Source organism: Clarias gariepinus, chromosome 22 (assembly GCF_024256425.1).
Source record: "Clarias gariepinus isolate MV-2021 ecotype Netherlands chromosome 22, CGAR_prim_01v2, whole genome shotgun sequence".
Taxonomy (NCBI): domain Eukaryota; kingdom Metazoa; phylum Chordata; class Actinopteri; order Siluriformes; family Clariidae; genus Clarias; species Clarias gariepinus.
The window spans coordinates 16,872,265-17,376,332 of record NC_071121.1 but is presented as its reverse complement, the minus strand read 5'-3'; the positions used below and the strand labels follow the sequence as shown (position 1 = coordinate 17,376,332).

The window sequence follows — 504,068 nt, the reverse complement described above, 5'->3', positions numbered from 1 at the left end:
ACTGGTTTATGGGCCAATAAGTAATATCTCTGTCTGTATCTGAATTTAGTAAAAGGAAGTTACTGGTCATCCAATCTTTTATATCCTGGACACACTCAGTTAGTCTAGACAACTTAGGTATTTCGTCTGGTTTAGTTGGGATATAAAATTGGATATCTGTTCCATTAACACATTTACATATTTGGCAGATGCTCTTATCCAGAGCGACTTACATTTTTTATCTCATTATACATCTAAGCAGTTGAGGGTTAAGGGCCTTGCTCAATGGCCTAACAGTGGCAACTTGGTGGTTGTGGGGTAACTGTGCAGTACAAAAAAAACACAATATAAGTAAATATATGAAAAAATATAGAACAATAAGAAAACAGTTGTAGAAAGTAGAAATATAAGTTTTATGGAATTTTGGTGTGGAATGAAGTTGGATATGAATGGAAATAAAAATGGAAATGTCCAGGGACTGTGCAATCCACATATTTAAAGTGACTTGTGCATCAGGGTAACAGAACGTCCACGGGGTGTGCAAATATGCCTGAAAGTTCAATTCAATTCAATTTAATTTTATTTGTATAGTGCTTTTAACAATTGACACTGTCCCAAAGCAGCATTACACAATCTAAAGAATTATTTAAGTTTGTATGAAATTTGAATGTGTATGAATCAAAATGGTCAGATATTGTCTGGTGAGCAAGCCGAGGGCGACAGTGGCAAGGAAAAACTCCTTGAGATGGTAGAAGGTAGAAACCTTGAGAGGAACCGGACTCAACAGGGAACCCATCCTCATTTGGGTGAAACAGAGAGCAGGAATTGATCTGCATTCATACTGTGTGTTCAGTTAACAGTTGATGTTAATTGATGTTAATATGGAGTCCAGTTAGTTATCGAAAACTCAGAGAGACTTGTATGAAGTTCCAGTCCTGAATTATCGAACGGTCAAGTCCCCAGAGAAACAGCTGCCAACACCAGTCGAGGCCAGAACCGTCTTCTAGGTAGAGAGAACCATCCGCAGACACAAGACGCATCCCAAAGAGACACACTGAGCATCCATGTGACGAGATCTCCAACCAGAAGCGGGTCAGACAGGTCCGGAGGACAGAGGAAGTCTGGATTACTGGCAGCTCAGGAACGACATGTGTAGCTTGACAGAGAGAGGGAAGGAAAAAGAGGGGGAGAGAGGGAAGGGAAAGAGCAGCAGAGAGAGCAGAAGAGGAAAGATAACAGTTGGGTCTGGTCACAGTCATATAATGTATAATATAAATGTATATTTACTGTAGAGTGCAAGCAGAGACTTCGGCAGGACTAACTATGACAGCATAACTAAAAGGGAGAGCCAGAAGGAAACACAGACATGAGGGCTTCCTGAGATGTAAAGCAACCAATCACCTCACCGTCAACAAACCTGAGTGATCAATGAGAGTGGGGAGGACAGCATTTAAACATACCAGTTCACCATAATACTCTAAGTCCATGAGTCCCCCAGATCTGCTCCTTTACCTAAGGCAAATCTATTTATAAAAAATGCTTAATTAAATAAATAGTTTTTTTGCCTGGACTTAAACACTGAGACTGTGTCTGAGTCCCAAACACTATTTGGAGGACTATTCCATAATTTTGGGGCTTTGTAAGAAAAAGCTCTGCCCCCAGCTGTAGTTTTCATAATACGCAGTACTGATAAGCAGCCTGCATCCTTTGATTAAAGTAGGCGTTGTGGATCATAAGACACTAGCAGTTCACTTAAATACTGCGGTGCGAGACCATTTAATGCTTTATATGTCAAAAGTAGTATTTTAAAATCAATGCGAAATGTCACAGGATGAAGAATGAAGAAGTTAAAAGATTAATAAAATAAAACCCTCAGACATGGACGAGCTCTTCTTAACGCTTTTATTCTCCTTCTTCACTCCTCTATTCCGTTCTTCCCCCTTACTTAATAAAAGTCCTCACACCAATATACAACAACACAAAATGGATACGGCTGAACTAACATTGAATATTCAAATATAACATCAGTACATATTTTTCCAACAATCTCTGTAGTTATACAACTCTGTTAAACTCAATTTAAACTCTTACATTACATTCGCCCTTCTAAAAAGAAGCGTCCTCGTTTCTGGAAAATACAAAACACAAACAATACATCCATTACAAAGAAACATGCACAAAAAAAATGAATGTTTCCGAGATATATAAAGTTCCCAAGCAACACACTTTGGTATTGAACCAAGCCAAACAAAATTTAGAATTTGGAACATTTGAAAAAAAGATACCAAAATACATACATTTCAACACTCGGAATATATCAGTTTCCCCATTTTAACATATTTTACATCACTCCACTTTGTTTTTTAATCCTACATTACATAATCCTATACTCAGATGTTAATAAGCCCTTATACATCTCTGTAACGTAATACAGGACGCATAGCACGTCCCGACCTTGTTGTCATGCCATTTGTAGGTCACTAGGAAGTTCTATTTGGGATTCACCTCTAGAACCCTCAGAATGTTTAAACTGAAAAGGAGGTAATGTAACATCTCTCTCCTGCATCAGTTGAGCTGGTCTTACTGGCTCTGGCACAAAAGCGTCAAGAAAAACATAAGGTCTGGAACCTGATAGTGCTGTAATTGGAGGACATTCACCTTGAGGGGATGTCAGAAGTGGACTAGTGTGGGAGAAAATTCTTCCACCTGTTGATGTTGCTGTCAGTTTAAAATATCAATCAGTTAACAAATAATTAACAAAGAAGAATTAAAGAAGAATTAAATAAGATTATGCCACGCAGAGCTGGATGAAGTAAGTCAGGCTTTTATTGCAGCAATAAGAACCCAGATGAGCCAGCCTAGCCATGCCTTGGATCAGAACCAAAGCAGTGCCAAGTCCAGACTGAATTCACAGTCAAAATCATGCTCCTTTTATACAGTTTCTAAGAGGGGGGGATCTCCAGTCTCCTCCCCTGTACCTTCACCTCGTTTGACCACAGCAAAATTATAATCCATTATAATTCAGTTTTTATCAATAAATTTTTCCATTAAAATTACATTTCTCTCATCTTGTACCATTATGTCATACACCTCGCTATCTGACTCCTCTCCATGCTCATAACTCTTTCCCTTTATATTTACACCTCGTTATGTGACTTCTTCCTGCGCTTATCTGACTCTTACTATGCTCGAAACTTCTCTCCATTATAATACATCTTCTTTAATAATTATTTTCTATTATCTTTACACTTTTCATATCTTTTTTATAAAAATATAGGGGTGCCGCTTGTTTTCAAGGCTTTTTCCTTGTTTTTTCTTTGGTATGTTCCTCATTTTTTAAGAGACCAGCCATGGGTAAGCATCTCCTTTACACTATTTTACTTATTTGCCTTATTTTACCCCATTCAATGTTTTTATACATTCTATTTTATAGCCAACTGCGACTTCTCCATTGATGACTTCATCCCTTTGGATGATTCGGACAGCCAGAGCAGTTCAGACCGTGTTCCTTCTGAGGAATTTTATTTCTATTGATGCTTTTACCCTGGCCCCTTATGTTTTGTATTTTATGTTGGGCTTTTATTCTTTGTATTTTATATTATTACCATGTAGATATGCCTTTTTATTCTTTGTCTACTCTTATTAAAATATTTTATTCACAAGACTAGCTCTGTGTCTCTGATTTTTCCTATTTCTTATCTGCCCGTCCAGTCTGCCCACATGGCCATCTTCACACACACACACTGTCTCGCAGGGAGATCCCCTGATTCTTTCAAGTTTAGTTTCAGTGTATAGTTTATTACATAGTTTCCAGTACACCTCGTTAGCCCCTCTTTTTATCTGGTTTCTAGTTTCTTGTGCTTATCTGGTGTCTGTCACCTGATTATTTCTTCTGTCCTTGGGTTTTAGTTGGTTTTTCCAGGATTTTATCCTCCCTGCTTTGCCCTTGGTTTTTTCTATCAGTTGGTTGTTCCTGGTTTATTCTACAGTTCTCAAGAGACAGACCATGTATGAGCATCTCTTTATTTGGTAGATGCACATACTAGTTTATTTTTGTGTCTACTTTTATTAAACTCAGTATTCCTAAAAGTAATCGTGTGTCTTTTGGATATTTGTCTATATTTTACTTAGACATGTATACGTATATCCAACACTTGTTTCAATCCTTCATTAGGCCAAGTCCGACACCTGGCACCTTATCTTGTCTTATCTGGGTCACTCTAACCCTTCTCTTACTGCTATGTTTTACGTCCTGTCTGCTTTTCTCACTTAACCTTTATATTATTTCACTAAGATTAATATTATGTTGATTAATATTATCATATTGTTACATTGCTGCATACACAAATATATTTAATTAAAATATGCTTACATATTTCCCCCTCTGCGACTTTTAAGTCGCATAAAGAAAAACTCTGCAACTTTTCTTATTAATCCATTTTTCTGTCCTTCTGACATCTCTCCTTCTTACATATTACTGTCCTTCTTACATATTACCCCCTTAATCAACGGACTACCCTGAAATTAGTAAGCATAAACGTATACAGTATAATCAGGTGTAAACATATGGTGAGTAAATAAGAAGTAATAATGAGTAAATGAGAAATAAATGTTGGTTACAAACTTGAGTAAATAGCGTGTACATATAGTGAGTAATTAACGGGTATATATGATGGGTATATATGATGAGTTCAGAGGTGGGCGAAAAACCCTCAAGTTTAGCCAATCCAGAGGGAAAATTCCACACCTTGCCAGCATCTTATGCTCGACAGTGTATTCATCACCTGAACTTATCCCTTTGTATATAAAGCAAATATCATACGTATACATTGAAAGACGGGTCGAACATAGAATTAGGGTCCCTGTAGAACAAAGATAGAGAGTCCAGGTTTTCATTTCCCTCGTCCATCATCAGTTTGCGGTCCTCCTTAGTGTAGTCAAGGATGTGTAAGTCTGTACAGGTCAGGAGGAATGATAGCGGTTCGAAAAACAGTTCGTCTCTTCCTTGACAAAGAAGATCTAACCAGTGCCCTGGCGTGGGCAATGCATCCAACAGTCGTTGTGTGGCGATCGGAGTATCTGTTCATAAACGTCTTCTCCCAACCGTACCTTAGTTATGGTCTTTGATGCTGTTAGATAGACATGTTCGAATTCAATCGTGCTAACGGTCCATACCTTTCGCCATGCTCTTTACTGTTTGCAGTAGTGCAGCAGCCAAACCTAAGGTATCTCCCTAGTTGGTATGATGTTGTCTCTAGAAGTCCTCAGTTCTCATCAAGGGAAACCATGTCCCGTGCCTTTGCTGTAACCCACTTGAGGTCCTGAGTCACTACGTCTGCCATGGTGATAAATTTCTTAGGCCGTGTTGGGTAGCCTGGATACCAGTCGACCAGATCATGGCGTAATGCGTCCTATCTTTCCTGGGGGTCCGTGCCGTAGTCTGCTTCCAGATCTCGGTGCAGATCATACAGGAGATTTTCTACTGTGGATACGGCCTTGCTTCCCCCTCTGGTACAGGTTCTATAGGGTCCATTCTTGTATGGTCCTTCTCTTCTAGCTTGATTCCACCTTCTTCTGGACACTCGAATAAATACCCAATCACCAGGCAGCACTGTTCTTTCGTCTGTCTCCTCTGCGTCGTTAGCCGGTCTCTGCCTGTTGTCATCAAGCACTGTCGCTCCCTTAACCTGTTGGAAAATAACTTTGTGTATTTCAGATTAGTGTTTTACATAATAAGTTCACTTTGTAGTTATTCGTGAGATGGACCTTTATAGGGTCCTCGAACAAAAGATGTCAGCATTGGTCTGCCAGTAAGCATTTCATACGGTGTTAAATGTGTGTTTTGGTTAGTTTGCTATCTCATGCACATTAGAGCTAGCGGTAAAGCTTGTGACCAGCTCATACCTGTATCTGCACATATTTTAGCCAATTTCATTTTTAGAATTCCGTTCGCTCTCTCTCTACCATCCCCTGAGATTGGGGCAATACACACATCCGAATCTATGCTTGATGTTTCTGTATTACCTTGTTTGCAAAGTGCTTTCCGTTGTCTGAGCTTAGGGTGTCTGGGATTCCAAATCTTGGTATTACTTCTCTACATAGGAATTTTACTACAGCAGTTGCATCCTCCTTAGCTGTTGCTACAGCTTCTACCCATCTGCTGAATCTATCAACAACCACTAAGATGTATTGTTTTTCTTGGAACCTAGGCTCACCCATGTCTACAAAGTCACACATTATGTGTCTAAATGGTCCGTCTGGTTCTGGAATATGTTCTATTGGTGATGTAAAGTGCTTTTTATTGTTTAATCTAGCACAGATGTCACAGAACTGTGATAGCGTTCGATGAACCATGGGGCCTAAATAGGGTGACCACCATTCTTTTGGATTCTTTTTATCACTTCCCAGCTCTTGCTACATGATCTTTACCATGAGCTTGTTTTATCAAGGTTATGAGAAAACTTGGTGGAGCAAAACAACGCCCATCTGTACTTTGTCATAAATTAGTGTCATTATTTTTATTCTGGCTTCCTGTTTATCTGTTTTACTGCTGGTTTCTTTGCTACTTCATCTGCTGCTTCATTTCCATCACTAACAAAAGTACTATCTTTTCTATGTGCTGTACACATTTGACTATGGCTAGACTTGAGCTCTGCTATTGCTTCTCCATGTACTACTGATGTTCCGTCCGCTCTTTCGTGCCCATATGGGGCCATACAAATAGCATAAGCTATTAAATTGCGTAAGCTAAATCAGTATATATTGTACATGCTTTTTCTTCTGCTATCTTACAGGTGCCTGACAAAGCGATCAACTCGGCTAACTGGGTACAAGGTAGTGGCACATGTTCTGCTTGTACTATTCTAAATGCTTTTCCATCTAGAGCTGGTGTTATTATCGCATAGCCTGCTTTATTGCTATCCCCATCTCTAAAACACAACCCATCTACAAAAAATATACAATCTGTATGTGACAGACGTTGATTCTCTAAATCTTGGTGTGTCTATATATATATAGTTAACTCAGGTGCAGAAAGTATTACATAATATTCTTTTCTTCTAGCATTTGTAATTACAAACTATGGCTGGTCAGGAGTGCATGTAATAGGTGGGTGGTATACGACTGGATGTCCCATGGTAATTGATGAGACTTGTCAATAAACAAATGCTGCTGCTCAGTAGCAGGGTGGCATTCCTTTTCCAATATTATCAAGCGCTGTACTATAATAAGCGATTGGTTGCTTGCTAGGACCTTGTTGTTGAGTCAGAACCCCCGTGGCAAAACAGCTACACTCTGAGACATACAGGTGGAATGGCTTATTATACTCTGGACTAGCGAGTGCTGGTGCTGTACAGAGTTCTCTCTTTAGCTGTTCAAAAGCCTCCAGTGCTTCAGGTGTCCATTCTAACACTGCACTATTTTTTTTTTCTGTTCAGCTGCTTTAACTATTGCTCTCAATGGTGTTGTTTTAATGCAAAGTTACAAATCCAGTCTCTACTAAATCCTAAAGAAAGCATCTCTTTTACAGTCCGTGGTTTAGGGGCTTTTAATATTGCTTCTATATGTTCAGGAGATATGTGTCTAGATGTTCCTTTCAATACTCTGCCTAGATATTCTACTTCCAACTTTTCTCTACTAGCTTTGTTCATTTTCACATGTAGTGGAATACAAACAAATGCTGAACATAAATCTATGACAGTGTGCCACTGAGTATCTTTTGGTATATTAGACAGTGGTGTGTGAGGATCAGGCATTACAGGCAATTCTGCTTCTACAATTTTATCTATGGCTCATAAGTCATGCAAAAGTCTCTATTATCTAATTTGGGCTTTCTGACAGGAAATATGGGAGTATTACAAGGACTTTTAGTGGGCATTAATACTCCAGCTTCTAATAACCCATCTATTGTAAGCTTAATACCTGTTATAGCTTGAGGTGTCAGTGGATATTGTCTTTGATGAGGCAAAGTTGCATTTGTCTTATTGTTATTAACACTTGTCCTCCAGCCTTAACTAATCCTACCTCTGTGGAATGTCTTATCCATAGTTTCTCTGGGATTGTTTTCAGCTATTCCTCCTCTATTGCTAATTCTTTTTTATCTATCTGTCCTGCCATCTTAAATGACATTTGTGTGTGCAATGACAACAGAATGTTACACATCCCCCTCTGAGGGTGTGTTGACAACAGCATGTTCCCATCTATCTCTGTGTGTGTTACCCTCATTCTAATCCTGAAAATGTTTTTTCAAAAAAATCTTTGATCTTGTAAAATATGTACAGAAGGATTAGAGGTTTGTTCCCACCTAGTCACTTCAGCTGCTTGCTTGATCATCAGTCATAGTTCTTTAGATTGTGTTTTCTTCTCCCACTAGCAGAGAAATGTGAGGCGCTGTGTTAGATGCTTGATGCCAGTGTTCCAGTTGTTCAGTCAAATGTACAGTAATGGCTGCTCCTGCGGCACCTAAGATTATGTCTCCTAGTGCCATATAGGTGATAGAGTCTTCCATAACATCGGTCCACAGCTGTGCATATTCTTCATCTTGACTTCCTGTGTCGTAATACATGATGCAGTGCAATGGCAGGGTCACTCTTCTGCAGTCTGGTCATCGTTGCGTGCGTTCTCCACCTCTTGGGTATATTTAAACGCTGATGTTCTTGAAGTGCTCACCCGGTCTTTCCTTTCTGTTCTTTTTATTGCATCTTTTTAGGTTCAATGATCATGAACCCTTTTACTTTCCTTTTCACTTGTTCCTTCTGAGCTCTTTCGATTATCTTATCCTCCTCGGTTTCTACCTCTTCTGTGTCAGACTTGTGACATGGCGATGAGCAGGATTCTCTGGGACATACGTCTGTGTCTTCCCTTTCTTCCAAGTCTTCTTCTCTTTTTCTTTCCTTCATGGCACATTCCACTTGTTCCATTATTCCTTTGTCAGATATGGCTTGCCGTTTATCTCCGAGCCCTTTTCTTTCCCTCAGGTATGGTGTACTTTGCTTGCTCATTCTCTCCAGCTCCTCATTCTCTGTTAGCATGTGTAACTCTGTTTCTTCTTCTTCACTCCATTCTTTTTCGTTGTCACTATCATGCCTGGGAGTTGTTGACTCTTGTCTTGTTTCTTCTGTTTGTCTGGGCATCCACTCAGAGTCACATGACATCAGTTTTTTTTTTTTTTTCCTTCTTCCAACACATGTCCTTCACATCCCCATGTTCCTTTATCTTGTTCATGCAGCTCCTGTAGTGGTCACATTCCCCCATTCCTCTGTTGTATGTGTTCCTCAGTGTATGGTGGTGGTCTCTGAGTTTGTCTTCTCTTTTCTTCCCTCATGAGCTTTTTCTTTCCTGTCTTCGCTCCCTCCTGACTCCTGTTCCTCTTTCTCTAACTTTTTTGTTTACTGCATAATGGCTTCCCCATCACACACCTCTGTCTTGATTTATGGTGTAAATTCCTGTGCCTCTTCCCTATAGCTCTCTTACTGTGTACTTTTTAGCTGCTACCGATTTATAATAGCTGTTTGTTTTTTTTCATATATATATATATATATATATATATATATATATACACATACATACACTCATACATACATATACACACATACATACACATACATACACATACATATTTAAGCATTAATATTCCACTGGTGTCAATATCAGAGGCATAACTATCTTGTCAAGGGTCTGAAAAATTATTCTCCCGTCTGGTCCCACATGTATTAACGCAAATTCACTATTGTTATTAATCACCCACATACGACTTAGCACTACCGGACCTGCCTCTGCTCTTATTAGTCTATATCTTTTTACTTTCCAACCTCCCGCGCTTTCCTCTAAACGCAATATATCAAAATCTGGGTATGCTTGCAGCAGTGAAATGAGCGTTAAACAAGGAAGTGGAGGGGGGTCCACTTATTCCTCCAAATTCTATCATACTATTTATTACTTTTAAACGAATCTCTCTAAGAACTAACCCAATGAAAAAAAATCTTTTCTCCATCCTAAAATATGATGTAAGTAATAAAGTGTGTGTTGCCGTCAAGATCTAACACAACAGGTCTTAATGAGAGCCTATGTATCCACTCTCCCTTGTCACACTCTTTTTCTAAAAGTAACTTCTTCTCAGGATTATTCAATAAACATCTATATCTTTCACTCTGATCTGACTCCAAAATTCTAAACTCCCGTTCGCGCCTAGTTAAAACTTCTTCTTCTCTTATCTGCTCATCCCAGTTAATTTCTCTAACTCCACTCATCATCTGATCTCCTCCATTTGTTATATTTAATATTTGTTTTATGTGTAACCTAGGTGCATTTATTACTTAATGCACTATGTTTATTGTTCTTAGTATTGTGTCGTTGACTACACAACACGTAAGGGTACCTTTTATATCTTACTTAAGCTTATCTTCAATAACTAATATTGCTGCACATATGTACACTAATCCAAAAATATTATTATTTTATAATACTACTATGCTGGTACATTCAACACCTGTACCACTTTCGTGTTACAGAGGAAGCTTATGTCACAGTGAGTTCTATGTCTAACCATATATGTACCATAACCACACGTTTTCTTTAATACTATAAATATTATATGTATCACTTATATGCTTTTATCTTATATGCTATTATTTAAACTTATTATTATGTATTTATCATATTTATTAAAATCAGGGACGTTTCTAGGATCTTCCGTTAAGGGGGGCTCAGCCCCCATAGATGTTTAACACATATTTGGCTTGTTCATAATCAGTACTCAAATGAGTCTTCCTGATCACACATGCACGCACACACGCTGTTTACTGTATAAACCTTTTTCTATGTACAGGTACAATCAGAAAAATGTAACCAGAAAACAGCATATAACTTTAAACTTACATTGATTAGCAAAATAAACAACACACCTATGAGGCTGGACAATGGAATAAACTGTGTGGTGGCCAATAATGTCAAACATTTATCTGTTAATCATTTTCAATGTTATCATTCTTTTTTTGTTGTTGTTTCTATTCATTAAAAAGTAACTTTTTCTAAATTAAAGTGACAAAAACCCTACTCTAAGACTAATAAATGTATTTTACGATTTAGGACATTATTTAATACAATACATTTATTACAAAAAATGATGTTTCTCTCTCTGTAAATCACACTGCTATGCAGGTAAACCGAGTGCACTGAATGCTGTCTGTCAGTATTTTTAATCATTTATGTTCATGACTCTATGGTAGTTAATGCCATATGCACTGTGCAATGTTTTATATAGACAGTCAGGTTTTCCAATTAAAACAGCGACGGCATGATTGTTGTATAAAGTAGACTATAGGTTCATAGAGTGTGTATTAAGGGCTTCATTTTCACTAGAGGAAACAGCTGGTGTGATGAGGGTGAACACAGCGAAGATTTAATTGATTAATCCCTCATGATATTTAGTAAACTGTATTTATGAAAAAGGACTAAACTGATGCAGATATAACAATTTATGGAAAAACACACACCTTGTCTTAATCCTCTGTGCACATAAATTTAATGCACGCACACTTTTAAAGGACACTCACAGATACACACACAGCACAAGCACAAGCGTTTTTCTACTTTTTACAACAGTTTTTAACAATTTGAGTACTCAAAACAACATCAACAGTAAAACCTTTTATCACACAACACAACCTGGGCCCAGAAAACTTCAATACCACCTGTAGGAATTTTCAAATAGCAATCTCCTTTCGTTCCCTAGCGATACCTCATATATATGGGTTCTAGCCCTAGGGAACGTGATTGCAGCACTGTTCCTAGCGATACCTCACACAAGTGGGTTCTAGCCCTAGGACTCGAGATTACAGCACAACCACCTACAGGACTTTTTCACAATAACCACCTGTTCAGCTCCGCGTCTTAGAAACACCTCGCTTTTTAATGAGTTCTATACCTAGCGGCTTATTACAGGACTTTTTCCACCTGCCACGTCTGCGGATTTGCTTCCGTCCTCTACTTAGTGATCTGCAGGACTTTAAACCATCTGGGTCCAGCCCCACCTGTTGGCGAATCCTCGTGTACGGGCTCTAGCCCCAACACGGTGGCGTTACCTCAGATATCTTATACCATATATCAAAACGGACCATCTGGGTCCAGCCCCACTTGTTGGCGATTCCTCATATACGGGCTCTAGCCCCAACACAGTGGCGTTACCTCAGATGTCACACAACACAAAAAATAATAAAGAGAATATAAACAACAAAAATCAGAAAACAAAAACTTTTGGAGATCTCCTAGTTCTTTGTTACTTCATCCAGTCTTTTTATATTAAAATAAATGTAGCGCTTATTTTATCAATATTAGCAACATGTAACAAAATGTGTTCAATATACCTTAGGAGTTACTCCCTCCAGCTGGAAACACGCACACTAACAGACCATGAACTTCTAATGCAGAAATTTGATCAAACAGGTTTTCTGCTTACCTTTTCTATGCCGGCACAAGTTAATGGTCTGTCAGCCCGCGGTGGTCCCAGGTCCCCAGAGGGGCCACCCCTCAACGGCAATCGCAGTCGGGGGTCACCAATAAATGTGGGAGAAAATTCTTCCACCTGTTGATGTTGCTGTCAGTTTAAAATACCAATCAGTTAACAAATAATTAACAAAGAGAATTAAAGAAGAATTAAATAAGATTATGCCACGCAGAGCTGGATGAAGTAAGTCAGGCTTTTATTGCAGCAATAAGAACCCAGATGAGCAAGCCTAGCCATGCCTTGGATCAGAACCAAAGCAGTGCCAAGTCCAGACTGAATTCACAGTCAAAATCATGCTCCTTTTATACAGTTTCTAAGAGGGGGGGATCTCCAGTCTCCTCCCCTGTACCTTCACCTCGTTTGACCACAGCAAAATTATAATCCATTATAATTCAGTTTTTATCAATAAATTTTTCCATTAAAATTACATTTCTCTCATCTTGTACCATTATGTCATACACCTCGCTATCTGACTCCTCTCCATGCTCATAACTCTTTCCCTTTATATTTACACCTCGTTATGTGACTTCTTCCTGCGCTTATCTGACTCTTACTATGCTCGAAACTTCTATCCATTATAATACATCTTCTTTAATAATTATTTTCTATTATCTTTACACTTTTCATATCTTTTTTATAAAAATATAGGGGTGCCGCTTGTTTTCAAGGCTTTTTCCTTGTTTTTTCTTTGGTATGTTCCTCATTTTTCAAGAGACCAGCCATGGGTAAGCATCTCCTTTACACTATTTTACTTATTTGCCTTATTTTACCCCATTCAATGTTTTTATACATTCTATTTTATAGCCAACTGCGACTTCTCCATTGATGACTTCATCCCTTTGGATGATTCGGACAGCCAGAGCAGTTCAGACCGTGTTCCTTCTGAGGAATTTTATTTCTATTGATGCTTTTACCCTGGCCCCTTATGTTTTGTATTTTACGTTGGGCTTTTATTCTTTGTATTTTATATTATTACCATGTAGATATGCCTTTTTATTCTTTGTCTACTCTTATTAAAATATTTTATTCACAAGACTAGCTCTGTGTCTCTGATTTTTCCTATTTCTTATCTGCCCGTCCAGTCTGCCCACATGGCCATCTTCACACACACACACTGTCTCGCAGGGAGATCCCCTGATTCTTTCAAGTTTAGTTTCAGTGTATAGTTTATTACATAGTTTCCAGTACACCTCGTTAGCCCCTCTTTTTATCTGGTTTCTAGTTTCTTGTGCTTATCTGGTGTCTGTCACCTGATTATTTCTTCTGTCCTTGGGTTTTAGTTGGTTTTTCCAGGATTTTATCCTCCCTGCTTTGCCCTTGGTTTTTTCTATCAGTTGGTTGTTCCTGGTTTATTCTACAGTTCTCAAGAGACAGACCATGTATGAGCATCTCTTTATTTGGTAGATGCACATACTAGTTTATTTTTGTGTCTACTTTTATTAAACTCAGTATTCCTAAAAGTAATCGTGTGTCTTTTGGATATTTGTCTATATTTTACTTAGACATGTATACGTATATCCAACACTTGTTTCAATCCTTCATTAGGCCAAGTCCGACACCTGGCACCTTATCTTGTCTTATCTGGGTCACTCTAACCCTTCTCTTACTGCTATGTTTTACGTCCTGTCTGCTTTTCTCACTTAACCTTTATATTATTTCACTAAGATTAATATTATGTTGATTAATATTATCATATTGTTACATTGCTGCATACACAAATATATTTAATTAAAATATGCTTACACTAGATTCAGGAGACCACGCAGAGCGATACGGTTTTAATCGATTATAGTGAATGACTTTTGGCTTTGACCTAGAATCAAGCAGATCTTTCACTTTATAAGTCACTCCTGGGTCACATTTTGGTGAGTCTAGTCTGCTCAAGACTACAACATCTTCCAAGCAGTTCGGGCTCCCGCCCTTGCGGGTGCTGCGCCGCCACTGCTGCCGTCATCCGCTCTTTAAGAACTCTCAACGAGACTTCGTGCCAGAACTCCAAACAACTCCAACGAAGGAAACCTCAGGAGAAGTTCCAGAGCGCAGCCATCGGTAACCAGGCAACCAACGCCTCACCGAAGGGCTTTCCTGACTGACGTCTTCTCTACAACAGCGCACCAACCAATCAGCAACGCCTCGATTCCCTTTGCTGGAGGCGAACCCACGGATGAGAACGAAACAAACAATGCTGCATACCTTGCTGAAGTTGGTGCTCGTTTCATAACTAAACCGTAAGATTGAACCCAAGACTCTGCTCTTGTGACTTTCGTTGATCTAGTAACCAGTACTAGAATAACTTCATTCATTTTCACTTGCGAAACTGTTTGTATGTATGTGTGTGTGTGAGTGCGTGCGTTCAAGTAGTGTAGTTTCATGTATCGTAGATTAGTCAAATAAATTCTCGTTTCTTTATAAAGAACTGTTGTCTTGGTCAGGTATTTTAAAGTCTAAACATTTGCCCAGATTGTGTTACCTTGCTCATAATTGCTAAATACTAGATTTTGTGTTATAGCCGTTGGCCATGTAATAACCAGAACTGGTAAGATACACTAAATTGTGCTAAACACTGGACGGGTAGTCGATAAAGTGTACATTATACTGTAAATTTTGATCAAATTAACCCTAATCGTTAAAGATTCAATACAACTCTGACCCAGAGCTAAGCATTACTTATTAATGATGAAGGATGCGTTGGCATTGTGTCCACATTAAAATGTCTATATTTATTGGTGGACAATGCAACCGTCATTCGTTGTCTTTATTATGTAAACCCTACGTATTAATGATGAAGAATGCCGGAAGCTATTCATGGTCATTATTACGTTAAAACGCTACAATACCCTGATTCACATTTTTTATTACATGCATGTCAAGTTGTAACATCAGTGTACCTAATCTCAGAATAACAGTCACAGTTCCCAAAGTGTCTAAATTCTGACCAGTAACAGATTTTGACAGAATGAAATCTCTCTTAAGCGGTCTTTTACACAAAGAAGGAATGGCCATACGAGTAGTTTCATTAATAAATGAAATGCTAGACCCAGTGTCTATCATGATGTGCATGTCAGTACCGTCAACAATGCCACTGATGAGTGCTGTACAAGTGTCCGTCAGGTCTGTAGTAGAACAGCATTCGTTATCTGAAAGACTGGTGTCTATGGTTGTCATCCCTATGGTGTCGACTGGGGCTGGTGGTGAAACAGCTGATGTGTGCCCCGCCTCATCAGCTAGTGGAATTTTCCCTGATGATGTCTGTGGTGATCTCTGTAAATGCCCCTTGGACCACTCTGAAGATCCATGCTGGGCTCCTGAGGTCTCTAATGACGGTCTTTCAAATGAGACACGCTTTTGATGAGGGCTCGGACTCTGTCATTGAAATTAAGGGCTACTTTACGATGTTGTGTCATTCCATCGTCCTCGCCTCAACAATTAGACAAGAGTTACAAGTGTTGAAAGGGGCAACTGTTTCCTTTATGGTCTTGCCGACTTCCCAGCCTGCTAAACGGTTTCACATTAAAGGTGCCTTCACTGCTCAAAAACTAAGCTTGGCAGAGCACTCACACTCAGTAAAAACTCTAAAAGCGAGATATCGGCACCTTAAAGGATAACCCCTGCATGACTTTGACCAAGTCAGTCCCGTGCTACTCATCGGATCTGACTACCCCCACCTGATCACCCCAGTGGAACCAGTTAAGCTAGGTCCACCAGGACCAGTCGCTATAAAGACCCGTCTTGGTTGGATGTTACAGGGTCCAGTGCAGCACCTGCAAGGGGACACGACTAAACAGCATTGCCTTTTCACTTCAGTCTCTTCACCAGAATCTGATCTCCACAAACAAGTCGAGAGATTATGGCAGATGGATGTACTTCCCTGGCGTAATGACAAGACTTGCATCAGGTCCAGACAGGATCAGGAGGCAGTGGAACTTTTGGAAAGTAGGACAATAAGGGTGGAGTTGGATGGTGTCAAGCGATATGCAACCCCCTCTTGCGTGTCAGGAACATGCCTGAACTCAAAGCACCTTAAGAGTTCGTGTTGTCGCAACTGAGATCCACTGAACTGATCCTCCATCTCAGGGAGTTTTTCCTTGCCACTGTCGCCCTCGGCTTGCTCACCAGGGACAAACTGACCATTTTGATTCATACAAATTCACATTTCATACAAACCTAAATAATTCTTTTGACTATGTAAAGCTGCTTTGCGGCAATGAAAATTGCTAAAAGCGCTATACAAATAAAATTGAATTGAATTGAATTGAATTGAACGGAGACTAGACAAAAATCCACAGCAGGCAGCAGCTTACGTCGCAGAGATTTCAAAATTGGAACAATCAGGCTATGTTAAGAGATTGCCACAGATTGCTATGACCAAGACGTCCTGCTCTTGGTAGATCCCGCACCATATGGTTCAGCACGATGGAAAAAATCACATTGTTTTCAACTGCTCGTTCCAGTATCGTGGACAAAACCTGAATGAGCTTCTACTTCCAGGACCAGTGTCGGGGCCATCCCTACTTGCTGTGTTACTCAGATTTAGGGAACATTTCGTGGCAGTCAGCAGCGACATTTAGGGTATGTTCCACCAAGTTAGGCTGCTCCCAGAAGACAAAACACTTTTACGCTTTCTCTGGAGAGAGCTAAATATAAAGGAACAACCCACCGTGTACGAATGGCAGGTCCTCCCTTTCGGCACCACCTGCAGCCCCTGCCGGTGCTATCTTTGCACTTCAGAAACACATCCTAGATCATAGCCAGCCTGGTGATGATGTCCGTAATTATGTGCTGAAATCCTTTTATGTAGACAACTGCCTACGGAGTTTCACAAATATTTTATATTTAATAAAAACCCTGTTTTACACCAGCAGCAACTTACAAATGATGTCTCAATTTGAAAAGATGTACGAAACATAAAACACCACAAATAAGTATTAATCATAGTAAAAAAAATTTAACACCAACAGAAACGTTTTGTACTTTAACTGTACGTTATGACTTTTAAATATAACCGTTAGATACGGTTGGTAAGGAAACTCTTGAAGTCAGATGCAGACAGGACACTTTTCAGTCACAAACTGATGTGAAAAAATATAGAGATAGATATTTAATTAAAATTCATGATACTTAAATTAGCAAATGAACAATATTTATACTTTGTTCCTATCTCATGAGAACAGACCGAAACCAGAATTGAACCGCAGATTAAGCACGCCCATATAATCGTCTGTATTTTAAGTGTGATTAAAAATTCAAGAAATAGCTTAAACCAAAAAAACGTGACTGAACATCGCTTAACAGCAGGTGACATTTATGTTCAGTACCTTGTTTCTATTTAGAAAGATGGGAATTAATTCCTGCTTACCTTTTCCACACGCCCGCCAAATGTTTGTCTTCTCAACAAACTGTGTTCTCGCGATGTTTGCTCTGATATTTCCGATTTTCATAGTGACAAGATCTCTATGGTTTATCTCAACATGATTGAATCTAATACATGTTAAGTTGTTGAATTTCATGCAAATACAACATGATTTATTCATGTTTATCTTGGAAACATTAAATTATTATGTACAAAACACATATTACATTTTATGTAACAGGTAGCCAACTTTCATTTTTTGAGTGTAGGCCTATAAGAAAGAAAATGGGAAAAGGAACATGAACCTGCATTTACATCTACAAAGTAATGTAGTGTTTCCTTTCAAGAGCTACACTCGATGCTGCGTGAAAACGCTATGGAAAACATCTTGTCATGTTGCCGGTTGTGAAGCATGTGTGTATCAAACACGCCAAATTTTTGGCTTTTATATCTTCGGTCGCGTGACGTCATCTGATAAGATGCACCTGCAGGTTATAAATAGGAGTGAACCGGAAACATTCCTCAGATTCTTGTCTTCACCTAGTTGTGTGCGTGTCTCTGTCTAACTAGCACAATAAGTGTTTAACTCACCGATAATGGCAGAGTTTTAAACGAGATGTCCCTCCGTGTGTATAATCCATATCAGAGGGCGATCTCTACACTTTACTGCTTCGATTAAGTGCTACGCGCGCTCCTCGCATTCCTTAAGAAGCTTCGAGCCGCCGCGCATCCCTGGGGCTTAAACTTGTGCATCCGGCAGAGCTGTGAGAGACGGATTTAAAAACTCCATTCTTTCGCGTTCTCATTGGATCGGTAAATTCCTCTGTCCGCTCTCTAGCGCGCTCTGCTTCTTCTTGTGAATGGGCAAGGATAAACATCCCCTCTTGCTTCCGCGGAAATGGTAATAGCCTTTAAGCACTTAAACAATAAATTCATTAAAATTATTTTTTTAAAACATAGACGGCAGGTTCTGTCGGGTGGCCGGGGGGGCGGAGCCTCAACAGCGCTCTCTCCCCTTTTCTTAGCAATCTCCTATGAGTTAACCCTATCATGGAGTAAGCTGTATTCTTCTTTGTCTTTCGGCTGTTCCCTTTCAGGGGTCGCCACAGCGAATCATCTGCCTCCATCTAACCCTATCCTCTGCATCCTCTTCTCTCACACCAACTAACTTTATGTCCTCTCTCACTGCATCCATAAATCTCCTCTTAGGTCTTCCTCTAGACCTCCTGCCTGGCAGTTCCAACCTCAGCATCCTTCTACCGATATATTCACAATCTCTCCTCTGAACATGCCCAAACCACCTCAATCTGGCCTCTCTGACTTTATCTCCAAAACATCTAACGTGGGTTGTCCCTCTGATAAACTCATTCTTAATCCTATCCATCCTTGTCACTCCCAAAGAGAACCTCAACATCTTCAGCTCTGCTACCTCCAACTCTGCCTCCTGTCTTTTCTTCAGTGCCACTGTCTCTAAGCCGTAGAGCATCGCTGGTCTCACCACTGTCCTGTACACCTTTCCTTTCATTCTCGCTGATACTCTTTTATCGCACCTGACACTTTTCTCCACCCATTCCAACCTGCCTGTACCCGCCTCTTCACCTCCTTTTCACACTCTCCGTTGCTCTGGACCGTTGACCCCAAGTACTTAAAACCTTTACCATCTTTACCTCTGCTCCCTGTAGCCTCACCGATCCTCCTGGGTCCCTCTCATTCACACACATGTATTCCGTCTTGCTGCGGCTAACCTTCATTCCTCTGCTTTCCAGAGCATACCTCCACCTCTCCAAATTTTCCTCCACCTGTTCCCTGCTCTTGCTACAGAGCACAATGTCATCTGCAAACATCACAGTCCATGGGGACTCCTGTCTTACCTCATCTGTCATCCTGTCCATCACCAGAGCAAACAAAAAGGGGCTTAGAGCCGATCCTTGATGCAGACCCACCTCCACCTTAAACTCTTCTGTCACACCTACAGCACATCTTACCACTGTCTTACAGCTCTCATACATGTCCTGCACCACTCTAACATACTTCTCTGCCACTCCAGACTTTCTCATACAATACCACAGCTCCTCTCTTGGCACCCTGTCATACGCTTTCTCTAAATCTAAAAAAAAAAAACAATGCAACTCCCTGTTACCTTCTCTGTACTTCTCCGCCAGCATCCTCAAAGCAAATACTGCATCTGATGTACTCTTTCTAGGCATAAAACCATATTGCTGCTCACAAATGCTCACCTCTGCCCTTAACCTAGCTTCCACTACTCTTTCCCACAGCTTCATTGTCTGGCTCATTAGCTTTATACCTCTATAATTGCCACAGCTTTGCACATCTCCCTTGTTCTTAAAAATTGGCACCAATACACTTCTCCTCCATTCCTCTGGAATCCTCTCACTCTCCAAGATCTTGTTAAACAAACTTGTCAAAAACTCTACTGCCACCTCTCCTAAGCACTTCCATACCTCCACAGGTATGTCATCAGGACCAACAGCCTTTCCACTCTTCATCCTCTTCAACGCCCTTCTCACCTCACTTCTACCAATATTTGCTACTTCCTGTTCCACAACAGTCACCTCTTCTACACTTTGTTCTCTTTCATTTTCCTCATTCATCAACTCCTTAAAATACTCCTTCCATCTTCCCATCACCCTTCTGGCATCTGTCAGTACATTTCCATCTCTATCTTTAATCACTCTAACCTGCTGCACATCCTTCCCATCTTAATCTCTGTGCCTTGCCAGCCTGTACAAATCCCCCTCTCCCTCCTTACTGTCTAGCCTAGCATACAAGTCCTCATATGCTCTTTGTTTGGCCTTTGCCACCTCTACCTTCACCTTACTCTGCATCTCCCTGTACTCCTGTCTACTCTCTTCAGTCCTCTCAGTGTCCCACTTCTTCTTAGCTAGCCTCTTTCCCTGTATACACTCCTGGACTTCCTCATTCCACCACCAAGTCTCCTTGTCCACTTTCCCCTTACCTGATGATACACCAAGTACCCTCCTACCTGTCTCCCTGATCACATTGGCTGTAGTTGTCCAGTCAACTGAAAGCACCTCCTGACCACCCATAGCCTGTCTCAACTCCTCCCTAAAGACTTTACAACATTCTTCCTTTCTCAGCTTCCACCACTTTGTCCTCTGCTCTGCCTTTGTCCTCTTCGCCTTCCTCACCACCAGGGTTATTTTACACACCGCCATTCTGTGTTGTCTGGCTACACTCTTCCCTACCAACACTTTGCAGTCACTGATCTCTTTCAGGTTACAACCTCGACACAAGATGTAGTCGACCTGAGTGCTTCTGCTTTCACTCTTATATGTCACCCTATGTTCCTGCCTCTTCTGGAAGAAAGTATTTACTACTGCCATTTCTATCCTCTTTGCAAAGTCCACCACCATCTGTCCTTCTACATTCCTGTCCTGAAGACCAAACCTGCCCATCACATTTTCCACACCTCTGTTCCCTTCCCCAACATGTCCATTGAAGTCTGCACCAATCACCACTCTTTCACCTCTGGGGATGCTCTGCATCACTTCATCTAACTTACTCCAGAATTTCTCCTTCTCTTTTAACTCACATCCTACCTGTGGGGCATAACCACCAACAACATTTAACATCACCCCTTCAATTTCCAGCTTCAGACTCATCACCCTATCTGATACTCTCTTCACCTCTAGAACATTCCTTACAAACTCCTCTTTTAGAATAACTCCTACTCCATTTCTTTTCCTATCCACACCATGGTAAAACAATTTGAACCCTGATCCTAAGCTTCTAGCCTTGCTACCTTTCCACCTGGTCTCCTGTACACACAGTATATCCACCTTTCTTCTCTGCATCATATCAACTAACTCTCTTCCCTTCCCTGTCATAGTCCCAACATTCAAAGTCGCTACTATCACTCCTAAACTCTTGCCTTTCCTCTTCTCTCTCTGCTTACGAACACGCCTTCCTCCTCTCCTTCTTCGACCAACAGTAGCCCAATTTCCAGCAGCACCCTGTAGGTCAACAGCACCAGTGGCGGTCATTGTTAACCCGGGCCACGACCGATCCGGTATGGGAATTATATTCTTGATTCGCATCATTGATTTGGCAAATGTTTTATGTCGGATGCCCTTCCTGACACAACCCTCTGCATTTATCCAGACTTGGGACTGGCACAAGAAGACACTGGATTGTGCCCCCCCGTGGTTGCATTATGGAGTAAGCTGTATTCATCCCGTGTTTTCCTGCCATCAACTTATTTATTTATTTAAATATAGTTGAGGTGGAAGCGTGGGGTTATATGAAGACACCCAGATAGAAGAGACGCTATCTCTCTCCTGGGACATCATCCTTCCTGAAAAGCTATTACTTCCTTTCAAGCTGTGTAGTCTTTTTATCTTCCCTGGAGGGAAAAGCTTTTCAGGCAGCAGGTCAGGTTGGTGCTCCATTGCACACCATGGCGGTTTTGCACCCCTACAGGCTGACCTGCTGAGAGACTTGAGTACTGCCGGGGCTCTTCAAGGTAGGGCGTATTGGAATTATGCCGGGCCACAGACTTGTCTCTTCGTGCAACAAAGCAGACGGCTCGTGTTATCAGCCGTTTTATGGCTGCGATGGTTTCCGCGGGAGGCACTTGTGGTTGAATCTCAGGGGCATCAAGGAGAAGGATCGTGCATTCCTCATAGATGCCCCCATCTAGCCTTCCGGCCTACTTGGCGATGTCATTAACTCAAGCCTTCGGGAAATTCCTTCTCCGCCGTGCTCAAGAGTCGGGACTGTCGGCCACCCGGTCTCGACCGGGTCTGACTGTTGCGAGGCGTGAAACACACGAGGAGAGTTTAAGATTGGGGTGCGTCACGCAATCCGCATCAAAAGAAGTCAGACTGGCATATTGTCTTCTTCACAAAGAAGCCCTGAGGTTCATGTGCCCAGAAACGTGGGGGGTCACGCAGAATTCCTTTCAAAGAATGAAGTGTTCTCCCTGGCACCCCCAGGAGATCGGTGTTCTAGCTCCGCCACCACTGGTGTTTCGGGCAACACCAGTCTCCAATAAAATGTTAGTTCTTTGTGTTTTTTTTGCGGGCTTTATCGCTATCTAAAAATAAATCAATAGAAATATTGCCACAACACAGGAGGTTCCTGAGGTTCACTTTTGGGGGCGAGCTTACCAGTATCGGGTCCTTGTATTTGATCTAGCTCTCTAAAAAAAAAAAAACACATACACAAAATACATGGATGTAGTTCCGGCTCTTACGACTCCAGAGCATCCATATTTGAATTACATGACTGGCTGGCCCAGTCTTTAGTAGCTAGCGCTTCGATATCAGCATGTCGTCCTAGCTAATCTTTGTTTCTTAGAATTGAGATCCAATAAATGCAGGCAAAAACACTTTTTAGAAAAACACTTTTTAATTACAATAGAGGCAACAAAAAAAGCAAATAATCATTTATAAAAAAAAAGAAGATTTAGAAAGGATTTTAATAAAAATTCCAAACATAAAAAATAAAAAAATATCAATGTTTAGTAATTAGTTCTGGGTGGCACAGTGGTGTAGTGTTTAGCACTGTCCCCGTGCACCTCCAGTGGGCCCTCTTGTTTTTCTAAGGATATAATATAATTATATCGTTGTATAAGATATTGTCATAATGGTAATCTTAACAAGCTCAATATGATTGACAACATATTGAGTGACATCATAGTTTGATTTTTTTTTTTTTTTTTAAGGATTTTTGGGAGTCTTAACAAGCTTACAAAATGCCCGAATGGCGATGGCACAGGTGCTTGGTCCTGCTCATTGTTGCTATATATATATATATATATATATATATATATATATATATATATATATATAGATAGATAGATAGATAGATAGATAGATAGGTGCAGGAGCAGTGCTTGATTTGTGAATATTAGAGTGGGTCAGGTAACTTATCTGGTCGGATCGGATGCAGAAATGAAAAATGCATGACCTGTGCATTTTTTTAATTATTATTTATTTTTATTTATTTATTTAATTTAGTTCAATTCAATTTTATTTGTATAGCGCTTTTAACGATTTGCATCATCACAAAGCAGCTTTACACAATCAAAAGAACTAAGTTTGTATGAAATGTGAATGTGTATGAATCAAAATGATATGATTGTCCCTGATTGTCCCTGATGAGCAAGCCCAGGACGACGGCGACAGTGGCAAGGAAAAACTCCCTGAGATGGTAATAGGAAGAAACCTTGAGAGGAACCAGACTCAACAGGGAACCCATCCTCATCTGGGTGAAAACAGATAGCAGGGATTGATGTGCATAATAATATGCGAGACTGGAAGTTCAATATAAGAGGAGATGTGTAAGATTAAAGTCCAGTTTGTTCCTGGAGGCTCAGGTAGACAGTGAAAAATTTTAGTCCTGAACTATTGAGCGACTGAAGTCACAGGTCCTCAGAGAACAGCTGTCTGCATCAGTCGAGGACAGGACCACCTTCATGGAAAAGTGGAACCAACCCCAGTCACCACACGCATTCCAGGCAGACCACACGGGGGCATCCATGTGATGAGATCTCCAACCAGAAGCAGGACTCCAGGATGAGTTAGAGAGGTCCAGCGGGCAGAGGGGGTCTGGATCACTGGCAGCTCTGGAGCGACATGTATAGCTCGACAGAGAGATAGGTAGAGGAAAAAGGAGAGAGGGAGAGAGAGAGAGAGAGGAGAGAGCAGAAAAGGAGAGAGCAAAGAGATGGAGAAATAACAGTTAGGTATGGTCACAGTCGAACAATGTAAAAAGTGAATGTATATTTAGTGCAGAGTGCAAGCAGAGACTCCGGCAGGACTAACTATGACAGCATAACTAAAAAGGGAGAGCCAGAAGGAAACACAAACATGAGGGCTTCCAGAGATGTAAGGCAACCAATCACCTCACCGTCAACAAACCTGAGTGATCAATGAGAGTGAGGAAGACAGCATCCAAACATACCAGTTCACCTAATACTCTACGTCCATGAGTCCCCCAGATCTGCTCCTTTACCTAAGGCTAATCTATTTATAAAAATGCTTGGCTAAATAAATAGGTTTTTAGCCTGGACTTAAACACTGAGACTGTGTCTGAGTCCCGAACACTATTTGGAAGACTATTCCATAACTTTGGGGCTTTGTAAGAAAAAGCTCTGCCCCCTGCTGTAGGTTTAATAATACGCGGTACTGACAAGCAGCCTGCATCCTTTGATCGAAGTAGGCGTGGCGGATTGTAAGACACTAGCAGTTCACTCAGATACTGCGGCGCGAGACCATTTAATGCTTTATACGTCAAGAGTAGTATTTTAAAATCGATGCGAAATTTCACAGGAAGCCAATGCAATGTAGATAAGATAGGGGTGATGTGCTCATATCTTCTGGTTCGAGTGAGGACTCTCGCTGCTGCATTCTGGAGTAATCGAAGCTTGTTTAAGCACCGAGTTGAACAACCAGACAGTAAGGCGTTACAATAATCCAACCTAGACGTGATAAAAGCATGAACTAGTTTTTCTGCATTGTTTAGTGACAATATATGTCTTATCTTGGCAATATTTCTGAGGTGAAAGAATGCTATCCTGGTAATATTATCTACATGTGCTTCAAATGAAAGGCTTGAATCTATAATCACACCTAGGTCTTTTACTGTTGCACTTGATGGAACAGAAAGGCCATTTAAAACAGTGTGATCAGAAAGCTTACTTCTAGCTGCTTGTGGTCCTATGACTAGAACTTCTGTCTTATCAGGATTAAGCAGAAGGAAAGTAATTAACATCCAATCTCTTATGTCCTGCACACATTGCTCAACTTTAGTAAGCTGGTTTTTCTCATCTGGTTTTGCTGAAACGTATACTTGTGTGTCATCAGCATAACAATGAAAACTAATACCATGTTTACGAATTATGTTGCCTAGAGGAAGCATGTAAAGGGAAAAAAGCAGTGGGCCTAAAACAGAACCCTGTGGAACACCAAACTCAACTTGAGAACATGAGGAATGGTCACCATCTAAATCTACAAACTGATAACGATCAGTAAAATAGGATCTGAGCCATAAGAGGGCCGTTCCCTTAATTCCTACTACATTTTCTAATCTGTAAAGGAGAATATTATGATCAATAGTGTCAAAAGCTGCACTGAGGTCGAGTAACACAAGTATAGTGACACAACCCTGATCAGAGGCCACTAGGAGGTCATTTACTACTTTAACGAGTGCTGTCTCTGTGCTGTGATGAGGCCTAAATCCTGACTGATACAATTCATGTATGCTATTCCTATGTAGATATGAACATAGCTGTTGTGATACTACCTTTTCCAAAATTTTAGAGATAAACGGGAGGTTTGATATCGGCCTGTAATTGGAAAGCTGACAGGGGTCAAGGTCAGATTTTTTGATTAGTGGTTTAATAACTGCTAATTTAAGGGATTTAGGAACATACCCACTGCTGAGTGAACAGTTAATTACTTTTAACAGGGGTTCTGTTATTGCTGGAACTATCTGCTTGAGAAAATGTGTCGGTATAGGATCTAATTCACAGGTTGACGATTTTGAAGAGGAGATGAGTAAAATTAGTTCACTCGCTTCAAGGGGAGTAAAGTATTCTAGGTTCTGATGTGATGTGATTAATTTATCATCTGTATCACTTAAATTGTCTGGTTTTAAAGCCTGAATTTTTTGCCTAATATTTATGATTTTGTTATTGAAAAAGTTCATGAAATCCTCACTACTGTATGTTGTTGTTGTGGAGATTTCTGCAGTGGTCTTGTTTTTAGTTAATTTAGCTATGGTATTAAATAAAAATCTAGGATTATTTTTGTTATTTTCTATAAGAGTGGAGAGATACATTGACCTAGCAGCACTGAGAGCTCTTCTATAGTTCAGGATGCTCTCCTTCCATGCTATTTGGAAAACTAACAATTTAGTTTGACGCCATTTGCGTTTTAATTTCCGAGCGGTTTGTTTTAGAGTGCGTGTGTGATCGTTATACCAAGGAGCAAGTTTCTTATCTCTAATCATTTTTCTTTTAACTGGAGCTACATTATCTAAGCTATGACGAAGTGTTGACTCTAGATATTCGGTCGCTTGATCGAGTTCTGTGGAATCAGATGGCGATCCAATCAAAGTTGATAACTCTGGAAGATTATCGATAAAGCTCTGTGTGGTATTTGATGTGAATGTACGTTTAAGGCGGTAGCGCGGTGCTGTGCATACATTATTACTATGAGACACTTTAATCGAGACAAGACAGTGATCTGATATAACTTCAGACTGTGGAATTGTAATTATGTTTCTTATACTCAATCCGAAGGATAATATTAAGTCCAAAGTGTGACCTGCTTTATGAGTGGGTCCTACTACACACTGATTTACTCCTACTGAGTCCAGTATGGACATAAATGCTGTTCTCAGAGGGTCTTCTGGATTCTCAAAATGAATATTAAAATCTCCAGCAATTAATGCTTTGTCTACGGAAACGACAAGGTTTGAAAGGAAATCTGCAAATTCACAGAGAAATTCAGAGTACAGCCCTGGAGGTCTGTAAATGATGATTAGCGGAATCGTCTGAGCTGACTTTATGTTACTAAAGAGAATTTCAAATGCATTAAATTTAAATCTGTGTTTTTGTACGATAGCCAGATTAGCGTTGTAAATAACTGCGACGCCACCTCCTCTACCAGTTAACCGAGGCTGGTGTATGTAGCTGTATCCAGGAGGACTAGCTTCATTTAGAGCTACATACTCGTCCTGTTTAATCCAGGTTTCAGTTAAACATATTATATCAAACTCCTGGTCTGTGATAGTTTCGTTAATAATAACTGCTTTAGATGCGAGAGATCTAATATTTAAAAGTCCTAGCTTTAGATCAGGGGTGCCGGCTGCGCATTCAGTATGATCTGAGTTTGTAATATCTATGTTAATTAAATTATTAAAACAGACTTTCTGAGTCTTTCTAAATTTGTTTTTAGCTCAGGGAACAGACACAGTCTTAATACAGTGAACCCTGGGTGACGACTCTATGCAGCTAGCAGACGGTTGGTTTAGCCTGTCTGTCTGCTCCCTGGCCTGGGCTCTGGATTGTCACCGATTAACTAGGCCTCTTCTGAGACTATGAGCTATACTACAGGAAATGAGAGCAGCACCTTCCTGAGTGGGATGGACACCGTCCCGCCCTCAGCAGGCCAGCTTTGCCCTCAAAGGTCTTCCAATTATCTTTGAAGCCCACGTTGTTTTCGGAGCACCACCTAGACATCCAGCGGTTCAGTGATCATAACCTGCTGTAAGTTATGTCACCACGTCTCATTGGGATAGGACCAGAGCATACTACTCCATCGACATCGCCTTCGCTAATTTAAACACCTCTATAAAGTTATTCTTACTAACCTCTGACTGACGAAGGCGTATATCGTTAGCTCCAGCATGTACCACTATCTTGGAGAACCTGTGCTGTCCTAGAGCCCTAAGATTACCTGCTATGTCCGGTGCTCTGGCTCCCGGGATACACCTAACCACTGCCGCTGGCGCCCCTAAAGGTCTAGCTAATTTCACCTGCCTCATTATAGAGTCTCCTATAACCAGAGCTCTTTCAGGTTTCTCAGCGGGTGCATCACTGAGGAGAGCAAACCTGTTGGACACGTGAAGCGCAGAAGAGGTGTGCTCCGGTGGGCTAGCCTTAGCGTTAGCTTTGGCTGAACGAGTATGCCGCCGAGTCGTCACCCACTCGCCCCGCTGTGAGGGCTCTAATGCCGGAGTCGGGGGCTGGTTATTTACTTTTTTTATGGTGTGTAAGGTGACATTGAGTGTCATGAAAGGCACCTACAAATAAAATCTATTATTATAATTATTATTATAACTACGTTGATGTAATTATTATGATATAAGTCTTTACACTGAATTAACAGGCCTATTTTACCCAAATCACACATTAGTTTTAATTTATTTTCAGTTTATTCACCATGCTGGTTATATCAATTATTAAACAATTAGAAAAAAAAAGGCTTGGCTCTTTACTGTGATTGCTGGCGTGTCCATGTAAGTGACATAGTTGGTTTGTATGGTGCAAACATGGAAGCGAGTATTTAGTCTTCATATTTTTGCCATTCTCTCCGCTGCTTATGAAACTCCCCAGTCCTCCTCACTACCCCTAACATTTCTTCACTTTAAGTTTTTTAAGCATTAAAATGGTTGCTGAATAACTTTTATTTTTACCAGGATCTGCTCTTTAATTTGAATAAGAATTTTTGGGTTAATGGCCACAATTCTAAGAATTTTCTTGAATTTCACCACTAGGCTAAACTCTTGAATTTTCATGAGTACAGCCCAGCCAGACTCTGGACTATAGATAGAGCATCAATAGAGCATCTCTGGAGAGACTTTAAAATGATTGCCCATTCATCCCCTGTGCTCATTTATCCCATGGGAGCTCGGTCAGAGGCCTTGTGGAGCTACAGTACACCCAATGGGCTAGCACCTCCCTAAACCAAAGTGGTTTTAGTATCAATTGTTTTATTGTTATGGCTAATATATACCAAAAGTGTATGACCAAAAGTATTGAGACAAAAGTCAAATTACATTTTCAAATGTTTTAAAGCAATAACAATCAAGATAAGATTTTTTATTTTATTTTATGCAATTAAATAGCTATATATCAATCAATATTTAGTACTAAGTAGTATGTAATGTAGTAGTATGTAGTTGTATGAAGTTTGTATGCTTTTAAATCTGTTTATATTATATAAAACATTTTTTAAAGAGAGCCAAGCAGTCTAAGGAGAGCTTTTCTCAAATAAAAAAAAAATGCATTTGCAATCAGTTCTTTTCCCTGTTCAAAGAGACACTACAGAAGACCAACTACCGAGTACTTTGACATTGCATTAAGAGTCACATTCAAGTTGAAGATCCCAAATCTGCTTGGCCTTCTGGAAATTATACCATTCCGCAAAAAAAAACACCGCTGAGATATCTTCACTCAGATGGCACTAAACACTATTAAAAACATAAATAAATGCCCACAGATTACAGAAGGCAGACTCATAGAAACAACATAACACAAAACAAATCCTGACTGATATGATAGATGGCAGCACAGAAAATGTTTATGGTTCAGGACACAACCAATGGAAACTATTTGACTGGCGGTTCCACCTGTTTCTGTCTTTCTCCCCCCCTTAGTCACCTGCCACACTGAAGTACTACTGAACCACTCAGCTGACTCAAGCTGCTGAAAAAAGAATATGTTCATGTACCAAAAATACCCACCCATTTGAAACAGTGATATTTTTAGACCTGGATAAGGCACTGAGAGATCCTCGCACCCAGCTGAAGTTCAGGCTGACATTTACTTCATAGGAGCTTATAATTCTGCTTTTGGTTGAGCTTGTGCTTTCCTAACTGAAGCTACTCCAGTGTGAACATGTCCAAATTCTGTGACCAGGACTTTTACATGGAAGAGATTGATGAAGACAAAATTCTAGCAGGTCTTTCAGCTGAAGAACTCCAGCAGCTCGAGAATGAAATGGATGATATTGCCCCTGATAAGACAGTACCAGTGGGAATGAGACAGAACAATGCATCTGCTGAACAAGAGACTCAAGGTTTTCTCTTTTTGCTGTGCCTTAGACTGTTCCACATAATTTTCTGCCTATTTTTCCACCAGTTGTACAACAGGCTGTAGTATTTGCTCGCTATACAACAAATAAATTAATGCTATTTGATGATTAACATCTTGTATTTTATGGTTAATAATATTTAAATTGCTTGTTAAATGTTTTAAATGTTTGTTTATTTTTTTTAAATGTACACCACATTTTTATTTACCTTGGCATAGATCAAGTTACAGTAACTGTATTTCTTCCTATTATTTCTATTGTTCTTTTTTTTTAATTATTATTATTTCTTTTTTTACTAATTACAGGGGACGAAGAAGGAAAATCTGAGGATCAGGAAGACATTGATGATGATGTGATTCTGGCAGGTCTCTCTGCTGAAGAGCTGAAACAGCTCCAGAACGAGATGGAAGTAATTGTTCCTGATGAGAGAGTGCCTGTAGGAATGCGACAGAAAGATCAGACTGATAAACCCCCAACAGGCTCATTTGACCATAGATCACTAGTGGACTACTTGTACTGGGAAAAACAATCTAAACGTTTGCTGGAAGAAGAAAGAATCCCCACAACCCTGCTCCCCAGCCAGGTAAGACAGCACCTTTCTCAAAAATTATAGGTTTGGACATTATGTAATGCTGTAAATACTTTTTATTATTTTAATTTTGTTATACTATTTTTTGTATATTTTATTTATTTTTATTTCTATTATAGAAATAATAATATGGTTCTGCAATAGCAAAAAAAATTTTGTTTGTTTCAAATGTTAGGAGAAGGAATATTTGCACACTCCAGGTAAAATTCATATATGTTTTTGTTGGCAAGACAACCAATACAAACAAATAGATTGTCTAAACTGTCATAGTATAATTTAAGGTGTGTTGATTGATTCACAACTCATGCATTGAGTAACCATGCAAGTAAACAGCATCTTAGCAGCACAGTAACTCAAGAGGGGACTCAAACACACACAAACACACACACACACACACACACACACACAAACACACACACACAAACATTATGGGCAATTTGGAAATGGCAGTTAGTACTCAGAGGAAACCCACCAAACTTGGGGAGAACATACTGTTCAAACTAAACAGACCCATTGCGAGAATTAAACCACTATGCTACTGTGTGTCTTGACTTACTGCCTTAAGAAATTTCCCCACTGTGACACAAATAAAGGTATATTATATCTTATCTTATCTTTCCAAATAAAAAAAAAATGCTAAGTTTATTAAATCCTAGCATGCAAAAGCATAATTAAGTGTACTTGCTCCAGACTAATGATTAGTGTACTTGAAGTTTGCTATTTTGAAAACAACTAATTTTCTACTAAGTGCATTTGAGTTGTATTAAAAGTTTACAAAAGCACAATTTAAGTGTATTAAGTATACTTTTGTGTGCTAAAGTGGAACAACATTAAATCTACTTCGTAAACTTAAAGTATATGGCTTTTTATGTACTAATGTATCCTCAGATTCCACCAAAACAACAACCTAGCGCCTCAGCCAACTGACCCAACTCTCCCTTTCATTGCTGTTAATAACCATGACGAGGCAGATTTTATTCAGGAGTTTAACAGATTTAATTTGCACAAGGTTACAAAAAACAAACAAACAAAAAAAAACAGCTAGTTTCTATAGTTTTTATAGTCTTCAGCAAAACTACAGGTTGTCTCACAAACACAAAATATATGCAGTTGTCTGAACAAAGCCAGGCATTAGTATTGGAATATACTGTATTAGTTTAAACCAGGTGTGTTGGTTCCAGCTGTTACACAGAGACACTACTGAACATTATTCTAGAAATAAAGTACATAAGATTTAGCAATAACATATTAGAAAATACATTCTATAGGTTAAACTATGCAGTTAATTTTAAATTACCTAACAAAAAACATGAAATTTACCTTATGCCGATGAAAATAAAATAATAACGACAGCTTCCAGCCATGAATTCAAACTAAAAGCGAAAAACAGCTGAGCCCGCCTCCAGTTTCTGATTGGCTGGTATTGCCCCTACTCTAGTCTTTGGGTGGCTGAAATAGTGATAAAAAACTTACGCTGCTGCAGGTCAAGCAAGAGTAGTTTTATAATATTGAGCGCACGAAAGAGACAGGTGAAGAACATAAATGAGCTTGAACGCACAAAAGTGAGTTTCAACGCACAAAAACCAGTTTGAGAGTCTGCATGTGAGACAGATTCGGTTCGCAAAAACAAGTTTGAGCACACGCGAGAGAGAAATATTGCACTAAATATGAGCATGAATAATTATGCAGTGGCCACTATGCATCATGCGTTTCCCTTCTTACCCTAATGCACCCATCACTCTGGAATCACTATCCTTGAACACCTATGTGTTGAATGGTTCTTCAACCTGTTCTAGTAATTTCAAATCTCCTTTAGTTTTTTTCTTAGCTTGAAGCAACCCAATAATTTAATCTTTTTTAAATGGTGACTTTATAGTAAGGAATTATATATTTTTTATTTTAATATATTTAATATGGTTACTTTGATCAATATAATTAATACATTATACCATGCATGACCAAACACATAATACTTTTAAATATTTTTTTTACCATCAGAAAAAAAGTGAGGAAGAGCTGAAGAATTCAGTAAAAGAAGATACAAATATTGAAGTAGAATATGTGAATGAGGAGATGGTAGAAGATGCTGAGATAGAGGAACCTGAAGGAGTAATTGGCGAAGGGATTGAAGAGGTACATGACAAAGTGGAGGATGTAAAAGAGGTTGAAAATGATCAAAAGAGGTGGCCAATAAAAACAGAACCTCAAGAAAGTTGCATTATTGAGTATTCCAACTTTCAGCCAGCTCCAAATTTCTCTGATTCACAGCAAGAGAGGGAATCCCACAGAGATGAATTAAATGAGGATGAATCATTAATAACTGAAAGGAAGCAACCTAATCAGATTCAGCTTAAACCTCTTTCCTCAGCATTTGAGAACTGGGTTCCTAACAAAGAAGAGAGAGTCATAGCGAAGTTGAAAATCCCAAAACTTGCACTTGGTGATGGTTTGATTAAAAAAACTGCAAGGCCATCTGGGAATGATACAAATCTGGAAAGCACTCTGGACAAAATCCGCAATCATAATTCCTCTGTCACTGAGATTAACCTAAACAATATTGAAAATATTCCTAAAGAAATGCTCTTAGACTACATTGAGGCACTGAAGAAGAACAAACATGTAAGAACCTTCAGCATTGCAAACACAGGTGCAGATGAAAATGTGGCATTTTCATTGGCCAACATGCTGCGAGAGAACAGGAGTATCACAACATTAAACATTGAATCCAACTTCATTACAGGAAAAGGTATAATTGCCATTATGCGCTGTCTACAGTTTAATGAGACTTTGACAGAACTTCGGTTCCATAATCAAAGGCATATGTTGGGCCATCATGCAGAGATGGAAGTGGCACGTCTCCTAAAAGCCAACAACACACTGCTTAAGATTGGCTACCATTTTGAACTTCCTGGGCCCCGAATGGTTGTTACCAACTTGCTCACTAGGAACCTTGACCAGCAGCGACGAAAAAGAAAGGAAGAGCAAAGGCTTCAGCAAATAAAAGAGCAAAGTCAGATCATGCACGTATATGAGAGCAACCTAAACTTGCCACCTGGTTTGCTGGAAATGTTAGGAGGATATATTCCTGGAATGGAACTTCTGTGCACTCCTCATAGTCCTCAGCATCTTTCACAAAGCTCTCCAGAACCCGCTGTTGTATCAACACCATGTCATCAGCAACATAAGAAGCAGCACCCTACTCGACAATATCCACCCAGTTCAGACTCAGAATCCAGCAATATGTTAAAAGATGTGAAGCTTAAGAAAATTTCTAAACGCTGTGACCCGCTTCTGGATTTAAATAAAAAAGAAGAGAAAAGAGTTGGGAGGGCTAATATTCAGTTACGAAGCACTCCCAAGCAGACAAACAGAGCAAGCGAAGGTTCTCTGGATGACAGGGCCAACCTGAAAGATGTGATAAAGGCACTGAAACCAGTTCCTCGAAGACGGCAGCCACCAAAAGTAGACCTAACACCACGTGACCTACTCCTCAATGAAATTAGACAGAGCAATGTGGCCTACCTAAAAGCGGTAAGTGCAGTTTTCAAATTAGGTATCACCTATACATTTCAGGGAACACAAATACAAAATTTTTAAGTGCCTAAAGTGAGGGCTATCTTGAATAGTTGAGAAGATAAACAAAAAACTAGTTGGTTATACTGAAAAAAATACTTAACAGCAATTATTGAGGTCCAAATTACATAAAACAATAGACAGTTTATAGGTAAACCTTTTTAAGTCTGTCAGGATTGCTAAATTTGAATATGAAATGTCTGAAGGTGTACGAAATTTTCCTAAAAGCCATTTAGCTGAAGGCAGTCATGTGATTATGAAGATTAGATTTTTAGAACTAGTTTGCAAAAGTTGCATGGACCTACCATGGTCATAGCACAAGCTTGAAGAGGTCTTTGTGAGAACTTGATTAACATAGCAACAATGCAGTGACATCCCAATGACAACTCAGCCAGAACACCATTCAATCTTGCTTTATGTCATGCTTTTAGTATGTTAATGAAGTCTCAAAGAGGTATCAGTCATGTCATTATCTGGTCAATGTCCTTAACATGTCCTTATTAAGTTCTTCCTGTATCTTGCTCGGCTGATGTACTCACCAGACTTTTTTTTTCTAACAAAAAAACACATTGAAGTTACATGTCAATGGAGGCAATACTACATCCTTATTGGTTCTAATTTGTACAGTACACGTTCTTATTGCGTTCACCCAATTTTGGGGGAACATAGTGGGAATGTGGCTCAATGTGACAGCCCCCTAACATTCAGTTATGAAGCACTCACAAGCAGACAAACACAGCATGTGAAGGCTCCCTGAATGAAAGAAGCCAACCTGAAATATTTGCTAATGGCACTGGAACCAGTTTCTCAAATAAGACGGCGTAAAAAGTAGAACTAATGCCACTTAACTTACTTCTCAATAAAATTAGACAGAGCTTTTTGCCTTATCTCTGAACCTAAGTTATAAGTTCAGTTAAGAAGTCTCAAATCAGGACTTAAATTAGAAGAACTCCATATTCATTTCAAAAAGCCTAAATAAAAATGACCACACCAAAATAATGGTGATAGGAGGTGCATTTGCGTTAGGGGTAAACTTCTAAGTGTCTTAAATAGTAAATAGCTTAAATAGTGAAATGATATACAAAACAACTAATTGTTTATAGGGAAACAAATACTTACAGTAGCAGCAATTATTGGAGTCTAAGCACCCCACCATCTTGCCAAATTACACAAAATAATTAAGAGCTTTTAGATGAACATATATTAAGTCTGGAGATTTCTCAGAAGTTTTAAAAGAAATGTCTGAAATTCTGTAAAATGTTGATTAAAAAGCCATTTAGCTGACGACAGGAATGTGATGGACAGGATTTCTAGTTTCCAGTTGCAAATGTAGGTTTTGCTTACTATGTAAATGATCAAGAACAGTCATGGTTTTTGGGTAGAAAAATCCTTAGTTTCATGTATCTTTAAGACCATATGGCATTATCTTCAGCAGCAATCCAGCCCACATAGCTCCTAGTAATGCTCCATAGCTCCATAGCTCCCTCACTTTCAGTTATTCACGTGTAGGAGGCAAGAGATGTACAACGGGCCTGCTTGGGGTAACTGTCATGTCATTTGTGCAATTGATCTGGCTACAGACAGTAACTGTTTGTTGCAGATTAATTCCCAAAACTGTTCAAGTGATTGCAGTCACAGGCCATCACAGAAAAACTGGTGGTGTAAATGCAGTTAAAAGCTTCCTTTTTGTGAATATTGTTTAGAAGCATCCTCAGTTATCACATGCATCCCCAAGCAGACTACATGGTGCCATTCTCAGCAACAGTGAGTGAGTCTCCATGAAGCAAGAACACAACAGAAGTAGAGCATCAGGATGGATTCAGAGATCAGAAAGGATCAGGACCATGAGCCAGACGAGGCAGCAAGAGAGAAAGGGAGTGAGCAAGAGAGAGAGTTGATGTTGACAGTCCTTTAATTTAACCATTGTATATAAAAAAATAGCAATTTGAAACCAGATAATAATAATAAAAGCATCACACTATGATGTAACTCAATGGGATGTCACTCAATATGATGTCGCATATTGAGCTTGTTAAAATTACTATTATGACAGGGTATCTTATACAACTATATAATTACCTATATAACTAAGGAAGTTATAAGTGCTAGTTAAAGCCTCATCCTCAACGTCTTGAGATCCTATGGGACTGGTTTGATGGCGATCATATAAATTCCCTAGGAGAAATACGTCAAACAACCCAAAATAACTGACTTTCTGTTGAGTAAAGCCCATGACATGCAAGTGAAATTTGTTCAGCTTAATGAAATCTAGAAGAGAACGGAGTTTCACATGCATCCATGCAAGTGTGTATGTGCTATACAGAATAATCTCCTATGAAGGGCCCAGACTCTCTGACATTCTAATGAAAGCAGCTTCCAACCTGTGTGCTGAGTTTTATGACATTTTGAGCACCAAATAAAGACATCCAAAAGGCCTTGATGTTTGAAAAAATATATAAATTTATAAATTAATAAATAATAATAATAATAATAATAATAATCCTTAGAAGAACAAGAGGCCCCTTTATGATGTAATAGGGCTAATGTCATGGTGCTTGAGCTCTAAAACGTAAACAATCAACAAACCGAGTCTTACAAAAACTATTGATAATATAAAACTTAAATAATTTAATAATTTATAAATAAGTCTATATATAAATAACCTACATATAAGGGAAATTTGCTTATACTACACTAATATAACCCTGTGGCTTCTGGTGTATTTTCTCTAGTTAGAACACTAGCAGTGTCATTCTGTGTGTTTCCACTGATCAGACAGGCTGGTTATCGGACAACTGTCACTGGTTATAAATAGCTACGACACCAACACAGTGGGAATGTTACTGTGTTGCCAATGACGTTGGGGCTCTGCTTGGGTTCAGAAAAACATCTATGGATAGCTCACCAGATCCCATCAACTGTTCTTGGAACTAACGCATATGTTCCTTGTTAATTACTCTTGGGCGGACATAACCATGACAATGCATGTAAAGTTTTGTGTAAAATGTCAGAGTCAAGTATGATAGTCTGAGGTGGTGTGTTTTAAGTAATGTAATATATTGTTCTAAATAGCTATGACCAATTCTTATAAAGCCTTCTTCAGATAAAACAGCCTCCCCTACCAGAACCAACATTCAATATATCGTAATGATTATAATGATGATTATTATGACCTTAAGTCATCTGACTCTATAAAGTAGGGGTTACTAAGGCGGAGGGTGATCCGGGTCTGGACCCAGACGCCGTCCTGTCCGGACCCAGGCCCTAATCATGTGGCTTTCTATTCGGATTCTTTCTGTCTCAAGCACATTGATAGTGCTCTTTACTTTAAAAGCCTTCAACTTTCATAAAACCACACAGCCTAAAGCATTTTTGTATTAAAATGTTACTGGGATGTGGTCTTTTTTGTGACAGACGTGATAGGTCGACGTTAGGTGGTCTGTAAAGCCAATAGGCAATATAGCTGTTTTACTTCTATTCTACTTCTGGTTATATCAGAGATCTAGTACTACTGCAGTGATCCTTGTGTCATAAACACTCATGATCCTTGATGTCATAATTCCTTCCTGCCATCATTAAATGATGTGAAAATTATGCACATTATAAATAGAAAATACATTATCATTGCTTACATCTGAGATGTCTAACTTAACTATAAATTGAGCATCTGCATCCAATATTTTTAGCTCCAGTGCCATTGTTAGCTATTCTTTATGGTCTTAAAGGCACGTTGAGCTTATTTTGTTTTTTTGCAAGAACCGAGACAGGGAGCTGCCAAAGACCAGTCCGTTACTGCCTCAATGAAGCCCCAGACTGAAATAAAAAATTTGACCAATTGATTTGTGGGTTATGTTGTTGTAGCCATAGAAGCCCTAAGACCAATTGCTTGTTTATCAAGTTGTAATTTATTTATAAATTTTGCTCATCTTGCAATATACTCGCAGACCAGAAGTTTTACCTATATATATATATATATATAGGTACGTACTTCTCAACCTTTTTTTCCTAAAAATAATTAGAAAACTTTATTATAAAATAAATTTGTTTTATAAAAAAAAAAAAATATATATATATATATATATATATATATATATATATATATATATATTTTTTGTTTTTTTTTGTTTTTATAAAACAAATTTATTTTAGTAATTTAATTCAAAAAGTAAAACTCATATTACACAGATTCATTATACATAGACTGATATATTTCAAGTGTTCATTTCAGAACAGGGGTTCTGATATTGCTGGTACTAATAGTTTCGGAAAATATGTCAGTATAGGATCAAGTACGCAAGTTGATTTTGCAGAAGAGATCAGTAAAATGGGTTCACTCTCTTGAAGGGGAGTAAAATATTCTGGGTGCTGATCTGATATTGTTAACTGATCATCTGCATCAATGCTTATTAAATCTTTATCTTTCAAAGCATGATTTTTATTTTATTTATTTTTTTACAATTTTGTTACTGAAAAGGTTCACTAATGCATTTTATCGATGTGGAGATTTCTGTAGTGGACATATTCCTGGTTAATTCAGCTATAGTATTAAATAAAACTCTAGGATTATTTTTCTTATTTTCTATAAGATTGGAGAGATACGTTGATCTTGCAACACTAAGAGAGTTTTTTATAGTTTAAGATGCTTTCCTTCTATGCTATTTAAAATACAGTACTAACAATTTAGTTTTACACAATTTACGTTAAAATTTTCAAGCTGTCTGTTTTAAAGTGCATGTGTTTAATTCATTTATGTGTTTAATCCAGGTTTCTGTTAAAGGCAGCCTACATACAGTGGGATAAAAAAGTATTTAGTCAGCCACCAATTATGCAGGTTCTCCCACTTATAAATATGAGAGAGGCCTGTAATTGTCATTATACTGTAGGTATCCCCCAACTATGAGAGACAAAATAAGAAAAAAAAATCCAGAAAACTACATTGTAGGACTTTTAATAAATTAATTGGTAAATTAATTAGACACCTTCAAACAAGCAAGATTTCTGGCTCTCACAGACCTGTAACAACTTCTTTAAGAGCCTCCTCTGTCCTCCACTCCTTACCTGTATTAATGGCATCTGTTTGAACTTGTTATCACTATAAAATCACCTATCCACAACCTCAAACAGTCACACTCCAAACCCCACTATGGCCAAGACCAAAGAGCTGTCAAAGGACACCAGAAACCAGAATTGTAGACCTGCACCAGACTGGGAAGACTGAATCTGCAATAGGTAAGCAGCTTGGTGTGAAGAAATCAACTGTGGGCGCAATTATTAGAAAATGGAAGTCATACAAGACCACTGATAATTTCCCTCGATCTGGGGCTTCACGCAATATCTCACCCGTCTGAAGTTTTCTAGAGAACATGTGGATGATCCAGAAGTGAATTGGGAGAAGGTCATATGATCAGATGAAACCAAAATAAAACTTTTTGCTAAAAACTCAACTTGTCCTCCTGTGTTTGGAGGAAAAAGAATGCTGAGTTGCATCCAAAGAACACCATACATACTGTAAAGCATGGGGGTGTAACATCATGCTTTGGGGCTGTTTTTCTGCAAAGGGACCAGGGCGACTGATCCGTGTAAAGGAAAGAATGAATGGGGCCATGTATCCTGACATTTTAAGTGAAAACCTGATGAAACGTGGCTGGGTCTTTCAGGATGACAATGATACCAAACACACCACCCAAGCAACTAAGGAGTGGCTTCATAAGAAGTATTTCAAGGTCCTGGAGTGGCCTAGCTAGGCTCCAGATCTTAACCCCATAGAAAATCTTTGGAGGGAGTTAAAAGTCCGCGTTGCCCAGCGACAGCCCTTAAACATCACTGCTTTAGAGGAGATCTGCATGGAGGAATGGGCCAAATACCAGCGACAGTGTGTGAAAATCTTGTGAAGTCTTACAGAAAACGTTTGTCCTCTGTCATTGCCAACAAAGGGTATATTACAAAATACAGTATTGAGATGAAATTTTGTTATTGACCAAATACTTATTTTCCATCATAATTTGATAGAAATTACAGGCCTATCTCATCTTTTTAAGCGGGAGAACTTGCACAATTGGTGGCTAAATACTTTTTGTGTCCCACTGTAGACAGATTTCTATTTTTGAAAGTATTCTTATTACTACTAAGGCTTATTACTACTTATGGGTTTTTGTGAAATCCAGTAATTCTGCACATTGCAAGATAAAGAGTTAAAGAAATATTTGTTGTTATATTTGTGTACAGTGAAATTTTACGCATAAACACAACAATATGTTAATGAAAAAATCTCAAGTTATTTATTTTGTTTGTTTTTTTTTGGGGATAAATTGAGAAATATTGCGGACTGAACATTTTTTGCCGGTTTTCTTTTAACCATAGTGTGATTAAAAGCATAAAAGCAAACATCTATTTTGGTTCTGTAAGTTACAATTTTGTGTGATTTCGCAAAAAGTCCATCTCCCACCCTTTTGTAAAAAACAAATCACCCTGTGTTTGTGGTAACTGAAGTATGCAATTTAGCATCAGTAATATGGTCATTGAATCAATTTATTACTGAGTGAGTGACTGAAAATTAGATTACTAATTGAAATGAGGAAAATTAGGGAAAAAATGTTTAGGCCATTGTAAAATATTTAGCCAAATATAACATTTATCACTTTTTGCTGTCAAAATATTCAAATGAACATAGGAGAGGCCAGTAAATAAATACCAATAAGTAGGTAGAGATTAACATTAATGTTGTAAATGTTCCCATTTTGGAATACTGAGTATGCTAAAGTGTTTTGTTTAAAATGTATTTGATTTATGCACAACACTAAACACATATCTAATTTATAATCCACAGGTCCCCCTTCCCAAAGCTTTGGAATCAACAGAAACCAGTCTTTTATGATGACAGCATGCTTTAAGAATGACTGCTCACATGTACCTGTAGCTGATATGGCCTTAATCAGATCCTGCTGTACAAGCCAGACACTGCCATCATTTTACATTTAATGCTGTTTTGAGCACAATGTGGCTTATCTGTCAACCCATTATTAGCATCATGTTACCTGCATGAAATCCACAGATATATGCACACATAACAGCCTGTTTATATTTTTATACATTTCCCTTATATACATTTATTTAGTAATTTCTTTGCTCACTGTTTTCATATTCATACTTTTCGGCAATGACTGAATTTAATTACAATTAATTTAATTTCTTTAATTCTTTAGGATAATTTGGATAGGAACTTGGATATGATTTTAAATATACATTATTTATAAGGTGTAACATCTTCTTCTGCTTACTGAAATGTTTATCCATCTGATTTATATCCAGACACCAAAGAATTCTTTTTTTAAATAAGCTTCAATATATTTTAGAAACTGGAATATTGCTTCCAATATTTTAAAACTTTGCACTATGGCATATTTATATGTATAGTAATATGAAGAAAGATAATATTTTATTATACAAAAATGTATCCACTTTGCTATTTTATCTTGCCAGAACCGATGTCTCCTTTGGGCAAAGGGAAATTGTGATTCATTTTGCATTTGTTAAACAAATTGAATCAAAGTATCTGCAAGCATACAGCATGTGGATGTTATTATGCCACAACATGGAACATATACATGTTTATTTGAGCCATTTTGCAAGATGTAAATTAGAATTATGTTTGGCCTGCCTGATATGTTTATGGATGCTCTCCTACTATTACAATGCTGATCCAGATTTCAGCATTCCTTTTTCAATTCAATATCATTGCTATATTGACATCATTCACATATATGTGCTTAGACTCTTACACTTTAAGAGACTCACTAAAAAGGTTTGGTTATTAACGGTATATCTGGTTGTCAGTTGGGGGCACAGTGACTTTGTGCCTATTCCCTGTCCCTTATCTTTAACTTATATTTATACATCTAATTCTGTAGTTCGGATTTATACAGTACCACACACCCTTATTACATGACAGCACATATTAATTGACAGTCTTTTGCAAAAAAGTTTAAGATTTAAAATATTTAGTATGATGGATATTTTGACATGCTAATAAAAATATGATTGCTATGTGCATGTGCCTGTGCCCCATCATTTAACACACGTTATGTTTAATACACATTGTATCATGTATTGTACATTATGGTATATTTACATTAACACTGGACAATGACACAAAACAGCATTATAGACATAAAAAATAAATAAAATGTATACATTCATAGCTTTATCAATTTATCAATCACTTTTTTATATACAAAATTACAAAATAGCTTATGGCATTTTCAGTCCTAAAATAATGACAGCAATTGCAAATGCCATAGTATAGTGTTTATCAAAAATGCTGTCCAAAGCCATCTTCATGGTTTCCAAGTAGAACATAGTCTCATGTCTTTAGGCAGAAGAAAATGGGGCCATCAGAAGCACTTCTTGAGAGCAGAAGGGCTCAGGATCACTGGTATCTCAGGAATGCCATCTGTAGCTTGAGCGAGAGAGTTAGGCGTGCTCACTGACATAAATGTGAAGTCAGATAGGGTCCATAATTCACAAAGAAATGTCAAACGATTCTCAAATGTATTTAGTAATCTACATATAATGTGATTAACAAATGCATTTTATTACCCCAAAAAATGTAACGCACCTGAAAAATGTATTTTGTGACCAAAATATTCCCAACTGTATTTTATGATTTTTATGAACAACAAACAAGGTCAGAAGCATCTTATCTGGGCTAAAATAAAAAAGAACTGGTCTGTTGCTCAGTGGTCTAAAGTCCTCTTATCTGATGAGAGCAACATTTACATCTCATTTGAAAACAAAGTACCCAGAGTCTGGAGGAAGAATGGAGAGACACACACTGCAAGATGCTTGACGTCCAGTGTAAAGTTTCCACAGTTTGTGCTGATTTGAGGAGCCATGTCATCTGCTGGTGTTGGTCCACTGTGCTTCATTAAGTCCAGGGTTAACGCAGCTGTCTACCAGAAGATTTTGGAGCACTTCATGCTTCCTTCGTCAAATGAGCTTTATGGGGATGCTGACTTCATTTTCCAGCAGGATTTGGCACCTGCCCACACTGCCAAAAGCACCAAAACCTGGTTCAATGACCGTAGGATCGCTGTGCTTGATTGGCCAGCAAATTCGTCTGACCTGAACCCCATAGAGAATCTATAGGGCATAGCCAAGAGAAATATGAGAGGCATGAGACCGAACAATGCAGAAGAGCTGAAGGCTGCTATTGAAGCATCCGTGCCACAGGCTGATCGTTTCCATGCCACAAATCGACAACTTGCGCAATTGGTGGCAGTAATTGCTGCAAAAGGGGCCCAAACCAAGTAATGAGTACATATGAATACTTATACTTTTCAGAGGTCAGATATGTTCAATGTACAATCCTTGTTCTATTGATTGCATGTAATATTCAAATTTTCTGAGATTGTGGATTTGGGGTATTCATGAGCTGTATGCCATAAACATCTCCATTATGACAAATCACGGCTTGAACTATCTTGCTTTGCATGAGTTGAGTCTACGGCATATATTAGTTTCACCTTTTAAGTTGCATTACTAAAATAAATTACTTTTGCACGATATTCTGATTTTTCGAGGTTCATCTGTACATTTGTTTAAAAGGTGACAAACCTTATTGGATAAAGTTATTTGAATCTCATTGCAGCTTGTAATACGCACCAATGTAATAATGTAATAAACTGCATGCGTAATACAAATCTGCAGCTTTATCCCACAAACGTGGAAAAAGATTTGTATTACATCTGTGGTTTATTACATTTCTGAGCTGTTAATACATTGTTGGGTATCACACAACACTCGGAAATCTGTACTACAGTCTTTTCTGGTTATGTTTCAAATTCGTATAACCAATAACAATTAATCAATCTGATTTACAATTGATTAACTAATTGATGTACATATACTGTACTGTAGTAGCTCTATTGTTTGAAACATTTTATCAACATTCACACTGCTGAATAGTTTGACACCAAAATTATAAAGATTGGCCAATAAAGAAAAAACAAATAAAAAACTATGACTAGTTAGCAACAGTAGATTGTGTACATCCTAGCATAAAACATTATGGACCTGTGCAATTACTTAAACACAAAAGGCTACAATTTATTGAAGAGAATACTGTATATACACAGGCTGGAACTTATGTAGAGTTTGTCAATATTTTTTTTTTATTAAGCTGGATGCAATTTTGAATAAACATACATCATTTGTGCCATAATTTGTTGTTAGCGTGGATAAATGTGTCCGAATTCAAAATGTGTTTTGTGTACACAAACATACTGTGTCTGTTGCTGTAAAATCTTGGCCTGTGCATTGCTTTCAATCCATGTAAGACATGAGTTATGTAAAGGTTCTCCCATACTAGAACTAATTGACATCTGGTGGTCATATGAGCAGGTGTTTTTTGCATTATACTAGATAAAAATCTAAGCCGTCAGATATAAATTAAAACACAAGATTTTTTTTGCATTAGATCTCTGAGGAAACCCGAAATATAAGTTATATTAATTAATGACACTTCATACAACTTAAAACATACAAAGTATCAAATTATGTACAATGTCAAATTTTATTAACAATTTACTGTGTAGAAATATTCCCATAGTCAAGAATACATTTATCAAGATGTCTCTTTGTACATTGATAAAACAGCCTAATTAACCAAATGTTGAGCTGGAGTTAACCAATTTAGACTGAGTTTATCATGTTTAGGAGGGACAGATTTTTGTTTAGGTTGTTTAGGAATCAGAGGAGGAATCTTTGACGTCTGTGCTCTCGGTAGCCTCGCTGACTTCACTCATCTCTTTGCTCTCTCCACCGCTATCTCCATCACCCTCCTTCTCTCCATCCTGCATTGAAAGTTTCTGCACCAGTTCCGTGACTGCAACTGTCTGCGACTGAGGTATCTCAGATCCCCACAGACGCACACCAGGTTTCTGCAGCTGCACAACAAGATGCACTACATGTTAACAATAACTGCACTATACGGATTATGTTTAGACCCCCACCATGTGAGGTTACAGAAGATTTATAAACAATTATTTGAAAACAACAAAGTAGATTGACAGCTTGTTAAATACACAAGATGTGTAGAACTGTTGACTTTTGTACACAAATGTAACAAAATTTATATTACTAGATGCTTGCTAAATACTACAATCAAAAATTCTAAACTCAAAGTTTTTTTCTATTATGGAATGACAAGAGCCTATTTTAAATTTTAAAGATTTTTCAAACAGAACCAAAAAATACTTGAGGTAGGCCCTGATTCTAAAGGAAGCTAAGCTCTGAGCAAAGTGGCAAAGTGACAGTATCGCCACAGTGAACAAGAATAATGTGCAATGTAAAAAATAAATAAAAAGTCTTTCTATTACATTCATAACAACTCTGGGATTAAAGTGCAATAGAAGCCTTTCAGCAAGCATAATTCAGTGGGGCCCAAAGCGCACCACATGGGTATGGGCTCTTACACAGGCAGTTAATCGGGCCAGGCTTAGTTGTCTATGAAATATATAAATGGGCTACAAATGGGTAACCTCAAACATCCACACATATTGGAGCCTTGGTGGGTTTGTTTTCGTTATACTCTAAACATACTTAGTAAACGATTATATTTTTACTTCTATTATCCGCTAAAACGTGTCTAGCTAACATGGCGGCAAAGAGATCAGTTCAGTTTAGCATGGCCAAAAACTTTAGCCAACATGAGTGTAAAATAGACATTGAATCTATTTTAATGTTTTTTAAATAAGCTTCTTGGGTTTAAATTACATCCTCTCATCAGAAGTTATAACTGGCTGAACTTTTTGTATGTAGCTGTTGTGATACATTTCCCTTCCCAATGTTATGTATTTACATTCGAATACTCCCAGCAACCCGTGCTCACCCAGTGTTCGAAAATAACGCTTACTGCCTTGGCTGGCGCAAATTAACTCTGTGCCTGATTAGGGGCAAGTGTAAAAAACTAATGACAATAAACTATTTTTCCACTGTTGATTAATACATGGCTGTGTTTCTAACTGTGCGGAAGCCCTGAGCTCACAATGTTGCTAGGCTACAAAGCAAAATGATAAAGAACATTTCTACAAAATAGATCTGAAAAGTTTTCTTAGGTCCGATATAAATAGTGTTTCTCATGTCGGGAGGCACCCAAAGAAAGCAGACACGTAATATAAAATACAATTCAATTACCATGAAATATGTTCCACGCACATCTACCTTCACATCTACACTACATGTTTACATTCTGGACCATTGCACAAAGACACTTTGTTCTATGCATATTTGCATACCATCTTTCTTCCAAAACTCAAGATTTTTCAATTTCTTAAATGTTCTTGTACAGTATATTTCTATTTGTACAGTATATTTCTATTTTTATGTACAGCATATTTCTATTTTTAGTTCTATTTTTCCTAGTTCAATTACATTTTTCTATTTCATTTTTCTATGGTATTTCTTTTATTCATATTTATTTCTTATTATAAGCTTTAATTCTGTTTTTAAGGTCACTGGCAGTCGTATAAGCATTTTACTACATTCCGTACTGTGTATGACTGTGTATGTGACAAATAAAATTTGAATTTAATTTGATTTGTTTTAGAGTTTAAAATTTTAATGAGGATAGTTGACAAATGTTGTAGAGCGTGATAGCTAGATATAAGGTTAGCACCAGGATAAAGGGATTTAATCTAAGTTTTCTTAATATTTCTTAACTGTCATAATTGTTATAAAATATCTAATTCCATTCTGAGTCTAGCTCTGTGTCACAACAAGACAATGCCAAAAATAACCTTGCACATTTTTGCAGTGTTATCTGTATTTGAAGCAATCAACAGGTTCGAATCAATTAAAGATATTTTCATCAAACATACTGGAGTTCAATGAAGGATGGCATGAATCATGTTTGGTTCTTTCATCTGCTACCTTCTCTGACTGCATTATCATAAATATGTATTTTTGTGTAGAATATCAAATAAGTGATCAGTGTATTAAAAAATTACATCTAAACTGCTGGCATACATAATGAGACAAGCAAATTACTTATTATATACTTTTGTAACATTTTTGAGGGAGCTTTAAAACACGTGGAAAAAAAGCATTAACCATAAAGACTGAACTTTTTTTTTCAATAAACAGGAACATATTATGAATCCTTTATTCAGTGTAATATTATCCTAGTTAAAAGTAGGTACCTTAAAATAATGTATATCAATACAACACCCAGTGTTGTACAGGTTAAATTATGCCCACATATACACACACCCACATACAGCCTACGTACAGCCATAGAGGATGCTCTATATACCCATGCTGCCATTCCAAACTAACCCACATTATGCTCATGTGAGAACCACCCTTTTTTCAAGTCTGCAAGGGCAAACTAAGGGAGGGAAAAAAGTGTCCGAGGGTTAGCGGGCTGCCCACATGCCCTAGTTTCAAGTCCATTTTGGACCCATGTGGGCCATATATGGACACGCTGGCTGGGAAACTGCACCGAATAAAACTCATATTGTGCAAGCACCAATGCATTTTATAGAATTCAACTCAAACATACCTCATCTGCCATCTGTGTCAGGTTTCTCTTCATTGCATATGCATCTTCACCATCTGCATAGTATTTTGGCTCTACTTCGCTTATTCTACAGTAAAGTATATAATTAATATCTTCTTCACATAACCCAAAAAAATAATAAAAAAGGCAAGGTACTTACTGAAATTTGAGTGTGTTGGAATACAAATGAAGAGCTGCCCGATTGCTAATAAAGCAGAATATATATACTTATTAATTTTTATATACATACATAGATACATAGACATACATACACACACATGCATATATATTACACCCAAACACTCTGATCAGCAATATACCATGTTCTTACACACTGTAAAATTGTTCAAGAATGGTTTGAGGAATACAGGAAAGGTCTGCGGTGTTAACTTGGCCTCCAGATTCTCCAGATGTGCTAAAAGAAACAAGCGCTACCTCACAGAAGTATCTGCTAGTAATGGCTTGGGACCAGATATTTGCTATTATAAAAACTACAGCAGAGAGAAGTCAAAATATGGAGCAACTTGTTCGGGACTCAGTGCTTAAGTCTAAACTGAAAACCTATTTATTTAGCTAAGTGTTTTGTAAATAAATTGGCACTGGGTAAAGATGCAGATCTGGGGGACTCATGGACGTAGAGTATTATGGTGAAATGCTATGTTTGGATGCTGTGTTCCCCCACTCTCACTGATATTACTCAGGTTTGTTGTTGGTGGAGTGTCTTTGCTTTACTACCCCCGGTGAGCCCTAATGTCTGTTTTTCAGTCCGTTTCCTTATCTTTTAGTTATGCCATCATAGTTGCCAAAGTCCCTGCTTGCACTCTGCACAAAATATACGTTCACCTTATACATTATGTTACTGTTAGTATGCTTAACTTTTTCTCTCTCTCACTTTCATATACTGTCAAGCTACATATGGCACACCTGAGTTGCCAGCAATCCCGACCCCTTCTGCCCTTCAGACTGGCCTGACATACGAGTAATTTAAACATATTTCTTTACTTTTTCTAAAAAGCTAACTCAATATTAGTAGGGTGTCTAATCGGTTTGTGTGTTATGTGTTTGTATGGACATGTGCACATGTACCAATCAGCCATAACGTTAACACCATCTCCTGATGACCTGACCAATGATCAACTATACACCAGCAAACATGACAAGATCATCGCCACCCAAGGCTCACCCATGCCCATGGGGATCAAAGGCCAGCCTGTCCGGTCTGATCCCACAGAAAAGCTTATGCAGCACAAATCACCAAAGAGAATAATGCTGACCATTACAGAAAGGCACCAGAAGATCTATTGTACCACAACCCACCGCACACGGGGCCCAGCAGGCAAAGAGCCCAAGGTCAACCACCCAACCTCCAAACTCGACAGATCCCAATTTGATCAAGGACCTACTGGATGTGGCAGAAAAACAAGTCCAATCCACTGAGTATCCCACCCAACACATAAGGATCGGCTGCCAGACACCACAGCACAGCCCAGGGGCAAAGAGCCACCATAGGTTTGTGGGTGCTAGCATTAATACCACCTAGGTTTTGGGTTCCCCTAGGTGGTGTTAATGCTGATGGTTTTATTGATGTACACGCATTATGTACTTTTGTACTTATATATATATATATACATATATAAACAATGAGCTGTGGAAGCCATACCTCTTTCTAACATGAAGAGATACATATTTGGCATTAAAGTTCTCAATCATGGCTCGACTGGCCTGGTCCATTAACTTCTGAGCCAGACCAAGTCTTCTATGGGAGCGCTTAACTGCCTATACGAGAATGAGAACACATGAAGACATTAATATACATTAATAAAAGAGATTTAAGTTCAAACAACAGAGTGCTAAGACAAGTGATGTTGGGACAACTACTTTTACTTACTAATGATGTAATATGTCCATGGGGCACATCATCTGGATCCTCCTCCCTGCAAAATAAGACTATCACTATTAGTGGCTTTCAATATTAACATGTTAACCCATGTGGTTGATCGAGAAATTTTACTGTGTTTTTACGCTAATTTATGCATTTGACCAAGTTTGACCCTAATGGCATCACATAATCGCAGCATGGTTATTCGGCTGTTTGTGATATTTTATGCAATGGCACGTTTAACACAGATAAGATGACTGAGGAAACATTACCAGGTGTACTGAATGGCAAATTTCATTATAAAAAGCTTCTAGATGGAAGTTTGGATAAAACCAAAGTCGTGTGCTTAAGCTAACTTTAAGGGGAATTACTTTTACAAGAATACATTTAATGTAAAACACTAAAAAATTTAATAAAGTGAGGCAGTTGGCAGAAGCTACTCTTATTGCACTTACTGGAGACCACTGGATATCAGTAAGTAATCACAACTACCTCGGTGTAACAGCACATTTAATTTATGAAAAATGCCAATGTGCTCATTCACTCTAGGCATGTTAAAAACAGAAGTCAGACATGTAGAAAAGGAGATGACATACATGGTCACCACTACAGAAGCAGACAGGGCTCATAATATGATTGCTGCTGTAAGGAGTTTACCATTCAAGAGATTATAATTTAACATTCATTTGACATTTTAGATATTATAAAACCACGTAAACCGTTTCCTCTAACCAGTTTGCCAAATGCATTTCTTTATTTTAATGTTACATGTTTATTATACAGGAAAATCTGAGTACTTTAAATGTGTGATTAATAACAGTCTATGACTGTAATTAACTAGATAATTTTAATTGACTGACAGCAATAATGTGTGTATATAGTAACTTCATGTCAAATGTCAATAATAATAGTTTTAAAAATACATTTGAACTTACATTTTGGCCAGTACATATCCCACTATTTTTCCATTTTCATCTTCAGCTATATAGGAAAGCTAAAATACAAAATTTGGGTGAACCACAAGCACAACCATATATGAACATGATGCATTTATACTGTTGGGTTTACTGCAGACCTGAGGCCAAGACAGTCCATGGTAGAAGTAGTATTTCATCTGGTAGTTTTCCGGAAGACATAGCAGGTTGCAGTGCTGCATATTCATCAAATCCTCCGGCTGTAAACAAAACATAGCACAAAAATGAGACCTATATGGAGACACGCGTGGATACTCACTGATAGACTTCATAATCCCCTGTGTGCATGCTTTCCCCCACAGCTAATGCTAAGTTAGCTTTAGCAAATTATACAATCACAAGGGTTTTTTTTTTTTTTTGTAAACACACGGTATTTAAAGATATATCAGCACATAACGTTCAATCGAATGAAAACAATATGAATCGATCTGAGCTGCTCGTTTGTAAGCTGATTTAATGAACACTGGTAACAACAACCGGTTTAACTCGCTATAACGTGACCGCCTAGCGCTACGCTAAAACACAAAGCTTTAACTTACCCGTGCATTGCGAATATTCATTTTGAAAATGTGGTGACGTTTACTATATCTATACAATTTCAAATATATTGGCTACAGACAAATATGTACAAGTCAGTCACTTTAATATGTCAAAAGGTCTTCATAGCAGGTAACAGTTGTTATTGCAAACTAGGCCAAATTACGATTTCGTTTACCGCTAGGTGCCGCGGTAGGAAGTCGGTGCATAAGTTGCCTGCGAAGGTGTTTTGCGCATGCGTTCTGCCAGTATCAGTAGCGCATTCGTAATAACTGGGAAAACTAGTTCCCACAGCGTTCCTGTAAACGTATCTTTCTAAAGTCGTAGATAAAATGCATCATGATAAACAATCTTTCGTCGCTGTTTGGAGAAATTGGAATTAAACAGTTGTTTGCTTGGTGCTTATGTTCGAGTTTGTGGTGTAATTTAAGTGGTAATTTGTAAGTTGTAAATAACGTCATTTCCCACTTTGGGACGTTCGACTGAGAAAGTGGGAAAACATGGTTACCTCCACGAAAGTGTGTGTCAGAGCACATAAAGACTGATTAAACGTGATTTTATACACACTTATACATCTACATGCCTGAATGATAATTGGTAGTAATGAGTCTCATTTAAATGTCATGGCTTGTCAGCTAATACGTTTCACCAACCTGTACATTTCGTGTAGCTTCATTTACGAGCTAATAGTACTGACATCTAGTGGACACATTTTGTAAGTAAAAACCCTGAACATCGCAAGCAGTAGAATAAGTACAGACTGCCAAGCCAAAAAATATTACCGACTGATTTAACTCAGCAAATAGGCAAGAACTTTGCATTGGATAATTACTGCAGTGATTAATACGGTTAGAGAAAAAAAATATATTGTCATTATACAGAGTACAAAATGATTAGGTGACAAGTGGCAACGGGATCCAGCTGACAAGAAGTCATTTAACCCTAACTGAAGCAGCGAGTCCTTCAACATCCATGTCAGAAGATCTCTCTCTCTCTCTCTCTCTCTCTCTCTATATATATATATATATATGTGTGTGTGTTTGTGTGTGTGTGTAAAATTTATATATGTTTAGCCAATTTTTCCGTAAGAAATAATGGAAACTTGTTCCACGACCCAAAAATATTCATATAAAAATAAATAATAATAATAAATAATAATAAAAACAAATTAACCTGCACTTTACCTTTAAAAAGAATCCAGACAAAACAGTGTTTCCATTAGTGTGTGTATGTACGCGTGTGTGAAACACTGCTCCATCGGGAAACTTCTTTAACAATGACACCAGGACTTTCAGGCTGTTATTGGTAAAGGCATCCTCTGTGGGGTAAAGGGACAGAGTGCTGTCCACAGCTATGTCTTTAAAAAAATTAAATGACAATAAATAAACCTTTGCATGGGTTTTGAGTTAATAATAAGCTGATTAGAATGTGACACAATGAGTCTCCAGAAATGCTGAATTTGGGGTTTCCATTAGCTGTAAGCCGTAATCATTAAAATTAAAATAAATAAACACTTAAAATATGCCAGTCTGTATGTATTGAATCTATACGAGTTTCACCTTTTAAATTGAATTACTGAAATAAAAAAAATCACAAGATTTTGCTCCATAGCTCATACACACTGTGCCCAATACACATTTAGATCTAAATGAGCTGAACAACTTTCACAATGCATCTCATGGGCTCTACCTAACAGTAAGTCAGTTATATTGGGTCATACTCCTCCTAAGGAATTTATATGATCGCCAACAAACTGGCCCAATGTGATCTCAAGACATTGAGGAGGCAAAATTGCAGATTTATTGTTACCTCAAACGGGTCAGCCATGACAATCGCTTAACTTTATATTACACATATATACTGTTATTATATACTGCCAGCCTAAAGACCAACAACAACAGCACATATATACTGCCACTATGTGTGACATTATTTCGAGTGACATCACATTGAGTGACATGCTTGCTTTTTTTCCCAGCATCCGGCGCATTTTTTCAGAGGTCTTTACATAAAATACCCCCTTCTCCAAAATTGTGTCATAATAGTATTTGTAGGTCTTCTTTAAATGTATATGCCCACTGTCTTTCTAGTGTGGGCACGTGCTTGTGCCCGCTCATTGTTGCTGGCAACTTTATTTAACAATTTGTTGTCTCTTATCTGGAATTTGCTTATTTGAAAATAAAATTATATATAGATTATATGTTGTAGCTTGTTTATGTTGGTCAACAATTTTATTATTAATTTACTAAATATACGATATATGTTATGGCAAAGAAAACAAATAACATCAGCCAAATAGGCTTTATTTCCAGTTCATAAAAATTAAACATTCATTAAGAACTATAATCACATCCACTGACTAATGGGAAAATATTTTCAATTTTTTTCATATTTTCAAAAGCACTCTGGCCTGAAACTTTTACACTATTTTAAATAATCATTTCAAACAATATAAAGTAAAAACTTTCTTTACTATTGTTCATTTCAGTGGTGCATATGAATGTATTTTGCCAAATAACACCATGAGTACAGTATTCTGGATGACCTTCCATGGAAAAGATTTACAGAGTATTAAATGGAAAAAAATGAAAAAGCCATCAGAATAATAAGACGGAGACCAACGCTATTGCATATGATGAGAGAAAATATACTAATGGAAAAGGGAAGGGGGGGAATTCAACAGTGTAGAGTGGGACTGTCATGTTTGAATGATGTTTACATTTCAGGCAAAGATGGTTTCTTCCCTCCTTTTCTTAGTTAGAATGGTGCCAGGCTTATGCTGGGCGTCAGGGTGGTTGGCGAGCTCAGGTGGACATGTAGATACAGGACTCTCCAGTATGGCCTGCTTCAGGTCGTAGAACACCGATGAATCCTCTTTGGTCAAGAAGGTCATGGCTACTCCACTCTTTCCAGCACGACCCGTTCGACCAATACGATGGATATAATCTAACAACACAAACCAATCAAAAGTTACTTACAAGGACATTTTACACTATAAGGCCAAAAGCAGGTCCCCACCCGACCATTACACTCTCATGTGCCAACACCAAAATCACAGACATGGGCATGGATGTCAATTGAGAAAAGATAAGGATGATACAGAGTAGAGGAGAAGCAGAAAACCCACCTTCAATGTTCTTGGCCATGTCATAGTTGATAACCATGGAAACATCCTGGATGTCTATACCTCTTCCTGCCACATCTGTGGCCACTAAGATGTCCTTGGCTCCAGCCTTCAAATTTGACAGAGCAAACTCTCTCTGCTCTTGTCCTTTACCACCATGAAGTGTACAAGCATTGTACTAAAAAAAACAAAAACAAAGAGGTAAAGGTAAGGTAGGAGTTTAATTGTATTGTCTTTCTTCAATGTAGTCACAGCTGCCACTGCAAATAAGTTATACTGTAGTGTGTGAAAACACGGTGGAATTGAAATGTGCATTGAAACTGGTGCTGCAATGAATATGAGTTGGTTATACTGTATAATGAAGACAAGGAAGGTAATTGCTAATGGGAGAAGAAGAGTTAGTGTGCATGTGTGGGCTCTAACTACAAATTGACAATTATTAGCTGCTGGAAAAAGCTGTAATAAACTTTATTTGTGGATTATTCTCAGTCAGAACCTTGGATTGTAAGCATAATGTGAGCATAACTTAAAATACATTAAAGCACTCGTATATATCAAAGCAAATTTTCCCAAAAGAAAGAAAAGAAACTCCTATGATTCATTCCACAACACAAAAATATGCATGTAAAAATAAGTAATACTAAATATAAAGTAAAAATAACACACATTTAACCTTCACTTTAACAAGGAACCTCTCTAATGACACTCTCTCGCGCATACACACAATAACGGATTCATAGCTCTCTGACAGAGCCAGAGACTTTGAAAACTAGATCTTTAACAAGGAACCTCTCTAATGACACTTGTGAGAGAGAAGAATTGTTGGCTCAGTTTATTAAGTTAAAATTTATTACAAATTTTTGCTCGTCTTGCAATCCAAGGTTCCACTGTAACAACTTTTTGAAAAGCAGCTTCTAGCTCCTTCTACTTGCCTGTTAATATTTGAACTATTGCATGCTAGACATTAAGAGTCCCATAGAACATTGTGGTGCATCATCATGTTTAAACAGGTCCTTGCAAAAGTATTCATACCCCTTGAACTTTTCAACATTTTGTCATGTTACAATCATAAATACAAATACACAGGAACTTGTATTTTGGAGATACGTGTATTTAAAGTGCCCCTATTATGCGTTTTCAAATATGATCTTTCATGCAGTGTGTCATGTAGCTGTATGTGAACATAAACTATCTGCAAAGTTGTGACACCGACAGTGCACGATAAATAAAGTTTATGTCAATTAAAAAGTCGGCTTACATTCGCCTAAACGAGTCGTTAGCAATTCGAATCTTTTTCTGTTACGGATCGACGTCACTAAGTAACATTTGCATAATGTCCGCCCATGTTCTACATCGCAAACAACTTGCCCGCCCACAAACAGTACAATTTCCATGTGGATTAACGTTACATCATGTCAAGAAGAGACTGTATCCTGCGCTGTGAAAGTCGATGTGCCACTTTAACCGCCTCATCTTCAGACTCCAGCTCGAATTGATAGAAAAGATGGCCTCGATTTTACCCTATGAATTGACAGGTCTCTAGAGCTGTCATTCAGTTATGGTAATGGGCGTTTCGTTTTCCGACACACGCTGTAGCGGTAGACCAATCATAAATCACCACGCCATCTGACCAATCACAGCAGTGAGGGCTCACGGAAAGGATAGGTTTAGACAGACTGATTCTTTAAACTGCTTTACACAAGTCATATACGAATCATTTAGAAATGGGATGAAATTAATTCTATTTTTGGAGAAAACTAAAGTTTTTTGACCTTGCATGCATGTAAACCTGTTTTAAGAGACTCAAAGCAATATTAGTAGCGTTTAAAATGGCATAATAGGGGCACTTTAAAGATTAAAATATTGTGAAAAAAAATTCCTTGGTAATTTAATAAATAAAACTCTCTCTTTCTATTTATGATTATGGCTTACAGCTCATGACCAGGTCAAAAATCCTTTATCTCAAAATATCCAAATATTTATTAAGGTCGATCTTCTGAAAATTATGTTAATTTATGCACTATACTATACAATACTTGGTCAGGGCACCTTTAGCATTAATTAGTGTATCTATAGTTATTTATCCTCGTCTTGACAGTACCCATACTCTATGCAGCTCAAGTCAGGCAACCCTATGGAGTTCAACCAAGCACATTAATTTCATGGTAGACAAACCAGTTAGTGGTTGTTTTGGCACTGTGGACAAAACATTGAAAAGAAAATCATCACCCACAAAGACGAAGAAGGGACAGGTATCATATTGTCTAAGGAAAGAAATGTCTCCAATCTCCAAACAAAAATCTGATGGCTTAATACCACAGAACAGAAGCATCAGGATAAGTGAAATTATACCGTGTGTTATATATGAGATACATGCAACATGTATATAAATACAGTACACAGACAAAATTACAAAAGGACAATGCTGAATGGGCACTATTATTGCTAATGGCGATAGTGGAGATGTGCATTCGCATTACCCCCATTTTCTCCAGAGACTTGGCCAATACGTCGCACCCTTTCTTCTGGTTAACAAAAATAATGATGGGAGGCTCAAAGCCGCATGAGAGGACTTCCAAAAGCTTTTTCCTGTTTCAAGAACAAAGTAAAAATAAAAATAAAAAAGAACACAAGTAATAAGTTTTTGAAGTTTTGGAAATTATTGAGAGTATGAATACTTGCAGGTACTCACTACTGAATGTTCTTACCTCTTCTCTGCTTCTGACATCAGAATAACCTTCTGTTCCACTCTTTCATGTGGTTTACCTGCCGAACCAATATATACCACAGCAGGGCGCCTCAGGTAACTCCTGGCCAATCGCTCTACAGCAGGAGGCATAGTGGCTGTAAACATGACTGTCTAAAAAAGTAAAATAAAAGAGACACGGTAAATAAGCAAAATTCTATGGGAAAAACATAGAATTAACAACAATGCTTATTTGTAAAACAAAGTATTTAGAGCACACAAATGTAAGGGATTCTACTTTGTTTCTGTACTTCTGACCTGTCTGTATTTGTGTTTCCCAGATTCAAAGTTTAACGTCATCTTCTCTGGATCCTCAGCTTCATCAGTGTCTGGTTTTTGATTGGTCACAGGTATATATTCCAGAATCTTCTGGACATCAGGTTCAAAACCCATGTCAATCATCCTGTCAGCTTCATCCAGTACCACGTATGTACATCTGCTGAGTACCAGGTAACGATTCTCCAAAACGTCAATCAAACGACCAGGTGTGGCTATCACTATCTGATGATGAAAACAATAAATATTAATAACTATAAAATATTTATATTTACATTATGGCATTTGGCAGTTGTCCTTATCCAAAAAATTTTATCTCCTTGTACATTTAAGCTTCCCCTGACCCCATTCATTGGTTGATAAGTAATCTTTTTGCTATTTTTTTTCTTTACTATCCCAGTTTTATGCACTTGATGTGGTTCAAATAGAGTATCTATAAATTAGTCATAGTGATACTCCAACAAATAAAACCTCAAACAAAAACTAATACCCTTAAAACTGCTTTAATTCATATTATGTCAATAAGCCCTGCCAATGTATAAATAATAAACAAACATATTTTAAATGGAAAGTTATTCTTTAAACTGTTGATATGTTGAAGGAGTCTCCATTTCGGTCTAAACTCATTTTTTTTTATGCTTACTTTACATTTCTATGTGTCTGCGTGTAAAATTATGTGGAGCTCAGCATTTATATTCATACCTACATAGGAAGGACATTAATGAACATACTAGTCAGAATTTAGGCATCGCCTAACACAGACAATGTTTGATAAAGTCGTAAATGACCTACTACTGGCCTTTTATCAGGGTCGTGTCTCCTTGCTTGTATGGCTTGACCATAGTGTAACGTTTGACAAAACTGATCATACTAGTCTTCTTAATAGATTATAACTGTTGTAGAAGTTAAGGGAACGGTCCTCTCCCCCTCATGACTCAGGTTCTATTTGACTGATCGTTATCAGTTTGGAGATGTAAATAGTAACTAATTATGGTGTAAGTAAAGTGATGTTTGATGCTTCACAAGGTTGAATTTTAGCCTTACTGCTATTTTCTTGCTATATGCATCCTGCACAATAGCATGCAAATACAGTTTAAGAAAATCAGTTGATTGTTACATTATACTTTATATGGTTTAGTTGTTGTGCCAGTCTTAATATTTCAGAAACTAGTGATCTCCTACGATTTTCCTCACAAAGACTTTAGAGTTTACAGACAATTGTAATTAACAAATTGAATGATTACGTTTACAAACTTTCTGTGCAAAAAATTAAACATGCTTAATTTTTTTCCGCGGCCCTCACAGACTCTCTGGGAACATCAGGCAGCCACTCGCGGTTTATGGAGATGATCTTACTTTCACTTTTGAACATTGAGTTTTATTGTTGATTTTTTTTTACCCAAAACATCAAGCCAAAGACCTTGATGAAATCCAAGATCACTAAGCAAACATAATTCTACTTCACGTATTCCTTGTTTGAACGCAACAACTGACTTGAGAAGGTACTCATGCTGGGAACAGTTTGTGGAATTTGAAGTAAAGGATCCCCAAAAACATGTTGGCTAGCTACTGTCAAATTGGATACCAACATGAACATGGGCAAACTAAAATACAAAAGTGAAAGGGAAATAATGCAAAGTATGACAGAAAAGTGAAGCAGAAATAGTTTTTAAGCAAATTCTTGCAAATTCTTTAAAAAGTACAACCTACAAATTACATTATTATTATTATTATTATTATTAATTGTACTATATAATGTCTGACAAATTGTAAAGACCTATAATATTAATATTTTATGGAAAGTTAACTAACCTTTATGGCTGTTTTATATGCATAATGCACATTTACTGACTCAAATAAAATAGCTGGTCATTAATGCACTTTTGTTTCACTGATCTGTGATATCTTTTTTCTTTCCTTTTTAATAATCACTAAATTAATAAAAGCAGATTTGATATTTGATTTGATGTATAAAAACATACTTAATTTATAAAATGTTAAAATCATTTATTTTCATGGAAATAATTTAAAAATGAATTCATAGATTTTTTTAAATATTAAAATGTTTTCATATCAAAAAATAGAAACACAAAACAGGCTACTGTGCTGTGGTGATAGTAAAACTATATATGTATCTATATATACAATGTGTATACAAATACCTTGCCTTTTGGCAGCAGTGAAATATAAGGAATGAAAAATGTGATACTTGCTGACCTCACATCCCATCCTAAGTCTGAAACCCTGGTCCTCCCTGGAGATTCCACCAATCACAGCCACTGTCCGAATGCCCAGTGGTTTGCCAAACTTAATGGTCTCTTCTTCAATCTGCTGGGCCAACTCACGTGTGGGGGCTAAAATCACTGCATATGGTCCCTGATCAGAATCCTCAAGTCTGGACACAAGCACAAACACATGCACATTCATTTACAGGTAGCACCACAGTACGAGATCGTTCTGGTTTTATATTTATCATTAAAAGACGTAATTTCACTTCAAGTATTAGGTAGTTTTAACATTGTAATTATGGCTATAATGTGGTCCTGTGTGTGTGTGTATGTGTGTATATATATATATATATATATATATATATATATATATAAAAATAGAAATAATGGAAACTCAGAAGATTCATTCTACAACCCAAAAATATTCATATGAAAAATAATTAATACAAAATGTAATTAACCTGCACTTTACCTTTGAAAAGAATCCTGATAGTTTAAGAAGTGTTTCTGTTAGTGTGAAGTTTCCCGACAGAGCAGTGTTTCCACACACACGCGCACACAAACACACAAACACACACAAGTGCACACAAACACTGCTCTGTCGTGTAACGTCTTGAACAACTTAACGTCTTTAACTCTCTACTGACGCTAACAATCACTGCTCTCTGACAGAGAGAGACTCTGGAAACTCAATCTTTTTTAAGGAACCTCATTAATGACACTTGCTTTTCCTTTACGCACGTACACACATGGTCACAATGTTATAATAAACAGTTTATGCGCACACAAATAGACACCAACACTGAACATGGGAGACGATTACCCACAATCCCACAGCGGACAAAAGAATCATTGGCTCAGTTGTGATCATGCAATGGTTGGCAGACAAAGTGCATGCATACTACTCGTATGTTTTCCTGTCCAGAGTAACGATGCATAGAGTCAACAGCCCTATTAGTGCTACTACAACTACTTTGCCAAGCCTGATTATGCACACTGCATCTGAAACAGTGCCTTTTTTTAGCCAGCCACACATATGCAACAGATATTCAGAGCCCGACCTCTTACCTGTCAATCTTCGGGAGCGTGGTGATCCAGACCAGTAAGGGAATAAGGAAGGCTGCAGTTTTACCGCTACCGGTCTCGGCCACACCAATGATGTCACGGTTTTGTAGGCCAATAGGAATGGCTTGCCTCTGGATAGGTGTTGGGTCCTAATGTAAAAACAAAATGATGGGGAAAAAAACCTTGATAAATTAAAACAATAGATACAAATTAAGGGCTTCATTATCTATAACATTATCTTCATTATTATAAACTTTAAGAGACATCACCATCAACTAGTCTAATGTGCACAGATGGGTAAATAATTTTAGAGAAGGGGAAACAAGCATTAAAAACAAACCATGCCGTGGGAAACCATCAACTGCAACAAAGATGATGTTTAAAGAGCATTCAAGAGTAGAGTTCAAAGATTCAAAGGGTGCATTTTCAACATTCTATGTTGGTTTAAAATGTTGTGTGCACTTTTACATTACTTTCAGTACAGCCCTCTTATGTACAGTACAATTTATATTAGTAATTACAAACAAACTTAATGTGACCCATAAAACCCAGGGTTAGTCTTAGGAGTTTTTTTTTTTTTTTTGACAGTATGATATAAAAGCTAGTCCTAGATTGTGATATCTAATCAGTCTCATTAAAAAATGCTTTTTAGGTATGGTATCTTACAAAATAATTAGGCCTTTGCTATGCCGCACTCATTATCCTAATTTTTCTATTTCACTAATCACCCATTTTTTTTAATAGAAAGAAGTAGTGCCTCTGGCTCAGAGAATGTACAAAAAGCCCCAAATTCATGATGGAATCGGTATTGAAACAAATATTTTGGTATTATGGTCACAAATCTCAATAAAATTTAAAGCGTAATTATGAATTTTAAATGATACATACAGTTAAACCTTGGACTGCAAGCATAATCTGTTCCGGATGTAGGCTTGCATATCAAAGCAAATTTCTTAATAAGAAATGATGAAAATTCAGACGATTCGTACCACAACCCAAAAATATTAATATAAAATAATTAATACAAAATGTAAAGTAAAAATAAAACAAATTAACCCGCACGTTACCTTTAAAAAGAATCACGACAGAGCAGTGTGAGGCTAAGTTAGACGAGAGGAAGAGGGAGAGCGCTACAGTGTAGGACGACTTTCACACACACACACACACACACACACACACTGTTATATACTTAACAGTACACGCGTGCACGGATTTTGATAATACGAGTGACGCACGCACACTGAGTATGAACGAATAGAAAGAAGAACCGTTGGCTCAGTTGTGATCATGTGACAATCGGCAGACAAAGCACAGCGTACCACTCCTATACACAATCTACAATATGCCTAAATATATAAAAGTTCACCTTGTAGCCGCACTTGTCGATGACCTCCAAAATATGGGACGGCAACTCATATTCCTTCCAATTGCGGATGGGGTTAGGGATCTTTCCTCCTTTAGTAGTGATGCTATAGTCCTCCCGGAAGATTCTCCAGTCCCTGTCTGTCATCTCATCCAGCTTCTTCTGAGACCAGTGTCTGTCATCCCAACGCTGCTTGGCCTCCTTCTTGCGCATCTTCTTAAGACGCAGTCTAGAAAAACACAAAATAGGCAAAACTTGAAAAAGCTTTCAGTACAGTTTTGGTTTCATGTGGAGGTGACATTAAACATATATAATATTTGCTTAAAAATGAGTAAGACACAGAGAGAAACTCACTCTTCTTGCTCTTTTTCCTCCATTGTGCGTCTTTTTTCCATCAGATCTCCATAGAAACGAGACTGATCTCTTTTCTGCTGTTTGAGGTCAATACCTGCAATAAATCCTCTGCCGTATAGTTGCACCTGATGCTTCTCTTTATATCTGAACACACACAGACAGAGTAATAATCATGATATTAAAACAAATAAGCGCTTACATAGTTTATGGCTACAACAGCAAAAGGCTCACCAATACTGGACAGCTGGAAAAACCTAGATTTGTATGACAAATCTCTAACCCTGCTATCTTTGTGCCGCAGCAGAAATAGAGTTTGGTGCCAACAATATTCTAGGTTGGTGGAGGTGGTATAGTAATGTATGGAATCTATTTTTGGTACACTCTGGGTTTGTTAATACCAATCAACACTTAAATGCCATAACCTGTTTAAACATTCGTGTTGACTATGTGCAGCCACAATTTACCCATCCTCTAATGGCTATTCCAGCATGACAACGTACCATGCCAACACAAAAATCACCTTAAGTTTGTTTTATCAACAACAATGACTTCAGTGTTTTTTCATGGCCTTTCAAGTTACTGAATCCAAATCCAGATTTTGGGATATTGTAGAACGTGATGCGCAGCATAAACGTGCATCTGAAAAATCTGCAGGAATTCCATGATACAATCATAGCCATTGTGACTAGAATATAGAGGGATATTGCCAACATTTTGTGGAATCCAGACCATAAAAGAATTACATTTTTTTTTTTAAATAAAGTGCTTAATAAAGGAATAAGTGTGCAGTATTCCATGACTTGATTTGACAAATGAAATTGGAAATCTATTTTTTAATAAATCAAATTAGAAGACAAACTTATTTTTTTCAGAATCAACAGGATTTTCATGAATGTCGTAAATGCAAATGAACGATAACATCCAGCTTATTATTATGAAGCCCACTGTCTGGGACATAACTACTTAGATAAATACCTTTAGTGCAATTAATTGAGTACCTAAACCTTACTCAGTGTAATTAGTTTTTTCTCAGTTTGTATGCACTACATTTATAAAATACTTTTTAAATAATTCTACAGGGCATTGTGGGTAAACAAACAGGTTAAATGATTACAATACTTTCCATACTCACATTGGATTATAATCGATTGACGTGTCCTCAGAAGCATCCCACTCAAACACAAACTTCCTATCATTAAGGTGCCTTGTGCGACGACGTTTCTTCATTCCACCTAGATATCGTTCCTGTGAAATACAACAAGACCAAAAATATTACAATAATAATAATAATAGATATAAAAAAAGAAACGTCTATATAAAATAATCATATTAAACATTTGTATAATAATAATCATTTTTTTTATTATGTTTCACAACTAGAGACAATTATTGGAGGAGTTGATAGCAGTTTTGCTGTAAAAAACTGACGGTCACACATGCTCGGCAGAGAAAGACAGTTTCATACAGGAAGAAATCCAGAAACAGCATCAGTTAATGACTGACTGAAAAACAAAAAGCTTTTACAGTGCTTATTCGACAGGAAGCTTGCAGAACCACAGTCATCACTGATTTTACTGCTACCAGAATGTAGAAATGATGTGGGAAACATTATGGGAATCAATCCTACAACCCAACTGACCCCTTTGTGGATAAAAGGGGAAGATCTCTTCTCCAATCAATTTTACATTTAACTAATAAAATCAAATGATTCTAGCTGAAATTACACATATTAGAAATAAATTTTATGGTGTGGATCTCCCATCATTTACATTGTCAGTATCTAAGGACTATTACCCTGTAATAATGCAATTACCCAACATTGTGCTTCCTAGGGAAAAAGAAATATGGAAGTAATGACATACAATAATAAAAATATTATCGTGCATGTGTGTCTGTGGAACAATCGGCCATCTCTAATTTGTATTGCAACACAACTACAGTTTATGCAACAGCTGCTATTTTGCTAACATAACTTATTACACTATTATACTTTTTGAGTAACAGCTATAGCTTGCAACCTTTATTTATTTATTACATAAAAAGAACATTACTTTGATGGCCTGAAGTTCTTTGCCTTTGTCCTTCTCCTCCCTTATCTTTTGTCGACTCTCATCATCTTCGTTTCCATTGCTCTCTCTCTCCATCCGCTCCCTGCGTTCACGCCGCTCCCGCTCCTGAGGATCCTCTGTATGATGCCAAAAATATCATATCACAAGAGAAAACACAGATACACCACTGGGAATTTGAACGGCAACAGACAAAATCAAATAAAAAAAATCCATTATGAAAGTTTTTCAGAGCATAAATAGCAGACACATCTCAACATCATCTGTTCAAAAGAGATAATTGCATATTTAGGATACCTTTAGGACCTTTAGGAATAAAAACATTATTTCCTTTTATGAAGAAATAAATAAAAATCAGGAAAGACCACAGAATTAGAGGTTGCATCGAAACTTTTTAACTGGTAGTGTTAAAAATGAATTCCAGTGATGTAAATGTGCAAAGGAGCAATATGTGAACTTTTTAGATCAAATTCCAAGTATTTAACCAAATGAATCACTTGCCCTCTCTCCCCCCTTTTGTTTTTGTTTCCCCAACCAATCATCTAATCAACCAACTGAATCAAATGATTTGGCATTCGTCTCCAGGCCTCACCTAACATTTTCCTTCCAATATCCTGAAAAACCCTCCTCTTTCTCCTCTCATCATCAATCTGTCGGCGCCTTTCTTCTGTCTGCTGCTCCCTGCGTTTCAGAGCCTCTGCTTCTCGTTCAGCCTTAGACAGGAACTTTGGCTACACAAAACAGGACAGTAATTATCTGCATATTTAGGAAAAATAAATCAAACAAATACACTGAACACATGTATGCGTTACCCTTGCCCTGTGTGCCATGTGGTCATGAATCAATCAAAATTTTTATACAAGATATATCTTAACCATTGCTTAGTTTGGTATATTTTGCATGATAAAAAAAAATACACACCCTGATCAATAATATTTTATGTAACTTCTCCAAATTTTATAACAGTGACTTCTTTTTCTCACCTTGGACTCTGCCTCCTCCTCTGCTTTTTTTTTAGCCAGTAGCTCTTCCAGAGACAATGGCTGAACCTGAAACAATATGACAAAGAAAGGAGATGCAATAAAAAAAAATAGATGCACAAGTCAACAACAAATGAACCGTTCTGTAATGGGGTACCTTCTCTTTTTTCTTTTCTTCCTGATCCTCCTCTTCCATCTTCACATCTTTTTCTCTCTTGATTTTTGTATCTTTTGATTTAGGCGAAGTGCTCCTAAACAGAGAAGACAAATTTAGGCTAATAATTAAAAATAGATTATTTTCTCCAGCTTTTAGGTTAACAAAATGTGTTAGTCAAATGTAAAAACTGGCATAAACATAAAATTAGAATCAGCTCATACTGTACCTGGATTTCTTATTCTTGTCTTTGGCCCCTCTGTCTCTGTCACGATCCTTACGACTTCTCTCCCTGTCCTTCTCTCTGTCTCTTTCTTTGTCTTTTTGTCTGCGATCTCTGGTGAAAAAAACAGAAAGCTGGATTAATGTTCCCACAACCAATATGGCTAGGTCATACATGTTTATAAAAGTAAAGAGCAGCTTCAGCTTTTTCCACCTGTCACACACCCTTTGCATCATGGAGGTGAGCAACCATAGAGACACAATACTCTAATTTAACTGCAAGTAGAAGCAATAGAAAGGAGTCTATTCAGGTATTTTCTCAGTCCAAATACAAACTGACAAAACTTCTTATGTTTGCCATATGTCAATATGATAAGTAAGAGGTATTGTTTACATGTCATTAGCTTGAAAAACACACAAAATAATAACACAAACTAATGACAATAAAATTCTTTTGCAACTAATTTGGTCATCAGTATTGGTCAACTATATCAATTATAGGTTGCACCCATAGTTCAGATGCTGTCACTACTACTATTCCCAGTAGTGACAGCATCTATAAAATGAGGTCAACTCAACTGTTCCTGAACTGACGAAACTAATGGTGTTCCATCAAAGAACAAGCCCTTACCTTTCCTGTAAAATATAATCAAAACACAACACTGAATTTCTGACAAAAGTAAAATGGGAGATGATGCACACTAAACTTTTTGATGCATTTTTTATAAAATTTACTGGGATTGCTCTTGAATGTAGCTACTTCTTAAAACCAAATTGAACTCCGGACCCCAGGATCATTGTTACACTACAAACAACTAAATAATAAATGGGTGAAATTTTTTTTGCAATATCATTAGACTGAATACCTCTCTGCAGATTTAGATCGGCTTCGTGATCGTTTCCGTTCACGTGAGCGATGCCGCTTGCGTTCTTTGCCCGGAGAACTCTTTCGATCACGGTCTCGGGAACGTGAACGACTACGTTTTCTCTCTTTACCCCCAGATATGTCCAGATCTCTTTTTTCAGAGTCGCCCGCCATTTCTGAAAAAAAAATAATAATAAATGCATACAGCAAGAAAAATGTATTGTTAACCTAACTTGACAATTGCACAATGTTAGGTGTAGCAATTACCAGCATGCACAAAAAACAATACAAGCAATACACAACTTCTTGATTGCACATGGTGTTTTACACAGAACCTACAGAATGTAGATAAGTCACATGATCATGCCAAAAGGTTAGTACCCCCTCTTGTTCATTTTAATGTTTTTGTGTAAAAACTATAATAAATCATCTGAACGTAACAGGTCTCAGTATTGGTTCATTACAACCTCAGATTAACAACATATTTTTTTCACCATGCCATTATTTATTTTTTAAAAAGTTAAAGGTTACTGGTGGATCAACAAGCGATTAAATAACAAGACTTTGTTAGTATTGTCCACGTTTTTGTTTTTTTGGCTTTATTTCTGTTCGATAAATGATTACCCAATGAAGAAAAGGTTTAAACTAGGTTGTTTTTGCCTAACACTAAGACCCGCTATGATCAAATGATCCAATTCCAGAGTAAATCTTCAAGAGTTTGTAAACTGGACATAATGTTATTAATGTGTGGATAAAGTGTTAACGAGTAAACATTGGGGATTATATCCAAGTATAAACATTTCGTGCTAGTTGCAGTAAACAAGCGGATAGAAATAACGCAGACAATCTGAGGAGCCTCTACATGAAGTCAGAGTTAAACGCAGTTCAGTATCTTTCCGTGCTGAGCATGTTTATGCTAACACTAATAGCAAGCTACACTGAATGGACGGGGATTTTCAGCCTTATCACTAACATATAAAATATATCCTATGTAAAAGTAATGCATAGCTACTCTACAATCTGGCTTGATTTCATCAAAAAAAAAACACACAATTAATACCTAAATTCGAAAACAAAGCCCCAAGATACGCAAGTTGCCTCTTCCTCCGCGTCTTCTTCTACCTTTTCCTTCTTTAGTTATCCAACTTTAAAATGCGCCACCTACTGGACCGGAGTATGAAGAAGACGACTGCCATGACAAAGTGTTGATTCTTAGACGAAAGAAAATGCATGTAGACAGCATTAAAATGACTACATGAATAATCATTAAATTAGTAGTAAAATCATGTGTTCTAGCCATTTAATAAAAAAATCATTTCTATATGTAAAAAAAATTAATAAAAAAAATTATATATATACAGTAACCTGTAAGGGAAGTAAACCATTAAGCTATAAGCAAATTGTGTACATTTTTTTCCGAAAGAAAGTTATCGAAAGAATGATTAAATGAGAGGTAGTTATATAACTTGGACATTGTGAACTAACTAAGGGCAAAAAGGTGAAAAGTGTTAGATGTCTTAATTTTGAGAATCTGATTTTAAATAATTGAAATGTATATAGCTTTAATAAGACCAAGACGAGACTACAGAAGAATTGTATATGATTTAGCAGCAAAATCTATTCTGGCAGATGGAAGATGGAGATGGAAAAAAATGTGCTCTATCTCTCTCTCCAGTATGTGCCTTCAAGTGAAGGTTAGAAAACTCCCATTAGATCTATGCTGCAAACAATTATTAGTAAATTAGTGTTGGGAAAGAGAGGGGACCCAGAAAGAGAGCTTTGCATGGGCCAGGAACAGACTGCAGGTTGGTGATGTACTGTATATGGTGGTGGGTGGTGTACAATTGAGCCTGACTGTATTGCCTTAGTTGTCAATTGTTAATGACACATACAAAAGTAGACCTAAAGTTGCTTAAGAAAAAACAACAGAGTAAACTGTAATGATATTAAGCTCAATAATAAGTAGGTGCACATCTTTTCCTGGGCAAAACCATGAAAACAGCTTCTCTCTTCTCTAGCTTCTTTAGTATGTTTAAGCCATTCAATGTGATATGTCTTGTTTTTTAATTTGACCAAAAACAAATGATCCAGGAGTCACAGGAGCAAAGTGGTTCAACATGGGTCCCAAACCAATCCTCATCATTTAAAAACTGTGCCATTTGTGCCATTCCATGGTTCTTGGGAGAAAAAGCTTAATATTTGATATAAGCTTTGAGGTGGGTTGTGCAAAATTGAGGGAGAGTTGGTCCTGAATTGGAAAAATAGAAATTTTATTTTAAAACAAACAAACAAACAAAAAATCTTAGAGAATTAATAGCACACCATTTTCAGTGGTGTGGAGGAATTACCCGTGTTAGTTGCCAACATTTCTGTGTTAAAAAAGTGCAATAATAATAGTAGGGCTCTGAGGGTGCCCCCACTAATAAAGATTTAGTGTTTGAGTATTACATCCATTTAAAGCAGAAATACAGAAAATTTGGACATATTTTTAGGAAAGGGTCAAAAGACTTTCTGCTTTGAAATGAGCTGAGGAGAATACTTTACATAACACTTATATGCAGTGATTTAATGGCAGCACAAGTTTTCATGCAGCAATCATCAGGGGTTGTTATATGAGACAAGAAGAAGAAGAAGAAGAAGAAGAAGAAATATTACAAATGAGGCCTAAGAAACGTGTCCAGTATGTATTAATAAACATATTTAAATAACAATTTTAATAATGATCTTGGACTAGAATGATGCAGACAGCTGTTCTCTGTTGACGTATGAGTCACTTAACAGTTCAGGACTAAAATTCCTATGAACACTTTTGTACCCAAGCCTACAATAATGAAAGTGGACCTATTAACCCAAACACGTTTCCTGACATATTGAACTTATTGAACAGTCTGGTTCGCTTCAAGGTTTCTTCCTGAAATTTTTCCTCTCAGGGAGTTTATCCTTTATGCATATTTTCTCACATATTTCATATTAATTTGCCTAATTTTCTTTGGATCCCAAATTGAATTGAATAGTTTTTCCCCTAAAACATCTGTAAACTTTGTGATGTTAACAGTTGGCGGACTTGAATCTTTTTGACATTAAAAGTTGCACCACTGGCATTTTCCCACTAGGTTTAAATGTATTTTGTCTGTGACTATAAGCAAATTTAATAAAGTCATTTGCTTATATTTAAATATTAAGTTTTGGAACCCCTGTAATAGTGTTTTACCAGAATTGGGTGTGATTTTCACACAGCGTTTCTGGAAAGCTTAAACATAAAGCTAAAACATGGGGTGGGGTTTCGGGAATATCTGGATTTCTCCCTTACGGGAATCAAGCTGTACGTCCATACGCTAGGAGAGTGGACTAGCGACGGAAACAGGACACACAGTGATTTGGAACGACTGCACTTTCCACAACTGGCCGTTAAACAGACGGATCTGCTGGTTTTGCTTCTGATGGTGCGCTGGGGAAACGAGGACAGTCCGACTGCTGAGCGCTGGCTCCACTCTACGGCATGCGAGTTTGTTTCCAGGACGGACATGAGCGATGTTCCGAGCGTCCGCGCTTCGACGGATTCGGTGGACGGCCAGATGTTGAGCCAGCTGCAGCTGCCAGGTGAGCAAGTCACACTCGGGCAAGCCGCTTATCCGGAGATGGAGCCCGAGCGCACGCGCCTCGCGTCCTTCAGCAGCTGGCCCGCGAGCTCTTTCGTCCAACCGGATACACTGGCGCGCGCCGGCTTCTTTTACACAGGTGCGGGTTTTTGCTCATTTTTCACACTTGTGTCAGCAATACTAAACATGAAACTCCCAGCAGATACATTTTGTTTTGGGATATGAACATTCTGTATTTTTACCTAAAAAGTAAGACGTGCAGGTGGAGCTGATTCTAAGGGCTCTGAATAGGAAGACCACCAGAGAGAGAGAGGAATCTAAATCATAAATTATTATTAAACGTGTCACCCTGTTATGGGGCTCAGATCCACTTCTTTGGCTTTCAGACACACTTTTTGACTTCCTGACTTAATCATTGCATTTCAGCCTTGAAGAGCCCATAGTCTTTTGTCAGACATTTGTATATGACATAGATTTGCCAAACAATTGTGGAAATAACTTAATGCCTCACAAGCACTATCCAGGTTCATCACATCTGGACTATTTCTTTAGCCCAGGGTCACTTATCAATATTCTCACCTCTCTACAGGTTTCCCTCATTTTTATAAGTTAATGTTTGTATAGTTTTCTTTTCAGTACATAAATTCCCTTTTGTGCACCTCTCGAGGCAGAAGAGACTGGAATGAACAAGAGTTTATTTGTGCTGCTGCTGCACCTTTGTGTGTGTGTGTGTGTGTGTGTGTGTGTTACACGTGCTGCCAGGTGTACAGCTAAAATCCCTCAAATCCAGTAAAATCCCCAGTGTTGATTTAACAGTTCAGCGTCCAGCAGGACCAACACTATATAAATACTATGGTATTAATTTAACCCACTGCTTGTTGATTCAACATGGGATTTTTGCTGTGCATTCAGGCTTTACACTTTCATTGCAGACACAAACACCATGTAAGTATTTTAATGAATTTATTTAGAATAAATAGAATATCATTGAAAAGCTAATTTATTTCAGTAATTCAATAAAAAAAATTAAGCTCATATAATATATACAATGGAGATCAAAATTAGAGAAGAATTTATAAACACTTAATTTTTTTTCATTGGTCAACTTGGAATTTTTGCTGTGGCTATACCATGCTAACAGAACAGTGTTTTGAAAAATACAAAACTGCAAAAAGGCACTACAAAAAAAAAACTTGATTTTGTAGAAAAACACAATGATCAAAATTAGAAAATAGCAAAAACTGTAGCACAGAGAAAGATTACAACTAACATTTATGAAGGTTGGAACGGTCAACAATTAGTAGGGAGTAGGGACTCAAAGGGCCCTTGCTTTGAGTGACTTTCCCCAGTTTGACGACAAATATAATGTTTCCCATCGGACCCAAATAAATTTAACTTGCTTTCATCGCTAAAATTAACTTTAGACCAGTTCTCATCTGTGAACACAACATGCTACTCGGCAAAGGTTAGTTTAGCTTTATGATTCTTTCTGCTAATGAGAGGTTTGGTAACAGCAATTGTTAATATATATAGTTGGTTTTTAGTCCAAATTCTCTTAAACTTCGAGGCATTGTATGATGCGACAGATCCTTACTGGCTGGCAATCCCAGCTGCAGCGTTGCAATGATTGTCCAATAAAATTGTCCTGATTATCCTCTCCTGTCTTTCATTCGTCATTCGTGAACGACTAGCCATCTTGTGGGACTTGAATGACATTGTAAAGATGTAATATTCTAGAAATCACAGATTTGGAACAACCAACTTCTCTTGCTGTGACTGAAAGGGTCATCCCTTTGGTCTTCATCTGAGCAACCTGATGCCAGAAAGCTCCAGTCACTTTAGAACAGCTCACCATCTTGCAAAGTTAGTAAAAACTGGAAAGTTAGGTGGCAGTTAAATAGCCACCTAAGATATAACCTTGTACTGTACCTCCAGGGCCCCTTTTATTTTTTCCCACTGGTCTGTGTGCATGAAGTTTGTATGCTTCCCCCGTGCTTGGCGGGTTACCTCCAGGTACTCCGGGTTTCTCTCGCAGTCCAAAGACATGCAGGTTAGGCGTTCCTTAATTGCTTGTATAAATGCGCTTGTTAATGTTGACCAGAGGTATTTTCAATGTCATACAAATGGGAATGAATACTTATGGCCATCAGTGGTCACTATTGGCCTCCATGGTCCCTAGTTGGATTGTTATCTGACGATCAGCAGGACGTCTGTGAAGGGAATGTTGGTGGGTGGTGTCGAAAAACTTGGGAGGTTTGTAGTCAAGGTGTCTATCTGCATTATGGATAAGTTGCAAAGGTCAAATAGTGTCCAATTTGTCAATTGTCCTTTTAGTCTTTCTAAAGAAATCTTTCTGATAATGTGAAGTTAATGAAGAAATTGGCACGAGTGTGCAAGATTAGCAGTGTTGCGTGCAGTGAAGGAAGTTGAGATCGGAAACTTGTCCAAGTAAATCACAAGGTCTTTTTATTGTGACACGCAGCATCTTATGAATATATCTATTTTTAACATTTAGTTTTCATTTATATTTTTATATAGTTATATTATATTTTATGTTGTGTTAAATATTTACATGTAACATTTCAAAATATATTTATAATTTATTTAATAACATTTAAAATTTAAACTGAAAATCAAGGACATGCAGCCCTTCACCTCACACCATCTTACTTCTACATCTTACCCACTGGCTTCTTGTAGCTGCCAGCGTTAAATTCAAAACACTGATTCTTGCCTACACAGGAAAAAAAGGCCTATTTTTGTTCCAGTAAGGATGCTTTGTGACAATACCTGTTGTTAAAGCACTATTCAAATAAAACAGAATTTTGTATGAGTTTTGTAACATAACAAGTAGCTATAACTTCATTCATCTTTTATACCTACTGTATATAAATTATATGATTGTGATATAACAATGTTCTGTAGTCCCTGTAAACTGTTAATTGGAGTGATCACGTATTGGGATTAACTCATTATTATAACCATAAATATTCAGCTCCATGCTCCTACTGAAAATTAATCAACACATTCTAATTTAATAATTCTTTTTAAACTTTTTAAAGGTAACATTTTTGCTTGTGATTTGGGTGTGATTTTATAGTCACACATTATGTGTGCTGGTTAAAATTCCAGCACCCCAGAGCAAATATATACATCAGCATCACAACAGTACAAATGCAAATACTAATGGCTTATCATTGGCATTTTATTTAGGTCAAAGTGATAATGTGAAGTGTTTCTTCTGCGATGGTAATTTGAGGAACTGGGATCCTGGGGATGATCCATGGCAGGAACATGCCAAGTGGTTTCCAAGGTAACAAATTTTTTTACATGATACATACACAAATAAAGGATACGTACACATAGCATAAAGCACTGTATTACATTGATTGTTGACTGGTTATGGCTCTAGGAACTGGACTGAATACTAAACTCACTTATCACTCACTCATCTATACCTGTATACAGGGTCACGGGGGGGGGCTGTAGTCTATCCCAGGAGAGTTAGGGCACAAGGCGGACAGGGTGACAACCCATCTCAGGGCACGCGCACTTACACACACTTGAACACTTATTCACACACTATGGCCATTTTGGGAAGGCAATTAGCCTAACCTGCAGGTATTGATGGAGGAAACCAGGGTACCTGGAGGAAACCCAGCAAGCACGGGGAGAACATACAAACTCCATGCACACAGAGACAGGAATCGAACATGGCCAGGAGTCAAACCTCGGACCCTGTAGGTGCAAGGGGACAGTGCTAACTAATACACCACCTGAATACTAAACTAATTACTGAAATACATATTCAACCCAATCTTAACCTTTTCACATATTGGGTACTTTAGAACCAAAATGTAAAGTAAAATGTACTTTGTTCTAATTGAATACAGTGATTCTTTCTCTTTAAGGTGGTATTTTCTTAAAAAGTTGTATATTTATTAGTATGAAAATAACTTTTTCATACTAAAATCAGCTGTTTTATTTAGATTCATGATTTATTTAAATTCATAATCCCAATGAAATCCTTTTGGTTACAGGTGTGAATATTTATGCAAGGTGCTGTACTTTCTTTCTGTATTTCATTCTTTCTTTCTTGTACATAAGATGTGAGTACCTGATCCAGTCAAGAGGACGAGAGTATATCAACAATGTACAGCAGTCATTCTTCAACACTCCCGAGCTGGCTGTGTGTATCTTTCATTCTGTAACACTGGCTTAAAACTTGTAAGTTTAAGATGATCTTGGAGACTAATGATTAATGACTTTGTTTATAGAGTGAATCCCAGAATTCAACTGCAAGAAATGTTACCACTAGACATGGTAAGTCTTTTAATGCAAATATAAACACAATAAGGTCAGTAAAAATAAACTAAAGCTTCCCTAAGGCATCCTTAAAGCTGCACTGTAAACCCTAATGCTTTAAGCATATTGAGTACTGTTAATTTAAATAATTACAGATAGTTCAAATTAATAGACCTTGATGATCATTTAGAATGTTTTGGTATTTATGAGTTTGTAGAAATTATACTGTACTTTTTAAGTTTGCTGAACAAATTTGACATTTTTAAGTATCTGTAAGTACTTAAGTAACAGTAATAGTCACCTTAAAGTTCCACTAACTTCAAATCTTTCAGACTAGCGATTTTGTTTCTGATGTCATCAGGGCGATAGGGCACTGGTGGCTCAGTGGTAGGTGTTTCGCCTGCCATGCTAAAGGGCCGAAAGACCAACAACAATTTTTGCTGTTAAATAGTATGAGTTAGGCTACTCAATATTGCAAGTAAAGAATGATTAATATGAATGAGTAAAACAAACTCAAAAACTTATAGTTACAATAACTCATAATTAATCAATAACTGATTACCTTAAATTGTTTTAGTTTTGCCAACTCATTCGTGTTTACAGTGTGTGTAGTGGTAGAATAATCCCATATCATCATAAATTGTCTTAAATTTAAAATAGAATTTTAACTCAGAAAGACACCAGAATATCCAACATAGCCCACCATGCACTGGCCCAACAGACAAAGAGCCCAACTACCCAAATCCCAATCTGATTGGGCCCCGGTGGGATAAATAGGACAAACAATCTGTAGAGGCCCCACCACACAAAACTCAGCATCCCAAGGATCTACTGCCAATATCCTGGTGCCATACACCACAGCACATGATCGAAGGTTTTGTGGAGTCACGCTCCTAGGGGCCAGACCTGCCCAGACAGCACAAGGGAAACCTAAACAATATTACGCATAATATTTTATGTTGTAATGTTATGGCTGATGTAGCATTGTCACATTGTTTTTACAGTATATAACCTCCTATAAATATCTGTACTGTACTTTTCTGAACATAGGACTTACAAAGCATAATGCAATGTAACACTGTGTTCTCTTCATGCAATGGTAAGTTGTGCTAAGCGGGCAGAGTGCATCAGCAGCATGCATGTTCTCACCGGTCGTGCAGGCGGTGCTAGAGATGGGTTTTGATCAAGCATCAGTTGAGGGTCTGGTCCGGTCTCATTTTCTCCTCACCGGCAACCAATACATTTCTGTCTCCGATCTGGTGGCGGATGTCCTGCAAGCTGAAGAAGAGCGGGGGCAGAGCAATGATAATAACACAGGTACAGGCAGCATTTTCTGCTTTTCAAAAGACAGTCATATAATAAATAGAGAGCATATTATCTAATAATGGATCAAGAACTAGGTAAAGCTATTGTACCTGTGCATGACAAATGATTTTAACAAGGTGAAACGATAGACACATTACATCATGTGCTGGATCTTTGTATAATGTAAGATCTGTTTCTTCTAGAACCTGTTGTAAGGCAGAGCAGCAGTGCCAGTGAAATGAAACTGCAGACCTCACATAGGGAGAAAGGTCTATATTAATGCTTTTTTACTTTTTCTGTGCTTGTGTCCATGATTATTTTCATGGAACAGTGTATCTTCCACACAAATATTGTGTTTGTGTGTATTTTCCAGTTTTGGTGACCCTGAGTGCTGAAGAACAGTTGAAGCAGCTTCAGGAGGAACGAACCTGCAAAGTTTGTATGGATAAACCGGTGTCCATGCTGTTTATTCCCTGTGGTCACCTGGTTGTGTGTTCTGAGTGTGCGGCCAGCCTGAGACACTGCCCTATCTGTAGAGCAGTGATACGTGGCAGCGTGCGTGCTTACATGTCGTAAAGACTACCATACACACCTGCACAACTGAGAGACGGTGTTTAAAAAAGCTCCTTTAATTCTAGTTATCCTTGAATTATTGAAAGTAACCATTTAGTCCACAGACGCCCAACTTTGGTCCTGGAATACACCCTGCCCTGGACATTTTAGCGTTTTACTGCTCCCAAAATTCACTCACTCACTCATCGTCTACACCGCTTTATCCTGTATTTATGGTCGCTGGGAGCCTGAACCCTATCCCAGAAGACACACACTGCATGATGCACACTCACACACTCATTCACACACTATGGGCAATTTGGGAACGCTATTTAGCCTAATCTGCTTGTCTTTGGATTGTGGGAGAAAACCGGAGTACCCGGAGGAAACCCACCAGGCACTGGGAGAATCGAATCCAGACCCTGGAGGTGCAAGGTGACAGTGCTAACCACTACACCACCGTGCCGCCCTGCTCCCAAAACACTTAATTAAAATAGTGAGATGGTGAGATAACAACTCCTTTGAAAGTGGGTGCTGTAACAAGGTAAACTATTATAGTATTATAGTGTGTGCACAAAAGAGGCATCTTAGGTTTAGGGCTGGAGACCTATGATGTAAACAACAAAATGCTGACATTATGAAATTAAATGAATCAAAACTGAAATCAAACTGAAGCTGTTTTTTTTTTCTTTTTTTAATTAATGTAATGTCTACCTTACTGATCTCAATGGAACAGCACATTTATTAACTCGTGCTGCTTTATGAATGTTAGTAATATCTTAATGCATAATAGGTGTGGCTAACACAAAATGTGTGGTTTTTCACTTCTCACTCATTTAATAGTACAGTGAAACCTTAGATTGCAAGTAATGCACTTTGCAAGTGTTCCGCAAGGCGAGCAAAGATTTTTAGGACATTTTGACTTGAAAAACGTGCAGGTCTTGGTTTACGAGTACAGAGTATCATGTATCACACATGCGCTTCTTGTTTTGACACTGAGCCTCACGTGATTACAACTGAACCAACGGTTTTTCCTTCTCTTGTGCTGCGGAATTGTGGTATAATCAACATCCGTGCCTGCATTTTCACCCTCAGCCTGTCGTTATTGGTATGTGTGTTAAGTTTGCTTTATTTTTACTTTATATTTTGTATGAATTATTTTTATGTATTTATTTTGGGCTGTTGAACAAATAATTTGAGTTTCCATTATTTCTCATGGGAAAATAAAATTTGGTTTACGAATGTTTTTGGAATACAAGGCAACTTCCGAATTATGCTCGTAATCCAAGGTTTCACTGTATTGGAATGGCAATGCAAATTCTAGTTTTTCTAAACATTTTTTAGAGAGTTGGAGATAAAAATGAATCTGAGATGTTAGATCAAAATTTTTGCTTTCCGCTCCCAAAATGTACATTCAGATATGTAAAATAATCTAGAACAATGGTTCTCAATTCTGGTCCTGGGGGAACACCTGTCCTGCATTTTTCCCTGCTCTTACAGTACATCCACTTCAAATCAGAAAAGGCTGTTAATTAGCTGGGAGCTGAGAAAACACTTAAATGACCAGGACCATAGTTGAGAACCACTGATTTACATGTACCCTTTTGTTTAAACCCACACGATCTTTATATAAGCATATAAGTATGAATTTGAATTATGGTATAGTATTTACCAAACTAGTTAGGCCTCAGACCTTTGATGATTACCTCATTACTTTAAATGGGTGGACCTACAGTAAATGTTTCAAAAAAAAATTGTACAGTCTGTCAGAGGTGTTTCACTCATAGCTTTTACACTTGCATTTCTATCACTTTCTCAGCATATAACATACAGTATATAACAGCATTTATAACAGCACTTTTTTCTCTATCCGTACTTCAGCACTTGTTTCTGTACTCACCTGCCTGTTTCTGCCTATTCACTGTAGAGGAATGCAGGTAGCAAATGCAGACCCTAATCCCTTGTCATCTTCAGCATCTCCTGGAACTGGGGGTTCATTAGTTATCCTGGGTTTCCTTTTATCACATTTTACCCTGGATGATGACATTGAGACTTTTCTCCTCATGTTTGAGTGTAAAGCTCAACAAGTAAAGAAGAATGTAGAAGGCTGTAGAAGTATTGGGGTATAGCCATCACACCACTGCCTACCAGGGAGACACAGTAGAACATTGCCCTACATAACCTGCAGCTGGTTATAGCCAGAGTAGCTAATACCCCACCATGTAATGCAAAGAATGGTGCTGGACAACATTTTAAGGTACTGTACCTACTTGCTGAGGAGAGCAAGGCAGTTGTTAGCATGTGGTCCTCCAATGCCGTAAAGCAAATGACAGAGGTGGATAGATGCCATATTTGTGCCCTGGATGTGGAGCTGGTGTTGACAGCTGTGGTATCACCTCTGTGGACAATGTTTTGCATTCCACACCTCTCCCCCATAGACATCACAGTGCAAGACTGTATAGATACAGTATAGTGGAAGACTGTAAGATAGCAGAGATAAATTGGAGGAGGAGATGAAGGTAAATACAGGATCATGGAGCTTGCTTCAAAAACTGGGCCCCTTTTCCATGCCATAAAAACATGGAAAGGGGAGGAAATTGACTGCTCTAGCACCAACTGATTGATGATTTCCTCAGCATCGCAATCTTTGGTCAGCTGCCACCTTTGCTAGGCATCCCATAACTATCATGCAAAGACAAGTGTGATGGGATTGTTGTTCAGGTGTCAGGCCAACCTATTGCATCGCCTTCTATAGGTTGGGGTATTCCAGCATACTGTTCATGGAGAGGCAAGCTGTTGGGTGGCAAGCTGGGCCTCAGCTAACATCAGTGGAAACAGGTTTGTTGACTACTGCATCTCGGGCCAGTTCCTCCAGTAACCTCAGACTAAACACAGCACTAAAGGATCTGCTGGTCCTCCTCCTGCACCTTTAGCAAGAGCCAGAACTGTTCCTGCTGCTCTAGGCACAGTTCTTAAGGAGTTCTTAATAGTGGTTTAGGTGAAAGAAAGCAAGCGTGGACACTTCCAATACTTTGGGAAATGGAGATGGGTAGCAGGCAGAATTGACGTGACTTAGTAGAAGTAGAATATGTTTTGCACTTGCCTGAAATTATAAACCCAACATGAAATGGTGCCAAATACCCTGGAGGAGATGGCTTCAAAAAACTGGAGGCTTGATTCTGTAGGCACAAAGTTTGGATAATACTTATCCAAACTTATATATAGGTATACTTAATGTATCCCTCCCTCTATAATCTACCTTATCCAAGACAGCTTGGGTGAAATAGAGACACTGAACCACTTAAATCATTTCTGGACAGGCCACTGCTTACATGCCTGGAGTGACCTGTCTTAGATACAGTAGATACACAAGTGAGAGACAGGTTTATTCAACAAGGCATAGAAATTGTAATTAACTGGAAATCACACTCCTGACTGGCATTACAAATGATGTAGCTTGTAAATATCCCAAACTAAATAAAGAAATTTTAAAACACAAAGCAACTGAGATATTTGCATTTTTTATGAGGCAGTTTACTGAATGCAAAGTGGTGGGAAAAGGATATTCAAACGCATAGGTGCGCAGCTAAATGGGGTGCCCAGGGGAACAGTAGCCCAGAAATAGTAATGTACAGGAAAACAGGTGCAACCCAAAAAGTGGTATTTTTGTGAGGTGACCTGTGTGTTAAGAGCATTCATGTTGAATGGCTTGAAAATCTTTACAATAGTAAGGCAGTTTATCAGCAAAAATGACCTCAGTACCTCTCCCCAGTGCTCATTAAAGTTCACACACATTTTCACATAAGGATCCATTGATTTTGCACAAAAAAAAAAAAAACACCGTTGGACCATTTTTTATCCTGTCCACAATTTAATCAAATACAGGACCAGTCAAAGGTTTGCACACAAGTTTCATTTTATTTTCTACATTTTAAAACAATACTGGATTGTTTGGATTGGATTTTTTTAAAAAGCTATGAAATAACACATATAGCATTAGGTAATTAAGTAACAACAATGTGATGTGATTTTAAGAAATTAAGGCCAGCTGTTCTGGAATAGTTATTGCAAGAACAGTATTGTTAAGTGCATTTGCAAAACCCATCAAGCAAGATGAAGAAACTGCGTTTCATGAAGATCATCCCAGGGAAGCAAGACCAAGATCTGCTGCAGATTTACCAGCCTCAGAAATCACCAATTAACAGACAGCACCTCAGATTAGAGCCGTTATGATGGCTTTACAAAGCATAAATAGATGATCCATTAAGGATCAAAGAAGATTATTGCACATTTTGGATGCCTTCATTGATGTTTCACAATGCAAAAAGAAATGAAAAATCAGAAAAGTCTAAAATTTTTTTGACTGGTAGTTTACACACATAAAACAGCAAGATGAAAGCCTCATCTCAACAGTCCAAAAACCAAACCTTTAGTACTAATAGCTCACAAAATATCTTCCAAAAAAGAGCCAGTCACTTTCCTATTAAACAGAGATCGGGTTACATACTCAACAGCATGTAAGTCAGACATGAGGCCGTTGCTAAGACAACCCGGCCGAACCACGCCCCCTCCACTACTACACATACACTCACAGATACAGGAGATGAATGGCGCCATCTCAGGAACGTTTTTCATCATCTTGGCTGGGAAAAAAATTATACATCCATGTACCCCACTTCACAATTTTTCCAGGAATTGTCTCAAAATGTGATTCTTAATATATTTCTACTTAAATGAACACAAATGGCATTAACAACAGAATGATTTAGTCTGCAGTACCTTTTATGTTTATAGGTCTTATGTACAGTATAGGCTTTTCTCTCATGTGGGTGTTCCTCTAATTTAATACTGACATTCAGAATCTGGGAATCCTTCTCTGTAAGAAAATCATTTAAACTAAATCCTAAATGCCAGAACAGCATTCCCCTAAGAAGTGCTGAATCACCAAAACTGGGAACTACTAATGAAATGGCAGGTAATGTTAGCAAGGTACTTTTGATCTGTACTCACATAATTCTTCTAACAGTTTTATAGGGAGGGATTAGTAATGTTCATAGTTGCTGTGCTTTAACTTATCCACTTTAACCACATCACCCATCTTAAAATAAATATTCCATATATTTACTGAGAGAAAAATAACAAATTTGAATGGTGATATCCAGGCTCTTGGCAGCTACTAATGATTTTATGAAATGTAGCAACTTAACAGCTGCCATCCGTATAGAGTGCAAGCTTGTCGTGTCTGTTGGTAAGCAAGACTCCAACAAATTACTGTATGTTTTCTTGAAGGAAATAGTCATGTTTTTGGTGAGTCATAAAAATTTTGGATGCATTTTGGGAGTGTGGTGAGATCTGTCTCTCAGGAAGCATTTATTATTTACTGTACATATTACTTTATGATATTGTTTTCATGTAAAACTTCACAGCGTTTGTAATTCAATCTGCATGAGATTTTTATTAGATTTAAGCTAATAGGTACACGGAATGTTATGTTTTTTTTAAGACAAATTTCCCTTTTTAGTGTCTATTGTTGTTGCCTTTTGGTAAGTGAAAAGATGTGCATTTAAATTCAGCATGAAGAAATGATAACAAAGCCAAGCCAAGAAGTATCAAAGACTGATTTAAGTTTCTTGGCTGAAATATATTTGCAAATATATATCTTTCATTTAAACACTTCTGTTTTTTATAATTTCAAGCATTCTTATTCCTAGACATTTTAAGCTTCAAAGGGTAACCCTAACTCCATGACTGTTATCCAGCGCATTCTATTTCTGTTGGTTTGTCTGATATTATATACCAGGTTGGTTGGTATTACCATCAATTTTAGGTCTTATTCCAGTCACATTAGTGTGCTATATAAAATTTAAATTTGCCTTTTATATAATCAAGTGGGCTTTCTCCTTCAAATTTACTTCAGGCAGAGATGTGGAACTGGGTTAGTCATTTGAGTAATTTCTGAAACTTCATTGAATCTTATGCAGGTACACTTCTTCTCTAGAATATCTTTGACGTTTCTTAAAAGTAACACTATAGGTATATTTCCGATTAATAATGATATTGTACAATCATATCTGATTTTTTCCCTCCTCAAATGATCATGTTTTTTACATCTGGCTGGAAAGTCAGAGGAACACAAATGAAGTGAAGACAAAGGGTGACATTTTAATAACTTGTTTAAGGTACCCATCTGTGGTGCCATCACGGACTGGACTATAGAAGATACCCTATGTAAAATATTACTTAAGGAAAAGTACAAATCCTCCATTTACATTTCTACTTGATGTAAAGTACAAAAGTATTTACCTTCAAATTTACTTAAGTATTAAAGTAGTGAGCTTGTATTAGTTCTGCATAGCTATTAAGTAATAGTGACTGCGAATGTGCTGTTTTCTGAATGAAGGGAAAGCAGATGGTGATATTACCACTTTAAATACAAGGGCCAACTTTTGATTGTGCAGAATAACAGAACGCAGTTAAAAGAGCAAAAACTACCTTTGTTTCCCTATAAAATCCCCAGCTACACAAATGCACTTATTCCAGAATTCCACTAGTGCTTGGAAACCATCAAGGTAAGATCAGAGTGTCTGCTTTATGTCTAGAAGGAGTCTAGAACTCCTTTAATGATAGAGAGAGGTCAGAACTGTACAGGGATGTGGCAGTAACTCCCAGCCAAGTGTTGATAATGTGTTTGTGAACGAATGCATTTACAGTCCCTGTAGACAGATGCCACTCTGGTGCAAGTTGGTGACAATGATCGGGTGTTCCACTTCTATCAGAATATCACTTTACTGTGCTTTAAGGCTTCTGTAAATGTCAGTCGGTTTTACTTCTTCATTTAAGAGAAATTTCATTGTGATTCCCGGTTGAAACGAATGCCTCTACTGCTACACATCTCTGTGGTTGTGTATGCAATGTCATGCAGGAATGTAGTGAAAATACAGTATTTGCTGTAAGATGTAGTGGAGGAAAATAAAAAGTATCCACTAAGAAAAGTGTTAAAATTAAGTATACAGTACTGTAGATACGTAAGAACTATGTACAATAATGATGTAATCATGAATACGTTTTTAAATATGTTAGAACTATATTTACATAGGCCTATACAGAAAAGTCAAATATTAACACGCAGTGTTCAACCATAACATTTCAATGCAAATATTATGATTGTGACAGTTCCACTTGGGCAGCTCTGGCTCCTCATGACTCCACAAGACCTCTGGGATTGTGCTGTGGTGTCTGGCATCAGAAGTGGATCCTTTGGGTGCTGTGTGTTGTGGGGACAAGTCTCTGTCAATCGGACTAGATGTCCCATGTGTGTTTGATCGGATTGGGATTTCAGCAATTTGCGCATTATTGACTTTTATGTGGGATCAGACCAGAAGGGCTGGTCTTTGATCCCTGTGGGCATGGGTGAGCCTTGGGTGCCATGATACTGTCACTAGTTTACTGGTATATAATTGATAATCGATGTTAATGTGTTAATGTTTTGTTATAATAATATGGCTGATCAGTGTATATTAAAACTCATGTATGTGTTCATGCATTGTTCTTATATTAACAAAAATTAAAACATCATATACACAGATCAGCCATAACATTGTTACCAACCGAATAATATTGAGTATTTCCCCTCTTTTGCCATGCCATCAAACCAGCAATCCACTGTGTGTTGTGACACCTTTCTATTGGAACCCTCATTAGCCTCTTCAGCAATTAGAGCTACAGTAGCTCTTATATTGAATCCGATTACACAGGTCAGTCTACAGTATATCGGTGAGCCTTGTCCGCCCATGATCATGTCGCTGGTCCACTGTTGGTAGGTCCTGACCACTGCAGACCAGGAACATCGCACAAGTGCTGCAGTTTTGGAGATGCTCTGACCCAGTCGTCTAGCAGGTACAGTACATCCTAGTGCTTCTAGGAGCACGGATGGGGCTAGGCTCACTAATTTGTGCTGCACCTAAATTATTTAAGACTAACAGCACTCATCAGGCAGATTCAGTTTGACAGACTGCTGTATGCTATACTGTGTAGTTTGGAACAGAATTATGAACAGGTATTAAGTGAAAGTCTGCAGCCAAATGAGGACCGCAAAACACAAGCATTCAGTATTCAGACTACTGAACACAAAAGAACATAATAATGTTTTTAGACAAAATAATGTCTTTAACAACGATCAAAACTTATTCCAAGGACAACCTTATTGGGAGAGTCACACAACCGCTATGTGTAGATTGTCTTTGTAAAAATAATAATAAAAAAAGTACAAATTTTACACCTCACCTCTCACCTATGATGTGCTTTAATTTAATGATTTTATGTAAGTAGCAGCAAGAAATGGGAGTATTTCAGATGTGATCTCAAATTAGGTTCTGTGATGGTCAAACACGTTTAAGAAAAAGGAGTTCTTTGTGTGTTTCTAAGAGCTCAGCGTTAAACAAGCTAAACTACAGTAGATAATAAACTGTGCCGAGTGTCTTTCCTTCTTTCCTCCTGTCTATCTATTTGTTCGTTTATTTGTTATAGGACCTCTTTTTTCGGGTAGGATTCCCAACACGTCTGACCTTGACATTTGATGGATGGATGTTTCGACAGTGAGGAGTGTGTACAGCTCCTTCGAGCGGGAAGTAGAACGAATCTGTTCATGGGTGTGGGTTGCAGATACTGCGGCAAGTTTCAGCCACTGGGCGGCGCTGCTCGAATTTCTTCTCATTCGGTTCCACTTTGAGCGAATGCACCGATGCTCTCTGCTCACTTTGGAGATTCTCTAGAATGAGGAGGACCGCGAGTGAACACACTCCGTCACAGCATGCAGTAGGCGCCCTCTGTACAGGAGGCGCGTGCAGTGTGTGATGACAGGAAGACTCCTGAAACAGACTGTGCTTTTAGCACGGCTGTGCAGAGGCAGGAAGGTTGCTGTAGTAGTGGCAGTCCCGGGAGAAGAAGTGCTGCTGGCGGCGTCTCTCAAGCACACGGTGAGATTACACTTTATTATGTAACACCGGCACGCCAATAACGGTATGGCAGCTTATGAACTATCATATTTGTTTCATCGTGTTCATGTCAACATTTCCTAATCACGCAGTGCCATGCGTGGCCGCCTCACAGTTCTCTAGGTTCTGTCTTTCTGTCTTTTTCATTTTAATATGTTGTCTCTGTGGTCTTCCTACGTCCCAAAAACATATGTAGGTGGGTGGACAGGCTATTGCTCCCGATCCAGTGGCCCTGACAAGGAAAAAATAGTTAATGATAATGAATGAATGATGATCATGAGCATTTCTTTAACTGCTTCATTTTGTTTTTAAATTTGTTGATTTCTCAAAAAAAAAATCATGAAAAAGTTATTTTTCCTCCAGAATTTAAAGAGAAAAAAAAAAACAGAATAGAGAAATTCTGAAAAAAAAAGATGTTCATTTGTTCACTCAGTGCTTGGTTGGGGTTCCTGGAGCACAAATTATTACATCATTGCAGCATGGCATGGCGATGTGCCGTCCCTGGGCCTTGTGAAGCGTTAGGTTGACGAAGGTTGCACCAGGTTGCTTTTATATCAGCCTTCAACTCGTCTGAATTGTTGGGTCGCATCTTTCTCATCTTCTTCTGTGGAGTTTCCTAGTTCAATGTGTAGTTTTCACATTTGGTGGTGATTTAGGGTGCCATATCATCTCCTGGGGTTGTCCACCGGTCTTTATCAAATCCAAAGTCATGTAAAAGGAGATTTTAGAACACTGCATGCTTCTGCCTTTTCCAGCAGGCCTTAGCAGTGCCAAAACTACCACTAACTAGTTTACTGATCTTGATATTACTGTGCTTGATTGGTCAGTCAGCTTTGAATCACACTCTTCCACTCTGAGACCATGGGTTATGGTTAGGGCTAGTTATTACCAAATGGAATGCAAATTTTACTTCTGTCTGAAAAGAGGACAAATAGTCCGGTTCTTTTTCTCTGTAAAATGCTACTGACATTGTCTGTGGTTCAGGAGTGGCTTGCTACTAGAAATGCAACAGTTGTAGCCCATTTCCTGAAGATGCATATGGGTGGTGGCTCTTGATGCACTTAATATAACCACGCAAGAGAAGGAGAAGGAATAAAAATCCCAGGATAAGCAATTACTGGATAGTTATAAATGAAATTATATAAAAAATTTATACACACTTCAACATGCAATATACTGTATATGCCTATCCTCTGATGGTCACATGATAGCATCAACACTACTGACATCTTTAGAATAAACATATTACTACATGTTAGTGCCATAATTCAATTTAAATTTGTGAAGGATTGCATTGATTCAACAACTGTTGAAGTGTGTATTTGGCCTCCCTGTATTTCTTGTTTATTAATGAAAAAAATAATTTAATCCTGGTACTAACAAAGATGTGGAAACCACATTTGCATGAAACCCATTAATTATAAAAGCCTAAGGGCAGATTTGTTGCAGTTAATGAACTTTTATATAAGCCACATATTTACTAAATTATAACACATGATTACCAACAAATCATATATATATATATATATATATATATATATATATATATATCCTCCTCAGTAGCCTTATGATGTTGTTCTGAGGCAATGCGTTCCACTCTTCCACAAGTGCTACACGCAGTTCTGCTAGGTCACATGGTGGTGGGGTACGATCATCCAGTCTCTGCTTTAACTGGTCCCAGACGTGCTCTATGGGGTTCAGGTCAGGGGACATTGATGGCCATACCATATGAGGCAGTCCAACTTTCTGAAGTCGAGCTGTGACAATTTTGTCACAATGTGGTGGAAAAATATCATCCATGAACAGAAAGTTGGGGGTGTGCTGGCGGAATTGGGGGATGATGATGGGTTCTATGATGTCTCTGAGGTAAGAACGTGCTGTAACTAAGCCATGTACAATAACCAAATCTGTTTTGCGCTGACTGGTGATGCCTGCCCAGACTGTTGCACCTCCTCCACCAAACAAACCCTGGGGACTATGTTGACCTCAGCGTATCGCTCACTTCGCCTTCTCCAGCAACGCTGACGACAATCATTTCTGTGAACAGGACGGTAGACCACTGCTCCATTGTCCAGGTCACATGGTCTTGTGCCCACTGCAAATGTTCGCGGCGGTGTCTTGGTGTCAGTGGAGTCATCTGCAGTGGTCGTCTGGCATTCAAGCCAAAGCGGTGGAGTCGGTTGCGAATGGTTTGTCTGGAAACCCTAGTACCCCTTGTATCTCGTAAACGGGCCTGCGGCTGTGTGGCAGTCGTATAACGATGTCTAAGTGCATAGGTCCTTAGGTACTGGTTATCGTTGCGGTCTGTCACCCGTTGGGGTCTGTCATGTGCTGGGTCTGTCATGAACTATTTCAGTAGTTCTGTGTCTTGATGCAAGTCTGCTAATGACACTTTGAGACACACCAAGATCATGAGCACATCTGACTGCCTGCCACGACCCGAAGGTATGCCATGGCCAGGTGGCGCTGCTCGTCCGTTAAGTGACGTTGTGTGTTCATGGCTGTTTGAATGATGAACTTGGAATGACTTACTGACAATACCAGCTTTTTATACCTACAGAATGTTGAAATTGATGCCACATTGAAAAAGGTTGTCTTTTGGGATTGGCCCCAATGAGACCATTACATGGAAAACACAAAATGAGGTGTGTCTATCACCCCAATACAATTGCCTCCCTATTCCAAAAATGTCTGAAGTGAAACAAACACCGTATATATATTTTTTATTTTATTTTTATTTTTTATTTTTTTATTTTGTGAAAATATTTTAGTATGTCCCAAACTAAATGTATATTTTCTTTTTAAACATCCTATTCCAGATTTATTCCCAGTTTGCTGTTACTGTATATAACCTTCACTCTTCTAGAATGCTTACCACTAGGTTTTGGAGCATGTATGTGGGGACTTGTCCATTCAGTCTCAAAAGTGATATCAGGCACTTCAACCTATGTTAAAATGTGATCTTAGACATTTTTCATTTATGTTAAAATGTGTTGAGGTTAGTTCAGGCCACTTGAGTTTTTTCGACACCAAACCATGCCAAACCACATCTTTGTGTTTTTCACTTTGTGCACAGGGGCATTGTCATGCTGGAACATATTTTAAGTCAGGTCCCTTAGTTCTAGTGTAGGTAAACTGTAAAGTTATAGCTACATTCACCAGTCAGCCAAATCTAACTGCTTTAAACATTGTATTATATTTTAAAACTGCTAACCACGACAGACTGGGTGCAATTTACATATCACATCCTTTTTTTCTGTAACTACAATGTGAAAATACACTGCCCATCCAAAAAAAGGCTACTACCTGAAACTAAAAAAATAGTTAAGGGTCTTCCTTTGGATAATTACTGCAGTTATTATGGGTCAGCTGACAAGTTATTTAACCCTAACTGATGTAGTAAGTAGCTCCTCATTTCTTAAACAACCATGTCAGAAGACATATCCCGTGGTCATAGCACAGCTCAACACTCAGCTTATCAGTGAGCTTAATCGAAAAAAAAAACTTTAGTTTTTTTTCTAAGGAGCATAAAGAAGGGACTGTGGAGCATTGGAAAAAGCCATGCGGTCTGATGAGTTCAGATTGACCCTGTTCCATAGTGAAGGGTGCATTAGGGTAAGAAGAGAGGCAGATGAAGTGCCTATTGTACAAGCCTGCGGGGCAGTGTTAAAATCTGGGGTTGCTTCGGTTGGTCAGTGGATTTCATCTGCCCTAATTGTGCTGGCGTATTCCAAGATTATGATTTTAAATTGGCGAAATTGTGAACGAGTTCACAGAGAGCCTGATTAATAATTATAACACATGGGTTGCCCACCACAGAACTCAGATTAACCCCATTGAGAATCTTTGTGTCTGACTCTCCTATCATCAGTACTAAATCTTCGAGAGAAATTAAAGCAACACTGGATGGAAATAAATGTAATGACATTGCATATGCATATCGAAACAGTACCATAGCCATAATCAAAGCAAAAAGCACTCCAGTGAAATATTCAAGTGTGCAACTTTTTTGGGCCGGTCAGTGTATATGAGACTGAGTCCAAAAGGCGTTCATCCATCCAGATTCAATGCATAAATCAAACTCCCTAAATAATTAACACTGCAATGGAACCACATGCAGGCCTGAGAGTATTGATGCTAATGTAATCAAGTAATATGATGTTAATATGGAACAAAAAACATCAAGTACTACAAGTCCCCTGGTGAAAAAAAGGAGAAAGAAAATGAATAATATGAAAACTGAAAGTAATTATTGAGTTTCACATTGAAAAGCAGTTGTAAAAACAGTGCCCGCTGTTTTTCTAGAGCGTGCTGGTAAATGTAAGTGAATGACCTGCAACAATGCTCGTCATCTGAATGAATGTCAGTGTGATTGAATGTCAGCTGTAATTGTATGATGAAAACAGGAAAGGGAAAGAAGAGCTCTCTCATCCTTCTCTTTTAGCCCTCCCTCCCAGCCTTTTATGCCTTCCTTCTCTTTCATCCCTCTTTTAGCATAGCAGAAGATGGAAAGTGATATTTGTTCTGCTGTCACGTTTGGTTTGGGCAGACAGGAGGCTTGTCTTGCGCTGCCTTCCCCTGGCCCTTTCCATCTACTTTCTGTCTTTCTCTCTCTATGGATTACATGGTCACGGTCAGGAAGTAAGAGTTGAGTGCATTAAAATCAATAGCATGGAGGAGTATGTCAGGGTATATTGTATACACATTAGACTAACAGCTTCATTCATAACACACTGTCTCTTAGACCAAAAGGACAATGGAATTTCCTTGATACATTTTTTTAATGATCAGTTTAACTGCATTAACTGGCTTTTGCAATGATTATCCGCTTTTTTGTGACTACTCTCTCATTATAGGATAATTTGGTGTGGGTTGTGATCGTAGAGCAGGTATCACTAAATGGTGGGCCGCGGTCTGGATAATGCTTTTCTGGTAAATAAGAATAATTATTATACCAGTAAATTTTTTCAAGGTGGGCGTGACTATATGTTGCACTCAACAGACGCAATCAACACAATAGTTTACTGTGTATAGACAGAGTATGCGGAAGACTAAAAAGCGTGTCACAGCATGGCTTTTTTTTAAAGTAGACTGTAAGAACTAAACCCTAAAAAAGATAAATGGTCAGATCAATGTATGTTTATTCTTCCTGCAGGAAGTTTAAAACCAGTTTGTCTCGTATGTTCCAAAAACATGGCAGTAATGTGAAGCTATAAGATAAAACATGGGTCAGTTGAGCAAATATATCCATTAAAAAAATCTGCCATCTCTCATGCAGTGAGTGTAAGAAACACGCAATCACACAATTTCACCCGCTCTTAACACACGAGGCCCGAGGTAAGGGTGTGTAAAATCCAAAGAGAGTCCTTTCACACTAAAGTTTGATTAAAGATTGTTGTTTGTAGAACGTAGGTATAACGTATATATAGTTACTGAAAATTGACAATAAATATTATTGAAATGCTATGGACATTTTAAATAGCTTATTTCTTACAGACTGCATATATACTGAATCGTAACACAAACATGAAATTTGAACCTCGCCTTGAAGAAAATTGTGTTAAAATAAAATAAAAAAAAATTTATTCAGGACCTCTGTCCTCGAGAATAAAGTCTAGCTTTAACTAGTGCTGGTTGAGTTTCTTTGACTTATCAAAATTATATATATATAAAAATAAAAATATGCATATTTGCATTTATTATTATCATCAGATTATAATTTGTTTTTTGTTTTACTTATCAAGTAATTTTTCTTTGCCAACACAAATCCTTGCTCGACTGACAGAACTAACTGTGACTGGCAGAGCTGGCGAATGACAAAAGTTGTTATACTGTTATTTGAGTATAAATAGTTTTTAATTCTTACTGGTACTATAGTGGATATAAAAAGTCTACACAACCCTGTAAAAATAGCAGGTTTTTGTGATGTAAAAAAATTAGACCAAGATGAATAATTTTAGAACTTTTTCCACCGTTAATGCGTACCACTGAAATCTCTTGAGGTGGGGAGTAAAATTAAAAACTAAAATAAACAAAATAGAAAAAAAATATTGTTTTAAATAGTTTTTATCTTCCTGTGCTTCGATACCATTCATCCCAGAGTCCTTTGTAATAAGTGAATTAAGTCCCTAACTAAAGTCTATTACTGTATATACACAACTTCTCAGAATAGAAAACTTTGTTTCATACCCAGTGGTGCTAGCAACTTTTTACCACCTATTGCAGCAGGTTGGAAATCAGTGAGCATGACTCAGCTTGCATGGTAAAATTCAAGCAGAACTTTGCAACAGACGCAAAGCACAACAAGAAAAAGTCATGAGATGGTTGTGGATTTTAACAGGAATGGATATCATTCTTTAGGACCGCTACGTGTCTGGAGCTGAGAGGGCAGAGACACGGAGTTCAGTCAGTGCTCTACTCATGTTAGGGGCATCTTGACCATCAGAGCAACCAGCAATGTCTGACATTGACACTTGAGAAGAATGTATCTCCCATGGTTGTTTCAGACGCTTTTATTACTTTACTTACAGAGCTTGCAATTGGCAAAGGACTGTAACAGTGGTGGTTTACGCATGAATGCCACACAGTTGGCTAGCCATATTAGGTCCATGTGAGAGCATATTGAGCAGAAGAAGAGAGTTTTCCTGTCATAGCCTTTAATGGCTCTCAAAGGACGCTATCTGTTCTTTTCTTTTGGATTCGTCATTTACTTCCTGTTTAGCTTGTTTCTATCTTTTTCTTGTTTGGTTATATTTTAGTGCACTATATGCCAATCAGCCATAATGTTATAATGCAAAACATCACGCCCAATACTTTGTAGGTTCCCTTTGGCTCCCCAGTGATATGCTAAGGTGTTTTAGGAGCTGTGGATTCGGGGTGGGGCTTCCATGGATCAGTCTTGGTTGTCCGGTTTATTTTAATGGATGCTTGGACAGATTAAGATCGATAGAATTTGGAGGCTGAATCAACAACCTTATGCTTTCTCTTTGCCTTCTAAGTCACATAAGGTGCCATGTATTAATCTGGAGTTTAGGTTAAAAAAAATCCAGATTACTGTTGTCCATAACATAGGTTTCTACAGTCCAGACTTTTCCATGCCAGGTATAGGCTAGCAATGCCTTTTCTTCAGCCATGAAAGACTTTACATCTGCTAACAGAAAGGACCTTCTGCCACAGGTTATTCTGCATGAGGATATTCATGCGGCCCATGTTGAGCTTCTTGCAGTCCTGTGTTTTAATAGGGACGACCAGCAGTTTTGGCTCCACAATGTTACTTTTACTGGGCAACATTGCCCAGCTGCTTCACCGTCTGACTGTTGCAATAAGGCAGCTAACTCAGACTGGATTACAGTTGTTCATTTTATGTCTTACAAGTTCAATTTCAGTCATCTCTGGCTTCCATTTCAGACAAAAAGCTCGATATTTATATGCAAAGTCTCTTTTGCACTGGTCATAGACCAGAGAGTGCACTTTGACTCGCAATTGCTCTTCCACCTCCGTTAGAAATTAGATGGGCAAAATGGTCAAAATACACCCAGTTATGTATCTTTGTCATCTTCACCATCCGCCAGCTCTTAGCAGACTCCCTCAGGATGGCTGACAATGTGGATATCAGCTCAGCACTGGACAAAGGCCTCAGGGATAGGACGTTTTCACACTACTCAATGAAGTTTAACACATCATGTATCTCATGGGACTCACTAACAGTAGGGAAATCGAGGCGAACAAGAGGCTTGTCTGCAAAGGCTGGAGTGCCAGATGCTTTAGTCACCAGTGGTGTCATAATACTACTGACATTAAGGGCTGAATGCAAAAAGGAAGTCGTACTAGGAGGAGTGCTGGAGCGATTTAATTTACAAAGCTCCTTTTTCAATCTCTCATTGATGATAGAAATTGCAGGAGCAAACATTCAACCACGGCTTGTTCTAACTGCTTTAAAGAAGCTTCACACTGATGTTCTAAGGTTTCCAACTTTTGACGTAATGCATCAGTTTTTTCTCTGTTCACTTCTCTTTCCAAGGAATTTCTAAAATCCCCTTTTAATGTGCCAACCTGGTTGTGAAGGCTTGCAACAGACACTCGTGTTTCTAAGTTATCTCCCCTCAGCTGTCATAACTGTGGTGTCTTTATCATCAGAATTATCATTATCATTGTGTTCTTTAATATGCAAATCACTCAGGAGGTATGAAATTTCATTAACAAGTTACCTAATGGTTACAATGGGTCCAAAAGACTACTTGGGGATGTATCCTGGCCTTCTTCAAATTCAAGTACTTCGCAGATCTCCCCATGGCACTTGCAGAAAGAGATTGCTAACGTCGTTCGAAGCAACTACACCTTTTAATCATAAGAAATGAAATGCCCCAAAATAAAAACCAAAGCAGACAGCCCATTTCCCCCAAAACATTGTGCTAGGTAAGGATCCTTCCCCCAAACAAATATACCCAATAGCTCCTTTTCCCCAATAAATATTCCATTATACAAACAAAAACATCACATCACATTAAATAGATAATCGTTTGATTTGTGCGTTTTGATTATGAAATTTATTATAAAACACTATCTATACTATTAATGATAAAAATTTAATGATGGCAATTTTAATAGTTTAAATGCTATGTTTCATGTTTTTTTTTTATAACGACCAAGACCTATGGTAATGAACTTATGTACAGGGTGCGAATCCATCGCAGGGCACACCACATACTCACTACAGGCAATTTGGGACTCTAATTAGTCTAATCTGCAGTTCTTTGAACTGTGAGAGGAAACCCATCAAGCAGAGGGAGAACATGTAAACTCCATGCACACAGAATGGACCCTGGCCGGGAACTGAACCTGGACCCTGGCGGTGCAAAGCGACAGTGCTAACCAGTACACCACTGCCTACGCCTCCAGAAAGATTACCTCTAAAAGAAATCTTACTCTTCACATGTGTTTAAATGGGGGGAGGGTTAGTAAGTTAGATTTCTGAAAGGTGAAATTAATAGAAATATCAAATAAATATGTTGTGTTCTAGGCCATATGTATTTATTGTACAGTATGTAGTAAAGACGTTGCCACATTGCCCGTTGTGTGTGAATGGGTGTGTGAGTGTGTGTATGTGTATGTGTGCCCTGCGATGGATCGGCATCCTGTCCAGGGTGTACCCCACCTCCTGCCCTAAGTCTCCTGGGATAGGCTCCAGGTCCCCGCGACCCTGAATACAATAAAGCGGTAAAGAAGAGGAGTGAGTGAAAGTGAGTATGTAGTAGACCACTTTTGTGGCAGGTAATGCAAACTCCACCTATGACCTTCTTTCAGTGCTCCCTGGTCCAGTTCTGAAGCACATGTCCTCAATATAGACACTTTTTGTGGTTGAAAGAAATAAACATGGAAACTCTGATTGGTTTGTGGCTACCCCACTTCATATGCAGCAACTGCGACAAGGTGTGTGTTTTGACAACATTATTATAGTCAGGATTAACTGAGCTACAATTTGTGCTTCAGTAACACTTATGACCCTGCCATAGGATTAACGTTTTATTGCAATTGTCTAGCCATTAAAATTAGCCTCAAAGGCACTCGCATTCTTACATTCACAATGCTTCTCCATGGGAATTGAGATCAAGATTCGGTCACAGGATCTTTTTTATTTTAGAGCCTTTAAAGTAAATAACTTAAAAGCTGTTGAACATAAGCAGAATATTAACATTAAATAATAATAATAATAATTAAAAAAAACTAATAAACAGCACCTTAAGTGCTCAATTTATGATTTTATAATTTATGATTTTTATCAGCATAGGGTAAATGTCACAGAGTTCAAGATAAGAGAAAACTTTATTAATTCCAGTGAAAATTCTTGTGCCAGAGATTGCTCCAAGAGCAAAAAGAGTAAAAAAAAAAAAAAAGATATGCCCATTGAAGGTAAGTAATAAATGAAGTAAAATAAAAATAAAATATAGTTGCAAAACGATGAGCGGGCCCAAGCACCATGCGCCATCGCATCCCCCCCCCCTAACAAGGGGACATACTAACTTTATGACATAATCTTAGAAAAGTGGAAACTTTATGTTTAGATCTCCAAAAAGCTCCAAAAAAGCGTCACACCATGATGCGTGTGTGTGACGAGTAAATGTGTTTATGCACGTTTGTGTGTTGTGTGAGTCCGTGTGTTAACACTTGTGATGTATGTGTTAGTCTGTTTTTTGGCTTGTGTGTGTGTGTGTGTGTGTGTGTGTGTGTGTGTGTGATGTATGAGGGTGTTTGTGCTAACCACAATAAAACATCTGCAGCATGGTTCTGCAGACATAATATATGTACAGAAAATACACACACACACACACACATATATATATATATCAAACCAGGATAATTATATATATTATTAAATTAAATAAATTATATAACAAACCAGTGTTTTTAGACCAGTCTAGCTTATTGTCTATCTGTACACCTAGATACATATAGCTTTCCACAATCTCCAGTCCCTATGATGTTGATTGGATCCACCACCAGTTCTTTTGTTTTTGATACATTGTGTTGCAGGTGGTTTTGTCCGCACCACTCAGCGAAGTTGTCCACCATGCTCTCGTACTCTTCCTTCTGAAATTCCCGATACAGCTCACAATGGCAGAGTCATTGGAAATCTTCTGAAGTCAGACGCGTCAAGTGTGAACAGAAAGCGAGACTGGACAGTCCCTTGATGGACTCTTGTGTTGCTCACCATGGTTTCTGTCAACCTGTGAGATAGTTGGTTATGCAGGTCACCAGGGTAGGTCCAGTGTTCAGTAGCTTATTTCCAAATAGAGCCCAGTCTTAGGGTGTTAAAAGCACTCAATATATATACTGTATGTGTGTGTGTGTGTGTGTGTGTGTGTGTGTGTGTGTGTGTGTGTGTGTGAGAGAGAGACATTTACATTCTGGTGACAAAAATAATACCGATATAAACAAACTCATTCGATCATAACCGCAATATCAGAAAAAAATGTAATGCTTTGACACATGTGCATTAAGGGACACATGGATAAGAGCCAGAAACCGGTCCTCAGAATGTACCCAGCTCCAGCTTCTGGAGTCTCTTGGCTTATTCCTGTCTCTTTTTGTCTCTCCTCTTGCCTCTGATTTGCTGGAATATGAAAGCCTTGTAATATTGTGGGCGCAAAGTATGAAAATTCAATTTGTAAGCGTATGAGTGAGAGTTTAAGCAAGAAAAAATATGATCCTATTATGTTCCGGTTTTGGACATTAAAATAACGGCATCCTATTTCAGCTCCTCCATCTAGCTCCATGCTAGTCCTTTTAATGCTGCCTCCTCGATAGACGTCACGTAAGTTACTAGTTAAAAATAAGCGTGACTGACACAGCAATCTGGGATCGTTGTCAAGGAAATAAGTGAACATGCGAAAGCAGCGTGATCTGAGCGCCATCATTTGGAAATTAGATTGTGTGTGTGCATGAACTGAGTTTTTTTTTTTTTTTTTAGATTAATCGTGCAACCTTACTTCCGAGACATCGACTTTAAGACCTGACTGTTCACTTGGCAAATATATCCCAGCGCTTGAAATGTGTCGCTGTAACGAGACTGTATATGTACAGTAAATGAACACTATAATTTGGGAAACAGGCGACTTTATGGTTTTTAAACTTTTAATATTTCTCTTCAGGCTTTTTACAACATTTTCTCTCTTTCAGACACACAAAAGCAAGTTACCTTGCAGAGATTACACAAATGTGATTACAAATGTGAGAAGTATCATGTGTTGCTGTTTCAACCCACATCCTCTTCGTCATATATATAGGGGTGTCTGTGTGCGCGCGCGCGCGCACACGTGTGTGTGTGTGTGTGTGAGAGAGAGAGACAGAGAGAGCGAGAGAGAGAGACGATGTGTAAGAGATGACTGTGGAAAAAGTACATGATGCAGTTCTGTCAAGGAAAAAAGGTTTGTGGTAGGAAATCAGTTGTGTTCCTACACACACACACACACACACACACACACACACACACACACACATGCTGTGGTGCTCCTTATATTTGTATCTCATCTAGATGTGCAGTAGGCATATGCTATTTTCGCTATTACCCATAAGTAGATGCTTAGAATTTCAAGTCTTATAATAATGTTAGTTATTTTACGTCATTGTTATATTCTTATTGTTAAACTCCAGTCACATTATAACACAGCGCACATAAACTGTTGACCAGATTCTCTTGAGATGTTTTTCAAAACTAGGTCAGACATGAACATGCTGTGCTTTTTCTACCTAATTTTTCTGTGCTAATGCTATCATCCTCTACCTGAACCTTTGCATGTCATGGACACTTTTGCCTGTTTAGCTGCTGATGTTCCTCAAAGACTTATGCATTAATTTATACATGCTTAGATCAAGTAAGAATTCCTCATATTTGTCATTATGTTGATCACTCATTAATATGATAATATATTAGTTATTGTCATTTAAAAAAGTTTTTCATTTTCCAAACAGTGCTATGTATTAAACTACTACATACTGTATATAATCGGACAATCCAGTAAATATCCTATTTTACATTTAACAGCAGCAGCTGTTCAGTAATGTCCTTGTTTATTAATCCTTATAAAACAGAAAGACACGATGCTACTATTGTATAAATTCAGACCATATAAGACTTAAAGCCAAACAGTTCAAATCAGAATGATATTTAAGGAAAAGTTGAAAATGAAGTTAAACCTGCGTCAATGAACATGAAAATAAATTAAAAAAAGAAGTGAGATGAAACCAAAATGTTAATTAGAAGTGACGTTATGTGCAGTTATGTACCAGATTACATCACACCATCTAGTACTTTTTAGGGTGAGTATAGTGCTTTTTCCCTCGAGGTGGGCGTGGCTATACACGCCACTCAACAGAGCCAATCGATGCAGTAGTTTACCGTGTATAGACAGAATATACAGAAGACACAGAAACGACTATGATGCCCCTACAAGTCACAACGTTTCTGTGAATTTTAACGTGCTAGATCTTTATCCACCTTTTTCCTATAAATGCTTTTCCATCAACTACGGTTAGGTATCCTATATATACAGTGGAACCTTGGATTACGAGCATAATTCATTCCGGAAGTGGGCTCGTATTCCAGAACACTTGTTAACCAAATGTAATTGTCCCATAAGAAATAATAGAAACTTAAATTATTCGTTCTACAGACCAAAAAAATAAATACATAAAAATAATTAATACAAAATATTAAGTGAAAATAAAACAAATTAACCTGCACTTTACCTTTCAAAAAAGTAAAAAATAAATCCCGGCAGATAAGCGTTTCCCTTTGTGCACGCAGGCGCTGTGTATGTGTGTGCGTGTGTATGTGTGTGCGTGTGTGTGTGAGGCTAGAGTAAGTGGAGACTCTCAGCCTCATCTCACTTTCAGCCCCTCCTGTCTCCCCCTCCTCATCTTACACAGTAAAACTTTCTTCTCTCGTTTAAACACACTAACACACACATTAACGGAAAGACTGTTGTTCTCTTCTAAATTATTAAAGCTTCTCCGCTTTTTTAATGTTGCTCGTGACATTTAAATCAATGTCTCTCTCCCGCCACACTGTTTTATCTAAAAGAAAGCAATAAACAGCGCTAATGACACTCGTGTGAGCGCAAACTAACAATCAGTGCTGTAAAGTAAAACAAACAAACGACCCAGCACCTTACCTCTGAAAAGATTTGTGAAGAGTTTCTTCGGAGAGCAGAGTGTGTGTCTCTTGCCTTCATTTCTGTGCGCGCGTGTTTTTGTGAATGGGTGGTTTCACACACACACACACACACACACACACACACCGTGATGAGGAAGAAAATAGATTTTTAACCTCTGTATTGAGATTTTCTTTTGCCTTACTCGCGCGCACACACGTGTGTTATAAGAAACAGTACACGCGCTGTACACACGCGCCTCCGAACACAAAATAAAATATGTTTCACACACACACGTAGTCACAGTGTTATAGTAAACAGTACACGTGTGCACAGATGTTGATTATACCAGTAAGACACTAACACTAAGATTCAGCAGGGGAGACAATTCCGCACCGCAGCGCAAGAAAGGGAAAATGTTGGCTCAGTTGTGATCACATGACGCTCGGCGTCAAAACAAGAAGCGCATGCGTGAAACATAATACTCGGTGCTCGTAAACCAAGACAATGCTCGTTTTTCAAGTTAAATTTATTAAAAATCTTTGCTCGTCTTGCGGAACACTCGTAAACCGCGTTACTCGTAATCCGAGGTTCCACTGTATATATATATATATATATATATATATATATATAAACATTAGCAAGGAGATCTGTTGCTTTCTCCCTGATGCATGTAAGTATTTAATTATCTTAAAAGCACCCAAACAGATGAGTCTGAGTCTTCAATCTATCAGGCCATGACTGCCCAGAGGAGCCATCCAGTTTGACTGAAAATAGATGTGGGGGTTGGTTGATTTCTGATGCAGTAAATGTAACATTAGCCCTCTGTCTCAGTCATAGGTTTTTGAGCCTGATATACAGGTATGCTTCTGCATCCAGTCTGTGCTGAGCCTATGCTGATAGACTTTTCAATTGGCCTACGGTGGTGTGACATTTATACGTCTGCGCTGGTGTGTCTGTGTTGCTTGGGGTTTCTTGGCCTTTTTGAGCTTTACTTTCTGCCCTTGTCTAAACATCCGAAAAGGTTTATGAGGTGTATAGGGTGTTTGCAGTTGATGTCACAGGTTGGCCATGATCTGTTTTGTGGTCTGTGAGGATTTCCTTCAATTCAAACTTAAAGCTAGCCTTGTGTTTAAAAAATCATGAATGCAGAAGCATGAAAAGTGCTGCATGCACTGATGTTCCTAGCAGAGGGACAAAAAATATATATATTTTTATTTCTTTGTGCAGAACATCTTCTGAGTTTAATCTAGACAGCATATCCAGGCATAAAACTGTGCTCTCATGCCCTTCTGTCAAGTTCAAAATCTGTGTAGTCATAAGAGCATGGTTGACTTTGCAGCAAACATTTTTAATTTTATTTTTGCAAGTTCTTTCCAAAGTCATAACAAGTAATTTAGCCATAAAAAAGTTGTTCATGAATATACAGGGTGACTGAAGTCAGACTGTTTAAAAAAAAAAGTTTACTATAGATATATAGTTTACTATAGTACTATAGATTTTTAACTCAAAATTAATTCATTTTTACATAAAATAGGTCAAAACATGCCATTTGAGTTACTTATTCAGTTATGAAAAATAATTTCATTTAGATGACGACCATCATCTTAAATGCAGCTTTCAATCCTTTGCTTGAAATTATCCATCAATCGGGCCAACATCTGTAGATCAATTGTGCGTACATCTTGTTGAATGGAATCCTTCAGTTTATTCAAACTATGGGGTTCGTAAGTGACGAACCCCATAATTTGACGCCACACCGACAGAGGCCGCTCCTACTATAGTTGATTGACACTGGTGTTTTAGCAAAGACCCGCCCCGAGTGAGAAGAAAGCTGTCAGCCATTGTTTCGACGCTGGAGCAAAATGTCGCCTAAGCGAGTGTGGTGTACAGTTGTTGAGTGTAATAGCGAACACAGCAGTCGTTATTAACTACCGACATCTGAGTCGCTGAGAACTCAGTGGCTGAACTTTGTTTTTGAAGCTAACGTCCCCGCCGATCTACCTACAGTAAATGCGTTCATGTTTGCGATAATCATTTTTCACCAGACTGTTTTATAAACGCGGGTCAATATAAAGCAGGTTTTACTAGGAAGCTGCTACTTAAAAATCGGATCTGTACTAACGTTTCATGTTCCTGCTTCATCTTCACCAGGCTCGGTGAGTGTGATTTCTTTTTCTATGAATCTTTGCAGATCGCCTTTTCTAATAATCACGATGAATGCAGAGTGTAAGTTAACTTACACTCTCATAGAACATGGTTATGGCGTCTTCTCTGTGTACATCCGTCTCTATATAATCCCTAATCGCACTTTTATAATAAACAATGCATTGAGGTGATTGTCTAGTTGCAAACGGTGAACGTAGTCAGAAAACTATATTATGCTTACCTTTGTAACGTTAGATGGTTTATAACGATGTCTGTCAAAGATTAAGAAGTAATGTAAACACATCAGTAAACACATCGCGTTTGTATCTCTCTTAGTACGCTACTTACCCTGTGTTAGCTTCTCCGCTTTTTTTTTGTCATTACTCGCGGCAGCGTAACAGCCCGTTAATTCATGCTTATGCAGTGATGAAAAAGACAAACAAGTCGATGCATGTACATTCTTTTAATTTCTGCGTTGTAAGGCAATATTACAAACTTCCGGGTGGGTTCCGTACTTAAATCAAACCAAAAACTACTTAAGAAAACAGGCTCAGGCTCTATATTTCAGCTTATCTCACATTTTTGCGTTTTCGCACTTTGGACTGCATTACCCACAAAGCATTGCCCGCACTGGACTACACTCCCGTGGCTATACCCCACGTGTGTTGTGAAGACACGCCCCACAGAACTGGGGGGCGGGCTCAGCAGAGGTCATTAGCATTTAAAGGAGCATGTACTGAAATAGGTTACTTTTTACCAGGTAAACATAGTGTTTTTTTACACAACCATTGAGAATTTTTAATTGAAGTATATTACAAACTTTTCAGTAGGTCCCTAAAGAATCATATTAACTTATGAAAAAAGGGACTGGGTGACCCCTTTAAGCCACTAAAAAATCTGGCACACAAATTCTTCAGGTTCAGTCTTCAGGTTGGTAAACAGCACCTGTGGCTCACTGTAGCGTTTTGATAGATGAAAATCCAAAGTTTCTAAATTTAATTTCTTTTTCCGAGTGGAATTTAGATGGCTTGCGATTTCACTGTGAAGAAAGATGCTACAGTTATCACAAGAATCCTGTTGATGTGGTGTAAGGAGAACATCCTGTCACACCATATCAGCAACATGTTGCATTTAACACACGAATATTTCACATCTAACATGACCTTAAGGCAGATATGCTTACACAATCATAAGACTGATGCTCTGGTATTTGTGGTAGTTCGGGGAAAATGCACAACGTCTGCACTCTGCAGCTATACTATTTCCTCTATGCAAAGGCAGAGCTCCAGCGCTCGTCAATGTTATTTGAAATGTGTATGAGTTAGCTCCGACAAGAATGAGTGTGTTTGTGCAAGCCATATTTTTATACCTGTAATTTATCTCCCTTTGTTTTGCATTTGTGTTTTATATGCATGTGTCTGTCATGCGTTTTTGCTTTTCGCTGCTGTATTGCACTGTACGTCCGAATATGTTTATTGTACATAAGTAATTTAAGATAAGATATAAAAAATAACTTTATTAATCTCAAAAGAAATTCTTGTGCCAGAGGCTGCTTCAAGAGCAAAGAGAATATATATATACAGTATATATATAAAGTGAAATAATAAATAAAGTCAAACTAACAAACTAGACATAAGACAAAAATGCAACAACCAACAAAGTAGAATGCAGCAACTGCTAGCAATAGCGTAGCAGGAACAGGATTCTGATGTAGAATTTACATGGCAACAACAACGAGTAATAAAGCGCATAATATTGCTGAATGGTGTTACATATAATGTTGCAAAGATATATTGCACAATATATTGTTAAATTGTATTACGCATGATATAAATTTTTCATTGTTTTATTTGTATAGCACTGCAAAGCAGACTTTTAAAGAACTATTGAAGAACCCAGGCATACAAATTGCAGTGTTAATTTAGAGCATTATTGGGGCAGTGGTGGCTCAGTCGGTTAAGGCTGTGGGTTACTGGGTTACTGATCGGAAGGTCGGGGGTTCGAACCCCAGCATCGCCAAGTTGCCACTGTTGAGCCCTTGAGCAAGGCCCTTAACCCTATGTGCTCCAGGGGCGCTGTAAAACTGGCTGACCCTGCGCTCTGACCCCAGTTTCCTAATTGGGATATGCGAAAATTGAGCAATTTCCCTCTGGGATTAATAAAGTTCTAATTATTATTATTAATTATTATTATTATTATTATTATTATTTTAGCTCTCATTTCCCTAAGTGTAGTTGATGGGAAGGCGTTTGTAGAAAGAAGTAAAAGATTAAAGGTAGAAATAAGAAATAAATAAAAAATTTTCTTTAATATAAAGAAATCAAATCTTGTAAGGTTGAGTATCTTATACATTGTTTAAGCTAAGTTATGCTCATATCGCTGTCAGCCAAATACACTCCCTGTTCGGTTTAGCGGTGACTGAATCACACATGAGAAAAAATAAAAAAGGAGATAAAGATTATGTTCTCTTTTAAAACGACTCCAGCACGGTAAAATTCACAGGAACATGGTGACTTATAGGGGCATCACAGTCGTTTCTGTGTCTTCTGTATATTCTGCCTATAAACGGTAAACTACTGCATCGATTGGCTCTGTTGAGTTGAAATGTTTATTGCACTGGTAATAAAATAAAGTTGTAAAATAACGTTAGATGTACACAAACTTGTTATAAAATCATAATTATGAGTAACAAGGACTACATTTTCAAGAGAAGTTTATATACAGTATCTCACATATCGCAGAGTGAATATTTCCCTGTATCCCAGCTTGAAAAGCAGACTGAGCCGTTAATGGGGCAGAACGACCCTCCCTGCTGTTCCCTTTCTTTTGTTTTTAGCACTCTTTCCATGCACTCTATAATACCCAAACGATTTAGTTAGGTAAATGTAAATTGTAATTAATTTTATAATTATAATATAAAAAGAATAATAATCAAAATCAATAAGCATAATTCAAAATTTACTAATTTTTATTTATGCTTATTATCCTAGATTTTTTTATTTATTTAATTAATTTCATTTAATTTCATTAATTCATTTAATCATTTCATTTTATTTTTCATGGCGTATGTGTTAGCACTGTCACTTTGCACCTCCAGGGTCCGGGTTTAATTCCCACCTTTGGTCTGTATGCATGGATGTTTACCCCCGTGCTTGGTGGGTTTCCTCCGGGTGCTCCGGTTTTCTCCCACAGTCCAAAGACATGAAGATTAGGCTAATTAGCCTTCCAATTAGCTATAGTGTGTAAATGAGTGTGTGAGTGTATGTGTAGGTGCGTGCTTCGTGATGGATTGGCACCCCATCAAGGGTGTACCCCGTCTCATGTCCTTAGTTATCTGGGATAGGCTCCAGGCCCGGGAAACTCTGAATACAGGATAAAGCGGTATAGATGATGAGTGATGACATCACGGCAATAAAATGTTGTTATTTACATTATTCATCAGTGTGAACCTTTGAAGAACCTTGAATAATGTCAACTTGCAACTAACAGCATTTTTAATAATAGTAGAAAACATTTTGGCAATATGATGAAGCATTTTAAGATAAAGTATCGGCATTGGTACCAACACCAGAGAATAAATATAATTGTTCATATTCTGTTGATATTCATATTTTACATAGGCACATCACAAACACCAAACAAGTAAAGTTAAAATGTAACATTTTTACGGACTTCATCTGTGTCTTTGTTTTATGTTTTTATAATGTTTTAAAGTGTGAATGTGTGTGGTTAGAACTCGACTTGTGTATGCATGCTTTTTCCTGTGTTCGTCACTGCTGCTATGGTGAGAGTGATGTATGTGCTGTGTTGATTTGATGAGGTTTCTCTCTTAGGATTATGCTCGAAGCATGTTCCCCTGCGAGCAGCTTCCACTAAGCACCAGTTTCAGTCACCCTAATATAGCAACCACCATGAAGGGCCTAGCTGGATTATCTTTCTCGGTTCTGTCGCTCTACTCCTTTATTACAGCAACTGTTCCTACTGTAACTGTCTTTTAGCTGTAGATTTTGATGTTTTTAGCTGAAGCCCATACTGTAAAAATGTCCATGCAATTTAAAGAATTACATTTACTATAGCACTGGTAAATATCTACAGTACTGATTATATTGCTGATTAAATGTTTATAGACATCAAAACACCAGAAATAGTAACAAAGCAAATTAATCCAGTGTTTTACTGTACCAGTTAACCAGTATTAACCAAAACCCAATGTTGCTGTAGCAAACATTGTTTACCTTTAAAAGTAAAGGTGAAATACAGTACCATAATGTGTTGAAGAGGCTTTTAGTTAAAATTTTACAGACCTGTAAATCAGTTGACAATTCATAAATAAATAGCATACAATAAAGATAACTAGGCTGTTCACAGTAAAATACTAGCTACAATCCAAGCTGCAAATGGCCGGTGTGAGAGGGGAGGTTTATTGCAGGCTTTAACTGATACGATTACAGAAAGGTACACATTATTGAAAAGCATATTGAGATTTGCAAGCAAATTGGCTTCCATATTCCAATCAATACAAGTGGGGTGCATCTTGAATTTTCTTTAAACAATTTAAGTAGAAGTTCCTACTTAGTTTTTTTTATATACATAAGAATTGGTTGTATGGGTCCATGTAAAAATTGAGGTACCTTCAGGCCACGGCTATGAGAAGGTTATGCATAGTCTCTGGGATAGATGTAAACGGGCCCGAATTACCAAAATACACAGTCCAAAAGTCTAATTGTGCTGAAATTTAGTGTCCTGAATTATTAACCTAATCTGTTAATGGATTTAAAATTCTTTTGACATAAAGTTGACAAAGTTTTAAAGTATATTATTCTATTCTATGAAATCATTATTGTTCTTTCTTTTTGTTCTCTATTGCTGTGATCCAGAATGACCAATTGAGAGAAGATTACTTACCTGTTGTGGGAATCGACCTTGTGAGCACTTGAGGCCATTCATTCTCTGTATATCCAGTTCTTACCTTCATTATATTTATGGTGAGTAATGTCTTGTTTTGATAAAAATGCAAATGAACTACAGATTTTGGCTTCACCAGGCACTTAATTTTGTCTTCTATGTTATAACCTGGTGGCACGGTGATGTAGTGGTTAGCACTTTGGCTTCGTACATCCAGAGTCACGAATTCGATTCCCGCCTCAGGTCTGTGTGCATGGAGTTTGCATGTTTTTTCCCTGCTTGGTGGGCTTCCTCACACAGTCCAGGATAGGTTAACTGGTGTTCCTAAATTTCACATAGGGTGTGTGTGCATGCCTTGTGTTGGATTATCACTTTGTCCAGGAACTACCCTGCCTTTTGCCAAAGTCTGCTGGGGTGGGCTCCAGCAAACTCCACAGACACAGACCTGAGGCGGGAATCGAAAATGAAGGATCAACTGCAATCACCTGTTTTGAATTTATCTAAGAACCTCTCATTGCACCCATTCACTCAAACCATCAAAAAAAAAAAACATACCAGGCAAAAAAAGTGCAGTTTTAAAAAATATTGTTTGTATGACAATAATTTCTTCAGTGACATTAACTTTATACCATTTTTATGTATGTGCTTTAAGGACTGTTGTCATTTTTGTTTTCACAGGTTCACAAGACGGTTTGGAGTGTGTAGATGTTGTCTCTTTAAGACTTAGCCCTCCATGGATATTTTGGCCCTTCCTTATGGTAAAATGCTGGTACTAGGGGCCATCTCTGCTGCCTCAGCCTTCATAGTTACCATCTTCATTGTGCTGGTGTGTGTGGGGTGTCACAAGTAAGTGAATACCAGTGACAAAAGAATGTGACTAATTAATCTATGTTTAATGTAACACTGAATTATTCTGGTTATAGTAAAGTACCACACATGAAAGAAGCAGGTGTGTAAAGCAAAAACGCTTACTGCATACAGACATAATACACAAAAGTGGTGTCACTTCAGTTGTTTGTGATTATTTCATGGTGTTCCATGATGCATCTAAAGTTTTGGAGAATCTTTCATACCCCTCTCCTGATTGATAGACCCTGTGTGTCCAATATAATTATTTACTAATTAATTAATAAGTAGGTTTGTAAATGCAGATTCATCAGTCTGTAAATAAATGCAATCACGAGATAGAAACCAGATTCCAAAAAAGTTGGGACGCTGTACAAATTGTGAATAAAAATAGGATGCAATGATGTGGAAGTTTCAAATTTCAAATATTTTATTCAGAATATAACATAGATGACATATCAAATGTTTAAACTGAGAAAATGTGTAATTTTAAGGGACAAATAAGTTGATTTTAAAATTCATGGCATCAACACATCTCAAAATAGTTGGTACAAGGCCATGTTTACCACTGTGTGGAATCCCCTCTTCTTTTTATAACCGCTGCAAATGTCTGGGTACTGAGAAGACACGTTGCTCAAGTTTAGGAATAGAAATGTTGTCCCATTCTTGTCTAATACAGGCTTCTAGTTGTTCAACTGTCTTAGGTCTTCTTTGTCGCGTCTTCCTCTTTATGATTCGCCAAATGTTTTTTATGGGTAAAAGATCTGGACTGCAGGCTGGCCATTTCAGTACCTGGATCCCTCTCCTACGCAGCCATGATGTTGTAATTGATGCAGTATGTGGTCTGGCATTGTCATGTTGGAAAATGCAAGGTCTTCCCTGAAAGAGACGACGTCTGGATGGAAGCAGATGTTGTTCTAGAACTTGAATATACCTTTCAGCATTGATGGTGCCTTTCCAGATGCGTGAGCTTCCCATGCCAGATGAACTCATGCAACCCCATATTGTCAGAGATGCAGGCTTCTGAACTGAGCGCTGATAACAACTTGGGTTGTCCTCGTCCTCTTTAGTCCGGATGACATGGCATCCCAATTTCCCAAATTTTTATTTGTCTGACCACAGAAGAGTTTTTCACTTTGCCACAGTCCATTTTAAATGAGCCTTGGCCCAGAGAAAACACCTGCGCTTTCAACGGTGAATGGCACGGTGGATTGTGTTCACCGACAATGTTTTCTGGAAGTATTCCTGAGTGATGCAGTGCCGTCTAATGGCCCGAAGATCATGGGCGTCCAATATGGTCTTCCGGTCATCCTTAGCACAAAGATTGTTCCAGATTCTCTGAATCTTTTTTTTTCCAGTCTGTTTTCCTATTTTTCTATATTCGTTTTTTTTTTTCTAAAAAATTTTATTGAACAGTTGTTGTACATAAACATATCAAAAACAATGAATTCATGTATTTTTATTACTTATATAGATCAAATGAAAAGAAAAATTAAAAACTCCCCACCCACCCCGAACATAAACTAAAACCTGGACACACACACACACCTGCATCCTTCAGCTCAAACGAATCTGTGTGAATTAGATTGGTGCTGAATTGGTCCTGAATTAGATTGCATGACCTAGTTTAGATAATCATTCAGGCAGTACCTGTAATTTTGTAAAACAAGCAAAAAATGGTTGCCATTTGTAAAAAAAAAAAAAAATTTGTAGAACCTCTCAGTGTATATCTTATCTTCTCTAGCTTAAGAAAAAATAAGAGAGAGAGAGACAATTAACGGACTTCCAATGTAAAAATATTGAACGTCTGGCCAACAAAGATGAGAAGGCGATAACATCTTTATGTGCAGAACTCAATAGAAGTGAATCATCTGTAATCCCAAATATAGCAGTTAATGGACATGCCTTTAACTGTACCGAAAGTATAGTGGACATGAGATTGAAAACCCCTGTTTAAAAGTTGTGCAGGTTTGGGCACAAAAAGAACATATGACTTAAATTACAGGGAGAGGTGTGGCACCTGTGACATCCATCCTCAACATCAGGAAATATTTCAGCTAGTCTTGATTTGAATAATGGACTCAAAACCTTAAACTGAATAACAGTAAGACGGGCGCAGGAACAGCTGGAGCGTATCCTGTCCATGGCTTTCTCCCAACATACTTCACTCAACTGCAATCCCAGTTCGTTTTCCCAAGCACATCTGGTTTTAGTGATTTTACAATCACTAGATTGTCATTTTGCTAGTTGGACAGACTAGCAAAACTTTTAAATACTCCATCTTTGTACAAATTATAAAAATCTGTGATGCCTTTGTCATGCCATGATGAAAATGCTGAATCTAGAAGTGACAGGGGGAAACAAATAATTTTTATGCAGTGGACCCATTGACTGATACCAAATCTTAAGTGTATCAAGCACCACTGGGTTATCAGTACTGTATATTAAGCAGGTTTGATTGTAAAGGTAGTGCAAAGTAGAGCTAATATACAGGATGGTTTACAAGACAGTAATTTGCACCATGAGGATTCAGATGAGTTTATTCAAAAATTTTATTTTCGAACATGTGCAGCCCAGTAGTAAAATACTCTCGCTTTCTTAATATCTCTCAGTTGAAGAAGAAGGCTGGAGGATGGTTAATTAATAATGTGCTGTTCCTTTGTCGATCAGAACCAGCCAAGATGAACTGGCCTACTTCTAGTCTGTGATTAGTCTGGTTTTGTAGCTCATTGTCTCTCTGTGCAAGCTTGTTTGAGGTCTTAAAGGAAGCAGAGAAGATTATAGTAAGTGAAAACAACAGAGAGGCATTAATATGACGCCATAAGATTTGACTTGTTGGTTAGCAGTGCTACCTTACGGGGGCTGGACAAATATCTGTACTACAGTTCCAGTTGCCTGTGTTTAATAGTGTATTGTGAGGAGCCAATCTGCATGTTTGCTTGTTTGTGAGGGGACTTGAATGAAAATTTTGGGATTCATATGTGTTATAAGCTGCCCGCATCACAGTCCTCCCCCACAGTCCTACCACATAAAAAAACAAAAAACTATTGGCCCATGTTTAATCTTTTCTTCCTGATTATACTAGAAGCAATAAAATAATTGAAAATAATGATTTTTTTTTTCTGTAAACTATGCATTTCATTTCTAACAGCTTTTTAGTTTAGCGATCACTATTAAACATTTTTTTGGTTTGTTGATGTTTAGTTTTGTTACAAGAGCCTTTAAATTCAGCACTTTATTATAATTGAAAGCCCGGTTTAAATGGAATGCGTTTTTTAATTTGTTTGTTTTTTTATTTTGTTTATTTACTTAAGTAACTATCCAGTAAATTACTTATTTTAAAAAAATGAGAATTATGTAAAAGGAATCGTGATTGCAGATTCAGATTTGTTTTTAACAAATACATTTTTGTGCAATAACATGATAGTTATAGTACTTTTACCTGTTGAACCTCCTTTTAAGACTTTGTGGATATGTCTTTGGAGGGACATGGAAGGACTTTGGAGACATAGTCAGACTCTAAAGGCTAATTGACATAACACAGTGATGTGTTCCAGCACAGAGGGTTTGTGTGCCATACACTGCTTCTAGGCAACACGGCCACGCCCTCAGTTTCTTGGCTGCATCTGAGTGTCTCTGATCTACAGTACTTCATGGGATGGCCCCTAGAACAGCTTTCAACATCATGCCCCAAAAATGATGCCAAGAAAACAATATTATTGGCAAAAAAAAAAAAAAAAAGAATACCTCTAACACTCATACCTGTTTGACTTTGGCAGCATCTTGATACCCTTTGACCAAACCTACCTTTCAACTCAGCATTTGTCATACATTGATTTTTTTGTGGCAGCCAGCTTTGCCTGACATACTAATTTCCTTTTTTCTATTTATAATGGGTGAAAATTCATTTCACTTTAAAGCACATTGATTTGCTCAACCCTCCTTGCCCTGTATGCATGCCCTGTATGCATGCGGTGAGCTCTTCCTCTGTGCAGCATGTCCATAGCTGATAAGGAAAACTTTACCAAGATATCCATTATATTAGGCATACCTTAAAGGTTGACTAGCATGTACTTCTTGTCTTCTTTGTGTTTATTGGCAGCTCTCGAACCAGCTAAGTGCATACTACCACCTACTGTTACGCAAGTGTACTTGGGTATGGAAAATTATTCCTTATGTGTAAGTGGGCCAGCAGGGGAAGGGGGTGGGGGGAAGCAGTAGTACTCAGGCATGGTACAAAGAAATCATTCCTAGTGTGAAAGCACCCTTAAACTCACTGCTGTGCATGTGCACCTTCTGCTAGAATTCAATACTGTGTCCCAAACTGACCAAAGCACATCAGGTCACAAGCCTAAATAATAGTGACACACTATTCAGTAAAGTGGGTTATTGAGCAGATTAAACAGGAGTCTAAATATTTATGACTACTAACAACTGTTCAGTATAAGTTTGGATTTATTTTCTACATTTCTACAAAAGCAAGACCAAAACCTGCCTCTGTTGCTTACAGCGCGCATAAGTAGCAGACACATCTCAATCTCAACTGTTCACAAGAGATTTTATTACTTTTATACCTTTGGAGCACAGATTAACAACTGCTATGTGTTTAGGCCTTTTAATGTTCACATGCAAACTGTCAGAGGTGTGCAAGAATCAGATACAACAGATTTTGAAGTGAAAAAGTGAAAGAAGTTAAAAGCAATAAGGGGGTTGAAAAGAGAAGCTTTAAGGAGAGACATGGGTACATGGAAAAGTTACATTTAAGTAGGGCACGTTTCTCCATTCTCTTAATTTTTTCAAGTTTTAAGGGCCAGGTTTCTTCATAAACTATTTTATCTAGCATTAACTATGATTTTCTTTTTGCTCTTGCAGAAAAAGTAAAAGTAAACACAGTCATGCCAGTATTGGGAGTCAAAAGAAGGACATGGTAAGTTGTTGATTTATGCTGATAACATGCACACGTTGAAGCATAACACACAAACAGTACAGTCATGTGTTAAATGTGTGTGTGTGTCTTATTGTGTGTGTGTGTGTGTGTGTGTGTGTGTGTGTGTGTGTGTGTGTGTGTGTGTGTGTGTGTGTGTGTGTGTGTGTTTTAGCGTGTTGCTTCAGCATGCCAGTCCAAGCTGAGGTCCATAAGTAAATCAGACACACGCCTGCATGAGTTGCACCGATTGCCCTGCAGTGCAAACGGTGAGTGCAAAGTGTGTGTGTGTTCATATGTGTATGAGTTTGTAAGTAACAGCTTAAAAACAAAAGACTTACCTTTAATTTAGTGATGATAGCCATTTTTCTGCGTAGAAAGTATCATAATCATACATATCTAATAAATCGATTCTAATCATTTGAGTTTCCTGCTTGTGTTTGGGTCTTTTTGCCTTCAAATGGCGAAAAGCATGCTCAGTTGGTTGGAGGTCAGCTAGTAATTAGTCATAGTCAGTAGTCATTCTTGTTGTAAATGATTTCACCTCTAATGTCAATCAAATGCTCTATGAGCTTTTTTAAAGGAGATTACTTCTCCTTTAAAAAAAATTTACATGCTATTCTAAATTCTTAATTTGGAATACATGTTCAGTTTAATTGAGATCATTTAGAAAATTTTGTTAAATACCTTGTCAATGATGGTAAGAAATCATGCTTGAATATCAGCCTCGGGATGCACAGTGATACCAGCAGGTACCTCATCTGCATTGTTGATGTCAAATAATGTGCTCATCTTTTGGGCATCCACAGACACACTCATACACACACTTATGTCCCCATGCTGAGCTTTCACTAAGCTGCCTTTGTGGAGGTTCTGGGTTCTTCTTTACAGAGTGTGTACACACAAAAATGGGTCTGAAATGCAAATATGCACCCTCCCATGCAAAAAAATGAACCCTGAAATTGAACAGATGATATGTATAGAAGTGATAAATGTGCTAATCACTCGTACACCGAACACTTCATCATGTAATTTCACACATTGACCAATCTTTAAACAGGCTACAGAATGATATAAATAAGCTGTAGAATGATGAATTCTCAGTGGCATTTGTGGTATTTAAAAACCACACATGCAGTATGGTTTAGGGTTGCCATGTGCCACCTGGGCAGCTGTAGCCCCTTTTGGGGGGTTGGGAGGGTTTGTTAAAGTTTCGTGGTGTTATGTTATGGCTAATCAGTGTATATGTACATAGTTGGTGAACATATCATTGATGCAACATAGACACACTATACACAGAAATATATAAAATGCAAATACTGCAGACTGATTTGCATGTGTTAAAACATATCTCTATTACATTTACTGCTTTATCAGTGAGTAACAAATCTGTGTTGTTGATAGGTGCCCCTAGGGAACGACCAGTCAGTATGGACCTACTGTTGTTGCAAAGTCACCGCTCAACCACTGCCCTCTACACTTCAGCATCTAGCGATCAACTAACCTGTAACCTCACTGGCCCTGAGAGTGAGCAGCATGACCATTTTGACCCAGAGGATGAAGGACTGTATGAAAGGGTTGGTGTGTGCAGAGCTCCTCCTCTATCACCGCCATTGAATTTAGATCCAAACCAAGTAATTACTGAGAACAAACAAGCAGCAGGAGGAGGAGTGGAGAGTAAGAGGCTGAATGAGGCAGGGCAAGGAGGAGTAATGGCTGAATATGCCTCTGTGAGGAAGGTGAGAAAGCTGGAGAGAGGAAAGAGGCAGGAAGAATCAGAGGAGGAAAATACATCAGAGTCATCCAGCAGCACTGTTCCCAGAAAAGCCATGGAGCCTTTCCACATACCCAGCTTCCCCAAGGTAAACACGGAAACAAAGGACCATGAGTCAATTAGCTGTAAAATAATAGGATTATGTTTATAACAGCCCAGGGAAAACCCAGGACACAGTATTATTTCTTACATTTGCTTTGGGAGCAGTAGGGTCCCCAGGAGGACCTAGAATCTGTCTGAGATAGAAAAGTCTGGGCTGATCTCCCAGTCGATGTGGGAATGTTTGAGGTTCTCATAGGAGGTCACGTAATGTAACTAAGATAGAGAAAGCTGGGCTGACCATCCTTTTGCCCGTGCAATGCCCACTGAGAAGGAGAGAATGACGAACAGATGAATGAATGAATGAATGAATGCTGCAAATATGGTGGATTGTGTCAGATGAGAAGGATGACAGTTTGCATGATCTAGCAGCATGGAGATTCCCAGTGACTGGGTTGCTCCAAGACAAAGAGACAGTTTATTGTAGATGATGTGTTTAATCCTTAAATAGCATAGATAAAAATCACCTAGGTTTTGGTTTACCCTTGTGCCACCTGGAAAGCTCTGGCCCCTCGGTATAGGGCTCCTCAGCGTCTCTGGGGGTGTGTTTCTTTGTTATCTGCCACGAGGATGTCGGAACTAGATTTTTTTAATGCTGTCTGTTGCAGGATGGGGCGTCTATGGGTGAAATGTTTTTGTCTAGCGCATCTCATACAGTAAGTGCTCAATCAGATGGGGACTAGGGAACTTGGGGGCCAGATCAGTGGTCTTGGGGTCCTTGCCTGTTGGGCTCCAAATGTGGACAGCAGTGGTGCACTGAGTACCATTCATTTATGGCTAGCATTGACTTTTTTTCGCCTATTTGGGCTGCTTACCTGTGTGATCAGACCAGACGGATTGGCTTTGGTCCCGCATGAATGATGAAGAGATTGGGCCATGATACTGTCACCAGTTTTAAATGTTATTCAATTCAACTGGTGGTGGTGTTAATGACATGGCTGATCGGTATACATTTAAACATCTATGAAATGTAAGGATTTATAAATTTGTAGCTTTATCAATTTGTCATTTATTAACTTGTCAAGACATGGCCATGTAGACATAGAGCTAAGGTTAGATAGCTATTTTTGAGGGACCGTGAAACCAACGGAGCTCACATTTGGTCTTTTGCATCTGTGTCCGAATTTATAATTAATTATATAAATTCCTAAAAACATGGCCACCACTCTGTAAATTAGCACCACTTTGTGGATTTAGCCAGGTATTTGATAAGGTTAATGTTAAACTACAGTATAGTTATAAAAATGGAATGGTAGGTTCAAGTATGGGCCCACTATTATCTGATGCAGTTTCACCGAAATTAGCCACTAGGGGGCAATGCTCATGTTTTTGTTAACATAAAAAAAATTATTAATAACCACAGGGAAATTTCTTGTTAGTGCCAATTCCTTGGCACAACCCATATTTTAGCAAATTTAATCAATTAGCCCTGCCCACTCCAATTTACAGTAATATTTATTTATATACAAAACATACTTTAGTTAACTAATTCTGGGAGTTTTTGTATTTCTTGACTGTGGCAGCTTTATCACTCTGCAAAATTGGATTAAAACAGTGCTATTGGCTTTTCAGGACATACTAACCTTCGCTTTGGAATGTGGCCCTTCCTTATTGTGCTTTGCCTCAAATGTGAATGTTCAATTCCTCTGAAAGAAGGATATGTAGAGGTTTTCAAATGAAAAGTTCCGTTGCAAACAACCTTGTGTGGTTTTTACAACATGTGGCTGTCTAACTGTTTGACCAATCAATTAAAGGTCAATTAAATTTTAAGCTATAGCCTGTATATGTGTACTATAATAGCCATGTTTTCTGATTGCAAAATTGATTTCAGTCACAACATGTGGCCAGTAACACATTCCCTCAACTTCATTAGAGCTGGCCAATGGGGGAAAAAAGTATGTTTATTAGACTGTTTACTGCTTAAATTTTTTTAATGGGAAATCTACGGTTAGCTTGCAGCTGATGTTGGTGTTAACATTTGGACTTGGCTACATAAACTCTACTTTGACCAGTTTTGCATGCAGCTAGTACTTAGGATCCATATACCATTGCTTGGTATACAAAAAGACATAAATGCTTATTTGAATCTTAAAATCAAATTCAAATTTTTTTTTGTCTCACACACAGCCCTACACAGTGAAATGCTTAGGGGTGGGTTACTGTTGAACTGTCGAAAGGGAATCTGCATAGGATATGCTTTTTGTTATAAATTAATTATGTTAAACATCGACATTGTAGACAGCAGATGACCCCAGCAGTGTATAGGTATGTATATTCTTGTGTGTGAGTGGTGTGTGTGTGTGTTTGAGAGAGAGAGAGAGAGAAAGAGAGAGAGAGATTGGTTGCACTTTTGCATGTTTTCCCGCTGCTACAAAGTGCATTTTATATTTGAGCCTGTGAATGGCAATGTGCAGATCTGTGTGCATGTGCAAATGCAGCACACAATGAAGTACTTACTGTAAGTAAGAGGGCTTTTGGCAGGCTGCATAGGCTTCAGTGTGTGTTAGTATTAGTAGAGAGGAAATGCTGAGATAGTAACTGCTTCAGTCAGAGAAATACATTGCTGGACACACAGCAACCATTCATGCTTGTAACCTTTCATCACTGGCTCTGCATCCAAGTTCTAAACCCTGCACTAAACACTGGACGGTGATTAAATATTAACTGCTAACGGATTACATTTCTTCATAACAGATATATAAAAAAAAGTGCTTTTTTTGTTTTGTGACTTACGATGTGTTATATAGCTTTTCTTTTATAGACTTCTTTTTCATATGACTGTCAGATATTCTTTTTTACAAGCTCAGTCCATGGCAAAGTGCTGCCTGTTCATTGTTTAATTTTTGTCTGTTTATCTGCCTGTTTACTATTTTTTTTTATTTACAGTGATACCTAGGCATACAAAGATTAAAAATTTAGCAAGAAATTTGCCTTGGCGTACGAGCAAATGAACCGAGCCGAACCAAACCCTGGCTAAGTTCACACACAGTCAATTGGAAAGCCAACTTAATTTACAAATATTTTTGTGGTTTTTTTTTTTTTTTTTTTTTTTTTTATTTGTGCAAGATTTAGTCAAGACATAACACCATGGGTCTATAGAATGTTTGCAAGTACGGTAGCAAGAAGATAAGGAAACCACTTTCAGTTGTGTTTTTCAAGCAGGAGGTGCCAGGACGAAACATACATTAAGGTTAAGTAAGGTTTAATGTGGATTTATTTTTATATTTTCCTCAATTTACATGTCGTTTTTTGGTTTAATTGGTTTTATATGCAAGAAATATGATTATGTTTGTAAATTGGTAATATTGATAATATTGTTGGGTGGCTGGAACAGATTATCTGCATTTACATTAATTCTTATGAAAAAATGAGTTTTGCAATAAGAAATTTCACCTTAAGAACTCGCCTCCGGAACAGATTAGTTTTGTATGCCTAGGTACCACTGTATATTTATGTTTTTGGGAGTAATGCAGTAGGAAATTTATTTAAGTCATGAGAGCATTGTGTTTCCTCTTTATTGATATGAGCTTTATAGTTAATGGATGTATAGTTAATAGATGTTTTACTTTTAAAAAATTAAATATGTGTAAATAAACATGCATATTTTGATTAAAACAGTTTGAAATTCATAAACTTTAATTAATTTGCTGAATTATAACTATCCAGCACTAAAGCAAATTTAAAGATGTATAGTAGATAATGGTATAGACTTATATAGTTTAGGTATAAACAAATTTTTTTATTTAATTGAAAGTATAGACATTAGATAGATTAAAACTGTTTATCTGGCCACTAGGGGGCAGTGTCCAAGGGAAATGGAGAGGAGTACATATGGAAGCCTCCGGAAGAGAGCGATCAAAGCAATGGCCACAGCAATGCCTGCTCCACAGAGGTAAATTACACACAGTGCTTTTCTGACATCTGCAGTAGGGTGGTGGGAAGCTACGGTCTCCAGATTCGGACTATTTGTACTGCTGGCATTTATGACCACTCATGCTCTCTCTCTCTCTGTCACTCATACACACACACACACACACACACACACACACATTGTCTATTATCACTTTCTTGCACTGTCTTCTGTCAAGGGTTGTTTACAGGAAATAAATAAAATAAGATACAAACTCACTCATTTTTAGCTCCCTTCCTCTTTTATCATACAAAAACAACAACAACAATAAAAAATAACAATAGCCACAAGCCACAGTCAGCATTCTAAAAAGTGGCCAGTTCTTGCCTTGTTACACAGCCCATCCTGCTGAAAAAAAACACAGCATAGACCAGCATAGCTGGTGACCAGCTTGACCAGCAATTATTCCAGCATATGTTGGTGCTGGTATGCTGGTGACCAGCAACCAAACACAACATATGCTGGTATAATTGCTGGTCAAGCTGGTCACCAGCTATTCTGGTCTATGCTGTTTTTTTTTTTTTTAGTTTTTTTTTCCACTGATTACTTTTTAAAAATATGCATTTATTGCCAGTGCATTTATATAAAAGGTTTGTGTTGTGTTTTTCGAACAACCCAGCAGATATTTATTAAATGTAAAATAAAGTATTTACATGTTTTTGGTGAATGGATTATTTTTGACTCTTTTATGTAAATGCATTAACATAAGATAACACTAAACAGTCCATGTATTTACATCACACACTATTTTCAGTACTAGCTATTAAAATACAAGATAATAAGCTAAAATGATAACTAATTTTAACTACCAAAACCTTGCTGGTGGCCACCAGCTAAACCAGCCCCAGATCAGCACTAACCAGGATTAACCAGCATAGACTAGCATATTAATCATGCTGGTCTATGCTGGATTTTTTTAAATAAAAATAATAAAAACCAATAAAAACCCCAGTCTTGTGAGGATTCCTCATAAAACTTAATGAGTCTGAAACACAGTACCACTCAAAAGTTTGGGCCGAAAATAACAACTGGCTGTTGTTGTTGTTGTTAATTTGCCTAATTTTTCATGTTATTTCATAGTTTTGAAAAAATCCAGTGTTCTAGAATGTAAAAAAGAAATCACTGAACAAAATAACATTGCAACATGTTTTGAAAGTAAAATCTGATGCTGATTTGTATCCAGTTACAGATTACCAGAACAATTAAATAAACCAGATTTTAGTTTAGTATGACATTTGGTTCCTGGGGAAACTGCTACTTGAGTTGCTGTTGAACTTCACCTGTATGGACATACTGTACTTCAAACTTTGCCTACCTTCATCGCCTTAGCCTGAAAATCCCTTGTAAGTTTCATGTTGGCCCATATAACCAGTCCTCAGTTTAAGCTGCCTAAGTGTTTGCAAATTTCAACATGATTTTAATAATTATTGAGGATTAAACTTACCTTTGTAATTTGACAGCAAGTTTGAGGCTGTTTCCTCGGAACCAATAGATGGCCTGAAGCTATTGAAGCTGTTAAATGAGTGTAAATAACAATTACCTCTACAAAAAAAAAAAAAAAAAAACACCAGACAACACTTTACTGTTGCAGTTTACTACAGTTTAATAAAAAAAATCTATGGATGTGCTAGTGTTCACATTTTACATTCAATTAAAAAATTAGCTTTTGACAAATTATAAAAACAGCCTAACTGAGATTAAACGATTATTGTGCGCCATTCTGTTTCTTGGTGATTTACTTGTTGTGTTACAAATCTCTGTGCATCTCTAAACGCTAGATATGATGGACGGTAGTACATACGTACGTCAAAAAGTACAGATCTCTCCCAATGGTCAGTGCATGTGAGCCATAGATTAATTTATTGTAGTAATTATAGTGCCAGAATTTTGCTGCTAATCCCTGATATTTTCACATGCTCAAACTCTCTCTCATATGCACAGTTTCATATATGGTTTCATCTTTTCGCAGGGAAAAAAAAGTTCAGAATAATAATAACATTAGCACAATTAGTTTTCATGAATCAGCAATCATGAGGGAAAAACCTTATGTGCAGTGACAGCAAAAAACTTGAAACAGTGATACAGTAGATAAAACAGTATTACTCTGTCTATGGCTTGCTCTGTCTATGATGTCTCTATGAAGATGTTTTATTACAAGTATTTAAAATTGTGTGTATGTTTCTTTTAGTTTCCATCTATTATAAACCCTGTAATAGAAATAAGGAAATGTATTTTTATATTGTAATATCTAAACTCACTTTATGGGTGGATCCACAAAGCACCAATTAATGTACTGCACATATGGAAAGACTGTTTTGAAAGCCAGTTAGCTTCTACAATTTTACTGTGTCGACTTAATGCTATAAGGCTGAGATTAAGTGGACTAAAAAGAGCAGTAAAATCTGTATGGAATTTGACATTTGTAAACCCCACAATTATTTATTTTAATCTGGGCATTGTAAAGAGCACTGTTACAGACGCCAGATAAATGGAGAGAATTTTCTTTTTTTTGCATCAATTTAATGGTACAGTAAGTTGATTTTATCATTAGCTATCGTTCATGTTAGAAAGTTGGTATTTACTTTAGAAATTGCAGTTGGCGATTATGGCCAACTCTCTTTAAATGTCACTAAGTCGAATAACATTTATCACAAAAAAGAGAAATACTGTAGTTCTAATTCTAATATTAAATTAAATTTAGGGGTAGAGCTATGGAATAAATATTATCACACTGCAAAGCAAGCCATCGCACTTACAGATTAGACTAAGACCATATTTGTTGAGCCAATCTTTTTATAAATTTTTCTCACAAAATGAAATTTGTACTTTAGGGCTTCCTTTAATGATAAACCTCTTGTTTGATAGTAATTTCATACATAAATATGTTTTTATATTTATAACAAAAGCACAAAGCCTTATAAAAATCAAAGCTAAAATATGTGCAAGAAAATAAGAACACTGAGATTAAATATTTTTTCCAGCTGACCAGCTGTCAACACTTTTGTAACTTTATACTAAGGCCATCATGCTGCCAAAACATTACAACAGTAATCATAATTCAAATAATAAAGCCAAATTAATTTCATGGTAATTCAGTTTCATTTCCTTTTACGTGTCTGTTTTTTCCAGAGCTCCTTGCAGCTTTAACAAAGCATTGATTCCTTCTCATTAATCTACCCCAAAAAAACATTTTAAAACAACTTTGTTGGAAATTCACATGCATCTTAATAAACTCATTGACCATCAGAAGATTGTGGCTGAGGCAATCGCAAAACTAGACTTTTGCTGCTTACCCTCAATGTGGATGCATAACATAAAGAGCCGAATTTGAATAACATGGCACCAGGTAGCAGTAAGCCCTTCCATAATCTGATCATTTGTTCTATAATAATAGTTTAATGCTAATTTTTTTTAAACACCTGCTTAAATCTGATTGATTTGATGTTTTCATTAATTGGGTTACCATAAAAAAATCCATTTACAGATTAGAACATAAAAATGTCATGCAAAATTAAACCTTGATTGGGCTTATGTTTTTATAGAAACAGTAATTGACCTTAGCTCTACTGTCTACTCTAATTTTGTAACTTTGACTTCATAATTTTGACCTGTAAATAGTGTATTTTAGGTTTCATGCAAATTCCAGCACGCCAGTATGAATTATTGCTATACTTTTTACAAATGTCTACATATTTTTCATAATTATTGGCATTAACACTCTCCTAAAGTTGGAATCACATTTGTAAAGATAGGCCAAAAATCCTAGGATTGATTATTCATATAGGTCAAATTACATCACAATTTGTATTGATTAGCAAATGGTAGCCATATTGTTGACAAGTTATGAGATGTTTTTCATAATTATTAATTTCTATTTTTGATAATTATAATTAATGTTTAATAATTCATTGTAAAACTGCTAATAAATTTTAGGTTATCTGCATAACAGCTTGTGATGACAGTTGGAGTTAAATGTGCACCTGTCCTTACCAGCTGCTTGTAATCTCATACAGATTTTTTCAGTTGGATGATGGAAGGTTTCCTGATGGAAGCTGTGTCATGTCTCACACTTAGTATCTCTTACTTAGTAGAAACTTTACTATCCTCTGACTTTCTAATTGCCTGCTGTGGCTTATGTCACTCCTGGCTGACCCAACTCATCATGTGATCATCCCCTTAACTGAGTTTTAACTGTTACACCTAGGCTACAGTACCACTGAAGAGGAATATTGCTCTTTGTGGCTAATTACAGAATTGCTAATTCCACTATGCATCAGCATATGAAAATGTAATTTATGCTTGTGTGGACAATATCTGAACAGAATGGGCTGAGATTCTGATGTCATGGGCATAGATGGGAAAATAAAACATAAAAACTTAGTTTCTTCCCAGGTGAAGGGATAACCTATTGTTACATTTCTCAGCTTGAATGTTTAATGCTTAGACAGAAGGAACACTGGCAAAAGTTGTCAGTTGTCCCACTGAGGCTGGGAGTTGGTTTTCCATCCTGTTTTTTTTTTTTTTTTACTTATATCTGCTTAATCAACATTGTCCTGCTGCCACTGGATTGGCTGGTTTGGCAATTGCACTAATGTGCAGGTGTTCCTCATATAGTGGACGACGAATGTAGACTAAAATTCTGCTCAGTCTGTCTCAGAGCCTTCCCTATATTGAACAAAACTGAGAAACTAGCTTTTCCAAGAAAATATTTTTTTTCTCTGGACAAAGTTAGGTCCCGTGGTAGAACATGGTTCCACTCCACATACCCTTTTTTAGTTCAGAGGAATGTCAGTGGTCTTTAACGGATTATTTAAAGCAGTTCCCTTTGGGGTGTCCTTTTTCTGGTGATAGGCATACCAAGTCAATGTCCTAGCCTCTGCCTTCACTCTAAAGCAGAGGGTTCAGGCAAACAGTACTGTAACCTCTAGTGATCCGCTTGTTCCCAGACTGACTACCCTTCCCCACCCACATTGTGGCATTCAGTGCCTCAGTGAGTGGGGAAGACTAGTAGTGTAGTAGACTCATCAATGGTAACTGCTGGGAAAACTGAATGTGACTTATAATGTTATCCTGCATATGCTATCCTGAGTGACTATGTGGCTAAACCCTGTGTTCCTGCTTAAAGTTATGTATCTCAGATCCAAGAACTCCATTTGGCAGCAAGGGTCAATCTGCAGAATCTTCCTTGTTAAGGACACACTTGGTCCTTACCTTGGTCCTTGGTGTTATTTGAGTTGTAGAGCAGATATTATAGGCGGCACAGTGGTGTAGTGGTTAGCACTGTCACCTTGGACCCCCAGGGTCCGGGTTCGATTCCCGGCCAGGCTCGATTCCTGTCTCTAAGTGCACGGTTCAATTCCCGGCCAGGCTCGATTCCTGTCTCTATGTGCATGGTTTGCATGTGCTCCCCGTGCTTGGTGGGTTTCCTCTGGGTACTTTGATTTTCTCCCACAGTCCAAAACTGTGTGAATGAGTGTGTGTATGTGTGTGTGCCCTGTGATGGATTGGCACCCTGTCCAGGGTGTAACCTGCCTTGTGCCCTAAGTCTCCTGGGATAGGCCCCAGGCCCCCGCGACCCTAAATACAGGATTAAGATGAGTAAGTGAGTAAGTGAGTGAGCAGATATTATGTCATAGAAACAGCTATTTATTTGGAACAGTTGCTGTTGTGAGCAGATTTTTGGGCCACTTGTAAGGGGTCATAGACTATGAATAGGATAAAAATCACGGTCCCACTGTGACAGACAACACAACAAGGAATGTTTCATTGTCATGGACTCCACTGTAAGCCATGCTGCCAATGGAGTTCCGTACTACTGAGCATGGACATGCAGTCGTGTAGTCAGGGTGAAATGGTTCCTTGTCTTCTACTGTTTTAGGGTATCTATGTGTCAAAACAACACCTCTGCTATTGATGAGAGTTATAAGAAATCATCCACAGTCTGTCAGTCAAATACTACTAAAGCCAGACAAAAGGTTCCAAAGGGAAACATGACCATTGATGTTGGAATTTCTTAAACTCATGAGGTTACTTTGCCTTTGTAGTAGAGTTATTGACATGAACATGCACAAGATGGTAACCAGATGGTAAAATTGTTGGAATTTCTTTTGTCAGAGATAACTTTGCAGTTACCTGGAGTTTGTAGAAGATTACATATGTACTGTAAAAGCACATGTAAATGTCAATCATATATTACATACGGTAAGCATATTCAATTCAATTCAATTCAGTTTTATTTATATAGCGCTTTTAACAATGGTCATTGTCTCAAAGCAGCTTCACAAAAATAAAAGAATTTTTTAGAAAAGAAAATATTTGGAAGTGTGCAGATAATAATGAGATGAATGAATGAAATGTCTCTGAAGAGCAAGCCAAGGGTGATGGTGGCAAGGAAAAACTCCCTGAGATGGCAATAGGAAGAAACCTTGAGAGGAACCAGACTCAATCAGGGAACCCATCCTCATCTGGGTGATAACAGATAGAAATAACATCATGTGTGTTATGCAGGTGAAAGGTTAATATAACAGAAGTTATTTAAATTAACATGAAGTCCAGTTCAGCACAGGGAGTCAGTAGGTGCAGAGGGCAGATGGGGTCTGGGTCACTGGAAGCACAGGAGCAGCATGCGTAGCTCCAACCATCATAAAGCAGAATCCAGCTGGAGCTGGTCCTTCTCTGGATGCCTCAGGATTCTCGCAGGGTTGGCCTTTGTCTACTGAAGCTGGCACAATCTCCAGATGTGAAAAAATAAAGAACAGATGGAAAGAATAAGCTTAGTTGCCATTCAGGATAGATGTACTGAAGTATGATATTGCTATCGTTAAAAGGATGGAGTACCACCAGGATTAACATTTCTGTCATTTCAGTTCATTTCAGAGAGGGATAGTGGAGAGGAAGGGAAGAAGGGAGTGAGAGAGCGAGAAAGAGAAAGATAAAAAATGAAAAATTAACAGAGCTCTTTGGGCGTTTCCAAAAGCTGCATTTTTGTAAGTTTTGAAACTTCTGTTTTATGACTCCCTTCATCCCTGCACAGCACAGTACACATACTGTATACTTACAGGGTCAGCGCAATGCTGCAGCAGCTTTGCTGTGGAAACATCTCACGCACCCAGGAGAGTGATGCTTCCCCTGAGGTGGTGTAGAAATTCAAGCCAGACATAAACATTTTCGCCAGTGCTGCGTCAAATCACTGTCAAGTATGCTTCCTTATAGTAGGGCTAAATGGCAGTCTGACATAATGAACAACCCTCTTAAGGCTATCTCAACAGCTGCAAGTTTGTAATGTTTGGAACTTGTGTGTGTTGACTCCTTTTTACTCCCACACAGCAGAGTAAACATCTTTCAACACAAAGCAAAGTGGCTTAGTTTATTAACACTATTAGACAGATGCAGAAGCACTCGCTAAACTCTGAGTCTATGGGTTATGTGTTGGCTTCATCGTCTTTTTCCACTTTTTACAGAATGCCACAGCTATAGCAGTTTGTCTGACATAATTGTGTTTCCAAGTATCCTTTTCTCTCACCACCCTCTAAATGCCATAAAGGTCAACTGTGAACAGTGTGAATGTGAACTGAGCTGAATTCCTCATTATACTTTCTCATTCCACATTGCACATGTTCTCTCTGGTCAGCTCTTGAAGTAAAAGTTTAACAGGATTATCTGGCAGTTAGGTAACACTGAAGCCAGTCCGAGATGATAAGAGCGTTTACATTGGCACAGGCTCTCAGTGTCAAAGTGGGTCATAATTGTGCTGTAAGCAAGGATATTTATTTAGCATACATTCCCCTGCAAGCTCGAGTTACACACAGAGTACTTGTTAGGACATGTTTAGACAGGTCTAGATGTAATTGAGGGAATATTTCAACCAAAAGGATTATATGCATTTGCTGAATGAAAGTGAACAAATTAAAACTTTATAGCATAAGTAGCAGGCAATGTGAATGTTGGTAATCTGGATAACTAGACTAGATTAGTCAAAGGACCTACACTCACTTTGGGATAATTATTTTGTAACAATGAGATTTCCTCTCCAGGTGTCTCTACAGAAATCATTTTATAAATGTGTTTTCTGGACACAAGTGCTTTGCTTCTCAGCATGTTTTGTGTCATGCAATCTACTTTGATTTTTTATTTTTTTTTCTTAATCTATGGTTTCTCTCTCGGCAGATCTTTGAGACATACTCCACTGTCTGCAAACCCCTGAAGAAACAAAACCTGAAGTCAACACAACAGATGAGTGGGCAAATAGGTTCTGGAGAAAAGGACCCTGAGGAACCTGTATCAGTGCCATCAAGGGAGCACTATTATGCAGCAGTGGGAGAGAAAACTTGGTCTAAGTCGCTTGATTCAGACCCGGCCTATGCAACCATCAACCCCATGCAAAAACGAGAGATGCTGTGCAGCAGCACGTTGAAGCCAAAGAAGTCGCCTTGCGGGCCTTCGAAGGGACCAGAGAGGGCCATGACCTGTGAGAACTTTTATGAGACCATTGGTGATGTGAAGCAGAGTACCAACACCACCACCATCTTCACTTTTAAAGATGGCATGGAGATGTACGTCACAGGGTTATAGAGATCTTGGGTACATGTAAATTCAGAAATCCAAAAATAGAACATGAGACTGCAACAAAAGCGCATACACACATGGTGTATAAAGCAGTGATGATTCAGGTGCATCTGTCTATAATTTACCTGTGACAGGCACACACACATGCACGCACACGCACACATGCACGGAAATGCACACGTGATCCACAAGGATTACTCCCAATGGTTTAAAACTCATGAACTGCAGATTTATTGCAAAGTTTAACCATTACAGTGCAAAATATTTTGTGTGCTTTCTAAATCTCTCCATCTCGCACTTGCTCTGTGCTTTTCAGGGCCGCACTGACAAAATCCCACCTAGATAGGGCTGAAGCTCTGCCCACTCTGATTAATTTTTTTATTCTGATTAAATCTGATTCAAATATTTTTCCTCATATTGAACTTTAACAATTGAGTATTGAATATTTAATTTTTAGATTTTATTTAAATATTAGAGGAACTAATTTTTTGAGATCATGGAAAAATGTTTCGCATTTAAGTGTTCTTTACAGTAAGTTCTATAAGTAAGATAAGGGAAGCAAAAATATGTTTTCCTTTCTCGCAGTTCTAAACATACCCATGGCTCAAATCCCTGATGTGATCCAAATTGAGAGTTTTGCGATTCGCTGCAATACAATATATACTTAAGAGAATATATTTATGTTGTGAACAAAGACAAATGAACAAAGACTAAAGCGATATTCATAGTCAGATAGAAACTGATAAAGTCAACCTTTATAGCTCTGAAAGGCAAAGAACCAAATCTATCTTCTCGGCTGTGTTACAGCACCAGGCTAACACACTTCCTTGACAAGATCTCACTAGATCTGTCTTCACCATTATATTCTTTTAATCTCACTATTTTGCACAAGTGAAGAAGGTTATTTTGTTAATTAAAGTTATGTATGGATATTTTAGATGTTATAGATAGCTGTGCATGTTTCTGTTGGTGTTTTTACCTCTCGGCAGACTTTGAAGCCATAAAAGAAATAATTCTAGTATACTGTAGCAGTTTCTGTTTCTTTTTTCAAATGACATGGAATACATCCCCTATCCATTGTTTGGCAGGCACAGTTTACTTTATGGTTTTAAGTCTATAATGGCTGTGCATCTAAGAAGTCCCTCAGAGATGCCAGATCTGGACAATGCCCTTTGGTTTCTTTGGCCGCTGGCTGGCCAAAAAAAAGCGCTTAACACATGATTAGGTAAAAATATCACCAGCCCCAGTCACTGGTATATCTTGCTAGGATGAACTATTCCACTACTCATCCAAGTAGCTTCTTCAGCCTGAAGGAAGTTGGTAGAATTATGCAACTCGCCTCTTCTCCTTGTTAAGTGGAAAAAAAAAGTAGAGGAGGGAAAGAGTTGTTAAGAAGAATCATAAATAAGAGACAGATTAGGGTGAGTGGTTAAGATGCAATGACCAGAGTAGAGCGTCTTTAAATGAGGGTTTACTGGTGGACCTTTAAAGAAGTCTTTATCTTCCTAGGGATTGATGAAAGCAAAGTCACCACACTTCTAGAGGGCAATCACACCTCAACTTCCAGGCAACCCCATCAATTAAAAAACAAACAAACCATCAAACAAAAAAAAACACCTATGCTGTGTGACGCATTATAGTCTGGGATTTGAACACTATGTGTCTTATGCAAAAACATAACTATTAATCTATTTACAGTAGAGACTTTGAGAAAATTCTGTGTGGTTTTAATTAAATAATTAGCTCAGGGATTGAGGTCAGATTAGTTGTAGAGCATATTGTCCTTTTTTTTTTTCCTCCAACCTGGGGAATATAAGTATAAATTTAAATATGACAGGTTATGTCAAATACAGTATCTTCAACAAATTCTACAGATATACTATATCAAGATCAAATCTGATTTTTATTTATTTTTTTAAAAATGAAATGTATGTGATTAGTGATTTTCAGCATTTAAGATTAATATTGGTTAAGAGTACTAGCACCACTGCCATGCATGTGTTTCTGTGTTCTTTGAATGGTTGATCTTGCATGTGTGTGCATTTTATAAAACGTAATACATTTTCTACTTGGTACTGTACTTCTTCTAATGGAGAATAAAAATGTTCTATAAAAATAATGTTGTCCCAAAATTTGTGTTTAATTCATGCAATAATGAACAGGTCAGGAAGAGGCATATAATATTGCATTGTTTCCAGAGGTTTCCCTCTTGTTCCTCCTACTCCAAAAGCCTGATTAAGTACAGATCTTATATCGTGCAGTACATCCTTATGCATTTGTTCAGGATCGGCTTAGTGCAGTGTTTGTCTGTGTTTAGTATGTAATTTTTTATCTTAGTAATATACCTTTGTCAAATGTTTTTTACCAAAAAAACAATAAATTGTAATTTAATTTTTTTTAATAAAGTTGCATATTAAAGCAATGTGTTAACATTATTACAGTTTAACCCCCCGAATAATCTAAGACATTTTTAAAGTGAACAGCATGTGGAGAAAACATCCCACCAGCCAGTTTTGTGTGTGTGTGTAAAGTTAAATTAAAAATAGAAACTCAAATTGCTATAAATTGTAGGTTGACCTGTAGCATTCTATACACATGCATGTACTTTATTTACAAGAAGCCCGTATAATATAATAGATCTAGACTTACTTCAAACAGGCGACATGGTGGTGTAGTGTCGCCTTGCTCCTCCAGGGTGTACCCCACCTCATGCCCAAAGTCTTCTGGGATAGGCTCCAGGACCCCCGCGACTCTACTATAGTGGATAAAGCGGTATAGATGATGAGTGAGTAATTTCAAACAAGGCAACATGATGACGTTATGGTTAGCACTGAGGCCTTGTTTCTTCAGGTTCCAGGGTTCGATTCCTGCTTTGCTTTTATACAATTACATGAGCTCCTCCGGGTACTCTGGTTTCCTCCCATAGTCTAAAGACATGCAGATTAGGTTAATTGGTGTTTCCAAATTGCATGTAGTGTGTGTGTGTGTGTGTGCCCTGTGATGGGTTGGTACCCAGCCCATTGTGTACCCTAGCTGGTGCCCTAATCTCCTGGGATAGGCTCCAGGCCCCTCGTGACCCTGTATACAGGATAAAGCAGTATGGATAATGAGTGAATGAATAATTCCAAATATTGCCAGTTAATTTGCTTAACTATGGCATTGCGTATCTGATGCGCAAAAGTTCACCAGAATTAAACTATTCTGAAGTTAATACTAATAATGTGAATAAAATCTAAGTCTGTGCATGCAGCAGACAGTTTCTATCAGTGCATGTTTTCTCAGCAGTCTGCACCGGCCGGCAAAATCAGAGACACACCCCCGTCTCTAGCTGAAAAGCAGCAGGCTGACATTTCCAAATCATCCAATCAGCGACTGTTGTTCAGTGGCCGCGTGCCAAAATAGAATATTTATCTGCGCCGAAAGCCAATTGGAATCAATGGGAGGCGGGGCTATGCGTAATCTCGCCCGGCTGCACGCGCAGGGGAAAAGGTGGGCGTGGCGTGGGTTCGGGCAGGGAGAAAAGCAAAACAATCGTTTCAGCTATTCCCTTTATCGGCTGCATTTCTGCATTGTTTTAGACTGTTAGTGCAAATTTAGTGTCTTCGTCGAAATTACTGGGCCTTGCAGTCAGGACAATCATTTTAAATGTATCTTTTCTTGTTAGCTTGTACAGTCTGTCGACATATTTTCCTTCTTTAGACACACTTGGCCTGTTTGAAAATGACTTCGAAGCGCCTCCTCGATAAGAACCCAGCCAGTGTGAGGGGCACCGGCGCCGGTACCGTCCTGTACGGGGGAAACTACTGCACTAAACACAACGAGCAATTTTCACTGAAGACAGGCGTCATAACGAAAAAGAAATCAACCGTCAACGGGTTTGATACCCAAACAGTGGACACGCGCTGCTTGCGCGAGCCTAGTAAAGAACTCTGTCCTAACGGAAAGCAGTTGGCTTCAGGTCGGGAGAAGCACTACACCAAAAAGAAGGTGAGTGAAATACCGTATCATGACACATGCCCCACTGTTAGTGTAGTGTATACCCTGCATTATGTGGTGCAAGTTAACTTTACATAAAATCGCACATAAATATGTACTTTTGCTGGCAAAACTACACACTCGTATTAAAAAGTGCAAAAAAGTTAGTGTTTGTCTATGAAGAACACCATGTCGACAGGTATTTGCCTTCATACGTCGCAAATGCAAGTGATGTGCGTTTGTTTTAAGATGGCGACTTATACTTGTTCAAAGTTTAAGGAGAGGAAAAGAGGGCCGGACAGCCTCTCCCCTCCCCCATGCTGAGCTTCGAGCCGGTAGCTGCTGTTTGCACACGTAGCAATCAGGGGCAAAAGTGCTTCATAACAAATTTGGATGGCGTAAAGTAGCGGGCAGAGCATTTTCTGTCCGTATAAACGTATTTATACTAAATTAACGGGCGTTAATACAAGTTTGTTCACTTGTACATTCGTACAGTAGCTTCTGTAGGCGACACGCCCCCTCAGACTTGGCATGTAGCTCCTGTTATACCCGCCCTGACCACCAGGGGCGATACGAATCGCTGAGATGCCGCCTGGTAACTATGCTCACCATGCCCTAGTACTAAAAAACATGCATTAAATACATTAAAATTAATAACAAATTACATAAAATACACAATGTTTTAGGGTGCAGTATTTCTAGTAAACTATTGTCATAAAGCCGTGTAGGAGGGTATGTTTTGCCTTGTGTCTTGTTTTGCTGAAATGGGCTCCAGATCCACTGCACTCCTGCTCAGGATAAAGAAGTTACTGAAAATGAATTGGTCAATTTATTCTATCACACGTGTCCTTTTCATATGTTTGATTCATAAACACGGCCTATTTAACCACTTGAACTCCAAATGGAGCTGTGTGGTAAGTAGCAGAGCCTCTACCGTTTCCCCCAAAGCTATTCATGGGTATGTTATATCTTCTGCTGTTTGTGAGTGCATTTTTAGTTCATGTTCTAGTGTGCTTTTTGGAGAACACTATATGAATCTTATGTGAATACTTGGCACTTGTTAGCTTTGCTTTCCTGGTCAGTAGTGTTAGTATTATAATGTTTACTTATAATCAACACTTGCCTCTCATTCTTTCTTGCTTTCATCTTTGAGTATTTACACCAGCCCCAGATTTTTATAAATTTTTTTCAAGGGTGATCTTGGCTAAAAAAATGAGCTTAATTATAGGAGTCTGCATTGGGCTTTGTCAGGCTGTGTGCACTGCTGTCAGGTTTTAAAATAGCTGTGACACAAGCAGGATTGAAATGTGACATGCAGCCTGCAGCAGTAAATATGCTCTTTTGCTCAGTATTGGTTGTGAATCCACTATGCCATAGTGCAAGGCAGGTTTGGGAAAGATGACTTTGCTATACAGGCTCTAGCTTGACTCCAGCTTGTCACATGCTTACATTAGGCTGACAAATTACAAGCCAGACAGTCAGGGTTAGCTGCATCCCTACTGTTAATTAGAGCTTTGTATTACAGTACAGGTAGACCATACATTTTACTTTTTGCCATTGCAATGATCAGTTTGATTCTGTTTTATAGAATCAAGAGTTCACTGACACGTTTATATCAAGCAGCTACCTTTTGTTCAGGTTTTAAACTTTTGAAAACTATCAGAGGTATTTAATAAGGATTGAGATGCTATATAACTTCTTAACTTTTTGGTTAAATGTCATGTTTCATATAAAGGGATAAGCCTTATTTAATTTTTATTTTTTCCAGTCTTGTTCCACACTCCAGAGAGTGAAGATATTGCATAATGTACCATATATTCAAAAGGAGAAGTAGTGATACTTTTGCAAAACACAAATATTTGCAGAAGATTGGGGCAGTTTGCTTTTTGTTCTGTAAAAGCTGTGGTTTATTTTTGAGAAAAATTTAAATTTGAAGATTTTTCAAATTTAAATGGTGTAAATTTGAAAATCTTCAAATTTACACCATTTAACATGAATACATTTAGCTAAATATTTTTTAAAAATTTGAATCGATTCAGAATCAAAACCACATTAGTTCAGTTAGTTAAACTGAGCAGGAAATAAAATCACACAACTTTACTGTTCATATCTGTGTTGCTGTTGGTCTTAGAAAATAAAGCTCTACCCCAAGATTTTTTTTGCTTTCTAAGCAGTAAATGCAGACACATGCTTTTCAGCATATGGGAGGTGATTGACACATTGTTTAAAGAAGTAGGGCACCTAGCCCAGTGGCTCTCTGCCAGCTTGGTTTTACATGGTGCCAAGGTTGTCTGCAAAAAGAGAGTGCAATTTTTAAATTACATAAGTATAAGACAATACTTATAGACAATAGTTCATATGGGTGATATAGATTTTGCATTACAGGAACTGTACATCACTCGTTTCATCTGTGAAGTGGATCCTTAAGGAGGTCCGTTAGAGCAGGAGGTGTAATACGCTGACTATTAACAATGCCTTAACGGGCAAGCATTGCCCATACAAGAAAAGCATTGTCCTAAGGTATAATACCTTAGGACAATGTAATGCGAGTTAGATACAATAAAATTTTTAATGGCAATATTTAATGGCATATAATAAAAAAAGAATGACTATCAAGATAAAGATTTTTTGCAATGAAATTGTTATGCAAGAGTCATTATTTAATATGTCATTTTTGCATCATTTATTCTTGCTGGATCCATGCCTGATGATTGCTTCCTGAAAATTATGTATAGATATTTTCCACAGAAGTTCATAAGTCAGTTGAGAATTCATAAGGGAATTGGAAAATTGTGACGTTTTAGTCATCTTTGGGCAGAGGTAGACCCCCGGCTTCACAAAGTAAAGTTTTACCACATACTTGTCCCATCCATTAACTAAACCAGTTGATTCTAATTAGCACAATTCTTCAGCCAGATAGACTAGAACTAAGTAGTCACATCACCTGATTTATGCACAGAGAGAACTATAATACATAACGGCATATGTTCTCTTTATACTTTTGGCCACCTCTCGTAAGTGATAGTCACTTATGTACTATTTGCACAGGATAAGTATTATCTGGGGAGCTTGTGTGATTTAGAAATTACACCCTCACATCTGAGTTTTGTGTGGCGCTTTCACACGGGGTAAGAGAGGCCTGAGATTTTACTTGAATTTACTGTGCTTGTGCATAGGCAGACTGTTTGTGAGGCAGAGAGAGAATTTATGATTGTCCGGTTAGATGGATTAAAAAAAAGAAACAAATATAGTTATCATGCCTTGTGTCATTTACATTTCTCCTCCATACCTCCTTACTTAATTGTGCACTATTCTGGATCGGCTATTGTTTGGAAATGTCGTTATAGGTCTAGCTGTACGATATAAACAGCAGAGTGTTAACCGCATCCTGCTGTACATGTCATCCATCACTTTCTAATCATTTTTTTTACAAATTAGCCGATTCGCCACTGGATTAAGATCACAGACCTCCGCAATTATTACAAACCACATAAGGTCCCCAGGTAATACTAATCCTGAGTGAATAGGACATTAGTCGTTAATACAGACTGGCTATATTATATATATTGCACAAATGAACACAGACAATTTGTTTTATTCATCTGTCATTTGTTGTTGAGGACAGAAGGAGCAGTCTTGGAGATGAGGCAATTTTTATTTAATATCTACTATTTTTTACTTTTTACTGTTTTGATCATAGTTTATTTTATCAAAAGTGCTTGTGATATTTTACATATGGTTTTGACTTACATCTGAAAACTTAGTCCACTTGGTTGGAAATACTGTGATAAAATTTTTCGTCTGTATTAACCACTCCACTGGATATACAGCCTAGCCATGCTACATTTTTACAGAAGAACCACACTTTTCATACTTTTTTAAGATTTCAGATGGCTAAGCCTTCCCCTACTTTTGTGCTGAATGGGTCAGATCATGATGTGCAACAGGCAGGAGGAGACTCGTATGTCTATATTTTCATGACAAAATTTTTGAATTTTAACTTTGTAGTGCCTGAGGTGGTTTTGGAATACATATACTGTAGGTGTATCCTGTCTCCTTGTACAGCAATGTTCTAATGTATCATGTATCATGCCATATTTTGCATGCTGGCTAATATGTGTCACCACTAAAAGCCTTTTCAAAACGCAGATTGCATTAAGGCACTTAGTTTCAAGGTGTGCTCAGAAAAGTGCAAGTGTAATGCAAGGTTTATTGCGTCTACTAGCCAGCATGTCAGCCTAACTTAAAACAGTTATTATTGTCATCACCAGCTCCTACTGAGGATACTAGGATTGCATCTGGCAACAAAAGGAAATGAGAATAGTCCTGGGTCACCATCTTATTTCTTTTTATTATTTTTTATTTTTAATTAATTAATTAATTCAATTTTTTTTAAGAGGGTAATTAGAAGCAAAAGCTGTTGCTTTAATTCCATCTTTCATTTATGATTATAGTTTTTAAAGATGGGGTGTCATAACCTTTAACAAGGCTATACCTCTATAAACTATACCTCTGCACACACTGCATGCATTTTACTTAAATTTGAGAGGTGTGATACTTTATAATCAAAAAAAGAATAATCTTTTGCAAAACTATGTTAGAAGGCATATTTTATTCTGTAGACTTCTCAAGTTGGCAATGTAGTTATTTTTTAAAGGGTTTAGGCAGGTAATAGTGAAAAGACATCATGTTTATATTCTTGAACTGATTTATTTTTGTTAAATTCAAAACAATTTAACTTTAACTATTCCTTAAACCTAATGCCTTTGAAATTTAACTGCCTCGAGTTCCTGTAATTGTCATGCATGTTAGAGATCTCCCCAAATTGGCTTTATGATACTAAGATCAGGAGATCCAGAACCTTCACCTTTTTTTTTGCTGTAGCCATTGGACGGTTCAGCTTTTGTGCTATAGAATGCAAATTGTCGGGCAGTATTTCCTGATAATATGCCACATTTATCTTGCCATTAATTTTGATTAACTTCCCTGTGTCACTGGAGTTCACACAGCCCCAAAACATAAGAGATTCACCACCCGCCTTACAGCGGGGCTGACGTACTTTTTACCGTAGGCCTTGTGACTCTCCTTAAATAAAGTTAATTTTTTTGTAGGCCTTGAAACAACAGCAACACTTTTTTTTACAGAGCAGCTTGTATTTCTCTTGAAGTTTCTGGTGGATTTTTCTTTGCACCCTGAACAGTTTTTCTGGCAGTAGTGGATGAAATCTTTCTTGGTCTACCTGACTCTGCTTTAGTATCAACAGGACCTCTAATGGTACTCTTTAATATCAGAGTTTAAACAATACTGACTCGCATTTAAGTGTTGAGATGTATTTTTATATCCTTTTCCTGCTTTAGAAAGTTCAACTACCTCATTATGCAGTTCTTTTGTCTTCTACACGGTGCAGTGTCTAGCCAAGTCAGCGCATCACCTCATGAGCTGAGATATTCACTGACTTATTTATGCACGGACACTAATTATAATTACAGTGAATCCCAGTTGTGCAAATGTCCCTATAATAGCCATTTAAACCTGTGTGTGTCAACTTGTGTTTTTATAATGTGGCCAATATTTACGGATATGTACATTTTTGATCAGGGTTGTTTGTCATGCAGCTATGTGATAATTAATGTCTTTACATGACCACTATTCTTAAATAAGAAAATAATATTTTGAATTATCGGTCATTTTTTAAATAATGCTAATGTTTATCAAATACTTTGAGTATGTTTTTTGAGCAAAACTGTACAGTATGTTCATTGTTTGCAAATCTGCTCATATTGTACATGTTGAAGCAGCTAAACTCATTCAATTCATTCATTTCTTCAATCAATAGCTTTTTTATTGTATAACTTTAAGTTAATTAAGCTATATAAATAATTTAAATTAAGCTGTAGTAACATTGTTAACTTGCCTAACAAATCTCCAACATCTGGTTTAATTTTGAGGAGCAAGCAAGATATCTTTGGCTGTTTCGACTGAGTGGTGGCTCAGTCGGTTAAGGCTGTGGGTTACTGGGTTACTGATCGGAAGGTCGGGGGTTCGAGCCCCAGCATCGCCAAGTTGCCACTGTTGAGCCCTTGAGCAAAGGCCCTTAACCCTATATGTGCCAGGGGCGCTGTAAGCTGGCTGACCCTGCTCTGACCCCAGTTTCCTAATTGGGATATGCGAAGAAGACATTTCACTGTACTGTAAAGTACATGTGACAAATAATTGAATATAAAAAAATATCTTGTAGCCATCCTTAGGGAAGAGATTGGACATGCACTCGAAGTGAGGGGTGAACAGCACTTAAAAAAAGTGTTTCATTAGAAGCATGTGATAGGGTTGGCCCTCCCGATACAATATCACAATACCTAGAAATAATTACTCTTACCACACAAGACAATGTGTTGTGTGAATATTTTAGAGCACACAACCAGCAGAATTATAGAGAAATGGCAACACTGTAAATGCAAACACATTAAATACAGTAAATTAAAAAATTAACCCTGGTGTCAGTGTGGAGATACATGAATTGCCACACAAAAGAAACACAGTATATAACAAAATTGTTTCCTTTCCAATCTCTGTGCTATAGCCTATCTTTGTCCTTTTGCAAAAACCTAATGTTTACAATCAAACATGCAATAAATTTTTTTTTTATTGAAGAAAAGGTGAGTGAGTGAGTGAAAAGGTAGTGTGAATGAAAGTTAGTTGGAATCAATAAACTAAAAAAAAAAAAAAAAAAAAAGTACATAGTTTTTCTTCTTTATCTCTCGGCTGCTCCCGTTAAATCGGTTTTGGCCAGGAAAAATGCAATCGGTGCATACACAAGGGTTGGTTATTTTATTAAAAATGAACAAAAATATTTGGAGCATAGACCATAGCAGCCTGATACTCTAAATAAATACCTTTCGTTTTGTCAAGAGAAAGTATTAAACTTTCAAAATACAAATCTTTAGTAGTGTGTGCTGTGACCCTGGCACATTCACAGTACGTATAAATAAATAAATAAATAAATAAATACATGTTGAGAGAATTAATTAATGTAAAAACTGCAGTGTATTAATGAAAATACTAATTTTAAACTGAGAATATGGTCATAATATTTGTGTAAAATCGCACAAGATGCGGTCAAACACATTTTGGGCACTCTTTAAGAAGCTAGTGTAGATCCTGCAGAAAAGTTTGGCTTGAAACATGGTCAGAAGCTTTTGTTAAAGCATAGAAAAAGGTTCAGCAGAACTCTGAGAAGATGTCTGAGTCCTGTAGAGAGGAATATAAGGATAAGCTATCTGAGAGAACGGAGTGCACAGATACTGCTTGTTCAGGTCCACTCCTTAGTTTCATTAGTGTTACTAATTATTTTTTAATTGGAAGTAGCTAAAGCCTGATGAAAAAGTAACAAAATTTTGAAGTAGTGTTACACAAAAAAAGGACCAGTGCTTTTATCTGTTCTTAAAGCTCCCTTTTCAAATGATGAAAGAACCGTGTGCAGTCCAGCAAAAACATTGTCCTAAACCTCTTGTATAAAATGTGCATGTAGTAAAGTGGAAGATTAAAGACATTTTATTTTACCATTCTTATTAATCTTTTTATATCTTATTATTTACAGTATTTTTTTTATTATTATTTCATTATTTATTTGTTCTCATATTGGATGAATTAACTATCATTTAACTTAATATACATGAAAAAAGAGACAAAAGTGAGACATAAGTTTGAATGTGTGTGAATGAGTGTAAAGTGAGTGGTAAATAATAAAACAATTTGCAGAATAGTACAGCAGTATGTCATGTGTTATTTACAGTTATGTACGCATGCGTTTTGTCTGCCGAGCCATCGCTTAGCCAACGATTCTTCTCGCATGCTCTCTTTCTCTCTTTCTCTTTCTCTCTCTTTCGTGGGTCTCAGTGCGCGTCACTTATATAGTCAACATTGTATGGTCAACATCCATAACATTGTGATCATGTGTGTGTGTGCACAAGCATTTTTTAAAACATTTTGTGTCCAAGATTAGTGACTGTTCTTTAGTAACTGTGCTGTAATTACGGCCCCCAATTACGGACTGTTCTTTAGTAACTGTGCTGCAATAACTGTGCGGCTGTTATTCCCTAGACCTTAATCCTATTGAGAACTTGGTCAGTCTTTAAGAGGTGGAAGAGGGTGGTGGGGGGGGAGGAATCTGCGGGGCAGAAAAACTAAAATCTATGAATTTTGGGAAGCTCCAAGCATTTATTATGCAAGAATAGGGAGCCATCATACAGAATGTGGCCCAGAAGTAGATTGACAACGTGTCAGGACGAATTGCAGAAAAGAGAGAAAAAAAAAAAGAAGGGTCAATGCTGCAAATATTGACTCTGCACAAGACACTGTAAATTTGATCTAACTGTCAAATTTGAAAACTTTTGAAATGCTTGTAACTATACTTTAGTATACAACACTGGCTTTAGACCTTTTTACCGTGAGCCCCCGTTACTTTAGAATAGAGTCAATCTGAGCTCATCAGCCCACATGAAGTCCAGTCTTTATGCCCCTTTTCTCTGATTAGTCTCACTAACAAGTGGTTCTCTTGTGGCCACCCAGCAACATAGTCCCAATCCTGTGAGTTCTCATCACCGTGTGTGCGAATGGAAATGGTCCATTCACTACTAAACATAGCTTTAGGTTTTTACTGTTGATTTTTTATTTTTTTTCACGCAACTTTAAATTCCAGGTCCTTCCATGTTTTGATAATGTATTTATTTTTTCTTTGCTGGATGCAACACCAAAAATTTTACCCTTCTGAAGTGGCAACCTTTTTGACCAGGCAGTGTTAACTAACAGGTAAGTTTACAGTGTAGTGGAAGTGCTGGGGTGTCAGGTGTGGCTTTGTGGCAAATAGTTTACATGGGCAACCCCAGGGTGGTTGGGACCAACGCTGCAAAAATTACACAGTGCTGGGTTTCCTCATATCATCTGTACTGTAAAAAGGCTGGCAGATGAAGATTATTAAAATTAACTTTTCAAAAACAAACAAACAAAAAAATCTTTATTATTTACTCACCGCTCTACTGCATCAGTGACTGAAAGCCATTTGAGTACAGTGAACTCACTAGCTATGTGACATGGCACATTACGCTTTGGTCATAAATGGGTGAACATGGTCAGCAACAGTACTGTGGTAGGCTGTTTCATTTAAATTATGCTCTTTGAAAACTAAGAGGTCCAAAGTGTACCAAAAAATACCTCCTTCACATTAAAAATACCACCAGCGTGATTTGTTTATACAGGCATGATGGATCCATGCTTTTATGTTGCTTTCACCAAATTCTCACCCTACCATCCAAGTGTCGCAGCAGAAATCATGACTCATCAAACCAGGCAATGTTTTTCTAATCTTCCTATATCTAACTTTGATGAGCCCACGAGAATTATAGTTTCAGATTTCAGTTCATAGCTGATAATTGGCACCTGGTGTGGTCTTCTGCTGCCATGGCTCATTTGCTTCAAGGTTCAATGTGTTGTGCATTACACATTACTCCTCTGCATATCTTAGTTGTAACAAGATATCATTTAAGTTACTGTTGTGTTTTTATCAGCTCAAATCAGTTTGGCCATCCTCCTCTGACCTCTGCCATTTTTTTCCAAAGAACTGCAGCTCACCAATTAATTTCTCTTTTTCAGAGCATTCTCCTCCAAACCCTAGAGAGGTTCTGCATGAAAATCACACTAGATCAGCAGTTTAAGTAACATGCAGACTAGCACGTCTGACACCACAAACATGTCACGTTCAAAGTTACTGAAATCACCTTTCTTCTCCATTCTGATGCTCAGTTTAAACTTCAACAGATTATCTTTTGTATAACTACATGCCTAAATGCATTGAGTTGCTGTCATAAGATTGACTGATTAAACAGAACAGGTGTATCTTATGAAAAGGCCTGTGTGTGTGTGTGTGTGTACCGTGCAGCAAAAAGAAGAAAGGCAGGGGGAAAAAAGGGTATTTCTTGGTTTGGGACATAACATCCAAACAATTAACAATTGGTATTTTAGTGGTTGTTTTTTACTTTCTAATTACAAACCCTGTAAAAGCTTTTTGTGATGAAATAGCATGAAAATTTAGTGTGATTTGTTTCAATGTCGAAAAATCTAACTGAATCAACAGTTTACCTATGACACATTGCTGTAGTATGGAGAAAAAAAGGAAGGTCTGATCCAAAGCATGCTATTGTTTGTCGAACATGGTGAAAGCACTGTTATGATATGGGCATGAATGGCTGCCAGTGAAACTGGGTCATGAGTGTTAATGAATTATGTTGCTGCTGATAAAAGTAGCAGGATGAAGTGCACAGAGCCATACTTTCTGTTCAGTTTTAGTAAAATGCAGGAAATCTGTTGTGCTTTACAGTTCAGATGGATAATGACCCAAAACGAACTAGGAAAGCATCCAAAGAGATTATTAAGCACATGAAATGGAATGCTTTTAATTGACCAAATCAATCATTTGATCTCAACCCAACTGAGCATTATTTTTACTTACTGAAGGCAAAAACGCCTACAAACAAACAGCAACTGAAGGAACCTGCATTAAAATCCTGGAAAAACATCTCATGTGAGGAAAAACAGCAGTGGATGATGTCCATGAGTTCCAGACTTTAGTCAGTCATTGTCTGCAATGGATTCGCATCTGAGTATGAAAAACATCATTTTATTACAGATTGCATTTGTGTGTCTAATTGCTTTTGAACCTAAAAAAGGTGAGGGACTGTGTAATAAACGACTGTAATTTGTTGATGATAATTGCATTTACATTTAGACATTTGTCAGACGCTCTTATCCCGAGTGACTTACCAAAAGGCTTTGTAGTTTCCATCATTGGATCAGCTTACTAACTATCAGTCAAACACTGTCGAAGTTTTTATTATTATTTTTTTATCTTTTTTTTTTATATATTTTTTATTATTGCAAACATTGGGCACTATGCATAATGAGTGCATCACTTCATGTGCTTCCAATCTTCTCTAACTGTGCGGTCACTCTGGAAGATGGTAAATCTGGACTCACTGGATCATATGACTGTTTTTAAACCATCTTTAATTTTAAACCCAATAGTAAGAGGTTTTTTTTGTTTGTTTGTTTTTTTAATGGACACACAGCTGTTTAGTTCTCTTCACATTGTGCCTGTGGAAAAGCTGTTACTTTGACGTAAGCATTTCCTTTACTTTGGGGGCACAAGACAGATGGTTTTAATGCTATGGCTGATTTGGTGTGTATATGTTTATCTCCACATTATTCTCACCATCCACTTTATTATGAACACTATGCATATTTGTGCAGTTAACAAAACAGCAGCAGTGCAATTCATAAAATCATGCATATTCACATTAAACATCAGAATGGGGGAACTGTGACCTCTTTGACTTCATGGCATGATTGCATATTGCTATCATAGGGCTTGTTTCAATATTACAGACATTGCTGATCTCTTAGGATGTTCACAAGAGACTGTACAATGTCACAGCGAAGGCTAGAAATTGGCTGATCTGGGGTCACATTATTATTTTTTCCTTAACTGCTCCAATTTTTAGTAATTATAACCATAGGAAGAATATTTAAGCTTTTGACCAGGTGTCGTGTCTCGTATATTTCGTACACCAAAAGAACCATTCATTAACATGTAAGTCATAGAGAGACCCGGGGACAGGCAGACGATAGGAAACACTTTGCCTTTTCCGCTTAGACAAAAGGGATCCAGCAGACTCGAGCTTATTTGTATGTATACTCTTGTAGACATGTGCTATAGGAAGTATTGCCATGTAAGGAATCAGAAAGCATAGTCAGGGAATTGTTTCATGGTCATAGAGGCACTGTGTGTGAATATTACACACTGTGTGAATATTACACTTCACATAATATTAAAAAAACTTAAACTAACTATCTTGCAATGCTGTAAAATTGCTTTATGACTTTTAATGTTTAATATGAGTAGTATACCTTTGTAGCTGATGCTTTATCTTATTTTTTCAGACTGCCTATGCAAGTGAAGAGGATGAGAGGGAGCTAGTCCCAGGGGATCTTGCTCATCGCTTGGTCCTAAATGGACACAGACTAGAGGACCACATGCAAGTGGAGTCCATAATTTCGTTAAGGAACATGTTGCCACTGCATGTTTCAGATGTTTCAGCAGAGGAAAATCATTCATCCTCTCAAATCCCAGTTCCTCGCAACAGGTAAGGCTTTAATTAATTAATTAATTTATTTATTAATTAATTTATTTATTTACAAATAAACATGTATGCATTCCCAACAACTGTTCTTATCTGAAACAATACTAAAATTTAAGTAAACATTTAATGTCTCCCCTCAGACCTTGGGGGTTGTCATGTCCCCATTTAAAGTCATGTGTAAACAGCACATTTTCGTGAGCTCTAATTCTTATGGAGAAAACTTTGGGAAAAGTTACAAAATTAATTTAATGTAATTTGGGCTCTTAATTATTTAAATTAAATTAAATATATATATACACACACACTCACCTAAAGGATTATAAGAAACACCATACTAATACGGTATTTGACCCCCTTTTGCTTCTGAACTGCCGTAATTCTACGTGGCATTAATTCAACAAGGTGCTGAAAGCATTCTTTAGAAATGTTGGCCCATATTGATAGGATAGCATCTTGCAGTTGATGGAGATTTGTGGGATGCACACCCAGGTCACGAAGCTCCCGTTTCACCACATCCCAAAGATGCTCTATTGGGTTGAGATCTGGTGACTGTGGGGGCCATTTCAGTACAGTGAACTCATTGTCATGTTCAAGAAACCAATTTGAAAGGAATCGAGCTTTGTGACATGGTGGATTATCCTGCTAGAAGTGAAGCAACTGCAATGTGATTGGTTGATTATATAATTGCATTAATAAAAAATTGAACAGAAGTTCCTAATAATTCTTTAGGTGTGTGTGTGTGTGTGTATATCTACTTCATCTACTGTAAGTTCCCTAGATACAAGCATTTGAGTTACAAACTTTCAAAGATACAAACATGTATTTGCACATGTTTATTCGCGGAAGTTAGATCACATGTCTGGCATTATCTGTCTGCCTAGACCATTCTGATTGTATTATTACATTGTCATTTTATAATTTTATACCCCACCTGCCACCCACTGTCACCTGTTATAAAACACACTATATACTATGTATATAAAGTGCATCTGAAATGTTTAGTTTTTTTTTTTATTTAATTCAGAAAGTGAAAAAAAAGAATGCATCCATTCGAGATTCAATGCAAATCAAGTGAACAACTAAACATTAAATGTTATTTCCTTGAATGTACTTTATGAATTTTTTTTCTACTTTAGCTTTCCATAAAAAGTGGCAAAAATTAACAAACGGCGCAATCCAGTGACCATGTGTGACACGGTAACAGTTGAGGAATTAAAAATATATATATATACAGAAAATATGCACACACATTTGCCTCTTCCTGAGACATAAATTATATTAACTCCATTTCTTTTTTAAAAGACTAAAATGCATTTATCATATTTTAAAATGAAATCTTTGAATGAAGGTACCAATTTTAACTTTTGCTTAATAATTATGCTTATCACAGAAGTTTAGTATTATGCAGTGTAGGCCTGATTAGAAAAGGTGTCGTTTATCGTTTTTTGCTGTTGGAGTGTGTTGAGTATGACTTAGTCAACCGGAAATGCATTTGTATTTGTACACTTGTACATATTTGTATAAAACTACACAGGGTGACTTATACAACTTACAGTGTAATGTTAATGGAACTCATCGTTTAGTCTATATGTGCATGAATGAACTGTTTACAACTTGTATTTCCTCGTAGGTAGTGTTACCATATTAGCAAATAGCATTTGCTTTGGGGAGCCTTCCAATAAGTTCTTGTCTGAAACACAACAGATAAGAACACAACCACTAGCCCCAGGCACTAATACCGTCCAATACTCTTGGGATATTAAGGAGCTTGACATCCTGGAGTCTAGCAACATAGAACCCACAGCACTGTCATATCAGCAGGTTGGGAATGCTGGAAATGCCCCTTAAATGTGTCATCTCCTGTTATACTGAACTTCCAGCCTCCTAACACACAGTACAGTCGTGGCCAAAAGTTTTGAGAATAACATAAATATTGGAAATTGGAAAAGTTGCTGCTTACGTTTTTATAATAGCAATTTGCATATAATCCAGAATGTTATGAAGAGTGATTAGATGAATTGCATAGTCCTTCTTTGCCAAGAAAATCAACTTAATCCCAAAAAAACCTTTCCAATGCATTTCATTGCTGTCATTAAAGGACTTGCTGAGATCATTTCAGTAATCGTCTTGTTAACTCCGGTGAGAATGTTGACGAGCCATGAGGCAAAAGTGATAACTAAGTAGGTCAGGGACCAAAACATTGAAATTTTGAGTACATGGCCTGGAAACTCCCCAGATCTTAATCCCATTGAGAACTTGTGGTCAATCCTCAAGAGGCGGGTGGACCCACTAATTATGACAAACTCCAAGAAGTGATTATGAAAGAATGGGTTGCTATCAGTCAGGATTTGGCCCAGAAGTTGATTGAGAGCATGCCCAGTCGAATTGCAGAGGTCCTGAAAAAGAAGGGCCAACACTGCAAATACTGACTCTTTGCATAAATGTTATGCAATTGTTGATAAAAGTGAAAAAAGAAGAAACTTTGATTAAAAAAAAAAAAAAGTCTTTGAAACGTATGAAGTGCTTGTAATTATATTTCAGTACAAAACAACTGAAACAAGGATCTAAATACAGTTTAGCAGCAAACTTTGTGAAAACTAATATTTGTGTTATTCTCAAAACTTTTGGCCACGACTGTATGTCTGCAGATCAATTCCGGCTATCTGTTGCGTCTGGTTTCTCTCAAGGTTTCTTCTTACTGCCATCTCAAGAAGTTTTCCTTGCCACTGTCGCCGTCATCCTTGGCTTGCTCATCAGGGACAATCTTATCATTTTGATCCATTCACATTTACAAATTTTATACAAACTTAAATAATGTTTTTGATTATGTAAAGCTGCTTTGCGACAATTTCAATTAAGCGCTATACAAATAAAATTGAATTATATTGAATTTCCCTGAACCTCACTTATTTGCATAAGCCTGGAAAATTGTGACAAATATCAGGTAAAAAAAACTTCAACACAAGGATTCTGTAATTTTTCTTTAGTTTAATTGTTTTTCAAAGGTTGGTATGTTGATGTTTAATCAATAGGCTGCTTCTCAGTCACTGGTGGGAAAATCATAATGTGTCTGATTAGTATTTTTTTTATGAATGACATTCGTTACATTTTTTTTTTAATCAAAGTTTCTTCTTTTTTCAATTGTGGATAAGATAATTACAGAGGGGAAAAAATTCTTAGATCTTTCAGTATTGATAAAATGCTGCGTAGCCTGTGGCATTCTTACAAAACTATGCTTGCCTCATCTTGTTGCCAGCTGAAATATTTCCATATGTGGGTCAATATTTCCCGCTTCAGAGCTGTACTGATGCCAGAATTAATTGTAGAAACTGATCCAGTACACATGCAGCAACTGACAAAAAGTACACTGATTTTATTATTATAAATTAAGAGACAAATCTGTGTGTATGGTGACCATGCCATCTGTGACGACTTTGGCTTAAACTGGACCTGTTGACACACAACCCCATATGAATGCTGTCTTTGACAAATGTTCATGATTTCATCTGTCCATAGGGGTTGTTGACCAATTATAGGATGTAGAGACACTCAAGGATGATTTAAAAGAAGCCACACTTTTGATCTCGTATATACATTTTTACACCTACTGTGTGTTTCGTCATATTTAAGCCTCTCAAAATACCACACACTCATGAACCCTGTCTCAGGGTAAGTCTACACTGCATGCTTACTTGCTCACTAACCTTGGTTAATTTTACTCCTTAGGTATTGGAATTTGCTACATTTGTGATGTTAAAGCAGTTCAGTTGGTACCATAAAGGTATCGACGTTGGGTACCAAGCCCCACACATGGGTACCCAGCCCTACACAGTAGACAGGGGTCAGCATAGGCACTCTAATCGGTCTGTGGATTTTCAGCCTTGTGATTTCAGAAATCCAAGCAGAAACACTGTCTTTTTTGGTAAACTCATCTTTTTGTGTTCTTTGCAAGTTAGTAAGAACTTTATCTTTGGTGAAGTCAGCACATAGTCCTAGCCCCACACAGATTACCGTAGCACTCCCACCCTCTGCTATACAGGCTGGTAAGATGGGCCTGATCAACCTAATGGTGGCACTTTACATGGTGGCAGGGTTCCACATTTTGGTCCATATCTTGTCAGCTGTGAATCCACTAAATAATTTGTCCTTACTGATTCCCCTGGTTCTCACATACACAAAACAAAAGCTTTATAGCTTTACTATTTTGGATTTTTCTTGTTTTGGCTAATTTGCATAATATGCAAAACCTAATTTTCCAAACTAGTAGTAGGATTTTACAAACATGCCTTATTTTCTCAAACAGCTATAACTCAGGAGTGGTTATGAAAGGCTTGTACAGGACAAGATTTTAAGCTTAAGGGGCTTGGTCATACAAAGACAGAAGAGCTGTTTCCTAGGAAATTAAAGTCTAATTGAGTTAATATTCTGTATAACTCATTCATCTGCTGGTTTGTGATGAAATATAATAGCTTGGAAAACAGCCTCCCCAACGCGCTCTATTTCAGCTGACATTTGACAGGGTTACAACTGAGCCATCATCATGAAACTTAAATAGAAGATATAGAGAGAAGGACCCGGATTACGGTCTGATTCTTCATTTTTAATGTTTTTACTCTGAATTGTTCAGGTGGGCTAATTTTATTTTTATACCCACAGAAACAAATATTTCCATGGCATCAATGAATGGTCAGCCTGCCACAAAGCATTACTAGTGTTTTTTTTACACGGCCACTCAGTGCAGGGCCTGAGCACCCAGAGCACCACAGCCCACCACACACAGGGCCCCGCAGACAATTAATCCAAAGCCCCCCATCCAGACTTCCCAGATTCAGCTTTATGCCTTTCTACCCTTTTCAGCTAAGAAATACAGGAACAACCAGATAAAAAATATTTGTGTATATAGTTCATACACCATGCCAGACTGTTATGCATATTGTGAATTACAACATCTTCAAGTTACAGCTTGCCTAATGCATGACACATGAGAACTCTAGTTATTTAGGCCATAAATCCAAAACTAATATGCATATTTCTGCCAAAATGAAATTTCTTCAAGGTCAAGGTGCAGAAAGGGTGCTAAGGCCTAGTGTACAACTGACACTTGTATGTTTAAAATAAATGCTATATTATTTCTTTGTTTATTGTTACTGCCCCATTCAGATTTTAATCTTAATTAAATATAATTATTCTTAACTTCTTTACAGTGGAAACTTTAGTTAGAAATGATCATAACCTCATAAAAATAATTTGACATAATTTTCAAATTCATTCTAAAATGACAAGCAATATATGCAATATTATCTCATGGCAATGTGCCTTAAAATATTAGTTTTGCTTACCAAATAAAATTTGTTCTTAATGTAATAACACATACAACTTGCTTGTTTCAGTAATTTTCAATCATTCTGTATTTCGATTGAATTGCATATTCCATAATCTAGATGATCACAAGCAAGATTATGAAGACCATAGGATACCTTATATCCTATGTTATACTAATAGCCTGCCGTTTTTTTTAATTTTTTAAAACAGATTAAGAAGGGTGGGTAAGCGGTTAATGGCTACCCGTGAACAACAAACATAGCTTCTTTTGGACTTTTTTTTTTCTTTGCTGTCGTTAATTTTAACCCATTTAATAAGTAATAAATGGTACTTGTGAGGAGCTATATTTAATGGCTGGACTGTTTTGAGCTATGCTCCTTTTAGATACGAGTGTTAATTCTCAGTGACACCCCCAATTTTATCATGTTTAGAGATAATGATACTGACATAAACGTAAATTTATTTATTTTTTTTCAAGATCTAAAAATCATTTCCACGGTAACAAAAGCAGTGCCAGGGGAATCGTTTCAGACGTCACATGCGCTTTGGCAATAAAGCTTGATGGGGCGTGGTTTGGCAGTAATGGGTCCTGGCTCGGCGGTAACGGGGCATGGTTCAGGAGTAGATAATTTATATAGACATTGAACTGGCGCCTTTCTGACCAGCACTGAGGCAAAAGGAATTAGAGGGGTATTTCAGCTGTAGTATTAACAAACACGCATTGGGGACCTCTGTGACCTCCACTTACTTGTTTAAAAAAATCAGTAAAATATAGGAGCTTTAAGATGTCATTGCTTAGATCCCTCCTGCAGAATCTTTTTCTGCTGGCATGTATTTGCTTTGTACTGTGCTAATTTAGCCGTGAGCACCTTTCCTCTTTGGCAAAAGACCATTTGGAACGGGTTTGAGTGGTTTTTCTACTTTTACCTTCCAGTGTTTACCATTTCTGCAGACACTGCACTTTTATATGAATAATTTGTTTAAATTGCCTTCTGTGGTATATTTTACCCCCACACACGCACGCACACACAAAGAAACCCACATTTTAAGTGTTCAACAAAAGTTAAAAGTAAATTTGTCTTCCACAACACTGAAATGCTAACTTGGTCTGCCAGTGTTTTGCAAGATGAGCAAAGTTTTTAACACATTTTAACTTGTTAAACGAGCGAGCTCTTGAAATACGAGTAGTACGCATGCGCTTTGTCTCCCGCGCCCCAGTGGTTCTCCTCTCCCTCACACTGTAGGATTGTGGCTAATCGTCTCCCATGCTCAGTCTTAGTGACCATGTCAAGGATTAAGGCTGTAGCAATGTGGGAGATGACTCTATTTAACAATGCAATGTCACATATTTGCGAAACCCCTAAAGGACTTGAAAGAAAGCAAGTCTTATTAGGGTCACACAAAAAGATGAATCCAGTAACCAGACAGATGGCATTGATTCCGTTTTTTTTTTTTTTTTGTGCATGCGCACGTGTGAAAGTCTATAATACTTTTTGAAGAACCTACTGCATATTTTTTTCTAAGGAACAAGAACAAAATGTTACATCTAAGCAGGTAAAGTTATATTAACAAATGCATAATCAAAATGTTATGCTTTTGCAATGTTATAAAAAAAATGAATTCAATGTTTATTCTCAAATTTTTACTGCAGTTGCAGGGAGCTACACTAAACAAAATCTGTTGCAAAAAAGAACACTATTTAATTTTATTTTATTTGTATAGTCTTTTAAACAGTGGTCCTTGTCCCAAAGGGGCTTTACAAAATTGAAAATAAAATTATGAAAATGTGTATGAAATGTGTAAGAAAATATGTAAAATCAAAATGATCAGATTGTCCCTGATTAGGGAGCCGAGGTTGAGCATGTACTGTATATAAATCATTGGGTTTTTAAAAAGCACAAAGCTAATGAAAAACCTACACTGTAAATAATAATAATAAGCCACCTCAATGTAAAAGTTTAGTAACAAGTGGCACAGCTTTTAAGTTTAATCAACTTTTAGAGCAAGTTGCTGCACATTGCACAAGGTCAATTAACTACCTTGATAACACCAGATGCTCATCAGTACCTTCCTGATTCTTTTATATTACAGTATTATAACCATTTTTAAAAACTAGCAAAGATTTTATTTTGAAAACCGTGTCACACATAAAAAGGGGTTTATGGCAACAAGATTTTGTTTCAACATTCGAGCTGAGGAAAGCATGTCTTTCCGAGTCCAGTAGAAATGGTTTGGATGGCTTCATAGGTGTCCATCCAGTCCTTTTGTTCAGAGCACAGACCTGGCCAAACATCACTCCTAAATCACTTTTCATACAAATAAGTTTACAGATATAACACTCGTAAATGAGCATTAGTGACTCTAAAGCCAAATTAACATGGACATTTTTTATATCCCTTAACCATGTGATTGCATCTCAGTGAAGGTAAATTGCTTTTTTGTTGTTGTTTATTCTTTTAGTGTCTCCTAAAGTTTTCAGGTACACAATGTTGCCTTCATGTCACTAAAGGTTTCTGAAAAATCATGATGCTAATATAGGTTAGCACAATTGCTAAGTTGACTTGATGCCCCTAGAACTTTAAAATGGCATGATGACTTTGCTATTTATAGGACATTCAAGGCAATTACTGCAGTGCCCCATGGGACATGAAATTCATACCCTGCATTTGTTGTTCAAAAAAAATGAACCTAGATGAAGACCAGGGTGCTGGTAATTTTTGAAGCTGATAAATTTGGGGAAATCGGGCCAATTGCAACATTGTGTGTAGCCAATGCAACAAAGTACTGCAAAAGAAACTACCGGCTAACTCTCCACCAGATGTGGAACAAGTTGGAAAAAAAAAAAGACAACAGCATTGTAAAAGCTTTTAAAAAACCATAAAGAATTTTACAGGTTCATGGTATAACAATCCACCATTCTAAAAATAAAAATAATAAATAAGTGTGATTTTCCATGCTCCCGAATTTTATCCCAAACTAGTATAGACTGGGGATTGTAGAAAAATGTAGGAAGTTTGTACACAAGTTCCTCGGAGGTCAATATGGCTTGCCACAAAAGTACAGATGCGTACAGCTTATTTGCTACTATTTAACTGCAAACCTTCTTAAACTGTCACGACTGCATCTCCTTATTAGTCATCAATCACCACAGTTCTGCTAAGCACTACTATTACAAACATGATGGCCAAGCCAAAAAGGCTTGAACAATTAAAGGGGATCTGAGAGGGAGAAGTTTTTTGCAAGTCTTACCATTTAATAGTAAATTGTTTCTTACTCAAAAACACTATAAAAGTTGGTAGATAGTTTGTGACAGAAAATATTTAGATTGCAACGATGACCATTGTTAAAAGCGCTATATAAATAGAATTTAATTGGATTGAATTGAATTGACACCTTGGCATGAGTTTGGCACAAATAATAGTGTAGTCGACGATGCATTGTAAATTCAGGCATATAGGCAAGGCCCCTTATAGAGAAAAATATAGAGAAAAATACCACAAGATGCAAACCAAAGATCCACTTTAGAGTAAGAATCGGAAGACCAGGTGAATTCATATTGCGGTCATGTCACGGCTTGGACTTGCTTGGCTGTCTTTGGCACTGGCTCACAAATCTTCATTGAAACAAACATCTGAGAAAAGCCATGGAATGCCACACTTTGGTCATGCCAGTGCGTCAGCAACGTGATGCGGTTTTTGCAAGTAATGTATATGCAACTAAATATTAAATGTCATATATTAATTCACCTTTAAGACTGTTTCTATACCTTTGCTAACTGCTGAAATTACTAGAATATACTAATTATTAGGATTTTTTGTAAAGGTATAGCATAAAGATTTTGCCTCATAATGAGATGTGCTCACTAGTGATGCGCAGGTCGTCTGATAACCCGCAGACCCCGCGGGTAACCCGTGGGTCAGGTTGGGGCGGGTTAAGAAATTGTCACTTTATTTGCGGGGCGGGTTGGGGCGGGTCATTAAAAACAAAATAAATAAATAAATCCATGTATGTTGCGTGTAATTCCCTATAGCCTATATTAAATATTTGTGAATATCTATTTTCATATTTTATTAAGTTCTTTGATAAGGTTACGTCACGTGACAAGTCACGAAAGCGCCAAGCAGCTACCGCTGCAAGTCACAACAAAAACAAAGAAATAAAAGTGAAGAATTTACATCATTAAAAGAAAAAAAGGTCAGGCTTCTAAATCTAATGTTTTAGCATTTTTTTTTTTGCACAGCGAACGTAAAAACGCTAAATGAACATTTTTGTGTGATAAATGAAAAAAAAAGTCAGTGGTTATTTAGCGTAGGTATTTTTCCAACCCGCGCATCACTAGTGCTCATCCCATTTTTCTCTCTGGATGTGCCATTCAGACGTACTACTGTAGTGTGCTGTGGGCAGAACGTTATACTCTGAGGATTTCTTTTTCTTTTCAAATCACACCCACTTACCAAAATCCCAGTACAAAATCCCAATTCAGCGGGTGTGTTTTGAAGAGAAAAGAAAGTCCTCAGAGCATAACATTCTGCCCCATGATTCTCTTAAAATCGCACTGGCTAACTCTTAACTGAACTGGGATTTTAGTTAGTTTTTGTTCAAAATTGTAATGCACTTCCACATCAGTAGATCTTTCAATTGATTGTTAGCTTTCTCCCTGTTTACTTTTCTGCTAAGAGTAACATTTTCTGCTTACTGTAGTAAACAGTAGACTGTTTATGTTGAAGTATTTCCTCTGTTGTTGCTTGGTGGGAGTTGAGGTGTCTCTTAAGGCCTGTATGCACAGTGTCATGTGCAAAGTTATTGCATTGCCCAAGAGAGAGAGGGAGGGGAACTTTAAGAAATAACTGACCACATTTAGCTGGAAATAAAATCCTGGCGAAGGAGTTCTGCATAAATGCTGTTTCGGAGACACAATGTCTTGAAGTAGAAGGCCACTAATATATTGTTTACTTGGATAAAGCGTGTTTTTGCCACTTTCTATAGTATATTAGTCAACAACAACTTCAGCAACACAGCAACCTTTTATGACTGGATAACTTTTTTCCCTGCATAAAATACTACTACAGTTACTTCACTACTACAGAATTTGGATGTTCCTACTAAGATCGAACATTGATATTGTGTAGAAATACTTGTTAGTGGATGTAACTCTTACCATTTTAAGTTTGTGTTTTATGTGAATCAGCACAACAAGAGTATTACAATTTGAGAGTAGGTATGGGTTAATGATCATTTTTCCAGCTCTGGTTTATATTTTTGTAGTGTGTGTGTTATATTTTTGTGTAGTGCGCGTGTGCGTTCCTGCATGCATGCGTGGGTGCATTTGTGCAAGCATGTTCTTGCATGAGCAGCATCGTTCCTTTACTCGCCTGTGTACTTTTGTACTTTAGTTACACCTAGAGGCTAAACAGCAATATTTGCTAAATGAAACACCAGAGATGCAACACCTCCGTCTGAGGTTATGAAATATATAGATAAATCTAAACATGTATCTGTACAATAAATGAAATATCTTTGTGTAATTCTAGCATAAACATGGCACTAAACAGAGGTTAGGATGTTTTTAAACCTACCATTTTAATATGTGCTCCTGTATTTATCACCTGTACCGAACAAGATTGAACAGCAATCCACCAAACACTGGGGTCTCTGTAGTACTTCTAACAGCACAGCAACAGTATGATGTTAAAGCAATTGCTAAATTCAGTTTTTGTTAGCTTTTAATTGCTTTTGAAAGCTTTGTAAAATAAAGCTGTTAATACTAAATCTGCACCTACTGACTTCTTATAGCATCTGTACAGAGAATGATGTATTGTATATAGCATGACATTACTTTTTGGTAAATGCTGAAACAAAGACTAGTACTGTAGTGTGTGAAAAAGTGATTACAGTGATATTTTTTCCTATTTAATATAATTCCATGATTTATTTATAAGATAAGTTATAAATAAGATAAACATATGTGTATGTAAGCATAAATAAAAATATGGATAAAAAAACAACCCGTATAAGGGGAAAATAAATATTTGGCAGTACAAGGTGTGCTGAAAGTCTTCATACAAAGAGGAAATTATCTTAAAACAATACTTGGACCTGTCTGACTCGTCCTGGTGTCCCGCTTCTGGTTGGAGATCTGGTCGCATCGATGCCCTGTGTGGTCTGCTTGGGATGCGTGTGGTGACGGTTCGACTTTTCCATGAAGACTGGCCTGGCCTCGGCTGATGCCGACAGCTGTTCTCTGAGGACTTGTGACTGTAGAAAACTAATCCTGAACTGTCAAGTGACTGCAGTCTACCTGAGCCTCCAATAACGAACTGGACTTTATAATAACTTAAACACTTACAGGCTCCTATCACACAGTATGATTGCAGATCAATCCCTGTTATCCATTATCACCCTGTTGAGTCTGGTTCCTGTCAAGGTTTCTTATATCTCGATACCTAGCCACCGATTCGATTAAAATTGCCATTCTGCAAGTATCAGATTTTTTTAAAATAAATATCCTGATTCGATATTACATTTTCCCTGGTTTTGTTACAATTTTAAATGTTTTGGAATTAAATGTCAGGGGTTGAGTGGCTGCGAGGCGTGTTCAGCTTCTAATGCATTCACGTAGGTCTCTTAACGCATGTGTTTCTTGACTAATTTGCGCTTCTGGTATTTTGAGACTGGTGTAATAGTGTGTAATGAGTGAGTTTTCTAATTCGCTTTTAGAGTTTGGAAAAAAGGGCAAATCAGAGGCTTGTAACACGTGGTATTTTTGATAATGTAATGCCTTAAATGCGTTTCTGTTGCACCACTCAAAAGCTTTTAAGCTTGGTGCAGAATTGTTTATAATTGATGCTGTTCAGCCAGTCACCAATCATGGCCAATCAAACTGAAAACCAGCCAAGTTTGGTTGGTCACTAGCCTGTCTAACGTGAATCATCACATAAAATAATTGTTGAATAGATCCCCCCTACCACCCCCACCCCGTCTCTAATATCCTGTGGTTGCTACAAAGATGCAACTATAAAACTCTGTTTTAGAAGGGTTAAATTATTGGCTTGCATCAAAAAAAAAGAAAACAACTGAGATGATTGCTGAAACTACCAAAACTGGGTTAAGAACTGTAAAACACATTATTAAATAGGAGAGCATATATATTTAATAGTTTAATAAAAGCATTCACACACACACACACAACATGAAGCGAACTCAAGTGATCAAGTGACTCAGTGAGGCTTTAATTTGCTAGGGAGCTTAAAGTATTGACTCTGCAGCATTGGAAAAGGGTCATGTGGTTTGATGAGTCCAGATTAACCCTGTTCCAGAGTGATTGGTGCATCATGTTAAAAAGAGAGGTGGATGAAGAGATGCCTGAGAGTGTGACTTAATGACTTATGACTTTTCTTGGCTGGGCAGTATATATGTACATGAACGCTATAGAGCAAAGCCACAGAGCAAAGCCACAGCTCTTCTGAGGACTTTAACTGTTGCGTCTGCTTCTTTTTTGTGAGTGTGTCTGTGAGTAGAGGGAGCTCTCCACAGCTGTCCCTCCGCTGCACATTAAACTCAAAGACACAGAGAATGCAACAAGCTTTAAGTACAAAGCCAAGGTGAAATTTAGCTAGGAATAAATATTTTTTATTATTTGATATTATAGCCATTTTATTATTTTGACCAGAAGGCATGGCAAACAGATGGGCTGATGGGAGCTCCTTGGCTGTATGAAAATTTTGGGTAAGACAACGCATAATTTTAGAGCTTTATTATTAGCTTAATTTTCTAAAATTTTCAGCAAGGGGATTTTAAGAAAGCTGGATGGAGTACAAGCAATAAAATGCACTGCAATCATCTCTCCCTAAAAATTTTTTAAAAAGGTACCAATATATAATATGTTTGTCTAAGAGCATATAAACTAATCAAAACTGATTTGGGACCAGTATACTGTACTCCGACAAAGTGAAATTAAATTCTTGAATTATTACAGTTTGCCATGTTGGATAAAGAAAGGTACCATACCGACAGTGAAGTAGGGAACTGTGAGGATCATGATTTTGGACTGCTTTTGGGCAATTAGTAATGGGGCATTACAGGACAAACAAAACATGAATGGAGCATTGTACCAGGATACATTAGAGGACAGTTTAACCAGCTAAAAGACTGAATCTTAAAAACGATCAATGTTTCAACATGAAACTGCCCTGAAAATACCCCCAGAAATGCTGCCAAAATGGTGTAGCACATATTTAATGCCAAATTCTTCTCTCGTGAATCACGGATTTTGAAATTAAGAGTCCATCTGAGAGACTTGTGTAACCGTGGAGAATTAAGAATAGTTTGTTAGGAGGAATGGGCTAAAGTTTAACCAAAATGCTGTGCAAATTTTATTGTTCCTTAGACTTTTTAGAATTTCATTAAAAAAATAATAAAAAGGACAAAAAAGGATTTTCTATAAAATTTGGTTAATGCTTTTGTCTATTAATGTTTGATATTAGAATCCGAGTGTGTCTTTCTGGATGTTCTGCAATAGGATACACTCCTGGTAAAAAATACTTGTATATTGTATAAAATGTGTGATATTGAAAGGGCACAACCTTTTTCTGTGGCAAATTCTAAAGCAAATGTGGGGTATTAATTGGGCGAAATCCCAATCCCACAATTCAATAAATCAAAAAATAACTCCTTAAATTTGGTTACGAAATCTAATTGTTGTAGTGCCTTTAATTGGAATAACCACAGCTCCATCATTTTCTCATGTTTGCTCACTGGCCAGTCTTTTGGTGCCTTGTGCTGCATTTTAAATCAATACTTTAATATTACATACTGTAGGCTATTAAGTTGCTCAATATGAATCGCTTTAGGAATGACAGCATCCATCTTGTAAATGAATTAAATTAAGTATATAAAGTATATTTTATAGTATATCAATAATAATGGTTTGAAATTTTCATAGTAGCAGCAACAGGTAGCTGTAGTGCTCATGTTACCAGGATAATGGACAGAGAAAGCAATGTCTGTGGTGGTGACGTTGCAGGGTGTTCCCTTCAAGGGAAGCTCCCGTGAACAACATTGCATGCTCAGGAAGCACTGGGTGCACTAGAAAGTACAGAATAGGTATCGATGTCAATGGCGGAGACTGGCCAATCAAAGCGGCTGAGACACTAGCCACCGTCCCTGCCTCCAAACTCTAAAGCTGTATTTTAAGAGTTTGGAGGCAGGAAGGGTGGCTAGTGTCTCAGCCGCTTTGATGTGTGCCACTTTTAATGAGAGTGGGTGCTTGCTGTGTTTTAAGACTAGTGAATGTGTGTGCATTGAGCAAATGCCCACAGGTCTTTTGATAACTGCTCTATTACTACTGTATAAAGCTCTGGTTTTCAGTGTTTGAGATGTTAGAGTCATTGAATTTTAAAGGGGTAAAATGTAAAAATATATTCAGCTGTACCTGGTTCTCTGTCAAAATCAGAATAAGACAATATACATTTAGTAATTTTTGTGTTTATTTCTGAGGAAGTTGAAGAAATAATCTAAAATGTGTAGCAAAAAACCCAATGTAAAACTAACTCTACCACACTTTAAACATCATGTGCACAGGGGTACTGCTTTGTTTAGACTTATCTTTTTTACCCACATTGTAACAAAAATATCTCTTATTTCAATTAGATCACCGCATTACTGCAGCCATCTCTTCCACTCTAGTTCCTGAGATGAAAATGTACTCTGCTCTCTCTACTGTTGCTCATGACCTGCTTAATGCAGCTTGTAATACAAACCCGGTCAGTTCTTTTTTTTTTTTCGCTACATCATGCACACGTTAAAGAGACAGATCCCTATTAGATAGGCTATGCAGTCATCCACTTGGTAAAAGCATTGATTACTTTCAAAGCAGTAGTATAGTTTTCAAAGCACAATGCCTTTTCAGTACTGTTGTACTGTGCAACATTATACTATGTGTGAAATGTCAACCAATCAACACTTCCTGACTTAGTGAACCTTACTGAAGGTTTACATCCCTCTTCACTTTACCATTGAAAATTCATTCAGATTAGGTCAGATCGGGCCAGACTGAAGGTGGATACTTGAAGCACTATTATTCTAAGTGGGCTATTATTCTGATTGTTATTGGACTACCAGGGTCCCGGTAAATGCACCTAGTTTTAAGAAGCTGAACATGATATCCCAGATTTCCGCTCATCTCTCTGTTATGGTAGCATTGGTATTGACCCATGCTCCTTAGTTGAAAATAAATTTTAGTGAAAATGCTGACATGCAAGCATAGCCTGTTTACGTGAATTTTCAGTGATTAAATGTACACTGAACATGTTTTGACATTCAGACCAGTTGCTAATGTAATATAGATTTTATTATATTGGTTAATAATAGTAATAATTCTCTTTTCTTTGAATAATTTTAAATTTGCAGTTGCATCATGAACCCAACAACAACAACCTGTTATCATGATTATATTGTTACAATATGCTTTTTAGTTATTTTTTTTTTTTACCACCAAAATCTGCCATTTTTAGCGGTCTATTTATCGGTTAATAAACTTTTTACATTTACTTTATAATGGTTAAATTATATAGTGTAGTAATATTCTCGTTTTCAATCTTTCCAAGTTTTCCCACACCACCCCACATCTCCTCTCCCTGCACTGGCTTTTACTGTAGCTGCCTGCATCAAATTCAAAACACTAATACTTGCCTACAAAGCACCCACTTATCTCTCAGCTCTAATCACATCCCGATTCTCTGATCCTCCAGCACAGCTCTACTTGTCCCACCACCTCTCACCATCTCTCTGGTCTGGCACATTAGTGGTGGAATAAACTTCCTCTAGATGTCCGTACAGCTCAGTCTCTGACAATCTTTAAACAACAACTAAAGATCTATCTGTTACTTCAGTATTTGGAAGAAGAAAAAAAAAAACCTTTCTGACTGTGTTTGACTTATGGTACTAAGTTAGTTACCTAGTAACTCAGTGAAGAGAACTATCCAATGACGAAAACTTCAAAGCACTTTTGTAAGTAGCTTGTCCACAAATAGTTTACAGTTTTTGTACATAATATTAAATTCTGAGATCTTTTCATTTTTAAAAAAACTTTTTTTTATTTTGAGATTTGGATGAGTGAGGAAAATTCCAGTATCCTTATGCATATGCTATTTAATTGTCCATGTTTTATTATAAATACAAATTGTGAATTATAGTAAAAATTTTTGGAATTGGCCAAAAATCAGAATTAGCAAGACCGACTTTAAAAAAATATATAAAATAAAAATACAAAATCAGCAAATAAAATTGCAGTCAATGCATCTCTGGTTACAGTGTTGACAGCTTTGACAGCTCTGTAGCAAAGCCATGTCTTTGGTTATCTATTTCAACACCCCATCAGTGGGGATTTTTTTATTTTTTTTTTTGCAGTGTTTTTGACATATGTTGCTTATGTTATCTATGCTAGCTTACTGTACTGATATAAAGGGCAAACCAGTGTGAGTGAACAAAGTGATTGCATAAATCAATTTTCTCAAGATATCAATACCCATTTTGACCCACCTGCGACTCATAGGAGTAAATGGCACCATGTTGTCCACATATGCAGTTAATGCCTTTAGAGCACCAAGTCCATCCATGCAGCAGAGACGGACTTAACTGTACCTTCGTAAATTTCATAATACACTTTTTGTGTATCATAATAAGCACCATGTAGTGTTGGTATGCTTTGTGCTTATAAAAGTAGACTTCACTTTTTAAACTCTGTATGTTTTTGAGTCCTAACATATAAAATCCATGCAGAATATTTTTTGTGACAATAGTCGATGAACTCTACTGTAGTGTTTACTAAAATGACCCATATTGTCCCCCTTTCCCTTTTTTCTGTTTTAAGCAGACAAACCCTTACACTAAATTCAGATGCACAAAGGAAGTAGTATATTTGTGTATGCATGTTTCACAACTTAGAGGAGTATGCTTTTGTGTTTACACGAGTGAGCAATGAAAGCTTGCAGACATGCAGATGCACATGTGCTTGTGAGAATTAACTCTTATATGTGATTTGGTGTGCTGCAACTTTTTTAAACTCCTATGTAAATTTTTGCCATCCGCTAAGCTTTGTTTTTCTTTTAAGCAGCGTACCAAACACGACTTGTTTAGAAAATTGCAATAGTCAGCAGAAGCTGAGATATAATTGTGCATAGTACTTCATGACCTTCCCAAAGCAAAAATGATAAATAGTTCCAAATGCAAAATTTAGCACAAGCTCTAAATAATGTTGGTTTATTGTGTGTTTTTTGTTGCTTTTCTTCCAGCTAAATGTTTCTTCCAGAACTCCCTAAAATGCAATTGATAACATGTCTGAATACATGGAAGTTGTTTTATTTTTTTTTTTTTTTATTGATTCTTTCTTTAAGCAAACATGTTCAATTTGCTGTAACAGCATAGAGTTCATCACAAAAAGTTCTGCTTTATGCTGTGTATGTAAAGAGGAGGGAAACTGTGTTGTTGTTTTGGCCTGTGTGATTTTAACAGGCTCAGAATGACTTGCATAAGGGGTGTGTGTGTGTGTGTGTGTGTGTGTGTGTGTGTGTGTGTGTGTGTAGTACTATTAAAGGCCAGTCATTAATCAGTCTAAATACTGCACAATGGATACTGTTCTGCTGTCATAAACACTGAGGATATCCAGCCCACTCCTGTGTTTGTGTGTGTGAGAGAGAGAGAGAGTGTGTGTGTGTTTGCACAAATTTGTATCTGGCCTGAACAAGCTGGATTACATAACATGAGTGGTGGTTGGGGGAGGGGTGTCAGGGGAATGGAAGGGGAGGAAGGGCCTGCTATTATTAGGGGAAAAGCATGGAACTGCTGAGAAAAGACAGTGAGAGAGATGGAAATACAGATAGAAAGATAAACAACTGGACAAAGTATACAAGCGTTCTGTAAAGAAAAAAGCGGGCGTATAACTCACATGAGGCTGCTGACACATGGAGCTGTTTTGCTCGTGCAGGTTTTTTTTTTTTTTTAATAAATGGAACGGAGCAGCTTGTGTTTAGGCCAAGGGGCATGTTAAGTAAACATGATTTTACATAAAAACACAATCATCAAAGCCGTTATTGGAGTATGAACAAAAGCTCTGTATGTTTAATTTGAAAAGGTGTTTCCAGATCTGCATTATAATTGAGCAACAATACACAAGAGGGAGTGATGATGTGCTGGATAACAGCATGCCTATTATGTGATGCGGCCTCTCGTCCAGTCAGATTACCACATTGGAACTGACTTTTGTGAATTATAGTTAAAATTCTTGGAATATACTGTATACAATTCTAAATAACATACTGTTCATTTATTGATTAAATGAAATGTTCTACTTGACATGAGTTCACAAACATCAAATGTACAATATAACTTTCCTGCGAGCCTTGACCACTTTACATTAATTTTTTTGTTCTAGATTAATACTTTGCAAGTACTCTAACATAGTAGTAACAAAATTAGTAACACATGGATGTGTAATGCAGTTGACCAGTATCATGTCAGGGTTGCATGACATGGCCCAACACGAAGCAGTGGAGCCGAGTTTATTTACCAATCTAGACTTGGATGCCACACGTGCTGTTCAGTTGGTTTGAAGGCTAAATGAGAGGTGTTTAATATTTAAACACTAATAACCCCACTGGGCCAGAACCAAAGTCAACAAAGAGTTTGCTTTTAAATAAGAATGCTAGTTTGTAGATTGATAAAAATTTCGGTGTATATCGCTAAATTGTTTTAGTGGATTATATCAGGATAGTAAAAAGACTAAAGTAGAATGTACCATGTGTAAAAATAAATAAATAAATAAATAACTCCCAATAACATTTCAGAACATTACCAGACAAGTCTCTGTTCGGCATTTCTAATCTTAATTTGTAAAGAAATCTCTTAAAGTAGGGATGTTCTGATAGATATATCATAATCTGATGACTGTGCTATCAGATTCTTTATCTGCTTGTACTACATACTTATAAAATTGGTACAATACTGTTGCACCAATACTTCAAGGTAGATCTGGCTTTCACTACACAAATTTCTCTCCTCCATCATGATTCTTTTGTGACAATTCACATACCACCACATACGTTCTCTTCATTTAAATGTAAAATATTTTGTGTTTATTTTGGGACTTCAACTTTGCGATGGTGTTATTGTGTAAGACATTGTCGTGGTACTGAAAGAGCCCACAAATAAAATGGGGATGATTTTCCTGTCCAATAAAATGTATTTCCTCTTAATTTTTTTATTTAATTTAATTTAATTTTTTTATTTTTTTGCCCCCTAGGGGCTAGGGGGCTCCCACATTAAGCCTACTACTACCATTCAGGCGGGAGGGCGAAGACTATCACGTGTTTCCTCCGAACCGCGTGACGTCAGCCGACCGCATCTTTTCGAACTGCTCGCTCACCCACTGTTAGGGGCGGAGTAACACTCGGAGGAAACCGCTAGCCGTTCCTTCCACATGCGCGAGCTCACAGACGCCCCTGATTGGCTGTAGAGCCGTGATTAATGTGGGAGCGCAAGTACCTCTCATCCCTCCCCCCTGAGAGAGCGCAGCCAATCAGCTCTCTCTGTGCCTCCGGCTGTGAGAGGAAAACAGCATCACCCGGGGTTCGAACCAGCGATCTCCGGATGATAGGGCGAGCACTTTACCACTGCGCCACTCGGAGGCCCTATTTCCTCTTAATTTTAATTATCAGGAAATAAGTTTTTCAGGTAAGGTGCATGTAATAGACTATTATTTTTTCTTACCATAAAAACAAAACCAACGATTATGTAAATTAAATGTATGAAAAAGCACATTAGAATAATTGCTAAGGATTTTATTTAACAGAGATTTGCTCTCCATGCTGAGCAATTTCAGACTTCACACACTAGTAATTAACAGCTGGTGCATTTGATATTTTTTAGATGTAGGAGATTGTAAAAAGTTCTGTTCATGTTGTGCTCCGGGACAACATCAGGTATTGCTATTAGTACCCTAATAAAAGTACTCATACTCGGTCTAAAAAAAGTGGTATTTAGACATCCATTAATGAAACAAACCAAAAAAAAAAAGTCTTTATTGTCATTATACAGTGGACAACAAAATTAGAAAAAAGAGGAGATTGTAAATTTTTCTTTTGACCTGTTTTGTAAGTCAAGTGACCTCAAACAGGATCATGACCCCTGGTCTGGAAACTTTTGTTTTATGCAATTTTACTTTTGCTGGCTGGGGCTAAACTAAGGCCAGGATCTAAATTTCAAAATGCATCTGATGTAAAATAGAGATGCAATTAAATCTTTTTATGGCTAATTTAACTAATTGAATATATGGATAATTCAGTTTGATGGAAACGTATAAATGATAAATAGTATTAAATAAACAAATTCTAAGCATTTTAAATTTGCACACAGCATATTCGTGTTTTTAGAAAGGATCACTTCAGCGTTTAAGTTTACATTAACACTACCTAATGGACTGGAGTGTAGAGCAGAGGTGGCAGTAAGAAAAAGATTATTGCTTCGACATGGCATTTTAAAAATTACCAAGTTACAAATTATTTTAATGCTTAGTTAGATACGGTTAGTTGTTTTAGTAATAGTTTTGTTTGAGAGTAAAATTAGTTTGAGAAAAATCTGACACATGTAATTAGTGATTCACAGCTCTAGCGTAAAACTTGTGCCAAATCAAATATGTGAATTTTTTTTTTTACTGGGGTGACCTGTATTCGGAGCAGCCAAAAAAGAAACAAGTTTTAACTTTTAGAATGGCAAATAAAGAGGCTGGTTCAGGACCTCAGTTACCAGCTGCTGCAAAATTCACCCAAGAGTTTTTTACCAGACAACAGAAAGACTGGTATTTGCCTGTGTGTTTGTGCTAAGTGTGAGAATTCTGTACAAAGTACTGATGTTATCTGCTTATTCTGCACTTTTCAATGTCAGTGTTCATTTTTCCAGAGGCCAAAGGTCATAATAAATGTCTGTGGAATGGGGAAAGTATGTGGACACATAGATGAGAAAGTTCTCCATGTATTCCCAGTTATCTGGTAGATGCAAGGGAAAAAAGATATAATCACTTATCAATAATGTTTACTATGGAGTCTAAAACTATGATCGACACCAGCCTGCCTAAATTGTGCAGATAAAGCCCATCCCACTCCACAACATTTTTAATTGTATGCCAGGGATTGTCCACACACTGAGCATTTATTTATATTGCCTTGATTGGTTTATTTATCACAACATGCAAACTTCGGTACTAAACTTAATATTAACTACGTTATTATAAACTAGAATTGCTAAATCAATTACTGTAGAGGTGAATAATGTGGCAACTTGTTTTAAAGGTTATAATAGCACCCCTTCACTGCCAGTTTTGTCATTGCTTATACGTTCCATCTGTGTAGTTTCCTTTGTGATTTTTGACTTGGCATTGGTGCAGTCTTTATTTTTATTTCTCCACAAATCTTAATTTGTTTCCTGTAGAAAGGTAAACACTGATGATCTGATACCTATTAAATATCATCTCCTTATTTTAGTTATTTTGCAGAATGAGAATCGCTTGAGGTTTGGTTTTCTACTGGCCACACTTCTGTAGGTTGTGTTGAAGTTAACCATGATTGATGTTTTTTTCTGATCTGATTGTTTCTGTCCCAAGCAGTGAGTCTGGCTGCAAGCTAAATTAGTCATCCTGTTTCTAGACTGTGTTAACAAGGGGATGGTAAAACCAGCAATGGTGTGTTACAATGTGCACAACTGAGTGCAGTTTTACTTTACTGTTTTTGTTGGTTAAGTCAACCGTGTATCACATACAGTATATAAATGTACGGTGTTGGTGAACAGTACATTGAATTAACTACTATCTGTCATGGGGTATTAGAATTTGGCAGAGGCCCATCCCTATTTCATTAGCTGTCTCGATGAAGAACAGTTTTCTTTTCCTTAGATTTTCTTTTCTTTACAGTAATGCGATGTCAGCTGTAGTGTTTCTTGTGCTCACACATACACACGCTGGCTCTGCAGCACTATCAGCCACAGCCTGTTCTGTTTACTCAAGCTGCTATCAGCTCATGTGTGCTGCCAGGGTCAGGCTACACACACACACACACACACACACACACAGTGAGTGAGTGAGCACATGCTCGCACACATGCTGTTTGGGTGGGGCCCAATGCTGTGTTTAAGATGAAGTTGTATGTAATTCCAGTGGTAGCACAGTGTTTGAGTTCAGTTGTGTGAATGGGATAAATGTAAATTGAATGTATTTGTAATGTAATGAATGTAATTCTTCATCTTAAATCTTCCCCTCAAATTTCAAATTGGCAACTTCAGGAAGTCTTTTCAACTACCATTTACATTCTTGCCTACAGAGTCTTGTCAAATCAATATGGCCAGTCACACTGTAAACAGTGTAAAGTGTTTACTATCTACTTTTAGATTACTTTATATTAGAATTGGTTTTATTAATTGGATCACTTAATATACAGACAAAATACTTGGTTACATCTCGTTTATAACTAATAATCACTAACATTGATCATATAAGTTGTATTTTAAGAAGATAATCAACGTTATAGTTATTACTATAATTGGCAGGTTAGCTTGTGGCTAAACTAATTGCTACTGTCCACTGTGTACCTTGTTGCTAGTCTGCATACTGTTGTTGCGGTCATTGCTACGCTTCTGTGTGGCAATTCATGTGTGGCGATTCAACTTTTGTTTTTTGTTTTTTAATTAAAATTTTTTGGTTATAATGGACATAAACTGGTCGATCAGCCAGTAACCAGAATTGGCTAATTATCAGTTTTGGTGACTTGTGATTGGTTGATTAGCCTCAGAAACAACTGATTCTTACCGAGCGCAGAAGCTTTCGAGTGGTGCAACAGAAATGCATTCATGTCATTACATTATCAAAAATCAAGCACATTAAAAGTCTCCGATCTGCCTTTTTCTCCACACTCTGTAAGAGGATTAATCTCAATCCCACTCATTACACACGTTTACATAAGCCTCAAAACACCTCAAAATGCATAATAATAAAAAAACTTGTGTGTTCAAAGACCTTGCATCCCCACGTGCTCATTGTTAAATTTCTTTTACTTTGGTGGCATTTGAGGTAGTAAAACGTCATCATTTCTTAATAATCTTATAGGACTACTGGACTATTTTCATATTTTTATCCCGTGTGGTAGGTGCGAATTATTGTTTCGAAATAATACTTATGGGGGATGATGGAGAATACCTGACAGCAAAATCTAGCTTTTTGTTTAATGTAATATTATATGTTGAACTCTAGGCTGATAATGGAAGGTGACCAGTGATTCTGATCCTAATCAATTCAATTCAATTTTATTTGTACAGCGCTTTTAACAATTGTCATTGTCGCAAAGCAGCTTTACAAAATCAAAAGAATTATTTAAGTTTGTATGGAATGTGTATGAATCAAAATGGTCAGATAGTCCCTGATGAGCAAGCCGAGGGAGACATTGGCAAGGAAAAACTCCCTGAGATGGCAATAGGAAGAAACCTTTAGAGGAACCGGACACAACGGAGAACCCATCCTCATTTAGGTGAAACAGAGAGCAGGAATTAATCTGCATTTATACTGTGTTAGGTGGCAGTCAGTTCAGTATGTTAATTGATGTTAATATGGGGTCCAGGTCGTTATTGGAGGCTCAGGAGGACTTGTAGAAAATCAGAATCCTTTTCTGTCCAAAATATTGCATCAGTGTTCAAAATGTTTATTACCAGAGACTACTGTAACTGTAAAAACATGGTGGAAGTTTTTTATAAACCTTACATACTTCGGCAATACTCTCACTGGAATCCTATATAATTACTGACTTGATAAGCAGAGTCGATATGCTGAAAGTTTTCAAATGTCTTAGCAACCACAAACCGTTTAGTCCCTTTTCCAGGGCATAGGAGCGGAGCATGTTACGTGTCACAGCTGGCTAAAGTGTTATATTTAGAGATCTTCAGCCTCACTTTTTTGTGTTTTTCCTTCCCGCTTCAAATCATCCCCAATCCATTATTATCCATACTAAAAAGAAGCACCCCTTAAAAAAAAATCCCTTATTTCTGTCAGCACTGGGGACCTCATGTGCAGCATGTTGCCACTTTCTATAGACTCTGTTTGATTGTTATCTTAACAGATTATCAGATGGTATAATTTTGATTTATACACATTCACATTTCATACAAACTTAATTCTTTTGATTGTGTAAAGCTACTTTGTGACTATGTAAATTGTTAAAAGCGCTATACAAATAAAATTGAATTGAATTGAATGATGCCATAGGTATAAAACTCATTTAGTTTGCTCTCTCCGCCCCAGAGTACTGTATATACACAGATCAGGGATCATCTAAACCACCTGCATAATATTGTGTAGACTCTTCTTATTTCAGAGAAACAGCTGTGACTTATTGAGGCATGGACTTCACAAAACCTCTAAAGTTGTGAATGAGATTATCAAGTCCTTTAATTGCTGTAAATATCTTCCATAGCCAACATCATTTTTGTAGTTTGTGCTATACTAGCACTAATGTGGGATTAGACCAGACAGGCTTGCTTTTAGAGTGTCGTCTGATCCGGCTTACTAGAAACAACTCACAAGACCTGCTGTTTTTTTTTTCTAGCCATCACAATATGTCTCTTGACAGAATCACTCAGATTCTTATGTTTGCTTACAACTCATTCAGTATGTGAACTAAAAGTTCTCTTACTGCATAATATATCCTACCACTTGACATCTGCCATCATAAGATGATCAATGTTGTTTACCTCCTGATAACAGTAACTGTTATGGTCGATCAACATGCATACAAATATACATGCCCATAATGAATTCTAGACTTTGAAGAGAGTCGCTGTCCAAATATTTACCACCACCACATGCTAAGTTTCCTTTCCTCTTCCTGTTGCCAGGCCTTTTCTGGAGCCGTACTTACGTCGTCTGAAGCACTGTCCTCTCGGTTTGCAGTATTTAACTAAATCTGAAGAGATTTAATCTTGCATCCTACTTCTATCAGCATAAATAAAAAGCAATGAACAAGCTCTATTAGCAGCGATACAAGCCTACTGTACATAGTATGCAATAACACCGCCTATTCCTTATTTGACAGATGATATTGGTATACTTCAAATAATGTGGCATCTGTCCTAAGAATCTTGTTCCAGAACAATTTTATTCGGATCTTATATAGTTGAGCTGAACAGAAAAGCATCTTAAAATGCTCAAAAGCTGAGGCTGCAGTGGGTACAGGCTTACCCAGTCTCGACGAATAGAACTGAAAGAATGAATCCTGTTCGGATGAATCCTGTTCTGATGAATCGCGATTTCTGTTGAGGTATGAGGAAAGATGGTAGGGTTAGAATTTGACACAAATTAATTTCAATTAATTCTGATTAAGTACACATTTTATTGCTATTTAAAAGTCTTTCATAATTTATTTAATTATTTGTTTATTTTATTATTTATTTATTTAATTTTTGCTGGTCTCATATGTACCATGAAATAATTAAATCTGTTAGTCACCAATTAAACTCAGTGGGTCGGCTTTAAGGATGATCTGCTGAAGTGCTTTGGGCTGCCAGCTGGATAACTGTTAACCACATCCTCATGCTGTTTAACCTTTCAATTAAGGTTTGGGAGAATCTCTGATAGCCAGTGGCTAAAAAAGATGATTAGTAATTAATTAGTAATTCTAAAAATAAAACAATAATGTGATTGCATGTTATCCCTGTGCTAATTATCCAGCATGAAATTAGTGTTTAGTAACATGTCATTCAGTGGGCAACATGTCATTTAGTGTTTGATTTCCAGATACTGCATCATGTCTCTCATTGTACAAAAGGGGCAAGAAAATAGTTGTCCTCTGCTACTGTTATAACTATACAACATAGAAACACAGTTGTTTCCTGCGATCTTTAGCTTCAACCACTCATGCTTAGAGAGCATGTTTGTCTTTTATTTTTTATTAACTTTATGTAAAACACACCACTTAGGTGAATAAACTTGAAGCAGTTTTACAATAAAACAGTGGATAAGTTGTGTGAGATTGTGCCTTAACATCATTGTTGCCCTGGTTTAGGGACCCATCACTTTGTTGTTAAATGCTTCCAACGCAAGTGTACATGTAAAACAAGGGTGTAAATGTGAGACAGGATATGTTCCTGAATGTCTTTGTCATTTTTTAATTAACAATATGTATTAATAATTAAGATGTGGGGCAGTATCAAGCTTAATAGCACTACTCTAAATACTGTACAAGGCTGTAAAAATGGGGTCAATCAGTTAAGTGAAAAATTTATAATGCTGATAAGATTTCATTTATTCTAAATGAGTTTAGACTGGTGATAAATATGGTAGAAATTAACATGATGTCCAAATCATCACAGCCACATTCCAAACATAGTGGAAGGCTAGTGTTTAAAAAATGTATGAGGGTATAATAGTAATGTTTTAACAACTTTTATTCATCTATACAGTGTATACAAAGAAAAAGCATGATGAGATGCACTCGTGCATTGTGGACGATTGACAACCACTAGAGGCAGTGTTATGATCCAAGTTTGCTTCAGCTAGTCAGGTCTAGGTGTAGCAACGTTATGTTACAATAAAGTAAAGTCAACAGACAACCGAAAAGTACTGTATGACCAGGTTATACCAGGTTATGTGCCATAGTTATCTTTGTTGATGGCATGGCTTATATTCCATGACTCAAATTGTAAAAGAATGATTGTGGGAGCATGAGGAATAATTTTCACACATTTCAGCCACCGCATTGTGTGCCATAATAAGATCTAAAAGGGTTTGAACAAAGTTTTAGATTGTGCAACTTTCTTGGCAGGCAGTATAGTGTAAGTGACAAAGGCATCTCGTCTTGTCTTGACTGCCTTGCATTGTTCTAAGCGACCTTTTTCAGTTGCTTCATGGTTTGATGCGCAGATCCTAGTGTGGGGACTTTTGGCAGTGGACAGAGGTCAGTGTAGGCACTCTGACCAGACTGTAGCGCAAACTCGCTAGAGTAGCCCCTAGGCTACTCTGACACCTTTCTATCAATACAATACATTTTAGGAAATTAGTGCTATAGTAACTTTCCTGTGGGGACAGACCAGATGGGTAAGCCTTCACTCCCCAAGTGCATCAGTGAGCCCCTGGCGCCCATATTAAATTCTTTCTATGTAATAAATCCCGACAGTTGTCAGGAGCCATTGTAACAAGATACACATTTAATGAACATTACACACTTTACCTTCCAGTTGTTTTGATATTATTGGTCTTTACTATAGTGCTGCATTTGAGGGCAAACAGAAATGCAATTCCACTCCAGCCATGCCATCTCTTGTTTCCACATTTCCACAGTCACATCTCCCTTCATCATTCCAAAACAAGCTGGACATGGCATACTGTTTACTGCACAATAAAAAAAATCTCTCTCCTTTTCCTTTTTGTCCTGTGTCTTTTTCTTGATTGGAATGGAGTTGATTTCTTCATATTTTTGTCCGTCTCTCTCTTCCTACATTTGACCCAATTTAAGGGAAAAAACACAGTTTGGGCTTGGCCTGCACTGCAGCTTCAAACCAGTTCGCTCTGGTTATGAAGCCATGAAGTTGATAGCTGGGAGGAGTTGGAACTTCTGTTACAGCCTTTAAAGAAGTGTGTGTGTGTGTGTGTGTGTGTGTGTGTGTGTGTGTGTGTGAACTTTGCCATGATTACTGAAATATCTGATCATCTTGAACCCTTTTGCTATTATGAAAAGTGGTCTAAAGTATTATGTGGTGTGTGTGTATATGTATAGCAGCATTTATACTGCACATTAAGTTGTTTTGTGGAAGTTCTGTGTGCAACACATTTAGTTTCCTTCCCTATACCACAATTTTTTATTTGAGCAGAGGCTTAGGCAGCAAGGCAGAGAAGAAAAGCTTCAGAGATCAGTGCCGGGGTGGAGAGGAAAGCAGTGGGGGGATTTCTGATTATGTAACAGACAGTTCAGTGCCCTTTTATTAGATTAGTGCTGATCTGGATGAATTGTCTACTTAGAAGCAGGAAACCTTAATGTGTGTTTGTGTAAGAAGTGCATCATCTCAATTTAATTCATTTAAGTTCATTTACTTTGAAGTATGTTCAAAATGATCAAAAATTTGGATTATTATCATAGCTGTAGAACTTATTCACCTACCCACTCACTCACTCACTCAGTCATTCACCTACGTAGTCACTCTTTCACTAACCCGCTCACTCACTCACTACTCTGCAGTCACATTTTTAACTGCACCCGTGGTAAAATATTAATAAATTAATTATTAATTAATTAATATTAATTTATGAGCATTTAGCCCTAAAGTAACTAGTAGTTACACATGCATCATAACCTTATGGTCAGTTGCTCCATGCTTCACCTACATTAAAACATGTGACTTGTAATCTGAAATTAATGGTGTTATTTCTTTCACAAATGATGGCACAATAATGTATGAGTATTCTATTAAATATACTGCTAAAATTTTAAAGGAACATTATTACATGTTTCTTTAATATTAGTTTACTTTAATTATTTAAAAATTAAAAATGTCACCAAAAATATGTATATTTAAATTTTGCACAACATGAGGGACATTGTAGGGACAGTGGTCATCATTTATCAGTTTTACAGTACAGTTGCATAAACCAAACCGAAGAAAGAAGGTCAGTGGTATTTACAAAAGTTTTTGACAATGGTGATTTCTCACCATGTTTGTTTTAAATGCCATCAAAGATGAGAAGGAGGTTGGTACAGTAGGTCCAAGGATGAGGTGGGGATTGTCTTTGAGTATGTGTGGATGAAGAGGGAATAGTTTGGGATTGTGTGCAGATGAGAATGGTAAGAGACAGTATTAAAGGACTATATAAAACTTGTGATTAAATCAGACACAAATTCACTCAGTACTTGGTGTTCATGAAAAACTGTCGGACAAACCCTGCTATTGATTTACTAACATGGATAAACACTTGCTGGGCAAATAAAGCTGATATTCTGGCTGCTCTGTGTGAACGTAAACCAGAAACTCTGAATCTGGCTGCATGGTTATTGTGGTGGAATTTTCCAAAATACACAACCAGGTGTATTACAGTAATACAGTATATTTAAGGAAAAGTTGCATGAAAGAGAGTCTGTGTTTGTGTGTTACATGAATAAGGTGCCAGTTTACAGGTAGGAGGAAGGAGGAAGTCTTGGTTAAAAATAATCTTTAAAAATATAGTTAAAATAGTAAAAAAAAAAAAAAACATGGGCATAAAATACCCAAATAGGCATGCTTCAGAGATACTGCATTTTTGTAGTAGCAACAAGCAGGTTACTTCACTCATCCATCACATAATTTTTACCACTCTGTCCTGCCTTTTAGGAATTTTCATAAAAGAGATAACAGGCCTTTCCACACACTCTCTGATTAAAAACTATTTCAATTTCTGAAGAAACTTACAGAACAGTTTATTGCAGTGCTGAGGTCTTTTGTGACAATGGATTATATTGCATTGTAAATTTGGCCTGTTATAACACATGCTGAGAACTTTCCGCCGAGGACGGTTATGGACACTGCTACTCTAATGCCTACTATCAGTCTACTAACTTTATAGGATGCAGGAAGATTTTGGACAGCAGACGTTTTTTTTTGTACAAAAATATGAGACAAAACCACGTTGAGGCCTCATGTTTAAGGGCTATAAAATATATACATGGTTTGTACACGCATGTGATGAGTGCATGCATTTCTCTTCTTTCTCTGATGCATCTATCACTGTGGATGCACCATTCAGGTTCCTGAACTCATCAGGCCATTTCTCCAAAGGCCAATCTTTATTCTTCCTAACTAAGTAAAGCCTTTTTAAAACATTTTTTTTTAGCCTCACTAACAAGTGGCCACACAGCTGTTTCGTTCCAATGCTCTGGGTTCTCATCACATTGTGTGCATATAAAAATGCTCTTACTCTCACTATTAAACACGCTTCTATAATTTTTTGTATTGTGTTAAGCACTTGTGAAGAACTACTAAATTCCCATGAAGACCTTAGATAGTAGTTTAAAATAGTAGACTTTACCATTTTCTGGTAACATGAAAAGCCCTTTTTTTGTTACAAATTTAAGGCAGAGGAGAAAGAGAAAAAAGCTGGAAAGTAAAGAAATTCATAGGATGCTACATGTCAGGGAATATCAGGCTGCTGTCACAGAAATTTATTTTTCAGTAATAGGATGCTTTTTATTTGTTTTTCTTTACATGGCACAGCAAAACAGCATTTTAAAGATTACAAATTAAATTTAATTATCAATCACTTACCCTTCATGTCCATAGGAAGCCGTCAGGCCATGCTGATAAAGAGGTGATGGCAGCTACTGTCTTGACCACTCTGTCCACAAGCCCTCTGGTGCTCAACCCTTCCTCTGGTGCTTGTGGTAGGTACAAAACCTTTGCTTAATATACCCCTAACTACATTGTTGAAAGTTTATGAAGATTGTATTTTTTTTTAAACTGTAAACACAGTTACAACAGAAAACTGTTGCTATTCTTACCTTAGAGATGTTTGTTAATGAGCTCTAATGCCTTTAAAATGTAAAAATCAGCCAAACGGTGTTTAAAATGGGCTAAGAAAAGATAAATAAGTGTATTTTACTGTTTTTTTGCATTCATTTGTTGTGTTAGCCAGGTACAGTGAATCGGCGAATTCAGATGTTTTATGTTGCACAGTTTTTGCACTGAATGCCCTACCTGACTCAGACATGTCCAATTTATTCAGGGTTGGGGGTAGCACTAGGAATGCACTGACTTGTATAACCCGCTTAGTGGCCGGGGTTCTTTTCCCGACTGTAACTCAACCCCGGGCAGTAGCGGTAAAAGTTCTGCATGCTAGCCGCTAGACCAAATAACCAAATATTACATTATTAAATTAGCAAGGAACATTTTTAATGACACTCGCGGGAGCGCATACTAACGGAATCACTGCTGTAAAGTAAAACAAACAGACAAATTAAGCCGAGAGTGGCTGGGGTGTAAAGGCGAGAGTGTGTGTGTGAACGGGCACGGTTTCAAATTACGTGCGCACACATAACAGAGAGGGAGAAAATGGATCTTTAGCCTCTCAAATGAGACTTTCTTTAGACTCTTTACACGCACGCACATACGCGTTATAAGAAACAGTACACGCACACTGTACACACGCACTTACAAACACAAAATAAAATGTTTTACACGCGCACACATGGCCACAGTGGTATAATCAACATCTGCGCACACGTGTACTGTTTACAACAAAATAAAGCAAGAGAAAAAAGCAAGAGAGAGAAAAACCATTGGCCAAGTTGTGATCACGTGGGGCTCGTGGTCAAAACAAGAAGCGCCTGTGTAATACGTGATACACGATACTCATAAACCAAGACTTGTTCGTTTTTCAAGTCAAAATTTATTAAAAATCTTCGCTCGTCATGCGGAACACTCACAAACCGTGTTACTTGCAATCCGAGTTTCCACTGTAAAGTAAAATATGGAAGGAGCAATTTTCAAGGAGCAGTCCTTCGAAGCACAGATATTAAAAGCTTATGGGAAAGGTTAAGTAGAGGGTAAGTAAGTGCAAGGTGAGATTTTTTAGCTCTGCTCATGAGTGCTGAAAGAGACCAAAGAGCATCCCAATATTCACCACCCCAATCCATGATTAAATAACGGAGGGTTCCCATGGTACATTTAAATTGTCTCAATTTGCATGCATTAGTTGTCAGTGCCTAAAATGTCTTAAAATGTGTGAGATTATAAGAGGGGAGGCAGAATAAGTGTGGATATTTCTGTTCCGGTTTTATGTTTTAGTTTACCTGATTTTATCTTAGTAGGTGGCAGTGTGGCTTGTGTGGCTGTGATCCTTATTTTTTGAAGATCAATATCTTTATCCAGCTTCCAATTTGAGGGCTGTGACGGGAAAAGAAATGAGCAAGCAATGCAGGCTCAGGCATGAGTAAATGCAGATTTAGAGAGAAGTTGTCGGAGGATGACAAAAATCTAAACAAAGCAAAAATACCAACAGGCTTATATGCAAGAGTAATAGAGGACATGATGAGCGCGCATTCTTTTAGGGTTGAAGACTTTTTGGGCTGTGAAGGTCTCATGGGACAAAGTGCAACACTCTTTGTACTGCAGTTTACATCAGCCTATATTAATAGTCCTGGTTATGCATTGAATTCTTGCTTCAAAATATGTCTGTGTACCCTAAAAGGTCAATATACCAGGCCCTAAAGAAAAGGCAGTTATTTTAGCTAATGTTTACTGAATATTTTTGTTATTTAAATTCTTTAAAAGTCTTTATATAAAAAGTCTTTTGTCGATTAATTTTTTACCCCAGTAATTATATTTCTTTTAGGGGTATTCACAGGTATATTCACAAGAGGTATGTTCACAGAACATTGGCATTGCCCCTTTTTAGTTAGTCACACAAATAAAAATTCACCATCGCTGGGTAAAACTTATCCTTATATTAGCCTGGTCTAACCTTTTCAGAAAAAATATATTGTTTATGTTTTATGGCAGTGTCTGCATAGCTTTGTGTGCATGCACGCATGTGCTCTACCAGACAAAAGTTTGGACACACCTCCTTCAGTGGTCCTTTTTTTTTTTTTACTATTTTTATCATTTTACATGAATACTTAAGAGATCTAAAAAATGAAAGGACACACATAGAATTATGTAGTAAGCAAAAAAGTATTATACAACCCGAAGTAGCTACGTTTGGCTTCATTGACAGTTTTTTGATGGTAAACTCATGGGATTCTCTCATCAGATTCACAAGGTGGTCTCCTGGAAGGATTTCATTTCACAGGTGTGTCTTGTTGAGGGTTAATTTGTGACATTTCTTGCCTTCTTAATGTGCTTTAGACCATCAGTTGGATGGGATGGGAGGATGGGAGAGTACAGAGTCAGTAGCCGTATTTGTGCTGCTAAAACTACTCAACTACCCAAACCATCAAACATCATGATGAAACTGGCTCTCATGAGGACTGTCGCAGGGCAGGAAGATCATGAGATACCGCTGCTGCAGAGGATGAGTTTATTAGACTCTCAGATTAGCCTTCATGGTCGAATAGCAGCAAAGAAACCATTACTTTAGAGTAACAACAATCAGACAAGACTTGCTTGGGCTAAAAAATGCAAGAAATGGATATTACACCAGTGCAAAACTGTCCATTTATCTCTTACCTCCAAATTTCAGACTTTTGGTTCTAGCTGCCATGGTTTTGTTAGATGTCGAGAGGGTGAACAGACAATTGGTGAACATGTGCTTTCCACTGTAAAGCATGGAGGAGGAGTAGTGATGGTGTAGGGGTGCGTTGCTGGTGATGCTGTTGGTGACTTGGTTAAAATTGAGAAAGCAAATGATGGTCCCACTAAGTGCAAACCAGATGGGACATGTTCCAAACACAGCTCTAGGTTACACAAGAGCTATTTAGTGCATTAGATGATCTGGATCAATAATTGCCAGTTCTAAATCCAGTTAAGGTGGTTTGAAATGAGTTGGACCGGAGAGTGAAAGAGTGAATAAAAAGATTAACAAAATTTTTAAATACATTTAAGTTCATAAACGAGCAAGTTCTTGCAATACGAGTATTACGCGTGCGGTTTGTCAGCCGAGTGTCACATGATCAGAACTGAGCCAGTGGTTCTCTCCTCTCTCTCGCTGCAGGATTGTGGGTAATCGTCTCCCATGCTCAGTTTCAGTGCACGTGCGTCACCCATATAGTCAATGTCCGTGTACGCGTACAGCAGGTAGACAAGCGGTATTCTACTTAAACTGTCGCGGCACATGGCGACAGCATTTGGGTTTGTGCGTTTGCTGGCTTTTACCGCTGAGTGGCGCTATATAACTATAGACTGAGACATCAGGCCCTACTTCGTTCTCTCCAGGATTAATGAGTCACAGCTCGTCTAGAGCTGCACATAGTTGCAGATAAAATCAATTGAAACATTGTAATTAAGTTGACTCACAATGACGAAAAACGTTATGATTTTGTTAAATAAAGAAAGTAAACAAGGTGCGCTGTTTTGTATTGTTTACGGTGAACTAGAGCGCGTCAGAAAATGAACTGAAACTCCGTGTATACTCGCCTCACAGATATATATACTTATAATACAGAAATATATACTTATAGAAAGCAAAATTTTTACTTTTATATAAACAAATTTTAGATTATGTAAATCGTGTGAAAAGTGAATTATATGGGCATCCACTCTTGCAGAGACGACGTGAATACAGGATTACCTTCATCACTACAGCCGCAACCAAAGAAATCGCTAATTTATCAAAGCATTCTTAAAGCGGTCAAAGGTAGTCTCCTTGCTGTTTTTCCCCCGAGGCATTTTTTAACTTTATGCGTGCGGCTGAGCGCTGATTAGTCTACGTAGGAAGTTAAAGAGGAGGATCACGATATGTCACAGCGTGCGTTTGTGATGTGTGTGCGCCCAAATCTGTTATCGCTTCTTGCTCACTTCGTAGGCTCCCTCGAAAGGCGGCACCCCCTTCTGCAGGTATGCAAAGGGACGGAGCCGCCTATTCAGGCCGACTGGCGATAATTAACGTTAATAGGATCTCTGGCTTGCTCCGCATTATAAAAGCAATGCGCGGAGTTAAGTCCGGGGTCTGGGAAGAACGTGATGCGGTGGAGCAGGAGAGAGTGGCATGCAAATGTAACGCACTCCAGGGACTTTAAACAGGACACTGCATTTCCGCCCTTTAATCCATGTGGGCGGAAATGGGGCGCCTTCACTCCGTGCAGGAGCGCTGCATCCACATGCTCCGTTTGCCACTCCGCCCACCTGCACCTTTCGCCAGCCGTGTGCCTGCATGCCAGCATGGCACTGCCCCCGGATCTGCACATGCACTTCATCCCTTCCGATTTATTTCCGTCCTCCCTTATTCAACCCTTTCTCCCTCTATTTTACCTAAATAAATTATCCTTTTCCCCTTTCTTCCCGTAAGACCTCGCCTCGTGTCCGTGCTGCATGGTGCCGCCCGTGCAAATAGGGTCGAACTTGTTACAGATATTGAATCAAAATCTCAAGGCCAAACCTCATTTTAGTTAAATTAACAATTATTGTAAATAAACAATGGCCTACGTTTAGAAAACGTTTAGAAATTCTTTCCGAGGCCAGTGTTATACGCAGAGCGCCGGGAGGTGTACTGAAGCTCAAATGTCCGAAAACTACACTTGTGACAGCACAATAACTGTAATATTTCAAACATTTTGCAGGCTGCTGTTTGGAGAAACCAGAGAATAAAGAATAAACCAGTTGTTGGGTCAAAATAACTCAACCAGGTGTTCATTTGTAAATCACTCACTACATCCCATTTAACTCAACATGAGCAACACAACAATGTGTTTAAAGTACCCGAAATAACTCAGAATTTTGACCCAGCATGAACCACCCAACGATGTGTTTACAGAAACAAAACAGCATTTTTAGTGCGTCTTTTTTAATTATTGTAATGTTTTATTCTGAAGATTTATTTTACTAGTTATTTCTATATTTAAAGTTTGATGTATTATGGAATGTATTTTTTTAAATATACAAACAGAGATGGGCTATATAACAGTTCATTCTTTGTACAAATAAAATTATCAGCTAGTGAACTTGATCGTCTGTCCAAACAACATTTAACCAATGTTTGCTTTTTTGATTCATTATTATACAATAAATATCAATAGCTCTGGTTCAGATTTTTCATTTTTGTGGAAATTACAATCACTGTAGTATTTCTTCGATACAACATATTGTTAAGACTTTTTTATGACCTAATAAACAGCGGCGAGTGAAAAATGTCACTTTGCGCCACCTGGCGGTCATTTCACTAATGACTTTAAAATGCAATAATTTATTTTGGCTGCTGTCGTTTTTCCACGGCGGTGAGTGCAACGGTAATAGGCATTCTTGTTGTCTACCTACAGTATACTGTTTACTAAAGCATTGTGATCACGTGTGTGTGCGTGAAGCATTCTTTTAATTTTGTGTCCAAGTGTTGTGACTGTTGTTTAGTGTACTGCAACAACAGCCCTCGTGAGGAAAAAGGTTAAAAAGGCTGTAGCATAGTGAGAGATGATTGTTTAGTTATAATCTGAAATTCTCAAAAGGAGCCAAAAGCGTGTCATTAGAATAAATTATTTGGTAAAGTAGTACAAAAAGAAAAAGATTCCAGTCAGCCAAGAGTTAACAGTGATTCCTTTAGTGAGGAATCCTCCTCCTCCTTCTCCTCCTCCTCTCTCTCGTCTCCCTCACATTTGTCAGGATTCTTTTCAATGGTAAATGCAGGTTAATTTGTTTTATCTGTACTTTATATTTTGTATTAATCATTTTCATATGAATATTTTTGGGTTTGTGGATCGAATCATCCAGTATTTCTTGGGGGGAGTTTGCTTTGATATTCAAGTACTTTAAATTACAAGCACATTTCTAAAACAATTTATGCTTGCAATCCAAGGTTTAACTGTATATACGAACACATATACACATACACACACACACACACACACACAGGGATGCACCATCTTTTCATGTGCTTTTTTGAGGTTATTATCTTTAACAAATAATGCAAAATACTGTCAAAAACAATTTCCTCCTCATTGTGTAGCATGATATTTTCACTAACCACTGTTTTACCACTGTTCTATTTTGCATAAATTTTGCGAGTAGGAACCTAACTTTTTATAACATGCTCACTTAATTGCCCAAAACGTTCCCCAAAAAAGGCTAATCAGAAATAAGTTATTTTTAAACACAAGTATATTATTAAAACCTGACCCTCACCCTTGTCTCATTTGGTCCATGTAAACTGGGGAAAATATTGACATGGCCTATAGTGCACTAGATAACCATTTAAAGGGTAATTATTGTAATTACTTTTATCTTGTAGTGCCTTTTTGTGTTTGTTTGTTTGTTTGTTTAATATAATAAAAAACATCGGTTAAAATGAACTCCCGTTTGCCTCACTGATTTGTTTTAGAAAACGATTCAGAAACACACCATTTGTTGTGCTGGTATTAGCATAACCGGAAACATGTTTAAGGCATGAGGAAATGATACAGCCTAAATTGTATTATCTGTACAATTAAATTGGTAAGAGAGCATTACATACCAGTTATATAAATCCTGATGTACATTCTTAATTAATACAATATATTGATACTACAGTGGTTTAATCCATTCTCATTTTAAAATAAATAAATAATATTTGTGATAATGTCTGCTAGTAAAGACAGTATTTAAATTTAAATTTTATTTGTCACATAATCAACCATACACAGTATGTATGCAGTGAAATGCTGTACCTCTGTATTGGGATGCGTTGTATCGTGGCATTGATGTTTTTTCTCATGCCTAACTGCCAGGCTGTACATGTTTGTGTCATGAGACTAGTGTATACTAAATGCAAAGCTCACTGTGTCCTCTTGGCAGGTGGAGTATCAGAGACATCAGGCAGGGGATGGAAGGAAAGTCTGTCAGCCAGCTACAGCAGCTCCACTAGTGGCAACTGGAGCTGGGATGCTAGCGATCAGTCAGTTCCCTCCACACCATCCCCACCACTCTCCAATGATGTCAACAAGAGCTTCCTGATCTACTCACAGGGGGAGGACAACATCGAGGAGGCAGAGGGTACCCACTTCGTGTTCGAGGATCCGATTCCCCGGAAACGGAAGGTAAAAGTCAGATTTAGTCCTAATTGAGTGGCTGAAACAAAGCATTCTTCTACATCTTGGTGTTCTACAAATGTGGTAAACCCACATGCCAATAAACCCCATTTCCTGCCTATAAATACAGTACATTGCCTGGCCAAAAAAAGGTCACCATCTAAATTCAAATAAGCAAAAACCTAAGAGGTTTAAATTTCGTTTTTAAGGTAAAACTTCACAGTATATGCTTTGTAAAGTTGTATAATATAAATTGCAAATTGACAGTAAAAAGGATAGTTGTGATAAATTGTGAAAGTAAAGGCATTTCCACATGCACAGTGCCATGAGAGACTAAATAGCTGTGTGGCTATAAGAAAATGGCTTTATTGGAAGGAAAACAGCATCCTTGATGGCATTATTCATCAAAAGTGTATTGTGGAAAATCACAATATAAACTATAAATTATTTTTTAAGCCTGGTGTAATATTATCTAAAATCTTGAATGGTAATAAATAATATTATCTTAATGTGTTCGTCTTTACTGTAAATATACTTGTACACTTCATGCACGTAGACAAGAAGCTCTGTAAAATAGGAGTGGTTGGAGTTTACAGTTCTTTACAACCCTGAGACCCTCAAGTTCTTTTAAATAAATGAGTAATATTGTGCAGAAGTGTCTAGAAGGAGTTAATTGATCAGCCCAGAGGAACCAGTTTCTCCCCCACTATTTTTTTTCTGCTTTTGACAGATAATGCAGATACACACCCACACACTTTCCATAGTGCTAGTAGTGCAGGCCAGGACTTGCTTTTGTCCTGTGTGAGAAGGCTGGGAAGTTGACTCATTCTGTTTTTCCTCTTTCTGGTAAGCTAGAAAAATAGAAAGTTGATGAAAAAAAAGATGAGAAAAGGTACAGTAGAAGGCCCATCACACATACCTTAAACAGCTGAATTGTGTGAATTTTATTTATTAATTTTTCTTCATATAATTGTAGTTGTTTGTTGTTTGGAGTCTTGAGTTGCAAAGGAGCAGGAGCTGAACAGGTTGCTATATACACAGTATTTATAAAGAAAATGTGTGCTGCAAACAAGGATAATCAAACTTCCACAGTGATAAACAATGACGAAACCAGATTTCTTTTGCTCTCTCTCACTCACTCACTATTTCAGTAGTGAGTGTTTGTGCTTGTGTGTCCTGCAATGGATTGGTCCTGGGTATACCCTGCCTTGTGGTCCCTCCAGGCCCCCATGACCCTGTGCAGGATAAACGAGTGAGGGAGGACATTTTATTCTGTTTATTCATTCCACAAAAATTTATTTAGTTTGTTAATATTAATTGCCATATTTTATACTACATAAACTAAAAAGGAAAAAGTGTGGTAGGAAAAGGAGCACATTTACATCGCAACAGTTCCTTGCATTTAATCATGTAAACATGGTCAGGGCGATCTGCTGAAGTTCAAATCAAGCATCAGAATTGGAACGAAAAGTGATTTAATCAGCCATGAACATGGCATTGTTGTTGGTGCCAGGGGGTCTGGTCTGCGTATTTACTAAACTAAATGCACAACATGTCGAGCCTTGAAGCAGACGGGCTACAGCAGCAGACGACCATACCAGGTGCCACCCCTATCTGCTAAGAATGGGGAACTGACCCTACAGGTCTCCTGGGGTCACCAAAATTGGACAAGAGAAGATTGAAAAATTGTTGCATGGTCTGATGAGTCTCGATTTCTGTTCCAACATTCGGATGGTAAGGTTAGAAGTTGTCGTAAATCACATCGCATGGATCCATACAGCCTTCATTCAATAGTTTAGGGTGGTGGTGGAGTAATGGTGTGGGGGATATTTTCTTGACACCATTTAAGCCCCTTAATAACAATTAAGAGTCTCCCTGAGTATTGTTGCTGATTATGTCTATCCCTTTATGACCACAAGATAATGCATGATGTCAGACTGGTTTCTTGACAATGAGTTCACTGTACTCAAATGGCCTTCTCAGTCAACAAACCTCAATCCAATAGAGTGCCTTGGGGATATCGTGGAACGGTAGATTTGAATCATGGATGGGCATTGCCTCAAATTGGTTTTGAACACAAAACAAGAAGTGTGTGTGTGTGTGTGTGTGTGTGTGTGTGTGTGTGTGTGTGTGTGTGAAGGTGTTAAACAGGATAAAATGAGTCAACTAACTGCACAAGATAAATGAGGATTACTTAGGTCTTTACAATTCTTACAATTAAAAGCTGTAAGTGTGCAGAATTCAAAACTGATTGTTCATAAAAGCAGCAACTTCGCCATCAGCGATCAGCCACACCTGCAGTAGTAAACCTGCATATGTACTGTAGATTGAAGAATATGAGCAGTTTAGGATTAGAACATTAGGGTAAATTAGACAAGATCAAAATCTTGGAGGAATTCAGTCAGGGTGCACATGCCCTCCAACAAAAGGGGAACATGTTATTAGGAGCACCATTCAAGATCTATGCACTAAAACTTTGTTTTGTTTTTTTTGTTTTTTTTTGCGGTCTAGAACTCCATGAAGGTGATGTTCAAATGTTTGTGGAAGAACTGTGAAAAGGTCCTTAGTACTTCCTCAGGGATCCAGCGACACATCCGCACCATACATCTGGGGTATGTATTTGTTAGTAAAGTAATAACACACAAATGGAAAAATGTGTTGGATAAAGGGCTCTCTGGGCTCTTTCTACCAACACAATCCACTGTATTTAATGATTATTTCCTGGTTAAGACAGGGTGTTTTAATTGGCCTTCACAATGGTTTCAGTTTAAAATAGAATCTATTTTTGCATATGTAGTTGAGCTGTATGCTAATAAATATTCATTGCACACACATTATCAGTTTATCATTTTAAGTCTACAGAAAACATGCATGTCCTAAAAAGCCAGAGTATTATGAACACTCATTTTCATAATACTTTTTCATAATTAGGAACAGATGAGGCTAATGATTTTATCACTTCACAATTGTGCAAATCAGGGGCTAGTATTTTAGACTGTGTGTGAGATCTGTTTGTGTTGGATGCAGGTAAAATTTGACCACTAGCCACTTTGACTAGTTGGAGCATCCCTGATAGGCAATTCTTGTAAGTTGCTTTTGGTCAGCAGTGGTTAAAGGAGGGATGGAGCTGCAAAGCTCCAGACTGCTTACAGTGCTCAGGTTAATCTCTGTCCACGGTCAAAAGTACTGACAGTGAGCATATGAGCTCCAAAATTGGACATTTGCGTGCCAAATCAGTGAGTCATTTCTTATTTAACATGCATGGCCAGGCACATGTGCATAGTTTACCTGGGGATGCGATTACACTAGGATTCACTGTGAGAAGAGGTCACGTTGAAAGGGAGCATGAAGCCTTGAGCAGTGTTTCACTGTAATCCACAGGTCTAGGTATTCATAAAAATGTAAAGTGGACACATGCCACCTACATAAACTGAACATTGAAGACTAAAATCATGTTGATTAGATGCTAGGGATGGGAATCACCAATCACCGCCCAGTACGAGGATGCTTGGGTGCCGATTCGAATAAAATTGTGATTCTATAAGTATCGCAATTTTTATAAATATCCAGATTCCATATTACATTTCCACCCGATTTTATTACAATTTTAAAGTTTAATGGTTAATTAAATGTCTGTTCCTGATAACTTTATTTTTCTCACTTAAAAACCAAGCGCTGCACTTAAACAATACAAAATAACTTAAAACACAACAGTTAAACATATAACTGAGTGGCGCGTCTCTCTGTCCTCCTTTATAATTATTATTTCGAATAATTCAAAACTATCAAATAATTTACTCCTACCATATGGGATAAAAATTTATAAATTGTTCACCCGTAGGATTATAAAGAAACAGCAACCGTCACAATTTGGCCCTTGTCAGTCACTCAAATCCTTATGCCTGCCCATTTTTCCAGCTTACAATACATTGATTTCAAAAACAAAAACCTTATTGGCTGCTTAATTTATCCCACCCATTTCCAGGTGCCATTGTAGCACGATAATCAAGATATTCACTTCAACTGTCAGTGGTCAAAATGTTATGGCTGGTCAGTGTCCAGTACTATGCAAAATTCTTAACCCACCCCTTTCTTTATATCTTGCTTCTAAAAAGCCAGAGTCTTGTAATTTTTATGTAATCCTGGGGGATAGTTCTCTGAGTTCTCTGAATGACTTTTTTTGACTAATTACAGTCTCTGTACCTGAACATTTCATAGTAATGTTTTTGTGTGTTAAGCCATTTTAAGACTTTTGCACAGTAATGTATATTTGTTTGTTGTTTAATGGGCTTTAAAGTTTGAGAACGCCTGAATTAGTACACTTAAACTTGTGCAAAAATTCTGACCATGATTGAACTGCAAATAAGTGTGCAGACCCTGTAACTGAGTTTATTTAGTCAAGGGGAGTAGATTTAGAAGAGTCTTGTTTGTCAATGTTTAATGCAACTTAAGGGAAACAGAAGCAAGATAAGCTTAAGAAAACTTTGTTGACTAGGCAGCTCGTTTTTATAGCCTCTTGTTGCCACCCATCATTTCCTTTGTTGTTTTAATCTGCACTGTTTTGCATTATAGTCTCCACTGCCCCCTCCTGAGCTATTGGAGCTGTTTTGTTTTTTTTCTTCTTCTTCTTCTTGAACTTGGTATAGTAACTTGCTTTAAAAACTCTTTTAACTACAGGGGACATCAGTTTATCTAATGTTAGCTACACTGCTAGCAAGCTTGCATTGTGTTCCTGGTGCCTTGTGGTAAATTCCAGGTATTAATATGATGGTTTGGGCGATGTGTCTGTAGGCGGAATGGAGATTCTGACTACAGTGATGGTGAGGAGGACTTCTACTACTCAGAGATTGAGGTGAACATGGACACTCTGTCTGAAGGGCTGTCGAACCTCACACCAACCTCGCCCACCACCACTGGCCCGCCCCCTGTCTTTCCACTTGCCCATGAGATGGCGCAATCCAAATCTGCCACTGTGATCCACAGTCCGCTCAGCCAATCAGCTCCCTCCACACTGTGCCATATCCGCACTGACCATGCCTATCAGGTAGCTCTCTTTTTTTATTCTTTATATATAGATATACAGCACACACACACACACACACACACACACATATATATTCTCTCACACACGGAAGGGGAAAAATTATTACTGGATGCCCTTGATACACTACAACACAGTGCCACTTACAAAGACATTAAGGTTCTATAATTTTTTATTATAGGTTTTGTGTAAGGGATAGAGACAGAATTTTTATTTTTAAAAATCCAGAAAAAAACACATTATGTAAATGTTATAAACTTTTTAATATTGTTGCAGACTGGGTATGTGCTCATGTGGTAGACAGATTCATTAAAAAAGGTTCCCCTAACACCACCACCTAAAAGACAACTTTCTTCATCTTCCATTTAAACCTCAGCACCATGGGCAAGAACAAAGAATTGTCAAGGGACGTCAGGGACAAAAGCTTTTTTTTGTTGATTTCATTTTGCATGATGGAGAAGTGCATAAATCTGTGCATGATCTTTGGTTTAATATATTATTTCCGACATTATGGGCTGTGTCACTCTTTCACAGCTGCATTTTTGTTTTTACTAAAAACTGTATATTAGCAGTCACCTGTGGAGACAGCATATGAAATGTTTGTTAATTAACCAGTTACATACTGTTTAAAAAATAATTTTATTTTTGTCCAGACTTATCTTTGATGAGCTTCAAGCCAATCAGTGTTACTAAAATATCTCTCCACCATGCGTGTCTCTGAGATGGTTAGTAAATACGGGCCCAGAACTACACAGGAGGAGCTTGTAAATGAATTTAAGGCAGTTGGGACCACAATCACCAATATACTGCCATGGATTGAAATCCATTAGCGTCCGAAAGGTCCCCCAGCTAAAGAAGGCATATGTACTGGCCTGTTTAAAGTTTTCTAATAAACAGAGAAGGAATGGGAGAAAGTGCTGTAGATAAGACCAAAGCTCTTTGTCATCAACTTCTCTTGCCATGTTTGGAGGCAAAAAATGCTGACTGTCACCCTGAGAACACCATCCCCAAAGTCACAGACTGTTTTTCAGCTTAAAGTACAGGCCAACCTGGCCGCATTAAGGGGCTAATGTACGGGGCCATGTATTGTAATATCTTGGCTGAGAGCCTCCTAGAAATGGGTCATGGATGGGTTTTCCAGCATGACAGTGACCAAAAACATACCGCCAAGGCAACAAAGAAGTTTCTCAAAAAGAAGCACATTAAGGTCATGGAGTGGCCTAACCAGACCTTAGTCCTATAGAAAATTATGAAAGGAGCTGGAACTTTGAGTTGCCAAGCGAAAGGCAAGAAACCTTAAGGATTTAGAGATGTAAAGAAGAGTGGACCCTAAATTCCTATTAAGATGTGTGCAAACCTGGTAACCAACTACAAGAAATGTCTTACAGTACCTCCATGCTTGCCAGCAAGGGTTTCTTCACCATGTACAAAGTAATTCTTTGCTTGTGGATTAATTTTTTTTTTTTTTCTTAATAAAATGCAACTCAATTTATCTTGGTATCATGTCTTTTTCTGGATTTTTAGTAGGGCTGGACCGAATACCATTTTTTGAGCTTCGGGTATTCGGTAGTGATCAACATCGAATACTCGAAGCTTCGGTGGGAGGGGGCCGAATATTTTCTTATCTCTAATAAAGGCAGGAATCTCTCTGAGTGTGTTTGTCTGTTGCATTTTTATGTCGAGAACAGTTCATCCAACTGCTGCGGACGCAAGGAAGTGCATTAAATTTTTTTTTTGCGCATTTTTGTGTAATATGGATACAGGCAAGTTGTCATGAACTAACCTGAGGTAGACCAGAAGAAGTAGCTTTAGCGGTTAGCTCTTTGTAGCGTGGATGGTAAACCCAAACGCGGAGTAACAAGAGTAGACAGGATAACCACGCGATTGTATTAAGGACTCTCTCGAATGAGGAGCAAGGGATAAACACAACTTAACCTGCGTCCTATTAACACACACTCGGCAAAAGCGTCCGAAGCGACATGTGCAAACTCAATGACTGAGCGATGTTCCGTCTTGTCTCCTTTTATGCTTCCTGGTTTGCAAGCGTATTTTTTCCGGGTCCTAGTGCCGGTTGCGGACCGAGTGTGCATGATACAAGTTTGCCGCAAGGGCTAGTCATTTAAGCGCGAATGAGAACCGTTTCGCAGGGACCAATGTCACGGGTTAAATTTATTTTTTATTTTTTTCGAATATTCGAATCTCAAAATGAAAAATCGAATGCAACCCCTTCAAACGAATATTCGAATATTTTGGTCCAGCCCTAATTTTTAGTTGATATTCTGTCTTTATCCTTTAAAATAATCCTGTGATAAAAATTTTAGACTTTTTAACTACTTTGTAAGTGGGTAAACTTACAACATCTACATGGAATCAAATAATTATTTTCCCCACTGTATACAGCAATTTAACTCTCAGTGTGGTGCATGGCTCAGGATTTATAGCATTATGTTTTCTAGGCCACCGCTCCTGTCAGCATTCCTACAGTGTCCTCCGAGCCGTTGCACAGCCACAGCACCATCAGTGTCTCCTGGCAGTCACCTTCTGTTATCTTTAAAAGCCAACCAGTAAGAAAGCATTTTTTTTCACTTGCTTCCAAAATATTTTATCTTAATTTTAAAGGTATCATAAATAAGAAAAAAAAAATATTAAAAAAGTAACCTTGTGAAAAGTGATTATTCAAAATTTAACAGACTTTTGTTTTTCATAAATAATATGAATCAAATCTGCACAGTCTAAGCTATTATTTTATACCTGTTATATGAAAACAATATTTGGAATTAGAGATCAAAATAATGTTTTATTGTAAATTTTAATTAATAGATTTTATTAATATATAGAAAACCTAAACTGGATTTGCTCACAGTTGGGTCTTATTTTATATTTTATTAGGGTGCAGTAACGCATGTTGGCATTTTGAGCACTGGGGAGAAGAGACAGCCTGTCACTCATGCTGTCAGCAAGACAAACACCACCACCGCATCTACACCTAAACCCAGCACTGGAACCAGGTACAATCTGGATGTGTGTGTGCGTGCGTGCGTATACAGTACTGTGCAAAAGTCTTAGACACCATATTATATGCTATATATGTTTAATATGTCTGCATAATTATGTACAAAATCATTCAATATTTCCATAAATAACTTAAAAATGTATAAATAACAATACAGGAGAATATATGCATGGCTGTAAAGATAAAAAATAGTACAAGACAGACCAGTTTTCAGATGGAAACAAAAAACCTAATGTACGCTCCTGGGGTTTGCATAAAAATAGAAAGGAGCGAGTTAGGTTTTTTTGTTTCCATCTGAAAACTGGTCTGTCTTGTACTATATATTTTTTCTTCACAGCCATGCATATATTCTCCTATAATGTTATTTATTTATTATTTTTAAAGTTATACTGAATGAAATACTGAATGATTTTGTATATAGTTAAGCAGACATGATAAACATATATAGCAAAAGTGGTACAGCATATAATATGGTGCCTAAGACTTTTGCACAGTACTGTATATTTGGTTATCTTGTAGTGAATTAAAATGGGTATTCACACACTTCTGGATGTTAATTTGATAATGTCATTAATTCTTGTTCTTATTCTTATTGTCCCAGAAAACCCCGGGGAGAAGCAAAAAAGTGTCGCAAAGTATATGGAATGGAGAAAAAAGATCTGTGGTGCACGGCATGTCGCTGGAAGAAAGCCTGCCAGCGCTTTACTGACTGATTTTACCCTTTCTCTTACAAACATAACAGGCTCTTCTAACATCAGTGTCTGAATCACTGACTTATTGTTGACCCCCTCTTGTGCACCATAAAGGACACCTTGAGGATTCTCACAATTGGGTAAGGGGCTTTTCTAGCATCTGAGCTGTTTTGTGTCCCCCATACCACAGCGAAACGTGGAACACATTTCACTTTTGTGAAACATTGGGAAAAAGAGAAAAAAGTTTGAAAAAATACAATATGCATTAGCTTTTGCAGCACTACTCTAAAGCAAGATTTTTTTGTTCATTTTTAGTCAAGAAAAAAAACTTCTGAAAAAAATAAGCTAATGCAGCTTTTACACACACACACACATTTATATTAAACGATAGACTTTATACAATCCATTTTAATACTGAGTTGTTTAAGCAGGGCGAAACTTCATACCTTTTGTTTAACCTTTGAACAAGCTTTGACTTTGACAGTTTAATTTCTTTAACCAAAGGTAAAGAATGTGTTTTTGTCCAGGGGTTCTGCTTTTTCTGAAATTTTGGCTTTATTTAAATTTTAGTTTGTATTTTTGCCTTGCCCAAACAGATAATAGCATTCTCCTGAATCTTATTGAGATCATCGCAATCACAGTAAGGGAGCAATAACGCTCATAAGTTTTATGTAGCTTTAACCATGAAAAGAAAGGTTCTTTTAGGATTTGACTATTGCTATAGAAAAACTAGTACACCTGTACACCATCTCTCCTGACACCTCTACGTGGATATGATGCACCTTATCAGAATTCTCTCATATGTTTTTTATTGTGAGAAAATGTAAATTAGCCTTCATAAAAATCTGCTTCATTTTTTGATCAATTTTACACCAGCTGTTTTATTCTTGTCATACAGAGTAAAAAATAGGTCTCTCAATTATTTTTGATAAACTGGTAATTTTGTAGTGAACTACAGTGTTAATTTAAAGGCGAGGATGTTATCAGGTACAGCTCACTGTAGAATGTGATTTGTAGATAATGTATATATAAACATAGCTGTACTCCACTGTGATCTTATGAATTGGTTATGAGCAAGTCTGTTCATTTTACTCACTGACCAAACAGGACTCTCAATAGTGACTGGCCACTATATAGTCCAAAACTAAAGATGAGACTAGAGTCTCAGCCTAAAAGTATTTCCCGAGATTTTTGCATGTAAACATTGCCACAGATTTAAAGGTGATTGAGCTTTTCTTGGCAAATACTGTTCGATACCTCTTTGAATGTAGAAATTGCCATATATTCCATCCTCTTTTCTCACTCTTTTTCTGCCAGTCAGACCAGCACTGCTGCAAATGATGACTGTTTACTTGTGCATGTATACATACACACACACACACACGCACGCACGCATGCACACAAACAAGCAGGGGTGCCATCTTCCCCAGCTCTAAACTCTCTTTATGACTTCACTTATTGTAGCTCTGACAGATATCCCTAAATTGTTTAGGTAAACTCTCTTAATGATATTAATTAATAATATCGCTGTTTGCCTTTTTGCCTGTCTGACATCATGCCCAAGCTCAGTAAATAACAGCGTGATCTTGTTTTTGTATGTGGATAAGAATGGAGTGGTTCCTTCTGGTGGTTGTTACTTTCACTAAGTGCCAATGAGAAGAACAAAGAGTTTTGTTTAGTTTTTTGTTTTGTTTTTTACTAAGAGAAAAGAGCTAAAAGAATTGCACTAACTCGTACTGCACACAAACATAATTTTTATGTGGCATTTTTATATGAATAATTTGAAGTTTAAAAAAAAGAAAACCTTTTTGTTATACAACCTTTTGAACGGTGGGTTCAGGGATGGAGGCTACATACAAGGCTCCACAACAATAAGCTTAACAATAAACATTCTGGGAGGTACCTACATCATACTCTTTATTGTTATTGGATTAACATGCATTTCCTGTTGTCCTAAAAACCTGTATGTGGAGTGTCACTGCTTTTATTTATATATATATATATATATATATATATATATATATATATATACACACACACACACACACACACACATACAATACTGGATTTATTCTAAATAAAATAACATGATATTTGGCAAATAAATAACAGTCACTAAGTAACGCAGGTATTGTTGTTCAGTTTTAGTGACGTTTAAAACCTGAAAATGCTGTTGTCCACATATTTATTATTTAATATTTTGCCCCAATTACCAGGGCTTTTTTTTTTTTTATACTAGAAGCTTATGTAAACAAGTTATTTAATTACCTAGTGATACACATATATACACAAATACACAATGTGGTGGCCAAAAGTATTGACACAAAAGTGAAATTTAATGTTTTAATGACTTAATTTCTCGAATAAAAAACATTAATTTCAAATAATGACAATCAAGATAAGAATTATTTAATATATAAAATATTTTTATTGTATGTAATAAAATTTTTATAGGACAATCAATATTTACTTTATTAAATTTACTAATATTAAAGTCCTTGCTAGGCATAGAATGTTGTCACTTGCTCAGTCTACGGCTTCTATGATTGATTCCTGAAGATCATGTACAGAAATTTCTCACTGATGTTTACTGTGAATTTTCAAGTTATGCCAAGACAAAAACAGTAAAAGTCTTGATACATATTTAATTAAAGGATGAAACAAATATGTATCAAGAGTTTTACTGTTTTTAGCTGGTAAACTAAATTCTCAAAGCAAACAAATTTTTAAATAGCACAATTCTTAATTCAAATAGGCCAAAACTAATTAGGAACATCCCCCGTTTTGTGCACAAGGAGAGCTATAATGCATGGCATATGTTCTCTCAATATTTTTGGCCAATAAAAGTTTTTTTTTTTTTTTGTAATTTAATTCAAAACATGAAACATATACACTCACCTAAAGGATTATTAGGAACACCATACTAATACGGGGTTTGACCCCCTTTCGCCTTCAGAACTGCCTTAATTCTACGTGGCATTAATTCAACAAGGTGCTGAAAGCATTGTTTAGAAATGTTGGCCCATATTGATAGGGTAGCATCTTGCAGTTGATGGAGATTAGTGGGTTGCACATCCAGGACACGAAGCGCCTGTTCCACCACATCCCAAAGATGTTCTATTGGGTTAAGATCTGGTGACTGTGGGGGCCATTTTAGTACAGTGAACTCATTGTCATGTTCAAGAAACCAATTTGAAATGATTCGAGCTTTGTGAGATGGTGCATTATCCTGCTGGAAGTAGCCATCAGAGGATGGATACATGGTGGTCATAAAGGGATGGACATGGTCAGAATCAATGCTCAGGTAGCCCGTGGCATTTAAACGATGCCCAATTGGCACTAAGGGGCCTGAAGTGTGCCAAGAAAACATCCCCCACACCATTACACCACCAGCAGCAGCCTGCACAGTGGTAACAAGGCATGATGGATCCATGTTCTCATTCTGTTTATGCCAAATTCTGACTCTACCATTCGAATGTCTCAACAGAAATCGAGACTCATCAGACCAGGCAACATTTTTTCAGTCTTCAACTGTCCAATTTTGGTGAGCTCGTGCAAATTGTAGCCTCTTTTTCCTATTTGTAGTGGAGATGAGTGGTACCTGGTGAGGTCTTCTGCTGTTGTAGCCCATCCGCCTCAAGGTTGTGCGTGTGGCTTCACAAATGCTTTGCTGCATACCTTGGTTGTAACGAGGTTATTTCAGTCAAAGTTGCTCTTCTATCAGCTTGAATCAGTCGACCCATTCTCCTCTGACCTCTAGCATCAACAAGGCATTTTCGCCCACAGGACTGCCGCATAATGTTTTTCCCTTTTCACACCATTCTTTGTAAACCCTAGAAATGGTTGTGCGTGAAAATCCCAGTCACTGAGCAGATTGTGAAATACTCAGACCGGCCCGTCTGGCACCATCAACCATGCCACGCTCAAAATTGCTTACATCACCTTTCTTTCCCATTCTGACATTCAGTTTGGAGTTCAGGAGATTGTCTTGACCAGGACCACACCCTTAAATGCATTGAAGCAACTGTCATGTGATTGGTTTGTTAGATAATTGCATTAATGAGAAATTAAGCAGGTGTTCCTAATAATCCTTTAGGTGAGTGTATATATTCTAGATTTATTACATGTACTCTGAAATATTTCAAGCCATACAGCTCAAGAAAATCTAGTCTCTCAAAATATTTTAAGTTTAAATAAATTACTGTTCATACAGTAGAAATAGTGTATCTCTCATTCTAGTTCAGTGCACACAACAATCCTGGGGAAGATCGCCAACAGGGAGTGTAGTGAGGCTAGAGTCAGTGCATCAATAGTTTACACAGTCAGTCAATGTCATTTGATGGTGTTGGGCCTCTGTAAGTAGATCAAATTATATTTTATTTGTATAGAGCTATAAACAATTGTCATTGTCGCAAAGCAGCCAAGTATAAAACAAACAAGTATAAAGTCAAAGCTGCTGTCTACCAGGAGATTTTGGCATGCTTCATGCTACCATTTGCTGACACGCTTTTTGGAGATGCATATTTACTCTTGCAGCAGGACATAGAACCTACCTACAGTGCCAAAACAACTCCTAACTGGTTTGTTGGTCATGATATAACTGCATGACTGGCCAACCAACTCACTGGACCTGAACCCCATATAGGGTCTATGGCATATTCATATGTGTAGACATTGGAAGATGAGAAACACCGACCAACAATACAGACGAACTGAAAGCTGCTATCAAAGCAACCTGGTCTTTAATAATGCCTCAGCAGTGCCATAGGCTGACCACTTCCATGACATGCCGCATTGATGCAGTAATTTTTGCTGAAGGAGCCCCAACTAAGTATTGTGTGCATAAATTACCATGTTTTTTAGAACCAACTTTATTACATTTCTGTATTATAAATCCTTTTATTTTAATATTTTCAGGAGCTGTAAGCCATAATCATCAAAACTAAATCAAAAAAGGCTTGTAAAATTTCACTTGATTATGTAAGAATTTCACTTTTTAAATTAAAAATATTTCAATCATATGAAAAGTTTTGAAATGACACATACACATATACACAGAAATACATGCATACAGAGTGTCACAAAAATCCACTTTTCGGCTAAATTAAACTTTATTTACAAAACATCCTCTGTATGATTATTTTGTTCTTTTTTAATTTAGTATAAAAAAAAGTTCAAAGTCCTGTTAAAGAGTACATTTGAATTATCTATGGGAACTCTGGGGATTATTTATACAATCACAATAGCAGAACATGTGGCATGGCTATTTCTTGTTACCAAGGTGTGCCTTGTTAGATTGATAGTTAAATAAGTATTAGCTTTGAATCTTTGCATTGCTTTGAGGCCTGGGTTTAAACTCTGAAGACTTAATTTATTGTTGCTAATGCACCAGGCAGTGGTCTATCGAAAAAAAAGAAAGAAAAAAGGAAAATCCTTTGAGACCTGTGTAGGCATTAGGCCTACCAAATACAACAATTTAGATTGTCCTGGAAACGGAAAAGATGCTGATGTTTGAAACATTAAATGAGACTGCCAAAGAAAGCAACAGCATCTGACAACAGAACCTTTGTGATAACTTTGTGTTCACAAACATCACTTGCACATTACAGGACTTCAGCTGGAAGTTATTGCCACATCCCTTGTACAGTCCTGCCCTCACTTTCGGCTATTTCCACTTTTTTAAACACCAGTGATTTAGGCAGGAAGCAAGCTGTCCATTTTTGGCTCCGGTGTGCTGAGAAATCTTTCTAACTTCATGATATCTAAACACGAATGAAACACTGACATAAGTGCGTTAGTGTAGTAAGGGATTATACAGTATAGAGAAATAAAGGCAGTTTTACATTCAGAACTGTCCTGTTATTCTGCACAATTAAAGTCCTGGTTTGACTTCACTCCTGGGTGTGCATGCGTTCGTGTATACAGCTTTGTCAGGGAAATAATGAAGCATGATGCAGTGACACTTCAGATGCAGGTATTGTTGTTTAGTTTCAGTAACGTTTGAAACCTGAAAATGCTGTTGTCCACATTTTTATTTTATATTTTTGGCTTATTTACCAGGGCTTTTTTCAAAATTTATATACTAGAAGCTTACAATTTTAAGAATTAAATTTTTTTATACTGAAGACCTATTGAAGATACAATGTAATTCAACACTTTTGTTGGGTTCAAGTGGAAAAGCAACAATGAATGTAAAATCTTCACATGCAAACACCTATAAACACCTGTCACTGTTGATAAAGCTGCATTGTCATCCCAGCAGCCATATCTGTATGTTTTCAGTAAAAAGCTTTACATGACCTGAGTTACAGTGCTGTTTGGTGGCAAGAGAACTAGTCTCATTTTGTTGTAAGTAGACTGTAGCTTTTAAATCTTACAAAATGCAGCTTCAACTTTCCTTCGCTTTTCTACAGCCTTGCATTATGTACATGCTTTATCATTTATTTTAGCATACCAATATCCACAACCTACCAGTGTTTTGCTTCAGTTTTTTTCCCCTGTTGACCGTTAAAAAGCTTTATCTGTTTTTACACATTTTCTCTCTCCAAATAGTGTTTCTTGTTTGTTTGGTTTTTTTTTTTTCTTTTCAGATTAAGTCAGTGTGTATAATTGTGTATTATTGTCAGGCAGGAATTATTTAAATTAATGAGTTTATTTTTCTGCATTTTAAGTTGGTCCTGTCCTGCACATTCCGACAGACTGCTTATTTGTGTTTTTGTCCATCTCTCTACTCATGGTGTCTCTGTCTGTCTGTCTGTCTGTCTGTCAGGCCTTACCCAGGAAATTAAGCTAAACACCCAATAAATGTGCAGTTTCACTTTGCATTTTTAAAAACATTTTTAGGTATATATATATATATATATATATATATATATATATATATATATATATATAAAGCAAATGGAATGTAATAAAGCAAACAGCTTTCAATGATATAAAAATGTGTAATCATTTTAAATGAATTTTACTGAGCACAGTGTTTGTGTCTTTTGCTTTTGTTCTTTATTTTAGGTTTCATTTGTCATGACCCAGTTGGCCTTTTGCAGAAACAACTGCTCTTTGATGTTTTCACTGGTCTGTTTGGGTTAATTTTTTTTTTTTTTTTTTTTGCATTTTTCTTTATGGTCTCACTTTATTGGAAACGTTTTTGTGACATGTTTGAAGTTCACTGTTGTGAGCAGAGCCTGAAAGACATAATTGCGTGGATGGATATGTAGCTTATGTGTGACATGCTCAATGAGGAACATATGATGTACATGGATGTAATGTAATTAAATCTAGATTTCAGAAAGAACAGCCTTTGTGTATTTTTGTTGAGTGAATTTATCCTTTTTTAAATAATGTAGGTTTGCATTGCTGGGAATTAGGGGAAAAACAAGTATTCGGCTTAAGTACGAAAACATCTATTGTACAAAGACATTCCTAATGTAATTAATTCAGTTCAATTTTATTTTTATAGTACTTTTAACATTTTTTGTTGTTGCAAAGCAGCTTTAGACAGTCAAAAGAAAATTATAGAAGTTTGTATGAAATGTGAATATGTATGAATCAGAATAATTAGATTGTCCCTGATTAACAAGCCAAGGATGATGGTGGCAAGGAAAAACTCCCTGAGATGACCGTTGGGAAGAAACCTTGAGAGGAACCCGACTCAACAGGGAACCCATCCTCATTTGGGTGATAACGGATAGCAGGGATTGATCTGCAGTCATACTGTGTCTAGGGAGGTTGGAGGTTCAATATAACAGTTGATGTCTTAAAGTTTATATGGAGTGCAGTTTCTTATTGAAGGCTCAGGTAGACTGTAGGAAATTCAGTATAATGCTTTTGATAAAATGGACCATTGACTGTTCTTTCATATTTCTTTTGTACCTTTATTAAAGGGGTCCGATTATGAAATTATCAGTTTTTAATAATTTTCAGAAATGCAGATGGGTAAAAAAAAAAAAAAAAAAAAAAACATTCCTTGCTATTTGTCCCTTTTTGATTTGTATTGGCCAGAGCTTAACCAAGCCAATTAGATTAGGTTTCCCCCACTGTATTGTATAAAATGACCTACCTTAATCCACTCTCAATAACAAGTTGCACACACATATATAACCTTTAAAATCGCATTATCTTGGTGTATAATATGTTCCTTCATGGCAACTGTCTACTGTATAATCATTACACTCATTTTAAATAACCCTTGTGTATTATGTATTTATGCATATTATTTTACCATGCGATACATCTTCCTTCATTGCACTTAGTGTATATAACCCTTTTTGTATACAATATAACCCTTTCTGTGTACAGTTAACATATGCAAATTATTTATCATGGTGTACAATATCTTCCTCATTGCATGCATCTAAATTATTGCACTCATTTGACATAACAACTTCTCGGTATACTGTTTACATATTAAAATTCTTTATTATAGTATATAATACCTTCCTTATTGCACCACCTATAATCATTTGCTCAGACAGGGAAGTTTAGGTATAAATAAATGCATTATTCAAGGTCTACTTAAGATGGGCCATTGACAGACATACTGTACAGTACTTTGGGAAGCCTGTGTTACATTGTCTTTAGTGTTCTTTGGACATTTGCAGTGAGTAAATCGAGCCCTTTTTATAGTAGACAGGGCTTGCCATTAAACCCGTCTCAGTTTAGGGGTCTGCAGTGGCATGTTAGAGTCGCAAAAAAGCGGTGAAATAAGAACAGTGCCTAATTACACTAACTTTCAGTGGCTAGCATGAGCGAAAGTACCATCCGCAGTACTGGAAAGAGGGGAGCGCAGTTGCCTGCCAAAACTCATATTTAGAACACCAGTCATTGTGTTCTAAACAGCAATGTTGTTTTGTTCACAGCTAACAAAGAGCTACAAAGCTAGCTAGCTTCTAACATGGCACTTGTATTGCAAGTACTGCAAAGGGCAGAAGAAAGCAGGCAACTTGGCCTTTGTTATGGCAATTCTTACTTTTAAATAAATGTCCTAAAGAAACAGTAAATCATGGACACAAAAAGGATTGGTGACAATGTAGCAGGACTGCAAGGATATTCTGCAAAGTAGTCTCTTCTTGAACAGAATGGACTATAGAATAGAGAGCGTACCACAACCGTAGCCATTTACTATGAGTTGTTGCCCCTTTGCTCCAGTAACTACAGTATGGATTGGTTATTTTAATGATACATTGACATTCTAGACCATTTTTGGTTCTAAAGGCCTGAATCTGAGCCTGAAATCAAATGTCTGGACCGATTAGTGATAAACACATAACTTGCTTATACTGTAACTTCTGAGCAACATACATTCATGTTTAAGGAGGTCTGAGACAAAACACATTCAACCCTAGTGGGGAGTAAATGGTAGTTAAACTGCAATCAGATGCTTAAATCAAAGCAACTCTCACTTTAAAGCAATATGCATTCAAGTGCAAAAAATGGCACTGTTTGCATGAAAATTGTTCCTTCTTAACCTAAGCAGCTCTAACATTTAACATTACAAAGGGAACAGGTAAAATTTAGGAGAAATTTTAACTGCAAGAGAAAAATTTTGACTGAGTGATTGTCATGACTGATGCAGACAGCTGTTCTCTGAGGACCTGTGACTTCAGTCGCTCAATAGTTCAGGACTGGAATTTTTCACAGTCTACCTGAGCCTCCAGGAACAAACTGGACTTTAATCTTACACATCTCCTCTTATACTGAACTTCCAGTCTCGCATATTATTATGCACATCAATCCCTGCTATCTGTTTCACCCAGATGAGGATGGGTTCCCTGTTGAGTCTGGTTCCTCTCAAGGTTTCTTCCTATTACCATCTCAGGGAGTTTTTCCTTGCCACTGTCGCCGTCGTCCTAGGCTTGCTCATCAAGGACAATCATATAATTTTGATTCATACACATTCACATTTCATACAAACTTAATTCTTTTGATTGTGTAAAGCTGCTTTGTGATGATGTAAATCGTTAAAAGCGCTATACAAATAAAATTGAATTGAAAAAAATTGAATTGAATTCATGCTAAAACAAACTAAATAAGGCAAGTTTATTGAATAAAGTGATTAAATAAACTGACCTTAAAGGACAAAAAGACAAAATTATTTTTTGATACATGGTGATCGCCACCTAAAAAACACCAGGTGAAAACACATGGAAATCGCCAGCCACCCCACCTTATCCTTCTTTCCTAGTTGCTCGTAAGGTTACACTTGCTGCAAAGCTAAGCAACCATAAGCAGTGCAGTGCATAACAACAAGAAAGTTGCATTTACATTTACATTTAGGCATTGAGGGTTAACTCAAATATTAAAGAAACAGATAGGTCTTCAATCGGCGTTTAAAGACTGGCAGAGACTCAGATGTAAGAACACTCAAAGGAAGTTCATTGCACCACCTAAATGGAAAACAGTCTAGATGCATGTCTTCCTAGATCTCTGAGAAAAGTTGGGACCAGATGAGCAGTGCTGGAGAATCAGAGGGAACATGGTGCGGTGTGATGTGTGATTAAAGCTGAATGCAGGTTGCAGGATATAAATGAAAATTAAACACTAAAAATTTCTTGATTTATTTGTGGACAAACCCACTATGTTTGGGTGCACCCCATCCTTTAAGCATGAAAAAAGAAAAAAACGAGAATTTCATCAGCTGATCTAGTAGGACCAAAACAATGAAGCTGATTGGATCATTTTTATCACATGATCAGTGGTGCCCTTGAGGCGTTCTGAAAAGCACTTTTTTTTTTTCATTTTGCTGTGACGTATTTAAAACAGCAAATTTGAGCTGGCAAAAGACACAATTTGTGAAATAACAGTCAAAATACACAGCAACCTAGTTTGAGAAATGGCACTGTCTGACTGGCACAAAGAGGATGTGGTTACAGTGTCTGTGACCTTTTTTTTTTCTTTTTCTGCACATTGTGACTTCCTCGCCACATTCTGGATGTAATAAACACAAACAGAAAAAAAACAGACAGTCGCACTCTTCAGTGCCCGCAGGACAAAACGTGAACACCTGTTAGCTAACTTGCTAATTATAAACAAGCGCCTGTTAGCCAACCCTCGATACGTTAACAACATCCGCTTGCCAACTGTTATTGTTGCAATGTTAACAATGTCACAGAGGAAAACCAGTAAATTTACCCTTAATCTGGGGCCAGGATCACTATAATGATCTCCAAATAGACTACAAAACTAACAATTTACTGATTAATATAACACATATTTAACGTTGGAAACACATCTTCTTATACAGAATTATTGCATTCCTAATACAAGTTTTGGTCTGGCTTTGGACTAACTTTGAAAAGCCATATTGATACACACACTTGGACATAGCATTCATGTGGGTGTAATTTGGCATTCATAGTCCTGGTATTCATGTTACAGTTATTGACATGTACGACCTACCTTGCTACCTATTATATCCCAGCTCCATAAGTTTACAATCTCCATTTAACGCTCTTGAAAATGCACTTGATGAGTAACTCTGAGTAAATGTGTCTAATGTTATATTTTTAATGGTATCCAAAACTTTGGTTGGCTTTATTTGTTTGTAGACTGCAGCGAAATGAGAAAATGATGAAATTTCTGTAATGGATTGTCATGTAATAGATTGTTATTAGTTGCCTCTATTTGGAAAAGCAAATCAATGATGGTTGTATAAGGATCTTTCGTCACATGAGTCGTCACAACACTGTGTCTGTGAGACCGCATTTCTGCATGAAGATGCTTTGCACGAGGATGTTTTTCCGCTTGGAGATACTATTTTGTGCACAGGTACACATACACGCTGTGCAAAAGTTTCGAGACTGAATAAACTCCATACAGTTTGAGGCTTATGACAACTTCAAACTAGAGTAAGCTAGTTGTGTTCACTAGATGTCCCCATTGCATTGCAAACAAGGACTTGTTAAATTCATAGATAGGGAAACAGAAAGAGTGCTCTGCCTTTAATCTGTGTTTTGATTTTTAATGGCCTAAATAGCCATTGTGTGGTCCTCAACTTCCATACATAAATAAGTGACCTCATAAATAAATGACCTCAGGTGACAAGAAAACAGAACAGATTCCAACAATCTGACAACAATCATTATAAATAAATAATTGCTGACTCAAGATTTATTGTCCTCATTCTACTTTATGTTACTGCTTTAATTAATTGATGTCTAAAGGGCATTTGTTAAAGAATGTCCAACAGGTTCACGTGTCCAACAGGTTTGCTCTCCTCAGTGATGCACCCACTGAGAAACCTGAAAGAGCTCTGGTTATAGGAGACACTATAATGAGACACGTGAAATTAGCTAGACTTTTAGGGGCACCAGCGGCAGTGGTTAGGTGTATCCCGGGAGCCAGAACACCGGACATAGCAGGTAATCTTAGGGCTCTAGGACAGCACAGGTTCTCCAAGATAGTAGTACATGCTGGAGCTAACGATATACGCCTTCGTCAGTCAGAGGTTAGTAAGAATAACTACTAAAAAAGCGAAGGCGATGTCCGATAGAGTAGTATGCTCTGGTCCCATCCCAATGAGACGTGGTGACATAACTTACAGCAGGTTATGGTCGCTGAACCGCTGGATGTCCAGGTGGTGCTCCGAAAACAACGTGGGCTTTATTGATAATTGGAAGACCTTTGAGGGCAAAGCTGGCCTGTTAGGGCGGGACGGTGTCCATCCCACTCGGGAAGGTGCTGCTCTCATTTCTTGTAGTATAGCACATAGTCTTAGAAAAGGCCTAGTTAATCGGTGACAATCCAGAGCCCAGGCCAGGGAGCAGACAGACAGGCTAAACCAACCGTCTGCTAGCTGCATAGAGTCGTCACTCAGGGTTCACTCTATTGAGACTGTGTCTGTTCCCCGAGCTAAAATCAAAATTAGAAAGACTCAGAAAGTCTGTTTTAGTAATTTAATTAACATAAAGACCACAAACTTGGATCAGACTGAATGCGCAGCCGGCACCTCTGATCTGAAGCTAGGACTGTTAAATATTAGATCTCTCGCATCTAAAGCAGTTATAGTTAATGAAATTATCACAGATCAGGAGTTTGATATACTCTGTTTAACAGAAACTTGGATTAAACAGGACGAGTATGTAGCTCTAAATGAAGCTAGTCCTCCTGGATACAGCTACATACACCAGCCTCGGTTAACTGGTAGAGGAGGAGGCGTCGCAGTTATTCACAATGATAATTTGACTATTGTACAAAAACACGGACACAAATTTAATTCATTTGAAATTCTTTATAGTAACATAAGTGTATTTAACTATATTAAGTCAGCTCAGTCGATCCCGCTAATTGTCATTTACAGACCTCCAGGGCCGTACTCGGAATTTCTTAGTGAATTTGCAGATTTCCTTTCAAATCTAGTCGTTTCTGTAGACAAAGTGTTAATTGCTGGAGATTTTAATATTCATTTTGAAAACCCAGAAGACCCTCTGAGAACTGCATTTATGTCTATACTGGACTCGGTAGGAGTAAATCAGTGTGTAGTAGGACCCACTCATAAAGCAGGTCACACTTTAGATTTAATAATATTATTTGGATTTAGTATAAGAAATTTATTCACAATACCACTATCTAAAGTTATCTCAGATCACTATCTTGTCTCAATTCAAGTGTGTCACAATAATAATGTACACACAGCGCCGCGCTAACGTATGAAACGTACATTCACATCAACTACCAAACAGAGTTTTATCAGTAATCTCCCAGAGTTCCCAACTTTGATTAGATCACCGTCTGACCCCACAGAACTCGATCAGGCGACTGAATATTTAGAGTCGACATTTCGCTATACCTTAGATAATGTAGCTCCAGTCAAAAGAAAAATTATTAGAGATAAGAAACTTGCTCCCTGGTATAACGATCACACACGCACTTTAAAACAGACCACTCGGAAATTAGAACGTAAATGGCGTCAAACTAAATTACTAGTATTTCAAATAGCATGGAAGGAGAGCATCCTGAACTATAGAAAAGCTCTTAGTGTAGCTAGATCAACATATCTCTCCACTCTTATAGAAAATAACAAAAATAATCCTAGATTCTTATTTAATGCTGTAGCCAAATTAACCAGAAATAAGACCACTGCAGAAATCTCCACAACAACATCATGCAATAGTGAGGACTTCATGAACTTTTTTAATAATAAAATTGTAAATATTAGGCATAAAATTGAGGTTTTGAAACCGAACAATGTAATTGATGCAGATGTTAATCTAGCCATGTCAGATCAGAACCTAGAATACTTTACTCCCCTTGAAGAGAATGAACTAATTTCACTCATCTCTTCTTCAAATTCATCAACCTGTATATTAGATCCTGTACCGACACACTTTCTTAAACAGATAGTACCAGCAATAACAGAACCCCTGTTAAGAATAATTAATTCTTTACTCAGCATTGGTTATGTTCCAAAATCTTTTAAATTAGCAGTTATTAAACCAATAATTAAGAAACCTGACCTCGACCCCTGTCAGCTGTCTAGTTACAGGCCAATATCAAACCTCCCCTTTATCTCTAAGATTCTGGAAAAGATAGTAGCGGAGCAGCTATGCTCATATATACATAGAAATGGCATACATGAACTGTATCAGTCAGGATTTAGGCCTCATCACAGTACAGAGACAGCGCTCGTTAAAGTAGTAAATGACATTCTATTGGCCTCTGATCAGGGTTGTGTAACTATGCTTGTATTACTTGACCTCAGTGCAGCTTTTGACACCGTTGATCACGCTATTCTTCTTCACAGATTAGAAAATGTAGTGGGAATTAAGGGTACAGCCCTCTCCTGGCTCAGATCCTATCTGACCCATCGTTATCAGTATGTAGACTTAAATGGTGATTATTCTGCATGTTCTCTAGTGGAGTTTGGCGTTCCGCAGGGTTCAGTTTTAGGTCCACTGCTTTTTTCCCTTTACATGCTTCCTCTGGGCAACATAATCCGTAAGCATGGTATTAGTTTTCATTGTTATGCTGACGATACACAGTTATATGTCTCAGCAAAACCTGATGAAAAAAAACAGCTTACTAAAACTGAGCAATGTGTGCAGGACATAAGAAATTGGATGCTAATTAACTTCCTTCTGCTAAATCCGGATAAGACAGAAGTTCTAGTCATAGGACCGCATACAGCTAGGAGTAAAATTTTAGATCACACCGTAACTTTAGATGGCCTTTCTGTTCCATCAAATGCAACAGTGAAAGACCTCGCCCTCGGCTTGCTCACCAGGGACAAACTGACCATTTTGATTCATACAAATTCACATTTCATACAAACTTAAATAATTCTTTTGACTATGTAAAGCTGCTTTGCGGCAATGAAAATTGCTAAAAGCGCTATACAAATAAAATTGAATTGAAAATTGAATTGAATTAAAGAGATGCTGCCACAAAACATTTGGTCAAGGTCTGGATTTTGGCTTGGCCTTTTTATTATTATTATTATTATTATTATTATTATTAAAAAAAAAATTTTTTTAAGAATAACCTTTCAAGTTTGTCTAAAAATATTCTGGTATAAAGTCATAACCCAAATTATCATTTGTCCTCCATCATGACGTTTGTGTTTGGTTTATGGTCAGCTTGGTGCTGTGTGTGAATATCAAATACCTCCACCTTGGTCTCATTAGATTATAGGAAATCGTTTAAGACTATATGTGGTCCATTTTCTTTATGAAGAGAATGAGCTTTTCCTTTCCAACCTTCCATAAGAGAAATATTGTTCATTTTTTTTTTCTGATTGTGCTGTTATTAAAATAATCATGTAGCTTCTGGGTTTTTGAGCACTAAACAATCTCAAGGTATCAGGAGTCACTAAGATGGTAACATTCCATTCTAAATGTGGCAAACAAATATAATAGGCAAATGAAAAATGTCTTAATGGTTGAGGACAACTCGAACGGGTATTTACTCTCCCTGTGTTTTAGACATCAACAGAAAGTCACAGTACAGTTACAGTTCAGTTCAACTCTCTCATGGAACTATTGTCACTCTCCATTGTCACCTTACAGTTGCTCACTGATAACAGAGAGCCCTTATTAGACAATCACCCACAGGGACATGATTTTACTTTACATGCACACTCCTGAATCCACCCTTTATTCATAAAATGGTGCTTGACCAGGCTCAGTGAAAGGAATTGAAGTAATTGATCTTGCACCTTTCTATGAAAATGGAAAAACCCCTCGACCAGAGACCGCTAATCATTCTCCACCAAGATGGCTGACCAGATGGAGTTGTGGTCCAGTGGCTCTCAAACTACTTCACCTCTTCCTGCCGGAATTTGAGCAAATAATTTCTCCAGCATCACCATGGGTGTTGCAACCAACATGTTGCTTCACCTGGGGGATTCTATAGCTTTGATCCCTGATGGAAGCCACTGGGCAATAAGCAGTGGATCCTCTTATAGTATGTGGAGGAATTGAAGATCCATTTCTTACTGGAGTACCCGTAAGAAACCCACCAAATGCGGGGAGAACATGCAAACTACATGCACACAGAGTTGGGAATCAAACCTGGCCCCTGAAAATCGAACCCGGACCCTGGAGGTGCAAGGCGATAGTGCTAACCAGTAAGCCACTCTTATAACTGTAATTATTACAAAGAGCTCTACAGTTAAGTGAAGCAATGATTTTACTGATTTACTAATCTAAAACTAAAATCTCTACTACTCTAAACCAAAAAGTCACTACACAAGAAACACAAAGAGGTAAATATCATGCTGTAGGTAAACATCCTCCTCTCCATATGTAGCTGATGCTTGGGCATGTGCTCAATGCCACACAGACATAGGTAATAGAGAAAGTAATAATATATTTTTTTTAAACACAGAATTTTGGCTTTGTCAGATCGCAGTCATGGTAAAATATGTTGCCAATTAATGTGCTGAGTTCACAATACACTGAGTAAAAATAATTTAATTTGGATAAGAATAGTTTTGCATTGCATTATTGTGCAATAGCATAATGTTTTTTTCAAAGCAACATAATAATAATAATAATAATAATAATAATAATATAATTTACTGGAGTCACCGGACTAAAGCCACTGTTTCAGAATATGGCATAGATGGTGAATTGTGCAAAAATAACAGATATTTCTGTAATATAAATACAATTTCAATTACAGATTTACAATTTACACATTTTTCTTATTTATTTCTGGCCTGTGAAGTGACTTTTTGTTTTAGAGTAGTAGAGATTTTAGGTTTAGATTAGTAAATCAGTAAAATCATTGCTTTACTCAACTGTAGAGCTCTTTGTAATAATTACAGTTATAAAATTGGCTTACTGGTTAGCACTATCGCCTTGCACCTCCAGGGTCCGGGTTCGATTCCCAGCCAGATTTGATTCCCAACTCTGTGTGCATGTAGTTTGAATGTTCTCCCCGTTCTTGGTGGGTTTCTTAAAGGTACTCCAGTTTCCTCCTACAGTGCAAAGACATGCAGATTAGGCTCATTGGTGTTCACAAATTGCTTGTAGTGTGTGAGTGTGTGTTTATGTGTCCTGCGATGGATTGACACCACTACTGCAGACATGGTGAAGTTTAAGTACATGAACACATTTCGAGCTCCAGAGATATGCCCATCACCCATCAACATTAACATTAAGTAACAGTAAAGCCAACTGTGTGTATATATGTGTGTGTGCATGTGTGTTTACATCCAGGTGCATCTCAATTAATAGGAATATCATTGAAAAGTTGATTTATTTCAGTAATTCAATTCAAAAAGTGACACTTATATATTATATAGATTCATTACAAATTGACTGATATATGTCAGGGGAAAAAAAGGTCAGTCTGTGGCACTGCTAAGGTGGTATGGAAGCCCAGGTTTCTCTGATAGCTATCTATATATTGATCTTATATAATATTCTGATTTTCTGAGATACTGAATTTTAAGGTTTTATTAGCTATAAGCCATAATCATCAAAATTAAAACAAGGAAACATGAAATATGTCAGTCTGTGGGTGATGATTTTATATAATATATGAATTTAACTTTTTAAATTCAATTACTTAAATAAATAAGCTTTTTGTTGATATTCTAATTCATTGAGATGCACCTATATTTAAATATATGTTTGTGTGTGTGTTTATTTATTTGTTTGTTTGTTTATCGCTCTTTTGCATATATGGTTGTTCTTTACATATTTAATCAAACCAGTGCAAGAAAAGGGAAAATGGGAATGTAGATGTCTCAAGTAAATTTGTGCGTAGCTGTTCAAAATGGCATTTTAAAAGGTAAATAAAACAAGCTATGGGCGTACAGTATTTTCATTTTATTTGTGTGAAAATCTATGAGCAAACAAAGACATATATTATCATGATGAGCCAAAAAAATGGCCCTATCTATTATTAACACATAATATTAGAGACAAATTCTCTATGAGAGAAAACAAGAATCTTAAAGATTAAAAAAGCAAACACCAAAACCTGCTAGTCTTTAACTTTTCCTGAATAACAGACATGTGATGAAGGTATTATTTAACAAGTTGTTACATAGGTAACTTGGGGTAAGGATTTTATAGTATCATAGAAAATAGCTTTAGATGCTATTCAGTTTTGTTTCATTAATGCAAGTGCAGCCTATTCTAAACTTGTAAGGAACAAGTGTGCGGTTGTAGCCGTTACCCAGCTCGTATACACACATTTTAATAATGATAGGTACAGCTTTGGCATTCACATTAAGTCCTGAGCATCCCAAATGATCACACTCGGCCTCATAGAAGGAGTCTGAACTTTTTCTATAATGGAAAAAGAGATGATTTTTTATGAAGAAAATGCTTAGATGTAATCTTACCAAGCCATTTGACATGATAGTGAATTCTACTTACTTGGTATATTTCCAGGGAGAAAGAGATAAATTGCTAATCTCACTGTTTAATTCTCGGTATGTGAGCAAGATTCTGTTCATTTCGGTTTTGCTGTGAACTGTGATGTGACAGGAAAAGCCACAGACAGCCGGAATCAAAAGTATGACCTAATAAATAAACAAAAGATAAATCAGAATGAACATACTCCACATTAACCACTAAAAACAAATAAAATTCTAAAAACATGATAGAGTAGCCTTAATTCATATAGTATAATTAAATATCTGTAATGATTAAAATTATTTCCATTATCTAAAAAATATAATATAAATATATTAAAAATATTATTTTTAAATAAATAAATAGACGATATATTCCATACATAATTTAATGTGATTGCAAATGAACATGTTTTGGACTTACCAGTACAGTGGAAGTCCTTGTAAAAGCTGGCATGTTTCTCAGCAGCAGTCCTTTCTGTTATTACAAGTATGGCAGGTCAAAGTAGCTCTTTCAAATCAATGCTCAGGTATGAAGAATATTGGTCCCTCTTTTATATATATATATGAGTAAAGGTGTATTTTGCTGCATTGACGTAAGCGACCGACAGCTTTCCTAAACAATTTTGCATACAACAAAGTGCTTGCAGGCGGAATCCCTACTCTGTTTATTTCCATAATGGAACCCAAAGGTAACAAATGTTGCTGGCTGTTGACTGCTTCATTAAATGATTCCTCTGCTAGAGCGTGACCTTTGCACATCATTAGCAACAAAATAAAAACAATACAAAACACTATTTACAGCTGGACCATCACAACTTTTGTCATGACCCTATGATAAGATGACATGAAAACATGGCAAGCAGGTTTAAATACACCATCCTTTAAATAACACCTTATCTTTACAGTTACCCAAATGTCCTGCTCAGCTTACTAATTGTTTAATTGCATTTCCATATTTATTTATTCCGTAAAAATGCTTTGCGAAAATGACCATTGTTAAAGGCGCTATTTAAATACAAATGAATAAAAAAAAAAAAATTATGATAGATCGACAAATATTTGTAGGTCACCTTTCCTTTAGGAAAAAACAGCAGTGATAAATGAGAAAAGGCCACTTCTATTCTATAAGACACATTTATCCTATTGCCATCTCAGGGAGTTGGGTTGCTCGTCAGGGACTATCTGATCGTTATAATCTATACATATTTCCTCACAGTTTTAAACTTAATTCCATATTTTTTTATTCCTTTTATTGCAATGATGACCTTGTTTAAAGCGATATATAAATAAAATGGAATTGAATTTAAGCTAAAACACGGAAATGAAGAAAAGGGTGTTTTCTTTTCCCTATGACCAACTATGAGAAAATTTTATAATTAACTAATAATATTAGTTACTAATAAAGTAGACTATCTTATATATCAATAATCTTTAACAAATATGGTCCATCACATTTGCATATATGAGGAACTCCCTTGTGTGAAAGCAAAATAAATTTTATCGCGAGGATCGCCCTGCAGCAGGGAATCACCTTGTTACTGTTCACTATGGATTTAACTGTGATGTAAACCAACAACCAGGCTATCAGTCTTTAAACAGTCATGAAAATGGGATTGAAGTAAAAAATTTCATTTAATTAATGTTAGCTCAACAAATATTTGTGGGTCACGTTGCTTATAGGAAAAGCAGCAGTGATAAATGTAAAAAAGAACACTTCAATTCTATAGGACAGAGGAAAAGCTATCATCTGTTTGACCCTTCACCCTTTAATCATTTTACTGCTCCCTCCATTCCTTTACTGCCCTGACCATCTTTAACCCAAATTCATGAAAAAATTCATAAGAAGTAAATAAACACATTTAGTTTTATGACACAAATGTATACAACAAAGGCCATCTCCAAGCAATAGAACATTCACCTTTTTACAGTAAGAAATATTCTTCAGTGAGAAGTGTTTAAGACGGATAGGTTCCGAACCAAGGTCAGGTTGTTTAAAACTCAGAGAAAAAGATATCTTCCAAATCTACATCATGTGGCGTACAGGACTCTGTAAATCTCTGCAGCAGGAACAATGAACCAGAACAAAACATATGACATTGGACTGATGAGACAATGGGGACAAACACAGCACAAACCCACAAACACCCCATACAATCATAGTACACACACACACACACACATATATATATATATATATTCACCTTACACACTGAGGGAGTGTGAGAAGTGTTTAATACACTGCTCTCTCTCTGCTTCTAATTTCTCTGCTGTTCTCTGATGACTTGTGACAGGGGCAGACTGATAATTATGATTTATATATATTTCCTCATCTGTAAAGCTGCTTTGGGATAATGACCATTGTAAAAAAGGGTAAATAAAACAGAATTTAATTGAATCTGTCAATCATTGTGGTGGAGGGGTGATAATTTGGGAAATGTACTAATGATTTGGTTTACTTTTAGAGGGGGGAATGACAATATATTTGGAATCTGTTGTGGTTTTCTTTGTAGGTGTTATTAGATGAAGTTATTTGCTTGTTTGTAAAAGTTGGTAAGGATGATGTAATTGTTATTTAGGCCATGATAGCTACAACATAGGATTAAAGAAAGGTGTACTTTCTTTTTCCCCGTGTCTGTAAACAAGTAAATAAAAAAAAAAACACATGGTCATTGTGATACTAATAAAGGTTACCATTGTATGAATTGCTATTATCTCTGTTCCTAATAAAGTATATCATTATCATCTTTGACAAAGAGGTTCCATCACATTTGTTTAAGTGTAGGAGAGAATCCTCTCTATGAAAACAAATAAGGTTTTATTTCAAGGATCTCCCTGCAGCAGGGAATCCCATTGCTGAGTCATACTTTTTTCCCTGTTCATCATGGATTTAAATGTGATGTATACCAGCTAACAGACAAGCAGACTTTATATGACTATACTTTGGATAGTCATCCTGAAAAACAATACACAAAACAGTTTGCAAATAGCCCGCAGTAATTTGCCTATTATCACATGGTTACCATTACCATAATATGTTTGGCAAATCAACTATCGTTTTTACAGTTCGCCCCAGAGAGATAGTCAAGGCATTGTATATGTAGTCTTACAATATGTTTTATTAACAATACTCTCAAAGGAGGTCCATATCTGAAACAATATTCTGGGAGGAAAAAAAAACAGCTTAACATACAGTACAGTGCTATGAAAGTGCTTACGCCATTTTTAAAATTCTTGTTTTGCAAATTTTTCATATTTAATTGTTGAATATCTTAAAATTGAATTTCATTTTAAAAAAGAAAATACAAAATGGTCACTTTTTTTTGTGGAAGTGGAACTTCTTATTATTACCTATTAATATTACTCTTTTTTAATACAGCAGCAGTAGTGAACATACAAGCGTGGTTATTCTGAGCTATCAAGCTATCACAGCTTAAATTAACATATTCAATTTATTGCATATCCTTTTTTTTTCAGTAAGTAGAATTATTATTTAAAACTCTGTTTTGCATTTCCTCATGTTTTCTGGTCTCATTTGTATGAAGACTGAAATCATTTTTGTGTGACAAATATGCAAAATTATATTTTGGTTTTCAATTACAAGTGGACGTTGTCATGGTCTGTAGCAGAAGGATTTATTATGTATATTAAAATCCAAATATGCAAGGAAAAACATCATTGTAAGAGCTTTAAAACCCATAAAACTCAAGTAGCAAAGATACATGCTGGCAACACAGCATAGGTCAATGACTATTTTTGTAAAAATGTTTATATGAACGTCCTGCCAGTGTGTGCTAACTGTAAGTTTCAGACTTCAAACTGTATATTTGTGTTTTTGGATGTGTCAGGTGGAACAAAAGTCATTACATTTATAAATATTAAATTTTACCACTACCTGAAGATGGGCATGATGTCACAAAAATGTAGAACTTTTTAATCATAGTAACAACCGAAAACAACTAGAAAAACACATCATTAAGTTTATCTGTGCTATTTCTTTGCCTATGTAACCCATTTTTAATTGAACTAGAATTCAGTTAATCTTATTGCCTATTTTGATTTTGATTTGTCACTCTATACTGCACAGGTCCTATATATGTGTATTAAAAAACTGCTAAATTTTTACTAAAATGTGTTGAGCTTTAAAGGCTACAGAAAAACAACAACAAAAGACAACAGTCAGTGACATCACTAACAATATATTTCAAAAGCATAAATAAATAGGTCATACCTCAAGATGCAAACAGTATCAGCAATAAGGAATCAGATAAAAATATGAAATACAGAGTTGATGCACAAAAATCCTGAAATAAAGATTCATTTTTACCAAATTGCTAAAAGGGCTAGAGTAAGAAGAATAATCCAAAATATAAAAGCTAAGCTGTCATGTATGGTCAAATTTGGTCAGTCAGGCAGTGTTTAGGTTGTGCAAAAAAAAAAAAGTGCATCTTTTAGATGTTGGATATATAATCATCTGACCCAAAGGCACACTTTTAACATCCAGCTGCAAATGTAGAACCCTCTTGCTGCTACAATAACTTCAATTTGTATGGACAATATATATATATTTTATATACTATATATTTTTAAACATGCATAAGGGGATTTGCTTATTCAACACTATGTGGATTAGAGACGTCTGACACTGATGTTGGATGAGAAGGTCTGGAGATTATTCAACATTTCACTCAACCCCAAGTGCTCCAATCCTGGAACCTTGGCAAAGCATAACCCATGTTTTCATTCTCATGTGCATATATTATATACCATATCCATGAATAGCATTGATTATCTCTTTACAGTGCCACCTGTCAAGGGATATATATGTGTATATATATGTTCATTCATTCATTCATTCATTCATCTTCTATACCGCTTTATCCTGTATTCAGGGTCGCGGGGACCTGGAGCCTATCCCAGGAGACTTAGGGCACGAGGCTGGGTACACCCTGGACACAAACATTACCGGCAATTTGGGAACAGCAATTAGCCTAATCTACATGTCTTTAGACTGTGGGAGGAAACCAGAGTAACCCACCAAACACGGGGAGAACATGCAAACTCCATGCACACAGAGCTGGGAATCGTGTGTGTGTGTGTGTGTGTGTATGTACATACATACATTATAGATAGGTAGATAATTGGATAGATAAGTAAATAGATAGGTTAATTGGACCACCGAACCCGTTTTGTTAAACCCTGGGCTTTTCCCTTTGCCGAGTTTCTGTAAAAAGTTATTTTAAGAATGTTTAACCACAGTTGTTTGCATACAACACAACACTACAACAACATGTCATGACAACAAAACTGAAATTTCCTACATCCACTGGTATGCTGATTCATTAAACGATTAACTATTTAAAAGTAGGAAAATTATGTTTATTTTGGATTTTGGTTGTTAAAGGATCCCAAAACCTTCCACCAGCTTACTCTAATTTTCCAGAGACAGGAAACTCCAAAATAATGAGCAATACTCGTTACTATAAAATATGTGAATTAAATAGAAACAGGTTTACGATTTGATTTGAAGAAGAATACTATTAATTAACTATCAGCTGTCCAAACTATGATAACATTTTTATAATTTTCTGTATATACTAAAGTTATACTCATTTATACTGAGCAGCAATTCCCTGTAAATGTAACCCTTACCATGGAAATATAAACAGTAGGAATTGTCTATGGTGCACTAGGCGGTCCTGGACAGGGGGCTAATCAATTAGAGGGCACACATACACTACAGGCAGATCTTCCCTATCACACAACTGCTACAAACCAAGTTAAACAGTTTATGCTACCTCCAAGACACATGAAGCTAACTGGAGACACAGCTTTTCAAATGTCAGCGGGTGGCATACTGCTTACTTCTGTTTGCACAAGTTCAGAGACTCTCCATGCATGGCTAATTGTTGTTGTTGCATTGATTTTAAAATACAGATATCAGTTCCTACAACATATATGGCAATGCAGACAGTGTCTAGCTTCCTACATTGTCCATGACTATTCCTGTTATCAGCTGTATTGCAATGGATCATTTTTACAACTAGTAGTATGTAAATCTTGAAGTAAATAAATGTACAAGCTCGTAGATATTCGTAAATGTAGGTGTCAGGTGCTACATTTTGGCAAAATCTGCAATGCGATTGTATCCACATACATTACCCCAGTGGGAAAAAAAAACACTTTGATGTATTACAAAAATATTGAAATCCTCGATAGTACACTGCAAATATACTAACAAAAATTATACCATGAGTTAATATATAAAAAGTATACTAGTCATGCTTTTACCAAAATTTGAAATTAAATATATTATTGTTATTATTGGAAAATATACTTTTGTTTAATTTCCAAGTATACTTATTTAAACTTTGTTTTTCAATGTATTTTTGGTATATGTTTAACAAAAATGCTCGAAATAATCATTGTACAAATGTACAGAAATTACACATTAGAAAACCTTTTTTTAATATACAGTGGTCTCAGTAAATTATCAGTAAAATTTAAAGGTACTTATTCATAGGTAATTATATTTAGTGCACTACTCTCTTGTGCGTGCGCGCTTTTAGACTCGTTTCTGCATGCTGAATCTCTCTCGCGCGCACGTGCGCTCTCAAACTCGTTTTTGTGCACTAAAAATCACTTTTGCCCGTTCAAGATAATTTATGTTTGCACTCTCTCACTCTTCTGTGCGCTCACTGTCATAAAGCTACAGTTGCACAAACTGCAGCAGCGTTATAAATGTGCAACTATTTCAGCCAACCAGAGACTAGAATCGGTGCAACACCAGCCAATCAGAGACTGGAGGCGGGCAGATTCGGACTGTCTGTTCGCTGATTGGCTCCCCAGTCCTCCGCTTCTAATTTGAATTAACGGCTGGAAGCTGCGTCATTGTGTGCGTTAGTTCGTATCGTTATTATTTTATTGTCATGGTTTTCGTTAGGTAATTTATAATTAAGTACATACTTTAAACTATAAAATGTATTGTCTAATGTGTTGTTGCTAAATCTTGTGTACTTTGCTTGTGGTTTAATGGCTCCGTAGCTCAGTCTCTGTGTTACAGCTAAAATCAACACACCAGGTTTAAACTAATACTGTACCTGTATACTCTAATACTAATGTCTGTCTGTGTTCAGACTACAGTTTAAATTTTAGTTTGTATGTTTGTGAACATGTTTTGTTGAACACAAATAAACTACAGTAGTGCTTTTTTGTAACCTTGTGGAAATTAAATCTGTTGAACTCATGAATAAAATCTGCCTCATAATTACTGATGTAATGCTTTTCAAAAACATGTTATAGTGTAGAAAATGCATTTAGCATTTGTAAATTATCCTAAACACCTTTAGTGTACTGTTAATACATTTGCAATACTGTAGTATAGAAGGTTGTGTGTACTGTATGATACAATAAAGTATTTCTATTAACCACAAAGTGTACTTTTTTAGTATTTGTAATTGGCCAGAAGTATAACAGCATGCTACTGCTGCAATAAGAATATACTCATAGTATATTAATCATGTATTTGTAATGCAGTAAAACTAGCTGTAATGTACTTATAATACATTAAATATAAACTTAAATTTCATTAATTACTGTCAGGTATGTACGTTAGTACACACACAGCCATATACTTTAAGTGTGCTAAAGTTGTTCCACTTTAGCGCACAAAAGTATACATAATACACTTCAAATTGTGCTTTTGTACAATTTAATTACAACTTAAATACACTTAGTACAAAATTAGTTGTTCCAAAATAGCAAACTTCAAATATACTAGTCATTAGTCTGGCTGTAAGTACATTTAAGTATGCTTTGGCATGCTAGGATTTAGTATACTTAGCATACTTTTTTTTTACTAGGGTGTGTATGAATCAAAATGGTCAGTTTGTCCCTGGTGAGCAAGCCGAGGGCGACAGTGGCAAGGAAAAACTCCTTGAGATGGTAATAGGAAGAAACCTTGAGAGGAACCAGACTCAACAGGGAACCCATCCTCATTTGGGTGAAACAGAAAGCAGGAATTGATCTGCATTCATACAGTGTGTTAGTTGGCATGCAGTTCAGCATAACAGTTGATGTTAATTGATGTTAATATGGAGTCCAGGTAGTTGTTGAAGACTCAGGTAGACTTGAAGGAAATTTCTGTCCTGAACTATCGAGCGACTGCAGCCAAGTCAAGTCCTCAGAGAAACAGCTGCCAACACCAGTCGAGGCCAGAACCGTCTTCATGGCAGAGAGAATCATCCACGGACACCAGCACATCCCAAAGAGACACACGGGGCATCCATGTGACGAGATCTCCGAGCAGAAGCGGGGCACCAGGATCGGTCAGACAGGTCCGGAGGGCAGAGGGAGTCTGAATCACTGGCAGCTCAGGAACAACATGTGTAACTCAACAGAGAGATGGAAGGAGAGAGAGGGGGAGAAAGGGAAGAGAAAGAGCGGGAGAGGGGAGAGCAGAAGAGGAGAGATAACAGTTGGGTATGATCGCAGTCACATAATGTATAATGTGAATGTATACAGTATGTAGTATAACTAAAAGGGAGAGCCAGAAGGAAACACAAACATGAGGGCTCCCTGTAAAGCAACCAATCACCTCACCGTCAGCAAACCTGAGTGATCAATGAGAGTGGGGAAGACAGCATCTAAACATACCAGTTCACCATAATACTCTACGTCCATGAGTCCCCCAGATCTGCTCCTTTACCTAAGACTAATCTATTTATAAAAATGCTTGATTAAATAAATAGGTTTGTAACCTAGACTTTAAAACCGAGACTGTGTCTGAGTCCCGAACACTATTTGGAAGACTATTTCATAACTTTGGGGCTTTGTAATTAAAAGCTCTGCCCCCAGCTGTAGTTTTCATAATACACTGACGAGCAGCCTGCATCCTTTGATCCTCTGCAAATGAACTTGACTAACATCCAATTTTTAATCCCCATAGTTTAATATAATGTTAGCCCACCATTTGCAGCTATAACAACTTCAACTCTTCTGGGAAAGCTTTCCACAAGTTCAAGGAGTGATCTCATGCAGGTTTTTGACCATTCTTTCAGAAGTGCAGTTGTGAGGCCAGACACTGATGTTGGATAAGAAAGGCCTGGATCGCAGTCTCCGCTCTAATACATCCCAAACATCCCAAAAGTTCTTCCACACCAAACTTGCTCATCCATGTCTTTATGGACCTTGCTTTGTGCACTTGTGCGCAGTCATATTGGAACAGAAAGAGGAAATCATTAAGTATGCTAAAGCATTAAGAGTTTCCTCTGGGTCACCAAAACCCATTGCATGAAACTCTCTATGCACTGTACTTAAGCTCATCTAAAGGTCGCATAAAGTTTGGAAGTCTGACTCTGCCTTTGTGCACTATGTGTCTCAGCATCCGCTGACCCCGCTTTGTGATTTTAAATGGCTTACTGTACCTCTTCGTGGATGAGTTGTTGTAATTTCCATTCGCCTCCACTTTGTTATACCAGTAACAGTTGACTGTGGAATATTTAGCATTGAGGAAATTTCACGACTGGACTTATTGCACAGGTGGAATTCACTGAGCTCGTGAGAGTGACCCATTCTTTCACAAATGTTTGTAGAAGCGGTCAGCATGCCTTGATGCTCATGTGTATAGAACTGTAACCATGAAAGTGTTCGGAAGACCTTAATTCAATAATTCCGTCCGTCTGTCCGTCCAGTTTAGTAGTTATGGGATGTACTGTGTCGAAGCTTTGAAGCATGTTTCGAGAAATCCAGTAACTATTTAGTGAAGTGTGTTCCAGGCTTGCATTGTTTCTGCCGACTGACGCCATGAATGACATTTGAAGCCTCTCTCTCTCTCTCTCTCTCTCTCTATATATATATATATATATATATATATATATATATAGACTGATAGATAGATGATAGACTCACATCAACTAAGCACCTATAATGTCAACTACATGCTACTAAATATAACAAATATTGTTTATATATAACAAAATATAACAGGCACGGAAATCTTATATACACTATTTACAAAAAACACAAGCACATTAATAGGAGGAGACAACAACAGATTGTTTAAATGGGCTATTATCTTGTGCTCACAATAGAAAAATGCATAGCTTAATGAAAATCATGTATTATTCCCATGCCCAACTCAGGGCAATGTGGTGGTAAAATGAACCTTACATTCTTTGACCAGTAGGGGGGGTTTGTCTGCAAATGAAGCCTCGAGAAATGAACCCTTTTGGATGGAAGTCTTCAGGGCTTCATCAAGCTTCATCTTGCCATCACTACAGTTTGTGCTTGTTGTTAGCTTGCACGGTTTTTTGGGAGATTAAACTTTTACATCATCATTCTGACTCACACACACACACACCTGGAGTCAGTTACACAATCAGTGCCACGACACGGAAGGAGTTGATTTTCACAGAGTCATTCTGACATACACAGAATGCTTGTCTTGTACTTGTTGTGTAAAGCCCTGTTATTCTGGTGTTTATGGGCACTACTACGTTTCTAGTTATTTGCTTTATGTCTTTATTTTTGTCTATATTTGTTTATTTTGTCTCATTTTGTTTCACGTTTGTTTTGGATTCATTTGTCTGTTACATTATAAATACATTTAGCCTGTCATTGTCGCTGTCTCCACTGATAATAGCCAGATTGCTAAATTACGATAATAATAATAATTATTATTATTATTAGACTCTAATTATATAATTTATAACTAGGTTACTCTGCATACGTGTAATTTCTTTAACACCAACAACATGCACAAAAACTTGACTTTTATTTTGAAATCCTCTCACTTTTAACGTCATTTCTCTTTTTATGTCCCTGGAGGGGTTTAGTTCAGTGCGCTCGGATCTACAGTCGCACTGACGCTCGGAATCACTCGGTAGAACCGAAAGAAGACTACAACCTGCATTAAATATCTTCTCTTATTGGGTAAGTTAACCACTAGAAGGACTTTAAATTCAGCGAATCGGTAGTTTACTTGTGCTTAATAAGGAGTGCAGCTTTTATTTTGACACACTGTGTGTAACTTATTTCAGTGATGAAGGATTAGAAATTCTTGCGTGTGCGCGCGCGCATATACAGTATATGAATGAACTTTCTGTTGTTCTAATGAGTTCCGTCATATTGAAGTGACGTTACAGAGGTTAGAAGTCTAACAGCGGTTCTGCTCATGCACTGCTCATATAACTATAAATATGATTTAAATCCAATGCATTTTTATTTACATAGTGCTTTTAACACTGGTCTATGCTGAAAAACAGCTTTACAGAATCAAAAAGAAAATTAGGGAAATGATTTTCCCTAATAATGTGTGAAATGTGTGGAATGTGTGAAAAATGATGTGGAAATCAAAACCTATCAGAGTGAGCCGTGGATGATGGTGGCAAGGAAAAACAGTTTCCAGGAAGAAACCTTGAGAGGACTCAAAAGGGAACCCATCCTAATTTGAGTGATATCATATAGCGAGAATTGTTTCCCAGTCATACTGAGTGTTAGGCGACTGGAAGTTCAGTATAACAGGAGATGTGTTCGAATTAATATGAAGTCCACTTTCATTGTTGGAAGCTCAAGCTCAGTTTGTGGAAATTCCAGTCCTAAACTATTGCGCAACTGCAGTCACAAGTCTTTAAAAAACAAAAAACTATAAAACAATAAAACCGTCTCCAGTCACCACACGTGTCCCAAGCAGACCACGCGGGCCTCCATGCGACGGGATCTCCAACCAGAAGAACGAGTCAGACGGGGTCTGGATCACTGGGAGCTCAGGAGCAGCATGTGTAGCACTACGGAGAGAGACAGGGAGAGAGGAGAAGAGAGAGAGAGATAACAGACATACATTTTTATAACATAAATAACAAACATTTTTTGACATTCCTCAATGTTAAATAGATAAAAGTATGTTCTTTAACATATGTGTTTTTAATAAATTAAGTTCTTAGCATTGACATTACTATACTAAAAAAACAGTAAAATTTTGACCTGTGTGATATTAAAAAAATATATAATTGTCAATTTTCCTCACAAAATATTCTTTCGTTTCTTTTCAGGTTTATATCAATGGCTACTCGCGGGATTCCAGATGAGCTCTTAAGAGATGACAAGTTAATCAAAGAGCTGGAGGCAGTCGGTAAAGATTCTGCACTGTTGCATGGAGTGTTAATGCGCACCAAAGAAACACCAAACTCTTCCGAAGTAAACATTTTAAATTTTTTGTTTTTGTCCCAGTGCTACGTGTTAAAATGCACCTGAATAGAACCGATCTTAAAACCTCAACACTGATTTACAGTAGCAGAAATGTTGCATAATTAAATCTGGAATCTTGTTTCTCTCATAGCAGCATTTGAAAAGTTAATTATTGATCAATGACATAGATTGTTCTATAAATAAGTAGTGAAAATGCAATGTGGCTGCTGTTTCTCTGTGTTTGTAGGTGGTGAGTTATGCACCATTCTCACTCTTTCCTTCCCCGGTGCCTAGAGTACTCTTTCACCAGGCCCTCAAAATGGCAACCCTTTTCAATCGCCTGATAGACAGAGTGAGTCAGAGTCCACGTTTCCTCGAGGAGGCTCTTGCCAGGTAAAGTTTAGGTGGCAACAAGCTTGCCTTAAAACACAACAGTGCTTTAAAAGTGCTTTTTTTTTCTCACTTACTGTTTTTTTTTTAATGAATGAATGAGATGAATGTGGAGTGTAATTTTTTGTAAGTTTTTGTAAGTGTTATCATGCTCAGTAAGTTATTAACTGTGATACTGCATGTTTTTAACAGCACCATCAAGGTTGATGATTTCACAGCAAAACTCTTCAACATTTACAGACAAGTTCAACAGGAACCTCAGGACATGGTAAATATAATGTGATGGTAATTAGGATAATTATATATTAAAACTATTACTAATTTAATAGCTATATAGCTATACTGTATGTGGTTAGCACTGTTGCCTTGCATCTCCAGGGTCTGGGTTTGATTCCCGCCTTTGGGTCTGTGTGCATGGAGTTTGCATATTTTCCCCGTGCTTGGTGGGTTTCCATGCAGATGTATGCATGTGTGAATGTTGACCAGAGGTCTTACCTCGGTCATACAAATGGGGGGAAAATACACAACTGGTCTCCACAGTCCCTAGGTAAACTACAGATGTTCCTAGATGGATGGATGGATGGGATATAGGTATACGTTACCATTATTTGTTACTACATAACTATACTATATAGGTATATGTAGTGAGTTTACATAGTTTTGGGGAACTTTTTATATAATTAATTAATGTATGATTTACTACAAAAAAGTTTTAACACAACAATAAAAAAATTTGCTGAGAGATGTAAAAAGAGAAGACAAGCACTCTGAACGTTAGACCAGAGATGGAAGAATGTGTCTGCAGGGTGGCATGGTGATGAAGAGAAAAATAAATCCCATCTAAGCTCTAAATACTGTTATAGTAATATAAAAAAAAATGTTTTGTCTATTTTAATGTGAATTATTAAGCATACTGTATAAATTTTAGAGGATATTTCTATACAATTCATAAGTCCCCATGACTGCTGCATTTGTCTATAAGTGACTCTCACCTCTGGGCGTTCGCAGCTGAAGCTTGGCCAACCTGAATATTTTTGTTTGCAAAAGAATTATACATCAATCATTGTTTTGCCAACATTCAGCTGGAATTTGAACTCATGATCTCCAGATGACAAGGTAGATACTATTGTTTCGCTACTCAGGAATGTATACGTGTGCTGAGACTGCTTGGTACGTTTAAATTATGCTCAGCATACTGTTTGTAAAGACGCACAACATTCCAGCATTATACAGATTAAATAACACAATATACAGAGTATATAAACCGATTAGCATGTACATATAGTGTGGGTGGTGATGCGTGAACTCCTGCTTGTTCCTGTTGTTTATCAGCCCATCATTAGTATGTGGTATGTGGGCGAATAGCACTGTCAGCAAAACGATTATCTAAAGCTTTTGTTCTGCTAGACCAAATTGTTTTCGACTAACAAAAAAAAAGTTAACTAATGTAAACAAAACTATTCAAGTTGCCCGAATCTAATAATCTGTGTTGGCTCATCATTTAACAACTGGCTTTTAAGGGTAAAAACTAAAGTAGATCGGTGGCTTTGGTCTTAAGATGACACAGTGGTAAAAACAATTTAATTACATTGCCTTAACACTAAAAGGCAGTGTAGTGGTTGGTGTAGTGGTTGGCACTGTCGCCTTGCACCTCCAGGGGTCTTCGGTTCCTGGCCAGGCTCGATTCCCATCTCTGTGTGCATGGAGTTTGCATGTTCCCCCCGTGCTTGGTGGGTTTCCTCCGGTTTCCTCCCACAGTCCAAAGATATGCAGGTTAGGCTAATTGCCGTTCCCAGATTGCCCGTAGTGTGTGAATGAGAGTATGTGTGTGTGTGCCCTGTGATGGATTAGCACCCTGTCCAGGGTGTACCCTGTCTCGTGCCCTAAGTCTCCTGGGATAGGCTCCAGGTCCCCATGACCCTGAATACAGGATAAAGGCGGTATAGAAGATAAGTGAGTGAGTGAGTGAGTAACACACTAAATGTCTTCCTGCTGTAACTCTAATTTCTTCTTCATATTGTCAAAAGCGTCTGCAAGCTTTTGGATGGAATTTGATCTCATGCTGTTTCTCATTAAAGGCAATAGTGCTGGGCTTGAATCGCTCGGATTACATGATTCACCATGCCGATGGACAAGAGGCTTTAAAGCAGATTGAAATTAATACCATTGCAGCCAGTTTTGGGGGTCTTGCTTCACGTATGCCAAGTGTTCATCGGTGAGTGTTGTTGAATGTTTAGTAGCATGCAGTTGAGCTAACTGTGAATAAAAAGTTGTGTTTTATGGTTTGGCAATTCACATGTTTTTACCCAGGCACATCCTGAGGGTTGCAAATCGGTTGGAGGAAAGCAAACAGATCTTAGATAACAATCCAGCAGCAGGTCTGGCTCAAGGCTTGGCAAAGGCCTGGGAGCTGTATGGCTCAGAGAGGTTAGTTTAACATTCGAAGCTCTTTCTGGACAAGTACATATAAAATACATTATGAATTACAAATATTTGGTGCAATATATTTGGTACATTTTTAAGGGTCCTAAAAGATCCATGTTTCTCTTGTCTGCTTAATAAGACTTTAAGTGCATGCTTATTACAGAGCAGTTGTGATGTTCCTGGTTGAGGACATCCAGAGGAACATTTATGACCATCGATACGTAGAGAATGAGCTTTGGGCAAGGTAAAGTGTTTGGTCTTATCACATGATATCCGTATAAAGCTTTTTAGTTCATGTGTAATTTTATTTAATGTGGCACTTGGGGTGAACTGTGATGCTGATCCTTAAAAGGTTTATCTATCTATTATCTATTTATCTTTTACCTAACTTAGAAATAAGATTGCACTGTAATAATACTTAAGTACAAAGTTGCCTTTTCTAAACAAATGAACAAACTAACTTAAGATAGCTTTGAGGAAAAAATATGATGTAAATGTTGTTTATTCCCAGGAACATTCGTGTAATAAGAAGAGAGTTTGAAGACGTGATTAGAACTGGATCTCTCGATCAGAACAAGAAACTGTTTGTGTGAGTGTTTGGATTATTTCTCTTACTGGAAAACAGTACCTTTTAATCATCATTTAACAAATCTGACTGATGAAATATTTCTGTACTTTCAGAGACGGACAAGAGATCGCTGTTGTTTATTTCCGCAATGGATACATGCCTCACAATTACAAATCAGAACAAGTACACAACTTAATTTTAACAATATCAAATTGTTTAATAACCTTTCTAATGTGACCTTGGTTTTACGAGTTAGAAGAGTGTTTTGCTGCCTATGCACTCTAAGGATAGTCAGGTGCATAAGTATTTGGACAAGAACACTTTGAGTGTATTTATCTCGGTACACCACAACAGTGGGTTTTAAATGAAGCTATCAAGTTGTGATTAATTTAAGGGGGTAACAAAAACATTTCATTAACTATTTAGGAATTATAGGCCTCACTACATTTTTACAGGCTTAATGGTGGTTGGACAAAATAAAATAATAATAAATATTAGTCTAATATTTATGAATAATAAATAAATATTAGTCTGGATAATTTTTAGGAAGTATTATTAATAATTGGAGTCAAAAAAGTCTTTACTGCCAGTGACGGCTTAAAGGGTGTGTTTGGGTGTGTTTTCACCCTGAAGCTGCTTTGCCATTTGTGCATGCTTGCCGGGTTTCCTGCCTTCAATGTTGTCTTCAATAAGTAAAAAATTGGGTTGGCCAGGTGACTGACTTGGCTCTTTAATCCCTCACTCATCGACTTTCCCACTTTATCATGTATACAGGGTTGCGGGGAGCCTGATGTTATACCAGTAGACTTATGGCACGAGGTGGAGTACATTCTGAATGGAGTGCCAGTCCGTCGCAGGACTCATGCTTATTATACACACTAACTACACACACTACAGGCAATTTGGAACACCAGTTTGCCTAACCTGCATGCCTTTGGACTGTGGAAGGAACCCAGAAGAAACCCACCAGACATGTTGCTACTTTTTATGCCATGTAAAGAGCTGTCCTCAAAATTTGAGCAAAAAGAACCGTCACATCACCAGTAATCACCATATATCCAGTCCCACTGGCAGCCATACATACAGTTTTTTCCCCCCCATCACGTTTGTCTCCACCCCATTGGACAGATAGTGTGGCATGCGTGAGCCATTCCTTTCCTTCTCCATATTCTTCTCTTCTAATCATCCTGGAACAAGTTAATCTTTTATCAGAACTTGGGGCAGGCTTTTTTTTAAGGTCTAATCTAGCTTTTCTGTTCTTACGTGAAACTGTGTCTTGAGGTCAGAGTCTATATTTACATTCATGAAGGTTGCTCTTGATTGTGGATTTTGACAATGATATGCATACTTTCTGAAGCGTAATTAATGACAGCCTGCTTGACTTGCAATTGGACTGCATACTACCAAATTAAATTCAATACTTCAAATCAATGCCAGACCTTTTATAATATTATTTTTCCTAAAAGAATAATATAAATGTTCAGTGAGAAACCGTGCATAGCTGGTCATCAATCTGTATCAGTCGCACAATTATTTTTAAACCTGTAAAATGGATGTAATTTCTATACAGCTAATGCATGATTTATGTTAAACCTCCTATAAATCAATCACATTGTTTAGTTTTAAACCCATTGTTGTGGTGTACAGAGGCCAAAATATTGAATTGTGTCTTTGTCAAAATACTCGTGTGACTAATTGTTAGTCAACATACTGTAAGTATAAGAGATGTGTGTGATGTACTACAGAGCTGGGAGGCTCGGTTGATGATGGAGCGCTCGTGTGCTGTGAAGTGTCCAGACATCAGCACACATCTTGTCGGCACTAAGAAGGTCCAGCAAGAGTTGGCTCGGCCAGGCGTCCTTGAGAGCTTCTTTCCTGATGAACCTGAGGCTGTGACTCAGATCCGGGCCACTTTTGCTGGCTTGTACACATTAGACATGGTAGAGTACCATGTACTTCCTCACTTTTCACTTCTATTTCTACACTTTCTGAAATGGTCACATAAATTTACATATCTTTTTCCCCATTTTGAGGGAGTAGAAGGGGACCAGAACGTGGCTATGGTTTTGGGCAAACCAGACCGGTATGTGTTAAAACCCCAGAGAGAAGGAGGAGGTAAGTAGAGTCAATAAAAAATGAAATTTTAATGAAGCACTATAAATGATTCACCTTAATTATAGTTTTAACTATAGTTAGATAACTCACTGCTTTAAAAATTACTGTAATGAATATAATTTGTGCTTTAAAATAGTGCTTCCACATGTAAAGTGGTTTTGTACTAATTTATATAATTAGGCTACTTGGGTACATCTCTTCCCTCAGGGAACAACATTTATGGAGAAGAGATCTGTGATGTGCTGGAGAGCTTAAAGAACAGCACAGAGAGAACCGCCTACATCCTGATGGACAAAATCCAGGCCCAGCCCACATATAACTACCTTTGCCGAAAGGGGGAACCACTCACGCTGAAGCCGTGTCTCAGTGAACTGGGTGTTTTTGGAACCTACATTAGGTACTAGGGGTGAAAAGATGACAAAAATGACATGTGTATTGTTTTATTAGTCTTAGAGGGGGTCATTTTTTCTGACAAAGGAAAATTTCACCCAGTGTCTGAAATCAAAACAACAATCAAAATGGGCAATGATAAAACAAACAAAAAAAAATGAAATACACAATAGTACATTGTTAAATGAGCTAGTTTTTTTCTGGGCAATTTGCCCCATTTATTGGAGTGGTAGGGCAATCCTGGCAAGCAAAAAACAAGCTTAAAAGTGTTCAAGTAAATTTCATTTGTGCTCTTGCAATGTATGTGTGTTTATTTGGATGTTATTATAGTTCTTATAGAAAATCAGAATTGACCAACATTGGAATTGACCCACAAACTACAATTGGCACGTCTTTGAAATAAGTCATAAATTCAATACTATATAGTTGCCAGGAAACTGTACTTTACATTATAGCGGTTAAATTTTTACAATTAATCTGTGGTTCACATGCATGCTGAACTGTAGGGGGGGGGGGGATCTAAAAAGATTATGAATCAACTATGATCCATTACAAAACTATCAGACATACAGCTGAAAAGAGGGATCTGCCGATCCTGATGTAAACCTGAATCAGTGCCAAAAGCTAAATAAAGAAATCCCATTAACATATTTTACTGTCATACAGGAGAGGGAAGGAGATGCTGATGAACGAGTGTGCGGGCCACCTGCTGAGGACAAAGAGTGCAGAACATGCCGATGGAGGCGTCGCTGCAGGAGTCGCAGTGCTCGACAATCCTTTACTGATTTAAGTCTCAGCACATCCGGAGTAGAACTGTACACTGATTACCATAGGCTTAATTTATTTATAGCTTCTTTTATGTACATTCCTCTCCCACACATTTCGACCTGTGATTAAAGGGTATGCATTCCCTGTGAAGATATTTCTCACTCAGAAGAGAAGTTCTGAAGTCAACTGTTGCTTGCCATAAGTAAAATTTCCATACAAATATTTTCTAAAATGGTCTGTGCCCAGGAGTACCACCATCATGCATACGTTTATACTTATTACTGTATGTAGCTGTTGAGTTGGATCAAGTGTTTTGGAGCAGAGAAAAGAAAGAGAAATAATCACATGCTGAAAAACCTGAACAATAATGAGCTGCTGATTTCAATAGTCCCATCATAACTGTTGTTACTCTAAGAAATTGGTTTAAAATCAGTGATCCAATTAGTCTGATTTCCTCTTAAAACAACCTTGGATCACCTACATGCAGTTTATTGTAACAGTAGTACACTCCCCCACTGTGAAATTAGTTTTTAGGGGCAATATTTTGGTAGAACATGTATTTTACCAAGGCACTGAGTCTTTTTGTCATTATCATTTCTCACAATGGCAACCAACATTGGTGGCCAAAAGTACTGGGACAAAACTGAAATTCTGTTTAAATGATGTTATGAATTGTTTCAATTAATGTCAATAAAGATAACAATTTTTTATTTTATGCAATGAAATTGCTAGGCCTTCATTTTTCAAAACCTAATGGATCCATTTGTGCATAAGATCTATATGATCTGTAAAAGAAAGTATCTGCAGTTTATCTTTTTTTTAAGAAACTTTCATCCCATGGGTTGTGTTTTCTTCATAGGCAAAGATTTGCAATTCTTTTAAACTGGTCTGTTTCTGGGGCAAAATTATTGTACAACATGCAGGTCCTTAACATTGTAGGCCAGGAACATCCCACAAGAGCTACAGTTTTGGAGTTGCTCTAGCCCAGTCGTCTACCCATCTTAATCTTGCCCTTGTTAAAGTTGCTCACTTATGCTTGTACATCTGTATACACACCGATCAGCCAGTTTTCCTTGTGGCAAAACAGCTCCGACTTCTCAGGAGACTTTTGACAGTCTGCGGAACCTCTGGGGTGTGCTTTAGTATCTGGTGGCAAATTCTTCGGTTGCTGTGGGTTGCAGGGTGGGGCCTCTTTGGATCCGACTTGTTTTTCCACTGTGTCAAGTGTGTCACTGGCCTTGTTCTCTGTGGGCATGGGTGAGCCTTGGGTGCCCATGATCCTGCCACCAGTTTACTGGTATATATTGATCATATAATTCTATTCACCTGGTGGTGGTTTAAATGTTGCTGATCAGTACAGCAAGTACACTGACTTATGAACGAGTTCCATTCTGAGAGCACGTTCACAAGTCCGACAAAGTAAGCCTTATACACTTTTGACAGAGATAGACAATGTAAAGCATAAAAAAAAACCCAAATGATATACCAAAGAACAAGCAACATCTATCATTTTTTCACCTCGGTCCAATCTCAATTATTTTCAATTTTGTTTCCATGGTTATTGCTTTGCACTTCCGAGTACACCCCTCAATATCATCACTGCTTTTTATCTTGCTTCCAGACATCCTTGGCTCTGATTGACTACAGTACAACCGTACACTAAGCACAACAGCACAATGTAACAGTCATACACTTCAGGAAAAAAAATAGTATGGAGGTATATTATATTAATATAATATATACAGGGGTTCGACAATAAAACTGAAACGCTGGCCATTTTATTGTTGGAGGTTTCATGGATAAATTTGAGCAGCCTAGTGGCCAATCTTTATTGATTGCACATTCCACCAGTAAAAGCAGGGTGTGAAGGTTTAATTAGCAGAGTAATAGCAGTTTTGCTTTAAATATTGCAATGCACACATTATGGGCGACATCAAAGGAGGACAAATTGTTGGTGCGTGTTTAGGACGAACCAAATCCAACAAGAGTAACTGTGGACGCAAGAGGAGGCCATCTCCAAAGGGATGTCTGGGTGCTAACTCGGATTGTATCTAAAAAAAAAAAAAAAACATAATACCATAGCTGCCCAACTCACTGCAGAATTAAATGTGCACCTCAACTCTCCCGTTTACACCAAAACTGTTCGTCAGGAGCTACACAGAATCAATATACATGGCTGGCTGCTATAGCATCGATTTCAATAGTGCCAGCAGCAAAAAAATCTTGGGCTGTAGATAATTTAAAACATGTATTGTTCTCAGTTGAGTCTACCTTCACTGTCTTTCCCACATCCGGGAAAATAACGGTGTGGAGAAGCCCCAAAGAAGCATACCCAGACTGTTGCATACCCAGAGTGAAGCATGGGCTGCAATATCATGGCATTCCCTAGGCCCAATACCTGTGCTAGATGGGCACGTCACTGCCAAGGACTACCAAACCATTCTGGAAGACCATGTGCACCCAATGGTTTAAACATTTTATCCTGAAGGCAGTGCCGTGTATCAGGATTATTATGCACCAATACACACAGCAAGACTAGTGAGAGTGGTTTGATGAACATGAAAGTGAAGTTTGAACATCCCTCATGGCCTCCACAGTCATCAGATCTGAAGCCACTTTTGGGTGTTTTGGAGGAGCGAGTCTGGTAAGGTTTTTCTCCACCAGTATCTTGTAGTGACCACTATTCTGCAAGAGGAATGGTTTAAAATCCCTCTGGCCACTGTGCTGAACTTGTACCCATCATTCCCAAGACGAACTGATGCCATAAAATGAAACCCTACACCATACTAATAAATTATTGTGGTCTAAAACCAGGTGTTTCAGTTACATTGTCCAACACCTGTACATCAATATAATCTAAAGCAATAAATTTAGTCTAAAATTTTAGTCTTTATAACTTGCCTCTGGTCTAAGTGGAGTTTGTGTGTATTCCCTGTGCTTGGTGGGGTGTTTTATAGGCTGATTAGCATTTTGAAATTGCCATGGCTGACATAGAAGTATAAGAAGGATTGGAGTCATGGTTTAAACCACTGTTATGACAACAGATACTGGTAGAAGAATGCCATAAAGTTTCACATGTCACAAACATTAAGCAATCAAATGTCCTGATATTGCTGGCTTCCAAAAATGAACAAATTCAGTGTCATTCAGGTGTTTTTCAATGTTCAAGACAAATGCAATCTATACTTAAGTTTGAAAAAAACTTTAAAAAGAATACAGCTTTTCCTGACTATTAAAGCATTAATACTAGCACATTTATGATACTCGTGTAATAGAAAAACTTTGTTTAATCCCTTCTTTGCTTCCCTCTTCTAGCAGGCCATGGGTCAGTTCAAATATTAGACATTCATGAATCCAACTAACTTAAAACAAAAAACACTCACAATTTTATTTTTTTTACATTTTATTTTACAAAGAACTTTCAGGTGTTTTTCCTTGAACCTAGATGTTCCTGCAAGAAAAAAAAAACTTTAATTAAAACCATGATAATCACAAAACTTTCCACCCTCACTGTCTGCCCAACGGTTAAAATAGTTAAATCAGGGTTCAACTACAGCCCTGGAGGGACAGTGTCCAGCAGTTTGATGATTCTCCTGAAACTCCTACAAACTGTGCTGGACATTGGCCTTCCAGGACTGGATTTGAAGGTTAAAAAAAAAAAAAAAAAAAGATTATTTTGCCAAGTGAGTCTTAAAAGCCATCTGCGTTGTTAGAAATTACAGACTGAAGTCAAATCCAAGCACATGTATGGGTAAACTGCTAACACTCAAGATTAAACTGAACAAACATTTCTTTACTTTAAAAACATGCTAACCATATATTAATTTTGCAGGCAAAAAAAAGTCCACAAAACCAGACTAAGTCTATTTGAAGTGAATACGTGAAGAATAAAAATTATTAAAGAGGATATTAACAATTTGAAATAAATAAATGTATAAGATTAAATATCAAAATAAATGTATAATTAACAAATTATCAGTTACTTACTTTGACACAATTGAGTCGTTCTTTGACAGCCTCAGGAGAGAGTCATCAGCCTCACCCTTGGGGGGAAAAAAGAAAATGGCTTTAAAATTGTGTTTATTACATTTTTCATGGAGGCTGTTAAGAGTTTAAACCACTTGATGGTAAAAATCTGAACAGAATAACTGCCTAAGACATGCTCAGGCCCCAAGTGAACTTTACAGAAGAAAAAAAGCTTTCAAAGCATCTATATATCTACATGAAGTTACAGAAACCTTCAGATTACGTGATGAAGAGCAGAGCCTTTGTGGCATTGCAACAGGACTATGCAATTACTTTTTGGGCTTCCAAGCACTTATAAAAACAAAGTAATTAAGATTAGCAATTATTGTGAGACATTTCACGATGATCCTTGCTAAAAGCTGGAAATGACAGACTGTAGTTCTCCTGATCAGTACAGATCTCAGGGTCAGCTCTCATGTGAGCTGTGGATTAATTTGTTTATTTTGAGCGTTATATTGTGTGCCATTATAATTGTGAGCGTTTCGGGCCTCATTCAGACGCATACACAATTTGCATTTACACTCAGCCAACCGTGTTCTCACAGCATTGCTTTGTGGGCTGCCAGATAATGCTTAAACCCTGCCCATTTTGATATTTAAAAATAAATACATAAATTAAAAAAAAATTAATTAGCTTCAGTAATAAACTTGTGATTCCAAAATATTTTTTTACACCAATTTAAGTAATTCCATCCCAAAGTGGAACTGACTTAGTATCTTTAAAATTTACAGACATACAGCTAAATGCAGTGTTGTGAGCAGTTATCTGTATTATATGCACGTTTGTTTCCACTATTTAACAGTTGCAAGATGCACTAAAAAAAGATGCAACATGGCATGCCTAAATTTTTTTTTTATTATTATTATTAATCACCTAATCATTACTGATCACCGAAACCATATTATAAACCAATTATTTTTTACTAATGTTTAAGAGTGTCACTACAATAGCACCTTAAATTTAAAGTTATTTATTGTAATTAAAGATTTAATTAAATTATTGAACCTATTCATTTAGTATTAATTGTGGGCAAAAATTTCTTGCATTAAGTATTCTTGAAGCAATAAATTAAAAACAAACCTAGTCTCTCCACTACCCCCCCCCATCCATCAGCTTTTTTTTTTTTTAAGGTGACTTCAAGTTACCTTAAAGTCAAGTTCAAGAAAAATAACTCTTTACACCACGTTTATATTCAGTAAAGAATGTTTACCAAGTTAGTAAATAATTGTAAAATAATTGTGATCTCAAAACTGACGACTGTAATTATTTGTCCACAATTAAGCAGATAAAAAAAAAAGCATTCAGACCAGAAGTTATTAAAAACACACACCACAAACAATTTCTTACCATTCTACGAATAGCGCCACAGATGGCGTAGGTCTTGAACTGGCCATTGAACCTGCCTGTGACTTTGTCAACCTGATGTAGGTGGAAAAGAATGGACAAGCCACGACAGATCAGTTATTATAACACAAACTTATCTCTCTTTCTTTTGTTTTATAACTGTACACAGCATATACTTAATTGAATGCAAAAGAACAAGTCTAGGAAAATTAGTTTCTTACTGTGACCTAGTTTAAAGTGCTAATGCTGGGTTGAGTCAAGGTGCATGTATTAACACTGAATTCTGCTCAACATTTTGATGTGGTTGATTTGTAAGGACATTACGCAAGAACACGAAAACATGTCTATAAGTAGAAAATGTCTTCATTGACAATAACAAATGTAATAAAATCAATGTGTTTATTACATTCCACTAAATGCATTGATTAGGTATAGAAAAGCCTGTGTAAAATGACTTTTCAGGGCGATTGCATGCATGAAGCATGCTGTGCAAGTTAAAAAAAAGGGAAAAAACCTAAACATTATTGAGAAAGATAGGAATAAAGCCACAGAGGGAAAAATACCTCAGCAATGTTGAGCTGGATAGAAGCATGGTCCTTTGCACCAATAATCCTGTTGCTCGCAGAGCTAAGGATAAAAAAAAAATAAAAAAAACAATATATTAAAGTCACTCCAGTGTCACTTCAGTTCCGGTGACTCTAGAAATGTTTAAAGAATCAACATGCAATAACACGTCGTTAACACATTTCTAAACAAAATTGAAATAAAGCGTATTTACCATTTGCGAGGCACGTACAGGTCCACGAATTCTCCAGCGTCGTTCTGCATGGTGTAGACTCCTGATTGCCGTTAAGGCTGTTTAGACCTAAACATCACATGCGGCAAAAAAAAAACAACAGACCTTTAACATTCACATGTTTATAATATTCGCACCATCACCCAAACAATTTCTGTAAAGTCATTAACTAATGTAAATAAAACAAGGAAAGTGTTAATGTAACGGGACGGCTGAGAAGAACCGGGTTAGAGTTAGCAAAAATTAGAACTAGCACAGAGTTAGCTTACTGGGCTAATGCTAATGACTGTTACACAGAACGCGTACCGCCCTAAATTTCTAATAAACCTAACACATTATACTGCACATATACATTAGATTTATCATTACATTATCATTAGGTAAATAAAACATTTAACATTTCACAGTAAGACTGAACAAAACCAAGTTTTATTGAGGAGCACGTTTTCTTCTTACCGCAGATCACGAATGGCTGACGGAAAAGGAAGAAAGCGGCGGGAGCAGGAAGTGACGTTAACAGAGATCGTGCGCGTGAAGCAGGCGACGATAACGAAGTGCGTTCCCTTCAGTGCAACTCTGGTACTGCTCTGACAACGCCGCCTCGTCTCAGCCAATTAGATCTCGTGTCATTGTGTTGCGTAATTAATATTCATGAGCGTGGCCTTTGATTGGAAAGTTCGCCCTCAATCCCGAGCTCACTTTCAGCGTTTTCAATGCCGATTGGCTGATTTTTCTCACTCGTAGTAGAGCACCAAGATGTGGCTCTCTGTAGTGTCTTGGATTGTACCCAGTGTGTAAGGACATAAGAAAGGATTTAGTGCACATGCGACCTATGCACTGAATGCAAGTTTTAATAAACGTTGTTTTTGCGTTATTGATGGAAACAAGATCATGTTATTCTAACATGAGAGCTGATTGTGAGTAGCGTCGGAGTGAACGCAAATTTGCAAGAAGAGCTGGTAAAGAAAAACGGCCTTCAAGTTCAAAGTGCAGATACAGCTGCTTTATTACCAGAGAACGGTAATGTTAATAAATTAAATTAATAAATACAATTCTGCAAACGACATTTAGTGCATGTTTGATTAGATGGACTGTGTGATAGTTTGACAGTTAAACGGAAAAAAAATAATCAACCGTCGTTTCCTGTTCTCTAAATAAGCTCGAATTAGCTTTGGAATCTCTTCTGATCGTGATCTGCATGCTCTCTAGCGAATGTTATTTATTAGCCTTACTCTTCCTGCCAGATTAAATTAGTTTATTCACCGCTCAAGACTCATATCTTTAGCTCATCTGTAAGCACTGTGTGTATGCGGAAGTTACTAATACGTGTAGTAAGGGTGCTTAAGGAAGTTCACCAGCTTCTGGTTACTTCTCTTTAACTCTTCTCTCCACCGCAGGGTTTGGCAAGGCTTGATGTGGAAAAGGCTATAAAAAGGACGCAGTGTCGGTTTTGGACTTCTAGTTTAGCAGCCTGCTTTCAGCCACGATGCCGTCTGATGAAGTGAACGTGGAAGAGACGCTGCTGCACGCCCCCGAGGAGCTGAAGCAGCACGCGCACGTCCCCAGCCTCGAGAAATACACCGAGCTCTACAACAAATCAGTCGACTCTCCTGAGGGTATTATTAGTATTATTATTTCTAGTTAAAAGGCTACAGACGCAGGATTGGTTGAGCCAAACTGGTGTGAATATAAATGTGTGTTCATGGACCTGCATCACAATAAATAAATAAAAATAAAAAACACCCACAAATTTGCAGACCCTGGGTGTGACACAGGAGAGATTATTGTCATTTAAATTCACCTGCCTAATATCGAGAAGGTCCCCCTCTACCTGCCACCATAACAGTGATGCACTGTGTTTTCTGACACCTTTCTATCACAACCATAGCATTAACCTTTTTATCAATTTGATCTACACCAGCGCTTCTATTGGGTCGGACTACACGGGCAGACCAGTAACATCCCACAAGAGCTGCAGTATTGAAGCTGCTCTGACCCAGTCCTCTAACCATCACAATTTGGCCTGTGTCTGTCATTCAAATCCTTATGTTTGCCCCTTTTTTCTGCTTCCAATGCATCAGTTTCAGGGGGAAAAAATGTTTACTTGATGCCTAATACTGCATATCCCATTTACTTCCAGACACCGTTGTAATGAGTAATCCAAGGATGGAAAACTGGTGGACTGGCGTCAGAGTCACAAGTGGCCAAGGCTCACTTATATACTCTAACTATAGTCGGATCCAATAGTCGCTCAAATTGAGGAAAAGGTTAATCCTGGTTTCAATAGAAAGGTGTCAGAACACATAGGTCTTTACTGTTTTGGTGGCAAAGAAGGAGGAACCTACTCAATGGTCAGAATGTTATGGCTGATCAGTAAAATAATTGCTTTGTCTTCACTCTGTGTCTAGAGTTTTGGGCAGATGTTGCCAAAGAATTTTTCTGGAAGACCAAATATACCGGCAAATTCATGGACTACAACTTTGACGTGACCCAGGGGGAGATCTACATCAAGTGCATGGAAGGAGCCACTACAAACATCTGCTACAATGTCCTGGACCACAATGTCCATGAGAAGAAGTTGGGAGACAGAGTGGCTTTTTACTGGTCAGTCTATGTGATCTGTTTCAACCACAGTCTACACACTCTCATAGGGCTGATATCTGCTGAGAAATTGTGTAAACGTATCATGTGATTTTCTTAGTCCAAATGCTGGTAACTCAAACATTCATATTAAAAATTGGATGCCTTTCTTTCAAGGTACTTTTTTTTAACAAGTTTAGATCACAAATTTAGAATTGTTCTCTTTAAAGGTAAATATGCCTTAACCATAGTATCTAGGTATCTCGTAGTTGATGACATGCTTCAGTAGGTTTTCAGTGCAGTGAGGTGGAGGTAAAAAACATGAACTCTCTTTTCATTTACCATGAATTTAATTTGTAAGCATATAAACTTGTGCGAAAATGTAAACAGTGGCAAAATTTTCTGAACACACAAGATGTGCACTAAAAGGCACAAACTTCTCCTTCATCCTTCTTTAAAAGGATATTTGCATTTAGATATCTACAGTAGGTGCAAATGCAACAATAGCACTACCTAGTACATATTGAGCTTTTGCAGACACGTGACTATCATGACGTCAGACGCAACTGTACGGCAGAAGCATTGGTAACCAGCATTACCTGCTGATTACCTACCAGATTAGCTGATGCTTAGTCACACAGTATAAAAGAGCAACCAAGCAATTGATAGTTTTTACAATCTACTGATTATTTTTAAATGCTGTTTGTTTTGATGGACTTCACAATTTTTATTTAAAAGAGAAACAAGTGTGAAATGGATGAAGAAAGTAATAGGGATATTATATTGCAAATGTTTGATTTGTTATCATAATGTAATGACCTCAGATGGTGTACAAATATGAGATTTTATGGATTTTGCTAGCGATAACTTTAGTCAATACAACGTGCAGACAACGGAAACACTGTTTTATCGGAAAAATAAACAAGAAATCTCACTGACATCCGATTGAGCGACATACTAACGGAATCACAGCTGTAAAGTAAAAATAAAACAAATTAACCTGCACTTTACTTTGGAAAAGAATTGCGACAGCAGTGTTTCTGTGTAGAGCAGAGAAAAAGAGTGTGTCTGTAAATGCAAAAGTAGGAGGGGTCTGTGTGTGGCACGGTGTCTAATGACGTGCATGCACACAGACACAAAGAGCAGACTGAGCCTTGGGCAGAGAGAGAAAATTGATCTTTAACCTCTCTAATGAGACTTGCTTTTGCTTTACACGCACGCTTTACACACATGCATACAGAAACAAAATAAAATATGTTTTACGCACACACACACACGTGGTTACAGTGTTATAGCAAACATTACACAAGCGACAGATGTTGATTATACCAGTATGAGACACACTAAGACCCAGCAGAGGAACCAAAATTCCGCAGCGCAAGAGAGAAAAAAACGTTGTCCCAGTTGTGATCACGTGACGCTCGGCATCACAAGAAGCACATGATACTCAGTACTTTGTTTTCCAAGTCAAAATGTATTAAAAATCTTTGCTCGTCTTTCGGGACACTCTCAAACTGCATTACTCGCAATCCAAGGTTTCACTGTAGTGCCCTTGTTTAGGATTTAGAGAGGGATTTAAGATTCGATCTTGTGCTAGGCGCTAGTTAGCATTGTAGCTCGAAACACAAATGTTCAGAGGCAATTTGGAATGACTAAAGAGGTTGTCAGAGGTGTTTTCTTGCTGAGAGAGCTTCCATGACTGGTTTTGAATGTGGGTATTGGCACTGGCATTTAGTAAGCATGGGCCCTTCTGCCATCCAGAAGAGGAAGAGACCGTGATGGACAGATTTCGTCACATCACATGAAAAGGTGCAACCAGTGGTTCCTTTAAATAAGGGATATTAAAAAATAATTTTATATAGATAGCATTGTTACTACTTAATGAACCTTCATGTCTTTCATAACGTGAAATGTCAGTGCAACTGAGAAGTCCACTATTTTTCTCAACTTTGAGTTCCTTCTTCAGTAACAGACTGACATCAAATCACCATGGATGCACACAGCATCAGAAATAAAACCTCTTACATTTAAATGAATTGCACTGCATATACAACCATTCTCTTCAATTTACTCAACATATAGACATATTCATTTTTTTGTCTTTTTGCAGAACTGATTGTGACAGAAATTTTACCTCAGTCACCTGAGGTAGCTGCCTAGCTTGTTGCTAAATAAACACTGACATGTTACCTTGTCAAACAAGCCTGAAGAGGTGTATATCTGGCAATTTACTACTTGCAATGCAGAATTATCTTGTAAACTCGTTCACTTCATTTTTAAAACCTGTTCTAATTCCATATCTCTAAAGTGGTTTAGAAATCTTCTGCTAAAAGCTAAGTCATAAGCAAAGTGCTGCCTGTATATTTTGCGGTCACTGATTTTAATTTGCATAATAATAAAGCATATTGTATACAGTATATGAACATGTACCATCTCATTTGGCACATTTTGAAAATCATGAAACATTAAAAACATTAAAACATTTATTCAAATTAACCAACTTAATATAACGAACCACACAGTGCTAGTTAAAGCTAGACTGTACTTGGATCACAGCCTGTACCAAGTACCAAACAGAACGACCAGTAGTTTACAAATAAGTGTATCTTTATGCTCCGATAGTCACTAAAATAGAAACAGTAATACAATTATAATTAGAAGTCAAATTCCTATATGGAATGCAGCTATACTGTATAACAGGAAATCCTGTTGTTGAATGTAGTTCTGCTATGCCTTTCAGATAATGTTGGTAATATTTATTTGCTGTGCGTGAGTCTGTGCGTGTTGGAAATGTAGGGGTTTTGTCCTCTTTAGTTGTTAAAAATACCCTATGCTACTGATAAATTTTACTATTTGAAAAATGCATTGACATGTTTTATAAATGTTCCATAAACATATCGCTTTTTATATTTTTAGCCTCCATATTGACTCTAATATAAATAATTTCTTAAAAAGCTTGGAACAACCTACCAGGCAATTTGTTTAAAAAAACCTGTTCCATGGTATATGTGCTGTAAGGGAGATCGTTCATAAAAGCAGATTTCTTTGTTACTTTACGTTGCAGCTCCTTACAGTATGTATGGTATTACTTGGTGGTAATTTTCAAGAAACCTTTTCCTTGTTTTTAAAGCCATGATCCCTGTACAGAGTTTCCCCAGGAGTGCCTGAAGACCCGATGATTAGTGTTGTAGCTTGCAATGCCTTAAGCTCCTTTTTTCCCCTCGCCAGTTCATTAGCTAGTAAATGTCTGATCTTTGTTTTGAATTGCAATGTTTCTGTTCTTTCCAACACAGGAGGCCATAATAATTTTAACCAGCACAGATGCAATGTAAAGAATTTCACTGTTAAATATGCCAGTACTTTAACAGTATTTGATTATATTGGATCACGGTAGATGACAATAGAACATTTGTGGTAATTTGACAGTATATGACGGTGATAAAATTTGCATTTAATTCCTATTGTCAGGGACAAGTGATGAAGCAGGACGTAAATGCAGATATTACTGAAGTAAATATAAACTGCAACATGGGTGACAACCGTCTGAACCTAGAACACAAACAGATGGCAGACAGAGATCAAATGTCACACATGTTATTTGGAATATACAGAATTTATTACAAAACTAATAGCAAATTTTTTTCTCAAATAAAATCCAGGCTTTACTAAATTCCCAGACTATACTGATCTTATGCTCGGAAGTCGAAAAAAAATTTTTTTATCAACAAATGAACTGCATCCTAGCCAAGCACAGCAATATTATGCAAAAACTATAGTCTTATCCATATTAAATAAACAATTTAGCCTATGTGATGATCTGATTTCTGACATTAAGGAAGTTTTCTTTTTTTCTCTAACTACTTAAATGAGAAGGTCAGACAATAAAATGTGCAAATAAAAACTTTATTACACACTTTGGTGATTTCAGGTCCTTGCTCTCTTTTGAAAATATTTCCTCATTGTGGTCGAACAGTTAGCTCTATAAAACACAAAAAACACAAGTAAGAAATCTTTACACCATATTCTTCAACTGCCTTATTTTCAAAGCCGTTTAATAAAAAAGTCTAGAAAAGTGCTGTGCTATTAATAGGCTAGTTTATAACTGTAAGCCACTTTTAAATGAAAGTAAATAAACAAAAAATAGTCTGAGACAAAACAGTATTGCTGTGAAACTAGTTAAACAAGCTCTTAAGTAGAGTTACAAGCATGGCGTTCTATTCCACAATAAATACTAAGGTATTAATGAATAACGATGGGATCTTGGACAAAGTAGTTTAAGACAGTTAAGTCCGATATCCAATTAACATTAATCTGTGATTGTTTGAGATTATTACTTTATTGAGAGTCTATAACAATCATCAATTTAATAAAGTGGCCGCTGTATAATTTAACTATTAAAATAAAATTTGTGTGACCTAACCTAAAGAAAATCTTCTCCCGGATTTAGAAAAGTTTTCAGACCAGATATTCAGACTCACATGCTTGCATTAATTACCCATAAAGTACAAAGTGCATACCTGACAGTTTCTTTGCTTTTAGTTGATGCCAGCAAAACTTAATAAAAGCTCAAGTTCACGTCTGAGAGCACAAAAGGACAATGAGTATAAAGGCAGAAGTGTTAGTTAATCAGATGCTATGGTGGTAAAATGTTCTATGGAGGTAAATATTCTGTGATTAATCCTAGTAAACTCAAACTGTTTTATACAAAACGCTCTCAGTGTTATTCCTAGTCTCTGACTGCGTGAGTTTTTGAAGGTGTTTTTGATTAAAAAAAAACTCCAAAGGCTTTTCTACTGTATATGTTTTTATGAATAAGGGCATCATCTACTAAATATAATAAATAAGCATTTTAAACTTATTACAAAATTCCATCAAAGTAAAGTATTGCAAGATATTGATATAATTTCAGTCAAACAAGTTGAGGTATCTGTTAGTGTTTTTAGTCGTTTGTTTTTCCACAAACTAACCAAGTTCCTGCAAGCAATAAAGTTAATGTTTGATTTTTTTGAAGCCGCATGCTTTCTAAATGTTGGTAAAGTATTAGTCAGCTACGGAAGAGAAAAAGATTTAGTAATATCTCTACTGTGATACATGTCTATTTTCAAATCTTATTTGATTTCTCTTTTTTTGTGACCCTGTGTTCTGTAAATTGCTTTCACTTAGGGAGGGAAATGAGCCAGGAGATGAGAAGATGGTGACATATCGACAGCTACTCCAGCAAGTGTGCAAGTTTGCCAATGTTCTGAAGTCACTAGGTTTGTTACATAAGAATGATTAGACTTTTTAGAAAATGATAGCGATTAGGAAAACTAAAAGATGTGTTGTGTCCTAAAGGAGTGAAAAAGGGGGATCGCGTCTCCATCTACATGCCCATGGTGGTCGAACTGGTGGTGGCCATGTTGGCTTGTGCCCGAATCGGAGCTGTGCATTCGATTGTGGTATGTTCATCCTGTAACCAAACACTAATTTGTTTGTTTGAATTGTTTTCATTTTACTGTGGCTTATTTAGGGACAAAGTACAGAATCTTGTGGTAATGGTTTTATCAACATTCTTATCCCTCAGAATTAGTCACACATATAGAGTCGTGATTAATGTAGCAAAGTCTAGGTTTCTTAGGGTTTATTTATTTCTTTTGTGTGCATAATCTCTTTTAATTGAAGCTTAATTCAAGTTTATTTATATAGCTTTTAAAATTTACATAGTTGTAAAGCATCTTAAAAAAAAAACAGATGTAAATTTACCTTTAGATCCCTAATGTTAAAATATTTATCTGCAAAACATAAACATTATATGCAAAAACCTGGCAATAAAAAATATTACAATTATATAATAAACTTGGTGTTTATTTATAAGTTTCTATCTTTGGACATGTGCATATATAGTAACATATTTAAGAAGTTGTGTGTGTGTGTGTGTGTGTGTGTGTGTGTGTGTGTGTGTGTGTGTGTGTGTGTGTGTGTACGCTCCAGTTTGCAGGCTTTTCAGCTGAATCACTCTGTGAAAGAATTATAGATTCTCAGTGCTGTCTGCTGATTACAGCTGGTAAGAATTGTTTCAATTCTTGTTCTTGTTCTTTCTTATCATTAACATGTTAAATTCATCTATTTAATACGACAACATCCTTTACCTAAAAATAGGAAGTTAAAAACTGAATGGATCTTTCATTAAATCCTGTTAACAGGCTCTTTCTCTGAAGCTGTACTGGGTATTATAGTTTGACATGTCATAAAAATAAATTGATATAGCTATAAGTTCACTTTAAACACCATTGTGAATAAGGATTCATTTGATGTTTAAAAGGAGATTGGTGAGTTTGCTTATCCGGGCGAGCCCTGTAACCCACATACAGTAAGACAGTCGAGAAATTAATGAACAAAACAAATGTCCCTTTCCATTGGGAAAGACGTGCCAGAAGAGGGGGAACGTCAGATGAGAGGCAAAATTTCAAACTTGGGTGGCAAAGAAAAGTCATCGACTAATAAAATCAGTGACCTACAATATTAATTTCCAGGGAATTAAAGTGTCCATTTGTTGATGATGTCAAGACAGGTGTTTTTGTTTTTTCTGTGAGATCTGCATGTACATGTACTGTACACATTAGTACTGACTGGAATTAAATGAAAAACAGCACCATCAGAATCAAAAGAGAAAGTGTGGAAGCATTTTACTCTTAATTCAACTGAAAAATATGTTGTGGTGAGGTGTAGTCGAGCAGCGCTCTGTGGAATGAGCAAGAATCAGGTTAGTGGGGAAAGGATACACACCTGGGGAGAATGTAGTAGCCTCTGTCTGTTGGTGTGAGACAAATTTCTAATTCCAGTTCTCCTTAGTATACCTTTTTTTTTCATTAATCCAATCTCACAACAAAGATCACAACCACAAGTTCAGTTAGAATGTTTTAAGGTTTTTATTATTGCTGTTTTATCATATGATTTATTTAATAATTGTAGTAATGTATTAATTTATAGCCATGTGTTATAATACAATCTATGCACATGTGTAATAATGCATATACCTTAGGCCTATTGTATACAAAAATATGCATTTTTAATACATAAAACACTAGAATATGTAAATCACTACTATCCAAAAATGAGCATGCATGAATTTATCCTTGTTAAGTGCAAGCCTCCACATGATTTCAGTTTGTTCCGTTTCTCTCTCAGATGGCTTTTACAGAGGAGATAAACTTATAAGTCTGAAGGTTATTGCTGAAGAAGCTCTGCAGAAATGTAAAGAAAAGTAAGCTATCCACAAAGCACACCAAATTGGTGACATCTTTTGTTTGTTGTCTGAAACTTCATTTTGTTGAATACACTCATGTGTGCATGTGTGTTAGGTCTTTTCCTATACACCGGTGCATTGTCCTGAAACACTTATTAAAGGATGAAGCAGAGGCGTCCATGTCACCCCCAGCAAAACGCTGCTGCCCTGACCTCCAGGTGAACTTTTACCATATGTTTTGTTAACCAGCTATTTTATTCCCATAATGTTGACCAAGTGTGTGTTTTGGCCAAATACACAAAGACGTTTTATTTTATTTATTTATTTATTTATTTATTTAAATTCTTATTAATATGTAACTCAAATCAAAATTTTGTATATTGTTAATATTATTTAGGTTTTTTATGATTTATTGATTATTAAAACCAAACGGGTGTCAATTATTTTGCAGTGAAACTATTTTTTTTTAGGCTATTTAATATGCAGTAGCTCAGCGGTTTAAGGCTCTGGGTTCCAATCCGCCCTGCATAGGGCTCAGCATTACGTTCCACAAAAAATTATAATGACAAAATGTAATGACAAAATAGGAAAAAGACGTTGTGTTTTTCTACCAGTATGGAGCCAAATGTCTTCACTTACGGTGACGTTTTTGCCATATTTATCCAAATCCTCACTTTCACTTCCTCCCCCAACCTTTTAGCAAAAGAAGCAGAAAGAAAATGTAAGGAAGGTTCGTCCCGTCCCCAAGGTATTTTAAGCCCTCCATCTGTTTAACTCTTTGTTTTCCTCCCTTAACTCTTTTTTTTAACACTTATTCGTCCCCATTCCCTGGGGACCATAATGTCCCTTGGGAAGGTTTAAGGCTTGCATCAGTGTTCACACTCTATCTAATGCAGTGTGTCTGTGTAAATGCATCTGCTCATACACATTTACACACTTTTCAGACTTGGTACACCTTTTTGTGGGTTCACATATGTAGCTGTAAAAATACTGTTTCTGTTTACAAAAGGTTTGAATGAGTTGTAACTAAATAGTTTTATTTTGATGGAGTACCAGTTCTGAAACCTGATGATTACTTGGTCTGGAAAAAACAACAGCAGCCTGTGTCCCAAACGTTAGACTTCGGTTAGTGTGTGCGTCCCAAGCATGAGACCTTATACTCTTTCTCCTAACAAAACTTCTTGCTAGTCGTTATTTTTGTGGTTCACAAATGTAAAATACAAGGCATTGTGTAGTGAAATAGAGCGCTTTATTATCTGCAAAATGTTTGAGTACTTGGTGTCTAATTAGCTAGCTTACTGTTGCAGCTTCTCTACATAGCAACTTGTCTTTGTAGCAGTAGTGCAATGGAGTGCAAAGGTTTGCATCCCCCATTATTTTTAAATACAAAGTCAGATACAAAAAGGTTTGAAGGCAGTTTTATTTAATTTAATTTTTTTTGTTTTTTTTGTTCAATGCTTATCCTGATCAGATCTTAACATACATTCTTACTTGTAATAGTACAAGTGCAGTCAAACAAAACTAAATGTCACGTTGGAATAAATTACCTTTTTTTCCCATATTTTCCTCAATGGTATGCAAAGTTTTGCACTCTGCTCTCTCACCAACCAGTAGCTATGGGACCCAGGCTAACTCTCATACAGATGTGTCTAGTATTACAGAATCTTTCCCCTTTTTATATCGCAGTTACCGCTTGGATCAAGCGTGCTTAAGTGTAAGGGGAAAAGGGTCTGGAAACACTGTAGTCACCATGGAATCCTTTACATCCCATAATGCTGTGATTGTCAGTCTTGCTCATTTTTTACCTGTCTAACGTTGAATTGTATTCCATTATATAATTGTTTAATAATAAATAAAAGCTAATGTTTTGTTTAGTTTAATTTCAGAAATGTAGAGTTCACTGGTGCCGTGTTTCCTGCTCTCAGCCCCTCACATGCATGCTTGATTGAACTGACCCACCCAACTTGACGCTTCTGCACATGTTTTGCTATAGAAACTGTGTTTATCACTAATTTTACGTTCTTGTTTCTCAGGCTGCATGTAGTTAAGCAGAGGTGTGGGGTCTGTGGTATAAAATCAATATATTGGTGTTGTTCATCCTCAGAACATCTGGCGCAGTTTTGGTTGAAGAAGAATCTTTTCACACAATATACAGAGAAGTTCAGGAAAAATGAAAACTCATGATATGCTTCTCTGTTTCATGGGCTTTGGTTGGCACAGGTGCCCTGGAACCCAGAGGTGGATGTATGGTGGCATACTCTAATGGATGGTGCCTCGGATGAGTGTGACCCAGTGTGGTGTGAATCCGAGGACCCTCTCTTTATCCTCTACACCAGCGGGTCTACTGGCAAACCAAAGGTATTGTGTCTTAAAGTCTGCAATTATATATAGAATACAGTTTTGAACATAATCTAACAATCTGGTGTGACTCAGAAAGAATGCAATGTTACTATAATAATTTATAATAAAACATAAATATTAGTTTAACAATCTAACAATCTGTTGGCCCCATGGCTATGGGTGAGTCTTGGGTGCTCGCGATCTTGTCACCAGTCTGCTGGTATACTGTATAGCTGATGATCAGTGTTGTTTAGTTACCTGGTGTTGGTATTGATGTTATTTATGGCTGATTGGTGTACATATATGATAAGTATTATTATTTAGGGCCCAAGCACTGTGACATCAACCCTATGTCGTCATAGTGTATGAGGGGCCTTTTGTTCTTCTAAACATTATTTAGGGCCCAGGCACTATGACCTCAGAATGGAATATTGATGATATTCTTATCATACTGATATGATATTCTTATCATAACATTAACAACACCATCAGGTGAATTGAATAACTATCAAGAATATATCAGTGAACTGGTGACACGATTATGGGCCCAAGGATCATTTATACCAGTGGGGACTAAAGGCCAGCATGTGTAGTCTGATCCCACAGAAATAGCTTATGTAGCACTAGTTGCTGAAAAGCTAGTCATAAAATAAAAACTATAACAAAACTTGCACAGAAGTATGTGTATACAACAATTTGCAGGAACAAGCCTATTGTGAAATTTTGTAAAATGTTGAGAGTAACTGAAACTTCTAGTTTTGTTTAAAGATAAAAATAACAAGAAGTCTGTTACATGTAATACTACCACAAAAACTTTGTTTAAAAAAAATAGCAGAAGGAAGAAGGACATGGCTGGCTTGTGTCATAACCCAGTCTGAAATATGGGGAATTACTTCATTTGGTTGTTCAGTTGTTGTCCTGAACAATGTGTTCTTGTTTTTTATTTCAGGGTGTCCTGCACACTGTCAGTGGTTACATGCTCTACGTCGCTGTAACATTTAAGATGGTGTTTGACTACCACCCTGATGACATATTCTGGTGCACAGCAGACATAGGCTGGATTACAGGTCACTCCTACATCACCTACGGCCCACTGGCCAATGGGGCCACCAGTGTCCTGGTGAGGGAACAACATAAACAATCTGTATATTTTCAGAAATAATTCAGAATATTTGGAGCAGTACTGTAGTGTAGGTTCCTGGTACCTGATTGTTTTATTTAATTAGGTTTGAAAATTTGGTTTAGGCAAAATGCCAACGGCTATACAGAAAGGTAGCAGCGTAATTTATCACGAACATGGCAAGTTAAACCTAAATGACTTGTGTTATTCTTTCTCAATCTTTGATTCCAGTTTGAAGGTTTGCCCACCTATCCCGATGTCAGCCGAATGTGGGAGATAGTGGATAAATACAAAGTTTCCAAGTTTTACACAGCACCCACGGCCATCAGACTGCTTATGAAGTACGGCAGTGAGCCAGTAAACAAGTAAGTCCTTTTTTTTTTTTTTTACGGCTTCTTTGTTGTTTTCACACCTGAGATACTCTGATAATACTAAGAATATTATATATGTTTGCTTGGGCAAGGTGCTATGTTTAGCCGTACAATCTCACCATTTATTCCAATTATTTATTTTTTGAGTATACATTTAATTGTATGTTTCTAAGGGCATAGTACACAGGCACAGGAAAGTGTGGACAAAATGTAAAAAATTATATTCTTTATTGGATATTAAATGTGTTTTTACATTTTGTATTGCAATATAATATCATTAAAAAATGTTTTGGGTACCACAATTTGAATGACAATGTGGGTCAACAGAAAAGATTTAAAATAAAACAACCAAAAAAAAGAAGAACTGAAGTTTGGGTTGTATTTAGGTGCAGGGAACACACGATTCAGTTTCATTAACAGTTACATCAGTGGAAGATCCTCTTAAGGACAGTACAACTGTGTATGTGTGTGTTCTCAGGTTTAAGCGGAAGTCTCTAAAGATCCTGGGAACTGTGGGGGAACCCATTAACCCTGAGGCCTGGCAGTGGTACTACAATGTCGTCGGGGAGAAAAGATGCCCCATAGTGGACACTTTCTGGCAGACTGAGACCGTAGGCAGCTCCCTTTTTATAGCTGATTTTTAGGACGGGAATTAAGCACTATAATAGTCATCCTACGTCGTTTTGAGATGCATATAAAGAAATAAACCCCATATCAGATGCATATCTATGCAGATGTATGTATGAGATTAAGATCATCTTCATTCAAGTTAATTCAGGGGAGATATTGTGCTAGCTTCCATATGTGACCAAAAGAAAAAAAAACATACATCCAACCTCTGGGTTTTGCCATGTGCCACATTTTATCATAAAACTGATGTTTATAAAGGAGTAAAATAATGTTTGTGTGTGTGTGTTTCGTGCATTAGATTAATTACAAACTGAAATCCAGGCTTATGTAATGGATCCTGTTTTATTTTGATTATGGGGTTGATCTAAGTATACTGGATTGCTTTAGGTTTAATTTAAACCTTGTCCTTGCTCAATTTGGTAATAATTTATTTACATCACAAATGTTTGTGCTTTTCAGGGAGGACATGTTTTAACACCTCTTCCTGCAGCCATTCCTCTGAAACCAGGATCAGCAGTGAGTGTTTCTAGCGTCTCATTTTCATTCCTACGCATTTCATTCTAGTCCTAGTGATATTTTAGAAATGTCCGGATTGGTGTGTTGAATATGTTAATTTATTTAACCTTGCAGTTGGTCTTGCAGTTTGTAATTTTGACTAAGACATGTTTCTTTTGTCTGTAGACATTTCCCTTCTTTGGAGTCGTTCCTGCCATACTGAATGAGTCGGGAGAGGAACTTGAGGGACCAAATGAAGGCTACCTGGTAAAAAGGACTTATTTTAAAGAATGTTTTACAGTTTACATCACTAAAATCTCTCAAACAGAAGCAGATAATAAGGCGTGTTTACCATAAAGCTGCTGCAGTGCCATTTTAGTACAACTTTAGTTGTTGGTGTTTCTCATCTGCTGTTACTGCTAAATGTAATCATCAGTAACTGCTTACTTTTGGAGGGAATTCTGTCAGCAGCAGCAAACAGACCACATGAATTATTATTCGTACTCTGTATATTTAATTGCTATTTAACTTTGTATTCTTTTCTAAAGTCATTTTTTGAGGTCACTGAAATAACTTAAAAAAGGCAAAAGTAAACTTTCTTTCGGGTACTTCTGTCGGGTTTGCCACAGCGGATCATCCGATTTGCACACACAGTTTCGAACTCATCAATGGTGGGACTCGAACCTTGATCCTCAAATTAACAACCTTGAGCCTTAGCCATCTGAGCCATCAACCCCCCGCCCCCCCCAATTCAATGAACAAGTGAAGAAAAATCAGACATTGCTTTTGAATTGTGATTCAACAGAATCATTTAAAAACCCCACCCCATTACACCACCAGCAGCCTGAACCACTGATGCATAACAGAATGGATCCACACATTTATTTTGTGTAAACCACTATCTTTTTTTTTCTGAGCGCATTGTAGCCTCATTTTCCTATTAGCTAACAGGAGTGGCTCCTGGTGTGCTCTGCTGCTGTCGTAGCACATCTGCTTAAAGGTTCAATGTGTTGCACTGAGAGGTGCTTTTCAGCATACCTCGCTTTTTTACAAGCTATTATTTGAGTTACTGTTTTGTTTCTATCAGCTCGAACCAGTGTGACCATTCTCCTCTGACTTTGGATCAACAAGCCATTTTTGCCCAGAGAACTGCCACTCCCTGGATATTTTTCCTTTTTTTCTCTGCAAACCCTTACGCATGAAATTTCTAGTAGATCAACAGTTTCGGAAATGCTCAGACCAGCCCGTTGTTGGCCCCAACAACCATGCCACATTTAAATTCACTTAAATCATGTTTCTTCTCCATTCTGCATCTCCGTTTCGAAATCTTGAACAGTACAACAGACGCTCCCTAATGGATATGTAAATATAAAATCCTTTTTGTTTGTTTTTTTATTAAGAAGTAGATAAGAGAATCTTAAATGTGTGTCCCAAAATTAAACTGACTCTACCACACATTAAAAACTGTGCATGCGCAGTAGTGCAGCTGCGTTTAGCTGCTTTTTGCCCAATTTATAACCGAAATTTCTCCAGATCTCACTTCAGGCCCTCTCTTTGCTGCTGCTGCTGTTATTTTTTTCAAGTCTAATTAAGCAAAATTATAGTATTTGTAATTTTTAATGTTGTTAAAACAGCTTAACTAGCAGTGTAGGGTCGTAGTTTAATATGGTCAAAGGACATATTCTAGTGTTGCATTAACAGTCTGTGCCAGTGGAGACTAATAGCTGTTGTTTGTTACAGGTGTTTAAGCAGCCCTGGCCTGGCATGATGAGGACCGTGTACAGGAACCACCAGAGATTCGAGACTACCTACTTTAAGACATTTCCTGGCTATTATGTAACTGGAGATGGTAATGTGAAACACCGCATTCATTTAGAACTGAATGGATGGTTTATTGATCTGTTTAGGTGTCCAACAGTTCACAAATTTGGCTATGAGTATTTGTTTTTCTTGTGCAATCTACATGTCATGTTGTAAATGCATGAACCCACTTAAGTGTTTTAGACCATTACTTCAATTATTCATCAATTATTAAGGCCTCATTATTTCCAATAATAAGTGCATGATAATTAGCTCACACAAGATTAGACCTACTTCTGTTTCAGTGTTATCATTAAAGCTCATATTAACTCGTTCGACATTTCAGCAACTGTGTTGTGCACTTTATGTATATTGTGCACTATTATATGATTTTGTATGTGTGTGTCTAGGTTGCCGCAGGGATAAGGACGGGTACTACTGGATAACAGGCAGGATTGATGATATGCTTAATGTTTCCGGTAAAAGACAATAATGAGCACATTTTCTTTGCTTTTCTTAATGTTTCATTTTCTATATGGTTTCTGTGCTAAAGAATTTTCTAAAATTTCTCTCAGGTCATTTGCTGAGTACGGCAGAGGTGGAATCTGCTCTAGTGGAGCATGAGGCAGTAGCTGAGGCAGCTGTGGTAGGAACGCCGCACCCTGTTAAAGGAGAAAGCTTATATTGCTTTGTCACACTCAATGATGGCATCAACTATACAGCCACCCTGGAGGCCGAGCTTAAGAAGCAAGGTGTGTGACTGAATGTGTTTGTGTGGTTGGGCGTGGGGGGAGGGCTGTATTTCAGAAGAATTTGAATCTTAAAAGACTGTTTTAAAGTCTTAGATTAGGCACAGACCTGGTGACCTCCTGCACAATTTAAACTTTTCTCTACTTTAACATAATTGGCCTCATTAGACGATTAATAGCTGATCAGTTTCATCTGACATCAACAGTGAAGTTAAAAAGTGCTGGATTTAAAAGATTCTGCTGTCACAGATTATAGATAAGGGTAAGAAATCTGCTTTCTGCATTATGATTGGTTACATGAGTTCGGTTTCATCTACAGTTGATTGGAAACCTAGAGCTTGACGGGGGATTTAAATTGTTTTAATTTTTGTCCAATGTAGCAGGATTAAGTTTAAATCTCAGTGTCCGTCTAAACTACAGTTAGGTTGTAATGAAGTGATTTGTAAAGATTGATGTGTAGTAAAATAATAAAGAAAAAACTGTTAGCTAGCTTCTGTTAACAGGCTGCTATCTGCATTAAAATTTGGTCTCGGCTTTTATTAGTCAGAAACCTAAAGATGATGAAGGTAGAACATAAATCGTGTTTTTAAGCACAGTTTACAAAACTTGAATGTATTTGAGTTACTCTGGGTTTGGTGAAAAAATTGTGAAAAACACAGGAGAATCTCAATAAATTAGAATATCATCGAAAAGTTGATTTATTTCAGTAATTCAATTCAAAAAGTTCAACTCTTGAACGATAAAACAAATATATTCGTATTATAGTTTCATTATACACAGTCTGATATATTTAAAATATTTATTTATTTTTATTTCAATCATTTTAGCTTACAGCTAATGAAAACCCCAAATTCAGTATCCCAGGAAAATATAATAATATTATTTAAGACCAATTAAAAAAGGTTTTTAACTACTGAGAAGTATGAACATGTAGAACTCTCACTACTTGGTCTCTTTGCATGAATAACTGCAGCAATGCGGTGTGGTATGAAGATGAACAGTCTGTGGCACTGCTTTCAAGATGGCTTTCTTAACATTGAAATGTTGTACCTGCGACTGCATATTTGGTGTCCATAAGAGCCTATGCCTATAAATATCCAACAAGTGTCTCTACAATACTGATCTTACTGTGAGCATCTGCATTGTGTTTTAAAGTGACCTAAAGAATAAGACGGATGAACCTTTGATATTATTAAATGACTCTGAAAAGTACCTCAACTCTGACCACAGTCCAACTTTGCTGGATCATTGAAATTAAAGAGGACAAAGCATCATCTTTTTAATAATAAAGTGAAACTTTATTTTGTACAGGAAATCCTAACATCCTCCTTCATTATAACACCAGCAATACTTTGTGACATACAGTATAAATACCTGATCAGCAGTAGTTGGGAATTCTCAGATCCACATACAGTACTAATCTTAGCCTAGAATAAGTTTTAAGTTGTTTAAAGGTTGAATTGACATGGTATTTTAATGGTCTCAAAACAGTGAGAGAGAAGATTGGTGCCATAGCAACGCCTGACTACATGCAGAATGCGCCTGGGCTTCCCAAAACCAGATCAGGTAAGTGTGTGTGTTTGTGCTTGCATGTCTCAAGTTCAGGTAGTGTTTTAGTTCTAACACTAAATAACTTTTTTTGTAATGTGCACAGGTAAAATTATGCGGCGTCTGCTACGGAAGATAGCATCCAACCAGCAGGATTTAGGAGACGTATCCACACTAGCAGACAGTACAGTTATTGAGCATCTGTTTGAGAATCGATGCTGTACTGCTGTGTGAACATTAGGGGACACTATTAAAACCTCTGCACTCCAGGGCACATGGGTAAAATGAAATGTATAATTTTTTGCGAAAGGTTACCAGAGGACATAATTATACTGCGATTTTATAATCTTTAGGAATTGAAAAGAGTGTTTTTCACCAGACCTGTCTGTACACCAATCAGCCATAACATTAAGCCCAGAATTGTGTAAGTTCCTCTTCCACCAGGGCAGCTGTGGCCCCTTGGGACATGACTCTAAAAAGGGTGTGATCCTTTGGGCGCTCTGGGTTTGGGGGTGGGGCCTCCATGGATTGATTTGCTTCTCCAGCTCATTCTATGGTTGAGATCTGGGCAGTTTGAAGGTTGGATCAATAACCTTGATCTATTTGCCTGCTGAGCCTCAAATGCTTCCGACTGTGATGAAGCATACTGAGTGTTCTAAGACTTTTCTGTCATTGCCACTATTTACTTTTTTCAGCTTTTTTTTTTTTTATGAATTAAACCAGACAGGCTAGCCTATGTTCCCCACAGTCATAGATGAGCTTTGGGTGCCCTTTGGGTGATCCTGCCATTAGTTTCTGTAATCGGTAACTGGTATATAATTGATAATCTTTGTTATTCTATTCACCTAATGGTAGTGTTAATGTTATGGCTGATCTGTGAATATTTGTTTAATATTGTTTAGCTATCACAATTTTTTTCTTTGTAGTCATTGTATTTTTTGCCCCTCAGTTGATGTACTATTTTACATCCTTGATTTGTACTTTTCAGATATTTAATGCACATACAGGAACTGAGTATTTACTTAGTTTATGCACTCAATCAGGTAGTTTGTTTTTAATAACATAAATTGTTTTCATATGCCAAGGATGAAGATGGTGTGTTTGATCCCAAAAAATTGGAGTTTCTATTTGTACATTCTGGTTTAACTGCAAAAAAAAAGATATCTTGGCAAGTAAAAATATCTTGAATATAGATAAATTTATGTATGCTTTCTTAAAATAAGATTACAACAAACCAAATATAAGATATGAGAACTTTTTTTGTGCAAATATTAGTAACGTTTGACTACAAATAAGCTTAGTAATCTTTTATTTGCCTCATTAGCTTATTTTAAGAAATTATAGATAGGATTGGCTAGATTCAAGAATATTTCACTTGCTGAGATGTCATTTTTTGCAGTGTCCAATTAGGAGCCAAGAGTTTGTTTGTTTTTTATTACAAGACAAATGTAGCAAATGTTAATCCCGTTCTTCTAAGGTCAGGGGTTGTATCAAGAAATAAGTCTATAAACTAATTGTATCTTTACTTCAGTAGGTACTAAAATCGCCTATATCACATGAAAATTTTATAAATATTTGCAGTGATCTATATATAAACAGTTTGACAGCAAAATGAAAATTCCATTTTTAAGAAAACCTTGTTATATTTAAAAAAAAAAATTATGAAGCAAGAATTATTGCAAACTGGTAGAGAATATTTTGCGCATGATTTCTTTGTGTCACAAGGCTGTTAAAAAGTACAAAAGCCAAAATCTTAAGTTCATTTGTTTTGGTTACATCACTATAAATTAAATTACAAAGATTGTTGATCATGAGAAACATTATAAGCTATACAAAAACTTTAGTTTACAGTATCATCACCTCCTCCCTTTACTTTTGTACCTGAAGACAACTTGCTGTCATTGTACAGGTACAGGTGCACCATCTAACGTCCATCAGTGCATTCCCAGTACAGACCTATTATCGACACACACCTGTAAGTCATTACACCTGGAGTGACTGTAATAGCTGTAACAAAGTCTAAACATCTTTGTTTCTGGGTTCAAACTGCATAACAATGCGATTGGCTCGTCTCAACTTGTGTGTTTTTACTCTAATACCTGGTGTGTATGTGTCAAATCTTCTAAAATAACCTTATGTAGTGGATTTTAAATTAAATATTTAGTTTTACACAACCTTGTGTGTCAGAGAAAAATAATTTGCCAAAATGAGTGGTAAAATGGGGTTTATCATGTTCTGCTGTTAAACACTTGACCCGAGCTTGGAGCTGTGTGATTAAAAAAAGGAAGGTTCCTCTTAAAACTGACCTGAGAACATGACAAAATATTTAACTACTGGATGGATTAGTAGCGATTGTTTTTTGGATTGTGTTATCTGCAGATCATCTAACCGTTCTAAAATTACTTTAACTACATAGCAAAGCTGCTGTGATATCAGACATGCCAACTTGGATCAGACACCAATTAGCAAATCTGCCACACTAAGTCTAGACAGTGAGGTTATACTGTGACATGAATACACCGTCTCTGACTTTATTTTTATGTATTTTCAGGTTTTCATTGAAATTATTACATTGAAAAAAAGAATATTTATCAAATGGGAATTGTTTTTGCTATTATCTTTATTTAGCTCAGGATTTGTTATTGTGACGAGTAATTGTTTTATTGTTGTTTTGTCTTTTACCAGAAAAAAGAAGCTCTTAATGTTTTATCTTTTATTTGTCTGTATACCCCTTTTTCTGTTCTCTGTGATTTCTTTTAAATCAACATATTTTGCCAGTTGATCAAATATACACTGGTAAAATAGTCTTGCTCTGTTTGTCTTTTTATGCTTAGATTTAGAACTGCAAACTTTGCAGCTTACAAATGGCAATTTAAATTCTCTCGCTTGATCAGTCATTATAGCAGACAGGGATGTCCCTTAATCTTCCTTTTTATCACGCATTAACTAAAGTTTTTTTTTTTTAAAGTTAAACAAATAATATAATTGTGTGCAGATAATTGCAAAGGATTTACACCCAATTAGATTTTTTTTAATCGATTGTTTGTCTAGTTACTTTTAAGCCTTTGAAAATTAGAGAGAATAAAATCTTTATTTAATTTTTTTTTATTCATTTTCAAATATATTTGGGACAAACAAAAACGTCAATGAACAAACAATCCCACAGCGCTAAAAAAACAAATACAATACTAAGTATAAATCTTTTACTGCAAAAAAAAAAGATGATAATTTTGTCCTGAATTAGTGATTATGGGAACCTGGGAATTCGACCACCTATGCAAAATACAATTTATAGCCAGAATTTAAAAAGTTGTTAATAGAGATTTAGTGTCCACATCACTGACATTTCCAGAAGCATGGGATCCACAAACAGCAAATAAATGGCACAATATGAGCTGTGTACCAGTTACAGTGGAACCTTGAATTACGAGCATAATTTGTTCCGGAAGTGGGCTTGTATTTCAAAACACTCCTATAGTGCATCCGGAAAGTATTCACATTTTATGTCACTTATTCTAAAAAGGGTTAAAATATTTTTTTTCCTCAGAATTCTATCCACCACACCCCATAAAGACAACATGAAAAAAAAGTTTACTTGAGATTTCTGCAAATGTATTAAAAATAAAAAAAATTAAAAAGCACACGTACATAAAGTATTCACAGCCTTTGCAAAATTTAGCTCAGACGCATCCTATTTTCCCTGATCATCCTTGAGATGTTTCTCCAGCTTAATTGAAGTCCACCTGTAGTAAATTCAGATGATTAGACATGACTTGGAAAGGCACACACCTGTCTATATAAGGTCTGCTGGTTTGAAGGTCCCAATGAGCACAGTGGCCCCCCATCATCCGTAAGTGAAAGAAGTTCTAAACCACCAGGACTCTTCCTAGAGCTGGCCGGCCATCTAAACAGAGCGATCAGGGGGGAAGGGCCTTAGTCAGGGTGGTGACCAAGAACCCGATGGTCACTCTGTAAGAGCTCCAGAGGTTCTCTGTGGAGAGAGGAGAACCTTTCAGAAGGACAACCATCTCTGCAGCAATCCACCAATCAGGCCTATATGGTAGAGTGGCCAGACAAGGACACTTCTTGGTAAAAGGCACATGGCAGCTCACCTGGAGTTTGCCAAAAGGCACCTGAAGGACTCTCAGACCATAAGAAACAAAATTCTCAGGGTTGATGAGACTCTCTGGCCATTCTACCATATAGGCCTGATTGGTGGATTGCTGCAGAGATGGTTGACATAAATTGTAAAAAAAAAAAAAAAAAAAAAAGGTGACGCGCTGTGATTACTTTCCGGATGCACTGTAAATCAAAGCAAATTTTCCCATAAGAAATAATGGAAACTCAAATTATTAGTTCCACAACCCAGAAAATAAATAATTAAAATAATTAATACAAAATATAAAGTAAAAATAAATCCCGACAGATAATTTTCCGGTTATGCACGCAGGCGCCATGTGTTTGTGTATGTGTGTGAAGCTAAAGTAAGATGAGAGAAGGAATTAGACCCCCTCTCTCCTTCTTCTCGTCTTAGACAGTAACCCTTTTTCCTCTCTTATTTGAGTTTCTCAAACCACACACACACATTAACGGAAAGACTGTTTAATCGGACAGTCTATCGGAGCGACACACTAATGGAATCACTGCTGTAAAGTAAAAATAAAACAAATTAACCTGCACTTTACCTTTGAAAAGAATCGCGACAGAGCAGTGTTTCCATTAGAGAAAAAGAGAGAGTGTGTGTGTGTAATTACCCACAATTACGTGGCGCAAGAGAGAAAAAACATTGGCTCAGTTGTGATCACGTGATGCTCGGCGTCAAAACAAGAAGTGCATGCATGATACATGATACTCAGTAGTCGTAAACCAAGTTTACGAGTTTTTGTTTTTCGAAGTTTTTGTTTTTCAAGTCAAAATTTATTACAAATCTTTGCTCGTCTTGCGGAACACTTGTAAAGCGCGTTACTCACAATCCGAGGTTTCACTGTCTTTTGGATCGCAGAATGAACTCCTTTCTAGAATAGCTGAATGTGATCACAGGAACAAAATACATGGAGAAGATGTGCCCTTGAATGTTTTACATTTACAACAAAGATCTGAGCGATTATGAAACATCCTATAAAGGTGAACAGGTGTAAAATAAATCCTATAAAATTTTGTTCATGTACGGAAATTGAGGTACACTCAAATTTTATTATAAATCTTGGTCCCACAATCGTGTCAGAAAATCCTAAGCTGAAGAATCTAAGTGAAGCAATAACGCATTAAACTTAAACCTTTTAAGAGAAATCCTGACTTTTTATTTTTTAATTTAATGGAGTTTGTCCTGCATTTAAAGGGACTGTGTAAAATATCTCATTTGTAGAAATAAACGAAAAAAGAAAAACCTATAGAGGAAATGTATTCTGTTCTTTAAAATACTTTTTAAAATACTTTAAAAAAAAATCAGAAATCATTATGATTAACACTTCATTTCAAATTAATTTTGATAGTGTACAGAGACAAAATGATTAAAATTTCATCACTGTTCAAATACTTGTGATCCTGACTGTTTCATGGTCAACAGCAGTTACAGTATGTCAGTTCTGGAGAGGCTTGGAGCAGCATCAGGATATCAGTTTAAACTTTCAACCTTCCTTTTATTTGTCTGTGTGAGAATACTTAGTAGCTTTGAAAGAGAGAAGTTTTGAAATACAGCACACCTATTTTAAGGGGTGTAACAATGCACCGTAGCACACTGTTTCGCTGTACGGAAATGTGCTGATAGCGCTGTAAAAGGAGAAAGTAATTAAACGGTAGCTCACGGTTCTTGTAGATATTATTTTTCTTAACGCTAGAGGGCGCCAAATGTCGCTGTTCCTGCAATCTGAGTTTCACGCGAGCATGTTGCGTCACCGCAGGAGGAAGTCTCAACCGTCAAAGGTCTCAACGGCTGGCTGAAAATGTTGCCATGCTGATTTCACTGGCTGCAGGTGGAATCGTAGTTTAGTAATAGATGAGTTTTTTTTTTTCTAACCAGAGTTCATACATTTACTCCTTATCTTAGTAAAGGCATTGTTTATACATTGCCAGTCCAAAAAGTCAGTAAAGAGTTAAGTTCCTTCCACTAAATAATGTGAGTAGCTTATCATTTCTTAATAAACCATGTCAGAAGATGTATCCTGTGATTGTGGTAAAGATTTTACTTTGTTTTATGAATGTCAAATTATTGGTCTACATCAAGCAAAAACGACAACTATGGAAACTATTGAAATTCTTAAAAATAGGGTGAAGAACTCATCACACGCATCATAGTAGTGAACCATCAACTTCAAGGAAAAAATGTGGCCTAAAAACATCCTGAACTAGTGTGATGGAAAATGACTTAAACACACACACACACAAAAAAAGTAGAACTCATGGTTTTTAAGTATAAAAGTAGGAGCATTTTCACACAACAACAACCTGTCTCTGAATGTTGACAAGACAAAGGAGATGGTTGTTGACTTCAGGAGGACACAAGGTGACCATTCTCCGCTGAGCATCAACAACTCCTCTGTGGAGATTGTCGAAAACACCAGATTCCTGGGTGTCCACCTGGAGAAGGACCTCAACTGGTCCCTCAACACCATCTCCCTGCACAAGAAAGCCCAACAGCGTCTCTTCTTTCTGAGAAGACTGAGAAAGGCCCAGTTCCACCACCGATCCTGACCACCTTCTATAGAGGGACTATCGAGAGCATCCTGAGCGGCTGCATCACTGTCTGGTTTGAGAATTGTGCCATATCGGACCGCAAAACCCTACAGCGGATAGTGAGGACAGCAGAGAAGATTATCGGAGCCTCTCTTCTCTCTATTGAAGACATCTACACCACACGCTGCATCCGCAAAGCCACCAGCATTGTGGCTGATCGGACACACCCCTTGTCTCTGCTAGCCAGCTAACTAGACCTCTTAGTTAGCTAGTTTAGCTTCTCTGTTAATTTATGTTGTAAGTTTATGTTGCCTGTAGCACCTTGGTCCTGGAGGACGTTGTTTCGTTTCACTGTGAACTCGCTTATCAGTGAGACTAATTAGAGAAAAGGCTTTAGTTTGCTAGCAAGCAAAAAGAACAGACAGTGGAGTATTGGAACAAGGTCATATGGTCTTTTTCCAGAGTGATCATGTAGTCTTGGTTTCAGAGTGATGGACATGCCTAATGCCTTCTGTACAAGCCTGTGGAGCGGTCTAGGTTGAGCAACATTATGTACCCAGAAATAAAGTCAGCTAAATACGTGAATACATTATACTGATTGACCAGGTTTTCCATTTTTCTTCATTTTCTACTACTTAAATGACTACAATAATGTCAGTTATTTATTTATCCTCTTTAGAAGTAAAAAAAAAAAAATACTACAAACATTTGTCTACTTACAGTTTTACCCTGTTTATGCAAAACAACACTGTAAAATGCGAAAAAATAAGATTAATCTTAAGATCTGGTATGTATGATGAGGAGTAAATATATAAACTCTCGTTGGAAAAACTATTACCAACCAATTACACTTGTCAGGCCACAAACCACAAACCCCATTTGTAGGCTCGGACAGTGACTTCATCATATCGAAAGCAACATTTTCATGAAGCTGTTGAGTCCTTTGCCAGTTGACGATGTTTCTGGCAGTTAAAAAACGCACACAAAAAACATATTCACCTGGAACGGAGGAATCAAGAATGATGAGATTTGGCCTATGATGCCCTCTATTGTTAATATAAATAAATTACATACTGTAGAAATTTTGCCAGTTTACAGTACTGTAAAAAAGTATTTGCCTCTTTCACCTTTGAATTCGTTCTTGGTTGCCAGTCTATTTCTTATTGTTGAATCATGACCACTTAAGTGAGGCAAGTGAGACCTGCAGTTCTTTGGATGTTGTTCTGGGCTCTTTTATAAGCTCCTGGATGATGCGTCATTGTGCTCTTGGAGTAATTTTAATTAATTTCGTCCCATCCAATAACTAAACTAGCTGATTCTAATTAGCACAAGTTGAGTACTTAGTAGTCCTGTCTTAAAATCGAACCAATGACCCTGGAGTCTTGTTGTACTGTAGTTATGCTATCCTCTGACACTGGTATACTAATCACAAGGGTCTATATATTTTTGGGCTTTAAAAAAAGGCAATAGGTTTTGATTCTCTGCAAAGCAAAACATGAAAGCAAAATGTCACACCCATGTCACATACAAAATGCCATAGAGTTTTGTCTGTAAGTATTCTATGCTTGATCCTCTTCATTTTAAAAAATGTTTTTTTTGTGCTTTAGCGTACTATTTTCTCATTAATGTAATGATTCTAAATATTAATATGTAGACTGTATGTAAATGCTAGATTTGATTGGTTTAATGACAGTTTAGCCTTAATAAAAAAAAAAACAGTTTTAATATATTATGAACAATAAGTATTATATTCTAATAATATATGTAAATAGTGATGCTGTGTAGGTCCACAGTCAAGCGTTCACTAAGTCATGTACAGTAAGTCATGTGTAGGGGATTTTTTGCAGGGGGTAACCAATGATGATTACTATGAGTCTTAATGTAACTCATAATTATTCTAGACACCCAATGGGAGTTATATCCATCGGCAGCAATGCATGCTGGGGCATTCTTTAGTATATCCGGCCACGTTGCTCTCTCCACGTTGAAAACAGTTTCCATGGAAACAGGGAGTGAAGGCTAGAACGAGAGACTAGAGGGATTGTCCTTTGGTTCAGTTATTCGTGAGAGCCTTCCATGGGTGGCAGTGTTGAATTATAGATAACATGATCTATTGCTGGCCTTTTCAGAAGAACTGATGTGAATATGATGGAGAAAAAACAATATATATGAAAATGAAAAAAAAAATTTTTACTGACAGTAATTGGGTAAATTATTGCCTATTTTTCCAACTGATGCTAAATCTACTTTTGCTTGTTATCATAGTCTGAAAAAATCTGACTTTTATTCGTGTAATCTTCATATGAGACAAGTTAAGTTTTGAATAAAGCCAAATTTATCATCTCCATTTTTCAATTTTGTTTATTCAGGATAATATTTAGACATAAATAAATGTCTGTAATTCATGTAATAAAATGTAGCTCTATGGAAAACATGAATACATATGCATATAATTACACATAAATTTATGTATTTTCATCTGCTATATTCAGTGGTTAACTGTAACAATGTAAATGTAATCTATTTCTGTGTTCCATTCTTTAAGGTTTCGCAATGTAATAAGGACATTTTATTTGAACTCCACTACATTTCAAAGTGAAATATTATATATCCTATCCCACTACACTTTACAACATCTTTTGTTCCTTTTTAAATAAGTAATCTCCTTTAAATCAACAGATAATGGTTAACTTTGCACATTTATCATGCTGGAAACGGTCAGCGGAACATGCAGAAGAGGCGGTCCAAAAGCCCGCTGGCTTGATACTGTCCTGACCTGCACCAGCAAGAAAAAGAGAGGAAGGGATGGAGGCCCTATAAAGTAGCTAAGAGTCTGACACGACTGAACAAGCAATAAGAATTTTATTTAAACCTTGGCAAACACAGAGTGTTTTTTTTTTTTTTGCTGGTTGCATTGTATTTAATGGGATATTTAACTTTAGCTTTCATCATAAAAATGTTGTGCCAATGCATAGAGAGTTATAGAAGTAACTGGTAACTCCTGAGCACCCAAGCATTGCAACACCGCAACCAAGTATTACTAAAGCAATGCAGGTTGAAACTAGTTATCACTTGAAGTTTTATGTATTTCCATTGGCTACCTAGTTGTTTCACCCTAGTTTGTAGTGTTGAAAGCTTTCCAGGCAAATGCCCTCTGTTGCTCGTGCCTGTAAAAAAGTCTTTACTGCTAAAGTTTTTAGGCATTTTTCACATATTTTCTAACTTGAAACAACTAACTTTGCTTTGTTTATACCATAAATGACAGAGAGATCTGAACCTTAGCGCTGCACTTTGAACCTCTCTCTGAGACTGCATATTAGTATTAAACGCTAGCTTCTATCATGGACTTGCACACGTGTGTGCGCACATGCACATGAAGGCAGTCATACTGAGACAAATGTGTTTTGCATCACCTGTGCTTCACGGAGAAGGTTTTCAAGCACTTTTAAAACATGTATATAAATTTCAACCAGATTATGCAGATTCTTTCTCCTCAGTTGGAAGAAAGGAAGCCAGGTAACTCAGTGGTTAAGGCATTGGACTACGGTTCGGAAGATGCCACAACCACCAAGTTGCCACTGTTGGGCCCTTGAGCAAGGCCCTTAACCCTCAACTGCTCAGATGTATAAAGAGATAAAAATGTAAGTCGCTCTGGATAAGAGCGTCTGCCAAATGCGTAAATGTAAATGTAAGGAAGGGCATAATGTTGGGTTCACGATTGGAGGGTTGAACTAAGGACAAGAGGTTTGAACTTAAGGGGTTATTAAGGACAATGAGCACCATCCTTCTCACCAGTTTGGCCATTTCCTGAATTTCCATTTATATCCTTTAAATAAGAGACAGATCGGAGATTTCGTTCTGCATTTTAACTTTTATACCACGAGACATAAACTGAACATGGCTCATTTACTCATACCCACATAAAAGAAGCTGAATTATCTATTTAAGATTAGCGGCTAACCGTAAATCAACTGTTCTCAAATTTCTATCCCTATCATTGGCAGGAAGGGTGTGTGTTTTTCTTCATTCTTCTTTCATGCACACGTACAATAGTGACCTATTAGACTGTCTAAAATTATAAAAAAGTTAATTTTAACCAACTGAATCTGCTATACCCGCAAATTCAATTTGACCTGGTTATGATAAGCATAACATATGCTAAACTATCAAACAATCTAATTCCTCAACACATAAAACAAGTATTTTTATTTTCAGATATTTGGTTTATAAAGTAGTCGTGTGCAGAGATATTGCATTAAAATAAAAATTGATCTTAAAATGAATGTTGCTGGATCTCAGATCCTACTTATGATAAAGTTGATTAACCTTACATTTATTAATCTGTTAGCCCATAGTGATAATAGAGCATTACTACCTAAATGTGGATTTAAGAAAAGAAAAGCCTCATTACAAAAAAAATATATATAATAATAATAATAATAATAATATAAACATAGCACCATAATAAATTACATTTGATTTGCAAATATGTTTAAATGCAAATGCTTTTGTTCTTTTACCCAAGCGCTAATTTAAATGGAGGAGTTTCACTTTTCCTGGAGTAATATTTTACTGTTTTAAGTACAAGGTTTGTTTACTTCGTCTACCGCCAGCTATATTTAGCTTCTTATTTGCACTTCATCTCAGTATTTTCACACATGGTAATTAACACTGAGTGCATTAAATTAGTTTTTATGAATTTACTGAAAACAAACACCACTCACTGACAAGCTTCTGCCGAATGTGTAAATCTATCTGATATCACCCAATTAAGGATGCGTTCCCTGTTAAATCTGGTTCCTCTCAAGGTTTCTTCTTATTACCATCTCAGAGAGTTTTTTCTTTCTTTCTTTCTTTCTTTCTTGGGTTGATTATTAAGGATAATCTGATCATTTTGATTTATACATGTTTTCTCACACATTTTTATTATAATTTCCCTTATTTTCTTTTAATTCTGTAAAGATGGTCTGTGATGCACTGGATGCTCTGGTGACTTTCTTTGGTTTTTCTGTGGTATAGGACTGGATGGGCTGTCCTTTGATCCCCACAATCATAAATATGCTTTGGGTGTCCATGATCCTGTCACCAGGTTACTGATATATAATTGATAATCCATGTTATTCAACTCATATGGCAGCGGTGTTAATAATATGCTACTCCTTTTCTAACTATAACATTAAATAGCACTGGCAATGTGAAGCCAACTCATGTGAACAAGTTTGCTCCCTGATCAAGACTAACAAGATCAAGAACTCACTTACTTGAGTAGATCTGCACTTAAAATGACTGAATGTAACCAGGGTCATATTTTTCTAAACATGCTGTGTGTTATTTACTTTTCATTATTATATGCTTAGGTTTTACTAAACTATATACATGTAGCTTTCTTAAAAACTTTATTAGTAGTAGTAGTATTTCTGAGATTCTTCTTTAATGTTTAATGCTGGTTCTGGGAAACAAATTTCGCTCATTCGTTCAATCTTTCCAGAGACGTGTACAGTGTGCATCATGCATGATTAGTGCATTGCTTCATGTGCTTTTTTCCCCCACGTTTAATTAGTCCCAATCCAGTGCATGTTGAAATGCAATGTTAAAATCTCCTAAGTGTTTTCTTTGCCTGATACTGAAATGGAGACTTTTTTTAGGAGCTACTGTACTAGCTCCTGAATAGTGTTGGACTTGAGTATGTCATTGTGAATGTTAACATAATTGTACTGTAATACAATATGTTTTTAGCTCAAGACTAAGTTTGTCCATATAATGTACCATATATTGAGGTTACATAGTGTACAGTATATATAGTGTAAGTGATTAATACTAATTAAGTAATGTAATTCTGATCATGTTTAAAGCAGGGTCTTTCCACAAGTCCCTCACACACACAAACAATTGCAGATTCGAATGCTTAATCTAATATGTGGTTATTTATTTGAGTGTGACTGGTTGAACATGTATGTAAGTATGTATGTATGTTTTTTTCTTTTTTCTTTTTCTTCCCACCCTTTTGGTCCCATGCTCTAGCAGTGATGGGGTTGATTTTAAATGTAATCAATATTAGGTCACTTCCTGTGATATGCAAGTTAAGATTTAAATATAAACTTGTTTAAAAAAAAAAAAAACAGGGAAAGAAAAAAGGGGTTACGAGTTAGAGGGGAAAAAAATGTCTCATGGAAGAATCCCAGATGTTCCCAGGAAATGAACCCAACGCTAGGACATGCTCCTCCTCCATCTCCATGACACCCCCCCCCCCCCCCCCCCCCCCCCCCCAAAAAAAAAAAAAAACACACACACTCTGTCTCACGCTTGTGCACATACACACACATATGCACTCACACACACACCAACCACAGTGTCCTAAAACCTATATACAATAATTTAATTGCTATCTTTAGACATTTATTATGCTTTACTCTGCTTATTCTCATGAATATAACCCTGCTTTCCTTTAGTTATTTTATTCCCATTCTCTGTCAGCATGTGTTGCATGGTATTTCATCATGTCTGCCTGCAGCTGCTCAAATCAATATCTAGAACAACATCTGGGCATGAACAGGAGACTGAAAAATAAGGGTGCTACATACGTGCCTATGCAAATAGGGTTAAATTAGGCAAACATGGAAAGATAGCCTAACCTGCATATCTTTAGACTGTGGGAGGAAACCCAACAAGCACGGGGAGAACATGCAAACTTCATGCACACAGAGACGGGAATTTAGCCTGGCTGAGAATCGAACCCGGACCCTGGAGGTGCAAGGCGACAGTGCTAACCACTACACCACCGTGTCGCCTGCATTTTGAACAATTTAATTTAAAAAAATGATCATATTGGTAGGAAAAATGTAAAAAAAACAACATACCTATTTGGAAACATTACTCTTTGTAACTCTTTTAAAATTAAACGAAAAGAAAAAAAACATTGTCTCAGACTTTTGGACAACACTGTGTGTATTTCGTCTACTTATCGTCTTTACCGGTTTATTCTGTACAGGGTCAGGGGGGCCTGGAGCCTATCCCAGGAGACTTAGGGCATGAGGCGGGGTACACCCTGAACAGGGTGCCAATCCATCGCAGGGCACACACACACACACACACACTCATTCACACTCCATGGGCAATTTGGAAAGTCCAATTAGCCCATAATCTGCATGTCTCTGGACTTTGGAAGAACACCAGAGTATCTGGAGGAAACCCAACAAGCACACAGTCTTGCTGGGAATCGAAGGAATCGAACCCAGTCCCCGGAGGAGCAAGGCGACAGTGCTACTATACACGGCTGTGTACTTATGCTAGTAATATCAAATAAATTCAAAAGACTCACATTTTCACTGAGATCTTTTTTTTTTCAACAAACATTTATTTGTCAATTTTAACAAAGAGGAAAGTTTAATTTGAGGCAACAACCAAGCCAATCCTTCCCCACACAAAAACAATTTCAGTTTGAATTTGGCATATTCTCTTTTCTGCAGAATGAAGCTATTTACACAAAAAGAAAAACTTTTTTTTTTTTGAAGATATGAACTCTAATTGCCCAAGCCTCTTCAGCATAGACATTTCAGAGTTTTTCTAGACTAAGATACAAAGAGTATAAATTGTTTATGTACAGTATGTTTACGGGTAAAATACTACGTAGTGTTTACTCACTATTTTTATTCAATAAAAAAGAGAGAAAAAAACAACATGTACAAGCATTGACAATAATTTAGCAAATGATATTAAGCTACAATGTCATTTAGGTATTGCTAGATGTCATGACAGATAGATCTGAAATAATAAGGAAAGGATGAGTGAGGGCAGGAACGTGTGTTTATACCCAGTACAGACGATTTGTGTAATTGTTTGGAAGTAATTTACGCAAATTACACTACTAGTGGTAGTTGTACCATTGGAGCTTTCTTTTAAGTAGCGTGTAGATAAGACTTTAAAGCACTTGGCTGGAGTTCAGATTTGAAAATGAGTCAGTATGACAGCCGAAGGATTCGAGCTTTAGTCCTCCCCCAATGAGTCCATTAGCATTTTTAGGGATCATTTAGACCAAGCTCACCAACATACCAACAATACACATCAAGACAATGGATTACTGAACGTCAGGTATAAAACTTTTCCCTACAATAAATGCCAGCCTTGGACAGTCTGTACAGTAGCTACAATAGTGACTAGTTATGACCAGAAGATCATTGACCAAAATCAGAGTAGTTCATTCTTCGGAAACTGTTTCAGTTGATGATGGCTGCTACCACATTCGAGTTTATAGCAAATAATGAACTTTAAGCTCAAGATGAGTCCACTGCAAATTTCACCGGTGCTCTCACGGCATGCAGCTCCTCACTAAATACTACTACTTAAAAACTTCTTAATTTCTTTGAAAAGATACAAAGGCACACTTGAGACTTTAAAAACAAACCAATGAATTTGGAGTAATAAAAGTAAAAATGAAAGAGGTAGCAGCAAGAGGTATAATGCAAGAGGCGTATTGGAATCTTGGCAGATTGGTAATTACATTTCATGGCAGAGGCTGTGGACAGAAACCTAGTCAATGGCAATGAAGAAATGCAGCTCCCCATTAATGCCCTATTTACTGAAGAGCTGAGGCAGAAAGAAAAAGAGCCTGACTGCCATGACTTGCCATTTCGAGAGGATCTGTGTGTGTGTGTGTGTGTGTGTGTGTGTGTGTGGGTGGGTGGGTGTGTGTCCACACACCAGACAGTGGTTAATGCTGATGCATCATCAACCAGTGAACTCGATTAAATATGAAATATGAAATATTTTCATCACTTCAGCTTAAGCCTGAAATGTCACTGCCATTCAATTTACATAAATATGATAAAGATTCTCATTTATATAGCACCATTCTAATCTCAGTTATAAATACATAATTTAAGGTGGGAAAATAGTTCCTTCAATACTTAAAATGTACATCTGGGGAAACGCTTACATCTGGCAGTACTAAAATCCTCTCATGGCTTCATAAACATCAAGGTTGATTGACAAACTCTAGGACTCGAGGCTTTTGAGAAGAGACAGATGATGTGTATAAGACGGGTCTTACGCAATGTCACTCTCAGGTAGTTACAATGAGGAGTTACACGCACAGATCAGTTACATGCACAACTCCCTGCGTTGATAAAAAAAAATGTCCTTTGGCTTCCCAGTGCCGAATGGTCCTACATAAAGACTCAAATGAGCTTCAACATGTGTTCTGAATAAATATTTTCAGTCACATGTGTTATAGTCATTTTACAGTAATACAGCAATAATTAAATTACCAAAAAAAAATTCTAAAAGCTCCCCAGTGCAACATGTTGAATAAGATCGCTGAACTATGATATTTAAATCATGGAGGCATTTGTGGTTTTGATTATGGGGATGAAATGAACAGCTATACATGTCTGTTCAAGGCTTTTATGTTCTACATCTTTAGAAAGCAAATTTGTAAATCCATTAAATCCAACTGGGATTTGAGCAGTTAAACACACAAGCCATCACCATCAGGATTTAACTTAATTCTATATGTTTTCCTTCTACTCTGCATATCCTCCCCTATCATACGCAGTACTGTAGATTGACCCCTTACGTCTGTCCGAAGGCCATTTCATTAAGATGGCAGAGTTGAGCTGTGCTGCTGGTTGGATACAAAATGGTGACCTTAAAATTGTGGTCAGGCTGGCTGAGTAATATTCCTTGGCATCAATCCTTGTGCTGATCACTGGTTCTTGAAAATCTCCAGACATGTATTTTGCTGTGGATTCGTGTGGTTGCTTATGTGCAAGTTTATATATGGCAGTGCATTTGTGGGGTAGTATGTGTGGGCCCGTATATCTGTGTGTGTTTGCTTTAAAGCAGTGAGAGAAGCCATGCTGTCTTTTTCATCACTCATTGGTGACTTCCAATCTCTCATCATTAGCCAAGCCAGTCTCCTGTATGCGGTGCTTGCACTGGCTGTGGGTGTGGCGAACTGTAGAGCGGGAGGAGCGAGACTGTGATTTGCAGTCACAAGATGAATCCTAAAAAAAAAAATACTTGCATTAATATAAACTAATAAATGTACATTTATTTATATGCATTGGCTCTTAGAACAAACTTAGCACTAAATTCTGAATTAAGAGTAGGCATAGTATCAAATACATGGTTAACCAATTAGGAAACCAACACACGAACACTGTATATTAACTAACTTCACTACATTCCCAATAACCTCCTTTAAAACTTGATTGAAAGCTTCGCTATTTGTTAAATATGCTTTGATTATTATTTCTCCTTATCATCTCTGTCAAGCTAATAAAACCCATGCACCACCACTGACAGTAAAGTTTAATTAATATCACTTTATTACACCTCATTAAAGATGCTTTCCCGTTTATAGCGATGCCATTCATTAACTTTTCTTGATACTCGAAATAGCATTTGCCAAAAAGCAGAGATGATTTTACATGTGCCCCAAAAATAGCCATTTTAACTCGCTTCAAACAATAATCATTTAAAATGAGTATTGATACTAAAATTGGCATAAGCTTCTAGAAGCATATGACATGTAAAAATTGTTGCTTAAATTAAAGCATTCTGTGCAAAATTAAGTATTCCCCCCCCCAAAAAAAAACCCCTGTAGTGTCCATAACCATGTCAAATTCATGTTGCAACATTTGCAGGTTTATGTCTTTTTATGGAAAATCTAAATAGGCCAAGTTTCATCTGAATGACAAGTAAGATTATTGAGAGATTTGGATTTGAAAAAGTTACAGACACTACCGAAATTGTATTTAGCAAATGTGTTTCTTATCTGATGAAAGATTTTTCAGAAAAGTTAAAAAAGTTATCTGATAAAAATGTAAATGCGTATGAATATTTACAAAAAATGAAGCAAAAAAAAGAAGTATTGTGAAAACGGTGTGATATGATCCTAACTGAAAATTCACTTTTTTACCTAGGTGAGACACTTTTTAGCACCAATACAATGTCTTGGCTGAATGTAATGCAATTTAAATACATACCAAATGCTGAGCCCCATTTATTGAAACTGTGTGGGGAAATATTTATAATAGAAATTTTGGAATTCAGTGTCTTTGAAATTGTGTGTTAAACTAATTAATGTAATGACTTGATATGCTTTACATGATATAAATGATTGATGAAATTTGTGTTGAAAGCAGGGGAAATGGGCACGCGTAAGGATTTGCAATAAGCAATAAGGGTCATAATGTGCTGGGTTAGAGCATCTCCAAATCAAGCCCTGCGGTTGGTACCTACCAAATATGGTCTAAGGAAGGACAACCGGTGAACTGGTGACAGTGGCATGGACACCTAAGGCTCACTGATGCACACTGAGAACGAAGGCTCGCTTGTGTAGTCAGATCCAACGGAAAAGTTACTGCAGCAATAAACTGCTATAAAAGTTATTGCTGGTTATAATAGAAAGGTGTCAGAACACACAGCGCATCATAGCTTGATGCATATGTTGCTCTTTTGCCATACTTTAGATTCATTAGACTGCCCATGTTGACATCAGTCCACTGATCAGTCCAAATAAGCATCTAAGTATCTGGACTGGACTATGGAGCAATCAAAAATGTTAACTTTTTTTTTTTACATTACGTGGACATCCAGATGCAGGAGCATTACTTACCTGGAGAAAAGATTGTACTAAGATGCATTATGGGAAGAATGCCATTATGGGAAGATCGCCAGCTGGAGGAGGCAGTGTGATGCTCTGGGAAACCTTGACTTTGCCACGTAACACCTACACTACCATTCAAAAGTTTGGGGTCACTTTCTAACTCCATGATGGTTCCTGATTTTTATTTCTTTCTACATTGTAAAGGAATGCTGAAGGCATCCAAAAAATGCATTTGAACAGTTAATGGTGAGATGTGTCTGCTACTTATGCTCTGTAAAGACTTCATAACGCCTCTAATCTGAGGTGCTGTTAATTTGTCATTTTCCAGGCTGATAACTTCTCGTCTGCGGTTTTGGTCTCGCCCTCCTGGGATGGCCTTCATGAGAGCCAGTTTCATTATGGTGCTTGACGGATTTTGCAAATGCACTTGACAATACTGTTCTTGCAAGAATTATTACAGAAAGGCTGACCTCTGTGTCTTAAAATAACAACTAACTGTTGTTTTTCTTGTTGTTACGTAATTACCTAATCCCATATGTGTTATTTTATAGTTTTGAAATCCCCAGTATTGTTGTAGAATGTAGAAAATAAATCACCAAACAAAAAGAAATTTGCAAGTGACCCCAAACTTTTGAACGGTAGTGTACCTAAACACTGATGGAGACCAAGTACACTCCTTCATGACAGCGATATTCCATAATGGCAGTAGCTTACTTCAGCATGATGATGCATCCTAACACATCTCAAAAAAGTGTTCATAAATGGTTTGAGGAACATGACAAAAAGTTCAAGGTGTAGACTTTGTAGAATTTAGGACAAGACTGATCAGAGCTGTTTTGGCAGCACAAAGGGGACCAAAATAACAATATGTGGTGTATTATCACATATTTAATCTGCCATTAAAGTGAATTAAAATAACGTCCATTTCTGTCTTTCAACCTTCTTCCATCATTCATTTCTTACCCTCAGCTGTCATGTAAAAGAGATGTGCCATGAAAGTGATTTGCATTTGAAGGTTTATTTTTGTTCAGTTTGGTTTGGTTAACATTTACACAACATTTACTAAAAGATTTATAAAAGATCAGTAAGGCTCACTGTCTGGCAGGCTGATTCTTAAGATAAAATATGAACTATACCATCTTAAACTGAGCTGCCTATCCATTAGAGCACCAATTAACAAAAACAAAGAAACAATAAATGTATTTAAGAAATAATATTTGCAAAATTCATGTCCTTGATTTATTTGCTTTTGAGTCTAATTTTGGCCCTTTAGTATGACTCTAAAAAGGCGTTAATATCAATCAAGTAGAGGAATGACCTTTATGATTACGTAGTACAGATGTTCAGGTTATTTTTGAAATTCTACTACTATTGTAGAATTCTTCAATCCTCAATCCTCACCTCTGGACTACTGGCGCTTGAATTAGACTCCTTCCCACTGACAGCATCATCCCTCAATGTTTGTCTCATAAACCTCTTATTGACAATCTTCGTGATGCTGTCTGCTCCTATCAAAGCACTGGTGAGACACTCAGGCTTGGGCTCATCTATAACTACAGTTTTCTCTCCTGGCAATGTCCGTCCACACACATTTTGGAAGAAATCCTGAACAATCCCATACTTCTGAGTGCTGGGGTCACCAAGGTTGATGCCAACACTGGGGCAAGAGGGCTTGCCTGCAGCTTGCCTTCCAGGGCACGTGTCACCCCTCCAGAGTGACTCCATGCTGGAGGTATGCTCCACAACGCTGAAGAGGCTGGACAGACCATCATTGAGGCCACTGAGTACAGGACTGTCACGGGTTGTGGTGGACCGAGCCCATGCAGATCCACTCTGGGCAATGTTGCGGTTTGGCAGATTCCAGATGCTTCGATCTCTTGAGGAGGTGGATGATGTCTCCAGTTTGGAGGATGAGGATGAAGAAGAGACCCTTCTTGTGAGCTTGGGTGAGCCATATTTTGGTGAGCAGCAGGGTCGGTCGATGCGGCTCTGCACTTTCTCCAGTGACGAGGAGATCTGGCGTGATCGTGCTGAAGTGAGCGAGGTGGATGGGCGTGGAGACCACATCTTCCCATGGAATCCTGCCCCTCGGGGTGTTGGACTCTCAGTCTGCAGGCCTACACTGACAAATTTAGCTGTCTGTGTTCCTGTGCTGGTGAAGCCCACAGTCTGACATCCTGCATCTTTGCTGCATTTCCTTTCAAGGGAGCTAGAACGAATGGCCTGTCGCATGCAATTAGTCATCTCCTTCATGTCGTCACTCAGATTTGCAGAAATCTCGAGGGTGTGGAAGGCCCCAGAGTTGCCTGTCCTGCCTTCTAGTAAGTCCCTGTGCTGCTGGGACAGTGAGTTTAGCCATTGATCATATGACGATGACAAATGTGAAGAGGAAGTTTGTGTTGCTGAAGATAGTCCCGCTTGGTCTGAGTTAGTTGCACCAAAAAACTGGTGTCCCAGCGGAGCGTTGTTTGAGCTCAACTCCTTGACCTTCCTTTCCATCCTCCTGACAGCTGGAGGACTGTAGTATATACGGATGCCTGTTTTGTCTGGGGCAGTGTAACTTCTTTGCACATGTTCCACGCTCAGTTGTAGCTCTGGAAAGCTTGTACTGGGGCAGTCCCAGGTTTTAAAAGGCTCAGCTTTTTCCAGAGAAGATGATTCACTATTTAGATATCTCCAGTTCTTCTGGTTAAGCTCTCTCAAGTCTGTGCAGCTCACAAGATCATTAAACTGATGTTTCCCAGCCTTTCCCTCAGCGATTCCACTGACTTCACGATGTTGGAAGGATGAAGTGACGTCCAGCAAACGCTCAAGGTCTGAAAAGGAGGAAATCGGTTGGGTTCTTCTTTCAGAGAAGAACAGGTGAAGAGAAAAGAAGAGAAAAGCACAGAGGAAACAGATTAAAATCTGATGCTGCAAAGTATTTAAAAATTGTAGTGTCCCACAGGGGCAAAAATAAATACATATTTTTACCTCTGAGGGGTTGTTTCAGTTGTCGTTTCATCAGTGGATATCCCAATGCCATTGAGGGACTAAAAAAAAATTATATATTTTGTTTGAGTTTTCACATTCTTATTTAAAGCATTTTATTTTCCAGTCATTTACAGAACAGGTTGGTTCTCCATTCCTCTCTTATTATACTTACTTCATTATACTGATAATTAAGTATATTAAAATAAAATATTGTGTAAATCTTAATATAGATTGTCTTAAAGGACTCTTAAATAAAGCTAGTCATGCAAACAGAACAAAAACAAAAACAAAAAAAAACAATAACAAGTTTTTGTTGCAAGTCTGAGTACAGAATGTTGATTAATTCCCAGTATTGTCACTGGCAGCAAGACGTCACAGAAGCCCTTATAGTTATAAATAGCAATCTGTGAGTAATCTTTAAAGGTGCTCCATGATAATTCCTTGTGCATGTAAAAACGCTCTTACTGTGACTATTGAACGTAGACGTTTCTATTACCAATTTTTTGTATTATATTGCAATTTCACCAAGAATTTAATTGATCTTCAATTACATTCATGATTTTTTAAATCTTTTCCATGACCATGTACTGTACATATATAACAACCAACATGGTTGTTTAAGAAATAAGAAGCGACTTAATGCATCAGTTAAGGTTTAAAGAAGTGTTACTAGCTGAAACATAATAATCACGGCAGTATTTATAGAATTAAGTGTTTGCTTATTTAAATCCAAATGGTGGCTTTTTTGACCAGTAAGTGTAATATTATCTCCCCATTGTGAAAATCATATTTTTTGCAAATGGAGGAACTATGAAAAGAAAGAAGGATTAAGAAACACCTGATGCACTTAATACTTTTAAGGAAGTTTTTATCATCTTGACAAATGTTTATGCTAATGAAGCCCTATTGATTATCTCTTACTGTAAAATAAGTGTCATGACTCTCTGTCTCTGACCTGTGTGCCCTTGCTCTGGGTATCATGGAGCCTCTGTTCCCACTGGTTCCTCTCCTGATTGAAATGTTCGAGAAGCTCCAGCTTCTCTCTGCTCCAGTTTCTCTCGCTAATTTGTAGCTGTTTTGTCAGATCCATTACTGCGGCGTACGAGTCTGCCAGCAGATGTTGGTGCTCCTCCCGCTCTCTCTTCAGAGCCCCTTTCAGATCTGGAGGATCCATGTCAGTACCAGCTGCAGACATCTTCCCTGCCTTCCCCTCCAGCTGGGAAGAGTAGGAAGAGACAAATGAGGATTTAATATTTTATGCGATAATTGGAAAACAGTAACCAGGGTGACGGTGTGATGATGGAAAAGTGCAAACCAGTGTAGTAATTTGTTAAAAAAAATCACAACAAACAGAAATATTAGTTAAAACCTATTCAGCCTCATCATTGTTTTTGTCTCTAAACCTTCTTTGTGGTTTCTTCATTAAACTGGTCAATCAGAGGTTCAAAGTGAAAGCTGCTAGTCACACTTTTTTATCTGACCATGTAAGGTATGTTATTAAAAACCCAGGCCTTCTGGGAAGATCATTAGTCACACACCCCAGCATGCCATATAAAGCCCCAAAGAAACCTGGCAACCTATGAGATGATTATGTGAATAGAGTCAGGCGTCAGGGAAGTTGTCATATTCCTCCCATTACACTATGGCAAACAACGGCGAATGAGCTTTATTATGAACCGTTAAAATAAACAAGTTTACAATGTTTTAGGTTTTTACTGTTGAGGAGAAGTTCATTTAATCCAAACCCAATCAGCATCTTTCAAAAGCTGTTTTATTCAGAGCTATTAGAAAGAGCCAGACACAGGGTGGAGCAGCAGAGCATTTAATGAAACAATGCCACATCGCCAGTGCTGCTTAGGTGCTTGGCACTCACGTTTAGAATAAATCTGGCTTCAAGATGTGCCATGCACTCCTAGTGGCATAGACATGTTGTACTTAAGCATTATAATTTAGAGAAATTTACAGTACATTTATCAATGTCACCAGATGTGGGCAGTAAACGGTAAAATGCCTTTGTGTTTGTAATATCAACATCTCAGCAAATTATTGAAATGTTCACATATCAATACAACATGCTGTAATATAAGATGGGTGCAGTAAACAAACCCTGTCTATAAAGTCCATATAGAATTAGTCTTAAATCTCGTCTCTCTTCAGGCCAGCATTGTCCTGCTTTGCATTTTCTTGTACACACACACCAGAACAAAAGCAGTATGGAGGATAAGGATGAGTGAGAGGAAGGGTGAACCAGATAGATTCCATGCAGCCCCCAGAGAGCTTTGATATCAGTTAACACATGCTTTCAAGTCCTGGTGAAACAGACAAGGCAAAGAACTGGTCCTTAAAGCAAATTCCCTTATTTAATGATACAACCAATGACCTTGCTCTAGTCTATAACATTTCTCTTGTTCCTATCCGTCACCACCATCTGATTATACAGTACCATGCAATTGACATGCCACTGTTTCAAAAACCATGGACAACCTTACAAAATTCAGCTCCTTTAGTCCAGAGTTGCATTAATCTTCACTCGAGATCTTGTAATGATGGCGAGAGATGTGAACAGGGGAGAGTTCACTGTGGCACTGTTTTGACAACCTCATGCAACATTACAACACTTGTCTTCATCCAGATTTGACTTTATTTTTTTAGATCCCAAAGACGTGTCTATCACTCTGGAATAAATAAATCTGGACTCATCAGACCACGTGAACTTTTTACACTGCTCCAAAATCCAAGCTTTATGCTCCCTTGATGATTATTATATTTTTACAGAGTAGCCTCACTAAAATGTGGCTCTCATATTCCCACAGGCAGCTGTGATTTCTACTGTCAGTTCTGTATAATGTAACTTCACCAAGTGTTTAAGTCATGTCTAATCACAGTAATTCATGTTTCTTTTCCAACCACGTTCCATTTTGTAAAGTTGATGGTTCACTGCAATCCTTTCAGGTTGTAATAATGTGTTGGACAGCTGTTAACCCGATTCCAGCTTTTTATTTATTTTTTCTTAATGCAGGCCATTAATTGGACTCTTCTAAAACGCAACTTTTCCACCACCCTGGAATGCATCTTCTGACAAGGTTGTTTAGGAAACGAGAGCCTACTCACTGCATGATTTTTGATCAAATAAATTGTTTTTACCTGAAACCTATTAAATACAGCAGGATTTATCCAATCAACAAGCTTATTTAAATCCAAACAACACCTTTTTTGTATGGGTGGTGTATAACTCGTAAGCGTTTTACCTAGGACCAAGCACTTGATCCCTCTCTAGTATACTGTACATTAACATTTCAATGTGTAATTAATAATAACCTTAACAACCATGACAACCTCACTCACTTACTCATCTTCTATACCGCTTAATCCTGTATTCAGGGTCGCGGGGGCCTGGAGCCTATCCCTGGAGCCTATCCATTTTTTTTAGGGCACAAGGTAGGGTACACTCTGGACAGGGTGCCAATCCATTGCAGGACACACAGACATACACTCACACACTACGGGCAATTTGAGAACACCAATTGACCTAACCTACACGTCTTTGGACTGTGGGAGGAAACCGGAGTACTCGGAGGAAACCCACCAAGCACAGGAAGAACATGCAAACTCCATGCATACAGAGACGGAAATCGAGCCTGGCCTAGAACCGAACCCGAACCCTGGAGGTGCACGGCGAGGCGCCAGTGCTAACCACAATTACAACTACAATTACACATTGGAATTATACATTCTGTAGTCTTCATGGCTGAAGAAAGTTATTGATATAAGAGGTTTTCTAAATATAACGATTACATTGCTTAGATGAACTAGGCTATTTCACTGGTGTTTTCTGGCATATTAAAAGGGTTGGGATTTATATACAGCCACCATCAAATGTGAAAATGACACCATTATTAATTTTTTAAGACTTTGTGAAAATTAATTTTTGTGTACACAAATGTACTGTACTTTTTTTATAATAATAAACTTTTGGGCAGTTTTGCTGATTGCACTGAGAACACTGACAAGCCTCCATCCCTGTCTCCTTACCGTTCCCATCCAATTTGTTAAAAACCTCGGGATTTTTATTACTACAAGCCCTAAAATCTAAACACACACACAGCTGAGAACTAAACACATAAAGGTTAAATTCAAACACCATAACAGGGCCTAGTTTTTAAGGGCTTCAGTTTTTATATGGAGATAGTTTTAGAGTCAGTTTTGGCAGGAGAGAAGTTTAGTGAGCTGTTGTGTTTTATCAGAGCCAGAGGGAAATGTAAACGAATATAATGAACACAGCAGACAGCAGCAGAGAATTAAAGCGAGACAACAGTGGCAAATAACTGACGGGGATTTAAGGGTGGCAGACATTTGGCGTGGGAGCTATTGATGAATAGAATTTGACCTTGATGTTGCTCATGACCATGTTTACAACCACCAATCATGACCCAAATTATATATTCTACTTGATTCTTTTAGTTCACACTTCGTTTTGTCAGTCTGGAATTTGAATTTAAATAAAACTACGTCTAACTTGATTGCCAATCTGATCCAGTCTGGAATTTGTATTTAACCGGATCAGATTGGCAATCAAGTTAGACGAGCTTTAAAAGCCAGAAGGTTGTCTATTTCAGTGTTGGATGGAATATAACATTGTTGTACGCCAATGCTTCTATCTCAGTTAATCAACTTAGAAGGATTTATGGAAGGAACTGATTCTATGTGTGTGAGCCCAGTTTGGTGCAAACCGAAGTGATTATTAAATAAGTTTATTACAAACTCTTTTTTTAATTTAATTAATTCATATCTCAGAACAAGATGACATTTAGGCTTAGGCTTAGTGATATACTGTATTTAAAGTGTTGAGTTTCCCCACAGATCAAAATGTTATGTTGTTAACCGATTTTTCCCATAGGCTTACTTGATTGCTTAAGACTATTATATCAAACAATCTTAAAAACCTTATAACCAAATTGAAAGTTAGGTTGCAATTCAGTAAGGTCTGAGACTTTCTAATTAACTGATGGATAAATGTGAATGTAAAATTAACACTTATGATTATGAAAGGTATACTTCTAGCTATAATTCACCTGCAGATTAAAAGTTCGAACAAGAGAAAGGATGCAATCTGCCTCCTCCTTGCAGAGAAATCAGACTTGATGTGCAGAAGAGAAAATGATTGTTGTGGTTAGCCAACAGGCTTCACCAAAAGAAAGACCATTAGTTCCCCATAGCTAAAGGAATGTATTATCAATGACCATTAAAAAAGTGGACTCCATGACTAACAACCTTTTAAACATATAAACTTTCAGATTCAGTAGCTGCACACTAGGAGTTATATCGCAGCTTTTGTATTAAACCTGTACCTGGGTGATGAGTCTTTTGAGCTCGGTGCGCTCCACCTCCCAGGAGGCCTTAGCTCGGGCAAACTGCTGCGTTAGCTCCTGGGAGCTCTGACGCTCCTCACGCAACTCGGTGCTCAGATCCTGAAGAGCCGCCTTCAGGTCCGACAAGGTGGCACTCAGATCACTAGCCTGCTGGTAGGATGGGATGGAAATGAGTATTAGAAATGTTTATCATAAAATTAAATGTGCTTTCATAGTTTTAAGCTACGTTATGTGCTCCCAGTTGCTTTAACCTGATGAACCTACCTGGAGGTTATTCTCAGTAAGGCTGTGGTCTTTGTTGGTTGGACTTGGTGGCTGTTCCTTGGTGGCTGCCATTTTATTGTGTCCATGGTGAGGGACAAGGCCATCGTCCTCCAGAGAGTGGTGAAGCTCCTTAGTGCTGTTAATCTGAAAAGCAACATACAGTCGTTTCACATGAACTGCTACTGACTATATCATCAATCACAAATCAGTGTATTTAAATATTACAGTAAATAGATTGTGTAAAGTTACACCCTTGAAATGTGGGTTTGTATATTTATTTGTAATTATTAATGTAAGTATGATTTAATTATAGAAATGAATAAACATTTTGTATTTCCATTAGAATTTTTATCAGGGTATAAACATTTCAAAACTAATGAACAAATGACTGCAAATCTATGTGTAAATAAAGTTTCTATAACTAAAACTTTTATTCTGCTCAATATTACATTACACCGTGTGAAATATGACTAAGACCATGGCTGATTAACCATCAATATAAAAGAAAAAGATGCTTTGCTGACTTGTGATTAAAGCATAAAAACACACGAAAAACGATTGTAGTAATTGAACAATATGTGTTTAATATATGCCCCGTTAGACAATGCACATATTGTTTGTGGACAACTATTGTTATTGTAGTCACCACTTTTTGCCTGTGAAAAGCCAAACTATTTATTAGATTAGTGAATAGTTTTACTCAGCATGCATCCTTCTCTTTTGGTCTAGAGCCGCCACTCGGACCTTAGACAACTCACTCACTCACTCACTCACTCACTCTCAGTAATCACTTTGTCTTGGTCAGTGTTGCTGTAGATTCAGAGCCTACTCCAAAAACAGTAGATATAAAGCAGGAAAACACCCTGGTTATGATGCCAGTCCACTGCAGGGGATTATTCACACACAAATGGAAACCGGGGGGAATTTATCTTATCCGATTCCCTATATCGTCATGTTTCTGGAGGTGTGAGGAACCCAGAGAAGCCAGACAAAACCTACACATGCACTTACAGAATCTTACTTACACACTTACACACACACACACACATAAACACGTGGACGTTTATTGTATAGCATGTCTCGTAGTACCTGCAGCATGTCCTTGTCCTCTGCATCAAACTTCTTGCCGAGCCTCCACTGCTTTAGCAGCCAGCGTAACTTGAGGCTGACCAGCAGTAGGATCTGTTTGAGCTGCTGGGATTCCTGCACCAACACGTTTCTCTCCTGGCTCCAGATCTTCTGCTGTAACCGTGTTTGCAAGCTCATGCTCTGCAGCTGGAAATCCAGGCGCACCAGCACCTTCTTGTGCTCTTCCTGCAGCTGAGAATTGACAGATAGGACGAGAACAAAGAACAATGTGAGAGAGTCAGTTAATACCTGTAATGTCAACTGTGCTATGATAATCAAGTAAATAATATTCATGACTAATAATGCCAATAATATTAGAATATTATATATATACTGTATTATCTCTGCATAACCTCTGATGTAGTGTGCACTTTTTTATCTGATTTCATAATTCACAATACTGTATTTTAAAAGTATGACATCATTGTATTTTTTACATTAATAGACTTTATTCTGCCTCTAAATGTATGAATTGCTCTGTTATAACATACTTGGTGCTTTTAAAAAGTTTTCCTTGTGTTGCAGAGTATTAGAAATACCTGAGAGAGTTTCTGGGAGCAGGATTGTGTGTATTCATGGTGAGCTTGATTCTCCAGTGCCAGCTTCTCTTGAGTTTTCTCCGCCTTCTCCTTTGCCTCGCATAGCTGAGCCTGAAGCTCACGAACCTGCTCCAGAAGCTACAGAGGGACACAATTATTATTTTATTTTTAAATAAACATTTAGTAAATTATTTAATAAAAAGGAAACCAACATTCAGAAAACAGGTAGAAAGGAATACACACGCTCTTCCTACTGTCACAGTCATTAAGGCCGATAATTCTGCTGACATTCTTTAATCATTACAAAGTGTGACCACCTCTATCGATATCGACCATGACCTCAGAAATGTACAGTAGTTTGCATCCCTCTGAGAAGCATCATAAGAGTATTTCCAAACTACTTGAAAATCATACTAACATATACAGTACATCAAAATTAGTGAATGTTTACAAATAGAGAGCCTTCAAGACCTTTTCCCCAAAGTGAGTGTCCCGATAAAGGTCAGACCATTTATTGTTCAGACATATAAAGAAAAACCTAAGAGCTATATCACGTGACCAACAGCCCTGCATTTCCCTCCAGTAAGAAAAAGAATGGCTTTAATAGAAGGGTGGTTAGGAGAAAGCCTCTTTTCTCCAAGAAAAATATGGAGCAAGACTTGCATACCTGCATCTAAACAAATCACACACGTTCTGGAGAAACGGAATGCTGGAATGCTTTGTTCTGATAACGCACGGTAGCGCTGTTTGTTGATTATTCGCAATTCCATGTTTGGGAAAAACCAAACAAAGCGTATCATACCAGATGTAAGACATCTGCAGGTGGAACAGTGATGATATGGGTTTGTTCTGCAGCCACAGGACTTGTGAAACAATTACCTTCACTTCACTTCATACCAAAATATTTTTGAGACAAACGTGAGGCCATCTTTTCCACAGCTAAAAAATGGGCTAAAAATGATTTCAAGCACATGGGTGAATGATACACCACAGCAGAAGGTACTTTATATGAATGTGTGCAGCTAAACTGTGTCCTATTTTGTTGTAGGCGTGTTCGGCTTCGACCAACATTTGGGAAATTAGGAATGCCCAAGAGAAGATGTTTTCTTTATGCACATTTTTATCTGAGTAAAACTGATCTGTGTACGTTCTCAAAGGTTTGCAAGATCTGTGCCACAAACCTAATCCATTTGACAAGCACTATAAATGGGTCTTTGATTGTTGTAATTAAATAGTCTCAAATTATAGTATCTCTTGTTATCTTGTCAAAAAGTAATAAGACCTATACAAATTAAGAAAATCTGCAATTTAGGAAATCATCTGCCGTATCCCCACCATGTTTTGAGGTCAACTTCCTACTTTTTGCGATCCACACTTAAAAATAAAAATAAATAAATAAATATATATATATATATATATATATATATATATATATATATATGAGGGCAAATGGACCTTTTGCACGTTTCTGCATGCATGGTTCTTACGTTGCAAATTTACGTTACAGACAAGGTTAGACCAGGGTATAGATCACAAGGCCAAGGGGTCAAACCCAGCACCACCAAGCCATCACTGTTGGGCTCTTGAGCAAAGCCCTGAACCCTCAACAGCTAATGAGGAAAATGTAGGGTCACAGGAGCCTGGTGTCTATTCCAGAAGAAAGGGGCCACTGGGTGCCAATCCATCACAGGGCGCACACACACATTTATACACTAAAGGGAATTTGGGGAAAACCTATTAGCCTAATCTGCGTGTCTTTGTAGGAAGAACCTAGAGTACCTGGAGAAAACCCACCAAGCACAGGGAGAGCATGCTAACTCCTTGAACACAGAGGCGGAAATCAAACCCGGACCCTTGAGAAGGATTCCCTGGGTGGCTGAAAGGGGCTCTCACAGTGGCTCAGTGGTGACAAACTGTTGCCTCGCACCCAACCTCCAGGCTTAGGGCTTTGAATCTTCCTTCCAGTCTGTGTCCATGGAGTATGCATGTTTTCTCTGTGCTTTGTGGGTTTCCTTTGGGTATTCTGTTTTTCCCCCAACAGTCCAAAGACATGCATTGTGGTGTTTCCAAATTGCTTGTTGTGCATGATTGGTTTTTGGCCCTAAACAATGCTGCGTGATGTTTACATCAGCATGACTGAATGGTCCAGCTTCAAATGCTCATATTTTACAAAGCTTGTTCTTTTTAATTAAACTGTGAACTAAACAGGGTAATAAACAGCGGTTCAGTGGTCCCAACAAGCTCACGATAAACTTGTTACAAGTCTCCCACAGAGACACATTACCGAAGCTTTAAATCTGCCGAGCATATATCTCTCCCTCCCTCTCTTGCCTGCTCTGCTGTTTAAGGCCCGAGGACGTTTATTCTACATTATACAGCTGGCACTAACATTAGCAGAGGCACACTTTACCATCATATCACAGCGCCTGCAAAATGCGCCTGCAATGATTACATGTCTAATCATGACACTGGAACAAGTGATGTTTTTAATTCACCATATCAAATCCGGGTTTTTAAATCCCTTCTTCTTCTTTGTCTTTCGGCTGTTCCCTTTCAGGGGTCGCCACAGCGAATCATCTGCCTCCATCTAACCCTATCCTCTGCATCCTCTTTTCTCACACCAACTAACTTCATGTCCTCTCTCACTGCATCCATAAATCTCCTCTTTGGTCTTCCTCTAGACCTCCTGCCTGGCAGTTCCAACCTCAGCATCCTTCTACCGATATATTCACAATCTCTCCTCTGAACATGCCCAAACCACCTCAATCTGGCCTCTCTGACTTTATCTCCAAAACATCTAACGTGGGTTGTCCCTCTGATAAACTCATTCTTAATCCTATCCATCCTTGTCACTCCCAAAGAGAACCTCAACATCTTTAGCTCTGCTACCTCCAACTCTGCCTCCTGTCTTTTCTTCAGAGCCACTGTCTCTAAGCCGTAGAGCATCGCTGGTCTCACCACTGTCCTGTACACCTTTCCTTTCATTCTCGCTGATACTCGGTTTTTAAATCCCTGAGTTTTATTATTATTAGAAATATGTTGTTTTCGAGCACCTACCAGGGCACAATCGGTCTCCAACACGTCTGTAACATGGTCTTTGTTGCTGTCGGTATTGCTGGTGCTCTCGTCAGCTTTGTACAGGTGCACATCGTGATCTTTGACATCTGCTTGGTCCCTAATGGTGGGCTGTTGCATGCATGAATGGGTAAGTTAATGAAAGAAACAAAAGCAACAAAAATTTAAACAATACAACATAACAGGAATGAGGACCGGAAAGACAGGGAATGAAGGAGAGAGTAGACATTGTGGAATATGGACAAGTCAAATACAGGACATGTGACAGGACAAGGCAAATAGGAATTCGATAGAGAAGCAGGTGAGAAATCATCATACATAAAATGATTCCATTGAACCAAAACTGACTCCATAAAAACATGCAGTCTGGGGAGAAAATAAAAAAAAACCTCACAAGAGAAAAAAAAGGATGTAAAGAAACAACAGTTTGATCAATGTGGCAGAAGACAGAGTGACAAAGAGAACCAAAATGCTCATGAAAAGAGCCAGTGTCGACTGTGATGGAAGGAGAGCGGCAAAACCATAACAAAAGAGAGAGAGAGAAACAGAAAGAGAAGGAGTGAAAGAGGTAAAGACAGAAACCACAGGTCATGGTGCCCGTGCAGAGAAAGAAAGGAAGAAGGAACGACAGAGTGGTCTGGATTGGGATTTTAAAAAATTGGGACCTCTAATGGAGTCTACACCTGACACTAAGCACGAGCCTTTAAACTCATTCCATACAAAAGTATTACTGCTTTAAGCATTTAAACTTAATGACTGTACATACAGTTGCTATTTGTATTTATTAATTTTTTGATAAATAATTAATAGAAAAATTTATAATGATTGATATGTTGTTTATAATGATAGCTAAGACATCTGGGGTAAACAAGGTTTAAATTAACCCAGAGAAACCAAAAGGTTCTTTTTCCCCACTTTTTGTGTATGATACTGTATATATAGAGATTACACTTTAACCAGAAATTTGTGGTTATTTTATTGTCAGTGTTGGGCACCCACATTTTAGGATTAACCGGATTATATTTATTTTTATGCTTATTTTTTACATCTGTAAACCTTTCATGAAAATGGAAGAGTTTTTTAACAACATCATATACATATGTATGTACTTTTAACTGTCCTTTAATTAATTAATTGCTCAGGGCATACGAGACAACAAGGAATATTACAGGCACGGAAAATATAGAACTAATGATTCTAATAGTGTAGCTGTTAAAGAAAATAATTTCCAAAATAAAAGATTCGATATTTTTCTGAAAAAAAAAATCTTAATTATGAATAACCTCAGAAATTCACAATCTGCGAAATTTAGGTCTAGTTTATTGAGTATAATCTGTGATCACCACTTGTATCAATGTAAACCAAGACCACCCCAACATAACCTCACCACCTCCCCCCCCCCCCCCCCCGCCCACACACACACACACACACACACACACACACACACACATGAATAAACCACTTATGGTGAAGTTGTTGTAGTGATTTCTTGTCTATTCATCACTATAGTTGATTTCTTTGCGATACCATTATGACATCATATACTATATATGACACTGTATACAGTATAATGATATACAGTATTGAAAGGCTTCATCTGTTTAAGTGGATTGTGTGAATTCTGCAAAAACTATTTTAAAGCGGCCGGAAAATATCTACAGACATGTTATGGCTTATAGATTATACTATTTTTTATAAATAGATATTTGACCCAAGGTAAGCAGTGTAACACTAGCCGTAACGTACTCCATTAGAGGCCAAGATGTCTTAAAATAACAGCATGCACATTAGTTGCACTGGTTGGCAGGCTTTATAAAAATGAGCAGAGCAATGTTAGTCACTTAGCAATAATATAAAATGCTAAGCAAAAAAAAAAAAAAAACTCGTTCTTAATAAACAAATAAGGGATAAAGAAGATCAAAATGAAAACCAGTGTTTTAATGTTTTAAGGCAGAGTTAATTCTTTGAGTTTCTTACCTTCTGCTGAACTGTCATCTGATTGACCTGGGTATCAACAGGGCAGGAGTCTGCTGACTGAGAGACTACGTGTACATGCCTGTTCTCAGGGGACTCTCCCAGGACATCTATCCTCTGACTGAGAGCCTGCAACTGGCCCTGCAGAGACTGAAGCCTACTGTGGAGGACCTCAACAAGAGACAGATTAGAGCTCTGTACTTGGTTCTTCTCTAGGAACCCAGCGTCTCCAGATTCCCTAGCAGTGATTTTATGTAATAGTGTGTCTGATGAGACGGCTAGAAGACAGTTGAGATCGGCAGACACAAGGAGCTGGATTGCTGAGGTAATTATCTGGGCCTGGTCACGGATGGCCAAGAGTTCTTTGATGCTGAGGCACTGATCAGAAAGGGAATGGTTGTTTCCTGTCACCTTCTCATCCTTGTCCTCTAGACATTGTCCACTATCAATTGGGCCATCATTACACTCTGGGCCGGGCACGCACTCGGCTGAGTCCCCAGCCTCTGCGTCAGTTTCCAGGGCGGGCCGAATCTCCAGACGTCTGGAAGCCAGGTCACAGCGCTGGAGGTTGGACAGCAGAATGCGGTTCTCATACTGGAGCTTCTTTACCTTACTGCTCAGGTCACTGATTTGAAGCCTGGCTGCCAACAGTGCTTCTTGGGATGCCTCATTTTGAGAACCTTCTTCAGAAGCAGGAGTGATGGATGGAGGAATGATGGTGGATGGTGACAAAGACTCAATATCAGAATCAGGAGGTAGCTCTGACTTATAACGGTTAAGTTCGTTCATCAGGAGCTTGTTCTGCTCCTCCAATTCCATAAGTGACCGTCTCAGCAGATCTGCCTCTTCTTCTACAAACTGCAGGTGCCGCTGCAGCTCCATAACATTTTCAGCCGAAGGTGAAATCAGCAGCTGACCAACACCTGTCGCAACTGCAAGACCTCCGGGGGTTTCCTGAATTTTCATGTCATCCATTTCAGCCCGGAGACCACGATTCTCTACCTCCAGCTCCACTATCCTTCGGCTCAGCAGGTTGGCTTCCTCCTCAACAAGCTTCAGGTGAATTCGGACCTCGGCTTCACGCGTGTGGGGCGAGTCGGCCACCTCATCCACCGTCAATGATGTCTCCATGTCTCCATAGAGTGAACGGTATTTGGTCAGTTCTTCCTTCATCACCTCATTGTCTTTAACTATCTTGGTGAGTTTCTTGCACATTAGTGCTGACTCCTCCTTGGCAAAATGGAGCTGGCACTTCAGGTCGGAACTATCCTCTGAAGGCTGAAAGCAGAGATATCAGAGCTGTCAGTTGACTCATATATAAGCACATCAAGAAATAATAACAACTATCTAAGCTTAGTCCAAATAGAACAAGTAATGCTCTCTGTATTAAATTATGTATACGTAAGTATATAATATTTATATTTCTGATGTGCACTCTACCTGTGGTGATGTCTTCTTATCAGGTTTGTTGTTTGGTCTTGCACCTCGCTTTTTTAGAGAGTTCTAGGAAAGGAACACAAGACAGAGAAATACACTGAAAAATACCATACCACACACACACCACTCCAGGTATTTAGCACCGTCGCATCAGCGGCAAAACACAAAGGTACGGTTATCTATAGAGCTAAAATAATGTAAAGAAAGGAGCAGAGACAGAAAACTAGATGTGAATTATAGTTATAATAGTACCAATGTCTTGCCCTGTAATGAATAGAGCATGGATATGGGATTAAAATACACACCCAGGCTTGCTGCAATTTAAGATCTGTGGTTTCCATAGAAACCACCAACCCTTGTTTCACTGCAGAAAGAGAGGGACTGCACTATCATCATAAAACAAGACAGTGAAAAGAATAGCAGAGCAGATTTCATGAGCACTATGAGGACATTAGAGTCAGCTATAAGTTATTCAAGGACGCCATGTATTTTTAATAATAGAAAGGGGAGACGGAAACATAGCTAGAGGGGCTCTGAAGCATTCGGCATGCAGTAAAAGTGCAGCATCAGTGCTGGCAGAGTGCCACAGTAAAGCTGGCAGCAAACCTTTTCTAAACTGCATGTAACATTATTTTTAAAATCAATATGTTTATTCCGAATGAAAACAGAAGCATCGAGTGAATCGAGGCTCATCGTGGTGTCTGCGGAGTCATTATTGGGCTGATGCGATTAGAGGAAGCTAACGCCATTAGTTACACACATCCCACAGGCCTCTTCAGGCCGATTTGATATTTCTGTGTGAAAGTCTCTGCATGCAAGTCAGTTGGGTTTTATAGATGTGACAAGAGTGTGTCCTCTAGGAGGTGCTCTCACATGACCCACACCAGATTTGACTTCTTTTACATGTTGAAGAAAATCTATAAACCCATGTGAGTGCCATGTTTCACTGCAGGAATAATGGACAGAAGTCTGCGAATCATGTGCAAAGTGTTTTGATTTGGCGGTATACGAGATATTGTATTAAAGTAGTTCGATTTAACCTAATTAAATTGAATTACTGTTTATTGTACTTTTCAGTGTTCAGAGATTCATTTTTGAAAATTATTCTATAGTTTTCTATAATTGAATGTATTTTGCCCCCCATAAATTCAGATCCAGTCATTCACTCATTTATCTTCTATATCACTTATTCGGTGCACAGGGTCTTGGAGCCTATCCCCGGAGAATAAAGGCATGTGGAGGGGTATACCCCACCCTGGACAGAGCTCCAATCCATCACACTCCCTCGTTCTCTCTCTTTGGGTCTCTCACACACATCAGACAATTTGAAAACTGCAAGGTGGGGAAAATGCAAACTCCATGCACACAGCGAAGGCAATCAAGCCTGGAGCATAAATACTTTATATGAGAACATTATGAAGGCAATCAGAAAATTGAATCAGATTAATAAAGAAACGTCTTTTGTGAACTATTGAACACAGTGAAAGAAAAGGCCTAATGCACAACTGCCTTGTTCTGGCCTGGATGTTGTCCATGGTTATGTACAGTACATACACAGATGTGTGCACATGCCAAGAAAGTAACTGTCAGAAAAGTGATCAACTGCTAAATAATAAGCATATATAGCTACATTAATAGGAGTGACGCCTTTAATGTGCCCGTGCCTTCTTTAGGTACTCTCGGAGTGTCTAACCGCTCTGTGTTGTGATCTGACTCTCAAACTCCCTGGGTTTCATCATCACGTAATTTAATAAGGCATGTGAAACCTGACACATCATTTGTTTAGCTTAAGCCCCTTCTCATGCTTGTCACTGCGTATCTCTTACACAAAGGTTTAGGACTGATTAACAAGCGGTCGCATATTAAATTTAGTATTTTATTTTTGTAGATATACTGTATATACAGTATCTCTAATCAGTATGTATGTAGCTAGAACAAGTGCATTGTGCGCTAATACGCCAACAAAACCTGCACATAACATTTACTACACGTAAATAAAATACGCATTTGTGTCTGTCGAAGCTTCAGATGATACGACTACTATTTTTCATCAGGGAAAATGCTGGGTGATGCACGCTGAGCACCAACTACAATAGCATGCACTTTACGCCCACAAAAGACTGCCCTTAGACCTGTTAGGCAATCATTCGAGAAAAAAGGAGAGGCATAGAGCACTGAGTGTATGTGTTGGAAGAGCAAAGTTGTCCTGACATTCCTTTTCATCAGAGAGAGAAAGCATCTGAACCGGACAGATGGAATGAAACACAATAATTGCACTGCATTGACTGCATTCTAAGCTGACTAACATTTCAGATAGACCCCGATCTTGCGTAGGTCACAGCTCGGAGTGATCTCCGCTCCACTCGTGTATGAGGAGTGATTCATGAATGTACTGAGGGCTTCACTGGAATGTTTAGCTAGTGAATGGCTTTCATAATACATGCTTCTGCACATGCATGCATGCACGACTACAGATTTCTCCATTTATGGATATTCTCCATTTCAAAATAACATGAGCAAGCTATTCATATTTATTCTTGGTTTGGTGTGTAGAAATATATTTCACATGGAAAAAAAAGTGACAACATCTATTTGTACTAGATCCGTTTGTAAGACAGAACAATGGCTCCTCTTCTCACTAAGACACTGTGTTCGTTTTAAATGTCTTTGCTCTCTTTCCCGGGAGTGCAGTGGGTAGAGCGAGGGATGATAAACACATCCCTTATTAAGCTGCACTTCTTGTGTGTTTTGCAGGGAGTAAGACAGAGAGTAGAAGATAAACATTTACGTAATGTTTGTTTAATATGACATTATTAGAGACAGGGAAACACTCTGCATGTATGTTTGTGTGTACGTGTGGTGTGTGTGTGTGTGAGAGAGACACAGCACTCTCGGCCTTTTTCTCTATTCCAACCTTTTCCACTTGTTATCAGGAGTCATTCTGTAACCCCACATCTGCATAGTAATCTCGATCTTCGGTAACACAGCCGCAGACAGAGAAAGACAAAAAGACCTGCAGCCACACAAACAGCTGGAGGCTATTCTAGTTTCATGAGTTTTGTGAGTAGAGTGTGTTGATTGCATCACTACAGACTGAAAACAGAAGTGCAGGGAAAACAGCAGGGGACTCCTAGCCTGAGGAGAAACCATTTTTAAAGCCGTGACCATTTTTTTTTTTGCACTTGCAGATGCAAATAAGTGCAACAGACCATAATAGGTTCCCATGGTAACTGTTAAAGTGCCAGTCGAAGCTGATGGAACAAACGGAAGGGAGGAGGGAAAACACGGGAGAGGAGGGGGAGGAAGACGGAGGAGGAAAAAACAGGAAATGGCAACCCTGAAAATTCTCTTGACACGAGACAGCTCCTCTCCTTTTAAAAACACACACAGTCTTTCTCTCTCTCTCTTTCTGTAACACACGCGTACACATACACGGACTGTAGTATAAAGCCAGCAAGTTTTTCATTATTTGCATACTTTTTTTTGCATAACCTGTGAATATTAAAAATAAAAAATACAATGCAAAAGCATCAGAGCTCTTTGTCAACGATACACGGTAAACTCTAATGTTTACCATATTAATATGAATTAATTTAGTCTGCACACATACTCTCACAATGAGGTCGTTCTTCCAAAACCTCTACAGCCTTTTCTACAGTTTATATTTCCATTGTTCTCTCCATCTGAAATCTTATTGGGCCACATTCCTGTCTCTTCACATGCGCTGGCAGTTTATTTGCCAACGCTGGATACTGATCCCACCCTCATCTCCCATTAGCTGCACAGTGACACCTGAAATGGAGAACCTAGGGAGAGACCATATGCTGAAGACAAAACACACCCACTCAACACACACACACACACAATGCTAAACTCTCTCCCACTATGAGACTCATTAAAGTGCGTAAACAATCTACAAATCGCTCTGTTAGAAAAATTAGCTCATTTGTCGAATAAATGATACCAATTAATACACTTTAAGACTCTGGCTGTACCATCCGAGTTTCTGGCCACTTCTTAATGTGACAGCTATTTTACAAGATTATTGGACTGTTAATTAGAGCAAGAAAAGGCTTTTCTAATTACAGATAAATCCCTGAAGGGTTCGAGAGGTGTGAACACACACACACACACACACACACACACACACACACACACACACACTGTGCAGGCGAGAGGAACAGTGCAAAATGACAGATCCCATCACCTATACCACTTCTCCAACAAGGTGGCTATGGAGCTAGTTAGGAGCCCAATTCCGAACCAGTTCTTTGTTTTCAGACAGACAAAGCACTGGCCCTCGGACAGAAAAAGCCGGTTCCATGGTGACACTGACACGGGGCTGGAACAAAGAACCGCTTACTTCAAGCGCTGGGGACAGGATATTTACAGCCAACTAAAAGTTTGTGACTTTTATTTTACAAATTGAACTCAAGTACAAGTACAAGTAGAAATAGACTTACAATGGCTCAAATGCCTTGGAAACGGCACTAGCACCAGGTATAACCTAGCACCTGGTTCATTTTGGTGGAAAAGAGGCTTTATAATGTATAAGTGTAAAGAAGTGATTGTAGCGGAGCTCACAGACGACTTCTCACGATGCCTTAGTATCGCTATAATTGACATAAGAGTGTACAGCCACTCTGCGGAGAGCACGGCCAATCTGATCCCTAGACTCCCAGCTACCAACAACTACCACATCAACACGGATCCAAATTCACAATCACAGACCTGGATCATGGCGTGACTCGGGGGATGTGTGTCCCTGGCACAGACTCTAACATATCTAAAACTTATAGTCTGTCATGACTGATCAAGATGAAACCATTCAAATTCCTGTCACTGAAAAAAACGATGGGTGCATCTTCTTTAGAAATGGAGGTCACGCTCCACCTGTTTCGTTCTTCTACTACTGTTAGCTATAAATAGACTAATGTGCAATACAAATACAGGATTCCTATATGAGAGCTTTGATAAGGACTCTATGAGGACTCTCACAACAAGCTTTGTATTCACTGTTGAATAAGAAACCGCTGTTTGCTCAGTGCCTTTATCAACCATAAAAAGAATACATTTTGTTGTGGTTTTGTCGCTCAGTTTATAGGCAGTAAACACGGTACTGGACAAATCTTGGTCTCCTGGGTGTGAGACGATCAAACGTTGTGTCAACATGCTGTTCCTAGTTTACACCAATTAGTGGCGAAAATAATCTTTATTATTATTTAAAAAAATATATATATATTATTATTATTATTATTATTATTATGTGATTTGGATGTTGTGATATGTTTCAGTTTTCTACATAATTTGTTCAGCATTTTAAAGTGAAGTTGCTGTGTTTTAATTTGGAGCAAAAGAAAAACTACAATGATGAAGAGATAGACAGGAAAAAGACATTTCTACAATATAAAAAATATATATATTTCTACACATTTCATGTACATTAAATTTTATGATATTATACAGTGATGTATCTACAAGTTATACCTTAGAAAAGTAGAGGTACCTTAAAAGTTCAAAAGTGTGAACAAAAAACGGATCAGTAAAGGGGAAATGGAGAATATTAGAAATAATTGTATTGTTTTTTTTATTTGGGTACTAATTATTTTAATGCTCTTTCAGTTTATTATTTTTTTTCTTTGATTCTTGTCTGCTACCACAGGCACCACCCAGTGCCATGATGAATAAAGAGAGAGAGATCAAACGAGTCATAAGCTGGTTCTCTTTGGAGAACACACTCATGCCCTCAAACTAGGCCTATTTTTAGACACAATCTTTAATGCATCAAGAAAACAACAAGTCTGACTTACAAAGGCATACTGTAGCGGAGCGTATCTTCTGCACTCCGTTTCAGGGGAATTTAATCAGCAAGGCCATGTGTGCATGACGATAGCCAATGTTTGAGACTACTCAAGGTATCACTATTGTGCACTACCAGACAGCAGAGTCATACAGCTTGTGAATTCCTCTCATAGCTCTTCTCAGCCACACATTCATCCTAGGAATAATCACACTGGGATTCAGAGCTAAAGAGTGAATTTTTATACGTCTGGAGGAGGACTATGAGAATGGAACTAGGTCAAATTCCTTGGCTCAAACCTGAATGCTTTAAAAAGGATAACATCAAAGAAGAACGCAGTTGATGTGGTGCAAAGACATAACAAGCACACTCCTAGACCCAGACTGAACGTGCTCGTATCGTGTAAGCATGAGCTCACATACTATCTTTAATAAAGATATTTTATTGTCATTTTAGTGATGAACTGTTTGGTAGCTCTCAAAGACCAGCAGCAATACGGACAATGTAAGTATAATCACAAGGATGAATATTATGCAATTAACAATATATATGCAATGTAATACAGTGGGATCTGAATAACTAACCTAAAAGCATGAGTAATTTTTAAAGGTAAAGGCGTGTTCTCGTGACATCTGAGAAGACTAAGTGAGATTTGATAAGAGTTCATCTGTTATATGTTTTTACATTATGATTCCTGGAGCATGAAGGGAAAATGATTCCTTGGAGAGTGTATGATACTGTATAAGTGATGTCATTCACTAGCTGCACTCCATCACCAAACAAAAGCACTGAAGCAGAACCCTTACTGCATTAGCATGAGAGAGAGCTTTATCCCTAGTTTATCCCTAATTCTCTCAAGGAAAAATTCTAGCTTTTGAAAACCAATTATCATTTATCATGTCTACCACTTTCAGCTCTTGATTAATTTACAAAGCCCCTTCAATGGCACTTTAATTTAATTTAGGGTGTTGTTGGCATTTTAATGTTTTGTAAATCAATCTTTCAATTTATTAACAAATGCACTCATGTAGCACTCAACCATAACATTAAAACCTCAAACATTAAAAATAAGAAGTGGGTTGCAGGATGAGGCCTCCATGGGCCGGCCTTGTTTGTCGAGCGTATTCCATGGATTGTACAGTTATTGTATTTACTAAGCATCTCAGAGTATGAAATCGCTGCTAAGTGGCCAAAAATTCACAATTTTTTCCTATTTTTAGGAGTAGGAGTAAGAGCGATTCATTATAAAATAGGAAATCATTTTATCATCCTATTCCTATCTCCACCATAATGTAGGAGAGCTCCAGAGGTGTCCTAACTGGTTAGTCATTTTGATTAGATTATGACAGTCCTACACAGCTCTGTTATATTATATCTGAAAGTAAGAGTAGGATGCTTTAGAAATTACATTTATGTTCTACTCTGACCTAGGAGTATTTTCAGTCCTAAATTAACTTTAAGTACGATTCCTAGAAGTGATTCTGAGAAGCTTAGTCAAGGAATCAGACTCATTCCATGCTCACTCGACACCCACTTTTTCAACTTAAGCGTTTTTGGTCAAGTATGACCTAAAACCTATTCATCTGCTCAACCGTCCATTACCTTAAACCTTCACTGTTTATGTTTTTAATAATGTTTAATTAAACATTATCAAACTACATATCCAAATGTTCTAATTCATCAGAAGTTTCAATTAAGTGTTTGTGTCCTGTTTAACAGAGTATGATAATATCTAAGAAATATTTGGCTAAAAACTTGTTACAGTTACTGCAAAAATTTACTGGAAACCTGCGTGATCTAGAACCCACAGCAGTTTGAAGGTGCTGGGACTTTAACCCACAGCCTTTTGATCTATAAACACAAAGCTTATTATATATTTAACAAGTATTCACTATATAACACCCAATGATTCAACCATTTGTATTCCTGAATATTTCTATTAAAATTTTGTATTGAATTAATGTGAACCACTTGGTGGTCCAGTGGTTAAGCCTTTGAGCTACACTGCTTAAGATTGTGCGATAAAATCCCAGTATCACTTAGTGGTATCCTGTATCAGCCATGAGAGCAAATGCATTGGAATCCCCAGCGGGCCAATAAATTACTCTTAAATATAAGATTTTAATTATGCATTGTATTATACTTAGCCTTGCAATAGTGGATGGAGTATGCTAAATATTTACATATATTTCAGTACTTATACTGTAAGTGTAAGAGTATGATGTGGCGATGCCTAGGGCTGTAAACACTGAAGATACAGGCAGCAGACTTGAGTGGAATCAAAGTGGCAGCGCATTGCAAGAGCTGTCAACAGGGTAAACATAATTAACAGCAATAAAATAAATAGGCATATACAGTATTATATAGGAGGGGGATTATGAGAAAATGAAGGATAAGATTGGTGGATGATAGTGAAGTTTAATTATTGTCCAGTTTGATTCTCCTAAAATTCTGGCTGAGTGCAAAACAGTGTCCATCACATTGACGAGCTATTGTACAGTGTGATCGCTGTCGGTACAAGTGACCTACTGTACCACTGCTTTCTACAGAGGAGCTCAATGAGTACCAAAGGAGCTCTTCAAGTGCAGGATGAATGAAAACTATGCACCCAAAGAGACTGAAAATAAAAAGTAATGAAGAAAAAAAGATGTGCAAATAGCAAATCTGAAAGAGATATAACATGATGTCTCTTGAAAAAGGAGCTGCTGTTTACAGCAGGGTTCTTGCTCAGTGTTTGCCAGGATGCACATGATCTGTGTGCAGGGGCCCATCAGCTCTCAAAAAAACCCCTTTGATTTACATTTAATTTAATTTTAATTTTGATGACATAACTGCGTGCTTTTTTTTTGTTGCACGTTTCACCTTTTCTATTTTTTCTAAATTAAGCACCAAATGGCTTTGACCTTTTTTATTATTATTTTTATTCAGTTAGCATAAAGACATTATTAAAGACAAGCTTAATTACAAGTCAAGAATAAACTATTTCACCACAGGGGTGTGTGGACTGGTTATATGTTATATTATTATGATTTTGCACAAAACAGAAGAATGAAATATACCAGCAAAACTATACAATAGACTATATTCACAGCAGTATAAATGAAATGTGGTTTATTTGGTGTGATTTTAATATTGATTTTACTAATTGCATCGTTATACAAAGTTCGAGATCTTTGTATCGGATCTATTGGATCGTTAGCTCTTTTTTCCATTTCCTGCATGCATTTGGGCTTCCAGTGGGGAAACCTGAGATGTACTCACGAACAAGAACAGAATATGAACAAGGTTAAATCACCCACATGGTGACATGGGAAAAAAAACCCATGCAAACACTCTGACTCTGAGATCCTGTCTGTGACAAATACAAACAAGGAAGAGAAAAGAAATAATAATGCAATGTGACTAATGCAATACAAGCTAGCTTGCCGGCATTTAGCGATTTATTTAGCAGTTTATTAAGCTTTAAAAATAACTAATAGACGAAGACGTTTAAATTATTTATTCGTGATTCTTTCATGTACGTCAGCGTGGTCACTATGGCTATTATCGGGCTCTATGGTGCGCTGTTTGACATTACAGGCTGTTTGGTACTGTAGCTTGGAGACAGCACTATTAGAACAACATTAACGCCATAAATAGAAGCAGCAGATGTTCTAAATAATATACCCCATGAGAGAGAGAGAGAGCGAGAGAGAGAGAAAGTGAGAGAAAGAGTGTGACAGAGAGAGAGGTTGAGTGACAGAGAGAGAGTGTGTGTGTGTACTTTACAGATGACCTTTCATTATGACAGTGCTGTCACTATTAAAACTTTTAAATGATCAATCAAATTACCTTTGATCTATGTGTGTGTGTGTGTGTGTGTGCGCGCACCTGGTTCTTCAGGATAAGAAGATATAGGATCTGTCAGCCCAAGTTACCATTAACATCAATGATTAAAGCCTTTCTACTGCCTTTCTCCATCCAGATGCATCGCACTACATGTGGTAGACGGGCATCACATATAACACTCTCTCTCTCTCTCTCATTTGGATTATCTTAATCCAATACAATACAAGCATCAATATACTATATACAGTATATCGACATATAACCATATATGTATGTTTCATTTGTAATATTCATAACCTTAACACGTCTTCCTTTATTTCTCAATGATATTCACTTACAAGGTGCAAGGGTAAAATGAATACATGAGCAAGTTACAGTATCACAACAAGAAGGGCTTAGTGTAAACAGTGGAAGGCCTTTAGTCATAGTATCAAACCCACACACACACACACACACACACACACACACACACACACTCCCTCACCTCCCCCTTCTCTTGTAGCCCTCATCACTTCAACTCAAGACAACAATGGCTCCCAATAGACTCCCAAACCAAGTCAGAGTGAACGCACCCCTGGTCCTTTTAAAAGCCTCTCACATGGACTGGTGCATCCCGCAGGGTCTGGCAACCTGACACTTCAAATACCTCTTATCCAATAAATGTTCTTAAAGATAAGGGTAGAGAAACAAAGGAAGAATAGAGGAACATCAGAGATGGGTGTGTTTAACGAGAGGGATGAGTAAACAGCTGACAGCAGCGAAATGAAAGTAAGCGCTTACTGTAAATAAAGACATATTTCAAACATGCACAAACGATCAAGGGTTGAGGTTTGGGAAAGAGCTTCTTTAGATGGAATTACATTTTCAGACACTGAACTCAATATGGTGTGGGTGTCTGTCTGGTATTTTATTAGGACATGATTACAAATGTTATTACTCATCTTACTTTTAACAGTGTTTGATCTGTCTTGACCCTTTTTGTTTGGTCTGTACTTCCTGTTTGGACGTTTAAGCTGTGACCCACACAGCGGGACTTCCCTGCTTTCTGGTGCTTTATGCTTTATGCTCCATCAGCAGTGAAACCTCTGGTGAAATATGCACTGAGCTGTCATAACCGGTGGCCGTGCTATACCCCGGGGATATGTCTCGGTATGGTTTGGCTTTACAGCGTGACCACAATGGCCCTCGGGTTCTGTCTCTGTGCCTTTTATACAGGTGCAACAATGGTGCAGTATTCCTGCTATGAACAGGCTGTGTGAAAGGGACTAATGACAGTGAGCTCCCTGTAATCCCCTATTGGGCATCTGATTCTAGAATGGTCATATGACAAGTGTACAGTTTCACAGTCCAATATATATATATATATATATATATATATATATATACACTATATTGCCAAGAGTATTCGATCGCATATGAACATGAGTAACATCCAATTCCTAATCCATGATATTTAATCATGATATGATGTTGTCCCACCCATTACAGTTATAACAGCTTCAACTCTTCTGGGAAGGCTTTCCACAAGATTTAGGAGTGTGTTTATGGGAATTTTTGACCATTCTCTAGAAGTGCATTTGTGAGGTCAGCCACTGATGTTGAACGAAAAGACCTGGCCCTCAGTCTCCGCTCTAATTAATTTCAAAGGTGTTCTATCAGGTTATCAACATTATATTAATCCCTATAGATTAAAAATTGGATGTTATTTAAGTTCATATTTTGGGCTATAGGTGGCATAGTGGCATTGTCCCTTTGCACCGCCAGGGTCCGGGGTTTGAATCCCACCTCGGGTCTGTGTGCATGGAGTTTGCATATTCTGCCTGTTCTTGGGGGGTTTCCTCCAGATGCAAATTTCTCTATAGCCACCTTTACTTTATCTGCAAGGAGTTCTAGGCCTTCCTGGGATATTTATTAATGATGGATCTGATTAATTTAAAACGGATATGTCGCCAAATAAGTGTGACATATTTATGAAGGCCCTAAGAAGACCATATTTATATTTGCATTACTTGTGGCCTAATGTGTATGTCGCAACAGTTCAGTTGATAGGAAATAAAGTGAGAGTATAAATACATCATTTTAATAATATCTTAATTTAAAAATTAGATGTAGCCTTTCATATTACACCCTCTAACACACGTAAAGAAGAGCCGAAACTTTATTTTTAGAAGTTTTTGTCATTTTGGACACTATAACACTGTAACATTGTGTCGTCCGCTCGGGTGCCATTCCTGACCTTAAAATCAGTCGCACACTCACAGATGATGACAGCTCATGGAATAATATAAGAATGATATAAAGCATAGGCTAAAGCCTCCACTGTCATCAGATCTTAATCCATTTAAAAAGCTAAAAAAAGATTTAGGATTAGAGTGTTAGATAGTAGTCTGCACCGCCATCATTAGAACACCACATGGGGGAATATATGAGGAAATACATCAAGAGGAAAGACAGTTTATATATATCTATATGTACGTAACAACATATATCTATACATATATATACAGATATATGTTGTTACGTAATTACCTAAACATTACAGAAAGGCTGACCTCTGTGTCTTAAAATACCAACTAACTGTTGTTTTTGTTGTTGTTACATAATTACCTAATTCTATATGTGCTATTTTATAGTTTTGAAATCCCCAGTATTGTTGTCATCATCTGTAGGGGTAGCTCAGTGGTTAATGCATTGGACTGCGGTTCGGAAGATCCGAGGTTCAAACCCCACAACCACCGAGTTGCCACTGTTGGGCCCTTGAGCAAGGCCCTTAACCCTCAACTGCTCAGATGTATAATGAGATAAAAAAAAAAAAAGTAAGTCGCTCTGGATAAGAGCGTCTGCCAAATGCCTAAATGTAATGTAAATGTTGTAGAATGTGGAAAATAAATCACTAAACAAAGAAATTTGCAAGTGACCCCAAACTTTTGAACGGTATAAAAGTAGCTACTAAGTACAACTGATATAAACCTAATGCTTAACTCGTGGTCAAGTTTTATGTGCTATTCTAAAAAAGTGTAATCTGTTGATTTATATATGCAGATTTATACCGCTATATGCAATACTGTGCAACCCTTAGGTACTTCTGAAACTTTACGCTCAGATATCAAAATTCAGATCTGAAGCAAATGTAAGATAACACACGTTGATTTCACAACATTTGGGATCAAATGGAATTTGCTGTAAATCTGATGCTACCCAAGCTATTGTTTTAAGAGCTCGTTCTCCAGTTTCCTCAGAGACTTACCACAGAGTTATATCAGCCTCAAGCCGTCTCACACACATTTCACACCCCATCCTGCTCTTCTCCCTTGCTAAATCCCCCATGAAGCTTTCTAACAGCTGGAAGATTAATGCAGATGAAATGAAGTAGAAAGCAACGAAAGAAAGAATGGGGGGAAAAACAAGCAGGAATATAAGAAGACGAGAGAAAGAGAGAGAGAGAGAGAGAGAGAGAGAGAGCGAGAGAAAGAGAGCGAGAGAGAGAGAGAGAGAGAGCGAGAGAGAGAGAGAGAGAGAGAGAGAGCACAAAACATAACCGGCCATGGCTAGCCCTTTTTAGTAAGTTCAGTGTGCCTCTTCCTGATTGACCTTCTGAAAGTGCAGCGAGTCAATAATACGTCACTTCACTAATCAAATATGTGGCTCCGTGTTGATTTTCTGTCCAAACCGATTGAAAAGGCCTGCATCGTTCTCGGCCGACACTTTGTGCCCCTTGATTAAAAATTGGAAAAATTACAGCTGCAGAGAAGAACCACTATCTGCATTAATCCCTGCTTGTCACTTATTAATCACACACATCGCATCATTACATTTTGCTGATTTTAAATTAAAAGTGTATAAAAGTCTTCAGGAAAAAAACCTTACCGAATATTATTTAAAGATCCTAATAATAGTTCATCATTTCTTAGCTAATCTGAGAACACATATAAATCCCTGCGTCGATTTGCATAGATTTTTATTATAATAAATAATCATTTTATTAAATATTCCTTAACTATAATATACTGTATATGTTAATCTGACTACAGCAGCAGAAAAATTAAGATATACAGTCCTGTATTACAAAAATAACATGTCCTAACTTGAACTTACACTGTCTGACCAAAAGCAAAGTTCAAGATTTAGTTTGTCCATCTTTAGCTTTGATTGCAGTGGAAAAGGTTGTGGCTATTTCATGTGTGGCTTCCAGAACCACCGTGACCTACTGAAGCAACCCCGGATTATAACACTCAGAGGCTTGTACAGTGGCCGCTATGCATGATGGGTGAATCACTTCATGCACTTCGCTATCACCCTTAGCAATGGGGTTCGCCTTAACTCATCAGACCGCGTGACCCTTACCCAAACTGAAGCCGTGATTTCTACTGTCAGTTTTATTTTTATGATGCAACTTTATCAAGCGTGTAAGTCATCTCCGTTTATGACCACATTTCAGCACTGTCCTGACAGCTTTTATTAATGTGTTGATGCAGGACAATAATTTGACCCTTGTAATAAGGGTCAGTGTATGATGAGCTATCATGTATAATAAAAACAACAACTACCAAATACAGAAGTAAATACACTTAATTCAGCAAATCCTTCCTTTAGGTCCTTCTCTTTTAATGTGCATTAACTAAATTTGTAATTCAACTTTGATTTAGAGTCAAACATTACAGATGGTTTACACTAAACAAAACCTTTGCACACACACACACATACACATTCACACACACACAAAGTCTTGTTACCGCAGTAAAAAAAAAATCCAGCTCAGGAATTCTGCCAATCAGGGCATTGCCAGTTTTGTGTGAAAAGGAAACAGTCAACAAATGATTTTTGAATCAAAGTGAAATCTAGGAACCTTTTACAGTGATGTATTTACTGATGAAAAATGAGTCACTCTGTTGCACATCTAAGCTAATAAACTCCTGTAACCCAGATACAGATATATCACTCAGTCTCACTTCCTCTCCTGTAGTTTGTCGCATCCTAATCCTAATCTGCATGTCTTTCCACTGTGGGAGAAAACCGGAGTACCCTGAGAGAACATGCAAATTTCATACACACGAGTGAGAATTAAACCCTCGACCCTGGAGGTGTAAGGCTGAAATGCTAACCACTCTCCAGGAGTAATAAAATACATCATGATCTATTGGAGAACCTTACAACTAGAAATGTTACTGTACAAATCATGCCACTGGTGTTCACTTGTGCGGTATGTCTACCATTAAACTTCATCAATGCTTTCCCTTTTCCTGACATTTACACTGGAAAAGTCAACAGCTCACCACTGGTGAAACACACCCAAGCAACCGTCTATATTCAGGCAGAGACAAGCCACGAGCTAGCCATATCAACCACACCGTCAACTAATCATTAAAGAATGCGAAATGACAGTTAAACCCTTTTGGAGCCATTCATGTCTTAGCTCTGTCTTAAAGTTCAGCGGTGGTCAAGTGAAAACCAACTTCTCGTATAAAATTCCCCTAATTCCCTAACAAGTTTCTCTTCATTTATAAGTTTTATAACCAGAAGAGAGTAATATACTGTAGTCTCAGAAGCCTGGCCCGTGTCATACCTCTCGGCTCTTCTCCAGCTCGGCCTGCAGGACCTGCTTGGCCACTTCCAGGTCCTGAAGCTTCACTTGCAACTCCTCGTTCTCCTGCTCCAGACGACTCCTCTTCTTCTCCACTGCGTCCAGCTCATTGTGCAAGCGGATGGACACATCCTTGGCCACCTGGAATATGCAAATTGTGAGAATGTGAGAAAAAGATTTCAAAATATTAATTCATCATCTGGTTTAATTACCGATTTCCAACTAATTTTCTTGCTCTAACACACACTTTGGCTTAGGAAGAGCTGATTAGATGAATCAGGTGTGTTTAAAGCAGAGAAACACTAAGGTGTCCAGGTCAGGGGCTGGGAAGCTGTGATTTGAAGAACTGAAACCACATTATAGAAATTATGTGGAAGTTGGTCAAATGACTAATGTGCAGCTGCAGAGATGAAACACAAGCTGTAGAAAAAACACTTATCATTAGTTGCACAATCCAATGGTATATTTTGAGTCACACATGACTGTGTGTGTGTGTGGTAGCTGCATCTTAGCCAATATTAACACAAACAGTTTAAGGCATCACATTTGTATTCTTTATATTTTTACATTTTATGGGTTCCTTTTTTTTTGTGGGTGGCACCAGTGGTTAGTACTGTCGCCTTGCACCTCCACGATCTGGGTTCGAATCCCGCCTTAGGTCTGTGTGCATGGAGTTTGCATGTTCTCCCCGTGCTTGGTGGGTTTCCTCTGGGTACTCCGGTTTCCACCCTTGGTTTAAAGACATGCAGATTAGGCTAATAGGCGTTCCCAAATTGCCCGTAGTATGTGTGTGTGTGTGTGTGTGTGTGCGCCCTACGATGGATTGGCACCCTATCCATTTTCCTCCATTTTTGTGGTAGCTTTCATAATAGACCATTACAGCTGTGTATTGTAACCTTTACACAGAACTCAATCTGAAGCTTGTTTTCGCATCACACATTCTTATGTATGTAATTACATATAAGGTATCTTAAAAGCATGATTGCATGATTCAAATGTTATCCAGCAGAAAACAAGGGGCCACCTTGAATGATGACTGGGCACCATTTGCTCTGATGGTGAGCTTTCTGATGGTGATGGTGAGCTTTCAGAACTACCTACAGGTGATGTCATGGAGGGCTAATCCTGTTATTTTTTATACAGTCTGTGGTTGAGTAGAGCAAGACAAAGGAGATGTCCTCTAGACTAACAGTGGGTGTGGAACTAATGTCTCCCACATGAAACAGAGTACATTAAAAGCTTTCCATTAGAAGGCCATGCTGCTTAAGAAGACCTGTTACCAGTGTTGTCTAAAGGAAGAACACCTGCCACCCACACACACAATAAAACAAGCTCTATTGTGTTAAAATGCGTTCCTTCCATTCCGCTCTCATTCAGATTCAGTAATCACTTTATCCTCCTGAAATGCATGATAAGAGTATACACATCGTAAGGTATGATGTATTTGAGCACACGATACAGAGCACAAATCCATCACAATTAACTTTGTGAGTCCTTACCGGCAGTAAATAAGCAAAACTACACTATGTAATGAATGTGATGAGGAAGGATGCGGTCCACAGAAGGCGGCTCTCAGTGAGTCGGACTACATTAAAGGTTCTCCTTCCTTTCTTATCAGTGCCTGCTCTGAATCTGAATCAAGGCAAGAGAGCAGCTGTGTACCCACAATACCCCTCTGTGTACATACCATGCCTTTATATGAGAGCCCGTCCTTGCCTCCATCTCGCTGCCTCCTTTCACTTGTGCATCTATTCAGTTTTTCTTTTTCCTTACAACCATTCCCATTTTTTTCTTTCTTTTTTTGCAGAATAAACCATCTCTGTTTATCTGAGTCGCTTCACCAGTTACTCTCTCTACTGTCCCGTCTATACAATTATGCCCTTTGGGTTGCCATTCGGTTACACACAATGTCAGCTATGTTAGTGTTAGTCAATGCTTTTATTCATTATACAAAAAAATAATGTCAGAAAACATCGAATATTTTGTTAAAGCAAAAATATGAAATACTGTTTAATGCATCCTTACATTATTTTTATATAACAGTGATTTATATTCCACGAGCTCCACATCTCCGTGTCTGTCACCACCTGCATCCGTCTGCCAGCTTTACCACTTCTTAAAGGTGCTGCTTTGATATGGAAAAGTCGAGGACACAGGGGGTGGATTAAAGAGGCGGTTGAGATTGAGGAGAGCTGGTGCAGATTCCAGTAGGGATTCAAGGGTGAGAAGGAGGTGTTATATCACAGGACGTTAAAAGTGATGTTAATAGTGCCTTGATCTCTCATTTGTCTGGCTTCCTCCACCCTGCTACATTCTGAGACATAATGAACTGTCTGTGTAGACCATATAAACAACAACAGGACTCCAAAGGGTGCAATTAGCTATCAAAGAGATGCCTGAGTATGTGTGTGGTCCTGCTTGACCCAGCACCCTGCTAATAAAACTGCTGTTTTAAAGAACTTGCACACTGAGGGCAACCATGATGGCCTGTACAAAGTCAACTCTTGCTCATGAATGTATTATACTGGGTGATTCACTTGAAAGAGATCACGAATAGTCTGCAATGACACTTGCTAGAAGAAAGCAATCTGAACGAAACACCATACACTGTGCTTCGCAATATATTGCGCCAGGCGCCAGACAGCCATCGCGCATCGCGTTTCACTCAAGTTCCCATCAGTATGATGGTGTAAATTAATGAGCAGCACATCTTCATAGTGGGAACCTACAGGGTCACCGATTCTTTTAAGCGATGGCAGAGTGGACTTAGGAAGAAATATGGTGTTCCTGACATACCATAAATGAGAGTTATTTAGAGGATGGAACAGAAACTATAAATGACAGGATCATCGATCCCTTCTTATGGTGAAGGCCAACTGAAAATGTCGCAGGACACAATCTGAGACGAGCAACGTCGTCTGCATGCTGCCCATCAAATCTCTAAGACGCTTCGCACACGAGACGGACGTCAGATCTGACATCAACAGACTTATAATAGAAAACTCTACTGGAACAAGCCTCACACTGTGGAAGATTTGTGTCTGGCAAAAAACGGAAATCACTTCCAGCATCGCATGTAATGCATTGATGACACATACGTCAATGTATGTAGTGTATTTCAGTCATAGCAAAAGTTATTACCGAATATTCGAAGCCTCTTTTGGCTGAATTAGCGTGTAGTATGTTATGTTTTATTATTTATTTATCTTCTCTACCTTTTGTTCCATACAGGGCCAAGGAGGCCCGGAGCCTATTCCAGACACTAGACATGAGATAGGGCACACCCTGGACAGGGTGCCGATCCATGTCAGGGCATACACTATAGGCAATTTGGGAACACCAATTTACCTAATCTGTATATCTTTGGACTTGGAAGTTATCTATTTCAAATCATTCATGAACATTTCCGCAGCCTAGCAGGGCACATTATCTAAAAAAGGCCACTGCCATTAGGGGGCATTACTGCCACAAAATGGTGTACAGGTAAAGGTTGTTAAAATAACATCCAGGTGAATGCCAGGACCCATGGTTTACCAATAGAACATTTTCCAGATCATCTGATGTCATCTTACGTTCTTTAAATCATGCATCCTGGTGGCATTTCTAACCCAGCCAGGTAAGTGACGCACATACATCAGATCAGTCACATGATGTAGAAGAAAACAGAATTTATCAGGCCAAGTCAAAATCTCACAATGCTCCATGGTCCGGTTCTGATGATCACATGCCCATGTGCTAAGCATGGTCACTCTGTCTGTAGCAAGCTGCGATGAACTGCTGGTGTTCTGACACCTTTTTTATAATAGCCAGCATTACCTTTTAAGCAATTTTTGGTATTACCCACTGCATATCAGGGAAACTCCATTAGACCTGCCTTTTCGCTGGGGCTTTGTCCCGGTCATCCTGCCTGTACAATTCGGCCTTAGGTTCTTCCGCTTGATCATTTTTCCTGCATCCTGCATCTTTGAGAACTTAGGACTGGGAAGCATATTGACTTTTTAACGTATGTATATAGATATATTATGAAACAAGCTATAAGATAAGACAATATAGTTTATGTCAGTATAGTTTGATGATGCGTTACATGTTTTGTTTCGTCCGTTATGTCAAATCAGTATTTGCATCTCTCCTCTTCCACACTGCTCACAGCCCCGCCCCTCCTCTCCCTCTGTGTCTTCGCTCCACCCAGTCCCATGCTCCCTCTGTCTCCGTGCTGTACACCAATGTTTACAATATGTCCTGCTTTGTTTAATATGCTGTCTGACGGTGTTACATTTATGAGTCAAAAATATAATCTCCTGATGGAAACACAAGGTATAAAATATTATTCAGGATGGCGTTATAAGCACTGTAACCTGCAGAATAAAGAAAGTGTTATACCTTTCACAGCCTGAAAAGCACATTACAGTATATATATATGTATATATATATATATATATACCATATATATATATTTTATACCATAAATATGTATTCCTTTCTCTCTATTGCAACTCTGGAAGCTCCACTGTCTACTACAGGAGGGTTCCGTTTACCTTTTTATTGTTGTATTTAATGCCATTTTAACCAACTTGGTATTGTTGTTAAGGACAAGGACAAGATCTTTTTTTATATAGGTACTGTTTCTTTCAGATAGTTTTTTTTTTTTCATTTTCAAGTGTTGCAAAAGATAAACCATGCTTTCTATTATAATATAATTTTGAATGTTTAAACATAATGTTAAATTAGCCTTTGTTCACATTACCAGGCAGAAATGACTTATATCCAAAGTGATAATCAGTTTTTATATGGATGTCTGAACACACAAATCTGATGCAATTCATGCGACTTGAATGAGAACCATCAGATCGGAAGTTGTGTGACTTCTTGCGTCTGTGCATGCGTAGGGGGTCGACGTCATCAGTCAGCACCAGCGGTGCAGGAATTTCTCTAACAGCAGCTGCTAAAACAGCTAAAACGCGGCATCTGGCTTTCTTCATTTATGCTGAATCTAAACAAATACAGCCGACTAACTGTGCTTGTCACTCTCCAGAGCAAAATCTTTGCTAAAATCTCATTGTTTGCAATGAATAAGCGGGCAAACAAATATGACGTGTTTTAACCAAGATGGTACGAGCAGACGTATGACGTGTGTGTCCCATTTCAGAGGACGGATGCATCCACATCAGAGTCAGATAAAAGTCAGTTGAAGTCATTATGAATGTGATCCGTCATAACATGTGGGAAAAAAAATCTAAACTGAACCGTGTGGCTTGGAATGTGAAAGTTAGGCAACAGGATTAAATTAATACGGTAATCATGGAAATGTAGGAATGACCATGAGGGGTGAGTTTAAATGCTGTGAGCAACATTTAACATTTAATTCATCTCAGGGGATAAGACGGACAATGATATAGACAGTGCTGATAATAAAATTATTAACTCACTTCACATTTTACACAAACTATATGTAATGTTTTTGTAATGAGAGTTTTTTTTTCACTACAGGAACTACATGACTAATGTCCATTTTCAGAAGTTAATTTTTTGAATCTCTTGAATACTACCACTATAAAACCTCCTCAGCAGTGAGGGTGTAATCAATAAAAATGTTTATTAAAGTGTTATTTACTATTTCTAATATAAGTTCGGTATTGTTTTCGACGGGACCTTTGAGACAGTAAAATCACTCACATGTTTTCCACATTACAAGTCCAACACACTTGGCCACTTTTCAGACAGTCTGTACCTTTACTGATGAGAGAAAAAATCTGCTTTTGGCTAACTGTAGCACTCTTAGGATATCGTGTCTAGTTTCAGGTTCCCTGTGCTCATCGCTGAAGTCAGCTGTGTTAGATGTTCGGACTGACTGTGAAACGTGAACGCAGCACACGAGCCATTATGTACGCTGCTTTCGTTATCTGTGGAATGTTAAAGGGGAAGAGGAAGGGGGAGGGGTGGTACTCACTTTTCCTGATGTAGATCGATTCCTTTTTTTTTCTCTTTTTTTTTTTCGCCCTTGTTTTTTTAATTACTACTTTGCAAAGGTTGCTATCGGCCATAAACCCAGGCAAGTCTTTAGAACAGCCTCGGATTTGACTTTAGTACTGACGTTCTACACAACAACATGTCATCTAATTATAGTTATAATAAAGCTTCTAATCTGGTTTCATGAGCTTAATCGCGCACAACATAAGCTGTAAATACAATCGCTGTATCAACAGTAATGCAAAAGCAGGCATAACTATTATATTAAAATGCTTATTGGTAGAGTAAGTCTTCCTCTATATAAAGGTTAATAAATCAGAAGGTTGGCATCAAGTCCCAGCTCCATCAAGCTGCTCCAGTCGGGCCCTTGACCAAGGCCCTTAACCTGGCACCATATCATGCCTGACCCTGCCCTCTGACCACAACTTCCTACTAGGATATGCAAAGAAAGAATTTGACTGTGCAGTAACGTCTATGTGACAAATCTAAAGAGGTAACTGAAAACCATGCAATGACAGACTGGGATTTTCAAAGAGGATTTAAGAGTTGGGTTCAGGAATGGCACAAACGTATCACTAGTGATGGAGACTATACTGATTAGTACCTTTGTATAATGGAAGAGTTACTCTACCAGCATAAACGACCTACAGTATGTCAGTTAATAAAACATGATGCCCGATTTTGCCTTACTTTTGGTATTACTCTCTATACATACTCCTCTCTCCTCTCATATTTACAAATAACACAACAATGTTAGCTCTAACAGCACAAAATTATAGGTAACCAGATCATCCAAAGGTTTGTTACTGATTGCAACTAAAAATGAATAAAAAAAAAACAATATTTGGCATGCTAAACATAAAGGCACTTGAACAGGCAGACACGATGCTTTTTGAATGGTAACTTTTGCCGTTTTTATTCTTTTTGTCCTATATACTAGAACCATTGTTGTTTCTATTCATAATCTTAACTGATTTACAAAACTGATATTTTTAAACATTGCGACTTGATGACTTCAATCTCATGTTTTAACAGCTTGTCTTAGCAACAGTAACCGCGGCTGGACAGATCAGTCAATTGTAAGAGAGCTGGATGAGACGTACAGTAGGAAACACTGATTAGATTGAGGCTTTCTCTAGTGTAGCACTCTGTGTCCTCTCCTACATAGGTCAGCCATTATCCTGACGATCTCTCCTTGCACTGGACTAGGATAAACCCTCAGATGTAGTGTTTTGCAGACAATAGCCAACAGAGTCTCAGATAAATCTACAGTGCCTCTTCAACCGACATTCACTAAACCACAACATCCAAGTACAATACAAAGAGCACTTCTTTCTGTCTTTCTCTCTCTCTCTCTCTCTCTCTCCCTCTCTCTCCATATTGTCTGCTGCTCTCTCTCTGGCTAAGCCTGAGCTTTTCTCACTGAACTGAAAAATGAGGTCAGTGCATAAGGGGGAGCAAAGAGTGCTGGGGAAGTCCAAGTATCCAGTCAGTCCTCACGTCCTCCCTCATGACCTACATAACATGACATCTTGTGCTCTGTGAAGAGACAGGAAAAAGCCAAATGTGGGAACTGCTCAAGGCGCAATTCAAAACCAAACAAAAACATCAGCTGCACAGATGTAACGAGACTGAAGAACGGATGGCAGTCGTTCTTTTCTTTTCGAGTGTACCCGTTAGAGGGGTGATTTCTGCTGGATGTTCCTCGAATAGTCCAAATATTTGTTTTATGACAAATTAAGAGCAATCAGCGTTATCAGATCAAGCCATGAATACCAGGATTCCTTAAAGGCTTTCGGACGCACTACAGCCAGCGATTTAGTGTTTTTCTCTGGCACCGTCAGTAACACGACACCATCTAAACTCAGCTGAAACAGCAAACACTGAGCGGGACAGTAACTTGAACTGGCGACTAGTAGCAAACAGACAATCGGCCAACTGTTAGGGGACAGTAGGGGGCTAGCGCTTTCCGAATCTGACACACACACTGTGTTTACTTTTAAATCCTTCTAACACGCCCATTCTGTCCCATGTGCCAACCACTGGAAAGTCTGTCTCGATTGGCTGGGCATGATTTGAATCGAGAGCATGGACAATCTCTCAGGATGTACCTAAAAATCATTTGGATTTAAATGTCAGCCATGTTCAGCCTCGCTGAGGACGAGACACAGCACCCTTTGTTGTTTGTGTTACTAAGAACACGTTGGCTATTTAAAACGAGGCTCGGCAGTAGCAGGACGTGGCTTAAGGGAATGACATCATTACTAAAGCTTCCGTTGCTGAGAGGCTTGAAAAGAGAAGCATTGTCCTGCTGGCTGCAAGACACTGAGGCCTAAATAACTTCACATGTAAGCCATTAAAGTAAGCTCTTAAAAGCCATGTTAAGCAGCCACTTCTGATTAGATTCTAAGGGTAAACTTGTAGATCTGGCAAATTTTTTTGTAGTTCTGAGGAATAAAAAAAAAAGAAGAAAAAAAAAAGATCCTTTCTTTCGGTGCACTTAAACAAGTCCGTTTCTTACAAACCAGCCGAGCCAGTATACTTGTGGTTTCATCAGACAATAACACAGGCACATGATGGTCAGGAGGCAGACGGTTTCTACAATATGCAAGGAATAAAGCACACCAGGGAAGGTCATTTATATATTAAAAAAACAAAAAAACAATGGAGTGTTGTAACAGGGTGTGACCAACCCAAAGTTGAGTATTTTCCAATACCAACATGTCCCAAAGTGTTTTATTTTACTTACATAACAACAGCTTGCCAACGAATGCCATGCAGGATTGATTAATTTGTGGAAAGGCCTCAAGACACGTTAGTTATTCTTACTGCTTATGTAATAGCGGCTATAAACAGCCATTCCCTCAGAACCCTTTTTTTCATCTCTCTTAAATGAAAGAACAACAAAAACCTGTACAATAGCTGCTACTGTTGTAATGATAATGCATTAGAATGAGAGCATTAATTTAAATGTCGTCAGAGGCAATCAGAATGGAGAATTTAAAACCACTGAAAAGTGATGATCATCCCAGACAATACTGTAGACGGTATAAAACATCACCAATAGTTCTGCATCTTATTTTGTCTCATTTTTGTAAATATTTGCACATTCCTGAGATCTGAAAGGACCATAACATCAGCACCGTATATGTGTGACCCATCACATCAAATCAGATATTTAGTTGCATTTTGAATGACTTGAGTTATGCATATGTGTAGATTACAGATTCAATAAGGTCAGTTTTGTTTTCAAGTTTATTAGTCTTGTGTCTGGATGATTCCTGATATGGCCTCGGAACATTTAAATGAAGATTCCATGATGTAGTAAGAACAAAGGAACCTTCAGCCTTATTTTAACATTTGGGCTTTGGCGGATGCTCTTATCCAGAGCAACTTCAAAAGTGCTTTGCGGTTTTCATCATTGGATAGATCCTTAGACTGGGTTACTAACTAAGTACCATCAGTCCAACACTGTTGGAAGAGTCTCAGCTGTACGGGCATCTAGAGGAAGTTCATTCCACCACCTAGGTGCCAGAAGATAAAAGAGTCTAGCTACACGTCTTCCTCGATCCCTGAGAGATGGTGGGAGCAGCCGAGCGGTGCTGGAGGATCGGAGGGAACGTGGTGCAGCGTGAGGTGTGATTAGAGCTGACAGGTGAGTGGGTGCTGGCCCGTTTTTTTGTTTTGTAGGCAGCATCAGGGTTTTGAATTTGATGCGGGCAGCTACAGGAAGCCAGTGCGGAAAGTGGAGAAGTGGGGTAGTGTAGGAGAACTTGGGAAGAAAGAAATGGGCGGATTCTTCTGATGTTGTGAAGAAGAAATCGACAGGAGCGGGTGAGGTTAGCAATGTGTGGATATCCTTGCTATCCCAAAAAATAATGTCACCAGCAGTCAAAATGGAGTAATAATTAGGATAGTGTTTATTAAATGCTTTAAAACTTTATCAATTCTTTTGACAGATGAGAAAGATAAGGTATTTATCAACTTTATCAGCCAAATTTTTAAATTTCATACATTTCACCTACTAGCCACTGTCCTGTGCGACCTGACTTGATGTGACGGGTCCCATATATCCATTGTAACAAAGGCAATATTTCTAAGTGAGCAATTACAGCCTGATATGACACTGACTATTAAAGTTTACTTTCGTCCAAATCTGTTTCATTTTACTTACGGGACTGTTTTATAATTCTGAACACTGTTAAATAGTTGCACAACTTCTCCACATGCCTACTGCTCACACCACAGAAACAATGTACGCAAGGCAGCACTGGCACTCACTGTTTCTTACCTTAACATCTTGCTCTAAAGTGCGGATGAGCTCGCCATCCACCTGCCCGGTTTGAGCTACGCGCAGGCTGCGTCTCTCGGCCTTGCGTAGTCGGTACTGCAGGATGCGACATGTCTTGTTGGCCTGCTCCAGTTGCTGCCTAAGTTCCTGGAGCTGGTACACATCCTCCTCCATGTACATGTCCCTCATCTCCAGCATCTCTGAGCGCAGCTCCTCAACCTCATCCTGATAACACACACAAACAAAAAAACAATAATCAAATTTCTGTCAAAACATTTAAACGTCCCCTTTATGGTTGCACTGAAACTTCGCTCACTGAAGAAAAATGATGTGGAAATTTAACATATAAGAAATAACCTGAATATTGTACTAAAATCTTGGTGGGGTGCTTTTAGGGTTTTTTGCGTCTATTTTACGTCCCAAACCTGTCAAATAGACTGTTACATGAGCACGTCAATAATCTGATAACTGTTAAACTAAGGAAAATTCATAATTCATAATGCATGGATATATTGTTAGTTTTAGTCCCTGTTTCACAAACAGCCAAATAACCCGTATTAGTCTCATCTTGGTTCGTTAAGAGCAAGGTATGTAATCCAATCAGATGAGTACTTGTGACTTTATTGTGCACGTTTGATGCAATTTATTTTTTCCCCTAGCAGCTGCAATCTAGTTCCATTTAACTCGGCTCCTGCTTTGCAAAACAAACAAAGCACTGTTTAGGAGAGCAATTCAGCAAAGGTGCTGCCAAGAAAGGTGGAAAAATAACAGTACTTAGTAAGTAAATGTAAATGTTATTGGATAACACATTAGTTTTATGTGAATTTTTTTCGGCAGCACTGCGGCACGGTCCATGTGCTTGTAATGCATGCGCTTATAAACTACAGCTCAGCTAATATAATCACACTGGGCTGGTTAGAGACCATATTATTCTGTGTCATGAGAGTAAGAATGGGCTTTAAATTAAATTATACTTTCATAAAATATCATCTTTCCTTGAAGATCAACACCTGCATATTATCCATTACAGGAACCCGGAATTGAAAACACAAGTTGAATAAGGAGCGTCACATAGTTGCACATGCTGATTCACTGCAACATGTTTTGCATTAAAGTGTTGAGATGACCATCTCCCACTCTGTCATCTACACATGCACTGTAACAAACCATCCTCTCAATGGAGTGAATCATGACTTGAGGAAATCAACACTTTTCAGTAAAATGTAACAGTATTTACAGAAGACAGCACTACACACATGCAGGCCTAGAAGGCCAGTGACCAGCACAGTTTGGCGATTCTTCAGCTCAAACGCAGATGACTCATCTAATCTGTTAATTGCCAGGATTAGTGAGTGGTAAGTGGTTGTGCTGGACACTGGCCCTCCAGGACAGCCCTGATGCGATTGCCATTTCTCAGTAAACACACACAGAATCGTCTCTTCCGCTCATGATGAACTTATTATTTTAAATGATCTTTGTGCTTTTCCTGCCTGGGACATCAAGGCTATGTTAATTTTAACCATTAACATAGGTTAAAATTAAGTGGGTTTAGATTTGGGGATTTTGGAGGCCACTACACTGAGCCACAGCAACCAATTCAAGAACTGAAACCCTCTGAAACCTCCAAACATCCGGCCTGAATGAGAGGTTTGAAACACTGTAGAAGAACTACTACAAGGAGATTATAGACAATTCTATAATAGTTAATAATTCTATAATCCATATTCTACAGTTCATGTATAAGTAATGAATGAAGTGTCGTTAAGAATTGCCTTGTGTATAGCCGATGTTTAATACTATCAGAATTAAGCTACAATGTGGAATTCACAGACGTGTCTTTTGGCTCGCTTGCTATCTTGCTAACTTCATCGGCTCATCGTGATGAAGCTGGATCGACGTTCAATATTCGCTTTATATTCACAGTTAACCAATTGAATAGAAAAATGACCTAACAAGACCTATTCACATTTTCCAGAAGTAAAATGAAAACATTGCTGTAATATCACTGTGTTTTTTTTTGTTAAAGGGAACTAAAAAAAGTACTGAAATCTTTGTTTTATTAAAACATAGTCTTATTCTAAAAAAATGCAGCAATGTTAAGCAATGTCAGTTCAAGCATCTTAAAAATAGGTTGATAAATTAATAAAAAGCAGCAAACACATTTTGTTCTAGGTAACTTAGCTTGTTTTCTAATTTAAAACTGTCGTTTCATTTCTGTAAGTTATTATAAGACAAAAATGTCTACTGTCACGAAAAATTACCAATGTTTATTTAACACTGTCAGAGTTCATTTCGGTGCAACTGGACCTATATAAACTCTGTACAGTGTTAATTTAACACTCTGGATGTTTTGGTGTGCACTGTCAGTAACTGTCATATAATATTATCCATTCATCCATCAACGTCTGTGGACCGTATGAGGCCAATGGTGATCATTGTAGTATTTATTACTATTTTACAAGTGTGGTAGGACGTCTGGTCAACATTTGCACACGCATTCACACACTATGCACAATTTTAGTCTAATGTAGATGTCTTTGGACTGTGGGAGGAAACCCACAAAGCACAGGGAGAGCATGCAAACTCCAAACACACCAACCCTGATGTGGGAATCGAACCTGGACGTGCAAGGTGACAGTGCTAACCACTAATCCACCATGCCACTGATATTAAACTGTAAGTGCAATAAAATAGGGCTTGTTCTCTCCAAATCAGCACCACACTGTAGCACAATCATGGAGTGATACATATCAGCCCTTATTACAGTCCCTCCCATTTTCTTGTGAAATTAACAGAACACCCAATCAACATATTTTCAACCACAGTCATGCAACTGACAAGGTGCTGCTGAAATAACAAAGAGCTTGGCCTCTTTAACACACTGAGGAAAATAATCAACCAAAAGTTTGATGAAATAAATAACCAAACATTTTAGCAAATAAGACTTCAATTATTTGTTTTTCTAGGGTTTTGCCTGAATAGAGGAGCACTAATTGGTTGGGAGCCTAATACAGTAGACAGCTAGAGATCTAATAATACAGAAGCTATGTTACAGTTACATCAGAAACAAATGCCACTCTTTGGCTTACTACAAGCGTAATTAAATGTTATTAAACATCATTAAAGGCTTAATAGACCGCTAATAAGACTAATGCATAGAGGTCTGTTTGCAGTGTTGGGTGAAAAGGCTTGGTCTTTAAAGGTAATCCTCAGTGCTACTCCAGTATAGTTAACGGATTTAAACCAACAATAACTAACAACAATGACTGAAAAAATTGACGCATTGCATTTTATAATTCACACCTGTACATCAGGTCCAAAATAATAAAGCTGCCCAGCCTAACTACACATCACACACAAGTTTTTCTTTTTTACTTCTGGCAATAACTGTGCTGATGCAGTAAACTATGGGAATGCATGCATACATTAGGCTATAATAAAGTTTTTTTTTTTTAAAGCTATAGTCAGTATTTATTAGGGCACATGGACAAATACACACGGCAATACATAAGTGTGTATAAGAATAAGATGGCACGTTCAGTCTAACCCGAGTTTATGCTGTAAGACTTTACCTTTAAATAGTCGTTTTCAGACCTCAGTTCCTCGATCTCTCGGAGAAACTCCTCGTGCGCGCCGTCCGCGAGCTCCTCGTTCAGATCGGAGAAGGCCAGAGAGGTGCTCGCGGGCATCCGGCTGTCGAGCGAGGTGAGCGAGCGCTCGTCCCCCGGGGAAGTGCTGTCCTGTCCGGCGTCTCCCCCCAGCGCGAGCCGCTCTCTGTCCCGCTCGCCGCGCGCGCTGCTCTCGGTGTCGCTGCTCAGCGCGTCCGTGGAGAGTTTATTCTCCTCCGAGGCGCACTCGGAGAGCTCGGAGCTGCTGTCCGTGGGCGAGAGTTTGCCCGACTCCTTGCCTGAGTCTTTGCTCAGATCGTCGGACGCGATACTGGCATCTGATACTTTCCTCCGAGCGGCCTTGCTCGATTTCACGCCGCTCTTTGTAGCACCGAGCGCAGACAGCGCGGCTTTCCCCGACGATTTCCCGATCTTGTCGCCCTTTGTTTCCTTGCCGCTAACCGGGCTGCGCCTGGACAGTCGGCTCCCTAAATGGATCGCCCCCGGTTTGACGCTGAGGCTCGGTGTACCGATGCCTCCCCGGATTTTGGTGATGGACCATCCCGGCACGTCCTTGGGTCTCGCGGGCGATGGCGCGCGGTGCGGTTTCTTCTTCTCGTGGATCACCGCCTGCGCCTGCACGCCGTCTGCGGTTTCGTTCCCGCTCTCCGTTTCCATTTTGCTCCGGAGTCTCTTTTCCTTAGCCGAGACGAAGTGAGTCGGAGACGCTGCGTCAACCTTTGTCTTGGTCATTCATTCCGTTTTCGAGCGCCGACTGAAAGAGAAATGAAACCCCGCGCAGAGAGACTCAGCCGCGCCCGCAACAAACAAAAAACAACCACTATAATCTGAATTATTGTTATTCGATCCGAATCAGACAGAAGAAGTTAAACAAAGCTCTACACTGTCTGTTGTTTTTTTCTGACCACGTTTCAGCTACTGCTCGCTCCTTCCTTTTCCTCCACACCGGTTCCTCTCTGTCTCTCTCTGTCTCTGTCTCTCTGCTCCTGAGTAATGCAGGACTGTCTCTCCGCCCAGATAACGGCTCGGGTGACGATTAGGAGCCAAACATCTTTCCCTGCTCTCTACTGCCCCCACTGTCGTGTAAAGGGAAGTACATCACTCTGCAGCATCACCAGTTATTACCTTCACCCTACAGTAGGTACTGTAACATTAAGCTTTGCACCAACGCATAAATCTAACCTTTGGGAATGGGTGTTGTCTTGCACGAATTTTACACAGTGCCTTTCCATCAAAGGTCAATCCAATAATACTTTTCCAGTGTTTCTGTAGAGCTCCAGCAGTTCTATTTTTAGCTAAACCATTTGTATGAGTTCATACATAGCTGCTCTAAAGATTACCTACTGTATAAAAATACAAAAAGGGTTTTTGCCTGTATATTGCCCAGAACTCGCTCTTTTAGTGATATCTTTGCGTTTTATACATTGGAGGACCAGAAACCAGTCTCTTGTATGTCCGTATGTCTGTCCAGCCAGAATTTGACACAGCATCACCTAAAACTGGCTGGACACAATTTCATTCAATTTAATTCAATTTTATTTATATAGCGCTTTTAACAGTGGTCATTGTCTCAAAGCAGCTTTACAAAAAAAAATTTTTATGGAAGTGTGTGTGAGTGAGAAAAAAATGTGTTTAGATAATAATGAGCCTGATGAGCATGCCGAGGGTGTCGGGGATGGTGGCAAAGAAAAACTCCCTGAGATAGAATCAACAGGGATCCTCATTTGGGTGATAACGGATAACAGGAATTATACCTATATTATGTGTGTTAGGCTGCTGGAAGTTCGGTATAACAGAAGTTGTCTAAGCTACCATAGAGTCCAGTTCAGCACTGGGATGAGTCAGCATGTGCAAGGGCAGAGGGGGGTTTGGATCATTGGGAGCTCATAAACAGCATGTGTAGATCCATACCATCATGAAGCAGAATCCAGCTGGAGCTGGTCCTTCTATGGATGCTTCAAGATCCTCGTGGAGTTAGCCTTTGTTTCCTGGATGGAGCTTTCAAGATGCCTCGGGATGGGTAGAGAAAGGAAGAACAGGTGGAAGAGTGTGCATTTAGATGTACTGGAGTACGAGGTTATGGGATAAATTATGCATATGCCAGATTAAAGAGTGTGTGTCTTGAGTCTACTTTTAAACTGGTAGACTGTGTCTGAGCCCCGAACACTGCCTGGAAGCCTATTCAAAAGCTTAGGAACTAAATATGAGAATTCTCTACCCCCTTTTGTAGATTTTGATATTCTGGGAACTACCAGAAGTCCAGAGTTTTGCGATCTTAAGGAGCATGGTGGATTGTAATGTGTCAGACGAAATGTTGGTAGTTCTTAGGGATTTGCCTGAAGTCAAACCTGCACCATAAATAAAATTAAAATGATGAGTAGAATTAGAATTTATGAGCAATTATGTGCCAGATTATAAACAGCAAGTTTTGACAGCGTACTGAACATGCATCAAACTGTGAGTGCATCTTAAATCAACTAGACAGAATTCAATGATCCTTTGGCAGTACTTGCATATCTGTTTGAAGTTGAACTTGCACTATAAGTGAAATCAAAATGGCGAGTAAACGACAGGTTCTTACACTATTATCCTATGTAGATAGCTGCATTTGAGTTCAGGTCTATACTTTGTGCAAAAACCCTTAATATAAAATTTTTGTATATACAATTTCTTTTTTGTATTTTGGTCCATCTACATGCCATCTGGCACATTGGGTGATGGATACTCTCCACCAAGGAGGTATACAGGACACAGACCATCTCAGGTCTGTGTGTGGAGTTGTGTGGTTTCATGCTAATAGTGTGTGTGCGTGTGCCCTGCGATGGATTGGCACCCTGTCCAGGCTATACCCCACCTTGTGTGAGTGGTATAGAAGATGAATTTGTCCATCTTGCTCGTGTGTGTATGTAATACTCAGAACACATGCTGCTGTATAAAGCTCTCTTGACACTTACCACACATCTGTACCTCCAACCATATTCCAGTGATTATAGTGTGTTATAGTGGATCAGGATCATGTATTCACATGTCTGTTGCAATAAGCAGGCGCAGAGCACACTGCCGAAGCCCTGTAATTGGGTTTTAATGACTGCTTAACACAGAGGGCCAGGCTTGTGCTGAAGTCCTGGCAGAGCCAAGCTGGCATTCTCCACTGAACATGCAATAAAAGCCCTAGAGCACAAGTGAATTACTCCAGCAAGGCTTTATAAATCATTAAAAAATGTACACCTCATCAGATTTAGTGCAAAACTCTCCAAAACAAGGCTTTAATAGTCGAGTAAATGAGACACGTAAATATGCAGAATTTATAATTAAACTATACAGATATCTAATAAAAGAAAACATAAGATGCTGCACACAGTTTTATTTTGCCAAGCGCCTGGCTTCATCAGAATTTCACTAATTGCACTGAATTCTTGTTATAACGATTTAATTCCTGACATATTTTTTTTTATGAAGATTAATGTTATAATATATTGTTTATATACATGTGAAATTTACAAACAAATTAAACTAACCTTTGATTAATCTCATTAAATCTCAATCTATTTCTCTCTGCCTCCCTTTTTTTCTACCTCTCACTTTCTTTCTCTCTTCCTGTGTCTCTCTTGCTGTTTGATTTTTGCAAAATCATCTTTATTTTTTATAATTTCTGAAAGAGAGAGAGAGAGAGAGAGAGTAAAGTAGAAATACAAATACGTAATTCCCAAGTCACATGACCTTGTTAGTGATGCCATCTTTGGCACTGGAGCTGTTTGGCATATGTGGGGGAGGTTGCTTCATGTTTTTGCTCAGTCGCCAAGTCATGACTGACTCTTCACGACCCCGTGTACCATAGCCTTCCAGGCCTCCCGTTCCAACTCTCATAGCCATGATCTCATAGTCATAAGCCCTAATATAAAAAAAAAACTATAGCTTTAACTATACAGACAATTGTCGGCACTGTGATGTCTCTAGTTTTTAACATGCTGTCCAAGTTTTCCAAAGCTATCCTGCCAAAGAGCGAGTGCCTTTTAATTTCAGGGCTATAGTCACCGTCCACAGTGATGTTGGAACCCAAGAAAATAAACTCTGTCACTGCTGCTTCTATTTCTTTCTGTTCTATTTCGCACATAATGATGGGATCAGATGCTGTGATCTTAATTTTTTTAAGGTCCAGCTTTCACACTCTCCTCTTCGTTCTCCTCTTCACCTTCATCAGAAGGCTCTTTACTTCCTCTTCACTATTTGCCATTAGAGTGGTATCATCTGCATGTGGATCTTGATATGTCTCCTGGCTTTATTCCAGCTTGTAATTCCTCCAGGATGGCAATTCACATGATGTACACTTCATACAGGTTAAATAAGAAGGGTGACAATATACACCCTTGTTGTACACCTGGAGCCTATTCCAGATGACTTAGGGCATGAGGCGGGATACACAGGGTGTATCCATAGCTTTCTAACTAGGGTATGTAAAAAAAAAAAACTGTGCTGTAAAGTAACAAGGCTTCTCAGGAGACAGGCCAGGTGGTCTGGTACTCTGATCTCTTCAAGAATTTGCCACAGTTTGAAAAAAGTCTTATCTTGGGTTGTTCTCTTGAAAAAAAATTCTTAAAACTCTTTCTTAAGAGTGTATTCTAAGATATTGAAGTATGTTTTCTTTAATTTGCTGTCAGACAAAGGATGTTAGCATGGAATTTGGGGAATTTATTATTTTGCCAATTTAATATTTTTCCAATTATTACTGTCTTTAACTGATTGCAATGTCTTTAGATCTGCATAATTCCACAGGATAGTCTTGAATAAAAAAAACAGGCTTATTCCGGTTGTTCTGTACGCATGTTCTGCATGAAAAACCAAAGCATTGATTTTTCAAAACAACGGTGGCTTGCCTCACTGCAAGTCACGGCTTAAGACCTTTTATTGAGGGAAACATTTTAAATACAGATGCCACACTTGAAATCAGCTGCACACCTTTTACCTGTTAACTTGTAAGTGAAATAAAGAAATAAAGTAACATTCTGGCCATAGAACAGTTGAGCAGCCCATTTGGTCTGGTAAAAAGTGGGGAATCAGTCATATAGCTTGGTACATACACTCTCTCACTCATTTAGCCCATCTTGCAATTTGCCTGAAAATAAAAAGTGGATGATAAAACTAAAACACCCACCCACACACACACACACACACACACACAAATCAATTATCATGTTTAAAACCAGACTCTGCATTCCTGCAATATAATACTCCAGGTTTAGTATTTTTTCATGGCTGGATGTGAGTGCACTGCATACTGGCGTGCAATAGCAACGGAATGAATTAATTGTACTAGATGCCACAAAACTTAAGGACAATTTTTTTTTAATTCCCAGGTTGATATGTTACAGTTAATTTTACCTTATTTTGTTTAATTTATCAAAGAAATATGTTGATGGAAAAAATCATGAATACTCATTGTCCAAGCCCTCAGAAGCAGCGTTATGATCAGGGGTTGCTTCAGTTGGTCGGGTCTAGGCTCAGCAAAGTTATGTGGCAATAAAATGAAGTCTGCTGACTACATGAATGTACCGGATGACCAGGTTACCACCTCAATGCAATGATAGCCTGGGCATATTCCAGGACTTCAATTGTAAAAGAATGATTGTGTGAGCATGAGGATTTATTTTTATACATTGATGTGAAATGGCCACTACACAGATAAATAAAATTAAAGACGTTCAAACTAAATATTTAAATGTATGACTTGTGTGACTTGTCAAGGTAGTGTGTATGTACAAATATATACCCATCCATTATAACACAGAGTTGGTCCACTCCTTCAAATACATTTTGGAATGTGGCTGTGGGAATTTATTGTGAGAAAGCACGGTTTGCCATTTATGCAAATGTGCTCAGTAGGGTTGAGGTCAGTTGTGTTCTTTCACCTTTGTAGCAACAGATTAGGGAAGAACCGCATAGGGCGGGGAGGTCTGGTGAACACTTTTTGTTAAGCAGTATATTTTATACTCAAATCAGTTCCAAAAACCTTTGTTTAACCAATACCACACAAAACCAGAATATAGTGAAGTAATATAAAAGCTATTAATTATGTTAGACACAATTTATTAAGTCATTTGTATATTAGATTTAATCATACAGTACACTTTTGTATGGGGTTCAGTTTTGAGCAGACAATGTGAAATTAGTGGTTAAATTAAACAGCGCTCTTACTCCATCTAGTGGTTACTTTGAGAAAGTACAACTGTAAGAATAAAAAAGGGCTAGATATGTTTAGAAGTGAGCTGAGATCATCAAGAGAGGGAAAAAACATATTAGAGTAAGAAGTCTACATATTATGTTTTTGTTCATAATGCAAAATCCATAGTCAATTGTTAGAAAGTGTGTGTGAGTGTGAAGTGTATAAAAAATGCAAATTTGGGCTTGTAGGGAACTGGTCTGTGTACTGTAGTGCAGGGTCAGGGGATTTAACTGGCATAATGTAATGCTGAATGAAAGCCTTTCCTCTCTTCCTCAGTCATTCACAGACCTTTGGAGAAATGACCCAGCAACAATCGATTATTGTGCACTAATGACCTTCAGGATTTCAGAACTGTGTTCTTTTGCGGCGAAATGGCTTTAAACACTGTTTTTTTGGGGGGGGGGGAATTTTTTATCATCAAAGGAAAATAACAGTCCTAAATATACTTTAATTAGAGTTAAATTAGAAGGTCTGGCAAGAGATCGAGTGTTGCTAACGAAACTGATTTTCACTCTGCCAACTTTTTGGTTCAGAGGGCATCCTTGTCTAATTCAGTTTTCCTTATCAGTCCATCTCATTGAAGTGAAAACTCAGTTAACTAAGATTGCATAGCAGTTATTAATAGTTTAAAATGTTTTGCAAAGTTATATTGTTCCACGCCTTAACATTTTGCGAACATTTTCATCCATTGCTTCTCTTTCTCATTGTTCCCCGTTCCTTTTGCACCCATGAATGCTTTCTTTTTAGCACCAGGGTGACTGAAGGTCATGTGTGCCGCTCTATTTGTAGTGCACAAGAAGAGAAGAGTGTATCAGTGATGCCTGCTTACATTATTAACAAGAAGGATCATACACACAGGCCAATTTTATCTCTTATTAATAATGTACAATGATTTAACACTTTACGTCACGGTGGTGGTTGTCAGGATTTTTGTACCTGCATTGTCACTCATTGTAACACGTTAGTTAATTATATGAAAAATAAAGATTATCAGAAAAAACATGGATGAACCTGCATATAGATATAACCCAACTGATGTAATGTAGCTTTCATTCATCTGGTGCCAGCGCCTCATTTTGATCACGGATACTGGGGATATGAGCCTGAAACACACGGTGACAACACAACCTGGATTGGGTGTCAGTCTGTTGCAGGCATCATGCACACACACACACACACACACACACACACACACACAAACACACACACACACACACACACACACACACACACACACACACATCCTAGTTTTACCTTAGAGAGAACATGTTCATAAACATTTTCCCCCGAAATGCACTGATGAATGAATTTCAAGTCTGGATTCTATCTTAGGAAAACAGCAAACATATAGGAAATATCCTGTATGGGACACCAGTCCATTGCTTGGTGCTTTACCTTCGCCCCCATGAGCTATTCAAAGTAGCTAATCCACTCATTATGGGCATAATTTATCATTAAAATAGTCCCGACATTATTTTGTCATTAATTATGTCTGTTTTTAAATAGAATATTTTTCCTATCAGCTCTACAATGGCTTACCCCCTTTCTGTTTTCACATGATTATAGTTTCTACTGCATCTGTGTCTGTTTGGTTTGTTGCCTTCCGTTCAAGCCTTCTATTCAATTCAATTCAATTCAATTTTATTTGTATAGCGCTTTTAACAATTGTCATTGTCGCAAAGCAGCTTTACACAATCAAAAGAATTATTTAAGTCTTTATGGAATGTAAGTGTGCATGAAACAAGATGAGCAGATAGTCCCTGGTGAGCAAGCCGCGAAGCCTTTCCAGTGGCAAGGAAAAACTCCCTGGGATGGTAAAAGGAAGAAACCTTGAGAGGAACCAGACTCGACAGGGAACCCGTCCTCATCCTCTTCTGTCTCCCTAGTCACTGCTGTGCAGGTGTGAAGGAGGGTCCTCCAGGACCAGGGTGGAGAAGCCCTGCATGTAACGTACTGGTTAGTGCCGTAATTTATCGAAGACTTCGTAAGCAGTATGAAGAAAGTGTTTTGTCACCAAGTGTGTATGTATGAATGAATAGAGAAGTTCAAGGAAGGTCGCAGAGAATGATTATTGGTGACGAGGCAGGGATTCATCACTACAACCCTGAGAGTAAACAGCTGATTATGGAACGGAAACATCCTCAATCACAGACTAAGAAAACGTTCTAAAATCAGCTGTAAAATTGATGCATACAGTTTTGTGGATTCTCAAAGGCCAGTATTGGAACATTATCAAGAAAAAGGTTCAACAACCAACAGAGCCCGTTACATGAGATGCTAATTGAAGAGCTGAAGCCTAAACTTCAGATTGAACACAGAGGATTGTGTGCATGTGTGTGCGCTGCGAACCAAACAGCTGAAAGTTCCATATGAAGCAAGATCAGGACTATAAGGAGGACGCAATAGTACCTCAAAATTACGTTTCTGCAGAGCGTCGACAGTGTGGGCAGAGGTGTGCAGATGTGCATGACAATGTTCTATAGTCCTGATTTTGCTCCATCGATGTTTGGGTCCCTTAAAAACAGCCTTACAAGGATAAAGATTCACTTCTGATGAGGAAGTGAAGATACAGGTGCATTCGTGGCTCACAATTCAGCCTAAAACATTTTTAATGAGAGAATATGAAAGCTTGTTCGCAGATTGTGTCACAAAGTGTATTGAAAAGCAAGGAGATTATGTCAAAACAAATTATTTGTCTTTTTAAAAAGGTCATTAAAATAAATTCCACAGCCAGACTGTTGATGATCTTTGACTCAGCCTCGTGTACATAGAAAATACTGAACTGTGTGGGAGGGTCCTCCAGGACCAGGGTTGAGGACCACTGCATGTGAGTTAGGTCTGTAGGTAACTCAATACTGCCACCCAGTGGTAAAAGGGTACGTAGGAAGGGTAGTAGTATTCTAAGAGAGCATTTAAGAGTTGTTCAGCAGGAAATTACTGGCATTTGATAAACTTCACAGAAGTTACGTTGACTGAAATTTCAAAAAGAATTTCAAAATGCACATGTGCTCTGTCTAAAAAATAACACAAGTCAGAGATGCTAATCATGTACCTCATGTGACCCATCATACTGTATATCACTGCTCAAGGACAATAGGCCAAGTTTTAAATAACTAATGGTACATTATAAAGCTTTAAGTCATTATATAATATTCGTAAGTGGGTGCTCTTACAGAAACAGTATGTGTAAGTGGGCTTGGTTTGGAGCAATATTATATTCTTTCATCGATTCATTGTATACAGTGCTTATCCTGTTTACGATTGCATGGAGCATAAATCCCCTCCCAGGGAACTTGGAGCACAAGGTTGGGGTGTACACCATGGATAGGGTGTCAACTCATTGAAGGGCACACACACACACTCACTCAAAATCCTACATTAGGGACAACAATCAGCCTACACGGCATGTCCACTGTGGGAGGAAACTGGAGCACCTGGAGGAAACTCAGCTAGCACGGAGGGAACATGCAAACTTCACACACAGTTCGGAGATAAGATTTGAAGCCCCAACCACCGATGAGTGAGGCAACAGTTGTAACCTCAAAGCCACCAGTCACTCATTACCTATACTGCTTTATTTTGCATAGGGTCGCGGCATGGACCCAATCATACTGTAGGAGACTTAAGGCACAAGGTGAGGCACATTCTGCACGGGGTGTCAATTGATCACAAGTCACACACACATACACACACTCATTCACACACTACAGGCAATTTGGGAAAGCCAATGAGCCTAATTTGCATGTCTTTGCACTGTCGGAGGAAACCAGAGTATACAGAGGAAAACCACCAAGTATGGGGAACAAGAACATCCAAACTCGTTGCACACATATCCTGAGGCCGGAATCAAACCCAGACCATAAAGGGTGATTTTATTGTAATAGTTCCAAAATTTTCTAGAAATGCACAAGAGCATATTGGGTAGAATTTCAGGAAATGCAATGACAAAAATTTGACATTTTTGACTACCTGCCAAATTTATGTACCTACAACTTTCCAAATGCAACCTATAGCACAGACGTCACGGCTTATTAATCTTAGTTGTTAGCACTGTGGCCTTGCATTTCCAGGGTTGGGGTTCGATTCCCGCCTCGCCCCTTGGTGGGTTTCATCGGGGTAGTCCAGTTTAATTGGCGTTCCCAAGTTGCCCATAGTGTCTGAATGAGCGTGTGTGTGTGTGTGTGTGTGTGTGTGTGTGTGCGCGCGCTCTGAAATGGATTGGCACCTGCCTCGTACAGTAAGTCTCCTGGGCTTGGCTCCAGGCCCACAACTACCCTGTACAGGACAGAGTGATATAGACAATGAGTGAGAGGCCTACAGCATAACATTCACACCCACTTGCACGTGTTGTGATGTAAGAGGAGACTAAAGAATTCACAGAGAGAGAGAGATAACACCGGAAGACCATGTGAGACTCGACAAACAGAGTAACCTGAGCTGTGGACTGAACCCGAGACCCTGGCGCTCCTACTCTACCCACTGCACCACCCTAAAACCTGCCATTTATCACGAAGATACTTAGTGACGCACCCTGAAATGATGTCAGGCGACAAAATCCAGCGCACGTGATTGGTCAACGCGCGTGTCAGTGAACCCGCCCACCTCAGTCACTTCCGCCTGTGTGTCAGCTGCGTTAGCGTCCCAGCTCTCAGAGGTTCAGTGTGAGCGAGGCGCTGGACTACAGCACAGCCTCAGTGGTACAGGTAGGACAGCAGCGGTGCGCATTCACACTGTTGGTTTTTTTTGGTTTAAACTCACAGTTCTAAAGCTGCAGGTAAACCATTGTGTATGTGTGTGTCAGTGTTGAACCTTGGAAGAACTCTGTCGAAGCTTGTACGTTAGCTTGGTGTTTAGCTTTAGCAAGTGTCAGGGTTGGTGTATATTGAGCGCTTTCCGCTAGCAGACGCGCTTTAGCACTGGTGATGTGAGCATCCGCTAATGTGTACAAAGCACAAAGAGTCCATTTAATGAAAATTTATATTTTCCATAATACAGTATACAGCAGTCGTGAGAAACTACATTAGCACAACTAGCGAGCTAACTAGCTAAAAGCCCAGGCTTTTATTGATCCAAGTTACTGCACGAACTCTCTGCTGTAAGTGTGTGTGTGTGTGTGTGTGTGTGTTTGTGAGAGATGCTGTTGGTGTTGAGGTTGTGCGTAGTGGATGCTTAAACGATTTCATATACTTTATTGACTTTATATAATATCCTAATTTCTTTCATTTGTTTTGTATTTAGTTTTGTTTGTATTTTGGTGTGTGTGTGTGCGCGCGCGCGCGCGCGTGTGTGTGTGTGTGGAGCGACTCAGGTGACAGTCATGTTGCTGTCCATACAGCAGTGTCAGAAAGGACCTTGCAAGGATTTGAGATACCAGCCATCTGCTCAACATATCTCAGATCTGTGTGTGTGTGTGTGTGTGTGTGTGTGTGTGTGCAGCCAGCATCCTTTTTAAATGTTTTATGACCAATGAAATTGTTAACCTCACTATTCGAATGCATATGATATTCGGATTTTTTTTTTTTACCTTTTTATTAGTTTTCTGACTATCATGACATGTGCTAAGACATTATTTTTTTTAACAGTTAAACCCTAGTGCCATGTTTATTTAGAATAACTAAGGTTATTGATATAATCAAAAAAGTAAATTAACATTTAAACAAAACAGTATAGTAGCCAATTATGCTCGATTTGTGCTATAAATCCTTTCTATGCTCGATTTGTGCTATAGATCCTTTCTCACAATATTGCTTGTGATAATGTAACACATCATGATACTGATTCTTATCAGTTTATCGCACAGTCCTGGTTTATTGCAGGTTGTATCATAGGGTGGAGTAGGGTGGCACGATTCTTCCTAAAATCACGATTTTTCTCCATAGGAATTGAAATTGCGATGCTTTGGTATGATTCTCATTTTATTTTATTCAACCCAAAAAAATTTTTAGCTGTCTCTTCAAAAACAAACAAACAAACAAACAAACAAACAAAAAAAAAACGCAGGACTTGCAACTCCTGTAAAAAAAAAAAAAAAAGAATCTTGCTTTAAAAATGTATATATTTTAAAACTTTTACAGTGAATAAATTAAAAGCTGTTAAGGTATAAAGTTAATGTCATGGAGTTTGTTTGGAATTAAGTACATAGTTAACAGTGAAGAATTTATTGTTGTCAAAGGTTTTATAACACTGTAGCTTTCGATCTGTTTTCATTGTCTCTGTGTAACAGCTAGAATCAATGAGTCAGTATCAATTAACTAATACAATAAGTTATATCCCAGTTAGGACTTGACATGCCTGTCTTTGTTTGTATGTAGGTTTTTAGTGTGTGTGTGTGTGTGTGTGTTTTTGTGTGTGGTTATAAGACATTTACCTTATTCTGAACCTAGCACAAGAACAGAAGAAAATGTAATGCATGTAAACACATGCATTATGAGAGCATCAAAAGAAGCCCATCAGAAACAGTTGTCAGAATGGGCAAACACGCCTTCAGTTTCTGATTGGCTGGTCCTATCCTTCCTAGCCTCTGATTGGCTGGGATTGCGCGAGTAAGCGTTGTGATATTAAGCGCACACTAATATTGGAACGATCTAAATGAGAGATGAGAGAAGCGATTGAGTTGTATGAATGAATCAATTGTATTTTGTGAGACACTTTGCGAGTGTGAAAAATAAGCGTGACTGAACCAGCAATCTGAGATTGTTGTTAAGAAAATAAGTGAACATGTGATTGCAGCATGATCTAGCATAGAATACATGCACGGAAATCAGCGTCATTCAGAAATGATCATGAATCGAGATCGTGATTTTATTTATTTAATAATAATTAAAAAAAAAAATCTTTCAGCCCTAGTGGTTTTGCTGCACCTGTTTGTGTAAATACTGCATGAATAAATATTATTAGTATTAATTATCAGGACATATCAAGATTATCTTCTTAAACTTGTGATTCGGTATTAGTACGCTTTGTTTTTAAACACTTATTGTGTCAGACTGCAGATGTAAATCATTTTAATGGTGGATCTGGAGTCTATCCTAAGAACAGTAGGCCTGGAATACATCCCAAATGTAGTGTGACGTAGGGTTGATGTAGGGTTCACTCCTACAGATAATTCACCAGTTCACTACCAGGATGATAGTGGAGGAACCTCCAAACTAGCTCAGAATTAAACTGGATAGCCTGGAGTTCTCGTGTGTCAACAACGTCTAATACGCCACCATCACATTAAACGATGAAGCATGGAACTCCTCGGGTGCAAGGAGTGCTCTTTCATAGCTGCGTTGAGTTTAAGAAGGTGAACATCTACAAACATTGCTGAGAGGCTGTATGTTACACCCTGTGTGATCATGTGATTGTGTGTTTGGGAGGGAAGGGTGTGTAAGTATGTGTGTTCATCAGGTATGTCGGAGAGAAGGTGTGTATTGTTGTCTCTACAACAATGTCTTGTGCTTGATCATGCTGATTCATGCTACACATTATCATGTGTGTACCTTGCCTGTGTGTGAAAGGTGATGTGTGAACTGGGAGTGTGAGTTGAGTGTTTTATGTAAGAGTTTAAATATTCAGTTGACTTTGTAACAGGAACAGCCCTGACCTTTGAGCTTAACCCAATGTATTTGCATTACTGTACATTGTCCATGTGTGTACTTAATCACACACACGTCTATCCATGTTTAAAATGTATATATTTGTAGTTGTTCTATACATTCTCACACACACACACACACACACACACACACACACACACATACACAGGGCGGTGGTGGTGGCTCAGTGTTTTAAGGCTTTGAGTTGCTGACAGCCGGCCTTTGTGTTTTAAAATAACATTTGAATGTTGTTGGTGTTACTTAATCACCAAATGCCATATGTGTTATTTTATAGTATTGAAAAAATCCGGTGTTGTTCTAGAATGTGTTATTTTAAATCTGTAAAATATCATGTAAGGTTAATTGGTGATTCCACATTGCCCATAGTGAGTGTATGCATGTGTGTATTCCCTGCAAAGGACTGAAACAATGTCCAGGATGTACCCTGCCTCAGGCCCTGAGTGCCCTTGGATAGGCTCCAGGTTTCCACAACCCTGTACAGTAATTATACACCTGATTGTATGAAGTTGGATGCATAACCAAGCATCACTTTTCCACTACATTTAAACTTTCCTTTTTCCAGCGATGCTGTGTGTGTGGCTCTGCTTGTAGACACTCCGCATGGGTATGAACATTTCTCTGAAGAAACAGAGATTATGGATCATCGTGGCTCATGATTTTGAAAATTGAGATTCAGTTCTGCGCTTGTGGTCATGTGAAAACACAGTACAAATTGATCATCCCTCTAGGTTAGAGCGATGGTGCTTGTGTTTAGAGCTGACAGACAATATGGCACCTGCACACCACAGAGGCTGGGTTTATTAAGCCAGGTCTCATTCGACAGGGCATTTGGACTCAGTTTCCGGGCTTTACTCGTCCATGCAGAGGCCTGCCCTCTGAACACTAAAATAAACTGTACGGCAGAGATGTGGGTGGTTCAGGGGTAAGGTATTAAAGCTGTGACTATATTTGAGTTCTTTTGCCGAATTTGTTAAAATGTAAAACTGGAGTGTTTTGCCTCAGCGCTGTGTACTTTTAGAGGTTTAGTTCTCAGATTTGCCCTTCAGTTTACACATACTAAAAGCCAGTGAAATTCTTATTTACAGAGAATCAACAACATTGCACTTAAGCTATTTATATTTATACACATGTGGACTCGCATGCAGTTTACACTTCTTTCACTGACATGCTGGGTAATTTTCACATTGGTTAACCTAATTACCCTGTTATCCACAAGTATTAGCTCTTGCTTCATTTCTGCCTAAAGTGACAGCTGCAGCAGTGTGTAATAACTTCAGTTGTTCATCTCTCTCTCTTTTTCTAATCTGTACACTCTGCACAAACAGGAAATAATCAGAAACAGAAAAAAAGGCTTCAGTTTGCTGTGGAGCATAAAGATTAGACATTTTAGCAACGGAAGAAGAACACATGGCCTGATGAGTCAAGACCAACCCTGTCGCAGAGGAAAGTGCATGAAGGAATTCACCCATCATGCATCGTGCCTAATGTACAAGCCTCTGGAGGTAGTGTTATAATCTGGGGTTACTTCAGTCGGTCAGGTTTAGACTCGGCAACAACATGTGGCAGCAAAAATGAAGTCAGCTGATGACATGAATGTACTACATAACTCCAAATATCTCAAAGTGTGGAAAAGTGATTCTGGGAGCGCAAAGGGATTAGGGCGACCAGATGAAACGGTGTGTGTGTAATTTTATTCATTTGGCTATTTTTGTGTGTGCATCATTCGTCTTGTATGCGTCTGTTGCTAACTAACTCAGCTGATTCTCTGCTGTGTATGACGTGTGTGGTTCTACTGCTTGCTCAGGTGTATCGGTGTGAGCATCGTTTCTACAATAGATTACTGATTTAACATGAAATAAAATGGTGCTGGAAAAATTGATGCATAGGCACAAGAGCTCTTATTCTCTTTTTTTCAAAAGCTAAGAGTTCAATTTGAAATTATCTGTTAAAATTAGAATAAAAAAATAGAATTGCTAAAGCATAGACAACATACTTTTTGGTATAAACAAATTCAATGTCTTAACATGGTGGGAATGCTATTTTATTGATTTGAAAGTTAACCGTTAATAATGCATCAGGATTCCGTATAGACATTAAGTACTAGTAGTATCTTTATCTAGTCATAGCTACATACATTCATTAAATGGCTCCACCGTACAGCATATAAAACTGCAGTAGGTCCATGAACCAGACATCTGGACCCTGGAGTCGTGTGCAGGCTGACTTCTTGTAGAGTTCTTTCTCTTTGTGTGTGTGTGTGGGGAAGCCTGAGCTTTGCCCTTTAAACTTGTACATTCGTTGTGCAGTGACAGTCAACCTTGCATTATGAAATCTCCAATCAGATAGCTCTGTTAAGATCAGCAGGGTTATGTGGTTTAAAATGTGACCTAAATCATAAGCCTGATTTTAATAGGGAAAGTTTGCATATACTGATAATTGTGTAAACGCTTTATTGTTCTTTTTTTTTTTTAACATGGAGTGTACAGTGGCTTGCGAAAGTAGTCGGCCCCCTTGAACTTTTCCACAATTTGTCACATTACAGCCACAAACATGAATCAATTTTATTGGAATTCCACGTGAAAGACCAATACAAAGTGGTGTACACGTGAGAAGTGGAATGAAAATCATACATGATTCCAAACATTTTTTACAAATAAATAACTGAAAAGTAGGGTGTGCGTAATTATTCAGCCCCCTGAGTCAATACTTTGTAGAACCACCTTTTGCTGCAATTACAGCTGCCAGTCTTTTAGGGTATGTCTCTACCAGCTTTGCACATCTAGAGACTGAAATCCTTGCCCATTCTTCTTTGCAAAACAGCTCCAGCTCAGTCAGATTAGATGGACAGCGTTTGTGAATAGCAGTTTTCAGATCTTGCCACAGATTCTCGATTGAATTTAGATCTGGACTTTGACTGGGCCATTCTAACACATGGATATATTTTGTTTTAAACCATTCCATTGTTGCCCTGGCTTTATGTTTAGGGTCGTTGTCCTGCTGAAAGGTGAACCTCTGCCCCAGTCTCAAGTCTTTTGCAGACTCCAAGAGGTTTTCTTCCAAAATTGCCCTGTATTTGGCTCCATCCATCTACCCATCAACTCTGACCAGCTTCCCTGTCCTTGCTGAAAAGAAGCACCCCCAGAGCATGATGCTGCCACCACCATATTTGACAGTGGGGATGGTGTGTTCAGGGTCACAGGGTCCCACATGGCTTGTGGCAAACTGCAAATGGGACTTCTTTTGGTTTTCTGTTAACAATGGCTTTCTTTTTGCCACTCTTCCATAAAGGCCAACTTTGTGCAGTGCACGACTAATAGTTGTCCTATGGACAGATTCCCCCACCTGAGCTGTAGATCTCTGCAGCTCGCCTGGAGTCATCATGGACCTCTTGGCTGCATTTCTGATCAGCGCTCTCCTTGTTCGGCCTGTGAGTTTAGGTGGACGGCTTTGTCTTGGTAGGTTTACAGTTGTGCCATACTCCTTCCATTTTTGAATGATCGCTTAAACAGTGCTCCGTGGGATGTTTAAGGCTTTGGACATCTTTTTGTAGCCTAAGCCTGCTTTAAATTTCTCAATAACTTTATCCCTGACCTGTCTGGTGTGTTCTTTGGACTTCATGGTGTTGTTGCTCCCAATATTCTCTTAGACAACCTCTGAGGCCGTCACAGAGCAGCTGTATTTGTACTGACATTAGATTACACACAGGTGCACTCTATTTAGTCATTAGCACTCATCAGGCAATGTCTATGGGCAACTGACTGCACTCAGACCAAAGGGGGCAGAATAATTACGCACACCTCACTTTGCAGTTATTTATTTGTAAAAAATGTTTGGAATCATGTATGATTTTCATTCCACTTCTCAAGTGTACACCACTTTGTATTGGTCTTTCACATGGAATTCCAACTAAATTGATTCGTGCTTGTGGCTGTAATGTGACAAAATGTTGAAAAGTTCAAGAGGGCCGAATACTTTTGCAAACCACTGTATCTTGCTGGCAAGAGCAGTACCATGATTTTGTGCGTTCGTGCTTGGCTGAGGGATCGGTTTATATAGTAGCTTGTCTCCTGTGGTTTTCCTTACTGATCGACAGCGAAACCATTCTGAATGTTGACATGCTGTGGGAACGTCTCGTGTATCGTTTCATTCAAGATAACATCAGATAAGTTTTATCGCGACGTAGTTACGTTGATGTTGTGCAAGATTGCACTTAATGTTTTTTATTTATAAAATGGTTTAATTTGCCGCTACGTAAAGCCTCTATTAGCGTTTTTTTAGTGTTTATAGGCGAGCTGATGTTAATCTACCTTGTCGATCTGACACGCTTTAGCTTAAAGTCATTCAGCCTGGAATTATTAATAGGGTTCAGAGTTCAAGCGAGCAAAGCCCAGTAAAGTTCACGTTATCCTGTGCTGAAGGCTTTATCACGCGCATCTGTGGAAATGTTTAACATAATGAGCTGCACCAAAGGACTGTGTCTCCCTCATACTTCGTCACTAGACCTCACGCGCTGTTCAGAGAAATATTTAACACCGTTGAGGAACTAAGGCCCGGGAATAATTTGATTAACTACTAGAGCTGTGATGAGTTAATAATGTCTCATTATCCTGCCAGGTTTATAAAAAAAAATGCACAACTCTGGTTTTCATGTAAAAATTATCTTAATGTTTATTTTTACAGATAACAAAAAAAAACTTGCCTTGTTTTTATTGTTAAATTATTTTAACTGTGTAAGGTCACACTGGGCCTTGAATAGGGGTGCTAAACACTAAATCACCTAAATGAAAGTATAACTAAACCCAACTTTAGTTTTATATCTGCTCTGCTGGCAATACTTCAATATATATTTTGATACACATTGAGTTTTATCGAAATGTCTTCACGTGTCATGATTTATCTTTGTACTGTCATCCACCTTTAATTAAAAGAACACACCCATTTCCACACCCATATCATTATTATTTGTCTGCACTGCATGTGTGATTCGATGCTATGTTGTAGTATGATTTTATCTATCTTGGTGATTGTATCTGATCTTGATGCATTTGTTCTTGCCCTTATACTCAAGATCTTGGTTTTCATCAGGCATGTTTCTTGTATGAACACATGCGTAGTTGCAACTGATGATATATTCACAAAAGAAACAGTAGACTGTTTGCCTCAGCGAAGGCTTTTTCTCAGGGTTTGATTACAGGGATCATGGCTCGCATACTAGTGATTGTGTCCTTTGCTCATGTTAGCTTATCTGTCCATCAGCCGCAGACACACAGGCTGGCGTCTACTAGTCCAAAGATCGCTTATCTAGTAAGCATGTTCCGAAATTTCAGACCAACATGTCTCATTTCCTACAACTGCTTCTTGCAGAGTAAAAGTGATGATTGGAAGCACAAATATTACAAAGGTCCAAAACTGATCTTGTGGCTGTATGTAGTCAAAATGTAATGGGGGGAGTATCATTTCTGTCATGCTTTTTATGTTTAATTCAGTGTGATTCTGATACACATATTTACTGTTTACAGGTGGCATTGGTGTGTGGTCTGTGTCGTCAGAAACATCAGTCAGGCGTCCACAAGAGACCATGTTCTAGTGGCTCACGCTGGCTGTCCAACAATACAATGAACAATGAGGACGAGTTCTATGATGCCGTCACAGGTGAGTACAGATGATTCAGAAACTGACTCGGAGCCGGGCAAACTCATTTAAATCCAACACGATTGTCACACACATGTTAGTAATCCATCGTCATTATTTATAGTTGAGGTGTTAACATATTCACATTCCCAGTTTTTAAGAAACACCCCACCTAATAATAAAGCAATTTTCGTTAACAATAAGAATTTGTTGTATATCTGTAGAAGTGGTTCCCACCCAGTGCTATAGGTATACCTATACTAGTACAGTATATTTAAACATCTGTCTATAAAATTAATGCCATAACTAGTATCAGACAGTTCCACACCATGCTACCGCTCCTCTACCTATTTATTCTGTTACCGTGAGAATGGTGTACTGAGAGGTTAGCTGCTGTAAAAAGAAGGAAGTAGTGCCGGTCACACATGCTCTGCAAAACAGCATTGGTCAATGACCAATTAAAAAGAAAAAAAAGGACTACTTACATGTAATCCCCGCTGGTGTGTGTCTGTGAGGGAGGCTTCAGACATCAAACGTTGCATTTGGGTTTTCTGATGTCATGTATAACTAAAGTTATTATTACTTAATATATGATAATATATAATAACTAAATTATATTACTTATAATAAGTTGCTGTTGAGCATGTTATTTGTTTAGAGAAACAACCTAAAACAACCCTAGAAACACGTGATCTTATAAATCTGTGATATTTGCCTATTTTCTTTTATTTTTATTATTATCTCTTTGCTCATTCGTGTTTCTGTATAGTTGGCAAAATGAAATGACGTTTAGTTCTTTATATTGTCTAGGTGCATAGCTCATACACACTTTCTTGTAGGCACACAAAACTCGGTAGACATTTAGAGCTCATTGAGCCAAGCAACTTTCACACTGCATGTTGTGAGCTCAACTTAACAGGAGACCGGTTATTTTGGGCCGTTCCCAAAAACACACCCGATGGCTTTTAAAATACTCCTCCTAGGGAATTTATACGATCATCACCAAACCGGGCCATTGTGATTTAAAGACATTTAGGATGCAAAATTGCGGGGGGAGATTTTTGATATCTCAAACGCTTCAGCTGTGAAATAGTCTTAAACTTGCATTGAAAAACATTAATATCTTTCTGTGGCATTATATTGAGTGACCTTATATTCAGTGACACGTTCAGTGACATAATAGTGTGATGCTTATTATCCAGCATCTGCGCACACACGCACAAACACACTTACCTGTATATCACACACACATTACAAATGTTAACACTCACACACACTCATCTCTGTTTCACATGCCCGCATGCAAAAACACAGACGTACATATCACAGATGTACATATCAAAGACACACACACACATAAAATGACATCAGCCCTGTATAGTGTCTGATGTGTGCAAGTTGTGCGGTGCAACCAGGTGGCGATGGCTTTAACACACTCAAATAACACAGGTTGTGCGGAGACCCCGGGGTGGCGATGGCACAGGTTGCTATTTTTTTACTTGGTCCTACTCTTCATATTTGTGTAAATGAAGGGGAAGGTCTGAAATGTGAAACTAAAAACAAATACCAAATAAATAAAAATGTATTTGTTGTTTGTTGTATGTAGTAGAGCACTTTTGTGTTGGCTGGTAATGTTGCCTTGTTCCGCTGTGGAAAACACTATAGTTTAATTTCAACCTTGTTTATAAAGTGCCTTTAATTAATTTTTTAATTTTTTATTTTTTTTGTCCTAAAACTTTTGGCAAACATTCTCCTTTTCTTGACTAAGAGCTTGGCGCTGTGTCAGTGCAATTTTAGGCACTGTGATTATGGGTTAAGCCATTACTAATGAGAAATAGTAGGACAAGGCTTGCAAAGAGGGCAAGTTAATATGAGAGAATTCCAAACACTTCAGATGTCAGTCTTTTTATTAGAAAAAAAAAAACGGCTGTAGACGGCAGTGCCACGTTAAAATACAAAAAAATTACTTCTGCACAAAATGTAAAGGCTTTTAAATATTTATTGATGGTATAAGCCAACATGGATACGAGCCTAGGTGCATTCATAAGTAATTTAGGACGTGTTATCAATGTGTCTTGTAGCGCTTTTATCCCAGCCGGTCTAGCGCGACCGAATGACGCACGGGTGGAGTTACTTGCCAGTGATCCATGTAAAATCTACCGTATTCTAGTTAGGGCAAATTTTAACGCCATTGTGTGTGTCCTAGCTAGAGTATAATGTAACAAAGCTGAATGCCCTACCTAGAGCCCTCACACAAGGTATCGAAAGACATTTGAGATTTAGCCACAGTCGCACACCTAAAGGTCGAAGTAATTTCACGCTTGTTTGAGTGTGCGTGCCTCCATTTACAAAAACTCGCCGTGGCTTGTGCTTATTGCTTTACTTGAGAGAAAAAGTAGAATACAATTAACATCAAATGAGAAATGCCAGGTTTCATTTGACAACGGTTCATTTGAATTTTGAATCAAATTAACATCCAGAGAAACTTCTATGTGCATGATTAGAGTGATGTGAAGTGACACCCAGCTGTGGCGAATCCTGCTATTGGTAAAGAGCTAGTTACGGACAGTAATTACTTGCTGATGTAGATTAAGTTACCGTTTTGTTGATTCTGGAGGTGATCCTGGAAATTGAAGGCCAAAAAAGAAAGCTTGACCTAACATACATCCAGGAGGCACTCACAATTATATTATCATTAATATATTATTACAATTATCATTATACATTATACAGCACTTACTGTACAACATTGCCCTTGATGACTTGCTTTATTACACTTAGCTCTGTTTAGCACTTGTTTTGAACGTTGCTCCTTCTGAATGAGCCCCATCAGGCTGTTTGTTTGCTTTTAGCAGGCCAGGAGAGTACAATAGCCAGGCACCTGGCTATCATCTTACCTTTCCTCTTTGCCCACGCGTTTAATAATGAAGCAGCGTTGACCAGACTGCCTGACAGCTCCTGTCACTGATGCATACACTGAGATAAAAAAAAAAAGATGAATAAATCAATAAAATAGAGAATCAGACCATTAAACCCATATAAAGTTTCCATATTCTTTGTTCCAGTCAGGTTGTTCTTGATAACAAAAGGTCAGCATGACCCAGTAAATAATCCTCCATATCAAGTCACTACTTTTGCTCCTTTCCACTGTGCCTTGGTGGTCATGGAAATGGTTTTGGGCTGGAGGTTTTCGAGGCTAGAGCTGGGTTGCTGAGCTACGTTAGTCGCTAGCAAATGCCAATTAGGGCATTCTTGCTTTGGTAATGGGAGAGGGGGTTGAATTTAAGTCTTTCTAATTTTCTAAAGGAGTTTGTCATTATCCGGCGTTCTCCTCTAGGAGCCTCTGAAGGGTGTGAGTGAGCTGTGGTGCTGCTCTGAGACGCTCAGCTGTAATGAGTTTTGCTTTGGGAGCAGTCCAGGCTCTCTGAAACTTCTGTAGGAAGCAGCATTTTATGTGTCTGTGCATTTTTTTAGCTCCTTATGTATTTAAACACGCTCTCTTATTGGCTGCCGTGTCTGTGTCCGTCTCTGTTATTAGTGTGTATGTGTCAGTGAAATTAATCGAATGTGTGTGATGAGAAAGTACATGGGTCGATATTGTATGAAAACTTATGCAGCTTTTTCCGTTTTATTTTTGTGACAGGCTTGGATTCGGATGAGTCATGTGAGGGCACTTCAGAAGCCAGTTTTAAAGATGCAGTAGTGGATGCTGGTGCTGAGAAGAACAATGGCACTGTACAAGAAAATGGAATCAAGAAACGCAGGTAGAGTCAGATTTCTTGGCTGGATTTATCCCCAGGGTGCTTGAAAATATGCCAACGATGTTGCTTGATGGTGACAGTAATCATACAAAACAACATTTACATGTTACCCAAAGTGACAGGTTTTGAGTGCTAAAGTGGGTGTGTCTTTGCTTCCTCAGGACAACCCTTCCTGCCCACATGTTCTCTAGAAATAACTTCAGCGTGTGGAGCATCCTGAAGAAATGCATAGGACTGGTGAGGCCTGCACAGTACACGATAACCTGTGACTTTAATAATGATTTTCTCTCTGTTTTTGTGGTTCTAAATTAATCAGTTGTGTAACTGTTGTAGGAGCTGTCTAAGATCACCATGCCCATTGTGTTTAATGAGCCACTAAGCTTTCTGCAGAGAATCAGCGAGTACATGGAGCACACGTACCTCATCCACAAAGCCTGTGCGGAGTCGGACTCCATCAAGAGAATGCAGGTGGACACAAGCGTACACGCAGCCATTTTAGAAGAACATAAGTCTAAAAGAACTGTTCTGTGGCATCAAGGCCACCACAATGCTAATGTTTTAAAAGTTATAACTAAATTTATAATTTAGTGTGTGTCTGTGTGTGTAAAACATCTATAAATGGAGAAGCACCTTTAAATATGAAAATTTGGTTTTCCACAAGACTAAATTACAAAGATAAAAAAGTAAATAATAGACATTTAATTACAGGTTTAGTTAATCTATTACATTATAAAACATCTATATGCATCAACTTTTTGCATTCTGAGTTTGTTAATCAGAGTTGGGCCATGGCATTTTCTTATTCTGCTTTCTTTTTATCCATTCCTTCTTTGATTTCTTTAGGCTGTAGCTGCCTTTGCTGTGTCTGCTGTGGCCTCTCAGTGGGACAGAACTGGAAAGCCGTTTAATCCTCTCCTAGGGGAAACCTATGAACTCACACGGTAAACAATGACCATATCCACCAGGTTATTTCCAACACTTTAGAGATCAATGGGTGTAAGTTTACACATTACTTTGTACATTTATTTAAAAAAAAAACAGTATGAACACAAACAGTTTTTCAAAAATCCTTTAGGCACTCAACTATGCAATCCTAAGGGAAATTAATATCCATCAATTGCCCATTTGAATATAAATACAGTGTGGTGTTGGAATTAACTGTTGGACCTTTTTGTGCATGTTACAAAGTACAGCATCCAGCACTGATAGCAGCTGAGAACAAAAAAGGGAGAGCTGCCAGTAATAACTTTTTCTTACTCTAATCATGAACTGCCAAGACCTCGGCCACTATCCAGAGCAAATAATCTTTCTGATTAGGTTTGAAGGCTTGTCCTGCTAGTTTGTTCTGTTTGCTGCTACAGTGATTTATTGCCTTGCAAATATTTCTTTATTGCTCATGATCCATGTACATCATAAATTTGACGTGGTTGGTTTCAAAACAGTGTTCATACAGGTTATTTCATCAAGTCTGTTCACACTAATGACATATTGGTTACTTGGTGGCCTGAGTAGTATAAAGTTCAACACCGTGAGCTACGGTAGAGATGAGAATCACCAGTCATCACCTCATACGATATTATAATGACACTTGGGTGTTGATTTGATTAATACTGCCATTCTGTAAGTATTATGAATTTATAAATATCTCAATTTTTTTTTTGTTAAAAATTTAAGATCTTGTACCTTAAAAAACTTCTACCTTGTAATTATATTTTTACTAAGCAGCACATATCATTTCAATACAAATTTAGTAAATAATGTACTCTTACCACACAGGTTGCCAATATGGGAATAGTTTAGACAGCCAACTGTAGGATTTAAAAGGAACAGTGACTGCACAACTTTTGATAATGTAAAGCCATAAAAATGTGTTTTTGTTGCACCACTCAGAAGCTCATGCACTCGGCACAGACCGTTTTACGTCCCTCAGTCAAGGCTGATCAAGCTGAAAAACAGTCAATGGCGTATCGACCAGTGCATCTCTATTATAAATGAAATAAGTCATTTAAAAATCTAAACGGACATAAGATTCGAAGCACCTGACCATAACACTCATATGCTTTTTGAACATGCAATTTCAGATTTATCCTCCTTTAATGTTAATATTTTGCGGAAAGGATTTCCAGTAGATTTTGGCTATAGGCATTTGTTCATTTAGCCAAAAGAATGAACACAGACACTGGTGTTTGGTGAGGATGCTTGTAGTCCAGCAAGTATTTGTCATCACAAAGATGTTCACCGGGGTTGAGGTCAGAGCTCAGTACCGTACACTCCTGTCATATTGGAGTTAAAATGTAATGCTATAACATTGTGTTTCAACAGATTAGAGACATTACAGAAATGGGTGTGATGACCAGGTTTTGATAAACTTTGCTGTACTCAGTGTAGCTTCTATTGTTTAACCTTAACAGAACCGTATACTACAAAGGTTATGAGTTATAAAGAGGAATCAGAACTGCCACACTGCACAAGCACAAGCAGAAATGAATCTGTTAGGCATCTAAAGAAAAAGTAACCCAGCTTTCTTCTGAGCTCTTCTTTGACTTTCAGACATGCACTTTTATCTTTATGGGTTCCTAGAGTTTTATTAGCATGATATCTGTGAAGATATATCCTTATAGCCGTGTGTTGTTGGTGCAACAAAACTTCCCTCCCTCTTCTTTAGCAACTGTATGTTTCTGTGTTCTCCTTCATGTCTGTTTTAGAGAGGATCAGGGCTTCAGGTTGATCTCAGAACAGGTGAGTCATCACCCACCAATCAGTGCATTCCATGCTGAGGGTCTGGCAGAGGACTTTGTGTTCCATGGCTCTATATACCCAAAGCTCAAGTTCTGGGGCAAGAGTGTAGAAGCAGAACCAAAAGGAACCATCACGTTAGAGCTTCTCAAGTGAGTCAAATCCTGTATGTATGATTAGATTAGCGCGTGTCTAATCAAGGCCTTTGTGTGTGCACATGTCCGTGAGTGTGTATTTGTGTGTGCTGTGTATTTGCTAGGCCTTTCCTGGATAAGGCAGAATATCAGTTTGATTGTAGACCCAAATTGTTGCTGGGTAACTGACTGGTCACATGTTGTGTGTGTGTGTGTTCCTTCTAGGCACAAAGAGGCATACACATGGTCAAACCCTCTCTGCTGTGTACACAATGTCATTGTGGGCAAACTGTGGATTGAGCAGTACGGACCTGTGGAAATACTGAATCACAGGTACACCACTGATTTATTCACCACGTTAAAAATTAATTACAGTGTCAGGACAAAGTAAGAGATGTGAAGACGAATCTAAAACATAACCTTGTCCTCGTTAAGTTTTTCGACTATTATGCTGTTTACATAAAATCACTTGAAATCACCTTGTATGAGGTCATGTTTCTTACAGTGATTGAATTTAGAATTATTTATATTTTTGCACAAATGTGACCTAAAACATTTAGAAATTCCTTAAAGTAAATAAAGGGAATACAATTAAATAAGACCAGAATTATTATACTTGGTTATTTATTTAATGCAGAAAATAATCAAATGACATACTCTGTGTGTGTGTGTGTGTGTGTGTGTGACAATAGTATGTGAACCTTTGTTTTCAATATCTGCTAGAAACCCTCTGCCAAAACTTCAGTTAAACATTTTCAGTAACCGTTCATCCCTCCTGCACATTAGCTTGGAGAAATTTTGGCCCATTCCTTGAAACAGAACAGTTTTATCTCTGGGATGTTGGTGGCTTTCCTTATGTGAACTGCTTGCATCAGGCCTAGGCTATTTCAACACATCATCTGCGCTAGACTTGTGTGTTTAGGCTTGTTGTCTTGCTGCATCATCCACTTTCTCCTGAGATTCAGTTTTTGGACAGATGTCCTTTCTTTTTAGAAATTGCAAAAATAATTCATAATTTTTAGCTCCATCAATGTTGGCAGGCTGTCCTGGCTCAGATGCAGCAAAACGGGCCCGAGCCATGTTTCACAGGTGGGATAAGGAAGACTATTATGCTGGAAGGTGGTGTTTCCTTTTTCTAAACGTAATGCTTTTCATCTAAGGCAGAAAGTTCCATTTTGATCTCATCCATGCACAAAACAATTTAATTATCCCTCTGGCTTTTTCATGTGATCTTTAGCAGACTGTAGATGGGAGTCTGCGTTCGTTTTGGAGTGTAGTGGCTTTTTCCATGCAACCCGGCCATTCACACTATTGTTCAGGGTTCTCCTGATGGTGGGACTCCTGAAGATTGCCCTTAGCTCATGTGTGAGAGCAATTTGGTTGCTGAGAAATTACTCTGGGTTCCTGTGTGACCTCACTGACTGTTACACACCTAATTTTTGAAGTAATCTTTGTAGGTTGACTGCATCGTGGCAGGTAACAATGACCTTGAATTTCCTCCATTTGTACCCAATCTGTCTCAGTGTGGTTTGTGCACACCAAAACTATTTAGAAATGGATTTTAACTTTCTCATTCGGGTGAGCATCTAGAATCCTTTTATTAAGATCCTCGGAAGCGTCCTTTGGCCAAGCTTACATGTGAAAGTCAGACTTCGATAGATTCCTGTTCTACAGGGCCTGTACTCTTGGAATTGTCATTCCATTAATTGAAAACACCTGATGCTGATTTCATGTTCAAATTAGCTGGCAATCCTAGACAATCACGTTTGACCCTTTTCCAGTTACATGTTATTGTGTAATACTGTAAGTGTACTGTAATATTTTCTGGTCTCATTTGATTGAATTGGGCTCTACTTAAATGTGTGAAAATAGAAAATTTAAAAAAGAAAAACCTTTAAATCACTCTTGTACACTGCCTGGCCAAAGAACAAAACAAAACACTAAGCACCACACACTCTTTTGTTTGTTTGATTCTGTTTGACTGCCTTAAAATTATTCCACATGCTTCCAGAACTGCTTAGAAAATTATCCCCGATTTCCTCCTGAGCGGATCTGTGACATTGCATTTGCTTCACCTGCGCAGCTTCATGACCCACCAGGAGCGCCTCAGTCACAGAGTGGCTGCTCTGGTTGTTTTAGACTTTTCTATGATTAGTTGAATACGGATATCTCATTCAGAGAGTTTCTCAGTACTGTGCAAACGTCCTGAGTCACTACGTACTGTATTCCTTCATATTTTGCTTTCAAAGGGGCAGATTATTTTGCATTTTTTTAAGTACTCTTGAGGAATAGTTCTCCAGGTATCCTTTTTTGGCCCTACTTTTGGCAGGTTTTTTGCTCTTATTTTTATTCCAGTCCTTGTACCTGACCAGTTTTAGAGGAGTGAATTTTTTTTGTGTGTGTGTTTATTAAGCCACACTCTGACCTATGAATCATTCAAAGATTAAAAAAACATTTGGCACATAAACCAGTAAAAAAAACTTGAGGCATAAAGCAGTGAGAAACAGGTGCAGATAATGAGAGATGATCAGGCAGGTGAATAGTATACTGGTGATGCTGAATACTGAGTGGTTACATAACCAACTAGTTTTTAAATTGTATCTCTAAGCGCTTTTGTTCCTATTTCTTTAATTTAATCAACATAAATGTAATTTTAATTTTAAAGAAGGAAGAAATGATGGGTGGATCAGGACTTTTGCACAGCGCAGTACATCTTAGGGTTCGGATGTACCACCGTAAATTCTTTAAAAAATTAATTTACAGAAAAGTTTTACATTTTTTCATGTGACTCTTTCCCCATTTTTTTTTTCAATTCAAGTTTTTTTTTTATTCATTTATTTGTTTCCCTTAAACTTTCTGATCTGTAGTGTATAGTCCTGTTTGTATGATAGCGTACAAAAATAGGCCCCCCAAAACACAAGTCTTCTGGCAATAATAGACTAGCTGTCTTTAGCTAGCCACTTCTGGGAACGAGCTGCACCTGATGGAAACACATTACAGTGTAAGCATTTTACTTACATTACTGCCGGAACACACTGCTTCTGCTATAGATGGAAATGGGAGGTCAGAGTCCTGGACTACGCCCGTGCCAAAAGATCCATTAACAGGTTAACCAGGCTATTCAGTACATTAAAGTCATCAGCTGACTTTTTTTTTTTATTGATGCATAATGTTGCTAAGTCCTGACCAATTGAAGCAACTCCAGATTGTAACCCTGCCTCCAGGGGCTTGTACACGATCATAACCCTGCCTCCAGGGGCTCATTGTTTTGTGTACTTCCTTTCTTACTCTGACACACCCATCTCTCTGGAATAGAGTCAATCAGGAGCACATGACCTTTTTTCAATTTCTCCAAAACTTTTTTTTTCTGCTGAGTCTCACTAGCAAGTGGTTTTCTCATTGCTTCACTGTTTAGTCCTGATCCTGTGTTCTCATCATATTTTGTGTATGTGTGTGAAAATGCTCTTACTTTCACTTTTAAATTATTACTACTTCTAGCAGGTTGTTGGTTCAGCACTATCCTTTCAGGTTTTAAAATGTGTTCACGATTTCAGGAAATTTCAAATATCTTTAGTTGTTTTCTTTGATTTTAAGGAATTCACACTATAGGAAGAGGAATAAATTTGTGTAAATGTAGGTGATGTGCTTTTTGGTGTAGATTTATGTCATAATGTCTTGTTTGCTTTGTTTGGTTGAATGGACAGTACTGGAGATAGGTGTGTGCTGAATTTCAAACCGTGCGGGATGTTTGGCAAAGAACTGCACAGAGTGGAGGGATACATCCAGGATTCAAGGTGAGAGGCTCTGTCTTTTAATCTTTAAATATTACCTTACCATGCTATAACCACCCAATAGTGGCATGTACCAAAGTTTTTTTATTTCTTTTATATATCAGGAATAGCCAACATTTCATGTTTTGATTTGCACTTTTTATTCATTTATTTTATCACTTTTGTTGTACCTAGTTTTAAAAAAATCTGTTCGTTCAGCTTGTTTTCCTCTCTTTAAATGAATAAAACAAAAGATACAGCTTGTCACCTTAAAAAGAAAACCCTCCTTCCTAAACACCTTACAGAAAAATTTCAGAAATTATACAGCTTTACCTCTGTACTGTACCAGAGAAAAGCCTTGGTAGTAGCACATCAATATCAACCCTGCAGCTGGAACTACTAGCTAATATTTTAGCTGCTCTCAAAATATTACTCCACATGTTTTTGACCAATCAAACCAAAGAATATGACGGCTGTTTTCTTAAAATTAAAAGTACAGTGAAACCTCGGATTGCAAGTAACGCAGTTTGCGAGTGTGCCACAAGACGGGCAAAGATTTGTAATAAATTTTGACTTGAAAAACAAAGTCTTGGTTTACAAGTACCGAGTATCACGCATGCGCTTCTTGTTTTGATGCTGAGTGTCACGTGATCACAACTGAGCCAATGTTTTTTCTCTCTTTTGCGTCGCGGAATTGTGGGTAATCTTCTTCCCTGCTGGGTCTTAGTGTGCGTCTCTTAATGGGATAATCAACATCATCATATGCGCGTAAAACATATTTTAGTTTGTGTTTGTATGCGTGTGTGTGTACAGCGCGCATGTAAAGCAAACGCAAGTTTCATTGGACACTGTGCCACACACACACACACACACACACACACCCCTCTCCTCTTGCCTTTACACCCACACATCCTCTTCTTTTGCCTTTACCCCCACACATCCTCCTCCTCTTGCCTTTACCCCCACACATCCTCCTCCTCTTGCCTTTACCCACACACACACATCCTCCTCCTCTTGCCTTTACCCACACACACACATCCTCCTCCTCTTGCCTTTACCCACACACACACATCCTCCTCCTCTTGCCTTCACACACACACATACTCTTTACTCTACACAGAAACTCTGCTCTGTCGCGATTCCTTTTAAAGGTCAAGCGCAGGTTAATTTGTTTTATTTATACTTTACAGCAGTGATTCCGTTAGTGTGTTGCTCACGCATGTGTCATTAGGGATGTTCCTTGCTAATTTTTCTGATAAAACAGTCTTTCCGTTAATGTGTGTGTGTCACGAACTAACCGGAATGATCGGAAGACTTAGCACTTAGCAGTTAGCCCGTTGTAGCGTGGATGGTAAACCCAAACGCGGAGGTAAGCGAGTGGGCAGGATAACCACGCGATTTGGTCTAAGGACTCTCACACAAGGGGAGCAAGGGAAAAACACAAATTTAACCCGCGTCCTATAAACACACACTCGAATCAGAAAGCAGACCCAAGAAAGTGAGTACTCACGATTTGGCGAACGGACAGCCTGGAACAACATGGGCGAAACTCAATGACTGAGCGGTGTGATGCGACATCTTGCCTCCTTTTATGCTTCCTGTGTTGCGACCGTACTACTTCCGGGTCCTAGTGCCGGTCGCGGAGCGAGTGTTTATGACAGTACCCCCCTGTCTGTCATAACAGGGTGGAGGATACCCGACGACGGTAGTCCCTGATGAGTTCGGGGTCGAGAATAAACCGGGCCGGAATCCAAGATCGTTCCTCAGGGCCGTAACCTTCCCAGTCGACTAAGTATTGGATGCCTCTGCCCCGAGGACGCGAGTCCAGGATCCGGCGTACGGTGTAAGCAGGGCCACCGTCAATGATCCGGGGAGGTGGAGCAGGGTGGGCGGGTGGAACCATGGGTGATGTGGTGAAGGGTTTAAGTTGTGATGTGTGAAATACTGGGTGGATTCGGAGCGCTGCAGGCAGCTGGAGCCGGTAGGTGACAGGGTTGATTCGGAGGTTGATGCGGTATGGACCAATAAACCTAGGTGATAATTTCTTTGTTTCGGTATGGAGATGGAGATTTTTGGTGGAGAGCCATACCTTGTCACCTACATTGTACAATCGTCTCGGAGGGTGTCGACGGCGATGTTGGGCGGTGTATCGGATGTTAGCTTGACGTATAGCTTGATTGGCTTGAGCCCAGAGCCGCCGACACCTGCGGACCAACTGTTGGGCTGACGGTACATCAACCTCCGGCTCTTGGTGTTCGAACATCGGAGGCTGGAACCCGTGACATACCTCGAACGGACTGAGATTGGTGGCGGAGTTGATGTGGAGGTTGTGCGATAACTCAGCCCATAAGAGGTAGCGAGCCCAGGAGCGCTGGCGATCGGCTACGAAGCATCTCAGATAGCGCTCCAGTTGTTGGTTGGCCCGCTCCGTCTGACCGTTAGTCTGGGGATGGTACCCAGAAGATAAACTACAGGTGGTCTGGATCAGACGGCAGAAGGCCCTCCAGAATCAGGCAGTGAATTGGGGCTCTCTGTCCGAGACGATGTCCTTGGGGAACCCATGCAGACGGACTACGTGCTCTAGTATCAGCTCCGCAGTGTTTTTGGCTGACGGGAGTCCGGTGAGGGCCACCAGGTGCACAGCTTTGGAGAAATGGTCGATGATGGTCAGGATGGTGTTTTTTCCTTCTGAGTTCGGCAGGCCCGTGATGAAATCAACGGCAATGTGCGACCAGGCCCGGCGAGGAACGGGGAGAGGCTGGAGTTCCCCCGGAGTCGGCTGGTTTGTCTCCTTTGCCCTGGCGCACACTGGGCACGCCTGGACGAACTCCTCGACGTCCCGGGTCATAGAGGGCCACCAGAAAGCACGCTGGATAAACTGGAGTGAGCGTCGGCTGCCTGGGTGTCCAGCGAGAGGTGAGGTGTGGCCCCACTGCATGACTTTGCTCTTCATGGATGGTGGCACGTAGAGACGTCCAGGCGGCACGCCTGCCGGTTCGTTCTCCGTGGCCTGCGCCTGGCGGACCCTCGTCTCCAAGTCCCAACGGAGAGGTGCGATGATCCTTGATGGAGGGAGGACAGGCGCGGGTTTCGCCCGGGCGACGTTTTCCTCATGCTGCCGGGAGAGGGCGTCTGCCTTGGTGTTTTTAGACCCCGGACGGTATGACAGATGGAAATTATAATGCTCAAAAAATAACGCCCACCGCGCCTGCCTCGGATTAAGTTGTTTGAGGTTGCGTATGGAGATAAGGTTCTGGTGATCTGTCCAGATCATGAACGGCTCACTGGCGCCCTGGAGCCAGTGACGCCATTCCTCCAGAGTCCACTTTATGGCCAGCAGTTCGCGGTCCCCTACTCCGTATCGCTGCTGAGTGGGGTCAAATTTTCTGGAGAAAAAACTACAGGGATGTAGTTTCTGATCTGGACCTCGCTGGGAGAGAACAGCCCCAGCACCCACATCTGAGGCGTCCACCTCCACAACGAATGGTTTGTTTGCATCTGGATGGAGGAGAATGGGAGCAGTGGTGAAGAGGTGACAGAGTTTCTGGAAAGCGGATAGTGCGGTGGAGTTGAGGCTGAAAGGGCGAGATGATGGACGGGTCAGAGCGGTAAGGGGTGCGGCAACCGTACTGTAGTCCCGGATAAAGCGACGATAGAAGTTCGCAAACCCGAGAAACCGTTGCAGTTGCTTAAGGGTCTTGGGTAGGGGCCAATGACGCACAACTTCGAGTTTCTGCGGGTCCATGGCCACACCCTGGGGCGAGATGACAAAGCCCAGGAACGTGGTGGAGCGCTCGTGAAAAGCGCACTTTTCCAACTTACAGTACAGTTGATGGGCGCGCAATCTCTTTAATACCGCCCTGACGTGCTGGATATGGTCTTCCACTGTACGTGAGTAGATGAGGATGTCGTCGAGGTATGCAAATGCCCACCGCCCGAGCATGTCCCTGAGAACATTGTTAATGAAATGTTGAAAAGCGGCGGGGGCATTGCAGAGGCCGAAGGGGATAACCAGACTTTCGTAGTGTCCCGTGGGAGTGATGAATGCCGTCTTCCACTCATCGCCCTCCCTGATGCGCACCAAGTTGTAGGCGCTCCGAAGGTCCAACTTTGTAAAAATGGTGGCACCGGAGAGAGCGTCCAGGGCAGAGTTGGTAAGAGGCAGCGGATGTCGATTCTTAATGGTGATGTTATTCAGCCCCCGATAGTCGACACATGGGCGAAGTTCACCTCCTTTCTTTTTCACAAAGAAGAACCCCGCGGCGGCGGGCGAGGAGGAGGGTCTGATGGTACCTTGACGAAGGGCGTTCGACACATATTCCTCCATCGCCTGCGTCTCGGTGGCGGAGAGAGAATAGAGATGGCCGCGGGGAGGTACGGAGCCTGGCTGAAGGTCAATCGCCAGATCGTAAGGGCGATGAGGCGGGAGGTGGGTGGCGCGTCTCTTGCAAAACACTTCAGCCAGGTCCCGGTAGGCGGGGGGAATGGCGTTGGTGTCGACGTCGGGGGCCTCGGACTCCCTAGAGCACGTCCCAGCCGGTGCTGGTATGCAAAGTTCGGAGCAGGTCGGCCCCCATTGGAGAATCCGATTCTGGGTCCAGGGTATGAGAGGGTCATGCTGAAGCAGCCAGGGATGTCCGAGGATGATGGGTGGTGAGGAGATGGTGGTGAGATGGAACTGAATCTGTTCTTGATGCGTACCAATGACCAGGGTGATGGGTTGAGTCTGGGTGGTGATGGGGCTGGATGTTAGGGGTCGACCGTCCACCGAGGTGATCCGAACCGGCTGGGATAACGCCTCAAGTTTAATCCCCAATCTTTTGGCATAAGCAGAGTCAATGAAGTTACCTGTGGCACCGGAATCGATAAACGCGGTACTTCCGACTCGTTTGTGGCCAAACTGGAGATGTACTCGTACCGAGAGACGGGATGTGTTGGTGGTGATCGGGGAGAGTTGGAGATGACCCGGTGAGTTGCTCTCGTTCCTCACCGGGCCTGGGCGTTTCCCGGGCGCAAAGGGCAGATGGCTCGATGATGTGCGGCGGACCCACAGTATGCACAGAGCCCCTCCCTAAATCGTCGCTCCCGTTCTGCAGCGGTCAAGGAGGCGCGTCCTACTTGCATGGGTTCCCCGGCTTCCGTGTCAACCACGGCGGGTGGTGGAGATCCGGCAGTTCCAGTGATGACGGGGTTACATGCAGGTCGGGCTTCAGGTGCTGGAACGTGAGGGAAAAAGGAAGGTGAACGTGACGTGATGGATGAAAAAGATGGCGTGGCAAGCGGCAGGGTTCGGGGGGCTGGCTTGGAACTCGTTGTATGAATGCGCGGTGTCTGAATCGGAGCGAAGAACCGCCGTGGCCCACTCAGCTGCCTGCCCGGATAGCAATGAGACAAGGAGAGCAATGCGCAATCGATCAGTGGAGTATTTGGTGGCATTAAACTCAAACACTAGGTCGAGAGCAGTTAGAAACACACTGCATCTCCCGTCCGTGCCATCCCATTTGTCCGGTAAATTAGCGCGGCGTGCTGATCTACCACGTCGCAGAGGCGCGCATACTCCGCTGGGTTTACCGCTGACGGCTCAGTCATTCTGTCACGGAATGATCGGAAGACTTAGCACTTAGCAGTTAGCCCGTTGTAGCGTGGATGGTAAACCCAAACGCGGAGGTAAGCGAGTGGGCAGGATAACAACGCGATTTGGTCTAAAGACTCTCACACAAGGGGAGCAAGGGAAAAACACAAATTTAACCCGCGTCCTATAAACACACACTCGAATCAGAAAGCAGACCCAAGAAAGTGAGTACTCACGATTTGGCGAACGGACAGCCTGGAACAACATGGGCGAAACTCAATGACTGAGCGGTGTGATGCGACATCTTGCCTCCTTTTATGCTTCCTGTGTTGCGACCGTACTACTTCCGGGTCCTAGTGCCGGTCGCGGAGCGAGTGTGTATGACAGTGTGTGTGTGTGTGTGTGTGTGTAAGGAAGACTCAAATAAGAGACACAGAGCGCCTGCGCACATAAACCGAAACACTTATCTGTCTGGATTAATTTTTACTTTTTTTTAAAGGTAATTACAAATACAATACAAATTACAATACAACTGCCCTGTACCTTTTTATAGCAATGTATTTTGGGTCAGAATAAACTTGCTCACAAAAGTTTTTTTTTACCTTTAAATTAGAAATGAGAGAAAATGCTTCCTCTATCACTTTACATTGTGTGCATAAGAGAATGAGTCACTGAGATTTTTCTCTTATCTGTGCAGGTGTGTGTCTGTGTGTACACTTTGTTTTAACCAAAGGCGACATTGAGTTCTACAATGACTAATTTGTAACTTTTACAAAAGAATTAAACTTGAGCCTGTTTATTTACAGTGTAGAAAAAGTGTTTGGATATCTGAAAACAAAATTGTAACCAATACTTTATTTACATTTGCATTTAGGCATTTGGCAGACGCTCTTATCCAGAGCGACTTACAAAAAGTGCTTTAAGGAAGGTGTACTTTATGGAAGGTGGAAGTTTTTTTTTTTTTTTTTTTTTTTAAACAATCATTACTGGTGACAAGACACGGGTTCATCACTACAAGCCTGAGAGTAAACAGTAACAGTAAACATGGAACAGAAACATCCTCAATGACCAACCATGAAAAAGTTCAAGAGACAACCCTAAGCTGAAAAATTGATGCAGTTTTCTAGGATTCTCAAGGCCCAGTATTGGGCCATTATAGGAACATACACACAACTTTGGAAAAGGTTCAAAACTTAACAGTGCTCATTACAATAAGCTTGTTAAATTTAATTAAATTCTAGAGCCAAAATGCGGATAATTTTTTTTTATCACTCCTGTATTTTAGTTTCCTTAGCAAATATCCTGTTTGTTTTGCCACAATGAGGATTAGAATTTTTATGTCAGCTGGAATTATTTGTTAAGACAATTACTTTTCATTGTAAAAATTCCTATATGAAGAAAACAGGAAAAAAGTTGCCAAAGTTATGTCTCAGCAAATGAGTGTGTTCATGAACATTTCTGCTTATTTAAAAAATAAATACATTTGTGGTATAGTTCTGCAAGATGCCACTAAAGGATCAAAACCAGAATGGCAGGCCTGGTTTAAAAAATTTAAGTGTGTCTTTTTCATCATGACAATGCGCCAGGACGTTTAGCTTACGCACCTCGCACCCAGTGACTTCTTCCTCTTCCTTCACTTAAAGAAACCACTGATGTCGACGACAAGGTGATTACCAAGGTGGAACTTTTCCAGAAAGGAAGGCTTTGTTAAAGACGGTTTCCACTAGCTCATGCATCGTACGGAGAATGGAAATGTTGAAAATGTGAAAAAGGGCCAAGCTCACGACTATTCGTTTTTATTACATTATTTTTTCTTAGCCATATTAAATATGACCGCTCCCTTGTATTTGACTTTATGACTAGACTTGTATTACACTGTGCAAAAATCACACACACTGCAGCATATTAATGTAAGGTGATGCTGCAGCATGTTCTTGATTTAAAAACAGTGATTGCCACTAGGATTCGTTGCTGGTATCTTTGTCTCATCAGATGTGTGTTTTTTTTTTTTGTTTGTTTTTTGTCTTGCAGTAAGAAGAAGCTATGTGTGATTTATGGCAAATGGACAGAATGCATATGGAGTGTAGACCCACAAGTGTATGATTCTCATCGCAAGAATGATAAAAAAGGAGTAGCAGACGCAAAGAAACAAAAACCCGTAAGAAAGCAATTATTTCGCTTTATTTTTAAAATCAATGTTCTCTAATTAAACATCCATGTAAATAAAGTACTTACTGTTGTTCAAAATTTGTGCCCCATTTTTAAATATCAGATTTGACTTTATGAAAATTGATAAAGAAAGCCCACTCCCCCCTTGATGTTTTGTCATAATAAATCTTTGTGCCGAAGGACACGGTAATCAAGTGATCTGTTCATAATGACGCTCAACTGCACCTAGTTAAAAAATGCTGTTACCTGCTTGTCCAGTTTTTTAATCTTAGGCACATTCTACTTTAAAATAGAGTGCATTTGAAACATAAAAACATTGTCGTCATTTTATTTCATGAGTCCAAAATGTTTAAGGGAGCAAATATGACTGGGTTTCAACTTTGTTTGATCAAACGGGACAATTAATTATGGTGGTCTTTGATTTTTGAAAGTAGCAAACAGTTATTGGTTCTACCGCACTAACAACACTTGAAGTAACAAGTGGTTTAATTTAAGCATTGTTTGGGCAAATTTGCAATTGCTTATGTGAAAAAAGTAAGATTTATGAATATTGTTTGTGTGCATGTACAGGAAGAGGCAGATGTTGCAGATATTGATGAGGCAGATGACATGCCGGAGGTACAAGAGACTGTAGCTGTGATCCCTGGTAGCACTCTACTTTGGAGAGTGTCTCCTAGACCACCCCTTTCTGCAGAGGTATACAGAAACACACACACACACACACACACACAAAAACGTCTGAATCTGTAACTTCTCCTAAATCCTTACACTGATTGCCCGCGTCTGCTTGTGTCTCTCGGCAGATGTATAACTTTACTAATTTTGCTATCACACTGAATGAATTGGAGTCTGGCATGGAGGATGTTTTACCCCCAACAGACTGCCGTCTCCGACCTGACATACGAGCCATGGAAAATGGAGACATGGGTAATGAAGTCTTCTTTTCTTTTTTTTTTTTACCTTCAGTCTATAAACAGCATTTGTCTGGTGCTACTTTCCAACTCTGCATGTGTGTGTAGATGAAGCCAGCAGGCAGAAAGAGAGGCTGGAGGAAAAACAAAGAGCAGCTCGTAAAGACCGGTCAAAGGGAGATGAGGAATGGTCTACTAGGTAAGCACTGAGCATACCTACACAAATGCATCTCAAAATTCGAATATTGGATTTCTTTTCCTCAAAAAAGTGAAACTCTCATATATTCTAGATTTATTTCATGTCAAATGTAACAATTATGCGGCCTCCGAGTGGCGCAGTGGTAAAGCGCTCGCCCTATCATCCGGAGATCGCTGGTTCGAACCCCGGGTGATGCTGTTTTCCTCTCACAGCTGGAGGCACAGAGAGAGCTGATTGGCCGAGCTCTCTCAGTGGGGAGGGATGAGAGGTACTTGTGCTCCCACATTAGTCACGGCTCTACAGCCAATCAGGGGCGTCTGTGAGCTCGGCACACGGAAGGAGCGGCTAGCGCTTTCCTCCGAGTGTGTTACTACGCCCCTAACGGTGCGTGAGCGAGCAGTTCGAAAAGATGCGGTCGGCTTGCGTCACGTGGTTCGGAGGAAACACGGGATAGCTTTCGTCCTCCCGACTGAGTGGTTGTAGTAGCCTTGATGTGTGTGGGAGCCTCCTAGTGACGGGGAGTAATTGGCCACTACTAGATTGGGCAGAAAATCGGGGAAAAAAGAATTGGACAGGACTAAATTTATAAAAAACAAAAAAATTTAAAAAAAATGTAACAATTACATGTAATTTTTTAAATGAATTTTTTTTATGTTGATCATGGTTTACAGCTTATAAATCAAAAATCCAGTATCTAAAAATATTAGAATATTTTCCAAAAAAGAAAATACCAAACAAGAATTTACAATACAGCAATGTCAAACTTCTGAAAAGTATGTTTATTTATGCATTCAATACTTGTCCGGGACTCCTGAGGTGTTATTAAAGACCAGGTTGCTTTGATGGCAGCCTTCAGCTCATCAGTATTGTTAAGTTGTTGTTTCTCCTTTTCCTCTTGACAATATCCCGTGGATTATTCAGATTCAGGCAAGTTGATTGGCCAGTCATACAAAGTAATATCATTGTTAGAAAACCTGTTAGCACCTGCCCACAGTGCCAAAACTACTAAGTACTGCTAGATAAGGGAATTGGCATCTCCATAAGGTTTGTCAGCCGACAGAAGCACAAAGTGCTCTAAAATCTCATGGTAGATGGATGCGTTGACTTTGGACTTGACCACAGTGAACCCACACCAGCAGATAACATCACAATCAAAATCATCAATCATGCAAACATCACACTGGACTTCAAGGAGTCCAACCTCTGTTGCACATTTCCTGAAGAGTTTTGTGTATGGTGGCTCTTGATTTACTGACTCCAGCCTCACTCCACTCCTTGTGAAGTTCTCCCAAGTTCTTGAATCTACTGCACTTTAATAACAGCCAGGCCTTTCAGTGATTACCTTCAGTTGCTTGCACGCCTTGTGGAGGTTGTCTTCTGGAGACCTGTCAAGTCCCATGATCGTGGTTGCATGTACTGAAACCACCCAGACAGTATGTAGTATTTATAGAGCATAAAAAAAATTTAATCAATCTCAAAATGTAATATTCTAACATTTAGAAGTACTGTTAAATTAGTAAAATACTTCTTTTGACATGTAGTGCATCTAGAATATGTTTCCCTTTTTTTAAATTAGGGAAAAAATCTCCAGCATTAAACTTTTTTTTTGGTACTGTACAAAACATTGTGCATTTTTGAATGTTTTTTTCCAAATTATGTAAGAATTTTACAATCAACTGCTAGTGCAATAAATATTTTTGAAGAAAATTATAATCACAGAATTTGTCCTTTGTAATTTCATTAATTACCAGATTATCAGGGCCATTTACCATTTTATATAATTCCTTTCGAACTTAACTGGTCACATGGTCCACCTGATATGTGGGACCAACATTCATTCTGAAGTATCAGAGCTCATGAATAAATAACACATGCTCATGGCAGCAAATAGAAATAAAGGCCTTAATTAGTCATTCAACCATCGTCACCACGGTGGACTTTCAGGGTTCGTCCACATGAAGCCGGTGTGTTCCCTATCCGATATTTTTTTTTCGTGAACACGGCGTCGCCTCAAGAAATGTCTGCGTACACACGAAATCACTGAAAACGGTGTAGTATATATGCCAGACCAGTATGGGGCGCTGTAATTCTGCCATAGAGATACACTATACACGGAGAAGAAGACTTTGAGCATGCGCATAATTTTTGCGCTGTATACGAACCGAGATTGTGTTGTCCATTATCGCTTGTTGCTCATAACAGTTGCATAGAAGCAATAGATTTTGCTGTAATAAAGCTAGTAGGCTTTGTAGCAACACGAACACAATCATGTAGTCCGCCATTATTGTTGTTGCTGTTACGTGTGACGCAGTCGACACGTGATGTGATGACATCATCGCTTCACAAAATATACGGATTGGCCATACACACGAAACCGCAAGGGTGGCGTTTTCAGATTTATCCACTTTGGGACCCGGTTTCAAAAAATAGCGGTTTCAGTCTCCTAAAACGCCGGATCCGTGTGGACGAAACGCCAATACGATAAAAAATTTATACATATACAGCGAAATGCGTCTCCGTGTGGACAGGCCCTCAGTTCGACAGCCGCTCTTGTGTGTTGCAATGTGTTGTACCTCGTTTCTCTCCTTTAGGGAACAGAGGTTATAGTCATAACCATGCGTTCCCTTTCAGTCAATTCACTCAGTACAACACATATTGTATGGGACATATATTCATGCTGTGCCGAGCATCTACCAAAGTTAGCCACAAGAATCCTGATAGCTACTCTACTGCATCATGGACCCCACAGAGAGGGCACAATGAGCCACCAAACCGGTAGAACCGGACAAAAGTGTGCAGTGAGGACCAATTGGCTGCCACGCAAATATCACCCACGGACATCCCTTTGAACAGCGCCCATGATGTTGTCATAGCTCTTGTTGAATGTGCTTTCACACCCTGAGGCAATGGGACACCCTTACTGCTATAAGCTAATGAAATAGCCTCCACAATCCAATGGGAAAGCCGCTGTTTAAACAGCGCTTTACCCTTTACTGGACTGGCAAAGCAGACAAACAGTTGATCACATAAGCGCATTTTCACTGTACGGTCCATGTAGACCCGTAGTCCACGCACAGGGCACAAATTATGCAATTTCCCCTGCTACTCAGAAATAAAAGGGACAAAAGCTATAAAGGTCGAAGACCATAGAGCTATAATCAGTGGAGACCACCTTGGGTACATAGGCTGTGTTTGAGGGTAAAGTAACCTTTAAACCATTAGCAACAAACTGCGTACAAGATGGATGCACGGACAAAGCGTGGAGATCACCCACTTGTTTAGCAGACGCTAAAGCAAGAAGAAGTGCCATCTTGTATGAAAGAATTTTCATATCTATAGATTCAACTGGCTCAAAAGGAGGGCCACAGAGGACCACAAGCACTAACAATACATCCCAAGATGGAACACTGGACCTCACAGTGGGTCACAGACGTCGTACTCCTTTTAGAAATCATACTGCCAGCGGATGAACCCCTGGTGACACTCCATCAAAACCAACATGACAGGCTGATATAGCTGCCAAGAATCCTTTAATAGTAAAGAAGGAAAGGCCTTCTTCCTAATAGTTCTTGTAGAAAAGACAAAACCTCCACCATGGAGCACTGAAATGGAAGATCATTACTTGACACCATTGCTCAAAAGCTCGCCACTTGTAAGCATATAAGTCTCTCATAGACAAGGCTCGAGCACTTTGAATTGTCTCAATCGCATTGGGGGAACCCCTTTAGCTATCAGATTGGACCTTTCAACAGGTGAGCGTGCAAGTTCCACAGCTCGGGAGGCGGGTGCACTACCTCTCCCCCTACCTGAGGCAAAAGGTCCCCGAGGAGAGGAAGTTTCCATGGTTCTGCTGCTAGAAGGCTGACTATCTCTGCATACCACAACTTCGCCGGCCAACGAGGGGCCACCAGGATTAGGGACAGGCCCTGCTGGCGCACCCTCTCTGTGACAGGCAGAATCAGTTCTACTGGAGGAAAAGCATACAATAGAGCTGTGGGCCATGAGTGTGCCAGCGCATCGATCCCCAGAGGGGCATTGCGATCTGTTATGGAGAAGAATAGTGGGCAGTAAGCATTCTTTTTGGATGCAAAAAGATCCACTGCTGCCCTGCCGAAGCGCTCCCAGATCTGAGCTACCACCCATTGGTGTAACCTTCATTCCCTCACAAGCGGGCCCCCTCTGCATAGAAGGTTCGCCCTCAGATTTAGGTGCCCTGGAATGTGAGTGGCCCTGAGTGACAGAAGATGAACACTGGACCATAGCAATAGACAATGAGAGAGTTTTAGCAGGGGACTTGAACAAGTCCCCCCCTTGTCTGTTTATATACGACACCACTGTCGTGTTGTCTGTTCTGATCAGAACATGATGGCCTGTCAGAGTCAGACGAAAATGTCTCAGGGCTGAAAACACTGCTAACAGCTCCAAATAGTAGATAGCTATTAGCGCCCAGTCGTCTAAATAGGCCAATATGGGAATGCCTCTCTTCCGAAGAGGAGACAGCGCCGCCTCAACGCACTTCATGAACGTTCGGGGAGCTAGCAACAGGCCGAACGGCAGCATTAGGTACTCGTATGCCATGCCCTCAAATGCAAACTTCAGAAACTTTCTGTGGTGCAGAAAGATTGCTATTTAAAAGTAAGCATCTGTGAGATTGATTGTAGTGAACCAATCTCCCGGGCCTATTGCATTTAGCCTTAGTGTAAGCCTCAGTGTAAGCATTGCAGTGGCTTAGTGTAAACATTTTGAACTTGTACGTTCTTAGAAACTTGTTCAATATTCTCAGATCCAAAATAGGACGCAGTCCTTCCCCTTCTTTCGGAACGACTAAATAACGGCTGTACCAACCTAAGTTCGCTTTGAAGGAGGCACCACTTGAATCGGCCCTTTGCTCAGAACGGAATTTATCTCCTCCCAAAGCACCGCTGCGGCGGCATCCGACACTACGGTGTTGACTACAGAAGAGAAGCGTGGTGGATTTGTGCGAAATTGTAGTCGGTATCCCATAGCGACTGTGTTTTGCACCCATGTCGAGACTGCGCATGCACGCCACTCGAGAACGTGGGAAGCCAACCAGCTCACATTGATCTCTGAAGGGGGGCTGCTGCCCCCTGGCATACCGCCAGAGTGCAGCCTCATCAATGGCATTGGGCTTTTTTGTTTTGCAGCATTGTAAACAGGAAAACTCTTTATTGGATTTAATAAAGAAACATTCACACGGTAGATGAAAGGCACCATTTTTGGGGCAATCAAATTTTAAACATCGAGGGCATTTGCTGTAAGTCCCTAAGAATTTTTTAAACACGCCCCAACTGGGGTTCATAACTTGAAAAGATACACTGCGTGGGGGGGGGCTTGTGCTTGGGAGACTGTGTTAGAAAGTGCAACGCCGTTTAGGACTGATTCCCTCAACATAACATAGCGGCCTCTTGGGCTGCTGCCAGAGCTCCTCTCCCTTCAAAATCTGAGCTAGGAGGAGTGAGGATTCTTCCTCCTAGTCGCTGAATCCTTCCAGAGGCCCGTGGGGGGCCCATACTCCAGGCCGACTGCCGTGGGTTTTGCCCTGGAGGCTGTTGCCTCACCGGGCGAGAGCTCGAGCTAGCTGCCGGCGGTGGTCTTTTATGAAAGGGCCGCGGAGTCGTCATTCTTCGAGCCTGTTTAGGCTTCACCTCTCGTTGCGGAATTATGTCTCGCAATGCTTCAGCTTGTTTCCTCTTGAAGTCAAACTTTGCCTGAATGGCATCAAGTGACTGGCCGAACAAACCCTCAGCAGACAGCGGTTCATCCAAGTAGACGGTCCTGTTTCTATCTGGCTCTGTGCTACCACTGCGCTCACCATCCCTCTTCCGAGAGAGAGAGCCACACAACGAGACATGCGCAAAATGTAGTCTGTTGCGGTCCTGACCTTGTTAAGCAGCGCACATAACGGGCTCTCCTTGAGGCACCAGTGAGCCGGCTCTGCCAAACACATTGCCTGAGACGTTTAAAGCAGCGTAATGGAGTTAAGCGCACGAGCAGTGCCTGCTTGAGCGCAGTAAATCTTCTCCAGCTGGGCAGAGGAGAATCTACAGTGTTTGGATGGAAGGACAGTAGGGCCAGACACTGCATTATTATGCGAGAGTGCCAAATAAGCAGCCAAAGAGGGCTCGATTGGCGGTGGGCTAACTAGTCCTGCTTTCTCAGCTTCGTCCAATTCCAAATACTGTCCGTAACCAGGCACTGATACGCGGGTCGACAGCGGCTTGCTCCATGACGATGTTAACTCGCCAACAGTCGGGAAACAGCAATTTTTAACGGTTGTCGGTTCAGGAGGGAGAAAAATTCCCGCGAATCTTGATGGTTTTTGAGCCGACTTTGGGGAGGGCCACTCCACCTCCAGCTTCTCGCCCGCTCGGCAGTAGAAAGTAAAAAATGAAGTGTCGTCCCAAGCGACTAACGCAGTAGCAGCGGAGCTCTGAGCGGGTGGCAAAATTTTATGCTTTGATAAGCCATGCATTTCAGGCACGTCATCATCCTCGAAAGCACGCTGCTCAGTGCCTGGCTGCTGGCCAGCACTGTAGGAGAGCTCGCAGTCCTCCGACCCCTCGAAATACTCCATTTGGTCTGCCCAGCTGAGCGCGGGGACTTCTGACGAAAATTCCTCAGACGAAGCTGGGACTGCTAATTCGGATAGCTGCTAATACACCAAAGCTATATCCATGTCTGAAATGCTGGCCCAGTACAATGCAGTATGAGGTTGTGCATTGTCCTGGACCAGCAGAATGCATTCGGTGATCAAACCAGCTTGTTTAACTTCCGTTAATGTCAAGGCAGCTGACTTTTCCCTTTTGGTGGCTGAGTCAAAATGGCCGTACGCAATAGCAAAAGTGCTGGGGCAGCTAGCACAGTCCTACAATGGCGTACGGTCAGTTCGCCTTGAAAGTCCAAGGGGCACGTGGCATGACCCCTTTCACAGGCCCGCTTTCTCCTGACTCCGGACCCAAAGCTGAGCTCCATGCCTCCCTTTTAAAGAGAGGAGCAAGTTCAAGTTCCTTAGGTGATCAACTCCCTCCAGCCATTTTAGATTTAGAGGCTTCACATCAGTTAACGATGCTTTTGCCAGACACTGATATAACTGACATCATGCTCATGATAGTGATGTGTCCGCAAGGTCTATAGATGAGACTTACTAAAAAGTTATTTTTTTTCTGAAACAAAAAAAAAACGGTAATTATGTAATAGTTGTGACTGCAGTCGCTCAATAGTTCAGGACTGGAATTTCCTACAGTCTATCTGAGTCTCAAATGACAAACTGGACTCCATATTAACTTAGACATCAAATTTTATATTGAACTTTCAGCCTCCTAACACACAGTATGACTGCAGATCAATCTTAGCTATCTGTTATCATCCAAATGAGGATGGGTTCCCTGTTGAGTCTGGTTCCTCTCAAGGTTTCTTTCTATGGCCATCTCAGGCAGTTTTTTCTTGCCACCGTCATCCTCGGCTTGCTCATCTGTGACAATCTAATAATTTTGATTCATACACATTTACATTTTCATTCAAACTTCTTTAATTTCTTTTGATTGTGTGAATCTGCTTTGCAAAAATGACAATTGTTAAAAGTGCTATACAAATAAAATGTAATTGAATTAAATGTAAAATGCACAAATGTATTATTGTAAACTGGAGTCATTGAACCACAATAAAGGAGTGAGGATGAGACACGGAGACAAACCTGACTGACTCTAGAATAGAACCACGTATTATCCAACAGTCCAAAGAGTGGCACCTCTTATTATTTACACTTATGTTAATTACACTCTTAGAGTTTATTTGGCTTGTTCCATTGTGGGTCATTTTTTGGGTTTTACTGATTCTGAGAAAGCTAGCACAATTAACCATTCAAATAAAGCCTAAGGATTTGTTTTTCTTTTCACATAGAATTATGTGGTATCTAGGCATGATATGGGATCATATGCTTGTGGTAGCCACAAATTCCTCTCTGTGGACAAAGTGCCATCTCTGAAAGGAGAAATTAATCAGTTTTTGTAACACATTTGCCTGGATGGTTTAAAAAAAAAGCTGTTATTTCTGCTTCTGTGTCTTGCAGGTGGTTTAAGCTGGGAACAAACCTGCACACAGGATCACAGGACTGGCTCTACACTGGAGGCTACTTTGATAGGAAATACACAAACTGTCCTGATATCTACTAATAAGAGACCAGCATTCCCTTCCTTTTTCCCATCGCTACAGCATCTCATAATTTCTCACACAACCACTTACATTGTACATGTTGTTCATTTGGAACTGATGCAGTAGCATTAGCTGGTTTTCCATCATCCAACCATGTATCATGCATCACACACTGCTTACTGTCTTTAGCAAAAACGTCTGTAACTTGGTCTGTATTGAAATCAGGGACTTAAGCACTTATTTAAGTAATTATTATGTTACTGGTGGGCGAAAGTGAAGGGCATGATCACAGCACTCAGACAATTTTTTTTATTTCTCAGTTTGGTGGGTTTTTGCATTGAGAGCACTGATTTTTTTTTTTTTTTTAAGAAGAAGGGAAAAAAAAGTAATTATCTGCCTTAGATCACTTAATACCCCTATGACATCTCTGTGCCCTGCTTCTTTTTATTTTACTGTTCCCATGGCTGAACCTACAGCTCAGTCTGCATAATCACCACATACTTTCACATGGATACAATTTTGTTATTGTCATGGGCCATAACCCTGAAATGCGGGAAACAACACACGAACAATATTTGACAATTATATGATGCATACCCATACTTGCAACTATCCAATCAAAAGTTAATCTAATTACGATGTTACTAATGATGATAACGATAGTAGTAATAATAATAAAATGCTCTGTGTGCATGCATGTGCACGCATGTACAATATTACAGTTTAACTGTTTAAACTTCACTTGGAGGTGCAATGTAATATCCCTTATGGTTTATAGTTCTCGTGGGGGTGGGGATTTTTGAAGTTCAAGCCTATAGCACATTATTACATAGAAGTTCACATTCAAAATAATGCAGTTGTATTTTTAAAAATATGATTGTTAAAAGATTTGCCTCTGGTGTCAAGTGGCAATTAGTAGTGTTGTGCTCTGATATGATTAGAATTGTTAAAAAGAAAAGAAAAACTGCACTCAGTGTCATGCCTTAATAGAATTGTTGTTGTTTTGTTAGCTGTCTCAAGTTCACGGTGATTTGGTTTGACTCTTTCACCACTATTCTATAATATGGCATATTCTTGGCAGTTGTCTTGTTCTACGTATATGTCAATTTAGAGCTCATCTCATTTAAACTTTTAATTTATTCATTACCACTATTTTCACACTAGTACACCTTTAGTGAAAGCCGTCACAGTCTATGCAACTCATCAAATGTTTGAAGTCCCTGTACATTTTCTTGTAACTGTGTTTGGCCTGAAGCTAGAAAAACAGTCCTATGTTTTGTCTTACAGGAAAAAAGTGTGTAAAGACAGTTTATGTAATAGAAAAGTTTCAGCAACATCATCTCCTTTTCAGTGCCCACAGTTAGCACTCTTTTTCTAAAACCTTATTTTCCTTTTTCTTAATTACTGAAACTCTAGTTATGATATGTGCAGAAGATTATAGTCATCTTGACATTTTCAAGGCACAGTGATGCTAGAATATCATGCGTTTTATTTTAAATACCAAACTTTGTTTCCCTTCAGTGCCTGAGTTTGAATCAATGATACTTGACATTTTTATTGTTCAGTGTCATAAGGGTTTTAAAAAAAGTTCTTTAAAATAATGTTTTTTTTTTGTCATCTGTGTGCTTAACCAAATGTCACCTCCTTTACCTCTGTGATTAACAGTTTAAAATACTTAAAAGTCAGTGAGAATGATGGCAGATTTTCACATGTTGTATGATGTACACTTGTACAGTACATTACACTACTTGATTGCCTCTATTAAATTAGTTGCTCCTTTATTTAAATGTACATCTGATTATATGAAAATAGCAATATAAAACTAATACAGATTTTATTCGGCTTTGTGTGGATTCATTTTTGCAAGTTCAGTGTTTTGCTATTATACTTCACTGTACATCATATTTCTGTGTATAAAGGTGTCATTTATCACAAATGTTGCCCGTCTGTCAGAAACATCACAAACAGCATAATATTTTGTGCTATTATTTATTTTTATATTATTGAAATACATTCTGGGTGGAAAAAATAAATTACTGAAACATTTGTTTTCCATTTAGGATAAATTTTGGATATAATTTCCTTTAAAAGTATAAGTATGCCACTCTGGTGGACTGAATTCTATTGACATACTTTAGTTAAAGCCTGTTATGGTTTTGAAATAAAATATGTGATGAAAAACATGTCCCAGGTTCATTGAGCCATCTTGCCACATGAATTATTATGCGGCTATTAACTTAAAAAATTATTATACGTTCCTTCAGATCAAGATATGAGTAAGAACTTTGTGTACAAGAGATGTGTGAGACACACCCCAAGCACACGGATGCATACTGTAGATGTCAGATTATGAGGGTCACAGTCACCTTGGAGCTTAAACACGAAAAATAATTAGACAAAATACCAAACACAAGTCAACAAAGACTGTGAAGCAGGACACTATGACAAACATAAATTTCAAACCAAAGCACAAAAGTCTTGAACATAACTAGTCCACTTTATAAGGTGCAGCTCCTGACATGCCACTGGGTGGACCAGGGCAAACTTTCAAAATATTTTGTTGCAAAGACACTGGCATGGTCACTAAAGATAAGCACTGCCAGAAACCTGGCAGGGTCTTCAGCATGACATTTTTAAAACAGTCTCTATAGCCCAGCTGGTGGGGGTGCCAGCATGATGCTCTTGAAACAGATGCAATTCAGGTCTCATGCTCTTGAAGCCTGGCAGAGTGAGCACAACTCTCTCGAAGACACTATTCTCAAACCCAACTCTTGGAGACCTCAGTATACTCACGGCACCAGCGGGTGCTGCTGTGCTATGCTGGGGTGGTGCAGTGTCTGTCTGAGTTGGGCAAGAAGTGAAGCATAGTTGTCAAGTAAAGCAGGGCAAAGCTCAGGAGAGGCAGAGCATATCTTCGGACATACAACAGAATATAAATCATACAACGTATGGTATAATTCATGGAATTATGGCAGGGAATAGGGCATGATTTTGGATTTATATGCCATAATTCTGGATTCAGTTAAAGCAAAACCGCACTTAGTCAAACAAAGCAGGCCTACAGTAACAAAAACGTCTCTGTGTTAACGGGAACCATTTCTAGGCATACAGGTCTAACGGAAAGCATTTCAGGACCAATGTTGGGTGACTGTACAGTACATGCTGAAGAGCTTATGGAATATTCTGAGTCAAGAGATTGGCTCATTCTCAACATGTGCACTCAACATTATTTCTGACTTGCTGCTGGATTGTCCTGGATCGTACCGCTGTACTCTAAAGTCTATTTGCCTCACAAAGGTTGTAGTCGGTATAGGGCAGCATGGCGGCATAGTGGTTACCCCATGGCCTCACACCTCCAGGGTCAAGGGTTCAAATCCTTTCTTCAAGTCTGTATGCATGGAGTTTGCATCTTGGTGCAACCTTTCTAGGTCTTCTCACAGTCCAGAGACATGGCGATTACCAGAGGCTTATTAGATCCATATGCTACTCCAAATGTATAGTCTTGTATAGTCAGTTTATGAAAGTCGCAAGCATGAAGTGCTAATAAGAAAACATAAACAAAATCAATACAAACCAGGAATAAACAAAAAAAACAGATTAAAACTGTAAACCAAACATAATACAACAAAGCAATAACATAGATGCAAAAACCAAGACCTCTTGCAACAAAAAATTGCAACAAATGTCCTGTGGATTGAAATATCTGCAATCTAAACAAATGTTTTCCCTTTTCATCCACTGGGAGCATACACAGTATGTACACCATACATATATTCCAGGTATATTTACTCAGTAAGATATCAATAATCCTTAATTAATCATTAGTAATAGGGTGCCTGGGATGGTTGAGATTTGCCATGAGCTCCTGAAGGTTCTTAATATTGATCTGTATCGATAATGTATACACACTATATGGACAAAATTATTTAGCCAAACTTGCAATGATATTGTATCCAAATGAAGTATTTATACCCTTTTTTTTGTCACATTTTGTCACGTTATGACCACAAATGGAAAAGTGGCACATATCTGTAAAGTAGAAGGAAAATAATAAGTGGCTTTCAACATTTTAAACAGGCTCAAACAGGTTTTCTTCTAAGATTGCTCTGTATTTGGCTCCATCCATCTTCCTATCAACTCTAAACAGCTTCTCTGTCCCGCAACATGATGCTGCCACCACCATGTGTTACTGTGGAGAGGGTGTGCTCAGGCGAAAAAGTTGCCGTGTACCGTGTCCACATGACCTGCCGCAAACTGCAATTGGGACTTCTTATGGCTTCCTTCCAACAATGGCTTTCTTCTTGTCACTCTTCGATAAAGGTAAAACTAATAGTTGTCCTGTGGACAGATTTTCCCACCTGAGATGTGGATCTCTGCAGCTAAATTTCCTAGGATGGGTTCCAGGTCCCCATGACGCTGCACACAATATACGGTATATAGTGGATGAAAAAAAATTATTAATCATGGATGATTTGTTGAGCCTATACATCATTTTATACATAATTTATTTTGGTTCTTCTTGTTTTCTTATGCTGTCTTGTGCTGTATTCCTTGATTACCGTAAAATTACTTAAAAAGGACAAACTGATAAAGCTAAAATGTAAATGTTTTCAAAATTAAGATTAAGATACAACTATTTGTTACATGTACAGGCTGGAGCAGACAGGGCTCAGCCATGGAAGCTAAGAGTGCTAGGACGAATTGAATTGAGGTGCACTATTGTATAGGATTGTTTTGAGTGTACACACCCCTTGTGACGCATATAAATAGACTGATGAATGAACCAATCAGATTAGACTTACAGACTGCGACCTGTCCTATCACGAGCGTCCCGGAAGTTCTTTCCCCGGGGTTAACGGTCTAGTATGCAGAGAATCTCAGCACACACACACACACACACGGCTAATTTAAAGGTACGATACTTATTATTGAAACTGTGCATTTGTATTGTGTAATATATTGTTTTTTGGCCAGAATTTGTATGTGTTGTACCTGTAAACATTTAAATAGCTATAAAGTGTCTTTTAATAGCTGTGTTATATTACTGTTAGATAATTCTACAGGGGACAGAGGGGTTTAATATGACTTTATTAGGAATGCTGATGTGACAACTCAGACTTATAATTCTGTGACTTTTAATCTTAGCAGCTTCATGACGTACAGAGAAATAAACAGAACAAATGTTAGTTTTATAAAGCTAGCATGCTTACATACAAATCTTGCTGAGTAACTGTGCTGCTGCTAGCCTGTTAGCTAGTTCGCATTGCTGTGATGCTGTGTCATCAAGCAGCTTGTTTTATTCTTCATGTTCATATGTCTATATGTTTTATATATATATATATATATATATATATATATATATATATATAGTGTGTATATGTGTGTAATTGTAATAGGCTTATGATTTTATAATAATGACAGATGATGTTATGGTTAAAATCAAGGCAAGTGGCATTTAAGCTGTAAGTATGCTTAAGTGAGATTTTATTGCTTGAGTTATTTATTTTTAATGAAAATAGCTTCATGGGCTTTTTTTCCCCTCGAACTCAGTGTCCTGTGTTTATTGACATAAAAAATGTTCTGTCAACAGCAAATGAAGACAAAATTTTCTTTTTCTCTCTTTCTATGTGTGTTTTATCTTTTCTTTTTTATTTTTTTAATTAAAACCTCTTCTGTTGTCTGACCCCACTCTTCCTGTTTTGCAGGATGTCCTCAGGTGCACTCTTTCCCAGTCTGGTTTCGGGCTCACGTAGCTCGTCCAGCAAATACCTGGTAGAGTTCCGAGCGGGTAAAATGACCCTGAAGGGCAGCACAGTGACTCCAGACAAGCGCAAAGGCACTGTCTACATCCAGCAGACAGACGACTCACTTATCCATTTCTGCTGGAAGGACAGAACCACTGGAAATGTGGATGATGTCAGTACTTGTTTAGATCACACCCATTTCTTTTTGTCTGTCTAAGCTTTAGCAACACCTTCCATTAGTTTGTATTGAATCAAATTAACATCGTGTGGGGAGAAAACTTACAGTACCAGGAAAAAGTTTGGATTTATTTTTATACATTCTAAAACATATGGTATAAGGTAATTAGTTAACAATTAAATAATTAACTGTTAGTTGTTATTTTAAAAGCATCTGCCAAATTCCTAAATATAAACATAAAAAAGACACCGAGGTCAGCCTTTCTGGAATAGTTTTTGCAAGAACAGTATTGTTAAGGGCATTTGCAAAACCCATCAAGCACCATGATGAAACTGGCTCTCATGAAGACCATCCCCGGAAAGCAACACCAAAACTTACCTCTGATGCAGAGGAGTTCATAAGAGCACCACAGTTTAGATTATCTGTTATAAACCATAAATAAACCATAAATAGCAGTTAATCATCTCAACATCAACTGTTCAACATTTCACATGCATGAAAAGATTAGAAAAAACTAGTTTAAAAACAAATAATGGCATTCACAGTTGTGAACACCTTACTGTGGATTTAGTTCGATTTACTAATACCTTCTCCTGCACCACATCAGTCTGACTGTCAAGTTAATAAGCACGTGTGAGGAAGATATGTAATTTTTTTAGATTTTGCAACACTCAGGTATATATACACACAAGACATTGGGCAACACACTGCAGTACAGCCACACCTATTGCTGTTTTCTTCTGGCATGCTGTTAGCAGCCAACCTAGCCTTTTTTTTTTTTTAAGCTCTTATGAAACAGACAGGCTGGAACATTTAGCTCCATATCAGTCACATTGCAATTCTGCCTGCATTAATGCACTTAAATAGCTTGCTATACTTTTATTACATGTATTACATTTTATTACATTATTAGCTAGCCATTTTTTAGCTACAGCAGCTGGCTTTCTGGATAATCGAAACATGTGATTGTTCTACTTGTGAATTAATAAATATCTGCTGCTGCTTGTTGTAGTTTTGCACTTGTTGTATTGTATTTTTATGTTGTCCTTCTGCACCTTGGGTTTGTGCAAATATTCTTGTACAGATTTACAGATGTCTCTGTACGGTGATGAATTTACTTAGTAGTTCAATGTAACTTCAGAGCGCTGTGTAACTAAATCGCAGACTTCTGCAATTTGCTGTGCATGTTGTTCAGATCAGATTGTACCAAAATTACACTGTGTAGTTGACATGTGTCTCATGTGATTGGTGTTTTTGCAGGATTTAATCATCTTCCCCGATGACTGTGAGTTTAAGAGGGTGAGCCAGTGCACCACTGGACGAGTGTATGTTCTTAAGTTTAAGGCTGGATCCAAAAGGCTGTTCTTCTGGATGCAGGTGAGGAAAGTAAATCATACAGTAAACACAGAGTCTAGTAGGTCTATTGTTGAGACAACATAGTGCAACACTTAAGGACAAGACCTGTTATTCAATATAACTATTTAGTTTTTTAAATATTCTGCTAGTTTTCGTCACTTGATGTGGCATTAATAATAAATTCCACACTCTCAGTAAGCAGAGTTTTATTTATCCCTTTCTCCAGTCAACGAGCAAGCAGGATGTTGGTTTCTTGATTTCAACTGCAGCCACTCAGCAAAGCTAACTAATTGATTGTCACAGTGTAGGAAACACATTCAGATTGTGCTTGGCTGTAAAACTGTTGTTGTTGCTTTGTTATAAATCTTTATAAAAGATCAGAAAAAGTAAATTTAAGGACGGCTGTAACAAAATCACATCCATTAATTTGGCTTCTTAAAATTTGATTAAACCCTCTCTAGTCATTTTGCCTTATAGAGTTCTTACAGACACTTGGACATGGATGATCTTCTTTGGATGTTTTGTTGACAGACAATTGTTAAGTGTTTCATGTTTTCAGTTGGAAGTAGCTACTTGGCTATATGCATGCATTCCTTTTATGATTTATTTAGTCATTTATCCTCAGTAAACACTTCATCCAGGTCAGGGGCCACAGGGGATCCTGAGGCTATGCCTAGAAGACACAGCATGAAGTAGGAGTTTTTGTCCTGGATAGGATGAGAGTTCATTGCAGGGCAGCATGCAAAGACATATTCCCACCTAAGAGGAATGTAGAAGACTACCTAGTAGCCTGTTTTTGGACAATGGGAGGAAACCGGAGGACTCTGAGGAAATGCTTAGACAAGGAGAATGTGCACAAAAACTCCACACAAGACAGTAAGCCTAAGTAAACTTGGGATCAGATTGGGTTTTATTAGGACATAATTCTTACTTGGCAACAATGAAATGTAAATAAAACCTGTACATGACCGATTTTACCTGCATCACATCATACTGAGAATGTAGAATCCAATAAGTAAATACATAAACATAATATCTGTGAATATTAGAGGTTTATTAGCAAAAGTGTTAATTTAAAATAATTTAACCATTTTTATAAATAAAAATCAACTACACACTTGCTTTTATGCAGCGAATTTGTTTTCTTATGTTCTGAAATATCTTGATATTTATGTTATAAGCACTGTAATGTAGTAAAGATATACTGTACATTGACTCCAGAATCAATTTTATATTATATGTAGCCCTGATTGATTATTTTGAAGCTAATCCATTCTGTGCTGAGTGCATGAGCTTCTGTGTAATGCAACAGAAACTCTGCTTTTTTTTTGGTGTAACATTATCAGAAGTTGCATATGTTTTAAAAAGAGTTTTTCTCTACGAGTCACTTAGGCCCAAACAAAGATGGGCTACATTTAATTACTCATGATTAATTCAGTTGTGAAGCTGTTGAATAAAATTAGGTAGAATTTTTTTTTGTTGTAATAATATGGTGGTTACTGGTGATTCCCATTCCTACTGTGTATTCACACTTGGTTATAGGAGCCGAAAACGGACAAAGACGACGAGTACTGTCGTAAAGTAAACGAGTATCTGAACAACCCTCCGATGCCAGGTTCTATGGGCAGTGGTGGGAGCAGTGGTCACGAGCTGTCTGCCCTAGGAGGTAACCCTTAAAAAAAAAAACTTGTTCCTCATGTCGAACGATTATTAATTTCCTTGCCTAACAGAGCAACATTATGTGTGTACGGTGTTTAAAAACTGGACATAAAGTAATTCTTTACCCATGTAGAGTGTTTTACTGTTTGTGTGTATACTGCACATGATGGCAGTGATGATTTGTTTTGATTAGTTTGCATTTTGCCTAGGAGAAGGTGGCCTGCAAAACCTCCTGGGCAACATGAGCCATAATCAACTTATGCAGCTGATTGGACCAACAGGTCTTGGTGGGTTTAGAGTGTACTAATAGATCTCTGCTATAAAATGTTTACATGCATAGTGTATTGAATGCAAGGAAGTGATAGTGACTTATTTTTTCTTGAATTAAAAATTATTTAGTGATTTATTTATTTATTTATTTTATTGTTTTGGCTAAAAACAGTACTTTTTGGCAGCTTAAATGTTTCTTCATTCCTACTGACATTATTGCTATAAACAAAAGCCAAAAAACATTCTATTTCGGTGTTGTAATCCGTTTATATTGATGTTAGCATGATTTCTTGCATAAATGTGTGCATGTGGCTGTGTTGCAGGTGGGCTTGGTGCTCTTGCAGGTCCTGGTTTGGCCAGTCTGTTGGGGAGTGGTGGTCCAGCCAGTAGCAGTTCAACTTCCAGGTTCTTATAATTTTATATTATAATTTTATATTATATTACAAATATAATATAATATAATATAATATATATATATATATATATACAGAGAAAGAGAGAGACCAGAGCCATGATTGGACTGCTGGCCCAAGCATGTGAAAAGTAGAAATTGCTTGGAGCGAGGTCAGGAGTGTAGGGGGGATATATTAACTCCCAGCCCAGTTCCAGTAAAGTGGCAAGTTATTTGTCCATTTTTTGGTGTTGCACTCACTGAATGTTTATGGGAGTGACTGCGGTGGGTTCCTTATCATTCATGGACGTACAGCCTTCTTTAAAATGTTTGTACCTGCAGTCTTCTGTAAATGTATCTTAAATTGGTTCGACACCGTCATGTACAAGAAATTTCATCACAAGTCATGGTTTGACTTGAACGCCCCTTGTATTTAACTGCAGTCAGAAGAGTCTTAATGAGTCTCTCTCCCGTACTGCTACTTGTCTGAAATGTTATTGTCTTCCAACTTAACCTGCTGTTTATCTCTGTATTTCTGAAGCTCCCGCAGTCAGTCCGCAGCTGCCACACCCTCCTCTGGATCTGCCGCTCGTTTGAGCTCTACTCCGGCTCCCACCACCCCTCTGACCCCTGCTGCGACCACTACAGACTCTCCAACCTTGACCCCTACGACCCCTGCCTCCCAAACTTCTTCCATGGCTGCAGGAGTAGGGAGTCCAACACAGCCCATCCAGCTGAGCGACCTGCAGAGCATCTTAGCCACAATGAACGTGCCTGCCATGAGTGCAGAGGGACAGGGAGGTAAGACAGGACAGGTCTCATAATGGATTCAACACTAAGCCATTGTACATGTCTAATCAAGATGTCATTTCCCACACCGAAAGCTTTTCATTTTTTAAATTACTGAATTGATTGGTGACACAATCAGTCCTGAAGAATATTTAGTTAATTACAAAAATATTTTTATAGAGTGATTCAGTATTTATTATTATTATTATTATTATTATTATTATTTACACCTTGCTTAGACACAGCTCAGTCTATCTCTTTCTCTCTCTCTAGTGGACTTGGCGAGTGTGTTGACCCCTGATATTATGGCTCCTATTTTGGTGAATCCTGATGTACAGCAGAGGCTCCTGCCATACCTGCCTTCGGGAGAGTCACTACCACAGAGTGCTGAGGAAATCCAAAACACTCTCACCTCTCCACAGTTTCAGCAGGTAATACACACAAACACACTTAGCCTTGCTCATGCACTGTAGTCTTGCCACTTACATAAACCCTGTATGTGCAGGCGATGAGCATGTTTAGCAGCGCACTAGCATCCGGACAGCTCGGTCCTCTCATGAACCAGTTTGGACTGCCCTCAGAAGCAGTGGATGCAGCTAACAAAGGGGGTATGACGCAACACACACTTGCCTTTATTTTGCCAAGTTATTTTCCGTGTTTTAACTGCATTAATGGGTTTGTGTATGTTTTAAAAAGTTCCGATTTAAAAAAAAAAATGTTTTAATTATTTTTATTTTTGTAGATGTTGAGGCATTTGCCAAGGCCATGGAGAACAGCAGTGGGAAGATGGATGAGTCCAGTGACACCAAAGATAAAAAGGATGATGATGAGGACATGAGTCTGGACTAGTAAAACTAGATAAAGTCAGTTTATCAATCCTGTTAGTGTTGTTAATGAATTGTCCAGATATAAGAAGTACGCCTGTATGTTTCACAAGACTGATCTTGCACAATTAAACTGTTGAGTCTGAGTCTTTTGAAATTTGAGCAGAAGTTTTGTAACCAGTGTGTATCAAACATTTGTTTATTTCCTGCATTTAAAATACAATTACACTTTTGTGGGATTGGTGATTAAAAAGTTTAAAACTCCAGTGATCATATATAGTACAGCAGGAGAAGGTGCACATCTGCAGTGTGTGATACGGGGTCTCGGGTCAGCTCTGAATGATCTTGCAATAGGAACACACTGACTCCAGTTTTATTTAGTCAAACACTAAGCACATCTAGCTTTAAATAGACAGGATTGGTCCCTTAATCAGGAATGCTGTTGATAGAAATCTAAATAAGACATTTCCTATCAACTGTACTGCTGCATTAGTAATAATTTAGACTGATAATGCCCTAATATTTTATATAAACCATACAGTACTCGTATATTTTAGTTGCATTCAAACCTCAAACAGTGGTTTTACATTTAGTGTCTTTGCAAAAAAAATGTTCTCCTCTTGAACATATACGTTTGTTTAACAAAAGAATATAAATATCTGATTTAGTTAGCTATCACATAGAGAAACCCACCACCTGCTGATTTGAGGATTTAGGTATTTTGATGTGAAGTTGGGGATTGTGGGCTACATGGCAGGGCATCCCTGAGTGGCCACAGCCCCAAAAATGGTGAGGGGTTTGGAGAGCATGGCAACTCGGCCGTTCACTACGGCTTTCCTTACACATCCATGGTATGGAGGGAGGGAGGACGGGAGAGCAGCAGCTTCCACTTCATCTACACACACACACACACACACAATCAAGGAAAACTGTATCAGTAATATCAGAGCTTTATACTTTTAGAGAAAGAAAATATACCAAAACCATGACGTTTCTGCTCGACTCCAAATCTGGAGCACACATAAAGCAGGCATACCTGGCATGTTGCCCAGATAGACAGTGACGCGGTCTCCATTCGATCTGTTTTTGAGGCCGAAACCATATTCACTCACTCCATCCACACGTATCTGCGTCACATTCTTTTTCTTCTCAACTGCAAAATAAAACCGTAGCATGTAGAACACTTCAGTGTAGTCATCGGTTATTTTCAGTCATTTTCCTTTATAGATAGTGTGTTTGTGAGGGTTTTTGCACCGAGCTTTTCATCTTACTGGCAATACTGAGTGAAAATACAGTAATATACAGAAAGGAATGGTGGTGTGTCTTTTACTTACTAAATATATTGTGCCAATTGCCATCACACAATGAATTCTCTGGCCTGAGAGAGACTGCAAACTCTTCACTGCCACTTTTCACTAAAACAACAACCTGCGCAGAGAACACCAGGTCATATTCAGTTCAACATACATACAGGCTACACTCTGCATAAACCAAGGAAATGAACCAGAAGTGCAGAGACCACACATTCCTGGTGTTCTTACCTCTCCGTCAGTGAGGTAGACGCTGAACTGCTGACTCTTCCTGACACCAGCGTGGAGCAGAAGGCCAGAGTCTGCTACGGGTCGGACCTCCAGCTCCAGCTCCAGATCACGATTCAGTGCCAGTGACTCACCTACCACACACAATTATCAATGTATTCCTGGTAAATTGTTTAAACTGTTGATACATGTGTTGAAATTATTATTATATATATATTTTTTTTTACAATTTTCTGGTGAGCACCAGAAGGTTTCTAATGCGCACCAGATATTTGTATGTACTTAATACTGTATCAGCTGGATTGCAGGGGTAGGAAAATGATTTGATTTGTTTGAAATTAAAGAATAGCAGCAAATGCTGTTCTGTTATCATACAGGAAGATGAGCATTATCTTTTATTATCTTACCGGCTGTGCTGGTTTCTGCCTGACTAGCCGGTTTTAATTTAAACAAAATTTGTTTTTTTTCGAACATCATACATTTCATAACCTAATTTGAAACAAAACGTAGGAGGAATGCCAGTTCTTCAGCCAATCATTATTATGACCTTAATGGACAGACAAACCCACTTCATTGTCATTGGTTACTAAACGCAGGCACTGACCTGTCATCATCATGGTGCTTTACAGCAAGTGCACTAAGGACTGAAGCACCAGCGTGCAGTCAAGATGCTGGTATCTCAAATAAAATAAAAAATTATCATGGAATTGGCTGAACTGCAAATTTCAAAATGACAGTGGACATTGCCAAGGACAACAAAGGCATAAACGAGTGTGTGGATGATATTCTTATTTTTACTAATTTTCTACCCGTAACTGGAGGTTTTATTGTTTCATCAAGTTCTTTTGATCATGTGGTTGAAAGATCCTGTATTTCTGATAAGCTTTATCACTCAGAAGTATGATCTAAAATGCAGATGAATTAGGAAAATACTCATATTTTCATTTTGAATTATATTTCTGAAGTAGTCTAGGCTTTGGTTTTACTTTAACACTGTACCAGATGATTTAATTATTAGCTTTAGATAGATTACTGCTGTGTGCTTCAAAAATCAATCTCTATTTCAACAAAATAAAATCTATAATGCCTATTCGGATATGGGAGGAAAACTATAGGCCATTTACCAATAGCGATGTGTCCTCCTTGGCTGGAGAAGTAGACACCTGGTTGGAGGTGCTCCTGAAAACATGGCACCACCCCCAGACTGTAGGCGGGGCTTAGCTGCGCCTCACCCACCTTCAGATCTCTGATACAGCCAACAAAACCCGCCTAGAGAGGGGAAAGGGGGTAAAAAAGCAAATAAATCCTTGTGCTTAACTAAGAAGAAAGTTTCTCGTGACTCGACCAGGTATTTATATTTGTAATTACCTCTGCTGCTTTGTGGTCAGCTGGCAGGCCACCAACGTAAACTGGGCCTGTAAGTGCAGTTTCCTCCCCTGAGAAAGACACCTTCTTGCTTTGCACATTAATGCCATCTATTATGAGACTGGCCTTTTTTCTTTCAACCTTCACAAACACCTAAACAAAGACACACAACCATGTTTTAACTGAGTGTAAAATATCTAATTAAACAATTCACAGTGCCTCACGTAAGTTTGCAACCCTTTCAATTTTTTTTTGCAGTTTGGTTACAGTAGGTCTTTTTGTCCTAAGTCACAAAGCGGCTCATATATTCTGCTAAAAAGAAAGGGAAAAAGTCACACACCCTGTGCTTTTATTTAGGCACATATAGTTTTAATTACAGCACACAATGTGGTGGCCAGTTGATTTGTAAAAATGATTCCTCATGCTCCCAGAAACATTCTTTCACAATTCGATTCCTGGACCTGGTCATTCTGTACATTCAGGTCATCAGTTGACTTCATTTTATTGCCGCATAACATTTCTGGATCTATACCTGACCCTTTTTACCCTCATGCAGAATATGGTCAGTCTGGACACATCAGACCACATGACCTTTTTGCATTTGCTGCAAAGAATAATTTTTTGTTTTCTAGCACACTGAAGTCTCTTCACTGATTAGTCTAATTAACAGGTGGTTTTCTTATGGCCACACAGCGGTTTAGTCCCAATCTTGTTAGATTTCATTACAGTGTAGGCGTTGGAAATTCTTTTACATCCACTATTAAACATAGCTCTGGATTTTACTGCTTATTTTTTAACCATGCAACTTCACCAAGTTGTTTAAATGATCTCCATTCATATTCATATTCATTTTTTTTTCTAACCAGATTTCTTCCACTAAGTTAATGGTTTAGCACTACCCTTCCAGGTTTCAAAATAAGGTTTTAAAAGGTTCTTAAACCAGTTTTTCTTTGCTTGACGCAACCCAATCATTTGGCAAGCTCAAAAAATTTGGTCCTTCTAAAATGGCGATTTTTTTTTTCGGCCAAGCTGCAAAGCACCCATAACTCTAGGCACAACCACGACTTGGCACTTGGCACTACATAGTGAAGGCCAGCCTACCCAAGTGAGGGACGAGGTAAAGAGGGCATTTGTCAGGAAAGCCACCAAGATGACTCTCAGCATGATACAACTCCCACCATGCTTCACTGTAAGGGTTGGGGTTCTCAGGTGACGCTACCTCCCCTTTTTTCCATAATCTCACCGTGTGCCAGCTGTTGTCATTATACTTGTTGCTGGTCAAAATGTTGAATTTTCGCTTTACTCCACTAAGCAGTAACTGCAGGTGGCCTTCAGACACAGAAAGTGTTAATGCTGTCCTTCCTCTTTCTGCCGCTGTATAGAAGATGAGGCCGTTGGATGAGTTCACGCGAACAGCCATCGCCACGTTAGGCCTGAAGAGTCAAAATAAGAGCATTTATAAGAGCAATAAGGGCATTTGTTTGGATAACCAGTTTATTAAAACACAGTGGAAACCAGGTTTGCCAATTGAATAGTTAGCATGAGAACGCACGTCTTGCTGAAGGTCGGAGGAACTGAATCAAAATGCATGTGGCTCTGGGTCGATCCACTGAAGTGGTATGCATTTGCATCTTGGACAGACAACTCCCCCTGGCAGGAACCACGGGCACTGCGACTTTTTAATGGTCTTTGAGGTTTTTTTGGCTTCTTCTAATGTACACACACACACACACACACAGCAGTACATAAATAAACCAAGTGATACAATGTGTATTATAGGAAAGACTTTAACTGAAATCTAAGTGTACTAATAAATGTACCTTGGTGTTTTTAAGGCGCGGAGATGAAGCCAGGATCTGCTGTGGTTTCTTAGCAGCAGGACATTCCAGGGCAACATCAATATTCTCATTGGCTGATAGCAAGTCCACCACCATTTGAGGCGTTGTATTCCTAAAGGTCATTTATTGAGGAATAAACATAATATATATGTGCATAATTAGTAAATGAAAAGATCATAAATTATTCATATTCTTGTTTAGCACTCAACCTCATACCTGTATATAAAAATGTTACGCAGACAGCCAGTGAGGTTGGTGATGCTGTTGGCCTCGGGTGTTCCACCAAGATAGACATCACCGATCTGGAGTGTGCTGGTTATTGCCACGTTTGTGTTAGGGTTGGTTTCCAGCACGTCATCCATATAAACACGAAGGCTGCACACAGCGGTAGACACTTACTGTACAACAGCCTTTTGAACACATTCATGCAGCAAGGTTAGTGTTATTGTGAGAGGAGTGTGTGTAAAGTAGTGTTTGTTGCAGTACCCGTTCATATTGCTATAGAAAGACAAATAGTGGCTGGTCGCATCATTGTAAGTATTCTGAGTTCGGACCTCCTTATCCCCAGCCCTCACCACCACATGGCCTTCTTCCAATTGGACCTGACACACCCCACTCTGTGAAGAACAAACACAAATACACATTTCAAAAACTTTAGCTATATAGCTTTGCTTTTTAACAGTGGCACGACTCCGTTAAAATAATAAGATGTAAGGATGCATACCGTAGCCCTATGATGGAGTAGCAGTGCATTTTTTTCCTCTGTCCTAAAGCCAACACCAGCATAAAAATTTTCTGTGATGTCGGGCAGGTTGTCCAACTTGAGGCGGAGGTAACTCTGACCTTTAAAGTAAGCTTGCCGAGAAACCTGTGCAGTTAAAGGCAGGAGAGACACTAATGATTTTTCTTCCACTGTTTCAGCACCAAGGACAGTTCTAACTGCACGCTCGACTATTACAATGTTGATACTGAACAATCAAAATCAACAGGATAAACTGTTTGAAAGAGACATTTTAACCTGACCTTTTTGTCTCAAGAACTGATTTGATCTTTGCTTAGACAATGTTATAACAGATAATAAGGAAGAACATAATAGGATTGGCTAAATAAGGCACAAAACTTAGACCACAGAAGTCAGGATGAATGTGCTAGTGAGGGACAAATATTACTGGGAGGATGAAAACCACTTCTATACTGTTTAAATTATATTAAAGAAGTTGGAGTCAGTTATAAAGGGGAAAGATTGTATTATTATAGTATACACCGATCACGCTTAACATATAATAAATCCCCCTTGTGGTACCAAAACAGCTCTGACATGTTTAGCCATGGACTCCATGGGTCTGCTAATTCACACCAAGCTTAGTAAACCAGGTCCTTATATTGACCCCATTTGTGCACGGGATAAACTTAATTTAAGTTAGGGGTAATGCTACAGCTTACCATGGTATTCTAAACAATTACGCATTACACTGCATCATATTATTAAATTTGTGTTTTATATAAGTGTATTTGTACATTTCTAGAGCCTCTTCTAGCAGGTGTGTGGAAAGAGCTCTTACCAGTAAGTCATCAGGACAACCATAGCTAATGCCTGAAGTATTCATGGTCTTCAGGTCTATAAAACTTCCCATGGCTTTAATGTTTCTAAAGCATCCCTTTACAGAACCCTGCTTAGGGAACAAACTCTTCAAGCTGCACATACCCACAAAAAGAAAAAGCCAGACAATTAGATGACATTCTACAATAAATTGGATTGTTCATTTTGCAACTACAACAATGTCATCTTACAACATCTTACACAACTAAATAGAAAACCTGAAATAAATATAATCTTTCTAAAGGTCACACAGTCGAATTATGTAAAATGAGCTAATATTAGTTCTTCTCCAAAACAAAATGAAACCTGTCCTTATCCCAACATTACAGCCTGAAGATTCATATGCAGTAGAGGAGGGGTGGTGTCCTGTGCCTACCTCTCAGGCATCTGCTCATCCGGAACACCACCTAGGAAGTAGGTTCCTGTGAAACAGGGGATGTCAGACGAATCGACCTGGTACAGTGTTTTTCTCTGTCTTCTCACCAACAGCGTAAAAGGTAATGATCCTCGTGTAGGAATAATGACCTCCACCTTTACAAAAGAACACAAGACTGTACATTAGAATCACATTATTTATTATATTACACTGTGTACAGGAGTGGCCAAAAGTGTTTGGACAAAAATGTAGATCAGTATTTTAGTGGCATTCTAAAATAGTAAAAAAAATAAAAATAAATAAATTCTATACAATCTATATTTAGTATGAAGTTGGTCATTCCTCAAACCCTGCTGGGCACAAAGTCAAACAGACCTCTGCCGTACTTTGCCAGTTATTCACTTTTCATTAATTTACCTCAAATCTTTAGCCAGATAGACTAGAACTAATTAGTGACATGTTTGTACTAAATAGTACATTAGAGAACTAAAATACATGGTGTATGTTGTCTTAATACTTTTGGCCACATAATAATTGATTCTAGACTTTCATACCAATTATATAATTGTCAGTCTATATAAAGACATAATTGTTGTTTGTTATAAGAGTAAATTAAGTTGTAACTATTGCAGGCTATTTTATGGCATATGCTGTTTTTAAACAATCACTTAGTTCCAATTAACTATATAGTACATCATTAAACATATACAATATCAATTATGGGAAAAATTATGGGCTTTCAGCAAATTTACTGGTTTAAACTTGTAACCAGTACACAAAGTCTTTGCATACTAGTTAAAATCACAGAACCCTTGTACAGACACAGTGTACAGGTGACTTACTAATTTGGAAGAGGCATCACTGACAAACAACAAGTCAGGTTCTATGCCTTTGTAATCCTCCTCCACCAACGTGCCATTGAAGTCATAGAAGAGCTTGACACGCCCGTTAAGCACCGCCACACACGCAAACTTAGTCTGTGGAAGGAAGGAAAGTCAAGTAAGATGACAGAATTTAACCGATGTTGTTGTTGTCAATGCTACGATTGCAAATGTCTGACCTCATTGCGAAGCAAGAGCAGAATTCCATTCTGTGAGACAAGTTTGACTTCCAGTTCGAAGCGAGCTTTCGAACACTGGCTGTTGGCTTTAGGAGTGATCTCAGCGTAGCCTGTGCCATCAAAGTAGGACGCATCTTCTATCCACTGCTGGGTTACTGCTGGCTTAGGTCTGAGGTACAAAACACCCACATACAATATACATACACTTAATTATACTACAATATAACAATGTACTGCTAATGGATTCTGCATTATACAGAGCAGGTATTATTCAATGCCATGCCCAAGTTGTATTCAAAACACATTTATTATACAGTAGTTCGTTCTGACGGGTTAATCTGATTGGACTGACTTATACTCCAAAAATCCCACAATGCTTATTCTCAGCTTCAATTTTCATTTTATTATTCACCAGTTTTTATTTGCTACATCTGTTATGGCAATGTGTTCGATTTCCAAGTTCACTGTACTCACCGTGGGCAAGGACTGTCTTCAGTGGTGTTCATCGCAAAGATTTGCTCAAAGTTATAGAGGCTGATCACCTCCTCATTCAGACTCTCGAGCTCAATGCAACCCTTGAAATTAGGCAGCTTCATCTCAGAAGGGGGCTGTGAAATGATGACATGTTAATGATTACATGGCTCTAGAAGGAATCCTAAATGAACACTAAAATATATATAAATAAAAAAAATATGGAAAAAACAATACCATGAAGTTACTGGGATAGCCTCCAACATAGAAGACGGTTTCCTTAGGGTAGAGGTTCAGGAGGCCGTGATCTCCTTTTGCCTCCATAGTCTCCTTATAGGATCGTCCCTCTCCTACAGTTATCACCATCTGACCATACTGCAACATCCTAAACTCACACACACAAACGAGGAAAGGATTTTTTTTTCTTATATGCTCTTCTGCTTCCTGCTACACATGATCCATAATGATGATGATGATGATAACGAAGGTGAGGATGGTGATGATGACCGGAGGCACAGTGGTGATCATGAGGAAGGTAATAGGCAATAAACTAATTCGCCTCGCCTCACCTCTCCAGGAACAGACTGTTGAATTGGCCGTCTGAGCGAACGTCGACTTGTGTCACCTTCTCTGCAGTTTTATCACCGACATTAAAAAGCCAGCGTAGACGTGCACCATTCAGAACCATTCCCATGAACCCCTGACTGGACTGCAACACACATAAGAGGCACGTTTGTTTATTTTCATTAATTGCATTTATATGAACCAGTGTCATGTATTGTTTGTGGGACAGACGATGACATTAAAGAACATAACACTTATTTACTGGAATTCTCAAACCATATTTAAATACCTACTGTTTGTCATCTCCATTTTGTACAAGTACTGATCAGTTTCTTTATGTTAAAAATACCAGATATTCAGTGGTGTATATTATGATGTTTACACTAATTCCAACCTGATTGAAAAATAGAAGTGCAAACTAAGAAGCCGTAAATGAGTAGAAGAAGAAGCCGGAGGTATAATGCTACCAGGTGAACTCACAGTTGCTGAGGGCTGTATCGCCACAATGTGCAGTAACATTTCTGGGGAGGTGCACGTCAAGCTATGCTGTACTGTAGGATACACGGCTATATGAAACCTACAGTGTGACCTAGAAGCAGTCTTCATTGTACATAAGCATTATTTTAAGAACTGTTTATTTACAATATTGGTAACTTTATTTAATACTTAGTTGTGAAAAAATATATACTTTTTACTCAAGTATGTTTCTAATAAAATCGTTACTCGTTATTTTGCATATTGACTAAATTTGGCAGATTAAAAACGCAAGCAATTTTTCCTTTGTAAACTGATACAGAAGCAGCAATATCGCCCCCTGCAGACCATTAGACCTAATTGATGATGCAAGTTGTCATGTAACAAGTGTTTAAAATCTTAAAATAGCTTAATGGTTTTAGTGTTAATAACAATCAAAGAAAATGAGATTTGAAAAGGATTTGTAAAATCTCAACATGCTCATCTAACGCGTCTTCCAAAGGAGCAAGGGCCGCTGGAGAAACCTTCCAATTCCAATATGAACCCTTCTGTTATTATTATGGGAATTTGGGTAACAAGTGTGCAATTATCAGGGCTTGGGTGTATTTTAATCATGGTGTACTCATATCTACACATCACACAATAAAAAAATCTGACTCACGTTCTTGTTGCCGAGGTAGAAGACAAACTGGTCGTTGGTAACTTGGCGCTTTGTGCGTGCAGCTTGTGGGAGAGTGATGTGGAACTTGAGGGAGGTGTAGGCAGCCAAGTCAGCCAGATTTCTAGGAGTCCTCACCTGCACTGCTGACTTCCCATTAAACTTCATCGACACACTGACCTGGTTTGACAGGGAATAAGAAATGATTGTCCATGCCTTTTTGTGTTGCATCAATGCATATTCATTCTGAAGTGACGCGTGTAGTTTGGAATACCTTGCTAGCAGCCTTACGGGCCTCAGCAATGAGCTCACGGATTCTCAGGATATTCTCAGAAATGTTGGAAATCTGGAGTGAGCGATTCTGCAAACGATCCAGTTTTTTGATCAACATCGGGATGGTCTCGCTGAGTGCTCCCACTGCAAAATTGTCATTGTGAGGATTTTCCATTGACATAGTCGTTTATGTTGCTAACTACAAAAGGATATGCTAACCCTAAGCCTAAACCTAACCCTGTCTTCAGTAACCAATGAATTCATTTAGGCCAGAAATTCACAGACATTCAAGCATGATGACTCATGTGTCCTGTGTTTGTTTGGTTCTCAGTTTGTGTACGTCCTTAGAAATTAAAGCGATGTGTCCGCAAGGTAAAATATGTATATAAAAAATATAGTGTAGACAGCCGACACTTCAAAAGTGGAGTAAAATCTGTGTGACCAAATCCTTAAACACCCCTGTGTGACGTATCTTTACTGCTACACAGCGACATATATACTTATTTGGGGATAAAGTCAGTGAGGCCAGATTGAAGTGGTTTGGACATGTTCAGAGGAGAGATTGTGAATATATCGGTAGAAGGATGCTAAGGTTTGAACTGCCAGCCAGGAGGTCTAAAGGAGGACCAATGAGGAGAATTATGGATATAATGAGAGAGGACATGAAGTAAGTTGATGTGAGAGAAGAGGATGCAGACGATAGTGTTAGATGGAGGCAGATGATTCGCTGTGGCGAGCCCTAAAAGGGAACAGCCGAAAGACAAAGAAGAAGAAGGGACATATATGCTTATCACAACAGTTGGTGGGAGTTAAGTACTATCTTAAATATCCACACGGAAACTAAGTTCCTCAAGAGTCACCATGTTTGTTTACATTATGCAAAACTGTCTGATTAAATTCTTTGGTATGCCCCCTACTGGAGTCCTCTGGTAACAGCCATAGTATAGACACGACCGCATGGTTAAACAGCGAATATATTTCCACTCATAGGCATAAAGCTACAGTGTTTATATATATATATATATATATATATATACACACTATTTTTTTTTTAGTTTAGTTTAGTTTTTTAGAGTATATATCTCCCCAGACCACTATCTTAATAAAAAGCTTTTAGGGGTCTCATTGACCCAGACTTGTCCAACAGCCCATAGTCCAGAGATATTTCCTTTTAAGGTTTTTGAGCCTTCCAACCAGAAAAGGTCTCAGGTAGAGAGCATAAGAGATTCTCATTCAATATGTGAAAGACCTTTTCAGTTTTAGTACTCTTTGTATTGTTGCCAGATAAGGGTGGAAGTAGTATAAAACATGCCACACACACACACACACACACACACACACACACACACACACACACACACACACACACAACAACTAACCTGAGCTGTTGGCCTGGTTAAGTGCATCATTAAATTCATCATTAGAGGTGTTGGCTGCGCCGTATGCTCTGCGCCACTCCTCCAGCTGCTGTTTTATAGGAGCTAGTGTTTCCAGCACATTAGCCACCGTGCTGTTAACTGCTGCTGCCGCATTTTTGGCTACCAGGATGTCTTTTGATGTGTTCTCTACACACACATAAACACAATCATACGGGTCTATAAGTGTCACACTTGTTCTTTTTCAAATAACCCATTCATGCCCAACACAAGTGAGAGAAAATCCAGTCAGTTGCTGACCTTGGGTTAAGTTGAGGGAATTCTGCACTGATGCCAGGTCCTTAAGCAGCTCATTCTTTTTCACTTCTGCCTCATGTAGTCGCTTCTTGATATCCTCCACCTGAGGCTTCACCTCTGTCAAATTTAAGACACAGGAAAACCTATCATTCAATGATCATTTGTGTAGACAGACAAGGCACAAATTCACGAAAAAATGAGTAGGGAAAATATATATTAATAAATATTTTTTGCTGTTGTGACTGCATAAACATGAGTCGCCCATAAATGCTAAAGTTAAAACAAATGAAATCATGATATCATACAGTACAAATTTTTATTACTTTTTTATAGACATTGCATTCTCACCTTAATTTTGCCCAAATTAATCAAATTCATTCAGCTGTTCCAGTCAACACTTAGTGAGTGGAATACCTGATGCTCAAAAATCTAAAATTCTGCCAACTTGCAGAAGAGACAACGTGGACGATACAGGAACTCAGCTGGGAGTCATGGCCACATGCCCCTAAAGTCCTAACCTTGCTCCAAACCATTTCCACATGTTTCTGTCTTGAAAGAGTTCCCAGGAGGCCAGCGTTTCAGACAGGCGCAGTCTAACTTTCTACCTCAATCGTGTCCAAGCACTAGTGAGACCCTGGGATACGCCCACCCCATTAGAATAGCAGCAGATTATATAAAAAAATTAATAAAATTTTTACTCTTATAACTGTGTTCTGTTTCTTTGCACAATCAAAAGTCCTGGTGTCAGTTGAACACGCCTCATATATCAATGAAAGTGTACATAAGTTACACTTCTTACATGTAAAACTAACACACAGCAGCACAGGCAGGACAAAACAATGATTTTCATGTCCAGCTTGAAAAATAAGACTCAGTGTCTCTATCCACAGGACACAAGAGCCCAGTGTACGCTTTAATAAAATGTACCTTTCGTTAGTTCCTGGAGCAGAGTAGATACCTCTTCTTGTAGTGCCATACTCTTATTTTTAAGGTCACTGGCTTGCTGGGAAAGATTCAGGCCTTTGATACCCTGTGCAAAAAAAATAAACAAATAATTTAAAAAAATATAATAATAAATCAGATCTAACTGATCATACACTAAACAAAGCTGTATTTTGTTTAGTGTATGATCACTAAGTTGCTGCGCTCTTATTAGTTGCGTTTAGGACAACTAGCATTACTTCTTTCCACTGCATTGATGGAAATGTTGCTTCCTGCATATATTTCATGTTAAAATAAGTGATAATTGCATGAGGCCTTCTGACAGGAATGCGGATGATATTTAAAGATTTACATATGTTTACATATGTAATATGTAACTGATTTTATAAAAACAGTATAAGTGTACAAGCTGTGTTTTTTTAAGTATTACTATTTTTTGTTTACAACTACTAATAACATTTTTTTTTATATCAATTTGGTCACAATTTTTTTAGGGAAAAATTTTATTTTCAAACTAAATATTTTCATGAGAAATGCTTGAATAAAAGATTGGACATCAAAGCTATGGTTATTATATACAGTGAAACCCCGGATTGCGGGTAACGCGGTTTGCGAGTGTTCTGCAAGACGAGCAAAGATTTTTAATACATTTTACTTGAAAAACAAGCAAGTCCTGGCTTACGAGTACCGAGTATCATGTATCACGCATGCACTTCTTGTTTTGACGTCGAGCGTCACGTGATCACAACTGAGCCAACGGTTTTTCTCTCCCTTGTGCTGCGGAATTGTGGGTAATCGTCTCCCCTGCTGGGTCTTAGCGCGCGTTTCTCACTGTATAATCAACATCTGTGCAGGCGTGTACTGCTTACTATAACACTGTGACCACGTGTGTGTGTGCGTGTAAAACATGTTTTATTTTGTGTCTGTATGCATGTGTGTACAGCGCACGTGTAAAGCAAAAGCAAGTCTCATTAGAGAGGTTAAAGATCAATTTTTTCTCTTTGCTCATGGCTCAGCCTGCTCCGTGTCTGTGTGCGCACGCGTCATTGGACACTGTGCCACACACACAGACACATAGACCCCTCTTACTTTCGCCTTTACAGACACACACTCTGCTCTGTCGCAATTCTTTTCAAAGTTAAAGTGAGGTTCATTTGTTTTATTTACAGCAGTGATTCCGTTAGTGTGTCACTCAATCGTAGTGTAGTAAATCGTAAGTAGTAAATGACATTCTATTGGCCTCTGATCAGGGTTGTGTAACTATGCTTGTACTACTTGACCTCAATGCAGCTTTTGACACCGTTGATCACGCTATTCTTCTTCACAGATTAGAAAATGTAGTGGGAATTAAGGGTACAGCCCTCTCCTGGCTCAGATCCTATCTGACCCATCGTTATCAGTATGTAGACTTATATGGTGATTATTCTGCATGTGCTCTAGTGGAGTTTGGCGTTCCGCAGGGTTCAGTTTTAGGTCCACTGCTTTTTTCCCTTTACATGCTTCCTCTGGGCAACATAATCCGTAAGCATGGTATTAGTTTTCATTGTTATGCTGACGATACACAGTTATATGTCTCAGCAAAACCTGATGAGAAAAAACAGCTTACTAAAATTGAGCAATGTGTGCAGGACATAAGAAATTGGATGCTAATTAACTTCCTTCTGCTAAATCCGGATAAGACAGAAGTTCTAGTCATAGGACCGCATACAGCTAGGAGTAAAATTTTAGATCACACCGTAACTTTAGATGGCCTTTCTGTTCCATCAAATGCAACAGTGAAAGACCTTGGTGTGATTATTGATTCCAGCCTTTCATTTGAAGCACATGTAGATAATACTACCAGGATAGCATTCTTTCACCTCAGAAATATTGCCAGAATAAGAAATTTATTGTCGCTAAACGACGCAGAAAAACTAGTTCATGCTTTTATCACCTCTAGGTTGGACTATTAATGCCTTACTGTCTGGTTGTTCAGCTAGATGCATAAATAAGCTTCAGCTAGTCCAGAATGCAGCAGCGAGAGTCCTCACCAGAACCAGAAGATATGAGCACATTACCCCTATCTTATCTTCACTCCGTTGGCTCCCTGTGAAATTTCGCATTGATTTTAAAATACTACTCTTGACATATAAAGCATTAAATGGTCTCGCGCCGCAGTACCTGAGCGAACTGCTAGTGTCTTACGATCCGCCACGCCTACTTCGATCAAAGGATGCAGGCTGCTTGTCAGTACCACGTATTATGAAAAATACAGCTGGGGGCAGAGCTTTTTCTTACAAAGCCCCAAAGTTATGGAATAGTCTTCCAAATAGTGTTCGGGACTCAGACACAGTCTCAGTGTTTAAGTCCAGGCTAAAAACCTATTTATTTAGCCAAGCATTTTTATAAATAGATTTGCCATAGGTAAAGGAGCAGATCTGGGGGACTCATGGACGTAGAGTATTATGGTGAACTGGTATGTTTGGATGCTGTCTTCCTCACTCTCATTGATCACTCAGGTTTGCTGACGGTGAGGTGATTGTTTGCTTTACATGTCAGGAAGCCCTCATGTTTGTGTTTCCTTCTGGCTCTCCCTTTTAGTTATGCTGTCATAGTTAGTCCTGCCGGAGTCTTTGCTTGCACTCTACAGTTAATATACATTCACATTATACATTGTGTGACAGTGACCATACCTAACTGCCATCTCTCCTCTTCTTCTCTTTCCCCCCCTCTTTCTTTTTCCTCTCTCCTCCTGTCTCCCCCTTTCACTCTTTCTCTCTCTCTCTGTCGAGCTACACATGTCGTTCCTGAGCTGCCAGTGATCCAGACTCCCTCTGCCCTCCGGACCTGTCTGACCCATCCTGGTGCCCCGCTTCTGGCTGAAGATCTCGTCACATGGATGCCCCGTGTGTCTCTCTGGGATGCGTCTGGTGTCTGGGAATGATTCTTTCTACCTAGAAAATGGTTCTGGCCTTGACTGGTGTTGGCAACTGTTTCTCTGGGGACTTGACAGTTCGATAGTTCATAACTGGAACTTCTTATGGGTTCCCTGTTGAGTCTGGTTCCTCTCAAGGTTTCTTCCTATTACCATCTCAGGGAGTTTTTCCTTGCCACTGTCGCCCTCGGCTTGCTCACCAGGGACAAACTGACCATTTTGATTCATACAAATTCACATTTCATACAAACTTAAATAATTCTTTTGACTGTGTAAAGCTGCTTTGCGGCAATAAAAATTGCTAAAAGCGCTATACAAATAAAATTGAATTGAATTAAATTGAATCGAGTGTCATTGGAGAGATTTCTTGTTTATTTTTCCGATAAAACAGTGTTTCCGTTGGGTGCACACGTGTTTGAAAAGAGTGGTGGAGGGGTAATAATGTAAGACGGGAAAGGGAAGAGGGAAGCTTACTTCATATTCACACACACACACACACACACACACACACACACACACACACACATACACACACATACACACACATACACACACACACACACACAGAGACACACAGCGCCTGCACACACAAACAGAAACACTTATCTGTCGGGATTTTTTAGGTAAAATGCAGGTTAATTTGTTTTATTTTTACTTTATATTTTGTGTAAATAATTTTTATGTATTTATTTTTTTGGGCTGTGGAACAAAAAATTTGAGTTTTTATTATTTCTTATAGGAAAATTCAATTTGGTTTACAATTTGGAATACGAGCCTGCTTCCGGGACGAATTATGCTCGTAATCCAAGGTTCCACTGTACTGGCAGGTTAAAAAAAGGATTAATCATCCAATCAGAAAATGAGCACCAGAGTAATGGTTAGACATATCAGCTAATCAAAAAATATTCAATAGATTACTTACTAAAAATAATTATGTGCAGCCCTTATTGACATACCGAAATACACACCAGACCAGAAACGCCCCCCCCCAACCCCCCACTCCACACCTTAGACTTACCTCTAGGGCTTTTGTATTAGCTTCCTCTGCTGAGTTTTCAGCTTCCTGTATGCTCTTAATAATGTTGGTGTACGTGCGTGAGGCATTCAGAGCTTTCTGGATGAAGGTGTCCTGGTTAGTGCTGGAAATGACGCTGTTTAAAGAGGAACAAGGATTACTCTCTCGTCAAAGAACAGTATGTGTGGTACGAATGAAAACTTAAAAAAAAAAAAAAGGACACCTTGAGAGGTTCAAAGAGAGCTGATTGAGAAGCTCGGCGTGTTTCTCAGCTTTCTCTACCAGCGAGCTTTTCGAGCTGGCAAGAGTGAAGTTCTGCACCTTGTTAGTGAGAGGCTGCTTTGCTCCATCCAGCTGAGCAGACAGACGCTCATAGTCCTGCAGAGGAAAAATTAAGGCCTCATTACTTGCCTGATCAGGTGTTTCTGATTTGTATTTGTGATGTTCTACGTTATGGTATGTGTGTAGAATCTGACCTCTTTGGCATCCTGCAGCATAGACAACAGGTCATTGACCTGGGCCACATCGTCTTCTGCCATCTGAATCATATCTTCCACCTCTTTCCTCTTGGAATTCACAGCATCCGCTTTTTGCTAGAGAGTCATCGAGACAAGTCAGCAAGTCTCACAAAGTATTTTTAAAACACAGCATAGGAATTTCTGACATCAGAAAAGCTGAACTGCAATTTTTATTTTGGCCACCTGTTACAGGGGTGTACAGTACTTGAGTATTTGTAACTATTTTAAGAAATTTCTACTTCAACTGAGTATTTATTGTATCGTCATTGTACTTTATTTTCTACTAATCTGCAACTATAGAGAAATTCTGTATTTTTTCACTTTAGCATATTTCTACTGCGGCACAGTAGCTTAGTGGTTATTACTGCCACCTTGTACCTCCCAGGGGCCAGGTTCGATTTCTGCCTTGGGGTCTGTTTGCATCTTCTCTTCATGCTTGGTGGGTTTACTCTGCATACTCTAGTTTCCTCTCACAGTCCAAAGATATGCAGATTAGGCTAATTGGCATCCCCAAAATGCACATAGTGTGGGAATGGTCCATGCTCATAAAATGGGAATAAATATAATGGTCATCACTATTGGCCTCCACGGGCCGTAGTTGGACTATGGAGGTTCCTAGATGAACGGATGGGTGGATATTTCTATTGAAAGCAGCCGTTACTTTTTGCATGGTCAAGGTAAATTAGGCATATATTTTTTTAGTGCAAGATCATGTATAATCACGTTTGAAATTGAAGTTGAGCAAAAGTAAGTAGAAGAGAGAGAGATGTACATACGTTTACTATGAATTTAAGGTTACAGTAAGCTAATACAAACAAAGGCACACAATGCTGTCATGTGTCTTGTTGCTGGTTGTTGATAACATCCTTCTTTTTCCATGTTTGTCATATTTCCATCAAAATCAAACAAATAGTAATGCTGTAAGGATGTTAACTGTTTTATAACCGTCTTAAAATTAAACCTAAATCTGTAATAAATCAGATGCAGCTAATATGAGCTGGTAAACCATTCAGACAAGGAAGCATAAAAAAATCACTCTATTAATTAATCTGTCGCATTGTTATAATCATGAGTGATCCAGACTCCCTCTGCCCTCCGGACCTGTCTGACCCATCCTGGTGCCCCGCTTCTGGTTGAAGATCTCGTCACATGGATGCCTCGTGTGTCTCTTTGGGATGCGTCTGGTGTCTGGGGATGATTCTCTCTAACTAGAAGACGGTTCTGGCCTCGACTGGTGTTGGCAACTGTTTCTCTGGGGACTTGACAGTTCGATAGTTCAGGACTGGAACTTCTTACAAGTCTACCTGGGTCTTCAATAACTACCTGGACTCCATATTAACATCAATTAACATCAGCTATTATAGCTGAACTGCCTCCCACCCTACACACTGTATAAATGCAGATCATTTACTGCTTTCTGTTTCACCCAAATGAGGATGGGTTCCCTGTTGAGTCTGGTTCCTCTCAAGGTTTCTTCCTATTACCATCTCAGGGAGTTTTTCCTTGCCACAGTCGCACTCGGCTTGCTCACCAGGGACAAACTGACCATTTTGATTCATACAAATTCACATTTCATACAAACTTAAATAATTCTTTTGACTGTGTAAAGCTGCTTTGCGGCAATAAAAATTGCTAAAAGCGCTATACAAATAAAATTGAATTGAATTGAATTGAATTAAATGTAGAGTAGTCACTGTCTTTATGAAACTGGTATAAAATAACCTACAACCCACTGGTTCCTATTTAGGACTTTTCTTGTTTGTGTGTGTGTCTGCATATTTGTGTGTGTGTGTGTGTGTGTGTACCTTGTACTCCTGCAGCAGTTTCTGGTTGATGCTGTTGCCTTCAGTTGCACGTGCTATGTTCTTTACTGCATCATTAAGGGAGTCTCTGAGGTTCATGAGCTCCCTGTTAAACTGATCCAGTTTTTCCCTGATAGACTTCAGTGTATCCTGGTTTGCAGCGTTTCGGTCAGCCATCTCTTCCTTCACACGCTCTAACACTACAGAGAAAATCAGATCATACAGAAATGAGGTGATTCAATGTATAAATAATTAAACACACCAGTTGTTCAATAGTTAATAGTTACTTTTTTTAGTTTTAAAAAAGCTCAAATCATGTTCTTGCTCACATTTCTCAGCTTCGGTAAGCTCGCTCTCTGCTAGGGTCCTCTGGTACTGGGTGCTCTGGAAGCGCATGTCCCTCAACATGTCTGCCACCTCAGCCAGCTTCTGGGACAACATGTTCTCATCGACGTCCTGTGAGCCATTCTGGGATGCTCTGTTTACCAGCTCCAACACGGCTGCGCACACACACACACACACACACACACACACACACACACACACACACACCCAGAGACACAGGGACACATCACATCACCGAAATGTTTTCATGAACTAATATCATGTAGTGAGGAGTGTACGAAAGGACGATCATTATTTCCCAACCTTCTATGTCTCGAATGGCGCCTTTGATTAGGTCGAGCAGGCTCTGAGCTCTCTCGTATGTGGCTTTGGTGTTGTTCTTGAGCATATCGCCTTTTATTACTGAGTTTAAGACCTGCAAAAATTTTTTTGTCAATTAGGACCTTTATACAATTTAGATATGATTTATACATACTGTTTGAACACCATTGATAACGTAATACAAAATCTTAAGTGTAACTTAAAGTATTATGACAAGTGCACTTGTTTAGTAAAGCACTCTAAATGGTGCATAAGACTATCTTTATAATTATCCTGTATATACCTTCTTCTCCAGCTCTGAAATGTCAAAGTCAGTGGTGTGTAGATCACTCTCAAGCAAAGCGGCCTTCATCCTGCTGCCATCCAGGGTACTGTTGTAGGTTTCAATTAAACTCTGGGGGAAAAAACAAGATTTGCATAGGCTTATATATACATATATATCCTAACTGAGAGCAATCGTTTAGGAGACAGTGAGATAGAGAGAGAGAGAGAAAGGAGGGAGAGAGGGAGAGACAGAAGGAGACAAAGAGACACAGATAGAGAGAGACTTACAGCCACGTCCATCACAGACGCATTAAGGTTGCGGAGTTGTGACCAGGCGAGGGCGCTGGCATTGATGTTCTTCAGCTGGTGATCCACAGAGTGGAAATAGTGGTTCACCAGGTCAAGATCGTGCAGGAGCACCTTCACACAGCTATCACATGCTAAACAAATACACACACACACAAACGTACTGAAATATGTTCTTTAAAAATTGACATAGAAAAGATGTGTGCAGTGTGAGGTTCTTAAATGCATGTGTGTGTGTGTGTGTATGTGTGTGTGTTTACTGACGTTCACAGTGGACATCTGCTCCATTAGTGACCAGTACACTGTGCCTGTCAGTGCAGCGATCACACTGTCTCCCTGTCAGTGTGTCCGGACAGCGGCACTCCCCCGTCCGTGGATCGCAGCGACCTCCTCTGCACTCACACTCTAAAGGTCAAGCGAGACAAAGGTTATTACAAAGGCTGGAAAACTAAAATCTATAGAAAACAGAGCTACATTAATATATGTGTATTTGTAAAACCATGTATGAGTATGTTAAAAAAAAGGCCTCACTTTTGCAGCCATTAGGGCCGTAGTCCCAGTATCCAGGGGCACACTGGCGACAGTTGGGTCCGTTCACGCCTGGCCGACAGGCACATGACCCACTGACTGGGTCACATGGTTTAACCAGAGCTGCCGCTGCCTCACAGTCGCAGGCATGACAACCAGAGCACGATTCATAGCCAAATGTGCCGTTCTGAACACAAATTATAAACTGCCATTAGCAAAACAATGTGCTGGAGCACATATCTTAAACTGGATTGAAATAAGTACAGTGGAACCTCGGATTGCGAGTAACATGGTTTGTGAGTGTTCCGCAAGACGAGCTAAGATTTTATTTATAAAATTCGACTTGGAAAACGTACAAGTCTTGGTTTACCAGTACCGAGTATCATGTATCACTAATGCGCTTCTTGTTTTCATGCCGAGCCTCACATGATCACAACTGAGCCAACGTTTTTTTTTTCTTTTGCGCTGCGGAATTGTGGGTAATCGTCTCCCATTGCTGGGTCTTAGTGCTCTTCTCTTACTGGTATAATCGGGGCAGTGGTGGCTCAGTGTGTTAAGGCTCTGAGTTACAGATTGGAAGATCGGTGGCTCGAGCCCCAGCTCTGCCAGGTTGCTGCTGTTGGGCCCTTGAGTAAGCCCCTTAACCCTTTCTGCTTCAGGGGTGCTGTAAAATGACTGACCCTGCACTCTGACCCCTGCCTACCAACAAGAAGCTGGGATATGCAAAGAATTAAGCATTTCACTGTGTATGTGACAAATAAAATTTGAATTGAATCAACATCTGTGCACACATGTACTGTGTACTATAACACTGTGACCATGTGTGTGCGCGTAAAACATTTTACTTTGTGTCTGTATGCGTGTGTACAGCACGCATGTACTATTTCTTATAACACACGTGTGCGCACATGTAAAGCAAAAGAAAGTCTCATTAGAGAGGTTAAAGATAAAATTATTCTCCCTCCTTAAGACTCAGCCTGCTCTGTGTCTGTGCGCGTGCGTCATTAGACACTGCTGCACACGCACGCACACACACACACACACAGACCCCTCCTACTTTTGCCTTCACAGACACACAGACACAAACACTTTTTCTCTCTGCTCTACACAGAAACGCTGCTCTGTCGTGATTCTTTTTTAGAAGTAAAGTGCAGGTTAATTTGTTTTATTTTTACTTTACAGCAGTGATTCTATTAGTGTGTTGCTCAATCGAGTGTCATTAGAGATTTTTTGTTTATTCTTACAGTGTTTCCGTTGTGTGCGCGTGTGTGTGAAAAGAGTGGAGGAAGGGTAACTGTGTAAGACAAGAAGGGGGAGAGGAGAGCTTACTTTAGAAACACGGACTGCGCGTACAAACGGAAACAGTCATCTGTCGGGATTTATTTTTAAAAAAAATTAAGGGAAAGTACAGGTTAATTGGTTTTATTTTTACTTTATATTTTATGTTAATTATTTTTATGTATTTATTTTTTGGACAAACAATTTGAGTTTCCATTATTTCTTATGGGAACATTAAATTTGGTTTACAGGTGTTTTGGAATATGAGCCCGCTTCCGAATTATGCTCGTAATCCGAGGTTCCACTGTATAAAAAAACAGAAACGGAAAAAGATTTAGTGCCTTACCTCACAGCGATCACAGTGGATACCAGTTACACCTGGTTTACAGTGACACTGACCCGTATGAGGGTCACATGAGGCCGTTCCACAAGGAGAACAGTTGCACTCTAGAAAACACATTAAATATTTTATCAACAGGTTTTACGCTAGACATTAGTGCTGTCAATATATAAAAAATGTAATAGTTAATCCCAGTCATAGTCTGTGCTTAATCACGATTAATTCCTATTTATATAAAATACTCAGGTTTACTTGTATTATAATCATGCAGTGTTGGAATAGAAATGTATGAGAAACTGGTTAGAGGAAATAGATTATGCAGTTATAATATCATCTTAAACATTAACATTTAAGAAATATTAAAGTAAAATCTCTCAGTTGGGACCGGCACTGCATGCAGTGGCTGGGTAGTAGGAGGTGTGGCAACCCATCGACAGCGCAGCTCGAACCCAGATCCTTAGATCCAAAAATAAACAATATAGAGACTTACCACCTGAGCCACCACTCCCACAACTTACATTCAAGGTTGTATTCTTGTAAAAAATAGTTCCCCTTGAAGGTGGCTCAAGCACACAACTTCGGTTTTATCCAAACTTCCATTTAGAAGCTTTTTATAATGAAACTTATTATTCTGCTAAATTGTCACACAGCCAAGTAACCGCACTTATGGGAAGCCATTAGGGTCAAACTTGGACTTAATTTGCATTAAGAAAAAACAGTTATGTGTAAAAATTTCTAGATTAATTATCTGTTCTTGCTGTATAAGATGACATAAGAAAATTTTCCATTCATTCATTCATATCTTCTATACTGCTTATACTGTAGCTGTAGGGCTGTCGCAGGGGCCTGAAGCCTAGTCCAGGAAACTTTTGGCAACAAGGTGGGCTTCACCCTAGACAGGGTGCCAATCCAGGAATATCATTTATAAATTATGGGTCTAGAGAGTATAAATATTGTATTTTGTGGTGCTTCTCACTAAATACCGGTTGTGTGCTGCACAAAGTTATTGACAAAGAAACAATGTGCACAAAGAAATTGAAGTAAAAATAGTGTAGCGAAGAAAACTGCAAACAACACCACAAAGGAACTGAATCAGTACAGATATTAAGTTTGGGGTAAAAATGGCTTCATACTCTTTAGGTTTAAGAAGAGCACAGATCTTACTGGTGCAGTTCTTGGCAGTGATGGCGTCCCCGTAAAAACCCGGAGCGCAGGTCTCACAGTGGGGTCCTGCTGTGTTGTACATGCAGCCCTGGCACTCGCCGGTCACTGGGTGGCAATCGTTGAACAGCATGTTCGAGTCCAAGTTGTCGTTGCATTGGCATGGCTGGCAAGTGCTGCCAATCACCATGGGGTTGCCATAGTAACCAGGGGCACATCTAGAGCAACATATACAGTTGAAAATATCAGTTGCCTGATTAGTTATAGAAAATGTAAGCTACAGCTGAAAAACATGTTATTATAAATACAATAAAAAATCCTGAATGGACGATGTTAGATCGACGACTGTGACAAAAGTGACTCTGTGTGTAGTTCTGAATGACACGTAAGGCTTTAAAATTGTGTTTGATATGTACATCTAAAGCAATTCCCACCTCTCGCACTTGGGCCCGGCGTAGCCTGGCATGCACAGACACTGCATCTGATTGGGCTTCTCTACGCAACCAGTGGCAAAACTAAAAAGACATAACACAGGAACAAAAACAAAAGTCTGAAAAGTCTGTACATGTATAATACAAGAACAGACCAGTAAGCATGAGATTATATTAAGAAATGAAGCCACACAACCAAAGAGAAATAAGAAGACAGTGAGGGCACTGACTTGTTGGATGCCACCTGCAGTGGGCACGGGCAGGTGCTGCAGGATACAGCGTGACCATCCACTGTGCTGTCACTATGGAAACCATTAAGGCACTTCTCGCAGTGGTCCCCGGCCGTGTTGTGACGACAGCTCTGCAAGGGAGAGGATCAAAACGCAGATTAGACGTATTTGCTTTTGTCCTTCATGATTGCTTCAATAAACAGATAGTAAATGAAACCAGGCCTCGTTATAGCATGTGTATTAACTTATTGTGCTGATGCAATAAAGTGCCGTTTTTCACTAAATGGAAACTGATTGGATTTGTGAAGGGAAATTAACTTACCATACATACACCAGATCCATCCAGGCACTGATCAGAGTGGCCATTACAGTTGCAGGGAACACACTTGCCGAGGAACAGCCCCTTAGTGTCTCTGTAGTAGCCTGGAGCACATCGCTGATGTCAAGAGTCAAGGAGAGAGAAAAAGAAAAAGTGATAAGAAACTTGGCTACAGGCGTGTGTGCATATAGGACAGCACCAAGTCACATATCTGGGTGTTTTGCCCTTATTGAGTACTCATCAGCAGTAATGTAAAAAAATATTGTCAGTATGACTTACAAAACTTCATGAATAAAGATGTTATGAGAAATGATGTATAATATACATCTAGTGGAAGCTTGTGAGTGTACGCTCTACCTGACAGGAATCGCCCTGGTAGCTCGCCGGACACATACACAGCTCCACATTGTTAGCATGGCGCCCGGTGAGTCCGTGCTCGGCGCCCTCTAGAGTGGCGGCACGTAGAGAGACGGACTGAGCTGACTGCGAGTGGAGCGCTCGGATCTGCAGAGACTCCAAAGCCACCAGCACCATCATCAGCTCCTCCCGAGAGACCGCGTTCCCTGTCTGAGCGTGACGGAAACTTCCCTATATAAAGACAATCAATGTTTAGTCGTTTGGTTACATTTCTTCATTTATACTGATTTGTTTGTTACTTCCGTATGGTGTGCACTGTTATCGGCGATCAGGAAGTGATATTTCTACATTGGAGGCACTATTACTAGCTTTCTAAATGCCTGTTTTTATGTAGTTACAGGTTTGTTTTTCTCTTTGTATAAGTCTGTACCCCTGTGTTCCTGTATTCCTGTTTAGCAAAACATAACAAAGACGTCACCACCACAAAGTACCACTGTAGTTGATGTGTTCATAAATATTTACATATGTTTGTGTGTGTGAGAGAGAGAGATTGAATGATGAATGATGAAAAGAGAAGCAACACAATAATGAAATCAAAAGAGTGCCTTACACAAACATTACTGAGTGACCTGTGTGTGTTTGTGTGTAAGATTTTTGTTGTCGTTGATGTATGAGGTTTGAAAACCCTTCCTCATACCTCCACTAGATGGACAACTCCTGCATGAGGATCCTCAGGAGAAAAATACTCTCTCTCCATGTAGACCAGGCTCATCTGGTTTCCCTGCACACACAAAGTTGACAAAGTTTATTGTCAATCAGACGTCTCTCTGAATTCTGATCTCTGGACGATTTAAATGTGTTTTGCTTAAAGCAGCTTTGGTTAACAGTAGGAACCTTGAGAATAACGTCGGGTCGGGAGGCTTCAGAAGGCAAAATCAGAGCGTCTCCTCTCAGAGTCTGTGTGTGTAACTGGTAGCGCATGTAACCACCATACGAGGACACCTAAAACCAGAGTAGGCAGATAAGAGAAGATTAAAACCAAACAAATCTGTAGAAAATTTTATTTTGTATTTTACCAGGATGAATTCAACATGGTTTTTTTATATATAAATATACATATTAAAAAACTGCAGATAAAAGAGTCTGAGTATGATCATAATTATCTTACATCACTTATTCGTGACAGTTAAGACACCTTCCTGTCTGAGACACACAGCAAAACATACACATTTTTTATAGATAAGATCACACCTAAAGCTGTTCCCTTTAGGTTTTTTTTTATCCTTTCCAGCAGCCTAAACAAACCAGACGCTGATTTCTCGGGTGATAAATCCCACAGTAAGTGATCTACAAAGCACAGTTCTCTGCTTTGCTGTTGTATAATATAAAACACGGAAGCACTCTCTGCTCCTTATACGAATTGAATGCCAACCTTGTCACCCAGATAAGGGCTTGGTGCATGCCAGTAGAAATCCTGATAGACATCAGGGACATCACTGAGATCAGCCTCGACCAGATCCTGGTCCAGGAACACAGACACAGGCACGTCCTGTCTGTCTCCTCTCAGCAACACCCAGCCATGCATGACCATAATCTACAGGGGAAAGCGTTATTGTACACACATGGAGCAACAGCAAAAAGTATAATACATTTTATAAACAATAATTTATTTGTGTAATATACTTAGTTTTGCTAATTAAATGATCAGAATTATTTATTAATTGTCTTTATTTTATGCATGATGATTTTTTTAACCCGTACCCTATTAAATAGGTTGATAAATCAAAGATGAGTATGATTATATGTTTGTGTGTGTGTGTGTGTGTGTGTGTGTGTGTTGTATGTTGTCTGTACCTCCTCTCTACGCTTATCAGAGCTGCGACAGCGGTCAGTGGCACCGAAGCAGAAGCACTTTGTGCAGCCTTTAGGGTTAGTGGGGTCGAGATGGAATGTGCCTAATGCACACTGATCACACCGCGAGCCCACGACGTTTTCCTAACACAAAGGATGAAACATGAAAAAAGACAGGACAATTTTATATATATATATATGGTACAGATCTATATCAATAAAATGAATATGAAAAAAAACTGCTACTATTATACAAGGGGTGTTGAAGTTCATCCGTGAACTTTTGATCGCGCAGAAAAACAGAACTCGGTTATGAGAGTAAAAACTACCTTTATATTTCTCTATATAATCCCCTGCTATACTTATGCACTTATCCACTAGTGCTTGGAAACCATCAAGATAGAAAGTTTTCGCTGTACACCAGAACCATGATCAGACTGCGTGCTTCAGGTGGTGTTTGTGAATAATTGTGTTCTACTTGCTGAATGTTCACTAGGACAGCTGCAATGTGTGTTGTATGAACTCAACATAAAGCCATAAAGCCTTCTGTGAATGTCAATCGGTTTTATGCCTTCAATCGTAATTTTAAAAAAATCATTGTGAGTTTGACTTGAACGCCTCTCGTAGAATCATTACTACTGCTGTAATTACAAAATAAATTACAATATGGTAAGCCATCCTTGTGTGGGATGGTAAAAACAGGGCAACACTATCCTTATAAAATGATTACTGTGTCTTATTGCCGGGAGCATAAATGTACATTAGACTGAGGATCTACATGTAGAGGTGTCATAGCAGACAGACAGACAGAGAGAAATGTACAGTACCTTGCATAGACATTGTCCTGTGGTGGCGTCACACACGTTCTTCTCAGTTCCAGCCTCATTGCAGTCACATGGCCTGCAATTCGGATACCCAAAGAAACCAGGTGCACACCGGTCACACTGCCGCCCGACGATGTTCGACTTGCACCTGTAGAATTATCACCGAATTTGTAATCATGCACTTGCCAAACAAAAGCGCAGGCATCAGCTCTTTCTGTGATTTCAGGATTTACTGCGCAGCCTAAACAAATCACATGGTTACATTTTTGCAGGAGTGAGAATATCACTGTGGAATGTGGTGTGTTCAGGTCAAAGATACAGTACACATACACACAAAGTCACGTTATTTGCAAGTCATTGCAGGAAACCATGTGGTCGTGGAGCAGAGATGGTGTACCTGCACTGGCCGCTGTTCGTGTCGCAGGTGATGTCCTGGGCCGTGACGCCGGGCTGGGAACAGTTACACATCTCACAGCCCACCAGGGGATGGCAGCCGAAAGTCTGCGGCTCACACTGCACGCACTCCGGGCGCAGTGTTCGTGGAGGACAGATACACTCTCCTGTCACTGGCTCACACAAGCGTGTGCCACAATTACACGCTACAGACATGAGGGCAGAGACGCAGGACAAACAAATATGATGCATTGGGTTTATAAAGCAATACAAGTGATATAATGATTTATATTGAAAAGGTTTTTAATAGAAAAAACACACTAACTTATTTTTTTAACTGTAAACAATAAAAAATAAAAAAATCATTTCTAGTAACAAAATGCAATTATTATGACCCAAACAAAAGGTAATAAAATAAAAAATATTTATTTATTAGTTTATTTAGTTTCTTTATAGATGACCCCATTTCTCATTTACTCACGTCTGCAGTTAGGGAAGCCGTAGTATCCAGTCGCACACTGCGAGCAGTCTCGGCCGATCACGTTGGGTTTGCAGGGGCACTGACCACCGAATGGTTGGCATGTATCGCTCTCAGACCCGACCTCATGGCAGCCGCATGGTACTGCACCATTATTGAAGTGAGCTGAAAGAGACGTGGCTGAAGACTTGCAGAACTGGGAAGCAGTCTGTGGGCTAGAGAAAAGAGTTAAATCATATATTCATTTATTGACTCCAATCGCTTCTATTCATTCAAGCAACACCTAAACTCTATGACATGCAAATTAAAAAACTTTTAATACTGCATCAGTTTCATGCATTTACTCTGTTTTATTTATTTATGCATGAGTACTTGATGTAGAAGCTGTTTTGTCCGCAGTTGCTGATAAAGTCATAGGATTTATCCAGTGGCTCTTCGGACAGATATCTAGAGCTGTAGCTGCTCTCTGGAACCACTAGAATGTAATCCTACACAACAACACAAATGCAAATCAATCAGATTGTTATAAACGTATAAAAGCGTTCTATACATAATAATTTTAAATCTTAGCACTCACCAGCCAGAGTGTTTTGCCATCTGGGACTCGCAGAGTCACGATAACCTCATGGTCAGTCACATCAAGAATAATCTGGTTTTCTGAGACCAGAATGCTACGGCAACCGTAGCCATGAGGGCAGAAGGTGGCATTGGCATGACCTGGATGGGAGACATTTTAAAAAGTCACTAACTCAACATTTTTAAATGACAAATAACTACTGTACAGTGGGGCAGAAAAGTATGTAGTCAGCCACCAATTGTGCAAGTCCTGCTACTTAAAAAGACGAAAGATGAAATTTTGTTATTAACCAAATACTTATTTTTCACCATAATTTACAAATAAATTGGTGGCTGACTAAATACTTTTTTGCCCCATTGTATGTACTGTAACAGCAACACTGGCCTTTTAACCTGAACACAGAACTAATTGTAGGCAACATCACTAAATGATCCTCACCCTGCCAAATTCGTCCACCATTTACATAAATCTGTACAGTGAAGGTTGGGTGCAATGGCTGGTGGTAGTGTAGGATGAACACATAGCGTCCCAAGGCATGCACTTGTGTTGAATACACTACTGCATTCTGAAAAAAGGAAGGAGGAGGATAAAACTGGTAAGTAATAATGTATACAGTACAGTACCACAGTGGTAAGAGTGAAAACACATGGTTTATGAATGCAGGTACGTAGTTGTAAATCCAAACAACAATGTGAAGTGAACCTGTGCAGAGTCCAGACGGATGTGGTCGCTGTTGTCAATGGCAGTTGGGGGCGTGTCCCAAGGAGTCAAGTGTTCAGAGTCGCCACCTGCATTGTCAGATAAGGAAGCCCGACCCTCCTTCAAAATCAGAGACTGAGATGGGGTTTGGAAGCGAGAGGGGACACAGGAAGCACTGGAAGAAGAAGCAAGAATCCATCCATTACAAATCAGTATGTTTTGAGGCTCCTGATGCAAAGATTATAGATCATTTCCTCTGTTTGTCCCCACTGTGTAAAGGCCTAATATCAACTATTTATGGTGCATTAACGAGTTTGAGTCACACCACTTGTAAAATTTAAACTGCTTGGGAGAAAGACAGATGAAACTTAAGATGATACTCAAGCTTGCCAATTAAACCTCCTTATCCACCGCACCTTATCTTCAACCAGACCCCCTGATTGCTCTTATTGGCATCAGTGGAGAGAAAAATAAGCTTCTAACTCCAGCTAAACATTGATTATTGCCTTTTGCATCCATCCCGGCCCGACGTTCTCTTTTATTTAAGTGGAAAGACGCCACCTCACCCACCCCCGCCCAGTGGTTCAAGGAAATCATTTATCCCTGGAGAAGATTCACGAGTAAATCTGTGATTCAGACTTGACATTTCAACAAGTGTGGAAGCCCTTCCTTTACTTTTTTCATAAAAACTTATAGTTTAATCCTTTTCTTATTTTAGTGATTGGTTTTTCACTTAATCTTTTTTTGCATACAAAACCCAGACTACCAGCTCCATGTTTTTGTTTCTTTCTTTTCCTTCTTTAAATATGCCTGGTGTTTATCCGTTCTTAGACATGTAAGGCTGACTTGAAGTTGAATGAGTAGGATAGGGGGATGTGGGGATGTGTAAGGTGTTTATAAATACAGATTAACTTGTTAAAAACAACGCGTTAGAGTAAGTAGTTTGGATTACTTTTTTGATGTAACGAGTAATCTAACGCGTGAGGTCCGCCATTTAAGTACTCAGTTATTTAGTAACTTTTTCAAAAATGTAATCCATTATTTAGACAATTTATAATCTGTGAGACAGACAACAGTAATTCCTAATCCGTTAGTGTGTGTGTGTTTGAGAGAAAGTCGTCCTACAAGCCCCGCCCCCGATAACCCGCCCCCCTCTGTTATTCCTGGTTTTATACCCCTATCTCACCTATGCGAGGACTGCACGTGGAAAGATTGAAACCTAATCACAGCGCCAAAACTTGCTGTGAATGATAATGAACCGTACTTACGGCCAACGCGAGCAACCCGCGTAGGCGAGATAGGAGTATTAGTAGTTAACAGATGGGCCAAACTTCGCTTAAGTCATGAAGGTAGAATAATTATAAAGATCTTGACTTAAACAACATGCATGAGGAATCACAAAAAAGTAAAAAATTTTTTTGCAATGAAAAAGTACTCTAACTAGTTACTTTTATCAAAAAGTAGTGCTATAATGTAACTGATTACTTTTTAAAGACTAAATAAATTGGTAAAGTAATTAGTTACTTTAAAAAGTAATGTCCCCTGACACTGGTAATAAATGAAAAAATATTGTTGATTAAAAAATAAATCAGCATGTTTAATCTTCATACAAGTGCTTAAGCATCAATACACTACAGTACGCTACACAGCAGTACCTGTCAGGCTCAAAGTGCCCATGGGTGGTAATGCAGTGTACTCCAGGTTTTAGGTACTCCATAGTGAACCGAGCATGAGGGATCAGGTACACTTTGTACTGGAGGGAAGATCAGACATACGAAATATGATCATCCTTGAGAATAAATTACATAAAAACTGCGACACATCAGTCATGCATTAGACACGAACAGATTATTTTTTTACTATCCTGTGTAAGATTAGAGAAAAGCAAAGGGACAAATGTTTTCTTACCAGGAAGAAGTTGCTTCGGTCTGCAATGAGCTGTATGTCAACTTCTGTAGAAAGAGTAAAGACAGCTATGCGCTGCCTTTCATCCACAGACACTGCACGACACAAGAAACTACACCACACACACACACAAAAACAAAAACATTCAATTAATTTGGAATTTTAGAAAAGTTAAATTATTTACATGAATAAATTAAGATGCATGAATGAAAAAGAAAAACAGAAATTTCTATCCGTAAAACGTTAAAATGCCAGAAAGCTTGGCTCAATCATCAGCAGTTCAATGAAATATTTCTCTCCTAAGTGTTTTTTGCATCAGTTCATTGCGATAAAATACCAATTAAGATTTCATATAGTTAAAACACACATTAACAAGGCACCTTAGCGAGTTAAGTAAACTATACTAGATTCATATTTGCTTTTAACTACATGTACACAAAATGTTAACCAACTTACAGTGCAGCACATGATGACACAATGTCTGCACCAGACGTAATATGTTCTTGAATATTTACCTTAAACCTACTCAGTTCCCAAATAATGTTAGCATATAAACAAAGAAAATTAATAATCCTGTGCATCAACTTTAAGCCTAAGGGTGTGAAACCAAAATAAACTGAACATTCTGAATAATAATAAATAATTATTGAATTATCACTCAGTCTGTGTGCACGCAGACAAATAAACACACCTGTATGCGCAGTGGAGTAGTGTGATGCGCTGCTGGTGGTTGCGTCCTCCAGGTGTGTTAACAGACACAGTAAAAGTCTGCAGAGCTTTCTCTTCACTGGCATATTCCACCACAAGAACATATTCACCAGGTAACGGTACTCGACCGCGCAGCTGTATGTTGATCTGCAGAGACACATACAGTATAGCGGACTTGTGGACTGACAAGTATAAATCAATGCATAAAATCTAACCAAGTAAGGTGACATGGCAAAAGAGTTTGCAGTGGTGTGGGTCTGATACTCACATCATTGCCACTGCAAACAGCCATGTCTGGGTGTTGAGGTGTAATCTTCTCTAAAGAGCAAGATCTGGGCAGATGATTATCTGATCTGCAACTGGCATCCTTACAAGAAAGAGATGGGAACTCCTCCAGAGACAGGTACTTATACAGCAAACAACTACACATGGCAACACAAAGAAACCATTAATGTACACTTTCATTTAATAAGCACTCACATTGTAAAAAAAAAACATAATGTAAAAGTACAGATATTAAATAAATTATTTTACATTTAAGCATTATGCAGAGTGACATTTTACATTTTTTATCGCATTTATTTTTTCATCTGAGCAATAGAGGGTTAAGGGCCTTGCTTAAGGGCCCAACAGTGGCAACTCAGTGATGCTGGGGGTTTAAACCAGTGACCTTCTGGTCAGTAGCCCAATACCATAACCACTAAGCTAACCCTGACCCCTATTATTATTATTATTATTATTAATAATTAATAACACTGATAATGAATTAGATCAGAAATCACCAAATACTAAAAAAAAATAGTTTTTTGTTTCTTTCTTAAGAGATGTAGTATTTAGAGCAGGTGTATGGATTGCAGTGGAGTGTAAAAAATGTCTTGCATGCGTTTGCTACTGACTTCTGATTAGGCTCGTGTGTTGGGCTGTATACACAGGGTTCAGTCACTTTCAGCTGTAGAATAGGAGCTTCATAGTACGCACTGGGCAACATCACCAGATAGTCCTGCACAAAGACACAGAGAAAGACATTACAAGAAGTTTTTCACTCATACTCGGCCCGATATACTAATCAAACCTGATGATTTCGGAAAAATCTAAGAGACACCGAACAGAACAATTAAAGTAAAATTCTGCGCACCAGTAGAATGCCTTCAGCTTCGATGATGATGGTCCAAGTGCCAGGGTTCATTACAAATGGCTCAGCAAAACTGTTCTGAGGCACATTTACAAATGTGGGCTCTGAACTGGGAGCAAAAACGATCTGTTTGGACTGTTCAGAACCTGGGCAAAGAGAGAGCAACGGGGTAAACGATATTCAACCATCTTATTAGGTTAACTTACATGTGCATTTTTAACTTGTGTTCAGTTTAACACTTTAATCTTAAAAGTGTACCGGTGCATCTCAATAAATTAGAATATCATCAAAAAGTTAATTTATTTCCATAATTCAATTCAAAAAGTTAACTCATATATTTTATAGATTCAATACACACAGACTGATATATATCAAGTGTTCATTTCCTTTCATTTTGATGATTATGGCTCAATTCAGTATCTCAGAAAATTAGACTACTGAAAAGTATAACCATGTAGTGCTCTCAATACTTGGTCGGGGCTCAGTATGCATGAATTACTGCAGCAATGCAGCGTGGCATGATGGCGATCATTCTGTGGCACTGCTAACATGTTGGAAGCCCAGGTTGCTCTTTACACTGAACCTCAACCAACTTGGACTCTGTGCCTCTCCTCTCTTCCTCAAGACTCTGGGACCTTGATTTCCAAATGAAATGTAAAATTTACTTTTATCTGAAAAGAGGACTTTGGCCCACTGAGCAACAGTCCAGTCCTTTTTGTCCTTATTTCAGGTAAGACACCACTGACGCAGTCTCTGGTTCAAGAGTGGATTGACACAAGGAATGCGACAGTTGTAGCCCAAACCTTTGCAGGTATTTTTAAGTTATTTAATTCATTAGAGTGTGATACCACGAGTCTCTAATGTTGAACTGTTTCACAATATTCTAATTTTCTGAGATACTGAATTTTGGATTTTCATTAGCTGTAAGTCATAATCATCAGAATTAAAAGAAATAAACACTTGAAATATATCACTGTGTGTGCAGTGAATATACAGTATATAATATATGAGTTTCATTTTTTTAATTGAATTACACAACTTTCCGATGATATTCTAATTTATTGAGATGCACCAGTAAATGTAACAGTTTTCACAGTATTATACGAACAGAAAATTTAATAACAGGCATGGGCTGATCATTGTCTGAAGATTCATCAGACATACCTCTTCTGCTGTTGGGATAGGCTGTGATTTTGCCGTGGGAGACGGCAGGCTCAGTGCTTACATATCTGAGGATCAAGCGCTTGAGATACACGTCCGCCTCATTCACGTGCACCGTCAATTTAACTGCGCTCTGAGATAGACAAAAGTGAGGAAAGAGCAGGGGGAGGAGGAAGGGTAAGAGTGAAATGGGAAGGGAAGGGAAGGTATACAGCAAAGGTCTGTGTTAAAGACCTAGAGTTGGGAAGGTGAATCTAATCTAGCTATCTGGGTCTGTCTGTTTGGATTCAGACCCTGGTGGAGGCTTGGAGAGGAGAAGCCGTAGCAACCGAGCTAGTGAAGCTTTTGGATCACCTGAGAGCATGCGCATTTGAGAATCAGGAACAGGAAAGAGGGAGTGAAGGGAAGGAGTAAAGACGGAGGTGGACATAAAAGATAAAGAAGAGGAAGATAGATATGGGACTCACAGTTGCTGCACAGAAAATTCCTGCTGTCTTCCATCACCGAGACGCGCCCCCAGACGTCTGTGCCTCCACGGTTAACATAGCGCAACACCACATGGAAAAGATCTGGGGATCCGACCACCACTTCAACCAGAACCCGAGGCTTTGAATTTTGAGAATATCCGAAATGGAGCGCAAGGGAGAAAGAAGGAAAGAGAGCACAAAAGCAAAAGACTTTTCTTAAAACCACCACCGGCACTACAGTATCAAGCCAAGAGCAGCACAAAATAATCAAACCGTTACACACAGCTCTTTCACCAAGCCACAAGCCAAGCCAAGCGATATTTTAAAGACTTCATCAAGTCTTAGAAAGTGAGCTGCAGAGCATTAAACATGCACAGGACAAACTTAAGATGCATACAATATTTCTGCACAAAATTCTTAGTAAAATGAATACATTATACCTTTACACACATTACACATTTACACAGAACATCAATATTTTGGCAGACATTTTCACGTTTGTTGAGACTCATTTTCACTCATCTTTATCACTTAAACATTTGCTTTTGTCTGTTCTTTCATTTTCATGCCAATTTGGTTATCTGCCAGTTTGCCCCATCAGCCAGCTCTACCCTGTCATACAACAGCTACCAACTGGGGAAGGTGAAGGTCACTGAGTGCTTTCTGTAAAGCCTGATTCATGCTTCTGCACCTATGCAGAGCATACTTGCGTACCCAATGGCAATGTGATCATTTACACTCGTGTACTGGTGTGTCAGTGTGACTCTGCGAATACTCCATCAAACCAATAGTTGGCGGTGGAATTTCTGCTCTGCTGCATCACTTCACCATTCTCTGGGAGGTTTTCTTGGTGTACGACAAATTTTTTACGCCATTTTTTGTCTTACTTTTAATGATACTTTTTTATTCCATCGCCACAACGTGTAGTTACAGTTGCGGGACATGCGTATCAGGCTACGCTGTACAGGTGTACACAAGATCTACAGTTTAGACTAGACGCTAAAACATAAATCTGGCTAAAGACATGTAAAAACAGCTAGTTGCATATCTTAGATGTGAGTGCAAACAAATCGCGGAAGTAGCTCGCATATATTTTATACTGCAGTGCATCAGATACTAATATTTACTATTATATACAATATTTCCTGTTTGTAAGTAAATACAGTATATAAAATGTCCAACATCCAGTGTATTGTATGTGTTTGCGTGTGGGGCTGCGAGAGAAATAAATCGCCATCACAAGTTTCAACTAATCAGTCCAGAAGCACAATGATAGTAGAATGCTGTCTTGTAAAGCTGTCCTGATGGTGAACGACCTTAATTTTGGAAAATCATCAACGAGACAGAGTTCACAGCCCAAAACAACTCTAAGACAAAATGGCGCCTGTTAAAGCGCGCAGTAAACACATAATACAAAACCAAAACACCAAACGTGTGTGTGTGGGTTTTTTTATGCTTTACATTGTATATTTGTGTCAAAGGTGTATAAGACTCACTTTGTCTGACTTACGAACAAATCTGACTTATGAACGTGCTCCTGGAACAGAACTCGGGGACTTACTGTATTGTTGAATTTATTTATTTCATATAAAATTTATAAATTGAAGTAGGAGATAACAAACCCAATAACATCTAAAAACTTAGTTTTTTTCTTTTGTCCATTCTAAAATTCTTACCTGAATGATGGACATCTCAGCGTAGCCCCTCCAGCTAAACCCCTCAAACTCCAGTGGATTGTAACCAAAACGCACTGGCCGGCCATCCAGCGTTGTGCCTTCTTCCACCTCAAACTTCAGGTGGTGAAGGTCAGGAAAGTAGTGATCAGGACGTGGACTAGGAAACAAAACCAGGAGTGTGTAGCTTCACAGTAAAAGCCAGGACATACTACACTTTTAGAAAGATGCTGTATATCTCTTACTGGTTGCATTTGGGCCCCTCCACATTGGGTCTGCACCTACACCTGCCTTTTCTCTCCTCACATGACGGAAGAGCTGAACCTCCAATATCACACTGACAACCTGGAATCCCACACACAGTCAAAGGCTAATAATTCCAATATTATGCTTAAATTATACATTTAAAATATCACCTTACCCTGGCAGCCAAAGTAGTTGTTACGGTCCAGATGGAAGTAGCCGTCCTTACATACTGTACATGTTCCACTGCACACGTTAGGCTTACAGTAGCATTGTCCATTACCCTGAAAACACACAATCACGCACACAACATTCAAAAACATCTCATTTACTCCATTATGTTGTGTATACCTTTCACATTTTTTCCAGACAGTGAACCCACCTGTCTACACTCTGCCACTTCACTCACTGTCCCTGCAGTGTTACACTCACAGCCTAGATAAAAAAAAAAAACACCACCAAGTGTAATACATTAAACAGTGCAATGCATTACAGTCGAACGATCACATCAACGACTGCTTTATTGCTGATAATCTTTCTTACTTGAACACCCAAACACAGTATCGGGTGAGAGGTTCCAGTAAAGCGGCTTGCATCTGTCACAGGCTGAGCCCTCCACATTCAGTTTACACTCACAGGAGCCCTAACAAATACGTGTTAGTAAGAGAGAAAGTGATGCCATGAGTACGGTCAGTCACTGGATGGTATTTTCTTTATAAAGCAGGCTAAATGGTTTTATATCAAGTTTACTTAAATACAGATGTTTGCCGTTCTTACCACAGTGGGCAAAATCTCATTCTCCAGAGAGCCGGCGGGATTACATGTTCCCGCTACATGCGAGAGAGAGAGAGAGAGAGAGAGAGAGAGAGAGAGAATAGAATTAGACTGCGATTAAGACTATGTGAGCTCAGCCCTGGCTGTAGACTGGAAAGGAAGAAAAATCACCTTGGCACAGGGGAAAATTGTAGAATCCAGAGCTGCACAAGTCACACCTCTCCCCCACCACATTAGGTAGACACACACACTGCCCTGAAACCGGATCGCACACGCTGAACCGAGAGCCTTCCTCTGAGCACTGGCAGGCTAACAGATACGGAGAGAAACACAGAGATCAACGTCAGTATATAATTTACTTCAAACGATTAGAAAACTGTCTCTGTCATACAGTTCTCAGAACTATCAACAGTTTTTACGCCCTGATTTTCTCCCTAATTTAGTCGTATCCACTTCCTCCCCGTCACTATGGGGCTCCCACATTAAGGCTACTACTACCAGTGAGTAGATTCAAAATAAGTCCACATTTATGAAGATTCTGTGACTTACGTGAGCAGGTAGGGAAACTGTAGTACCCCGGAGCGCAGGACTCACACCTGGGGCCGCTGTAGTTGGGTTTACACTGGCACTGCCCTGCCGCATTGCAGCTGGAGTCTAGGGATGTCCTCGGGTCGCAGGTGCACGCTGGGAAAAAGATACAGCTACGGTGAGACATGCTACAGCAAGTATATCATATAGAGCAAGTCCATGGGTTTGTACTGCAGTGTGTGTATGTGTTTGTGCATATGTGTTTTCTTACCCTCGCAGTTAGGATAAGAGTGGAAGCCCGAGCTGCACTGATCACAGCGAGGGCCTGTAAACTCGGGCCGACATGCACAGTGCCCAGAGGAGTCACAACCACCAGGTAGAGCGCCTATAGCGCTACAGCCACAAACTATAGAGAGAAAGAGAGACAGAGACAGAGAGAATGTATGCTTATGTGTAATTACAAACTTGAATGCGTATTAACCAAAAAAAAAAACAGTGTGTGTACTGTGTAACCAAAGACATAGTAAAAGATGAGACTTGGCACACACTCACGCTGGCACAGAGGGTAGTTGAAATAGCCGGGAGCACACTGATCGCATGAATAGCCGTAAAAGCCGCTTCGACACTCGCACTGTCCTGTTTCTCCATCACATGCTCCGTCCAGACAACCTGGGCATGTGCACTGACAGCCTAGAGGAGGGACAGAGGGTCAGATACACACTCCGTGTTTGTGTGCAGGTGTGTGTGTGTGTGTGTGTGTTTGTGTGTGTCTGTACTGTTTGCAGCAGAACAACACCAGTTGCTTTGTTTGTGGGTATCTATAAATAGTAGTATAATTATATTTTATCACTCTCTACTGAACTGTATGTGCATCACTCTTATCCAGAGCGACTTACAAAAAGTGCTTTAAAGTTTACATAACTGGAGGGATACTTACACTGGGTTACGTAACTAGGTTAATATCACTTCATCTGCTTGGTGCATCGCCTTCTTAACCTAGGACCTTAACTTAGTCCACTGCTCTGGAATAAGGTCTATCTGGACTTCTCAGACCACATGACCTTTTTCCATTACTCCACTCTTTACGCTTATCAAAAAATGGAAGCATTTTTTTTTTTATCTCACTAAGTGGTTTTCTTATGGCCACACAGCTGTTTTTTCCCAATTCTGTGAGTTCTCGCTGCATGCTGTGTGTGGAAATGCTCTTACATTAACACTATACTTACAGGTTTCAGTTCTTAACGTGTTCTTAATGTGTATGATAATACAATACGACAGCATGAGTTCATATGAGATATTTTAGCCAGTGCTTGATAAAGCAAAATTATTATAAATCTTCATGATGCAAAAGGAAAAAATATCTCATTACTTAATTAGTCAAATGTGAATGTGTGTGTGTGCTTACGATAGCAGTTGGGGCCGTAGTACCCCGGAGCACAGATCTCACAGTGCTGTCCTGAGAAACCAGGTTTACACACACAGGTCTGTGTGTGTGGGTTTGCCTTACACGAATTTCCTTCTGTGCCTGCCGCATTACACTCACAGTCTATAAAAACAAACACACATGCACAGAACCCATTGGAATAATCCTATTTCATATAATATGATATGAAAAGAAATCCACAGATGAGTCTTACTGATGATCTCTCCTGCAGGCCGAGCCTCTCCGTTGATATGCGTGGGGAAGGTGGGAGTGACCACTGCAGCAAACACACACAAACATAAAACATACTTTATAGTTTCATGCAAAAATCAGTTTAAAAATTGTTATACTGATCAGCTAGAATCTGCAAAAGATGCATCAGCAGGCCCAGGTTTTTATATTCATATCTAATAAAGATATATTTCCTAATAATAGTTATGACATCAATGCAACTCATTAACTGACCAAATCTTTCAAAAAATAATTACATTCTGTAATAACTTGGTAACACTGCTGTATCTTTGCGTGCTCTTACTGCTGTACTGTGTCATACACAGCTCAAATGTTTGCTTTTATCATATATGTAATCTTTCTTCATGGCCACCACGATCACTATTACATTCAATCTGCTTTAATGTCAAAATGCATATCTGTCATATCTGTCTCACAGGCTGTGGGTTTATCACGTGTTTACGTTTACTCATCATAAACATAAATGTCAAGGTCATATTGGGCTTTCAAATATTTTACTTTAGTGTTTTGACTTTTATTTTGACCAGACTTTTATTTTGACGGTCATCTCAGGACTGCATTTCCCAGCATACCATCCATGTTGTAACTGTACCCACCTGCACCTTGTTCAGTTATAGTCTGTCTATATATAAGGTGCGTTCCAATCGGCCTGAAGTACCCTGGGAAGTATACTAGACTGGGTGCATGTTAAGTGTAATTCCAAACTGCAAGAAGCGAAAATGTTCAGTTCAAAGGGAACTGCGAACGTTGTAGGAAACGCAACAGAAAAGGGAATGAAAAATTTCACATAAGTCATTGTGTCTGGCTGGAGCGTGAAAAAATGGAGCTTGAAAAAAGATTTATATATTTATTATTATTATTAAGGACCACGTCATATTTAAAGGACACAATAATTAAAAATTTTACTTAATCAAGAAATACTTAGATGGGCGGCACGGTGGTTACACAGGCTCAATTCCTGTCTCTGTGTGCATGGAGTTTGCATGTTCTCCCCCTGCTTGGTGGGTTTTCTCCCACAGTCAAAAAGACATGCAGATTAGGCTGATTGGCGTTCCTAAATTGCGTGTAGTATGTGTGTGTGCCCTAGATTGGCATCCTGCCTTGTGCCCTAAGTCTCCTGAAAAAGGATCCAGGCCCCCCGCACCACTGAATGCATGATGAAGCGGTATAGATGATGAGTGAGTGAAGAAATCCTTAGTATTATATATAATCTTGTAAATTAATCAAAAATGTTTTTACCAGTTAAACACATTTCAGCAGCGCATGTTTTATAATGGTATTGGTTTTTGTTTCAATGAATAATCAATATTTTATTTCCATAGTGTGAAATTTCTACAGCGGCAGTAACAGGTACTGTATCTGAGGTGCTAATGTTAACCCAGGATTCCCTGCACAGGGAGCAGGGAGTAGACTATAAAGTACACTGTGGAAGGGAACAAAGCCATTCTGTTCTGTTAAGTTTATGGTTTTTTTGTTCACTTGGTTTTTGTATTAGCCCAAGCCCTTGTTCCTGTAGTCAGATTCACGTTTGTACATTGTGTTTGTTTTGTTTCATAATCTCTAATCTACACTTTAATAAGCCACAGTCTGCACTTGCATCCTGTCTCTCCTCCTGCATTCGTGACCATGTCTTTTAATTTGCCAAGCCCATGGCCGTCCAACTTCCTGTTAGTGATCATGATTGACTATAGCTGGTCGCTTCTCTGCATACAACATAAAAAAAGGTTTGTTTGACAGCACTTAATGGGTTGACTAACATATCTTCTGCTGTACAATCATTCTGCCTGAGAAAAAGACCAGTTCTCACTGGTGACCATCTTCATGATGAGTGCATATAAACTTCTGACCACAACTGCTTCTGAAAAAATGATCTGTCTCGCTCTTTCTTACACACACATTCACACACTCACAATAGCAAGCTGGAAAGTTCTCATATCCTTCTGCACAAGAGTCACACTTCTCCCCCGTGTAGTTGGGCTTACAGTAGCAGCGACCCGTCAGGTCCTCACACGTGCCATCAGTAAAATCTGACTGACACAAACACTCTGCATAGAGAGAGAAAGAGAGAGAGAGACTCAAATGAGACTCAGTAGCATGAGATATTGTTCCTGTTTGGTTTTTATATGGTTCCACTCTCACGTGAACAGGCCATAGGCGACTCCAGAGGGTAGTCAGGTGACCTGTAGTATCCTGGTACACAGCGCTCACAGTTGATTCCTGTAGTGTGGTGCTGCACAGAAAGGAAATACCAAGAGCATCACCATATCTGAACTGACTACTCAGACAGGACATTGAGTGATATTCCTTCTTTCTTACTTTCTAGTGTGTTATCTTACCTGACACTCCATACACACTCCGCCTCCTTGGTACTTGCCGTGCATGTTCAGACTGGCTCGTCTCCGGTCTACCTCGGGGTCGTAGTAGCACTTATACGAGTGTCTGTTGCAGTTACACTCTGCGGGCGGAAACACACAAGAGTGTATTATCGATCATTTTCACTTTAACTGAATGGGGGGCGCAGAGGGGTGGCAGAGAGGAGTACACTACATGTCATTTTCAGTCATACATTAAGAGCATTAAAATAAGTAAATTATTAAAATAAAGTGCTCCTAAACATTACAATAAGAAATTTTAAATAGGTTTACTGTTATTTATGCATATGGTTTATTTACTGTAAAATAAAATGTAGCATGCAGACAAGATAGAAAATGATCTCTGTATTGGAATGTAAACAAAACTGTCCTAGAAATATATTTATTTAATAAAATAATAAAATAAAATAAGCTATGATGCTGCTGACGCGTCTGAAGTATGAACTATGAAAATCTCCCTCTATTTGGATTTCTTAATTGCAGGTTTCACTCCACTTAAAAGAAGCAAAGTTAATATGCATCAGACGCTTTACATGAAATCCCTCTGGAGTATCAACTACTGGATGGTTATTTCGAAGGCGACTTATATTTTATAATTACTGTCATTAAAAGATTTTCTACTAGAGATAATGACGGTTAGATGAAGGGAGAAAGCACTCACAAGTACTAATCTCTACACATAAAACAAAATAAAAGACTTCCTTCCCCCTCACTACAGTCATTATACTGTAGTTTAGTCAGAATCTTTTAGTGACCGTAACTACACAAGTATGAAGAATAAAACATTACACGGTAAAAAAAAACATCCCAGTGTATACCGGTTTCAGTTCTGTAGCACTGGATAAGATGCAACTGCAGCATACAGACCCTGGAGTGATGACAACCTCAAAGATGAGCTGCTGTCTCTGTTTTTTTTCAACGTGGCTCTGCTAACAGATGTTTTACATCCTCAATATCTCAGTGTGTGTGTATTTCCTAGACATTTGAAGTTGATATCTAACATCCCACTCCAACAACCATCAGATTTGCAAGCTTGTCTAATGAGTTGCCTAATAAAAAAAACACCCGCTATCAACAACCAGACAATATGCTCAGTTCTCACAAAGCAGCCAGTGCAGGATCACAAAGCTCTTTCTTGACCTTGGGGTCCAAAGGCCAGTCTGTCTGACTGATCCCACAGAAAAGCCAGAACTTACCGACAATTAAAGGCGCGTGATAGTAAGAGACCAGAACACCCAGTGCACCACAGCCAGCCACACCCGAGGCCCAGCAGGCAAACAGCCCAAGGCCACCAACAGGGCCTGCAGATCTAAATACGGGTGGGATGCACCGGACATACTAGAACACTCAACAGCTCCCCCCAGAGGCACTTGGAGCCATGTGTTATGGCTGATCAAAGTATTAATTTTGCAAAGTTCAATATAGAGTAGAGTTTTTCTGCTGGTCGTTTCAACATCAACACTACTGAAGCTGCTTGATTGCTGGGCTTTGCATTGAGATTGAGCATTTTTAATAAAATAACTGCACTTATTACGTATGCAGCCACAGTGAGGTCAGGCACTTTAGTCGTTCGAGGAGGCCTGGAGTGCAGTCAGTGTTGCTGTTTGTCCAAAAGGTGATCATGAAGTTTGCTTTGTGTTGCTCCTAAGCAACTTACATTTATTTCACTTAAACATGTGGACGCTGTTAAGTGTAAAGTGGCAGCTTGGCAGTGCTGAAATTTAAACTCAAGCCCTTCCTGAGGACCTTTCAGAGTGATGCTCCAGATAGATTTGGCCATTTAGTGTATCTAGTATTTCTTGTACTTTATTTTACTTAATAACACTGTATTGTGTGTCTTATTTATTTATTTCTTCTCCTGAGAGACGCATATGTTTAAAAAAAAAAAAGAGTGAAGAAACTCACGTTCGCACTCATTAGCGCTGTAAGTGGTGGCTGGCTTCCATGGCAACTGGTTGAACCCGGGGCAACAGTGGTCACATGATGGACCACAAGTGTTGTGCTGGCAGTCGCACTGTAGTCTGGAACGGCAAAGAAAAATGTAACACAGATACTGTACATGCGCGCACACACACACACACACGCACACAACACAAATACAAACACAAGTAAACAATTCATACAGGTGTTACATCAAACAAAGCAGGTTATTGATTTTATATATCTCTCTCTGTCTGGAGGGGAAAAAAACAGAGATAGTGAAAGTGGCTTGTCAATGGGCTTCACAAGAACAGCACAAAAACTTCTGTCTCTGTTCAAAAGGATGAATGTTTTACATTGACCTGCGAGACCTGAGAGAGGCTACAATTAAACAAGGGAGACAGACAAGAAAGACATGACAAAAAACAGCAAAAGGAAAAGAGTGCAGGCATTATTTCTAACTGATTAATGGAAATAAAATGTGTATGTGATGGTATATATCCTTAAGGCCATAAGTACAGATCAGTGCATAGGGCAACATGGGTTCTCCATTGTAGAGGACTTTCGCTGTTTCCGTAGCAGTTGTTTTTTCCGGGGCGGGTTGCTAGCCCAACGCCCAACCCTTCTCCTTTCTCATCCAGCACTTGGGAACCGCCACGGCGGAGCTCTAGACCTCTGGCTGCGAGAAGTTAAGGTGACAGTGCTAACCACTGAACAACCGTGCTGCTATTATCAGCTTGTATATCAGTACTGTAGTACTAAACACAAAGTACTTCCTCATATATACTCTCTCTATCAGTACAGGTTGTAATCACTCGCATTTATTTAATCAACATCATTGTAATTAATGATTCAATCTCATTGCACCCAGTAACAGTAAAGTAACATTAGAAATGGGATTTCCATCTAACTGATTTCACAGGTATGTTGAATTTGCAAATAAGAAAGTCCACTGCACAAATTTTTAAACATTGGGAAACAATTAACATAGAGACATGTGCTTGTGTGATAAACACCAAGAAATTACAGCCAAGAGACCCGCTTGACACACACGCACACACTTCAACATACATCTGTTTCACATCATTATAATCTATGGAGGGCCTTTGGCTTTTCTGTGTATAGCTCTGAAAAGGTGAGAAGTTTCTATTCTGATGGCTCTGACACTTTTCCACATGATCTCACTCAAGATTCACAGGGACAAGACACACAGTAATCCCTGTTTCCCAATCGCAGCTGTAGCCTCTAAAAAAGTCGGAAAAAAAGTCTGTAAATTCCTGAAATATTAAACAAACCACCTGCCAGTTTTCAGACAGTGTCTGCTTCGATATTTTTTGCAAATGTCATTACGACAGCATTTTCAAAAGTTTACTGAGGTTTCTGTAATTTCTGTAAAATATTTTTTTCCCTGATTATTCAGATTGGAAAACAATGGTTTAGGACTGTTTATTGGGACTGGATTACTGTGTAAACACAGGACCTGTATAAATTAATAAATGCTCAAAACATTCTCTGGGCAGGTCACTGCTGGACCAGCCCATTAAAGAGGATGTGAATGTTAACAAACCTGGCTTATACTTTTTTACCTTTGTCAGGGCCATTACTTTTTCACCTTTGTCAGGGAGTGGTTGGTGTTGCATAACCTTGTTTCTTTAATTAGTAAAATGGTTATTTAAAAACTGTGGTTTGTGCTTCCTCGTCTTCCTCTTGTCATACATTACAGTTTGCATAAGAATCTGAATCCATAGTGTGACAAATTAGCAAAAATAGAAATTCATGACATTTCTTCACAGCACTGTGCCTCCATCTACTATGCACGCATACATGGTTTTGGGTTCGTTTTTTTCTTATTGGCTCTTCTAAGAGGTCACAAGACGTCTAGGGGTGTGCTGTGGTGCCTGGCACCATAACGTTGGCAGTGGACACTTTGGGTGTTCTGGGTTGCGGGATCAGGCCTCCATAGATCAGACTTGTTTGTCTGGCGTATCCCATGAACGCTCAATCAGATTGGAATATGAGGAGGTTGAGTTGGTAGCATTGGGCTCCTTGGTGTTCTGCTGTGCCCAACGGTGTTCTGGTGCCCTTTCATCATGCCCAACATTGAGCATTGAGCTTTTTTCAGTGATTTGTGCTGCACTGGCTTTTCTGTGGGATTTGATAGGACAGACTGGCTTTAAATCCTCTCGGGCATTGGGTGCCCATGATCCTGTCTCCAGTTCACTGATGTATAGGTTGCGATCAGTGTTGTTCAGTTCATCTGCGGGTGGTTAATCAGTGAATGTATACAAGCACGAGAGAGAATTATAGTTAATATAGTATATATTCCCTTCCTGATTCCTACGCAGATGTAGCAGGGATACTCAAGTAGCTAGCCGCTGTTGTGCGGTCTTGAAACCACACACCACATAAGTCACAAGCTGCCTGCAGAGGCTTAACTATAACATTCCCTGCCCTGTCATAACTACCTCCACTGATATATACACACAGCCCTATAGATCCAGACATCACACGACTGAAATATGGTCTCTCTAAATGCCTTAAAAAGCCTAAAAACATAACCTTGAGGGGAATGCAGTGTGATTATTTAAGTCCTGTATATACATGTGAGTAGGTCAGTGTATGATGTCATATGTTCTGTATGCACGAACATGCCTGCATTACCTGACTCTCATGATTATTGTTAGAATGGAGATGAAGCTGATACACATGCACACTTTTTTCATTTGTTAGAATACTATTCTCTGCAACATAAATGAACTGAATTAGAAACCTGTTTCGACAAACCTGAGTGTGGCACATTGACAAACTGAAGTAATAAATCACAACGAACTGATAAAAAAGTGTGTGTTCCATGTTCCATGTGTTTCTGGCTCCAGGAGAAGATTATTCTTAACCACAAAACATCTGATAGCTTACAGGACAACCTTGAGCTACTAATCCTGAATTAATAAGAGAGATAAAGCTGAAAAGACATTTATATTTATATATATGGGTTGTAAGTATATTTATCTACTTACATATATTTATATTTAATTACATAAATATAACCAGAGTAAAAATAAAATGCAGTTTAAATGCAGCTGAATTCTGAACAATTTTGCATAGAAGAGCGGGCCAAAATTTCTTCACAGCGACATGAGACTCATTGCCAGTTATCGCAAACGCTTGATTGCAGATGTTGCCGTCATGGGTGGCACAACCTGGTATTAAGTTTATGGGGCAATTACTTTACTTCACATAGGGCCATGTAGGTTTGGACTGCTGTTTTCCTTTCATGAATAAAATCGCCATTTAAAAACTGCGTTTTGTATTTAGTCGGGTTATCTTTGAGTGATATTAAAATTTCTTTGATGATCTGACAAATATGCATAAAAAATAAAAAGCTAGAAGGGACAAATACATTTAGACAACACTTAAAATTTAGCAAGATCATATAAAAGTCCTAGAAAAGACACTTATACTGTAGTGCTTACTTGTAGGGGTCATTGGGATCAACAGCGTTGCAGGCTTCAGCATGGCCATTGCACACACATCTTCCTCCAATGCTGATGTCTTTGATGCTGTAGTAATACTGCAGAAAAAAAAATATCGAAAAAACGTCAATGCAAAAAATAGAATTACATAAATAAACCATTATAAAATTCTGTTTGGATTATACAGACCTCTCTCTATTTAAATTAATATCTTTTTCTGTAGTTATAATGGCAAGAGTTTCATGCTCATTGCATCTTACCCGGCGGGTGACGGTGGGGTCTCTTAGTGCTTTGCCCATCAGGTGGCCCAGCAGTGTGTTGGTGCGCAGGAAGCGCAGGCGGATGTTGGTAGCTTTGGTGAATTCCCTCAGCACCGGTGAGTAGGAAAAATTCATGGCTCCTGGTCGCCCATTAACCAGAGAAACCACAATCTGTGTGTGAACGGTAGAGAATGCACACAGTATGTGAAAACCAATGGACTTGACTTGAGATTTGTCCACAAGCTACAATTCATCAAAACTTTCTACTACAACTTTTTATTAAAATTTTTTATAATTTTTTTTTATATATAAAATTTCTAAGAGATTCTTTATCCATGTTACTTTACAGATGTGCAGATTTAGATTAGATCCTTAATCAACAGGGCAGATGTGACAGTCATAATAAAAATCACCCCGCCTTGTGCCCTAAGTCTTCTAGCATAGGCTCCAGGCCCCGTCATGACTCTGTATACAGGATAAATCGGTACATACAATGGGTGAGAGTGTTTGATCAGGATCATTACCTCTCCATTTTCCAGGGGCACAATACGAGAGTATTCGGTTGTGCAGATGACATCATTGTCATGGTTGATGCGCTCGATGGTTCTCTGGCCAAATCGCTCGATGCAGTCTCTTTTGGATGCTGTAAATCAAAGCACCGAATGCACACATAGTGTGAAAAATCTTAATTTGTCTACTAATAGAATTGTTAAAGTTAGAGAGTGAACAAACATTCTCAAAATCGTTTCACTGTACTTGGACACAAATCTTCCGTGTACAAGGTAACTAAAAGTCGCTCACATTCTTATAACACTAGATGGCATGAACAGGTCCAGAAACAACATTCTTGCAATGTTCTAAACCATCCGATGTATAATGTTTTGCTTCATTTCATTAGAACGCTTATCACTTCTGCTCCCACACGGTCGCGTTTATACAGAAACATTATGGACACATTGTTTTTTAGGTGAAAATGCCTGCTCGGTTTTCTCCTCTCTTTCACCTCTCTGTTATTCAGATGCGTTCTGCACAGAGGTGTTTGTGGAATACAAAGCCAACAACAGAATATTATGTTTCAGTGCGGTAAAACATACGTCAATGTTTCTTGCTCCAGCAAGAGCAAAAATGCCTTTTATAGTTGGTGGATGATTTTTTTTTTCTTCTTCTCTTCGCTACAGCCAGCTGTGATGGTGAAAGCCTTCACTGCAAATCCAAAACAACAGGAAGACCAAGTGTGCAAGTGTGACTAGCTGGGACCTGTTTTTATAACACGTCATCTGATGACCTCACCATCATTTCATTTCAGATCATTTAATTGCTGATTCCAAGAAATTTCCTTTACTTTTATACCCAACCTGTACTGATAGTGATTCAAAAGTAAGCTTTTATTAACCGGCGTGTTGCTCATGTTTATAGAATAACTCTTCTTCAGTACAAATTGTGAATCTAATTCACAAGCGATGCATTTGCGGCTTTTTTTAACTAAACACTTGAACATTCTTTGAAAATCCCCTCTGTAGCAGATGTCTGCAATGCTGGTTTCCCCTTTTTAAACTTTATCAATCCGTGTGCGTTCCTTATGTCAACAGTGACATCTGCATAAACATGATGTAGAACAGTGGGAGATCATCAACTGCGGCAGTGACTTTGTTGAGGACCTCTGTACAAATGATAAGTTCTTTTACAAACATGTGTGATTTAAATGAATTATGTAATTTAATAAAAACTTATGCCCATTTTCACATTACTCACAGTAACGTAAAGCATAACTATTCACCCCCTGGGTCACTACCTATTTAGACAACGGAAAGTCTTCTGGACATGTCTCTGTCAGCTTTGCATATCTGACCATTCTTCCTGTCAGAATTGCTCAGGCTCTGGGTGATTGGATGACGACTCCTGGTGAACAGCAATCGGGCTTTGACATCTTGGGTCATCTTTTAATCACTTTATTTTTTTTTATCAAGTGCCAACTTTCCTGATCATTCCAGGATGGACCATTTCATCCTTGCATTGACTGTAAAGATATACAATGCTCCTGTCTATACTACAAACCATAAAAGTACTGTACTTTGGAACAGGGATGCATTATACATGAGATGCATGTTAACAGTGTACTCACAGGCAAAGAACTGCCATGGATGGTACGTCTCTCCAAAGTCCACAGACCGCTCAAGGACCCACAGGTCAGGTCTTGGAGAGTTGGCGAATTTGATGAGCACATAAGCCACATGAAAGAGCTGTCGGAGACAAAAAAAACAGATATGTATAATCTAACATGCAGCTATACAATAGTGGTGTATTGACAGTAATGGCTGTAAGGGTTGCCAATCCAATGCCCTTAGTGGAAAACTGACCTCATGTAATCCTTTTTTTTTTTTTTTTAAAGAGAGATTTAACATAAAACAATATTTTTCCAAAGAATCTCTAGTGTACATTTAGAGTTAGAAGGGCTTGTGGGAAAGATTAGATTTCAGTCAGAATGTTAGCATAATATGTGACATTATGCTTTGATCCCACTGAGACCGTTTAATCACATTCATATTTTCAGACAGAACAGACAGTGAGCTCACACAGGCAGAGTATCTGACACATGTCTTTGTTAGGATTACTAAATCAAAGGGAAAAGAGAAAAAAAAAAACACAGAGCAGACAGGATTACCAAACCGCAACTAGAAATTTAATAATAACATAAAGATGGCAAAGAATCTGTTTTTGACGTTGTAAAGTAAAAATCATTTCTAAAGAATCGCTTTGATTGATGCTCGTTGGACGTCCCAAACTTCTTGTTGCATTATTGACATTCTTGTCACAACAGCATGTTCTCATATCGTACACTCATATGGTGAAATATTTATCTGTATCTCTGTATATACTACTACACTTTCCCAGCGGTACTCTAGTAACAGCACCTGATCATACACACCACAAGTCTCATTCTTGTTCCTGTCTTATTTCTGCTCCTCTGCTTGAGAAGCATTAAAAAATATATATATATATTTAAAAAATAGTTCTCGTCTACCTGGCTGAAAAGTTGTGCTTAATAGAATCAGTTCGTTAAATTAATAGGTAAGGGCAAATACTTATGGTGCAGGCCCTTTATATGCCACTTCTGCAAATAACAAACATTTTATTCTGTATAACTTAAAGCATATTAAATAAATGGCCCTGTTGGTTTTATATCCCAAGCTTTTTAGTTAGGAAATTACACCTGGACTGAACTTTTACATATAATTTATCATTTTTCCTCTATAAAAGCATTCTTTATATAATCTCTCCATAAATTCATCTTCTTTCAGGCAGCTCCAGGAGACATCCAGCTATTTCCTTCCTGTCACTAGTGATGACCTACTTGTAAACCCCTTGACCCTTTCCCACACAAGCACTTTTCCAAAAACACTCCACAAAATTTCACAGTTCCTTTATAATTTTGCCTGCGGGCCTTGAAAAGGTCAGTGAGGAATTAAAAAAGTGAACAGTCTGCATTGTTACTGCTTTCTTATAATCTGAAGTAAAGAGTTCAACTGGGTGTACCTTATATTTTGGGACATAATATAGACATGCCCACTATATGGCCAAAAGTTTGTGGACACCTGGCCATCACACTCATATGTGGCTTTTAAACAAACTGTTTCCACAAAGCACACCACTGTATAGGATGTATTTATACGCTAAAACAATACAATTTTCCTTCACTGAAACAAAGAGGGCTGAACCTGGTCCAGCATGACAATGCCACTGTGCACAAAGTTCAGTTCTATTAAGTGATGTTTTTTCAAGACTCAATCCCTGGAACCCCTGGAACTTGGACACCTGGAACACTGACTGCGCACCAAACCTCCTCACTAAGGAAGCGTTGCCATTACAATCACAATGGTAATTTTAGCTTTTGGTCAGAATGGATTTGCATGTGATGACAGATCAATGACTTATAGCTGACTCCAATGTGTACGCGTCTGTCCTTTGAAATGGCACACATGCGCACATCACTACAATATTGCTCAACGCATCTGGGTTAAAACGCATCATATTTGATCGACCACTCTGGATTTTGCTCTGGAGGATGCAAACAGGTAGTCGGCTTAATTTGTTGAGGTCAAGAATAAGAAAGAAAGGAACAAAAAAGTCATGAATTCCGATCGGCCCGTTCTCATTCATGTCGCGTGACAATTTATCCGATCTAGGACCAAATATGATTCAGATCCGATGTAAAAAAATAAACCTCAGACTGGTAATGTGAACATACTGTAATGATCCTGTCGCAGAATGAGCGCTAATCCCCAAAGCTATACGCCAAAATTCACTTGAAAGCCTTCTGGAGAGTGGATGTGATATTAAATCAAATCTGGAATGAGATTTGTGTTAATCCACAATTAATCTAGCTACCTAATCGCTAGGTTAAGTGATATTAAATCACTCAGAGTTAAGATCGCAAATAATGTTAACAGCAATTCATTTGGATGCTGGGATCAAAGCCATGAATGAATGAACAGCGGTTCCACCTCTACTAAGCCACTCATGCCTGATGAATTCTGTCAGCCTGGGCCAAGTCAAATGAAGGATTTGCCAAAAACAGGTGTGATTAGGTGTGTGCCTAGAAGTTTTACCTCAGACAAAAGCAATCTATTACTCAACATGAACAATTAAATGTCTAGAGTGAGAGGTAGATCAAGAAAAGTGACCCGTCATTCATTTAAATCCAATGCTTTATTTGCTGTTCATCCCTCTATCATAAGGACTGCACGCTACAGTATTTGACACACTACAAAATATGAGTGGTTGCGACTGCAAAACAAATAACACTATGTACATCAAAGCATCTAAAAAATTATATTTCATAAAAGATTGCACTTTCTTTAAGTGCATTTCTGTGACCTCAGGCCAATTCAACAAAAGTCTCCCCACCCCTGAGCTTAATGATTACACATTCCTCTGTTGGCTTTCTGCATTCCTCAGGTTACCATGGTAATAGATATCAGCGAGTAAAACCCTCGGGCGCAGAACTGAAAACGTAGCGAGTAGGACAAACCAGCCAGCGCGTATGCTAATAGGGGATGTGGGGCAGGCGAGCGAGACATAGAACAGCTCTAATCTTAAAAGAATGACATACAGATGTGATAAGCTAAAAGAAGACTGATAACTTCATTAGACTACTTCAAATAGCAGCTGGTCTAGACCTGATTGGCTAACTGGCTTCTCTTTGTTCAGGTGACACTACAAGGAACTAAGATTATCTACCACAGACACACACAAGCAAGTCTGAACACAGCTAAGACCTGCAGATGTTTCAGGAGGGTAAAACACCCCCATCGTTACTTCCCATCCTGTGAATCCCTTCCTGTCTCTCTATGTCCTTCTGTCCTACTGTATAGTGGACACACACACACACAAATATATCATGTTAGCAAGTGAAAGGAATGTTTGGAGGTCAGTGTTCATCCGATGCTCTAATGCTTCAACGGAATGCGAGGACACAGAGGGATTTCCGCCGAAACAGGAGAAGATGCCGCAGCTGTCAACGTCCCAACACAGTATGGGCATATTGTGGCATATTTATCCATCTATTTGTGTGGATTCTGCATCTTGGTATCGAAAACAAACATGACAAAGTGTCACCTTGCCGAACGGATTTTGTCTTAAAGTCAGAAATTCCTGCAGGCACCATAAGACTTTGACATTTCTTTAATCCCTTTTGTTCTTTGTGTGAGGTTTCTCACACTTGGCAGGATAAAGCCCCCACACGTTTACCTAGTGTTCCTCCTTTGTCTTTACTTCATATTTGTCCATATCGCTCCTTTCCAGCATGACAAGTGGTTATAATTGAGGGCTTCCATTCTGCTCCTTATAGGTGATGCCACACACAGACAGCTCGAGAGGCAGCAAGACTTAAACATTTCAACACAAATCCCACACTTTTGTTAGTCTTTAAAAAAACATCCCCAGATTGGTGTGTTTCAGTGCTGTCTCTAATTGTAATCAGAAATTAAAATGTCTCTGGAAATGCATGTTTATGAACTAGGATCACCAGTAGTGGGGGAGAACCCCAAACATGTGGCGTCTTGAATTCACCACCCACATATCTACAGAATAAAACAACAAAAGTGGCACGGAGAGAACTTGTCTGGTGTTGATATGAAAACAACCAGATCTGTGTCAAGTCTGTTTTTTTTCCTCAAGGTTTCTTTCTTATGCTGTTTCTCCCCTCATCTTTTTCTCGTCTTCCGTCCTCATTAAGTGAGAGTAGGCCACAGCATAAATGGGCAGCCTTCCAAAAATCCCGATCTCGATTCACTTTTTCACTGTCCAATTTACGGTGGTGGCGGAGACTAAACCCCTGACCCTGTGATCAGAAACCCAGACCGTGGTATTAAGGGGAATTGGGTCACCATCCAGCACATCAGGCAACAGATACTTTGGATAATTTTTTATGGGGTCTGGTTGCCAGCTAGACAACTGATTGTCATTCACACACTACGGCCAATTAACCCAATCTGCACGTCTTTGGATTGTGGGAGGAAACCGGACTACCCGGAGAAAACCCACCATTCAGGGGGAGAACATGCAAACTCCATGCACACGAACCAGAGGCAGTAATCGAACCCCAACACTGGAGGTGCAGGACAACAGAGCTAACCACTAAGACACGGTGCTGCCTAAACACTAAACTAAAGATTTACAAAAGCACTTCAACTATAATTTTTACAAAAGCACTTCAACTATAATCTTTAAGCAAGCTGAAGCTAAGCATAAAACATAACACTCTAGGCTCTGCCTCACTGCCACAGAGACAGAGAACTGAGAAGTACCACATAAGTGTTCGTGAACTAGGACAGTATTTATATCGCTCCAGATTTTCCATTTCACACACCGAATCAAATCAACCATTGGTGCTGTCCACATGAAGCAAGTGTATATGGATAGATTCTCAGGACTACGGATGCTTTTGTGAACTAGCAACATATTCAACATATAACCATTAAACATATTCAACAGGCAAAAAATACAAACACAACAATAAAGACCCCTACATTTTAGATCCTTTAAGATTTGATGTTTGAGCTTTTAAATGATAGCAGGTCTTACAGCATGTCTGCATTCCTGCTGACCCAAACTGGGGAGAAATGTTTCATGTGGTCGAACGGTTACCTCAGGTTTTGTTCTTTTAAGGTGTTTAGAAAAACACAGACCGTCAGTCCTCAGGTATGGGGACTGTCAAGTGGTGACATGTAAGATCATGCTCTGTTTCCTGAAAGAGCTGAAAGCTGTTCCTTATGAGGGGCTGGCAGCTCAGGTATGTGCATGTGTGTGTGTGTGTGTGTGTGTGTGTATGTTGGCCTGAGGGGTGGTGGGGTGGGTCATCTGTTCACACCTGCTTTGCTTTGCTCCCCTTCTTTAAAAGCTCTGCTATCAAAGGGCTTCAGGAATCCCGGGCCCCTGGAGATTAGAGGAGCCAAAGTTCTACATACTGTATCTAGCATGTACACTTAGACGAAAAGTCCATGAAATTGTTTTAGGAGTTATTGATAGAGTTTTTAATAGTTATTTTCATAAAGGGTTTTAGTAGCAATCATCCCTAATAGGCAAGGACCCTATTCATGAATTCTGATCATTTGTTCACAAGAATTAGGACTAACTGCAATGTCAGAATTTATCATTTCTTTACAGTCTGTAATTTATCCTGCATAATTTATACACTTCTATTTTACTCACTCACTCGTCGTCTATACCGGTTTATTTTGTATTTACAGTCACAGGGGGCCTGGAGCCTATCCCAGGAGACTTAGGGCATGAGGCGGGGTATACCCTGGACAGGGTGCCGATTAAATCGCAGGGCACACACATACACATGCTACGGGCAAATTAAGAATTAGCCAATTAGCTTAATCTGCAGGTCTTTGGACTGTGGGAGGAAACCCACCAAGCACGTGGAGAACATGCAAATTCCATGCATACAGAGACGGGCATCGAACCCAGACCCTGGAGGTGCAAGGCGACAGTGCGCTACACCAAAATATAATTTTTTTAATTATTTTTTTTACAATTCATATTCTTATCACTTTATTGGAATATTCTATTTTTTATTTAATTCTCCTCTCCAGTGCAATTAATTCACTGAATAGAAATCTCACTTTTAAGGTTACGGGCAGTTGTATAAGCATTTCACTGCATATCATATATCTGTGTATAAACAAATAACACCTGAATTAAAATTGAGTTCTGCATTAAACCAGTGAGACTCTAAATGTAAACCAGTTCCCTGTGATTTCTACTTATATCTATTTGGAAACTGTACCAAGAACAGAGAACGTATTTGGAAATGTTGTAGAACTCAGTAGAAGTCAGGAACCAGGACTCCTGCTTTCTGATGACTTTATTTAGAGTACGGTGTGTGTATTGAAGCATGAAGTGAAGCATTTTGAGAATTCCAGACCAGATTAGCACCACGTGTAAAAAATGTTCCCATCACCTAGTCTGGCGGATCTCTTAACCTCCAATGTGTTTCTGACGTAACCTTTTCCTTTTTTCATCTGTCACTCTCTTAATCTGGCTCAAGTGTGGCTAGTCGTACTTTGTCTCTCCTGACTCTGCTATGTCTCTGGGAAAGTGCAGGTGCTGTTTTTTCGATGCTTTCCAGACCCTGTTATTGAGATATCTCTGTCTAGAGTCTCTCCCATCTGCCTTTTAACCAACACACAACACACACACTTTGCTGATCTTTTGTGTGTCTAATTGAAGGTGCACTTTGTGGCCTTGAGACTCCTTACATTCTTTGAACCCTGGCTGAAAATGAAGAAAAAAAAATACAGCAAGCAAACATTTTCCACTGGAAAAGTCAGGAAGGTTACTACAACCCAATCGACAGTTAGAGCTAAATAGATAAAGGAGATGGAGGAGTGGAGAGACTTTAAGATAACGTTTCAGACATAAAGGGAAATGAAGCAGACAGGAGAGAGATCACATCTCACGAGACGAGAAACAGTGAGAAGGAGAGAGGAAGGATTATTAAAGAAGAAAATCAGGAACAATGAAATGTAAACCATTGTCACTATTTTCCTGATGTTAAACACACCCACACACATACACATCCTCCTTTTCGATGCAGGCAAGCACACTTTACTGTAACCTAACACTTTAACTGCCAAACTGAGACTCTGCGCACCAGATGCTTAGTCCAGCACTGAGCAAGACCAACAGCTGGAAGATCTCCATAAAACACACTGCATACAGTATCTTCAATGTCCCGCATTATCTTAAAATGTTTCAGTGCCCATGCAAACATAGCGAGAGCTACAAAGAGAGAGAGCTATACAGAGCCAAGTCCAACAAACACTCACAATGTGTCTTCTGTCTAGTTTTGTTGTTTTATTATCTATAAGGTTCAATGAGAAAATGTTGGGTAATGGCCAAAAAAAAAACGTGATTTGTTTTTATGCTTGTCAGACATAATAAAGAGAATTAATGAACAGAAATATTAAATACTTTGGGTAATATTTAATAGATGTCAATACATGTTAATAATATCTGAAAGCACAGATGTAAGCACATATAAATATGCTTTTTGCAACCCTAGCAAGAACTAGAATGTTTATGCTTTGCCATGACCACCTTAGTCTCTGGATGTGATCCCTCTGACACCCCTTCGGTCTGAACTGAAGAGGGAAATTTAAATACACGAATATTAATGAAGCCCCCACTGTTCTGCATGCAGAAGTGGAACAGGATCTCTCTCTACACCTGTCTCCAAAGTGGATAGACATGACATGACTTAGTGCTGATATTCTTTCAAAGCCAGGCCTTATAAAGTATTAAACACAAGGGTGCCAAAAATTTTAAAACCAGTGTTTCGTACTAAAAGTGCACCATGTAAAAAAATGAATAGGTTTAATATATTATTAAACTAAGGATGCACTGATCGATCGGCCAGTGATGAATGGGCGATTCCGTAGCGATCGTGCACATGCTCTTGAGAGGCGTAACAGAAAAGTGTTCAAGAAAAAACTTACATGACATATACTAATCAACCATAACCATGAAACAGTACACCTAGATGTACCTCTGGGTCAATTCTAGGCACTCTGGGCATTGCTCCACGAGATCTCTAAGGATGTGCTGTAATGTCTGGTACCAGGACATGAGCGGTAGATCTTTTGGGTGCTGTGGGTTGCATGGTGGGGCCTTCATGGATCAGGCGCATCCCATGGATTGGGATCTGTGGATTTGGGTGGCTGGGTCAACAACCTTGAACTTTTTTTTCCTGCTAAGCCCCATGCATGGTGGGCTGTGGTGCACTGGGTGAAACTTTTCTGTCATGGCCAACTTGTGGGGTAGCTCAGTGGTTAAGGTATTGGACTATGGTTCGGAAAGTCCCAGGTTTAAATCCCATGACCACCAAGTTGTCCCTGTTGGGTCCTTGAGCAAGGCCCCTAACCCTCAACTGCTCAGATGTATAATGAGATAAAAATGTAAGTCGCTCTGGATAAGAGCGTCTGCCAAATCCCTAAAATGTAAATATGATCGGACCAGATAAGCTAGCCTTTGCTCCCTGTGGGTGTAGATGGGCCTGTGATCCTGGTACCATTTTAGTGGAATATAACTAATAATTAGTGTTTTTCAATTTTTTTTTGTTACAGTAGTGTTATGGCTGATTCTCATCTTTACATGTAACGCACCAACTACTGTTTTAACCATAAATCTGACTCTAAAGAAACTCCTTCCACATGTAGCGCCACACTACACATCAACTACCAGCAAATCATTTTACAAAAATAATTCTGTACAGTTCCCCTTATGAAAGAGGCTTTAGTAATGATTAAAATAAGCATGTCTACACTGAGTCTCAGTCTCATTACAATGTACTACAAGACAAGACAGTGAACGTCCTCGCTAAATAAGGTAAAATGAGAAGCGATAAAATGTGCTACATGTAGCATGAAGGTCAGTAAAACTTCAAGGGTAACTGACATTAAATCACACATTTATTTCCAAGCTGCTGGTGGCCATATGATTCTTAGATTCTTAGAATCTTCTCTCGTGTGCTCAAATCGGAAAGGTTTCCATACGAGATGGGGGTATAAATCACCGAAACAGGCTGCTCCAGGGTAAAGGGAGGATGTAAAGGTATTTACCCTGTCTTTCACCTTCCCCTCCCCTCTCATGTCCTCCCCAATGGGCCATTGAGAGTATAAAGAGCCAGAAGAAAGGCTCAGACTAGAATTCATGTTGACCGGCCAAAAACAAACATTTACCTTCTCATTAACATGGCATGCATTCTCTCTAACTCATTTTCACCTCTTTTGCAAGCTCTCTCTTGCGTTATACAACTGAGGATTCTATTGTTACAGTCAGGTATGCAGTGAGAACGTGTGAGGGACATACACCAGGGAAGAAGGTAAACCTTAGAGAAAAACCTTTGATTAAATAAACAAGTTATGTTAAATTAGAAATAAAAATACAATGACAACAAAGTCAGCTATAGTATTTTCAGACCTGAACTGTCATAAGAACTGAGTTCTTCAGGAGACCTTTGCTAGGTTTGTCGCAGTCTGGACATTATTCATCATTATTTCTTTTTCTTAGCTGTCACTATCTTCAGCTATATTGAAAGTCCCTATTTGTTCTAGCTCCAAATCAGAGGTCCTATTCATAGCGGCATTTGTGGAAATTGTGGATGACACATCGATTTCCGAAATCCCACTTGCCGGTTTGCTGGGAATTTAAAAAGACGTTGTTGTCTCCACAAAGAAGACATGAACATTCTAATATTAGCCTGACTTTATTCATGGTTACTGTGGTACAGTGATGCATCCATAATGAATAATCCTCATGTTACCAGAACTGTACGGAAATCTTCTACAGATTTCTAAAACCCAGTTACCCAAACAACCCCAATTTCTTTATCAGGTTGTCCCTAATGATTTACCCAGAGGTAAAGGGGCAAGAAAAAGCTCTCTGAGATGACATGAAAAAAAAACCGTGAGTGGAACCCATCCTTATTTGGTTTATACCAGATAATGCCTTCTATAATTGTGCTATAACTGTGCAATAAGGTTGAAAGTGTCAATATGCTGATGACCAAACAAATGCAAAGAATCAATAATATGTTCATATGTTGATTTTGGCCTGGATTTGCCACTCAGGCAGCAGAACACAGCTGAACAATGTTAAATAAAGGCAGTGTACATACACCATTTTAATAATGCACATATTTACTTCATGCAGTTATCCAATTTGTCAATTATGTGGCAGCAACAAGCAACCAAGAGCTTCAAATAATATTTACATCAAACACCAGAATAGAGGAAAATGTGTTCTCTGAGCCATGCCTGTTGGTGCCAGATGTTCTGGATTTAAGTATTACAGATACTTCTGATCGCCTGGGATTTTTACACACAACATTCCTAAAGTTTATACAGAATGATGTGGGGGAAAAAACAACAACATTTGCGCGAGTAGCAGTTCTGACTTGTTGTTTAGGGAGGTTGAAGAGACATGACCACATTTTTTTAAGCTACCAGGAAGAGACACACAGAGACCTATGAATCACCCAAGTATTATGGTGATAGATGTTCAGGCCAGTGATTAGTATACTGGTGATGCTGAATCCTGAGTGGTTGGAACAGACAAGAGGGAAAATGAGGTTGCTGCTGAGGGCGTTACACATAAACAAATTTTTTTTTTATTGTATCTTCAGGCACTTTGCAGCCTGTCACAGTAAAACATTTGTTTCTAATGGTTATAATTGAATAGGAAATAAGAAATGTTGAGTGGCTCAGAACATTTTTACATATTTACAGCTGTGGTCAGCGTCTCAGCATGTACCTGTGAATACGAAAGGTGTGTTCCTATTTAAGTGGATGGTAGGTGTATCTACAAGAACTGTATATGTTCTCCTCAGTGGATAAGCGTCCCATGAAACTTTAAAGACAGTGAAGACAGAATTGAAGTTGCTTTGACTGAAATAGATATAAGATAACAGCTTTGCCTGTTCAGCAGATAACAATTTCTTTACTTCGTTTTGCCTGTCACGGGCACTTTTGTAGACTTGCTTATAGACAGCAGTTGCAATCTAGCAAGATAAGATATGCGCTCTTCAAACCAAACTTTCATGTCCTCCTAGAGAGCTAAATGTCTTGCAGCTTAGAACAGCTAATTATTCTATACTGTAGCAAACCAATATTGTATAGAACAGAGTTTTTTAGACCATGAAGTCTGGGGTCTGTTTTGGTTAATCCAAAACATGTAGGTTTACAAATAAGGACAAACCTTGATTTACAGTAATGTGTTCTGTCACTGAAAAGTCCAGGAATAAGAAATGGTACTAATAAACAACCACAATGATACTGTACACATACCAATACTGAATGATTGGATTAGGTTCCTGGGTTTCCCAGGGAGTTGTTGACAATTGTGTTACACTTAACAGGGGTATCGTACCACATGACCCCAGTGCTGCCTGGAAGTTGAACTTTTGTCCACAGGTTGGTTTTATGAGCCAAGTTAGTTTTCCAGACTGTGCAATTTAAAACCAGTGTTTAAAGATTCTTAGACAGAGTAGAATATCTAATGTACACTCAGGCACTAATTTATAGTTTTGTGGGATAAAAAACTTGCGCACTTACGCTGATTCACTGGTATGCTTTATAATGTTTTATACACCAAACTAGTACATTTCTGTGGCTTTGCTTTAATGACTATTATTGAGTTTGAGGCACAAGGTACAAAATATAAGCTGGAAGGAATGTGAGTGTTGTTGGTACGCAGTATGATTAACAAAACTTGTAACTTGAGCAACAGTTAGTGTATATGCAAAATAATATAACAGAAGCGCAGGTATACAATTTGTGAGAGCTTATTTATTCCAGGATCCAATTCTTAATATGCATTATTAATATAAAAGTCAAATTTTCCTTTCATCAAACAAGGGGAGTTCAAGTCAAACCGGAATTTTTGATTGAAAAAAAGTAGAACTCTGTAATGAGAGTAAAAACTAACTTTATTTCTCTATACAATCCCCTGCCACACTATTGCACTTACCCCAGCACTTACCCCAGTGCTGTTTCACGAGTGCTGGGATGCCATCAAAATAGAAATTTTCATCAGTACATCGGTATGATCAGACTGTATGCTTTACATCTCAAACTCTGGCCTCCCAGGAACTCCTTTAATGGCCCAAACATGTGAAAATCGCTTGAACTGAAGAAAGGATTGTATGAAGGACATGGCAGTTACCCTGAGTAGAGTTCCTATAATTTGCAAGTCGTTGTTGGTCTTTCGGCTGCTCCCGGCAAGAGGTCGCCACACCCGAATACCCAGTCCACACTACAACTTAGCACAGGTTTTACGCCGGATGCCCTTCCTGACCCTCCCATTTTATATTATTTTTTTGGGGTTTGGGCACTGGCTGGGAATCGAACCCGGGCCTTCCGCATGGCAGGCGAAATACCTACCACTGAGCCACCAATGATTTTCAAGGATCAGGCGTTCCACTCGGTCAATGTTCACAGGAACAACTGCAGTCACTAGGATCATCATTCACAGACATACAGACTCCTTGAAAACGTTTGCACCATTCTAATATTTAATAAGAGTCTCATGTACTGTGCATAAAGTCTTTTGTAAATGTCAAATATTCTTACACCTCCATTAACAAGAAATGTCATTATAAGTCCCGGTTTGACTCGAACGCCGCTTGTTTTCAGTCTGCAAACAAATTACTCATTAATATTTACAAAATCTCCAAAACCAACTATACTTTCAGAATAAACTTGTAGTATACATGAATAAACATTTATAGCAAAATTGGGATAGGAATTTATATCAAATTATGAAGGCAAGGGCAAGTCACATTATAGCATGATTTAGAATATAAGAAAATGCAACTAAATAAGAAAAAAGTAATAATTTCAGTGTATAACAACTATATAACATATGAGTGCAGATATCATGTCTGTCTTGTCGCAACCTCTAAAAGCAAGTGTGTGATATATCTACATACTGGCCCAGATTAGGACTGCTGATACTGAGGTAGTGTATAAAGGTAGAGGTATATGTTCCCTGTGTGTTGTAGGTCACACAAGAGGAATAGTTTCCTATTCGTTTGCTTGCGATATGAAATCTCCAGGTTGGGTTTCTGGGTATAATGTGTAAGCCTGTCGCCATGCAAAGAATGCTATCACATACATGGAGCACAGATAAGGCGGGTCACACTACAAAGGCTGTGTACATAGTCATTAAAAAGTCAGAAGCCTGCTTTGTTTTAACACACACACACACACACATACACACATGGTGAGATGGGAAGGGTGAGGGCTCAGATGGGTTTGGTAGTAACTTTTTTCTAGCTTTTATGTGATGGAGACTTTATAGGCGCTGAGAAGCAGGTCTCGACAGGCACCGGGAGTCTTGCACCTTTTCTGAACCCCTTCCCCAGCACGCGCGCGCACACACACACACACACACACACATATCTATTCTGAGCTGTCCTGTCATGTAGAAAATCGACAGCTTTTTGCCCCATCATTCCTGATTGGATTTACTCCCCACTCACACACACACACACACACACTCGTCATGCATCACTGCTAAATGACTTTAAATTATTAACTGCATCCCCAAAGGGGGTGAAAACATTTTGTATTACAAAAAGCAGCTTCTATGGAGCTGAAAACGAATTATCCACAGCGATACATCTTACTCTTTTACACAGATGTTTTCAAATCTTCAACTGTTTCCTCTCCACTGCTGTCTCTCGTCAGACTCCCTTTGTATAACCGCTGAAACAGGCTGACTTTTTCTCTTTGAACTTCCCACTTGCTCGCTTGCTGCGGCTGCTCCTCTGCAGAGGTCAGCTAAACATTTTTCATCTTCGCTTCTTCGCTCTGGTCAGTGGGAGACAAGCGCCTGACGTCCAGCTCTGATCTCCGCCAAGGGAGTGAAGGAAACTCTGACCTGCCTGGAAACATTTCCTCTCCATAAGAGAAAAATCTTTTAAAGATGAGAGGGGAACGCTAAAGCGGGAGAAAACCAGGAGAAGCAGTTCTGCTGACGAACAGGAGCTAGTGGTTGTGTGTGTGTGTGTGTGTGTATGTGTGTGTATTACTAACACATAAAGACTGATATTGAAAGATACAAAAATAATAAGACACTTGAACACAGGAGTGCGTGACCAAGAAAAGAAAGGTCAAAGATTTTCAGTGATGTGGGCTAAAGGAATGCAGTGAGCTGGTGATCAACAGAACAATGATCTCACACAGTTAACCACAATGATCTCCAAAATTATTGGCACTTTTCATAAAAATAGGCAGAAACCTTTGTATGAAATACAGTTAAACCTTGGATTGCGAGAATAATTTGTTTCCAAAAGAGTCACTGATCACTGACTATCTGATCATTTTGATTCATACACATTTATCACATATTATACAAATTTCCATGTTTTTCTTTTGATTGTTTTATAGTGGTGTAATGCTGTAGCAATGTTGCCTTGCACCTTCAGCGTCTGGGTTCGATTCCCGTCTCTGTGTGCATGGAGTTTGCATGTTCTCCCTGTGCTTGGTGGTTTTCCTTCGAGTACTCCGGTTTCCTCCCACAATCCAAAGACATGTAGGTTAGGCTAATTGGCGTTCCCAAATTACCTGTAGTCTATTAGTGTGTGTATGTGTGTGTGCCCTGCGATTCGATTGGCACCCTGTGTGAAAGTGTGAAATCCATTCAGTGCAGCTGTGTTAGCTTCAAACCCAAATTAGATTATTATTATTATTATTATTATTATTATGAAGGATATTATTGATCATTTAAAAGCTGCTTTCATCATTTATTGTGAAAATGCTCTATAATGACTAACACAAATAAGAAATAATAAAACAAGATTACTACTGTAATAGTGATGCTTACAGGGTTCATTTTAAATTAGTGAAAACGAATCTAAAATATTTAATATTCTAAATATTATGTTTTAACAGCATAGTACTTACTAAAGATTACGTTTTATATTCTGATTATGAAACAAGTGCAAGTGCAAGTAACATGTCTCATTCAACAGTCTCATTCTGAGCAGCTTCTCATTCACAGGGTGTGAAACACTGTATTTCCTCATGGAGTGCCAGGAAGAGATTTAAATATAGCATAGCTTGCCAACTATCACACTGGTATGGAATTTTTAAACATAAATTTAATTACACAATAAAATGAAAACAGTTACGATACATTCACAGGTCTAGGGACAAAGAATAAAGGTTTGTTTTATAAGCCAGTATGCTTGTACGAGTTGCGGTTTACTTAGCTTAATCTCAAACCAGGAACTGATTAAAACTTCTGTTTTTCTCCCCAAAGATGGGAATTGAACAGGGGCCAGTTTGGCCCAGCTCCTTGACCTATTGGATGTTTAGAGATGAGTACATTTCTTGCACCAGTGAACCTGTAAATAGCTGATTTCCAAAAGCTGATGGTGCGTGCAGAGGTCTTAAAGTCCATAAACAATAAAGCTGTTCCCAGAGCCGGCTCTTGGGCTAGTTACTGATTTACATACACAGACAGTCTTATTGCGAAACCCTTCAAATGTCAAAAAATGCACAAATGGATAACTGTACAAAACAACTATTCAATACTGTGCATCATATGTCATCATACAAAAAACAAGCAAGGGCTTACAAATGTCTTAAAACCCTTAGGCTTTATGTGACATTATCTGCCTATTATTGTTAATCCATCCCTTTTAAAATGGAAATGTACAGCAGATTGGGGATCGAAGACGGGAGGTGACAAACAGTACATGTATATCCAAGTGAAGTGAAGCCATAGTTAAGACTAACCCTAACCCTAACCCTAGCTGGAATTAAGATCAAGGCAAGTCTAAAACCTGAACTAACCAAGATCAAGTCCAGACCGAGTCTTAAGGACTTTGAGGCCATGTCAAGTTTAAGTTCAAATGAAAATAAGTCCAAATCTACACCAGAAATCTCTAAGCCGTTATTATAACGAGATGGCATTATGCCAATCATTATGCTTTGTTTGCGGGAAATAGGAATAACTTCTTATCAAACAAGAAAAGACAACACATACAATTGAAAGAAAAAAAACTCAAGAGTCAAGACCATTGACAAAAAGTAAGACAAAACCAATCAAATCAGTACAAATAATGTCTACTCAAGCTAAGCATAATGATTCCAAAACAGAAAGGAACCAACAAGTAGCTCCCTAATGTGTAATGAATAACAATACTTTCCTTTGTTGTTTTATAGGTGTGGGGAAACCAGAGAATCTGGAGGAAACGCTGACAGACGGAAAACAAATGAATAAGGGTAAATGTAGCTCAGGACCCTGAAACAATTTCATATTTTCTACATACAGTATTTAGTCTCCCATACACCTGTATATCGTCACAGTAAAACAGCACATATCTTCTGCTTCTGGCGATAACAAAAAAAGTGCAGGGGATTGAGGGCCAGAGGCTTAAACACCACGTATGGTGAATCAGTGGTGATTGATGCCTGCGGTGGTCTCCAGTGAACTCTGTGACTTTCAGTCTCTCACCAAGACAAGCTGCTACATTCCAGTGACATGAATAATGGGGTTCAAAAAAAAGGAAAAAGTAAATTCCTTTCTGATTATGTATCCAACTAAATTTAACTTGAACTGACACACACGTGCCACCTAAACTCTTCCAACATCATCATCTCTCTCTCTCTCCATCTCTCTCATACATCACTGCAGGTTTATGCAGACAATTTAAACAAGAGAGTGGAAGATCTGAGTGAAACAAAAGGCAAGACAGAAAGATAATATACTATGATAAAAAGATTAATGTGAACACCGTGTCTCATAAATACAGAGGTGAGAGCAAAAGCAGAATAATGGAAACTTTTCTCAATTTGAAAACTTGATGGGACAGTATGGTCACTATGGACATCTCCTATGTACAGTGATCCCTACCCCAAACTAACCCCTACCCCACACTAACCCCTTATTGGACTTTAATAGCATACACCCCTGGACTCTAACACCCCTGGACTTTAATAGCATAGAGGTCATCAGTATAACTATAATATAATTTTGTTTTTATATTTTGGTCTGTCCATGGGCCATCCAGCATTTTGGACGACAGCTACTCCCCTCTCTGTTTTATAAATTTTTTGGGGGGGGGTTTTCCAGATTTTTTCCCTAATTTAGTCACGTCCAATTCCTCCCCGTCACTAGGGGGCTCCCACATTAGCCGACCGCATCTTTTCGAACTGCTCGCTCGCACACCATTGGGGGCGGTGTAACACACTCGGAGGACAGTGCTAACCGTTTCTTCCGCTTGCGTGAGCTCACAGACACCCCTGATTGGCTGTAGAGCCGTGATTAATGTGGGAGCACCAAGTACCTCTCATCCCTCCCCTCTGAGAGAGCTCTCTCTAGACCTCCAGCTGCAAGAGGTTACAGCATCACCCAGGGATCGAACCAGCGGTCTCCGGATGATAGGGTGAGCACTTTACCACTGCGCCACTCGGAGGCCCAACTCTGGACACATATCTGTCTTTCGTGTGGCAGTTACTGTAGGGAGTGGGTTGCCAGCTCAACGCCGATTGTCATTCACACACACTATAGGCAATTTGGGAACACCAGTTAGCCCTACCCTGCATGTCTTTGGACTGTGGGAGGAAACTGGAGTATCCAAAGGAAACCCACCAAACACAGGGGGGAGATGCAAACTCTATTCACACATGCCCGAGGATTCAAACCCTTAACTACTAAACCAGCATGCTGCATGATATTAGTTATAGTTGTTTACATGAAAAACGTCCTAGAAATATTTTCTAAATTAGTTCCTAAATAGTGTGGGAACCCTGAACATAAAACTGAATAGCACAGTTTTCCCAGGAGATTCTATATTAATTCTCTCGAAAGCTAAACTGGAAAAAGAGCAAGCACTCCAAGACTTTGGTCAGATGCTCCCTTTCCATGGACTTGGCAAGAGAAAGCCAGATCCCAATCAGCACTGGAAGGCTGCTATTGAATCAGAGAGAGGAAGCAGAGGTCGAAACAAACAGCCTGATCTGACGCTTTCCCATCAGTTACACAGAGAGAGTGAGCGAGAGAAAGTGAGCACTATTAATGGCAGTGTGGCTCACTCAATGGCAGGAAACTGTAGAGTCCTTACAGTTGGCACCATGCCCTTCTCTGCACATGACACACAATGGAGCACTATTTTGCCTTTGACACTCACACTTGATACCGACACAGGAAAAGGGCACAACTTTCCCTTTAAATAAACAATGTAAAAGTCGAATTCTAAGGTGTTGAAATTAAAGACTGGGGTATAATGTGCACTTACTGTAAATGCATCAATGTTAATTTAAAAACGTTGAATCCCAATCAAATAAAATATTTAAGTTAAACAAACAAAAAAAACAGTAAATAATTGTACCATTATATTTATTCATTTATTCATTTTCTACACGGCTTGTTTTGTGTACAAGGTCACAAGGGCCTTGAGTTTTTCCCATAAGGCAGGTACACACTGGACACAGTGCTAATCCATCCCAGGGTACGCACACACACATACACACACTATGGGTAATTTGGGAACAACAAATAACCTAATCTGCATATCTTTGGACTGTGTGAAAAAACAGCACCAGGAGGAAACTCCATGGACACAGACCAGAGGTGGGAATCGAACCCTAGACCCTAGAGGTGTGAGGCGACAGTGCTAATCACTATACCACCATGCATTAACCTTAGGAAATAAAATTTATTCTAATAACATATACTCTACCTCTATATCAACATTTTAGAGCTACATGAGGCCATAATCACTTTTATAAGTGTACGGCTAAATGTATTACAATTTAAAAATATAACAATATAAATTACCAAGTCCATGTAACAAATATGCTGTACACTATACACATGCAAACGCATTTTATTAAAGAAAAAAAAAATGGAAAAACGAGAGATCCTTTTGCAGGGTGCTCAGGGCACAGGGCGGAGTACGCCCTGGTAGGGGTGCCAAACACACGCAGCCATACATTACAAGCAGTTTCCAAACACCAATCAACCTGAACCACATGTCCTCGGACTGTGGAGGAAACCGGAGTACCAGGAGGAAACCTACCAAGCACAGGGAGAACATGCAATCTCTATTCTAACCCTTAACCTTGAAGATGGGAGAGGACACACACAAGCCACCATGCTTGAGTTCAGTTGTTTAAATTTCAAATTGTTCCACTGACTACATGAAACCAACATCCTGGTTCTTTAGTGCCTCTAAGACTTTACTGGATACTTAACTTGAGATTTCACTAAAGGTAAAGTTTAGTTTACTGTACTGTACATTTGCTAATGTATAGTACAGTATTTATTTTCCTGCTTTTATTTAAAGATGCATAATTGCATTTTTCAATTAAGTGTATTTGTTTAAAAAGATGATTTCTGACGTACCACAGAGGCAAATTATCTTTCTCTTTTGTAAGAAATTCCTGGATAGTGTTTCCACACCTAATTCCTGTATAGTGATTGTAGTCACCATCACTGAGATCAGACCTTTAAATCATCTATGCATTTACATAAACTGTCTTTGTGTACATATACAGTATAGAAACAGTGATACTTTGTTGACGGAGGTTTTTTGAATTTGTAATATCTTCACGATGTTTCAAGTAGGTTTAAACATTTGTAGCTTTAATCCTTTGAACTACAGATGCTGGGCCTTGAGCACAAAGGCCTTGGACAGGACCAAGAGGTGGATGGGTGGATGGGAGGCACTTGAAGCAAAAGCAAAGGAATGAGGGAGGGGGGAAGGACTGAAAAGAAGGGCGGGAAGAAAAAAAGCAGAGTTGAGGTGAGGGGGTAATTTGGGCTAGGCCCCAGTGCAGGTTGAGACAGATCGTGTTAACAGGAGCATTCCAATCTCATTCTCCTGCTCCGGGGGTCAAAAGGACCCCACTGCTTGTACTCGACACACACACTAATGCCACACACAAACACACAGGTAAACGTATTCTGAGAAATAAGGCATTCTGGTCCTTAAATTCCAACCTGAAAATCCTCTACATTAAAACTGAAGACACAGAAATCTCTCTCAGCCTCTTTTTCTTGGCCATATTTGATTGTCCTTGTGTTGCTTTTTAATCAGCTGGTTTCACAGACACTCCCACACAGAACACACAGCACAAAGCCGGTTACAGTCCCTGACTGTACGGTCGGCTAACACAAAAACATCCAAAGTGCTCGGCTGCTATCACGTTGCTAACCTGAGTTGTGACAGAATGGAAATATCGTAGCCCAAAGGCAGGAATGTCAGACCTGATTTCACAGCTAGGATAAGAGCATGTCACTACTGTAATTACTTCGCTTTCTGCTCCCCGTCACTTACAGAGAAAGATGAGACAATACTTTGGTCAAGGATATCAAACAGATTCTGTACAGATTCTTCATCAATTGCATTATTATTTGTTAAAATAAACTTTCTATCACTAAATTTCAAAAATCTAATTAGGCCTCAAACAAGCGCTATCTTTTTCTTCCTGCCCTTTGCTTTCTTTCTAAACTCCCTCTTGTTGACCTGGCATGTGCAATCCTATGCCAGAAAGTGTTTAGTCAGTACAATAGCTGGTGGTGGGGGTGAGTGTGTGGGAAATTAATAGGTGTGGGAGTTTACGGGTTACGAACTGAAGAGTGTTTTTTTTTAAGCAGTTAAAAAATTAGCTGATGAAAAAATTACATACATACATACAAAAACAAATTGTTGTAATCAGAAGTAAACAGCTGCAGCTATTGAATGCAACGGGATCGCGTTCAACTCGAGATCCCATTCTCAAATTCTAAACAGGAAAGCCATCCAAACTAGTGTGTGTTATGTAGAGCAGCGCTGAGTAACACGTCTGTAGGTGTTATTGTGATCTTTACACAATAGGGAAAAAAGAGTGGACAGTTTGTTTGTGCATGTGTGTGTGTGTGAGAGAGAGAGAGAGAGAGGGAGAGAGAGAAAGAGAGAGAGCTAGCAAAGTAAATAGACATGATGAGAGAGAGTGAGAGAGACAGAAAGAGTAAGAGAGAGACACACCTGTCCCAGGTCCAGCGTGACATTCACTTGGTTGTATTCAGTGCTGCGAGAAAGGGGAGGACTCTGCCACCATCTTTCAGTTCCATCAATAGCATTAGTGATGGGATGGGCTCGATTGCTGTCTGCCGTGTCACATATGTCGCAGTACTGGCCCTGAGAAAATAAAAAAAAGAAGAACAAATAAAGATTTTACAACACATTTCCACCCCACATATGCAGTACACAGTAATTGCGTCAGTACACAGGACTGCTGCGTCTCCTGTGAGAGCATTTCACAACTTGTGCCGTTAAGTGTCAAGTCAAAATAGGCTGGAAACTTGTACTCATATATTCAAGCTCAGATACGGCAGCTCTCATCACGCCCCAACTTCATGCATGAGAGAAGTCTGACAAAGGTGTGCGTGTTTGATTGCGACTAAAAGAGGGAGAGAGTAAAATTGTTGGAAGTAAGTGAGTAAAAAAAAATCCAAAATTTCACTACAAAAAAACAAACAAACAAAGATTTAAGACTGATGATGCTTCTTCCTGCTGAATAGTTAAGGAATTTTGAAGCCTTAGAAAGCTCAACATGAGAACGTTGAGAAGGTCAGGGCCTATGGGTGTCCCTGCCACACAATGATCCTTAAGCCTTCACCACTTCCACTTATTTCTGTTAATCCAGACTTTAGAACAAAATGGAGAATGTTACCCTGGCAACAAACCTCTGAGGAATTACTTCATTACTGGTAAAAAAAAAAAAAATTCTGCATTGAATTATGATGCCTAGCAGTTCTTTAACAATACATGATAGGTTTATTGCCCAGGAATTTTATAGTCTCTTTAAACAGACTGCAGAGGGTTTCCCCAGTAAGTATCCTGATGCTTTTAATTAACAGTGAAATCTACACTAGTAGGTAAAAAAAAAGTCCAGTACATCCAATAACAACTAGGTAGGTCAGGAAGTTTAGGTAAAACATATTGTTAAATTAATCCATCAAAGAGCTGTTGTTATGACTGACGAAAATGCCGGAAATCACAGAGTAAGCAAACTTTTTAAAGCTTAATCCCTAACTCACAACTGTTCTTAAACCAAATGACTTTTACTTAATGACTAGTTCAATGGAATATTCAGATATACACAAGTCTAAGAAACAATGTTTTGTCTAAAAGAAGAAGCAGCATAAAAAGTCCATGTTCCTATTTTTTAATTTTGAGATATTGGGCATGTGATGGCTCCCTAATTCTCCCTAATTCTTTATTGGATTCATGCATAATAAATGCATTAACAAGTGAATAAATTAATGCATAACTTTAAATAAATGCCACTGCATCAGTCTTTTTTTTTACCAAAGATAAGTGTGCTTATGACCTGAGATTCGTTCTATTATTAAAGTTGATAAATTGTCAACAAACACTGATTAAAAGAGGATTTATTAATGGATTATCAAGAAGGAATTTAGGAATACACTTTAGCACTAATGAATCATATACTGTATATAACAGATCTAAATATATCTGCCTAAGAAGGCCCAGTTATTTATCCGCAGATCACTTCAGCTCTATCTCACACAGAAATGGAAGGCTTTAAATAGAGTTGACTTGCTCCACATTAGGATTGCATTTGATCTGACACATTGAGCTCTCAGGTCTCTGTTCCCTAAGGCCTTATGCATGGACCAAATGCCACAAATTCCTTAGAGGGAGAAAATGCTACTAGTAACGTTACACCAGACTTCGCATTTTACAATGTTTGAAGATCTCACCAACCTGTTAACCGCCAGACCCCAGGAGGAGCTAGGGATGAGCTAAAGTGGACCGCTAGCTCGGAATGGACACCTACGGTGCTGAATAAACATTTGCAGACTGGGAGAGGAAAATGCAGTAACTCTTACAATGGTTCCTGAGAGCACAGCTGGAACTTTAGGAAATATTCAGGAATACTTATATTACATATATATTTACATTGTATATAGTTCAATTAAACATATGAACTGTTAGGGACAATCTGACCATTTTTATTTATACATATTTTTCACACATGTCATACTCCTTTCCCTAATTTTCTTTTGATTCTGTAAAGCTGCTTTGTTACAATGACTGTTTTTAAAAGCGCTATACAAGCAAATCTGGGTTTTTACCCAGATTTTTACCTGGAAAGGTGCGAAAGGTGTAACATTAACACTTTGTTCTAAATGGCCATCACAGTCCAATACCAAGTACAGTGTAAACTTATTATACATTTCAGACTGGATGGCAGATTTTGAACACATGAAAGGGTAAGGGTACTCCACAGCCTTTTGCAAAACTTTATGGTGCTGAACTAGATTGACTCAAATGGACAAAAAAGTGTTATTACTTTTTACAGACCTGTAACAGTACAGTTTATGAATTTAACTGGATTAATGAATCTACTAGTACAACGCCAGTGAGCAGTGTTGCCAGCTCCGCTCTTATCACTCCGCATTACACCTGATCTCCTGCTTGTATTTACTCTGTTGCTGTTCTCGAAATTTTGATTACATTAGATTTAAAGGCAGTATACTACCACATGCATCATCAACAATATGAGTTACTTTTCGATTAAACACAAAATCATTTTGTTTACCTGGAAAACAAAAACTATGCAAAGCAATGCAAGTAGAATATTTTTCTTAAATAAAGAGCGCGTATGTTGAGCAGGTTTGGCAACCATCACACAGCGCAACCTGCTCGTGAAGAAAAAGTAATGGGACCGTGATACAGTTTGTATTTTACACGGTGTGTTTTATACATATAGAGAGTAAATATCATCATCCCAAATCAAACCCACTCTTCACCTGGATGGTTTGGCTCGGGTCCCCTGATACAGGCCCTCCGACCAGTTTGCAGTAGAGGTCCTGGACCGGGCGGCTGTGCTCGTCTTCTCCGCAGGTGGCTGTCGCTGTGATTTTTGTGCCTTCTGCCAAATTGAAATAAGGCGGATGGAGGCTGAATCCGTTCACTCCGTCCGTCGGTAAGTCCTGCGCGGCGGCGCCGCAAACACGCAGCAGCAGAAGAAGAAGAAAGAGCTGGAACTCCGCGCGTCCTCGCGCCATCTTTCACCTGCGCGCGCTGCTGTACTCCGAGTACTGAGAGCTGTGAGGGGAGAGAAAGTCTAACGCGGGCAGTGAGGAGACGCGCTGGTGTTAACACAACTCATCACACACACACACACACAGAGGGGGGGAACGCGGGCGGAAAGTTGGAAAGCTGTACTTGTCCTTCTGTGTGTGTGTGTGTGTGTTTCTAATGGGCACCTCTCTCTCTCTCTGTCTCTCTCTCTCTCTCTCTGTCTTTCACACACACACAAACTTTACAACTACTGCTGCCGAGATCACTTATGAAGCATCAAAGTAAAATTAAAAATAAATTTCAATGTTTTGCAGAAAGCTGCCTACTAATAATAATAACTTTATAAACAGTCAGACTGGTGTCACACCATCGTGTCTCCTCAGGGTTGGGGTTCTTCACCAGACTCCAGTCTCTCTGTGTGTGTATAGAGTGGGCAGGTTCACTCCTAGCTTGGTGGGTTTCCTTCATCAAGTACTGCGTTTTCCTCTCACAGTCCAAAGAACACTGAAAGCTGAAAGGAATTAACTAATTGCTTGCAGTGTGTGTGTGTGTGCGCGCGCACTTGTCCCCTGTGATGGGTTGGCACCCCATCCTTGTGCATCCTCAAAATATATAAGTGGTATGGAAATTGGATGGATGGATAATAATGTTAATGTAATTATTACATTCTTAATACGTTTTTAAAAAGATGTATTATTACTAAGATGAATGATTATTAATATTATCATCATTTATTCATCTTCTATACCACTTATCCTGTACCAATCCATCGTATGGCAAACACTTTACCGCCATTTTGGGAACACTAATTCATTGGACTGTGTAAGGAGACTGTTGTACACAGACCGCACACAGATCTGTACACAGACCCGAGGAAGGAATTGAACTCCAACACCCCAACACTGAAGGTACAAGGTGAAAAAAAAAATCAAAAAGGTTGCAATAAGCTTTACTATTACTACTACTACTAGTACTACTACTAATAATAATAATGATAATGATGATGCCAGAAATCCCCCTTTTGACCACTGCATAGATTAATTTTAGAAGAGCAATCCAGCTTTTGGGTAGTTAGCATATTAAACCAATATGTATAACCGCATAAAATGAAACATTTATACATAATTGAAACTACACTAGGCCTACATTTATTACAAAAGCAGATAAATTCAAGGTTAGATTAAATGTGTACTTTTGGGGATTTATATGAACAAGAAGCACAATTCTAAACTTATTCAATTAAAATTGCTTTTAGCAACTCCTACAACTAGCAATAGCAACTAACTAGCTTTAGCACGTCTAATGATAAGGGTTGTAGTTTACTGTGATCTTCAGAGTCATCACGTAATTTGTGATAATAGTAGTAAAAAAAAGATGACTGCGTGTGTTGGGTATGATGGACCCCACTTGGAGAACAATGGCTCTCAGCTCCATTTGATAAGCTAGTAAAAGATTTTGTGTTATGTTGGTTAGAACCTACGGCAGTAAATGATTGCAGAGGAACTGGCAATGGACATTATCTTCTTTTTCTTAATGCAGTAAAATGTCACTAATGAGTCTACTGCTGTTGGAGGAATCTAAACTCTGTATACACCAAAACGACTATTCATAGCATTACTGTGTAATCTGCTGTGCTGTATATAGTCACAGATTATACCATGTAGTTGCCACACAGCAGGCTCCGAATCCCCATATGTCAACAAACAATGCTGAATAAAACACAACTTATAATAGTATTTATTTTGGCACTAAACCTTGAACCAACTGAGTCTCCATGAGCCTCCATGTTGCTAGAAAACAACCTTGAATAAACTTTTTACAACAGAAATAAGAGTTCCACTGGGACCAATTCTATTATTGCAGTGTTCTCTAACACACCATGAACTTATGCAAGGATTCAGTTTTATGTTTTCCTCTGCAGTAAGAGGCCTTATACATTCTTCTACAAGTTATAAAGACACACAGGCTTCCATTTTCCTGTTCACAGCACCTGAAAACTTAATTAAATGGCAGCGCTCCAGAGAACAAAGTGATGAGCAGATAGGGGGAGCGAGAGAGACCGTGAGAGAGGCAGAAAGAGAGAGAGCAGGTGTTTCCCTCTGATTCTGCCCACCTGGATTATGCTTAGACTGCTGGTGCCCCTCTAATTATCAGAGCTGTAAAAAACACATTCATACACACACACACACAAACAAAAGTGCTGTCGGGGGAATTAAAAGGAACAATACTAGAAAATGATCTGTTCAAGTGTTCTCTTATTTCTAATTTTACAAGAATTTTGAAACCTTTTACGAAGAAATAAGCATAAAACATTTAGATAATAAAGTAAATCTGCATTTATTTTAAATGCCATCTGTCATCTCTACAGGGATATAAATATACTTTTCAGACTATATGACACATAGCGGGCATTCAGGTGATGGAGCAAGTACCATTTCCACTAAACACTCCACTGTCTCCTCAAGATACTGGGTGTTTCTCCATGTCTACAAGGATTCATATAATGATCTCCATTCCTTTTAAACTTTTAAAACATGACAATAATACTGTAGAATCTGTTCAGTTGAAAATTTGACTAAAGTTTGACTGAGTTTTCAACAGAAGAATGAACCCTAAAGCACACTAAATCTGGTTTTGGTTAGAGGTTCAAGCCTATCAAACATTTACCATGTACCATTGTGTTTTCTTTTAGTAAAGATGATAATTTTTCCGCAGATAAGGAGCTGTAAATACATAATTGCAAGCCCAATATTGCCATGATGTTCATGTGCATGAGAGTATGTAATCTCTAATCCTCTGCAGCTCTAATCCTGTTGCATAACTTGTGTTCCTGCCAAAGACTCTGAATCCACCACACTTTATTCCTAACTATCTAAATGCATTTGCTTATATAAATACTTCACTGTAGATAACTTCTGTTGTAGCTTTAGTAGTATAGACATGATTGGCAAAGTTCTAAACACTTCCCTTCTTAGCAGTGTCTCCTTTCTCATTGACACACTATTGTCCTCTCTACCTCCGTCTGCTAAACATGTGTTGACCTTTGACCTCTGTTCTCAGAGCAAGACCATCACAAGCCTTGGGGGTCAACTCACTGTTAGAACTCTAAAGTCTGGAGTCAGTCTGTTAATGCACCACGCTCATTCACTTATAAACGTGAAACTAGGCCACACAGCAGAGGAAGAGTTGAAGGGACTGGTATGTCTTTAAGACAATGAAGGAAGCAGAGAATAGCCATCACGTATTTGTTGAAAGAAAGGCACGTGACCTCAGAGGGCTGAGAGAGAGAGGGAGAAAGAGAGAAAGAAAAGAGGGACACTGCCCTTTAATCATCAGCAGTGGCCCTCTCAGTTCATTAGTTTAGTTCACTGAGTCTTGGAACAATGTGACTTCCTGCTTACTGACTTCTTTTACTGGTTGAGAAAAGGCCACCAGTTGTCTTGGAAACACCCTACCAATTACACTCAGTTCTGTCTCGTTGAGTTAATCTTGGTGTTGAGCGAAGGGCAAACAAAAATATAGCCACCATCACTCCCACATAACCATTTGATTTATACAGTGTTAGATGAAGCTCTTGGGCTCTTTGACATTTCCTTAAATTAACATTAATTTAAAAAGTCAACATCTTATATTTTGCAGATTAGTTTTCTTCTGAACCATATGTTTATTTATCCACTTAATATTTGGTGCATTGATGCTGCATTGAATTCAGCATAGCATGGAGGTGATCAGCCTGTGGTGCCATTAAGGTCCAATTGAAGACCAGGTCGCTTTGATAGCAGTCTTCCACTCATCTGTATTGTTGGGTCGAGTGTTTCTCATCTTTCTCTTGACAATACAGAGATAATCTATGGGGTTCAGGCCAGGCATGTTGACTGGCCATTCAAGCCAATTAATATCACAGTCAGCCAACCAATTAGGAGTATTTTTTGGCCTTGTGCTGGAAAAGGACATCACCATCCCCATAAAGCTTGTCAGCAGATGGAAGCATCGGTTCATAGACGGTTGAGTTGATAAAACACAATGGACCAACACCGGCAGATAATATCACATCCCAAACTTCTAACATTTCTGACATTGTCTCTGGTTCAAAAGTGGCTTGATACTCAGAATACAAGAGTTTTCTGAAGATGTCTGTGCCTGGTGGCTTTTGACACACTGACTCCAGCCTCACTGCGCTCCTTGTGAAACACTCACAAGTTCTTGAATCAGCTTAGTTTGACAGTCTTCACTTTAGGACTCTGGATAGTTTTAGAAAAAGCTTGAGCCCAAAGTCTGGTTCATTTTGATCAGTGATATTACCATCGCTTGGGAACCGTTCAGAGTCTGCAGGAACAATACAGTGTACTTGGGTGCAGATTGAATCAAATATGGAAGTCATTGCACTTGAGAATGGAAGTTGATCCCTGCTTAGACTTGACGTCACCAGTGCTGTTGGTCTTCTCTGAAATTCCCTCCCCTGGCCTACACAGTCATAGCTTTTTGAGACACACTGTATGTTTAATTTGGTTTAGGATCCTGCATAAAACCTTTTAAGAGGTTGCACAGAATCAATGCATCATCAGGCTGTTAGATAAAATCTTTTTTACGAAGAGCAATCAAAATAATTTAAAGAAGAGAAAGACATGGAGTGATTTCATTTAATTGATTTGGGTTTCAAGAATTCATTAGTGCAAAGTCATCAGGATTTTAATACAAAACTGGATCCTTAAGATTTCCAGTAAATTAAGGATTACAGGTAATCCTACAGTACAAACTTGGCTATGTAGAGTGTCTGTATCACAGTTTGATGCCCTGATAAAATTCACAGTAAACCAAAAATACAGACATATTGTGTCTTTTACAAAGCTATAATCTGAGCACCTGAACACACAGCAAACCCAGCAGGCCGGGTCGGCGAGAGGCGTGAGCAGACAGGCCTGAGATTCAGATCTACAGAGATAACATGGTGGGGGGTATCCTTCATCTTAGCTTCAGAGGCATGGGGATAAATGCTTTTGGTGACTGCTGATTTTGCATAAAATTAAAAAAATAGTAGAAAGAAATAATATGAAGATATTACAAAGAAATGACAAAGAAATTACACATGGATTGGATCCCACTGCATCCTGTAATGCATGTTCAACTGTTCAGATTTAGTTGAGTTTAAATTACACACTTCGGCTATCCCACCAACTTAGCTGAATAAATGAATGGATGAATGAATGAAGTGTCAGATTCTTATGAACTGCAGATAGATTGATCAATATAAATACTAAACGTTACAAAGAAACATTTGAAACATGTTTATATTGAAAATATTTATATTAAAATATCTCCTGTGCTTAAAAATTTATTGGTTATTGTTGAAATTTTGGAGAGTTTTATGGGAGGTTGGAAAATATTAAAATAAGTAATAAAATCTCACAACAACTGTTGGAATCTACTGTATGTGACAGTTTTGTTGACTCAGTGCAGCTATGTAGGGATCTACGAGATGATTAATGTGAAAATAATGATGAGTGTACTGTACAGAGGTGGACAGACTGATGGACTAAGGATCTGCTGCATTCCTGCGTTTAAGCAGAAATAAATCTAGAGCTCCCCTACTGGCAGAAACAAACCCAAATGTTGAAAGACAAAAAAAAAAAAAACATAAACTTAGATTTTTTTCATCTGCAGGTTGTTTGTGTGCTTTTGTAATGTGAATTGCTGGCTTATTCTAAAGTGTGTTTAAGAGTTGTGTATAGTTATAATTCAGGCATTAAAAAAAAATATACAGTCTTATGCGAAAGTTTAGATTGATAACAGATTTTGGTGATTTTTTAATTGAAAAGATGTTAATCCAGTCTTAGAAATGGAAAAAATGCACAATATTTTTAGCAAACATTGATGCATAGTTACTTTTTATGTCATAAATTGAAAAAAGAAATAAAAACATTATTGTGGCTCTGTGCAAAAGTTTGGGCACCCTACTTAATCAGTACTTAGTAACACCTCCTCTGATAATTATCACAGCTTGCAAACGCTTTTTATAGCCCGATAAAAGTCTTTCATTTCTTGTACTTGGGATTTCCTTTATTCTTCCTTGCAAAAGGCTTCTAGTTCTGTAATATTATTTGGTTGTCTTGCATGCACAGCTCTTTTAAGATCTACCCACAAATTTTCAACGATGTTTAAATCAGGGGTCTCTGATTGCCATTCCAAAACCTTCAGCTTGCGTCTCTTGAGGTATTCCATAGTGGATTTCGAGGTATGTTTAGGATCATTGTCCTGTTGTGGAAGCCATCATTCTTTTTAGCTTCAGCTTTTTTACAGTTAGTGTGATGTTTGCTTCCAGAATTTGCTGGTATTTAGTGGAATCCATTCTTCCCTCCACCCGTGCAATGTTTCCTGTGCCACTGGCTGCAAGACGACCCCAAAGCATGATAGATCCACCCCCATGCTTAATAGTTGGCAATAGTTGGCAAAACTTAATAGTTGGAGGAACCCATGGATGTTGAGTGTTCGCAAGTGTGTGCACAAGGTTTGAAGAGTCTTTGTAAAGTATTTGTAAAGCTTTGAAATTGGCATTTACTTATGACAGCTGTTGCCATGCATCAGATCTAACAAGCTAAGATGCAGTTCTGAAACTTTGTAAAAAGAATTTGAGACTTTGGAACCGTTAGGGTGCCCAAACTTTTGCACAGTGCCATAATAACTTTTTCATTTTAAATTTTTGTTCAATTTATGGCATAAGAAGTAACTATGCATCAATGTTTACTAAAAATATTGTGCATTTTTTCCATTTCCAAGAGAGATTGTGTTAACATATTTTCAATAAAAAAATCACCAAAACCAATTATTTATCAAGGGGTGCCTAAACTTTTTTGCATTACCTGTATATCTACTAAATACAGTAGATACCACTGAAAGCACCTATAGTGGGAATGTGAGCATTAAAACTAGAGCACCGAGCAATGGAAGAAGATGTCCATAAATCTTGTGGACATCTGTAGTATGTGCATCACTTACCTGGAGAATAGCTGGTTCCAGGATGCGCTGCGGGATGAAGGCAGTGTGAATCTCTGGGCGGTGTTCTGCTGGAAAACCCCAGGGACTCGAAATCATATGAATAGTACATTGACACATACCACCTACGTACATATTGTACACAACTTCATGTCAGTGGTATTCCCCAGTTCTTTTCTTATGTCCATTGTTAAATAGGCTATTCACAGGATTATTAAATTGAACTGAATTAATAACATGATCATTTTCAGCATGATAATGTGCCGTGCCACACTTCCAAAAATAGTTTGAGAACGATTTGGGAAACACGACAAAGATGAGTCAATAGGTTAACTTGGCCACCACATTACCAAGATCTCAATCCGATCAAGCGTCTGTGGGACGTGCTGGCCAGACAAGTTCCATGGATCCTTGGAGACCTTTCCCTGAAATTCACAGGACTTCAAGGATCTGCAGTTAACATTTTGGTGCCAGATACCACAGCATACCTTCAGAGATCTTGTGGAACCCATGCTTCAATAAGTCAGAGCTGTTTTGGTGACAATAGGGTACCTACACAATTTTAGGCAGATGGTTTTAATGTAATGACTGAACATTGTAGAGATAGATATACTGTATTGATATGACTATTGTTTTTAAAAATAAATCTTAAAATTCTCTGTCTTTGTTGTTTCAACTAATTCAATTTCAGAGCTGATTAAATTTTTAGTCCTGATAAACCAAGATTACTTATGTCAAATATTTTCCCACCTTTATATACAGCAACCATGAAAATTCAAGTGAAAAACAAAAAGAATAAAATTATTTAATATAGCATTTAATATTCAAGAAAATTTAAGAAAAAGGAAACAAAAATCCAATAACCTAGTTGCATTATCATGCACACCTGTATAATGGGCATAATTAATGAAGTGATCCTTTAAAATAATATATATATATATATATATATATATATATATATATATATATATATATATATATATATATATATATATATAATCACCTTTTTTAGTGACATTTCTTTAGATTCATATGACAGCCATTATAAAGGTATAATATTATGCTTTATTTTATTATTATTGTTTTTGACTTACATTTTTATGGTTGCTATATATAAAGGTGGAAAAAAGGTCTGACATGATTTTTCTTTGTTTCTTTCTCATTTTTACATCACAAAACCTACAATTTTATCAGGAGTATGTAGCAACTCTGTATTATTTTACATTAAACAACAAAGACCCATCATTTTAAGATTATTGTTAAACACAATTGTCATATCAATGTATCTATTGTCACAAAGATACTTTGGTTCACTTAAAGATTACAAAGCATGTACAGTATCTTGCTGTTAAAACTATCAACCAGGTGAGAAGTACAAAAGAATTTCTAGCGCATTAGAATTTAGAATTAGGCCACCATCAACAAGTAGAGAAAATGGGACACCACAGTTAGAAAGCAGATTCCAAAAATGACCAAAGGATAAAGAACATACCACCCCACCTAATTACCCAAACCATGTAATAAAAATATATATTTATATTATGATTTGATGAGACCGAGGCACAACTTTTAATCATGGCTTTATAAGATATATTGGGTATAAAACTAAGACAACTTCTTTATTTTTTAGACTATTGAGCCTGAAAATGTTATCAGGGCTTAATGAGTAGTTCCAAATATTAATCAATATTGGTACAAAACCTGCAGGCTATAGAGATCTAACAAAAAAAAATCACCTGCCAATACAGTATTAACTCAAACCAATCAGCATCCAGATATTAATCATGTTGAACACTTGATGAAAAGTGAGAAAAGACTTGATTTATTAAACATCATTTATCCAGGTTTAATTTTTACATCACACAAATCTGAGGGACTTTTTATATCCAGTCCACGAGATAACTGACAAATTCATGATCTAAAAGAAACAGAAATAAAAGAGGAGGTGAGAGAAATGGACAACAGTACAATAAAGAATGACAGGAACACCTGCAGAATCTGTCAAGCATACGTCACTGACAGGAAACGATTACAGCTGAACTGATATTTACTTAATACCTCATATTAGTATGTACAGTAAACCTCTCTCTCATCGTCTATACCGCTTTATCCTGTGTACAGGGTCGCAGGGGTTTGGAGTCTGTCTCAGGTACTTAGGGCACGAGGCGAGGTACACCCTGGGTGAGGGTTCATCCATCGCAGGTCACACAGTAGGTGTATGTCTGGACTGTGGGAGGAAATCGGAGCACCCGAAGAAAACCCACCAATGATGGAAAGAACATGCAGACTCCATGCACACAGTCCCGAGGTGGGAATCGAACCCGGACCCTGGAAGTGCAAGAGGCCAGTGCTAACCCCTGCGCCACTGTGCAACCTGCACATAAACCTAATATGCACACATTTTTAGAGGCGGTAAAAATGTAGGTGGAGTTTTAAACTGACATGGCATTCAGGACTAATAATCCCGAATGTATATATATGTGTTTGTGTATGTCTTTGGTTTGCCTGCAAAACACTCTTCCTGAGACTTACACTCATTCTGTCAAGTTTCCTCATGCACACAAAGTTGTTTATAACAAAATGTATAATTTGGGATACCTTTCTTTTTAAAGCTTTGCTCTTTAATTACGTTTTTGGCAAAACATAACATCAAAGGACCACACTACATCATGATGTAATAATGCAAATCGTTATGCATTTATTCAGAGCCACTCATTAGTGATCAGTGATTGATTGATCAGTGAAGTAAAACTATTGACTATACTAACTATACTTCGATTGACTTTTGGAGAATGTTGAGAATATTTACAGTTTGTTATTGCCACAGTTGTCATTACCACAATGGTAGAGATGCTGATGATGACATGCCTTTTAAACCTTTTTTTTTTTACATTGGCTTTAATATTTCTTATAAACTTTAAAATCTTTTGCAATTCAAAAGAGTTTTGTTTTTGTATACTTTGCACATTATATAAATTGTGTATTTACCTTGCCACAAAGACAGCTGCAGGATGATTTATCAATTGTGACAAAACTATTAGAGGTGGAATTATAAAATTGCAAAAAAAATATGATAATAAATGGTCATCATATTTTTGGCATATGTGCTTTTTAACAGCTTTGTGACTCAATGAATCCATGCATGAAACATTCATACATTTGGAAAACTTTTTGCTTCTTTGGAAGAAAGAAAACCATCTGGTTTTGCAGTGAAACCTATTATGGATCTTCACACAGTGTACCATAAAATTGTATACCTTTATTTAGTTTTAACATATTATATGTATTATCCAATCATACCACTTACACTGTGTAGGGTTGCTGGGTGCCTGGAGCCTATTTCAGGGAACTCAAGACGGGTTACACCCTGAATGGGGTGTAGCCCCACACGCACACACACACACACACACACAGATTAGGGATGAGATATAAACCCCCAATCCTGGAGGTGTAAGGCGACAGTAATAACCGCTGTGACTCTGTGCCACTTTATTATACTGTATTATATTACATTACATTATACATACAAATTTCTAATTTACATATAACTAGTTTTCATATGTATATCTGTTAAATTTAACACCCAGGTTGCTTGTGCTGTTGTAGTGTATAGATCATCAGCACATTGAGCTGTTGAGAAGTAGGATGCATGTTTTATGCATTAAGAAGAAGGCACTTATAAACCCAAAACAAAAGAACGTCCACTCCCCCTCTCCAAGACTCAAGTGCCTCACAAGATCTGTCTGCTATCTGGTTTAAACAACAAACCAAAACTTCTATGTAAATTTGGAAAAAGTTTTTCACATATAGGATATGTCTAGTTCCATTAATAATTATGTTCATTTCCCCTGTAGACTGACTTACTCTGACATATTCTTTGCGGACATGCACTCTTTTGCTCTCTTTGAAGAGGAGACGAGCTTTAGCTGAGTCAGTGCACACCCTCACCAGGGCCTTTTGTCACACATTCCCAAATCTCCTTTTGTCTCCTTTCAGGTGCACCAGGCTTCAAAGAGAGAGGGAGGAAGAAAAAAGAGGGACAGGAAAGATAGAAGACGTGGTGCAGGACAAGCATAAAGCCCAAATACAACATGTAGGTACCTGCTGCACTAGCCAGACATCAAAGAATCCACACAAACTACTTCACACACACACATGCACACACACACACACACACACACACACACACATGCACACATAGGTGAATGTGGTGTTAGAATAGTTTTGATTTATGCTGCAGTATTTATTCTTCTCTCCACAAATAAAGATGTAGATAAAGTATAACACTCAGAACTAAGAATTCAAAGTTCTTTATTAGTTCAATTTAATTCAGTTTTATTTGCGTAGCGATTTTAACAATTGTCATCGACGCAAAGCAGCTTTACACAATCAAAAGAAAAGTCAAAAGATTACTATTCATATTTCATTAGTATTAATATCTTATTAGGTGTCTAGCATGGGTTAAATACAAAATAATATAAATAATAGCTTATTTAATCATTTAAACAGTCCTACTATAAAATAAATAACAGTGATATATTCCATTTCTCACTAATGTTGTTTTATAACCATAGACTATATAAATTTGATATTTTTCCTCAGTATGTTATATCATATAATATCAGAAAGTCTTGTTTGTGAATAGGCATACTGTGAAATGACAAGCAAAATGTAAAATTCTGTCAAAGGTAACCATGGTCTCTGCACCAGGGACAAACTACATTAAAATGTTACTTTTTCAATATAAATTCTCCTGCTCTGCACCCCAACAATGACATTTTCTCACCTGGGACGTGAGTACAATGTAGGCATTAGTGATGGGTTCATGAACGATTCTTTAACATGACACAGATGCAAAGCATCACAAAACCACCATAGGTAATGTACAGAAAACAGAAAGGCATAGTTACCTTTCAGTCTTTTAGTCCGAATTGTTCATCAAGATCCGAGAGGTGAGCTGCTCATTCTGTTTAACATATGTCCTTAGCTGCACTGTAATATTTTCATTACTGGAACTATAGCTAAAATGTGTGTATGTAGACGTGTTGTGTGTCTGTTCATTAATAAAGTAACATTTTATTTTATTTTTGAACAAAAAAACTAAATGAACTAAATGACTCGATAAAAGATTCGTTCGTTTTGATGAACGGGATTCAAAGAACCGAGTCACTAAAATGATCTAAATCATTGGCAATCGGACCAAAATTCCACAACCCTCATTCCAGCCAAAAATGTACTGTATATGTTGCTTCTGAAGTTCCGCTAAAATCTGGTATATTTCAAAGTTATGGTAAACTAGCCAGATGGCTAACAAAATATATAAAACAAACTTGTACTAAATACACCATAACTGGTTTTAACCTCTTTGGAGTAGCGTGAACTGGAATAGCGACTGTACCACAAATAAAATAAAGGGCATTAAGTACAAAACTGTTTTTTTTTAGTCCTTTATGGGCTTGTTCTAGTGCGTTACCGCTGTTGCGATGTGGCCTTCCTTTGACAAACCTGCTACAGACTGTAAGAGACATTATATTAATGGTGCAAAGCTACTATTGTGTACCAGCTGGCAGCAGAGAATAATTTTCATACAGTTTTGTGGACTAGCCCGTAAAACATTACTGAAATTTATGTAAGATGAAAAGCAGAACAGATGGAGAATAGATGGAGTTAAGTCGTTCTGTGATCCAGCTGTTCTGCCTCACTGATTAGGCTGTTTAGACTTTGCATGTCACTGTAAGCTCTCTCATTGACCTCAGAACCCTGCTATTAGTGCACTCTTGCAACTGCTCATCAACAGTTAGGTTGCTTCCTCACTTTGGGAAGAGTTGAGAAACCTGGAGCATTTTTGTCCCATGACTTAGTATTCTCATGTATACATAACCTACTTTCAGTTGTGCAAACCCAATCTTCTGATTTACAAATTTAACTACAGTTATAATGCAGAGCTTTGCTGCCCCCATATGGAAGAATTAGGCATGTACAGCTTACAGTGAATAGTGTCAAATCTTTAATTTTTCAACAAAAGGACAATAAGAATTTATGTCTGATTATGTCATTTCCAGAAAGATGCTTTTTTTTGTATTTACTAATTAGGGCTGTGAGATATTTCAGTTAAATCGGAATACATTACATTAATTTTTGTTGCCGAATCTGGTTTGGTCAAAATATGCATGCACTATATGGGAGCCATGTACATAAACCACAGTACATATATTGTACATATTGTATTAATATGGCCATTGGTGGCTCAGTAGTAGGTTTCCTGCTTATGATGGAGGGCCTGGGTTTGATTCCCAGCTAATGCCCAAACCCCAGCCTCTGGATGCAGTGTGGGTCCCAAGCCCAGATCAAATGCGAGGGTTTCATCAGAAAGGGCATCCGGTGTAAAACCTGTGACAAGTTGTGTGCAGATCAGATGATACATGATCTGCCGAAAGAGGTGGCGTAACATATAGCAACATATATTTTTGATATGTGTTTGTCTAGTGACAAGTAATTATTTGCAATTAAGAGAAACATAAAATGATTTTAGATGAAGCCCATTTGTTTGTGGTGTTCTTTAATGGTTAGTTATTGCTGTGTTTTATCAATGGGTACGAATGTTTTAATATGTGACCTGTTTGACCTCTGATCTACAGTATGTTTTGTCATCTTTCAAGTCAATCTGCTGATCCAGTTGGCACTCAGTAAAAAGTATTTCACAGATAAATGATACAAGCTTGGCTTATTTTTGAGCGTGTGTAATTTAATAATTTTATACTTCACAGGGAGCACCAATGTTAATTTTTCCGTCATGTCTCTCTCTTCTAATTAAGCTGCCATAGTTTGTCCTGCTGGAGTTCTTGAGTCTGTAATAATTTTATCACAAATAAAATTAATAAATTAATTTCTGTAGTATAGGCAATGATGAAAAGAATCTTATTTAATTTCCAACCTTGGCATTATCTACTTAACCAACGTTGTGCCAACATTGTACCAACCCATCGTTGGCCCCACAAATGAGCCAACTTTGGGCCAGTGGACAAAATGAAATTGGGCCAACCACTGATGCCAACTTTGGCTCAATGTTTGCACTGCCGTTGGCCAGTCGTTAGCCCTTCAGCAGTGTGCTATCTGGGAAGCAAATCATTTGCTCCTACCAGGATTATGCCGTGCCCATCAATGTGTGAACAGTGTAGAGCATTCCACCTGTGGTATTAAAGAGGAACAGCAATCGTTCCTGCTTGCAGTCTGCACTAAATATCCATTCACGATATACATTATGTGACTGTTACCATATTCTCTTCTCTTTTTATTCTACATCTTCTCTTCTCTTCTCTTCTCTTCTCCCCGTCGAGCTACACAAGTCGCTCCTGAGCTGGCAGTGATCCAGACTCAACTGTTTGACTCAACTCAGTGCCCCGCTTTTGGTTGGAGATTTCGTTGCATGGATGCCCCGTGTGATCTGCTTAGGATATGTGTAGTGACTAGTGACGGTTCCACTTTACCATGAAGATGGACCTGGCCTCGGCTGATGCAGACAGCTGTTCTCGGTGGATCTGTGTCCCTCCTGCAGTCGCTCCATTGTTCAGGACTGGAATTTCCTACAGTCTACTTTAGCCGCCAATAATGAACTGGACTCCATATTAACTTAAACGAATCTTCTGGTATATTGAACTTTCAAATCAATTTGACTTTCAAATGACTGCAGATCAATCCCTGCTATCTGATATGACCCAAATGAGGATGTGTTTCCTGTTGAGTCTGCTTCCTCTCAAGGTTTCTTCCTGTTGCCATCTCACGGGAGATTTTTCTTGTCACGGTCACGCTCGGCTTGTTCATCAGGGATATAAACAAGCCAAGCGTGTTCATATTAACATTTTAACAATGGCCATCTGATCATGTGATCAATGACCATCGTTAAAACGCTATATAAATTCAATGAAAATGTATATTTCCTAAATAATACCTCCTTATATACCATTTACCAACTGTGAATATTCAGCATTTATAACACAATTATCTCAGTGAAATAATGAACTGTTTTTTTTACTTAGTGATATTTTCTGCTCACTTACTTCCTGCTACAGTTTATGCCTGTCCTTTTCAATGTGGTTTTAACATTCTCACCATAGCAAAGCAGAGGGGCAAGTGCTCAAAGCTTAAAAAAAGAAATGCATGTGGCATAAATTATGACAACTAACATTCAAACAGAACATAATGAAGCACTTCTAAAATTTGCTCCTAGTGATGCAATTCTGAGAAAATTCTTAGAATTATGAATTTACCCTTAAATTTGGGACTAAATCTTACTAAAGATAAAATCATTCACAAAACATTTTAGCCCTAAAAACAGTTTCTAAGAGAAACTGATTTTAAGGGCTTAAGAGTTTCTATAGCAAATGACAAAATAGCGAAAAGAAGAAATATTCTCCAAACACCAAACATAAAAGTAAACACTCCTCTTCTGTCCAATTTAAATTTCTTGTTGTTTTACTTTCTTCCATCTCTCCTGGATTGTTGACCTCATACCATCCAAAAGTGCAACTTAAACAGACTATCCTGGAATCATGTAAACTGGTAAAAGCTCAGCCATTTTTAGTAAATAAAATAAAGTATGGTAAATAAATGTAAGAACTTAAATATAGTTACTACTGCGTGGAAATAGGCTGCTATAAAAGTAAACACATTTTCAACATTTGGCTTTAATTAATTTATATATTAAGATATTTAGCCTATAACAGACACTTGGCATAAAGTAGCCTGTATGATTATACAGGTTTATATTTCTTCATATATAAACATTATGGTTTCACTGTCTGTTCTATTATCATGTATTCTATTTTCACAAAGATCGCATTTCAAGACCTTTGCAGAGGTCAGAGGTTATTTTCTTATCAATCAATCACAGTCCTTGAATTGCTGCATCATCCCTAGCATTGTGGTCAACCACACCTCCTCACTAATATAAAGGTTTTTGTCCTTTCCTTACTCAGATTAGCTCTGAGAAGTTTTCTAAATCACTTTTAGTCTAGGACTCTCAGCTAGGACTTTTAAAACTAAGATAGAAGCTCTCTGAGAGAATTCTAAGAAGCTTTGTAAATACAGAACTTTTATCTTAAATCACTGAAAGCAGACAATGTAAGAACATATTGCAAAATACTTCCACTATGTCATTGACAAATTCAGAGTAGAGCAAATATATTTAAGATAATGGAATGTACATTTTCATCCATATATTTTCATTCATTCATTTATCTTCTATACTGCTTATCCTGTACAGGAACACAGAGGGCCTGGATCCTTTTCCAGGAGACTTAGGGCACGAGACGGGGTACACTCTGGACAGGGTGCCAATCCATCGCAGGGCACTCACACTCACTCATACACTATAGACAATTTGGGAACACCAACTAGCCTAATCTGCATGTCCATAGACTGTGGGAGGAAACCAGGGTACTCGGAGGGGAACCCAACAAGCACGGAAATCACATGTTAACTTCATGTACACAGACCTCGATGCCGTAATCAAACCCGGACCCTGGAGGTGCATGGCGAGAGCCGCCATAGTTCAGATACTCATCCTTTAAATATAAAAACTATAATACTGATGTATACTAAAATATTCAACATCTAAAAAAAAAGTCTGAAATTAAAATTAATTGGAATTAATAGAATAGAATGAAAGTTAAAAAAAAAACTTTTGGTCAGATTTGGATAGATAAAGTGAGCTCCAAATGCTTGTAAAGTTTAAACTTTGTGATGGGGTACAAGTACAAGCAGCGTAGACAACTGTTTCTTTGTCTGAGATGAGATCATATGATTGACCCCCCCTAAGTACTGGGCTCTGTCTTCATGTACTAGTCCTCCACAAGGCACAATGTCTCAGCTCAGAGGCATTTCTTTTCATAGTGAGCGCTTTCAAAAAATCTTTCTGCCAACAATCCCAGAAAGCACTGCTCATGTTCATGCATGGATCATATAAGATGACTGATTATACTGTACATAACCCAAAGGTTTCTCTCTCACTCTTCAACAGAGGGCAGAGGCAGAATGGTACAGGGTACAATATCAGTAGATTAATAGATTGTACTGATAGTTCATTATCGTAAGAGCACAGTATCAAGACTTGAGTGACTTACCCTCAATGGAAACAGTATTAGGACTTAAACAAGCTCAGTATTGAAGTTGTCCTCAAAAAGCTTTAGTGTTAAGAGCGAGCAGCTTGAGCAGTTTATTACCACTTACTGTTGAAAGAGTGCTCTATCCTTGGACAGCATTGCATTACAAAAAATCATTGTAGTTGTTTTGGAGTAGAGGTTTAGGATTCTGAGAGGTCTATAATATTTTACACTAGCATGTTACATCTCCCCGCCCCCCCTTAACTTGATCGACTTACATTTTTATCTTATTATACATCAAAGCAGTTAAACAGGAACAACTTGGTGGTCGTGGAACTTGAACCTGGAACCTTTTGAACTGTTGTCCAATGCCTTAACCACTAACTTACCCCTGACCCCCACCCCACTTTCTTCCACAGCTGATATGTTGGCCATGTAGCAGGTGACTTGGGAAGATTTATGGGTTTATTTATATTTATTGATGTGGGAGAGTTTATGGGCATAGAAGCATTTAGCAGTAAGAGGGTATTTACAGACATGGGGCATTTGTTTGTAGGGTATGTATGGGTGTGGGGGAATTTTCCTGTGGAGTGTATTTATGAGTGTGGGGGGACTTAATCATAATAATTGCCACACAAGCAAAATAAAAGCAAGAATAAAAGAGCAAGAATAAAAGAAGAATATGCCCCCATTAATATGCTCCTTAAAGAAGAAAAGTCTTTAACTGTTTTTTGTTCTCAGGCACGGCATTTCAGAGTCGTGGATCGGCTGCTGAGGAGGCTCGATCCCCCATTGTGTGGTGTTTGGTCCTGGTGGGCAGAGACGGGAGGTATTTGTGGAGTGAAGGTGTCTTCTTGTAGATTGTAGAATGAGGAGTTCTTTAAGATAGTATGGGGCAATATTTTACTTGTAGGTGTAGTGGAGTAATAGAAAACAGCAGACCCAACAGTTAGGAGTTGCATGCACCTGATCCTGTGTAATTGAATCATTAATTGAAATATGGCGTGTTCAATATAATAGCAGTGTAGAGTTCAATTAGAGAGGAAAATTATTCTGTGAAAAACAGGCGTGAAACAAATTTCCCTTATTTAAGAAAAGGTTGTCTTGTGCATTTCTCTCTGAAAATCAGAGTAAAACGGGTCGTTTCAGACATTGTTTAAAACAACAGCGTACTTTGGTTCAAAAGTTGATTAGAGATGGAAAAAAACATACAAAGAAGTGGAAAAAAAGATAGGCTGCTCTGCTAAAATGATATCGTATGCTTTAAAATGGAGATCAAAACCAAAAAGATGTGGAAGAAAACGGAAAACTACCATTCGAATGGATCAAAGAATAACAAAATTGGCAAAAACTCAGCCAGTGATCAGTTCCAGCATGGTCAAAGAACACCTAAAGTTACCTGTGAGCACTGTTACTATTAGAAGACGGCTGTGTGAAGCCAAGCTACCAGCAAGACGTCCCATTGTTGAAAAAAAGACATGTGCTGAAGAGGTTACAGTTCGCTAAAGAACACATTGACTGGCCTAAAGAGAAATGGTGCTATATTTTATGGACTGATGGAAGCAAGATTGTTCTTTTTGGGTCTAGAGGCCGCAGACAGTTTGCCACAGTACACTGTGAAGACAGTGAAGCATGGAGGCACAAGCATGATACAGGGATGCTTCTCGTACTATGGTGTTTGGCCTATTTATCACATTTTAGGGATCATGGATCAATTTGAGTACATCAGAATACCTAAAGAGGTCATGTGGCCTTTTGCCAAAGAGGAAATGCCCTTGAAATGGGTGTTTTAACAAGACAACGACCCCAAAAACACCAGTAAGCAAGCAGCATCTCGGTCCCAGACTAACAAGATTGACGTTATGGAGTGTCCAGCCCAATCCCCAGACATTAATCCAATAGAAAACTTGTCCCCTGACATTAAAATGCTGTTTCTGAGACAAAACCAAGAAATGCAGAGGAACTCAGAGAATTGTCACAGATGTGATGCAGTTCTCAGAAACCACGGTTATACAACTAAATATTAGTTCAGAAATGCACAAGAAAGTATTATTTTAAAGCAATATTTTGTTTAAACGGTAAATTCATCACTCTGTAAAGATGAGGGATGACGCTGCTATTTTTTTGAACAGACTAATATTGGTATTTCTTCTGTAAACTAATAATCCATTTAGTAGATGTTGTAATTCAGAATAAAACGTGCAGGGTGTCCAATGTGAGATTTAAATTAAAAGTTCTTATATGGATATGGAGCTTTACTCACTTTTTTTAACACACTGCTATTATTTTGAACACCACTGTACGTGGACCAGACTTTCAGCGAAAATTGGGGAGGAGCCAAGCTGATGGAAGGGCTTCGGCTTTGGTGCTGTTCAACAGAAGGAAGTTTAATTTCTTGGGGTGTTATTTATGTGTTTGGAGAAAGTGGTCTTTATGGTTGTGATGCATTCATAAGAACATCCATGCTTGTAGTGCATTGTGTATGTGGTATTTACCAGCTTGGGGAAATAAAGATCAGGAGAAAAATTTATTCATTATTTCCTTTTGCCAAATGTTGGAAAAGTATCTTAATTTAAAATCTGATCATGATCAGTTTGAGGGAGTGGACTACACTGACTTGCACACTATATGGCCAAAGGTCTGTGGACACCATGACAATACCTGGTGCACAAAGCGAGGTCCTTGAAGACGTTTTTGTCAATGAAAGAAGGGAGGCAGGTAAAGCGATGTACCCAGCATGCATAGTGCCCACTGTACAAGCCTCTGGAGGCATTATGATCTGGGGTTTGCTTCAGTTGGTCAGGTCAAGACTCAGCATGTAATTTGGCAATAAAATGAAGTCGGCTGATGACCGGAATGTAATGAATGACCAGGTTATCACATCAGTGGATTATTTTCCTCCCACGGGCTTATTCCAAGCCTTCAATATAAGGAATCATTCTCACACATGGACTGCCACCATATTGTGTATGGTAATCTAAGCTAAAGCTGATTGAATGAAATCTTGTGAAATGTGTGAAATGGTTTTTTGCTCACAAATCATTAACAAATACATTTAAACCTTCCTTGCAGATGCATAGCATGGTCTTGGCATAATATGAATGACAAACAATTGCATAACATCTTGTAATGCTCGTCACTTATAGTCTTATATTTGTGCCTTATTCCTGAGCAGAAACGTCTTTGCATGGACACAAAGTCTATATTTGCTTGCTCAAACTCACTCTCTTCTTTTCAACATCTCAGCCCTGTACTCACTCAATTTAGCACAGCATATGCCCCAAAACCAGTCAGGGACTGGAGATGATAAATTCTGATAGCCTTTTCTGTTTATAATCTGAAATACCCAATCAGAGTTTATCCTTTTAGAGACGCTGACCATAAATGTCACCTGTAGGGGCAGGGTAGCAGTAAGGTATTCTCAAGGGAAACGCTTTATAAGAGTAGTGACATAGCAAAGAAATATAAATTTATGATAATCCTGTTTATTTTGGAAATGAGAATAGTAGTTTTAGAAGCCATACAAACCAAGTTTAGATTAATACTATGTGCAAATCATCAGAAAATCATAGACTGCACACAAGATTCATGCAAGCACACAGGTCTAGACATGCAGTAAGAAGGTTATATCATAGAAATATTACACGGAACCAGGTGTTTGTGTTAGGTACTTTTAGCATTAGATAAGGACAATCAATTATTTTTGTATTACATATTTGTTTAAAAATGTACCAGGATTACACACCTAAAATGTAAAATAAAGGGTTATTGTTTAAAATATATATTTACAGTACTGTGTCTTGAGGCTCCCCTCACATCTTATTTTGCTTCCAAAGAGCCAGACTTGCCTGTATGTTTTAAAGTCATGAGGAACAGTTCTCCGGGCTTCCTGAAAGGACTTTTTTCCCCTCTTCTTTTTAGGCCACATATTAATTTATGAATTCGTAAAAAAAAATTATAATAATAAAATATCTAACTTTACTGGCGATGCTGAATGGTGAGTGGTTGCTGCTGGTTGAACAATTTTAAAACTTGGACACTTTGTAGCCTGTCGCAGTAAACCATTTGTTCTGATTTCATCAACTTAATCTACAGTACATATTTTAAAATGAAGAAATGAGGGGTGGCTCAAGACTTCTGCACAGTACTGTATATCATATTTAAAACAGAAAGAAATAATGGGGGGGAGGGAATCCGATTATCAGTACAGACATGTAATACTGTTTTATTTGTAAGAAACTGATGATGGCTAATACAGTTTAAAATGAAGAAATTCCACACACCCAAGTACACAAGATTTTGCACCATAGGACAGCATAAAATAAGAGATTTTTTTAAAGGCGGGGGCAAGTACACAAGCTGCATCAAGCTCACAGTGTAGAAATCATCTCTGTAGATGACCTTAAAAGTCCAAGGAATGAAAAGATCAAGATTAGGAGAAGAGCACCAATGCAATTTGATTACTTCCCATTTTTAAACCCGGATACATTACACAGCATTTTACCATCATACAGCACAAACAAACTAGGAAAAACATTAAGTACGTCTTGTTTGCAAATTTGATTGCTACCTTAATTATAGGACTCTGTACTTTGGAGTTTGGAGTGTCATCAGGAATATTAAAAAAAACATGGCCCAAACACTTAAACACGGCACATTAGAATAATCTTAATGTGATGTCAAGGTTACTTCACTTTTGACCAACACAAAACAAAAAACAAACAAAAACCTTTCAGCGAATGTAACCGTTTATTCGCTGATGTTGAAGGATCAGTCAAGGCATTTTCCCAGTAACAGTTGGGCAGTGTTGCATGAGCACAAATATTGGTGGTGTTTGACAGTGGGTACAACAGTGCCAAGAACTAAATGAGCAAAACATCTGTGTCAAAAACCAAATACATTCTAAAAGCCAGGTAATAAAAGCAGAAGTGTTGTATTACTGCTACATGAGAATATACAGTTAATACAGTGATCATGAAACATCAGGAAATCTATACCCTATTCCAAAAATGGACTATAAATAATAAATGGATGTGCTAGGATTTCTTTAAATTCAACTTTTGCATCTGGAATGTAACCAACAATGTGGGTAAAAAAAAAGCTATTTAAAATCTATCACAGCATCTTCATAGATATGCCAATCCACATAAACATTAACTGATTTGAACATATGCTTTACAGCCAAAAGTATGTGGAAACCAGCCAATCACACCCAAACTGATGCCATAACATTGGAAGCACAGAACTGACCTGACCTCAATCAATCCCCGCTTCACATTTGGGATGAATTGGAATGCTGGCTGTGTGCCAGCATTCTCACAAACAATGCTCTTTAGGCTGAATAGGCAAAACCATTACTGTGATTGACAAACCTTGGACTGTGTAGTTGTTCTATTGGGCTTTGGTTAAAACCTAGTAACCTGCTTTTATGCAAAATTAGTATTAAATCATTGAGGGATAGAGAGAAGACTAATAGTCTGTACCTTAAACAGTTTCAGTTATCTTGAATGGGCGAAAAACACCAATGAAATAAACAGAAACGTTCAAATTTTAATTTAATTTAAACACTTGCCAATACAGAATGTGAATTCTACCAAGGCAGAGATTAAAATGTGTGAAATGGTAAAATGATACATTAAATATTAAGTAAAAAAAAATATCTATGCACTCAAAATGCAGAAATGGGGAATATTTGTCTTGCTTGTTCTTAATTTGGCCTCCGAATCCACCACCGTAGTGGACAATGACCTATGGTTTTTCCCCCCCAACAAACAAATTAAATGGTTGTGCCACATAAGATGCTTTTGTAACTACGTTGTTAATATCAACATTAGAAAAACATCCCAAATGACCAGAGGGAAACACATACTGATTACAATCATGGCAGTTTGTGACCAATTTTGGAACGTTCATAAACAAAATCAGCCCTCTTTGCTGCAAAACTGACTTCCTAGACTGTGAGAAAGGTTTTCTGACACACACAAAGACAAACACAGATATCAGACTGGTCTCCCTCCACTCTATAAGGCACAGTCACAGGATCAAAGCTGGAGAAAAGGTGACTGCTACAAGCCTTTCACAAAAATAATGACATAGGGATAAAATGCAATGTAAACTGATGAAAATGTGGATTTTAAAAATAAAAAGTTCACTAATTCTCATCTGAACCAAAAACAAAAACTAAAATTTTGTGAAGGAAGTACATCTTTAAATTTGGAAAATGTGATTATAGCATTATTATTATGAAGCACATGCCACCAAACTTGCAGGGGACAGAGGGAAACCTCCTCCCTATTCACACTGTGGCACAAGAAAAAACTGTGAAAGGATGAATATCAAAGAATGAATAAATTTCCCCTGACATCGCAGGAACTTTACATGATACTGAATGTTAGAGACGAAATGCTCCAACTCTCCTGAGCCCAGCAAGATCAGCTGAAGAGCCATGTTGTGCTCTTCTCTAAGAAGGCATCAGAGGAGGTTCTTCTAATGTAGCTACTTTAACTCTGTATTCAACCCAAATTACTTTGCATACAGCGTTCATTAAGTCCAAAATGCGTAACATGGTCCGAGACAGCAGGAGGGAGTGAATGTGTAGAGATGAGGGAGGAGACAAGGACATGACTGGATCTAGTTATAGGCATTAGAACTCCTCCTGGTCCTCTGCTTCAGCATCTGGTATGACAAAGCCCTCCTGTAGGAGTGACAGAAGGAAAGAGAGAGTGCAGGAGGCAAAAAAAAAGGGTGAGAAGTTTTAGTTTTCTTTTTTTGAAATATTAAATTAAGGTCAGGTTAGACAGTTGCAGCTCAGATAAATTCAGCTTTTAGGACAAAAACATTTTAATTACATCAATATTTTAAATACATCAAAACTAATTACAAAATAAAATGGTATTAATTTTTGCTGACAACCATGAAAGGATCACTCATCTAAATTCCATGCCTGTCCCAAGCCTTTTATCCCTAATTTGGTCATTTGCCAATTGATTCACCCGTGTCACATGACAGGTAGCAGTCAGGGAGGGCAGAGCAAACACACTTCCTCTGAGACACATACAGCCAACCTTATCAAACAGCTGCATTATCAAATGCTGCACACAGGGCTGAGGAAACCACTATCTGCTCCTTTAAACATACTACATGTGCTCACAGACACTGACAGCGGACAGAGTTCGCTGTCCCTCCCACCACATGGCCAAGTTTGATATTTCGATTCTGAGCCACAGATCACTGCAACGGTGTCTGAAAAAGGTTGAGATCTCCAGACTGCAGGCTGAAAGACTTTATGATGCATAATTTTAATTGACAGAAAAGTTCTATCAGACAATTCCAATGTAAACCATTTTAAAGCTTTATGTTAGTCCCAAAAATTTGTTTGCTGGAGAAGGGAAGGCAAATGCATACATAAATAAAATAGAATAATCAAGAGTTAAACAATAAGCATAAACCTTAATAGTTGTGAAGCTTTAAAATGCCTTTTAATGCTTTTTTTCGACCATTTTGCAAAAAAACAAACAAAAAAAATGTTGCTTTAAAATCATTGTCCCATTTGCATTTACAATGTAGCTCCATGTACACCCAGAGTCACAGCTGTGACTGTATTAGTCTCATCACATACTGCTCTGTACTCACATCTGTGGCATAGAGAATATCCACAATCCTCTGCAGGGTGGGGTCTCCCTCACTCTCCTTCTCCTGACAGATCAGCTCAATATTCCTCAATTTGCCAAAGTAAAAGTCTCGCTCCTTCTCCATGTCCTGGATCGTGGACTTCAGAATATTCACCTGAGAAAAAGGAGACATGGAATTTAAAGCTTTCAATAAACAATGTTAATTTGAATGTTAATTGAAAGCTTTGTTCTTTATTAAGGAATGCACACATGTAATGAGTAAGAACGCATATGAATAAAATGTCCCTCATGCTTTTAACTGTCATTTTTCTTGCTCTAATGTCAGTATTCTTATATGATTTGTCATTTGTTTTGGGTTCTGTGGATTATTATAACTATTGTTTATAAATAGATATTTAGTTGGTTTGTTTAAACAGTAAGTCATTTTCTGTTGAGAACATCGAACAGTGAGTTCTCTCTACTGCTGCCGGTCTCTTGCAAGTCTTGCTTCCCTCCTAAAATGCATTGACAAGACATTTGTCATTAGGTGTTTTGCAGTCGACCTCTGGCGCCTTTAACTCCTGGGGGAAGAAACCTAATGGTGTACTGGATAACAAACTTTTATCATCCTGATGATACTAGCTGACATTTTTTATGCACACAAGTTGGAAAAAACATTCTTAGAGAATGTTTGTGATCCACTGTAAATTTAGAGAATTGGCCACAAGGAATAATGACAAATACTGCCAAATGCAAATTTCAAGTCAATGGATTTCGACCGAGTGCCGTGGTCGATATTTAACATACTGCTCAATGATGATATGTGGTGTGAAAACCTTGTCAAAGTATGCAGAAGTTGCTGTAGCGAGACCACACACACAAGATTTTACCAGGCACTAAAACAAGTGTGATAGATTGACATTTTGTGCAATAGAACATGTGTTTTTAGTAAATTGGACAACAGTACCCTTTCAGTAAGTTCTGGGAACTTCTTTGGTTGCCAACAATTAATTAAGAGTTGTCAACCCTTCATTATTGTTATAGGGTACAAGTACTTTGGGTAAAATAATTTCTAAATAAAATGTATTGTTGGTTTTATTCTAGCACAGGTACTCAAAACCACCTCTTGTACAAGTTCTGCCCGTTCATCGTCGCCACCAGTGCCTGGCCTCCGTGCAGAAGTGGGAGTCATCTTGGGTGCTACTTTGGCAACGGCCGCCCTTTGTGGGGCTGAAATAAACAAACCAACAATTATATAAATTCCCAATATTTGCCTCTTAATTTGACTGTGGTACAGCAGGGAGTACATTGTAGGAACAAGACATTTAAAAAAAATGATTAGGTTATGTGGGTAGATTAATTGTAGCAAAAATACTGAAATTAGACGATTTATATTTTAAACAGTTATAGTAGCTATACTATAGCAAATGCAAACATTTTTTTTGCAAAAATATGAACAAAGATAAAAACTTTAAAAGGCTTAAAATCTACCAACACTACCTGCGCTATTATATTTGTGTCAAACAGTCAGGAAAAAATATTACAATGTGATAAGAGCCTTTTATTGAGCTCTGCAAAACTTTATGAAAATACTTGTAAAAAATTATAGACCAATTGATTGTTACAAGCACTGATAGTATAAGAATCTAAAAAACTTGACAAGTTACAAGTCAAAGCATGTTAAAGTTCAACCAAAGCAACCAACCTGCATTTATGATCTTCTTGGGCTTGTTCAGAACAGGCATGGGTGGGTTGGGCACAGCCATTGTGTCCTGCCCTTGGCGTGCCTCCACTGGGTCATACTCTTTCCCATCATAATTAGCATCAAAAAACTTCTTAAACCACTGCACAAACTCAAAGTTGTCCTGAAACTTGCCTTTTATCAACTTGTCAACAGGGATGATCTAAGACAAAAAGGTGATAAAATAGTGAATTGACCATGAAAGAAATTACAAATGTACAGACTAAACTAGTTCAATGAAAGAGTATAGGCCGATTTGGTGGTGGTGGGGTGGTCGGAAAGTGACAAAATACACTTTTATTTCTGTAACAGGTAAGCTTGTCCACACTTATCTTCTTCTTTGCCTTTCGGCTGTTCCCTTTCAGGGATCGCCACCCTCACACCAACTAACTTCATGTCCTCTCTCACTGCATCCATAAATCTCCTCTTTGGTCTTCCTCTAGACCTCCTGCCTGGCAGTTCCAACCTCAACATCCTTCTACCGATATATTCACAATCTCTTCTCTTGTCCACACTTATCTGATCTTGCAATAAAATGATTCACACTAACGTCCTTCACAAAGACGAGGTTAATCAGCTAGGTTAATCCTGAAACCTGACTGCCCAGCATCTCTAACTGCCATATATACACATTGTATTTTATATATAATCAGAATAGTAGAGCTATAGCAGGCATTTACACTGATCAGCCATAACATTAAAACACAAACCATTAAGTGTAGCTTCCCAAGGCAGCTGAGGCACCTATGGCAAATCATTTGGGTGCTATGGGTTGTCAGGTTGACCCCTTTATGGGTTGGGTTTATCCGGGGCATTCTGTACTGCTAGACTAAATTAGGATCTGGGGAATTTGGGCACTTTGTCTGCTGGGCTTTATGCGTGGTAGGCTGTGGTGCGCTAGTGTTCTAATTCAATTTAATTCACCTCAATTAAAACTCTACTCAAATTTATGCAGCCAGCATTGATTTTACAACTGTAAAAATATCATGTAGCATATAGTATTACTTACTCGAATGTTCCACAAGAAAAATAAATTTTGCCTTGTGAAACGAGCAAATCTTGATTTACGAGTGCCAAGAATCATCAAGTATCATGTGACACATATGCGATTTTTGTTTTGAAGCCGAGCATCACGTGATAACTGAGCTAATGGGTTTTCTCTCGTTTGAGCTGTGAAATTGTGGGTAATCATCTTTCATGCTCGGTCTCAGTGCGCATGCCCCACTTGTATATTTAACATCCATGTGCGCACATATTGTTTACTTTAACACTGTGAAAATGTGTGCGCATTAAAGCATCTTTGTGTTTTTTATAAAGTTTCTTTGTTAAAGAATCCTGTTTCTCTCTGTCAAAAAGCACAGATTCCGTTAGTCTGTGCGGGCGCGAGCGTCATTTAAGTGTGTGTGCCTCCTCCCTCCTCCTCTCGCCTTCATCCACACACTAGCAGAATCACTCTGTCGCGATTATTTTCAAAGGTAAAAGCAGGTTAATTTGTTTTATTTTTAGTTTACAGCATTGATTCCGTTAGTGTGTGCGCACTTAAATGTTAGAGATGTTCCAAAATAAGTTTTTCGATAAAACAGTGTTTCCACTGTGTGTGTCTCCCACATAGTAGCCCTTTCTCCTCTCAAATTTGGGGTGGGGGGATCATTTCTCCTCTCGTCTTACGTTAGTTTTACACACAAACACATACACAGTGCACTTTTATTTTTAGTTTCTATTTTGTACCTATTTTTTTGTGGTTGTGAAACGAGTAATTTGAGTTTTCATTATTTCTTAATGAAACGAATCATGCTTGCAATCCAAGGTTCCACTGTACCTCGTTCTCTCACCAGATTACTGGTATATAATGTTGTTCAGTTCATCCGATGATGGTGCTAATGTTATGGCTGATCAATGTATAGTAAACAAGTACAAGTACAAACTGGTAGATTACTACCAATTAAATTAACAAAATAAACGCCATGGACCAGGCACTATAAACAACTGCTGAGAGAAAAAGATATTTAGTGACATAATTAATAATATATGCAACACAGCATTTTTACAATTTTGTGTGTGTGTGCGCGCGCACGCACAAAACCATTAAAATTATTTAAGAGTCTGAAGGCTACTCACTTTGTCAACACCCATTCTCTTGAATCCAGCTTGCAAGATCTTAAAATTGTGAATGTATTCATGCTCTAATTTTGCTGAAAATTTGACTTTCTTCAAAGGCACACAGCCAGGAAAGAGCATGTCCATAAACTGACAATATGCAGCACCTGTAAAGCAAAAATAATCAAGCTATTTAAAAAAAAATTGCTTCTTATGCAAGATAGTATGCTATGCTTATAACAATGATTATAAAGTAGTAAAGCATTAATTACAATAAGTTTAATGTGTTTTCCATACATTGTATAACATGAGTAAGCAATAAATTCTTTTAATGACGCATATTATAAATGTCCTCAGGTATTGCCTTAACACACATCACAAGCTGCCTCACCTGAACACAGCAGCTCGATCTTTGTGAAATTCATCTGTAAAGACTCGTTGATCCATGCAAGCATATCATGGCGACTCAGGTTGTCGCTTGTCACTGAAGTGGAGTATACGTTTACAGCCATGTCCTATAATTACATAGAGGCATAGACATTGCCATTAAACAAACCTACACAACATAATATCTAATCAGTACCTGTGACACCAATGACTGGTGTTAAGCTGCAAGCATAATAATGTTGCTGGAAAAAAACAGGAGAAGCTGAATCACTTTCTGAGAGGTGCGGCTCAAAGTTTAAAGGTAGCATAATCCATGATTCAGACTATTGACTCATTCATTTAATTATTATAAGCTTGTTATAGACTCGTGTCTTCTTTGGCGCGAGTGTATAAAACATGTCTAAGCGGTGGCTCAGGTGTTACAGCTCTGGGCTACTGCTTACATGTATGCAGGTTTCAGCACTGCAACTCTGCCACTGCTGGGCTCTTGAAGCATGAGAGATGCGGTTTGATTCTGTATCTTAATTTATTTCCTTTTACAAACAGGAAGTCATTGAACATGCATGTTAACAGACTTAGCTGATTTCCAGAACACCCAACAGTGTCTCAGATATGCCACAGCTCCTGTTAAATCTGAACAGTAGTTTAGCAAATTGAACAAATAAGAGGTCAGAAGCTGCTAATAGGTTAGCTGCAGCTTTGTATGTTCTGTATCCTAGGCCATAGACTTTCAGCTACCTCAGGTTGGTCACAGGCCATGAAATTTTTCCTGCGTGCAGGAGTGACAGCATTAAGAGAGTGTGTCCACTGGAGAGATGTCAAAACACTCATTATTTAGACAGCGCTCTCTTTCTCCCTCATTGGACAGCCAGAAATAGTTGTACGTTTGCACAGAGACTTGGGGTTTGGAAATTAGTTTCAGCATTAGGGTGAAATGATTAATCGATGTGGTCGACTAAAACAGAAACAAATTAGTCGGCCAACAAATGTATTTTTCAATTATGTGATGACATCATCATGCTTGATTTTCACACAAACTGTGAAGGATCTGTGAAGTAACAGCACCAAGGAAAACACTTTCAAGACCAAAAATCTCCCAAGTGTGGAAACATTTCACTTTTAACTCAATCAATACAGTAACTAGAATCAGAGGAAAAGACTTTGTGCTAGTGGGGGCGTGTCCGTGGCAAAGCATTACATTGCTTTGTGAAGTCAGGTAAGAGGAAAAGAACTCGAAAGAGAACAAAAAATTAGCTACACTGTGTTGCTGTGAGTCGAGTTTTTATTTCCGGTTCTCGTCAATTAACCTTTTTAAGTGAAATTCACACACATTTGAACTTCAGCTCTCAGCCACACACACATAATTAGTTATAATTTATTGCAACTACATTGTGTTCCCTTGGATGGGATTTAGAGTCTTCAGAAAAGTTCATTCAAAGCATTTTTTTTAAATTAATGATGCATTTTAATTAGCTTGCTTGTTAATTACTACATACACAAAACAACCTCAAACCAAAGGTAAAAGGTGATCGCTAAATAAGAGTTAGAGTAATTTTGCCATTTGTATCGCAATCAATCATGTCAATAATCGATAGATTAATCTATTACCAAAATAGACATTTGAAGCAGCCCTAGTCGGCATGCATTTATTTTTAGATTTTTCAGAAGGAATAAAAGGCGTATGACTGTATGAGCTGTACAGTGATATGTCCTGCCCGGATCATTTACAAGTACATGATAAATCAACATTTGATTTATTTTTTGCACAATTTGCCATGCAGTTAAAACAAAAATTTGAAAGGTACATCTACAAAAACGTCCATATTGCCTTTTTCCACAGATCGACTCATACAGAAAGCCCTAAGACACAAATGTCATGGGTACAATCATGTGCTCCGAGTCTCTTTGGATTAAACCCTGTATCACAGTGACTGTGTGCTGAGGAAGCGAGAGGCCACGCTGCTGAATCCTGCTCTGGGCCACAGAGCTCTGCTCACAGTTAACCGTTTACTGCATCGACCGTGTTAGCAATATAATCGCTTACATGTCTCTGATGCGCATTTTATTGTGCGTTATTTGTGTTCCTCTTCGTGTGTGAACGCTAACGTTTCCTGTTTCCCAGCAGCAAATCACACCTACGTGGTTTACGACATGACGCTACAAATACTGGCATGACTGAGAACATAATCACGACCATCGGCAAAACAGTCTACTTACTGTTCAAATGATTCGCTAAATTAACGACTATTGTATCGTGTTACATTTAACAGCGTTTTGTCGACCAAAAGCCGACACATCTACCCACCCCGAAAAAGGGAAGTAACGTTAGCACAAACGGCTAACATACAGAAGCTAACCGAACAGCCTGGCTAAACTGCGTTAGCTAATCGTGTGTGAATAACGGAGCTACCGGTTAGCTCTCCCGACTAGCAATCCTCATATTCCTGCTTCACCATTTATCAAGTATCGTACAGTTAAACAAGCTCACTAATATAACGAAACGAAATCGGGCACCTAGTACAAGGTTTGCTAATAAAAGCGACGCGTATAATTAGATAATACAACACGCACGCGCTGATTATTCCGATTTGATATAACCGCTTTGTTTCATTCCAGCGCGAGCAGCTAGCAACGGCAACTTCCTACACGGACCCGTCTACACGTTCAGTCACACACTCCCACAGGGCAGAACACAAACCTTTCTACAAATATATATAAAATAGCTGATATAATAATTTAAAACGCGCTTCTAATTAAAACGAGATCATTTTAAAAGCTTAGTACTGTATTTATTACCTCCTCTTTGCCGGCGCTCCCTTTTCTGTAAATCTGCGTCGGTTTGTTCAGACAGATGCTGACGTCATGGCGTAACAGTGTGAACCGGAAGTTATGTGGAAAGACGGCCGCGTGGAGAAAAGCGCGCGTGCCAAATTAAAAGACCTTATTAACGAGCCCCGCGGAATCAAAAGAGCTCTGTGGATCTCTTTAAAGATCTCATATAAGCCGCTTTGTCCTGCGTACATCCAGCGCAGGGCACACATACATACACGCTTATTCACACACTACTGCCAAACTGGGAATGCCAATTAGCCGAACCTGCATGTCTTTGGACTGTGGGAGGAAACCCTAGTACCCAGAGGAAAACCACCAAACATGATCTGCACTCTCTAAAAATGATTCATGCTCAAGTCTTAAATAGACACTGTAAATTATATTAGCACTATGTACATTTACAGCAATTGGCAGATGACCTTATCCAAAGAGTAGATAACTGACTAAACTGAATAATCTGGGTAACTAATAACTGAATAAATTATTATTTATACCAATTTATGGCAATTAGGCCATTTGTGTGTGTGTGTGTGTGTGTGTGTTGGGGGGTTGTAGAATTTTGGTCCGTTGTTAGAATTGGTAGCGTTTAAATAAATTTGATGGTTTCCTGGCACAGATCTGACTTTGAGGCTCAGTCCACATATTTTGATAGGGTTGGTTTTTAAATGCGCTATCCATTTCACATCCAGCTTTAATGAGTTTTTGGGGTCACAGACCTGTTGGAACATCATCACCTCAACCAAACTGAACATGCATGGGAGAGTGTATCCCAGGTCTTTTCATCCAACATCAATGCCTGACCTTACTAAGACTTTTGTGGCTAAACGAGCAGAAATCCATACAGTCTCCAAAGTCTAGTGAAAAGTCTTCTAAAAATGGTGAAGCTTATTATAACAGCAAGTAAGACTACCCTGAAAAAGCACAATTGATATATATATATATATATATATATATATATATAGTATACATTATATATTAGCTGTGGTCCAATGCTGGTTCCCTTCCAGTGAGGAACTGGGTAGACATGATGCATATAGCAACATGTAGACACAAGCAATCATGTTCCCATAAAGTGGACATTTGTCATCACTCAAATGACTAAACAATATACGTGTACCTAATAAAGTGACCACAACAACTTTGAATCATTGATTGTACTGCACAGGTCATGTAAGTAATTTGATTGCTTTGCTGGGGCAAATTATGTGGCATATGATTTATTTATTCGCCTTGTCTGACTGTATTAGACAAAGGAGCTATGTTTATGCATGTCTACATTCCAAAGAGTTTCACCACTAGATGCTGCTGACACTCCATTTAAAAGGAAGCAACATGAAACAAAGACATGCCTTGCTCAGGCCTGGTTTCTATATTCTCTTTTAATATTTCTGACTGCATAGGAAATAAACACTGTACCTTGATGTTTAATTAAAATAACTTAATTTGCCTTTATTTGGCATGTATGTGAACTGTGCCTTTGACCGTAATAAAAGACTATACAATGACTGTTCATGATTTTAATTTTGATGAGAGCTGGTATTATTTTTTCTTACAGATATTTGTCTCCTTTTAATTCTTTAATTATTTACAGTATGTAAACAAGTAAAAACCTGAAGTCAAATACAGTTACAGCCTCCATCACTCTGCTTTCGTCAGCTTTAAATCAAGCAATATCTGCAGACTGAATGATCTCAGTAAGATGGCTAACATAGAATGTCTTTGATTGGTGATGTAGTGAAACTCAAACTTTAACATGATGTGAATTAATAAATCTCACCATGCTTTAAAAGATCCACCATCCAAAAAAATATAAAATAAATTAGAATAATGTAACCATCTCTCTGGAGACACTAGTAAGTGCAGCGGGTACATAAAAATTACTGAGCAGACAAATTTACGTCAATCTGCACTGTATAAAACACACTTCTGTGTAAAAAAAACAGTATTACATAATAAGCATATCTTATATGAAAGTTTTAGCCTTTGTACAATGCAACATTATATAGACTAAAAAAACATTAAATGACTTAGCAATGGATATATATATTATATAAAAAAAGGAACCACTTTCTTACATCCTCAGGTGTAGTGAACTGGGCAGGTTAAGGAGTGTAAGATTGTGTCTTTGCTTTGAGTTTTGAAAAAAAGAAAAAGAGGAGAAAAACAAAGCTTGCAGACCCCAGTCCAAAAGCATCCTGGTTAGCGTCCATAGAGAAATGATGAGTTTCTAGTTAGGAAACAGAGACTGTGGCGCTTTAGTGTTGTCGGCTGTGGGGGAGGGAGTTTTGTGTGCTGGAGAAGTTTTGCTGGCTGATGGTGAATGTTGGGTTTTGGGTGATTGTCCTGATGTTTTTGGTACTAAACCTGCAGAGGCCTCCTCCTCTGGCTCTTGCTGAGATGCCGTGGCTAGAAAATAAATGACATGTTTTATTAGGATGTTTGCCTCTGGGAAAGATGTTCAAGTGTTGATTATACACATCCTGTATAATTAACATTTTATATTTAGCTATTTTAATTGTATTTTCATTGTTACTTTGTAAATTGTAGATTTGTACATTTATCCCAATGTTTTATCCCATCTTTCTGTTTTAAGTCACAGACAGTCATATAAGTCTTTCACTGCATATCATACTGTGTATGGTGTATGTATAGTGTGACAAATAAAATGTGAATGGGAAATTTTAATGGATACATAGAGAGAACTCACAATTGTAAAAAGAGGGGTCTTGCAGTCAATGTGGTATAAGGACGTTGTTATTGTACTAGAGGCTTTACAATACAGTAATGTCCTTGCATTTATAGTCATTCATTTATCTTCAGTAACTACTTTATTTTGGTAATAGCCATAGTGGATCCATTGCCTAGCCCTGGATAGGACACCAGTCCATTGTCCGGTTCCGTGCATTTATCCCAAAGATCAATTTAGAGCACAATTCTGTGCATCAGCAAGTTTTACTAGGGTGCAAGAAACTGGGGAATCTGGAGAAACTCATGTGAACACAGATAGGACAAGTGAAACCCACACAAACAGTAAAACAAGGTCAGGGTTAAACTATGGCCCATGGAGCAGTGAAACCTACCACACCATCATGCCATGTTTGCATTTAAATTTGTTTCAATTTATGTGATTTGTCCCTTTTTTTTTTTTTATATTTTACACATTATATTGCCAAAAGGATGCAGATAAGTGACCAGGTTGCCTGTGTGAATTGTGCTTATTTAGCCCAAATGCTTTACTCATGCTCAGTTAGGAGGTCTGGAGATCCAGTTCTTAACAGTTGTATCAAGTGAATTTGAGGTCAGGGTAACTCCTCAGGACAGTCGAGTTCTTCCACTCCAACTTTCGCAAAACAATGTCGCCAAACTTGTTGAGCTTGATCTTTTCACAAGGTCACTGTTATGATGATTTGGGCACCTTAGGTCTCGCAAAGAAGGTGTTGATGGTTATGGGTCCACAAACTTTTGGCTATATAAATAATATATAAAACTTGCTCTACTAATTGTTTTGGGGAATATTTAGGAATTAATAAAAAAATAAAGAAAACCGTTTTGTTATGGTTATTATTTAAAACAATAAAAGTTTTTCTTGAAAGATGTATTTTTTTTTTTATATATAATAATTGTGTAATAATGTCCTGAACTATTCAAAAATATCAGCAAAATCTGGTGCATTTTATACCTGACTGCGTGCAGGATTTCATGTGTTCAGGCCAATGCGCTTGTTGGCAAGGATAATCACAGTAGCTGGTGTTCCAACAGCAGTAGAAAATAGCCTCCTTCTTACAGTTGGCACACCACTGCTTCTTCTTCGTTTCATCCACAGCCTGCTGTTTCTCCACCTCCATTTGCTTCTTCACCTCCGACACAAGCCTCTCCCTCTCTTGCTCCAAACTCTGCCTCATCTCTGCCATGGTCAACTCTAGACACAGGCGTACAGCAATAGTCATCGTCAAGGACAGCCATTGTATAGTGAATTTACAAGTATGTTCTGGTAAACATGTTTGCAAGGCCAGAATACCCAGATTGTGTTTCATCTCTGATAGCTCTTGTTGATGCAGCCACTGGAGCTTCTCAATTTCGATCCTTAACCTTCGAATCTGTATCACAGGGTTAGTGAAAAACAGTGACCATTATTTGACTGCCTGAAAAACAAAGCTGTATTCAGCTTTGAACTGCAATGCAAATAAGTGAAAATCACAATGGCATAAAGGCAGATGCATCGATGCAAACCTCAGCAATAGTGTTTCCTGTAGTGCTTTTGGAAAGGTCGTTGTATATCTCGGTCATTGGTCCTTTAATAGCATCCACTATCTACAAAGAAAAAAACATTACTTTTAACATCTATGCCAGCAACTGCTGAAAAATTAAACAAGGAGCTGTGGATTTGAGCTTTTGAGTTTATGCATACTTACTTTAGAAGTGTACTTAGCAATGTCAGCTGCTACATCAGCAGAGGCAGGGGGGATGAGAAAGTCTCCAGCTAGGGCTGAACTAGAGGATCCAGACGAGGGGTCCTTTTGATGAACTGGTAAAGACACAAATCTAATTTTAGAAAAATGCACCCTATATATTCATTTATATGGCATACTGGCTGTTCCAACACTGATCCCTCATTTATTCATTGACTATACCGCTTTATCCTGTATACAGGGGGGCCTGGAGCCTGTCAAAGGAGACTTAAGGCACGTGGCAGGGTACACTATGGACAGGGTGTCAAGGCCAATTAGAGCAATCTTCGTGTCTTTGTACTAATGGAGGAAACCAGAGGAAACCCACCAAGCACATGGAGAACATGCAAACTCCATGCACACAGACCCGAGACGGGAATCGAACCCAGAACTTGAAGGTGCAAGGCGACAGTGCTAACCACAACTGTGATGATCTGTCTAATTAAAGTAAATTTTTTACATTTTGGGGCCTTCTTCATTTAGAATCAAAGGAAGGGCTCAACTGACCCTGCCGCTAGGGAATAAAGCAGACTTTAAAATGGAGTATCATCAGTGGTTGGCTGTTGGTAATCTGAGCAGTAAATACCAACGAACATTGATGCTGATTTCATACATCAACATCCTTTCAATATTGGTTTCCAAGTAGCATGAAATCAATGCCACATTCACTTTTTCAGTCTTGACATGCCATTGGTTCTGACATTAATGCTGGTAGCAGCTGCTAAACAGGAAAAAGCAGACTGGAGGAAATTTATTATGAACACACTATTCTAAAATTCATGCACATTAAATATAGCGCACACAAACAGCAGCTCAATTTTCAGAGATTTATGATCCACCGATAAAAATGCTTACAATGCTAAATATTGAAAACTCAGACACACAAAAACAAGTTTTTTTTAACTCCAGATTTACTCCAAATCAGCCAGTTAAGGGATACTTAAGCACTTAAGCTCCTTAGCAGTATGGATCTGGCTTGGTGTGTATAAATCTTAAATGTATTTAAGACTAAAACCTTTTACTGTTCAGTCACTTTTGTAGAAGATTAGGAGTAATTCAAAAAGTAAATTAAGTGAATGAATTTACTTTATTAAATTGCCAGTCGACTTAATTGCTTAAAAATAATTGATGTGAATTGGTTAACGGCAGCACGCTGGATTAGTGGTTAGTACTGTCACCTTATACCTTCAGGGTCTGGGTTTGATTCCCGCCTTGGCCCCTGTGTGCATGAAGTTTGCATGTTGGTGGGTTTCACTGGTTTCCTCCGACATGCAGATTTGGCTAATTGCCGTTTCCAAATTGGCTGTAGTGTGTGAATTAGTGTGTGTGTGCCCTACGATGGATTGGCACCCCGTCCAGGGTGTACCCCGCCTTGTGCCCCAAGACTCCTGGGATAGGCTCCAGACCCCCCGCCACCCTGAAGACGATGTGCGAGTAAGCGATTTTTTTTTCTAAATTACAAAAAATTGAGATTTGAGAGTTTGTCCTGTATCAGCCAGTTAAAAGCTGCAATAATGTTAAAATTCTTTATGAATATGTTTTTTTATTTCTTGGAATTTTTTACTTCTTACACCTTACATACCAGACCTTATTTCCAGCATACATTAGAGCTCTTGTAGAGCTTTTTGTCTCAGGTAATCAGAGGAAGTTTCAGTTACCTTTAGCAGACTGTCTAGTCTGGTAGCGCGTGCTGGAAGCATTGCTGGAAGATGATGGACTTTGTGACTGTGAGCCATGTGGCTGCTTCTGAACCTTCTGCATTTGCCACTTTGGTGAGGATGTCTGGATCTTATTCCCAGTCTGGTTCCAAACCACAGATGCCTGACCAGACTGAGCTGTCTCCTTGGGCAACAGAGGGCGCTGTTTCTTCACCACAGTAGAAGCAGAGGAATTTGCTGCAGATGAAGTTGCTGGTACAGATGTGGTGCTGGCAGATGTGGGTGGTGGGGCGGAGGTGTTGTTTGCTGGCTTTGAGACTGTCTGGGTTGAATCTTTTGTGCTGGGGTTAGAAGATGAAGCAGAAGGTATTGTGGATGGAGAGACTGATGGGCTCGCAAAGGCCTGAGTTTTTCCTGAGTAGAGTTATAGAGATACAAATTAGTATGTCCCCTTTAATGTTATTGCAATGAGTAGAGCAAATCTTTAAGTGAATTTCAAAAATGTGAAGTGTCATCATTGAAAGATGTACATACTCAGTATATGCTTAAGCACACAAAAAAATTTCATAATGCTTTCAAACTTGTTTCAGTGATATTAGGAGGCAATTGTCTTCAGCATGGTCTTTGTGTTGATTATGAAATATGATAATTGTGTGGGGTTGTTGAACGTGTCATGTTGTGACCAAATAGGAAAAATTCCAAATACTGATGATGAGGCTACAATTATTCGGATTAATGAGATTTTAATGATCTCTCTCTCTCTGACACTCACTCACCCTTACAAAAAAAAAAGAGAGAGAGAGATTGCACCTTCAGTTTTGACGATTACATTGTCTTTGGTCGAAGAGTTGGAGATCTCTCGCTTTGGTCGCTTCCTCTCTTTTCCTCCATGTTCATCGCCAAGGTCGATCACTAGCTCTCTTTCGGAGTCGGAATCTGCATCCCCAGCCTTTCCCTCACGCCCAGCTGAATGTCTCTCTCTGTGTGACTGTGTCTGTTGGCTTGCCCTGGGCTTTTCCTGGGCTTCCTTCTCCGGAACACCACTATCCTTCTTTTTTAGAGGAGGTTCGGGGGACAACATCTCACTGGCATTTTTACTGTTGGGTGGGTGTGCAGATATAGGTCTGGGTCTTTTTTTGTTTTTAAACACAGTGTCCTCATGGTCTTCCCTCTTTGTCTCGTTTTTCAGATCCCGTTCCTCTTCACTCATATACTCGCTGTCACTGGTGTCAGACTTGTCAGAATCATCAGAATCACTGTGACCCACACCTTGGAACACCTCAGAGATCTCATCAATGCCTAAAGACAGTGGTATAAGGTGACAGTTTATGTACCACTAAGAATGAATGTATGTATGTGATCTATATATGACACGGTATGGCTGTTATACCTAGTTGAGCCTTGCAGCTCTCTATGGTCTTATCCAGACTTCTAGTGGGCTTCTTTGGGGAGGTAAGGAGTACAGATGGGCCTTGCTGCTGCTGCACCGTCTCACTCAGCTCCTTCAGGTCCATTTCTGCCTTAATGCGGTCTGAAAGCACAGCCAATACTCATCCCCACTTTGTAATAACAAGCCTCAAATGGCTGGAGGACATAGCTTAAGTACATTGTAGAGGTTATTGACGATCTTATGACATTTTTAGTTCAATTCTATTTTATTTTTGTAGGGCTTTTTACAATACACAATGCTACAAACATACCACCGAGACAAAGACTGGAACTAGAAAGCCATTTTTGTAAAGCTCACCAAGATTAAGGTTGAGGATGCTGGCTGTATTCTGTGGTTTCTCATGTTTAAGAGGTATTGGTAGGATGGGTTTGGGGCTACCAGTGGTCTTCAGGCATGCTGGAGATGCTGTAGCAAAAAAACAAACAAAAGTGTCTGTTAACATTTCATACAAACAGCATGGAGTACAGAAATAATTATAATCAATCTACTAAGCAACAACATGTAAGAAGACTATAGGCTTGTGTACCTGTGCAATCCATAGAGTCTTCTCCAGTACTGTAGTGGTTAGACGGGACTCTTGTTCCTTTCTCTGATGGATCCTGCTCAAGGTCTGATCCTGTGTGTACTGAGGAATTGGTGCTCATTGGAGACCTGGGCATGTCACTCATCCTGTGCCCGACATTCTTAGCCAGGGATGTCCTGGGAGATGCAGTCATGTCAAAGTTGAACTTAATTTTGTCCTGTTTCTCTGGCACAACTGTACCTTTCCTGGGGTTACTTGGGTCCAGCAGCATCTGGAACATATTGTTGGGCGTATATGCCGTCCTAAATGGAGCGTAATTAAACACGCCGTGTTTCTTGCGTACGTTTTCCACATAAACCTCCATCTCTTGCATCGCACTGTTGAAGATGCTCTTAGTCTTCTTCACCGAAAAAGGAATCTCTTTTGACATGAGGTAGCAGTTGTTAATGGGCACCCAGGCTCTAAAAAAACAAAAAACAACAACAAAAAATAAAAAAAATGCTCAATATGGTTGCAATATATAAACCTGATCCCATTGGCAAACTCCTTTCTGTACCCGAATTGTCTTTTCAGAGACATGTACACTCAAGAACCACCGTCACTGCTGAGTTTGGCATGAAAATGGACATGCAAATGAAGTTCAGTCTTGTCAAACCAGTTGAAATTAGATGTGTATTAGCATGGAGGTAAATACTGCAAGCTTACCGGTCATGTTGGCCAAAGAAACGTGCATCGACCTGGCCATCTTTTTCCCTCAGAGCTTTAGCAGGCCAGAAGGGAAAACCTTTTAGCTTAGCCCACACCAGAGGATGGGGCTGAGACTGTATACAACAAAAACAACCATACACTTCCCATTATTTAAAGCTCACGAGTGTCAAATTGGTGCCAAAAAAAAAAAAAAAAGTTTGATCTACTCACACATGGTTCACAGAACCAGTTGTCTCTCTTTTGGCAAGCTGACAAGTAACACTCTGGACAAACTTCAATTTCATTCATCTTGAGATAAAACCAGACAGTGTATTTCATTGTACATGCTTTTAATAATACACTCAAAACAATCTATATTCACTATACCAGTCCTTATGTACAGTATAAAACTTACTTCATGTTCACAGATCTTGACGATAACCTTTGCTGTTGCAGTAAGTTTATGATTCCCTGCACAAGACAGACACACAGTCAAATATAAACCGCATAGTGTTTTAAATCAAACATTAAAAGAAAAAAAAAACTAACCTCCGTTATAAATAATACAGTTGTGTAGGATCCATTTCACATCCGCCAAAAATGCCTCAGTGCAACCATAAATCTTCTTTTTGATATTCTGTGGACAAAGCGTTCAGTCACTGTTAAGTCTTTGAATTTTTTATTTTTTTTTACCTGTTGCGTTCATACAATCAAAAGGACTAAGTAACCTTTTCTAAGGTGCACAGGTCCATTGGGTTGAAGATGTACTCTGCGTAGTCAGGATGCTGCTCCAGAGAGACGGGTTTCTGAAAAGGCTCTGTCTATACATTGAGAAGGTTGGGGATGATTATTAAATATGTATGATCTAGGAAGTTCGACTTATCCCAGACCCAAATGATTCCATGCACAGGTTTAAATAACAATCACATTGAATACTGACAATTGGCAATAGGTTTTATTAAGGCCTGAGACATAGATAAATTCCATCCCATGTAACACAAACACAAACGCTATATTATTCAAAAGCTTGCTATGGTAAAAGCTACATCCTTATTTAAATTAAGTGAGACGAAGAATTATTACCCCCGGCTGCTTCATTTTCTGCAGGGCAAACTTCAACAGGTAGGACAGCTGTTCCAGATTCAGCATAGTCATAGCTTTGCTTTGTGTCTCAATGCATTCTGCTACTGTTATTTTCTGAAACAAACAAGAGTTATTACTATAGCTACCATAGTAATAAAGCAACAAGGTAACTAAGATTTCAGCTTTCTTTCTATCCACTCAGAAAGCAGGGGATAAACCATTGTCTCTCAGCATAGTGTTTGGTTAACCTGCACCATTAACTTTAAAACCTGTCAAAACCATTAAGATTCAAACCACCTAGATTTTGAGTTCCCCCTGTGCCACTGGGGCGGCTCTGGCCCATCGGGGCATGGCTCCATGGGAACTCTGGGGGTGGATGGCACCAGGACGTTAGTGGCACATCCTTTGGGTGCTGTAGGTTGTGGAGTGGGGTCTCCATGGATCAGTGTCGTTTGTCCAGCACATCCCATGGATACTCGATCTTGATCTGAGATCTGGGGAATTTTGAGGTCAGATCAACAACCTTGAACCCCTTTCATGCCAATTCCCATACACAGCAGGCTGTGGTGCACTGGGTAGTCTGATAAATTTTCTGTGGTGGCCATCATTGTCTATTTGTGGTTTGTGCTGCCCGGACTTTTTTGTGGGCCTTGGATTTGCTGGTTAATAACTGATAGTCACTGCTATTTAATTCACCGGGTGGCAGTATTAATGATAATGTAATCTCCCAGGTTGGAATATGAAATTAGATTCAAAAGCCTAAGGAAAACCAAAAAGGCTATCAACTCTATCTGGTGTAATGGTCTTTTAGTGCTTTTTTAGTCCATTACAGACCTTCTTCCATGATCTACACCTTACACTAGTAGTTACCTCACACTCTGGACAGAACCAGTCGCCTTCAGGCTCGGCAGCCAGTTTGAGGCACTTGGCATGGTACACACGTGGACAGAGCTCACAGCAGAGCACTTGGCCCTCACGATGGCACATCCAGCAGTAGAAGTCATTCCTCCCATCCTGTGGCACAACATCAACAGGATCTGCGGTGAGTGCAGGCTGCTTGACATAGTAAAAGGGACCATGTCTTAGCTCACACTGAAATGCAGGCAAGAGAGACAGAAGCAGCGGTCAAAAACACACTAGGGCAGGCAAGAGAAGTAGCAAGGCTTCGCATAGGTCAACACAGCACAACCACAGGCCCTCACTTAACATAGTGGGCAAAAGCAAGGGGAAGTAACCCTCATGCTGGAGAGATGTAAGAAGGATAATGTAAGAGTATTGGGTACAGAACAGACTCAGAACACAAATCTACCTCTCCAGGAGGAGGGTTGATTACTGATTCACAAAGCCACAGATACCAAGCATAGATACTGATTGCCAAGCACTAACAGGGCCAGACAACAAAAGATGAGGCAAACTCAAAAAACAAAAAAAACCCAGAATTATTTTGATATTATAATGATTGTATTAGAAGTATTAGAAATCTCTTTAATATTTCGAAAGCGTGTTTTTTTAAAGAAATGTGATATATAATTTATTATTTTAGTACCATTAAAATTAATGACATTAGTTAGTCATATGATGTATACAGATCCTCAGAGTGCTACATAGAAATTCCTTCAATTAGATTAAAAAAAGAAGTATAGTGTACCTCTTGAAGTGTATTCCTCTGTGTAAAGTATTTTTTTGTCGAAAAGCATTTCCTAGTAGGAACTTTTTAAGAAGTTATGATTATTTAACTATTTAACTTCTCACTGAAAGGTTATTTTCTAAGAGTGTAATTCTGCAGTTCTGCATCTGGTATCATGCATAGGGATTATTAAGGCTATAACCAGAATACCAAGGCAATAATTCAAGCAATGCAAGACACATGATCTTTTAAAGCCTCAGGAATGATAGTAATAGTTAGGAACTACTGCAAATGCAAACTGAATATCTATACCTACGTAGGCTTAAGCAAAATAGAGCAAAGGTCATCATGTCCAGTCATGGACGGCTGCAGTCCAGCACAATTTGGTGTGACAGCTTCCTATTCACTTCCTATGGCTACTAATTAACTGGGAGTTAAATGCAATATTATTGAAATTACTAAACTGTGTTGGACCCCAAGCAATTCTATGCACAAACTGATGACCCTTGATCTAAACGGTGCAAACCAAAAAGATAAAATAACTCAGGGTAAAATTCCATTCCAAATCCTCTGAACTGGCCATAGCATTAAGAGAAGAGTTTTCCCAAGCTGTAATAAAATTACAGTAGCACAACACTACTATTTCACATGGGTTACTAAAAATAAATTAAAAAAATAAATAAAAATTGTAAAAGTACATAAAAGAGATTTGCTTACACACTCTGGGTGCAAGAGCAGCTTCTCAAGATGCATAGACAAATTCAAACAAACTATCTTGCTGTTACTCAGCATTAAAATGCATTAAGCTTTTCACATGAAATCATTTTTGAATAACAGTAATAAAGACTTAAGATAGGGTCCTACTTGATCTTTATTGCTGCTGACTAAGCCCGGTTTCTTTTTCTTCTTGACACCACTGGGAGATGTGTCAGATGGTGAATGGCCATTAGAGGAGTGAAGCGGACTGGATGCTTTCTGTTTTGGACTAATCAGTGTTGCTTCTGCTGATCCTACATCAGGAACTGTAAAAAAAAGAAAAAAAAAGAAAACAGAAATATTTTAAAGATGGGGACGATTGATAAGGCAGAGCAAAAGAAAGGTATGTGTGTGTGTGTGTGTGCGCGCGTGTGTGCGTGAGAGAGACAGAGAGAGCACCCTTTTGGGCCTCTTAGTATGGCCTTGTACTGAAACTGACCCTGTCTTCACCAGAGCAAATCATGCATGTTTTTAGTCCTAATTAGGATTAATCTGTCTCTGTAAGAGCAGGTTTGCCACTAAACTATGTGACACACCTCCCTCTTCCAGAAAAAAACCCCATTAATTTTACCCAGTGGTATGTACTAACTAAAAGAAACTACAATCTGACATCACTCAGCTCAGCTAAAGCAATGACATATAAAAGTCTTACCTTTTGGTGGTAATGATACCTCCATCCCTTCAACCACATCAGACACTGTCTTCATCTCCTCCTCAGCCAAGCTAATGTAAGAAAGGATTGATACACAAGGGAGAAAAAAGCAATGTAAATGTGGGAGTCTCATATGGTTTGCTTCTGAGATAGAAACCTAAGGTGATGCAATCAAATCCCAAGAGTTTTACTGTTGTTGTTCAATGCAACATTGCCTGACTATCTCATACTAAAACTCGAAAAAAAGAACTCAAAGAAACGAACATCTGTATATATATATGTGAGCTGTTTTTTTTCCGGTTTTGTCTTTTTTGCAAGCTGACGTTACACGCTATTCTCTGCTGACCTGGACTTCTCTTTTTCAGGCCAGTAGTATTCATGCAGGCTATACCTTTGAGCAAGGCCAGCCACAAGGGTTAATACGTCTCCTAGCCAACGGGTAGTGCTGCACCTTTCTTATAAACACCTTAATCGCTTACAAAAAAAGATTTTGATCAGTATTGAAGACATCCTCCCAAATTCAGATAGGATCATGCAGACTACTATCAGCTCCTGTCCGTCACTTTTACCAGTCCCTACTAGTTCACGTTACCTACAAGTACTGTTTGGTTTATTTACACAAACCTGTTGTATCAGTATTAAAATAGGGCTTAGTTACCACCCCGAAAGCACTTTTTATTGTTTGACTGAAAAGAGGAGGATAAGGTGATGTGGTGGTGTTGGAGCATTGTGGCAGATCCTGTCCTGCTTAGTTGGCCTTGTTCAGGCACCACAAGAAAATCCACAGAGGTCAAATTAACAAACACCAGCTCAACCACAGAAAGAAAAGGTGGCAGAAGGTAAAGAAAAGAATGTTTTTTGGGATGACGTGGTTAAAGAACAACAGAAAGAGGAACTGAATCACAAGGCAGTTATAATGCTTAAGATCTGTGTTAGAGAATGAAGGATTTCCAGCACTATCACACTATCATCACACCAACTAGAATGACTGAAAGAAAAAAAAAACAATTTCTCCCATAAACTTTATTTACTGATTGATTCAGGTGTCCAATGGAAAGTGTCCATTTCAGTCTTAACCAGAGAACCCAGCAGTTTAAAAATACATGCTGACTCAATTATGAGAAAGTGTGTCATGAATTCTTGAGGGAATGCAAGTATGTACCCTTTGTTTGAACACCGTGTGTAATACACCAGCAAGAGGATCTGAAGTGTATTTAGGCATCTCAGTCATAATTCATGCAACTACATTTCAGTGGACAACAGAGTAATGGAAAAGGTCAACTGAGTTGACAAGGCAAATCAGGCATAATACATTACCCATGCCAAGGAGTAAAACTCACCTGATCACTAGCAGGCCTCAACTGTCCAGCTCTTGTGCAACGTGTTCTGTCAGATAACAGTACTAAGAACAAAGTGGGATTTTGTTGGTGGATTGGGTTGGGTGTTTATCAAAAAATGTGATACTGAAATGTCTGAGTGTAAAAATGCATGTCTTGGCAAATCCTGAAGGCTAGCCTATACTGAGCCTGGTAGGAGTGCCAGCAATATTTCACATGTTTGCAATGGCACCGGTTTTGCAGCCCCAACCTTTTTCCCCAACAAGGTTTTCACTCCTTTCTTGAGAAGAGTGTGACGTGGTCAAAAAGTCCACAAGGTGTGCCACCAAGATGGCCAACAGAAGGACCTAGATGAAGATAATGTTCAAATAGGAAACCCAGTCCTGGAACTGATCCACAGGCTTGTTAATGTTCATAGCCGAGAACCGAAACACCACATGGCCTTCATTCAGTGACCTCCACAAATGGAAAACACACAAAAAAAGGCCAAGATCTTCTAGAATGTTCTATGGAGCCAAACGCCTACTCTCATGTCAATATAGGCCATCCGTTCTGCGAGCCCCTCGCAGAGAAGAAATGGGGAGAAAGGCAGCTGTGAATGTGGAGATAACTGGTCAGAGAATGAGTGAGCCAAGGTCTTTTTTTTTCCCTCTCTCTTTCTCCGTTTCTCGCTCTGTCTGCACACAGGAAATGAGAAAGGCTGCTGCTTCCCCTCCCCCAGCGCTGTGCTGAACCTCCCCTCCCCCTTCCCTCAAGGCCTGATCCTGCACGTCCACGCCACGAGAGCTTTACAGTAAACAGGCAGCATGAAAAGCTGTCATTATGGGCAACAATCAAGTGCTCTGCCAAACAACCAACATTAAACGGCTGAAAAGCTCTTTTTTTAGTAGATCTTTTGGTGGTTATATAAACTTAAACCTTTCGACAAAACAGATTTTGAGTAATTTTAAGACAAACCGAATGTCTAATGGAAACAAATGAGAGCTGTAGATAAAAGCTAATCAGGGAACAAAACTGCCACATTATTTTTATATTTTGAACCATTTCCTTTTAACGCTGAAAAATGTTGCAACCCCAACGGCTTGTTTCCTTTGTAGACAAAACCACCAGAAATCAGTTTCCTTGTGAGAAGCAAGGCACGCAACATCTGCTGTCCCAGGCGGCACAGTAGACAAATCTCAAACTATGCTTCATACTTAAACAAAACACTTTCGATTTTTGATGAATTTATACAAAAATACTAAAACAAAGTGTCTTTGAACTAACCAGAGTAACAGCAAAGAAATGACCAGAAAAATGCACAGTCATACCTTTCCTTAACGAACAACACACACAAATTCTTCATTTGATGACCTTTTGGTTGGAATCAATGATGGTTGTGAAATTTTCCACCACATGCCTTTCTATCATCCCCTCAGGTTGTGTCTCCCTCTCCAACTGGCCAAGGCATAAGACTGGCTGATTGGTTGGTGGGGTAGGTGCCATTCTACAGCCTATGTTTTGTTCATTCGCTCATATCAGACGCATTTTCTCATATATCTAAGGCTTACCTTTCCTAAAAAAAAAAGGGTATTAAAAACCCGCCATCCAGCTTCGAAAAGAAAACATCTTACTGTCTAGGTCAAATGTATATTTTTAGGGCCAGTGTGATTCTGTCACACCTTCATACATCCAGTGCAAAGCCTACAACTATATGCTGTTACGGTAAAGTACTGAGGTCGACCTCCATATAAAATGCCACGCGTAAAATCTACATAATCCATATAGACCTTTGAGTCTGTGTCAGTCTCTTCAGTTGGTAAAATGAGAATGTTTCATCATCGCTGACCCACCCACATGGCTGTGCCAGATGTGGGACACGGCGTTCATGCGCTCTGGGAGAAAGAAATATTTAATCTTATATGAATTTTTTTTTCAGTACAGTAATAATCAAGAAATCATTATCAACTAGACTGTTATGAGAGAATATATGAGAATTTCATGCACATAATGGCCGCATCTTAAATTCACATTATTAAGAAGCACTGTTGATTTGAATGGAAATAGATTTGTATCGCCACGTTTGTTAGATTTCGGGAAGATGAGCACCAATAACGATTTCTATTAAATGTGCCACCATCTTCTGTGCCAGCCTCAGCAGCAGACATGCAGACAAAGGGCCAGGCAGTCAGATTACAAAAGACTTCCACCATCCAGTCATCCCTCCCCCATCCTACAATCCCATTCTCTCCCTGTTACTACAAGGGGGTGTTTAATAGGGGAAAACAGGGCCTTGCTCCCACTCCAGCCCTAGCTTCATGGCAGTGCAACATTTGACTGCCATTTGTTTGCCGTTTCAGGAATGAGTAATGGCTGCCTGAGTTTTCACCGCAGTCATGTGACATACCCAGGCCAAAGCTCAGGACATGAAGAGAGAAAAGCCTGTTTTTCCTCCTTAGGCCACCTCCTTCTCCTCCTCCTCCCCTTTCATGCCCTCCCCCTTTTGCCCTGTTTTCAGTGTGAGAGGCCTTGCCAGGCCTTTACTGTAGACTGAAAATAAGTGAAAATGAACAGTGTTAACAGTCAATGGAAGCAGTGAAAGGACAGCATAGAGGAGAATAAAACAGAAAGCTTACCTCTGTGGCTGCATGGCTGAAAACTGTAATGTTAATACTTATGAAACATGGAGGACAATCTCAGCCTTTAGACAAGGGAGGGCTCGCCTCTGAACACTCAGCGCTGGAGGCCTGTGTGTGATCAGAGGCGCGCCGTGACTGGCTACCCTCCCACTGACAGCATGTAAAGCCACAGCTGATTGGTCAAATGGCTTCCTGAGTAATCATCTTTGTTCAGCACTGCCAGAAGCACTCCACAGAAGTAAGACCACAGGGAAAGATATGACTAGGCCTCATTTGTTTTCAAAAAAATACAAACTAAAAAGACGAGCCATGAACTGAAACTGATCGTAAAATCAAGAGACATGGAATGTAATGTACTGCACCAGAAGCATTGAAGAAAAGGCTTGTTCATTTAGCGAGAGACGTGTTGAGCTATAAATGTTTGGGAAATACCCCAGAATAAACACACCCAAAGGCTTTTATGACATTTCTGTAGTGAAATAGGGGGCATGCAATGTAGTTTACCAAATGCGACTACTGCACACACTTCCAATGTCCCTGTAATATACTTTATACACATAACATTGTGCGAATTAGCCATGCATCACGATTCGTATAATTTAGTTGAATTACATTTATACTGGTTAGGTATTCATCAGAATTAATGATGGATTGTAGACAGTTATATGATTATTATTTTAGTTAGTTTTGTTAATGGGCTTGTCTGTAAGAACACATCACCGCTAACAAGGAAGAGGAAAATGTTCACTGAGATCACAACCTCTAAGTGGTCTGGTAACAAAAAACACTACATACAACTCCAGCTGAAGTATTTACAATCTTTATATGGTACCATCAAGCTTTAGAAATGTGAAAGGGTGTGGGATAATTAGGTTTAACTCAGTCTTCACCAGGTATTATTAAAAGTACTTGTAAAATATTTGTAGGCCTCAAAATGGAGGTAGAGAGAGTACACATAGCTTACCCAATGCTGATCCCTGGTGGGTGAAAAGGGAATTGACATGGCTGGGGAGGATATGCAAACCGGAAGTGGGAGGCCACAGTGATACCCACTACACCAGCATGCTGCCATGGTGAGAATATTCATTTGTTCAACATGTATAAATATTTACACTTAGTACATTAGTACTAAGTGGCATGAAAAGTATTTGCTCCCTTCCTGTTTTTTGCATATTTGTCATACATCAAAAATTTTTATTAAACAATAACCAGAGTAAATACAAAATGCAATTTTTAAACCTAATAACTGGTTGTGTCACCTTTGGCGGCGACAACTGCAATCAAGCATTTGTGATAACTAGCAATGAGTCGATAAAATTTTAGAATTGACATTTTCAAATTCAAATTTTATTTGTCACATACACAGTCATACACAGTACGATATGCAGTGAAATGCTTGGACAACTGCTTGTGACCTTAAAATAAAAGACTATGAATAAGAAAGAAATATGAAAAATAAAATCACGGGTAAATTCAACTAGGAAGAATAAAATAAAACAATAAAATGAAAGTTAAAATAAAATAACTGTACAACAAAATACACAATATAGAAAATATATGAAGAAATATAGAACAAAAAGAAACAGCTGTACAAAGTAGGTATGGATTTATGTCATTTTTGTGGAATGAAGTTAGAATAAATGGTAAAAGAATAAAAGTGATGTCCAGGGTTGTGCAATCCACATATTTAAAGTGTCTTGTGCAGTGCAATTTGTTAGTTCAATTTGTTAGTTCAATTTGTTTCCAATTGAAGTAAAAATACTTATACTATACTTAAAATACTTTAACTATCCTTCTGTCTTTCCACCCTATCCTGTCTGTCTTTCTCAGGTCATAGACAGTTAAACAGTTTGAATATGATGCCCACTCTTCTTTGCAGAATTGCTTTAATTTAGCCACATTGGAGAGTTTTTGAGCATGAACGACCTGTTTAAGTCTAGGACCAGACCACTCCATGAGCATAATTAATATGGTACTGAGAGGTTGGCTTGCTGGTGCCTTATGTATTTTGGACTTGAGCTTGAGGTCATGAACTGATTGCAGGCCAGGCATTCTCTTCCGGATTTTCTGGTAGAGCATAGAATTTCTCAATTAGGCAAGTCGTCCAGGTCCTGAAGCCCCAGACCATGAAATTATCACCACCATGTTTGACTGTTGGTATAACCTTCTCTTTATGAAAACTGTGTTAGTAATGGGACACACATATTGCAAAAAGTCAACTTTTGTCTCATCTGTCCACAAGATATTTGTCCAAAAGTCTTGGGGATAATCATATTTTTAAATTTATTTTATTTTATTTTTTTTTGCCAAAAGTGAGATAAGCCTTTGGGCCTTTTTGTTTAGCAGTGGCTTTCACCTGGGAACTCTCCTATGGTAACCATTTCTGTGAGGCATGTTGTTCTGGGTTTCTGAAGTGTTCAAATTATTAAATTAAATTAATTAATTTTTTATTTATTATTTAATTAATAAAATATTAAATTATTATTATTCAAATTGTATTTGATTTGAATCATACACAGTATGACATGAAGGGAAATGCTTGTAAAAACATGCACCCAAACAGGGACTTGAACCCTGGACCCTCAGAGTAAGAGTTTGATGCTTTACCAACTGAACTATCCAGATTTTAAAGTAAACAATCAGATTACTGTACATGATGTAAGATCTTTAAGTGTGCTTAACTTTGTCAGACATGCTCTATTTAAGTGATTTATTGATTTGACAGGTCTGGCAACAATCAAGTCTAGGTGCAGCAAGTAAAATTGAACTCAGCTTTCCAAAAAATGTGAGCAGATTTATGTTCATTCTTGATTTAGCAAAAGGGAAATAATTTTCCACATGGGACAAATATGTTTGGACAGCTTGTTTCCCTTAATGAATGAAACGATCATTTAAAAACTGGATTTTGTATTTACTTGGGTTATCTTTATGTAATGTTAAAATTAGTTTGATGATTTAAAGCATGTGTGACAAATATACAAAAAAAGAGAAAATAATAGGATCTTTTTCACAGCGCTGTATAGTGTGAGGAAGATTAACTACAACCATTAAGGTTTAGCTTTATTAGCTTTTTATATTACAATATCAGAGTAATACAACATTGTATGCTGAATTAGTTAAAAATCTTCCAGTAAAAAAAAAAGGAATAAAAGAAAAAAAAAGGAAAAAGAGGTGAAGGTGCAAGAGCTGATAAGGTCTGGTGGTGGGAAGTGTGCTCATGAGATAGAAAGGAAAGGTGAACATTCACTTTATACAACTGTCTCTCAACTCCACACATAGAGGTAAGTCTTTATTATTATTAATAATAATAATAATAATAATAATAATAATAATAATAATTGTCTTTAATAATAATAATTGCTGTAGAAAGCTGACTATATGTACACTACTGACCAACTGGAAAGCTCAAGCTTAGGGCTTGACTTATGGCACAACATAAATATTCATATTTCGGAGTACAGGATTGCACAAGTCCAGAGACCAACTTAAAAAAAAACTTGTTGGATAGGTGTGTTATTAAATCTATAAAATTGTTTAAAAATTACATTTTTGCTTTCAAACTTTTGGCTGTAAAGAATGGTATATTAAATGTATTTTTTTCTATAACTGTAAGTTTATAATTATATAAATTGGAATAATTATGATTTGCATGTATTCATTTATATTGGTTGTTTGCATGAATATTTAATAAAAACACAATGAGTGAGAATATGTGAAAAGCTTACAAAACTTATATTTGAATACAGAAATAAAAATCAACTGTAGGTAATGTTTCATCAGCCAAATTACCACTTACTAAATATTACTTTTTGCCAGTTTAGGAGGTCCCCACAATGCCCCCTGCAGCTGGTGTTGATCTAGGCTACACTCCTCCTGATGGAGGATGGGGCTGGGCTGTAGTGTTTGGATCATTTATGTCAATCGGCTTTTCATATGCCTTTCCGAAATCCCTCACCATTTACTTCAAGGACATTCAGGAATATTTCTCCATCTCCTACAGTGAGATTGCATGGGTCTCCTCTATTATGCTTGCTACCATGTATGCTGGAGGTAATTTGAATTATTTAGAAGCATGACATTCTGGTCCTGAATATTTTGTTTAAATCCAGATAATGGCACAGAAGTCCAATTTAATTTTTTGGGTTGTAAGTATTTATGTAGAGATTTAAGAGTGACAAGGTGGAGTCAAAAACTTTAATTGTCTTCGCTATTACTCTTTTACTTGCACACAACTACCATCTGAAGAGTTCATAATCCTGTTATTGCTGTTAAATTTTAATCAACCACTAAACACAATATGAAGGTTAAGCAAAACACCCATGTAGTCTATGTCCTCTTAGTTACCTAACTTGCCTATGATGTTGTTTGTTCAATCTTGCAAAAAACAGTTACACAGACCAGATAAATTCTTAGTACTAGAGTTAAGCAGAAGTGACCTCACTTCTCTGTGTGCAGGACCTGTGAGCAGTATACTCGTAAATCGTTATGGGAGCAGGCCAGTGGTCATTATTGGTGGCCTAATGGCTGGAGTCTCCATGATTGCTGCTTCTTTTGGCACAACCATCATTCATCTGTACATGTGTGTAGGAGTCATTGGAGGTACTTCTATTATCACTTGTCATAAGTTTGACAAAAGAGTTTCTTTTATTATTATATTATATTATTCAAGACAAATTAATCAAAACTCAAACATGGAAACATGGATTTATTGTCTTTTTCCCTTTCTCAGGTCTTGGCCTTGCCTTTAATTTGCAACCTTCCCTGACTATAATTGGGAAATACTTTCTCATTAAACGACCCATAGCAAATGGTTTGGCCATGGCAGGAAGTCCAGTGTTTTTGTGCACTCTGGCTCCCCTTAACCAGTTTCTGTTTGACAACTTTGGCTGGAGAGGAAGTTTCTTCATCTTGGGAGCCCTACTCCTCAACTGCTGTGTGGCAGGGGCACTCATGAGGCCTATTATAATAAGAAAAAGACCCCTGCAACCTCAAAACAGTGCGAATAGTGTTTCTCAGGATGTTAGCGTAGAGAGAAGAAAACAACAGACAAAGCATACAGGATGTGCATCACATGTAAATAAATTCATTGACCTTTCACTCTTCAAGCACCGTGGTTACATTATATACCTGGTGGGGAATGTTGTGATGTTTTTTGGGTTCTTTGCTCCAGTCGTGTTCTTGGCCCCCTATGCCAAGCACCAAGGCATTGATGAATATTCTGCAGCCTTCCTGCTCTCTATTTTTGCCCTTGTAGACATGGTGGCCCGACCAGCAACCGGTCTGGTGGCCAACACAAAATGGATCCGACCCAGAATTCAATACTTCTTTAGCTTTTCTGTGGCATATAATGGAGTGTGTCATCTGGCATGCCCTCTGTTGCCGGGGTATACAGGTCTGGTGGTATATGCTATCTTCTTTGGGCTGGCCTTTGGAATGCTGTGTGCACTGCTTTTTGAGGTGCTAATGGATTTGGTGGGGGCACAACGATTCTCCAGTGCAGTTGGACTTGCCACTATTATAGAATGTGGCCCTGTTCTTCTTGGGCCCCCAATTTCTGGTGAGTCACCTGTAATTCTTGCCTAAGTTGCACATTCAATAAATGCACTTTCAAGTTAATGCTTCAAGGTCATTAATATCTTTTTTATGAATGCATCTTTAAACATACAAATACAATTTGATACAGTACTGATTACATGATTTCGACTTTTCTCCTTTAGGTGCATTGGTTGACATCTTTATGGACTATAAGTACATGTACTTCACATGTGGCTTGATAATGCTGGTCCCTGGACTTTTCCTGTTCATTATGAATTTTTTTAACTACAGATGGTTGGAGCAGGAGCAGCAGAAACAGGAAGATCTGCAGATTGGTTCAGCCAAAGAACTTGCTGCTATAGAGGAGGCTAATGATATTGAGCCAGAAATCAAACAGTCAAGAAGAGCAATTTATGGACTTATCTAGCAAAGAAGCATAATAATGCTATGTACTTAGATTTTAAGTAGAAATCAATTATCCATATATTTGGATAGACATTTTTATATAGCTACATTGCTGGGAAAAAGCATTTGCCTCCTTCTTGATTTTTAAAAGTTTTGCTTATTAATCACAGTTAAATGATTCTAAAAATCAAATTATTTGACTGTTTGAATCAGTTAATCAAACAATCTAACAACCTTATTAGGTTTAGGGGCAATTACTGTTTTCTATAGGGCCAGTCAGGTTTGGACAGCTTTTTAAATTATTTTATTTAAAAAATTGCATTTTTATTTACTTGTGTTATCTTTTACTAGTATTATCCATCATTTAAACGTGACAAAGAAAAAAAAAAAAACTCAGAAAGGGCCAAAAACATTCTGACAACAATTTATATACTATAGTGCAAATGATGCACAAGATTGGAATTTTATTAGATTTGTCATGGACCCTCCTTAGGCAGCTCACCAGAGCACTTGGTCATCCATGCGTATTTAAATGTCACTCAGTCTGAAACTCTGCTCCTTACTGTCAGGGGGAGAAATGAACAGTATAATTATAATTAGAGTATCATTAATCCACCAGAAAGCAAACTGGCATCCTACAGTTATTTTTTCCATCTGGTTAAATATTTAGATTTTTACTCATGAAAGCCGACAGAAAAGTGCACACCTGACCCCTGAAGAAACAACAGTTACCAATTTTTAGTGTTCAAGCTATGAATGTGCTCATGCCAATTGCCTGCCATGTGAAGCTTAATCATACTTTAAGGTGACCCCACTGTAAACCTACAGTGACTTCTTACATGCATATCTGCTTCTTTTGGGATCCCAGTTTGTTTATGCAGTTGTAACACAGTCTGTGATCAATGACCTATCCGGACCAGTATGGCCAATTGTAGTGTGTCTCAATCTCCTTTGAAAGCTATCCAACCATTAAAAATGCTG

The 504,068-nt window shown here is 38.5% G+C and overlaps 16 protein-coding genes across 27 annotated transcripts; 9 read left to right on the top strand and 7 right to left on the bottom strand.

The window, feature by feature from the left end:
* The first annotated feature begins 30,138 nt into the window (after positions 1–30,138).
* lmod3 (leiomodin 3 (fetal)) lies at positions 30,139–42,623 on the top strand. The gene is made up of 4 exons (XM_053482999.1): positions 30,139–30,403; positions 30,724–31,001; positions 33,006–34,538; positions 41,407–42,623. The coding sequence occupies exons 1-4, from the start codon at positions 30,223–30,225 to the stop codon at positions 41,452–41,454; spliced, it is 2,040 nt and encodes a 679-aa protein (XP_053338974.1). The 5' UTR covers positions 30,139–30,222; the 3' UTR covers positions 41,455–42,623.
* A 2,508-nt stretch (positions 42,624–45,131) lies between these two features.
* Positions 45,132–51,727, bottom strand: naa10 (N-alpha-acetyltransferase 10, NatA catalytic subuni). The gene is made up of 8 exons (XM_053483376.1): positions 51,528–51,727; positions 51,090–51,188; positions 50,950–51,008; positions 50,024–50,069; positions 49,796–49,911; positions 48,296–48,340; positions 48,139–48,223; positions 45,132–45,523 (listed from the first exon to the last, which is right to left on the bottom strand). The coding sequence occupies exons 1-8, from the start codon at positions 51,546–51,548 to the stop codon at positions 45,320–45,322; spliced, it is 675 nt and encodes a 224-aa protein (XP_053339351.1). The 5' UTR covers positions 51,549–51,727; the 3' UTR covers positions 45,132–45,319.
* A 2,085-nt stretch (positions 51,728–53,812) lies between these two features.
* ddx23 (DEAD (Asp-Glu-Ala-Asp) box polypeptide 23) lies at positions 53,813–68,095 on the bottom strand. Its single transcript, XM_053483298.1, has 17 exons — positions 68,029–68,095; positions 66,970–67,144; positions 66,111–66,218; positions 65,885–65,978; positions 65,731–65,796; positions 65,340–65,478; positions 64,733–64,866; positions 63,814–63,926; positions 62,682–62,825; positions 62,331–62,556; positions 60,968–61,113; positions 59,889–60,066; positions 57,654–57,896; positions 57,358–57,509; positions 57,130–57,238; positions 54,653–54,827; positions 53,813–54,471 (listed from the first exon to the last, which is right to left on the bottom strand). Exons 2-17 carry the CDS (start codon positions 67,140–67,142, stop codon positions 54,248–54,250), a joined length of 2,424 nt encoding a protein of 807 aa, XP_053339273.1. The 5' UTR covers positions 67,143–67,144; positions 68,029–68,095; the 3' UTR covers positions 53,813–54,247.
* A 2,202-nt stretch (positions 68,096–70,297) lies between these two features.
* birc7 (baculoviral IAP repeat containing 7) lies at positions 70,298–77,363 on the top strand. The gene is made up of 7 exons (XM_053483041.1): positions 70,298–70,706; positions 73,781–73,880; positions 74,675–74,756; positions 74,845–74,890; positions 75,977–76,189; positions 76,381–76,446; positions 76,551–77,363. The coding sequence occupies exons 1-7, from the start codon at positions 70,409–70,411 to the stop codon at positions 76,751–76,753; spliced, it is 1,008 nt and encodes a 335-aa protein (XP_053339016.1). The 5' UTR covers positions 70,298–70,408; the 3' UTR covers positions 76,754–77,363.
* Positions 77,364–85,505: 8,142 nt separating this feature from the next.
* On the top strand, positions 85,506–128,871 carry LOC128510797 (uncharacterized). The gene is made up of 8 exons (XM_053483314.1): positions 85,506–85,704; positions 106,397–106,504; positions 107,103–107,270; positions 112,143–112,197; positions 112,370–112,463; positions 113,599–114,056; positions 117,864–117,959; positions 126,144–128,871. The coding sequence occupies exons 3-8, from the start codon at positions 107,158–107,160 to the stop codon at positions 126,546–126,548; spliced, it is 1,221 nt and encodes a 406-aa protein (XP_053339289.1). The 5' UTR covers positions 85,506–85,704; positions 106,397–106,504; positions 107,103–107,157; the 3' UTR covers positions 126,549–128,871.
* A 1,184-nt stretch (positions 128,872–130,055) lies between these two features.
* Positions 130,056–196,751, top strand: slc2a4rg (SLC2A4 regulator). Of its 2 annotated transcripts, XR_008356098.1 has the most exons (10): positions 130,056–130,529; positions 142,509–142,711; positions 173,360–173,460; positions 180,491–180,732; positions 183,235–183,335; positions 185,515–185,767; positions 188,221–188,328; positions 188,654–188,772; positions 189,379–189,609; positions 196,481–196,751. XR_008356098.1 is itself a non-coding variant. In XM_053482121.1 (9 exons), the coding sequence occupies exons 1-9, from the start codon at positions 130,263–130,265 to the stop codon at positions 189,488–189,490; spliced, it is 1,506 nt and encodes a 501-aa protein (XP_053338096.1). In that variant the 5' UTR covers positions 130,056–130,262; the 3' UTR covers positions 189,491–190,330. The 2 variants fall into 2 exon arrangements, 1 of the variants encoding a protein (XP_053338096.1); XM_053482121.1 differs by lacking the exon at positions 196,481–196,751 and having other exon boundaries at positions 189,379–190,330.
* Positions 196,752–219,103: 22,352 nt separating this feature from the next.
* gss (glutathione synthetase) lies at positions 219,104–227,830 on the top strand. 2 transcript variants are annotated; one of them, XM_053482122.1, is made up of 13 exons: positions 219,104–219,206; positions 220,325–220,469; positions 220,708–220,853; positions 221,043–221,118; positions 222,929–223,065; positions 223,161–223,277; positions 223,438–223,518; positions 223,786–223,863; positions 223,956–224,025; positions 225,588–225,782; positions 225,876–225,957; positions 226,165–226,354; positions 227,014–227,830. In XM_053482122.1, exons 2-13 carry the CDS (start codon positions 220,335–220,337, stop codon positions 227,135–227,137), a joined length of 1,431 nt encoding a protein of 476 aa, XP_053338097.1. In that variant the 5' UTR covers positions 219,104–219,206; positions 220,325–220,334; the 3' UTR covers positions 227,138–227,830. The 2 variants fall into 2 exon arrangements, with proteins under 2 accessions (XP_053338097.1, XP_053338098.1); XM_053482123.1 differs by lacking the exon at positions 219,104–219,206 and having other exon boundaries at positions 220,325–220,404.
* A 2,670-nt stretch (positions 227,831–230,500) lies between these two features.
* Positions 230,501–233,854, bottom strand: rps21 (ribosomal protein S21). 2 transcript variants are annotated; one of them, XM_053482822.1, is made up of 6 exons: positions 233,738–233,854; positions 233,264–233,350; positions 233,049–233,112; positions 232,489–232,560; positions 231,103–231,158; positions 230,501–230,566 (listed from the first exon to the last, which is right to left on the bottom strand). In XM_053482822.1, exons 2-6 carry the CDS (start codon positions 233,311–233,313, stop codon positions 230,557–230,559), a joined length of 252 nt encoding a protein of 83 aa, XP_053338797.1. In that variant the 5' UTR covers positions 233,314–233,350; positions 233,738–233,854; the 3' UTR covers positions 230,501–230,556. The 2 variants fall into 2 exon arrangements, with proteins under 2 accessions (XP_053338797.1, XP_053338798.1); XM_053482823.1 differs by lacking the exon at positions 230,501–230,566 and having other exon boundaries at positions 231,099–231,158.
* A 184-nt stretch (positions 233,855–234,038) lies between these two features.
* Positions 234,039–255,054, top strand: acss2 (acyl-CoA synthetase short chain family member 2). 2 transcript variants are annotated; one of them, XM_053482641.1, is made up of 20 exons: positions 234,039–234,301; positions 234,679–234,897; positions 235,690–235,885; positions 241,025–241,116; positions 241,196–241,299; positions 241,832–241,904; positions 243,029–243,104; positions 243,202–243,304; positions 243,787–243,834; positions 245,307–245,444; positions 246,376–246,546; positions 246,778–246,911; positions 247,396–247,528; positions 248,007–248,063; positions 248,229–248,309; positions 249,783–249,891; positions 250,253–250,321; positions 250,418–250,594; positions 252,083–252,157; positions 252,246–255,054. In XM_053482641.1, the coding sequence occupies exons 2-20, from the start codon at positions 234,768–234,770 to the stop codon at positions 252,371–252,373; spliced, it is 2,094 nt and encodes a 697-aa protein (XP_053338616.1). In that variant the 5' UTR covers positions 234,039–234,301; positions 234,679–234,767; the 3' UTR covers positions 252,374–255,054. The 2 variants fall into 2 exon arrangements, with proteins under 2 accessions (XP_053338616.1, XP_053338617.1); XM_053482642.1 differs by lacking the exon at positions 243,787–243,834.
* An 11,095-nt stretch (positions 255,055–266,149) lies between these two features.
* soga1 (suppressor of glucose, autophagy associated 1) lies at positions 266,150–317,225 on the bottom strand. Of its 3 annotated transcripts, none has more exons than XM_053482331.1 (14): positions 316,218–317,225; positions 312,646–312,870; positions 302,370–302,528; positions 287,182–287,244; positions 285,745–287,019; positions 283,750–283,878; positions 280,693–280,830; positions 280,115–280,345; positions 279,026–279,169; positions 278,741–278,911; positions 274,348–274,608; positions 273,393–273,451; positions 271,821–273,264; positions 266,150–268,812 (listed from the first exon to the last, which is right to left on the bottom strand). In XM_053482331.1, the coding sequence occupies exons 1-14, from the start codon at positions 317,004–317,006 to the stop codon at positions 268,678–268,680; spliced, it is 5,223 nt and encodes a 1,740-aa protein (XP_053338306.1). In that variant the 5' UTR covers positions 317,007–317,225; the 3' UTR covers positions 266,150–268,677. The 3 variants fall into 3 exon arrangements, with proteins under 3 accessions (XP_053338306.1, XP_053338307.1, XP_053338308.1); XM_053482332.1 differs by having other exon boundaries at positions 271,821–273,261; XM_053482333.1 differs by having other exon boundaries at positions 278,741–278,908.
* Positions 317,226–327,100: 9,875 nt separating this feature from the next.
* On the top strand, positions 327,101–364,985 carry osbpl2b (oxysterol binding protein-like 2b). The gene is made up of 14 exons (XM_053482796.1): positions 327,101–327,197; positions 335,615–335,747; positions 339,370–339,490; positions 339,649–339,724; positions 339,821–339,955; positions 340,331–340,428; positions 342,193–342,375; positions 342,583–342,690; positions 346,062–346,151; positions 353,731–353,857; positions 354,439–354,564; positions 354,672–354,795; positions 354,888–354,978; positions 363,068–364,985. The coding sequence occupies exons 2-14, from the start codon at positions 335,711–335,713 to the stop codon at positions 363,168–363,170; spliced, it is 1,419 nt and encodes a 472-aa protein (XP_053338771.1). The 5' UTR covers positions 327,101–327,197; positions 335,615–335,710; the 3' UTR covers positions 363,171–364,985.
* A 3,010-nt stretch (positions 364,986–367,995) lies between these two features.
* On the top strand, positions 367,996–374,507 carry adrm1 (ADRM1 26S proteasome ubiquitin receptor). Of its 2 annotated transcripts, none has more exons than XM_053481789.1 (10): positions 367,996–368,063; positions 368,856–369,066; positions 370,333–370,449; positions 371,971–372,094; positions 372,300–372,374; positions 372,681–372,762; positions 373,290–373,549; positions 373,811–373,968; positions 374,043–374,145; positions 374,280–374,507. In XM_053481789.1, the coding sequence occupies exons 2-10, from the start codon at positions 368,857–368,859 to the stop codon at positions 374,384–374,386; spliced, it is 1,236 nt and encodes a 411-aa protein (XP_053337764.1). In that variant the 5' UTR covers positions 367,996–368,063; position 368,856; the 3' UTR covers positions 374,387–374,507. The 2 variants fall into 2 exon arrangements, with proteins under 2 accessions (XP_053337764.1, XP_053337763.1); XM_053481788.1 differs by having other exon boundaries at positions 372,297–372,374.
* Positions 374,508–374,718: 211 nt separating this feature from the next.
* On the bottom strand, positions 374,719–448,646 carry lama5 (laminin, alpha 5). Of its 2 annotated transcripts, none has more exons than XM_053481786.1 (80): positions 448,278–448,646; positions 445,483–445,635; positions 424,558–424,675; positions 422,960–423,078; positions 422,436–422,606; positions 422,176–422,273; positions 418,688–418,803; positions 416,747–416,865; positions 416,550–416,640; positions 416,321–416,455; positions 414,373–414,435; positions 414,141–414,281; positions 413,288–413,425; positions 413,007–413,141; positions 412,757–412,891; positions 412,379–412,516; positions 412,211–412,263; positions 411,977–412,076; positions 411,816–411,868; positions 411,612–411,717; positions 411,436–411,535; positions 411,194–411,350; positions 409,518–409,656; positions 407,893–408,035; positions 407,654–407,757; positions 407,026–407,179; positions 406,741–406,904; positions 406,053–406,161; positions 405,800–405,897; positions 404,148–404,319; positions 403,884–404,010; positions 403,446–403,585; positions 403,241–403,356; positions 402,872–403,083; positions 402,395–402,596; positions 402,001–402,145; positions 401,177–401,317; positions 400,755–400,916; positions 400,217–400,324; positions 400,020–400,103; positions 399,323–399,553; positions 398,969–399,082; positions 398,647–398,777; positions 398,420–398,500; positions 397,989–398,203; positions 396,831–396,931; positions 395,210–395,393; positions 394,943–395,083; positions 394,661–394,812; positions 394,392–394,502; positions 394,091–394,202; positions 393,772–393,942; positions 393,446–393,642; positions 391,599–391,715; positions 391,346–391,500; positions 391,126–391,258; positions 387,179–387,281; positions 386,255–386,368; positions 385,958–386,143; positions 384,580–384,722; positions 384,309–384,485; positions 383,179–383,318; positions 382,847–382,994; positions 382,613–382,746; positions 382,139–382,307; positions 381,921–382,055; positions 381,079–381,233; positions 380,665–380,797; positions 379,827–379,970; positions 379,589–379,719; positions 379,319–379,477; positions 379,085–379,214; positions 378,817–378,974; positions 378,508–378,697; positions 377,268–377,417; positions 377,024–377,168; positions 375,903–376,033; positions 375,696–375,789; positions 375,398–375,514; positions 374,719–375,256 (listed from the first exon to the last, which is right to left on the bottom strand). In XM_053481786.1, exons 1-80 carry the CDS (start codon positions 448,533–448,535, stop codon positions 375,108–375,110), a joined length of 10,998 nt encoding a protein of 3,665 aa, XP_053337761.1. In that variant the 5' UTR covers positions 448,536–448,646; the 3' UTR covers positions 374,719–375,107. The 2 variants fall into 2 exon arrangements, with proteins under 2 accessions (XP_053337761.1, XP_053337762.1); XM_053481787.1 differs by lacking the exon at positions 409,518–409,656 and adding an exon at positions 409,054–409,183.
* Positions 448,647–471,171: 22,525 nt separating this feature from the next.
* On the bottom strand, positions 471,172–480,385 carry mapre1b (microtubule-associated protein, RP/EB family, member 1b). The gene is made up of 7 exons (XM_053482462.1): positions 480,273–480,385; positions 477,481–477,604; positions 477,111–477,256; positions 474,957–475,155; positions 474,375–474,481; positions 473,274–473,426; positions 471,172–472,335 (listed from the first exon to the last, which is right to left on the bottom strand). Exons 2-7 carry the CDS (start codon positions 477,599–477,601, stop codon positions 472,285–472,287), a joined length of 777 nt encoding a protein of 258 aa, XP_053338437.1. The 5' UTR covers positions 477,602–477,604; positions 480,273–480,385; the 3' UTR covers positions 471,172–472,284.
* Positions 480,386–481,810: 1,425 nt separating this feature from the next.
* prkcbp1l (protein kinase C binding protein 1, like) lies at positions 481,811–497,258 on the bottom strand. 4 transcript variants are annotated; one of them, XM_053482233.1, is made up of 20 exons: positions 497,145–497,258; positions 493,193–493,263; positions 492,649–492,806; positions 491,028–491,249; positions 490,158–490,271; positions 489,803–489,895; positions 489,624–489,711; positions 489,490–489,545; positions 489,306–489,383; positions 489,093–489,208; positions 488,391–488,848; positions 488,162–488,269; positions 487,805–487,945; positions 487,225–487,713; positions 486,415–486,828; positions 484,721–484,833; positions 484,539–484,619; positions 484,327–484,405; positions 483,988–484,227; positions 481,811–482,714 (listed from the first exon to the last, which is right to left on the bottom strand). In XM_053482233.1, exons 1-20 carry the CDS (start codon positions 497,156–497,158, stop codon positions 482,536–482,538), a joined length of 3,312 nt encoding a protein of 1,103 aa, XP_053338208.1. In that variant the 5' UTR covers positions 497,159–497,258; the 3' UTR covers positions 481,811–482,535. The 4 variants fall into 4 exon arrangements, with proteins under 4 accessions (XP_053338208.1, XP_053338211.1, XP_053338210.1 ...); XM_053482236.1 differs by having other exon boundaries at positions 491,028–491,171; XM_053482235.1 differs by lacking the exon at positions 497,145–497,258 and adding an exon at positions 496,916–497,012.
* A 3,123-nt stretch (positions 497,259–500,381) lies between these two features.
* slc16a7 (solute carrier family 16 member 7) lies at positions 500,382–503,459 on the top strand. The gene is made up of 5 exons (XM_053482238.1): positions 500,382–500,428; positions 500,964–501,197; positions 501,603–501,746; positions 501,877–502,704; positions 502,865–503,459. The coding sequence occupies exons 2-5, from the start codon at positions 500,981–500,983 to the stop codon at positions 503,107–503,109; spliced, it is 1,434 nt and encodes a 477-aa protein (XP_053338213.1). The 5' UTR covers positions 500,382–500,428; positions 500,964–500,980; the 3' UTR covers positions 503,110–503,459.
* Positions 503,460–504,068: the final 609 nt, after the last annotated feature.

Coding starts and splice junctions, on each gene's coding strand:
- acss2 (XM_053482641.1), top strand. CDS start 234,768: ATGCCGTCTGATGAAGTGAACGTGGAAGAGACGCTGCTGCACGCCCCC. Junction 241,905..243,028: donor CTGTCTGCTGATTACAGCTG/GTAAGAATTGTT, acceptor TTTCTCTCTCAG/ATGGCTTTTACAGAGGAGAT. Junction 248,064..248,228: donor CTCTGAAACCAGGATCAGCA/GTGAGTGTTTCT, acceptor TTTTGTCTGTAG/ACATTTCCCTTCTTTGGAGT.
- birc7 (XM_053483041.1), top strand. CDS start 70,409: ATGGTGCGCTGGGGAAACGAGGACAGTCCGACTGCTGAGCGCTGGCTC. Junction 70,707..73,780: donor CGCCGGCTTCTTTTACACAG/GTGCGGGTTTTT, acceptor CATTTTATTTAG/GTCAAAGTGATAATGTGAAG. Junction 74,891..75,976: donor AAATGTTACCACTAGACATG/GTAAGTCTTTTA, acceptor TGCAATGGTAAG/TTGTGCTAAGCGGGCAGAGT.
- lama5 (XM_053481786.1), bottom strand. CDS start 448,535: ATGGCGCGAGGACGCGCGGAGTTCCAGCTCTTTCTTCTTCTTCTGCTG. Junction 416,866..418,687: donor CAGCGCTAATGAGTGCGAAC/GTGAGTTTCTTC, acceptor TTCCGCCCGCAG/AGTGTAACTGCAACAGACAC. Junction 375,515..375,695: donor CAATTGGCACAATATATTTA/GTAAGTAAAAGA, acceptor TTTATTTTGCAG/TTGAGAAGAAAAAGAATGTG.
- naa10 (XM_053483376.1), bottom strand. CDS start 51,548: ATGAATATTCGCAATGCACGG. Junction 51,189..51,527: donor TGAATATTCGCAATGCACGG/GTAAGTTAAAGC, acceptor TTTTGTTTACAG/CCGGAGGATTTGATGAATAT. Junction 51,009..51,089: donor ATGGACTGTCTTGGCCTCAG/GTCTGCAGTAAA, acceptor TTTGTATTTTAG/CTTTCCTATATAGCTGAAGA.
- rps21 (XM_053482822.1), bottom strand. CDS start 233,313: ATGCAGAACGACGCTGGAGAATTCGTGGACCTGTACGTGCCTCGCAAA. Junction 232,561..233,048: donor TCCAGCTCAACATTGCTGAG/GTATTTTTCCCT, acceptor CACCTACATCAG/GTTGACAAAGTCACAGGCAG. Junction 231,159..232,488: donor GTGGCGCTATTCGTAGAATG/GTAAGAAATTGT, acceptor TTTCCCCCCAAG/GGTGAGGCTGATGACTCTCT.
- slc2a4rg (XM_053482121.1), top strand. CDS start 130,263: ATGACTTCGAAGCGCCTCCTCGATAAGAACCCAGCCAGTGTGAGGGGC. Junction 142,712..173,359: donor ATCCCAGTTCCTCGCAACAG/GTAAGGCTTTAA, acceptor TCATGTCCATAG/GAAGCCGTCAGGCCATGCTG. Junction 185,768..188,220: donor GCACTGACCATGCCTATCAG/GTAGCTCTCTTT, acceptor TATGTTTTCTAG/GCCACCGCTCCTGTCAGCAT.
- LOC128510797 (XM_053483314.1), top strand. CDS start 107,158: ATGGATATTTTGGCCCTTCCTTATGGTAAAATGCTGGTACTAGGGGCC. Junction 112,198..112,369: donor GGAGTCAAAAGAAGGACATG/GTAAGTTGTTGA, acceptor TGTGTGTTTTAG/CGTGTTGCTTCAGCATGCCA. Junction 117,960..126,143: donor GCAATGCCTGCTCCACAGAG/GTAAATTACACA, acceptor CTCTCTCGGCAG/ATCTTTGAGACATACTCCAC.
- adrm1 (XM_053481788.1), top strand. CDS start 368,857: ATGTCCTCAGGTGCACTCTTTCCCAGTCTGGTTTCGGGCTCACGTAGC. Junction 370,450..371,970: donor GGCTGTTCTTCTGGATGCAG/GTGAGGAAAGTA, acceptor ACTTGGTTATAG/GAGCCGAAAACGGACAAAGA. Junction 373,969..374,042: donor CCTCTCCACAGTTTCAGCAG/GTAATACACACA, acceptor CTGTATGTGCAG/GCGATGAGCATGTTTAGCAG.
- osbpl2b (XM_053482796.1), top strand. CDS start 335,711: ATGAACAATGAGGACGAGTTCTATGATGCCGTCACAG. Junction 342,376..342,582: donor ATCACGTTAGAGCTTCTCAA/GTGAGTCAAATC, acceptor TGTTCCTTCTAG/GCACAAAGAGGCATACACAT. Junction 342,691..346,061: donor GTGGAAATACTGAATCACAG/GTACACCACTGA, acceptor TTGAATGGACAG/TACTGGAGATAGGTGTGTGC.
- mapre1b (XM_053482462.1), bottom strand. CDS start 477,601: ATGGCTGTAAACGTATACTCCACTTCAGTGACAAGCGACAACCTGAGT. Junction 473,427..474,374: donor GGGCAGAACTTGTACAAGAG/GTGGTTTTGAGT, acceptor CCTTTTTCTCAG/GTGAATATTCTGAAGTCCAC. Junction 472,336..473,273: donor ATATTCTCTATGCCACAGAT/GTGAGTACAGAG, acceptor TCACTCCTACAG/GAGGGCTTTGTCATACCAGA.
- lmod3 (XM_053482999.1), top strand. CDS start 30,223: ATGTCCAAATTCTGTGACCAGGACTTTTACATGGAAGAGATTGATGAA. Junction 30,404..30,723: donor TGCTGAACAAGAGACTCAAG/GTTTTCTCTTTT, acceptor TACTAATTACAG/GGGACGAAGAAGGAAAATCT. Junction 31,002..33,005: donor CAACCCTGCTCCCCAGCCAG/GTAAGACAGCAC, acceptor TTTTACCATCAG/AAAAAAAGTGAGGAAGAGCT.
- slc16a7 (XM_053482238.1), top strand. CDS start 500,981: ATGCCCCCTGCAGCTGGTGTTGATCTAGGCTACACTCCTCCTGATGGA. Junction 501,747..501,876: donor GTGTGTAGGAGTCATTGGAG/GTACTTCTATTA, acceptor TCCCTTTCTCAG/GTCTTGGCCTTGCCTTTAAT. Junction 502,705..502,864: donor TCTTGGGCCCCCAATTTCTG/GTGAGTCACCTG, acceptor TTTCTCCTTTAG/GTGCATTGGTTGACATCTTT.
- ddx23 (XM_053483298.1), bottom strand. CDS start 67,142: ATGGCGGGCGACTCTGAAAAAAGAGATCTGGACATATCTGGGGGTAAA. Junction 57,897..59,888: donor GACTTAGGATGGGATGTGAG/GTCAGCAAGTAT, acceptor TTTCATCATCAG/ATAGTGATAGCCACACCTGG. Junction 57,510..57,653: donor GGAAACACAAATACAGACAG/GTCAGAAGTACA, acceptor TTACTTTTTTAG/ACAGTCATGTTTACAGCCAC.
- prkcbp1l (XM_053482233.1), bottom strand. Junction 489,384..489,489: donor TCAAGATCTGTGAACATGAA/GTAAGTTTTATA, acceptor TTTTATCTCAAG/ATGAATGAAATTGAAGTTTG. Junction 488,849..489,092: donor TTCTTTGGCCAACATGACCG/GTAAGCTTGCAG, acceptor TTGTTTTTTTAG/AGCCTGGGTGCCCATTAACA.
- soga1 (XM_053482331.1), bottom strand. CDS start 317,006: ATGACCAAGACAAAGGTTGACGCAGCGTCTCCGACTCACTTCGTCTCG. Junction 278,912..279,025: donor TTACTGAGAATAACCTCCAG/GTAGGTTCATCA, acceptor CCATCCTACCAG/CAGGCTAGTGATCTGAGTGC. Junction 273,452..274,347: donor CCCAGAGCAAGGGCACACAG/GTCAGAGACAGA, acceptor ATTTTTTTTTAG/TCCCTCAATGGCATTGGGAT.
- gss (XM_053482122.1), top strand. CDS start 220,335: ATGGCTACTCGCGGGATTCCAGATGAGCTCTTAAGAGATGACAAGTTA. Junction 223,066..223,160: donor CGTATGCCAAGTGTTCATCG/GTGAGTGTTGTT, acceptor GTTTTTACCCAG/GCACATCCTGAGGGTTGCAA. Junction 225,783..225,875: donor GCTTGTACACATTAGACATG/GTAGAGTACCAT, acceptor CCCCATTTTGAG/GGAGTAGAAGGGGACCAGAA.